At 37.2% G+C, this 576716-nt stretch overlaps 1 protein-coding gene across 11 annotated transcripts; it reads right to left on the reverse strand.

Annotated features, from left to right (window-relative positions):
• Positions 1-32772: 32772 nt before the first annotated feature.
• MPDZ (multiple PDZ domain crumbs cell polarity complex component) lies at positions 32773-260958 on the reverse strand. Of its 11 annotated transcripts, XM_036737836.1 has the most exons (50): positions 260762-260958; positions 227664-227737; positions 224466-224632; positions 197677-197886; positions 196934-197073; positions 196045-196261; positions 187988-188116; positions 184719-184928; positions 180856-180970; positions 180041-180129; positions 171674-171869; positions 169323-169412; positions 162483-162586; positions 160905-161051; positions 156593-156757; positions 154970-155158; positions 152076-152285; positions 148978-149094; positions 143388-143549; positions 130313-130597; positions 129779-129902; positions 113595-113793; positions 110082-110123; positions 104807-104911; positions 101773-101868; positions 95308-95485; positions 92780-92890; positions 92129-92212; positions 87221-87319; positions 86357-86428; positions 82736-82898; positions 81467-81663; positions 80464-80555; positions 80129-80219; positions 77741-77821; positions 66899-66991; positions 66711-66785; positions 65979-66153; positions 63633-63778; positions 61972-62055; positions 61623-61816; positions 57119-57266; positions 53857-53943; positions 50651-50741; positions 47841-47884; positions 45316-45438; positions 43448-43552; positions 42448-42560; positions 40906-41029; positions 32773-34265 (listed from the first exon to the last, which is right to left on the reverse strand). In XM_036737836.1, exons 2-50 carry the CDS (start codon positions 227677-227679, stop codon positions 34119-34121), a joined length of 6441 nt encoding a protein of 2146 aa, XP_036593731.1. In that variant the 5' UTR covers positions 227680-227737; positions 260762-260958; the 3' UTR covers positions 32773-34118. The 11 variants fall into 11 exon arrangements, with proteins under 11 accessions (XP_036593731.1, XP_036593732.1, XP_036593734.1 ...); XM_036737837.1 differs by lacking the exons at positions 86357-86428; positions 92129-92212; XM_036737839.1 differs by lacking the exons at positions 86357-86428; positions 92129-92212; positions 110082-110123.
• Positions 260959-576716: the final 315758 nt, after the last annotated feature.

Here is a 576716-nt window from a genome sequence, read left to right on the forward strand (position 1 = left end):
CAGCAAGGAATTGAAATGGGATATGGAGGATCAAAATCTTGGACTTCGCCCTCAACTACCACTGTGAATTAGATAGTGGAAGATGGTGGAGAAGGGAGTTGCCTTTCTGGAAATGCCAAAACTTTCACTCCAAGGACAGATCAAACTCTAATGATAGTGTTAAAAGGCTAGAAACCTATTTTGGTCCCTAGGCTGAAGGTGGGACTCTGGGAAGGGGGAAAAATTGTTCCTGTTGTCTTTGGGCTCTTGTTTGTCTTTTGGGTTATTTTACATTTTCCAGGGGTTGAAATAAAGATTGTCCTGCAACTAAAATGTTCTCTTACCATAAGTAGTTGCATAGGAACTAGGGCTCTTTTATGCATATGTGAAGAGATCTAGACATGGACTATAGCCCAAGGTTCCTAGGGAAAACTTTGGATAGGGGAAAATGAGTCAAGGGATATTATTTGTGTGACAGTCTGCCTCCCACCTACTAAACCCAACCAGTGCAAACCAAGAGTTTGGACATTGAGTCATAAATTGTAACTTGATAAGGATACAGTATATGCCTTTATCTAAGACATTCATTAAAATGTTAAACAGCATAAAAGCCACCCAGATTCCTTTCAAGGTGATATTAAATCATTAATCTCTATTATTTGGTTCCAGTCATTTGACCACTTCTGAATTCAATTAACTGTACTACCTTCTAGACTATGTCCCTCCATCTTATCCACAAGAATGGCAGGAGGGGCTTTATCAAATATTTTACTAAAATCTAAAGAAGTGCTATGTTTAGTATCTACTATATCTGTCCACTACATTTCCTGAACCTACCAGTTTCACAACCCTGCCAAAAAAGGAAATGAGGTTAGTTTGAAAAGATGGGTTCTTGGGAAAGTCACTGTTATTCGATTGTTTCAGTCACGTCCAACTCTTCGTGACCCCATTTGGGGTTTTTTCGGCAAAGATGCTAGAGAGGTTTGTTTCTTTCTCCAGTTCATTTTATAGATGAAGGATTGAGGCAAATGGGGTTAAGTGACTTGCCTAGGGTCACACAGTTAGAAAGTTTCTGAGGCTGGATTTGAATTCAGGTTGGCCCAACTCTAGGTTCAGTATTCAATCCACTGTGTCACCTAGCTTCCCCACTGGTGAAGTCATCCAGGCTCTTTGTAATCATCAACTGCTTTCCTAAATGTTCATTCTTTTGTGGTCTCTTGCATCTTTCCTCTTCTTTCCACTCATATAGTACCACTATCATTTAGGCCACCATTGCTTCCTGCCTGGACCATTAGGTAGTTTCTAATTGGTTACCCTACTCCTAGTCTTTACCCTCTCCAATCTATTATCCATGTAACTTCTAACACAATCTTGCTAAGGCATAGATCTGACCACATCACTCCTCTTTTCAAAATTATTTAGTAGCTGCCTATTGCCTCTAGGACAAAAATGAAAACTCCACAGTGTATAATTGAAGACCATTCACAATCTATCTCTAAGCTCTTAGAAGCCTTTCTCCTGTTGCCCTTCATATCCTTTATGTTGCAGCTAAACAGTAGCCACAAGGGCTGCTTAAATCCCACATCCAATCTTAATGCCATATTTATCTATGAATATAGTAATATAATAATAATATCCACGATATAAAAATTAACTGATGGCAAAAAGGTTGTTCATTCAGCTTATGTTCGTATAGTTTGGGCTTTAGATAGCTCAAGGTCGTATAACTTGGGCTTCAGTCATGAGTATATATTTAAGTATAGAACATTATACGTTATGCTTTAGTATAGCAACAACAATAAGCCAGTGACTGAATCCAAGCTATTGCCAGGTGCTGAGGAATCTGGGACCAACAGACCAAAAGATTTATAAAATCATAGGATCATAAACCGAGAGCTAGACAGGACGTGAGAGCTCATCTTGCGCAGCCCTCCTCATTTAATAGAGGGAGAAATTAAAGTCCTAGCCAAGGATGATGACTAGATAAGGGTCTAATAAATAGTCGAGCCAAGATTTGAATTCAGATGCTCTCATTCCAAATTCAGAGATTTCCCTCCTGCCCCATTCCATGACCACCTCTCTCTGGATTTCAGTTTCTCTCTAATGTCATCAGAGAGAAGCTCTAGGCCGTTACTATCCCCTTATCCAAGAGAAACAGAAAGACTTATACCATCAGTGTGCTGATTTTTGGAGGATGGGATAAGCAGTCAAGTAGAGATGCTTTTGCATTTCATACATGATGTTGCCTTTGGCTGCTCACGGATTCGTGAGAAAAAGTCACTTAATGTCCCTACAGGATTATTTTCTCCCATGAAATGACGCAGGTAATCCTAATTGAATTCTGCTATGAGCGATATGGCTACAGTGCATTTCAAAAAATTTGCCAATTTTTTTTTTTTGCCTACTTGATTTTTCCTCTAGTCATCAGGCTGGCTTTGCTATTAAATAAGGGAATAATGTTAGAGTTCATTTTTTTTTAAAAGCTAAGTTGATTAAAATTTTATTTTTCAAACCAAGGATAATATTTATTTCACTAGGAATTAACAGTCTTGCAAATGGGCAAGTTCTCTCTACCCTTTTTCTCTATCTTTCCCTCTGTCTTCCTCTGTCAGGTTCTGTATTCTGTAATTGGCACACATTCAATCTTGGGGGATACTCAATGATTAATTTTCATGTATAACATATCTTACCCCAAACTAAAAGGTTTCTTTCTATCCCTTTATTCTCAGAATTTAATTTTCTTTTAGGGTAGCTAACCTATGCTCTTCTATTTGGTTTCCTATCAACATCAGAGAATATTTACTGAGGACAGTTACAGGCAAAAGGAAAAGCAAGCATTCCATCTCCTTTAGTGAATGTATTTATGAAAAAAGGAATTTCCCTCCCCACTTTCTTGGGTGGTAATGCAATTTTCTGGTCTCTTACCCTTCCCAAAATGATATGATCTCTGTTACCACCAAAACAAAAAATAAACAAACAAATAAACAAACAAAAAACCATGAGGCCTATTGGGGAATTGTCAACACTCAATTCCCAACCACTGCCTCTACAATTCCTGCTTTTGCAGCACCTCTGCTTGCCGCCATGATGGACTACTATTATTCTAGCCCTAGTCCTACAGGTATTCCAGGCTCATCTTGAGAGTCCTTGCTGCTTTCCCAGAGATAAGTCTCTTTCATGTCCTCCCTCCTCTGTCTCTTCCACTAAATACTTTGTTTTTCTACAATCCCTGTTCTGTGCCTTCTTGAAGACAGTATTCTGAGAAACACAAATTATTTTCCTACCTTCACCCTGTCTACTATAGCACTTACTTTATAAGTAAATAATATAACATAATAAAAGTTTTTAAAAGCAAAATAAATAAATAATAAATACACTTAATAAGAACTTCTAGGATTCAGCTGACATGAATCTTTCCATGGGAAAAGAAACTATTTCTTATCTTCAGCTCCTCTCTCTGCAAAAAGAAGCTGTTTCCTCCACCCATCGCATGTGTTTATTCATATCTATGTGTGTTTGTAGCACATGCCAACCCCTTCCAAAAACAACTGAGACTTCAAAAAGCTACCCTTGGTTCAAGATTCTTTGTGGCTCTCAAAGCTATACCTTACAATCCCCATTCTCCACAATGGGTTTACTTCTACAAGTCAATCAGAAGATAAAATTAGTTTAAAGACAACATATACATTTGTATTAATAAAGTCTGTTTGCAATACTGCATCATGGGATGACCTTGACTTCTTGAAGGCCATGCCAGCACAGAGAACACAACTCTGGAAGGTCTACCAGGCTGAGAAATCTTCGATTGCTTATAGCCTCGGTAATAGACCAAACCCTCTTTTCAAGGATCAGCTGAGCTAAGGTACAGAGGGGCTCCTTAACAATAGGTTGGTGAAACCTAGGCCATTATGTGCCCAGTCATCAGCCTAGGAAAGAAAATCCCTCCTGAGTTTTCTATATTAGGGAAGAGCTTTCTCTCTTGTGTGGCTCCCAGAGCCTTTCTGTACCCTCATACAGTAAACAAAGGGAAACTAAGAAATGTAAAAACAGGATCGAACATAGGTGTTAAGAAATGAAATAAGATCTGTCAAATTCAGTCTTTAACAATTGTCTTAAAGGACAAAATTACCCAAACAATGTGTTATTCACACTTCATTGAAGGCAAGGACAATAGGGTGAGTAAGGACCACTAGCTTCTCTTCTGTTTTGCTCTCTATGCTCCAGCTACTGGAGTGAGGCCCTGCTATAAAATACGCTGGCATATACCACTCTGCCTTTCCTTTTAGAGATTGCCTTTCAAAGTTTCTCCTGAAGGCCTGTAAGAAGAGGACAGCAAAAGTCACTGCCACCAACTGCCACCAAGGGTTAGGGCTCCCCCATCACCTCCCTGTTCCCTCCTCTTCAAATGATCCTTAAAAATCCAGCTATACAAGGGGTAAAAACCCTGTCCTCTGATCTTGATCTCATGTTAGCTTTTTCTCTTTCCAAAGTGGGGAGAAATAAAACTTTTAGGATTTTCGTGACTAGGCTAAGTCTTACTAGAGGCTGCTCCATACACGTGATACACATATTCACAATAATATGTCTAGGGTAGGGTCTCGCAGCATGTTAGATAGACTCCCTAATTGTAGAGGATTTATGAGAAGATCACAACAGGAGTCCCACAGAACTAGAAAGAATACATGAATTGTATTGCATATCACTGGTAGGAGTATCTGAAATGGTAAGATCAGAGATGACCACTATAATAAAAATAACAATATTTATATAATACCATAAAGTTTATAGATTGTTATATATACATTATATTATCTGAGCCTCACAAAAACAGTGAGGTGGGTAATCTTATCCCCATTTCACAGGAAATTAAAATTCATAGAGATTAATTGACGTGCCTACAGTCACTTAGCTGGTAAAAATCAGAGGTTGGACTCCAACCCAGATCTTCCCAACTCTAAACCCAGCAAGCTCTAGCCAGCAAGCCAGGCTTCCTTTTTAACAACAAAGCATCTAAGAAGCTACATACAGGGCTGGCATCTATAGAGATTATAATTAAGTATAACCACCTATAGAAAACTACACCTATCTAATTTGATGCTTTTCTTTTTAATCAAAGATAATTTTAATTTACTAGAGCAAGTCTTGGCTATAGTCAGCTCATTCTTCACAACATCCTAATGAGGATTTCAAGAGTGAGATGCCAGTCTTTGTATGTATTTAACCAAGCTCAGTTCTCTCCTTTCCTTCCGAAAATGTTAACTAATGGGCATGAAAGCTCTCCAAGCAATGTGCCAGCTCCCTTTCAAAACAATCATTTATATAACTGAGATTAAAATGTAACCGGCCTATTTTACCACTCATTTCCTAAGAACGGCCTTTTAATCTGAAGCTGATAGAGATCAGGTTTGCTAGAACTTGTTTTGCTGCTTTATAAAGTAGCTACAGTGTCTTCAACATTTATAAGGCATGAATCATGGTGAAACCTTCCTGACTAAGCTCTTCAGGAAAACAGTTGCATTCCAAAATATACTTGTGGCTAAAGGCACAGTGGAGTTTTGTAGGTGTGGGAACCATAGGATCGTGACCTCTGGGTCATTTGGGCCAACCCACAAGACTTGCTGCATTCTGAATGTCTTTACTCAAGCTATAACTAGGAGTTTCTGTTCCTGGGGCAAGCTGTGTGAAACATATCATTTGGGAGGATCATGGGACAGAGACCACCTGTAACAACAGCATGAGGTGACTGTTGACTAGTAGCTTTATATTTTAACTAATTATTCTTGCTAACTTCTAATAAGGGTGAGAGACAGTATGACACTGTGGGTAGAATGCCAGCCTCAAAATCAGGAAGACCTGAGCTCAAGTCCTGACTCTGATACGTACTGGCTGCGTAACCCTAGGCAAATCACTTGGTGCCCCTGGAAAACTCTCTAAGTCTATCGGTGGCAGAATAGTTATCAATCTGTACTAGCAGAGGAACTTTCCTTATTGGGAATTCTTAATATCAATGAAATTAAAGGTCTAGACAAAAAAAAAATTCTTGCCAGCTAAGTTCCAGGCTGAGTTGTTTCTATATGGCTAAAGGACTACTGTTGCTTTCAGCACCCTCTAAACTTGAAACTCTCAAAATCTGGTGACCTGGGGAAAAGCCCTGATTATACTTCACTTGTGGGATGGACCATAATTTTGTCCAGTTTCTGGTGGTGGTGGTGGTGGGGGCTTGGGGGGGGGGTTGGTGGTTGTTGTCCTTCATAATCAAAGAGGACCAAAATGATCACACTACTCAGGGTCAATGTATGGTGTGTCTGAGTGTGGCTGATCAGACCAATCTGAGCTCAGAAGGCCCATCACAGATAGGGCACAAATAGTCCATATGAATATCTGAAATGGCTATGTCTCTAAATTCATACATCTCACATTTCTTTTGAGCTACTGCAATTCTGCTTTGAACCAGTTTCTGGTACTTGATGTTGGATAGCTGGGGACCACCACAGCTCACTTGATATCTTTATTTTGACCTACCCAGAGATCCCTGAGGATGGCTGGGAGAATTGGTTCAGAGATGTCTAAAGAGGAAGTCTTAACTGGCTCTTATTCTTAAGCATAAGCTGCCTCTTCAAATAAAGTGAAAGAAGGTAATGGAAGATAAAATACTTGTTGAACTTGATAAAAGTCATTATGTTTCAAACCTGGCTTAATCTCAACATTTTAAAGCACTACCTTCCTCTAAAATTAAAAGAAAGAGGAAGGAAGGAAGGAAGGAAGGAAGGAAGGAAGGAAGGAAGGAAGGAAGGAAGGAAGAAAGAAAGAAAGAAAGAAAGAAAGAAAGAAAGAAAGAAAGAAAGAAAGAAAGAAAGAAAGAAAGAAAGAAAGAAAAAAAGAAGACAAAGAAATGGGAGGGAGAGAGAAAGAGGAAAGCAAAGGAAGGGAAGGGAAGGGAAGGGAAGGGAAGAGAAATCTGGTAAAATCTGCAAAATAAGTTTATAAGAAACCAGTCTAGCTGTTTTCCTGAAGAAATTATGAGTCTAACAGGTTTTCATTTCTGTATAACTCACTTTACAGTACTTAAGCCTTCATATCTTATATAGCATTGACTTGGCTGTCAACTTTGAGGATTTCTTTCTCTAATTGGGAAAAAAAAAAGTTCAGAAGAGTAGGTTCCTTTTGTAGGTTTAATGCTTATCCCTCACTTGCTTGGAAGGCTACCTAAAATTTAATCAGAGGTCAAAAGAACCTCCTTTTACTCTCCACTGGTATTTTTGGGGATTTCCCTTCCTTTCTCATTAAGTTTTATCCACTGCTCTCTGGTGATGGCTTATTGTATCTCCAACCTATACTTCATCCCTGATTCTTATATCATCTTGGAGCCAAGTCTAAAGTGGAGACTTCAATGGTAGGATTGGATCCTATGATGGAGAAGGGTAGAAGAAGAGAGTAATTATATCAACTCCCCTCCCCCTATGCATTGGTAATTAAGAATTTTAACACTTATTCAATTAAGTGCCCTCGAAGAGTTTGGCCTTTGTTTCCTTGATTAAATTAGGAGTCCTTGATGAACTCCTTGCCTCAAGGGAAAGCCTAATTTACATGGGTTTGAGTGACATGTTTGTGACATCATAGGCTTTTAGACCACATGGGTTTAAGTCACACTTTCGTGACGCTTTTAGGTCATGTCGTGAGTTGCGTGCATGACTCACCTTTGACCCTGAACAAGATATATAAACCCAGAGGTTGGCATTCTCCCTTGGGGCTCTCACTCTTGGAGATGTGTTGATATGGAGACTCTGGGCAGCTGTAGTTAAGAGCCCTCCAGGTTAGCTTGTAAACCTGGATGTTGGGACTTTGTTAAACCCTGGTAACTATGCATTGAGATTTGAATCAGACAAGGTCTGTCTGTTGATGTTTGTAATTTGTTTGTATTTGCTCTGAAGCTCAGGGTGCTGGCTTTTCCCCTGAACTAAGTGAATGATATTTGCATGTTGGATTGAAATAACATTGTTAACCCCCTTAATGTTACTTTCCTTAGTAAAGCAGATCAAAAAAACCTGTGCTTGCAGCATTCTTATTGTTGGGCTTGCGTTGGTTTTTCACCCCTACAGCAGCTGCTAACCAGATTGTTGCAACACCCTCCCAACACTAGTGCCTTCCTCAGACCCAGCGTTTGTGTCAGCAGTTCCATCACTCTTTGTCTTATCACATTGCCCCATTGCCAAGGCAATGCCGAGCTCATTACCAGACAGACACTGACCTATTTCAGGATATATCCAGAATGACCTGAGTCTGGTTTTCCTCCAAATATAGTAACAATAGTGATAGTAACAGTTCATAAAACACTAGAGAGTATATTTAGTTTGATCTTACAATAAGTTTGTGAGGTAGTCAGTGCAGGTATTACTGCTCCCATTGTAGAAATACAGAAAATGAGCATCAAAAAGGTCAGACAGTTGGGAGAGAATGGCAGAGCTGGGACTCCAGTGTAGCTTCCAAAATCCTACTTTTTTGAATAAGTTAGCTAACTCATCTCCCATATGTCAATCAGTCTTCAATCTTTTGTGCTTAATCCATTATTGGAATATTTTTTTCTCTCCACCATAAATGAAAGAATTTGAGGGAAGCCTATAGACACAGTTTTTCCCTACTCAAAACATTAGGAGAAAGGGGTTGAGGGAAGGGAATTAACCTAAAGAGTAAATAAGATAGATTTCAGTATTTCCAAGATAGTAATTTTATCTATATAGTTCCCTTAACACCTTGGTGAATTTAATTAGGCTAGTCTTCAGATTTCAGATATATAGCTCATCGTTTACTCAAAGTCTTTCCAGCTTGGTGAGACTACCAGAGATCACATCGTAATGGCACTGCCTTCAAGAAACTTCAGTGACTCCCTATTAGTTCTAGGATAACGTACAGACGTTTCTGTCATTTTAAAGACTCATGCTATGGCTCCACTCTACTCCAGACTAATTTTTAACATGCTCTGCATTCCAGATAGAATGAACTTTTTGCAGTTTCCTGTACATGGAACTCCTGCTTTTGCCTTCATGCCTTTATACAGCCTCTCCAACCTCCACCCCCATATGTGGAATGTTTTCCCTCCTCACCTCTGCCTCTTGGAATTCTTACGTTCCTTCAAAGCTCAACTCACATGCCACCTCATACAAAAGATCCTTCTAAACCAGCTCAGTTTTTAGCATTCTCCTCCCTCTCTACAAAAATTACTGTGGATTTTCCTTATAGGTACATATACATGTATACATATATACATACATAAATGCACATATACATACATGAGTGTAGATATACACAGACACATAAATGCATACACATTGTACCCTCCACTCCCATTACAATATAAGATTCTTAAAGGAAAAGGTCTTTTTTTTTTTACATTTATTTGTATCTCCAGTACCTAGCATAGTGCCCTACACTTAGTATAAACTAAACAAATGCTTGCTGAATATAATTCAAATGAGAAACTAGTTTCAACACCATAGCAGAATGAGACATCAAAGAAGGACTTTGTGATAACCTTATTTGGCCAGATTCCACAGGAATACATAATAATGAATAATAATTCTACCTCAATTCCTCAGTGAAATTCTAAAAATCAGCAGCATGAATCAATCCTTTTTTTTTTTTAGATATGAACAGAAGTCAGATATGGAAAGAATACCAAAATCTCTGAGTTGGCAAGAACACTAGAGGCCATCTAGCACAACCCAGATATGAAGAGAAATTTCTTCTATGTTCCCATAAGTGCCTGTCCAAACTTTGCTTGAAGATCTCCCATCAAGTGATGAGCCACTAGCTCCTGAGGTAATTCATTTCACTTTTTATATTTTTATATACACATATATGTATATATAATCACAATCACCTCCCAATAACCTTCCACACAGTACTGTCCTTTATATAAAAAACAGAATAAAAAACAATTAAGACAACCTGTCCAATACAACTACTAGGCCTGACAAAATTTGTAAATTTCTATGCCTGTATATATCAACTCCCTATTGTTGTTCAGTTGTTTTCAATCATGTCTGACTCTTTGTAACACCATTTGGGCTTGTCATGGTTTGCCATTTCCTTCTCCAGCTCATTTTACAGATGAGAAACTGAAGCAAACAGAGTTAAGTGACTTACCCAGGGTCACATAGCTAGTAAATATATGAGGCCACATTTGAACTCAGGACTTCCTGACTCCAGGACCACTGTTCTCGAGACACTATGTAACTTAGCTGCCCCAACTACTCCCTACCAAAAGGAAATAAATGTGTTCCAATATCTGGTAACACTATTAATAACTGCATTTAATATGAGTTTATTATCTTCTGATGCTATCTTCCTTTATATTATTGTGGTTATCACTGTGTTTATTGTTCACTGGCTTCTGCTGTAAAATGACTTTACTAAAGTGAAAACTTGTTCAGAATAAGAGTTTTATTGCCCAAATCAATGCCCAGTATATGTAAATGGAAATGAATGAATCAATTGGCGAGCAATTATGAAGTCTTACTTTATGGCAAACACTGTGCTAGGTGCGGGGATCACAAAAAGCAAATAGAAAAAGGAATACAATATATCTATTTATGATTATCCAGTGTCATTAGACTTTTTCAGGAGTTAAATATTTGAAATCTGAGAATTACTAAGTTATCCTCCTGACCATGGCATATTTTCCATTAGATTACTAGTATGGGGAAAATCTGGAGGAAGAAATGGGGGAGGGGGGCGAAAGAAGGGGGAGAAACTTGGAAACAGAGTTCTGAGTACCATGGACTCTACTGCTCTCTAGTGGTCATATTCTGTACACGATTTCCGTCATAAAATAGAGACCATCACTGATCTAAATTTTATCCTTTAACCAACAGCTTTTTAAGAATAAAATTCAATAATATTCAGTCTTAATCATTGACAATATGACCCTCAGTACAAGGTTCTGCAATCTAGATCTCTAGAATCAAAGAAACCCCTCCAATTGTTCTAGTATAGGGACATTCTGGAAGGAATTCTCTCTGTCTATATATATGTAATGCAGGGAATAATAGAGCCTTAGCCCTTGCTGGAATGCCAAAAAATAAACAGACCAGGAAAATGTATCTGGAATCATCATACACACATTTCCACAGATCTCCCCACTTTTTCTGTCTCCCCCCTCCCCACCCAATCCCTGAAAACGTTCTGATTTCTGATAAATCCTGAGTCACCAAGATGGAGAAATACAGCCCTTTGGTGTCACTGTTGCTCCATGTTTATGCATACGGGCCTGTGCTGGTGAGGCATAGTACAAGGCAGTGATGGCCCCTAGGGTATCCTGCATATTTTGGTGATTGTGTAAACCTTTTCCTATTGGTCTATTGATCTCATTGTGTTGTTTAATACTGTAATCTCAACCGTGACATTTTTATTTTCACTTCCCCCTCAAAAGAGAAATGCCATTTGTTTTTAAAAATCTACATTCAGTTCCTTTTGAAGGTCACAAAGCAGCAATTTGTTACCAATTTTTGTTCTTTATAAATGTACTGCACCTTTATACGATGTGTAACCATATAGATGGTCTAGTAGTCTATGTGTTTTAAAAATAGCAACTTACTAAGTCAGTCTTGGTGGTCTGAAAAAATTAATTGAGCTTCCAAGTCACTGGCTGAAAGGATTTAAAGAAATGAATGAGCATGATCACGGGACTGGAAGTCAGAAGAGAAATGGGATTTGGAACTGATTTTGCCACTAACTAGCTATGTGACCTTGAGCAGGTCACTGGGGTCTAAGGTCTCTTGGGCCTTAGTTTTCTTATCTGTAAAATGAGGGATTTATAAATACCTGTATAAAAAATTAGATGTAGATAAAGTCAATGAACTGAGTATGCAGAAAAGTAGAAAATTAACAATTAATAATCCATGAATAACTACAAAAATAAAAATACTAAAAATCAAAGAAAATACTTTTTTAATAATTTAAGATAAAAATGCTATTGACATGATGAAACAAAACTAAGAGCTCTTTTTTAAAATATGAATAGATTAATTGAATACCCACTAAGTATGGGGATAAAAAAAAAGTAAAAAACATCTGCCCTCAAGGTGCTTACATTCTGCTGCATGGATATGATATATACATGGACAAATAAATACTAAGTAAATTCAGTCTAGTTTTAGGAAGGAATTAACTGGGGATATTAGGATAAGGTCTCTCTTAGAAGGTGACACCTGAACTGATGCTTGAAAGGGATTATGAGAGGCAGAAGTGAGGAGAGAATGGCAAGGATGACATACCTATGCAAAGTCCTGGAGGCAAGAAAAGGAATGCTGTGCACAGCAAAGAGCTGTATATTTTATACAGTGTGAGTGTCAGTGTCTTTTAAAATGAGTCTAGAAAAATGAGCTGGAACCAAATTGGAGGAGCTTAAAAATGACAAGAAGAGGAGCTCATGTTTTATACTAGAGGCAATAGGGAGCCATTGAAGACTCAAGCAGGGAACTGGTGAGTCAAGGATGATTATAAGGTTATGAACCTCAGTGACTGGAAAGACAGTACTGTTCTTGTCAGAAATAAGAAAGTGAGGCAATGGTATGTTTTTCTGGGAAATATAATGAGTTTCATTTTGAACATGAAAAGTTTGAGATGGATTTGGGACATCTTGGTGGAGATTTCCAGTAGGCTGTTGGTGATATAAGATGAGAGTTTAGGAGGGAGAGAAGGGCCAGATAATAGATCTGGAAGTCATCTTCACATCATTGATAACTGCACTCGTGGGAACAGATGAGAGAGCACTGCGAGAATATATAAGGAAAGAAGAGAAGAGGAGGAAAGAACCCTACAGTATACCTCAACTTCTATCTTATGGGGCCTTTACCATTTATTAAGCAATGGAACAGCCTTGGAAAAGTAAAGAGTAACAGTCTGGCATAATGGAAAGAAAAATGAGTTTTCAGCCAAAGGACTAGGGTTAGAATCCTCTACCTACAGCTTATGATCTGTGTGATCTTGGACAAACTATTTCGACTACCTGGGCCTCAGTTTCCTCATTTATAAAATTAAAGCACTGAACATGATGACTTCAGCAGTCTCTTCCTGATACAGAAATATATGCTGTTGATATCACTCAGTAAGAATGTGAAATTTGAAAAAAATACATGTAAATTAACATGTACAGAGTGCTTCCCCTCCTTCATCTTTCAAATGCTAGTGAGCTATGGTCCTCCATATCCCCAAGAAGATTATTAGAAATTTTCGGTGGCATCTTATTGACTATTCAATAAGGCACAAACTCCTGACTCTGGCATTCAAGGTCCTGCATAATCTGGTTCCAACATACAGTTTCAGTCTTATGTCATAGATTTTTGAATGCCCTTCATATGCTCTAATCTCTCTATATCCTGTTCCATCCTGCCCTCTCCCATTTATGTGCCTTGATCAAAGGACTGCAGAATCATAAATTTAGAGCTGTAATGAATTCTATGGGTCCAATCACTCCATTTTATATCTGAGGATGCCAAAACCCAGAGAAATTAAGTGCATTGCCCAAGGCCACATAGATAATAAGTATCAAAGCTGGATTTGAACTTTAGAACTTCTAAGCCAAAAATCTAGGGCTCTTTCCTCTGTATTGGACTGTAGATACTATGCTCCTTAAGAAAAAAATATTCTCTTCACCTCTCATATCCATCTTTTGAAGTCTTTTTCTTTCTTCACTCCCTACCGCAGATACTAGTTTCTTCATTGAAGTTTTTATGCCAACCTCCATTCCCCAAAATGATCTTTCCCTTTCCACATTCCCCATAGTACCTTCCCTAGACCTCATCTTTGCCTTTATCTTGTAATTATTTGTACATATGCCTTTTCTCTCTTTTCACTGTAAGCTCCTGAAGAATGGCCCCTACATTTCACCTGTCTTTGTATCCTCAGTACCTACTGTGGTGCTAAGCACCACTTCAACCTTGGGGGCTACTTCCTAATTTTCTTGGGAATATCAGAATTTGGTTCATGTCTACGCTTTTAAAAAAAGGAAAAGGAAAAGGACCCTGTAACCAGAATGGTCTTTGTTTTCTTTGAGTGACTCAGCTTACCTCATTGAGCCTCACTGGGCCATACCTGCGAGCAGAGAACTTCCTGTGTGATGAGTCATGGGGCTGGCTGAGGGGAGGTGTTGACTCCAGAGCCATGCCCTATTGGGTGTTAACCTAGTCTAGGCTAGGGGGAGAGACCAGCTCAAGAACCAATCAGCCCTGGTCATTCAGGCGGCGCTTGATGATGTCAAAAACTCTATAAGAGGGGAAAGGACAGCTTGAAGAGCTCTCTTTCCTTTTCTGGTTGGTGTGGGAGCAGTGGGGAATGTGACCCTGGGTCAGCCCTTCCTCTCGGGCTGAGCCCACATGTTGGTAACTATGAATTGTATTGGGTCTGTCTGTTGATATTTGTAATCTGTTTGTATTTAGTCTGAAGTTTGGGATGGTAGTTTTGTTTTCCCCCAAACTAAATGAATATTCTGAACTTTAGGATGCTGGCTGTTTGTTCCCCTGAACTAGCTGACTGTAATCTGTATTTGGCCTGTCTGTTGATACTTGCCCATATGCTCCCCTGAACTAACTGAATGCTGGCGTTTTTTCCCCCTGAACTAAATGAATGCTGTCTGTATGCTAACTGAATGCTGGATTAAAGTAAGCTGGTCAACCCCTTCACCGTGCTTTCCTTGTTTAAGCAGATAAAAAGAACCTGTGCTTTTCCGGCGTGCCGGCAGCCTCCTGGGTGCATCTTACGCCCCCACAGAAGCTGCTAGCCAATTGTTAAAACAGACCCTCAGCTCCTATGCAATCACCCAGACTAAGAGCACCTGAAATTTAAGACGGGCTTGAAGAATCACACCTGAGGTTATAAACAATTAAGCAAACTCACATTAGCTCTCTAGTAAATTTTATTTATTGCTTGAGCTATACCACCCTCCAGATTTATAGCACTACCCAACACTTAGCACAATGCCTGGCACACAGTAAGGTGCTTAATAAATGCTTGTTGACTTCACTTAATAAATGCCTTTCTACTTGACTCCCTTATATGCTGCGTATACACGTATATACACATGTACACACATATCTACACACACATGCACAAATTGGAAAATACTTACCGTATTATTAGAAAATCAAGTGGTCCGCTTCTCTTAAAAGAACGATTTCCCAGGGACTTAGTCTAATAATACTTGCCAGAGTTTGAGTATCTCTTCCTTGGTGAAAGCAATCAGGTTCACAGTAGTCGACTCTTATCCTCCAGCCTACATAGTCCATATAGCACACTTCACCATTAAAGGGTTAAATCCATTTCTCCATAGCTCCAGATCCTTCTTGGTTAGGGAATTCCTTTGATGTGTCCAGGAGGCCTAGTGTGGGAATTCCTTCACGTATACATGGCTTTCTACTGGTGCCATGTGATTACCTGAAGGAGTTGCATGACTGCACAGGAGTCAGTGTGCATCCAACTGGTGTCCCTGTTTGTCATCTTGTATCTTATGTCTGTCTCTGTTCTCCCTTTTAAAGACCAAGTCCGGTTCATGTGTATTATTCATCCATTCTCAGTTTTCTATCAATGAATCACTCACAATAAGGCAAGGAATTCACACTTCGTCAAGGAGACATCATGAATGTCAGAACAAATTCTTCCTCTTTGGGGCCAATAGGGTTCCAGGATGATGCCTGTATATACTGACAACATTTCAAGAGGTTAAGACATTGAAACAGATACCAAAACAGACTGTATAATTTCCTTTTTTAAAAGACTTATCAGTAAGGAAAACTTTTCTGCCTTAGACCTGTACCAATTAGTAGGAGAAACATGAAACAAGTGTCATGTTAAGAGCTCTCTAGCTAATGAATCTATAAAAACACCAGGCATACAATTTTTATGTCAAATATCTTTACCTAAAGCATGATGGAAGTTTAGGGTAAATATAACATTATCATGACCGAGGACATAATGATTTAAAAGTCCTAATCCTTGTGGTTTTTTTTTTTCCATTTGCTGCTTATACAACGTGGCTGTGGACACAACAAAAGTGAACTGGAAAATTATCTTGGTAACTCATACTAAAAAGAACATGAGCTATCTTGATTTTTAACGTCCACTTCTACTTCATTTTGTTCTATAGACCTGGCTAAAGATGTACAAAACCTACCTATTTAGATGCTTCCCAAAGGACTTCCAATGGTTTATAGATGAGAGGAATAGAGAAAACATCATACTTCTACCCTCCATTGTACAGTATGAAATCCAGATAGCAAAATCATCTAAGTCGTAATCAGATGTACCATTTTGGCCTGTTATCATCAATGTCATCTATGGCAAAACAAATCAGACAGTGTTAAAACAAAGTTTAAGGGCTAATCTCTGTGAAGTTTAAGGGTTTGGGGTTTTTTATCTTTAGCTGAATGACATTACATTCAGTTTGACATTTCGTGACAAGTATTTAAATTAGAGAAATTAAATATCAGAAAAGGGAAAAGTGTGGAGCAAAGAATATACATCTCTGGCTCACAAATTGTCTTTTTTTTCAGAATGGAGAAGGCTTTAGAGATTGGTTCCAATTCATTAGGATGATTTCACATTCACCATCTAAATAAAATATATTAATAAAACATATGTGATTGTTTGGACCTCACAAAGAAATTGCACTTCTGAGCTGAATGCTTGGAGTCACTCTTGGAAGGGTAGCATAGTTAAAATTTTGCAAAGATTAGTTCAATTAAAATTGGCACAGTTTTCCCACCTAGACTCAGCATATATTTTGTCCTGTTGCATTACAGGGCCAAAATAAACTGTAAATTATGACCAGTGTTCTCTATATTTCAACTTTGCCCAAGTCAGAGTGTAGCAAGTTCAAACAAAAGGCCTCATAGACTGGCATTGGTCTGGGGAATAAAAGAATTGGGTTTTGATTAAATATATGTGGTATCCCAAAAATCATGTAAAGGAATTAGGTAAAAGGTACCTGATCTGGCAATTAAAACCAAGTTCAGTTCAAGGTTCCAACAATTAAACAAGCTAGTTCCTTACTGTACCTTTCCTCTCTGTCATGTGGAATGATACATTCTTCAGTCTCCTTTTTTTTACATCTACCGAAGTCAAGTCCTGATCCTTATAATTCAATTTTGTGTTTTTAAATAGCACTCAAAACCCCATGTCATTTACATCAATATTCTCAGTTATGCTAATTGGCTGTGAATCCTGAAATACCACATTTCTGAAGAACCACAATAAGAGATGGAAAGGACACTGGATACCAACATGCTATATAACATATTGTTAATAATGACTTTTGCTTAAGATTTGGCATAATAAACATTATCAAGGAAATGTATGACCAGAAAGGGAGGTGGCTCAGTCCTCTAATGTATATGGAGATCTATATGGGTGTGTGTGTATAATATTTTGTCGATATCTACATATCGACAAAATATTTTGAAAATTAATGAAAGGTCTTTAGAATGGTGAGTAGAACCTACATGGAGAATTTATAGAAAGACATGAACAGGTCGTAAAAAGGGAAGGTACAGAGAGTCTGTGATCTATACTCAGGGATGGAAGGTCCACCATATATATTTTAGGATTTTCCTTGAAGTGACTTACAAATATAAGATCTATTCTGGATTATCTGCTGCTATACTAAGTGCTAATTACAAGGCTATATTTAACTAGTAACTCTAATGCGAATTCTAACCCTAATTCTGTTTTTAATTTTAACCTTAACTTTAACCTTAATTCTGTTTCTCTAACTTTAACCTTAGGAACCATAGTTTTTAATTAAGATACTATAATACAAGATGGACAAATAGGGAATGAATTTTGGATTCCACTTCTCTAACTCCTTTACCTTCAGAAGTTATTTAATCTGCCCAAATCTCAGTGTTCCAATTCATAAAGTGAAGAAACTACTAGTTATCATTCCTTATCTCATTTAGAACTTGGGAAAGCAAATGAGTTAAAGGATGAAGAAGTTCTATGTAAACCAACACTTCATGGTACAACCACTGGGTATGCTAGTATGTTTAATCACTGGCTTTCCAGGAAAAAAAATACATGCATGGCATACTTTTAAGTTTAATCTGCGTTATCAATATTTTATCCATCACTTTATTAAGTCTAGAAAATTAACAAAAACAATTAAAAAGCCCCGAATTGCAGTATTTGACTATTTCCAAGGTATAGATGTTCACACTGAAAATTTAACAATTGGCTCTAAAATCTTGGTGTGATTTGACTTGAGTTGACTTACCCATTGTATAAACATTTCAACAACAGAAGATCATCTGTGGCTTCCTTACTTATGGGCTTTGAAACTAGAAGAAATCTCAGAGACCATGTAGTCTAAGCCCTTTGATTTTACAGTTGAGAAAACAGAGGCCACCATCTGTTGAGTTCTTAAGCCAAGTACACACAGGGAATAAGGAGCACAGAAGGGGATCAAGTTGAAGTCCTTAGACTAAATCCAATGCTTTTTCTACTATGCCATACCTACCTGGGTAAAGGAATTATATGTATTCTCAGACAGAATCAGCTATCTCCAAATAGTCAGTTCTGCATTTTAACTGTTTGGCCTAGCGTATGGAGCACTAGAGTGGATGCAGAATAAACTGCCTTCTAATCCTGCCTCAGACATGGAGTAGCTATGTAATGTTTGACAAGGCCCTTAACCTCTCTGGGCCTCTTCTATATTACAGAGATACTAATAGTATTGTTGTGGAGATCAAATGAGATAATACATGTAAGGCACTTTAGTTCAACCCCTTACTTTAGATGAGGGAGTCTTAGCTTTTTGTGTGTCACGGACCCCTTGAAGCCTATGGACCTCTTCTTAGAATAATGATTTTAAAGGCCAAAATAAGATACTTGAATTACAAAGTAAACCAATTATACTGACATACAGTTATCAAAATATTAAAAGAACAAGTTCTCACAGACACTGAGTTAATAACTTGCTTTAGAGAAAGAAAAATAAAACACTTCAAGGTTATTGCCCGCTTGATGTGTGTGTGTGTGTGTGTGTGTGTGTGTGTTGCCTTTTAAGGTTTTTGTTGTTGTTTGATGATGTTAATGATGATGATGATGATGATTTCAGGATAGAGAAGTACTATTCCCTACAATATATTGGAGGCAAAGTGCTTTGTAATAGCTTAAACAGAACCCTGAAAAACCACCCTCTCACCTTCTTTTTAAAGCTACAGCAAATATAACCAAGTTTGGCTAGATAGATCTTGAAGTTAACTTTATGTCAAAACAAAATTTGGAAGATCATCAAGTCATCTTTAACAGTCAGTGTCCCTTTTCCTTTGTGTGCCTTCAAATTGAAGGCCTTCACTAAGTGAAGTACAACATCCCTTCTGCTCCTCTTCTTTCCCCACTTGTAAATCTCCCCAACTTCTATAGCTTTAGCTATTCAGAGAGTGAATTAATTTGGAAGAAAAGAAGCATCTGGCAGCTTAATCCAGCTGGTTCCCTTCTAGAAAGAAGACTGTTTAGTCTACCAACTTTTTTCTGATGAGGGATTAAAGGGGGAATTTTGGTGGAATGTATCTTGCCTAATAATTTAACCAAAGGGACTTGTGAGATCTTATAAGAGGGACTGCTCTGAGCAATTTCTAATCTACTTTCAAAAGCAGGGATGTTTGGCTTAATACACAACCTTTGGGAGCTTAGCATGATGCTTAAACCCCTCGCTGGTTCTTAGTCATGCTTGCCCAAAGGATCATTGACTTAAAATATCAAGTTTAGGCATAGCTACCTACCACCCAAGGAACTTCAGTTGTTTATGAGGACCCACAAAAAAGCTGTGACTTTCTCCTTCAGGGAGCAAAGTCAAAATGTCTCTGAGATCAGTGGTTTTGAGGAGCTCAGCTTTGCTAAATGCTGCTTGGGAGTCCAGAATTTAAATTGATGCTGCTATCAAGACTTGTCTTCAGTGACCCTTGATTGTTTAGTCATCCTTCTGCTCGCTTCAATAACAGCGTCCCTGTAAGTTGTTCCAGGGACATCAGAGTGGTACAGCAGGATAGTGTTAAGCAGATTTAGAACAGGCTGCTGAAACAGCTGTTCTACCTACTTGAAATTTCTAGTTCACTATTCACATAAATATAACACATAAGGAGCAGGGGGTCATGACATTACTAGAGTCACTAAAAATGGATGTTAAATTTTGACCACCTGCAAAATTATAGAAAGAAAGAAAAAAAATATTGTTTGACTGTTAAATTTTTAAGTAATGCTGAATTATAAGGAGCTATTTAAGAAAAACTGGAATAACTATAAATAAAGGATAGGTGGGGCAAGAAGTTCTTAGAGTACTTAATTTTTAGTCTTGATTCAATGAAAAGGTAGAATCTATTAAGCACCAGAATGGCATTTCTCCGCCCGCCCCCCCCTCATTTGCTGAATCTAAAACAATTTGAATGATAGCTCCCATTTCTATAATGATTTCACATTGATAAGGCACTTTCTTCTCAACCACTCAAGTAAAGTGGAAAGAACACTGATTTTCAGATCAGAGGACTTGGGTTCAGATTCTGGCTCAGTTGTGTGACTCTGGCCAATCACTTCACCCCTGGGTCTCAGATTACTCATCTGTAAAATGAGGGAATTAAGATAGATGACCTCTGAGAGTCTTCTTCTTTCCAGTTCTAAATCCATGATTCAAAGGAATTAGTATATTATCAACCTTATTGGAGGTGAAGCTACGCCTGTGAGGGAATAACTTGTAAGTTGGGTCTCAAAACCAGGTCTTCTAATTCCAAGAAGAATCTTCACTCCACTGTATCAGGATGGTAGGGGAGGAAGAGGAAGAAGAGAGACAGAGAGACAGAGAGAGAGAGAGAGAGAGAGAGAGAGAGAGAGAGAGAGAGAGAGACAGAGACAGAAAGAGAGAGGGAGGGAGGGAGACAAAGACAGAGAGAGAAACAGAGAAGAAAAGAGAAAAGAGAAGGAAGCTAAGCGGACTACTTAAATCTGAATATTAACATTACTTACTCTAGATCTTAGAAGGTTTTACATTCTTTTTTTTTAAACATCTATGTATGAAATTCATGTCCAATTTGGTAGAAATTCTGTCCGGAAAAATAAAATCAAAAAACCTTTTCATTCTGTGATTGACCTGGTTTCATTTGAAATCTATAGGGCACTTTATTTGCTGACATAGAAAAGCAGTTGAATGACAAACATTTCAAAAATATCATAAAAACGTTGCATTTTGAAGCCAAAACTAGAAACTGCTGAAAGCAGTTTTAAGCAGATATACATCTGTTGATGAAAAATGAAATTCATGAAAATTCACAATCTCTTTGGAAGGAATCAAAGTATTTTAGGGGTAGAGGAGACCTTAGAGAGTTGGGAAAGACCCCAGAGACTGAGAATCCTCTCCAAAGCCTCCCCAACAATCAGTCATTTGCTTGAAGAGAATCAAGTCAAGGCATCCCTTTTCATTTCTAAATAGAATTATGAGTAATTGTTAGGAAGTTTTTCCTTACATTAAGCCAAAGTCATCTAGTTCCTTTCACATTGAGGAAAGACTTTGTAGAAGACAGTAGGACATGGGAGACAAAACACAGAGCTGGGACATGGAAGAAGTAGCTTTCGGTTGTGGTTGGGCTACTTTACTGTGTCACTCTACGCAAGGTCTTTGAGCCTCAATTTCCTGATACGTAAAATGATACTTGCAAGGTTATTATGAGCAAAGTGTTTATTAACCTTAAAACACTATAGAATTGTGAAATGCAATCTTATTCACAAGTTAAGGATGCTTTGATTTATGATTTCATTGTTATAGGTATTGTCTCCATTTATCTAGACTACAACCCTTCCACGTCTCCTCGTGAAATTCTTCTCCACAACAGAAAAGAGAAATCAAACCAATGGGGCAGGGTTTTCTGTATGGCTGCGGCAAAGTCAATATAATTAATTCACAGACTTTGTCCCCAGGTCAAGAATAGAAATGATGGAATTTCACATAAATTATATATATATATGTGTGTGTGTGTGTGTGTGTGTGTGTGTGTGTATATATATATATATATTTATATATATATATATGTACACACATACACACATATTTTTTCAACAGATAGTATGTTAGTCTCTAAAACAGACATAAACTTAAGTTAGTCCTGAGTCACAAAGGCCCAATCTAGCTCCAGAAGCTTACTGATTCCAATATTAGGTTAGTTTCAGGACAAGGTAGAGTTAGTCCAGTTTCCCACTATAATATTCAACCTAATGGATTACATTTTCTTTTTTTTGAACAATATTCTATTTCCTTCCAATTACATGTAAAAACATTTTTTAACATTCATTTTTTAAAAGAAAGTTTTGAGTTCCAAATTCTATCCTTTCTTTCCTTCCCTCCTCCCTCCCTGAGAAGCTAAGCAAGGAGATATAGGTTATACATTAGCAATCATGTAAAACATTTCTATATTAGTCATTTTGTGGAAGAAAATTCAAACCAAAAAAAAAGAAAGAAAAGGAAAGAAGGAAGGAAGGAAGGAAGGAAGGAAGGAAGGAAGGAAGGAAGGAAGGAAGGAAGGAAGGAAAAGAAAGAAAGAAAGAAAGAAGAAATAAGAAAAGTAGTATCCGTCAGTCTGTATTCAGATGCCATCAGTTGTTTCTCTGGAGATGGATAGCATTTTTCAATATTACATTTTCAACACCATAGAAAATATGATATAATGTAATAGCAAGACTCTTAATATTTTGAGGATAACTTGGGATCATAGGATTGTAGGTGGAGGGCCGGAATGAATTACAAAGTATATCAGTAAGGCAAGATTCATGACCTTGAGGATGACCATGAACATACCTGTATAGTTCGGAATCTCAAAGTATAAGAAATACTCTAAGTAGAAGGCAGAGGAAGTATAACATTCATTTAGACATGAGAGAATCCAATCCCAAGACCAGTAATTCCAACAAGGAAATTATAACAAAGTATTGTAGCAAGGAGCCAAGCCATCCTGCAACCTCCTGTAAGCAATCACTCATGAATCCTAACTCTTCCCTAAGCACTCTCTCCTGCAGCTCTGCTGTCTCTGAATTCCTTGATCTCTGCAAACTCTCTCTTGTTCTGCACTCTCCACCCTACAATATCTCTCGATGCTGGCTTTCCCTCAATGTCTGCTGCTTCAGTGTCCTCTTGATGTCTGCTTCTGAATCCTGGCTGCTCCCGGTTTTGCTGCTCCCAGTTCTGGGCTCTCTTTTTATACAGAGCTAGCTTGCATCTGATTGACTAGAACTCAGTGCACATACTGTAGGCTCTGGTCTTACCAGCTCCCCTTACGGCCCTGAGGGCTTCATGCCCACATTGGCTTAACTAGCAAAAGGGTGTAGGCCTGGGGCCTCACACCTAGTTAGTGAAAGGGTGTGGGCCTGCCTCTAATCAGGCCTCCCTTTGTTGGCCCCATCTGAGTCCTATTCAATGGGTGAGAAAGATCTTTCTCTTACTGATTGGCCTTACACAAAGGCCAGTCTAACCCCTTCATTTTATAGATGAGGACATTGAGATCCAGAGTAGCTAAGTAATTTGCCCAGGGTCATTATAGGTAGTAATACTTATTTTACCCTAGAGACAGAGATTGGACTCCAAGTCCATAATTCTTTCCACATCACCATACCATTTATTAGTTTGAGAAAAAACTATTCTTTCCCTAATAATAAAAGTCACTTTTATCTTAAACAACTAGCCTAAGGACAAAGAATGTGACTATTGACTGCTCACTTTAAAAGCCAGGCAATCATTGAAAATAGAGACTTCTCTTTGTTTAAATGGATTAAAATATGTAGGTTATGTGGGGTTTGTTTCCCATATGAGTGTTGGAGTCTGATTGCCCTCCTCAAACTTTGCTGGAATGGCAAGGCAAAGAACATATTTTCTACTCAGTTGAGAGATTTTATTATTACACTTAAAGTCGGTAAGGTGCATAATTAGGTATGTCTACCATCTGTATAACCCTCCAGGTACAAGAAGCATTATCCTTATTTAAGATTACCACGACATTAATTTTTATTCCATTAATTTATGGTGTTCATTTTTTCAATCCAAGGCTGCCCAAATTGAAACATTAGACTTGATCAGCCAGCTCAGATTTGGGGGGACAGCCCATTGTTCACCATCAATGGCAATCGATGGTAAAAGGCTCCCACATCAAAGGAGATCATAATCCATCTGTAAATTTGGGAGGCAAATCTCAGAATGCTACCCAAGGGTCCAAGAGGTAAAAGGATTTGCTCAGGGTCACACAAATAGTGTCAGTGGTGAGATGTATGACTAAGATTTCCCATCACCAGGTCTAAGCCTCTACCCACTCCCCTCTATCCACTGCCTTTAAACAACAGTCTTATATAACCTTATATAACCAGTCTTAATAACCTCTGTGATATAAGCATTCCTTTGAACAGCAGCAATTATTATAAGCAGCAAATTATTTTGAAAATTATCTCATACCAATGCAGCAGCCTTTAAAAAAAAGGAAACTACTTTGATTTGACTAAAGAATAATTTGCAACATGTAAGCCATAAAAAAGATCTATCCAGTCTAGCTTACAAAGCAGATTTATCTTCCTAATGTTTTGCTCTATTCATGTCATTGCTGTCCTTCAAAGCCTTCAATAGCTACCCATTACTTACTGAAGGCCTTTTACCATATGGTTCCAGTCTACATTTCCAGTTTCTTATCCCAGTGCTCCCCTTTATATACTCTATAATACTGACAATCTAAATGACTAATTCCCAATCTCCTCTTGCCCTTGTCCTCTCCTGTCCTGCATTTGTCAATCCTAATCCCATCCTTGGAATGCCTTCATTTGCATCCTCTGTTGAAATCCTTCCCTACTCAACTCTTCTGCCATTTTTTTTCATAGAGTCTAAGCTGAACATTGCCTTTCTATTCTTTAGAGTTCTCATAACACTTTTCTGATGCATCCATCACACTCTGCTTTGTATTCTAGTTTTCATATCCATGTTCCATCTCCCTTACTAGATTATTGGTTCCTTGTATACAGGGACTCTGTCTTATGAGAAACAAAAATAGTGGACAGAGTACTTCACTTGTAATCAGAAGACCTGAAAATGATAGTCGAATATCTCTTAGCTGTGCAACACTGCACCTCTCTGCTCCTTAGATTTCTAATTTGTCAAATGGAGATAGCTACACTGCCTACACTCATGGAGTGACTGTGAGGAAAGCTCTATCTAAACCTCAAAGTGGCATAAAAATGTAAATGATTAAGTATCACATGATATCATAGCCTTGCCTTTGCATTCCCATTTTCTAGCACATACAGTAATAGGCACTTAATAAATGCTTATTAAGAAGGACCAGAATTTAAGAATACCTTGAAGGGGGAGAGGATTCTGGGAAGATCGCGGAGCAGGTCAGAAAATTCCAAGCTCTCAAGCTCTCTTTCCCCCACAAAAGAGTGGAAATAGCACCTTAGGGCGAACAAGTGTGCATGGAGACAAAGAAAAATAGGGGCATAACCAGGTTCTTCTTCGGACAGTTTGAGAAGATCTGAAGAAAAAACCCAGGACCAGGTTTGGTCCCTGCAAGGAGTAAACACCTCCAGGCTAGGTTCCGTTTCAACAATAAGTGGCCAGCTGCTTAAATAACTAGCGGCAAGCCCCAGGGGTAGTTGGTTTGCGAGGCTGCCTCGGTCCCAGCTACCGGAACTTTTCACCCCGGCATAGTGAGGGGAGTCGTGCGTTTGAGCCCAGGAAGACTGCGGGAACCTCTGCTGACGAGGAACGCCAGACCCAGCTGTGCTGTGAAGAGCAGTGGGGGCGAGAAGGAACCAGCACACGCCGGGCGAGTGCATAAGCAGTTGGGCAGAAAGCCCCTGGCTGTGGGCACTTACAGGAGGCTGGAGGTTTGGCATTGGTTCAAGGTTAGAGGGGAGAACTGAAGATCGGGGGCGAGAGGCACCATTTCCCATACCCCAGGGCTAGAGGTATTACAAAAATCAAGTCATTACTGCCCCGCCCCCCCAACACGCACGCACACGCACGCACGCACGCACGCACAGGCACAGGGAGAACGAATCCAACTATAGAGACCTATTACGGGAATAGAGATGACCTGACTGGGGTTAATCCTCAGAGGAGGATATTGAAGTAAAGAAACCCCCAAAGAGCAACGTCAAATGGTCACTTACCCAAAAAGAACTTATAGAAGATCTTAAAAAAGACTTTAAAAATCAAACGACAGAGATGGAGGAAAAACTAAAATAAATAAATAAAAGTAATACAAGAAAAACAAGAAAGTTATGAAAGGAAGGTCAACCAATTAGAAAAGGAGATCCAGAATCTCAAGGAGGAAAATGACACCTTGAAAATTAGAATTGGGCAAAGTGAAGCCAGTGAAATTATAAGTGATCAAGAAATAATTAAGCAAAACATGAATAATGAAAAGACAGAAGAGAAAGTGAAACATCTTATAAGAAAAAACAACAGATTTGGAGAATAGAGCAAGAAAAAATATAAAAATAATCAGAGTAACTGAAAGTTATGATCAAAAAAAGAATCTTGATACAATAATACAAGAAATAATTAAAGAAAATTGTCCTGAAGCATTAGAACAAGGCAGGGAAGTAGAAATAGAGAAAATCCATCGAACATCACTTAGATCCTGTGAGGAAAACTCATAGGAATATAATAGTCAAATTCCAAAACCCCCAGCTCAAGGATAAAATATTAAAAGCATCAAGATTAAAACAATTTAAATAGGATGGTGCCACAATTAGAATTACACAAGACCTAGCAGCAGAGACATTAAAGGACCGTAGGTCTTGGAACGCAATATATCAAAGAGCAAAAAAACTGGGGCTCCGGCCAAAAATACCATACCCTTCAAATTTCAGTATTATTTTGAATGAAAAAAAAAATGGACATTTGACAAATCTTCACACTTTCAAGACATTGTTAAAAAGAATCCCCAACTTAATAGAAGATTTGACATACAAGAACCAAGAGAAACAAGGTACATACCAAAGACTGACTATAAGGGATTCATAAGAACAGACTGCTTACCTTTATATAACATAAAATGTAAAATGTATGTCTAACATTCTTATTAATAATTGTCAAGCTCATAAGAAAGAGGGAGATAAACCTATGATATGAATTTAAAAAGTAAAACCATTTAGAAACAGCTAAAAAAATAGTCACTATTTTATACAAAAGAGGTACAAGAAGAAGAAAGGATATAGAGGATTTAGATGGGGAAGGAAGGCTGGTAGTTCTGGTAACCTACTTTCATCAGGAATGGGTTTAAGAGGGAACAATACATACATATTTAGAAGAGTATAAAAGTCTTCTAAATTTAGAAGAAATAAAATGTTAGGGGTATAGTGAGGGGGGAGAGGACAAGGGAGGGATTAGGACAAGGGAGGGATTTTTACAGGGGAGAATGAGGGAATAGGTAAAGGGAGTTCAGATCAATGGGAATGGGAGGATAGGGAAGGGATCCTTGGAGGGGGGAAGGCAAGTATTAGGAGGGCAGGGTATTTGGTGGAGGATAGGAATGGGAAGATAGGGGAGGAATCCTTAGAGGGGGAAGGCAAGTAATAGGAGGGCAGGGTGGTTGGTGGAGGGGGGTGGTAGGCAAGTTAATAGGAAGGCAATGTAGCAGGTAGAAGTAAAATAGAGGAGGCAGGAGGGAAAGGAAACAAAAGATGTACAAATATAAAAAAAACAGAGATCAGGAGTAGAGAATATTTGGGAAAGTATATGTCTATATACGCATATATATATATATATATGTGTGTGTGTATGTATGTATCTGTTTGTGTATGTATATATCAAGAAACATATCTAAATTATGCTGTAGCCTTCAGGGGGAGGGGGAGGGAAAAAAAGAACAAAGTTAAAAAGTACACAGCAGAGAACAAAAGAAAACACAAGGAAGCAAAGAAAAGATGGACAATTCTCAACACAAGGTGTATTATTTATCATACAGGCTTTCTTGAAGTGAAAATTTATTGTTACATATTTTGAATCGTCTCCTATGTTCTGCTATGCATATGACATGCTTTTTTTCGTTCTTACTTTATATTTAAGTTTGTGATATGTTTTTGTTTCTTTTTCTATTTTCTATTTGTGTTCTGGTAAAATAAAATAAAAAACTGTCAAAAAAAGAAAAAAAAAGAATACCTTGAAGGACCAACCTGTGTCAGTTGATACAGTGTATTTTTTTTTTGGATCTATAAGGCAAAGAAAATAGAGATGGTGTAATGAAATTATTTTACATGCTGTGACTGGTCATTCTTCATATTAAGGTAATTGCTTAAGAAATCCTTGTTAAATCAACTGGGAGAATGTGGATTATAAGATAATGACTATCTCTGGTACCTGTCTTGTGGGATATTCACTTAATTTCGTACGGAACTCTTGCTGTTGTCTTACACTGGGCATTATCTTATTGGGCATGACTCCCTTATCCTTTCACAAAATCTTCCTTTGTTTGCCTTCTTTTGGGTACTGTATCTGACTCATTCCTAAAGCCTATTTTTGGCAAAGGTCCTTGAAGCCATTTTTAAGTTCACAAAGGTGAAGACCTTAAACCTTTAAGCTCTTAAACACAGGAGCGGAAATAGCACTCCGACTTATCAACATTAATGGAGTTCTGAATGTGGAATGCTATGAGGTGAGTTTGGGTGTGAAACCAAGTCATCCCATATCAATCAGCATGACAAGAGCCAGAAAGAAGGCACACCTGAGGTTCAGTGCAACAGTGTTTGCCTCTAAAAATGTGAGAAGAGGAGGAAAGGGAGGTAAGAAGTTCATGAAGCGAGATCATGTATGTCACACCCTTCGCAAAGAAGTTCAAAGTTATGTAGACAAGTTGCAGCTGCCTCTGAGTATCTGCCCAAGGCAGTGTCTTGACAGTAGTAACTTTGGAAACTTCAAGTGGTACCTTCAGTGAGGCAATTCCAAGGTCATTCATTCTAAAGGTAATAACTCACATTTCTATGGTGATTTATGTCCTCCAAAGCACTATTCACTCCAGGCCCTTGAGAGAGATCATATAAATATTATTTTCCCCATGTTACCAATGAGAAACCAGGTTTACAGAGGGTAAGTGACTCAATAGTGGTCACACAGATATTAAATATTGATGTGGTGATTCCAACATAGCTCCCTTCCTTCCAAACTTAGGTACTCTTTCCATTGTACTTCCTTTGGTTCCTTTCCTGTCCAGCCTTCCTGCAGTGGCCTGCCAATACACTATTTGATTCTGAAGCAGGAAGATAGCCTTTGGACAGGCCAAGTGCTGCATTGGCATCCCTAGATATGACTAGAACCATAGAAAGGTATCGAAACATCAGAGAGATCCACTTCGGAAGATTTATAGAAATCAGACAAGAATCCCAAAGGCCTTGATGTGTTGTCATCTGTAACCATGAAGGTAAAGTTGAGAAACTGATGAGAGGCTGATGAGATCATAGATACATCAAAAAAAATACAGATATTTTTGATAATCATATATATCAAAGGAAATATATTTTCTAATTCACTTTGAAATAGTGTCACACGAAAAGGAATTTTAAAAAGCCATTATTTTGAGAGATAAAAACAGGTCATCAAGGCAAAAGTGTATATCTACAGAAATGCTTTCACATTTAGGACAGGCATCATACATATACTTCCCCATTTTATGAAATGGGGAAACTGAAGTTCAGCAGGACTAATAAACCTTGCCAAATGTCACATAGTGCATCATTAGCAGAGTTGAAAGTGAACACAGCTCTCCCAACTTCCAGACTTTTCCCACTACCTTACCCCACACTGCCTCTAGGTTTAAGTGAAATTCCTTTCACAGCAATCAAGATTTCCTGTTGAGTGATTAAGAGGTCAGCAAGTAGCTCCCTTTTTGGAAAAAAGTAAAGTTAAATATTACTTCAAAGTAAACAAAGTTGAAGTACATCTTTGCAAGAAAATCAGACGCATTCTAGTATGACTGAGCTAGTCACATGCTGTCAGTGACTTGAAAAAGCAGACCCCAGGCCTGTTGAAAGCAGGTGGGGATGGTTTTGACATTCCCACACCTAGGAAAAGAATGATCTGTTTACTCTCACCTCCCTTCAGGCAGCCTTTCAACTTCTCAATGCAATCTGACTGAAGTCTGAAGAGTAGCACTAAATCACTCTACAGAATTTGTTGACCTTCAACCTAGCAGAGAATGTCAGGCAATCACCTGTAGGCATCAAAATACTGCCATAAGTCATTTGGGTGTCAAGGGGTGGGGGGACATTCCTTCTTCCCCTTTGGGATTTCCAGTCTATCAAATTCTCCTTTTTTCCAGAGGGCCCTTTCTCACTCTTCCTGCTATGTGCCTTACCTCTGTGAATATCCCCATTCTTTTATCCAATACAGCCTTCTTTTCTCTGTCTTCCTGCTCCATTCCACTATCACTGTTATTACTATATCTCAGATTTTCCTCAGTTGAATTTCTTTGGTTTAAAAAAAAAAAGCATCCTTTTTTTGTAGTTGTCAGCAGCTCTGACACCAACATCACTGAATTGCATTATTTCAGAGTTGGAAGCAAGCCCAGAGGTCATCTAGTCCAATCCCATAAACTGAACATAAGTCCCAACTACAAATCTTCAAGAAGCAGGCAGTCTTAACCTGAAGACCTCCAATGATGACCCACCCAGGACCTTCTCAGGCAGCCCTTTTCACCTTTGAACAGCTCTAATTGTTAGGATGTTTTTCTTGACATCAAGCCAAGATTTGTCTTTTTGTAACTTCCATCCATAGCTTCTTGTTCTGCCTTCTGGGGTGAAGCAGAACCAAGCTAATCCTTCTTTCCCAGACAGTCCTTCAGATATTCAGAATGCAGCTATCAAGTTTCTACTTCAGGCTAAACATCCCCAGATCCTTCAAGGAATCCTCATATGACATAAACCTTTCAAGGCCCTTCACCATCTTTGTTGCCCTCTTCTGAATGCTTTTTAATTTATAAATGTCCTCCCCAAAATGTTAATGTTGCACAAGTTTAATGAGATCTGAATGTCTCAAAAGCAATCAAGTGGAATTTTGTCCCCTACGTAAATACCAGGATGGCATAAGTAAATGAGTGGGTGTTCCTTTTCCTTCACCTCCCAATGCAATCAGTTCTGAAAAATCACTTTTTTAGTCCCTATGTTGAGGGAAAGGATAGATCACATTCCTTAGCTTGGGATGTATTGACTCTACATCCTCTACCACCTTTGCCATGTGGAGATGAAAAATCTAGCCTTCACTGAGCCTGTAATGCTAATCTGAATCCCTTTTCTGCTTCAGACCTTTCCTCTGTATGTTTTAGAACCCATAGTTGCTCCAGACAGAAAGATCGAACTGAATAGCCTTGGCATGAAAGGGAAGGGAAGGAAGAGGGAGGTGGGAAGGGAAATTACAGTAGGAGGAAGTTTTACAAGTTATGTTGCTGTCTGGTGGGACTTTTAAAGGGGAAAGACAAAGTACTGTGCGGCTGACTCACTCTCAGTCTTCCAAGTCTAGTTGCAATGCAGCCAGGAGAAATGGAGAATGCTGGATGGGAGGAGGTAGTGGGGAGAGGAGCTTCTTGAGGGCAGCCAATGTGAAGAAGGCCATCCAACTAGGGTGAAGTCTCTACACACAGGGCTACTGGTTGAGGTAGTTAATTTGATTTGAGATTTTTTTGATTTAAGATTAAGAATGTATAGGTTTTTGATTTTTGATTTTAGATTAAGAGTGTATAGTAGTGCTTCTCCACAAAAGTTCTCTGTGTCCCCCTCTGTAGGAACAAAGAAGAAAGAATGAGGGGAACACAGGAAAGGATAGAGGGGATTAAATTTTTAGATTCTACCCCAGTTGGAATAGACCAGCAAGTTAGTAATTACACTTTAATAACTGCATTCAGCCTATTTATTCGATTGGTTTTTTGGAGATACATTGAGAAGGAAAGAAAAATTGAGGTCCAAATGAGTGTGAGCACACAAGTCAAAAGAGGTATGAATTATTCTGATGAATTAACCCATGATACTAGATAGAAATGTAGAGCCCACAGTGTATAAAGCATGAGAAGACACTAGAAGGTTATCTGTCAATGCTCAGGGGTGGGACTACCAGACATATTTGGATAAGCTTATCAAAAACTTACAAATGTGTTACAAAAAGAACACCTCAACCTAAAGCTCCAAGCTACACTCTCTTGTAAAGAGATATTGTTCATATGGGACCCAAACTATGGAGGGGTTGGGGGGCATGTTTTAATACTAAATGGGGCTTCCACATGACTGCTGAGTTGCTGGTAGGGTCATGGAGAAACTCAGTAAGACAAAGTACTGCAGATATATTCTAGCCCTTTGCTGGGTACCTAAAACCACATTTCTTTTTTATGAGATTCTGTTTGAAAAGAGTTGCAATGAGTAATTTTTGCTCATTAATTTGTATAAACATGAATTATTAATAATTTATATAGTGGGTATACCCAATCTAAATTCTTGAGAACTTTAAAAAACCAAATGTTACATTTCCTCATCATAAGTTTTTCTGATGTGCATATTCGTGTGCGTGTGTGTGCATACACAGCGCTCTTCTTTCCCTAAAATGTTCTTTACCTTTCTTCACCGCATCAGGACTCCATTATAGCTCTATTATTGAGTCTTTAATGGAAGTGAACAATGTTGAGTTTTCCATAATAATGATATCCTGGGATTCATGGATTATAACGGACATCATGTGTCCAATTAGACATGATAAAAACATAATTTAAAATCTAAAATCTTAAACAACAGAATGAAAAAGGCATCTTCCCATTAAAACAAAACATACATCTGTTTCTTTATTTGTACACCAGAGAGACAGCCTCGTATTTATTCACTTCAGTTCTGCATTTGCACAAGAATGCAGTAATAAAATATCTGTACACTACTTCTGTTACAAATATAGATAATATTTAAAGCGACTTTACATATTCTAATGTAGGAGGTTCACGCTCTAAAATGGGAAGGAACACATGATAATGCCTCACCAGTTGTCTCAATAAACAGTCCCATCTGTTTTCCTTGGTCTGAGGCTATTGTACTATAAGATGTTAATAGGAAGTAATGAAATGAAGTTATGTTAATCCCCTTAATTTTTCTATGAATTTACTAATGGCTTATCACCAAAATAATTACTAACACATTGTTGTTTTCAGACATTAAAATTAATACTAATTGTTAAGCCAATCACCCAGATCATTAACACATTTTTAGTGTTGCCTTGGTAGTTAAAACTAGCACTTGAAATATTTCAGGTTTTCTATATACCACTCCATTTTTAGCCTGGCTGCTTCCTGCAGAAAAAATATATACTGCAGAGTAATGGAAGCAAACGCTTGCAAGAACGGGAATATATCCTAGAATAGGTCATTAGTGAAAAGGAAAATTCTTAAGAGCTTTAAATATTTTTTCTTCAAAAACATTCAGAGATACAGTTTTATATACTGACTGCCCCCAACCTAAGTTTAGAAAGCCTGATTCAGCAGAAATGGATACAGGCCAAAGAGAAATCCTTGTCCAAATTGTGCAACACTGAAGCTAAGGGCATTAACTGAAAAAATTCATTGCAGCTTTATACACCAGAATACAATTTTTGTGTGTTTGTAGCAGGAGAGGGAATGTTAGCCAGATCATACCCAACTTTTAAAAAAGTCCTACATTTTCTTTTTTATCCTGAATTCTACCAACACTTACCCTGCCCCCCAAAATGCCCATAATATGTTTTCTATCTCTAGCAACTGTTTTGCCACATAATTCTGCTTTATCCTTTACAAAATTTCACATATTTTTGCAAAGTTGTGATGGGGTGACTCATATATTTACTCTTTGGTGATTAAAGACAATAACTAGGGGTGAAAAGAGGAGCATAACAGGGTGATGACAAAGTGAGGATATTCAGTACTAGGTCCACAAAGATACCACAGGAATTGACTGTATGAAATATTTTTAAAATGAGAAAAATATATCATTGAATGTCACTGTCCTCTGGCACAGCTTAAGAGTCAAGTAAAGATGACATGGGAAAAAAAGTGACAAGAAAAATTCCATTCTCTCTACTAAGTAGAAGGAATATTCAATAAGGTGATCGGATGACCCAATCAGGACAGCTCCGGTCACGACAGAATGGTCAGAGTGACAGTGCCTTTTGTCCTCTTCAGGATGGCAACTGCTTCTTCATGGGTCACCCCTTCCAGGCTCTGCCCATTGACAGCAATTATCTGATCACCCCTTTTCAGGCGCCCATCCTCAGCTGCAGCTCCCTGAAATGACAAAGAAGGGTTATTTGTCTCCAGAAAATGCTGCCTTCCCAGTCCTGGACATATACTCCCAAGGAAGTTCAAAGGCCCAATATATGTCAACGAATTTGTAATAGTACTCTTAATGATAGTAAAAGAACTAAAAACCAAATGGATGCTCATGGATTCCACAATGGCTGAGCAGTATTAAGAAGTAAGAAATGATGACTATGAGTAATCCAGAGAAACGTGGGAAGATTTGTACGGACTGATACAAAATAAAATAAGCAGAAACAAAAGGTTAATCACTACAATGACTTCGATAATGTAAATGAAAAGATCACTATAAAGAGGCAGATTTCTAACTAAAGGAAGAACTACTGATGGTTCTAGAAAATAGATAATGAAACATAACTACCTTCTCCAGGTGGTGAGGGAGAGGAACTACTTAGAGAAGAATGCTATATACATTGTGAGATGCTATCATGTATTTTACATAATTACTTTTCTTTGTTAAAAGGTGAAGTTAGGAGGCAGTGAAGTGGAACAGTGGATAGAGTACCAGCCCTGGAGTCAGGAGGACCTGAATTCAAATCCAGCCTCAGACATTTGACACTTCCTAGTTGTGTGATCCTGGGCAAGTCACTTAACACGGATTGCCTCACCAAAAAGAAAAAAGGTGAGGTTCAATCAAGAGAGCGGAGGGGTTTGTGTACACTAAAAGCTGGTCACCTCCAAGATTGTGATGAAAAGACAAAATGTATTAAACCAAAATCCACCACACTGCCTTGTAGTTACACAACAATGAATTGGACCATGGACACTTGATCTGACAATGGTATATAAGGTACTAAAAGGGGGAAAAACCCCTTTTACTGAAAATTAAAGCTGAGATACCAGTGTGACCTAGAGCTTTATGGTATTATAATAGAATACAGAGAACATCTGGTCCAATCCCCTTATTTACCAGATGAGGAAACTGAGGCCCAAAGAATTGGAGTGATTTGCCCAAGGTTACACAGTGACATAGACATCACACAGATATTAGCCTTCTAGCTCCAAGTCTGATGCTCCTCCCGTTTTATATGATACCACTTAAGAAATATGGTTCTTCTTAGAAATTCACAGGAATCCCCCCCCTTTTTTGGAAGGCAGTTGGGGTTAAGTGACTTGCCCAGGGTCACACAGCTAGTGAGTGTCAAGTGCCTGAGGCCGGATTTGAACTCAGATTCCTCCTCACTACAGGGCCAGTCCTCTATCTGCTGTACCACCTAGCTGCCCCAGGAATTTTTTTTTTTATTTTTGATTATTTTTTGATAAAAATTAATGCCACTGTAGGCCAGCAGGATGATGGTTCTTGTGTTTGTCCTTCAAAAGAGGACCATGACATCAGGGAAATTGATGACATGACTTGCAGTTGACTTTGATTTGTGTAAGGGAAGGCTGTACAAGTTCACCAGTCTCACTTTCTCCTCCAGAGCCATATGGGTCCAGTGACCAGAAATTCATCAGGATGACTAGAGATGACCTAGGATGCAATGGGAGACCCTGGCGCTTGGTCTTCCCCTCCCCATGACAGTTCTAGAACTGGAAGGAACCTCAGGGACCATCTAGTCTTACCCATTCATTTTACAAATGAGAAAACTGTGGGGGAGGGAGGTCTAAGGGACTTACCCTTTGGAAAGGATTAATCAAACCAAGATTCCACAACCTGTATTAGAATCTACAGAAAGGATACATAGAATTGGGTGGGTGACATTTAGCAGCTCTAAAACATAAATTCTTTCCTTTCTACCCCTGTCTTTACTGCTGAGATCTGAATAAACATGAAGGAATAAGAAGCTCACTTTTGTGGAAAGCTAGCTAAAAAAGCACTGGGCATAAATCCTAACACTAAATTTAGAGCTGATATCCCATCTTTGGGTGGTTGTGAACAGACCTTGATTCAGCACTTCCCAGGAGCAGATAGGTACCGACGTGTAGTAGAAAGAGTGGTACCCTTGACAGTATTCAGGCAGTTAGGAAGAAGGGAGGGTTTGAGGGGGAAACAGTGACTTCAGTTTTGGACAAGTTGAATTACAGAGCCCACTGGGGCATGTTCACAGTAGGAGGGGTGCAACTGTGAACAAGATTTTTAAAAGTCTAGAAAACTTCTGAGTAAACTATAATTAAAAAATATTTTAATATATACTGTAGCCACCTTGCCTTAAATAAATCTTGCCTAAGCTGAAGAAGCACACTGAATTTTTTTCAACTGTAACTAAATATGGTTTTTATTTTTAGAGGAGGGGATAGATAGCTTAAAAAGATCTGGATAATTATGCCTGAAGCTAGCTTGCTTTCAGGTAGAGCACTTGAAGTCAGTGAAAACAATGGTGGTTTCTAAAACAACCAAAATTAACTTCTACATGCATGTGGGCACTACAGCACTCTTTGGAAATCTCACGTTAAATTTTGTTAACACATCTGACATCAGCCTCCTGGGCTGTAAGTTTGTGGAATTCTAATTTGTTTTTTCTATATAGGAAATTCTGTCCAGGTGTCCATCTAAAAAATACTTTTCCCATTGATTTAGAGGTTCATTCTCCAAACACTGAGACCTTGGGCTTTGGCCTTCTATCCTTTCCTTCCCTCTCATGACCCTTTCCAGTAGTGTATCTTTAAGACAGTACACATTCAATTGAATGGTTAGAGGGTATGATGTGAGGACATTCTGAGGCACAAAAATAAAACAATAGTTTCATTTTCTATTTCTATTCACACTTATTTCTATTCCTAGATCAAGCTTAGCGGTCATTTGTTTTTAGAATCAGAGATGCTTTGAGCCAAAGGACAATGGAGAAACACTATGTGGTGGTATGGAAAGGGGGACGTGTAACACAGTATTGTAAAAAATACCATCGAGGAAATATATGATCAGAAAAGGAGGAGAAAGCCAGTTATTTATCAAGAGGAAAACATGAAGGATGGACAACCTGAATGCCATAACTGGTACCTACAGATCATAAAAAGGACTAGAGTGCGGGCTCTTCATATGAACTTGTTTGTTTCTTTAAAAAAAAATAACCGTATTTCAATATACTTAGTCTCTTTTAAAATGCTATGTATTTTATTTTATTTTTTAATTTAATTTGTTTTTAATTTTCAACATTCACTTCCATAAGATTTTGAGTTCTAAAGTTTCTCACCCTCCCCAAGACAGCATGCAATCTGATATAGGCTATTCATCTACATTCCTATTAAACATATTTTCACTTTAGTCACATGTAAAGAAGAATTAGAACCAATGAGAAAAACTACGAAAAAGAAGAAAAAGAACAAAAAAGAGCAAATAGTATGCTTCCATCTGCATTCAGACTTCATAGTTCTTTTTCTGGATGTGGACAGTATTTTCTATCATGAGTCTTTTGGAGTTGTCTTAGATCCTTGTATTGTTGAGAAGAGCTAAGTCTATCAAAGTTAGTCATCACACAATGTGGCTGTTACTGTGTACAATGTTCTCACTTCAGTTAGCATAAGTTCATGTAAATCTTTTCAGGTTTTTCTCAAGTCCACCTGCTCATCATTTCTTATGGAACGTTCATATATCACAATTTGTTCAGCCATTCCCCAATTGATTGGCATCCCCTCAATCTCCAATTTTTGGCCACCACAAAGAGAGCTGCTATAAATATTTTTGTACATGTGGGGCCTTTTCCCATTTTAATTATATCTTTGGGATATAGTGGCATTGCTGGATCAAAGGGTAGGCAAAGTTTTATAGCCCTTTGGGCATAGTTCCAAAATGCTCTCCAGAATGGCTGGATCAGTTCACAACTCTACCAACAATGCATTAGCATTCCAATTTTCTTACATCTTCTCCAACAATTATCATTTTCCTGTTTTGTCATGTTAGCCAATCTAATAGTTATGAGGTGGTACCTCAGCGTTGTTTTGATTTGTATTTCTCTAATCAATAGTGATTTAGAGCATTTTTTCACATGACTATAGATAGCTTTAATTTCTTCCTCTGAAAACAGCCTGTTCACATCCTTTGACCATTTATCAGTTGGGGAATGACTTGTATTCTTATAAATTTGACTCAGTTCTCTATATATTTTAGAAATGAGGCCTTTATCAGAGATACTGGTTGTAAAAATTGTTTCCCAGGTTTTTGCTTCCCTTCTAATCTTGGTTGCATTGCTTTGTTCATGTAAAAACTCTTCAATTTAATGTAATTTAATTATTCATTTTGCCTTTCATAATGTTCCCTATCTCTTGTTTGGTTATAAATTCTTCCCTTCTTCATAGATCTGACAGGTAAACTATTCCTTGCTCTTCTAATTTGCTTATAGTTTCACCCTTTATATCTAAATCATGTACCCATTTTGACTTTATTTTGGCATACAGAGTAAGATGTTGGTCTATACTTAGTTTCTGCCATGTTATTTTCCAGTTTTCCCAGCAGTTTTTTGCTAAATACTGAGATCTTATCCCAGAAGCTGGAGTCTTTGGGTTTATCGAACAGTAGATTACTATTGTCATTGACTACTGTGTCTTGTGTACCTAACCTATTCCACTGATTCATTACTTTATTTCTTGGCCAGTACCAAGTGGTTTGATGATTATTGCTTTATAATACAATACTGCTAGGCCACCTTCCCTTGCTTTTCATTAATTCCCTTGATATTCTGGACCTTTTGTTCTTCCAGATGAATTCTGTTATTTTTTCTAGCTCTAAAATAATTTTTGGTAGTTTGGTATGGCACTGAATAAGTAAATTAATTTAGGTAGAATTGTCATTTTTATTATATAAATTCAGCCTACCCAAGAACAAGTGATATTTTTCTAATTATTTAGATCTGATTTTATTTGTGTGAAAAGTATTTTGTATTTTATTTTATGCATTCAAAAATATTGTTCTGAAAGGGGATCTGTATGCTTCAGACCTCCAAAGTTGTCCCTCAAAAAACAAAAAACACAGAACATAAAAACAAAACAAAACAAAACAAAATGTCAAAAGCTCCTGACTTGAAGGAAGGACTCTAACATACATTGGGTAGCTTCTATAAGAAGAAGCTATGGGAGAACATAGACAGGATTCAAGATTTGTACAGTACAAGAAAACATGGAAATGTTGTGACTTGCATTTATGGAAGGAATACTCACATAATGAGATCACAATTCCCCTGAAGTCTATAAGTAAAAAGTACAAAGAGCCATTGGGTGAGAAGCTTTAAAAATGCATTATTATTCATTCGTTGCCTTTTGCAATAAGAGGCAATTGTAGCCATTTTGGGGTTCTCTGATGGAAATGATATAACTAATTAGGGGCATGAGAATGTGTATGGTTTGTGTATTGCAGACTGCCAATGAAAGTGACAAAATGTAGCAAGAAAAAGTACTGAGGCCAGAAATGATCAAACAAGTGGCCTAGTCCAAGCTCTATCAGGAACTATATGACCTTGATGACAAGTCATAACTCCTTTGTATGCTTCAGCTTTCTCAACTGTAAAATGAGGAACTTGGTCCAGATGTCCTCTGAGCTCCCTTGCAGTGCTAAAATTCTGATTCAATAGTTTGTCCCATGAACCAACAATTCTACCCAGAAGCCTCCCATATTCTAGGGCAGACAGGATCCTTGACTCTCAAAGACCATTTTAATCAAGCTTGAATTATGGAAGGTCCTACCAAACTGGTTTGGTCAGAGATTGTGCATCTCTCATACAGGGACCAGCTTAGTTAATTAGAAGAAAGATATCATCAGGAGTTGGATGCTTGGTAATGAATTTTGGGGGGTTTTTTGTTGTTTTTTTTTGCATTCATAACAACTCATTGAAACTATCTACTGAAGCATAGATACGATACAAATCGGCTTACTGAGGAAAGAACTCACAGCAGTGAAATAATAGACCCTATCAAGTACAACAATAATATGACAATGACAAAAATATTTACATGTTCTATTCATTTTCAGGGTTTAGCTTAGCATTACTATTTTGTTATTATTTTCAATTACTTAGGACAGAACCTGGCATCTAGTAAGAACTTAACGTATGCTGATTGACTGAAAGAATAGGGTATCCTTAGAATAGCTGACATTTCTACAGCACTTACTATGTGACAGACACTATGCTAAGTGCTTTAAAATTATTATTTCATTTTAACCTCATAACAAACCTGGGAGAAAGGTGCTATTACAGAGGTTACATAACTTGCCCAGGTTTATATAGCTAGGAAATATCTGGGCCAGATTTGAATGCCAGTCTTCCTGACTCCAGACCTAGAACTCTATGACAGCTTTTTTTCCCTCTGGGATTTATCCATATATGATAAAATATTTAAACTGTTAAAGCTGAAAACTGTACTAAAACTTTAAGGACAATGATAGGACCAATGATAAAAGGAGGTCCCGATGACTAATTGAATTTTAACTACATGTCTATAGAGTGTTTCCCTAGCATTACATCCAACTTCAATTTAGGTTCATTTCCCTTTAAATGTAACTAGGCATCAAATTGGACAAAAATATTTAATAGCTCGTTCCTACAGGGAGTTCCCAATGAAAAAGATCAACTGCTGGCCATTTGGCATTTACCTCAGGCCATAAACTAATAAGCCAGCTGCTGACCACTAATAATGAATGTTTAGGGGAGAATGGGATGGTTAAAATGTGTATTCTTACCTTTGCAAATACTGTTTTAACATAAATGGGTAAGTCTCCATGAGGGCTGCCATATCCTCCCACTATACTGAAGCCCAGACCATCTGGTCCTCGGTCAAGAGTAATACTCTTATATTGAGGAGGACTAAAGTAGAAGAAGAAAAAAAGAGAATTTTTAGTATGTGGGTGTAGATTTGATATATATGGAATTATCTGACAAGAAAGTTAGTCTGCCCATTGCTGGCAGCAGGTATATTATGAGTGGTTTTTAACTTGCTAATGTTTGCTATGCTGGAAATTCTCAATTTGCATAATCTAATGAAATCCCACTTAACACCTTAAATCTATTACTCATTTACAGTTCCCTTATACACTAAGATATTCACAGCATGTTCTCACTCAGCCCAGAAGTTTATTTGTTCTCTACTTTAGAAGAGAGAGGGCTGCAATTTAGTGGACTATTCAAGTAATGTGATTTATATGAGCATCCTACTGTGCAGAGACAAGAACTGAACCTAAAAGAAAATAAATGCCACAATAGCATCGAGTCATTTACAAACACACCTCATTTATTTGTGTCATCATTTATTGTGTGGTTCCAAGCTTTTGCATTCATAGAAAAGGAGGTTATGTAATTGTCAATTTCAGGGCTTACTTCTAATAGGCTAGAGGACAAAAGACACAATCGGACAGCTCCACCTCCTGCAGTGGGCCAGACCACACCAGCTGAAGCCTGAGGTGAGTGAATATGAGATGGCATGCTCCATTTGATGATGGTCTTAATCCATTCTGTATCTATAAATGGATAGGGACTTTGACCTGTAATTTCACTAATGTAGGAAGTTCCCAGGGGCAGCTAGGTGGCATAGTGGATAGAGCACCAGGTCTGGAGTCAGGAAGATTCATCTATCTTCCTGAGTCTAAATCTGGCTTCAGATACTTACTAGCTGTATGACCCTGGGCAAGTCACTTAACCCTGCTTGCCTCAATTCCCTCATATGTTAAATGAACTGGAAAAGGAAATGTAGTATATTTGCTAAGAAAACCCCAAGTGGGGTCACAGAGAGTTGGACATGACTGAAAACCACTAAACAATAAGAAGGAAGTTCCTAGTTAAAGAAATACCTTCAAGCTTTAGCACTTTCTCTGCAACTTAGTCTTAGAGAATTGAAAGCTTAAGTGACTTGCTCAGGGTTACACAGTAGAAATGGATCAAAGGGAGGATCTGAACCCAGATATTCCTAGTCCCCAGGCCAGTTGTCTATCCACCACACCACACTTAAGTACTGAGTATATAGTTTTTCATTCCATCATACTTTTTAACAGGGCAGAAGAATTCATGATTCTTCTCCCCACTTTATTATTATTATTATTTTTCATCTATCCATCAGTGTTGCAGGGAATTAGGATGGTCATGGTATCAAGAATAGAGAATGAGTGGTTGGTATTATAGGAAATAAGAGTTGTGAAACCATTCTTGCTTCTTCAGTTATTCTTTACAATTCCACATTTCAAGTGCTGAACACCCTTAAATTTTACATCAACAAAAATATATGAGCTCACCCCAAATCATCTTGAAAAATGCTGTTTGATGTCAGGCCTGTAAAGGAAAGACTTGAGCCAGCTGGCTCCTGCTGTGGGCTGGTGACCACACTAACATCTCCTCCAGCAACCACCTGGATGCAAAAGAGAGGCCTGATAAGACTCTTTGAGTTCATGTGACTGATGCTGATCTCAACATCAATCTCTTTTTGTCAGTAATATTATTATTATTATACAACTTTTTAAATATAAATTTTATATATATAAATATAATTATATATTTTTTCTACTAGTGAAAATTCACATTATCTGTCTTCTATCCTTCCCCCAACTGATAAAGAAAACCAAAACCCTTGTAACAAACACATATAGTCAAGTAAAAGAAATCCCCTTGCAAGTCACTTAACCCCAACTGCCCTGCCAAAAAGCAAAAAAAAAAAAAAAACAAAAAACAAAAACAAAAGCAAACAAACCAGAAATCCCCATATTGGTCTGTCAAAAAAAAAAAAAAAGGCTCAGTCTGTACCCAGAAGCCATTGCCTGTCTATCAGAGGTGGATAGTATGTTTCATCTTCAGTCCTTTGGAATAATGATCGGTCACTGCTTGATCAGAGTTCTTAAGTCTTTCAAAGTTGTTTGTCTTTACAATATTATTGTTACATACACTGTATCTACAAATTCAAAGGTCTCTTCATTTTACTTAAATGATGTCTTGTAATTACTCTTCAGAATTTTCTTTGGAAATTTTGGCCTCTCACTCATTCAGAAGCCTAACAATAATTGAAAAATAAAGTCTTTTAATTTTTTCCCCAAAGGTATACAACATGTTATTATCCAGGAGAAAAAAAATGTTGAAGAAAGGTACCAGTTTAGTTCTTCCCTAGAATCCTTGAATTTATACATTTAAGAAGGAAATGATAAATGTGAAAATGACAGCATTAAGGGTTTTATAGTTTGGGGGGTTTTGTTTTGTTTTTGCTTTACATCATTTATCCTCAAGCTCTTTAGAGAAAACTCTTACCTGTACTTCAATGGAGCCAGAAGCATTTTTCAGTAAGCTCACTGCTTGGGAATGAGTCATACCCTCCGTTGAAGTTCCACAAATACTCACAATCCTATCCCCAACCTTGGGAAGGGGAAGAGCAAACAAACCATTATTACAACTAAGTTAGCATAGGTATTCCTGAAAATTCAGGCATTTGGCCCTCAGAATTCCAAAGACCAATTCCTTCTCTACTTCATTATAAATCATAATTCCCCATTAGCAAATTTTTAAAAGTACTGTAAGTTAGGAGGCAGAGAAAACTCTTACAGAAGAAGCAACTAGGAAAACAGCAGGTGATGAGTAAGAATTTTGGATTTTTAAAAAATTCTTCTCTTCTCGGAAAGGCATTCCTTACTAACAGAAGAATCATAGAAAAGGGGCTGTCAGTGCTAAGAGGGACCTTAGAAATCTTTTAGTCTTTCCTCTTTCTAGATACTTACGATATTTTATGATAGCATTACTTACAAACTTAGAATTGCTTTGGAATTTTTTCTTATTCAACATTTGAGGCATAACTAACTACATGTGCACAATTAATTTTATGGCATCAGTGCTAAGGCATTAAATGAAAAAGTAACTTAAAGCAGGCTTTTTTAGTATAGCACTTTTTATCAGAGGAAAGCAGCTTGAGCTGAGATTTCACATTACTCTCCCTTACCATTCAAGGTTCTAGCCAAGCTGGCCTACTTATATATACAAGACCATTTATCTCCCATTCATTTACAACAGCTGTCCACTGCTTGGGGAATGCTTTCACTTCTCAGTTCTCCTCAGAACCTCTAGGAACCTTCATGCCTTAACTCAAGTGCAAGTTCCCTGAAGAAGCCTTTTCTGTTTCCTATAGTTGTTTAAAATTATTCTGCACTTATTTTGAACAGAATTCTGTCCTTATTTATATGCATGCATCTTTTTTCTCTGTGCTAGAATATGTATTTCCAGTGTGTGGCACATAGTAGGTGCATAATAAATGCTTACAGAATTTAATTGCCTTAAATTGACTCAGTTGGTGAATTGGGAGGCTGTTTCTTCCTTCATCTTTAATAAAACATTCATCTAAAGTGTCTGGATTGCTATCTGAGGTGCACATAAGATTTTAGAGCCAGGATTTATCAGGCTGAACCCCTTTGGGTTGGCATTTCACCCCAAATCGGGGCACAGTTTCGATATAACTGGAATATTCCTATAGAATGCTTTTAATTATGTGGAGCCATTTGTGGCAGCCTAGTGTTGGCAGCTTTTCACAGAGGTGCATTAGTGCCTGGATCATTTCAAACACACTTAACCTTTAAGAAAGAAAGCAGATAAAATTTTTAGTCAACCTGAACAACAGCTCTCACAAACAGAAAGCATCGCATAGGTACTTCACAAAGAGTGGCTACTAGAGTCTATAGGCAGAACACCAGGATGTGTATCCAAAAGAAGTTATAATGTTATGATATTACATTGACCTTGGATAAAATTCATAACCTTATGCAAATTCCATCTAATTAGCACTTAATTCAGGAGGCCAGAGACTTTCAAATCAACTATATGTTCAAATTCAAAGTAAAATTCAGCACTTATTGTACATTTTATCTTGCTATAGTTTTAATTAAGCCAAAAATGTTAGATATATCTATAGAACGCTGCCTTTTCCTTGTTTGCAACTGTGGAATTATCAAATCATTTTTTTCTTTCATTAAAGTATTATGCTTTTTACCAAAAATACCTCTGCCCCAACTTTGATTTGTTGTATTTGAGTTACAGAGGTTTTGATTTGTAATCCAGCAAGAAAGGTCTGAGAGAAGTTTTACACCAAATTCTCCCACTAGAAATATGTCTGAGGGATTGTACAGTTAAATTACTCTGAGTTTCTGGGTCTGTGCAGCAACTCCATTTGGATGCATCATGGCAATGAATATTGGGACATCACCAAGTGGACTGCCTACGCCTCCAGCAATACTGATTCCCAGTGAATCAGCGGGACCCTGCCAAGAGAAGAAAAATAAAATTTTAAAATCATGTTTCATTTGAATTATGCTGCATAATATTTCATAAGTATATTCCTATCTTATGGTAGGACATGAAGAGTAGAAAGTCAGATTTAAGACATTTATATCTTTATCTGTGGTAGGAGCCATGACCTGTTTATTGAGGTTATTATTATTATTACCATTAATAACAACTAATGTTCATATGCCATTTTAAGTATTGCAAAGTAATTTACAACTACTCTCTCATTTTTATCCTCCAAACAACCTTGGGAAATAGGTAGGATAGACTGTTTTGTTCCTCCAAATCCTCATCCGTTGGAGCAGAAGATTTCTGAGCAGAAAGGAGCAAGAAGCTTCAGACTGGTCCTTAAAGTGTCAGAGTTAGATAAAGGGGTGTCATGGAAGTAAACGGGGAAAGAGGAGAAAGAGAAAAATACAGGTTTTTAAGCTAAGGGACAAGAGGGAGAATGCAATGCCTAGATCAGAAACTAGGCTCAAATATGGTGTGCCAGGATAAACAGAAAGGCTCTGAGTTCCATGCATAAGTCACACAATTTGTAGCACTCAGTGTTGTTGTGAGTATGTGCATACATGTTTTATGCCCATCTGCCTTTGAGCTTCCTTTAAGAATGGTCCTATCAAGTAGGGGAAATTACGTAAAATTAAACATTTAATATACTCAGGTTTTTATAAGCAAAATAGGAGAGTATCAAATAGTTTACCCATCAGATCTACAGGTAAGGAAAGAATTTAAGACCAAACAAGACATAGAGAACATTCTGAAATGTAAAATGGATCATTTTAATTATATGAAATTAAAAGTTTTTACATAAACAAAATGAATGCAACCAAAATTAGAAGGAAAGTAGAAAACTGGGAAGAAAAATTTATAGCAAGTATCTCTGATAAAGATCTCATTTCTCAAATATTTGGAGAACTGAGTCAAATTTATAAGAATACAAGGCATTCCCCAGTTGATAAATCATCAAAGGATATGAACAGGCAGTTTTCAGACAAAGAAATCAAAGCTTTCTATAGTCATATGAAAAAATTCTCTAAATCACTACTGATGCAAATTAAAACAACTCTCAGGCATTACCTCACACCCATCAGATTGGCTAATATGACAAAAAGGGAAAATGATAAATGTTGAAGGGGATGAGGGAAAAGTGGGATACTAATGCTCTGTTGGTACAATTGTGAAGTGATCAAACCATTCAGGAAAGCAATTTGGAACTATGCCCAAAGGGCTATACAGCTGTGTGTGTCCTTTGATCTAACAACACCACTACTAGGTTTGTATCCCAAAGAAATTTTTGGAAAAAAGAAAATCTATTTGTACAAAATATTTATAGCAGCTCTTTTTCTGCTGGCTAAGAATTGGAAGTTGAGAGAATGCCCATCAATTGGGGAATGGCTGAACAAGTGGCATATAATTGTAATGGAATATTATTGTGCTATAAGAAATGAAAAGCAGGATGATTTCAGGAAAAAATTGAGAAGCCTTACATGAACTGATACAAAGTGAAATGAGCAAAACCAGGAGAACATTGTACACGGTAACAGCAATATTGCAAAATGAAGAACTGTGAATGGCTTAGCTATTTTCAGCAACACAATGATCCAAGACAATCCCATAGGACTCTTGATGAAAATGCTATCTGCCTCCAGAGAAAGAACTGATATTGTCTGAATATAGACTGAAGCATACTATTTTTCACTTTATTTTTTTTGTTTGTTTTCTTGCCCCAAATGACTAATATGGCAATGTTTTACATGACTGCACATGTATAACATCTCAGGGAAGAGGGAGGTGAGGAAGAGAGGGATAGACTTTGGAACTCAAAACATAAAAAAAAGAATAAAAATTTTTTGTATGTAATTGGGGAAAAATAAAATATTATTTTTTTTTAAAAAAAGATACTCAGGCTTCTTTTATCTCCTTGATTCTTTTCATGAAGTATGTTAGTGGTTAAATTAAGAAATGTTTATTGCAGGGAGGTGCTCAGTTTGATAATAAAGGAAAACTAAGAGGAAGAAAAGTGGCATTTTTAAGTGTGAGATGATTAGATTTTTGAGGCAAAATGACTTAACAATTTTTTAAAGAACAAATGAAAAGTTTCTCTTACACAGATCCAATCACTAAAAACCAAAAGGCCTTTACATTTGTACTGACTGTGAATGGGTATTTTACAATACTTAATAGTTACTTTCCACAGGGAATTTTGCAATCTCTGCTTTCTACTTCTGCTCCATAAAACCAGGCCATATTGCACTAAACAAACATCCCCCTCCCCCCCACTGGGTATCTTAAAATGGCAAGACAGCTATCCAGAAAATGGATCTCCCTGTGTCTCTCAAATGAATAGTTTATATAGCTTTCTGGTCCAATTTACCTTTTTTATTTCAACTGTTCTTAATCCTTGTATTTCCAAAGCCACTGTAAAATGAAAAAGGATGAAATAAAGTTATTACAATGATAATATCAATAAAATAGGCTAACCCAATCAAATGAAGCGCAAACAATGCCTGACATGGGTGTATGATGAAATGGTGTTGGTTCACACTTAATTGTTTGGAAGGACCACAACAAAATTACTACCTACTATCAATCCACCCTTTTTAATACACTTTCCTATTTTAAAAATTAGAACTAACCTTATACCACCCCCACTTTCTTTCTTTTCACTTTATACACTAACTACATAGTCCACTCTGAATGAGTTAAGAGAACTCTTTACAAAAGTCTCTTTACAAAGCCCTGAATGCACAGCCTCAGGGATTAGAGACAGCATATAAAACAACCTAAGGATCCAAGTATTTTGATTTTGTTAATATTAAATACATTTTAAGCTGAATAATTTACTAAAGTCCAACTCTAATGCCTTCCTGGGGCACAGAGATAACCCTGAGTTCTTGGGTGCTGTGAAAGTGACAGTCTCTGGTAGTCCCACTCTTTCAAGCAGCAGAGTTTGAGTATAGAACCAAGGACATATTAAGCACCTATCATGTGAGGAATAATCTAGCTAAGTATAAGTCACCATTGTCCTAGCTACCGGGTGATATATTTTTAATTTGAGCCAGTAGAAGAAGTACCTATACAAATGAAATCATGGACCCCCAAAGTATTGAAGAAAATGAAAACTAGGACCACCATATGGTTAGTTTCACAAATTTGGGCAAGCTTCAACCAATGCTTATGGCCAAAATTCCTCTGATGCAATTTTCACATAATTTACACATGAGAAGGAAAGCATGAGTTCTCAGTTTAAAAATAAAATAATTATGGAAAAATCAGTGTTTACTGTGGGAGCGCATATATATATATATATGTATGTATGTATGTATATACATATATATACATATATATATGCAGGATTTACTTAATGTTAATAGAAAAAAAAGTGATAAAAAATACCAAATTGCTTAATAAGAAAAGTTTATAGGATCCCAATTTAATAAGAGTGATGATAATAATATAAGAAAAGCAAGAAAAAGCATTATAGTTCAAGAGAGCTGGGCTTGGAGTCAAGAAAATCTGGATTCAAATTACAATTCTGACACTTACTAACTGGGTGACCCCAGGCAAGCCCCTTAATTTCTATATTCATAAAGTAACTCCCTAGGATTTAGCTACTTAAATCAAAGCCTATTTCTATTTGCTAAAATATACAGCATCCAAGTCCATCCTATTCAATCCTATTTGGGCAATAATAATAAGCCACAAATCTTTGCTAGAGTAACTCTCTCCTCCATTTCCATATATTAAAGTTCCTTTCTTCAAGGCCCAATTCAGATGCCACTTCCTTAATGCCTCTCTCAATCACTCCATTTCTGTCTTCACTACATATTCCTTTATACACATATACCTCCCTGGCTGAAAAAAAGGATCTTTTTCAAATGTCTTACCCAGACTTAAAACCAGGTCATCATATATTTCTCACTCCATCTCAAGGCCCATAACAAATCAGTTGCCAAGTCCTGTGGATTCTATTTTCACATTTATTACATATGCTCCATCTCCTCTGACACTTCCACCACCCTGGTGCAGGGCTTCATAACCCCATGCTTGGACTACTGCAATAGCCTCCTGGTTGGTCTCCCTGCTGTAAGTTTTGCCCCATGCCAACTCATCTTCCACTGAGCTACCAAAGTGATTTCCCTAAAGTGCAGGTCTGACCATTTCATCCCTCTATACAATATTCCTATTGCCTACAAGATCAAATATAAAATCCATTTTGATTTTTAAAACACTTCAAAACCTGACCCTTCCTAATTTTTCAATATTCTTACAGCTTTCTCCCTTCTCCGCACCACCCCCACTCCACCCCCACCCCCACCCCAAATTCTGCAATCCAGTGACACCAGACTCCTTTCTGTTCCTCAACCAAGATACTCCATCTTCCTACTCTGGGCATTTTCATTGGCTTCCCCCCATGCCTGGTATATCATCCCTCTTCATCTCTACCCCCAGCTTCTCAACTTCAAGTCTCAGCTAAAGTCCTATCTTTTACTAGTTTTTCCCAGTTTTCCTTAATCCCAGTGCCCAGTTTACCCTATATATAGCTTGTTTGTACAGTTATTTGCATGTTTTCTCCCACATTAAACTGTGAGTTTCTTGAGAGTGGGGGATGGTCCTCCCTCCTTTCTTTGTATCCTCAGTTGGCAGCTTAGTACCTGGCACATAGTAGGTACTTAATAAATACTTGTTGACTTCTTGTTGCCATTATATATTCTATATGCCATAGTTACTTATGTGCTTTCCTCCGGCAAGAAGACTGTGAGATCCTTGAGAACATCTTTGTATTCTCAGTAGGCACTTAAAGGTATGCTGAGACAATTTAAAGTTGACAAAGTGCAATCTTCACAACAACCTCGTGAGCAGATAGTCCAAATACTACTGTCTCCACTTAATCAGGGAGTTGATGTGACTTGCCCATGGTCCCACAGCTAGGAAACATCAGAACTAGGATATAAAACCAGTTGCCTAATCAGCACTTTACCCAGTAGAACACCAGACCTATACTTTTAAAGTGCAGACTCCAATGGATATAATTTCACTGGCTATAATTTTGGAATAGAGCAGAACACATAGAAACTTTCCACATTATTAAGATACTTTAGAAGAAAAGACTGTAGCTCAAGTTTAGTGGAAGAAAATCCCCCTTTAATACACAATTTAATTCAAATATGAAGTTAATCTTACAGGCATTCTTCTTTGAAACACTGTCAAATGCCTCTGATGTGTTGGATCCAGAAAGAGGGAAAGTGAAGGATGACAGACTTCCTTCACTCATCTAGAAAAAAATAAGACATTAATTATTCTTTCAAGTTTAGAAAGTAATAATAAGAAAACTGCTTAATTCTAAAATCTATCTCACTGGTTTCTTTTCATGAAACATTTAAAAAATAAGGATCACACTGATAATGCTCTATTTTGAAGAGTGACTTTGCCTTTTCTTATGACGTTTCATTTCTGCTGACTTTTTCCTTGGCTAAATTTGCCAAGTTACAAAGCTTACAGATCTAAGATAAATCAGCTTTAACTTCAAAAAGACGTTGAGAGATTCTGAAGACAATATTCTCATCAAACTGGGAAAATAATAACATTTTAAATCATGATACTGTTAGGTGATGAAATCATTGTTATATGTCTATGCACAAAGATGGTGTGTCACTGATTATCAGCTGGGGGGAATGTCAAAATGGTTGAGAAATAAACACACACACATATTGCCTACTCTGTGCAAGGAGGGATCATTTTAAATGCAATTACAGAACAAGTTCATTCATTGGGATACCACCATTTAAACTTGAGAGAGGGAATTAATATCAGAGGGAAAAGAGTTCAAATTAAGATAGCCCTAAGAGCCTGAGGTATTAAAGAGATATCTCTATAAAACAAATCAAACAAATAAATATATAAATCTATTTTCCACATATTGGGTTAAAAAAAGGATTGGATTGGTTCTCTTTAGCAAGGGGGCACAGGGCCAACAGTGTGAAGTATCAGGCAGATTTAAAGACAACACAAAGAAAAAGTCCCCAATCATTGCACCTAAACAAAAAAATGGAATGGACTGATACTCCTCAGGCAATGTGAGCTTTTTAGAAGCTAGAGGTGTTGAAGGTGAGGTTGCATCATTTCTCATTTCCAAGGAAGTTGTAGATGGGAGTCATGATTTAGAGCACTGAGTCCTTTTCAAAGTCTATGATTCTTTGAGTTTACTGGTGGCAAAAGCCACCATTATTTAGAAATAGATTCATTTAGAAAACAAAAGTCAATCTCACCAAAAACATTGAGGGAAAATTGATTTTAAGCATGAATATAGGCAAATACTTAAGAATATTATTGAGCTACCTACAAAATAATTCCTTCTAGATTTCAGCATTGTTTTGTCCTCATCGTTGTTACTTTCTCTAGTTCCAGGATTATGTAATGAAAATAAAATGTAGAACATTTCAAGAAGGTTGGAAGGAAAAGATTAAAAATGTTAGGTAAGAGGCTGTGGGTACGGGATGTAATGAAAAACAAAAAAAGAACAGTGACACTTCAAAAAAAGAGAATGAGAAATGGAAAGGCTGGTGAAATGGGATTATTTAGTCTCTAGAAAAAATGAGAATTTTAACCATATTGAAATACTAGGATAAAGATTCAAATGGTGATTTTATTAGTGTAAGGAATTTCCAGGTGAAGGAACTCCCTCTGCCAATGTAAGCTGGCATCTTTTATGCAATTTACAGGCTGGAACATTGAGAGATTAAGTGACTTGCCCAGGGGAAACAGCCCTAAGGTCTCAGAGGCAGTTTTTGAGCCCAGCTCCTTCTGGCTGCAAGACCAGCTTTCTATATATGATACTAAACTGCTTCTATTAACTTCTTAATCTTGAACTATATAATGGGATAATGTATGTGTGGTGATCTATGTGTTGTTCATTTACACAAAGGAAATGAATTTAAATTAGGACAGGAGGAAATTATACTGGATTATTAAGAATTTTCTGCTTTAAGTTTAATGACATTAGAGTGTGCTATCATAGAAGATTTTAAAGAAATGGCAGCTGGGTTTCTTTCCAAGATAGTTTTGGTGGAATCCTACTTAAAAAGACAACAGATTTTTGGGAGGAGACTTAAATTTTCCTAGTGCTATGAGCCCATGCTTTGTGGGGGGAGGTGTTCTCCAGCAAAAAAAAACAAAAACAAAAAAACACCCAAACACCTCATATTAGATAATCATTTCTTTTGCATATTTTATTTTTTTTGTTGTCTCCACTAGGACTTAGTGTCAGCGATAACTATAAATTAGTTAACTAGTTTCCACACACATACACATCTCACCCTGTGTTTCCCTACTACCACTAGAATAAAATATGAACTCCTTAGCCTGACATTTAAATCTCTGCCAAATTCATTTCCAACCAACCTTCCCAGCTTTATTTCACAGTATTCCAGCCAAACAAGACTATAAGCTCTTCTGCAGTCTCATTCTTCCTTCTCCCTCCTCCATACACTTATATAAGCCATCCACCACACATGTAATGTGCCCCTTCCTCACCTCCTTTTGCAATATTTTTTTCCCTTTAATATCCAGCTCAAGTAGCACCTCATGTGTGAAGCCTTTCCTACCCACTCGCCCCATACAGGTATCATGATCCCCCTGCTCAAACATTTGACCTGGATTTACTCTTTCCTTCTTCTACCTTGATTGGCTAACCTGTGTATACATTCTATTCTTTTCATTATACTGCAAACAACTTGAAAGCTTTGAAACTTCATTATGACCTAGCACAACAACGCTTTTTATGCTGTAGTTGTACAACAAATGGTTGACGAATTGAATTGCCTCATGACTTTGGAAGCTTCAAATATCAAAACTGGGTCTTGGTTTCTGTAGTTTTCTCTTTAGCTAACACTGTGTACTCTAATGATTGCATGTGGTCCTAATATGGACCTCTTTTTGGGGGTGGGGCTTGTGGGGTAAGGAATACTGACTCAGTTGATGTGTTGGTTAGCTTTACTGAACTGAGTCTATCTTTCCTTCCTTCCTTCCTTCTTTCTTTCCTTCCTTCTTTTCCTTCTTTCTTCCTATTCTTTATCAGATAGGATGACTCTGGGGAGGAGAGTGGGGAGAGATCTATGTATAGATGAAGGTGATGTAAAAGCAAAAGCTATAAATATATATATTTTTAAAAATAAAAAGCTAAAAATGGATTTGGTTATAAGGTAATAAACTGATTTTCATCCAGCCCCCCTGCCTTAAAGGAAAAAATAAAGTTTCCATGTTCTTCACTTGCCCCTACCAATGACCTTTTGATTCAGTACTATGTGACCTCAATGGTCTTATGATACATTTAATTTGTTTGTGGTATAAGGAGGCAGAATTCTGCTCTTTGGAATGCCATAATTACCAACCTGGCTACTTTGGGATGTCCTTCTCTCTGAATGGAATGGACCTGTTTTGATTCTTCCAACTTCCAATCTTACTGTACCTAGAGAACACTGAAGAACAGAACACTGAAGAATTGTTAATTTTTATGGAAGTCTTTCCATAAAATGCTGCATTCAGATTTTATGTTACTTTATGTTTCCACAGGCTGATTTTTGGAAAGGTTGCTCCTTTTAGAATACCTTATAAGCAATGAGTTCATTGTGCAATAGAGCCCATGTAGATTGTATCTATCAAGGCAAGGGGAAATGGGGAGTTGGGTAATTATCTAGTGAAACTCATTGATCTAGACAAAAATATGAATTGAATTAAATAACTGTGTTTTTTTAATCCACCTCTTTTCTTCTCCTCAACACCAAAGTTATTCAGATAATTGCCCTAATTCTCCATTTCATTTTGCCTGAATATTACAATCACAAAAGGGTTCCTCTTATGTGTACAAAAAGATAAACAAAAATTTTGGCTTAAAAGGCTGTATTGTTAAAATCAAACAGAAAGCATTATAGATAAAAAATATCTTTGAGATAAGACATACTATAATGGATTAGAAGAGCAATTCATGCAGTCCCATATTTCATCTTTGACCATGAAGCCAAAGCTTATTTTGTAGACATGTACAATACCTGCTACTTATAACTTCAACTTCAAAAGACTATAAGAAGGGAAGTATGGGATATATGACTACAATTTCTAGAGCCAGTGGGTGAAAAGGGGATCACAATTATGTCAGAAATTATGTTATGTTAGCGATGTTTTCTAAAAATTGAGAGAAATGTGTCAATACTTTTTATCATAAATATAATTCCATGCTAGTTTCTTATATAGCCTACAAATATCACCAAGAAATTATACAAGAAATCTTTTTATACAATTGAGTGGTAATACTGTTGTTACCAGTGATACGTTTTTTTAGCTGGTCAATGAGTCATGTAAGTGACAACTTGAACAAGAGTAAAAGAGTGAATAAAAAGGCAGTATTTGGTACCATGTGACTAAATCAGGGAGATGGTCTTCCATTCAGAATAGGGCTGGTTAATTCTGGTTCCCAGGGTCTGTCTTAATGCACAGTTTCAAACCTCTAAAGCATCTGACATGGAATGAAAAGTACATAGTACCACTCCCAAGGCTCAAGGAGAAAGCAAAAAACTATCACAGAGACCAGAGTCAGAGGAAAGATACTCTATGTATAGGGTATGAGACCATAATATGTAAAAAACAGCACAGAACACAGGCTGGATTTAGGCCTAGGTTGCAGACTAGAAAAAAAGCATGCTTTAAATTATCTTCCTTTCTCTCTATTGTCTCTACTCAAGGCAGCTGGTGGCACTGCGGATATAGTGCTGAGCCTGGAATCAGGAAGACCTAGGTTCAAATCCAACCTCAGAGAATAATCATGTGACTCTGGGCAAGTCATTTAACCTCTGCAATTTCCTCAACTGTAAAAAAAAGTAATAATAATAGTACCTATACCTCAGGGCTGTTATCAGGATCAAATGAGGCAACATTTGTAAAAGTGCTTAGCACGCAGTAGATGATATATAAACGTTCCTTTCCTTTTCTTCCTCCTCCATTGGTCTAAGCGGGAGGCACCATTTCCCTTCCTTCACAAGCAACGGGCTAAACTTCTATGTGTGTGCTTTTTATTTCCCTTTCATCCTTGAAGAAAATCAATCTCAGGGGATCAATGAGGAAGGATGACCCTCTTGCTTCATTACCTCTTCCTCTGTCTTCTATCAGCACAGGAAGAGAGATAGTACAGAGGAGTTGTGGGGTTAGGAAGGCAGAAGCCTTCGAGGGGTATCCCAGTTTCTCTTTAAGGTTGGGCATGCTTACAGCCAGCACATATAGTCAAAAAGAAACAAGACCTTTACTAGGATCATCTGGCAGCTGGCTCTACCTGTATTGCCCACAGAGAATGCTGTAGTGCTTAGAAAGGGCAGCCTCACTGCAACATAGCACTGTAACAACGGGAGTTGGCCATTGCTAGATGTTTTCTCCTGCATTTTGGAGCATGTTTCCCTGATGCTAAAAAGGATTGCTCCTGAAGCTCCCCTTTCATCCTTGTGCTTCCCTTCTTAGATTCTCTTCAATTCATCTTGTACATATCTTGCTTGACATAGTTGTTTGTGTGTGGTCTCTCTCCCCAATTATTCTGTGAGCTTCTGAAGGATGGGCCTGCTTTTGCCTTTCTTTGTACATCCAGCACTTATCACCATACCTGGCATGTATTACATACTCAATAAGCCCTTGTTGGCCTAACTTAACAGTGGTGTGCCACGCTGCTAAGGTGAACGAGGTTAGGGCAACAAAGAATTGCAAATGACTTGGTTGTGATGACTATTTCTAAAGGTCAGAAAATGATGGAGCTTTTTGAGCCATTCCTTCTTCCTTAGGGCATGATGAAGGTAGTTTAAGAGATCCTACATGGCCACGGCTGAGAGATCCTGATAAGCTGTAAGGCTTCTTTATCCCTCTCTCTTTCATTAATTCTCCCTCTTCTGCTTTTCCTGTAGTGACCAGGTGATTGGGCCAAGAGTCAGTTAAGTAGAACAGGCTATAATAAGGTTTCTATTTACAATCTAACCTCATCTTCTTTGTATAAGTCTGCATGTGGCTGAAATTTTGGATTTTGATTAAAAAAAAAGAGACTTCCCCATCCATCCAGCATGTCATCTTGATAAATCTGTATGTTTGTTTTAAGATAAAATTTCCCTGAAAGAATTAGCATTCATTTTAGCTCTGCAGCTTCTAAAAATAGTTTGTGCCTTTCAAAGATCTGTGTGTGTGCGTGTGCGTGTGCATGTGCGTGTGCGTGTGTGTGTGTGTGTGTGTGTGTGTGTGTGTGTGTCTGTGTGGTGTTTTACTGAGGTACAATAGTCTATTGAAAACATTCTATTGCCAGTCATCTAAGCTCCGGCAAGGAAGATTGGCCTTTGGCCAACCTCTCCCCATCCAAGAAATTTCCTTAACAGATCTTGAGGATGAAGATTTTATTTACATCATTAAGAGTCCATTTATAATACTCCCTATTACCCAATAAAATGTATACCAATATTATAGATAATTGCACCTAAGATTACCATTTTAAAACTATCAGTGAATTAAAGGATCTTGTTTATTAAAGTGTGATGAGATCAGTAACTGTTAATTGTCATAGCTCACTTTTAAGTTATTTTCTTTTCCCACGGTACCATGCAGCAATGTTATTATTAACTTAAAAATTATTACCTTTAGTAAGGCTGCAACAGCTTCCTGAGTGGCATTACGAACATCCTCCCCATTTACCATTAATATCTGGTCTCCCTGCATCAATCTTCCATCCACATCTGCAATTCCCCCTTTCACAATGTCTGACACAAATACTCCAGTATCATTTCTGCAAATACAAATTTTATTTTCAATTCAACTAATTTTTATTAAGTTCTAATAAGGTGCATGACCCTATCCTCAGCACACGGAATAAAAGCCCAAGATGAGACACGATACACCTTCAAGGAATTTTTACAAAAGATCCTTGGGGGTAAAATATGGAAAGGATACAACTGGGGGAAGACAACATGTAGAATAAGAAATAAATACAAAACATCTTGAACAAAGAAAGAAGACTAACAACCAAGGGAATTAGGGAAGGCTTTGGGGGAAGGTAGCAACTATGACATCATTTTTTTTCTAGCTACAATGCTTCAACATTTGCTTCAAGAAATGACTTTTTTTTTTGCTTATAAAGTTAACTTTATTACTGTGACTCTAGGACATAATTATAGTTAAGACTAAACTTGAGGAAGTATTGTTAATATTAAAATAGATTTAAGGAATATTTTAAACCAATCAATAACAGAGTCTCATAGGAAGAGCTAGAAGGAACCTTGGAGGTCATGTAATCCAGCACCTCACACATTTTACAGAGGAGTAAACTGAGTAACCAGGAGGTCATCCTAGGCCATACGGGTAATGGCAGAGACAAGATTCAATCCTGGTCCCTCCCATTCCAAAGCCCACATTTTGCTTTACTTTTTTCCCCTATTGTTTCATTCTGCCTCTTAATCTATAAATAAACATTTATTAAGATCAAATGACTGATGTCCATTTTCTCAAAAACAAAACAAAACAAAAAAACCCAAGGTATCTAAAACTGGTGGCTAGTTTGGATGATTTAATTCATCTATCACATAAATACAGGTCTAGAGGTAAGCACCACATCGCTTTGATTTTTTGGTTTTAATTACTAGTACAGTTGATTTGGAGATAGCTAGGTGGCTCAGTAGATAGAGTGCTGGAACTAGAGTTAGGAAGACCTGAGTTCAAATTTGACCTCAGACACTTACTAGCTGTGTTACCCTTAGCCTCTGTTTGCCTTAATCCACTGGAGAAGGGAATGGCAAACCACTCTAGTATATTTGCCAAGTTAAGTCCATCCATAGTCACAAAGAACTGGACATGATGTAACAAGAAGAACACAGTTGATTCATACAGTAGACTCTTACTAAACCACATCAGCCCCTCATAATCACCATTTCCCCCTCACAGAATAAGAATAAGTCTATAAATCCTTGTATATGAATAGGTTTTTATACTCAAGCATACCAGTCTTTATTAGCTATGAATATGTTAGCATGATATAATGAGAAGATCACTACCTAGGTCCCAGGTTCTAATCTGGGATCTATCACTAACTAGCTTTTGTTGGAGAAACCAGGTTTCTTTCTAGGTCTTGGTTTCCTTACTTGTAAAACGAGTAGAGTTGGAGTAAAAGAAGAATAGTATGGAGAAGGGTACACTCATTAGAGTCATAGGACCCAAGTCAAATCCTGACTCCGCCACCTTCCTGTGACCTTAAGTAAATCATTCTATCTCTTTAGGCCTTAGTTCTCTCATCTATAAACTAAGGGGATTAGATTCCATGGATTCTCTCATTCTTTCAATAAAAACAGCAATTATATGTCTTGTAGGAAACTGAAATAATAGTTTGGTCGCACAATGGGAAGAGTGCCTGACGTAGAGTCAGGAAGACCTGAGTTCAAATCTAGTCTCAGATATTTAGTAGCTAGGTGATCCTGGGCAAGTCATTTAACCTCAGTTTCCTCATCTGTCAAACCTCACCAGGGCCATTGTGAGGATCAAACGACCTAATAATTGTAAGGCACTTAGCACAGTGCCTGGTACACAGTAAGTGCTGTATAAATGTTGGCTTTATTAGCCATTATTCATTACCATTGGATAAAAGGATATCACTAAGATAATCATCACTGATCAGCTTCAGTCAGCACGGCACAGCACAAACAGAAACTATTACAATGAATGGAAGCTCTTAGAGAATAGCAATCAGTTTTTTCCTTTCCTTTTTAAAAATGTTTATATCTTCACCACCTAGCATAGTGCCTGGCAAACAGTAGGCATTTAATAAATGCTTACAGATGGACTGCATGGATTCCTTGTCAAAGGACTCGGGGTCAAATGCTAACTACGCTACTTAGTACCTAGGTTCTAGTTTCCTCATCTGTGGAACGAAGAGGACTGGACTTAAAATGACCTCTAAGGTTCTATCCACATCTAAATCTATAATCCTATGGTCTCAAAGAATGACATCTTAAGTGAGGGTCATTCCTGTTCCTTGTTAAAATTAACCTATTTACTATAAGGGAAGATCATTCACAAGGAAATGGGGGTTGCAATATAAAAGGCCATAGTCACTGAGATTTTAATTCATTTGGAAAAAGAAGTCAGAAAGTTTCTTTGGGATCACAAGTTATCTGAGGTCAGGAGGAAAGGCCAGAGAGTTAAGGATTTAATACCCCCAAGACTGACACCCTATAACCTCTGCTGGGGCAAAACACCATCCGGAAGGCTTTGCTTCTGTCTTCTCTGCTGTAAAATGGGAAGGCAGGATCTACTCAGCAGGGCTTTTCTATTTTTCTCCTTCAGATTAATTGTTTCATGAAAATGAATTGCCCAGGAAAGGCAATTTAATTTTACAAATGCTCATTACCTCACAAGGGCACCTGTGTAAAAAGTCTTGGTTAATTATGACCAAAGGGAGTACCAGAGGAGACTAGAGGAATTATGAGGTGGTCAAGGGAAGTGGTTAACGTTTCTTCCTCAGAGAACAATAAAACTCACAGTGAGTAACCATCCCTGTCATAACTAGAGTCCTGGTCCCTCTTACAAGCAGAGAGCCGAACTCAACAAATTCTCAAGGGCTTATTCAAAAATTTTGATCTCACTATCAAAAAAGCATTGCAGCAAATAGACATTTGCTTAATGCACATACATTTTACTGAGTGGGAATAAAAGAGTGAATGTTAACTGCATTCTTATTGAACTATCTGTCTACTTCTTACGGGTGAAATGGGTTTATAAAAGATCTGGACAAAGGCAGGTTTTGTAACCTCACCTCACTGAATTAATGCAAAATGTTTCAGAATATTTAAAAGGAACCTTTAAATTGCTGGACCAAAGTGACTAAAGCATGAAGTAACTTAGCCTATTAGCTAAGTGGCACAGGAAGAGAGTGCAGGGTCTGGAGTCAAGAAGTCCTAAGTTCAAATCCGGCTTCAGATAGTAACTATGTGATTCTGGGCAAGCTTGTTTGCCTCAGTTTCCTCATCTGTAAAGTGAGCTGGAGAAAGAAATGGCAAACCATTCCAGTCTTTGCCAAGAAAACCTCAAATGGTGTCACAAAGAATCAGACATGACTGAAATGACTGAACAACATAAAACTCAGCCCATTGCTGATTCTCCATTAGCATTTAAGTCAACTATAACACAGAAAACATATAAATATGACATGAATTGCTTAGAGGGGGTTTTTCCAAATTCTCTTTGGTCAAACTCTGGAATCTTGCAGGAACTCACAAGGAAACCGTGGAGTGTTTTTCAAGTTGTTTTATACTTCTGACAATTGTGAATTTTTGTTCGAACTTTAAATTTGAGTAATTATATATTATTTCTGAATCTGATTCCCTTTTCAACTCCTTTCATTTTAGAAAAGTGTTCTGTAACCTTCAAAGTACAACAGAAATGAGAGTTTCTATTATCTTTACCAGATAGTGGTACATTTGTCACCAAGTACAATCAATGACTTTATCCAATAGTGAACAAACAGCATAAGCCCTGCCACTGATTTAAGTCAATGAACATTTCTTAGGGCCTGATCTGCACAATAAATAATAATTTACATTTATATAGTGCTTTAAAGTTTTCAATATATTTTCCTTAAAACATACACATGAGGTAGATAGTACAAGTATTACTGTCATCCTCATTTGTAAAATTAGGAAACAGAGTCCAGGAGAAGTTGTGAAGTAACTTGCTAAAGCTTACACAATAAAAGTCAGAACTGGGTTTCAAACCCAGGTTCCTCTTAACGCTAAATCCAATGCAATTTTCAAAATTAAAGGCTTCCTCCAGTAAAACATAGAGGAAAATATTATTATAATTCCCTCTCCTACCTTACTATTCTAATATTTAGATCTTTACTTATCATATTTATTATTTCAGAACCAAAAGGAAGAAATATAAACATAAATGTTGCTTTTATCAATGTACCTCTACATTTTATCAGAATGTAATAACGTATTCAAAGTTTTGTGATGCTATGCAGTAATATGTATTGATTCTATGAAATAAATAAATATTTGCATATGTCCATGGCCCACACACAAATGTTCCTAGACTTTAGATTGTTTGAAAGCCCCCCTTCCCTGATGTAAAGAATAAATTTGCCTTTTCATACCTTTTTCCAACAATACTCAATCCAAGCCCTTTTCCAGGCTTCTTTTGCAGTTCTACATTGAACATGTCATACATGTCCTCCTCCTTATATTGGGCCTCATCCCTGTAGATAGTCAGGCGCACTTTCTGAGGCGTCTGCCTCAGTACATTAATGGCTTCATCATGTGTAGCATTCCTGAGATCGATCCCATTCACCTGGACCAGAATCAGACATGGACTGTGAGAAACTGGGCTCGTGAAAAAGAGTCAAAAAACCAAACCAAACCAAACGAAACAAAACTAAACCAAACCACCTCCTTTTTCATAACCAAGAAGGTCTTACACATATTCTCTAAACACTAAATCCATACCTCTAAAATCTGATCCCCAGCCCAAAGTCTCCCATCTTTACAGGCAGCTCCTTCTTCATAAACTTCATGGATAATAATGGCACCCTGTGGAGTAAGAAGACAAGTTATTTTTTGTGTTCTCCCCACTCCAGCAAAGAAAAAAAAGACACAGCCTAAATTCACCGAATAACATGGGCTGAAGTATTACTGAATAAGATAAAAATATGTATGTGAGAGCACCACTTTTACAAAATAATCTTATGCAAACTATTGTGACATAGTGAACAGAATGGTCAATTTGAGAGTCAGGAGACCTGGGTTCATATCCCAGCTTGAACACTTATTATCTGTCTGACCAGGGCCAAACCACTTCCCTTTTCTGTACCTTGGGTCCTTCACCTATAAAATAGGAATCATAATAGTTGTACAGCATGTCTTATAGGGATGGCAAGATGAAACTGCTTAGTAAATTACAACAACAAAAAAAACCCAAGCCTGTATACAAATATTTGCTATTAATAGAATGTAAAAATTCAAAAGATACTTTTCAAACTGAAATTATTAAGGCACAACAGACAGACATCTCTGGTACTCAAAAATATTTAAGATTAATTTATAGCTATCTAAACTTAAAAAAATCCTCACAGGGTATATCTGGGTCATCTCAAAGGTTATGAATACATACAATTTATATAAGTTGTGGATGACAAGAAGTTTTGAAATCTGAGCATCACAAAACACTGCCAATCTCACAAAACCTTACTATTCCATTTTTTTAAAAAATAATGAGCAATTGAAGCTACCATCGAGTCCAGAGAAGATCAGATGCTCTATTATTTTTTATGTAGTAATAAAATATGGATCATAGTTCTAGAGTTTAAAAAAAAAGGGTATTCTTGGGTTAGTTCACACCAGATCATGAGAGCTAATTTTCAGTGTGAACATCTACCCCTCAGAAATCAGTAAATATTATAAATCAGGCCTTGATTTATTGTTTTCTTGATTACCTGGACTTTAGAAAGCAATAGAGAAAAATTTAAAGATACGTATTATACTTAAAACTGTATCATGCATACATTTTCCCCCCCACCCCGCCCTGAGCCAGTTTGAAGTGACTTTAAAAGCCTTTTAATTGAACACCTCATTTTATAGACGAGGTAATAAGGTCCAGTGAGGATCAGTGAAGTCATATCCTTTGACTCCGCAGCCAGTACTCTCATCAAAGATATGTCTAACTAGAAAAGGAAGCAGGCTGGTTGTATAAAGAGAGGGGATAATGAACAGAAAACCCTAGCATCTACATGTTATTAAAATAATCAGAAGAAGGCCATTGGAGTACCAGATGGACTCTATGGAAAGACATATGCTAACTTGTATTGATAGAAAGGTTCCTGTTCCAGGAGACTCTTAAATCAATGACATCACAGATCCAGTCACTATTCATTTATTATCTATAACCTAGAGCAACCCTGTGAAGAAGGCACAGGCACTAACTATACTGTATAGGTATTCTTTAGCTACACTTTGCAGAGGAGGAAATGTAGGTTCATAAATGTTAAGTGATTTTTTTTCTATGGTTATATAGTGAGTATTTGAACCTAGGTCATCCTGATTCCAGCTCCAGCACTGTGTCCACTCTGCTTGCTTCTTATTGTGAGGTATTTACCACCTTAAATGCTCACCAGCAAAGTGTCTGCTCCTCCAACAATGCTCAATCCAAGCCCAGTGCGTCCTTTGGAAATGTCAATCGTTGTTTCACAGCCAGGGATAATTGGACAGGTCGCTGGGTCAGATGGGAAAGTGGCTGGGGTAGAAGACCTGCTTGTGCCTTAAAATAGAGAAGATAAACTTTATTAACAGATTGAAGAAGTAGAAACTGAGTTAAAGTTGCAAGGATTCATTGATATATTTGGTTCCTGGCAAAACTTCCCACCAAGTTATGTGATGCATTTTTCAGTTTTGTGATTCTATGCAATAATATAAATTGATTCTATTAAATAAATATTCGCCTATGTCCATGACCCACACACAAAAAGATAAATAACAAGATATTTTATTTAAGATATTATAAGATAAATTAAGATAAACAAAAAGATAAATTAAAAGAGCTGAATAATCTCAAACTGCAGGGCACAAAACACCTTCGGCAATTTTTGGTTGGAGACCACACCATCATTTTTACTTTTTTTTTCTTTGATTCTATTCACATACATCTGTGGTATAATGGTTACTTGTCTATAACATTTTAAGGATTATAAAGTACTTTCCTAACTTAATATTCTTTAGGAAATAAATGCAGTATTGTCATCATCATTTTAAAGGTGAGAAGGCCGAGGGCCTCAAAGAAACATGTGAGCTGTACGACCTTGGATACTGAACCTCTCCATTCCTTAAGTTTTCTCATCTACAACACAAGGGGTTTAAATGACATGACCTCAAAGATCTGTCTATGGTTCTATTATCCTAAATCATTTGCTCAAAATCACACTAAGCAGCGTCAAGACTGGGAACTCGAAGTCAGGTCCCCTTTTCTTATACCTAGTGCCTGATTTAATAAGGTATTAAGAGAAAGTTTCAAAATCATAACGATTCTTCCCCTTTGTGTTCATGATGTAAATTAAAATTATATATTTAGTTTTATGATATTCTTCATTTAATATGTAACCCAAGAACTAATTTTAAGAATGCCAAGCAATAATAGCTTAAGTTTGAGATAAGATGTTCTCTTTTTAGAAATTACAGATAGACTACTTTCTTGCTTCTAAAATGGTAAAAACAGGTGTAAAGTATTTTCTTCCCTTATGCTATTTTTACATGTATGATTTCAAATTATTTGGGGAATGCTATTCTGGGAAGAGCAGAAAACTTAATGAAAGGGGAAATTTTCTAGAAAATCTTCAAACATTTTAATGAATTGGCACATGTTCTCTATATAAAGTATTTCTTTCATCAGATACGTACTATTTTGCTTTGAGATACTGTTTTGAACTATTTTTTGAATGTTTTGAACTACTGTTTCCCTAAAAAGCAGTCCAAAAAAATGTGAATGTTTCAGGTTTTTTTATGCCAAAACAGATGAATCCTTTGGGGTTGTTAACATAACCAAATGGTTTCCCTACATTTCACAGTCAAGAACATAAAACAGTTTTTTAAAGTTAAGATGGTGCAAATGCTTTAAAATGTGTTTCTGCATGAATGAGAGGTTTTTATACAAGAAAAAGTTTTCCTAGATAGAAGCACCCACATGTGAAGGAGTAGCAGTAACCCATGTTTACTGCACTTTAATACAAAGCACTTCTCTCACAACCACATTTACCTAATCTCAACTGTGTAGTGTAAGTATTATAATCCCCATTTCAGAGATAAGAAAGTTGTGACTGACAAAAACTAGACAATTTTTGGTTAGGTAGGGTATTTAGTATCTGACTGGAGACTCAAACCTATGCCTCTTAATTGCAAGTCCATCACTTTTTCTATTACATCAAGATGCCCTCACAGTCCACATGTCATGGGATTCTGATAGTGTTTAGACCATGTTATAAAGGAGACCTTCTAGCATTTTCATTAAGCTCCCATGATACATTCTCCCAACACTGACCAGTGCTATACCATATTACATACTACTATTGGTCATGGTATAATGAGATGCCAATACATAGTGGTTTTATTTGAAGTACAAAGAGAACAAAAAGATCCGAGTTTTCTAACCTGTGGATCAGACGTAGACTATAGACTGTAGAGCTTTTCTTTCCATAATAGAAAGAATAATATATCCAGGCCACATCTTCCCTTGAGATCACATTCCCAAGTGGAGTGAAACAAGTCTATGTAGGACCCCCTAAATTACATATAATGTGTAGGACATCCGATATGAAAATTTTGACCTAGGGCTGTCACTCACAAGCATGCTTTTAGAAGCACTAGGTAGGCTACTGCCTTCTTTACAGTGACTATCTGCTTGAATTGGGATTCCTGTATACATACAGACTTCAATCTCTGAGACTTGAAGCTTACAGTACTACCCTTACTTCTGATAGGTTCAGGTTCTGGAGATCCAGAAGGGGGCATCACCGGAGCTTGTGAGATGTTCTTTTTTTCTCCAGTGGATACACTGAGAGTTGACTGGACAGGCTGGACTTCTGGGTCCTCTGCATTAATAGTAAGTTTCACTGTGTTCTTTGCAGTCTTCAAAAGATTTATAAACTGGTCGAATGAAACAAAATTAATTAGCAAATTATTAAACTAAAGGAATCAGGACACTGATATCCCCTGAGGCTTATGCTTTCTAGGATTAAGAGAAGAAATTAATATATTTCACATCCAGTTTCTTCATCTAAAATGTAAACTTTGGACTAGATGATTTCCAAGATTCCCTTTAAGCTCTAAATATTGGAGTTCCTCTATTAGGCTACGTGTATCTGGGAACAATTGGATCTGTGAATATATGACTACAAATGTTACTTTGGTTATAAGACTGAGAGAGGATCTTGTTAGGATCCAAGGAAGTTTAATTATTTTCAAGGAAAAGTAATAGTTATTCAGTCAGCCAACCTGTAACACACACACACACCCACACCCACACACACACACATGCACACACACACTATACATAAATATGCATATACATGGAATTAAACTGATGTATATTTTGCAAACATGCCAATCATATGTGTACTTTCACTAATACGAAGCAGACACACACACCCACGTACTTGGCTATAACTGTTTTATCAGTCACTCTCCTAATTTTATAAAGGTACCTTTTCCACAGGATAGCCCACAACAACTTCATCATCCACTGCTAAGATTTGATCTCCAACTTTGATACGTCCATCCTAAGAAGAAAAAGGAAATTTTCTGATCCTTTTTTTTTTCCTTAGGAGCAATACCCTACCTCTTCTCCATGTACACACTACATTACACTCTACAACAGCCAGTAAAATCTCACCTTTGCTGCTACTCCATGATCAGTTAGACTCTTTATGACCACTCCATTAAGTGTATCTTCTTCACTGATGGCAATGCCCAAACCCCCTTGATCCTAGAAAAATCAAGACCAGAGGAATCAGACAATTTTAAGTAAAGAATTTTAATTTCCTCCCAAAGAAATGTATGCAGGTGTAATATCTTCTGCTTGCCATATCCAACACTTGATAATAGAGAAATAGTTGAAAATTTATTTAAAGTCCACTGTTTAAAGAACTTAAGATCTCTACTCTTCCCTCAAGGCTTTACAATTTCATCCTTAAGATTTGATTCATGTTCTCACATCCAACCCCTTTTGCAACTGAAGCAGAAATATCTGGTTAACTTTAAGTATAGTCTCAGCTACCAAGGACCAGCTGAGCCAATTTGAGGGAGGATCATCTACAGGTGGTTTTACACTGCATGGTGGATTTATTTTGGAGCCATAGAAAATGATCTCCTAAATCATGGAGGGGTTTGGTGGTGCATTAGTGGAAGAAAAATCCACAATGATGAAATCATGTATCTTTCAAAGCACTGAAACAAGTATGTTAAGCAGCTAATAAATATGCATTTTCCATCTAACCAATAATATGCGTGTAGAACTTGGAAAAGTTATCTGAGACATATGTCTGATCTTCCTATATCTCTGGTGTGCCTTTCAGAAAATACGTCCTTTCTTTTCACTCCTCCCCTTCCCTGTCCTATTCTTTTCTTTATGGTCTTCCCACTCAAAATAAGAGCTGATCCAAATGCAGCCATTAATCTTATCCTCCCTGTGCTATCAAGGGCTTAGTATCCAGAGCCTGTTTCCATGGATACTTGAGTTTTGTAATTGCAGGGCAGGGGTGTCCCAAACTCTGGAGCACAAAGAGTCTCACTGAAAATCTGCCTGAGCCTCAGAATTGAACTCCTTTTATCTATAGTCTTCACATTTTCTTTTATCAAAACCAAATGCTTAATAACATCAGCCTGTGATTCTCTTTACTATTAGGTATAACAACATTAAAATCCGACCAGGGCCAACAATACTTTGCAATTTTTGCCCAGATAGGAGACAAAAAAGTAAAAGGGAGGAATAAGACTGTTCTCATTGCTGATTGAAAATGTATACATGTCCTCCCATGCTTCTTTGCAGAAGTGACAGCCAATGGGTGTGGAAAGTTAAACACACTGTCAGACTTGGTTGATATGCTGGTTAATTTTGCTGAATTGCTTTCTTTTGCCTCTCTTTATTCTTCCTTATAAGGGTTGGCTCTCTGGGCAGCAGGGGTTATATTTGGAAAAGAAAGTGATGTAAAAGCAAAAAGATAATAAAAATCTTTTAAAAGTATATATTGGTGCTTTCCCTATGTAACAACAATGCTACTAGCAGCTGCTGTGGAGGTGTAAGGCCAACAACACCAGCACACAGGGAGGCTGCTAGCATAGGTTCTTTGATCTGCTTTTCTGAGGAAAGCAACTTTAATGGGTTTACAATCTCACTTTATTAAACATACATATATCATTCACTTAGTTGAGGAGCAAAAGTCAGCACCCTGAACTTCAGAGAAAACACAAACAGAAATTATATAAACAGAGCAAATAACACAAATCAGCAGACAGAGCTTCTATTTGTCCATAGCAATACATACATAGTTACAAGAGAGAGAGAGAGAAGCACCAACATCTGGGTTGTCAAAGCCAGGGTGCTCCTTAATGGCTACCCAGTCTCGTCTGGTGAAATCACAGAAATGTTCTTCCAATGAGTGAGCCCCCAAAACAAAATTCTAACCTCAAAGTGTATATATACTTCTTCAAAGTCCGCCCACAGAGGGCATCACAACCATGTGACTGGAACTCATGTGACTTAGGCTTTCTTGTGACTTTAGCAGGTCATCAAAGACTCTTCATTAATCAAAGTCTCTTAATTCGGACAAGGGCAAGTCTCAATCAAAGGCACTTGATTACCTCAGTGCTGAGAAGAACTAGAACTCCAAAAGAAAAAAGAACAAAACAAGAAGTCCCACTTTGCTTGCCATTACACCCTACTTTTGGAGAAAAACTCTTCTAGAATGGCAAAGGAGTGCCTGACTCTCCTGCGAGAATTATTACATGCATGCATTTTCTAAGATCAATTGCTTATTCCTTAACTGATTTTCGTTGTCTATTGATTCATAGGATCTCAGAGCTGGAAGGAGCATGGGATCACTAACATAGAGCTGGAAGGGAAATTAGAAGTCGTTGCATCCAATCCCTTTATTTCACAGATGAGACCTAGAGAAACTAAGTGACTTGCCCAGAGTCACAAAGGTAGGAAGTGTCTGAGGTGGGATACAAACTCATGTCTTTATACCTATAAGCCTAATACTCCATTCTCTATGCAATACTGCCTTGCCTTTCAGAATTCACCTAGTTCAATCTATATCAGAGAAAAAAATCCTTATCTAACTCTAAACATAATCTGCCCTACTTCAGGTAGATGCTACTGCCCAGATGCTGATGGGCACTCAAGGACCAACAGGAGTAAGACATATGGATCGCTTCTCTTCTGTCATGCCAGGTCCCATGGCAGGTGCTGGATTTTCTCTTCTGGATTAATTCTGACCTCTTACACCCCACTCCATTCCACTCTACCTCTTCCTGAGGCAAGCCAGATCCTGACTCTGCTCTAGCCCTCTCATTGATCCCACTCTTCTCAATAGCCATTGTTCAGGTACCATTTCTCCTTCCTTATCAGTTTCACTGCTGCCCTCCAGATCCCTAGATATTGCTATCTGATCTGCTACTGTACACTAAAGTCTTCTGGCTTATCAAAGATGTGTTTGATTTCACTATAATGACCATGTGGCTTTTATATGCTTACTAAAGCTGAACATCGTTTTGTGTATTATGCCTCCTAATTAGGATATCTTTAGAGCTGGGACCATCTAGCTTTGCAACTCATTTGCCCAACATAAAGAATAATGCTTGGTATAGTATAAGCACTTAAAAATTCTTTACAATTCCATTCTGTGACAAGCTGTCATTACGTCTGCAATTAAGGATCTTAGTTTATAGGGAACTCAGTTTTGGGTAGCTCATTTCACTTTTGGGCAACTAATATTGTGACTAAGTTATTCCAGATGTCCAGTCACGTCCACCTGTCTGTGATTTCCACCATTGTTCACGGTTCTGCTCTTCAGAGCCTGGAAAGACAAATCATAGCTCTCTTCTACATAATGACCTTTCAGATACAGGAAATCAACTATCAGGCTTCCCTAAGTTTTCTTCTCTAGGTTAAACATCACCAGTTTCTTCCAAAAATATTCCTACTGTCATGGTTTCAATTCACCTCATTCTGATACCATTTCTATAGATATGCTTGTCAATGGCCTCCTTTTAAATAAGGCACATAAAATTAAACTCAACATTCCAAACTGTGGTCTGACTAACAAAGAGTACAGGAGCTACATTCTTCCTTGTTCTTCATATTATGATTTTATTTTAATGTAGCTTGAAAGCTTTTTCCACTGCCACATGACACTGTTGATTTATATACTAAGCTGTAGTTCCTTAAGCTGCCCAAGTCCTTCCTTACTACATGTACTTTTGTCTAACTACATCTCCCCAATTTTATATTTGCATAATTGGTTCCTGAACTCAAGGAAAGGATTTGCATTTATCCCATTAAGTTTCTTCATAATTAGACTTGGTCCATAATTCGCACCCAGGGAGATGTTTTGGGAATTCTGACTCTGTCATTTAACATACTAGCTTCATGTCATTTATAAATTTCATAAACATACCACTTATGCCTTCAACCAAGTTGTTGATAAAAAATATGGACCAGCAAAGTCCGAAGGATAAGGCTCTGAAGAGCAGAACCGTGAACAATGGTGGAAATCACAGAGCCTGGAAAGACAAATCATAGCTCTCTTCTACATAATGACCTTTCAGATACAGGAAATCAACTATCCATCTTGTCCATGAGGATACCACAGAGACTTTGCTATATCCCTTGTTAAAACTCTTTTACACTATTATGGCATTCATATGACCTACCAGGTTAACAATGCTGTTAAAAAAAGAAAAAGAGATGAATCTTCCATAATCTGTTTTCAATAAATTTATGATGTCTAACAGTGATCATTCAACATACCTGTGGACTACCTTACCTTCATATCAGGGAGTGATACTTTAGAATTAACAACCAATAATTTCTCCTAGGGAGCTAGGTAGCTCAGTGGATAGAGCAATGGGCTTAGAGTCAGGAAGACCTCATTTCAAATGCAGCCTCAAATACATACTAGCTGCGTGACCTTGGGCAAGCCACTTCATTTCTGTTTGCCTCAGTTTTCTTAAATATAAAAATGGGATAATAATAGCACCTGCCTCCTAGGGTTGTTGGGTGGATGAAATGAGATACTTGCAAAGTGCTTAGCATGGTGCCTGGCACATAGTAGGTGATACATAAAAGTTATTATTGTTGTTCTTGTTGCTTTATATTTTCCAATTCTATTGAACACAGTAAGTAGACTACCCAGAGTTCTTAAGGAAGGAGAATCTGCTCTCTATTGCTGCTAGAGAAAACTCTCATTTTTCCAATTTAGGGAGTTAATGAGTAGTTAAATTCTTATCTAGGAGTCAAAGGAGTAGACTACCTAATTCCCACCTTAGAAAAAAATAGGAAAGTAAATCTGCTGAAGACGAAAGTCAAATATCAATAATTTTCTATAGGTTTTGGATTTTCCATGCCACTGCCCCTTTCTATTTGAACAAATAATAATGAATTGACTCTTCATATATTGGCAGTGAGTACAGGCATGACATCATCAAGATCAGTCATTTCTAGGCAAAAGACTTAACTTTTTTTTTGCGTGTGTGGAGGTAGTGTTTAGAAAGAGAAAGGAATCCTGGTTCACAATCTTGGGGTAATCTTTGACTCTATTTCTCAATAGTCCTTATCCTTTATCTCACATATCTCTTACATATCCTAACATTTACAAGTATTGTTGCCAGCTCCTCAAAAAAAATTTTGTATCTGGCCCTACCTTTCCACTTTCACTGCAATCAACATAGTTTAGGCCTAGAGTCCCAGGGGTGGGGAACCTGCTAGATTGAGGACACATGAGGCCCTCTAGGTTCTCAAGTGCAGTCCTTTGACTGAATCCAAACTTCACAGAACAAATATGAAGATTAGCATCCCCTCTCTTCATGGGATAGCTAGCTGGCTCAGTGGATAGAGAACTGGGTTGGGAATGAAGAAGACTCATCTTTCTGAGTTCAAATATGGCCTCAGAGACCAGCTGTGTGATCCTGGGCAAGTCATTTAACCCTGCTTGCCTCAGTTTCGTATCTATAAAATGAGTTAGAGTACAAAATGGCTATATCAGAATAGGTAGGAAATAATTAACAGAAGGAAGGCCCTAGAATAAGAGGGATTTGGAAAGGCTTCTATAAAGTGGGTTTTAATTGCAATGTTTTTTGCTGGAGAAGGAAATGATGAACCACTCCAGTATCTTTGCAAGTTGGACAGACTGAAACTAATGAACAACACCAAACAAACACATCCAATATTTTCAGTTCAGAAAAGATTAAGATATAAATGGAAGGGAAGAGGTCCCTTTGCTTAACTTCAGGGTCAGTCAATCAGTCATTTATTAAGCTTTTGTTACAAACCTATTATGAACAACTCACTATTCCTTTCAATATATAATAAAGTTATCATGTAAGTTTTTATCCTTTCTTCTTCCCTCTCCCACCCCCTGCCCCATCCTAGAGATGGCTACCATTAGCACAAATGGTGTGTGTGCATGCATGTGTGTATGTGTGGGTGTGTGCACATGTGTATAACCATTCTATACCATCTTCTATTTATCAGGAGAATGGCGGAACAAGTTGTGGTATATAATTGTGATGGGATACTACTGTGCTATAAAAAATGATGAGTTTGATGATCTTAGGAAAACAAATAATGAAGAGCAAAATGAGCAGAACCAAGAGAATACTGTATTATACAGTAACAAGAATACTGTTTTAAGAAAGACTTTGAATGACTAACTCATTAACCTTTTAGTAAACAGCTACTATACGCCCATCAGAGTGCTAAGGGGGGTTGGAGGGGGAAAAGTAACAAAGAGTCAAAAGATAGTCCCTGCCCTCAAGGAGCTCACAATCCAACGGGGGAAAGCAACAAGCAAACAAATATGCACAGACAAGCTGTACACAAAATAAACTGGAAATAATTAATAGAGGGAAGACCCTAGAATTAAGGGTGATTTGGAAAAGCTCTAAAGAAGAAGGTGGAATTTTAGCTGGGACTTTGAGTAAGCCAGGAGTTAGAGATGAAGATAGCATTTCAGGCATCAGGACCAGTGAGGGAAAATGCTTGGAGGTGAGATGGAATGTCTTGTTCATGGAACAGCAAGGAGGTCAGTTGTACTTGATACCAGATTACCTGGGGAAGGGGAAGATAAAGTGTAGGAAGACTGGGAAAGCTTAGGACAGGGATTAGCTTATGAAGGGCTTTGAATGCCAAAAAGAGGCTTTTGTACTTGACCCTAGAGGTAACAGAGAATAATAAGAGTTTATTGCATATGGAGATGTCATGGTCAGACCAGCACTTTGTGAAAATTACTTTGGTGGCTGACTGGAGGATGGACTGGGGTAGGGAGATTTGTGTCAGGCAGAGTCACCAACAGTTTATTGCAATAGTCCAGTGTTGGGAGGTAATGAGGACCTGTACTAGGGTGGTGGCAGTATCAGAGGAGAAAAATTGAAGTATGTTGCAAAGGAGAAACTGACAGGCTATGGCAGAAGGATTCGGGGGCAGATTTGGGAGAGCAGTTCAGCTTTGGACATATTGAGCTTAAGATGTCTACTATACATCCAGTTATGGGTGTCTGAAAGGCAGTGGGAGATGAGAGACTAGGGGTCAACAGAGAGGTTAGGGCAGGATAGGCAGATCTGGGAATCATCAGCATAGAGATGATAATTAAATCCAAAGGAGCCGATAAGATCACTAACTGAGAGTATAGAGGAAGAAGAGAAGAGGGCTAAGGACAGAGCCCTGTGGGACACCCATGGTTAATAGGCATGATTTGGATGAAGATCCAGCAAAGAAGACTGAGGAGCAGTTAGTTAAGTAGGAAAACGTCCAGGAGAGAGCGGTGTCCCAAAAACCTAGAGAGAAAGGCGAATTAAGGAAAAGAGGGTGATCAGTATCAAAGGCTGCAGAGAAAGGAGAATGAGGACTGAGAAAAGGCAACTAGATTTGGTAATAAGATCACTCATAACTTTGGAGAGAGCAGTTTTAACGGAATGGTGAGGTCAGACTGTAGGGTTTTAAGAAGAGAGAGAGAGACATGTATAACCTATATCAAATTGCTTACCTCAGAGAGGGTTGGAGAGAATTTGGAACTCAAAATTAAAAAAAAAAGAATGTTAAAAATTGTTTTTACATGTAATTAGAGGAAAAAATAAAATATCATTTAAAAAGAAGGAGAGTGAGAGGAGAGGAAGTGGAGGCACCTATGGTAGATGGCCTTCTTTAGGAGTTTTACCAGAAAAGGCAGAAGAGATATAGGGTGATAATTTAATGAGGCTGGAAGGACCAAGTAAGGTTTTTTGAGGCTGGGAAAGACATGGGCACGTTTGTGGGCACCTAGGAAGCAGCCAGTAGCCAGGAAGAGATCAAAAATAAGTGATAGGATGGGAAAGACAGAGGGGGCAATCTATTAGAGGAGTTGTGGAATGGATCACTTTTGAGGAGAGAAAGATTACGAGCCAATGTGTAGATCTGAACTCAGGAAGATGAGTCTTCTAGACTCCAAGCCTGAGGCTCTATCCACTGCACTACCCAGAAGGGGAGTGCCCTGGTACTTGTTCTTTGTTCAATATTGGTATAAATGTTACCTGAAGGCCTGGGGCAGAGGGAATGGAAGACTATTCTAGTTTGAATATCTATCTCTTTCCAAGCTATAAATGGCTTGGATATAGATTAATGATGAATCATATTGCTTCTGGCATGCTGTTAGTTTCCAAAAACAGAATGTTATATTAGTATTATTTTTCTTTGAAAACTTAATGTCTGTTAAGCTAAACAGAGGGAAAACACATTTGTCTCATCTATTTAATATGGAAGGTATAAAAATCTGGAGAGTTGAGGAGCCTAAATTATTCAGAATGGCAATCTATAGAAATCATTAATTCCCTGCTTCACTTCTGTCAGGGTAGATACAAGTGAGTAGCAAGAATACTTATGTGGAAAAAAAAACAAGTCGATGATAGATCATTCCAAAAAATATAAAGTAAATACGTAAGGAGGCAAATCAAGATGTCTAGGGATAAAGTTGCTTATACTATAAAACAATGAGCAAGGAGAATAGGGATATATGTACACAAAGTAATTCTTGTCTTCAGGGCAGAATCAGAAATGAGAAACTCAGTAACAATCTGCTCACTCTGCTTGTATTTGGCTGAAATGTTTGTCTGACAAACTGGAAAAGGAAAATTCTATGTGCTTCAATGAGCAGGTACTTCTCAATAGTGCAGGATGTGCTAATAATAATTCTGACTAAAATATATGATTTACATGCTAATAATATCTGATATTTTAAAAACATTTAAATGCTAAATTGAAAAAAGTTAGTCTCAGAGGGATTCCTTGTTTGTAAAAAATTTAAGTTTCTAGATATTTCCCTACATAAGAATATATTACTTTTACACAGAATTCTAAAGTTTTAAAATTTAACATATACGGGGGTATGCTGGAGACAGTTCTAATTAGCTTGGAAGAGAGGACTGTTAAATTTCCAGGGTTAGCATTTATATCTCAGTAATTGGTGATCTTGGTAAATCAGAGCTTGATGTATTGTTCTGTTGACACCCTAGACTTAAGAAAGTATTAATAATGAAGATTAAACTTAAATGTGTGCCCTGCGCGCGCGCACACACACACACACATATACACATACACATACATGTGATATGTATATACACATATGTGTATATGTACATACACATACCACACAATATATACACCCCCCCACATATCACACACAGACACACACGTATGTATATTCCAGAGATGTTTTCAGTTGCTTCAGTCATGTCCAACTTTTCGTGACCCCATTTGGGGTTTTCTTGGCAAAGATACTGGAGTGGTTTGCCATTTCCTTCTCCAGCTCATTCTACAGATGAAGAAACTGAGGCAAAGAGGGTTAAGACTTGCCCAGAGTTACACAGCTAGTATGTGTCCGTGGCTGGATTTGAAATCAGGAAAAGGAGTCTTCCAGACTCCAAGCCTGGGGCTCTATCCACTGCGCTACCTCGCTGCCCCAAACAGTTTGTTAAAGATTTAGCAGTACACCCCTGTTTCACTCTATAAACATTGATGATGATGATGATGGCGACTGATGACAATAACTAGCATTTATCTAGCATTTCAAGATTTGCAAAGTGCTTTATATACATTATCTTATTTGCTCTTTCCAACACCCCTGTGTTTATCTGATGATGGAAGACAGAGAGTACAATTATTACTCTCACTTCAAGTATAAGGAAGCTGAGGCTCTAGATGCTAACTGTTTGGTCCAAAATTGCAACAACAATTCTCTTTACTTTTCTTATTTTAATCCATAGAGGCAATTAGCAAGGCTAGGAAGACCTAGATTCAAATATAGCCTCTGACACAAGCTGACTAGATGATCTTGGCCACTTTTCTTCCCAGTGTGTTAGACTAACTCTCTAAGATTCTCTGTTTCAGAGAATGTGCTACCTTGCGTCAGCAGACGTTCCTTCATGCAGTAGTTCTCTGTATTAATGAAATCACAAATCTAATCATCCTTTAATGATCTGTATAAACCATAATATATACATATATATAGCATATGTATTGAGTATAAATGCATACATATATTTTAAAATACCAATATATGTGTATATATACATACACACATTATCTATCTGTCCATCCATCCATCCATCCATCCATCCATCCATCCATCCATCCATCTTTACTAGATCAACACTGAACAAACTTGGGTGTTAAATCTCCCAGGAGTAGTAAAGTGAAGTTCTTAAGGAGTGAGAACATGAATCATTAACAAAGTTTCTTTCAATAGACTGTGTAAAAGTTTTCTTCTCTTCCAAACCCCTATCTCCTAAATGAAATGTGTTTTAAGTCTGCTTAAAATAAGTAAAATTGGAGTGATTCACTTGTACCTTGTAGGGAAGATTCATACACATTTCCAAAATAAATAAGATATATCAGTATTGTAAAATTGTTCAGGTTATAATCCAAGTTTAATAACTCAATACTTTAAAAATGTCAAGTTCTTATGGTCAAACTGAATGCTTATTGCTGTATACATCTAGGTTCCTAATGCCATAGAAAATGAAAAAAAATGTGAAGGCTATCTTTCAAAATGTACAGGATTCAATTATCTGTCTTTCTCTTTTCAGACAAACTCTAAGAAAAAGCCTCCTCTACTTCACTTCTCACTTATCAGCCTTTTTACAATCTGGCTTCAAATCTAATCAATCAACTGAAATTAGTCTTTCTTTATTGTATTTATTTTCTTTATATTTAAGCTATACATACTTATCTATGTCTTTTTGTCTCCTCTATTGGGCTCTGAGTTCCTTACAAGTAGGGATTATTTCATTTAATGTTTGTTTCTCCAGCATCTAAAGGCAGTGCCTGGAACATTACAGGTCCTTAATAAATGTTTGAGTGTAATGGGCTGACTTTTGGTGTCCATTATAAGTGGTTTCCCAGTAAAGTGATTTCTCTTTTAAGCTATTACTTAGAAATTGTTTTGAAAAAACACACAAACTCCATGGCTGTTTAAAGTAGATTTACCTTGGGAAGTTCCAGATGATGAACGTTTTTAAAAGAACTGAAATCTACTGCGATCACAGAACTGGTGGTACTCAATTCAGCCTACAGGAGAAAAAAAAGAATGAAAAAAAATTCAAGTATATTTTCAAACAAAAATACCCATTTTAATCAAAACCATTCAATGGAGTGGAGTTATTATCATCGTCATCATTATTATTATCTTCCAAATTGAGTTGCAACATTTTATAAAATAAATTACCTTCAAGGTTAAATGATTTTCCAAGGTTGCCTAGAATTTCTATGACAAAACTTTATAGAAAGTCTCTAACGCAGTTTCTTAACCTGAGATTCATAAACTTAAAAAAATTTTTTTTGAGAACTATATTTCAAAGTAATTGGGTTTTCTTTGTATATATATATGTATATATCTACATATATATATATACATATACACACATATAATCACATTTAAAAACACTATTCTGAGATGGCTACAACACATATAAAGTTAAAAATCCCCACTTTAAAAACTCAAATGCTGAAACAGCAGGTCCTGCCTCAGCATCTGTCAACCTTTTTTTTTAAATTTTTTTCCTCCTCTAAATGAAATCAATCACTATTTAAATGTGTCAGTTTGAAAACTGTAGACATGCTCTATTTTTCTTATAGTAATAATAATCGCTCTCATTAATAAAGTGCTTTTTTCCCACATGAACATTAGTCAGCTGTTATGAACAGCAATATGTACTTTTCTTCCACACAACTTCAACTGTAAGAGAAACAAAGATTGCAGCAGACATGGTATATTGTCATTGGATTGAGAGAACTTAAAAGATTTAGTAAAAGCTGTCTGTTCATTTGAACATGTATCTACTCAGTAAGTGGCACCATATAGAGGATTCCAAGGCAGTACAAGATACAGAACAAGTTTGTGCTTCACTCTGCACTAAAAGGATGACATTACAAATCAATAACACACTACGGTGTTTAAGGTGATAATGGTGTTGCCCCCTTTGGACCATACACGGTGCTTCCTTTGTATCTCTTAACTCTTTATTATTTGAATCTACATTCTAGTTAGAAATTTGCTATATAATACAATTAGAAATATCTTTGTATCTATATTATGTTAGAAATATTTTGTATCTATATTATAATTAGAATTATTTGTACAAATACTTCTAATTAGAATATAGATACAAATAATGTATAACATGTTATACATTGCTATGATAAAATTATAGTAATTTGTTAATACACCATTTCTCCCTCCTAGACTATTAGCTCTATAAAGGAAAAGTCCATCTCCTCGAGCACCTAGAACATTTTTTATACTTAAGAAATGTATTTTTTGAATCAAATAAAAATGAATTGATGATTGTGAATGACAAATATTGGCCAAATAGTAAACCCTAGTATGACAAATAAAAGGCTTTTTAAATTTGCTTTAATAACTGCATGAACCAAAGTTTGTGGATTAGTATAGAGAATTATTAAACCATTACTAAAATTTGTAATGGTGTGCAAATTAGGTAGAACAAGCAATTTGGTATCATTTTGTGATGGTAATTGTATGTACATGCATGTGTGTATATTTTTGCTACCGCCAAGATGATCCAGAACCTTTTGACTTTGATCAAATAAAACAGAATTTAGCTGATTTTCCCAACTTAGTTTTCTTGTCAGTTGACTGCTAGATTTTACATCACACATGTATGCTTTCTTGCTGTGCTTTAATTCTACAGCATTTAAGAATGAATATTACTCCAAAGAAACATGTAAGATCTGTGGTTCTTAATGAGCACACTTCAGTGACAGAAATCCAAGGAGTATAATTCAGGCTAGATGTGGAAAAACTGGACTGTCAAAGGTACATTTAGTATGATAAAAAGTATTGTTTCGTGATGAAGAATTAAGTCAAAATAAGGCATTACATAATGCTTTAAAGTCTGCAGAGCACTATGCAGTTATTATCTTCACAACCACCCTGGGAAGTACTGGCATTATAATCCCATTTTACAGATGAGGAAACTGAGGCAGAGTAACCTCTGTGATTTGCACAGTGTCACACAACTAGTAAGAATTAATGAGGCCATATCTGAACTAAGGTCTTCCTGACTCCAGACCCCAATGTTCTATCCTCTGTGCCACCTGGGTATCTCACGCATTAAAGAATTAAAGAACACGTGGCAAAAGACTGGAAATTTAATGCTAAATCATATAAGACAAGTGACTTCAGTAAAAAGAAGACATACTATACATCAAAAGATTTTTAAATATGTAAAAAATTAAGGTACCTATATTAATTAACTTGATTGTTTTACTTTGTCCTTACCACTTTAAGCACCACCCTACAGAGCAATTAACAAAGGTCCTTTCACAAAGAAATAAAATATGTAACTAAGATACCTCCTGATTCTGAAGAGCCTCTACAGTAGAAGGTAAACCTTCCAGTGCTTTACCAGGACAAACAGCCATTTGATTCACTGCATCTTTATTTCTAGAAAACAAAGTATAATCATACTAAGTTCAATTTAAATAACACATTCATCTACAGTAATGGGTGGCAGTTAGGCCCCCAAATAAAAATCCGTGACATTTATTTAAAAAAAAGACATTTTGTTTTTCATCCATGCTTGAACACAGTAGACAACTAATTAGTATTTGTGGAATAAACAGAAAAGAATTTACAATAGACTTTCTAGCTAAAGCATTGGGAAAACTAATAGAAAAATAAGGCTTACCTGATAAAAATGATTTTTACTTTTGATGGGGCACATTTAATTATCGATGAGGCATTCTGATGGCTTCTTCCATATAAAATTTGCCCATTTATCTATATGAAACAAATACAGACTGGCCTTGAAATTTAGATTTCATTAAGTCATAAAACACTACTTTACAAACGTGTAACATGTTGTCACTTTTGATCATTCTGATGAAATAACAGTGTCTTAACATTTGATATATATGCATATATATAAACATATGTACGTGTGTGTGTGTGTGTATGTAAGCATCAATCTCTGAGAGTAGAAATAAAGATCATCTCTCTTTCTCCTTCTCCTCTGTTTCTCCTTCTGTCTGTCTCTTCCCCGCGCCCCCCATCTCTATCCCTCTTTCCCTACACCATACACAACACACAGTTTAATGACCATGCAGTGTCTAAGATTAGTCACCATGTGCTCTGGTAGTCTAAGGCATCTGTTCAGGCAAGCAGGAAGTCACTGGAGCTTGCCGTCTTCTATTAGCTCCAGTCACTTGCGATCTGGCTCTCTCATCAATTAACAGGTTACTCAAATTATTCAGAGAATCTTCCCGCTGTGACGGCTGCCAGTTTCCCAGTACCTAACAGGAATCTCAGTGGTCAGAGTCCCAAATGAGTCTCAGTTTGACTCAGGGGCAATAGAAGTTCTAAGATGTGCTCATATTTTATACTACATTTTATAGTGCTTCATTTTTACACAGCACATTCCTTACCACTTATCCTGTGAGATATGTAATGAAGGAATTATAATTCCCATTTTATAGATTAGCAAAGAAGGAGTTAGAAAGGTTAGATGACTTACCCATGGCCATTTAGGTAAAGCCAACTTAACCTTCAATGATCAATGAGACCCTAATTTTTCTTTTTACAATAAAATGATAGAAATGAACTATTGCTACATTGCAAATTGGTGCTTCTATCATTCACTAGAATTTTTCTTGTCTTCAGAGACATTGAGCAGTACACCACAAGAAACTTACCTCTAGAAGTTCATCTCCAATCTGCAGTCGACCATCTTTTCCAGCTGCACCATTTGGGTCAATTCCAACTATAAAAACACTCATTCTTGATCGATCTTTATTTCCAGCAAGACTCAGCCCCAAACCAGTTCGGCCTTTTTCCAGTTCAATCATGAAGAGTTCACCTGCTAGGGTTCCATAGCGCTGAAAGATATTTTCTATATAAAATGGAAAGTGAGCACATTTCAGGAGCTAATTATATCTAAAATTTTTGATCATCATTATTTGGTTTCAATCTCCAAATGCCACTGCCTACTTTGTAAGTATTATACATTTTATACTATTTGTTCAGTTTCCTGTCATTTTCTTTTTTAAAAAGAAACTGCTTTAACTTAAATCTAAAAAAAAAAAAAGAAAAAGAAACTGATTTCTTTTGCAACAACTTTGGCAAAATTAAAGAATCTCCCTCCTTTGCCTTTTGGAATGGCTAATTTTCTTAGAAGCTTTTTTTTTTTTGAGAGTTACAAACTAATTCGGATATAATTTAAATTAAAGTCTTCACTATGCATATGGGTAAAGGGACACATTGGGATATTAAATTGATTTGTTCATCGTAATGGAACTAGTTAATGGCAGAACCAGGGCTAAAACCCAAGTTGCCTGAATTATCTATAGAGATAAATCTTGCCTTTCCCTGATGGAAAACTTCTTGTACACTAGTGTACTTTTCATGAACATAGCAAAACAAATATTCTTGAGGTTGTAATCCTGAAAACATGACTGTAAACAGGAGTAGCTCTTGGAATTCCCTTTTATTTTACATACCGATAAATAGAGTAAAAGTGAAATTTGTGGGTTTCTCACATTTACAAAGTGAGAAAGGATTTAGCTTTCAGGTCCACTTTACAGCTCACTCACTAGATCATGCTGTCTCTATGTTGAGGCCAAAAGACGACAAGGATTAGACTATCTACCAATTATACATGCATACCAACTATAATTAATTGCAAACAATTTAATCATCAAAGGGAGCCCATTTATTCTTGCTTTCATGGAAGTCTCTTTGTAGTAAACACTATAAATGGGAAAGTCTGTATAAAAAGGATTTAAAAAAAGAAAGAAAAACATGATTTGTTGCCTCAGGAATGTGTGTTGTATTCAAGCAAAACCATGAGTAATTTTCTTTTTCAGATTATTCTGTTTAGGGAAACTATGGACCCAAACCTTGACCAAGCTATCTCTATTTTAACAACACTCTTTTCTAAATACCATCCCAACAGAACAACTTACTCCAGCTGTAACCAAACTCATCTTCTTTGTCTCCATCTTCTGAGACTTTGCTGGAACATGACTCTTCAGTATCACTGCTCATTCCAGAAAATGTTGAAGGAGGGGGCAGAGACAAGCTGGGGAATGAAGTCTTTTCAGGCTCTGAATCCAACTGACTAGATGCCTGTGGAGCACAAGAAGAATGCAGTAAATATGTGCAGTCTAAGGACCAGAAAACTTCACAGAATGAAAAAAAAAGTATGAAACAACAACTATGACTTTGATGTTTCAAACACATTGCAATTAGATTGTGGAATGAAAGATGTAGGGGAAAGTGATGGCATTCAACCACACATATACAATGATAGACAAGATTTAAAGTCCAAATGTACTTAATACAGCAAATATTCAAAGTCCAATTTAATAGACTGTTATGTTTTATTTTTAAAGTCAAGAATCATTCAGTTTTGAAGGCTGAAATGACTATCATAGGAAATTAGCACAAATTTCCCCTTTAAAAAATCCCTCATTCAAATTTTTTTAATAAATATGCAGATGGAATGGGTGAGGCTTGAGGGGTTTGGCAGGTTCTTTCAAGAAATTAAAAGGAAGTTAACTGAGACATCTTACTTTGAAATAGTAGCTCAACTGAAATGCATACAAAATATATACCTTAGATTTATATTGAATTTTTGCATGCATTTTTCATATGCCCCTTTTATGAAGGAAATGAGCTTTGAACTCAGGATTCTCAACTCTACAAATGAGAAAGCATACAAAAAGTGCTCTGCAACCCTTAGAGCACTATATAAATGCTATCATTACTATTCCTTCTTGACTCTTATCTTTGTGGAATCAGAGAATCTTAGAATAAGATGGAACCTCAGAGAAGTCATCTAGTCTGACCCCAACCTGATGGTTCAACCTATAGACCCATTTTTGCATAGAACTTCATAGTCTTAGAAAAATGAATCCAGGTTAATACACTAGAATACTAGTACCTTCAGAGGAGGGGCAAATGTGAAAATATTTGCTCTAAATATAAGTCCAAAGCAAGATATATACATACGTACATGTGTATGTATGCACACATATATGTCACTTTGGATCTATTTATATATATGTGTGTGTGTGTGTGTGTGTGTGTGTGTGCATACTTATAGTTATCCAGCAGATAAGCAATCATTAAACCACTATTAAAGTCAGCAAAGTGTCTGGGTATACATATATATACATACAATTTTAATACTGATTTCCAAAAAGAGGAAAGGATCCCAGAAATGTGAGTACCATGAGCTTTCTGCTAAAGTTCTTCTTTGTTCATGAAGTGTCTCTAAAATTACACTGATGATTTTCCTTTTTCTCCTTCCTATTACACTGTTACCTGTATTTCATCTTACTCTTCATTGTCTCTTACACATATATGCCTGGGAATGGACTAAAATTTATTTCTGTGGCAACCAACTTCTCCTAGCTCCTAGTTATAAAATATTAGGTGCATAGTAGGTGCTTACTGATTTTTGATCAGCTGTTCAAATACACAGCACATGATAGAATAGTGATAGCAACCAGAGCTGTGATTTGATTAGTATAGAGACCTTCTGGATGAGGAAACTTTCTCTACCAAGGTAAAACAAAATCTTCTCTGCAATTTGGTCTTAGAGAATTTCCTAGAGCAGTGGAATCAAAGCAGGGGTCATTAAACCATACATAAGTATTCCTGCAAACCGCATATTGACTTACAAAGCCATATATTAATAGTATCTGTTTTATTCTATTTTTATTTTGTTAAATATTTCCAATTATATTTTAATCTGATTTGAATGGCACTCCACCAGTGTATTTGACTTCTCTGGCCTAGAGAAGTGAAATTAAGTGACTTGGTCTGGGATACACAGGCCTGTACAAATCTCAATCAGTACTTAAGTCCAAGTTCCCCGGGTTTCAAGGATGGCTATCTACCTACTATACTGAATTACCTCTCATGACAGTATGCTAAAATAAAGACTATGTTGAGTAATTATGTGTTTCATAGCTCATAGAAACAGAAGGGGATTTAGAGGTAATCTATCCTCACATTACACAGATAAAGAAAATGATACCCAGAAAGAGGTTAATTGATTTGCCCTAGATTACACAAGTAGTTTATGGAAGAGAATCAGGATTTGAACTCAGTTTCAGGATTTCAAAGTTCAATGCTCCAAGTTCAATCCTTTTTTTGAGGACACCACGAAAATAATTCAGAAAAGGATACCAGAATTACAAAGTATAGAAGGGTTATTATTATGCATATTAACTGCCCTGCCAAAGCAAAGTGCTGATCACATGATGGTTTTGCAGACTGCTGCATAACAAAGGTTGCTATGTAATGATCTTTTCCATTAATAAAATGTTGTCTAACCAGCCTGCATATTGATGTAACAAATGAAGCTTCTACAATCTTAAAAAAATGTGACGTTGTTCCAAACCTCACCCAGGATGAGTTTTGTATTAATCTTACATGACTCATTTGATTCAGTCAAGTTTTATTAATAATAAATTGTATAAATGTCTCTGAAATTTTTCAGTTATAGAAAAGGGTAACAACTTTGTGATAAGTAGAAATGATGGAAAAGTAAGAATTAGGAAAATTTTGCCAAATAAAACAATAAGCAAACTTAAGACATAAGCTTCCCAAAACTCTAAGAGAATTTTGGCAAATCTAGAAATGCAGATTGTATGGCTCCCAAAGAAATTATGGTATGACATCTTATATAAATGAGTTCTATTTAGGCTGGAATGTAGTTAGCAAACTTCTCTGCCTGGCATTCTAGGTCCTTTCCAGTCTTACATTGATCCCCTTCGCTTCATGGAATATCTGTTACAGCTAAAAATAGACTATACTTTCACCTACCCTCTACCCAACAACCAAGCTTTGAACACATTTGTACTTAAGCCCTATGTGTGGAATTTCCCTTCCTTTTTCCATGTTGAATTCTTAACAATCCTTTCAAGCCCTGCTCATGCCAACTCCATCAAATTCCATCCTTCATTCCTAGGTCAGAAATTCCTTTTCTACCTTGAACTTGACTTTGCTTTGCAACTCTGATACACGTGCTGTGTAATGTTTATTTTAATTAGCTATATGTGTATCTTATCTCCCACAGGGTCTATGGTTTATCTAAACTTCCTATGTCCCCTAGTGACTATGACAGTTCTCTGAGCATAGCAGCAACTTAATGTGTATTTGCTGAATGGTATCTTCCTTGGAGACATCAGCTTGTTAAGCTAAAGTAAAATCTTTCAGAAGTGTAAGGTATGAAGCTAAATGTTGCTGTAGCAAAATTCATGAACTCTTTAAGAGCACCCTTGTTACTAGAAGAGTGAATGGAGTTTAACCATTTCACTAACACTGACACATTGACTTCATTGAGCTTATGTAATTAGCTTATTGTTGGCACTGCATATTTCTTGATGGTAATGATAATCCTTTAACATGCATATTTAATAGCTTTCAAGATAGCAGGTAAGGTAGAAAACATAAGATATTCAGAAAATATTACATGCTACATGTATACACATACATGAATTGTAAACATCAATCACAGCACACTAAGTGCAACACATGCACTTATTCATATAAAACTACACACAGAGACAAACCTTAAATGGTGTGGGAGCAAAAGGGTTAGTTGGGGAACAACGGAAGGTAACTCTACCTGGATTCTGTACACCCTACAGTAACAAAAAATAATATTCCACATATTATGGATTATTATCATCAACTTCAATTATACACATTCCTATAGTATATAATCCCTTGCATGTTAAAGATGGGTAAAAATCTGCTGTAATTCATGAAATACTTCCTGATAGACATGAATGGCAAATTCAACCCTTTTCATGATCAAATACCAGTATACAGTTTTTTTAATGCCTGCAAAATTTTTCTAGGTTTTCTAAATTTACTAGAATATTAATTTTCATATAAAGTCTACAGAAGCAGAACTGGGTATGCTTCTTCTTGGTCCAGACATTTATCATCAGAACATTTTATAAAGATAAATATACTCATATATCCACTATTACATAAGGAGGGCAGATGTAGACACGCTATTCTGTTACTACTAAAGACAAATCTGTGAACGTAGTACTTTTAAGATTGTTTTCAACAGTGCAAAGTTTTCATAAATAACTTTTCATAAGTTAAACAGAAAAAATAATTTATTTACAGACAACATAAATATCAATAAACCAAAACTACACAAAAAAGACAGACAAACACATAACAATCACCCTTACTGTTCAGAAGGGACATCTAATAGCAGTTGCAAAAATGAACTGGATCTAGTAAAAGGTATTTATAGACAATTTGTTTAAAAGAGTATTTGCATGCCCACTAGAAATGCAAAGAAGTTTTTTTTTTCAGATCAAATTTGGCAATGTAAATTAAGAACACACTAAAGCAATAACAAAGCACACAGAATTTTTTGAAAGAGCAATTGCAAGCCAAAGGCATTATCCAACCTTGTCAGTGTTGAGCTGCAGAGAATCAGCAAAGGGGTTAGTGCTGCTGAAACTGTACTTAGTGTGAAGGTTGTACGGCAGGGAAGGCAAGGGGGGTTTCTAAAAGGAAACAGAAGAGGACCTATGAAGAACAGCAGTTCTCAAGTATGGCTTCAGAGATCAAATGGAATATATTCTATTCTAAGTTGTATATGTGTATGAATATATTTAACTTTTATTTATTTCATTTAATTTTTAATAAATAAATAAAATTTAATTTCATTAATTTAATTTAATTAACTTTTATTAATATAATCAGAATAGTCTGAAATTAAAAATGTTTAAGCTAAAAATAAAATAATTGTTCTTTTCAAAATGTTAAGAAATGAAAATAAGGTATTCACATGGGTCAAAACCAGCTCATAAATTTAAATCATGGCCTCACCCCCAAAATGCCTTTCTATTATTCATTGTTATTGTATAAACAAATACATAAATACACACACATATATATATTGACATATAGCCACCCCCATTATATTTTAAAGTATTGTAATAAGTACATTTGTTTCCTCATTTCAGAAAATAGAAATAATTATATATTTCACTATGTATGTATATATTCAAGTATAAAACATTATAGTGTGCCAGTTCAAGAATTTCCACAGCTATGCTCTCTTTCCCATTTTCCATTGTACTTTTATTACTTTTATTAGTTGTTGAGGTTACTTCTCTGATTATTTCATGCTTAAAACAAAAACAAAAGGTAAAGAAAAACAGTTGAAGAAATAAAATTTCTCAATTTCTATTTTCCTCTTCCTTTTGCTGGGGATAGAGGGAATGAGAAATGGAAGTTGGGAAAGTTGTAGGTGAAACCCAAAGAGGAAGATGGGACACAGAAAAATCAACTTGAATAAATTTCCCTGTAAGGATGTGAAAAACCTCAGGAATATCTTATGAAAGTTCCTTGCAGTCTCTATTTTTTAATGATCTATTTTAGCTAGTATTTCTAGAGACTAATAAATTGAAAGGAAATTTGATTGCCCACCATAATCCAGCATTTCCATAGGCTTTTTTTTTGGGGGGGGGGAGATATTTCCCTAGTGTTAGAATGACCCCCACCTCTACTTTTCAAATTCTCTTATTCTTTTATTTCATGTATCTTCTAAAGGAAAAATTGCATACATTTAAAATTCATTTCGGCTCTAGTTAGATGTTTGTGCTATTTCTCCTCATAAAAGCTTTGTTGGCAGGCATAATGTAGGCTATGGTAGAGTCATGTGCCATGACACTGCACTCTGGCATGATTGTGTTCTAGTGAACCATTCAGATGCAAATTTCTACTAAAGCTTATGCCACAGTCTTCTTTCTAACTGCTGTTCTCTTAGTATTTTCCTACAAAGGGAGGAGATAAAAAATAGACACACTCATGTTTTTGCTCCTTTCAGATTCTACTGGGCTTTTCAATAAAGTTTTTAACTTAAATTCTTCATTTTACCAAGTGGGAAACTATTGGATTTTAGTCTCATTGAAGACAGGGACTGTCATATTTCAGCGCTGCATTACCATGGTCTAGCCTGGTGACTTATACGACTTACACATGTTGTGTTATTCAATAATACTTGTTGCATTAAAATACCAAAGTTAATGGGGTCATTTATCAGTTTCAAAAAAGATGAAAAAGATGATTAGGGAGCAGACAAAATACCCCAGGTCCAATGATTGAATCTTCTGTAGCAAAGAAGGTGGTTACTCCTGTAGTATTTTAGCAACAAGAACTTTGTTGCAGTGGTTCCCGATGTTTAGTTGTTGTTCTTGGCAAACTCCTTTCAATAACAGTAACAACAACAACAAAAATGTGTTGTGAATCTCTAGGACAATTTAATATACTATTTATAATATTCTGCAATTATTTACTGCATAAGGCACCATTAAGGAATTCTACCAGGAGCTCCTCAGAATGTTGTCACAAACTCCCAAAGGGTTTATGAACCAATAAATGGGAATGACTGGTTTGAAGAGATGAGAGGTAACATGTTACAGTAACAAGAACGCTGGACATGGACTGGAGTGAGAATTGGATTGGAATCTCACTTCTAGCACTTCTTAGGTATGAGCCTGAGCAAACTATGTCCTGAACCTTGATTTCTTTAATTATAAAATGAGCATAATAATATCTATAGATTATCCACCTCGAAGGGTTGGTGTGAAGATAACATGACATGTAGAGTACAATGTAAATGTCAGTCATTATTATTAATAAAATCTGATGTGAGATTCTCTGGTTGTCTGGTCTAGAGCTATAATTTCATTTCTGGAAGGAATTCCTGGAGTAGAAACTTCCTCTACTGATGTAAACTGTCAAATCATCTGTAACAGAGTTTCCTGGGGCATGAGAAGGGAGGTGATCCGGCCATAACTGCACATAACTGTACTCTACATCAGCCTACTTTTCCTATGAAGTGTTCACTCTCCCCATGTAATACTATGGAAAACTTCAGAAATCATAAATATCCAGGAAATGGCTATATTTATCACTAACCAAATTTCTTAAGTTTTTTTTTATTCATAGGTTATTTGAGATTAGAACTTGGCCCTGATATTAGATTATGGAAGAAGAATATGAACACAGATGGAATGACAGATCACTTAAAAATTATTATTATTATTACATAAAGATTTATGGAAATAGAACAGGATTCATATTGAAAAATCAATGACTGCCATTAATGCTTATATCCTCAATGGCCATTGAGAGCAAACTGGAGGATTGTTAACTGGGGGAAAAAATGATAGGATTGCAGTGGGAGAGAAAAGAACAGAGAAATTTGGCTCTTTTTGCACTGACTGAACCCACTTCAAATGGGACACTGGTTCAGTGAATTCATCAGTCTGTTGCGCACCATTCTGTTGTGTGTAATGCTGCAAAGTAGAGATAAAGACCCTGCCAGATTCACTGGTAGTTATGACTGTTAGGACAATTCACAAGCAAACTTGTCTTATACCTATAACGGGGAGGTACGTACTGTGGAAAAACGTGCGCTAGTGAAACTCAAGTACATTTTCGTATAGATTAATTAGGAATAAGAATATAAACAACAGCAAGAGGAAATGTCAAAAAAGGTAAATAAATACATGATGAATTATCATTAAATCAATTCACATGAGATCTATTTTCAACTCTTGCAAGAGTATGAAGCAATGGGTAGATGGACTGAGGACTATATGGATACTCCTAAGATATTTAAAACCAAAGAGAAGAAGTACATCATGTAAACTGGGAGCCATATGGAGGGTTTACCCAAAAACATAGCCAAAAATCTCATTAGGAGGTGTGGAAGACTTTTGTTTAGCTGAGAGGAAAGAATATCCATACCAAGTGAAAACATGGACCCATTCAAATATCAAAGCACTACATTGTCAGGAATAAGAATACATTTAATATCAAAGAAGGGTATCTTTTATCTGTGGTAGAGAGAAGTTTGGTCTTAAAACATTAAGAAGCTGTGATTGGCACTGAGAGAAATGTTTATGAAGCTCTAAAGGTAATCCTGTGAATTACTAATCAGCAGTTTATATTATTGTCTCGAATGTAGAAGTTGGGAAATAAAAAAAAATAGCTTTAACGTCATTTAAACAAGCAATGCCAATGTTATCTTGCTGTATCTATGTTTAACACAACAAATGGAAGCATGAATGTATCAAGATTTATAATTATTTAAACAAGCTGAAAAGCATTTATATGGAATGCATCATGATGCTACCCTACCATTTGGTAGATTTTCTCAATTGAACAGATAATTATTATCTAACAATAAACAACTGGATAATTATGAATTGCAGATGTGAAGATAGCTACTTAGAGTTGGAACTATTAAATTAATTTCTTACAGTCAACCCAGCCCAGAGCTACACCTGTCCTGACAACAAAAGAAAGAAATAGTAAGAGGAATCCAGTATTTTGTTTGTCACTTAGGCCTCTGAATATTAACAATTTAGCTTTCCAGATCACATGGCACAACCTATTTGTTGGTGTTCCTCTATAAACCAACAGGCCCAATGTTCAGGAAAAGGCTAGTACTCATATCCCTTTCTATTACATAATTTGATTGGAAGAATTTTACATTTTACTTTTAAATGACTAAATAGAGATATTTAAACTTATTTTTAAAGTGTATATGATGTCCCTGAGAGAAATAATTATTTCTCTCTTATATTAATAAGCAATTAATATGCAGGAGAATGGTGAAGGGGACAGGGGGGAAGAATCCAGTTTTTTGGTTTTTTTGTTTTTTTTGCTTTTCTATTTCCTTATTCAAAGTTCAGACTCTCAAGGACATTTCTGACCCTGCCCAAAGAATTCACTCCACCCAAATCATCTTATCTAGATGGAATTCTTACCCCACCATTGTTCATAGATCATTGACTTGGTGGAGGATAGATCCTTTTGTCTAGGTCAAGTTTTCTTGAACTTTTTCCAAAGTCATGTCTCCAGTTCCTTATTAGAATAAGCCCACCTCTCATTATGATATGCATCCTCTTATTAATTGTTAACCAAACAGAGTTGATTTCCGGCCATTGGGAACACTCACTCTTTCAAGGGTATATGAATGTAAAGTGGCCTACATGATTTGTCTTTAGTTTATGAGAGAAAGCCAAATGACCATCATTTTATTAACGATCTGCTAGCCATAATTTATATAATTGATTATTAATTACCCAGAAATTATGCTCTTAGACTTTTCAATACATCACATCCCTAAATGAAGCCAGCTATGAGAAAATTTCAAAAAGAAATTAAGCCTAAAATAAACGTAGGTAAAATAAACACACTGTTGGCCTAATGCTCATTATTAGGTTTCTAATGTCTAAAGATAGCATTTCTGTTCCCAAAACAATTCATTAAACATTTTTTTTAAATCACTTTACCTGAGATGACTGATGGTAAAATGGGTTAGTAGGTTTCTGCCCACAGAGAGCAGATGCTGATGAAGTGCTAGACACAGACTCTGGCTGGGAAACAAAAGTTATGAAACCACTAGTAAATAGACATGCAGTTTACACAGAATCCATAATGAGGAAGTTTAGTTTTAAGTGGTGCACACAGATACAGAAAGGCTCATTCACATGTGATCATAGGTTTTAATTAGCGGAGAAGTTCATTTGGAGAATAGAATTATGAAAGTACAGTGCTCTCTATTGCTTGTTAAGATATTATCTTTGGTAATCACTGAATGTTCCATTTATCTACTACTATGCTGCTTTTTTCTTTAATGAGTTTTCCCTATATCCTTTGTGACCATAATAGATTCATGAAATAGTCTGAATCAGACCTCTAGGGCCACCAATACATCTTGTTGATAGGCTTTTTCAACAGGACTTTTCAAGTTTGTAAAAATGAAACTAGAAATTATTTCTATATGGATTCTGCATCGCAAATAAAAAATAACAACCTTGCAACAAGTTTCTTGGAGATTTCAAGAATCACTGTCTTTGTTTGCATAGATAATTGGACCCTTCATTAAACTCTAAATCAAGGAAGATTTTCATATTCCTCTTCTACACTTTGCAGATGCTTACCCTCGTTCTGTTTATAATGCTCTGTACCATAAAGAGTACAGGGTTGCCTGCTTTCCGTATGGCTTCCACAGCTTGTTCATGGCTTGCATCTCTGAGGTCCATTCCATCCACCTGCAATGGAAGGCCTCAGCTTAACATTATAAGAAGCTAACGTGAAATGGAGCATTTTGTAGGTCTCAGGAGTGAGAATCATTTATCAGGAGAGCGTCAGGAATATCTGTTCACAGCTTTGAAAGAATTTTGGCATTTTGGCACGAAAACCAGCTTTGTTGAGAATTTGGCTGGGTCTATGCATTTGCCATAAGAAATTCAGGACTTCCAATAAACCTGATTGACAAAAAGGAACTGAGAATTCTTTATTTTTCTTAATACTGCTAAGTTATTTCTTAAATAATGAACACATGATATAAACTCAACAGTTACATAACTCTTATTGTGAAAATCTTTTAACTTTTTTTCTTTACCAGTTAAAGATGGCTAAATATAATATTTCCTGCGGAGTAATGAAGATTATTTCTCCTTTTTCATTCATTGTCTTTTTCTTATTCATTACACAGTTCCTCTGATAAAGAAAAACCTATTCTGGTGCCCAAGAATAATCAATATTATGCAGTAAGGTTAGTTTTGCAAAAAGAGGTTTTTTGCAATAGACACAATAGGTGCTGGAAGCCAAGGAATGTGCTTGTTTGTTAGTAATTTTTACACAAATAGCCTTAAAATAGAAGTTAAAGTTATGTTTTTGTCTAATATAATGGCTTGTCTGAATCATAACCAAATGACAGAAAACAGAGAAAATAAAAAGAAACAGTCCGAAGGCCAAATGCTAATCCTGGTGTGAAAATAAAGAGAATTGTAATCATGGTTTCATCATCTCCAGTGATTACAGTTGTGGTATATGCTAATTCCAAACAGCAAAGTCAAGGTCAACAGGGACAAATCTGGAATGGAAAAAATATGAGCAATATGCATAGAATATCATTGTCTTTAGAACATGAATCATCTCCATTTATACTAGAAAATCTCTGCCAGTAAAGTGGTCTGATTACCTAATTGTGCGCTTTCAGTGAACATTAACAAGACTTTACCTTTCTTTAAGAACTCCCATTCTTAACAAATCAGGATTTCGTAATTGAGATATGCCATTGACTGTCGAATGTAAGCATATGAGAGTGCCCTATTCTCTAACCGCAAGGGGCAAATGTGACTCCCTCTTTAACAGAGGATGTCCATTCAGACAACATTATGCCAAAATGGAAGTTTGCTTCCCTCTGAAGGAGAAGTTTTCAATATGTTATCCTTTCTGGTTGAGTCAAGGAACTTTAGTGTACAGGACACATGGAGGAGCTCACTTTGTGATAGCGTAAGAAAGAAAAAGGATATTCTTAGACTCCTAAGACTTTTTGGAAAGGTGATCAGTAGGCATTTTAACGATAGGTGAGTGACTGTGAGTTACTGAGAAGGGAAGTATCGTCAAATAGAAAAGTCCACCATTCTCCAATCTGCATAATCACAAAATTTAGAAAAGAAAAGAAAAAGAAGGGAGCTATCCATCCTCTCTTCCAGATAGAGAGTCAGTGACTTGCACAAAATCAAACAACTAGGATGTTTAGAAATGGTTCTTTTTAACTCTGAGGTTGACTATCAACACAGTAGCCTGCCTATCACAGCTTAGGGTCCTGGTACTGGAAGGTAACATATTTGCTCAGGATCATGCAGGCATTAAATGTAATAGATACAACTTGAACTTGGGTCATCCTGACATTGACGTTACCTGATTCTCTCTCTTTGGGATAATTTAAATTTATGTCTATACATACAAAATACATATTTATGAAAGGTAGTGTTGCACAGTGGTTAGAATTATGGACTTGGAGTCAGAAAAACATAGATACAATATCTTGCCTCTGACTTTTATTATCCAAGTGACTGGAGACAAGCCATACTAACCTCTCAGTGCTTAAAGCAATTCCCAAGGGCTTATCTACTAAATAAGAGGCTCTTTGATTAGTTCCCACCCTTGGTGTTCTCCATACTGACAAAATCCAACATTCTAGCATACATATTTATATATTTTCTAAAACACAGACATCTTTGCAAATGCTTAATTAAAGGTTTTGGCCACTATATGAAACATGGATGACAGAAATTTTTTCCTGTGGGGTACAAGGGGAATTAAAGATGTCATAAGAATGATTCACTAAGAAAAGACAAAAATAATCAAATGAACCTGAAAGAGAAAAGTGTTAATATTTTCTTTGCTTTTTCCAAAATTTTGTCAATTTAAAATCAACAAATTTATAGTTTTGTAAGCAAAATCAATATTTCTTTTTTCTTTCAGAGGGGTCATGAATGGGTCTCCTATGAATAATAACATCACCAAATACATATATGCATTTTTAAAGGTGTAGAGGAAATTTTCTCATTGACTCAGACTGGGCTCCACTATAATGTTGGAAAAATAGTGAAAATTTTTTCCCTTAGAAAATAAAATAAAATATTCAGCATAAGAAAATGACATTATAGGATACCTCTACTATTCTATCTCCAGTTTTTAAGGTTCCATTTTTGCCAGCTGGACTATCTTCCAGAACATGCTTAATGAAGATACCCCTCATCACTTCACCGTTGCTTAGCCGACTTCCCATCCCACGTCCACCAACGATGCTGATGCCCAGGGATTTGTTTGGTTCTCTCCACAGCTCAACCCTACCAAAACCAAAAAGAAACAAAGGTTTTGTATTCATGTTAGTTTTGCAGCAGTCACTTGTCCAACTTCCTGAAACAACCATTTATATGTAATGAGTTCTTTCTTTTCCTAAATACTTATTTCCTGCATGTGGCAAATATTCTGAACTTGTTTACAAAGATTTGCAAATATATGCAAGGAACATATTTGTCTCCACTAAAGTTTTACCCTAGTGCTTCACTGGAGTATGGGAAGGAGCACTAGTTTCTCAAAAACTATGTCAGCAAAGCATAATTTTGAACATTTAATAGGCTAGAAAGACTTTGAATATAGGTTTGGCAAAGAGTTTTATTTCTTTCATCTGAGGCCCAGCCCAATGAAGTCAGGAGAATATCACTATTAGGTTAATGCTGAAGGTGATGAATTTCTCAGCCAAAGCAGCTAGCTCACTCAGGTGTAGAAGGTTGTGAGCAGTATTTGTAGAAGGAATACCTCTATCAGTACAGCAATGGGGGTCACAGACAGTGAAAGAACTTGCCCACAAAAGCAGATTTTGTGTATGTGGGGGTGCATGTAGGGGTACTGGAGGAAGGAATGAGGAAGTGAAGAGAGAAGCATCAAACAGGCAAATTTAAGTGAGGAGCTGGAAGAACAACCAAAATAATTTGAGAGTGGACGAGTGCAAACAAAAAGCCTTTCACTTACACCTGTATGCAGGTTTGAATATAAGGAAAATGGCATAAAGTGCGAGGAGGGTTAAGAAGAGTTACAACTTCCCTAAAGTTGGCAAACCCCACATTATAATGAAATAGCTCCTATTTCTACAATGCTTGAAGGTGGACAAAGGGCTTACCTCACAAAGAAGTGAGGTCTGTAGTGGGATTAATATTATATTCATGTTACAGTTGAAGAAACAAACTCCTTTGTTCAGTGATTACTCGTCTCCTGGGTTTCACTCAAGGCTCTTTTTTGAGTCTTCTTTTTTTTCTCTCTAGCCTCTTGGTTATCTCAGCTGCTTCTTTGAGTTTAATTAAAATTTCATTGCGGATGATTCAAAGCTCTACATATCTCTTGAACTCTAATCCTAAATCTCCAACTGCCTGCTACCTGCAGATGTCCCATCAGCATCCCAAAATTTCCCGTGTTTCAAATGGAACTTAGCACCCCCCCCCCCACCAAACCTACCCATTTTCTAAACCTCTAGTTCTTCTGCAGAGGTCCTCATATTCCCAGTCACCTGCCTGGTAACCTTGGAGTCATCTTTGATCCTTTCCTCTTCGTTTCTCTACTACATTCAATTCTATCTTTCCTTCTAACCACAAAGGCATCGTTCTAGTTCAGGTCCTCAATCTGAGCTTTAGCACTCCAGACACTATTCTTACAGGATTGGGCCATTCTCTTGTGTATATTATTTGATAGCTGTCTCTTCTTCCACCTTTTGTACATGTCTTTTACAAATTCAGTTTGATTGGTTAGTTTCCTCTTTGGCTTTATACAACTCCCTTTTTTCTTTCTTATTGTAAATACTTATTTTTGTGTCTTCAAAATTTCATTCACAATAACTTTCCATCCCTCCCAGGCTGATTTACCCTGTAGGACTTTAGGCCATGGTATTCTATCTATATTTCTCTGAAACCTTTGAAATCTTTTTTCCCCCAAAACAAAAAGCACATGTCAGAAAATGCCTGCTTTTCTTTTTCTATATCAAAAATTCTAAGAGATGGCCACTTGCCCTCAAGTTTCCAATCATTTTTATCCCAGTAACCACTTCCTCCTTCTTAGGAATGAGTTCAATAATTGCATTCCTTCTCTACTTTCTGAAGGATAAAATTATCACTGAGACAAATGAAATAATTGGTTTCTCTGTTTTGGGCAGAGAGAGCCCTAACAGATGTCTGGATACATGAAGTTTTCCCTCAACTATTAGATCAAGGTCTCTATATCAGAATTGTGATCCCCAAACATCTCATCTATTTCCAACCTGTTCAGATGATCTATAATCTATTTCAATAGCACTATCATTTCTGTCTCTCCCTCCACTGATTTCTTCCCAGGTACTTTCCACCATGCTTCATATTTCCATTCCATTTCCATTTTCTAAATATACAACACTACTTGCTAACCACCTTTTATCTGTTCTTGATCTCTCCTCATGGTATCTTCTCTTTGATGAAGTCCCACTCATTCCTGAAATCCCAGTCCAAAGGCTCCTTATGAAAACTTCCCAAATTGTCATCCCCCTATTACATAACACTTGCATAACACTTACCTTTATGCCTCTCTAATGCATTTATCAAGTAGCAATAGACATCACACCTGACTGTGCTTGTGCACAAGATATAACTCCTACTAAACTATAGGTCCATGATGACTAAAAACTTTCTATCTCCTCTTAATATAACAACATGCCTAAGCACAGCCCTCTGAACATAATAACCACTAAATAAAAATTCCTTAACTTGATTTTACACTTTTTTTCTAGATCCCCTGAAATTGGCACTCTGTGACATCTTTAAAAGAAGCACATATGTTAATTGTTCAGTCAAAGTTTATTTAATAAGGTATGAGTTCTTAGTTCTGTTCAGCCAATGGCCTGTGCAGATACCTTGTTACATACAAGGCACTGCTCAAAATAAGTCATATTTTGATTATTTAGAAGAAGCTGTGAAGCAATTCTTTGTATTTATCCTTTAATGATATGCTGTCCTATGCTCTTATTTAACCACTCTGTATTATCTCTTCTAAGGACAGATAGCATTCTTACATTTTTCTTCTATGCTCCAAATTACCAATCAATCTTCTAGCCAGCATTCAACAAATTATTATTAAATTAAATTTAGTGGATAAATAGTGATAAATACTTCATTTCTCAAACATATAAAAAGTGAGTTAAATTTATAGAAATAAGAGTCATTCCTCAATTGATAAATGGTCAAAGGATATGAACAGGAAGTCTGTAGACAAAGTAATCAAATCTATCTACAGCCATGCAAAAAATGCTCTAAATCACTATTGATGAAATAAATGCAAATTAAAACAACTCAGAGCTACTACCTTACAGCTATTAGATTGGCTAATGTGACAGAAAAAGAAAATGACGAATGTTGGAAGGGATGTGAGGAAATTAATACACTAACGTACATTATTGGTGAAGTTGTATACTGAGTCAACCATTCTGTTGAGCAATTGGCAACTATGCCCAAAGAGCTATAAAACCATGCATACCCTCTGATTAAGCAATACCACCACTGGGTCTCTATCCCAAAAAGATAAAAAAAAACAAAAAGGAAAAGGACCTATTTATATCAAAATATTTATAGCAGCTCTTTTAGTAGGGGCAAAGAATTAGAAATTGAAGGGATGTCCATCAATTGGGGAATAGCTGAACAAATTGTGGTGATTGTGATGGAATACTATCATGTTTTAAGAAATGATGAGCAGGATGATATCAGAAAAACCTGAAAAGACTTGCATGAAGTGATATGAAGTGAAATGAGCAAAACCAGGAGAACTTCGTACACAGTAACTGTAATGTTTTATAATGACCTACTATGAATAACTTAGGCATTCTCAGCAATACAACATCCAAGACAATTTTGAAGGACTTATGATGAAAGGTGCTGTCCATCTCTAGAGAGAGAGAGAACTGGTAGAAACTGGATGCAGATCAAAGATACTTTTTCTTTTACTTTCTTTATTTTTCTTGGCTCTTTTTTGGTCTGTTTCCTTTCACTGGATAATTTACATAAAAATGTGTTTTGAAAGACTACACATGTATAACCTATGTCAAACTGCTCACCTTCTCAGTGGGGAGGGTGAAGGGAGAGAATTTGGAACTCAAAATTTGAAAAAAGTAGAATGTCAAAAATTTTTTTTTTACATATAATCGAGAAAAGTCAAATCAGTTGAATCCTAAGCTAATCTGTTATAGCTTTTATTTCATTCCATCACCACATTTGCTAAAAATAAAGCCAAAAAAGTTTTTAAGAAGTCAACAAAAAGATGTCGCTACTCTCATTCAGTGAAAAAGAGTATGCCCTAAACTTGGAATTTGAGGGTCTGAGTTAAAACATTGACTTTGCCATTTACTACCAGTGTGATCTTGGACAAGTCACCTAACCACTTAACAGCTCTCTGTCTCAGTTTCTTCATTTGTTAAATGAGGAGATTCAACTAGATGACTTCTTTTGTCCCTCCTATTCAAATTCTAAATATAAAGTCATGATTCATACAGCCTTTTCACTCCATGAACTTCCATCTTTCCCTAAGGGCAATTAAGGCAATTAGAGAGATAGAGAGATAGATAGATAGACAGACAGAAGCATTTTAAAGCATTTACTATGTAGCCAATCATGATTAAGTTTATGATCTATTATTCTATTATTAAAGCTGTTCCTAATTTATAGGAAGCAGCTTGATAATAGATTTTTAGTTGATTTTCCCCACCCCAATATTTAATCAGTCAAATGAAACATGAATTCCACCCATTTGCTGCATTTTTTAAAATCATAGAGACAACAAAGATTTATACATAGCAAGGATTTGGGGAGATGAGCAAAGAAAACCACATAAAGTTTTCTAACTTTGAAATATTCTTTACATTTAGTCTTAAAATTCTTTTGCTAAAAATTAGTTATACCTAATATATCTTGTAATGATACCATGACCAGGCTATTAATTCTGGTCTTCAATAATCTTCTCAGTTCTGCACTCCATTTTTCTACATGTTTTCCTATTCTTTCCTCCCAATCCCATCTCCCAAATCTTGTTCATTAGTACACCCTTGATGAAGTCAAGAAATAAAGCTATAAAAAGCAAAGTAAACATTAGCTCACACATTACCAAGACTAGGTTTTCAATCATCTCAATATAATGAAAACTAAATCTTTCAGTTCACATATTTGTTGAGGAGATATAGTCTGGCATAGTTACAAGAGGGCTGCTCCTGGAATTAGAACAACTCGAGTTCATTTAAGTTCAGCTTTGGATACATACTCAACTCAATATCTTTTCCCTCAAACTCTTCCCTCTTCCTAACTTCTCTGTGACTTTTGAAGGTACCACCACCCACCAGCTACTGAGGCTAACTCTAGCTGTCATCCCTGACTCTTCTCTCTCAAACCCCCAATATCTTATCTCTTGCCAAGACCTGTCATCTCTCACACGTTTCCTTCTCTACTCTGACGCTGCCACTACTCTAATGTAGGCCCTCATTACCCCTCACTTGGACTACTGCAATAACCTGTTGGCCCATCTGCTTATTTATGTCTCTCTCCAGTACAGTCTCAACGAGCAAAGTGATTTTCTTAAAGCATAAAACGGATCATGTCATCACCCCACCCTACTCAATAAAGTCCAATGCCTCCCTATTATCTTCAGAATCAAATATAAAATCTTCTGCTTGGCATTCAAAATCTTTCATAACCTAGCCTCCTCTCCACTATTCTAGTCTCTTTATACCTTATCTCCCCTACATAATCTGCAATCCAGCGATACTGGCCTCCTTGCTATTTCTTGAACAAGATTCTCCATGTTGAGACTCTGGACATTTTCACTTATTCCCCCTGCCTGGAATGTTCTCCCTCTTCATCCCCACTTCCTAACTTCCTTCAAGTCCAAGCTAAAATCCCACCTTCTATTACAACCTTTTCCTAATCTTCCTTAATCTTAGTAACTTCCTCCTGTTAATTATTCCTACATATCATGCATATAATTTGCACATAGTTGTCTTCTCCCTTAGATTTTGAGCAACTTGAGGGAATAGACTGCATTTTGCTTTTTTTTTGATCCCCAGTGCTTACAGCAGTGCCTGGAACATAGTAGGTTGGCACATAATAAATATTTATTGACTGATTGATTCATAGTTTTTATTATAATTATTTGTTTCTTATTAGCTCCATAAAGACAGGCATCAGGTATTGTTTAAATCTGGGGATTTCCCCAATACCAATCATGGTACTCTACCAGCCCTATAATAAACATACATAGAATGAATGAACGAATTGACAAAAGAATGACTATACCTTTGTGGCACATTGTTACATATTTAATGTGCTTTTGTATATACAAAGTTGTAACAGCTAAACCACTGGACATCAAAGTGCCCAGAGTATGTATATGGGAAAATACCATCATACTTAAGTAATCTGAAATCACACATGGATTCTCTCTTTTCTTTTTTTTCAATTTATGAAATGAAAGCATTTTCTATTGTAGTGAAGAAACCTAAAGAGTGTGCTGTCTAGATCCACAAATATACATCCTAAAATCCCTGCAAAGACTTTTCTCAACCAGAAACAATACTCACCTCCTTGGCTGACTCCAGTTACTACTGTAGGCTGCATTCTGAAGCTCACTTTCTTCTCCCTCTCCTTCCTCACGTTCTGGGAGTTCTGGGATCTCTCTGTGAAAGTGATGCACTGAGTACTTAAAAAAAAACCCCACAGACTTCTTACCACTAGTTCATCTGTTTCAGCATGAGCATAAAGCCTATGGAACAACTGTTTGTTTCAGCACTGTGAAGCTCCTACTCACTCAACTCCTCTGCTATGTGACTGCAGTCAAAAGCAAGAGATGATGATAAAAAGGTTTTGCCATAAGCATAGTCAAAAGATATAGAATAAATCCCTAAGCCTAGAGTTCTTATTCTGGGTCTGTGAACTTGTTTGTTTCCTTTAAAAATTATTTTTTGATAACCATATTTCAATCAAATTGGTTACCTTTATTATGTGTGAAAATATTATTCCGAGAAGGGGTCCATAGTTTTCACTAGTCTGCCAAAGATATCCGTGATGCAACAAAAGTTAAAAAAACCCTGCTCTAAGAATAAATGTGGATCCTGCAAAAATCTGTTTCTCCCCTACTGCAATGGGAAAATATCATCTGAGTTTTAAAGGAAAAATGGTTTCTTCATTCCTTCATTTATTCTGCAAATATTTGCTGAAGGCTTACTCAGAAAAAAGCACAGTTCTTGGCACTCTGGGAGGTGAGGACAAAAAAACATGCAAAGCATGCTTCCTGTCCCCTGTCCTCAAGTAGCTTACCATCTATAAATCAATACTTTCAAGCTAACCATTCACAAGCATCGGTTCAACAAAAGCTTTGGGAAAAAAAACAAACAAACCAAGAACTTTAAAAGCAAATGTTTTTTCCTTTAACTATAAGAGAAAAACAGAAGATGCTTATAGTACAGCTGTGGCCCATCTGGAGTTACCAGACACACGCTACACTTCCTTACATAGGAATTTGATTAGAATACAGACTGTGTTTGGATTTTCCCCCTTTCCATGTCTGCTACAATTTTGCTTTTACCAAATGCTAACTATAAAACAAAACATATCTGGATCTCTGATAGGCAGTAAGTACAATAGATATCAGCAAGGGAATGCTTTTTTCTTTCCTAAAGAGAAAACATAGCCTGTGTCACTTGGAAATTACATTTAAAGCCTACTGAAATAAAGTATACCAGGGGCTTATTTACAGCTGGAAGCCTGCTAAAAAACAGTGCACACTCAAAATGGACACATTTCTGTAGCTTCACTGAGCTTTCCCACACTCTGATGCTCAAATAAATCAGTGCAGGATAAAATGAAGTTGCAGCAAGAGGATGGGTGGAAACAACACCAGACTGAATATCAGAAAATCCAGGTCTACCATTTAGTACTTGTAGTACTTCAGGCAAGTGACTTAATCATTTTGGGTTTCAGTCTCCTCAACTATCAAATGGACAGGCTGGAATTGATCAGGAGTCTTTAACTCGGGGTCTGTGAATTTGATTTAAAAAAAAACACATATTATGATATCTGTATTTCCATATAATAGAATTCCTTTAAAATCCTATCAATTTTACTTAAGCCATTTAAAAACATTATTGTGAGAAGGGCTCTGTAGAGTCCATCACACTGCCTAAGGGGTCTATAACAAAAAAGGTGAAAAATCTCTGGCCTAAATGGTTTTTAAGTACCTCTCCAGCTCTAATATTCCTTGAATCTATAAAAGGACACAAACAGAATCAATCATTTAAATGATTGGTTAAAATCTAATAGTATATGAAATGTATATAAAGACTTCTATAAAGAAAACAAAAATAACTAGCCTTATAAACATAGAGAAAAAACGTTTTAAACGAGGAAAAACTTGCCTAGGCTATTCCGGAATGTTAATCTTGTAAAAAGTATGTGTTTGGATTTTCTTTCTGTTTAACATAAGAGTGTTACAAAGTTTTAGTGTAATAATTTTTTTTCCAGATTTGAAATTTGGGAAATAGTTGTAGAAGTGGTTTTGATTCTTTTCAATATCTCATAAAATAAGACTTTTTGTATGTTAATGTATAAAGAAAATTTAAACAAGGTTATTTTCAATTTGAAAATTTTGTATAATTAAAATAAATTCTTCTGTATTCATTACTGGTATGGTGCCACTGCAAAACTTTAGGGTAGAGGATTATATTTTGCTAAACTATTTAGTTAATTAAGAAATCCACAAATCTTTTATTCTCAATGACATTTGTAATTATAAATAAAATGACCTATGAAAGTTAATATCTTCCTAAAAATCTTATTTAATAAACAAAAATATTTCCAGACATAAAAAAGAAATAGTTTATGAAAAAAGGGACTTCATCAAGTGTTCTATTTTACCAGTAGCAAATAGGTTTTACCTTAGAATAGCTATCAAAACAGATGATTATGTTATTAAACAATGTATTATTTTTTTTATTGCCGGTACTTTTTGGGTTCATAGTATATTTTCCATATTTTTCTATATTTTCTAGATTAAACTTTTCCTTAGTATTAGGACCCTTGAAAAGAATGATTCTAACGCTGCTTGAAGGCCTCTATGTGAGTGGCATTACACAAAAGTTTAGTTGTTCAACTGTGTCTGACTCTTCACAACTCCATTTGGGGTTTTCTTGGCAAAGATACTGAAGTGGTTTGCTATTTACTTCTCCGACATTTTACAGATGAGGAAATTGAGGCAAATAAGGTTAGGTGACTTGCCCAGGGTCACACAGCTAGTAAGTATCTGAGGCCAGATTTGAACTCAAGATTAGTCTTACTAACTTCAGGCCTGGCACTCTATCCACTGCAGCACCTAGCTGTCCATGCAGAAGTGTACAGCATTCTAATAATCTACTTTAAAAGTAGAAAAACAAATTTTAGAATAGTTGCTCACATTTGGAAAATATGAAAGAGCTCATGCTTCCAGCTCTGTCCCTTCCACACAACTAAGCTCTAGGATTTGAATGGCAGCATAGATATGAGTGGAAATGTTGAGCTCAGCCATGGTCTTTCAGTTTTACTAAATTCTTTTGGTCCAGTTACTAAGAGTATTTCGATTACCTGGCAGTGTAAGATGAAAACATATCGAGCGACATTGCTTCCCCAGACTGGTGTCCTAAATTTGCTCGGTACTCTTCCAAAAGCTCCGCAGGCACATATGTAACCCTAGAAAATAAGAGATTACATCCAAGTAAAAAGGGGTAGCAAAGATTAGCAGAACGTTGAGGAAAAAATAAGAGAACCTTCCAAAAGGGCAAAAATGCAATGTCAGCATCCTTAATAGTCATATTCATAGAAAAGTTAACCATCCTTCTGAGCCCATTATGCTAAAAAGTGTAATATACTAAAAGAAACCAAATTAGGAAGTTAAAGAACCTCTGAAAATCTATTTGTCATTTGTAATTAAAGTAAACAATTTTTAAAAGGCTCTCCCCCATATTTTGAATGCATTCTTTCCTCATTCCTGCCCATTAGAAACTATTCCTTTATCTTTTCTAGTAAGCATTCCCTGAGAAATTTCCCTCTCCTCAAATTTATGGACTGCATTTTTTCTGGCTCTTCTCTTGCTTTTATCACATTCTACATTGTATCATACTGGTGTAAACGTAGTACACTAAACCCCAATTAGACTGCAAACTCGTGGAAAGTGCTTATCATCATTATTATTTTCATCTTTGGTATCTCCAGTACTGAGCAGAGCTAGGCACGTAAAGGCACTTTAAAAAATGTGTGTTGAACAAAGCTGAATTAGTAGCATTGGCACATGAAATAATGCCCTAGAAAAAGTCACTTACTATCATGGCCTCTGAGTGAAGGCAATTACCAACTTTATGCGATTTGGCTTGAGTCCTCATCATTCAACTCACAATGATTTATCCAATAGCCTCTTCGTTGACGAATGTAATGGCTTTTTATCAAGCCTCATATTTCTTAATTTTTTGTCATCAATTGACACTGCTGAACACTTTCTCCTCTCTGACCTGGGATTTTACTTTTATTTTACTGTTCTCTCTTAGTTTTCTCACCTATCCAACTATCCCTTGGTCTCCTTTGGCGGCTTATCATCTGCATCATGCCCCCAAATAGTGGCTATACCCCAGTGCTCTTTCCTTGGCTTCCTTCTATTCTTGCTCAACACTCTTTAACTTAGTGACCTCATCAGCTCTCAATAATTTAATGATCATCTCTATGCAAATGACTGTCAGATCTATATATCCAGCCCTAGACCTTCTCTTGAGCTATAGTCCTACATCACCAACTACCTATTGAACGCTTTTAATTAGATGTCCTGTAGGTATCTCAAACTCATCATGTCGAAAAGAGAACTCGTTATCTTTTCCCCAAAATTCACTCTTCTCTCAAACTTCCCTATTTCTGTCAATGGTACAACCTCAATTTGCATCCACAGAGTGCTCCCTGACTCTTCACTCTCCCTCATCCCACATATCCAATCAGTTCCCAAATCTTACTGTTTCTACCTCCACAACATTTCTCAAGTGTATCCCCTTCTCTCCACTGACACATCTACCACCTCAGTTGAAGTCCTGAAAAACTCTCATCTGGACTATATCCTCCTAATGTATTCTCTCTGTCTCATCTCGCCCCTCTCTATTCCATTTTCCACACAGGTGACAAAGCAATTTTCCTAAAGTACTGGTCTGACCATGTTATTCCTTTTTAAAAAAAATTATTTTATTTTTAAATTATGAAATAAAACAAGCATTTCTATAACATAGCATAATAAAATGATGACTACACATGAAACTGCAAATATTTGTTAATAAACTTCAGTGATTCTCTATTATTCTAACATCAAATGTCAGCTCCTCTGATTGACATTTAAAGTCATTCCTAATCTGGCCCCAACCTCCATTTCTAGCTTTACTGCACATTATTCTCCTTCATGTACCTTAAGTTCTAGTCAAACTGGCCTTCTTAGTGTTTCAAACACCACCCTCCATTTCCTTTGCATAGGCTGTCCCACATACTTAGAATGTACTGTCTTCTACCTCACCTTGGCTTCTTATAATCCTTAGAATAATGCAGGACTCAATCCTAGCACCACTTTCTTGATACACCAAACTGTTAGTGTCCTCCTGGCCTAAATCAACTTGCATCTAATTTGCACATACCTATACATGCACATATCATCTCTCTGACAGAATGTAAGCTCCTTAAGGGCAGAGCCTATTTCACCTGCATCTTTGTATATCCAGCACATAGGGGATGTTTAATAAATGCTTGTTGATCGAATATCATTTAAGTAGCATTGGTTTTCATTTTGTGTTGCAGGAACATAAGCAGCCAAATCTTTCCATTGAAAGTTCACAGGAAACCATGATAGTAGTGATTAATAAATGTTGAAATTTATGGCAATTCCCAAATAATAATAAGGCTTATAATGATTTCTTGGTATTGGAAATATGAAAAGCCACGTGAAGCATCAAAGTCCTCTGAACTTGTCCAGGTTCCAGGGCACATCAAATTCAGCAGCCCGCTGCACTAGCTTTGTCTATCCAGGACTACTGCTACTCCTTCTGGACATCTAAACCAGTCATTTTAATTAGCAAGCACTATGAAGGACCGCATGGAAGCCCTACCAAGTGGTGAGCCTCAGACTCTGAAATATGACAGCAAATTGTTTAAACTATGTCAAAAATATCTCTTTTTCCTTCACAAACTTCCTCTAATGATATTGAGAAAAAGTTAACTTGGCATATAAAATACAAGCATTCATTTGCTCATTCACTAAATGCTCTTGGAGTAACTATTGCACTGTGCTAGGTACTGCCTTCAGTTGCTTTGTGGATTGCTCAGTATCCCACTGTGGGCAAAGTATTTGGCTTTTGCCCCATTATGTTACTTAGTGCACCATACTTTGGGCTCCCTAGTTGGAACTTGAGCTAGAGATCAATGAGTAGTGGGGCAAGTTAAATACGTTAAATGAGATCAAGCCTGTGTATTCATGTAACTAAAGTGTACTTATGGACCAACAACTGCATGATACAGAGATTATAAATAATGTGAAAAATACCTACAAAATCAACACAAGGGTGATATTTACATGAAAATTCAGTATTTTCTGGCAGGTCTGAGGATTATCTTTTTATGCTACTCATGTGATCTAATTTATCAAATGAAGAAATTATATAGTTTTAAGTGGGAGACTCTATTCCCTTTCACCTTTCAATGCCCATCACTAGGTCCTGTTAATTAGCATGTTAACCCAAAACACTAACGTATTATGTAGATACACTCTTACCTAAGATACATCAACCCTATGGAACCACTTGTATACATTTTTACCAGGTGATGTACATTAGCCAATGAAAGAGGAAACACAATTTATTGGATTTAGTTTCAACCTGGAATTCAGGAGAACTAAAAAATTCTAGAAAAAAATTAATAACTGTTTAATCTTAGGCATGGCAATTAATTGTGTGATGGCATTTTAAGGAGGCATGCCATATGCTAGACAAATGATAGAGCAAGGAGAGGGCAGTATCCTCCTGAGGTCCAAATACGGAGCCCAACAAGTATAAATATAAAGGCCAGGATATGTTAGTATCACAGTATATTCAGGTTGATAACATTCAAGGGACTAAGATGAGTAGGGATATTATTATAGAGGCAGAGACTGAAGCAGAGAAGTGAAGGTACACATAGTAACATAGAGGGAAAGCTGGATTATTTCTCCAACTTGAGGTAACTCCTCAGAGCACTGGTCTTTAATAGCGATCCCAGCTCCCATCCTGCAATGATCTGTCTGGGTGTCCCTGGCTTGTATCTTCTTTTGCTCCACCTGACTAGCAAGGCCATGAATCCTGACATTAACCTCTACGTTCATCTAATCTTCAAAATAGTAATGAAGAGATAGGCATTTGCCTCACAAAGGTGCTTTATGAAGCAATGAAGAAGTACTGAAACTCTTCAGAAGAAATAATAAAAATCTGAATCGTAAGCCCTACGAGAGCAGAATTTCTGTTTAGTTTATCCATCTCCCCCAAAATCTAGCACATTGCATTACATAATTCTTCCCCACCACTACCCCGCAACACCTTTGGTGGGGGAAAAGGGATAGACAGTGCAGACCAGTGATTGCATAAGTTTTGGGAACTCCCAATAAGAAAATGCTCTCCAAATGAGGTATAAAATTCATTTATAACTTAGAGTCTTAAAGATTTGCCTAGGCTATTAAGAGTTTAGGTGATTTGCCCATAGCTGCACAGCTAGTATATCAGAGGCAGTCTCTAACCTCACTCCATCATGTTGCCTCTAATTATGGTATATTTGTTGAATGAACAAGTAAGTGAATAAATGAATGCCAGGAGAGTCCATGATGTTAAATATGGAGGAAATGAGTACTTAAACTAAGGTCCTCAAGAGTTTATATGAGATAGGTGACAGGTCTAAAAATATCATTAACTATCTAAATCACAATATAGAAATCTGGAAGAAAAATCTAGGAAAGTAATGAGGAAAGAACATGAGAACCAAATGAAGAGAAAACAAAACCCAGTGAAACATTTTTAATTTATGTATGAGATGTTAAGCTTCCATACAAGTGCTGTGTAAAGAGCTCTGTTCTAGATCCTTTTCTCATTTTCCTTCTTTGACCAATAAAAGCTCTCTACAGATGCCTGCCAGACAGAAACCTGAGGGGGAAAAGGCAGTTTCATAAGTATTTATCCAAGCGAAGAGAAGAGAACCAGCAACACCAACATCTGATAATGCAAGGGTGCATGCAGTGCAATGAGGGCACCGAACACACGCTTGGCCACACAGTCACACAAAACAACCTCTAAACCACCAACAAAGAAAACTGAAACTGGGTTATGTACCACAAATGGAACACATTGAAGATAACTTATTTGACAGCTAGTGTTAAATATATGTATATACATACACATGTATATGTATATATATATATACACACTTAAAAATAAACTAGGCTTCAGTAATATATGAAGGGGCAAAAAAAAAATATCACCAATAACATTAGTGCCATAGAAAATGTGACAAGGAGATTAATCCAGATACTGTGCTAGAACTCACGGGTAGGATTATCCTCTTGTAAACAAGCTTGAAAGCTCAACGTTTAGAAAAATACAATTTTTCAAATGGGCTAACAATCACCAATCTGAAAATGCAGCAACCATTTTCCAGCCCTGCTGGAATTTATGCTTAAATTTGAATAAGTAAAAAAGCTGAAATGTATATGCTGAATCTATATCTGGATGCATCCCTGCTTTTGGATGTTATAAAAGCATGAAATGGTTTCACAGACAAATTGCAACATATAGCAATAATGAGCTTTTGAATCGCCAATACTCACACATAAAAGGGGGCCTGATCATCAGCAGGTGCTGGAGAAGATCTAGAATGTGAAGCATACGATGCAGCATCTTTTTACAATGGTGTTAACAAATGTCAGTGTCTTGTGCTGAATGTGAGATGCATACATATGTAGTTAAAAGTGTGTGCTCCTGTTCCTCCCCCCTCTTTCTACCTCCCTCCCATCTACACCTCCCCCGGAAAGCATCTGCTCTTTACTGGTGTCTATAGCAGTGATTATTAACAAGCATGGAAAAATGTAACTGCAATCAATCTTTTATTCCTTGATCAGGAATTCATCCCACACTTTAGGTTAAGGCAGGTGAATTCTGATTCAGCTCAGTAATTATCTGGCAGATGTTACTAGCAGCTGCTGCTAAGCGCAAAACCCTGGCTATTATTACAGAAATATAAGGGCTCCTGGCAAGGTGGAGTGAGAAGTGAAACAGAATGCATTCTGGTGAGGCTACACATCTGGTTTTCCCCAGAAAATAATGAAACCTGGAACTTAAACTGGCTGTTCTTGAACTCTTAAAGCTAAAATTCTCTACATACACATACGCATACACACACACACACACACACACACACACACATTGTTTGCCATGTATTGTGACTTTCAAGAATACTGAAGCATTTTCTCAATAAACAGCCTTTCCTAAAACCAAGCAACTTTATATTTCATTCTGGGGATGCTTTTTTTCTCTTTTAGATCTCCTCTATACAAGTTATCCATAATCCACCAAATATGCCCTGTCCCCCCCCCAAATTTTTCCTACTTTGTAGGAAAAAGCCTAATCTCATCTCTCAACACAATTAGAAATCTTAAACCAAAATTGAAACCTCAGTGGTCCAGAGGTGAGGCTTCTGCTCTTGTATGGTAGAATACAAGGGAGTGATGTTTCCTTTGTGAACATCAAATGGGATCCAAGTAAAATTAGGTCCTAGCTTCATGCAAGTCCGGTGGCAGGGGAAGAACACTAAGGACAAATGCCCTCTCTACCCAACACTTATGATAGCTGACCCAAATGGCTGAAAGTTGGCTTTTTTGTGGTTGTTGTTTAGCACCCATTCTAGTGTGGGCTATAAGGGATGTGCGTGTCTACATATTTATATCTATACATATATGTGTGTACAGATGCATACACACATACATATCTCTGTGTATATACATATGTATATATACATATATGTGTATATATGCATATATACCTACATACATACACACAGACACACACACATATATTCTTTTTATAATCTCCTTTCTTCTTTGTACTCTTTGCCCAGTGAGCCAGACTCTACAGCAATCTGAAGCAAGACTTGGTAGTATTATATGTATGCTTTAACCCCCTCCCCCCATAAGATTAGCCCATTTTTTCTCTATTTTTTGGAAATTACTCATCAGACCTCCTCCCTCGAAGCTCTTGACAGTCAGAGTAAAGCTATCTTCAACATGAAATTAATAAATTCTAGTGAGGAACTGAAAGAAGAGGCAACAGAGAAGAGCAGCAGTTTCAGTTGTGGAGAAGGGATGAATTCACTTCAGTCCTTTCAAGCCGCCAACAGAAGCTGACTGAGGCATGCCATTCCATATTATAGTCACAATGGCCCTATTCACACAAAAGTTTACAAATACTGCAATATAACAGAACAATGAGGATAGTAGGTACTGAGTTCCAATTCAGATCTCTCAGGAAAAGGTAAAGTGATCTGTATTAGCTCCAATAACAAAAAACTTAAAAGTCATAATACAGCAAAAGAAAAGACTCAGTCATCACCTTATCCATATAGGATGCCAGAGATAAACTCTACAAATCAATATTTTTTCAATAAATGGCGTTATCCCTTTATATCCCACTTTTCTTTTGAAGAGAAACAAATGATAGTATAAAAGAACACTGAAAAGAAGACATGATTTTTTTTCATTAGTGTATACTTAGATAACATTTGTAATTTTCACTTGTACTTAACATTGTGGTTGAGTATTAAAGTTATATGACCTGATTTTTAAATAAAGGATTAATTAAGACATGCAAATATTGAAAAACCATTAATGAAGCTGGGGAAGGGGCTAGGTTGTATAATAATAATACCTCTTTTGTATATAACCAACAGAGTCAACCAGAAAAATGTTATAAGATATATGTCTGCTTTTTATTGAAAGGAGAATGAAAACCAGATTGCAATTGTGGCTTTTCTTTATGAAAATTCAACATACTTTCTTTGTAGGAGAACCAGTAATATAAAATGCATGTAAGTAAAATAATGTGCAGTGCACAAAACCAGTTACACAAAGTAATCTTAACTCCAGTTCCAGATGAACATCATGCTTGGGTGCTTATGAACATCAGATCTGGCACTATTATATTCCCTATAGAGGAATGGAAAATGTAGGATCACAGAATTTTCAGCTATAAGGAGAGGGAGGCCAAGACCAAAAGAAAGGTGACTTGAAAGAGGTACTAAGTAGAAGATATGGGGTTCAAACTCAGATCCTCTGACTCCATGGCCTTGTTCATCACAACTAAACAAGGCTACCTTTCATGAGAGGAAACAATCACCCTCAGAAACTGGCTATAAAACAATAAGGCTGATTTTGTAGGTGCCTTAAGGAATCAGGCTCAGTTCTTTAAATAGGTATGCATCTTATGACACATTCAGTGAAACTGAAAAAGTTAACATTTTGTCATCCTCTAAGAGCACTGATTATTTAGAAATCTACATTCAGAGCTAGAAAGTGCATCATAGCTCATCTAATTTAACCCCTTCGTTTGATAGAAAAAGAAAGTTAAGGCATGGAGATTTTCATTTGTTTGTTTCATTCTGTTTTAGGTGACCTACTGAAGTCACACGGGAAATGGCAGAGCCAAGATACGATCAGGTCCCTAGGCAGGTAGACTAGAGATCTTCCACTGGGGGATATGGAGATTTTTCCAGGCCTATTTTTGAGACTCTCTGGTTAAGCTGTTTAGCTCTGAAACTTCCTTCATCATTCTACAACCCACTGGTGTCCTAATGCTCAATCAAGTTTTTCCTCTTAGTGGGCCCCTCGCTTCTGGAATTTATTGGGGACCCAGAGTGTCACCAAATCCTCCAATGGTTTTCACAGTGACACGCTTAGGGGTAGAAAGGTCATGGATAACATATCCCCCAGCTATAACTAAAGTTAAAGAAAAAACAGCAGTATTTAAATATAAATAGCTACTGTTATGCAGTAAGAAAGAGAACTAATGCAAGGAACGTGATAGTTAATAAGGATTTTTTTTTTGATATGTTTTTCTTTGTTATAGGAAGCATTCAGTGTGAAGTATGGGGTATCTAAGAAGAAATGATTGTAAAAACATGACAAAACATTTAAAATATACAACTAATTAAACTGCTAATATTTAATAAATATTATGTTGATTTGAAAGAAAAGTACAAATTTTAATGATTTTAGATCCTCTAATTTTATAGGTCATATAGGCCTTAGTGTTTATAATTTTTTCAAAGTTCTTTCCGAACTATTACTTACTTTATGTCAGATCCAATGAGAGAATGTCTCCTTAACATGGCTCTTGCCTGGGCGCTAGTTAGATTGGTGGTAGATTCTTCATTAATGGATAAGATACAATCCCCTACACCAATCCGGCCATCGCGACTGATAGCTCCACCATGGATGATACTTCGAACTATCATTCCTGAGCCATCTTTGTTAGAACTTACCGTCATTCCTATGAAGAAAAAGAAATAAAGGATTTTGTTGTATACATAAGTTTTCAATATTTTGTTAAATGGGGACTATAGACGACAGAACAAAGTGGCTTTTGTTAGGTTATTTAAAGCAAATTGGTGGGAAAAAAAAGTCACCCAACTACCAGGGGAAGGAATTAATTTAATTTTCTGAAAATTAAATTACTTTTAAATTAATTTAATTCCAAATTAAATTTATTCTAATTTAATTTTAAGTGAAGTTTACTAAAGATAAAATGTTCAATATTCACAATTTTAAAAACTAAATGGGTCTGTATCACAGAATAGATCAGTTAATAAAATATCCAGGCCTCTGACTATCAAATCAAGAAGATAACACTACTCAAACACTATTCCCTAGGTTGTTTTTCTGCCTACATTGAGAAATTTTCACTGATCAAACCACATTATGACCAAAAGCAGGATCCAAGTTCAGCTACAATGATACCTCCTACAGGAAGCCATTTCTAATTGGTTGACAAGAGTTTTCACAGGACTCAAATCTTCTGGTATTCTTTCTTCTTATTTTTGATTCCTCCCTCCACCCCCAGTAGAATACAACTTTCTCAAAGGCAAGGACTGTTTTTGTTTTTATCTTAGCATAACCTCCCCCTAGTGCAGAGTTTTGCATATAGAAACTGCTTAATAAAGGCTTAGTAAAGCTGATTAGCTGAAATGTGCAACACAAGGACTGATTGGGCTTACAGATGCAATGATAATAACTTAAATGAATGTAACTATTCAAAGATTACAATGTACTTTCTCAAAATAACACTGAGGCATCCATTAGTGATGTATTCCCATTTTACAAAAAAAAGGAAGCTAAGACTCAGAGGGTTACAGTGACTGGTCCAAGGTCATACTACCAAAGAGTGGGGGGACAAGACTTGGAATATGAGTGCCCAGCATTCTTTCTCAGCCCTATTTCATACCACTGCTCTCCTAACTAAGAGTACCATGGCTAGAGCCATGCAAAAAAGGCTAAAGCCAGCTAGCCTACATAGGTGTTGGACTAAAGATAGCAATCCTTGTTTTACAGCACACACCCTGCTAAATGCCAGAGATACAAAAAAGCCAAAAGGAGTCCCTTCACTCAAGGAGTTTACAATCTAATGGGGAAGAAAACATGCAGATTAAGTTGGTAGGTGCAAGACATACCAATTTGATGGAATCTTATTGGGGAAGAAGGTTCTAAGAGCTCAGAGGACCAGGAAAGGCCCTTTGCTAATGTTATAGTTCTTTTTTTTAAATTTATCTTGAAAGAAGAGGGGGATTCTATTTGGAGGAGAGGTAAGAGAACATTCTAGGCATAGTGCAGTCTGCATCCCATACAAGGAAGAGAAAGAAAGCCAAATAAGCTGAATTCTAGAGTATGTGGTGGGAAGGAAGGATAGGAGGCTGGAAAGGACTAGGCTGTAAAGAGGTTTAAATGACAAACAAAAGACTTTATATCTGATCCTGGAGGTAACAAAGAGCCCCTAGAGTTTATTGAGTAGCCTGAATGACATGGTCAGATCCATGCTTCAAGAAGAGAACTCTAATGACTATGTGGACAACAAATTGGGGAGGGGAGAGCCTGAGGCTGAGACACTAATGATAAACCCAGCCAACTCGGTCCCAGCATATGTATTATGAGTTATGCTAAGTGAGTATCCAGAGTTCAGTTTCCCTGACATTTTCAAACACAGCCTCTAACTTAGCTGGTCATGAGGTTGTCAAGACATGTCAACCCTACAAATGATGGTCAATCATTGTTTTGTCTAAGCCTTAACTCTCTTCCGCACTCCAGTCCATTCCACATACAACTGCCAAGGTAATTTTTCAAAAACACAGATCTGACCCTGTGACTCTCCTACTTAACCAACTCTAGTAACTCCCTATTGCCTCTCAAATAAATATTAAATCTACTCAGTTTAACTTTTAAAAGTCCTACACTTCCTGGCCCCAGTATATCTTTCTAGTTTTAGTAGGCATTATTCCCACTCCCACAATTTCTGATCAAGCCAAACTAGTCTTTCTATTCCTCACACATGATACTCTGTCTCCCATCTCTATGCCTCAGCACTGGCTATTCCCCACAATGAGACACCCTCCCTCCTCACTTCTACTTCCTGGCTTCCCTAGCTTCCTTCAGGTCCTAGCTAAAATCCCCCTTCTCTGAGAAACATTTCCTAATCTACCTTAATTCCCTCTTTCGACGAGCTCCAATTTATCCTGTAAATATCTTGTTTGTACATAGTTGCTTGCATGCTATCTCCCCCATTAGAATGTAATCCTTGAAATCAGAGCTGTCATTTGTCTTTCTATCATCAGTGCTTAGCAAAGCTCCTGGTACATAGTAGATGCTTAATACAGGTTTACTGACTGCATGGAAAAAAAAACAAAAAAAGTCTTCCATTAACCTCATCACATCTATCTACATCAAAATTTTTCAAAGGCATAATTTGAACTAATCACCTGGACTTCCTCACTACTTAATTCTTGGCTTTAACCTGACTTTCACTTTCTGTGGATCTCCCCTCTTGAAGGGGTGCTGGTTTCCAGGCTCAAAATCTCTACAAATTAAATAGCATACCTTTCTTTTTTATAAATTATTTTATTTTTAATTTATGGAATAAAACAAGCATTTCCATAAGAAAGTATGAAAAAAAGGATGATTGCATATGGAACTGGCAATCTTCTATGCATAACTTGCTATTCCTTTCAAATACATGGCAAAATTATCAAGTAAATTTTCTTCCTTTTTTTCTTCCCTCTCCTCTCTGCCTCACCCTAGAGATGGCTATCATTAGTCACAAATAGGTATATATGTAAAATTATTCTATACATACTTCTTTCTCTATTCTCATTACCACAGAATAACCATTCAGTCACTAAGATTTGTAATCTCTGTAATGTTTCTCAATTCCAAATGTTCATTAATATTTAGATTCTTATTATATCTTTCCTAGACTATTACAGCACCTTCCTAACTACTCTCTAGTCTACAGCCTCTAGACATCTCCTTCCATTCTAAAACACAATGCATTTGACTTCTGGCAAATTTTAATTTCATGAAGGCACTATTCTCATTAGCAGTACTTTGCACACAGTAGGTATTAGATACATAGTAGTTAAATTAATGAATGATATCATTATCTTTCTTCAAAACTTTTAATGGCTGTTCAATCAAATAGACAAAATCTAAATTCCTTAGCTTGGCTTTTACTGTCTTATACAACATAGCACCAATTTGGCCTTATCTCAAATTCCCCAAACCGACCCAGTATTTTTCAGACTTTGTATTTTTGCTCATGCTATTCTTTCTGCCTAGACTTCTCTCTCTCTCCTCCTCCCACCCCATCTTATTCTATGTCTATTAAAACAATTCCTATTTCTACAGGGATCAGATTGTCACCATCAAGTATTGCTGTACAAAACAATAATAGCTAACACCTATATAGCACTTACTATGTGCCAGGCATCGTGTTAAGCTCTTTATAGATATTATCTTATTTGATCCACAAAAACCCTGGGAGGCAAGTATTATTATCTTCATTTTTATAGATGAGGAAACTGAGGCAGAGGTTAAGTGACTTGCCCAGGGCCACTCAGCTGGTCTGAGACCAGATTTTAACTCAGGTCTTTCTGACTTCAGGTCTAGTGCTCCATCAACTGTGCGACCTAAATGTTCTTAACAATCCATAAGTGATTTCCTGCTTTTTATTCATCCACGTCCCTCCCTCGTTGTATCTAGCATAGTGTCTTGTATAGAACTGAACAATGAACAGAAATAGGTAAATTCAACAAATATACTCCCACTAGCAAACACAGAGCCAGCAATTAATTTTCTAACATTATTTAGCTTTCCTGAAATAATAGTAATTGTTTAAAATCTAGACCTGTGATTTCAGCAGTGTGGGGAACGTCTGGTATGAAAACTCCCTTCACCCTTCACTGATGCAGATTTGATGCACATGGACAATTTGTCTAAAATTTAGTCTTAGACAATGACCCAGGGTACTGGCAACTTAGAAGCTATAGCTACTATGTATCAGGAATAGGTCTTGAACCCTGGTATTTCTTGCTCCAAAGGCTGGCCCATCAAAATCATATCTATTGTTCATTTCAAAAGAGAGTTGAAAAGTACAGAGGGGAATAAACAATTAACCTAAGATATAGGAACATCTTGAAAAATTATTTCCTAATTGAAGCAGTTTCTGTATAGTGAAAGAATTTAATAGGATATATATCAAAGATCTATAAATTTTCTTTGTGACCATTTTACCTGAAATGTTTTAATAATTATTTGCTGTTCAGAAAGCATACTTTTTAATGAGTTTTTTTATAAATGAAATAATGGGAAAATTCTCTAAATTGAGCATGCCACTCAAGGATTAACTGTCTGTTATTATAAAGAGACTATTTTAAACCACCCCATCAGGTTCTAGTTAACTAAACTAATAAGGAGGGCAAAGCCCTAAAAATATTATGTTCTTCTTAGTGAGGCAGTATATAGCAAACACTACAACAGGATTTAGAACACCTCACTTCCTGTTTTGGCTCCACCATTTATCAGCTGACTTAGCTTTGGTCAAGTAACTTACTTTCTCTGGCCTTCAGTATCCTTCCTTGTGACATGACAAAGTAGGACTAGATGATCCCAGGGGTCCATTCCAGCACAAACACCTTATGGGTGTTGTATTTATTTACAGCATACATTTCCACGCCTCCCAATCACTTCTCAATTCCTTGAAATCAGGCTTTTGACTCTACCACTTATCTGAAACTGTTCTATCCAAGATGGAGAATGATCTCATAACTGGCTGAATCCAATAGCCTTTCCCCCACCCAGTCCTCATCATTTTTACCTATCTGCAGCTTTTGACATTGCTGACCACTCCTTCCTCTTACATAATCTCCTCCCTTGGGTTTCTGGGATACTACTCAATCTTCATTTTCCTCCTACCTGTCTAATTACTGCTTGTTAGGCTCCAAGCTGATATATCATCCTCCTTCCACACACTAATTACAGCCATGCCTCAAGGTTCTATCCTGAGCCATCTTCTCTTTTCTCTATATATTCTTTCCTTTGGGGAGTTAATCAGCTCTCATGGTTTAAATTATCATTTTCTTTGCAGATGACTTCCAAACCTACATATCCAAGGCCTAATCTGTCTTCTAAACTTTATTCCTAAATAAACAACTGACAGCTGGAAATCTCCATGTGGATATCCTCAAAGCATCTCAACCACAAGTCCAAAGAGTAACTCAATGTATTTTCCTCAAACCCTTTCAATTTTCAAACTTTCTCATTTCTATTGTTAGCACCACCATCTTTCCAGTCACCCACGTTGTCAGCCTTAGGACCAAAACATCTTACCTGTTCCCCTTCAATCTTCATTTGGTTTCTAGTCATGTTGATCCTGATTCCACATCAATCACAGACATCCCCCTTTCACCATACATAAAAGCTCAATCCCAGTTCAGGCTCTTATTTCTCACCAAAACTGTAACGCCTCTCCTAATTGGTTTTCCAGACATTGTTTTCATTCCTTTCCAATCTATCCTTCACAAAGATGCCAAATGGATATTCCTAAATGACAAAACTGACCATGTTGTTATTCTCTAAATCCCCAGGCCTCTGCCAATTGCACCTCAAAAATCACCAGCAGATCCCTACTACCATACAAAATCCTCAGCCTACCATCTGAAACATGCTACAATATGACTCCCACTTGCCTTTCCAGTATTACTTCTTATCATTCCCTCTGAGGCGTCCTCCATCAGAGTCAAGCTGCTAGCTGTTCCCCATAGACAACACGGCTCCATGACTGCACCAGGGGTCCTCCACCTCCAGCCATTTCCCTTCACCTATGTCTCAATGAATTCCTTGCTTCCTTCAAAGTACAACTCACCTCTGGCACAAAGCCATTTCTGATCCTCATAGTTATTAGCCCTCTCTCCATCTTGAAATTATTTTGTTCATACATTTTCATTATTTATATATGTATACATTGTACCTACCATCTGAATTTAAGATCCTTGAGGGCAGATACTAATTAATTTTATCCTTGTATCTCCAGCAGCTAACACAAAGTCTCATATATAGTAGGTACTTAGCAAATATTTTTGAATTATTGAACTTTCGCTTAATTTAATAAATGAATGAATAACATAACAGAAGAAATGAAAATGAAAATGTGGGCACCTCAGAAATGAACTATAGTTTAGGCCCGGATGAATAAGGAATTATAAAGGAGTAAAAAGAGAGTTTATTCTTACCAGGAAAAACTAAAACAACCCCCTTTTATTTGATATTTAACAATAAAACTACTGATGCTTCAAAGGCTTCCCCTACATTAAGAAGAACAATGACATTTTTACCTTTTCCTATTTTCCAAGTGTTTAATCATCTTGGTATAGATTATTTAATCAAAAGTGAAAACTAACAATGTCATGGTTCTTTAAAGTGCTACTGCAAGTCACAGTTGATGACATTAAAAGGAACACAATGCCAGATCTAAAATGAATTTGTTGGCACAGCTGCAGCTTTCGATGGTATTAAACCTTACCTGATTTAGCTTTCACTTAAAAATTAAAATCAGCTAAGCTCTGTGTGCAAAGTTGTGGCTATGTTAGTGAAACACAGGGTCTCAAAGTAGAAAAAGAGTTCAAATGAAAAAAAGGAAAAATATATTTAAACACAAAACAAAATGGCTTGTTACCGTTGGTGGCTATTACTCCTGAAGTGGGCATGAACAAGGGTGATTGATGAAGGCCTTAGCAGAGAGTCAAGCAAAAAGTAGATAGCTCAGTCAGAATTAATCCATCTCGTCACTGCCAGATTGTTTGCTCCATTTGGTATTTTCCTTTGCCCAAATCTTCATATTTCTTCCCCTCCTGCCCCACCCCAAATAAGGCAAGTTCTGTTTCCATGAGAAAACCCCTAGTGAACACATAGAAGAGCCAGTGCATGTCTTCTCAAGTCAAGACTTAGAGATACTGTAAGTCCAGAAAGAGAACTTGCAAAGAAAGAAAGAATCTGAGGAATGGAAGGACTATCAACATCATATCAACTTTTCTTTCAATGTCACTGCACTCCACCCTGACCCTTTGCATGCTGATAGTTTAGACTATACCAGTGACTTATCACCACCAAAGACCTTCCTTAAATGAGCTGTACATAATGTCTACTCTGAAAAGGCAAAGATGGAGAAGTTTCTCTTCCTGGAGTATGACCTCACTTCAAGGACACCAACGATGTCTCTTCCCTGCTAACCGTAACTTCTAAGAGAAGTTGTTTCATTTACTGTGCACAAAACAAAAATTAGATAAGGTGACAGTAAAATGCTAGTATAATGAATGGGTTCTTATGAATGGGGCTATATGTTCTAGGAGACCCATGAAGGCCAATGCTCTGATCCAGGCATTAAGATGAATATAATTGTGAATTATGGTTCTATTGTAAAAAATAATTATTCATTAGCTTAAGACAGATGCTATGCTTTAACTTCAAATCTAAATGTAATAAAGTATGGATTGAGTGGATCTCTTCTGACATTGCAAAAACCACTGCAACATGGCAACATGCAACATCTGATGAAGACCTTAGCAGAGAGTCAGATGGCCATTGCAACAACAACAACAACAAAAGTTTAATTTTAGAACGGTTAAGATACCCAAGTATTCTGGGCTCTTTCCATTCATCAATTCAAGTAGGTAAATGTTGCTTAGGGAAAATTTTGCATTAAGTGTTTGAGTTATTTAAACAATATTCTTTCAAATTACTTGACATATTTAAAGCGCTTAGCTATAAATTCATTTGAAAAGCATTAATTAAGCAACTACTTTTGCAGAGCACTGTACTATGACCCAGGCATTATTAAAACTTTTATTCCATATAGTCCTTTATGATGACCAGAGCCAATGATTTGGTGTTTCCATGAAGAGATACTCAGTAAATGTCCCTTGAATTAAACTGCTTGGTTTTTGCCTGTGTAATCCCCTTACTGCAAAGAAGGATAATCCTCCCTCTGGCCCCAACTCTGAAGAGAGATCATTCATTCAGCAGCCTGCAGAAATGTGCACAAAATGTCACAGAGGCAGGCATTCCCACTCCCTATGTGACCTCTAACATGTGTTCTATATCCTCCACAGGTAATAGTTGGTTAGGTTGAGGTGCACATGAATTCACAGGGTTACTTGAGTTCAGGGTGAATTTTATAAATGGAAAATCCTGCTGGATTCATTTAGTCACAAATATTGGGCTTTGGCACACTTTGATGCAATGAATTTAATGCAACCCACTTTCACAACACATTTTAAGGGAAAATTCCTTGACAAATTAATTTTCTCAGTGTAGGCCATTGTATCTTGTTTCACAATTAAATGTACAAAGTTTAATTTAACATAAATTAGGGAACATGGGTGAGAGATACTATGTTCCGTTTCCTCTGCTGGAATGTAAGGTCCCTGAACATGCTTAATACTTGATTGACTAATGTCTTAGAATTGTCTGGATCTCTCTCGAATGTCTAAGGACTTTAGCATCTGCCATTTCCAACATACACTATTCTCTACCCATCACTTACACTTCCTACTGCCAACTGTATCAATCTACCTTCTTAATCGAACATTCAAAGCTCTCTATCAATTGCCCCTTACTCTTTGCCAACCTTATTTTTCAGTACTCTTTTATGAAAAATTTCCACTCCAAGACAAGTTTTATTTCATACTGTTCAAGTCAATAAATATTAAGTACTGAGTATCTGGAAGGAGCTGGGGATATAAATCCTTTTAAAAAAGACAATAATTGCTTCCTCCAAAGAACTTGGGTGTACGAAATAAAAAAAAAATAATCATTCCTTCCCCCAAAGAACTTTTCATAAGGGAACAAATTATGTTGACACATAAGGATATGCAAGGTACTCTAAGGAAGACAAGGGTACTAACAACTAAGGTCAGGTTCTCTGTAGGAGGTGGCACTTGAGCTGGGCAATGAACAACATTTCAGGACCTTCAGGGTGGAGCCGAGGAGAGACCGTGCAAGTTCACTGAGGTGGAGAGTAGAATGTGAGTTCAGAAAAAAGTCAGTAACCAATATGCCTGTTGAGCCTTAACATAGAGGGATGAATGACAGCTTTAGGAGAAAAATCTGACAATATAGCTAGGAGACTGCATTAGGAAGGCAGAGTTTATAATCTCAAATAGGATCATAAACATGTCTGAAACGTTCGGAATCGCCGGATATAAGAAACTCTCAAAGTAGAAGGCAGAAGAATCAAAACATTTATTTAGGCTCCACAGTAACCAACCCATGAACCAGCAACCCCATTTTGATATATTGATCAAAAGCTTCCAGGCCCAATAAGTACGCCTTGAAAGAGTAACCAGGAGGCTACAGAGAAGCATGATTGCGTAAAGCAAAATCATGTTTCCCCCTCTATGGTAATAAGATTACCCACTGGCCTGAAGTCTTTGTTCAGCTTTCTCCCGTAGGTCAGCTCTGCTACTGGCAGCTCCTGCTTCAGCTGTGTCTGTGGCTGTGGCTGTAACTGACGTAACTGTCGTAACTGCCTCTGTAACTGCCTCTGGCTCCAACTGTAGCTGTAACTGTCGCTGTAACTGCCTGAAGTCTTTGTTCAGCTTCCTCCCGTAGGTCAGCTCTGCTACTGGCAGCTCCTGTTTCAGCTGTGTCTGTGGCTGTGGCTGTAACTGACGTAACTGCCGTAACTGTCGCTGTAACTGTTGCTGTAACTGTCGTTGTAACTGTCTCTGGCTCCAACCGGAAAAGGAAAAGAGAGAATCTTCCAGCTGTCCTCTCCCCTCTTATAGAGTTTTTGACATCATCAAGCACCGCCTGAACGACCAGGGCCGATTGGTTCTTGACTTGTTCTTGGCTTGCTAATCCATTGTGCTATGCACGCGTGGGTTCGAATCCCATCCTCGTCGCCAAATGTAGTAGGAAGGCAGAGTTTATAATCTCAAATAGGATCATAAACATGTCTGAAACGTTCGGAATCGCCGGATATAAGAAACTCTCAAAGTAGAAGGCAGAAGAATCAAAACATTTATTTAGGCTCCACAGTAACCAACCCATGAACCAGCAACCCCATTTTGATATATTGATCAAAAGCTTCCAGGCCCAATAAGTACGCCTTGAAAGAGTAACCAGGAGGCTACAGAGAAGCATGATTGCGTAAAGCAAAATCATGTTTCCCCCTCTATGGTAATAAGATTACCCACTGGCCTGAAGTCTTTGTTCAGCTTTCTCCCGTAGGTCAGCTCTGCTACTGGCAGCTCCTGCTTCAGCTGTGTCTGTGGCTGTGGCTGTAACTGACGTAACTGTCGTAACTGCCTCTGTAACTGCCTCTGGCTCCAACTGTAGCTGTAACTGTCGCTGTAACTGCCTGAAGTCTTTGTTCAGCTTCCTCCCGTAGGTCAGCTCTGCTACTGGCAGCTCCTGTTTCAGCTGTGTCTGTGGCTGTGGCTGTAACTGACGTAACTGCCGTAACTGTCGCTGTAACTGTCGCTGTAACTGTCGTTGTAACTGTCTCTGGCTCCAACCGGAAAAGGAAAAGAGAGAATCTTCCAGCTGTCCTCTCCCCTCTTATAGAGTTTTTGACATCATCAAGCACCGCCTGAACGACCAGGGCCGATTGGTTCTTGACTTGGCCCCTCCCCCTAGCATAGCCGTTAACACCTCCCCTCAGCCAGCCCCATGACTCATCACACAGGAAGTTGTCTGCCTCCTGGAATGCTCCCTGGGCCTCCCGCCCCGGAAGAGCAAGCCACAGTGTCCAGAGGCTCAATGAGGTAAGCTGAGTCATTCAAAGAAAACAAAGGCCATTCTGGCTACAGAGACATTTTTGACAGCCTTCAATGTAAGACTGAAGACGCTGTATATAATTCTTGAAGCAAGAAAGGACCAATGAGTAGAGCAGCATAGTCAGAGCAATGCCTTAGGAAAATAATTTTTGCAAATGTTTGGACAAAAAATTGAAAATGGAAGAGACTAAAAGGAAATCAATTAAAAGGTTATTGAAATAGTCTAGACAAGGGGTGGTAAGAACATGATCCAGAATGCTGGCTCTGCGCACAGAGGGAAAACAATGATGCAAAAGGTGACTGTTATCCAGACTAATATATACAGTTGGTTCAAGAGACTGTTGAATTATTAAAAGTTTGTATCACCCATACCTAGCATAGTGCCTGGAACATATTAGTAGCTTAATTTGTATCTCTGATCGATTGAATGATACAACAGTTAATAAGTTCAAGACAGATAGTATAAGCTTTCTTCTAATGTAATGCTTTCAATTTTGCTTTAATTCATCTATTATCTGAATACAGACACAATCAGATGATTCTGATTTGATTCCTATATCAATAACCAGTCTTAACTATTTGTTAAGGTATAATCAGTCTAAACTTTAAGACTTTCTTTAAGCTCTTCCCACATGGTAGAATGTGGCAGGACTTTTATCCTATTGGCACAGCCTTCAAGAATCCAGGGTCATGAACAGCGCTAAAATAGGATTTCACAGAACACGCAGCAGATACTCAATAAATGTTCGTTCAACTTAATTGAAGTCTAATCTATATTCTATTCCCTAAACATGTTATATTCATTCCCATCTCTGTGACTTTGAATAGATGATTTTTCTTACCATCTCCCTTTCTCTCCATTTGGAGGATGTGTTTTCTTAACTACTGTCAATGAGTTTTGAAAATAATGGAGGCCAAGATAAGTACTATAAACTGAAGAAAAGCATATGTTCCAATTTTTTAAAAGGGAAAATTAAATAGAACCTGCAAACTATAAGCCAATAATCATGACTTCTACTTCTGGAAAAATTCTAGATTTTATTTGTAAAGAGATGGTTGATGAACATCTAGAAAAAGGAAGCAGTGATCACAAAGAACCAGAAGAGCTTTTTAAAAAATTTTGTTGTTGTTCAGTTGTTTTGGTCATGCTGACCCTTTGTGACTCCATTTGGGGTTTTCTTGGCAAAGATACTGGAGTGGTTTGCCATTTCCTTCTCCAGCTCATTTTACAAATGAGGAAACTAAGGCAAACAGGGTCACACAGCTAGAAAATGTCTGAGGCCAAATTTGAACTCAGGAAGAAGTCTTCCTGACTCCAGGCCCAGAACTCTATCCACTGTGCCACCCAGGTGCCATATTGCTATATAAAACCTATTTATTAGGAATAGGTTTTCTAAAAGGTGTAGTATGCGATTGTGATGGATTACTATTGTAATACAGAAATAATGAGCAGAAGCTATAAGAAATTATGAGCAGGATGATTTCAGAAAAACCTGAGAAGACTTGTCACGAACTGATGCAAAGTGAAGTGAGCAGAATCAGGGGAACATTGTACATAGCATCAGCAATATTCTAATGATGATCAACTGTGAAAGACTTAGCTAATATGGTCAAGACAATGATCAAGACAATTCCAAAGGACACATGATGAAAAAATGCTATCTCCAGAAAGAGAATTGATGAACTATAAGTATAGATGGAAGCATTTTAAACTCTATTTTGGGGTCTTTTGTGTGTTTTCTTTTGCAACATGGCTAATAGAGAAATATGATTTGCTGGACTTCACATGTATAATCAGTATCCTATTTCTTGCCTTCTTAAGGAGTAGGGACAAGGGAGGGAGAAAATTTGGAACTCAAAATTTTTTAAAAATGAATGTTAAATTTTTAAAAATTTAATTGGGAAATATTTAATGAAATATATATACATACATGTATATATGTGTGCATATATGCATGGAATAGGTCATATGAGACTAATAATTCATTTCTTCTTCGGGCAGAATTACTAGACTGGTTGAACCGGGAAATACAATAGATACAGTGTAACTAAATTTTAGCAAAGTATTTGACAAATTCTTTAATCTTATTTTTATAGATGGAGCCATGTAGGCTAAATAGTACAATTAAGTGGACTTGGACATGATTGAATGTCAAGATCCGAAGAGACACCAGTAGTGGCTTGATGTTATCTTGGAAGAAGGGATTGGCACTGTTTTAACTTTTTTATCCAGGACATGAACAAAGGCATAGATGGCATGCTTTTCAAAACTGAAGATGACAAGAAGCTGAGGAGAGCTGACATAATGGTTTACAAGGTTAGGAGTCAAAAAGACCTTGAGAGATTAGAACATGGTGTAGAACTGATTAAGATCAAATTTAATAAAGATAAATGTAATGTAACTTGGGTTAAAAAATCAACTTCACTAGTGGAAGACAAGCGTGACAAATGTGTAGGCAGCAGTTCATTTGAAAATTATATGGGAGTATTAGCAAATTAATGAGTCAATATTATGGCATGGTGGTCAAGAAGGATCTCAGGGACTTGGGTTACATTAGAAGCAGGGTAGTGCCCGAGATCAGTGAAGTGATAGTACTGCCCTACTCTGCTTTGGTTAGTGTTAAGTGACAAATTTTAAGAAGGAAATTGATAAGCTGGAGAGCATCCAGAAGAGTACAAGCAGGAAGCAAAGGGCATCAAATTTCTGTCTTATGCAAAATGATTAAGGAAATGGGGAGGGGAGGATCATCTAAAGAAGAGAACACTTAGGGGATAAATGAAAACAGTCTTCAAATATTTGACAGGACAGCATGTAGATAGGGGATCATATCACTTCTGCTTGGCAGCCAATGGCAAAATTAGGAGCAATGGACAGAAGTATCAGAGGCAAATTTAGGCTCGATATGGGGAAAACAAACATCTTAACAATAATAAGCTCTGTCAAAGTGGAATCGGCTGCCTTAGAGAAAGTTCGCCCTGAGCGAAGACTTACTTCAAGCAAAATCTGAATGGCCATTTATTGGGTAGGTCTCAAAGAGGATTCTTGTTTAGACAGAAATTGAACTAGAAAGCCATAGAGGTTTCTTACAATATAGAGTTTCTGTGATTTTTGATCTAGGCCTTCCTCAAAACATATCTCAAAATCACTTTTCCACGAATTTTATACAACTGGCCTCCTTTCCCCAACCTTTCATACTCTCGTTGAACACTATATTAATGGGTACTTTGTTATATGATGGTCCATTCAAACGTTTGTCATTTCATTTGTGTGTGTGTGTGTGTGTGTGCGCACGCGTGCAAGAGAGAGAGAGAGAGAGAGAAAGAGAGAGAGAGAGAGAGAGAGAGAGAGAGAGCAAGAGCACAAAGGTCATATCTTCTTTTGTAGGCCCCTATGGCACCTAATACAGTACTCTGAACATGACATACACTCAGGAAATTCTTTTGATTAATATAAATATCAGAAACAGATGTTAAAATGTAAGAGCAAGGCATGTAGTCTCAAAGGTTTGTTCTGGCTAAGCCATTATAATGAGATCTAGTTAGCTTCAAAGCACATCTTAAATTCTGGCATACAGAACAAAAAGGCACTACTTTTGGGAGGTTGACCTAAAAAAATAAACAAAAGAGTAGGTTTTGAGGGTATGACGGGGGCTTAAACCCCAAAAAGTCTACATAATAAGGAAACTGATCATGAGAATAGTAAACACATGAATTCTAAATGTATCAGTGGCAAAAAATATTTTAACATAATTGTTTATTTATTCCATTACTGAAGAACAATGGGAAGATTTGAAACTACCTTTTTTACATAGCTGGCATCACTAAAGGACAGTGTAAAACAATATGTATTTTGAGACTTAAAGTAATTCTCAAAGTTCATACTTACATCACATCATAATAGTAGCTCACATTTGTAGAGTAATATTTTAGTATGTGATATATAGCTTTCTTCAGAGCTTCAGTTAGGAATCTTGTTTCTAAGAACTATTCTCTCAAAATGAGGCAAGAAGCTCTGATGAAAGGACTGTTTGAGACTTGGTGGTTTAACCAGCACCTCAAGACCCAACCCAGCCAGTCTTGGACCATGTCAACCTCCCTATGGAAACTCAAATTCACTAAGTAATGGTATCCCTTCCTTCATATATGCATATTTGGAAGCCCTTGCATGAATGCTTTCAAAGGGTCAAGAAGTAGAAAAGAACAAAGAGACCTTAGGTCACCTCAGAACAAAGGGGTTCAGAAGACCTGAGAATCACTTTTCAACACTAGCTCATACTAAGCAACCCCATGATCTGGCAGCCATTCATACTTCTAACTCTGGGCTCCTGATTCTTCAGCTTTCTCTTGGTCTCTTGCTATCCTCTCTGGTTTTACTGTTACTGTCAGAGCTATGACAGCTAAACCTCTTTTCTCTGTAAGAAGCAGGTCTATGAAGGCAATGAAGAATAAGGAGAAAAACTGGATCAGATTTCTTATTTTAACCATTACCTTCTGTTGCCAAATGAAAGTATACTTTGTAGGAATCTTCTTACTCTTTGCCCCAATTTGAAGGACTGTCGTATTTGTATATTGTAGCAAGCTACCACGCCTTATGGGTAGTAATGGACATGAAGCATGCAAAGTGACCAGCTAATTGATATTTGATTTTGCCTGTGGCTGCCATTTAGATGGTATTTCAATGAATAGAGTAAGTTTAATATTCAGAAGGACTCATTCTACCAAGCAATTTACATACAACTGGCAACATTTAAAGAAACTAATAATTTAGTTTCACAAGTAATCTGGAATTGTAAATTACTAACATCATTTTCTATAAATTCCATTACTGATATAATTTTTACTTTCATGAAAATGAACACCTTTAAGTAATTAAGAGAAATATGCACAATTACCAGTATGAAATAGTCTTCCAACAAAGTAGTTAATCATCTGGGGGGAAATATAAGCATGAATTAACCAATTTGACCAGAATTTATACCAAAAAGTACTAATCATCTATTTTTTTAGTTTTAGAAAAGAAATTGTAGATGGTTTTGTGGAGCCTAATAGCACTGGCATGAATCCATAAAATGCAACCAAAGAAAATCTTTGCTTAAAATTCACTATGCACATATAAAACACATACATACATATACACAGAGAATAGCTAGCACTCACCTAGACTAGAATTGCCTTTTGCTATAATAATAGTCTTCTCAAATGACTCTTTGGATAAATTGTGGAATGTAGCATGTTCACCAGAGGAATCCAGGGAATCTTTTGCCATTATGGATTCTGGTTTCTAGCCAGAAGAAAAACAAGACGTGTGAAAACAAAAACAGAACTTGAAATACGATTTCAACATCAGGGAAATTCTCCAGTTTGTTCAGGTTTAATTCACCAGACAATAACTAAAATAGGGCTATTTTCTAAAACTCAATGAATCAATAAAGTGATCCTTATTCTGGTATTCTGGAAAGATTGCTGGACCTAGAGTCAGAGAACCTGGGTCAAATTCTACCACTGCTTTTTGTTGCAAATCATTTACTTTTTCTAGGTCTCCATTTCTGCTTTCGTAAAATGAAAGCAATGTACTACTGCATCTCATAGCTCTAAGTTTATGATCATCTAACCCAAGGTATGCAGAAAAGAAGTGCTTAGTCCCCCACCCTCAATGACAACATAAAATCTGCACCAAACAAAGGCCTTTACTTGTCCAGTAGAATCAGGAAGCATAAATGAAGCAAGGTGTGTGCTGGATAAGACTTCATTTCCTAGTTGAGATTCAGTCCACATCTCTGCATGTTCACATTCAGTAAGGTTCTCAGTAGCTGGTGCAGGTAGTAGATCTGTGCTGGTAAAGCTAGAAGAAACTTCCATTCTCAAGCCCACTGAAGATATGTTTTCATCTTGTCTTTGAATCAGATCCTTACTGTATAGATCCTCATTGGACATTTGAAAATCAAGTAGCAGATCAGAAGAATTTTCACCACTATCCTAATGAAAAAAATCAAGAAACATGACCATAAATCAATTGATTAATCAACTCTGTAGTAGAGTATGGTTTTAAACATTACAATTTTAAAGTAATAAGACAGAGATAATACAATACAATCATTAAATATTCAAAAAGTATTGGCTAGCATGCAGCCCTTCTCTTTGAAGCCTTCTACTCACTGAATGCTCTTCTTTTCTTAACTTCTTAACTTCTTTTAAATACTATATTTTTTGCAAACCATATGGAACAAAGCATATGTTCTAGTGAGTGGATCTTCTATCATGTGTTGCTTGCAAGACCAGCTAAATACTGGACTCTTCTGAATCAATCCTTACTTTATAGAGCCTCAGGATATCTATACAGTTTCACCCAAGGATAGAATTAATCTATAGAGAGTCTTCCACGAGTTTTTTTTTGAAAAGTTGCTAATTTATATTCCTAAATCTCACTGCATTATGATCTTTAGATGTAGATTATAATCAATATGATGATGGCATTAGCTCCTTGAAGGCAATAACTTTTTCATTTTTTGTCTTACTAATTCTGGAAGCTAGTCCAGACCCCAAACATATTAGGTGTTTAATTTGTTAGCTGAGTTGAATTGAATTAAACACAGTACATTTTAACTGACTGAGACTTCCCTAAGTCAGAGAAAGAAAAAGAATTATTTTGGCAAAAACTTTTTTCAGGTCTAATGGGGAAAAAGTATTAGCCAGTGAGTCAGGAAATCTGGATTCCATTTCTGAAAAAGCCTTGAACTAGCTTTGTGACCCCAGGCACATCTATAACCTCATATTACTAGACCTCAAACTAGATGATCTGTAACGTCTCTTCCATTCTAATATGAATGTGTACATGAATATCGATATAAATATATATGCATTTATGTATGTACATACATTTCTCCATATATGTATGTGTGTTCACTATTTTTCACTGTCATCTCCTCTTTTCTCTACACTTTTAATCATAAAACTAACAAGCTTTTTTATTCCAACAGAGGAAAAAACAACTCACGTTGGGCAGAGGTTCTTAACCTAGAGGTCCATGATCTTAGATGGCAAAAAACTGCATCTTTACTTCAATACAATTAATTTCCTTTACAATCCTATGTTTTTCATTTAATGCATTTAAAAACATTATTCTAGAAAAAGGTCCATAGGTTTTATGCCATACCATGCCATGCCAAAGGGGTCCATGACACAAATGAGGTTAAGAACTCCTAACAGAGGATAGCAATGACACTGGATAGTCTGAAATCCTGCATCAGGTCTTGACTTACATCCTCTTAATTCAATTAAAAATGGCCCAACTATAAGAAATAATAAAGTATAAGATAATGATTACCTGGAGGAATGAGATTAGGTCTCAAACTTCAAATCCTACATAGGCTATACTTTAGCAACTCCATGTACTATGAGATTCAGTATCACTAGTCTCCTTTATGTGCTTTGCACACGTCACCTCCCAATTCTGTGTATTTTTACTGGCTGTCCTCCATCGCTGGAATGAGCCCCCTCTCACTTATACCTCCTGACTTCTTTCAAGTCTCAACTAAAACACTAATTCTTTCCCAAGCCTTAATCACAGTGCCTTCTGCCTGAGATTAACTCCAATTTATCCTGTATACCTCTTGTTCATACATAGTTGCTTGTATATTGTCCCCATATTAAAATATGAGCTCTTTGAGAGTAGAGACTATTTTTGCCTTTCTTTGTATCCCTAGAAGTTAGCATGGTGTAGACACTTAATAAATGCTTTTTGACAAACTGACTGACTTGCTACAGAGGCAGGGTGGTGTAGTTTATAGAAGGCAAATTTTGGAAGAACTGGGTTCAAATTCTGCCTCAAACCATGTAACCACAGACAAATCACTCTGAACTCTCATCTGTAAAAATGGAGATAAGAATATAGCACTTGTAGCACCCACTTTGCTGGGCTGTCTTGATAAAATCAAATGAGATAATATATATAAAGTGTTTTCCAAATTTTAAAGTTTTATGCAAATGTCATTTGGTTCCTAGTTTTGACATCTGCTAGCTAAATTAAATTTGGGCTACAATTTCATCCTCTGTAAAAAGGAGATATTAATATTTGTACAAGGTTAAGTACAGTGTTAATATAGAAATGCTAGCTATCTATTGTTATTTCTTTCTAACTCCCAAAGCCATTATGAACTGTTATATAAATGACAGAGAAAAAGAATAGATGATATTGTAATATAGGGTGAAATGCCTATAAATAATTCACTGTTTCATTACTTTAAATTGTGTCATCTTGCATTCATGATGAAAAACCAAATAGACTTATTAAAGTTAAAGTTAACTGATGTAACGAATCTAATATCACTGAATGACTTTGAAATTATGTAAAAATCATTTCAAATATGTCCTCAAAAAGGGAAATACGCTAAAATTTGTATTTAGAAAAACATTAGAGAAAGCCCTATCCTAGGTTAAGTTTACTGTAAATTACATGCCCCAAAGCCATGTTCAGGAAAGAGTTAATAGAGATACAGGGAAAAGAAAAAGCTAGTCAACACAGCAGACAACATACGCCTACTTCAGAAATGTTCATGCTGCTCAAATGCCAAATCAGTTTTATTTTTGAGTCTTATGAGCTAAAAGAAAGGCAATTTTTATAAGTGCTTCAAAAATAACTCTACAATCCTCTAACACAAATTCATCTCTAAATTAATTTATTTCAAAAGTCTGTGTTTATGTGTACCTTCAAGTGAGATATTCTTATAGTCCAAATAGGTAAAGTTGAATAAAATAGAATTAAAATGTTTAATAAATTCCCCCTCCCAATTCCCTATGTTTTAAAAGTGGCATACATAAGTTATAATTACTCATTAACATAATCTAATAGCTTAAGGTTGGGGGAGGTTCTGGCAAGATGGCTCCTTGAGTAGTGGTGACTAGATCCAGTCCTCCCCTCCCCCACAACAACCTCAAAACAACAACAAATTGGTCAAATAGGAATTTTTTTCAGTATCAATAAAAGAGGAGAAATAAATGATATTCTTATAAGGAAAATAATTTTCTTTGGGAACACTAGCAGAAATACTAAAAAAGGAAAAAAGAACTAATAGAATAAATAAATATAATACAGTAAAGGAGAAGAAATCCCCCAAAGAAAAGGATTGGTGCAACAACTAGACCCACAGCAACAAGAGTGGAGTCATTGTCCTAAATCTTTGGAGTGTTCAGAACTCAAGAAGAAACATATGAGAAGATCTACCATGTATCATTATGAAAGTAAGATCAATCAAAGAAGAATACAAGAAGAATATTATGAGTGACAGCTTAAAAAGAGTGGAAACCTAAGGCCTGAAAATGCAATAGATGAAGTGCTAATATTCAGGGATGGTAGTATAATAGGACAAAAATTATTTTAACAGTGTAATTGCAAAAAGACTTTAGTTCGCCTCAGAATAAAACAATAGAAGTAAAATACAGAATTCAGAGAGACAATCTCGGAATTATTGCTCTTCCAAAAAAAATCCAAAACCATATTCCAGGAAATCATGTGACAATTTTTTGGTGAATTTTTTGGAAACAGACAGTAGAATATAAATTGATACACTCTAGTGGACCTTAATGGAGAGAAATTCTAAGTTTAGCTCACTCAGAAATGTAGCTGCCAAAAAATATTAAATAAAAATCAGAACTTCGATGTCAAAACTATACTCTTACTAGCAGCCTGAAGGACTCAATTCCCATATCAAGAAGCAGCAAGACAAATCATATAATACTATAAAGTAAGGATAAAAAATTCGACATTTATTAAGCATCTACTATATACAAGGCCCTGTGCTGGGTAATGGGGGGAAGGAGGGATCAAGGGCAAACACTCTTTACCTTCCAAGATTTTTCATTCTACTGGAAGGGTAAAATATGTACAGAGTAAATATGACATAATTTTAAGAGAGAAAAAGTACTAACAAGTTGTAAGACCAGGAAAAGCTTCATATATGGGGTGTCATCTGAGCTAAGCCTTGAAGAAAGCTATGTATTCTAACAGGCAGAATTGAAGTGAGAAGGTATTTTAGACCTGAGGAAAGTCATGTTAAAGTTGGAGTAAAACTATTAGAAAATTGGCTAGAATATAACACACATGATTGGGAGAAATATGAAATTTGCATGGAGAGCTAAATGGGCATCATATTGTGAAAGGGTTTAAATGTCAGACTGAGGAACTTATATTTAGTCTTATATCCAACAAAGCATCAAGGAAGATTTTTGAGCAGGGCAATGACATGATTAGAGTTCTATCTCAGAAACATTAATTTGGCAGCTGTGTGGAGAATGGAGAAGAACAAGACTGGAAGTATGAAGACTAATTAGACCACAGGAAGAGACCTGGAAAGAAGTGATAAATAAGGAAGGAAATGAATATTTATTAAGCACCTAAGGCTTTGTGTTAAGTATTTTACAAATAACTCATTTGATCCTCACAGTAATTCTGGGAAATAGGTGCTATTATTGCCTCCGTTTTTAAGAAGTTAGAAAGGAATTAAGATGGTAGTTGAATGACTTGCCCAGGGTCACCCATTTATTAACTATCTGAGATCAGAGTTGAACGCAGATCTTCCTGACTCCAGGACCAACACTTGAACTACTGTACCACTTAGCTGCTTCTGGACTTAAAAGCAGATAGTGGTGATACGAGTCATAGTGGTGGTAGTAGTAGTAGTAGTGGTGGTGGTGGTGGTGGTAGTAGTAGTTGTAGTAGCAGTGGTAATATAATTATAATTAGTAATAATAATATCAATAATACTTTACATTTATATAACATCTATTATGTGCCAGACACCATGCTAAAGACTTTACAAATATTATCTCATTTATTCTTCACAAGAACCCAGGGAGGTAGGTGCTATTATTATTCCCATTTCACAGTTGAAGACATTGACCCAAGCAGAGATTAAATGACTTGCTCAAGGTCACACAGCTAGTAAGTGTCTAAGGCCAAATTTGAACTCAGGTCTTCCTGAATAGGCACAGAGCTTGAACCACTGCACCACCTTGCTGCCTCAATGAAAAAAAGGAATGGTTTCATGATACCTTGTGGAAACAGAATCAGTAAAAGTTGGCAAACGATTTTAAATAAACGTGTAAGAGAAGGAAAAGTCAAGGATTATTCCAATGATGGGAAGCTGCAGGAGTGGAGCATGGTGATGCCCTGTTTTGGAAGAGAACTGGATTTAGAGGGGAGAATAATGAGTTCCTTCTATAAAAAACATAGCCCTTACTACTAAATGAGGCAGGGATAAAATTGAGAAAGTTACATAATAATCATTATTAAATTTATATAATAGATTAAATACAACTGCAAAGTGATTATAGCAACACATAAAAAATTAATCATTTTAACCAAGTTGGATTTTGGTACTCTCAGCAAGAAAAGACATCACAAAAATGCATTGAAAACTGTACTATTTGTAATAGATCAAAGATGGGCACAACCTTGAGATCAATGACTGGAAAAAAGGTTGAACAAATTTTATCATGTGAAAGTAAAAGAAGGAAGGGAATTTACTGTTATAAGGAAAAAAGAACAAGACAAACTTAAAGAAGATACGGGAAAGAATATGAAATGATGCAAAGTGAAGAAAGTAGTCAAAGAACAACATAAACAATGACTATTACTATGTAAATGAAGTTAATTTTGAATACTAACAAAATTCAAATTTTAAAAATGGAAAACATTGGTATTTGCACATTCATGTGAAAATACATGCCAATCTTTTATTTTCACAAATGGCAAATTAATGAAATATAGTGTAGAAGGTATTTCCTTTCATGGTTTTACAGAGATATTTCCAAGGACTGTACTTTGGTGTTTTAATTGAGAATTCATTTGGGTCATTGTACAGCATTATAACAAAATTTACCAATAAAAAGCAGGCTTACAGCTGAGTCATTGAAACCTGTGGAAGTAGAAACTTGTGGAACTATCAAACTTTCTTTTAAATGTTAATATTTAATATCCTACAGAGTCCTATACTTTTTGTTTAATATTTTTTATTATTATGAGTAAACACAGCTGCTCCAACTTTCTATTTTCAATTTCTCTTCTTCCTCTATTATATTATCCACTAATTTTAATGAGCTATAGAACTATACTATGTATTTATTCCTTTTCCATAGACTAGAACGTCTGAATTAAAGGATGACTTTTTTTTTACCTCTGTAAGTTAATAGTGATATTACTGATATGTAAAAATTAATTTCCATTGTTAAGACTATAATATAAATAAATCTGGGAAGGCAAAAGATAGATAAAGGCAGGAAGAGAAAAGCTTTCTGGAAGAGGGATAGCATGGCAAAGTATGAAAATCAATGGAATTAGAGTGAACGTCCTTCCTCCGCTACTAACAGTGAACTGCAGTACATCATTGAGCAATTTCAAGAATTTAAAAAATAATTGAGATTTTCAAACATTACACTATACCTTCCCTTCACATTTATCACTCATATGTGGTAAAAATAAAAGTGTCAATAATAGGAAATACCTTAGAGTACATTTAGTACGGAAAAGTAATCAATTCTAACTTTGGACATTTTGAACTAGATGTCCCACAGACATCTCAAATTCAACATTTCCCAAACTAAACTCATCACCTTTCCTCCCAAATCTTCCTCTTTTCCACACTTCTTTATCATGGAAGATACACCATTCTCCCAGGCACCAAGGCTCATAACTTTAGTGTTGTCCTTGACTACTCACTTGTGCATAACCCCACATATCTATCTATGTCTTATCTTTTATACCTTCACAACATCTCTCCTATAAGTGCCCTTATCTCTACTTATCCAGCTACCACCCTGGTACAGGCCTGAATTATTTTAACAGCATTCTTTTTGCTCTCCCTGCCTTAAGTCTCTCCCCATTCCCACCTATATTCCACTCAGCTGCCAAAGAGATATGAATAAAGTGTAGGTCTGACCATGTCACTTCCTTATTCAGAAATGCCCATGACTTTCTATTTCACCCAGAATCAAATAAAAAAAATCCTGTTTGGTTTTTAATTTTTTTTTGGCCTCATGATCTGGCTCTTTCCTACCTTTCAAGTTCTCTAACACTTCACCCCCTACTCTATGATCCAGGGACGATAGGCTTCCTGCTGTACTGCCTTCAAGGTGACATTCCCTATGCTCTCTGAACTATGAAGTATAGATAAAAAAGTTTAACATTTCATTGAAATCTAGAATAAATGAGGTGCTGAAAAATAAAACAGCACATTGCGCTCAATAAGTTCAAGTAATCAGGCCTAGAACAATATCCTAGGGTAGTAAAAAAATAAAATAAATAAGAACCTGTCAGATCGGATGCCTAAGTTCCACTATTTCCTCTTCTTTTCCAATAGTGTCAAAGAAATGGCCTTTATCTTCAACAAGGGCAACTCCTCTGCTAAATGCTTGATCCTATCCTCCCTCTTGAAGGTTACCCCGATTACTATCCCCACCACTTTTCATTCTCTCCCTTTTTACAAGTTCTTCTCTGCTGTCTACAGATATGCTCAGATCTCCCCTATCCTTAAAAGATCCTCACCAGATTCCACTATTCCTGAAATAGTCCTTTTTATCTCTTCCGCCTTTCTCAGCCAAACTCCCTGAAAAGGACTTTTACACTCAGTACCCCTAAATACTCTCCTCTCACTCTCTACTGAAGTGCCTGCAAGCTGATTTCTGCCCTAATAATTCAATTGAAATGGCTCTCTCGAAGACTACCAATAAGCAAATGACTTTTTTTTTCAATCCTTATCTTTTATTTCTCTGCAATATTTGACATTATTCACCATCCTCTACTACTAAGTTTTGGGGCAATGTCCTCTCTTGATTTTCTTCCAAAAGATATAAATATTTCTTCCTGATATCCTTTGAGTTTTCGTAATCTATGTCATTCCCACAAACTGGTTTTGCCTTCTTCCTTTTCTTTTTTATCTCTATGCTCTCTCATTGGATTCCATGGGCTCAATTACCTTTCTATGTTGAGGACTCTAAGATCTATTTATACATAATTGCTCTCCTGGACTGTAGTATTCCTTTAAGAGCTGCCTAGTTGACTGCTCCTGAGCTCTGGCATTCCAGAGATGTTCCATAGAGATTTCAAACTCATCATGTAGAAAATAGAACTCATTTTTTTAACCTCAATCCCAGCCCTCTTCTAAGTTTCCCCAACACTATCAAGGGCACCACCAATCCTAGTCATTCAGTTTATAACCTCAGCTTCAAATACTCATCACTCGCACACACCCTATACATCAAATCAATTAACAAATATTATTTTTCTATCTCTACTTCTCTTGAATACTTCATCTTTTTCTCCAATCACATATCCACCGCTCTAGTTTAGTGCTCCATTACCAGGTACCCTGGGTACCTGGATTATTATAACAGCCACCTATTTGATCTTCCTCTTTTAAGCCTGACTGATTAAGCACTGTCAACAATATCTAAAAAAATCATGGAGAGAGAGAGGGTGTGAGAGAGAGAGAGAGAGAGAGAGAGAGAGAGAGAGAGAGAGAGAGAGAGAGACAGGGAGAGAATGCACAAAGGACATGAAAAGAGTTCATATTCTGATTTTTTTAAGTGGCTGAAGTCTTCAACTATTAGTCAGTGGGTTTTATTTGAATCATGGCAAAATTCTAGAATACATTATTTAAAGGGTGATTTTTGAATGCAGAGAAAATAAACTAATAATTATTAAGAACCATCATCAAAAGTAGATCATAACATACTGACACTATTCCAATTTTGAAGGGGTTATTAGACAGATCAAGGGAATCCATGAGCATATCCAGATTTCAGCAAGGGCCTTGAGAATCTCTCATCTTATGCTTGTAGATAAAAAAGGGAAAGTGGTAGGCCAATTTGTCTAGTAATAATTATTTATGAGACAACGACAGTTTGGACAGATATGGTTAGTGGAGTGAGCTGGTGTTATTCAACAATACTTTTATCAATAATTTGGATGAAGATGAAGGTAAGATTCTTATTAAATCTGTAAATGAGATTTTAATATGTTGAAGTACTGAGATAAAACTGGGAGGAATAGCTAACATTGTGAATGACTGAATCAGTATTGAAAAAGATCTTGAGATGTTGAAATTATGGGTTGAATCTAATGAGATGAAAATTAATAGGGGTAACTATAAAGTATTACTCAAAAAAATGCATAAGTACAAGATGGAGAAGTCATGACTAGACAGTTTATGTTTCATAAAAAAAGTGTAAAAATTTCAGCAGACAGAAAGATTGCTATGAGGTAAGTAACATGGCACCTAATAATGATCTTAGGTAACAACAGAGGCATATTTTTTTAAAAGGAGGGAACTTGTTGTTGTTCATCCTTCATTTTCAAAGAGGACTAAGAAAGTCATAGGGTGATGGCTTGACTCACGTGTGAACTGGATTTAAGTGAGGCAGGGTTGCACAAAATTATCAGCCTTACTCTTTCTTCCAGAGTCACTGAAGTTCAGTGGCAAGACAAAAGTCAGGATGACTGGTGATGGCCTGGGATGCAGTGGATGATTGTGACATCTTTGATGTCTGACTAAGCTCTAAGTGTTCCACAGAACCTGCTTTAGCCACCTTCATGGTCACTGGAACAAATTGTTCTCATCTGCCCATTCTGCTGGAGGAAGTCTTCATAGGTTTGGGACAGACATTTTCCTAACACACCAACATTTTCAAGGCCTGTCAACTGCCCTCAACCTGGTTTAGTCTGTCTGCCAAGACAGTTTACTGGGGTGTGACTGCTGCACATGCTACAGCTTCTTGGAGCCCCAGGTGAGAGTTTGGTGACAGGTGGATAGATGGATGAGCAGCCCTGAAAAGTGTTCAGCAAGCCCTCACACCAGAGATGCAAGTCCTCCCTGAACACCCCATATAGCCTTTCAGTACTCTATCACAGTCATACTATATCTAGAGTGTTCGGTAGAATATTTTAGAAAGGCCTAATAAAAAGAAAGCTACAGGAACAGAATGAATAGAACAGAATAATAAAATATTGAGGAAATTGGACACCATTCTATATAAGGGTTAATTGAAGGAAATGAGCATGTATTGCCTACACAAGGGAAGATGTATCTAAAGGACTATATCATATGAAACAGGAATAAGACTTTATCTCCTTGTCATGAGAGGACAAAACTCAATGCAATATTTTTAAAGTTGCTGAAAGGCAAATTAAGATAAAATACAACAAAAAACTCTTTAATAATGAGACTTGACAACACCTTTTGCAGTAGCAAGGAACTGGAAACAAAGGAGATAGATGCCCACTGAATGACAAATAGATAAATACATCGTGATACACTGATGCAATAGAACATTACTAAAACATATGAAATGATGAATATGAAGAATACAGAAAAGCATGGGAAGATTTATGTGTACTGTTGCAAAATCATGCAAGCAGAACTAGGAAAGCAACATATAAAACATGAAAACAGCAATGCAAATGCAAAGATCAATAAACAAACAAATAAAATGAAATAATCATCATGGTTGGCCCTAAAACGGAGAGGAGAAAATGCCCCTCCCTCCCTTCTTTGTGCGGATGAGAGACAACAGTTACAGAGCTGAGTATCAACTATGTGTTAGACTAGAATGATGTTGGCTACATTTGCTCAACCGGTTTTCCCCCTCTCTGCATTTCTTAATTTTTTAAAAAGTTTATTATTACAAAGGATGGCTCTCCTGAGAAGAGTGGAAGATAAATATTTGGAGATGAGGATGATACAAAAAGAAAATACAGTAAAACTTAAAAAAATAGAATGGGATGGCTTAGGGGATAGTGACCCTCTCTCCAACCATTAGAGAACTTCAAAGTTAGAGACTAGACAGTCACTTATTAGTGATACTATAGATGTGATTACCCATTAAATTAAATGACTTCTGAATTCCTTCACAAATATGATACCCTCTTAACTATGATAAAAATTGGACATTTTTTTCCATTTATAAAACAAAATTTGGCCCAAACCCAAAAGTAATACCATTGCCAAGATCACTATGGTTCATGAACTGTTTTACTCTCAAAAAATAATTAAAGTGAATACTGGCAGAAATTTCTCAGTGTGTTTTTAAATAGTCCCATTAATGTATTCTTTGCTGTTTTCTTATTTACTTATTTCAGTTGATAGGCCAGCTTGCCAAATTTCATTGCAACAAAGGAGTAAACTGCTCAGAAAGAGAAGGAAAAAGGAGGGAGAGAGATGAAAACAGAAGACTTTGGTAAGCCAATATGTTGTACTACATACTGCCAGCATGTCCTGTAAAATAGATGCTTCTCAGTATGCAGATAGTGTAATCCCTTTAAGTAACAATTACTAAGTTAAACAATGCAATCTGTCCCACTGGCATGAAGAAATGTGTTGTGTTGTGGATTAGGAGATTCCATTAGGAGATGAACTCAGATTCCAGCCCTAAGGCCAGTAAAGGTTGAAACTATTCCAGGAAGGATACAACCAGACAGACAGTCTCAGGTGTGGTGACACAGGAGCAGCTGCTCCATTCAAGATGAGACCTTGCAAACCAATCCAAGGAAATTGCCCAGCATCGTTTGCAATGATAACAGGTGCAGCCTGAACATGGGGGGAAAATCTTTGGGAAGGTTGTGTCCAAAAATTAATGAATAACTAAAAAGGAAAACTGTTTATACCCACACAAAACCCACACAAAATCTATGCCACAATTTATATACATGTATAAAAATACACATACATATACACAACCACCAAAGATAATATTAGTTAGCTATATTTTTGGTCTCTGTGATATTTTAAGGGCATACTTTCTTGATATTTTAATAACATACTTGGAGGCTTTTAATTCACTGATAGTAATATCAGATTTAGTTTAGAGGGACCAACCTCAGAGTTTCATAAGCCTAATTACTTCATTTTATATAATAAGATATTGAGGAATGGGCAGGTCAAATGATTGGCCCAGAGTTATAAATGTCCCTGTAAAACTAGGGCCCAACTTCAATCCTTTGGCTTGAAATTTGTGTTTTTTCCCATTATTTTACTCCCTTCCATACATAGTGTGCAGTGTTTTCAATGCAATTGAATTCAACAAATAGTGACTCTGATGAATTGAATCAGAATCAAAAGTATTTAGAACCAAAAGCATGGAAGAGAAGAAAAAAAAGATTCAGGGTCTAGAATGCCATCTGCCTATACAGGGCCAATTAGGTAAATAAATTCTTTGTTCTTACTCTCCATCTTGCCTATAGATTCAAAAAAATTTCATTTTTGAAACTCACTGTAGCTTAAAGGTAAAGCAACTATAACCATAATTTTCCCTGAAAACCATTTTATTGACTTGTGTCATACCACACATGATTTGGCATACTACAGAAATACAAGACATTTATTTATTACTTGTTAAGAAATCAATTTTACAGCCATTTGTTTGTGAAATGAGTATTTCATTATTTCTTCAGAAATATGGAAACACAATTGGAATTTTTCAAATTGTCTTCAAATATTTTATCCTTCTGGGTTGTGAAAAAAAATCATAGCTTTAAACCCTTGTGTGCCTGTCACACTGTCTCACAGATATTAGATATAAACAGTGTGTTACTGATCTGAGAGGTATCCAATCAACGCTCCCTAATGAAATTGTGCTTTAATCTGATAATGAAGCCATGAGCAGATGGAACTGCAGAAACAGAAAGCCTCCACACTGAATTCAGCAGCCAGACATAAACACTGACCTTCAGATAATTATAATAAAGGTTTCCCCCATCAATAAAATTACATTTTTTTACCTTAGGAGAAGATGATGGAATAGAGAGGCTATAGTTCAGGCCACTACTGCAGGCACTGCCATGGAGAGCTAAAACTGAGGCTTGGAAGACGTCCTCATCCTCAGGAGAGTACTGAGACTCGAAGGTGGATTCATCTGCTAAGTCTGCCTCATTTGCGTCCACCTAGCAATAAATATAATTGCATCAGTCTGAATATCTGTCTTATCACATATGTTCCCAACATTTGCCAGCTCAAGGCTAAAATGCATCCTGTTACTATTCTCATTTTGAATCTTTGTTATGCACAGAATCTTTGATACAGCAAGGATTGGCTAATGCAGCAGAACAAGGAAAAGCTGACAACCAGGAGCAGAGGGTGCTGACATTAAGTGTCACAACTATATGACTTCATTCCATTAATAACAGCCAATGTATTCTTTTTTCACTAACAACAATTAGCAAAAGGCTTGGATGCCACTTCTAAGTTTAAAGTAGTTGTATAAATTAAGCATAATTTCTTTTCTAATTCATGTTTTTTTAAAGCACCATCTCCTCCTAAGATTATAATGAAACACAAGTTAAATATCTTTTTTAAACCTTCAGTCTTAATAATTTAAAGAGTTGTATTGAAGCAATGATTTTCAAAGGGGTTAAAAAGCACCTTTTAAAATATACTCTGAGTCTAGAAATCATTACATTTTCAATGATTGAGACAATAATCAAATTCGTTGTCTGTAAAAACCCACAGAGTGGATTAATGCTAACAGCACAATAATAAGCCTTGAATACAATTCCTAATCCAGGCACAATGAACTTGGAGGGAGGAAGTAAGGGATAGGAACTCTCTACAAGGTGAAAGAACTCTGGCAGCTCTGCTTGGTTTGAACTCCAAGGAACAAAATGTCCCCACACTGAGTACCCCCTGGTACCTTCCCCTTTCTGGCTTCCATTTATATATTCTCTTCCCCCATTAGATTGTAAGCTCCTTGAGGGCAGGGACTTATCTGTATCCCCAGGGCTTAGCACAGTGCCTGGTACATAATAAGTGCTTAATAAATTTTTAATGAATTGAATTGAATGAGTCTATGATTAATGAAGGGAGAGAATTAATTTTTCTGTGGTCAGGGGGAAAGAAAAGAATTAGTTGCGATGATGCTGAGAAGCAACAAGGAATAAAAGAAGGGAGTTTATAGATTCACAAGAATTTAGAGTGGGAAGGGACCTTAGTCCAACCCCTTCATTTTTACAAGTGAGGAAATTATATCGAGGGAGTTCATAGCAGTTATTATAAATGATCTTAGAAGAATAGGAAACTAGGTCATTTGCTAATGGTGAGGAAGTCAGGGATATGGTTGAGAGTACAGCTGGTGACAGCCTTCCCCCTCAGACCTCACAAAGTATTTCACAAGATCCTAATCCATTTAACGTTGCATATTATTGTTATCTGTATTGGTGTCTTATATCCCGGTTAGCCTGAGCTCCTAGAAAGTCAGACTATGTCTTATATATAATCTACTCCCATTTCCTATCATGATGCTCTTCACACAGTAGGCCTATGACAAATTATGCTGTTACCATAGGTTAGAAATTGCTACTAATCCTATTTCACATGCATATAATGAGGTAGGGATTATTTACAGAAAAAAACTATTACTATTCCTAGGGAACAAAGAGCTTGAAGTCCCTAGGAATAATCTTTCAGACTTTTTCAGTATTTCCTTCACAGATATATCATAGGATTTCAGAAGAAGAAGAATACATTTTTTTAAAAAGTAGATTTGGTGGTATTGTAAGGGCTGTTATCTCTTCCAAACTCTGCTTACATTTCACATTTGCAATGGTGGTACTGATAGGGCAGCACTTTTTCCTCTGCTAAAGAAATCTTGAATTTCTACATACAAAGAGGCTTGGTTTGATTTCATGTAATTGGTTCCAAGAAAACACATTAGGTGAAGCAACATTATAAGGAATTATTTTGTTATTTAGTTAAGTTAGTTCCATAGAAAAGAACAGATATATATATATATATATATATATATATATATATATATATATATATATATTTTGTTTGTTTCTGGTTTGTTTTGTTTGTTGAGCATGGAAAGGTTTACTTCCAAGTGGACAATAAGCTAGGAGTATCCTTGGAGGATGAAACTATGTGATGTTACAATGGACTTTGTTTATGTAGAGAGAAGGGACAGGAAGCAGACCTGTGACTTCACTGGATTAGGGAACTATAGAGGCAAAAAATTTCCTTTATCAAGGCTGGTCAGCACCTCCTCTATAGCTTCTAGTCTCAAAGAATTTCCTACAGCAGTGAAAAGTTAGGTAACTTAAACAAGCTCATATTGTCAGTATGTGACAAAGGCAGGAAATGAACTCAGATCTTTCTAAATTCAAGGGCAAAACTATCTCCTATGTGATACTACCTCTCATCTTTAATGGTGTTACAGGATCATAACAGTGGCAGAAGGATGATGACTTACTGTATGCCTGTCATTTCTTCCTGAAAATCTGCTGCTTTAGATATGATATAATTTCATTCAATTCCATAAATATTTATTAAGTGCCTCTATGTGTAAGGTGTTTTGTTGGCTGCCTAAGACAAGAGACACAAAGGAAGCAGTCTTTGGTGCTTAGTTTACTGAGATGACATAGCACATATGCAGAAAATGCAAGTATGAGTTTAGTAGCAAAGCAAAACAATAAGGGAAAGAAATATATTCTAGGAAAATTTCAGAAGGTCGAGAACATCAAAAATTGTGTGGTTTGAGGAAGGCTTTCATGGAGCATGTTGCTGAGTCTTGAAGAGAGGGAAGGCTTCTGAAAGGCTTAGATAAGAAGGGAGCACTTTTCAACCACTGACCATTTGTCATGTGAAATGTAACAAACAGTTTGAGAAATAGCTCATAATCTAGCTTGGCTAGAATGCACAGCACTGGAAAGAGAATGATATGAAATCAGGCAGGAAGGGCATATAGGAGTCAGAATGGGGATTCTCCTTAAATGGCAGGAGAAGTTTATACTTTTTCATAGAAACAATAAAGATCCATTGAAGGTAGGTAAGGGGCAAAGCACTCCAGAGTAGAATGAAGTGAGTGTATTGTTATCCTTGGCTAAAAATGCTTGAAAAATAAAGTCACTTTCTGTTGAAGTCAACTAAACTTTAGAGTTTGCAAAGGTCAATAAATTTGTAAATGGATTTATTGAAGTAAGAAAATATGTACCACGAGTGCATAGCACATGGTAGTTAACACATATAATAGATGTTTTTTAATTGAATTGAACTGAACCTACAACACAAGATTGGTTATGAAAAACCATTTTTAAAGTTTACTTAAATGTTACCATGGTATAATTTATACTCGAGGAATTCCCATGGTCCATAGTAATTTCTATACTAAAAATATTTTCCTTCTTATTTCTTTTTAACTTTCTTGGGGATGCAGAACCTGGAACAAAGAATTTAGAAGCATCCATTTCCCACCCCTTGTTAATCCTCCAAGATCCAGTCTTGGGCTCTCTTCTTTGTTCCCTTTATTTTCTCTTCCTTAACGAGTTCATCAGCTCCCAATGCATTAATGGTTCTCAAATCTCTATCTATCTACCATTAATCAATCAATCAATGTCTCATCTAACCATGTACAGCCCTAATACACTCTTCTGAACTTGTGCAGTAACACCAACAGCCTGATGGACATCTCTGCCTGTACTTCTCAATACTATTTTAAGTTCCACATGCTCAAATCAGAACTCTTTTCCCCTAAACCTTCACTATTTCCAAACTTCCTTTTTTTCTATTACAGGCATTAGCATACTGCTAATCACCCAGGTTTAATCAATCCTTCATTGTTTCTTTTCCCTTCATCTCCCTTACCATAGACAATCAATTGCTAAGCCTTTTTGATGTGACCTCCATAACATTGATCTCATCTATCCCCTTCTCTCTGCCACTCCTCCAGCTCAGGACTTCATCATCTCTTGACTACATTACTTTAATAGCCTTCTACTTGGCTTCCCTGTTTTCTCTCTTCTCTAATATATCCTTATCAAAATTATCATCCTAAGGCACAGATCTACATTACTCATCCACTCAGAAATATTTAGAGGAAAGACAACCTTTGTTCTTTGTGTCATGGACCCTGTCAGCATTCTGGTGAAACCTACAGACCCATTCTAAAAATAAATGAATAAAATAAAATATAGAGGATCAAAAAGAAAACCAATTATATTGAAACACAGTTTAACCTCAGGTTAAAAATTTCAGACTCAGAGACTTCTCAAGGACTCTGTAATTAAATACAAACTCCTCAGTCTCAGCATTACATATAAAGTTATCCTCAGTCTGGCTACAAACTACCTTTCAAGAATGATCTCAAATTGTTCTTCTTCAAGAGTTCTATATTCTATCCAAGCTGGATTAATCCAGGGAATTCCAATTCAAGGAATTAACTATTCCCTGAATACAACTTTCTACTTCCCATCTTTCACATAATCATTTTCTCTTAAAATGAGCATCAGCATAGTTACATATAGCTGAAGAATCAAGGACTATAATAATTTATACTCTTATTTAAAGCAAAAAATTCAGATGACCAATAGTACGCTAAAAACATATGATGAAGTATTTAATGTATTCTAAAACTGATACCAAAAATGTGTCTGCCATGTATGAATGGTTTAAAGAAGATATTCAACTGCAATATAGTATGAGACATTAGACCAAGTCTCTATTTACGTAAGTTTGCAAAAATACTATGCCAAAAAAAGGTAGGTAGGAAGACAATCTGGTCTTTAGTGTTAAATGTACTGTTAAATTTATGTATTTTTTTATGCTTATATGTTTTCTTTCTTCAAGGACAGAATTAACAGAAAGTCTTCTACCTTAATTTTTACAGTAGAGCATCAAAATTTACTTTGATAATTATACAAAGCATGAGATTTCTCTCCCTGCCCCACTTTTTTGACAGCCTCCTTCTCCATAATCAAAAATTGAGCAAATTGATATGATTTGGGCATGTCATATTACATAATAAATGGCTGGCTCTTCTCTTAAAATGGACTTTTGCTGATTACTGTGAACATCATTACAGCAATAAGAAAATATAGCTAGTGGTACATTAAAGAGACTGAAAGTGATACATAATGAAAGAAAAGAAGAAAGTTAAAGAAAACCAATTTTAGAAAACTTGACAGTAAGGTGAGCTGTATTATACCTTAATATGCTATTAATTACATTTCCCCTTAAATAGAGAATTGATTTCCCACATCATATACATATATCCACATATACATGTACAAAATATATCATATATATGCATATATATAATACATATATATACATATATATGTATATATATAATACATATATATACATATATATATGTGTGTATATATATATATATATATATTTTTTTTTTCCCCCTACTTCACCTTCAAGAACTGTACAGCAGGGGTAGGATGAATTGGCCAGGCTTAAAATTTTTAAAAATAAATTTAGCAAAGAATCAGCAGAAGCCTATTACATTAGTTTATTACAATGCTTAGCAAAGCGATCATTTAAGCCAAGAAAGGACTCTGAAAGAAGGCTTGGTAAATTTGGGGCACTGACCAGAGCTACCTCAGCATGGAAGAGGGCTACATCAGTCGGCCCTTCCTCCTCAAATGAGTATGCTGTGTAGAAAAAGGGATCTTCCTTAGCAGAAACATAACCTTCTTCTGGTGAAAGCTGCAGAAAGAATGAAGCTCAGAGTTGGATGAATAGCCATTGAAAAGGACATGCAAAGAAAGACACATTGGGGAAGATTTTCCCTTTGAAAAACAATTTCTTTTTCTGATTATGAATTTGACAAACATCAACAAATATTTAACATTTCCATATACAAAAAACACAAAAAAGATTACATATGAAAAAAACTATATTCTTAATTTTTTGAGTATATGTTTAATTTAATGTAGTATTTCAATGTTGCCTTCCTTGTACAAGGTCCTTTCTAAACTTTGTTCTGTTCTCTTCTGTGTCTTTTAGAAACTTCTTTTTTCTTTTCTTTTTTTTAAAAGTCACTATCACTACTCCTTCTCCTCTTCAGAATTCTCCCTTCTCAAAATAAATATCCACCTCTATCCCAACTTGCAGCAAAGAAGAACCATTAAGAAAAACAAATCAACACCTTGGTCATGTCTGAAAATCTCTCATTCTGTACATCTAGTGTTTGTAGAGATTTTCGACAACAGAGGGAAAAAAACCTGAGTTTAGAAAGAAAATATTCAATAAATAATTAGAAGTATTGAATTTTTATAAATATCATCTTTCACTTGTTATTTAATTATCATAGATCATTTACCTCTAATATAATACAACATTCTTATTTTATCAGTTTTTAAATTTAATTTCCATCAGTTTTTTAATCCTTCAGTTTTAAAATTTAAATGCCCCCATAAATGATTGTATTTTAAGAACTATGTGAAATGAATTTAGTTCCCAACTTCATCTATTAACCTTTCTGAGTAAAGAAACAATAACTATTAAAATGGAAACAAAAATTTTTTTTATGAAATAAGATGCTTCAGCACAGTGCAGAAGCACTTAAGAAATCATGAAATAAATTTGTTAAACACAGTGCTTTGCATATAGTAGGTTTATAAGAAATGTTTGTTGAACTGAGTTTTTTCCCCCTTTTATTTTTCGAGAAGGATGTGAGTTAACAAAACGTCCTTTATTTGACTTTACTGAGTACCATGAGAGACAGTTCGGGCTGGGCAATATAATTTAACTTCTCATAGCAATAATAATGGTTCACATTTATATAGCACTTTAAGGTTTGCAAAGTGTTTTTACATACATTATTTTATTTGAACCTCATGACCAACCTCTGAGGCAGGTGCTATTATTATTCTCATCTTACATATTAGAAAGCTGAGGTACAAAGGGGTTTAATGACTTGCTCGAAGTTTCATTGCTAGCAAGTATCTGAGTGGGATTTGAAGCTGCCTCTGAGTCTAGCCAGCTATCCAATACAATAATGTTTGCCTCTGTCTACCCCCTACCAAGTCTCTAACACTGTAAGTTACAGAGGAGGTATCAATTTGCATTATGTTGGGTGCAGTTTCCATACCTGGGGTTTCTTACTACAATAAAATCACATGTCCACACTAAACCCGCCCCCCACACACACCTGTGTGTCCTATTAAATTCTCTTTATTTAAAAAAAAAACTTCTACTGTGTGAATACACCAGTATGACTAGAATGAAAGGCTTAATATTTCTATCATACCTTGGTTAGTTTTGGTGAATGAATGATAAAAATGACAAAATGAATTTCTGTCAGTCACTGGTACGTTGGAATCAATTTTCTAAATAAGTGCCTCAGTGATTTCTTTCGTAATATTATTTGTTGTACCACATGATCTGTTTGCAAGCAACTTGTGGATAATATGAATTATCTGTCACACAATGGGCAGTTTGAAAAGCCTCCCTTTATCAATACAGTGGCATCTTTGTCTACAGATAGTTATTTATCCTTTATAATTGTAATACGTTTTATTAATCATTCTATTTAAATGATAGAGCAACATTATGAAGTAATGGATAGAAAGCTGGCCTCAGAGCCACGAATACCTAAAGTTCAAGTTTTATCTCTGATTAACACTTACTATTTGTCCCTCAACAATCCACACTAACCCTCAGAGCATTAGGCAACTCTCCAAGTCTCCAGGCTGCAAAGAAGGTATTAATATGCATTAGAGAAGGAGTTTCCTCTTCTGGGATTTCCTTGTATCAATGAAATTATCACAGGTCTAGACCCCATCTTCTATTAAGTAATTCTGTACATAAATTCTCTCTATACTTGTATTGTCTTTCCTCTTGTATGTAGAACTCATTGCAGGTATACCTCACTCTAGGCAAATAAAATATTTAAATATTGCTTATTTTTCAAAAAAAGTAAAAACCAAGGATTCAAATTCATCTTGCTAGACAACTTCATGCTTTATAAAAGAATTCTTTAAATTACCAAGCTCTCTTTCTTTCACTAATTGAAAGATTCATTATTTCGCTGGCCCCCACATATGTGTGTGTATGACAAACACATACACGCACACAAACACACACAAACACACCAACCCTCCCCTACTACCATGCTGTAAAATGCAAACTGTGGCCCTCTTTCTATGATGAGCCTTGTTGACATTAGCTTACCTAGGATATTTTAAATACGTTTCGATTTTCAAAACCAAAATGTATACATAACTTTGCAGGACAATATCTACTGCAAAAGTGTGGCATATTCACTTTTCCAGCATAGTAATAACCACACAGTGCAACCAAATCAAGGTTATAGGACCACTAGGTGAAGGCTATTTCTGTCACTGGGAATGACACAGATCCCCAAGACCTCTGGGGGCATTATTAATATTTTTCTAGCTTTCACCCTAGTGTTCCCCCACATTCATTTCTATTAATTAGTTCACACTAATCATTACTCAAAATGTTTATTTATGGGATTGTATTAGTGTCCATCATTAGCAAATACATACATATATAACATACTTATGGGTTTTTTGTCTGTTACTGATGGAAATTATTAAATAAATTATTTTATATAAAGGATAAATTTTCATTGTTCAAGATAAAATCTTAACATCAAAGTGAGTATATAGCCCATTTCCACTGGAAAAGAGATAACAAATCAACATAACCAAAACTCTTACAGGGAGAGGTTTAGTAACTCCAATTCTCACGGTTCCTGAAGGTGCTCCTTTCAGGGCTTGCACCGCTTCTTCAAGACTGCCATTTTCCAAGTTAACATCATTGACAAACATAAGCCGGTCCCCAGGAAGAAGTCTTCCATCCTGTTCAGCGATACCACCAGGCACTAATGAGCGAATAACAATCACTGTGCGAGCAGGGTCAACTGGATCCTGATGCAAACAGAGCAAAAACAGTGAGGAAGATGAAGAAAGCAGTTTATTTAGGAAAATCCCTAACTTTAAGTAATAATGGCTAGATAATTACTTCCAAGTATTTCTCTTTAAACTTAAAAAAACATTGATTAATATATTCTTTACTGTCTGGAATAAAGTCACTATAACTGTATCACAAATTATTCATGGCTCTTTCTGGATCCTATACCTTATATTTACATGTTACTCAAAGGATCTGTGATTCCCTCTCAAATAGGAAACGCCTTCATAGGATCATAAATTTAGAGCTGAATGGACCTTAGAGGTTTTTACATCAAATTCTGTTACTTTAGAGATATACAGATAGAGGCCTAATAAGTGTAAGTGAATTGCCCAGAGCCACAAAAATTACAGAAGTCAGACAGAATTAGAATTCAGGTCTTCCTGAATCCAAAAACCAGCGCTATAACCACTGTGTTATCTAGATGCCAACTAACAGACTGCAACTTCCTTATCTCCTCCTGGTTTTTCTGCCTTTCTTCCCAACTCTGCTCAAATCACACCTTCTGTAAAGGCCTTTTCCAGTCCCTCTACTGTTACTGTCTTCCCCATGAGATGACTTTCCCTTTATACTGCATAGGTTATATATCTAATTTTTTTTGCTTATTGCCTCATCTATCAGAATGTGAAATCCTTCAGTGCAGAAAATGTGTTTTCACTTTTCTTTGTATTCTGGCACTTAGCACGTAGTTGGCATTTAATAAATGTTTATGGACTGACTGGATAAGATTTAGGGAATTTCTCACAGCATATATTGGTTACTAAAGCGACTTGACAGGGGTCAAAATACAAGTAAGTGTCTGAGGCAAAATATGAACCCAGGTCTTTCAGAATTCAAGTTCAGCACTCCATCCACTAAACTATCTTGTCTTAAACATAGTAGAGGATAAATAAGTGTTCACAGCTAACAAGAAATAAGATCAGCAAAACCATAGAAACACATACGTGTTTTTATATAAACAGCACAGTAAAATCAAAGTACCTAAAATACCCAAAGGCTGTACACCTTCTCTGTACTGTGCCTCAATTCAGGAAAGAAACCATATGCCTCAGAACATAGAACGCCACCACAGGTGGAATTCAGAGCTAAGTGATCAGGGATGGATTAGCAAAGTGAGAGCAGAAAGTTCTGGTAAGGGCAAGTAGGGAATAAATTAAATATGCCCAACTAGATGGAATGGGAATAGCTGGGTCAGATAAGGGTAGAGAAGGCCTAAGGTTAGTAATGAAGGAGGGAGGCACAGAGGGACCAAGGGGAAAGCAGCATGGAATCCAGGTATATTCGGACCACAGGTGATCTGGAAATCACAGAAATGGCACATTACTTTGTTCAAAAGAGGATAAATTTTAATTTTAACTTCTATGGCAATTAGTAGATCAAATGCTCTAATCTGCACATTAGAACTTTTGAATCTGGCTAAAAATGAAAGTCCTCCCTCCATGGCAAATAGAGGCACAAATGATCTTTTCCTTCTCTCCGTCCCAGGAAAAGAGCATGAGGCTGAGGACTTTTTTGGGACTAACCAAAAATTCTGAGCACTTTGAAAATACTTCTTAGACACTTAAGCTGAAATACACTGCAAAACATACACCCAGATTCAGTGATTTCTGGTTTGGAAAACTGATAAAGGGCTTTCCCTCTGGTCTCAGTCTCAGGAACACTATGCCATGTGTTAGATCATAAATGCTATTTTTGCCTATGATGGCACTTTAAAACCATTGCTACAACTACCCAGTGAAAATAATAATTTAATCTTGTTTTTAAAAGTACTTTCATATCTGAAGCTGAAAAATAAAGATGAAAAGGAACCACAAAATGATAACTAGCAATGCGATAATGGTGCATGGCTCTTCCTGGAGGCAGGATTTAGAAACTAGGCAGCACTGAGGGACCCTGAATCTTATATGACTTTATGGTGTCATCTAAGCTGGCTCTGTTGTTGGGCATTAATTAATGAGGAGCTACAGTTGCAGTCTATCAGATAGACTTTCCTATTCAGGAATTTAATTGCAGAATATAAGAAATGGCTCATATGATACTTGGCCATCTTAAAGTACAGTCATAGATCTACTCAAACTTATGAAACTAATAGCTTAATATATATATAATATATACATATATTTATGTGGATATGAATATACAGTTATGTTATACCAAATGTCAAACACATCACTCATGCAGAAGAAAGACTATTTAAAAGATTACTATTTCACTTTTCAAATACGAACATAGACTGAAGTACAATACGCAGAACTCAAAATTTCGCACAAATTCATTTAAATGCACTCTGTAAAATACTTATTAATAAAATACAATTAATTTCTGATATTCCTATGAATACAAACTATATTCTTCCTTTATTTTATCAAGAGTTAGATCATAAAATAAATGCTTGCTATGTCAACGTATTCTCTCCCCTATTAAGAGAAATTCTTTTAGAAAAAAATACTATTAGTGAATAATAATACAAAACTACTATTTGGAAACAATCACAGAAAGAAAACTTAAATTTACTGCCATCCATAGTACATAACAAAATAATATATACTTTTAGCTTCTCTGGTCTAAAGGTATAATTTTATCTTGAAAATTACCTTCAAAAAAAAAGCAGACTGATTCTGTTGAAATGAGTATATGTTACCTGATAGTCTAATATGCTAAAACCAAGTCCTATGCTCCCCTTTTCCAGCTCAATATGCTGAATGTTGGTTTCCCACATTGCCAATGATGATCCTTGCACCTCTTCTGTATTCTGACCCACATCAGTCATGTCAAAAGCAGTATCCTCTGTCTCTGATGAGCCAATGAATTCACCCAGGTCTACGTGAGGCTGGAGAAAAGAACAGAAGGCTCTTATTTCAGAAACACAAGATCAAGAGATATATTGTACCCACAGGAAAAGGGAAAATCCAAGACATCTGAGATAGAAAAAAAAATACCTAAAGGAAAAATCACCAATGGGTCAGGTAATGTTTTGGCACTTTTAGAATCCTTAGAATAATTAATAAAAATAATCCAGCTTTTTTAAAGAGGCATAGAAGTCTAAGCTATTAAGTATTAAAGATACAAAGACTTCAGTGACATTTTAAAGCACAAGTGTAAAATAATTCAGGAGAAACTGGATTGGTACATAAGCAATAAAGCATGTAGAAAATAATTTTTACATGCTATTTTGTATTTGGAAGCATCATTTTACCAAACACATAGTAAAATGGTGGTTTAGGTTTAATAATATTAGTTTAATATTTTAGTACTTCAGTGGAGCTATGACCTCCTTGAAGTGGGTTAATTCCTTGATTTGGCTAAGATAGCAACATATTCATACATAGTAATCCTATGTGATTCTTGTCTATATTCTCCTTTAGATACTCTACAAATAATCAACCAAAAGTATAAGAAGTCTTCCTCTAGGTGGATGCCACTGTAGTTCTCAGGTACAGAATCATAGTTATAAAGCTGAGTGGGACCTTAGCCATTATCTAGTCAAACCCCTCATTTTAGTGATAAGGAAACTGAGGCTTAGAGAGATTAATTGGCTTCTCCATGCTTACGCAGGTAAGTGATCGAATTTAGTCCTCTGACCAGTAGCAAAGTGATTTTATGACTTTCAAAATACCTAATGCATGGGTGGGGGGAAGGAGGGGTCGAGGGCAGGGGAGAAAATTTGGAACTCAAAAACTTGTGGAACTGAGCATTGTAAACTAAAAATAAAAAATAAATTTAAAAAATATCTAATGCAATTTCAGTATTAGTACATAGCTCTAAGTGCTGGTCTTCTGCAGCTTCCCCCTTATGCTGGAACACTTCAAAATTTTCTATATAATCTCAATAGGATGAATATCTAAAATGTATTTTCTCCTGTTAGATACTACTTGAAGGAAGAGCAAATTATAACACAAATCACAGTCTCTATCTTTCAACTTTAAAAATTACTTCAACTGCTCTACCAAAGAATAGGTGGACTCTGTTTTCTTACATTTTTTTCTAATGGAGTAGAATGTATAAAAAGGAAAAGGGAATAACGTATAATATAGAAATCTGTTGATATTATAATGGCTTGAATTCAATTTTTTCACATTTTAAAGATGTAAATTCTGCAGTATAAGATATATTACTGGGATAAAGCTCACATACATATATAACAAACAAGTCAGAACTCAAACTACACAATCAAGAACTCAATTCAATAAACATTTATTAAGTGTTTATTATGTGACTTATTAGACTTTGAATAATGTGAAGCAGATGGGAGTAAGTAGAATACCTTTTCTGTTAAATGGATGTCAGAGAGATTTAACCTCTCCAACTCATCCTGGTTAACAGGTAAAGCAAGTGGACGACAGCAAACCATTGTCACTTGTATAGGAAGCTCTTTTAAAATGTTCACCACATCTTTGTGATTTTCACCAAGCAAAGTTATTCCATTCACCTGTTCAAAAGGAAAAAAAGATACAGATAGAAATGCCACAATGCTCATGGACAAACATGTCTTAACATCAAATAAAGTATGCATCATATACACAAATGATTTCGTATTTATCCAAGATCTGTGATGGTTAGAAATTGTCCACAACTATTTTCCCCCTTTCAGCTGGAGCTTAGATTACTTTGTTCAAGGTTAGTATACTGCAATCTAATTCAAATTCATAGAAAAGAATGCCAGGTGATTTTTGGTGGATTTAAACTTCTGAGAGATTACCTGTCATCACAGAATAAAAAGTCAAAAGGAAAAGCTGGACTATAAAATCATCAGCTTTGCCTGCCTTTTATCCACATTTCTTCTGCCAGATTAAGAAACTCAGAGCCAAAATGAGGAACAGAGATATTATCACAAGACTTCAGGGTGAAAAGAACCTTAGCTATGATTTGGTTCAGCCCCCTCATTGTACATATAAGGAAATTGAAACTCAGAGAGCTGAAATGATTTATCCAAGGTCAGAGACACAATAGGTAGTATAGAGACTACATAGGTACTCTCTAAATTAAATTATATCTCTGAAAGGAAAGGTGAAAGTTGGGAGGTGAAAAGGAGACTTAGGGATTGAATGATAATAAAGGGTAGAGGTACAAAAAGTTTATTAAATTTTCTTGAACATAAAATGTTGGGATTTAGTTCAGAAAATGAGTATATACAAGATATAGTTTTTTTTTTTCTGTGAGTTCAGGGTTTTTGTAGTTTAGTCCTTAATGTGCCCTTTAAGGTAATAGTCTGTCTTAAAGAATCACAAATTTAGGGGGCTGGAGCCAAGATGGCAGATGGAAAGCAGGGACTTGCCTGAGCTCCCCACCAGGTCCCTCCAAAAACCTATAAAAATGTCTCTGAACAAATTCTAGAACTGCAGAACCCACAAAATAGCAGAGGGAAGCAGGGATGCAGACAAGTACAGCCTGGATGGTCTCTGGATGAGGTCTATCGGAGCACAGGGGAGCAGAGCTCAGCGTGGGCAGTGGCAGGACCAACCAGACAGGGAGCCAGGCGGAACGGGCCCTAGCGCCCTGAATCAGTGAGCTGTGGCAGTTACCAGACTTCTCAACCCACAAACACCAAAGACAACAGAGAAGGTTAGTGGGACAGAGTTTGCAGTTCAGCCACTGCCCTGGAGGCAGCAGGGGTGGTGCAGCTACAGAACTACAGCTGCAGTTACTTCCGGACCCAGCCACACCTGGTGGGAGGAATTAAGTGGTGGATCAGAGCAGGAGTGCAGAGCCAGCTTAAGATCTGCAGGTCTGGGTTGGTGGTTCTTGGGGAAGGAGGAGTGCTGCTGTGGCAGAGCTGGCTGTATAGAAAGAGCTCTGAAATCAACAGCGCATCCCCTCAAGCTCAGAATAAAGTACTCTTTGTTCTACAAGCAGTCATACCCCAACGAAAAATTCAAGGGTCAAGTAAGTTGGCTGGGAACATGGCTAGGCAGTGAAAACACACTCAGATTCAGTCTCAGACTTTGGAATCTTTCTTTGGTGACAAAGAAGACCAAAACATACAGCCTGAAGAAGGCAACAAAGTCAAAGAGCCTATATGAAAAGCCTCCAAGAAAAACATGAACTGGTCTCAGGCCATGGAAGAGCTCAAAAAGGATTTGGAAAAGCAAGTTAGGGAAGTAGAGGAAAAATTGGGAAGAGAAGTCAATGACTTGCTAAAGGAGATCCAAAAAAATACTGAAAAAAATATTGAAGAAAACAACACTTTAAAAAATAGACTAACTCAAATGGCAAAAGAGCTCCAAAAAGCCAATGAGAAGAATATCCTGAAAGGCAGAAATACTCACATGGAAAAGGAGGTTCAAAAGACCACTTAAGAAAATACTACCTCAAAAATTAGATTGGAGCAAGTGGAAGCTAGTGACTTGATGAGAAATCAAGACATTATCAAACAGAACCAAAGGAATGAAAAAGTGGAAGACAATGTGAAATATCTCATTGGAAAAACCACTGACCTGGAAAATAGATCCAGGAGAGATAATTTAAAAATTATTGGACTACATGAAAGCAATGATCAAAAAGAGAGGCTAGGTATCATTTTTCAAGAAATTATCAAGGAGAATTATCCTGATATTCTAGAGCCAGAGGGCAAAATAGAAATTGAAAGAATCCACAGATCGCCTCCTCAAAAAGATCCCAAAAAGAAAAATCCTAGGAACATTGTTGCCAAATTCCAGAGCTCCCAGATCAAGCAGAAAATACTGAAAGCAGCCAGAAAGAAACAATTTGAGTATTGTGGAAAAACAATCAGGATTGCACAGGATCTAGCAGCTGCCACATTAAGGGATCGAAGGGCTTGGCATACGATATTCCGGAGGTCAATGGAGCTAGGATTGAAACCAAGAATCACCTACCCAGCAAAACTGAGTATCATGCTCCAAGGCAAAATATGGACTTTCAATAAAATAGAGGACTTTCAAGCTTTCTCAGTGAAAAGACCAGAGCTGAATAGAAAATGTGACTTTCAAACACAAGAATCAAGAGAAGCATGAAAAGGTAAACAAGAAAGAGAAATCATAAGGGACTTACAAAGTTGAACTGTTTTGTTTACATCCCTACATGGAAAGATGATGTGTATGATTCATGAGACCTCAATATCATAGTAGCTGAAAGGAATATGCATATATATGTGTATGCATATATATACATATGTGTGTGTCTATGTATGTACATATGTAGGTGTATATATATATCTATGTATACATACACACACACACACACACACACACACACACACACACACACACATATATATATAGACAGAGGGCACAGGGTGAGTTGAATATGAAGGGACGATATCTAAAAAAATAAAATCAAATTAGGGGATAAGAGAGGAATATATTGAGAGAGGGAGAAAGGGAGAGATAGAATGGGGTAAATTATCTCACATAAAAGTGGCAAGAAAAATCAGTTCTGTAGGAAGGCAAGAGGGGGTAGGTGAGGAGGAATGAGTAAATCTTGCTCTCATCGGATTTGACCTGAGGAGGGAATACCATACACGCTCAATTGGGTATCTTACCCCACCGGAAAGAAGGAGGAAGAAGATAAAAAAGGGGGGATGATAGAAGGGAGGGCAGACAGGGGGAGGAGGTAATCAAAAACAAACACTTTCAAAAAGGGACAGGGTCAAGGGAGAAAATTCAATAAAGGGGGATAGGTTAGGAAGGAGCAAAACATAGTTAATCTTTTACAACATGAGTATTGTGGAAGGGTTTTACATAATGATATGCATATGGCCTATGTTGAATTGCTTGCCTTCTTAGGGAGGGTGGGCGGGGAGGGAAGAGGGGAGAGAATTTGGAACTCAAAGTTTTAAAAACAGACATTCAAAAACAACAAAAAAAAGTTTTTGCATGCAATTAGGAAATAAGATACACAGGCAATGGGGCATAGAAATTTATCTTGCCCTACAAGAGAAGAGAAGGAAATGGTGATGGGAGTGGAGTGGGGTGACAGATGGGAGGGCCGACTGGGGAACGGGGCAACCAGAATATACGCCATCTTGGAGTGGGCAGGAGGGTAGAAATGGGGAGAAAATTTGTAAGTCAAACTCTTGTGAAAATCAATGCTGAAAAATAAATATATTAAATAATTTAAATTAAAAAATGAACAAAAATAAACAAAAAAATACTTGTAAACTAATACTGACATCTGCTCTTGCTAGTATTATGGCTTAGAGATTAGGGTTTAACCATATATTTCTGACCTGAACCCTTTTATATATGGTTGTTAAGTGCTAAAGGTCATCCTGGAGATAATTAAATGATGCAATGGATAGAACACTATACTTGAACTCAAGGAAAACCCGAGTTCAAAAATTCTGCCTTAGACAATGACTAACCATATACAGTATTAGGTAAATCACTTGACCTCTCTCATTGTGTTCCCTAACCTATAAAATAGGTGAAGGTACCTCACCTACCTCACGACACTGTTGTAAGGATCAAATGAAATGATATTTGTATAGCATTCTGAAAATCACAATATAGATACTAATTATTATTATTATTCCTCTGTTCAATACATACCTGAAAAGGAATTCTCTATTGCTTTTTTCAGAAACTTATTTAAGGAAGGAAACAGAAACAATTTCTTACTTCCAGTAGCTCATCTCCACTGAAGAGCTTCCCACTGTGTCCAACAGGCCCTTCGGGTAGAACAGATCTGATGAAATGATGTCCCACTGTTGCTTCCAAGCTTATTCCCAACCCACTGCTCTCACTGAACTTGTTCATGTGGGCAACCTAGAAGGATGGAAATCATATATATTTTTATTTCCTCTTCTATGAATAACTGTGATGTAAAGGCAAATGTTATCAACTAAAATTATTTAATATAATAACTGATTAAATGAATTAATAATAAAATTATATATAATTATACACTATATATACACATACTTACCTATGTGTGTATGTATATATGAGAAAGGAGAGAGAGAGAATATATATAGAGGGAAGGAAACAGAGACAGAGAGAGTCATCAGAATACTGCTGAAATTGTTATGTTCCTATTGGAAAGTCACTGATGTATATAAGTTTCTGGAATTAACCTTAGCTCCAAGTTCCAATATCAGTGGCAGTCAAGAGTGGCCAAGCATAACTGTTCCATAAGTTTCTGGAGTTTCCTATGGAAGAGTTCAATTCGTAGCATCCATTCTGCATTACAGGGAGAATTCCTTCTTGCTTGGAGATATATTTTTTTTAATTAACAAAAGCTAATGCAATTTTTTTCTTTGTTTTTCCCCAGTGACACATAGTCAGAAATTAAAGCACTACTTATAAAGCTCAAAAGCTCTAGAATAGGAAGAGACCTTAGAGATTAATAAGTCCAATAACTTTATTTTACAGATGAGGAAAATGATACTCAAGAAGTCAAGTGGACTAAACAAGTTTGCACCAAGTAGGAATTTAGGTCTCATGACTCCAAATCCAATGTTCTTTCCACTGCATCCCACTACCTTAATAGAGCTTTTTTTTTGTCTAAGTAACTACTATGAAAGCCTCAGAGAAAGATCTTGAAAGTGCTTTGTAAATTATGTGCCACATAATTAGGGTTGTGTTTGCTAAAAGGATCAATTTTCTCTCTAATCCATAGGAATTTGAACCCTACCAAGAGTATCATCTAACCCAATACCTGATTGTTCTTGCCAAACCCTGAGGACCTTACAGCTATACAAAGGCAAATAAAAAATCTTCACGTCACTATGGCATAGGAAGAGTAAGGAAAAGTAATTCACGGTTGTAACCATTTATTGTTGGAACATGCCCTAGGTACTAATCAAAGTTTGGAAAGTTGATGAATTATGTGAATTTGGAAATTCAGCTTTAGGAGGATTCACTACATCCTTACTTTCTCCTTCTCATTTATTTTATTTTCTTGTTTTTAATCAGCCTTTTAAAAAGAAATTGACTCCAGAGTCCAGGTCAGCACTAGAAATTTTAGTCTTCCCCAAAGGCCAAGACATTAATTGGTTGGGACCAAATTACAAAGGATAATAATAGATTATTGTTGTTAATATAAAAAATTCCATATTACTTGAATAATTCTTTAGCCTTTTGCATTTCCTTATGTGAAGCTGGAATATTCAATCTCTATTAAAATAATAAGTCTATTGCAAATATAACAGATAATGCTAAAATAATGCTAAAATCAGGGCATAAAGGTTAACATACCACTATTTCATAATTAAGGCCCATAATCCTTTGCCACTTATTCCGCAATTTTGCTTCTTGAAGCTGTCCTTCATCAACTTCTACTTCTTCTGGTAGCTGATGGTCTAAAATAATTAAAGCCATTACTTAATTGACTACAACATTTTTCACATCTTGAAATTTGGTACAAAGTTAACTCATTGAACAAAATGTCCCCGTTTAAGTTAGTCTCATTATAACCCTTTTTGTTTCCCACTCATGCCTGGTTATACCTTTTCCTATGCTGTTCCCCATAATGTTCTCTTACTTTCTTCCTAGCAATCCATGGTTATTTCATCCTGAGACCCAGCTCAAGTTTCTTTGAGAAGCTTTTTTTGACTCAGTAAAATATAACCTCCTTGAAAGCAAGAGCTATCTCACTTTTGTATTTAAATCCTCAATGACTAGGCCAGTGCCTGGCTGATGGTGGTAGGTGCTTAATAGTGCCTGCTGACTCATCAATCAACAAACTTAACATATACCTGTTGATTACTGCTCTTCTCTTGGATTTTTTCAGTAGGTCCACATTCTGATACAGCCTGGATTTGGAAACTGGTCTGTTAGATAGACTACCTACAAACTGCTCCTTACTCTCACCATTCACTGCCCCATCTAATTTCAGAAAAACATTTAAGGCCATTCACAGCCATTAAAACTAGAAGCACTGGCTCTGGCTTCAAATAAGCAATAGAAATAAAACCCTGCCCATGGGGAAACTAATTTTGTTGCCTTTCTCTGCCAACCTAGCTCATCAAAGCCAAGTTCACAGAGCCTGAATGTCTCACCAGTACTTTCTAATGGATTCCATTGTTTTGGTTATTGTGTTCACTGCAGATGCAGGCGATCTCACATTCCTATTACTCAAAGTCCTCTTTCAAAAAATAGTGATACATCAGAATTGGGTGAAGATAACCCCCCCAACCCCTCAATTTGGGCCAATCTGATCCCTAATTATAGACGGTTGCATCTCTCTGGACATAGGTTCAGTTTCTGTGTATGTGTATATATATTTATATTGCAACCAAGTACAGACTTTATTTTGAAGCCACTCTTAAGTTTGGCAAAAGATCTTGATCATAATATAGGTGTTCCTTGATTTACACAACAGATGGGTCTCCAATGAGTTGTGTATATAACATATTTTTGTAAATTAAATTTTATTTTCATTTCATTAAGGAAGTTGTCTATTGAAAAGACTATGAAGTGGTAAGTCCTTTTTTTATAAAGTAAACCATTACGTTCTAATTTATCTTTTACAAGTTTGGATTTTTTTATACTGGTTTTCTTAAAGCAAGAAGACGACTCAATTTTGATTAAATGTTTCCTATGGTAGAACTGTAGCCAAAGGTATGAAATGACTGCAATATCTATAGTTACCATTTAATAACTTCTCAAAATGAATGTCTGTTGTCATGTCAACATATTTACAGGGTTAGCAAGTCAAAACAACTGAAATGAAAATCTTTCCGCAAGTTTCAGCAGATAATACAAACAAATAAAGCCAAGTTTGCATTTGTTTTTCCTGCTTACTATATCCTTATTGCTCTACAAAACATGGTCCTTAGTTTAATAACTCACCCTAAAGGGAAGTTTTATTGTTCAACAAAGATATTCTTTATTGGCAAGTGTTTTTCTTATTGAACTACTAACTGCTGACTCATTAGGTCTCTAAGCTAAACGGCCTCATTAATTTAAGTTGGGACACTAAGAATTCAGGAAACTTTATTTTGTAACTTGTGTTATTTCTAAATTGGTAATTCTATATACACTATTTGAAAAAACTTCAGAGACAACAGTAACCAAGTTCATTTATTCATTCAAAGAAGTTTAGCAAAGCATTGGGCTGGAGGCTCTGGGACAGGAAGAGATACATAAGAAATCATCCATGTGCTTAAGGGATTCACGACCCTTCAGGGTGCTGAGATTGAAAATGATTGGTTGGTGGGGGGAAGTGACCACTACCTTTTAAAGTTTTCATACAGAAGGACAGGCATGAACTTGGTTACTGCCCATGTACCCTCGATTTTAGGAAAACAGATTTCCAAAAGTCTAGAAGATAAGTAGGACTAAAATCCTTCAGAGGAAGTTAGCTCATGAGGAATGGGAAACTCTTAAGAATGCAATTTTTGAAGACAAGGAAGAAATTTCCAGTAAGGAAGAAACTTACTAGTTGTCTTAAGAGAACAATGAGGATGCACAAGTTCACAATAAACATAGAGTTTTCAAAAGATATGTGTAGAAGATAGAAGCAAGGGTAGGTAAGAGAATACTAGGTCATAGTACTACAACAGTATCAAAATGGTAAAGCTCAGGATAAGCTGAGGCTGTCAACAAAATGGAATTTTTTCACTATATTGGGTGAAAAGAGGAAGATATAAGAAGTGATAGAACTTCTGCTTGAGATGGATAGGATGATAATAACTGACAAAAGAGAAAAGGCAGAGCTACTAAATCATTATTTTGTTTCTGCCTTGAGTACCTAGGAAAATGACTCCTTACACTGGAAATGACAAAACAATGTCTGATAGGGAGTTGGAAACCAAGATCAACAAGGAGATAGTAAGAAAACACCTAGTTGCCCTGACTCAGTTCAAATCATCTGGCCCAAACGAACTACATTCCTTGGCTCCAGAAAGAAGTGGCAGATGTGACTATTAAGCCACTATTAGTAGTATCTGAATAATCATGGAAAACAGGAAAGGGGTCACAAGATGGAAGAATGGCAAATGTAGCATTTGTTTAAAAAACAAGAGAACAGAGCCCACAAACTATATATCAATAAATCTGACTTTTATTATTGATGGACTAGAATAGCCTCATCAAGAGAGGTCACACCAAACTAAAACTTCCTCTTTTTGACAGAGCTATTAACCTAGCAGATTAGAGTAATGTCAAGGAACAGAGTTTTTGACCTAGTAACTGTGAATTTATTTTGAAAATATTTTAAAACTGTATTTCAATATAATTGGTTTCCTCTGTAATCCGGGGTTTTTTAAAATTTTATACACTTAAATACATTGTTCTGAGAAGGCGTCCATAGGTGCCACCAGAGTGCCAAAAAGGTTCAGGAATAAAAACAGTTAAAAACCCTTGAACTAGATAAAGTTTAACAAGATTTTAGCATTGGAGAAGTCCTATCATATTATTTTTGTGGAAAACATAGAAAATTATGGCTTTATGATAACATGACTAAAGGTATTCAGAATTAGTTGAATAGTCAACTTAAAGAGTAGTTGCTCATGGCAGGAGGTTGGCAGTGTAATGAGATATCTGTAAAGTGCTTAGCACAATGCATGGCACAGTAGGCACCATATAAATGTTTATTGCCTTCCCATCCCTCACCCTTCCCTAGTGTCCCAGATGTCTGTGCTTGGCCCTAAGCAATTTTAAAAGTTTATCAGTGATCTGGATAAAAGCGTAATTGGCATGCTCACTAAAAGAGCAGATGACACAAAACTAAGGAGGAGAGCTATTCAGAGATGGGATCTAAAAAAAATCTTAATAGGCTAAAACACAGGGCTGACTAAGAAGATGAAATTCAGCAGAGCTAAATGTAAAGTCTTACATCTGAGTGCAAAAGAAATGCCACAAGTTGAGGACGTGGAAGGCATGGTTAGACAGTCTTCTGTCTGCAATTGGGGCTTTTAGTGAACTAAAAGTTCACTTTGAGGGAACAACATCATTTGGTAGCCAAAAAAAAAACCTAATGCAATATTGGGCTATGCTAGAGAGGTATATTTTCTATGAATAAAGAGGTAATAGTTCCTCTGTATTCATCCCTGGAGAGACTGTGCCTGCAGAACTATGTTCAGTTCTAAGGTGCCACAGTTTTAAGGACACTGATGAGCTGGTGAGCCTCTAGAAAGGAGCAACCTGAATGGCTTTGAGTCCATCCACTCAGGATGATTGAGCAGGGAAGACCCAGGGTGGGGTAGGGAGGGGAAATGACCATTGTCTCTAACTATATTAAAGATTGTCATATGGAAGAGTGTACTGGCAACCACACTGGCATACCCAGGATGGCTGCTAGCGTAGGTTCTTAGATCTGCTTCATAAGGCAAGCAACTTAAAATGGGTCAGTGATCTTTAATTACATAGAAAAAAATACAAAAAGAAATAAAGACCAACATACGGGGCTCTACTGCCTGAATCAAAGCTTTACATTCACCACTGAATAGAGAGAGCCTTTACCTCTGAGGAGTTGGGGAGCTCTGAACATACGGCCACTCAGAGTCTCAACCAGGGAATCAAATCTTTCTCAAAAGCAAAAGCTCACCTCAAAGCAAAAGCTCACCTCTCAGAATATACACTCTTTAGGTTCAGTGCCTAATTAGAAATTAACAAAAGGTGTGAAAGCCTTCATACAAGCAAGCAAGCTTCCATTAATGGGCTCCACATGAGGCCTATTGATGGGTGGGGAAGATCTTACTCCTCATTAACATTACAAAGAGGAATTAAACTTATTCTAATTGGACCCAGAAGACTAGAAGTAGGAGCAGTGGGTAGAAGTTGCAAAGAAGCAAATTTAGGTATGATATCAGGAAAATTTTCCTAACAATTGGAGCTCTCCAAAAGTAGGATGAGTTGTATGGGAAGATCTCATGGGAGAGCTTCAAGCAGAAGATATGTAACCACCTGCTAAACATGTTATAGTAGGTATTCCTTTCGGTATGGGTTAGACTAAATAGACTCTAAGGTCTCTTCCAACTTTAAAACTTTATGTTTCTGTGAAATGGCTAATTCCAAGCCAAACCATGTACAAGGAGAATAGGTATGATGGACTAGGAAACTGAAGGACAAATGTCCCAATAAGACATGGGGACAAAGTGGCAAAGCAAGGGAATACAAGCATATTTTGTCTATCAAAATTTCTTATATCACTGTCCATGTACCTCCTTTGCTGTGACCCCATCCAGCTGTGATTCTAACTTTCTGAACTTCAATAATGCCTCTGTTGCATTCTTAGCCTGGAATAGTCTTCAGTTCCTGGGGCCTCCTTCCCCTAGAACATCTGCTATGATGTTTCCCTTCTCCAACTGGTGAGTTAGTTCCTCCTGAGCCTTTCCATTTTGGGAGGGAGACTAGGTTGGGCAATCGCCTATCCATGGTTCTGACTTTACAGACTTCACCAGGTACCTTCACCATCATCACCACCTCCTTTCTCCCCTCACCCTAACACACACACACACACACACACACACACGCACACAAACACACACACACACACCTTTCAGTTCCTCTTGGTGTGCTGTCCCTGTCCTCCCACATTAGAATCTAAGCTCCCTGAGGGCAGAGACTATTTCTTTTTGCTTATATTTATATTTCCAGGGCTTAACACAGTGCCTGGCACACCCCAAGCATTTAAAAAGTGTTTATTGCTTGTCTACCTTACTCAATATTATATTTAACTGTGCTGATGTCAAATAGCTCCCAGTGGACTGCAAGTTCCTGAAGGGAAGGGATGATATCATTTTCATCTTAGTATCCCCAGTATCTACCAACCACATCCAAAGTAATGGGTACCCATTCCTTTGCAGAGGGGGAAATCCCAGTAGTGTGGGACACTTCATACATCTTCAGACATTTTTTGATATATTGATCAGTTTCTCAGATTTCTAAAATCTTTTTCTTCTTTTCCTTTGGAAATATTCTTTGTTATATGGGATAACATTCTGGAAGGGGAAAGGGAACACTGGGAGAAATTTTGGTCATGTAAAGATAAAAGATGTCAATAAAAATTAATTTTGAGAAACAAATAAAAAGAAAGTAATTGGTGCCTAATAAATGTCCAATGAATTGTTCTGAACTGACCTGTCAGGGAAGGAAATTTTAAGAGTATCTGGAAGCATAGCAGTATCAAGTAATCATTAAGTAAGTTTAGGGTTTGTCCATGCTTATTGATGATTGAGGTATTGTAAAGATGTTAGCAAGTGTGCATACATATATGTATGTGTGTATACATATACATGCATGCAAGTATGTATGTATGTATATACATATACATATTATTGTTTCTGATATTAGAGAGAACCAGAAGCAATCTAAAACTTCAAAAAGAGACATGGTTCACCATCAAATATGATCTACTCCAAGATGGTTCCAGAACTAGGATATGAACAGAGTCCTTTAAGCCACTCTAGAACTAACCTTGATTCTTCTAGGCCACCCTCACAGACTATCATGTGGTAAAGCAACCCAGTCACAATCTCAGTGATGCTAGAGCACCGAAATACATTAATGTCATCCACTATTTCTAAATATGTGAAACCCTTTAAAAAAGTTTCACTGATTCAAGAAGGCTGCTTCCTAGGAAAGAAGTTACATTTTTCCCTCAGTTTTATACAATACAGAGAACAGAGCCAATACAGAATAAACTCCTGGTAATAGAAGGAACACCAAAAGAACCTTGGGATGTGAGTGCAGAAGCCTATGTACCAGTCTTAGCAAACTAGGTAGTTTAACTGTGAATGGTTTGTTGACATAAAGACTCTCTAGAGTTCATCTAGAAATCTTTCAGGATATCATTTATATTTGCTCACTCTAGTCTCTGCCAATGTGTCCATAAGGGATTGAAGCAGGGCTTGCCCACAGCAGGTCCTTAATTAAGTGTTTGCCAATTTAAATGATCATTGTTCAAGTGTCAACAGAATTGCCTTAAGTCCAAAGGCTCCTTTGTGAATGCTGATCTACAGAGAAGAAAACTTAACCCAGAAAATGAGTACATCAACTATGTATTCATGCCTTGTATCCATTAATCATGTTTGTGTTAAATTACATGAAAAGTATTTCTCTTCTTAAAAATCACACACAGCATATACTCACCTGGTTCTGGATGCTTTTCACCTTCTCCACTTTGCAACATGCCAGTATCTGTCTCCACTGTTGGGGAAACAGCATCCTTGTCACAGTTTTCTAAAAACAGAACGTGTTTAGTTTTTTTTTGTTTTTAATACAATCATGATACATACATTTTTCCAACAGCACAGTCAATTCAGAAAACATGTATTAAGTAACTATTCTGTGCAAATTACTCTGCTAGGTGCTAGGAGTACAGAAATGAAAATGGCAGCATTTTTCTAGCTTACCATCTATTAAAGGATACAACATATATATGCACATATATATTATATATGTATATAATACACATATATGAAAGTACATGTATTACACGCACACACATGACAATACATGTAATATAAAGAATGATATGTTACAAAGAAGAAAAAGAAACAAAAAAAATCTGCAAAATTCAGTTGGAGAAAGATTAGGTAAATTTTCCAAAGAGCAACCCAGCTGTTTCTTCAAGGAAGAAGATTTCAACAGAGAGGAAAAAGGTACACATTGTAGATCTGTTGGATGGACTGCATGAGTACATGGATGTGAGAGATGGCAGAGTGAGATATCTGGCTAGTGTATAAAGTGTATGAAGGGGTGTAATATTTAAATAAAAGAAAAGACAGGTTGTACTCTACTATCTTAGCCTTTGAGAACACAAAGTCACATCTAAAATACAAAGAGGCACTAGAGAATTTTACTGTAGGACACAAATAAACCTTTAAAAATGGAAGTCATCATTGATCTGTCTTGTATAAAATGCCATTCTATAGTCAACTATATCACTATGTTTCAAGGTATTCCTACTTTACCAACTTTTTTTACACTATATTAATCACAATAGCATATATTTACATAATAATAGATAACAGTTATATAATGCTTCACTCCTCCCTTGCTGCTCACCTGGACTTCACCATTGTCTCCAGAAAATAACATCTTCCTAAAAGATCCCATCAGTTCTGAAACTCATACCTTCAAAGTCCCCCTACCCCTTACACCCTTCCTTTCCTCAGATTACAGAGGGTGGAGAATGAACATCAGAGTTCCTTCCACATCCTCTGGTTAATGAGGGAGCCCAAGATAGATACCTCAGAATTTCCCATCTGGCTGCAGGATTTTGTGCACCTATGCTGGGTACCCTACCTCCCCTTGCTCTGTTCCTGCCCCCTGCCTTTTTAATGTGTAATCTTCTCCCATTAGATTGTGAACTCTTTGAGGGTAGGGAATGCATTTTACCTTTCTTTGTATTCCCAGGGCTTAGCACAGTGCTTGGCACTAGGTACTTAATAAATGTTGGTGCAGTAGATAGAGCACTGGGCTAGGCTAATCTTCCTAAGTTCAAATCTTCAGATACTTAACTAGCTGGGTGACCCTGGGCAAGTCAGTTAACTCTGTTTGCCTCAGTTCCTCATGTTATAAATGAGCTGGAGAAGGAAATGGCAAACCATTCCAAGAAAACCCCAAATAGGGTCACAAAGAATCAAACATGCCTTAAAAATGACTAAATAACAGACTGCTTTAAGTTGATAAAATCCTTAACATATATTACCTCAACAACACTGTGAGGTAGAAGCTATATTATCCCCATTTTACAAATAGAGAAACAAAGGCAGAGTAAAGTTCCAGGGTTACACAGCTATTGTGTCTAAGAGGGATTCAAACACAAATCTTTCTGACTCTAAATCTCCCATTCTAATCCTCATGCCATACTGTCTTTTGCACGGAGTCACAAAGCTGGAGACTGATCACAGATCTCTCAAATCCATTACCCCACACTGCTTCTCATATGCTTGATAGCTTATATGGAGAAAGTGTACCACTCTTTCAACCTCAAAAGCTATGTGATTTTATCCACGTAAATATTCTCTCCCCTAAAAGAGATGAGAAAACCTTGTATACCTTCATAGATGGATTCATGAGCTGCTGTAGTCAAAAAATTCATCATTTGGTGGCTAATCTTCTGGTAATGTACTTCTCTACAGTTAGTTAGGTCAATAGTCTTTAGAAAGCATTTTTGTTACCAGAGGCATTCTAAAAACCTTTCTAGCTTTCACTACCTTTTAGCTATCAAGGTTTGTGAGCTTTTTTTTTTACCTTTGAGATCCCATGATCACCTCCATACTGTGGTAAAGAACAGGACTTGGGTGGAAGCTTTTACTACCTTTTATCTATCAAGGTTTGTGGGCTTTTTTACCTTTGAGAACCCATGATCATCTCCATACTATGCTAAAGAATAGGACTTGGGTGGAAAAGAAGACGACGTGAGAATTTAATTTTATTTATTTTGTTTAAGCCTAACCTTGAAATGAAATTATAATTAATGTGAGTTTGTTTACCTTTGCTTATAGTAATACCTGGAGCAGACAAAGCAATGTCCTCTGTCACAGGAGTGTTGAAGTCCTCATCAGACCTGGCCTGAGTTTCTGTCTTTGTGGTTTTTCTCATCAATGCCAGTCGCACTGTTTGTCCCGTATTTCGTAAAAGCTCTACTGCTTGTTGGTTTGTAAAGCCCTGCAGATCTGTGCCATCCACCTTAGAGAAAAGGAGGTCAGATGAAGTGTAAACACATGTCTCTTGATTCAAAAAAGATGTGGGTAGGCACTATGAAAGATACAATAACATAGAGGACAGTCCTCCTTAGGAAGCTAATATTTTAGCTGGGAGATAACATTTTAGAAGTCTTAAAGGACAGTGATGATTTCTTTTTGTTTGTTTGTTTTGCACTTGAACACTCAGCACTTACCATAGTTTCTAGCATGTAATAAACCCTTAATAAATGCTTGTTGATTGATTGGTTGATAAGACATAGACAGATAACAATACAAGGGACTGCCAGATATTTACTACATGCTGAGAAATAATTACTCTAGGAGCTCAGAGGAATGTAAATCCATGCTTATAATTTTTTTTATCTTAAAACCAAGTCTATAATGGCTAGAACAAAAAAAAAAGTTGTTACCTTCCTTTTTTAATCCGTAGTTAATGACAAAAAAATTCCAAAATAAAAAAAGATGAAATAGTGATTTTATGTGGTCTATAATCACTATCTCATACTTTTTCATTCTGAAATTATTTTATACACTATAACAATGTGAACAATGTTTAGCTCTTTTGCAATCCTTAAGCCACTGTAAATTACTCAAGTCAAAGACAAGAAGGATATAAATATATGTAGGAAAGGGTTTAAATTTTCATAACACAAGTTTGTAAACCTGTGTGACTATAAAGCATAGTCAATGCCATGCATAAACTCATACTACAAACATAAAACACCCAAACATATAACACACATTATTTTTCAATATTTCAAGGACCCATGAGATTATCAATATTCCTATATTGGCAGAGACTGCAGTCCTTCCTCTCCTTGCCAGCTCATCTATATGAACTGTTGTGGCCAAAAAAATTCTCCACTCAGTAGCCATCTTTCTGGAATGAAGCCAGCTGGCATGGTCCTTCCATAATAGATAAACAGCCTACTGTCCAATCTATGCACTCCACTGACACAGCCTCTAAAAAGCCAGGGTCACCCTCCACATCATGAGATACAGGACATATAAAGACGTCCCATGCATATATAGATATAAAATATTCAGTCAACAAGCATTTATTCAGCACCTCTGAAGCTTAGTGGACACAAAGACAAAATTGTATAGGCCCTTAACTCAAGGAGCTTACATTCTTAAGGGAGACACATCACAAAAAATATATGCATAAACAAAAAACAGGTATAAAGTATGAGGTTATTGGGGGAGACACTAACAATTGAGGGTGGAGGTCAAGAAAGTCCTCCAGTTTCCTCTGAAGAAAATTAGAGATTCTCAAGAGGTAACAGTGAGTTGGGAGCACATTCCAAGCATGGAAGACAACCTTTTCAAAGGCACAGAGGCAGTAAGGCAATGTCATGACAGTCAATCAGTCAATAAACATTTATTAAGCACCTACTACAAGCCAGACACTGTGCTAAGCTTTGGGGATACAAAGAAAGGCAAATGATAATCCCTGTCCTCATGGAGCTACCAATCTAATTAAGGAGAGAACAATCAAACATGTACAAACAAGTTATACAGAAGATAAATTGTACATTATCAACAGTGGAGAGGCATTAGAATTAAGAGGGGCAAAGGGTTCCTGTACAAGGTGGGATTTTAGTTGGGATTTAAAGGAAGCCAGGAAAATCACAAGAAAGAAATGAGGAGGGAGAGCATTCCACACATGGGGATTAGCTAATTCAACTTATTCATCTATTCACTATTTTGTATATACAATTTGCAAATGTTTGCCAAATTAAAAAAGTCACAGTAGAAATAGTACCAGATTTGCAGCAAGAGGATCTGAGTTCAAATCCTGACTCTGCTACTCCCTATATAGGCAAATCATCAAACCAGTCAGGACCTAAGTGTCCTCATGTGAAAACAGGAGGTGTCCTTCTAGATGATATGTAAGGTTGTTCCCAACTCAAGATCCACGGACCTACTTCAATGTTTGTCAAGACTTATGATTTCCTTGACAAAGGCTTTCTCTCCAACAGTATAGATCACTGTCCATGACTTTATGAACTCCTTAATAAGTCATGGTATGCCATATTTCAGAAGCTGGTGACAAACCATCAACCCCTCAACACTCGGTGAAGTGGGTGTCCAGACTACAGACAGAAAATACATTGCTGGTCCCATACATGAAGCTCTTGCTGCATTAGAGGAACCGGGTAGTACAGTCTTTGAGAAGCCAAGATTATCTCCACACACCAATGAGGGGATAAGCTTTAAGATTAACATAAGTCCCTTGAATTTATCTTTATAAAAAGGATCTGGCAAAAATCCAATCCTAAAGATACACACACACACACACACACACACACACACACACACACAGATTTTCATGATTACACAGAATTCCTTAAAATATACCAAAGAATTTAAGCTGAGGATTTGCTTTTTCATTTTGAGTTTCACAATTCCATGCTTTCTCTCATAGCACAGCTGCATATCAAAAGAGACTGTATGCCCACTTATCCATTTAACTTCAATAATTTAAATTCATCAAATAGTCTAAGGAAAACAAAATATGTACTTTCTCCCCCATTCTTAGAAACCATAGCTCATACTTAAAACATATAATCTTCCCTCCCCCTCTTCTTTCCCCTCCTCCATATATGAAGAGGAAAGATTTTTTTTTTAAAAAATAGTAACAGGCAGGATAGTATCCCTAACTATTCAAGGATGCAGTTTGTGGTACAGTGGATAGTGCTGATCCTAGTGTCAGAAATACCTCAGTTTACGACCTCAGACACTTAAAGGCTGTGTGACCCTGGGCAAGTCACCACAACTTTTTGGCTCAGTTTCTTCAACTGTAAAATGAGGATAGTTATAGTACCCACCACTCAGGGTTGTTGTGAGGATCAAACACTTAGTATAGTGGCTGGCACACAGTAGGCACTTAAAAATACTTCCTTCCTAAGGCAAATGCCAAGTAGAAGTAAAGTTGTTGAACCTTGACCAGTTTTGGTTACTCTGTCTTCATATATACCAGGATATATGGAGATATAGACTTGGCTATGGTGCCTAAATCACTGGGACCATAAGATGTCAATCATTTAGTGCAAAATGGATCACAAAAGAGAGATTCATCCTATCCAGTAATATCACAAACTGCTGCCAAGATATAGCAATTCTTCACTACAAATAACTTTGGATTTTTACTAGTGGGGAAATGTTGATAAAATTCTAAAAGTTCTTACCTTCCCACCACAACTAGGATGGCATCATACTAGTTACTCATACACCCAAAGCCTTCGGAATGACTTCACAGATCATACTAGGCAGCATTTAACTTCAAACTTTGCATAGTAATATTCTGAAGTCCTTATTTAATGTTTGTGGGAAAGTTTATAGTGATTTTCTTAAGCAAAAGTAATTCTCAAGCTGTCTTTAACAAAGATTATTATATATCAGTCAAAAAGAATGCTATTAAAATGTCACTACTAGGTCTGTATCCCAAAATATAAAAAACAAAAAGGAAATGGACCTACATGTACAAAAATATTTATAGCAGCTCTTTTCTGGGGGTAAAGAATTAGAAATTGAGGGGATGCCCATCAATTAGGGAAAGGCTGAACAAGTTGTGGTATATGATTATGATGGAATATTGTTATACTATAAAAATGATGAGCAGGATGCTCTCAGAGAAACCTGGAAAGACTTGCATGAGCTGATGCAAAGTGAAATGCGTTGTGTACATAGTAACAGCAATATTGATCAGCCATGAATGACTCGATCCAAAACAACTTGGAAGGACTTGTGATGAGGAATGCTATCCATCCCCAGAGAGGGAACTGTTGGTGTCTAAGTACAGATTGAAGTATGCTTTTTTTTGGAGGGGGGAAGGCAGGGAAATTGGAGTTAAATGACTTGCCGAAGGTCACACAGCTAGTAAGTGTGTCAAGTGTCTGAGGCTGGATTTGAACTCAGGTCCTCCTGACTCCAGGGCCAGTGCTCTACTCACTGTGCCACCCAGCTGCCCCCATAATTTTTTTTTACTTTGTTTTCCTTGAGTTTTTTTCTTGTCTATGTTTTCTTTTACGACATAACTATTATGGATGTATTTTGCATGACTGTACATGTATAATCTATATGGAATTACTTGCCTTCTCAATGGGGGATGTTGAGGGAGGAAGGGAGAAAATTTGGAACTTAAAGTTTTGAAGATGAATGTTAAACATTGTTTTTGTATGTGGACAGGGAAAAATAAACTACTAAATAAAAGCTTAAAAAGAATGCTATTAATGTCATAACTATACAGTAATTTAAGGTTTACAATTCTGTTTTTTTCTTTCATGACAACCTTGTTGTGTTATATAAAGCAGATAGTACAAGTATTATTCCCCTTTTACCAATGAGGAAACTGAGGCTTGGTGAGGTTAAATGACTTGCTTAGAATAATACAGGCAGTTTTGGAGCTGAGATTCAAACATTTCTCCAGTCCAATTTTTTTTTCCAGGAAACTGTTTGATTCTATCTAACATTAATTAAATAAACAAATCATCTAATTGTTACAAAAGAAAAAGTCTAAAAATGGTGAAAAGAATTAAAAGTTATCTGTTTTAACTCCATAAATATATAAAAAACCACAGTGAAATGTTTATTACTTGGCACCCAAAACTCTAGGAGGTTGAAGAGGTTGGCATTACAGCAACTTTGACATTAATGAACAGTCAAGTAGAAGAAACTTCAATTATGCCTATACTCATGAAAATGCAACCTGAGCTGAGTACCATTTAATGGCATGTTTTAAATTATCCACAAGGTGCTAATGTTTCCCCTTCAAATTGATGTAAATGTGAAAAATTGGATTGGAACTAAAATAAATTTTTTTAAATAAAAGGAATTATAACTAACTAGGAGATTAAAATGGTAACTGCTGATGAAAAATGGAATATTTTGAATTTTGCTAAAAACCAAAGAGCTTTGATGAAGATATCTAGGTAAGGATTTTAAATACAGTAAGAAAACAACTTGGAAGCTTTGGCCTTTGAATCAATAATTAACTTTTCAGTTAAAAAGTCATATTACTCTCTCTAAGAGGTTATATAGCCTTCCATCTCAATGAGAAAAAACAAATGATAAGTTTAGGCAAATCTATAGTACTATAGCTCAAATTATTTTAATTTATATATTTGTTTACTTCCATGTGTGCACAAGCATATATTCTGTTTATTAAAAAATTATTTTGTAAACTCCTTGAGGGAAAGCGTGTTACCATTTGTGTTTTTGTATCAAAAGTGCTAGTACACAGCAGGCACTTAATAAAGGCTTATTGACTGATTGATTTCTACTTCACTTTTTTGCCTATTAAATGATTCAAAGTACAGTGTTGCTAACCAAAACTAGTACGTGCAAATGTTTTAGTAGAAAAAAAGGAAGGGGGACAGAGAAAGAAACAAGCTGGTCAAGAAGGGAGTAAATAAGTTTGTTGAGACCAAGCTTGAGCAAGGGTTAAAAAGCAGAGTGCTCACAGGATGAGAGGGCACCTTGGTACTTGCCAACAGCTTACTAATAGATACAGAAAGTAAGGTGAAAAAAGAGAAAGTAGTAAATCAGACATAATTCCAGATTGAGGTTTATTTGTCATACAAAACAGAAACACTGAAGAAAGCTATTTGTATTCTATAGACAAATTGGGTGAAGGCCACTCAATAAGCAAAATCAAGGTTCAGTTAGGTAGGTAATAAAGAGTTTCTGCTAGGAGTCACGAAGAAAAACTCCATGGAGAAGGTAGGAAGTAACAGGCCAGAAAGCAAAAGTCTGAGGAGGAGGAGGAGTACTAGTAGCAGTAATCAGCAGTGGAAGCAGCAGCAGCAGTAGCATCCCCATCATCTTGTCTACACCTGGAGTTGTCCCAAGATGCTTTCAATGAGCTTGCTGAAGGCGAACTGACATCCCAATACTGTAATTAAATTATAAAATTCATCCACCTTATCCATCTCCATAGTAGCCCACAGAACATTAAATGTAAAAGAAGATAGTGCGCTGCACCAGGAACGTTTCTGTCTGAATTCCATCAAAAAAAAAAGATAAGGAGATAATAACAATTATAATGATTATTTCAAAAATCTCTGATTTTATTAAGGGTGGGTGCTCTGGTGATCGATGAAGAATTCCTCCATACCTTATTGAATAGGCTTCTTGAGTGTTTGTGGCCAAAAGATTTATCATATTGTACCTCACATTCTACCGATGAGCCTTTCTGCACTGAACTAGCCTATTCCTCGGACCACAGACAGAATCCATTGCCAGGTCGGTGCTAAATGCCTTTCCAGCTTTGTTGCATCTACCAGGGCTTGCATGCTCCTGACCCAGCCTTCGAAGCCCTAAGCCACCTCTTTGTCATGCATGGTAAAGCAGTGGAAAATAATAAAGGAATAATAATAATAATGCCTATTATTTACATGTCTCTTTTAATTCAATTCAATAAGCATTAATTAATTGTCTACTACATATCAGACACTGGAATACAAAAAAAAAAAAAGGAAATGGCCCCTGTCCTCAAGCAGCTTACATTCTACTGTGTAGATAAAGATGTTCACAGTGTACAGATCAACACTATACATATATATATATATATATATATATATATATATATATATATATATATATACACAGAGAAAATATAAAGTTTTTACCAGTGGGAGGGGGGAAGAACACAACCAGGAGTCATGAGGAAAAGGATATTACAGTAGGTAATACGCGAACCAGAGCTTGAAGGAAGGAAAGCAAAGTGTTCCAAGCACTTTATCATTTATAAATTACTCTTTATGTATTTTCTCATTTGATTCTTACACAAGTACTATAAGGTAGGTAGGATATATATGATTATTATTTCCACTTTACAGATGAAGAAACTTCATCTCCAGCAGGTTAAGTGACTTATCTAAGGTAATATAGGTAGTAAGTACCAGAGCTAAGTCTCCAACTCCAATGTTCACTGACCTGCAGAATCTGGTAATTTGTTCCTATTTTTATGTCTTTGAAAGAATCTAGAAGTTTTAGCATAGAGAAAGCATTAAATTGGATTAAGATCACTACTGATCCTGGGAGGCTTCTTTTGAAAATTGCCCTCAACAACTGTATCCCAAAAGTTCTCTGATGAGCATCTTTTGCTTTATTAGAAACAAAGAGGATAATTTGATTAAAAGAAAATGACTATATCTTCTAAAAATTTTCAATAAATACCCACAATTAAAAGATACCCTGGTATGTCCAAAACTACACACCCAACCAGTCCAAGAGGAAAAACATGAGTGTCACCAAGTGGTTCAATTGAGTAACTGCATGCATTTAGTTTACATCATATATGAAGGTTATGATTCCCAATCTGTGGTCATGGACTCCTGACAGAGTCATAGAGTTAATGCAAGGGGTCTATATTCTGTATATTTCCTCAATTAACTAAGATAATTGTACATAATTTTATTATATGTGGACACTCAAAATTTTTGAAAGTATAGGACCCACTTAACTAAAACTTGTTATTTCTGGGCTCAACTACTCTAAAACATAAATCTAATGTGTAAATATGATATTAAAGTGATAATTAAAATATAAAACAGATACCAAGAACTTACTGAAGAAAATTCAATCCAGAGTAAAACTTGAAAACAGTACACATTTGATTCCATTTCCAGTCTGCTGCACAACATAACTGAACGTATAAATGTCTCAAAATCTTCAAGATATGGTTATCATTATTAAAAGGTTAAACTTCAATTATCCAAAAGACTCCATAATCAGAGAACTTCATTTACCAATAAAGCAAGATAGCTGAAGTGTTGTTATATGCAATAGATTCAAATATTGTTAGAGATGGAAAGGTCCTTAAAAATAATTTAGTTTACAATAACATAAATTTAAATGTAATGACTAATATTCTCCCCAAGAAGAGATAAGGTGGGGGACTACCAGCCTACGACATTACATACTATATCTGACACATTTGCCATATATATAGACTTATATCTATATATAGGTTTTGAAATTATCTTTGAACTTTTTTTTCCTTATCTACTTCTCTTCCTTATAAGTGAAATGTCACATAAAAAATTAAATATCAATCAATAAAGCTTTTAAAATAATATTAAAATGTCAAGTTCTTAAAAAGTAATCTAATCTATCCCCATCATTTTAAAGATGAGGAAAGTGACTTACTGCTATGATTTGGTCACCAACACGGATCCTTCCATCATGTTCAACAGCACTGCTTTTTGTAATGCTCTTTACAAATATACCTGAAGATTCTGAGAATTGTTTAAAAAAACAAAAACAAACATTACTATTTTATTACTGTTCTATATGACAATCTAAGCATGCCCTTAGAAATATCTAAATTAAAGATACAGAGAGCATAACAGACAATTCCAAGTTCCATATCTAAATCTACAATTTTATATGATTCTACCAGCTATCATTTTAGATAAGCAGCACAGTGGAATCCCAGTGGCCAGCTATTAAAAGAGAAGAAACAAAAAGACTGTTTTAAACTAATGCTAATAACAGACCAACACCTCCCCACCACCGAAAAAAGAAAAAAAACTGGGCATATTATTAAAGAGATTATTAAAGTAGATTTTATTTGACCTTTTATTTTACTGCCATCACTTCTATGATCCAACCCCTATTTTGATGGCATGATGACCTAGAAATCCTGCTTATATGAATAAAATGACTACATATGCTAGAGGGTGCATTCAGACCTATATGCTTATGTTCTCCTCAACGACTACATTTCCTTGGATTAAGGGATCAAATGTCCCTCAAATGTCCCTTTATCAAGATTGGTATTTCCATACTCATTTCACCTAGGGTTCCCTGTTTCTAAAGTTGTGTTTTTAAAAGCAGTCTAAGGATATTAAATGAAGCTTTATTGTTTATATGTCTATCTGAAAAAGAATGTTTCATAAAGCAAAGACATTGTAGAAAGCTATAAGAACACAATTTTAAAACATTTTATTTTAAATTATTACCTGATTTTTTATCTCCAATGTAACCAGCAATGGTTATGCCTAATCCTTGGATATTTTTGGTGAGCTCTACATCAAATGTCTCAATGTCTCCATTTTTCTGCATAGACATTTCCACCTAAATTAAAATAAAACAAAAAAGAGCAAATAAAAATAGAGAGTAGCTCAGTTCAAGAAAATGCAATTCTTATGTAGGGATGACTGATTTAGACTCCACAGAAAGCTAGGAAAACTATACTGTATTGAGAATGTCTAGTGATGTGGCCTGCTTCTTTCGCTAATCTAACATAGTTAGTTTATACATATAGGTCAAAAATAAAATTCTGGATGCCCCAGAAAATCTACATAAAATGCGGAATTTTATAAACAAAATTCTGCTTTGTCATTGACTACTATTACTCTTTTGGAGGCGATTTTTTTTATACCAGAAGAAGTTCAACTTGATCCTCTCAAACAATCAACAGGCTTGAGGGATGCAAAAATAATCCTTTCCCTCACAGAGTTTACATTATAAAAGGGGAGAAAACATAAATAGCTAGAGCCTAATATTTAAATTAAAAGATTTTCTGCACCTCTACACTCCATTCACCACCCCAAGCCATTGTTTCATATAGCTAATGACAGTTCATATTTATGTAATGCTTTAAGATTTGCCAAATACACTACCCAATAATAACCCTGTGAGGCAGATGTTGTAAGGACTGCTATTCTCATTTTACAGATGAGGAATCTGAGCATCAGGGAGGTCATGTCATGTCCACAATTATACAAGTCAGAACTCAAATGAAGGTTTCTTGATTATAAGACCAGTGCTTTTTCCGTCACAACAATATTATGTTTTCCTAGATCAATAAAGTGTATGTAGACACTGAAGTGCACAAGGAATCCTGTAGCCTGCTGATGGGTCTGCATGTCTTAAGTCTCTCCCCATGCAGCCCCCAAAGTGATTTTCCGAAGTATAGGTTGAACGATGTCAACTTCCTACTTAATAAACATCAGTCATTCCTTATCTTGTCCAGGATGAAATAAGAAATTCTCTTTTTGGCATTCAAAGCCCTTCATAATCTATCCCTCCACTCCCTCTACCCCCACCCTTTACATATGTAATGTTCCAGTCTTCTTACATCTTACTCCCCAGCATGTACTCTTCTATCCAGTAACATTGGCCTCTCAGCTGTTCCACAAACAAGGCACTCCATCTTTCTGCTCCAGGCATTTTTCCTGGCTGTCTCCCATTTCAAGAATGTTCTCTCTCCTTATCTCTGCCCACCAGCTTCCCTGGCTTCTTTCAAGACCCAGCTAAAATCCCACTTTCTCCAGGAAGCATTTCCCACTTCCCTCAAGTATTTCCTATTTATCCTCTATTTACCACTTACCCTAGATATCCTGTATATCCTGTTTATCCTCTGTGTGTATATGCATACATATGTAAAAATCCTATATATCCCATACAACATGCACCCTATTTGTACTTGTTTCCCCCGTTAGTTTGTGAGGTCCTTGACAACAACAAGTATCTTTTGCCATATTTTGTATGCCTAGTGTTCAGCTTTTGGCATGCAACAGACACTTAATAAATGCTTAAAACTGGCAAATCTCTTGTAAAATGAATAACCCTTTTATAATATGTAAAATTATCATACCATTAAGAAGCTTGATTTAGTGGACAGCCTCAAGGCTCAAAATCAAGAATACTTGGGATTAAGTCCCATCTCTGACACATACCAGTTTTGTGACCTTGGGCAAGTCAAGTCTCAATGCCCTAAGTAATTGGTTTCTAAGATCATAATTATCATGTAGGTTCTGGTCTACTTAGGCGGAGGGAATTTCTTCACTAGGTGCTTCCTATTCCAAAGAAATCACAGTATCTAGTATTAAAAAAATCCCACGTTGTATTTTTTTAAAAAATTGCAAGTTTGTATACCAGCTTCTTTAAATAAGAACACATTTTTACTACACACAAATAACCTTCCTTCTTAGAATGCCAATACGATCTAGATTTCATAAATGTGCCAACACTCTCCAATCTGTGAAACTGTGCCGCCAATGAATGGTTAGGCATTAATGAGCCGGTCATTAGCTGACTGGTGAAATCATTTAAATCACTAATACACAATGAATCATGAGGCATCAGTAGACTGGACTGGGTTACCAACACAAGCCATTCTCACTATAAAATGACAATACCCTAGTCTCTGATCTTAGGCCAAGTGGGGTCTAAAGCTGGGTATTCTTCTGGACCTCTTCTAATCCTAACTACATCTCATTGGCATTCCACCTAAATGAGATATAATGTTATACTGAAGTTTGATTTCATTTTTCCCTTACACATAATTATCTGTGCAAACTTAGCAAAAGTTTAGAATTTAGATAATTACCAGAAAATGACAGGATGAAATCTGCTTCAATGGAAACAAATGTGTTTTCTATTTTTAATAAGACTTATGCGAGTGCTATTTTAGAGGGTGGCAATTTGACTATCAGATGATTTTAAAAGGGGCACAAGCTCCAGAAATGAGGATATGCACAGAATAGAGTTTTTAAGCATTCAATTACATCAAGTGGTTTTTGGTACTGCATTCATTTATGTATTGCTGAATAAAATCTTTTGTTTATCACAAAAGAATGCCATTTAAATGCTTTCCCAAACAAGATTTCTCTCTTTTTTCTTTCCTTTCCTAAAAAATAACAGCCAAACTTATATACTAAAAACAACAAAATCATAGAAAATTCTAGTTTTTACTGAAAAAAAATTCAAATGTTCCTAAGGAGTTCAAGATTCTTCCTCCTACTCCTAGCCCATTCCCCAAGAATTAATAATAGTCTGTTTAGAATAACACCAATTTTATTTTAAAAAAAAATTTAAAACTATGGGAACATAATAATATCTCTACAATTATTATGATAATTATCTCTTAAATTTTTTACTGCTACTTTCAAAAAAAAACTAGGTATTGGGAACACAAATATATTTGGAGGCAAATTCTTATAATTGGTAAATACTCCCTAAGGGTATATAGCCAAAAAAAATTGAAATAATGACCCCACTGCAAAATTTTTCACATGAAGTTTCAGAATGTTCTTTCATATTAGAAGTCAAAGACAATTGATACTCCAGTGAATAAAGCTTTGATTACCAGCAATGGGCAGCAAGCTACACATGTAAACTATAAACTAATACTACATTCGCTCAAGAGTGTATAATCAGAATAAGGGAAGGACCCTTTCCCACAAGCGTTTTGTCTTCAATTTGGCATCAGGTACAAGATGGTTATCTATTCTTTCCAAACAAAAAATGCTAATTGTTTTATATTAAAATCTTGTCCATTTTTTTATAAAAAAAACAATTAAAAAAATTAACGAAAGGGTGTTTCAAGTTGCTCAGCTCACAAAAGACCTTTAAAGATCCTTCTTGTTAGGCAAACAAGGAGGGAAAGACTAGAAGATTTAATACGCTAATGCTAAATGCTGGTCTTTAAAAATGTATCCATGAGAGCACCATATCTCAGCACTCTATCTGAGCACAAATGAATGATTCATTACGGAATAACCTCTTTTTATAATTTACATTTTGGCCTCCTAAAAAAAAGCAAATTTTCTTTTATTACCCTCATCAGGCTATTTGAAGAAGGGTTCTGTAAATTTTAAGCTACTGTATAAATGTGAGCTATTATTCATCTATAGCTAAATAGTCTTGCTTAACAGATTGCCAAGTTGTCTTTTTTTTTTTAGCAAATTTCTCTTCATTGTATTGGTTAATTATAACTAAAATATGACAGAACTTTGCCCATTAGTTCAGATTCTGTATAGAACAACTTTATAACATAAGTATTGTCTTCCAAATCAGTTTAATTGTGTATACTCACCTGCTTTTCCGACATGGAAGACATTGAAGAGGATAACGTGATTCCTGAAGAAGTTGTTACTATGGATTCTTCTATGACGCCTCTTGCAATCACCAACTTGACTCGATTCCCACACTGCCTGAGCACTTGTGCTACTTGTTCACTGCTCATACCAGCCAGGTCTGTCTCCCCAATTTTCAGGATATGGTCTCCGCTACATAATCGCCCATGCTGAATGAAATAGTGAGTGATTAATGACTCAAATACTGTTCTACAATGGAACTACTGACCTACAAATTATTATTCTTTAAAATCACGTCATTTTTATAAAGTCAAATGTAGGAAAAAATTAGCTTTGTGAAGCGCCAATAAAGGACGGACATACTTTGCTTGTGAATTTGAGAGCCATTTATTACAGAATAAGTGAGGCATATCCAAATGAGCTTCTAGTCATATCAAGCAAAAGATATTTGTTTATCTTCTATATGCAAAAATAAAAAACAAGCACATAGAAAATTATCAAATGAATGGGTGGAGATATAAAGGAAGGTAGGATCATTGTGAACTAGTAAAACTTCACGGCATTGAAGGTACATCAGTTGAGTTGGATTTGAATAAGCAAAAAAAAAATAAGAAAAAAGGCAGCAGAAAGGAAAAACCTCAGAGTCAGCTTGGTGTAGTGGATAAAAATCGTGAGTTTGGAATCACAAGACAGATTCAGATCTGACTTTGCTATGTGACCATAGGCAAATCACTTAAACTCTCTGAGCCTCAGTGTCCTTGGCTATAAAACGGTAATAATTAATATCTGTGCCACTTACCTCCCAGAGATGTGGTAAAAATCTGTTGCTATATTTTTAGAGCCCTTAGCACCAGGCTTACACATAGTAGGCTCTATGTAAATGTTAGCTATTATTATTATTAAATTGTATACAAAGCACAACCTAAATGTCAGCTGTTAATAGAGAGGAAACAAAAAGTGAGTAAAAACCCAAAGATGGGAATGCACGGAAACACTGAAGGGACAAAATAGCAGGTCAGACTGGCAGGAAGATTCCGAAAGTATTCACAAAGAGAACAGGTGCAGATACAATTGCAAAGGTAAAGATAACCCCAGACTGGGGAGAACCTGTGGAGATGGTGCAGGAATAATTGCTTCCTTCAACAGTTAATGAAGAGCCCACTAGAAATCTATTCTCCATAACACTGCCACAATCACTTTCCTAAAGTGGTCCTTTCCTACTCCAAATTCTTTAGTTGCTCCCTATTGCTCCAAAGATAAGACCTGAACTGCTAAGCTTGGCATTTAAATCATTCCCCAACAGGATCCCAGCCTCACTTTTCGGATTGATTTCATGTCACTCCCTTTCATTAATTCTGGCTTCCATCTTAGTACTGATTGTTTCCCACCCTCATCATCTCTACTTTTTACAATTCTTTGTTCAAGGCTCAGTTCAGGTGCCACATCCTCCGAGAAGTCTTCCTGATATCTCTCTCTCTCTCTCTCTCCTCTCTCTCTGTCTCTTCCCCCCACCCCCTGCATTCCCTCCCTCCTCAAATAATGTATTCCTCAGTAGAATGCAAGCTCATTGAGGGCAAGGACTGGGCTTCAAGCAGGCTAGGGATCCTAGCACAATGTTTTTGTTAATAGCAAGAAATTAGGAAATCTTTGTTTAATAGGTTTAAATCACTCCATTAAATGTCTTTGCCTAGTAAGATAATCATAACAGTGATGGAAGAAATTCATCTAGTTCAGTATGCCAAAAATATTAGAGAACAAAGTCAGGAGGTAGTTTAGAAGGATAATGCAGTGCTCCAGCCATCCCTCAAATGAAAAGAACCTGTGAACTACAGTGCTAGACATAGGAAAAGGAAGGAATAAAGGAACAAATATTAATAGACATTTTGAAGGAAAAGTAGATAGGATTCATCTTGGCTAAACAGGATTTAATCAAAGATGATAAACATAATTAAATTACATATGTAGAAAATCAGATGATCATGCTATCAACTATTTCTTATTCTATTGTTGTCCAGTCATTTCAGTCATGTCTGACTCTTTGTGACCCACTTGGGGTTTTCTTGGCAAAGATCCTGGAGTGGTTTGCCATTTCCTTCTCCAGCTAATTTCACAGATGAGGGAACTGAGGCAAACAGGGTTAAGTGACTTGCCCAGGGTCACATAGCCAGTAAGTGTCTGAGGCCAGATTTGAACTCAGGAAGATGAGTCTTTTTGACTTCAAGCTTGGCACTCTATCCACTGTGCCACCTAGTTGCCCCTTACAGTATTAGAACACCATCAAAACTGAATTAAGTGTAAATTAATTCAATTTATACAAATTATTATTTTTTGGGGGGGAAGGCAGGGCAATTGGGGTTAAGCGACTTACCCAAGGTCACACAGCTAGTAAGTGTGTCAAGTGTCTAAGGCTGGATTTGAACTCAGGTCCTCCTGACTCAGGGGCCAGTGTTCTACTCACTGCACCACCTAGCTACCCCAGTTTACACAAATTACAAAAGATATTTAATAATGGATCTTAATCCTTCCCTCATCCTTAACTATATACATAGACGCTTAATAAATGTGTGTGTATGTGTGTGTGTGTGTGTATATATGTATATATATATATATACATATATATGTGTATACACACATCTACATATATTTATACACACTTATTAAGCACCTATGTGCCAAGTGCTGTGGTAAGTGCTGGAGATACAGAAAGAGATAAAATGATAGTCACTACCCTCAAGGAGCTTACAATCTAATGGAGGAAACAACAGTCAAACAAATATGTACAAATCAAGCTATAAACAAGACACACAGGAAATAATTAGCACAGGTAAGATTCTAGAATTAAGAGGAGTTGAGGAAAGCTTTCCATAAAAGATAGGGTTTTAGTTGGGACTTAAAGGAAGACAAGAAAGTCAGCAGGCAAAGTTGAGAAGGGAGAATTTTCCAGGCATGGCAGACAGTCAGAAAATTCCTGGAGGAGAAAGATGGAAAAGAATAAGATGTAAGAAGACCGGAAAAGTAGGAAGGAGTTAAGCTATGAAAGTCTTTACATGTGAAACAAATAATTTTTTTTTTGCTGCTGCTGCTATGAACAAAAGCACTGTTCCAGGCTCTGGAGATAAAAAGACAAAAATAAAATAGCTTCTGACATCCAGGAGCTTCCTCTACTAGGATGCTTTCCAAAAGTTTTGCTTTTGATTTCCAATAGAAGACATACGATAATAACTTACGGTAATCGTGAACAAAACATGTCCCCCTTAAATGAGATTACCTGATCAGCCACTCCTCCAGGTAAAATGGTTTTTACTATTACTCCAGTTGATTTTCCTCCTACTATACCAAACCCGAGACCTGATCCATCATTAAGCAATTCAATGGTCTCCACATGTTGCCATTGGACCTGAAGAAAAATAATAAAAGCTTATATTACAATAGTGCTTTTTAACTCACAAAGGACTTTCCTCACAACAATTCTGTGAGGTAGATAGGGCAAGTACAGTCAATTCTGCCATAACATAAGTTTTGAAAACTTAAATTTCTTCCAACTTGATTGATGCATTAGGGAATATTTTGTGGTTATGCTCAATTTCTTTTTTTTTTTATAAATTTCTTTATTTATTTTTAGTTTACCACACCGGTTCTACATAGTTTTGAGTTCCACTTTTTCTCCCCTCCTCCCCCCCTCCCTTCCCAAGACGGCATGAAGCTCATATAACTGTCATGTATAACTTCGCATTGAATTAATTTATGCACTAGTCAAGTCGTGGAGAAGAATTTTGACCAAGGAATGAATCAATGAGAAGAAGAAACAGAACCAAAAAAAACAAAAAAACAAAAAACCCCAAAAACAAAACAAAAGAGTAAGCAGAAAAGGCGAGCATGTAGTGTGCCTCAGTCTGTATTCAAACTTCGCAGTTCTTTGTCTTGATGAAGATAGCATTCTCCATCGTGAGTCCCCGGAGTTGTCCTTGCCCCTTAGGTTGCTGAGAAAAGCGCAGTATGTCAGGGTTGGTCCTCACAGAATCCATATATCTGTGGCTGTGCACAACGTCTCCTGGCTCTGCTCCGCTCACTCAGCATTATGTCGTGTAGGTTTTTCCAGGTTGTTACTGAAGTCTGCATCATCCCCATTTCTTATGGCCAATAGTATTCCATCACCTTCATATACCACAGCTTGTTCAGCCATTCCGCAATTGATGGGCATCCCTTGATTTCCAATTCTTGGCTACCACAAGAGAGCTGCTATAAATATCTTGTACATATGGGTCCTTTTCCCGCTTGCGTGATTTCTTTGGATACAACCCTAGAAGTGGTATGCTGGGTCAAAGGGTATGAACATTTCTATAGCCCTTTGGGCATAGTTCCAAACTGCCCTCCAAAATGGCTGGATCAGCTCACACTCCACCAGCAATGCAACAATGTTCCAATTTCCCCACATCCTTTCCAGCATTTATCATTCTCCTGATTTGTTATTTTAGCCAATCTGACAGGAGAGATGTGTATCTAAGAGTGTTTTGATTTGCATTTCTCTAATCAGCAGCGATCCAGAGCATTTTCCATATGCCTGTAGATAGCTTTATTTCTTCCTCTGAAAACTGCCTGTTCATATCCTTTGACCATTTCTCATTGGGGAATGGCTTGTATTCCTATATATTTGGCTCGGCTCCCTGTATGTTTTAGAGATGAGGCCTTTATCAGAGATACTAGTTGCAAAGATTTTCTCCCAATTTTTCTGCTTCCCTCCTAATTCTTGTTGCATTGGCTTTTTTTTGTACAAAAACATTTCAATTTGACATAATCAAAATTATCCATTTTGCATTTTGTAATGCTCTCTATCTCTTGTTGGGTCATGATTCTTTACTTTTCCACAAATCTGATAAGTAAACTATCCCTTGCTTTCCCAAAATTACTTAGAGTATCAACTTTTACTCCTAAATCATGAACCCATTTTGACTTTAGTTTGGTATATGGTGTAGATAGTGGTCTAATGCCCAGTTTTTTGCCCTACCATTTTCCAATTTTCCCACAGTTTTTGTGAAATAGTGAATTATTAGCCCAGAAACTGGCCTCTTTGGGCCAGTAGATTGCTAAACTTGTTGATTTCACCTACTTGTGTACCTATCCTATTCCACCGATCCACACCCCTGTTTCTTAACCATACCAGCAGTTTGATGACTGCTGCTGTATAGTACAGCTTAATATCTGGTGTGGCTAAGCCACCATCTCTAGCATGTCTTTTCATTAATATCCTAGATACTCTAGACCTCTTGTTTTTCCAAATGAATTTTGTTATTATTTTGTCCAGCTCAGTAAAAAAATTTTTTTGGTAGTTCGATTGGTATGGCACCGAATAGATAGATTAATTTAGGTAGAATTGTCATTTTTATTATATTAGCTCGGCCTAACCGATGAGCAACTGATATTTCTCCATTTATTTAGATCTGATTTTATTCGCGTGAAAAGTGTTTCATTAGTTAGTTTCATATAGGCCCTGGGTTTGTCTTGGCAAATAGACTGCTCAATTTCTTATGCAGAAACTACACCACTTCACAATAACTCCAAGATGCAACCTTTCCCATGCCCATTTCCACAAGCAAACTTAGGTCTTCTTCAAAGCAAAATGCCATACTTATTTTATATGTTCAGGCTGAGCAGGAGCAGAAAAGGTCTGGCTCCTACCACTTCTACCCCTACTCCATACCCCATGGCCTCCAGCCCTTTTGAGAGGCTCAGAGATTGGAAGCAGCTCCAGGCCTTGGACTGGGCCACTATTTATTGAAGTATTTATGGTTTTCTTAACTATTTAGCAGTTAAAACCATGTAACTGGTTTTTTCTATCAAGTTTCTATTTTTTATGTCACTGATAAAGATTTTGAGAGTTGTGCCCCTAAAACTATTTTCTCCACAAGCTCTATGGTTTTTATTGCATGATACTGCATAGCACAGTGCTTTAGGGGAATACATACAGTGAGTTATAGCAGAAATACATGTACTATTATCCCTATATTTACAGAATGGGGCTTGGAGAGGCAAAGAAAATTGGGGTTTTTTTTGGATAAGTTTTGAGTTGCAAATTCTATCCCTTCCTGTCTCTCCTCTCTTCATTTCCTTCTCCCTGAGATAGTAAGCAATGTGATATAGTTTTAACATGTTCAATCATGTAAACATTTCCATATTAGCTATTTTTCTATAAGACAAATGAAGAGGGGAAAGGAAGGAGAAGGAAGGAAAGAAGGAAAGAAGGAAAGAAAGACAGAAAGACAGAAACAGAAAGAAGAGAAGAAAGAAAGAAAGAAAGAGAAGAAGAGAGAGAGGAAGGAAGGAAGGAAGGAAGGAGAAGGAAGGAAGAAGGAAGAAGGAAGGAAAGAAAGAAAGGAAGATGGCAAAAAGGATCTATTTGTACAAAAATATTTGTAGCAGCTCTTTTTGTAGTGGCTAAGAATTGGAAATTGAGAGGATGTCCATCAATTGGGGAATGGCTGAATAACTATAGTATATGATTGTGACGGAATATTATTGTGATAAGAAATAGCGAGCAAGATGATTTCAGAAAAACCTGGAACGACTTATATGAACTGATGCAAAGCAAAGCGAGCAGAATCAGGAGAACACTGTATACAATAACAGTAATACTGTACAATGAAGAACTATGAATGACTTTGCTATTCCCAGCAATACAACGATCCAAGACAATCCCAAAGGATTCATGATGAAGCATGCTATCTGCTTTTAGAGAAAGAACTGGTACTGTCTGAATACAGACTGAAGCATGCTGTTTTTCTTCTTTCTTTCTTTCTTTTATGTCATTGATATGTCACTGTTTGTCACTTTTATGTCACAAGCTCTATGGTTTTTATTGCATGATACTGCATAGTTCATTGCCTTAGGGAATACATATAGTGAGTTATAGCAGAAATATGTGTATTATTATCCCTATATTTATAGAATGGGGCTTAGATAGGCAAAATTGTCCAAGTTAATACAGATAGCATCAAAGTCTAGACTGGAACCCAGATTTTCTGGTTCCAACTTTCCTTGACTCCGTGAACCATACGATGCCAGTCCCTTCAATCCTCCAAGTTCATGTTCATTGTTTGTTTCCATGACACTATCCTTCAATCTCATCCTCTGACATCCCCTTTTTCTTTTGCCTTCAATCTTTCCCCAACATCAGAGTCTTTCCAGTGAGTCTTGTCTTCTCATTATGTGGCCAAAATACTTAAAATCTGAATTAATTTCTTTAAGTATTGACTGATGGGACCAACTGCCAAGATCTTAGTTTTATTGATGTTTAACTTCAAGCCAGCTTTTACACTCTCCTCTTTCACCCTCATCAAGAGGATTCTCAATTTTTCTTCATTTTCAGCCATCAGAGTGGCATCATCTGCATATGTGAGATAGGTGATATTTTTCCCAGCAACCTTAATTCCAGCTTTTGATTCATCCAGCCTGGCACTTCACATGATGCATTCTTCATATAAGTTAAAGTTAAATACTACAGCTTTGTACTAATTTTCCAATCTTAAACAAATCAGTTGTTCCAGGTTGGCCCTAACTGTTGCTTCTTGACCCACATACAAGTTCCTCAGTAGATAAGTAAGATGATCTGGTAGTACCACCTCTTTTACAACTTTTCACATTTTTTGTAACCCACACTCAAAGGCTTTAGTGTAGTCAATGACGCAGAAGTAGAGGTTTTTCTTTCTCCTTAAACTCCCTTGCTTGCTCTATAATCCAGCAAATGGCAATTTGGTTTCTAGTACGTCCGCCTCTTTGAAAATCGGCCTGCTCTTGTGGTAGTTTTTGGATCATATATTGCTGAAGCTTAGCTTCCAGAATCTCAAGCATAACCTTGCTGATATTTGAAATGAATGCAAATATTCAGTTATCATTATTATTATCTTCATTTTTAATATTTTATTTTTCACCAATTACATGTTAAAACAATTTTTACTCATTTGGGGTTTTTTTGATAAGCTTTGAGTTCCAAATTCTATTATTTCCTGTCTCTCCTCTCTTCCCTCCCCACTCCCAGAGATAGCAAGCAATGTGATATAGGTTATACATCTTCAATTATGTAAAACATTTCCATATTAGTTATTTCATATAAGAAAAAGTGAAGAGGGGGAAAGGAAGGAAGGAAAAAGAAAGGAAGAAGAAAGAAAGAAAGGAAGAAAGAAAGAAGAAGAAAGAAGAAGAAGAAAGAAGAAAGAAAGAAAAGAGGGAGAGAGGGAGGGAGGGAGGAAGGAAGGAAGGAAGGAAGGAAGGAAAAGGAAGGAAGGAAGGAAGGAGGAAGAAGAAAAAAAAAAAGAAAGAAAGAAAGAAAAACAAAGAAAGAAAGGAAGGAAGGAAGGAAGGAAGAAAGAAAGAAAGAAAGAAAAAGCATGCTTCAGTCTGTATTCAGACAGTACAGACAGTATCAGTTCTTTCTCTAAAAGCAGATAGCATGCTTCATCATGAGTTCTTTGGGACGGTCTTGGATCATTGTATTGCCGAGAATAGCAAAGTCATTCATAGTTCTTTATTGTATAGTATTGCTGTTATTGTATACAATGTTCTCCTGATTCTGCTCACTTTGCTTTGCATCAGTTCATATAAGTCTTTCCAGTTTTTCTGAAATCATCCTGCTTGTCATTTCTTATCACAAAAATATTCCATCACAATCATACACTACAGTTATTCAATTGATAGGCATCCCCTCAATTTCCAATTCTTAGCCACCATGAAAAGAGCTGCTATAAATATTTTTGTACAAATACGTCCCTTTGCCTTTTTTGATCTCTTTAGGATAAAGTCCTAAGCAAGAGTTTTATAGCTTGTTGGCCATAGTTCCAGATTGCTCTCCAGAACGGTCAGATCAGGTACAACTCTATCAAAAGTACATTAGTGTCCCAGTTTTCCCACAGTCTCTCTAATATTTGTTGTTTTCTGTTTTTGTCATACTAACCAATCTGATAGATGTGAGGTGGCACTTCAAAATTGTTTTAATTTGCATTTCTTTAATCAATAATGACAGAGCATTTTTTTTTGTATTTCTTTGTCTGAAAACTGCCTGTTAGATCCTTTGACCATTTATCATTTGGCGAATGACTTTTATTCTTATAAATTTGTCTCAATTCTCTATATAGTTGAGAAATGAGGCCCATATCAGAGATAATGGTTACAAAAAATTTCCCCCAGTTTCGTGCTTTCTTTTAATTTTGGTTGCATTGGTTTTGTTTGTGCAAAACCTTTTAAATTTTATATAATAAAAATTATCTATTTTGCATTTTGCAATATTCTCTATATCTTCTTTGGTCCAAAATTCTCTCCTTATCCATAGATCTAACAGGTAAACTATTCCATGCTCTCTTAATTTGCTTATGGTATCACTCTTGATATGTAAATCATGTACTTATTTTGACCTTATCTTGGTATACAGTGTCAGAAGTTGGTCTATACCTAGTTTCTGTGATAGTGTTTTCCACTTTTACCAGCAGTTTTTGCCAAATAATGAGTTTTTGTTCCAAAACCTTGGCTCCTTGGATTTATCATATGCTAGGTTACTATGATCATTTACTATAATGTATTGTGTACCTAATCCATTCCACTAATCTACCACTCTATTTTTTAGCCAGTACGAGACTGTTTTGATAATTGCCACTTTATAATACGCTTTGAGATCTGGTATGGCTAGACAACCTTCCTTTACTTTTTTTCATTGATTCCCTTGATGTCCTCGACCTTTTGTTCTTCCAGACCAATTCTGTTATTGTTTTTCTAGCCCTATGAAATAATTTTTTGATATGACACTAAATAAATAAATTTAGGTAGAATTGTCACTGTTATGACATTGGCTTGGCCCAACCATAAGCAATTAATATTTTTCCAATTGTTTAGATCCAACTTTATTTGTGTGAAAAGTGTTTTGTAATTGTGTTCACACAGTTCCTGGGTTTGTCTTGGCAGATAGAGTCCCAGGTATTTTATATTGTCTATAGTTATTTTAAACCAAATTTCTCTTTCCATATAATTACCTTTAAATAATCAAATTTAAATTTATATTTATAAGCCCTATACATAGAAGTTTCAGTGTTCCTGCTTGGTAGTCAATAGATCAGTAGTTCTATGATGTGAAATAAAGCTTTCTATAGATGATTCACAAATTTAATAAAAATGTCATTTAACATTTTATTTATTGTTATTCTTTAGTATCAGTTAAATTGAATTTGGAAAATCTTGTGTAGGATTTCTTGGAAAACATTCATCTGTTTCCCACGCTTTAACCTAGAAACAGAGAGTTAAATTAAATGACTCTTTAAGGTCGATCAATGAAAAACATTTAAGTACTTCCTATGTGCCAGACATTGTGTTAGGTTCCGGTGATATAAAAATATACATATATCCAAAATGCAAAATTTATACAAAAGAATACAAAGGGATTTTTTTGAAGGCAGGGTTATAAAAGATTTGCAGACCCAGCGCATAGAATATGTAGTATGTGACCAACAGCAAGAAGAAGAGTTTGAGGAGACAATGGAGGGTAGGAGAATGGGAGAGAAAAAAAGAAAGGAAAGAAGGAAGGAAGGAAGGAAGGACAGAATTAAGGAAGGAAGAAGGAAAAAGAAGGAAGAAAAAAGGAAATAAGGAAAAAAGGAGGGAAGGAGGGAAGGGAGAGGGATGGAGGAAGACAAGAGGCAAAATAACTTGCCAAGTGTCACTCAAGCTATTTTGAATTAATATGTCCCTGATTACCGGCCCAGCATTCTATCCATTGCAGCATCTAGCTACAGTCCCATGACAGGATCACATATCCATGATTAGAAGTACATGGACAACAATGAAGTAGTGGAAGTACACACACACACACACACACACACATACACACACGCACGCACGCACGCACGCACACACTTTTCTTTGAAAAAAATGAGATGATGATTGACTTTGATAGACTTAGCTCTCTCAGCAATGCAAGGACCTAAAACAACTCCAGAAGACTCAAGATTGAAATTCCATCCACAACCAGAGAAAGAAATATGGAGTCTGAATGTAGATCGAATCATACTATTTGCTCTCTTTTTTTGTTTTGTTTTGCTTTTCCTTTCTCATGGTTTCTCCCATTCATTTTAATTCTTCTATACAACATGACTAATGTGAAAATATGTTTAATAAGAATGAATACGCAGAGCCTATATCAGATCGCACACCATCTTAGGGAGGGGGGAAGGGAGGGAGGTGGAGAAAATTTAAAACTTATGGAAATAAATTTTGAAAACTAAAAATTAATAAATTAATTTAAAAAAATTAATTCCCCCTCCCAAGAAAAGAAAAAAGTGAGATACTCACCACTGGATTGGAGTGAGCTGAAATTGTGCTAGCAGCAGATGGAGAACGAGACACTATAGGGCTCATGAGTGGAGGCAAGGAGCCTCTGGCGACAATAAGCTGAACATTGTCTTTGGCCTTCTGAAGGATGCTGATAGCCTGTTGGTGTGTCATTGTTTGATCGAGCGCATATCCATTGATCGCTAGTATTTGATCAGCTTCCTTCAATCTTCCATCTCTGTCAAAGAGGAGTAAGAGGAGGAAAAGATATGTGACAGCTGTCACTGAAATTACCAATGCTTTCTAGACAGATTTTTGTTTCTATTATCCCATTTTCTCTTTCCACACTTGGTAATCTTCCTCCTGCAGCTCTTCTAAAGGAAGTTATTTGGGCCCTCTGGTGATTAACTGGTTCTCTTTGAAGCTAATCCCACTGCTACTCCAGGACAACATAGACCCTATAGCTATCTCCTCCCCTTTAATGGCCTCTCCACATTGGTACCTATCTCGAGCAAAACATGCCCTATTTAGATGCTCCCAGCTCAGCTTCTCGCAGTCAAAGCCCTGTGTTTATTCTTGACTATGAGCTTTAGAGTTGAAAGGACTCTATCAATTACTATGCCAGCACTAAATTAGAAAACTAGACTAAAATCTTATTTCTATGAAGAAATGAGGTTAGAGTTCTATAGAAATCACCTGCATTATCTAAAGACTTGACTCCATACTAGAAAAGAAGTAAACATAAACTTTTCAACTGTTTATTAAGTTTTTCAGATCATTTTTTCCTCTGAAAAATCCTTTTGTGACAGACCTCTGAGGAAGATCCTGAAATGCTCGAAATCTATGCAATAATGAGGAAGAAAGAGAAGAATTCAGTGTCCTCATGACAGGATATGGGAAACAGTCTCACCTTTGTGCCACACTTCCCTCTTGAATCTCTTGCACAAATATTCCCAGTTCACCTCTATTTTCACTCTTCAGTCCCACCACACTAAACCCTAGGCCACCACTTGTAGGCTTAACAAGCTCAAAAATCTCTATAGGGCGACCCTGTTCAAGAAACCAGATAAACAAAATAATGAAAAACAGAAATAAACCTCTTCTATGTAATAATATCTTTTTGTATAACTTACAATCTGTTACACACACACACACACACACACACACACACAAAATAATATATTGGTTTTTTTGATCCTCATACCCTGAAGGATGTTGACACTATGACCCCCTTTTCCAGATGAACAAAAGGAAGGTCTAGATGTTAAATGACTTAGATGAGGTCACAAATATAGTTAAGCAACACAGCCAGCTTATCATGTTAGCAGACATTTCATTCATTCTTAATAATATCTAACAGCACATATGAAAGGCTACAAAAATACCCAAAGGCAAATACTGCAGTTTAAAATCAGACACTCACTAAAAAAATCATCATAAAATAATTGCTTTCCATTGATAGCAATTGCATTTAAATTCTATCTCCCTACCATCTAAAAATTCCCACAAAATATGTTCTTTCATCAATAAAATGGCTCAAACATTTTTTACTTCACAATATTTAACTGAGAAAGGCCTTAATTATCTAAGGGCAACATTTCCATAAACACAAGCAAATGCTAATCGTCGTGAACACAGGAAGTCATTTCTCACCTGCGCCATGTTTTTGATTAGCTGATCAAATTCATCACCTGAAGGTTTCCCATTGATTTGAGGAGTGCTGGATCCCGTATGTGATTCCAAATCGCCATTATTTTGACCCAATAAATAAGATTCGTTATATGCAGTAGACTGCCCACTAGATGCAAAATGTGGAAGCTGTGAGAACTCACCAGTGGAAGATACGGATGGTGTAACATTTACCTGAGGATGACAAAGGGATTATTATGAACTTTCAGGCTTAGATAACGGATTCATTAAGTGAATCCAAAGAAACGGCAATGCCCTTTAAATTCTTAGATGAATGAGCTGGGGGACTTCAGAAAAACCTGGAAAGACTTACATAAACTGGTGCTCAGTAAGGGGAGCAGAAACAGGAGGATATTGTACACAGTTACAGCTACACTGTGTGATGACTTTGATAGACTTAGTTCATCTCAGCAATGCAAGGTTCCAAGGCAATTTCAAAAGACTCATGATGGAAAATGTTATCCACATCCAGAGAAAGAATTATGGAGTCTGAATGCAGATCGAAGCATACTCTTTGCTCTCTCTTTTTTTGTTTCTTCTTTCTTGTAGTTCATTCCATTAATTATAATTCTTCTTTGCAACATGACTAATGTGAAAATATGTTTAATGTGAATGTATATGTAAAGCCTATATCAGATTGCATGCTACCGTGGAGAAGGGGGAAGGGAGGAGGGAAAGGAGGAAGAGAATGTTTGGAACTCAAAAGCTTGTGGAACTGAATGTTATAAACTAAAAACAAACATAAATTTAAATACACATAGGTGAAAATAGAAAAAAAATTCTTACATCAAGGATGTGATTTCATTGGTGTTGGCTAGTATGCCACCAGTGTAGATCTTAATCCTGCCATACCTTAGGAAACAGTCTCCTAATGTCACTGTAGCCAAAAAAGGAATCGCCATGCAACTACCTGAGGGTGTTCTTCTCCGAACTTATATTGGATGGTCCTTGGATGACAGCTATCAATACAACCTGTTTTAGGGCCCCCACCTGAAGACTTTTGACTTTGGTGAGATGTATTAAAACTAGGGCTGGGGGGGGGAGCCAAGATGGCGGCTGGTAAGCAGGAACTAGTATGAGCTCCGTACCGAGTCCCTCCAAAAACCTATAAAAATGGCTCTGAACCAATTCTAGAATGGCAGAACCCACAAAACAGCAGAGGGAAGCAGGGCTCCAGCCCAGGACAGCCTGGATGGTCTCTGGGTGAGGTCTATCCCACACGGAGCTGGGAGCTGGGAGCTGCGAGCTGGGAACGGAGTGGAGCAAAGTCCAGCGTGGGCGGTGTGGACCATCCAGACCAGAAGCCGGGCGGAGGGGGCCCTAGCACCCTGAATCAGTGAGCTGCGGCAGTTACCAGACTCAACCCACAAACACCAAAGACTGCCAAGAAGGTTAGTGGGAAAAGCTGCAGGAGTAGAAAGAGTTCCCAGTTCGGCTTCCAGCCCCAGGGGCAGCGGAGGTGGGGCAGCTACAGCTGCTGCTGCTTCCGGCTCCAGGCCCACGTGGTGGGAGAAATTAAGAGCAGGAGTGCACGGCCTGCTGAAGATCTAAGACCAGTCCGGGTTGGGAATTGGGGAAGGAGCAGTGCTGGTGTGGCAGAGCTGGCACCTCCCCCTCAAACGTGGAACATAGAACTCTCTAGTCTACAAGCAGTCATACCCTGCTGAAAAACTCAAAGGTCAAGTTAGTTGGTTGGGAATATGGCCAGGCAGCGAAAACGCACCGAGATTCAGTCTCAGACTTTGCATTCTTTCTTTGCTGACAAAGAAGACCAAAACATACAGCCTAAAGAAGTCAATAAAGTGCAAGAGCCTACACCAACAGCCTCCAAGAAAAACATGAACTGGTCCCAGGCCATGGAAGAGCTCAAAAAGGATTTGGAAAAGCAAGTTAGAGAAGTAGAGGAAAAATTGGGAAGAGAAATGAGAAGGATGCGAGAAAACCATGAAAAAACAAGTCAATGACTTGCTAAAGGAGACCCAAAAAAATACCGAAAAATACACTGAAGAAAACAACACCTTAAAAAACAGACTAACTCAAATGGCAAAAGAGCTCCAAAAAGCCAATGAGGAGAAGAATGCCTTGAAAGGCAGAATTAGCCAAATGGAAAAGGAGGTCCAAAAGACCACTGAAGAAAATACTACTTTAAAAATGAGATTGGAGCAAGTAGAAGCTAGTGATTTTATGAGAAATCAAGATATTATAAAATAGAACCAAAGGAATGAAAAAATGGAAGATAATGTGAAATATCTCATTGGAAAAACCACTGACCTGGAAAATAGATCCAGGAGAGATAATTTAAAAATTATTGGACTACCTGAAAGCCATGATCAAAAAAAGAGCCTAGATATCATCTTTCAAGAAATTATCAAGGAGAACTGCCCTGATATTCTAGAGCCACAGGGCAAAATAGAAATTGAAAGAATCCATCGATCACCTCCTCAAGTAGATCCCAAAAAGAATCTCCCAGGAATATTGTTGCCAAATTCCAGAGCTCCCAGATCAAGGAGAAAATACTGCAAGCAGCCAGAAAGAAACAATTTGAGCATTGTGGAAACCCAATCAGAATAACCCAAGATCTGGCAGCCTCTACATTAAGAGATCAAGGGCTTGGAATATGATATTCCGGAGTCACGGAGCTAGGATTAAAACCTATAATCACCTACCCAGCCAAACTGAGTATCATGGCTCCAAGGCAAAATATAGACTTTCAATAAAATAGAGGACTTTAAGCTTTTTCAGTGAAAAGATCAGAACTGAATAGAAAATCTGACTTTCAAACACAAGAATCAAGAGAAGCATGAAAAGGTAATCAAGAAAAAGAACAAGAAAAAGAAATTGCAAGGGACTTACTAAAGGTGAACTGTTTTGTTGACATTCCTACATGGAAAGATGATGTGTATGATTCATGAGACCTCAGTGTTAGGGTAGCTTAAGGGAATATGCATGCATATATGTTTATGTACATATTATGGGTGAATGTGTATGTATGTATATATCTATGTGTGTATGTATGTATATATAATATATATATATATATATATATATAGAGAGAGAGAGAGAGAGAGAGAGAGAGAGAGAGAGAGAGAGAGAGAGAGCAGACACAGGGTGAGTTGAAGATGAAGGGAAGATATCTAAAAGAAATAAATCAAATTAAGGGATGAGAGAGGAACATACTGAGAGAGGGAAATAAGGAGAGATAGAATGGGATGGATTATCTCCCATAAAGGTGGCAAGAGGAAGCAGTTCTGTGGGAGGAGGGGAGAGGGCAGATGAGGGGGGAATGAGTAAACACTGCTCTCATCAGATTTGGCCTAAGGAGGGAATACCATACATACCCAATTGGGAATCTTACCCCACAGGAAAGAAGAGGGAAGAAGATAAAAAAAATGGGGGGGATGATGGAGGGGAGGGCAGATGGGGGTGGAGGTAGTCAGAAACAAACACTTTCGAAAGAGGACAGGGTCAAGGGAGAAAATTCAATACAGGGGGATGGGTTGGGAAGGAGCAAAATATAGTTAGTCTTTCACAACATGAGTATTGTGGAAGGGTTATACATAACGATACACATGTGGCCTATGTTGAATTGCTTGACTTCTTAGGGAGGGTGGGTGGGAAGGGAAGAGGGGACAGAATTTGGAACTCAAAGTTTTAAAAACAGATGTTCAAAAACAAACAAAAATGTTTTTGCATGCAACAAGAAATAAGATACACAGGCAATGGGGCGTAAAAATTATCTTGCCCTACAAGAAAGGAAGGGAAAAGGGGATGGGAGGGGAGTGGGGTGACAGAGGGGAGTACTGACTGGGGGAACAGGGCAACCAGAACATATGTTATCTTGGAGTGGGGGGGGTGAGGGTAGAACTGGGGAGAAAATTTGTAATCCAAACTCTTGTGAAAATCAATGCCGAAAACTAAATATGTTAAATAAATTTAAAATAAAATTAAAAAAAAAAACAAAAACTAGGGCTCTGCTTACATACCCTTTAGGGTGATCATCATAATAATAGGGCAAGGAGGGTGACCTCTTAGGCCATTTAGAACAACACCCTTCATTTTATAGATGAAAAAAACATTAAATGACTTGCTCATGGTCACATATAATAAATACGAGGTAGGATTGAACCAGGTTCTTTGACCTTGGCAGAGACCTCTTCAAAAAATGTAAATAACTTGTATAGCAAGATCACATGAATGTAGAAAATTTATGTTCTGAATTTATTTCCCTCATTTATTAAAATTATCCTCAATGGATTCCAGGGATTGATACAGGGTCATAGATTTGGATCATGGAAAGAGGGCTTTAGAGATCACCAAGTCCAAACCTCTCATTTTACAAACCAAGAAACAGAGACTCAGAGAAATTAGGTGACTTGTGCAAAATCAACAAGGTATTTAGTGCCCAAGGCTGCTGTAGAACTTATGTTTTTCCTGACTCCAAGCTCAGTGTTCTATCCCCTACACTATACTCTCTTTCTCAGAGTGTAAGTTGAACATTTAACATTTGGCATACTGATAAATGTCCCATCTTATTCTATATTTTAGCTAAAGTACCTAAAATAACTCCTAGGTTCCTAGGAAAACTTCAGGGTTAGAACACAAATGATTGAATGAACCTAAAGTTTTGTCCAGAGTGACCAAAATAACCATGCTTCATTACAATCCCATTAGTTATAGAATCAGAGAATATATACATTCGAAGTTTGAATGGACCTAGAAGATATCTAGCTCAACCTATAACTGATCAAGAATCCCCTCTACAGACCCCTAGTGGAAAAGCAAGTAGATGAAATGCCCTCTAATCCCCTAGGGACAATTTGGGAGCACCAATCCAGATTGGTTTGATTTCTCACCTGAGAGTAAAGGCATGACTTGCAGTTGACCCCAGATCCTAAATCCCATCAGGGAGAGCTCCACATCGTCTGGGAAGCCCTGTAGGGGTCAGGTTCCCTTCTGAAAAAGGAGGTGGGTTTTCTTTGCTGCTTTTTCTTTTCTCTGCTGTCTTGGGTGAGGGGAAGGCCATTTCAAATTTCAAGACAGGCAAATGATAAGTATTAAATAAGCAAGCAGTAATCTTGGATAAAGTGTTCTTTGTTGAATCTTCATAACTGCATTCAGGAAGAAACAGTGATTTCCACCTCTACATATAAGATTGTATATGACCTGTGCCACTTTGATTATTTTGAGATGCTTTTCTTTATTACACTTCAGGAAGCAAAAGAAAAAACACTGTTTATGCCTGTCCAAGGAGCAGGGGGTACTTTACTGATTTGGCAACAAGGACAACATGTTTAAACTGCATATGAGACAACCTATCAAGGATGGCAATTTTTTTTTTTTAAACATGAAGTAAGGTGGTAGGAGTAGAGGATGTAAACTCATAGCACGATCAACATTTTCTGCCGGCTGCCAGCCTATATGGAAGAAGGTAAGGAGCCTGCCTCTACAAAGGCTTAATGACATAAAATGAGAGGGCCCTGCTCCCCAAATAAGAGCATACTTATATGTTCTGCCTGTTTCTAGTGTGATTAACACATGAAGAAAAAGATTTGATACTGAGCTGTAACTCAGCTATAATTTCTTACCTGTAAACCACCACGTGGACACAATTACAGCACACTGTTCTTTGTCTCTTTCTACTGTTTTCTTTCCTGCTTTTGAGAAAAAGAATTCTCCAGACAGCTATGACCTTGTGAGCTTTGAAAATTCAGAATAGCAAACCACTAGAACTGGAGGAGCCAAAGTGTATGCCAAATTTTGTAGCCAATTGAGATGATGAAGAGTAAACTACCCAGAAACCTACCTAGGAGTTACAGAAATTATCTATGTCAAATTTGAAAGTGCAACTGGGGTGGGAGCCGAGAGCAGAAGGGTAAACTCTTTGCAGAACCTACTTTCAGTTTGAGCCCACTTTCCCTAGGGACTGAGGACGTACATGAGGAAGTACGCTCCCAGGTGTTGGAGGAAAACGTCCTTGCTATATCTTCTTGGTAAATAACACTTATGAAAGTTTTAAAAAATACTTCCCCTCTACAAATCTGAAACAAGTAGGCCTCCGACCTTCCCCTGAAGATCTGAACTGAGGGAAGTTCACTAAACCTCAAGGCAGGCCCATTCTATTTTGAGATTGCTCTAGTTACTCTGAAGCTTTTCTTTATATGTCAAACCTAAATTTGCAACTTTTGTCCACTGGTTTTTGATATATTCTCTCAGGATAAGCGGAATAAGCTGAACTCTTCTTCCATGATATGTCCTTCTAAGTAACTGATGGAAGCTCTCATCACCTCTCCTCCACCCCCAATTGTTCTTCTCCAAGTTAAACAGTCCCAATTCTTCAACAAATCCTCTTTATGGCACAATCTCGAGACCCTTCACCATTCTCATCAACTTCCCCTGGCTGCTCTTCAGTTTACTGACATACTTCTTAGACTCAGCATTAACAGAATTTCTAAGTGCCTTTTACAAGAGTAGAGAACAGTCAGACTCACAGCTCCTTGTTTTGGACATGATCCTTCTCTGTGCATCATAGGAGAGTAAATTAGCTCTCTTTTCCTGCCCTATCATACACATATCACATACCACACATAGACATAATAATGATTCATACTGAATTTGCAGCATATTAAAGTCACCTCATTATTTTTAGTCAAACTACTATCTATTTAAAATTTCTCCATACTGTATCTGTGAATAAGGTTTGTTTATTTAGAATATATAACTTATTATTGAATTCTATCTTATTGATTTAGCCTAGTGGCCTAACCTGTGTCAAGATCATTTAGCATCAACCTTTTCAAAGTGGTTTGTGGGAAACCCTTTTCTTTTGGCAACAAGCCTTGGATATCACAATGTAAAACTATATAAGGATAAGACAGCAGTCAAGAAATAGTGATGAGAACTAGAAAGAGAAAACAATCCATCAATAAGATTTGTTAAGTGCCTACAATGTGCCACGTATTGTGCTACGTAAGCACTGAAGAAGTATAAAGAGAAGTAAAAGACAGTCCTTTCTCTCCAGGAAATTACAGTCTGGCAAGGAAGAAAAAATGCAAAGAGCTATGTACAGACAACATATAGACAAGATAAATGGAGATAATTGAAGGAATATTTGTTGACTGACTGAGAGAACATACATTGAAGCCTCCTATAGTAGAATAAAGCAGATCATGTCAATAGCTAATTGCCCCAGGTCTCCCTAGAGATTTAGTTAGTGAATGCTGTAACGTCAAGCAAAGTGGGACTTTTTGTTCTCTTTTGTTCTGGAGTGCTTCTCAGAACTAAGGCAATCAAGTGCCTTGAATGAGTGTTGCCTTTGTTTTGTAGAAAGACCCACACCCTTTGATAGTAGGTCACAAGAGAAGTGAAATCCTAGAGAGGTAAGGAGCCCTTGAGAGGTGTGAAGCACTCTGACCCTGAAGAAGTGTATATGTACTCTAAGGTTAGCATTTTGTTTGGGGCTCACTCATTGGAAGGGTATGGTGTGGAAACTCTGGGTAGCCATTAAGGAGCCAATTGGCTTTGAAAACCCAGATGTTAGTGCTTCTCTCTCTGATGGCTATGTGTGTATAGCTTTGGTCAGACTGCTAGAAAGCCTGTCTGTTGATTTGTGTTGTTTGCTCTGTTCATATTTTCTCTGTTTGTAATTTTTGTTTGTGTTTGCTCTGAAGTTCAGAGTGCTGGCTTTTCCCCCTGAACTAAGTGAATGCTATATATATGTTTGATTAAAGTGAGATTGTAAAGCCCTTAAAGTTGCTTTCCTTAGAAAAGCAGATCAAAGAACGTGCGCTAGCAGCCCTCCTGTGTGCTGGTGTTATTGACCTTACCCAGCCATAGTATCGGCAAGTAGCACTGTTGTTACAACTGCCCAAAAAGAGTTTGTTCTAAGCTGGTCTCACTTCTTTATATAGTGCTTTATGACATGCAAAGTGCTGGACATATAGTATCTCATTTGAGACTCATGGCAACTCTGTGAGTTAGGAACTATATTGTTCTCATTTTATAGATGAGGAAACTGAGGGTCAGAGAGATTGCACCAGGCGCAGTCATATAGCTAGCAAGTATGAAGGAAGGATTCGAACCTCGATCCTCCTGATTCCAAGTCCAACACTCTAAACTAATAGACTGTGCTGCCTCTGAGCTGGGAAGAACAGACACAGCCTACATTGTAACCTGTATTAAAATGTTAATAAGGATCCCATAATTGCCTGAAATGTCAGTGATCTTTGTCACCAATCATCTTCTTTTGGAAGAGAATTCAAGATCAAGACATGACTTCATTCCCTAAAACATACCCCCCAAAAATAGGTTTGTTACATATCAACTCTTGCTTTTTAAATTTTTTTTTATTTTTTTAGTCTGAGATATATCAAATTCAGAACAGTCAGATGGCACAATCTATGCTAGGCAATATGACATATGTAGATAAATAGAAAAGAACCTGGGAATCAGAAGACCTAGACACAAATCCTGGATCTGCCTCTGCTAGCTAAGTGACCTTGCTCTAGTCAATATTCAGGCTCTCTGCACATCAGTTTATCTGTAGAACAGAAATAACAAAGACAGTCCAACCTAACACCAAAAGCAGTTGTAAGATTTCAAATGCTAGGGAGTAGGGGGAAGCACTTTATAAACTATAACAAGCACTGAGGTGCAGGGATAGAGATTGGGTCTATGATTTAATCAACACAGGGAATTCTCAGCGTGGAAGTTTGCTCTACCTAATGAAGACCTGCGGATTAGCACCCTATAATTCATCGCTGTAAGAGTCTTAAAGAGGTAACTGGAACACCAAGGTTTAAACAACCTACCCGTGGTCTCCTATCCAGTATTTGTCTGAGACATGGTTTGAATTAGGCCGGTCCTGATGCTGCGTGGCTTTAGTATTACGCCATTCTACCTCCAAATGTATTTATACCACTATAATCATTGTTTTATCAGTACTCTCATAATGTTATTCCTTCATTGCAACTACTCTAACAGAGCTCGACTTCGATTTCCTGAATTCTTTTCCACCTCTATCTGGCTTCCTTCTCATGCTAGAGATGCTGCCTCTCTGAATCTTCCTCCTCTAATTGGTGAGTTCCCCCTGGCAACCCCCACTTTGGGAAGCAGCTGCACTATACAAGCTCACTTCCAACCCGGCTCAGCTTTGACTCTCTAGACTATTTTTTCTACTTTGCCCTCATGTGGGTACTTTCCCCACATATTAAGCACTTAAGAAATACTCACCCACTCACTCACTCACTCATCATCTCATTGTGGCACGTATTGTGGACAGCAGGTACTCAAAGGTTATAAAAGTTTCACAACAGCCCTGTCAGTCCCACTAAGGTCAGAAAGGCTTCAAGGTCAGGTCAGGTAACCAACTGTATATCTTCCCAAGAGCCTTATCCTAGTGCTTAGCATACAGCAGATGCCTAATTAATGTCTTGTTAATTTATCATAAATGGTTGGCCACCAAGTAATGAATATCTTCAACTACAAAAACTCATTAAAAACATTTCTAAGGCATTCAATCTGTGTGGGTGTAAGAAGTACCTACCACACCATTGAAATCACAGTAGCTTAAGTGCTAAATCATTATTACTGTTACTGCTACTGTTACTCCTATGAGTAAGGAATTTTGTAGGGACTTTTCTTCTTTCTCCATAAACCATCACACTAACTATACAAATTGAAGAGTTGTTATATATAACTATTGTAAAATGCACTACATTCTATATAGACCCAAAGACAGCTTTCAGATTACCAATAACCCAAACATTTTATCAGCTACCTGTTTTCAACCACTGGGCAGGAGTGGAGAGGGTGTCAAAGGTAGAAACATTTGGTAATCCTTCAAATGATTATTTTAAAGCATTGGGGAGCAATTAATTTATATGTACCTATATCTAAATATATGCATATATAATATCTGTATATATTATACTATATATGTATGTATGTATAATATATGTATATATATACACACACATATAGTGTGTGTATATATATATATTTTTTTTTCTTTTTTAAACAGCCTTGTTATGCCAAGCCTGGTTTTTATCGTGAGCCATGGCAACTTCAAAAAAGTCTGCCAGCAGACTCTACACATCTCAGGTTGAGCAGATGGCATGATGAAAGCTGCGACAGGCTGAGGATCCCACACACAAGGTCCTAATGCTATGGTGTGTTTGCATAGAGAAAAAAAATATTTGGACTTATGCTATGGTGAGCCAGGATGAAACAAACTATATGCTGGGAACAAAGTAATGAGTCCTTCAAAGGTACTCCCTGGTATGTAAGAGATTAATTTCATTCCAAGGAAGAATACTCTCAGAATACAGCTTGCTTTGTCTGGCTCAACTAATTACAGTATTAAGATCCCTAGGGGAAAAAAGTTCATGTTAATAAATTAGGTTTGTTTTTTAGTTTGTTTATTTAAATCAGCTGAAAATTCATTCAATTCATTCTTGAAAAAAATGTTCAAAGTTGGGTCTATAAAGACAAACTAAAAAAAAGTGTGTTTTTTTTAAATAATTAGCTGTATTATTCAACCCACCAAAACGCTCTTTAAATTTTTTCAGTTTACATCCCAAAGCACAAAATTAGACCTTTCGTTTTAATGTATCTACAAAAGTTGTTATTGATAAGTCCACAGTCCAGCGGATATATATGAGAACCCAGTTTAGAGAAAATAAATTTAAAGGTGTAAAGAAATATTTGGAATTTGGGTCTATGAAGAAAACGAATTTAGATAATTTATAGGCCAGATTCCCAAAATAATTATCAAGTTTTCATCCCACATTTGTATTTCCTTCAGGAATCCTCCCTTCATTCCCAGAGTCAGTAGCGATATTTTCTAGCTTGAATCTCACAACACTTATTTTTTAATCAATAAATTGATTAACATCTATTAAGCACCTACTATATGCCAGGTTCTATTCTACACTCAGAGGATCATGGGATCAGAAATTTAGGACTGCAATGAACCATAGAAGTCACCAAACAACGTCTCCCTCATTTTATTCATCATATAATCTTGTGTACTATAGTTCTCTGTGTATATGCCTCAGTCCTCTTATAGACTGTATATTATATAGGAGCAGGGAATCAGTATGTACTATTTAAAATTTGTTATCTCCTTGGTGGTTTACATGCAATAGTTACTCAATAAATGTTTAAACTGAATTGCTGAGCAGAGATGACTTTCAAGTGTTGTTGAAGCATAAGAAAAAAAAGTAACCAGATTTATTCAACGTACTTACTGTTAACACACAAAACAGATACCTGAACTCTTAAAAAGATGGTTTTTTTTAGATTATGTGGAGCAAATTGATTATACAGTCTGCACAGGGAAAGTTTTTGTTTTAACTCTCTCTTCTGCTTTTGAGTATTATCATGCAAAGGTAAAGGGATGCTTATGCCCTGAAGGTACAATCATCACAGGTCTGGGAAAACTCCAAGAGTTCTCAGACTCAAATCCCCCAAGATTGTTCTTCATAAAAAGAAAGAAAGCCTAAAAGCTTCTTTTTCAAGCTGTACATCCTCTGACTACATAACTCAATATGCAACTGTTTTGACTTTGCCCACAGAAGCAACTTAACTGCAAAACAAAATTATTCTTAATTTTTCTGGACATACAGGAGAATAACAGCAAGTCAGGTATTGAGAAACTCTATCTTGGGAAGGCTAGGCACATTAATGCACTGGTGACAGAACTGTGACTTGGCCTATCCATTCTGAAAAACAATTTAGACCTCTACTCCTGAAGTCACTAAAATATACATACCCTCTTTGAACCAGGGATATAATCACTATTAGGAATATATTTCAAAGAGGTACCAAGAGAGAAAAGGTCCCACATAAACAAAAATATCCATAGCAATACATTTGGTTATAGCAAAGAAACAGAGGGGTAAGTGGGTGCCCACCACTTAGAGAATGATAAAACAAATTATGCTATACTAATGTTAATAGGATATTATTGTGCCATTAGGAATAACAAATAAAAATAATTGCCAGAAAGCTGGGAAGAAGTGTGTGAACTTATGTAGAGTGAAATGAGCAGAACCAAGAGAATAACTATATGATAGCCCCATCACAATAATGTAAAGGAAGCTTTATGGAAGTGTGGCTAGAATACTGAACCTGGAGTCAAGTAGACTTTAGTCCAAATTTTGTTTGGCTGTGACACCCCAGACAAGTCACTTACCCTCATCTGCTTTAGTTTCCACTCATGTAAAATGGGGGTGATGACAGTGTTTACTTCTCAGAGTTGTGAGGACAAAGTGAGATAATATTTGTGAATTATTTAGCAAACCCTAAAGCACTTATAAAAATGCTAGCTATTAATCATAATTAAGGAAGATGACTTTGAAAGACATCAGACCACTGATAAATGCAGTGACCAGACATACCCTTAGAAAAATGATGATGAAACATGCCTCCTTTCCCTTGGTAGGGAAAAGATGGACTAGGATAGGTTAAAAACAACCTGGGGTCAATGAACTTGGTTGTTTAAAAAAATATTTTGATGACTATATTTCAATATATTTATTTTCTTTTTATCTGATTTATTTTATTTTGTACATTTAAAAATATTATTCTGGAAAGGAGTCCTATCCATAGCCTTCACCAGACTGCCAAAGGGGTCCAGGACAAACAAAACAAGGTTTAGAATCCCTGAACCAGAGGTACATAATGAGAGGGAAATTTTCAGGCATGGACAATGTACTGATTTATTTTGCTTGACACACTTGTTTGTTACAGAAACTTCTATCAGGGGCCAAAGTAGAGTGGGAGATTGAAGGACAATTAGTGGATAATAATAGAAATGTAGGAAAATGAGAGGATCAACAAATCATTAAAAAACAGAAGAAAATAAGAATAAGTCCAGAAGGGGGCAAAAATTGGGTGATTTTGTTGCTGCCTTCTAAAACATCACATACACTTTAAAAAAAACTCACCATTCCATATGAAACCTTTTTGCTTTCCTTTGTATAACGTTAAGTGCATAATAAAAAATAATTTTTTTATTAAATTACTGGATAATAAAGATGTTGGGAAAGTTTAACATCTTCAATTGTAATTCCATTGTAAATGTATGAGAAGCTCTCCCTTACCCTTCTCTTTTAAGTTTCCATGGTTTTCCATATGCTTTTGCTTAGCCATACTGGCTCCCTCCTTTAGTTGCATTTTCACAATAGATACAAAAGATGATCTGCTCCCAATATAGCAATTTTAAAAGCTTCTTATCTCAAAATGTTTATAAAAGATCATCACCTAAAATATTTATTACCTAATTGTACATGGTGCTCCCAACCTACATGTTATCCTCAAATCCTATCTCTCACTATTTCTCACACACTCCCAAATCCAGTATTGCTGCCCTATAGGGGCAGCTAAGTGACTCAGTGGAAATAGTACCCAACCTAGAGACAGAAAGACTCACCTTCCTGAGTTCAAATCTGGCCCCAGACACTTACTAGTTGTTTGTTTCCTCATCTACAAAATGAGCTGGAGAAGGAAATGGCAAACCATTTCAGTATCTTTGCCAAGAAAATCCCAAAATGGGGTCATGAAGAGTCAGACATGACTGAAAACAAGTGAACAACAACAATCTAGTTCACCTTTGTGACATTCCTCTAATATGCCTCCTTTTCTCTTGATACTGCCACCACTCCAGTGCAGGTCCTCATCACCTCACCCTTGTCTGATGACGGGTCTGCGTGTCTCAAGTTTCTCCCCAATCCACCCTATCCTCCATTCAGTTACCAAAGTGGCCATCTTCCTAAATCTCAAGTCTGATCAATTTGATTCCCTAGTCAGTATACTCCATGGTCTTGTTCTCGTTCAAAGCCCTTCAAAACCTGGAGCCCTGCCCCACATAATCCTTCCCAGTCTTTTTACACCTTACTCTCTGCCACAACCTCTTTGATCCATTCAGTGACACTGGTCTCCTAACTATTTCTCAAACAAGACATTCCATTTCTTCTCTCTAGGCATTTTCTCTGACTGTCCTCCATTCTTGGAATGACCTCCATCTTCATCTGTCTACTGGCTTCCCTAACTCCTTTCAATTTCCAACTAAAATCCTGCCTATTACAGCAAGCCTTTCTCAATCTGTATTAATTCCAGTGTCTCCCCTCTATTAATTATTTCCCATTGGTCCTGTTTATCCCTCATTTGTACCTATTTGTTTACCTGTTGTCTCCCCCATTGTATTGTGATCTCCTTGAGGGAAGGGACTGTCTTTTGCCTTTTTGTATCTTCAGTGATTACCGAAGTACCTCACACACAGGGGGCACTTAATAAATGCTTACTGACTGATTGTACTAGATTTTGTGGAATGAGAAAAGAATGCCAAAATTCCAGTTTATTCTAAATCATTTTGCTTATGAATCTGTCAAATTTCAAACTTACGAACAATCCACATCTTAAAAAAATGAAAACTGCACCTCTAGAATCTGTGTCTTAGATATACAGGAATCTAATGCTTAAATAAAAACACACAACAGGAAATATGATCAAACGTATGGATTCATTTACTTAAGATGTTAAAAATATGAAGATCTGGAATTCTATTTATATTTCATCTATCTCTAATGTTTTTTTTTTCATGGAGGGGATTAATGCTATTAGCTAGCTGTTTTACTGGCCAGTCATCAGTCTTTCCAGAAATACTTGGTATAACTATTTTGTCTTATGAAAATATCAAACTGAATTTCCTCAAGCATCTTGAGCAGACTATCATATATACTCTTGGTTGTTGTTTTTGCTAAACTTATTTTGATTACACTATGTAGAGTAGGAAGAAAATATCACTTTTGTTGATGTCTATTTAATGAATACTATGTATATGTATATGTATATGCTGAAATACAGGCAAATCACAAGAGCTCAAGAATATTTAAATGCTTTGTGGGCTTAAGTTTTAATACTTTAGACAGTATTAAAGCTGTTAACTTTGCTTAAGTTCCTAAGCATAGGCTTTATATCAAGATGACAAATCCAGATGCTTCTTCAATATGTAATGATCTATTTTCTTTCATTAATATACATACTCCCTCTGTCAATGCACACTGCAACCCCTCTATAACTGAACAGATGGCCCTCAAGACCCACTGTGGCTGAAGAATCCCCCCATATCCAGCCTTGTGATGTGACCCTCTGCATTTACTATGGACAGTCCTAAGAGAAGACACACAGAATCCATCACCAGGCCTGACACTAAAAGCCTTTCAGAGAAGACTTGAAATGACCTGCTAGAGTTTAGGTTCTATTAGCATCACCTTTGAGAGCTCAGGATCACCTCCAGGCCCCAAGGAGTTATCAGAGGTTTTTGTAGAAGATATCTACTTAAATTTTTCTGTTTCTTCTTCTTTTTGGCTTTAACAGTATAAGAAATAAAAAGTGAAGCATGTTTGGGAAAATTTGTCATGACAGGTGGACCTCTAACAAATGTGGGTTTTTTTAAATCTGCACCTTGTCTTTTCTTGCAAAGGCAAGAAATTTGATCATTTTGTTGCGAATTTACACAAATGCTGTAACCAACGATTTGGAATTGGTCCCAAATATGAAATGCAAAGAAGAATGAATCTATCAAACACTGAGAGTATTCAGTAAAATAAAACACCAAAAATGGTAGTAATCACAGAAATTTTTTCATACATAATAGGCACATGTTTCAAGTTTCAGACCTAGGGAAGCCTCCTTTTCCATAAATCTTTAGTAAAATACTGATTAGAGCACAGCTCTGATGCATTATTGAACAGCCAAACTCTTGCACAGTAATTGATGGTGGCACTCTGATTTAATGATCCTTATTTTTAAAGCTAATTAAAGAAATTGAGTTGCATGTTCAAAGGGGATTAGCTTAATGTGAGGAGACTATTTTGGACATAAAATGGCTCCTGGCTCCTGAATTAAATGATAGACAAAATGGAACAGAAAGCCTTTGGAAAATAAATACATTTATTTTCAGGTGCAGTAGAAATAAGTGAGTATGTTCTTTCCTCCATCTTTTCAAAAAGAAGTTTGATTAGAAATAATTATAAGATGTTAAGATATCCCACAAGGTCATTTTATCATACTCCAGCATGGCCATCTGGACAGTTCTTTTTGTACTTTGAAAGCAAAATTTTATTTCATTAAAGCCACAGTTTAACAAAATGTGCTAAATTACTTCTGACTAACATTGGCCATCATCGGGGAAAAGATCATTGGGTGGTTTCCCAGTTATCTTTTGATAATAATTCCCCACCACAGGAAAAATGAAGGAGAGGCATCATTTTGAAAAGCATATGCTGCTAGTGGCTCTGTATTAGTACCTCTATCTCTATGGCTGCAGGTGCATCACAGTGAATGAACTTTGCATGTGTTTATTTGTTTTTTTTTTAACTTCTCAGAGCTAAACAGGATCAACTCTCACCTAAGTAACTCAAGGTGGAAGGAAAATAATTCTTCATTTAATCCCTCTCCTTGATGTTTGATATTATTATAGACAGACGTACTGTCATATCCTCAATATTCCAGAAATGTTTAACTTGGCTTTTTGGGTTTTATTTGGTTTGGGAGTCAGAGAGAGAGAGTTTGGATTTGAAATCAGAAGTGCAGGGTTATGGTCCTGGCTATAACACTTGATAACTTGTGTGGCCCTGAGCAAAGTTATTGATCCTCTCCAAGCTTAAGTTTATTCAGTTGTAAAATAGGAGAACTAATATTTTTGCTAATGAAATTCAATGCAACAAACCTATACTGAACTCCTACTACACTTCAGGGGATGAGTAGATAAAGAGCTGTTCTTACAGTTAGGATGACCTGGGCTAAAGTCTCACTTTGAATATATACTGGTTGTGTGACCCTGAATACAATGAACCTCTCAGGGTCTACAGGCAACTATCTAAGATTATACAGTAAATTCAAGATATTCATTGTTAGAGAGTTTCCTTGCAGGGAGTAACCTGCCCTGATAAAACAACAGATGCTGACCCTAAAACAAAACAAACCAAGGCACTCAAAATATAAAGACCTAAAACATCTTTGACTTCAAGGAATTTACATTTTCCTGGGGGCAGGGATACGACATGCATGAAGAGAAGTAAAAAGAAGATAATTTGAAGAGAAAGAGACTCTTGAGAATGAGAAGAAACATGAAATATTCTAAGAGGCAAAGGTGGGAGGTAGGACATGAAAGGCATATAGAATGGCATCTCCAGAAGGGAGATGGAATGCTGAGTTCAGAACACAATTGGTCTAGAATGAAAAGCTTATGGAGAGATATGAATTAAGTCAGGAAAGGCAGTGTCCTAGGATGACAGATATGGAAGTAGAAGGGACATTAGAGGTACCTAGTCCAACCATTTAACCTATAAATGAAGAAATTGAGGTCCAGAGTAGTAAAGTGCCCAAGATCTCACAAGTAGGTACTTAAAAAAGCAAGGTTTGAACCCAAGTTCTCTGATTTAAAAAACAGTATTCTTGCCACTGGAGGGAAGTATTGTACAAATAGTAAAGCACTATAGAAATGTGAGTCAGTATGCCACAAAACGCTATGAACTTAAGCTAGTGGTCAACCTTGCAGGTTTCGGTGACGGATGTAAAGGATGGCCTGTATATATTCCCTCCTAAGAAGGATCTTTCCATCTTTATTCACCGGATCAAGTTTCCCCAATGTGCTTGACCTTTCTTAAATCTGTGAAAGAACTATGTCCATAAAATAATTAGGTATTACATATTTTACTAAACATCATTAATCTGTGCAGAATTGCATTAAGATAGTAGAAATGGACCAATAGAATTTTTAATCTGAAGGACAGAAAGGAATAGGCAATTGTTTGATTACTGTTTCTCATTCTAAAGATGTGGAAACTAAAACCAAAAGTTTGTATGTTTTTTTTTTAATTCCCTAAAAAATAAATAGGGAATACAAAATAGGCTAATTGGTAACATTAGATTTGAGAGTCTGGGGAGGGACTATAAATTGGAAGGAATTAACTATTTCTTTAAAAGGAAGGGGACAGAGCCTATGATTGATTTCTAAGAACCCTTCCAACTCTAATCTATTACCTTGATTAATGTTGTGTCTATACAAATGAAATAAGTGATTTGTGACATGTTTGGTGTGCTTATTATATCCATTTAGTGGCCAAATCTGAAAACTTCATGATCAATCAGATTAATGTTTATGAAAAATGACTATAGCTAAGAATGCTGAATTAGGTACAATGACATCGCTTCTAATTCAATGGCCATAAATAGTCATAGATAAGTTAAATATTGCTGAAATTGTCTTGGTTCAGTGGTCATGAATTAAGAAGTGGGAGGTACAGTGTATAGAGTATATATAGACCCGGAGTCAGGAGGACCTTAAGTCCAAATCTAGCCTCAGACAAATGCTACCTATGACTCTGGGCAAGTCACTTAAATTTTGCCTGCCTCTATTTCCTTATCTGCAAAATGAAGATAATATCTCCATCCAAGGTTGTTGTGAGGATAAAGTTTGTAAAATGCTTTACAAACCTTAAACTGCTATACAAAGTAGCTATCATTATTACCTTGATCACATGAACCTTAGTGATGTTATCCAGGTGGCTGGTTGTTTTACTTATTTTCATTTAAGTTAATTTTCTATGTATAGCAAATATTTTAGTCTCACTCAGATGACAAGGAAAATAAAGTATATTAAGATTTTTCTTACTAAGAGATCTTTTGTGAGAATCAGGTAAATAAAAAGTTCCCTAAGCAACAAAAACAGAGCCCAAGAACTTTATAGGACTGTCCATTGCTCATTAACTATTTGTTCTTACTTTACATATAATTATAAAAATTTCAATATTTTAGTTATAATTTTTTTATAATACATGAGGTATCCCAAAAGTCTCATAAAGCATTAGTATATGCTATGTGATTACGTATTATGTCATTTATAAATATAATTTAAATTTTAATAATATATATATGTATATATATACACACAAATTCTATGTTTTCTGGCCCTGCTATAAATTAGAAGCAAAAAATCTGAGAGGAGGGATGTGAGAAGCTACTGTATAATGAGAAGTAAAATAACTTGCCCAACGGCACAAAAGTCATAAAAGAACCCAGGTTTAGTATGCATTTGGGATTTTTTTTCTCTATCAGTTCCACTGTATTGACTACTAACCTGCTTTCTCCTATTGGGGAAAGAATTTGGAAATTAACATTTAGCAAGATGTACATTTCTTTCATCTACAGAACCTCATCAATACTTTTTGTCATACTATGACTCCTAGTACTTACTGCTGCACTTATCTCATTAAGTAGCAGATTCAAATCTAGGTCCTTTTACTCTAAATCCAGTCATTTTGTCAACTTCCTTACATTCATGAATTATGACCTCATAGCACCAGCTCAGTATCTGTCTCCAAAAACTTTATTTCAAACTAGCAGAGTCAAAATGCCCTCTGAGGTCAGTAGCAAGTTTTGGCTCTCATCCCAAATCTGAAAGGTCATTTAACTTTGTCACTAAAATTCCCCCCAGCACCATTTGCTGTTTTAGACATGCATGCACAAACACACATACTGGCCTAAAATAGCAAGATGGTGTTGCATTTTAATCCAGTGCTACATAAAAAGCTTGCCCAGGAAAAAGCAAGAATTTTAGTCCCTTCTTTCAAGTACTCTATATTTACATACTTTTAGTTAAAGGAACAAACATTCAAAAGCTGTTATTGAACCAAAAATAAAGTACTCAAAATTCCTACAGTAAATAAACTTCATGGTAAATGTAAAAACATATAAGTGATTCTCTTTCATTATCTGAGGTTGCTTTTTAAATTTCTCTTAGATAAGGGATAAGAAATTATTCACTTTCTTCACTGGTCATTGTTTCGTTCAATTATTTTTTTTTAAATCCTAAACGCACTGGTATTAGGAATACCTGCTGTGGAAATTCTATCCAGAAATGCTGATGGGCAATTCATTAACTTAGCATTTTCAAAAATTACCCAGGGTGCTAAAAATTAAATGATTTGACCATGCTCATAAGATGTCACCGAGGCAGGACCTACACCTAAGAATCACTTTTTTCAGGGCTCTCTCTCTAATCCAATATTGCTCATTGCCTTCTACATTTCTCCTATTATTACCTTATGGCAATAAAACTTATAGAATGCTCAAAAATACTGTTAATTTTCAAAAGATGTATAAATCATCCCACTAAAAATGGAGGATGTTTTTTAATGGGATAAAGATATATTTCCCATCTTTCTGTTGCCTTCCCATCAACAGCAAGTCAGAATTCCATCTACGCATTTGAGGAGACAGCAGTAATTTCCCCTTCAGGGATAGTAGGTTTACCAATGAATAAACTCCATTCCAAACTCAAAATAAGTTTTGGATGTATCTACTTTTTGGTGTAGTATTTCTGCCCAATTCCTCGTAAAATTAAAATCCACTTACGTTAAGTGGTCAAAAAATCTGAACAAACAGTTCTTAAAAAAAGAATTGCAAATATCAACAGACATATAAAAGATCTTTTCAAATAACTAATGGGAAAAGAAACTGAAGTTCCATCTTATACCCAGCTAAGAAGCAAAGACAACCAAAAATAGCAAATCAGTGGTGGAAGGGCTATGGACAGACAAGCACACTGATAATGGAGTTTTGAATTGCTTCAACCATTCTGTAAAGTAGTCTGGAATTATGTTAAGAAAGAGATGAAAATGTCCAGACCCTTTCACTTAGAAATCCCCTTCTATCAAAGACAGAAAGTGAGGTTCTAAAATATTCAGAGTAGCACTTACTGTAATTTTATCTTGAGAATTTCCTGTCATCTATGGAAATAATTGGAAAAGACACCAATGTCACAAACTAGTGTTGTATGGTTTTCAGTTACTCTCATTGTCATACTCAGTAGGCACTCACTAATTATACAGTCGCTCAGACATTAGTGTGATTTTTCCGTAGATATAACTCAAATGATAGGACATATTTATAAGGCATCTAAAGAAAAAGAGATGGTCAAGGCCTAAGCTACTACTTTTCAATTTAACAAACATTAAATACTTAATATATGCAAGAAACCATACCAGGTACAGGGAGTGCTGGGAGATACAAAGACAAAAAAAATCCCTGCTGTCAAGGGACACATCATATAAATGTGCACCTGGATAAGAAACAATTTGAGGAGAAAGCCCTAAAAACTGGGATTGGGAAAGAATTCTGGATCCTTTAGAAGAATGATACCCAGGCTGAACCTTATAAGAAGCTGGAAAAAACCAAGAGGCTGGGTTGGGGAAGCTGTGTATCCCTTCCAGCCAGGCATGGGGAGCAATTTATGCATTGGCAAAAAGGAAGCAGGAGAGATGAGTGACAATTATAGAGAAAAGCAAGAAGGCCAGTTTGGCTGTGATGTAGAGAATATGAAAGAAGTCATATGAAATAACTTCTGAAAAGGCAGGCCAAGGCCAGATTGTGTTGGGCCTTCCTTAAATGACTAATTAACTGCCAAGTTTATGCTTTGGAGGGTTTTTTGGTTTTGTTTTTCTATCCTCTAGACAATAGAGAGCTACTGGGGATTTCTGCACAAGGAAGTGGCCTAGACCTATAAATATCAGCCTATTTTATCTTACTTTTGGAAATCAGTAAGACAGTGTTTTATGTGGAGAGGAAATACATTAAAACTATCATCTTTAAACATTTAAGGAGTTTTAATTTTGCCCCTTTTGGCCTTTTTTATTGATGCCTCTCGGTTACACATCAATTCACTTCTGAATACATCAGTCTTTCCGCTCTCCTAACCATTTAGTCTTCCCTTGTAACAAAGATCCAAAAAGAAAAAGAAACTAGGTGATCAAAGGCAACCAAGTGATCCACAACTGACAGCACACGCAATATCCCACCTCCACGGTCCCCTAGCTCTGCAGCAAGGGAAGGGACACATTTTCTGGACACACTCAATTTTAGTTATTATTTTCATTTGTATTATTGCAGCTACTGCATATATTGTTTAAATGATTCTGCTAATTTCCCTCTATATTAGTTCCTATAAGTTTTCCTATCACATCCATATACCACAGCTTATGTCATACATATTCTCCATACATATAAATAGGTAATTCAACAATCTTTTGGGGCAGGGAGGAGGTACAACAGAAACCTCACAATATCAAGCACATAGTTAAGTATTGCAACTCAAAAAAAAATGGATTTCAATTATACATGGACCATGATTCCAGATAACCAGTACATAAAATACCTATGTGATTCATGTAATCCTGTTTTTGACCTAAATTATCTTCACCATTTTATCATCTACTCACTTTGTTTGTATAGACATTGACAAGAGTCTTCTGAAAACTTTTTAAGCTTCAACATAGAGATATTTGTGATAACTATAAATCATAGTTTTGCTGCAAACAACTTAAGAGACAACATGGCACAGCAGAGGTAATGCTGGATCTGAAGTCTTTCGGGTTCAAATGCTATCTCTACCACTTACCTTTGGGGTCCTATGCCTCTCACTTTATAAAACCCCAGGCCTGTTTCCTCAACCATAATTTGAAGGAGTTGTGATTGATGATTTCAAAGGTCTCATCTTACTCTAAATCTATCATACTATGAAATGAATCCAAAAGAAAAAAAGAGTATATGTATATATATGTATATAATACACATACATATATGTATTATATACATATATATATATATACAGTCTTTGGCCATTTCATCTGACAAAGCAATGAATTTCTGAGGAAACTGGATTTTGCCTGTACTGGGTCTGAGAAGTTCCACAGACTGCAGAGCCAAAGTACAATACCCTTATGGCTGGCAAGTTTCTATGATTAAACCATTAACGTGTTTATTCCTGCCCCCCCTCCCCCACAATAGCTGGATTTTGGTCATGAATAAGCACTAAGCCCTGGGGTGATTAGCTATAATAATGATTCAGTGACAGTAGGTCTACTGCTTGAAAATGTGCATTTGACAGATCATTGACACACAGTCAGAGTCCTTTTCACTTAAATGGGAATTGTGCAATAGGGCAATGAATTGAGACCGTTAGAGATTATCTGGGTTTAACAGCACGTCCTTTTAGCTGGCAGTTATAACAATATACCAAGTAGCAGAATTAAACAGAGGCATCAATTATACCCCCTGACCTGTTAGTATTTTTGACAATATTTAAATAGCACATCCCTTTAGGGCACGGCTTTTATGCCCTCTTCGTTACACACCTGTCAAGTATTTAATTTGCCAAAGGAAACAGTTTGATTTCCAAGGGCAATCTTAATATTGAAGTAGCAAATTGGGAAAATTGAACCTTATTGAATAGAAGTAATGAGAAGAATCTGAGGAAAAAAAATAGTAGGCTTAATTCAATGTGGCATGCGCGCATCTGTCATTGACGCAATGCGATCAAGTTCCCCAATATGTTGCATGTACCTCAGGCTTATAAATTATTCACTTTCTTCTCTTCTCAGGGACATAGAGGCATGTTAAAGAAGGCTCATCTAGGGGCTCAAATTTCTAGCTTGAAGGACTATACAAAGATTGTGCCTAGGAAAACTCACCTGTTGTGATAAGTGAAGATAAAAACAAATGCCTGATCACTGTTGTCAGAGCTTAGTGCAGGACTTCCTTATTTTAATATGAATAAAATGCATTTTTTTTTTAAAAATGGTAGCAGCTGGGTGACACAAGATAGAATGCTGTATCTGGAATCAGGAAGACCTTAGTTCATATCTGTCCTTAAACACTTACTAGCCATGTGGCTCTGGACAGGTCACTTAATGACTACCTGCTTCAGTTTCCTCAACTATAAAATGGAAATGCTTACAGCACCTACCTCCCAGGATTATTGTGAAGATAAAATGAGATATTCTTAAAGTGTTCTACACATCTTAAAACAAAATATAAATGCTAGCAGTTAACATGATTACTAAATTACCATAAGAGGATAAAATCTGGGGTCAAAATATACTTGAGACAGCATATAATCTGATTCCTCATTTTCCAAATAAAAAAACTGAGTTACAAAGAGGTGATGTGACTTGACCAAAATCACAGGTAAATATGTAGCACAGCATGGATTAAAATCCTCTGAGGCTTAAATCCAATGTCCTTTCCACAATACCATAAAGAGGAGATCAAAGAAGAAACAAGACCTTCCTTTTTTTTTTTTTTTTTTTGGTAAACTTTGGCAAAGGAAAAAAAAACTAATATAATAAGACCCAGGATATTCAGAAAGAAATGAATTAGAACAAATAAATAAAATGACACAAATGAATCAGGTAAGGAAGTACTTAATGTTTCTAGATACTGATAAAGTTGATGACTATGGTGAAATATGACTGAAAGTGCCAACCCTTTCATAGGGGCAAAGGAGAAATTTCTCCTACTTCTTTTATGTCTCTCTGTAAGTGCTGTACATGAAACAAGTATTTAAGGTACACTTGTTAAATATAAAGAAAAGAGAAATATGGATGTTAATTCTCCCTCTACATGAAAGAAGTAGTAGATAAAATTACTTTCAAAAGTATACCTAATTCCTCCCATTCATTCTAATTTTTCTATATGACGTGACTAATGTGAAAATATGTTTAATAAGAATTTACATGTAGAGCCTATATTGGATTGCACATGATCTTGAGGAGGGGGGAAGGGAGACAGAGAAAATTTAAAACTTATAGAAGAGAATGTTGAAAACTAAAAATAAATTAATTAATTTATAAAAAAGTATACCTAAGACACTTTCCCAGAATGCACCTTCACAATTTATCTCTCTACTATGTAGATAGTGACTGGGATAACTTCAGATAAGCTATAGATGAATCTTATAAAACTGAAGAGGACCAATAATTACTGCTAGAGTTTAGAGCAGAAGTTGTTAACCTTTTTTTGTGTAATTGAAACTTTTGGCATTCTAGTGAAGTCCACGGACCCATTCTCAGAATAATGCTTTCAAATGCTCAAAATAAAATACAAAGAAAATAATTATATTGAAATAAAGGTGTAATTTTATTTCAGCATCAGAGTTTCCCTGAAATATTATTGGTGGACTCTGGGCTAACAATCCATGTTCTAGAATAATTTTTTTTTTTACCATTCCATCCACGGTATGCTTGATAAACAAAACAAAACAATACATCAGACATTGCCTTCCTATCTTTGCTTCTCAGTGAATTCTCCCCTCCAACATTAAATTGACTAAAAATTAAATTAAATCAACAAGTATTTATTAAGCACCTACTATGTGCTGTGCTAAGCAATGGAGGAGGAATTTCAGGAAGAGCAATGGGATAAAAAATATGAGAGAACTTCAGAAAAGGCAAACACCAGGCTTCTTTTATTTACTGGTTATGTTTACTACTACTTTTTTCCATTTGGGATGTTCCTCTAATTAAATTTAAAAATGCTTTTATATATTATTTCTCAATTTTTTATGGTCATCTAACAAAAGAAATAAAACTGAAAAAATAAAAACTCAACATAAGCAAGATATTTATATCTTGGGCCTTGATAATTCATAAAGCTTGTCAACCCATTGTACAAATTGGTTTCTTTAAGCATTCACTTTAATTATTTTTCAAGGGAACAATTACATAAGCTCTTCATAGTCTACTTAAATATAACCAAAATACCAAAGGTCTTTCATGAATCGAAGATTTACTGAGAAGAAATTATTCCACAAGCCTTCCTCAATCTATTTCTCATAATTTCTAAATTAGGACTTCAACTCTCACCTCTGTTCAGACCTAAATCATGAACCTTTCAAAAAGTATTTGGCTGAAGCTGCTCCTCCTTAAATCACTGAATCTTCAAACTACTTTGTGACTTTAAAAAGTGTTTGTGCTATCTCACTCATTAAAGTGGCAAACTAATGTTTCTCAATAATTTGCAACATGATCATAAAAACACTGTAACAATGCCAAAATTGATTGTAATTACTATTAAATTGACTTAAAAGTTTGTATGAGAAAAAATAATAAAAACCTGTGTTCAAAATAATGACCTGGATAGGTCAAAATATCTGGGAAAATTAATAATAGAAATTGAAATATGGCTAATTTATTTGAGTTCAGAGCATGCACACCCTCAGGTTCCATATGGTCAATGTGATACATTCCATTCTAATTTAAATGCTTGAAAGTTTCTTTTCTATAAAAATTCCAAATAAAAATTGTGAACATAAAAAAATAGAATGCTGTGTTACATTTGGAAGTTCGAATGTTTATCACCATCTGACGCTGTCATGGGAAGCAATTGCTCCTTACACTCCTTTAAGAAGTGAGAATTTGCAACACCACCAACTGATGACAATGTAATTATCCCTCATACTGTCAAAATAGAGGTGCTTTCCCTTCCTTACATACATGATTACACATGCAAATCCAAGCTTATCAGAAATAGTGTAAGGAAGGGGATCAAGCGTTTGGATGGGAATGAACAACATCACATGAACAATAAACCCTAGTGATGGAGACCACATCTACACACAGCTCTCTATCTTAAACATATTTGTATCATTCTCTTCTTCTGTAGGAATTCATTCTTTGGCATCCAGACAGCTTTCAACAGAATGTCATATCATCCACAATATACAGCAATAACCATGGCAAAAAATAACTAGGGGAAGAAAAAAGCCACAGTGAATCTGAATGTCTCATTTTGGGCTTAAATGATTTAATTAACTATTCATTAACACATACAAAAATCAGCCTTTCAGAAAAATAAAAGGGATAGTGGCCAAGCAATTTCTGGAATGCCTACTTAGATGGGTCATGTCCTACCTGGTCTTTCAGCTGCTGAACTGATGTCTGAAGGTTCAGAATCTGACTGAAGAGAGGGCTCTGCAGGACTGACTTTAGGAGACTCAGCTTGTCTTCATTTGCTATATCTCCACGTTCCCGCAGTTTAGCCTGCAATCGCTCTGCTGCTTGTAGGGCCCGGCTGGTGTCTGCAACAAAATGTATTAGTAGTCAGTAGTAGGATAAAAAAGGATTCAAATCATAATAAATTTTTGTTGACTGATTGACTGATAGTAAGACAACCATCTATTCAAATAAAACAATGAAACTATATCCATTCTCACCAAAATAATAATGACAGTTCAGATTTACATAGGGCCTTTATGAACTGTTACACATACATTATATTTTATTTTTATATGAACTCTATGAAGCAGTTTAAAAAAGTATTATCCTCCATTATACAGATGGAGAAACTAAGGTACAGAAGAATTAAGTGGTTTGCCAAAAGTCACATGGATTGTTAATAACAAAGCTGACAGGCGAACTCCCACCATCTGACCCCAAATCCAGTGTTTTTTCCACCATCTCATGATGCCTCTCACAAAAACCTCATAGGAGAACCATAAAAGGTGGAGATTAACTTGCTACTAAAAAATATACTCATTCAAGTCTGGCATGACTAATGGCAAAAAAAGTAAAAGGAAAGAAGAGAGAAGAAAGAAAAGAAAATGAAAAATTGCTTGACAGAACACTTTGCAGTAGAAAAGAAACTGGAAGTAGATGCCTATTAACTGGGGAATAAATAAATTGTGGTACATGAATTAATGGACTATTATTGGCCAGTAATAAATGATAAAAAGGATGAATACAGAGAAATATGGAAGGATTTAAGTAAACTAATGTAAAATTAAGTAAGCAGAGCCTTACTCCTTTGAAGAGATGTGTGAGAGGAATAAGGTGGAGAAAGAGGGAGTGGTACCTCTAGAATATTGCATTTAATATCAGTTGTTTATGATGTCTTTACCAGTTTTGCTGGATTTTTCCTCTTCTTTTTTTTTCTTTTTTTAAAGTTATTTTTGATAAAGAAAGAGGACTGAAGAGAGGGATACAAGGGGAAATCTTAGAGATATAAAAACAAATTACATCAATAAAAATTTATTTTTAAAAAGATGCATGCAGACATTTAACCTATTCAATATAAGATTTAATTCCATTTTCCTTTCTCTCCTTTTTTAAATTAAAAAAACTATTTTACTTAGAGCGTATGTGAATTTAAATACTAGCAATTTCCACTTTCACACACAAGTATGTGTTCAATCAGAATGAATTTTATTACTCTGACATTTTCTTGTTTCTTGACTATAAAAAGAAAAAAGAGAAGCTCATTATTAAATGGATTCAAATATACTGTATATCATGCCATCAGCACTAAACCAGAGCTAACCTATAAAGTAGCCATTGGTTTTATTCTTCCATTACAAGGATCATAGACCTAGAGAGCTTGAATGGAGCTCAAAGACATTATAGTCCAGTCTCCTCAATTTCACAGACAAGAAAACTGGACTCATGTAGACTAAGTCACTCTCCCAAGGTCATAGAGGTAGTATTAGGGATGTGACTGAACCCAGGTCCTCTGACTCCACAGCTAGTTTTCTATATGTGATAGGATCAGATGAACCGTATGAAACAGATCATTCTGAACTGATTCAAGAGTCTTCAAAAAGCTAAAGGGGTGAGACTGACATTTGTCCCTAAAGAAACTAACAATAAAAAAAAAAATCTTGGCAACTGGTCCCATCATTTCCTGGCAAATAGAAGGAGAAGAAATGGAAGCAGTGTCATATTTTATATTCTTGGGCTCAAAGATCACTGCAAATGGTGACCTCAGCCATGAAATTAAAAAATCTTTTCTCCTTGAAAGGAAAGCTATGGCAAATCTGGATAGCATGCTAAAAAGAGACATCATCTTGCTGACAAAGGTCCATATAATCAAAGCTATGATCGTGAGATTTGGACTACAAGGAACACTGAGGACAGCAGAATTGATGCTTTCGAATTTTGGTGCTGGAGAAGAGTTTTGAGAATCCTTGGTCAACAAGGAGATCAAATCAGTTAATACTTAAGGAAATTAATTCACACTGTTCGCTGGAAGGTCAAATATTGAAACTGAAGCTTAAATACTCTGGCCATATGGTGAGAAGACAGGACTCATTGGAAGGATCCTGATGTTGGAAAAGATTGAAGGCAAAAGGAAAAGGGGACAGCAGAGGATGAGATGGATAGAGAGTGTCATGGAAGAAATGAACATGAGTTTGGACAGACTTCAAGAGACAGTGAAGGATACAAGAGTCTCTGCCTGATAGGCTACAGACCATAGGGTCACAAAGAGTCCAACACAACTGAACAACAACAAAACGATGTTGCTTTTAAAGGAAAACAGTTTGTGTGTGTTTTTATCGTCCTAAAAGCCCAAACATTTGCATAAGCGAGGCAGCAAATAATTTTCTACCAAAAACACTGGGAAGAAGCATTGTAAATACATTTAGCTATAAAAATATGTATAAGAATAGAAATAGGGATAAGAGCAGAGGGAATTCCAATTTTAACAAAGACGCATTTAATCACAGAACAATATTTTCAAGCTAAAAATAGAGTATAGATACTATAGACATGAATCATATGACTCTAGACAATTTTAATAATTCGAACTGAAAATATCAATTCAAGGGACACTGAGATCTGAAGCTGATAGGGACCTTAGTGATGATCTAGACTGACTTTTTCAATACTCATTTTAAGTTCCCTTAAATCTTCGTTAAACTTTATCTATATTAGCCTAAGTTATCCAAATTCTGTTGTTCTCCTATTCCCCAATGAGTTTATATGACTGTGAGAATTGTAAGGTAAGTCAATATGACATGGAAAAAACAAACCTAAGATCTGAGTCTTCATCTTCCTTCAATGTTATCTGTTTAATAATATTGCTCTATGCTTTAAAAAAAAAAGAACCTAGTACTGGGTCCACACTAAACTTACTCAAGTCTATTGTTGCTAGAATAATTAAGATTTTTAAAGTTTTAATTATTGTTTTAGAATAAATGATTCAGGTAAAGAATAAAATCACATGTTTATTGGATAAACCATATTACTGAGGAGAGAAGCTTGTTTGGGTCAGTACTTTAAAATGTGTAATTTCTCATTTCAATTTTTGCAAAAGTGAATCAGAATCAGTCTTACCTATAGTTTCCAGCATGTTTTTTTAGAAGTTCAGTTTCTCTTTCAAATGTCTAAAGGTGTCTGTTACTACAATCCTATGGATAGAAGAAAAAAAAGAAAATGAAATGCTCATTTGATGCAACTTTTAAATTTTACTCCAAAACTAAGCACTCTCATACAGATTTTGATACACATATTCATTTCATATTTAAAATGCAGCTGATTACAGTCTAAGGTAACCCTTTCAAGGGACAAGAAAAAAGGGTGTGTTAATTTGGGGACACAAAGTGATCTAACATCTGCATAGTTATATTATTTGCATAATGAAGTATAGATTGGCAATCTATTTTAATCAAGGTCCCAGAAGTTCAATTGCCAAAATATTTCTTTCGGGAATTTCTATTCAGATCTAACTAGGCTTGTATTCACATATCCACTACCAAGTTAAAATACTAAATATTTATTTGCTGTAGAAAGTAGGGGGACAGAGAAACTATATACTCTGGATAATCACAAAAGCCTTCTGATTGGTGTCCTTGCCTCCAGTCTCTCCCTATCCAACCAATCTCCCATACAGTCACGAAAGTGACTTTCCTAAAGTATCAGTCTAACCATGTCACCTCTCCTTTTTTCTCCAACCCTCCACCACAACAGTTAATAAATTGCTATGGCTCCCTAATATCTCCAATATCAAATTATAGTATTCTCTAGAAGCTGTGCCCTTCCCATATTTCCTATTTTCTCATGCTATATTCCTGTTCATAAGCTCTATGGTCCAGTATTACCATCCTACTAGTTGTTTCTTGCACATTGTAATTCATCTCCTAGTCTGTGACTTTGCAATATAGGTCACCTAAGCCTAGGAAGCTTTCCCTTTTCACCTCTACCTCTTGACATCCCTAGCTTCTTTGAAGACTCAATTTAAGTGCCACTTCCTTCCATTATTATTGTCTTTATTATTTCTTTATTATTCCATAATAAACTTTAAATGGATACATGCCCTGAATATTAAAGATCACAGCACGAAAAATTAGAAGTAGATCATATACCTTGCACAGCTATGAGTAGGAGATGCAATCATAATGAAATAATGGATGGAAGTAATTACAAAAAATCATTTAAATAATTTTGATTACATGAAATTGAAAAGTTTCTGCACAGACAAAATTAAGGCCTCTAAGAAGCAAAGTGGTCAAATAGGAAAAGAAAATCTTTGTATCACATTTCTCATGTAACAGTTTAGTATCTAAGATTCATAGGTAACTAATATATATATATACATATTTAATATATATTAAAAATATAATAATAATATTATAATATACACACATATATGTATGTCAATATGTGTGTATACCAAATGCCATTCCCCAGTAGATAGGTGGTCAAAGGATGTGAGAAGTCCTCCAAAGAATTACCAAATATTAATAACCACATAAAAATTGCTCTAAATCACTAATAATAAGAGAAATGCAAATCAAAACAACCCTGTTTCCCCTCAAAGCAAATTGGCAAAGATGAGAAAAGATGGGAATAATAAATATAGTACTAAAGTACTGGTGGTAAAGATGTTAATCCATACAATCATTTTGGAAATGAATTTGTAGTTATACAAAAAATAGAGTAACTAAAATGTTCATAGTCCTTGACCCAGAGATTCCACTACTATACATACACTTCAAGGACGTCCCTATTAAAAAGAAAGTCTTCTTACATATACCAAAATATTTAGAGTACATTTTTTTGTAGTACCAAATGACTAAAAACATAGTAGATGCACATCAGTTAGAGAATTGCTAAACAAACTAGTACATTTATGTGATAGGCTATTACTACACTATAAGAAATGAATGATGAACACAGAAAAGCATTTGAGAAGACTTCACCAGAACAGACTGCAAAGTGATATTACCAGAGCCAAGAAAAGAATTTACTCATTGACCACAACAATGTTCCACTGGCACATACTATTACACATATTTTCACAATTTTTGAAGTATGGATCAGTTTTGCTGATTTATTTTTCTCTTTTTTCCTTAAAATACTATTTGCTATATGAAATGGAGGGTAAAGCATACAGGAGGAAATTTAGGCAATGTAAAAACAAAAAATAAGAACTACATATACATAGAGAGAGGGGGAGAAAGGGAGATAGAAAGGGTACATAAATGTAAAGTAAATAAATGTATATACCCATACACAAGAGGGGAAAAGGGAAAAAGATAACTTTTCCCTAGGCTAATCTTCAAATGACATGATCTCAAAATCGTTAGGTTCAAGAATGGTACATTAAAAAAAGAACTGGACTTGGAGTCAGGATATGAGTTCAAACCCCAGTTCTCATGCCTACTACCTGTGTGATTATGGGTAAGTTATTTTAATCTCTCTGTGCCTCACTTTCCTCATCTGTAAAATGAGGAGGTTGGATTAAATGGACTTTGAATCCAGCTCTAGATCCATGACCCTAGAATTTCTTCACCATCTAGATTGTCCTCTTCTGGACATTCTCTAGCTTACTAATGTCCCTACTAAAATGTGGCTCCCAGAAATGAGCAAAATACTCCAAATATAGTCTCAAACGGTAGAATATAGTGTGACTATCATCTCCTAACCTAAAAAGTCTCCATTAATACAGCTTAAAATCATATTAGCTTGTTTTAGTTGCAAAATTCCACTGCTGTCCCACACAAAGTATGAAATATTTAAGTCTTTTTAGATGAATTGCTACCTGGCAGTACCTCCCCTATCTTGTACATGTGAAATTGATTTTGAATGTTTGCACAAGACTCTCTCTACATCTCTAATAAATTTAATTTCCAATCAGCCCAACAGTCTTGCTTGTCAATATCTGTATGGATTCGATGTCTTTTGACATTATCTCTTCCACCTTTGTGTCATCAGCAAATCTGATAAGCATCCCATCTATGCCATTATACAAGTCATTGAAAGAGACTTGACTTCTTACTGTTCTTCCCCAGCCTTTGTTTACTCCAAGATTTAGCATTCCTAACACAATTCCTACAGTCATTGTGATATTTTGATATGCATCCAATATTACCTGTCCTTGCTTCCCTCTTAATGCGTACAGCTTTTAAAAATCTAAGTTAGGTGTGGAAATTCTTATTTATATGTGACGTCTTAAGACAACTCCTTTTTTGTTTCCCCTTCAGAATTGCTTCTCTCTGTACCCTTACAATATAGTTTAGTATCCTGTTTGGGCTGACTTCTACAGAATTTTAGGTCATGAGATCCTTCCTATCCTTTTGCTAAACACTTTGAAATTTGTTTTCCCAAAAATCTACCTAATGTCTAGCTTACCTCTCCTTCTCTACAGTAAATTCCAAAATGGAAGTCACTTCTCCCTGGATGAATGGTGAGAATTAGATCCAAAATAGTAGCTCTTTTTGTTGTGAAAGATAAAAATATCTTTAAGATAAGTCAAGGAATGATTAGCTTCTTTGCCTTTAGCAGAGTATTAGATGTTTAGATAACTAAAAGTTTCTCTCTTTACTATATCCTGTGATCTCTTTTCTGCACAGTACCTTGGCTGCTGGAGTTAAAGGATGAGTAACAAGGATAGAAGTTCTTAAGTTATCCTCCTGAAGGATCTAATGGGTTAGGTATTCATTGAGAGTTTCAAGATGCTGAATATATGGATACCCTTTGCGAAAGGATGAATAAAAAAAAAGAATGTATTAAGTACTTAGTATATACAAGTATGAAAAGGATATTCATTCCCTGCTTTCAAGGACCTCACATTCTAATGTGGGAGAACACACATAAACACCCGAAATTTATAGTCAAAGCTTCCTGTCTCCATCCTACCTCCCCTCTATCTATCTTTAATCTCCTAATGCACTACCAAGATCATGTCACTCTTTTGGAGAATACTAGATGCAAGATTTTAGCTTCCTTAAAGCTGTAAGGGACCTCAGAGATTGAGTCTAAATACCTCATTCTACAAAGGAGAAAAATCAGGCTCAGAGATAAGTGATTTGCCAAGGGTCACATATCTAGAAAGCGTCTGAGGAAAGATTTGAACTTGGGTCTTCCTGACCCCAAATCCAGCATGCCACCCACTACACCAGACTGCCAAAGGCTTGGCATTGTCCTCCTAATTAAATTTAAAGTCCCGGCCCTATCATTTAAGGTCTTCCACAATCTGTTTCCAACCTCCCTGCTCAGTCTTATTTCTAACTACTCCTCTTTTCATATTATATGTTACAGCTGATCTCTAATTTGTCCTAGCCTCTGTTCTCTTCATACTTGGAAGGAAAGGAAGAGAACAAGCATGTATCAAGTGCTAACTATGTGCCAGTCACTGTGTCAAGAGCTTTAAAAATATGATTTCATTTGATCTTCACAAGAATCCTGTGAGATAGGTGCTATTCCTATTCTCATTTGAGCATAACAAGTGTCTGAAGCCAGACTGAAACTCGAGTCATCCCAACTCTAGGTCCAGCACTCTATCCACAGCACCTAGATGCCTGTAGACAACCAGAGGCAAGGGTTCATCCCAAGCCTAGTGGTTAAAGTAGACTCCCTCCTCCCATCTCTCTATTGATGTCTCTTCATCTCTTAAAGTCCCAACCCAACTTTATCTCCTGTAAGAAGGTTTTCTTGAGCCTATCACCACCCTAATATAAAATTGATCTCTCACAACCACAGACATATTGATTCTGTCATGACTAACTTTGATAGACCTGGCTCTTCTCAGCAATACAAGGTTCAAAGAAAGCTCCAAAGGACTCATGATGGAAAGAGCTATCTACATCCAGTCTGGAGTCTGAATGCAGATTGAGGCAAAGTATTTGCTCTCTCTTTTTTTCTCTTCTTTTTTGGTTTTGTTTCTTTTTTCTCAGGATTCATTCCATTGGTCATAATTCTTCTTTACAACTTGACTATTATATAAATAAGTTTAATGTGAAGGTATATGTAGAACCTGTATCAGATCCCATGCCATCTTGGGGGGAAGGGAGGAGGGGAAAGAGGGGAACAAAATTTGGAACTCAAAAACCTGTGAAACTCTTGTAAACTAAAAATAAAAAAAATCTAAAAAAATTTAAAAAATTGATTTCTCCTTCCTCAAATTTCCAATAGTATTTTACCTTGATTTTCTTTGCCTCGTAGCACTGATAGAGCTTTAAGGTTTGCAGAGCACTTTACAAATATTCTATTTCAGTTTATCCTCACAAGACCCTGGGAAATAGATGTTACTAGTATACCCATTTCACAGATGTGGAAATAAGACCAATGGAGGTTAAATGACCTGCCCAGGGTAACATAGCTAGTAAGTATATGAGGCAGGTATAAGAATACAATGAAATATAATTATGTTACAATGAGATAAATAGGGTTTTAGAGAAAACATGGGAAAACTTGTCTAAAATGATGTACAATGAGGGAAGACACAACAAATTATATATATATATATATATATATACATACATACATACATGTATATGCAGAACAAGCACAACACAATGAAAATGAAAACAACAAACCTCAGGTCACAAGAATGGACAACACTGGCATGAAATGATTCAAGTTAAAGCACCCTTCCTTTCTGTTAACCATTGGTGAACTAAAACAAGCAGAAAGTCATCTGCGCAGTGACAATCATCTCATTAAGGGGCTTATTTTGTTTAACTGTTCTTGGTAAATATACTGCACAGAGAAGTTTGTTTCAAAGTTTGCCCCACAGTAGCTACAGTTTCAAAACCAAATGTATAGATTAAAAATAGTTTAAATATATTTGTAAAAGCCTACTCTCACCAACTATTATTTCAATAATATATTTTTTTAAAATTAGGAACTGAAGTTAACATCAGTGGCCTAGAATTTAAAGACACCAACTTCCACTATTTTGGGAAAAGCAAAGCAAAAGCTTAATAAATGCTTATTGCCTGACAGACTCCCTACATCAGTGCTGCCTCCTGGTACAGTAGGTCATAATAAATCACTTTCAATGAATTTTTAATATTTCTATCTTTGCTCATTTGGGAATGATAGAGCCTTAAGGCAAGGAAATTAATTAATAACTAAAAAGTATTGTCAATATAATCAATATTTTAAGAACACTGAGCCAAGTGTAGCACCTGTGTATGAAATTTGAAAATCATTTCTGGAAACATGTAATGCATCAAGATAATGCAGAAATTCATTCATTTGGCAAGTATACATTAAATGCCTACTAGGAATAAGGCACTATACGACGCCCTGAAGATGCAAAGGAAGGGGAAGGGCATAGGCATTTATATAGTGCCTATTTTGTACCAGGCACTGCTAAGTGCTTTACAAATGTTATCTCATTTCATCTTCATAACAACCATATGATGTGCTATCATTATCCCCATTTCACAGTTGAGAAAACTGAGGTAAACAGATTTTAAGTAACTTGACCAGATTCACACCTAGTGAGTAACTGAGGCTAGGTATGAACTTAGGTCTTCCTGATGCTAAGCCCATAATTGGATCCACTGTACCACCTAGATGCCTCTGGTTGAAAAATAAAAACAATACAGTCCCTACTCTCAAAGAGCTCACATTTTACTAGAGGAATACAATATAAATTACTTTTTAAATACAAAATATATAGAAAGCAAATATAAAGTAATTTGGAGGCCAGGAAGGAGTGCTAACAATGAGTGAGATCAGGAAAGGCCTCATGATGGTAGAGGTACTCAACTTGTGCTTTCAAGGAAGCTAGAGATTTCATGATGCAAAAAAATGAGGAGGGAGTCCTTCAGGGGTAGGGCATAGTCTGAGCAAAGTCATGGGGACAGGAAGCAAAATGCCATGTACTGGGAATTATAAGTAAGCCAGTTTGGCAGAAATATAGAGTTGTGAGGGGGAATAATGTAAAATAAGCATGGAAAGGAAGGCCGAAGCCAGATTGTGGAGGGCTTAAATAACAAAGGACTTTGTATTTTATCCTGGAGGCAATTTGAGTAGGGAAATGACATGGTCACATCTAAGTCTTAGGAATATCAACTTGGAGCTGTGTGAAGGATGGATTGGAAAAGACTGATGAGGTGGGATGACCACTTATGAAGCTCTTGCAATAGTTCAGGTAAGAGGTGACAAGGACCTATCTAGAGTGGTTTTGGTAGAGAAATCTGAAAATCTTGAGATAGGATTCACAAGATTGGTGAAAGGATGAGAAAAAGTCAAGAATGACAGAGATTTAAAATATGGGTGTGTGGAAAGATGGTGGTACCCTTCCCAAAAACAGCAAAGTTAGGAAGAAAGCTGGGTCTGGGGGAAAGATAATAAATTCTGTTGTGGATATGCTGAATTTGAGTTGACTAGGGAACATCTAAATGGATTGGTCCAGCTGACTCCTGGTGAATTGGGAGTATAATTTAAGAGAGAAATTAGAGCCGAATATACAGATTTGGGAATCATCTACAAAGAGATAGTAATTGAACCTGTGGGAGCTAATAAGATCATCAAAAGAAAGTATAAAAAGAGAAGAGATGAGGGCCCATGGGAGAGCCATGCAGCATGTCTATCCTTCAGGGAGAGGCAATGGATGATGAACTTGCAAAGAACACCGGAGAGGAGTAGTAAAGCAGGAAGAAAGACAAGGAAAAGAAAGAATTGTAGTCTCCTACACTAAGTGAGAGGATCCAGGCAGACAGGATGATCAACAATGTTAAACAGTGCAAAGAAGTCTAGAAGGAAGAATATTGAGAATAAGCCACTGGATTTAGAAATTAAGAAACTGTTGGAAACAGTTTCAGCGGGGAGACAACTAAACTTGAAAAGTCAGTGGGAGGTGGGGAAGTGGAGATAATGAGGACAGACAGCTGGTTTTTCCAAGTCATGTAACTAGAAAGCAAAAGAAAGAGAACAGGCTGATAGCTTGAGGGGATAGCATGGTAAAATAAAGGTTTTTGGTTTGTCTTTGGATAGGGGGACATCTGGGCAAATTTGGAGTCAAACTAAGGAAACAGTGGCTAATGAGAGATTGAAGTTTAGAGAGAAGGCAAGGGTGATTAAAGGGACAGACCCATGAAGGAAACAGTAGGGAATGTGTACAAAGAACCAAATAGTGGAAAAAGTTCACCTAGACAAAGAGGAGGAAAACCTCTTCCTTAGAAACTGGAATTGAGAAAAGAATGGGGGTGGGGTGATGATGTTGAATGGATTAGAGATGTCAAACTGGAAATGAGGCCATCACAAAAGATGGCTTTTAAGGTCTACACAAAATATAAGGATAGATGTTTTAAGAAGTAAGGGCATAAGGAAGAAATGTAGGTGGCCTGATGAGAAAAGAAAAGTTTTAGAAAAGGACTGAGGCTACAACAGAAAGTCAATCAAGAAAGAATAAAAGGTTTAGGATGTAGCCAGATGAGACTTTTTTGTGGTAGATCCACAAAACAGAGTTGTGTGAACTTCTTCTAGTTGCATTAAGCAGCACATTAGTAGGAATAAAGAATTTAGATATTAGAAGAAACCCAACTCTGGGGCTCAGAGAGGTACCAGTCATGACTAAGAGAAGAAGGGATTCAAGAGTAAAGGACAGTGTTAAAAAATGAACTGATTAAATGTAAGAAGATTTTGGAAAAATCTGGTTAAAAAAACTGGTTAAACGTAAGAAGATTCAACAAAAGGAAAATAATGCCAGAGTAGAAGTGCAGGTCTGGGAAACCAAGAGGGATGGAGTGAATGGAGGTCACAGTGGGGAGGAAGTATAGTTTTAAGAAGAGTAAAATAGAAGGGAAGATGGAAGGATAAAAAATCATGAACAAAGAAAGGAACATCAGAGCTTTCTATCATGAAAGCTGAACATTTATGCGTAATGATGAGACCAAGCTACATCATCTCTACGTGAAGCTAATGCTGAATGAAGATTAACGAACTGCTAGCTGAGGACATCTGAGGGGATATCAACATGGACTGAAGTGCTTTAGCACAATGGCAGGAGTTGGAATGGAAAGATTATATAAATAAATCTCCAAAGAAATCATAGTGATACTGTAATTCACATGCGTTAAAGACAAAAACACACTTAAAATGTCAGAAAAAATAATATTACATATTTTCAGAAAATTGGTTGCCTCATTTGATTGTGGCCTAGCTCTCTCTCTCTTCTCGTTCTCCATATATATATACACACATATATGTGCATGTGTGCATGTATGTACACACACATATAACATGCATATATGCATGTTTACACATGCAAATGTATAGATACATATATATCTATATGTATAGGTCATTCAGGGTACAGGGAAGAAAATAGAGGTAACATCTCCTATTCACAGCCACCTAAGTATTTGATTCCAATTCTGTTAGAACTAGGGATAACTAGACAAACGAGAGAGAGAGAGAGAGAGAGAGAGAGAGAGAGAGAGAGAGAGAGAGAGAGAGAGTGTCTTCGCTCTTTGAACAATTTCCTGGGGTGTATGGGGTGTTCAGGGAAGACAAGCACCTCTGGTGTGAGGGCTTGCTGAGTCTTTCAGGGATGCTCACTCACTTTTGGTGTCCAGCTTCATCCAACTCTCCCTTGTGACTCCAAGAAGCTACAGGGCATGCAATTATACCCTGTTAAAAACATCTGGACAGATGAGCTAAACCAGGTTGAGGGGAACCAACAGACTTCAAACTTGTCAATGAGTCAGCGGAATGTCTACTCCAAGTATGTGAAGACTTCTCCTGACAGAACAGGCAGATGACAACAATTTGTCCAATAATCACGAAGGTGGCTTGCTGAAGCAGACACTGTGGAGTACTTAGAGCTTGGTCAGAAATCAAAGATAGCCAAGGTCATCCACTGCATCTTGGGCTATCACCAGTGATCCTGAGTTTTGTCTTGCCACTGAACTTTGATGACCCTGGAAGACTGAGGCTGAGGACTTTGTACAACTCTGCCTCATTTAAATCCCATTTCAAGCATGAGTCAAGACATCATCTCGGGATGTCATTGGTCTTCTTCAAAATGAAGGATAAATAATTGTATCCTATTTATTATATATATACACATTACATATGTGTGTGTGTGCATGCGCATGTGTATCTCACTTTGTATATATTTGTTTGCATGTTGTCTCCTCCATTAGATTGTAAACTCCTTGAAAGCAGGGACTTCGTTTTTCTTCATTTTATATCCCCAGAGTTTATTGAACACAGTACCTGGTACATAGCCCAACAAATATTAACAAATGTTTATTTATTGATTGATTGAAATATACATAGATAGAAAGATAGAAAATTTAATAAACGTGCCAGGTACTATCATTGAGGATGCAAATAAAAGCAAACAAGATAATCCCAGCCTTCAAGGAGCTTATATTAAAAAAAAGGAAGACAGCACACAAAGGGCAGCTAAGTGTCAAAGCAGATAAGAGTGCTGGGTCTGGAGTCAGGAAGACTAATCTTCCTGAGTTCAAATCTGGCCTTAGATACTTATTAGCTATGTGACCCTGGACAAATAACTCAACTCTGTGTGCTCCAGTTTTCTCATCTATAAAATGAGCTGGAGAAGGAAATGGCAAGCCACTTCAGTATCTCTGCCAAGAAAACCCCAAATGAGGTCATGAAAAGTCAGACATAACTGGAACAACTGAATACCACCACATAAGGGGGAACTGGAATATATTCGATGAGGAGAAGAAGCCTCATGCTGTGCAGATGGCATGGTTCCAAGCAAGTTAAGATGAAAGTTTACCTATCAGAGGCTGCACCCCTGGTACAAATATCTACGAACTACCATGATGATGATGATGATCATGATAAAGACAATGATTTAGCCAAAAAGTAGGTGTTATAGTATCTATCTATTGACCTGTGGAATCATTTGTAGCCAGTGAAGGTTTTCATCCTCTGCTGCACACAGGACTATGTATAAGACTCTTAAATGGTAACAGATTTACTAGAGATATGATGAATTTCCTAGTAATTAAGTGTATACAATTCTCAAAGAATAGGTTAGTTCTATCAGTTCTAGAATAGACATATCAGTTGAATTAATTACTTGCCACCATGTGGAAAATGTTCTTGCTTTTTTAACCTTAATTTTCTTTTCAATGTTACAGAGTGTGGCTTTCTTTTTAATATATCAATCAATCAACAAGCATTTATTAAATGCCTAATATGTCCCTGTAATAGTATTAGATGGTTTAAGCTAACAGTTCCAATGATTCCAATATATATGATATATGAAGTCTTGACTAACAAGTAAATATGCTTACACTAAAAATAACATTTCAAGCCAGTGTGGTACCTGCCTATAATGTCTCCTACTGGGTAACCTGACGCCAGTGAATTCTTTCAGCTACAGTAGGGCTAACATGATCATATGTCCCTACTATATCCAGTACCGATATGGTGAGCCCCTAGGAGGGATTGGGGGAATGGGCCAACAGGTGGCCTAAGGAGGTCCAAGCTAACCCAAGTCAGAAAAGGGATTAGGTGAAAGCTTCCATTTCCATCAGCAGCTCCATTGAGCCAAAGTGGGCATTGTCCTATCTTGAATGAGACACGGAGAGATCCAGTCTCAAAAAAATAATTAATTGGAAATAACAATGGCAATTATGAGAAAATACAACCAAAATATAAATGTGTACAATTATCTTTAAAAAACTTCTAGTTTAAAAGAAAAAAAATCAGACTTGAAGAGTAAGCTGTGAATCAGCTACTCTTCAGAATCTCCTATTATTTACTCTATTTCAATTTAGTAAGCAGATAAATAAAAGCTTGTGTGTTCCTTTGTAGGTAGTTTATCATAAAGTCAGTTGGGCATGGTGACAATACTCAACAACATATTTTTGGTAATAATTCATACTCCAGGATAGCAGTAATGGTACCTTATTTGAAAATCACAGAAACTATCACTATGTAACATTGTCTTTTAAAAAACTGAGCTTTTTTCTTAGTTTCAGTTCTTACGAATTTCACTTTCAAAAACTTGACCCAAAAATATACTTCTGGTCAATTTGCAATTTTTCAATTTTGTACATAGAAGACTCATACCTTTTCCAAAAATTATACTACTGTACAAAAGAGCTGTATTTAATTTAGATCTATATCACAAATGTAATAAAGTCTTTAATATTAAATATATTCTCATCCTTAATGCTAAATATATATGGTTACCAATATCCTTCCAGAAAGCTGATTTTGTTAGTATCTTACTATCAAGAAACATTTCAATAGATCATAAAATGAAATTATACAGAACAAATATGTCAAACACACAGGACTGCATAAAATAAATAAAAATACAATAAAACCTAAGTAAGTTAACTTGTATTTTTATAAGTCAATATGCAGCTAGAGTTTGACACCAGATATGTAAACTACCACAAAGGCACTCCACTATTTAAGAATATTAACTTGCATCTTCTGTGTCCCTTTCTAATCCCTTTTTTGGTATATATACAGCAAATTGCTATCATTTATTCTTAATATAATCATCATAATTGATGTAGCCAAAATCCATACCCCACCTTAATAAAATGGAGTGGTAAATCAATAACCAAATGTCAGACAACACAATTCACAAATCTGTATTCTCAGTTCACTTATCTGAGGAATACATTCTCACAGGGTCACTGATTAGGGCAGAACATTCAGAGGAGAGTGATCTATGACCATAACAGGTATCAAGACAATGCCATATGAAGATCAGCTGAAGGAACTGGAGATGTTTAGCTTGCAAAAGAAAAAAAATCTAAGCATAGAGTTCTAACCAGAGGTCCACAGACCTCCTAAAGGTCCATGAATAGATTTTAGGGGGTCCATGCATTTTAAAAATTATTTTGCTAATTGTATTTCAATATAGTTGCATTCTTTCATAATTCTGTGTATTTTATTTTATCTGTTTAAAAACATTATCCTATAGGCTTCACTAAACCCAGAGAAGACCATTACACAAAAAAGGTTAAGCAGAACCCTTGACCTAAGAGGTACATGATAGATGCCCAGGTACTGGAAGGGCTATCACAGGGAAGGTAGACTAGGACTGGTTTTCTTGCTCTCTGAGGGCAGAAGTAGGAGCAATAAGAAACTTCAGAGATATAGATTTGGGCTCAACAAAAGGGAAAAACTTCCAAACAATCAGAGCTGTCCAAGAGTGGGATGGGCTCTCTACCTCTGAAAGCAGTGGTCTCATTTCTCAAAGTAGGTTCTATAATCAGAGGCTGGATTATCATCAATTGGAACGTCAGGCATACTTTGGAGCAGAGTCCTGTTCTGGTATGCATTGGACTAAATAACCTTTGAGGACACTTGGAACTTTGAGATTCAATGATTATATCTAGGTCTAAATTCAAATAGCTAGTGAAATATAGATTTTCTTAAATTCTAACAGAATATTATTGTTCAAATTATGTGTTTATTAAAATGATAGCTTTACAAGCTGTATAATCAGTCAAATAATAAATGGGAGCTAATAATAAAATAGGTGGCATATTATAAACAAATAAACCAAACTCATACCGTTTTGATTTACAGATTAATTTTTGACAATGACTCATAAATTCCAAAGAACTGGGTCAAAATATAATAGTATTAAACTCCCTTCTCTATGCACTTCCCACTATTAAAAGCTTTCACTGAAATTTATGTATATTATATGTATTATCATTATCATGCAATATCATTCTATACATAATGGAGATTTTTTTTTCTCATAAAATAGAACTATTTATACCAATAAACACCTTACTTCACTAAATAGTGACTTGGTCTCAATCATCTTGACTCTGCATATTTGTTCTTTTATACTAAATATAAGTTGGCCATAAGTCAAATTTTTGTTTTCTGCTCAATAAGTTTTATAAATATAACATTTTGCTAAAGAGCAGATCTCCTAAAGTAAGTACTTATACAGCAATCTTGCTCAAAATTTTGCTGGATCCCTACCTCCTCCTAAAGGCACATGACTTGTGAAATGTATTTTAAAATAATATCATTTATCATTTACTTTCAAATAAATTATTACTCATCTAAATATTATGTCATCTTCTTTTAGGCCAAAATATTCAAAGTATATTTCTTTTCTCTGAAAAAGTAAGCCTCTAAATGTAATGGTCCACGTCCCTAACTTGCACCATATGAGGCTTAGCAAACTGACCCACATGCTTTTTTATACAAAAGGGAATAATTTAGGCCCTTCTTGCTTTTTTTCCCTCTCTCTAAGCATTCTTATAGTCATTTAGATTTTCAAAATTGAGTATCTGATGATACCAAGTTTTTGGTTTACATACCTAAGACGCAAGATGTAAAAGTATATTTTTTTATAACAGAATCAGTCATCAGCTTTGTACATGGACCAGCTGGACAAGACTCTCCTAAAGTGTTACAAACAATCCCAACGTGGGGGGGTGCTCCTGAGGCCACTATTCCCCAAAGAAACCTCCTATCCTAACCACAGGGTACTTGGGTACATATTTCAAAGTGCAAAATCTTATATGCAGGGAATACTAGAGACTTAGCTTTGCAAAGCAGAATTCACAAGGGCTTATCTACAAAAGCAGTTAACTCTCCAGAGAAATTTATTCTGGCTGCAACCTTAGCTGCTCCTGCCATTGCTGTTTTGCCTGCCAATGATGAGGCAATTTTCCATTGGGGCCCTGCAGATGAGGCCTTAGTATTTATAAAAAGCATCAGTACTCCAAAGATTTCCTCTGGCACTCAAAGCATGGCCTGAAGCTTCTAAAGGAAATGACACAGAAGACTTTGCTTATGACTCTTATAGCGACTTGATGACCAGGCTTTTCTTTTAGTTTGTGAAACCCTAATAACAGTGTTGGTACTGAAGAACACTTAGCTTTGTCTATTATCCCTCAGTAGTGATTCCCTAGGGAGAAGATATGAGGGAAAGTGAAAGATGCTTACTCTCTGGGGAAAAAATGCAGAAAATTTAGAAAATGTTGTCCATCCTCATAGACTGCCCCACCACCTATCAACAAAAAAAGGGGGGAAAAGTTTCCCACTAGTTATTTTCAGTGGTTTTTTTTTCCATTACTGCTAAAAATCATGAAATTTCTACTATTTTCCTCCTATTGTTAAGAACTTTTCCTCTTCTTCTGGAAGGCTTCCACCATTTACATTTTTGCATAAGTCAATCATATCTTGCCCTCCTTACCATCTGGCTTCATCATATAGAATTAGACTTTTGTGTTTCTCCCCATCCATCAGTTCCTCCTAAATTTAAGTTTTTTACTTTTCTGACTTTCCTTTGGTCAAACTAGATAGGCATAAATATCCAAAGTTCACAAGTCATAAACAGCAGCCTGAAGTTTCTGACAGTAAATCCCCTGAAGAGAAACCATTATATATATATTTACATACATATGTATATATGCACACATACATATAAGTGTGCGTATGTGTGTATACATATATACACACTTAGATACATATGTGTGTGATATTTTAATGTAACTGCTTTGGTTCTATGATTGGTAATCAGTTATTAATATTCTGGACCCATTGGAGAATATTTTTCTTTGTACTAAAACTCTCACATACCTTGAAAATGACTACTTCTTTTTAACCGTTATGTATACTATGCTTAACAAATAAACTCACTGCTCACAAACCCATGAAGCATCAGAGATCTTGGCTTAAGAGACTGAAGATTTATGAAACTTTTATAAAAGCCAAAATCAGACCTTCTCTATAATTATCACGTCCTCACACCTAAGTGAAGTAACTGAGGTAGGGAAAATGCTCTGGAATGAAACTGTGGCAATCATCCAGATAAGGAAGGAGAAAAATAACCCAACCTTGCTACTAGGTGAGGCAATATGGTAAGAATAGGTTGTTGAGGACCTTCTTGACTAAACTGAATGCTACAATGATTAAATTTACTCTTCAACTCTCTTTCAGTGGTTCTCATAGCGTGATCTCGGGACCCCTTCGAGTCCCCAAGACACTTTCAAGGTGTCCATGAGGTCAAAATTATTTTCATAATACTAAGACATTTTCTAATATTTTTCTAACAAATTTCTAATATGGTAAATATGGATAGATATAACTGCCCTAAACAAAAGCACTGGGGAGGTCCTCTATTTTAAGAATGCAAAGGAGTCCTGGGGCCAAAAACTTTGAGAATCCCTGCTCTATTTCTTTCTACCTTTAGAAAAACTTTATTTCCAGGGCAGGCAAGTTCTCAAAGACACAAAAGTTTCTAGATGTAGGTCAGGTATAATTAATGCACTCAGAAAACTTCTGAAAGTATAGACCTATCTTTATTGAAAATATTAAGTCACTAATCTGTTCCTCATTTATCATGTTGGGTTGTCGTTATTTTAAAAGGTATACAATTTCTAAACTAACAAGGCAGAACTTAATGAAGTAATTGGTCTGATAAAGATACTAAGGGTTGATGGTAACCTGTACAGCTCTATCTTCAGTACTAAAAGGTAAGGAAACCTTAGAGTGAAATACATTTTCCACATGTGTGAATTTCACATTTAACTGAAGCATTGAAAGCTTTTTAAGCAATGAAACATCTGTTATTTTAACCAGTTTGGGGAGAAGCAAATGAGATAACAAGAGCAAAGTGTTTTGTAAACCATAAAGCATGGGCAGCTAGGTTTCAATGGGAAGCTAGATGGCATAGCGGATAGAGTGACAGGCCTGCAGTCAGGAAGACTCATCTTCCCAAGTTCAAATCTGGCCTCAGACACTGATTAATTGTGTGACTTTGAGCAATTCATTTAATTCTATTTGCCTCAATTCCTCATCTGTAAAATGAACTGGAGAAGGAAATGGCAAACCACTTCAGTGGTTTCTCTTTCTGCCAAGAAAACTCCAAACAGGGTCACAAAGACTGAACGTGACTGAACAACATGAGACATCAGAGGAAAAATTTAGTGAAGAAACCAAACTTATCTTATATAATTGAACCATATGTGAAAGACATACGGCTGGAGTTAGAAATATCAGTTATTAGTACCATATCAATATCAGTACTGTGATACTTAAGTAGCCCACCAAAGGAACTCTTCAAGATGATCAATGATCTCTTAATCTCTTAAGTGACTAGCCTTTTTGCACGTCTCATCCTACTTGACTTTTCTACAATGTTGGACAGTGTTGTTCTCATCCTACACACTTTTCTCCCTTGGCTTCTAGGTTTTCTTTGTTAGTTCTCCTCCTGCTTGTCAGAACTCTCCTTCTCAGTTATCTCTGACAGATTATTATCCTTCTCCTGCATACTAAACATAGTCTGTCCTTTCCTCTTCCCATATTTCCTTTCCCTTCTCCTCTGGTTCCTTTTCATTTCTCACTACACTCTCTCCCTAGGTGTTCTCTTCAATTACCATCTCTATGCAGATGACTTCCAAAGTCTATGTCAATGGTCTTCAGATTTTTTTGATTATGTAAAAAAATTGAGGGGCACACACTCCAATAAATTATATATATAACATATGTACTACTATACTAATAATTATAGACACCATAATATACAAAACTATAAATTCGACAAGTACAATAAAGATGAAATAACATTTGATCTCAATATCAAAGGGGAGCCACTGGAGTATTCTGAGTTGGGAAGTGACCAGGCCAGGCCTGAGTTTTAGAAAAATAATTTTGGCAACTATGTGGATTGGAGAGACAACTAGGGTATTATTGAAATAGTTCAGGCAAAAGGTGATGAGGGCTGAATTAAGGTGGTAGCTGTATAAGTAGAGAGAAAGGGGCACATGAGAAAGATAGCAGGTAGCATAGGGGATAGAGTGCTAAATCTGGGGCTCCAAAGATCTAAATTCAAGTCTAACTGGACTCTTGGCTATGTTAAACTTGGCAAGTCAACTTAACTCCTCTTCGCCTCAAATTTCTTATCTGTAAAATAGAATAATAGTAATAGCACCTTCCTCACAAGGCTGTTTCGAGGAACAAATGATATAATTATCTAAAAAGCTTTGCAAATCTTAAAGCATTATGTAAATGCTAGCTATCTATTATTATTATCATCATCATCATTAGATGCAGAGGTAGAACAGACAAGATTTGCCAACTTATTGGATATATTGGGTAAGGGAGAGAAAAGAATTGAAGATGACACTCAGGTGGTGACTGGAAAGACAATGGTATCCTCAACAGTAAGAGGCAGGTTTGGAAGAGACACAGGTTTAAGCACAACAATAATGAAGTCTGCATTAAAGATCACAAACTATTCTTTCCTGCTTATCCTGGGTGACTCATTCCCACACACATCCCTGAAAAAAGGCAGGGGAGTCAGGACTGTTACTCACCAGATACTACCCCCTAGCTCAGAGCCTACCCTCTTAGATGTACCTACCAAGCAATAGGGTGATGGGCAGGAGGGGAAGAGGGAGTTTTCCCAGTATCTCCTAGCCAGATGCTGCTTTGGGTGTCCAGGTAGCACTTGAGAACTTTTCCAAGGGGTCAAAGCCTAGCTCAGGAAAAGGTAGGGTTTAGAGCTTGCATAGCAGCATAGCTAGCAAAGTCAAGGAGCATTGGGGCAGAGAGTAGGGGCAAGGTATGACTGTTGGTAACAAGCCCTACCTTGCCAAGAGCAAGAAGGGTGGGATAAGATCTACCTTCCTACATTTTGATTTGTTAATCATACATCTCTTGAGGTCAGACCATGGGCCCATACTTTGGAGAACACTGATGTACATAACAAGCCTTAATCTCTGTCCTAAACTGAGTAAGTGAAAGAATAAACTATCTGCTACACAATCCTACTATTTCTGGTCAGCCCCAAGCCAAAGCTAAACTAGAATGCCTTCTAAATGTGCCCAACCAGCAGACATCCCACTTTTTCTTGAAGACTTCTAGTGATTAAGATCCAAGTACCTTTTGAGACATTTCATTCCATTTTTGGATAGCTCTAATCACTAGAAAGTTTTTCCTTACATCAAGCCTCTGTTTGTCTCTTGGCAGCTTCTATTGTTCCTACTTCTGCCTCCCTAAGGACAAAGAGGACAAATAGCATCTCTCCTATATGACAGCCCTTCAAATACTTAAACAAGATTATCAATTAAGGTCTCTTCTCTGAGTTTTCTTTTTTCCAGGCTAAGTATCCCTACTTTCTTGCATCCCTCAATCCTCGAATGGCATGAACTTAGATCACAAACATCCTCTAGATGTTTCTGAACTTATCACTGCCCTTTCTGAAGCATGGTGTCCAGAACCGAACAAACTATTCCAGACAGTCTGATAAAGGCAAAGCACAATGGAAGCTATCACCTCCATAGGCCAACACACTAAACCCACCTTAGCACAACACACTCAAATTAACTTTCTTGGAGTCTACTAAAACACCCAGATCTTTTTCAGAACAGTTACTGAGTCATGCTCCTCCAACTCTGGACTTTTGAAGTTTATTTTTCAAACCCAAGAATCAGACTTTACATAGAGTCTTATTAAAATTTATCTATTTAAATTTAGCCTAGTAATCTAGTTTGTAAAAATCTTTTTGAATTCTAACTCTGTCATCCACCATATTAGCTATGTTTCCCAGCTTGGCATCATCAGTTGATATGTAGCATATATTCCTTTACCCAAGACACTGATAAGAATGTTAAACAATCCAAGGCCAAGCACCAGATCCCTGGGGCATTCCTTTGGAGTGGTCTCTCCAAGGTAATATAAACCATTAGTAACTTTCCTTAGGTCCATCTAGGCAAACAGCTCGCATTCTATCTAACTGTAATAATTTCTCAACGGCATCATGGCATCTATTTCAAAAAAATTAATATGAGAAAATTTTTTTTCAAATGCTTTCCTAAAATGAAGTTAAACTAGATTAGCAGCATTCCTCTGAACTGCCAATCTTTTAACTGTGTTAAAAAAGGAAATAAGGTGAGTCTGTAAATAGCATCATCTGAGAAATTCCTTAAAATAACTTTAAAATATTTTAGACAGTATTTTCTGATATTAAAAATTAATAAATGATAGATAATTAAGAAACTCAAGAATAAAAAATTACAAATATAATGAATCTAAAGTATACTTTTTAAAAGATGAAGCTTAAGTAGGGTGTTCTGGTTTTGGCCTTGCTATTACTATTTAGTCCATACTATTCTATTTGCCAATAGAACAAAATTTCATATGTGGACTTTTGAAGCATCTAAGTAATGAAACAAATATGAAATCTAAATTGCTTTTAAAAGACAGTGGAAAACAGTGAGGTCTTTCTATCAACCAATGATAGACAACATAGTTACAACATTACTGTATGCACTTAATATGTTTATTGTTGAGTTCCAAAGTTCCTTAGTAAAGTATTGGATGAAGATATGCATCAATGGCATATCCAAGAACTGTTCTTTTAAAAAAAATAAAATAAAATTATTCAAAAATTGTAAATGGGTAAAATAATCTAAACTGTAGCTCTATTACCAAAGTTAAATTAAGTCATCATCTTTTCTACTACCAATCAATCAATAAGCATTTATTATTTTATTTTATATATTATTTTATTGTTATTTATTATTATATATTTATATGAATTTATATATACTTACATGTCATGATTTACTATTACATTATATATTATTATTTATTATCAAGTGCTTACTATGTGCCAGGATTGTAGTAGGCACCGAGGATACAAACATAAAAGTCTCTAGTACACATAAATCTACTCAATAGTACAAGACAAGTTAATGGCTCAGAACATGTCATTGCTAACAATAACAACAAAAATTTGCTCATCGTTTTTGTCTTCTGTGAAATTCAAAAGAATACACACCCAAGAGGAAAATAACCTTTGTTCCCTGGAATTAAATGGGAAGATTTTGGTTTTTTAAAATTTGATATTGTGATCATAGGCAGACTTTCTCTGAAGGCCTTAAGGCAATAGTTAGCACCTGCTGGTGACCATGTATGTCAGTGGTAGTCTGAGAACTAACTCATGAAAGTTAGCAGTATAGATCACAAACACAGAGCAGGAAAAGGTCCTCCGAAGTCATCTAATCCAACTCCCTTATGTTACAGAGGGAGAAACTAAGGCCCAGAGAGATAAAAAGGCTTTCCCAAGACTGTACAAGCAGCATCAGAAGTGAGACTCACATTCAGGTCCCCTGCTTACAGAACCACTGTTCCCTCTCCCATAACAGCTTATATCTCAATGGAAAGATTCCTAAGAGTCCAGATAAGAAAATACTTCAGAAAAATACCAAAATGGATGTGAATCTCTACAGATAGGTTGATGATACTCAAAGGAAAACATAAGATCAAGAAGTATCAGATAATTAAATCTCCATAAATATGAATTCATGTATTCTACAACACTTAACATGAACTCATGCATCATATATATGTACATATACATGTACATGCACACATGCATGCATGCCATTCCAGTTATCTTTTGTATTTTTGTAGTGCTAATCACAGGCATCCGAATGGTAAGCTCTCACAGAAACATTTAAAAGGGTCTCATTGTCTTTCAATAAAGTTGACTATTTGATTCTTAATTAACTCATCTACTGTTTAACTACATTCATTAAGTGTATTTCATTACAGTACTCAAAGGAACAAATGCAAATATTAAGGTTATAAAGCAACTTTTATTATGACAATAATCCACTGGCAAATGGGATTTTTGCCCGAGGTATTCAGATGACTATTTCATTTTGCCATTTCATTTAGAGCTAGTGAATCTCTCCACTCACACTTCCATCTTGATAGTTCAGGCCCTTATTACTCCCAGCCTAAATAGTAAGGGCCTAACTAGTTTCTCAAAATCCAGCCTCTTAACCCTTAAAAGCATATTTCCCATCAAATTAATCTTCTTTAAATAGCTGAAGCCAACCTCAGTGGCTCTCAACTGCCTATAGGATAAAATATAAACTCTTTAACCTGGCATTTGGGACCCTCCGCAATTGGCCTTCAATCTTCCCTTTCTAGCTTTATTTCCCATTACGCCCCTTCAAATACTATTCTAGTCATATTCTAGCCCCATTATATTGTAAACTCCTTGAAGGCAGACCCGTGTCATTTTAAATCAATGAATACCTAGTGCCAAACACAGCAGGTGTTTAATAATAGTTTGTTGAACTGAATTAAATAATTTTATAAGGTGACAAATGTAAACAGAAGTCCACAAAGAACTCACAATACAACCTATTCTCCTCAATAATTAGGATAGCATTTCTTATCTTGAACTCTCCCATCTGGTTCTAAGTATGTGATGATTATTGTCTTCACTATAGTACTTGATTCAAGCTCTACTTAAAAAAATTCAGATGGGGTCAATATTCTTAATCCTAATCAGGCAATACTTTAGAGTTTAGTCTCCATAAATACTTGTTGTTTATTGATGTAGCTAAGGTTAGCAAGGATTAGTCTGGGATGGATCAGGAAAAAAGGAGGTGTATATGTGAGGAGCAATGTTAGAAAAACACAGTGTAGAGAAGTAGAATGGTCCCTAGATTTAGAGTCCAGAGGGCAGAAGTCTAAATTCCATCAGCTAAACAACTAATTTCCTGTGTGACCTTGAACATTTGTGTCTCCAAGAAGCTGTAGCATGTGCAGCACCCACACCTGATAAAACTGTTTTGACAGACTAAAACTGGCTGAGGGTAACTGACAAGCCTCAAACCCAATGATGAGTTAGGGGATGTCTCCCCCAAGCAACCAGGCATATGAGAACAATTTGTTCCAGAGGCCATGAAGGTGGCTAAGCAGTGCTTAGAGCTTGATCAGACATCAAAGATGCCAAGATCATCTTCTGCATCCTGGGCCAACTCCAGCTATCTTGACTTTTGTATTGCCACTAAACTTCAATGACTCTGAAAAAAAGAGTGAAACTGATGACTTTGTGTCTCACTTAAATCCAATTCAGTCACTAGTCAAGACATCAACCCATGATATATCACTAATCCTCTTCAAAAATGAAGGAAGAAGAACAAATTTTTTCTGTAGTGACCTTGAACAAGCAACAACCTTTCTAGGTCTCAGTTTTCCTCACCTATAAAATGAAGGGATTGAACTAAGTGATCCCTAATGTCTCTCCCATCTCTAACCTCTACAACTGTATAAAGATGAGGCAAAGAAAAATGTAAACCTACTTTTTTCACACATTGGAATTATTTGCTATGTGGTTAAAGATAGCATTTGTTTTTTTTTCTTCGTATATGGTGAAAAATTAAATGCATACAAGTTATTCCCTAAACAGGGACTCTTTATCTTTACTGTTTCTCATGTATCCTTTTGCCAGTCTAGTGGAAGCAAATGAACCCCTTCTCAGAATACTGTTTCCTGCCCATATAATTGAAGGAAATGACAAATCTCAGTGAGAGGCTAGCAAAAATAAAGATGTAACTTTTTTTTCCTATTCAAGTTCATGCACCCCCTAAAACCTATCCACAGAATCCTCCACAAATACCAGGTCAAAAACCTGGGTCCTAGAAGCAAGACCGAAGCAGGAGTGAGCTCAGAAGCTTGGAATAAATGCAATGTATCAAGGCGAAAGGAAAAGGAAAATAGTCATTGCTCATTTTGGCCCAGAGCTACATCTGTTATGTCAGCCCAGCTGGCCATTCCACCAGGAAGTGAGACAGAAGAGTAGAACCAGAGCAAGAGACAGTAGGCTTTGAATGAAAAAAAAAAGGCCTTAGAGAGATACAGTAACCAGCAGCACATGAAGTAGAGCTCTAAGGATCATGGCGGCTTAAACCATGTAGTCCAGAAGTAAACCCAAATGCTTGTCTAGAGCTATAAGGGAAGAGAAGACAACTCCATACTCAAAGAGTATCAGTTGTGCAATTTGGAATCACTTCATAAAAATAAAAAATAAAAGGAAGAATCAAAGAATTATATGACCAGAGTTGGAAGGGACCTCAGAAATGATCTGGGCCAACCTCGACCTAAATTATTAATCTCATCTACCAAATTCCCAGTAAGTTGTCATCTAGCATTTAAAGGTCTATAGTGACAAGGAACTCACTATCACTCCAAGGCCTCCTATTCCACTTTGGATGGCTCTAACTCTTGAGTAGAATTTCTTTTGAGCTGAAATTCACCTCCCTATAACTTCCAGCAGTAGGAATAGTAAGTCTAAGCGGGCTGCCATGTGATAGCCCTTCAAATAATAAATATTGACTGATTAATTCATGACTACTATCATGTTCTCCTGAAGCCTTTTCTTCTTTAGGTTTATATTCTCCATTTTTTTTCATCAATATACTCATAAGCCTGATTTATAATTTCTTCACCAGCCTGGTGGTCTCTCTGCTTCCTCACTGCCATGTACTCTAGATTGTTAGTTATCTCTTCTAAAGTATAACAGCCCAAATTGAACATAATGTTCTGGATGTGGTCTGAACAGAATAGAGTGCAACAGAAAGAATTACTTCTCTCCCTGTAGAGCTCAATGGACTTAGATCATAGGATAGTTGGATTCAGAGCTGGAAGGAACATTAGAGACCATCTAATCCAATCTTCTCATTTTATAGATGAAGAATCTGAGCCTCTGAGAAGTTCTATGACTTGTGAGACAACATAAAACTAGTAAACAGCAGAATGTGGACTTGGATTCCTAATCCCAGGTTTTTTCTATAGTTGCATCTTATCATATCAATGCTGTATTAAGTGAGACCATACTAGCTTTTTTTGACTGGTTGAGAGGAGAAATACCTTCTAAGAAGTTAAATCACCAATTTTTCCAAGAAAGGGCTCAACATAGCATTTTAGTAGGAACAAATATTAAATCCAAACTAGAAAAATCTTGAGTAGGACATGGAGTGAAAACTCAATTTCATTAACAAAAAAAAGGTGGGAGGCAAGGCCCAATTCTTCCTAGAACTGAGAAAGCTCACTGTGAAAGACTTGAGAAACAAGGAAAGCATAACAAGAGATTCCATAAGAACTTAAAAAAAAGTATAGCTTTGCTAATGGTTTGAGACCGATATCTAAAACACAACAGCAGGTTGACTGAGACAAGCTGCTCAATTCTTTTGATTCTATTTTCTCTGCCAAACGAGAATGACCTCAGCCCTTAAACTCACAAGAAAAAAGTAGGAGTTCATGTCCAAGATAAGTCAGAAGATAGTAAGAGAGTACCTAGCTGCCCATGTGGAATTTATGTCACCTGGCCCACATGAATTAATCATCTTGGTACTCAGAAAACTGCTGAGTCACTGCATGTTAAATGAGAGTGGTACCACAAAATTGGGGGGAAATATTGTCCTAATTTTCTAAGAAAAAGGTAAGAGCAATAGAAGTATAGTCTACACACTGTAGATCAGTGAGTTTAATTTTGACTACTAGAAAAATTCTAGACTAGGTCATTAAAGACATGGTTGGTAGATATATAGAAAGAAAAGTAATGATTACAAGAGGCCAACATGGCTTCAACCAGATGCAGAATGAGACATACACACACAGACATGTCCATTGGTGGATCTTTTGTTTAACTGTGCTAACTGGTTACAAAAAAAAGTTGTGTTTGGTTTGATTTGGTTTGGTTTTTTTTTTAATGGGAAATGGTTGTAATGATTGTAATGGGGTGGGAGTGGGGAAGAGAGAGAGTGGGAAAAAGACAATCAAGGCAGGTCTGAAATATTTTTAATTTATTATATACTTTGTAAAAACACCAAGCAGTACATAATGAAGTCACAATTTTGCATGCAATATTCTCTTTCTGTGTTTTCCACATTAAAATGTTCATGTTTGTCCAGTTCAAAATAGTTTTAAGTATATAATATATAAAATACGTAACATATACGAAAACAAATAACAGGTGAGGCCAAACTAACTTCATTTCCTTGTTCTGACATAATCACTTAAATAATAGATGAGGGGAATGCTACAGATAGAATGTATCTAGATTTTAGCAAAAGTTTTGATAAAAGTATCTCATACTATGCCTGGAGGAAAGATGGAGACATGTGGAAGAAACAGTTAATACAATTAGATTGATACAGAACTCAAAGAGTAGTTTTGTTAATAGCACAAGGTCATCATAGCAGGTGTCCATTGAGCACCTAAGGTATCTGTGCGGGGGGGGGGGGGGGGGGGGGGGGGGGGGGGGGGCAGAGCCAAGATGGCTGGAAAGCAGGGACTAGCGTGAGCTCCCCACCAAGTCCCTCCAAAATCCTATAAAAATGGCTCTGAACGAATTCTAGAACTGCAGAACCCACAAAATAGCAGAGGGAAGCAGGGCTCTAGCCCAGGATAGCCTGGATGGTCTCTGGGTGACGTCTTTCGAGCACAGAGCTGGGAGTGGAGCAGAGAGGAGCAGAGCCCAGTGTGAGCCCTGCGGACCAACCAGACCAGGAGCCATGTGGAGCGTGCCCTAGCGCCCTGAATCAGTGAGCTGCAGCAGTTACCAGACTTCTCAACCCACAAACAACAAAGACCACAGAGAAGGTTAGTGGAAAAAGCTGCTGGGGACAGGGGGATAGAGTTCTCTGTTCAGCAACGGCCCCGGGAGCAGGGGAGGTGGGGCAGCTACAGAACTACAGCTGCAGTTGCTTCGGGCCCCAGGGTTACCTGGTGGGAAGAATTAACTGGCAGATCAGAGCAGGAGTGCAGAGCCTGCTGAAGATCTAAGTCCAGTCCGGGTAGGGGGTTCTTGGGGAAGGAGGAGTGCTGGTGTGGCAGAGCTGGTTGTAACAGCTCTGAAATCAACAGCACATGCCCCCAAGCTTGGAACATAGAAATCTTTACTCTACAAGCAGTCATACCCTGCTGAAAAACTCAAGGGTCAAGTAAGTTGGCTGGGAACATGGCCAGGCAGCGAAAACACACACAGATTCAGTCTCAGACTTTGGAATCTTTCACTGGTGACAAAGAAGACCAAAACATACAGCCAGAAGAAGTCAACAGTCACAGAGCCTACAACAAAAGCCTCCAAGAAAAGCATGAACTGGTCTCAGGCCATGGAAGAGCTCAAAAAGGATTTGGAAAAGCAAGTTAGAGAAGTAGAGGAAAAATTGGGAAGAGAAATGAGAAGGATGCGAGAAAACCATGAAAAACAAGTCAATGACTGGCTAAAGAAGACCCAAAAAAATACTGAAAAATATACTGAAGAAAACAACACCTTAAAAAATAGACTAACTCAAATGGCAAAAGAGCTCCAAAAAGCCAATGAGGAGAAGAATGCCTTGAAAGGCAGAATTAGCCAAATGGAAAAAGAGGTCCAAAAGACCACTGAAGAAAATACTATCTTAAAAATTAGATTGGAGCAAGTAAAAGCTAGTGACTTGATGAGAAGTCAAGATATTATAAAACAGAACCAAAGGAATGAAAAAGTGGAAGACAATGTGAAATATCTCATTGGAAAAATCACTGACCTGGAAAATAGATCCAGGAGAGATAATTTAAAAATTATTGGATTACCTCAAAGCCATGATAAAAAAAGAGCCTAGATATCATCTTTCAAGAAATTATCAAGGAGCACTGCCCTGATATTCCAGAGCCACAGGGCAAAATAGAAATTGAAAGAATTCACCAATCACCTCCTCAAATAGATCCCAAATAAAAATCTCCTAGGAATATTGTTGCCAAATTCCAGAGCTCCCAGATCAAGGAGAAAATACTGCAAGCAGCCAGAAAGAAACAATTTGAGTATCGTGGAAACACAATCAGAATAATCCAAGACCTGGCAACTTCTACATTAAGAGATCACAGGGCTTGGAATACGATATTCCGGAGGTCAATGGAGCTAGGATTAAAACCTAGAATCACCTACCCAGCAAAACTGAGTATCATGCTCCAAGGCAAAATATGGACTTTCAATAAAATGGGGGACTTTCAAGCTTTCTCAGTGAAAAGACCAGAGCTGAATAGAAAATTTGACTTTCAAACACAAGAATCAAGAGAAGCAAGAAAAGGTAATCAAGAAAAAGAAATCACAAGGGACTTACTAAAGTTGAACTGTTTTGTTTACATTCCTACATGGAAAGATGATATGTTTGATTCATGAGACCTCAGTATTAGGGTATCTAAAGGGAATATGCATATATATATATATATATACACATACATATATGTGTGTGTATATGTATATGTGTGTGTATGTATGTAAATATGTATGTATGTATATATATATATATATATATATATATATATAGAGAGAGAGAGAGAGAGAGAGAGAGAGAGAGAGAGAGGGCACAGGGTGAGTTGAAGATGAAGGGATGATATCTAAAAGAAATAAAATCAAATTAAGGGATGAGAGAGGAATATATTGAGAGAGGGAGAAAGGGAGAGATAGAATGGGGTAAATTATCCTGCATAAAAGTGGCAAGAAAAAGCAGTTCTGTAGGAAGGAAAGAGGGGGCAGGTGAGGGGGAATGAGTGAATCTTGCTCTCATCAGATTTGGCCTTAAGAGAGAATACCATACACACTCAATTGGGGTATCTTACCCCACAGGAAAGAAGGAGGAAGAAGATAAAAAAGGAGGGATGATAGAAGGGAGGGCAGATGGGGGAGGAGGTAATCAAAAACACTTTCCAAAAGGGACAGGGTCAAGGGAGAAAATTGGATAAAGGGGGATAGGTTAGGAAGGAGCAAAATATAGTTAGTCTTTCACAACATGAGTATTGTGGAAGGGTTATACTTACGTGATAAGTGATAAGCATGTGGCCTATGTTGAATTGCTTGACCTCTTATGGAGGGTGGGTGGGAAAGGAAGAGGGGAGAGAATTTGGAACTCAAAGTTTTAAAAACAGATGTTCAAAAACAAAACCTAAGGTATCTGTGCTTGCCCCCAAATGCTATTTTAATACTTATCTCAATGATGTAGATAAACATCTAGAAAGCATTCTCATCAAGTGTCTGGATGACACCACGCTGGGAAGAATAGCTAAAACAAAAGATGACACACTCACAATCTAAAGAGATCCTGACAGGCAATAGAGACAAAGGTCAAGTTTTACACCTGAGTACAAAAAAATCAGCTTTACAAGATGGTGGAATAATGGTCAGACAACAATTATTCTGAAAACGATCTGGGGTTTTAGATAGACTGTATTCTCAGTATAAATCAGTTCTGTGACGTGGCCCTAGAAAAGTTAATGTGTCCTTGAACTGCATTAAAAGAGGCATTGTTTCCAGGAGTAGATGGTCCCATAGTACTCTACCCTCATCAGACCTCATTTTAAGTGTGTTCAGTTCTAGCAACTATAAATAGCATTGATAAGCTGGAGGATCCAGAAGAGGGCAACCAGAATGGTAAAGGGCCCTGAGTGCCTGTCATATCATGTCATATAAGAAGTGGTTAAAGAAAATGAAAATCTTTAGGTCAGAGAAAGAAGCCTTAGGTGTATGTGGCAGAGGGAGAGGGGTGTTAGGCATTTTTAAGTAATTGAAGGGCTATTATATGGAAGAGAAATTAGACCTTTCTCTTTGATCCCAGACCACAGGACCAAAAACTACAGGTGAAAGTTTCAAAGAGGAAATTTAGGCTCAAAGTCAGGAAAAACTTCCTAATATTTAGACTTGTCCAAAAGGGTAATGGACTGCCCTGAGTGGTGATGGGTTCCTGCTCCTTGGAAGTATTTAAGCAGAAGCTGGCTGACCATTTGTCATGAATGTTATAGTGGGAATTCCTTTAACGTATGCTTTGGACTAGATGGCTGGGGAGGTCACTTCCAACTCTAAAATTCTGTGAATCTGTGAAAATCCAGAAGAATAATCTTCAATCAGAAGGAAAAAAAAGGATCAGGAAGGAAATAAAAGCAAGAAAATGGGCACAGAAGATGGAGATGGCTGAAAATATCTACATTAATTTGTAATATTCCCTTGTTATTTGTTTTCATACTCGATAGAATAGCACAACTCCCTATCCTAATTTGTAATAAACCCCTTTAAAAAAATCTAAGAGTTAATTTCCTGTTTGGAGGAGCCTATAATATCTCTTGCAATTCAATAAGAGAACCAGAAAAATCAGTACAAAAAGGGAGGTTGTGGACAGATACAGTGAATAAATAGGCCAAGTGACATCACATATAAGGTTTGGAAGAAGTCCACAAATAAAAACAATGACCATATCCACTTTACAGCTATTCCATTCTTAAAAAACACAATTGGGAATCTGAATTAACCAAAGACCACTTAACCACAGTGCATTTTATGTAAGGCCCATTTATGGATACAATCAATATTTAGAAATTGGTAAAAATCCAACCATCTACGCACAGAAATGTATATTTAGAAATTGTTTTTTATATACAGTAGGACATCAGGCACAGTAGGAGTGTGGAAAACTGACTAAATTTGGAGTCAGATGTCCTAGGTTCAAACACCAACTCTGCTACTTATTTTTTTCATGATTTCACACTTGTCATTTTACCACTTTGGTCTTCAGATTCCTTATCTGAGACTAGACAACTTCTAATGACTCTTCCAGCTCTAAATCCTCTGACTATCAAGATATCAGCATAGTTTTGTTGGGTCAGGAATGTAGAATGCTGAGATACAAATAATAATGTCCTAGAACAAACTCAGATGGAAAACATACAACTGGTTATCCCAGAGTCTTATGTCCCATGGGTGTCTTTGCACCTAGCAAGCTCTGAGAAAATGTTTCTCAGACTGAAATGAATTAATGGTGCCACCATCTGAGGAATCCATACTTATGTACTCACAGAAACCAACAGGATAGGGAAGAGAACTCAGGTGACCCACAGTCACTACAGGGAAGCTTATTAAAACAGGATGATAGGATCCTGGATTTAGAACTGCAAAGGACCCTGGAGGTCTTCTAGTCAAGCTTCCAAATTTGGCATTCTCACTACTAAACCACAGTGACTTCTAAAGGATCCTCAGTGGAATGGGGGCAATTTCGAAATACAAACTAAAATCCTTAACTACTTCTCCAAAGAATCTAACAATTTTCCTCTCCCCTAACTTCTACCATCTCTTTCCCTCTCCCTTTAGATCTCTGGAGCCAGTCCATTTTGGAAACAGATCCCCTGTGGCAGCTGTAGGCTAAAACTAATCACTCAGGACTTTCTGTGTCCAAAATTGCACTCCATGGAACTCCTATGGGTCTCTTGGTATGCCTCCAGGCTATAAAGATGATGTACACAATTGCTCTGGGGCAAGACTACATCACCCTTTGGTGATCATGAGGCACAGAGCTGGCATTAGGTACAGATAAAGTAGGACCTTGCATATAATGAAATTTAAAAGATGTTGAAAACAACTCTCCCCAACGAATTAGCAACTACTCTTGCTCCCTCTCCTACCTATTCAATAATTTGGCCTTCCAGAGGAACTAAAAGCAATCGGAAAAGGAATAATAATAAGACCTATCAATATAATGCTTAAAGGTTTGTAAAGTACTTTACCTACATTCTATCACCTGATCCTCACAACAACCCTGTAAGACAAGTATTACAGGTGTTATTGCCCCCACTTCACAGATGAAGAGTCTGAGGCATAGAGAGGCTGACTTGCCCTTGGTCATATACATAATAAACAGGAGAAGTAGGATTGAAACCCTGGTCTTTCCAAATCCAATTCTAGCAAACTAATCCAAGAAAAAGGAAAAAAAAAAAGAGGAAAGAGAAACAAAAAAGAAAAGTAAAAAAGACAGGTATGTGTTTGCCATACTATACACATATCGATAAAATTAAAATGTTGATAAGACCATGCATAAAGCTGTTCTTCATCAACTTTTCCTAGGGAAGGCATTATCAAAAACACATTTTATCGACTTCATTTTTGCTTAAGGCTGGCTACCTTAACTAAATTAAACAATGAACCCATTATAGGGTATTTGTGAGACATCTGGTTTGCCAAACTTGAAATGGCCTTAATTGGTCCTCTCTACTTGGGCAGGACCCATCTGGCTATCCTAAGTAAATTGGTCTGTCTCTCAATAGGTTCAATACATGGGCCAAGCCATTCCCAGAGACATGAGTATAGTGTGTTACCACTCACGATGTTTTATACTGGAATAGTCTTAGTTCAATTTAAGAAAGTCAAATATTGGTGCAGTAATAGTGATGATAATACTCATTTATACAGTACTTTAAGGTTTATAGAGCTCTCATTTATTCCATGCAATTGCCATCCCAAATGTTACTAAGTTTGTAACTAAACATTAGCCAGATTAATTGACATTAATAGCTGTGTAACCTCTAAAACCCTAACAAATATTTCCTCCATTAATCGCTGCCAAAATTCTCATCATCATCATGGCCATTTATGTGGAACTTTAGGATTTACAAAGCACTTTCTTCACTATGGGGCAGTGCAACTCTCATGCCTTCTCCTTTTTACTGGTCAGCCTCAGGGACCGGCCCATAGTAATGAGGCTAGAAAGGAGCACTAGAATCTGGATTCAAATCCAGTTCTCTTGAGTCTAAAGTGAATTTTCTTTCCATTATACTACTCATGTTTCAATTGCCACAAAATCAGGTAAGAAAGACCATGTCAAACAACTATAGAAACCAAATTGTTATGGGGAGACACAAAAGGAACAGTTAATAATAGGGCTGCCCACCAAACATGATTTATAGGCAGGGCTGATTGCTTTTCAGGTTTCTTATGTCTCTCCATCAGTAGAAGAGAGAGGAGTTTCCTTCATAGCTGGTGACTTTGTGTCTCCATTATTTCATGAACAGGAAAAAAAAAATAATCACCCCAGAAGCACATTCCACTTTCCAGCTGCTTTTACTGGGCACAGTAGCCAACAGTCATGGAGGGAATGGGTAGAAAGATAAGACGTTTCACTGTACTGTGTCTACATACATCTGTATCCTGTACTTTTCTGCTATCGCCCAACTGCGCATGTAACACGTTCCCATCCCCCTACCCCCACCCTACTACCAGCTCCTCCTCCTCCTTCTCCAGCAGTCCAAACTTGAAATTTCATGTGGGCTGTGGTAAAGGATAGCCCAGCCTTTGTGCTGCAGTAAAGATAATAAGCTAAAATACCTCTCTACTCCATCCTCATCCCCCCACCCCCGCCCAAACACACACACACACACACACACACACACACACACGAGACATTTCCGAAATAACGCTGCATTCAAAGATCTGCTTTCTAAGGCAAAGACCACAAACAAAGGAGTCAAATCTAGGCAGAGGCGGAGGGAGAAAGGGGGCCTGAAGAGGGGAAATGAAAAGGAGGCGACAGCTAAATGCTCGCAACTGAAACTAGCCGCAGATGCAAGGGCAGAAACGCCACTGGTGTGTGCACTACTCTGCCTCCTACCAATTATGCAGCTCTGACGCGGGTCCCCAGCCACAGCTGCCACAGTCGCTGTCGCTCGCCGCTGCCGCCGCCTCCTCCTTCTCCTTCGTCGCTGCTGCTACACTGACTCCCAAGAGCCAAGCGGTCGTCTACAGAGCAGCATCCCTACCCTTTGGTCCTTCCGGAGCCCCCTAATAGACGCTCTCTCGCAATCCAGCCACCAGTAACATCTCAGAAGTAACACTTACTGAAGCCCCGGTGCTGAAATCACAGCGGATACGGCAACACAGAGAAAGCAACAGGCTCTCAACTTCCCCCTCATCCCCCGTCTCAAAACAGCCCGGCGCACACAAACACACACGCACGCACCCCTCTTCATTTCCCCTCTTACATGTCCAGGCCTGGTGTTATCCCCTCCTCTTCCCCCCCCACCCCATCAAAGAAAGCCACGTTCCTAACAACCCTCCATCCAAGGAGGAGGGGGGGAAAGAACTTTTACACCCTATTTAGGAGAAGGGGAAGACTGAGGAGAGGGGATGGAATTGGCCAAAGGAAACTTCCAAACCCAGAGACAAGGGAGAAGCGGTTTTTTGGTAAAGAAAGCCACGGGCGATTTTTAGAGCTGGTTCCAGCGCACCCCGTATTCCCACCCTTGCACGCGCGCGCAAACAAAACACACGCAGAATCACGAGATCCCGATGGAACATTCCCGGGGAATTGAGCGAGAGCTGGGCTTGGGGGGTGGGCAGGGGGGAGCATTCCTCACTCCTCCCCCCCCCCCCACCCTCCACCGCGCCTTCACCGCCTGTTAGGACAGTTTCCAAGCTCCAACTCCTTACCCATCGCGTTCCTGCAGCCCTCCCCAGCTAGGTGGGATTTGCCTCGGGCGGGGACTAAGAGAGGAGAGGAGGCGGGGGGGGGGGGGGGGGCGGGAAGTGGAGAGAGGGTCGTTTGTGGCTCTGGTTTTCTTGCCTGGCCAACCGCTCTCTTCTGAAGTAACGGCCCAGAGAAGAGCTACAGGGTAAACACACACACACACACACACTCACACACACACACTCACACACACACACACACACACACACACTACCATGAAACTTAATCCTGCTCAGCCATCCAGCGGCCAGACGCCAGCCCTCTCCGACGCACCGTCCCCCCCGCGCTCCCCTCCGCTACTTAGAGACGCTCTTGTGCCAAGCCTGGCAGCCGCCGCAGCAAACTGAGAGGGGGTGTGCAAGGCAACCATGACAACTCCGCTCGGCCCCGCAGCCTTCACGGTGCTGGTGACCCCCGGAGAGAGCTGCAGCCAGCCCTAACCCACGCTTGCCTTTCTCCTGGCTTGGCACGTTTCTCTGCCTCGGGGCAGAACTGGACTTTGAAATAAAGCGTCCCGAATAGACAGGCTCCTTTCTTAAGCAGACTTTAAGCCTGTGGGGGTGTTTGGTTTAATTACAAAGCAGTGGATGAGAAATACTTGGATGATCCTGTTGAGGCAGGATGTGGCCACTGTCCCTTTAAGGAGAGAGGCCTTAGTTCTCTACTGTGAGCAACTGGGAACAAGGTTTCCAATTTGAAAAGAAGCTCTCTGGGTGAGCGGGTCATAGTTGGGCCCTGCCGGGGCTAAAAAGAAAATGGAGACTTTCTGCTGTTTTGGCTACTCGGGTAAAAGCTAGTCTATGATGACTCACAGTGAGGGAGATTAAGTGTACCATTTTAGGAGTTATCTTTCTGTAACACTGAATCCGAGAGGCCCAAGAATTCTTCCAGACAAGAAAACATTGTGTCCTTGTGCTGTGCCGTTCAGCAAACATTCATGAAGCGCCTACTACGTACAAATCACTGTATGCTGAGAATATCCTGCACATGTACCTGATAATAGGACATGCTGTGGATGACCAAGTTAAAATCTTATAGGCAAGAGTACAAATAATTTTTTTTTAAATAATAATTTCTGCTAAATTTTGGAATACAATTATATCATCTTATTGGGGAACAGATTTGCCCTCTATTATTTATTAAAATTAGTTTGCACTTATCAAATGTTTGTTAAGGCATGAGAAAAAGGAAGCTCTAAAAAGCATGTTATGCTTCAGAAAATCAGTAAGTGTCAAGTGCCGAGGATGTGCTAAACACTAGGAAAACTTAATAAAGGAAAAAAATGTCCCTGCCATAGCTCACAGTCTAATGGAGGCTACAACAGGTGAATATATATAGACAAGCCATATACAGGATAAATAGGAAATAATTATCAGAGGGAAGGCACTAGAATGAAGAGAGATTGGAAAGACTTCCTGTAGAAGATGAGGTTTTAGGTATGATTTACAGAAAGCCAAGAGAGCCAGTAGGTGAAGATGAGGAGGAAGAGTATTACAGGACTGAGGGACAGCCAAGAAAATGGCCAGAGTAGAGAGATGAGAGATGGAACATTATGTTCCTGAAACCACAAAGGAGGTCAGTGTCACTGAATTGAAGAGTATGTGAAAAAAGACTGGACTAAGTAGGATGGGATTAAGTTATGAAGGGCTTTGAATGACCAACAACATTTTCTGTCATAGGGAGCCACCCAAGTTTATTGAGTGAGGGTGGAGAAAAGGTGATACGGTCAGATCTTCAATTTAGGAAAATCACTTTGTTGGCTGAATGGAGGATGAACTGGAGTGGAGAGATAAGGCAGACAGTCTTATCAGCAGGCAAACACAAATAGGACAGGTGATGAGAGCCTGAACCAGAGTAGAGGAATTCTCAGAGGAGAGAAGTTTTCAAGAAATGTTAGATGATGACTTTATTATATATTTAAAAATAGCAAGTCGTACATAATAGATGTGCAGTTTCATGTGCAATCATCTTTTTAAAATTCTGCTATGTTATAGAAAGGCTTGTGTTATTTCATAAATTAAAAACTATTTTTTTAAAAATCTGAAGTACAGAGATGTTAAGTGACTTTCTCGGGGTTATACACTTGGTAACTGCTTTTTGAACTTAGATCTTTGTATCTTCAAGGTCCGAGCTTAATTCACCACACCAGTGGTATCAAATTCAAGTAGAAATGAATCCTTGCTGAACTCATATTGATTTAGAAAACTACAAATTAACGTATTATTTATGCTTTGTTGGGTTTTTATTTACTTAAACGTTTCCCAATTACATTTTAATCTGGTTCGCTCACTTGGGTCACTTGCTGCCGGAGAGGTTTTGGCACCTTTGCACTATACAGTGTATATTTTTTGGTTAATGATTTGGCAAAATTAAAAGTAATGAAAGTTTTAAAAAATGTTACAAAGATGAAATTGACAGGCCTTGGCAACAGATTGGATATTGGAGGTGGAGGTGGTAAGAGATAGTGAGGAATCCAGAATATCACCTAGGTTGTAAATCTGATGAACTGGAGGAAAGTTATACTTGGGGGCGGAGGGGGGACCTGTGGCCTTGAGGCCACAGGTGGCCTTCTAGATCTTTAAGTTAGGGCTGATTTGGATTCAGTCAAAAGGCTGCGCTTAAGGATCTAGAAGGCCACCTGTGGCTTCAAGGCAGCAGGTTCTCCACCCCTGGTATACCCTCAGCAGTAATAGCAAAAGTAGAAAGGGGAGGGGACAGTTTGGGGGAAAGATGTGAAGATGCCTGCTGCATATCCAGTTTGAGATATTTGAAAGGCAGGTGTAGATGTGAGACTAGAGGTCTGCGGAGAGTTTGGGTCAGGAGAGGTAGATTTGAGAATCATTAGGGTAGAGATGGTAATTAAATTTGTAGAAGTTAATGAGATCACCAAGTTAAGTAGTATAGAGGGAGAAGAGAATAGGATAGGATCCAGGATACAAACCTGAGGCAAGGAGGTCACCAAGGACTCCTAATCTAATCAAGGAAACAAAGGCCAAACTCTTCAAGGGCACTTGGTTGAACTGAGTGCTAAGAGCCCATTTTGTTTACCAGCACATAAGGCTAGCATGTTATTAATAAAAGAGGTCAGTGGTACTCTTGAATGCCAAAGACCCTCATAGGGGGTGGGTTCAAGACTTATATGGTCTTGGAAAAGCCAGTGTTCCAGAGGGTGGCAATCAACTCTGAATGGTTAACAAGTAATAAGAAAGAATGAATATTACTATGAGGGGCTGGACCTATTCCAATGAACTTGGATTATTTCATTTGCTTTTAATTACCCACAGCCTTGGGTAATCTAATCAAAGAATTTATCCCTAACCCAAACCTGAGTAGAATACAATGGGATTAAATTCCTTGTAAAATTGGGTGGGGTCTGACCAAAATTGAAGAGAGTTAATGCAAACTCATCATGTCTAATGTCCTTCAAGAGACTGAAATGAGGATTATGGAAAAAGGAGAAACTCTTGATCTCCTCAAATCATCGCTTATTAATAATCATTTCTCTCAGGAGCCAACAAAGGAGACTGTGAAGGAACAGTCAGATAAGTAGGAAGAGGATCAGGAGAGAGTGGTATTCTGAAAACCTGAAAAGAATAGAGTCCTTAGGAGGAGAGGGTGATCAGCAGTGCCACATACTTCAGAGAGATTGAGGAGAATGAGGGCTGAAAAAAGGCCACTGGATTTGGTACTTACTTTGGAAAGAGACATTTTGGTGAAATGATGAGGTTGGAAGTTGAATTATAAAGGATTAAGAAGAGAATGAGAGGAAAGTGGAGACACCCATTACAGAAGACATTTCTAAGGAGTTTCGCCACAAAGAAAAAAAAATTACAACTAACGATAATACAATAAATGGATAATTCACCTATAGAGTATTGAGATTGAGTGTATCCAACACTGTCCCCTGATTTATGTGTGAGCCTCATATTCTGAATCTCCAGGGTTGAGCAGAGCTCTACAAAAACTCTCCTGCAGAATCAGGACAGGGTGAAAAAAGAGAGTCAACAATTTGACTGGATTTTTTCTGCTGCTCAAATAAATGCATCTCTTGTGAACCCTTTAAAATGAGGAATGAAATATATTGGCATTTTTAACCCACTCATACTGAGTAGGAGTTGATTGCCTTAGAGTTAAGTCAGGATGAATAAATACATGAAAAGCATTTACTTAGTGAATACAAAGTGCCAAATAAGCACTGGGGATACAAATGCAAAAGTGAGACAGTCCCTGCCCTCAAAGAACTTACATAAAAGGAGACTTTCTATAAACAAAAGTGGTACCTGGGAAGAGAGTGAGTGAAGAACCACAAGAATGACTAATTGAACCTTAGGGCAAACAATTGACTGGCCCTTTCCAGAAATAAATGATAGGATGGTAGTGTTGATTTGATTTCTCACTTCAGAGCAAGCGATTGAGGTCTCTCCTGGTTAACCAAGTTGGGATTCCAAGCATAGTCTTGTCTGAAGGTGTGAGTTGAACTAGATGAAGTGCTCTAGTTGAATTTGTATTCACTTACTCACCAACCATACCATTTAGGAATGAGAATATATCCTTAAAACTCTCCCCCTCCCTACCCACCCAAATCTAGCAATTTACTGCTTTGCCATTCTGGTTGTCCCTGAATGTGTAGAAAGATGAAGGATTGTTCTCCCACAGGGTTTCTTAAACTTTTTCCACTCATGAACCCTTCAGAACTTCTTAAATTATGGGTCTAGACCCCACATGGGGTCTCAAGAATGCCCATTGTGTACCAGCCTATTTCCAAGCTATTGAGGTGATTCCAAGAAACCTAAAAGAAAAAAAATAATATTTTTCTCCTGGAACCAACAGGGAAGAACTCCAAAACAGGAATTAGAGGAAGGAATAAGAAAGACTCAGTGAATATTACTTTTTAAAAAATGAAACCTAAGTTTTAATCTCTTGCGCTATTTTATTTGGGTGGAGGCATTTTATTTGGATATTGGCAAAAGTGAGCAGAAGATTTGATTAGTCAAATGAATAAGCATTTATTAAATGCCTACTATGTGCCAGGCCCAGCTGGAGAAACAAAGACAAAAAATTGTCACTGATAAGTTTGATGAGTTTCCCAACCTGATAGATTATAGTGTGGGCTTTTTTTTTTTAAAGGCAATGTCAAATGCTCACTTGTATCTTGTTAGGAGGACATTGGGAAGTGATACCTGGCTAATTGGGACTGAAGTAGATATTTATCTAAAAAGCTTTTCCTCTCCATGGTCTATAAAAGAGAAATGATAGTTAAGCACCCCAAGTTTCTCTTTTTATGAACTCACTTTCCCTTGAGACTTTGTGCCAGAGGGCATCACCATTGAGTGGTGGGAGGAGAGAGGATTTCTCTCTTCTTCATTACCCCTAGGAACAATAATAGCTCTCTTACAAAGAAGAGCATATTACTGTTGTATTGGATTAAAATAAAGAATGTGCATCATATTTTAAAACTACATATGATAAAATCTCTGCTGCATCTTACTGAAAAATGTCAAGTTTGAGAAAACAAAATCCTGTCTCCTAAGTATACTCACTAATCACTGGTACAACTTCATTTTGTCAAAAGGACTAATCTTAAAGAATGAGTAGGTTAAGGAACATATCATAAAAACAATAAATAATTTCATAAAAGAGAATGGCAATAATGAGACACCATATAAAAACCTACAGGATGTGACAAAAGCAATGATCAAAGGAAAATTTATATCTCTAAATGCTTACATCAATAAAATAGAGAAAGAGCAGAAAGCAGAACAAATTCAAAACAAAACACAGAGAGAGACAGAGACAGAGACAGAGAGACAGAGAGTTCAACTGAAATTAACACATCAACCAACAAGCATTTATTAACTTCCTACTATGTTACCTACTGTGTGCCAAGTGCTATGCTAAAGAATAGCTATACAAAGATAATAACAAAACATTCCCTGACCTTAAGGAGCTGACATTTTAGTAGAGGAAGTAACATGTGCATATATAAGTATATAAATTATGAAATACCTTCTTGAAGGAGAGCATTAACAGCTAGGGTGATCAAGAAAGATTTTGAGTAAAAGGTGTCCTTTGAATAGTCTTAAAGGAAACCAACAAGGAAGACTGACAGTCTGTGCTGTGCTCCACCTCCATAGTCCCCTCCCTCTACAAAGAAGGGGTAGAAATATTTTTTCCACATCTCTTTTTTAAATGCTAAACTTAGACATTACAATTACAGAGCATCATGTTTCAATTGTTTTTCCTGCATTTACATAATTGTATCATTGTGTATATTGTTTTCCTGATTCTGCTTATTTCCCCTTGCTTCAGTTCATGTCTTCCCATGATCCTCTGTAATTCTTTTTATTCATTGTACCAAAATTTGTCTAGCCATTGCCTAATTTATGGATATTTACATTGTTTGGTGTGTATATATATATATATGTACATATATAATGCATATATATGTATGTATATATATTTGTTTTTATAATCTGAAAATTCAGCGTTTTGTTTTGCATTCTTTAATATAAGAGATTTGTATCAATCTTTCATATGTTAAAAGGTTTAAAAGTTGTCATATGTGAACATTCTTCTTTTGAGTACTTTTTTCCTTATTGTTTGTACATTTATTAATTTAGGATTTTTCCTATTATATGTTTTGCTGTTATAAAATTGATTCAGTTTCTTCTCTATTTTGGATATCAGACTTTTAATTCAAAGATTTTTTCCCCAATTGACAGCTTTTCTTCTTATCCTAGTTGCATTGATTTTTGTTAGTTCAAAAATTTTGAATTTCATGTAATCAAAATTTTTTATTTTATCTTTATGATCCTTGCAATAGTCTGTGACACTTCCCTAACTCTCATCTCTGATATCTAATCAATAACAAGATCCTGTATATTGTATCATATGTCTGGCTCCTTTTCTCTCTTCTGACTACCGATGCCCCAGTGTAGGTCCTCATTACCAGATACCTGGACAATTGGTGTAGACTTCATTTTTCCCCTTCTGAAATTCATATTTCACACAGATGTTGGAGTTGTAATTATGAATAAATCTGATTATCCCTCTCCTCTACAGAAAATCCTTCAATGGTTCCTTATTGCCTACTTAATAAAATTCAAACTCCTTTGTAGGATGCTCAAAAATCTTCCTAATTTGATATTACAAAACCTTTAATAACCTTATTTACTACCATGTAAGGATTTTTCTCTTGCCCTCTTACAATTCCATGTTATAGAGACATCAGTCTCTACCTATCCTAGGAATTGTGCTTTTTCATGTAGCATGAGGACTTTTCGTAAGCGGAAATTTTCCAAAAGGATACTGGGAAGGAGACAAGAAGGGCAGGAAATGACCACAGGAAGGGACTTCTGAGACATCCCACTGAGGTTGCAGACACTGTGCTGTCCTCTTCCGCAACCTTATATAGACATTGAACTCTGTCCCCGTGCCTAGCAAAGAAAAATTTTAGATTTGATGTGGGAGTCCCTATGCCTAGCCTTTAAGTCCTCATCCTATCTTCAATAAAAGCAGCAACTGCAGTGGTAGCAGATTTCTGAACTTTCAATGTTCCAGTGGCATGCAGAAATGTTCCATTCATCAGTTTCTTCATACTGATCTGAAAGCTATGTCTATTACCTTAGCATGGTTACCAGTAACACAGGGCAGAGACCAAGGCTGCGTCATGAAGCCTGACTCAGTTGGACTTCTAGTTTTCCATCCCTGTATATTGTAAAGTGGTTTCATTTAGGCCATAGGTGTTGAAAGGTAAGCTATTAACATATTTTCATGATTTTGTCCTGCTTTCCTATTTTAAGTAAAGAATCTATATTCATCTGTACTATATGATGTCATGTAATTGATCCAAAATGACTTGGCCTTTTGAGGAAGACATTTCTGGCGACTTATTAGCATTCATCTGAGTGCTAATTAATTTGAGTCCTTTTAAAGGACTAGCCTTTAAAAGCTTGGATGTACTAAATATAGAAGACTGTATGAGTTCTCTATATTCCAAGCTGGATTAGCTACCTGCCATCTACTGCATACTCTTTTCTCCATAACTAATCATATCAAGGTGTCACCAATTATTTTCCTCCCTCTGCCTCCATCTTTTGAATTCCTATCCATATTTTAAAGCACAAATAATATACTACCTCCTCCAGGAAAGTCCCAGTAAAAAACGTTACTTACCCGGTAAATAATTCTTCCTCAGGGCAGCTAGGTGAAGTGGATAGAGGTTTGGGCCTGGAGTCAGGAAAACTTGAGTTCAAATCCAGCCTTGAATACTTACCAGCTGTATGACCCTGGGCAAGTCACTTAAGCCAGTTTGCCTCAGTTTCCTCATCTGTAAAATGAGCAAACCACTCCAGTATCTTTGCCAAGAAAACCCCAAAAGTGATCATGAAGAATCAGACACAACTAAAATGACTGAACGACAACAAATTCTTCCATCCCTCTAACTTCACATAGCACTTATCTTGCATTTCTGTTTATATGTATCACTTGTTTTGTATTACAGTTTTTTGGGTTTTTTAATGTACCATGTCACCCAACTAGACTTAAGGAGAGTACTGTTTTATCTAAACTTGATATCTTCTGATGTATAGTATGCTGCACATGATAGGTTTGATAGAATTGTACTGAGTTCCCAATTTGAAATCTTCCCTCAGGTTAGGTAGGGAAATACCTCAATGACTTCTAATACCCTTCAATTAGATTTGGGGATTGAATGTCCAGAGATTATCACCTCAGTACTTTTCCAATTTATTCCTATTTGACTAGAAAGCCCTTGAACAAATTAACTGAGCCTATCAAAGATATAAGCTCAAAGGAGACACCACCTACCTCAGAACTCAATGATACTGAAGTTCAAACACATTCCTGGTTGTCCTTGCACCAAAAGCCATTACTTTCTCCTCTTTCAGATATGTGACATTTGGGAAAACCAATGTTCCTCTGAGCTTATGTGCTCACTAAATGGAGTTAACAAATAATATAGCAGTAACACTGCGGTATGTAAGTATAATTATATGTCAGTTATCCGAGGACTAGCATAATTCAGTATGGAGAGGTTTATCACCAAATTAGCTGTGAAGTCATGATTTTTTCAGTTACAAGAGCTTTCAGACTGTCCATTCATTTGTAGGGACTTGTGACTATTTTGGTGGGGGGAATGTTCACACACTACAGATTCAAAACAAAAGGCTAGATAAAATTTGTTATGTCAGATGAATTTTTTTTAAAAAGGCAACTCTTAGAATCAGAATTTCAGATAAAGCAAAAGCAAACATTGACACTATTTAGAGAAAGAAACAGGGAAAATATATTATGATGAAAGACACCATAGATAATGAAATAATGTCATTGGTAAAATATATGTACCGAACAGGGTAGCAAATAATTTCTCAAAGAAAAACAAACTGAAATGTGGGGGGGAGACCCTAAAAAAAGTAAAGACCCTAAATCTAGGTGATCTTAACATTGCTCAGTCATGACTTGATAAATACAAAACAAAGAGGGATATTACAAATGAAATATTGGAAAAACTGAATTTTATGTGAGGTGCTTCTCAATGACAATCTTTAGAGAATATATGCATTTTTAGGTGCTTGTGGGTCCTAAACAAAAACTGTTAAGGCCCAAGGAATTCAAATGCAGAAAGTCAGAATTCTTAGACACATCCTTTACACACATAAAGCAATAAAACAGCCATGATAGAGAAACCATGAAACAAAATGCAAACCTAAATGGAAAAGATGAAATTATGTTCCCAGTAATTAATGAATCATATAAATAATTTTAAAATATATGAAACAGAATGATAATGAGATCACATATCAGGATATATGGAATATGGCTAAAGCAAATGTTGAGGGAGGGGATGGTGTACTTAGAATGATGGATGGCTTCAGTTTCTCCCATTAGATCTCTGTGGTTTGATATTCGTGGTCAGGGTGCTGCTGGGGTCTCCTATACCCCAGGAATCCCCCTAGTCCCTGCACCATTGTGGGTTACTAGCATGTTTGCTTGAGCTCACGCTAGATTTTTCTGGCACAGTGGCTCTTCCAGTGTTCATGGAAGACTTTTGGGTGTAGTCTTGGGCTGAAGGAAGAAGTTTACTGATGTTTCTCTTTGGGTTTATGGATCTGGTGCCTTTCTTTTGGGTCATTGCCAGAGTACATGTGGGAAAGCTGGGCTCCTCCCATTGCCATCTTAACTGGAAGTCTAAAGGAAGAAGTTTTTTTTTTTTACTTCCTATTATGAAAGCATTAAAATCACCACCCCATTTTTATTCTTTCTTTAGGAAAAAGAAGAAATAATATTATTTCTATCTGAAGTCCGTTTAGGCTAATTTAAATGAAATCAACCTTTTCTGTCCTTAATCAGTATTCCAGACTAAGATCTTTTTTGTAGCATACTAATTTCTAAAGACAAAATAAGTCAAAGTTCAGGAAGAAACTCTGACCTCTCAAAATTTAGAATTTGGGTGGTTAAGAGAAGTACTTTTCTTTCCACACCAGACCAAATTGAATGGGTTCATTCTCCAGGGTACACAGTAAGTTAAGTTTTTATTGTTTTATGTGATGAATCAAAAACTGTTATCTAAACTTTCTTCCCTTACTTAATTTTGACTATGGAATTTCGCTTTCTGAATGCAATAAAGTATAAAAAGAAAATAGATTAGAGAGGTATTTTCAAAAACAGGACAGAACTCCAACAATTTCATTGACAATCTATTTCTTTTTTTTTCTGTCTCTCTCAGAAGATATGGATTTTTTATTTTAGATCATTCATTAAATTTTCTTTAATAGATTAATTGCAGAAGTTCAGGGTACTGTATTTTTCTTCTACATGATCTATTGTCTATATAAGAACTAGGTAACTGAGGTTAAAACCTTAATAAATACAGTCACATACTAAATTTCTACTTTAATTTTTTTTCTGTTGTCCTCAATCAATGACTTTTGTGAATATTTTATGTTTTTCAGTTTGTTCAATGATAATGAAGTCATAATTTTTACACTTCTTTTCCAGTGGAATATTGTACACCCTACAGACAGGAAGAGGGAGGTGGGAGGAAAGAATCAGACTAAGATGATCAGGGTGTGTGTGTGTGTGTGTGTGTGCGCATGCACTCACATATTCAGGATATCCCTGACTAATTTACTGCTCCTATCCCAACTATTTTGACAAAATAAAAAAGGGGAACATAATGATGTTAATATGCTAAATGAAGTGCAACTACTTTATCAAGTATGAAAAGGTTTCCCCTGTTGGAAGTGGACACCAGCTAGCCATTTGAGGACTAAAAATTGGTCCACCTTGGTGGCCTTTAAAAAGCTAACTTGCCAGCTATGGAGTAAGAAGGAGCAGGTAGGCAGGCAGTTAATTAGTTAGTTAGTTTCCCCATACATTGAACCTGGTATCAAAGAAGAGGGCAAACTATGAATTCAAGGCATGTATCCCTTGCTTCTCAAGCTACAACAAGAACCAGGTCCATCAAGCCTAGATATCACCTACCCAGCAGAGATGCTTACCCAGTGTGTGTGTGTGGGGGGGGAGGGGGCAGAGGTTAGCATGAGGATACCATGAGAAGAGAGAGGATATCAGAGTATTACAGTGCCAGAGGTATTAGTTGCTTTGGGCCCTTACCTTGTGTTCCTTACATGTGTTCCTCACTACCAGCATACTCTTAAGTTTGTGACCACCTTTACCAGGGAGGTTATGTGTATTTGTGAGAGAGTATAATCTAGATTTATGGTGGGGGGTGGGGGGGTGGGGAGGACATCATTTTAGTAAATGCCTTTGTTTTGAGCTAATTCTGTTTATTTGCTGACATTTCAAGGGAGTGGCACTGGCAGGTCTTGTGAGCTATAGTTGTAGATGCACCAGTCCACTGAAACCCTTTGAAACTATGAGAGTAGCCATTTTCTAGACCACCAAACTCATGGATGGACATTCAAGTTGAAGGCAAAAAGTTGGGAAATAACCTTGGGTAGGGGGGTGTCGGAGCCAAGATGGCAGCTGGAAACCAGGGACTTGCTTAAGCTACCCCCAGGTCCCTCCAAACACCTATAAAAATGTCTCTGAACAAATTTTAGAGCTGCAGAACCCAAGAAATAGTAAACAGAAGCAGGGCTCCAGCTCAGGACAGTCGCTGGGAAAGGTTTATCGCAGAGAGCTGGGAATGGAATGGAGCAGAGCCCAGCTTGGGCTGCACCAGGACCAACCAGACCAGGAGCCAGGTGGAACAGGCATAGCTCCCTGAATCAGTGAGCTGTGGCAGTTAAAAGACTTCTCAACCCACAAAGGCCAAAGATGACAGAGAAGGTTAGTGGGAAAAGCTTCTGGGATGGAAGGAAAGGAGTTTGCTGTTGGCCACCACCCCAGGGAGAGCAGAGGTGGTGCAGCTCTGAGGCTGCTTCCAGAGATACAGCTACACCCACCTGGTGGGAGGAATTAAGTGGCGTATTAGAGCTGGAGTGCAAAGCCTGCTTTGCCCTGCCTGGATCTGGGCCGCAATCCTGGTTGGTGGTTCTTGGGGGAGAAGGAGCACTGGTGTGGCAGAGCTTACTGTGTAGAAGTAGCTCTGAAAATAGCAACACAGCCCCTCAAGCTTGGCACAAAGTACTCTATACTCTACAAGCAGTTGTACCCAGACAAAAAGCTCAAGGGTCAAGTAGTTGGCTAGGAACATGAACAGGCAGCAAAAACAAACTCAGACTCAAACTCAAACTCTAGATTTCTTTTTTGGTGACAAGGAAGATGTAAACGTACAGCCAGAAGAAGTCAACAAATTCAAAGAGCCTACATCGAAAGCCTCCAAGAAAAATATGAATTGGTCTCAGGCCATGGAAGAGCTCAAAAAAGGATTTGGAAAAGCAACTTAGAGAAGTAGAGGAAAAATTGGGAAGAGACGTGAGAGTGATGTGAGAAAACCATGACAAACAAGTCAATGACTTGCTAAAGGAGACCCAAAAAATACTGAAGAAAATAACACCTTAAAAAATACACTAACTCAAATGGCAAAAGAGCTCCAAAAAACCAATGAGGAGAAGAATGCTTTGAAAGGCAGAATTAGCCAAATGGAAAAGGAGGTCCAAAAGACCACTGAAGAAAATAGTAACTTAAAAATTAGATTGGAGCAAGTGGAAGCTAGTGACTTGATGAGAAATCAAGATATTATAAAACAGAACCAAAGGAATGAAAAAAAATGGAACACAATGTCAAATATCTCTTTGGAAAAACCACTGACCTGGAAAATAGATCCAGGAGAGATAATTTAAAAGTTATTGGACTACCTCAAAGCCATGATAAAAAAAAGAACCTAGATATCATCTTTCAAGAAATTATCAAGGAGAACTGCCCTGATATTCTAGAGCCACAGGGTAAAATAGAAATTGAAAGAATCCACTGATCGCCTCCTCAAAAAGATCCCAAAAAGAAAACTCCTAGGAATATTGTCACCAAATTCCAGTGCTCCCAGATCAAGGAGAAAATACTGCAAGCAGCCAAAAAGAAACAATTTGCGTACTGTGGAAACACAATCAGGATAATGCAAGATCTAGCAGCTTCTACATTAAGGGATTGAAGGGCTTGGAATATGATATTCTGGAGGCCAATGGAACTAAGATTAAAACCAAGAATCACCTACCCAGCAAAACTGAGGATAATGCTCCAAGGCAAAATATGGATTTTTAATAAAATAGAGCACTTTCAGGCTTTCTCAGTGAAAAGACCAGAGCTGAATAGAAAATTTGACTTTCAAACCTTAGAGAGGGTACTGCACTGTTGGGGCTTATTTAAAATATGTAAGAAAAAAGGTTTTTTTGAGGGGATTGTAAAGTCAGCTGAAGGTTTTTTAAAGGTGTGGAATTTGAAGGACGCAGGGAAAGAAGGATAAGATGAAAGACTGAAAATTGTAGAAGGGGATGGATGATAGAAAGGAGAAACTCTCCAAGAAGAATGGGAAAAATAAGATCAAATGCCGAAGGGAAAGGGTTGATAATGTCAAAGAGAAAGCTAATATGTTCCTCAGAGACTTGAGCAAGGAAGGAAAGAGTGAGTGATGATGTTGAAGCAATTACAAGTTTAAATTTTTTTAATGAAATTTAAGATTAAGAAGTCTTTTGCCAATAGAGAGAATACCGTGGGTGTGATAAGTAGCTTTGGAAGAGCTCTAAATCTATGATCCTATTTATAATTATTATTTGTGTAGTGGGGATTAGTCAGAGGACCCCTGATCAATTAAGTTCCCTGACCACTTTATGAAATTACAAAATTTAAGAGGAAGGTAATAAGGACTATGACATGTAAAGATCTACCCCTTTCAGACTTTGGTTTGACTGGTACCTTTTAAAGAGTGTGTCACTTTTCAAACTATGATAGTTTGAAACTTGTCAAGGGAAAGACTTTGGTCTATTTGCATATGAAAAGGCCAAGACTGGGTGAAGCTTCCCAAGTGCCATATTCTCCAAGGACTTTGTGATGTGTAAAATGGGAGGGACTAAGAATTTTAAGTTGTCGAATTGCATTGAAATCTAATATTTTATATTAACATATACTCTGACATTGATTTATTTTCCTTATTTTTGTTCATAGGCTTGCTCTGACCCTACCTATTATTTAAAGGGAGGGAGGGAGAAAAAATTGAAATATATTTCTCTTTAGCATCTATTGACAAAGCAACTTATTTGTTAAGAAAAACCTCATATGTAATTTATGCCAATTAGTGAATTTAATTGCTTAGATTTCACAAATGTGTACAACTTTCACAGGTCTAACATTTCATAACAAAGACCCAGCCTTTCAATTTTGATGTAGGCATTGCTTTTGTAACACTAACATTGCCACTGCCACAACTTGAATACTTCCCCAACTCAATGAATTGAGGTTCCCATATTAAAGCTGATTACTTCTTCTCTCTGGGTTCTAGGGATAACCCAGAAGGATTGAGGTTACTAGTACTTTCACTCACAAATCCCTACCCAGTATTCCTTCTAATGAAAATCAGCCAAATTTAATTAGACTCTTCAAAAGGTATTTTACTCAAATGGTCTATAAGGACTTGAGGTATGAAAGTATTCCTCCAAACTGTGGCTCACGCTTCCTATGGGTACCTAAGGTCCCTAGGGATAGTACAATGGTAATGAGGCACATGTGTTGAGAATATGTGTAGTAAAAGAGTAAGCTATCAACTTTTGATTAGTAAAAGTCCCATTTATCATTGAGTGTGATCTCATGTGGTTTCTTTTTAGTGTGATTTTCTGCTCCTTTCTTTTTTTGCCTTGGCATACCCATTTCAAGGTTGCTACTTGGTGATTTCATTCTTGTGATGGGATCTCAGGATATCCTGAACTCAGATAGTTGCATGGAGGTTGGGAGTGGATGGGGGGAGACAGAGGCAGGGGCCAGAGAGAGACAGAGACAAACACAGACAAACAGAGAGAGACAGAGAGAATTTGAATGAATTGGCTTACTGTTTTATACATTGTAGGCCCAGAGGTGTGTATGATTTAGTCGATCAGAAAATATTTCATCTGTCTTTAATACAATGATCAAAGCACTAATTCCACTCAAGTTAATTAAGGACTTGTTTGCATCTAGTTTACACTTTTGATCATTTCAATGAGCTGTCTGGGCCTTCTGTGATTTCATTAATTGCTGTGGAGGACTCACAAACTTCAAATAATCTATTGATTTAAAAAGGAAATGAGTTTTATCCATAAGAGGTAGATACAAAAATATACATGTATGCTTTACATAAACAAATAAATGATATATGCATAATCTTCATGTATAGAGACAACTACAGTTTTAGTGGATAGGGTACTTAGAGTGCTAGGCTTAAAGTTAGGAGGACCAGAGTTCAAATTCTGCCTTTGACATAGATCAGTTTGATGACTCTGGATAGGTAAAACATTTAACTTCTCTGTGTCTCAAGAAATACCCTGAGACTTCTCTACCAAGGCATTAATGACTGACCATTTGATTAATTAAGGGAGTTGTCAACTAGTAACATCTTTGTATGCTATAATGATCGTTTTATAGATGTAGCTTTAAACAAGAATTTTGTTAAAAGTGTTGATTTGTCTTTTGCCCTTTAATGTTTTATTTTTAGTTTAATTCAACAAATATTTATTAAGCACTAGGTGTTATGTTCCTTCTGCCATGTGCAAGGCTCTGCTCCAGTTGTATGGGATACAAAGATAAAAACCAGAACAGCCCTTACTGTATGGGAGGAGAATACATTCTATTTTCTATGACAGTGATGTCTTCAAAGGAATCACTTTAAGAGAAAGATACTTCTGTTTTCCACATAAAAATGGTCTTGACATTTGCTTATAGTTTCCTTCCCAAACTGAAGGTTCCATTTATGTCCTATGTCCCAATGAGAAAACCATTTTCTTGCTAGCTCCCTATTTCACCTTCATTTGCCCATTTTGCTAAGTTTTCATTTCACTATTAATCTTCAGTATGAAACTTTGCCAAAGGCTTCTCGAAAATCCAAATTCACATCTGTTAGACTTCCTTATTTATTGGACAGGGAGATTCTCAGAGTACTCCCGGAGAACATTTAAACCTCATTTCCCTTGCCTGTATCTTTGCTGGCTTTTCCTAATCAAACTACTTTCCCAGACATTCTTTTAATTCTGCATTTGTAAATGGTTTTCAAGACTTTACCATTTTGGATGTTAAATGTATTACTCTCTGAATGTGGAGTTTATCTCTGGGTTACTGTGTTCGTATAATAGGACTCTGATATTTTCAGTGATTTCATGTTGAAATAATAAAAGACAGATTGTGTGGATAATCATAATAGGACTGGTTTTATGATTAGGTAGAATAGACAAATTTTCATAAGACTTCTGTTCAAGGGTCCTTTGCTGAAATATATCTTCCCTCATATTTTCCTTAATGTTTGAAATTTTATCATTACAGATCCATTCCTTTGGGTTTAGAGGTATTAAAATCCAAAGTGTCATTGTAGAAGGCCAGCTCTGATTCTGTCATCACAACTACCATTGCTGTGCTGCTGCTACTGCCATTACTACTATTATTACTACTTCTATTGCTGTTTCTTTTACTACTACTACCACCACTACTATTAGAACTACTAACTATTAATATTGTTGGTAAGGAATATAACTCACATTTCTATAGCCCTTTCAGGTAGATTTCCTCAGCATAATACTGTGAGTCAGGGAGTAAAATTATTATTCATATATAATTGGAGAGTGTTGTGTGAATGTGTATGCATGTGTGCATGCGCGTGTGTGTGTGTGTGTATTGTAGGGAGGCAGGATTGCATACCTCTACCAGGGGTGACAAACTCAAATAGAAAAGGGGATCACTAAACCATATACAAGGATCCCTGAGGACTACATATTGACTTAGAAAGCTGTGTAGTAACATTACATATGTTCTATTATATTTTTATTTTGTTAAATATTTCCCAATTATATTTTAATTTTGATTCAGCAGCACTTGGGAATGTCGAGGGCTGTATGTTTGACACCTCTTTTCTAGGAGACAGGACTTTAAGCCAAATTCTTAATCACTATTTCTTCCTTCCTTCCTTCCTTCCTTCCTTCCTTCCTTCCTTCCTTCCTTCCTTCCTTCTTTTCCTTCCTTCCTTCCCTCCTTCTTTCCTTCCTTCCTTCTTTTCCTTCCTTCCTTCCCTCCTTCTTTCCTTCCTTCCTTACTTCCCTCTTTTCCTTCCTTCCTTTCCTTCCTTCTTTCCTTCCTTCCTTCCTTTTTTCCTTCCTTCCTTCCTTCCTCCCTTCCTTCCTTCCTTCCTTCCTTCCTTCCTTCCTTCCTTCCTTCCTTCCTTCTTTTTCCTCTTTCCTTCCTCCCTTTCTTCTGCAATCAGGGGTAAGTGACTTGTCCAGGGTCACACAGCTAATAAGCATCTGAGGCCCAGTTTGAGCCCAGTTTGACTCCAGGCCTGGTGCTCTATCCACTGTGCCACCTAGCACACTATTTCTTATTTCTTGATCACTATTTCTGCATGGTGAAAAGGAAATCCCATGCTTTATATCCAAGGCTTGACTCCCTTTCCACCAGATACCAGTTCCACAATGAATACATATACAGAAAATAATAAAGAAACCCATTTTTCCAAGTTGATAGCAAAGCAGAAATCAGAGGAAAAAGTACACATATCAAAATATATACTAGACAATTCAGACTGAAGGAGCTCTTCCATTGGGAGGGAACTGTCCCAGCTCAACCAAGAGAGTCCCTGATCTCACACGAAGGAGAAAATTCCCTGAAGTTTCCAGTGTAGCAAAATGAGAATAAGTTCGTGATCAAAGTTCCAAATGTCCACTTCTTCCCTGAGTTTTTCTATCTTCATGGTATTAAGAAATGTTGGAATCCAAAACATCTCTCTCAATGCTGAAAGCCAATAGAACTGGAGGGACTGGAGAGAGCCGATCTCTCTTCTCTCCTGTTCTCACCAACTCCACTCTGCTCCTCTTACAGGCACAAAGTATTTATCTCCACCAAGGAGAAAGTCCCATAATAATGGCTTTGGGACTCAGGTTACACATAGAGGTAATAGTTTCATCACATCTTTTCCATATAGGAATATACTTTTTCATTCCTTTGGGATATCTTTAAATTCACAGGAGTGGAAAAAGCCTAAAATATTTGTTCCCACCCCAAAATAACTTCAGACAGATACCCACATTTTTCATTAAAGCTCTCTTTTTGTAACGCTCTTTCAAATATTTTGATAAAATTGGGTAGAACATTTCAATCAGGCAATTTTTAAGAGCTGCATTTTTAACCCAGTATATTTCTAACAATAAAGATCAATATTTAATAAAATGTAGGATAATAATTGAATGATGCAAAGCAAAGCAGTAGGTAAACATATTTCAATGCTTATTCCCAAGCAAGTGAACCATCCCTCGTTCCTACCAGAGTACCCTGAGGAAACAGTTTTTTCTAACACCCAGACCTTCAGAATAGGTCAGAATAGGTCACTCTTGATGTGTCTTTCTCTGTATAACCTTTGAATAAGTAGAAACTTTCCCAAAGTTCTGCTTCTGTGGCCAGTTAATTTTGTGGTATCCATTCAGCCTCAATGTCTTCAAGGTTATCAGGGGGTTACACATGCAAAACTTGCCTGTTACAATTCTTTATGTACAGATATAAGAATTATCTGACTAAAAAGAAAGACAAATCCTGTTTGCTTTTTTCTTGATTAATGTAAACTTATAAATGTCAGAGTATAGATTCTATAAAGTTGTACAAACTCACTGTTCATGATGCCATACCTTAATAATTCTTTAGATATGGTCATTTGTTTGAGGCAAAGGGTAAAAGTGAATTTAAGCCAATGTGCTTTTCTGAATCTTTGTTAGAAGATGAATCTTGATAAGTGATGGTGGGTCACCAGGGTATTTGTCTTAACTCATTATAGGAAACTTTTCATACAAATGGGCCCATTTATGAGCTGCTCAGTCCACCCATATCTGCCAACAGTAGCACCACTGGAAACCTTTGTCTTCTCTCTCCTCCTTTCCCTAAGTTGAATAACTTTAGAGAATAAATGGATGACAAAAGCAAAAAAGCTATATGTAATAGAGATTCACAGTTTTATATACAGTCCTCTTTTGTACATATGGAAGGGTTTATTTTATTTGGTGTTAAGTTCAGAATTAAAAAAAAAACAGAAAAAATAGAATCAAGATGGACTGAGAGTTTAGAAGAAAGTGTGCTTACTTCCCTGAACGATGGTTCAGGGCATCTAGTTCATGCTCTAATAGGATTGATTGAAGAAACTGTAGTATTTAGAAGAAAAAAAACAGGGCAGGGAAGACATTATAGGTGTGGTCAAGTATGTGAGAGGTTATCATGTGAGCAACAGACTTCTGTTTGTCCCAGAGGGAAAGACAAGAAGCTAAGGTCAAAGTCACAAAAAGAAAAATATAATTTTGATGAAAGAGAAAACTTCTTAACAGTGAGAGCTATCCAAAAGTAAAATAGCAACTTCCCTCAGATTCAAAAAAAATACTGGCTGGCAGGGAGTACTTGGGAGGGAATCAATCAACTCTTATTCATTTAGTGCCTATTATGTGTCAGGCAATATGCTAACTGCTAGGGATACAAAGAAAGACAAAAAACAAACTCTGCTTTCAAGGAGCTCACAACCAAATGGGGAAGACAACATGCAAATGATTATTTACAAACAAAATATAGGCAAGATAAATTGGAAATAGTCAGCAGAGAAAAGGTATTAGGATTAATGAGTATCAGCAAAGACTTCTTGTAGAAGATAGACTTTTACCTGGGACTTGAAGGAAGCCAGTAGATGGAGCTGAGAAGGGAGAGAATTTCAGGTATGGGAGACAGAGAGTGAAAATACACAGAATCAGGAGATAGAATGTCTTGTGTGAGGAATAGCAAGGAAGCCAGTGCTACGAGACTATAGAGTACCTAATGGGGGTTGGGGGATAAGGTGTAAGGAGACTAGAAAGATAGTAGTGGAAATCAGATTATGAAGGACTTTGGTCACCAAACAGAGGGTTTTGCATTTGATCTTGGAGGTGATAGGGTACTACTAGAGTTTATTTATTAGCAGAGCAACATGGTTAGACCTGCCCTTTAGGAAGATCACTTTGGCAGCTGAATGGAAGATGGACTGGAGCGGGAAGAGACTTGAGGCAGAGAGACTAACCAGCAGGCTACTTGTAGCAACAATGTCGCTTGCAGATGCTGTGGACATGTAAGACCGATAACACCAGCATACAGGAGGGGTACTAGTACAGGTTCTTTGGTCTGCTTTTCTAAGGAAAGCAACTTTAATGAGTTTACAATCTCACTTTCATTAAACATACATCTATCATTCACTTAGTTCAGGGTAAAAAGTCAGCATCCTGAACTTCAGAGGAAACACAAACAGAAATTACATAAACACAGCAAATAAACACAAATCAACAGACAGGACTTCTAGCTGTCTGACCAAGACATTATATACCTAGTTACCAGAGAGAAACACCAACATCTGGGTTTTTTAAATGGTAACCTCAGAGCATACATACCCTGTTTAGGGCCCTGGGGCTTAGTGCCTACTTAGCAAAAAGGTGTGGGAAAGAGCTTTAATCACAACTAGCACCACATCATATATATTGTTTCCAATCAATGACTCTTGATTCAGACAAAGGCAACACTCAATGTGCTTGATCGCCTTAATGCTGAGAAGTGCTCCAAAACAAAAGACAACAAAAAATCTCATTTTGCTTGCCATTACACTGTTGCAATAGAGATGGATGTAAACTGTGACAAGGCAATGTATGCTCACAGGAAATTGGAAAGGATGACATGCTTGTAAGGTCAAATAGGAGACTGTTCTTCTAACCACAGCTGAACCTTGTATGGCTTGGGACCATGGGATCTGTTGTACCAAAGACATTCTAAAATGGGGCACCTTGGTCCCAGTAAGTTACAAAGCCACTTGAATAAGGACACAGGCTCTGGAGTACTTTTTTTTCAATGGGTCTTGATAGAGAATTGTGACAGGGAAAAGCTGTTATCAGCTGTGAAGTGAGAACTACAGGTTGGCAAATGGGGGTTGGGAAACTCACTACATAGAATATGCCTGGTGCTATTTTCCCAGCACTACAGAAAATGGAGTGAATTATAAGAATGTGTGGTAGGATATGAGGGCTGCAAAAAAGCAGTGGTGCGAGGAGAGATTGTATTTCTCCTTCATTTTGGAAGAGGACCATGACATCAGGCAAAGAATGACATGACTTGCAGTTGACTTTGATTTGAGTAAGGGAGGGCTGTGCAAGGTCACCAGCCTCACTTTCTCCTCCAGAGTCATCTGGGCTCCAGTGGCCTGATACTCATCAGGACTAATGGAGATGACCCAGGATGCAATGGGAGACCTTGGCCCTTTTAGGCTAAGGCCTTTACATGTACTCACTTAGAGTGAGGTAATACCCATTCAGTGAAGGTCTTTCCCTCCAAGCTTGATTTTTTCTCTTTTTTTTCTAATTAAAGTGACCATCCCTTGACTCACTTCTTAAAGAAGCCTATTTACTGAATGGGCTAGCCTAAATACCCTAGCCTAAAAGGGCCAGGGTCCCCCATTGCATCCTGGGCCATCCCCGGTGGTGACATTGCACAGCCCTCCCTCACTCAAATCATTCAACTGCAAGTCACATCATCATTTTCCTGATGTCATGGTCCTCTTTGAAAATGAAGGACAAATGCAAGGAGAGATAGAGGGAAGTAAAAGGAGGAGTCCTACCATCCTCTTGCAGCTTTACCAGGGTGTTCTGGAAATGACTGAGACACTGCTACTCTCTGCTGGTGGGGAGTGTTCACTTTTACGGACACAGATGTAAGCCTTATTTGTTTCCCTTAATCCTGAAAAAAGTTTATTTGTTCTTTGAGCTTTGTAAACCTGTGTGATTATAAAGGTGACTACATGTAGTGTGCAGGTAACAATTTCCCAGATCAACTGTGTGTGAATAATAAGCTAGAAAAGTGAGATGGCTCCCAAATTATACCTGGGCCCACTGTGTCAGAAGTGAACCCCTGACCTATAATTTTATTTGAAGTATAAGTTTTTACCCACGCATACATATATAGGTCATTTTAATGTAAGAAATTACAAGTACCTAAAGCTTTGTATTCATATATATTCAAATGACATAAAATATTATTTGTTTAAGTCTCATAGTGACTAAGGTTGTTGTTTATAAAAAGTGGCCTAACAGTGTAAAAACAAGCATGTTAATACATTGTTGGTGGGATTGCAGCCTGGGAACGTAATAATTTTGGAGATCATAAAGGCAATATATAAGGAATCATAAAAATTGATCAGACCTTTCAACCCAGTAGTTCCACTAATAGGTCCCTTTCCCCAAAATATCACAGGATCATTCATTTCAATATATAAGGGACTTGAATCAATTTCTAGTCCAACTCCCTTAATTTTGCAATTTACAAAGTGAACCCCAGAGAAATTAAGTGACTTGCCCAAGGACATACAATTATGAAGTATAAGAACAAAGATTTGAAGTCAGGACCTCTGATCCTAAATTTACTCCTCTTTCCAATGAATCATGCTCTATTTGGAATGGTAAGAAATTGGAAATGACCTCTATGCTTAACTGTTGGAGACATGGTAGTTAAACTAGGCCATATTCAGGTGATATTTTGTGTAAGAATTAAAAAAAATATGCAGCATTCAAGAATATATGGAAGGACCTATGGTAGTTGATACACAGTGAAATATGTGAATACAGACCAGGACTATATATAAAAGGAGTTAAGGAAAGAAGGAAGGAGACAGGGAGGGAAGTTAGGACCAAGAGTGATAGAACTTTAATGAGATCTAGAAGGGAACACAGAACAATAACATTTTTTTTTACTTGTTTGCTATTTGCTAGGATTTTTTTTTCTGTTTTACTTTATCAGAAGACAAGAATTTAGGGTAAAATTTTCCACTTAATTTATAGGTTTATTTGTATATGTATTTTTTTAAGACAACTAAATAGTACAGTGTATAGGACATTGACCATAGAGTAAGGAAAACTTAAATTCAAATCTGTCTACAGACACTTAATACTTATGTGTCAGGCGGCACAGTGAATAGAGAATCAGGCCTGGAGTCAGAAAGACCTGAGTTCAAATGTGGCCTCAGACACCTAACTGGCTGTGTCACCCCATACAAGTCATTTAACCCCATTTGCCTCAGCTTCTTTATCTGTAAAATGAGCTGGAGAAGGAAATAACAAACCACTCCAGTATTTTTGCCAAGAAATTGCCAAAAGGGGTCATGAAGAGTCAGACACAACTGAAAACAGCTAAACAACAATAACAACAAAATGGGCATGATAATAGCTCCTACCTCCCAAGGTTTGTTACGAGGATAAATAAAAGTCAGAAAACATGTAGAGCATATTGCAACTCTTAAAGCACTATATATATATATATATATATATATATATATATATATATATGCTAGCTATTATTACTGATGGTTAAGTTCATAACGTATATACATACATACATACATATATACATATACATATATATATTAATATATATATATGTTAAATTATCCAATGGAGTTTCTATCTTAACATGACTTGCTCTTATAACACACAAATTTTCACATCTTGATAACATTTCAAGTTTTATAAAAATACTTTCCTTACAACTATTAAATACTATGAATATCATTACTATATTGCAGATGAGAAAACTGAGTTTGAGATGTTGTGTTACTTGTCCATGCTGTTTCAACTAGTGAATTGTTATAATGGAAAGAGCCCTGTATTAAGAGCCACAAGATTTGCTAAATCATGTCCCTCCAAACATACAATTATATAATGTAAAAAAAAAAACTGATTAATATTACCTTTAAGTTGGATCTAGTTCTTATTCTCCAAGGCTAAGAATTAAAAAGGATTCTATCATATCTCAAAATTGCAAAACAAATATTTTAAATTAATTCATTCTTGCAATGTCACCCATGTTATTGCATGAACTTGAAATTAGGAAGCTTTATCTTAAGTGTAGTGCTTGGAATTTATTTGATATTTTTAATTGTATTTGCAAGAACAGAAAATTAGTTTTAGTTGTGATAAAATGTACTTTGGCAGCACTGGTGCATAGATTTCCATTTATACATTATTTTAAATGGTTATATTCTTCCCAGAGTACACATTTTCAACTACCTATTATTACTATTATATGTTATACATTAGTATCTTGAGGGGGGAATATGTCCCTTAATGTAGCACTAGGGATTACAATATTATCAGTTTGATTTTTTTTACAGCTATTGAGAAAACCCTGCAATTATAACATATTAAAATACTTTTACTGAACTTAAAAAAAAATGCTTATGACCAACACCTCAACTTAAAGCATTTTTGGATGAGGCAAATATATGAATTTATTTTGCTTAACTTATTTGTTACAAGAATTATGTTGTTATTCTTTTTTGTTTCCTATAGAGGGGTATGTTTGGGCAAGAAGTCAAACTGTCCCCCCAAAAAAGAAGATAAGAAGTGATTGTGAATGAAGCATTTTAAAAGTGAACAGAAGAGGCAGAAGATAGTACAGAAGGAAACACAGAGGAGTGATACAGCTTTCAAAGTAGCATGTTGCCTTTTCTTACATACTGTGGAAGAACAAAATATAGTCTAAGAAAAATAGAGGATTAATCAAACGACATAAGACAATTCCAACTAAAAGTCTGCTGAAGAATATGACTTGTTGAAATTAAGGCTGACAGAAAAGGTTTTACTTTTTAAAAATTGCTTTACTTTTGTTTTATTTTTTCTTTTAATTTATTTTATTTTTAATTTATGGAATAAAACAAGCTTTCTCATAACACAGTACAATAAAAAGATGTTTGCACATGAAACAGCAAATCTACTATGCAGTACTTACTATTCCTTTCAAATATACACCAAAATAATCATGAAAATTTCAATTTTCCTTTTTTTTCTCCCTTTCCCATCACCCTAGAGATGGCTACCATTAGACACAAATACATATGTAAAATTATTCTATGCATATTTATATTTCTCAGTTCTTTCTCTGGAGGCAGATAGCACATCTTTTTTCATATGTTCTTTATAGTTAATTTGAGTATCACAATAGACAAAATAACTTATTCTCTCAAAGTCATTCTTTCTTAAAATTTATTTATTTATTTTATATTTTTAGTTTCCAGCATTGATTTTCACAAGAGTTTGAATTACAAATTTTCTCCCCATTTCTACCCTCCCTACCCCCCCACTCCAAGATGGCATATATTCTGGTTGCCCCATTCCCCAGTCAGCCCTCCCTTCTGTCACCCCACTCCCCCCCCATCCCCTTTTCCTTTACTTTCTTGTAGGGCAAGATAAATTTCTATGCCCCTTTGCCTGTATATCTTACTTCCTAGTTGCATGCAAAAAACATTCTTTTTGAACATCTGTTTTTTAGACTTTGAGTTCCAAATTCTCTCCTCTCTTCCCTCCCCATCCCCCCTCCTAAGAAGGCAAACAATACAACATAGGCCATGTGCATATCATTATGCAAAACCCTTCCACAATACTTAGGTTGTGAAAGACTAACTATATTTTACTCCTTCCTATCCTATCCCCCTTTATCCAATTTTCTCCCTTGACCCTGTCCCTTTTCAAAAGTGTTTGTTTTTGATTAACTTCTCCCCCATCTGCTCTCCCTTCTATCATCCCCCCTTTTTTTATTTCCTTCCTCCTTCTTTCCTGTGGGGTAAGATACCCAGTTGAGTGTGTATGTTATTCCCTCCTCAGGTCAAATCTGATGAGAGCAAGATTCACTCATTCCCCCTCACCTGCCCCCTTTTTCCTTCCTACAGAACTGTTTTTTCTTGCCACTTTTATGCAAGATAATTAACCCCATTCTATCTCTCCTTTTCTCCCTCTCTTAATATGTTCCTCTCTCATCTCTTAATTTGAATTTTTTTTAGATATCATTCCTTCAACTCACCCTGTGCCCTCTGTCTGTATATATGTGTGTGTGTGTGTGTGTGTGTGTGTGTGTGTGTGTGTGTGTGTATGTATATTCCCTTCAGCTACCCTAATATTGAGGTCTCATGAGTCATACACATCATCTTTCCATGTAGGAATGTAAACAAAACAGTTCAACTTTAGTAAATCCCTCATGATTTCTCTTTCTTGTTTACCTTTTCATGCTTCTCTTGATTCTTGTGTTTGAAAGTCAAATTTTCTATTCAGCTCTGGTCTTTTCACTGAGAAAGCTTGAAAGTCCTCTATTTTATTAAAAATCCATATTTTGCCTTGGAACATGATACACAGTTTTGCTGGGTAGGTGATTCTAGGTTTTAATCCTAGCTCCATTGACCTCTGGAATATCATATTCCAAGCCCTTCGATCCCTTAATGTAGATGCTGCTAGATCTTGTGTTATCCTGATTATGTTTCCACAATACTCAAATTGTTTCTTTCTGGCTGCTTGCAGTATTTTCTCTTTGATCTGAGAGCTCTGGAATTTGGCGACAATGTTCCTAGGAGATTTCTTTTTGGGATCTTTTTGAGGAGGCAATCAGTGGATTCTTTCAATTTCTATTTTACCCTGTGGCTCTAGAATATCAGGGCAGTTCTCTTTGATAATTTCTTGAAAGATGATATCTAGGCTCTTTTTTTGATCATGGTGTTGAGGTAGTCCAGTAATTTTTAAATTATCTCTCCTGGATCTATTTTCCAGGTCAGTGGTTTTTCCAAAGAGATATTTAACATTGTGTTCCATTTTTTCATTCCTTTGGTTCTGTTTTATAATATCTTGATTTCTCATCAAGTCACTAGCTTCCACTTGCTCCAACCTAATTTTTAAGGTAGTATTTTCTTCAGTGGTCTTTTGGACCTCCTTTTCTATTTGGCTAATTCTGCCTTTCAAGGCATTCTTCTCCTCATAAGGTTTTGGAGCTCTTTTGCCATTTGAGCTAGACTATTTTTTAAGGTGTTATTTTCTTCAGTATTTTTTGGGTCTCCTTTAGCAAGTCATTGACTTGTTTTTCATGGTTTTCTTACATCACTCTCATTTCTCTTCCCAATTTTTCCTCTACTTCTCTAACTTGCTTTTCCAAATCCTTTTTGAGTTCTTCCATGCTCCAAGACCAGTTCATGTTTTTCTTGGAGGCTTTTGATGTAGGCTCTTTGACTTTGTTGACTTCTTCTGGCTCTATGTTTTGGTCTTCTTTGTCACCAAAGAGAGATTCCAAAGTCTAAGTCTGAATCTGAGTCTGTTTTCTCTGCCTGGCCATGTTCCCAGACAACTTACTTGACCCTTGAGGTTTTCAGCGGGGTATGACTGCTTGTAGAGTATAGAGTACTTTGTCCCAAGCTAGAGGGGCTGTGCTGTTGTTTTCAGAGGTATTTCTACACAGCAAGCTCTACCACACCAGTGCTACTCCTCCCCCAAGAAGCACCAACCAGGAGCAGGCTCAGATCTAAGCTGGTTCTGCATTCCTGCTCAGATCTTCCACTTATTTCCTCCCACCAAGTGGGTCTGGGTCTGGAAGCAACCGCAGCTGTAGCTCTGTAAGCAGCCTCAGAGCTGCATCACCTCTGCAGCCCCCGGGGTGGTGGCTGAACCGCAAACTCCTTTCACTCTGTCCCAGCAGCTTTTCCCACTAACCTTCTCTGTCGTCTTTGGTGTTTGTGGGTTGAGAAGTCTGTTAACTGCCACAGCTCACTGGTTCAGGGTGCTAGGGCCTGTTCCACATGCCTCCCGGTCTAGTTGGTTCAGGTGCGGCTCACTCTGGGCGCTGCTCCCCTCCCAGTTCTGTGCAATTGACCTTACCTTGCAAACATCCAGGTTGTCCTGGCCTGGAGCCCTGTTTCACTCTGCTATTTTGTGGGTTCTGCAGTTCTAGAATTTGTTCACAACCATTTTTATAGGTTTTTGGAGGAACCTGGTGGGGAGTTCATGCAAGTCCGTGCTTTCCAGCTGCCATCTTGGCTCCACCCCCCAAAGTCATTCTTGAAACAATATTGCTTTTCCTGTGTACAATGTTCTCCTTGTTCTACTCACTTCAATTTGCATCAATTCGTTTAAGTCTTCCCAGGTTCTTTCTGAAACCATCCCCCTCGTCATTTCTTCTAGCACAATAGTATTCCATTACAACCATTTAGCACAACTTGTCCATTCATTCCCCAATCAATGGGCATCCATGCAATTTCCAATTCTTTGCCACCACAAAGAGAGCTGCCATAAACATTTTAGAACATATAGGTTCTTTTCCTATTTCCCCTAATCATCTTTGGAAATAGACCTACTAGTGGTATTGCTGGGTCAAAGGGTATAGATATTTTAATAACTCTTTGGGCATAATTCCAGATTGCTCTCCAAAATGGTTGCATCAGCTCACAATTCCACCAGCAATGAATTAGTGTCCCAGTTTTTCCACATCCTTTTCAAGTTTTGTCATTTTCCCCTTCTATCATTTTACACAATCTGGTAGGTGTCAAATGATATCTTAAGGTTGATTTAAACTGCATTTCTCTAATCTATAATAGTTTAGAGCATTATTTCATATAATAAATAAATTAATTTGTTTAAATTGTTTTTATTTCTTCATTGGAACACTGCTTCTTCATATCCTTTGACCATTTATCAATTGGGGAATGATTCATATTCTTATAAATTTGACAAAATTCTTTATATATTTTTCATATGAGACCTTTATCTGATGAACTGTCCATTAATTTTTCCCCCAATTTTCTGCTTTCCTTCTGATTTTGGCTACATTGGTTTTATTTATACAAAACTTTTTTAACTTGATATGATAGAAATTATCCGTTTTACACCTAACTTTGCTCTCTATCTCTTGTTTATTCACAAATTGTTTGCCTATCCATAACTCTGATAAGTAATATGTTGTTCTGATTTTCTGCTAAAATCCCTCTGTATCTAGGTCGTGTATCCGTTTTGACCCTAACTTTGTAAATGGTATGAAAAATGGTCCCATATTTAAATTCACTTTTAATTGCGTCTAATTCAGACATGCCAGCATATGCAGTAGAGAAGGTAAGCTAGCAACAATATTTAAGAAAGGCACAGCACCTTTATATAGTTTGCCATCTATACTGGTAGTCACATAATTAAAGGAGCAAAGCACTATCTGAATACAAATTGTATACTAGAATCTGCTTAGGTCTTTAGAAACAAGTAAGATTTAACTGTGGGAATGAAGCAACTTTTGTGATATACAACAGACTACAAAAATGTAGAAGGGAGCATGATAGGGGAAAGGAAAGTAGCATAGACATTCTATAGTAGAACAGGCAACCTGTTTTCAAGTCCTAATTTTGACTAATATAAACTGTCATAAACTTGGGGTGGGATCTTCATCAGGAAATCAGCATAATAATACTTGTGCCATATATCTCACAGGATCTTGTGAGGAAATCACTTTGTAAAGGATAAAGTACTATGTAAACACCATGAATTATTAGGAAAGGCATGATCAAAATGGGAGTGTAGGGTCAACCATTCTTGGAAGAAGTGGGTTTGGGCTTAGACTTTGAAGGATACATGACTATAGAATAACAAACAAGAATAAGGGTAGTTATTCCATTTCTCTAACCCATTACCTACATATTTAACGCTTGGCACAGGTTGTGGGGAGGCAGTTAACCTTGGCCAGAAGCCCATATTCCTCTTTGTCTACAACAGGACATAACAAGAAAAAAAATAGGAGATGTTACTAAGAAGCTTTGAAGAGAGAGAAGAAGAGTTTTAGAAGTTCTCATTGTATGGTTTCAATATTTTCAATGAAGGATGTCATTTTTTAAACATATTGGGGGTCAGAACATGGGAGGGGAAACAAAAGGAGAGAAGAAAGAAGTTGCTGTGGTGAATGAGAAAATAAATTACTAAGTGTGGAGTGGGCCAATCTGAGATAAAATATCAAAAATTTTTTTGGTGAGTGGGGTGGAGGATGTAACTTTCTCTAGCTATGCTCAGAGACCCAAAAGCAAAAGAAAAGACAGATATCATCTAGATGAAGTATTAACATTTTGTTAATCTTGGAAGGTCTTAGGACAAAGAATTCTCGAGTTGTGGCTGGTGAATCATATAAATAGTGTTCCATGGGATTAAATGTAGATAAGGTGACAGTTGAACCTGTGGTGGAAGAAATGAAGCAGGGAATTAGCATTAGTCAAGGAAACAGAGGTCACAGCAAGGACAAAAAGCAAATTCAGTGGAGCGAGATAGCAGAAGAGGAAGAAGGATAGGAGGTTATAAGTGGAGATTGATGTTTCAAAGTTAAGAATTTTGGTGATGATTAGGTCTCAGAAGTGACCATGTGGTTGAACTGAAGAGAATGAATTTGTTGTCATTGAGAAGGTTGAGGGGTCCCGTGGTAAGTGCGTTAGAAGGGTCATCAGCATCATATTGAATGCCCTAGCATTCTGGCAGGAGATTATAGGTGGACAAGAAAACTATGAGCCAAATGTTTATGTATATCATTAAGGAAATTTCAAGAACTAGAAGTTGGCAGATGACAGCAACAAGTATGGGGAGAAAGTGGTTTGAACAGATTGCATTAACTTCAAAGGGAAACAAAGGTTACAAAAAATTAGTAAGTTCACTAAAAGTTTAGCATTATGAACTAGCCAAAAAAATACTGGTATTTCTTGAGAACCCATGAGAATTTATGAAGAGGTATTTTACTAAACATTACCAGCTGTCACTGGGGAAAATGTGAAAGTAGCACCATGAAAGTAAGACCATAGTCTGCTCCAAGTTCAAACTTCGGAGATGTGTACAACTGAGAGTCCACAGAGAGAAGGGAGCAAAGGGTAAAAGGGAGGGTATTCAGAATAATATAACAGGAGCCTCACAAAACTTAGACATCTGTAGCACATCTGTATCACTGTTCTAAATTAGAATAGCAACAGTTAAAACCCCTGAGTATACATGCCTAAAGTATATACTTTTAAAGACAGCAAGACGGTTATAACCACAAGTATTCTAAGGCAGTGTGCTGACATGAAGCAATCGCAAGTGATTTCAGAATTCTTTAAAATGTCAATTTACATTTTATTTTAAATGTGAGAGTTGTTTTAGGAGAGATTGGCAACACATTTGAAGAAGTATACTAGAGATCATGGATGGATTTCTTTTGGAAAAACAAAACCCTGCAGTTGTCACTGAACAACTGGGAGGAAAGAAAGGGGACTGGGAACCAACACTGTTTTGGGAGATGGCAAAAGATGGAATTGATGGATTATTAGGACTAAGAAAAGTGACTCCACGTGGTTGGCAGTTGCTTAATAAAAGTCCACACTCAAAGAGAAGGTAGCAGTAGTGTGATCACAATGTGAATCTTGAGACAGAGAACTTAAATTCAAATGTTTGCTTTTGTGTATCTAGCAGTTGTGTGACCTTAGGTAAGTCATTTCCACTCCCTACCCTTCAGGGGATTTTTCGGATGTACTAGATGATCTCTAATTTTATATGCATGTGTGTGTACTCAGTTTTGCAAATTTATTTTAGCTGTATGTGTACATCAGTACATGTATTTGCATATCCATCTACCCATCCATCCATCCATCTATCCATACATACATATATCTTTTCTCCTTTGAATTCTTGCTTTGATGTTTCATTGGGGCATGGAATTAACCATGGATTTTTAAGTCTATGCCAGCAGATTTCTAACTCTGGGAGGTCCTATAAAGATGGAAATGCTTTGAGTATGAGCTCAGTGGTAGACTCTATGTCTTTTATCTTAGCACTAGTCTAGCAAACTTGAGAGAGGATCATCATGGCAGGTTTATTATGCAGGTTGGCTGCATGATAAATTTTTCAGCCACAGCAATTTTAAAGACCATCTCTTAAGTTGCAAAGGGGATTTTGATTTTGTAGATAGGGTGAGTATACACACCAATGATTTTACAACCATAAAGTGAGGAAGAATATGGTTCTATGCATGTATTTGCATATACATATAAATATATGCATTGTATATATGTATACATCCATATGTACATGTGTGAATTTGTATGTATGTATATGTATATATTCAAAGGAATTTTTTTCCCAAAAGAAATCATGGCTAACTTTACTTAAATTGGTATTAGAAAATTGTGACTATATTTTAATTTCCTGTAACATTATAAATTTGCTCACTACTATTAATGATAGTAGCTATATAGTCTAGGGAATGATACAATCTGGAGAGAGGCCAGGAATTACCATAATGAATGCTTTTTATTTGTGTGGGAATATAATTATGCAAATGAAAGCTTAGAGTTACTCATACCCTACTACTGAATGGATTGTAAGCAGAGAGCTTTTGGAAATTTGGAATTCAGTTTTTAAGAGTTTAATGTTGCACCTGTGTCATCAAGAACGACCTCAAAATAGAGACTGTGGAAATAAGGAATGGGCTTTTGGTTCCTGGAATAGGTGCTGACAATTATCTTTTAAAGAATCATGCAAGCGATGCTGTTCTGTGCCTGTCTGGTTATAGACGTGAAGGAAGAGGTGAAGCTGAAAGGGAAAACATATTTGCTCTTTTACTGACGCCTGCCTTGGGGATATGGGCATTGCTGGCCATGTCCAGCCATACTTTTTCTCCTTCTATCAGGTAGCTGTTGCTCTCTAATCTCAGAACTTGACTCCATCCCTTCAGAGGGCTTACTTGACTTACGCATGGGGAGAGAGGCTAAGGAATGTGTGAGGCCTTGTATCCTGGCAGCCCATCCTTGTCTTAGACAGAACAATGGTACTCTGATTGATATTTAGCCTAGGGCAAGAGAGGAAAACCCTAGATCCAATCTAGTTCTGCCTTTTAGGAAATTTCTTTTAAAATGACCAATAAATAAAAATCACAAGAACCTTTCTTTCAATCTGTTTCAGGCCTCAGGCAAGAGAAAACTTAGTGTTTTTGGACCGGGGCTAGAATTCAGTTTCTTTCTATGCCTTTGTATACAAGTATTCACAAAATGTCTCCCCATTATACCTTCCCTGTTCACAAATAAAGGAAGATTAATAGCAGTTAGATTAATCAGACTTATCTAGGTTCAAAAGAAATTCAAACATCTAAAATGAAATTAGAAATGTATCTAAAAGAATAAGATGCACTTTGAAATCAACTTCTGCCTACTCAAAGGGGAGGGAGAAAAAAGGGAAGTACATACTTCACAATGTGGTGCCTCTCCTCCAAAGATGAAGCTACTACCATTCCATAGTGGCTGATCAAAGTGGAGGCAGCTGTGATCCCTGGATGATGTGGTGGTGGTAGTCCCACTGGCTGCTGTACCTCAACACTCACTCCTTCAGGTTCCTTTGCCTCAATGCTCAGTTTCCTAGTTTCTAGTCTTGCCTTTGGTTACCATTCCATCTCTTCATTCATTCAAAATGGCTGACTGTTGCCACAATTAACCACTCTTGCCATCACTGGATGCTTATTTCAAGAAATGCCAGTGAGGTTGCTGGCCCTCCTGCCATAGAGTCTAGCTCAAAGCTCAATCAGAGAGTCTCAGTCACTCTCAGAGAAAGAAGAAAAACATTGCCTGAGACAATATCTCTCAGAAACCCAAATAGCCTAGTTCTGAATGTGTCTCTCTGCTTGCAAGTGTTCATCTCAAAAGCCAGTTACACTAGTAACATGGGATTGTTGTAGGGAGCCAATTCTCTAGCTATAGCAGGAGTCTGAACAATGAATTGTAAGGAAATGGCTTCATTGTAGTTATAAGATATGAAATTGGATATATGCACATGTGTGTATCTGAAAACTGAATTGCAAGGAAATGGCTTTATTGTACTTATAAGATTTGAAATTGCATGTGTGTGTGTGTGTGTGTGTGTGTGTGTGTGTGTAAACTTAGAATTTAAAGCTAGGTGGCACAGCACATAGAGCACCAGGGCTGGAGTCAGGAAGACTTGAGTTCAAATCTAGCCTCAGATATTTATTAGCTATGTGAACTAGGACAAGTCACTTAATCCTGCTTGCCTCAGTTTCCTCATTTGTAAAATGAGCTGGAGAAGGAAATGGCAAACAACTCCAGTATCTTTGCCAAGAAAACCCCAAATGGGGTTAAGACACGACTGAAAAAACTTATTGACAGCAACATAAATTTAGAATATCTTTAATACTAGAAGTATGAAGCTTCAGGATTCTTCAGTCTTTATTTGATTCAAGTTAACCAGATTAGGAGACAAGGAGTTGGACTATTCCTTTACAGAAGAGTAGGGGCTGTGAATGAAACTCTTAACAATTTTTTGTGCTTAATCATTGTACTCTCTAGATCAGTGGTTTCCAAACTATTTTGATTGCACTTCCTTATCAGTCAATTCTTTTTGAAGGTGCCCTTAATATATATGTGTGTCACACACACATGCATGCACACATATATACATATATGTATATATATTTATAAGTCTTATACGGCATATGGTTCTAAATTTGTCTTATTTTAACATTTGATTTAAAAAGAAGTCCATCATTGACTGTGCTTACTAAATCATGATTCTCAGTTTTTCAATTCTTTCCATCGATTATAAAAAGGTTACTCTTGAATTTAGCTAGTAAATTTCCATTTTTCCTAATGCAAAGCAGTTATTTTCACAAATGAAGCTAAATGTGTCGCATTTTTATATTTCAAACAAATGGGTTAAAAACTGAGTGAAATTCTTAATTTGGAAAATTTTTAAGCATTAACAATTCTATTTCCAAATTTCTTAAGTGTGCAGTTATAAGAGATTTCTTTTTCATTTTTTAAATTCTAAACTTAACATCAAGCAAAACAAGCATTTCCATATGTAAGAACATGAAATTGTGAATCTCTATTATGCAAAATTGCTTTTCCTTTTAAGTATATAATAAATTGAGCACTTAATTTTTGAAACAACCCTGCTTGTCTGCTTCCTTTTGGTGTTCCCTTCCATGCTTAAAAAAATGTTTCAAAGACCACCTTCTTTTACCTCTCTTTCTCCCTTTTCCTCTCCTTCCTTCTTTCCTTTTTTCCTTCCTCCCTCCCTCCCTCCTTTCCTTCCTTCCTTCCTTCCTTCCTTCCTTCCTTCCTTCCTTCCTTCCATCCTTCCTTCCTTCCTCCCTATTATTAGCTCCCCTACTCCTACTCCATTAGAGAAAGAAGAAAAACAAAACCCTTACAATATATATGCATAGTCAAGCAAAACAAATGACTTACATTGACTATGCCTGAAAAAGCTTATCTCATTCTTCTCTCTCTCTCTCTCTCTCCCTCTCCCTCTCCCTCTCCCTCCCTCCCTCCCTCCTCTCTCTGTCTCTCTGTCTCTCTGTCTCTCTGTCTCTCTGTCTCTCTGTCTTTCTCTCTCTGTCTCTCTCTCTCCCTCCCTCCCTTCTTTCCTCTCCTCTCTTTCTCTCTCCTCCTCCTCCCTCTCTCTCTTTTCTCTATTTCTGACCTAGAGCAACTCTCCTTGGTATTCCAGGAAGCATCTAGGTGGTGTAGTGGACAGAGTCCTAATCCTGGAGTCATGAAGCCCTGAGTTCAAATTTAGCTTCAAACACTTACTAGCTACATGACCCTGACAAAGTCACTTATCCCAATTTGCCTCAGTTCCTCATCTGTAAAATGGCCTAGAAAAGGAAGAGCAAACCACGCCTATATCTTTGCTAAGAAAACCACAGTGGAGTCACAGAGTTGGACATGACTGAAACAACTGAACAACAACAGCAACAAGGCATTCTGGTGGCCTCCCGAACCTTAGAACTTCTGAGCTAAAATGACCCATTAGCCTCAGCCTCTCTGGTAGCAGGAATTACAGACACGTATCACCATGTCCAGCTCTTTTCCTTATTTCTTATGGATTAACGATATTCTATTGCATCCATATGACATAATTTCTTTTTAGTCATTCCCTAACTAATGAGCAACCTCTTAATTTCCAGTTATTTGCTATAACTAAAAGAGCTGCTATAAATATTTTTCTATATATGAGTCCCTTTCCTCTTGGATCTCTTTGCAATATAGGCCTTGTAGAGGAGATATGTGTTTTTAATGGGTACATTTATACCATTTTTGGCAACAAAATCCCACAATTACTGAAACATTCCCCAATGTCAGTTTTAGATCTCTCTCTCCAAAGCATGGTTTTCTTTCACAAAGTAATTACTTTCTCCTTCACTGCTAAAGCACCACCTTGTTTTGATTTCCAAAATATACATAGAGGGCAAACGCAAATGTATAATACAAAAAACTATTCCCCACCGGTCATGTGTCAAATGATATGAACATTTCTCAAAAAGAGAAGTGTAAAACATTAACAACACATTAACTATTATTAGAAGAGACTGCTCCAAATAACAAATTAAAAGAGAAATACAAATCAAAAGAACTCTTAGATTTCACTTCACACCCAGAAAAGTGGCAAAGATGATAAAAGATGGGAATAGTCATTGTTGGAGAGTCTGTGGGAAGATAGGCACAATAATACAGTGAGGGAGAGCTGTGAATTGCTTTAACCATTCTGGAAAGAAATGTGTATTTCTGCTAAGCTGGTGATTAAAATATTCTAAACCTTTAATCCAGAGATTCCACAGCTAGGCATTTACTCCAAAGAGGTTAATAAAAAAGAAAAGCTCTATGTTTTTCCTCAAAATATTTATAGCAGTGTTTTTGTAGTAGCAAAGAACTAAGGGGAAAAGTATAAATAAAGTAATGAAAAATTGCTAAACAGGTTATGATATGTACCAAGATGGAAAATTATTGGGGCTAAAGAAAGAAGTGAGTCATGGGAGGACTGCAGAATGAAGTAAACAGAACCAGGAAAACAATATACACATTAACTAAAACACTATCAATGGAAATAACAGCCATCACCAAACTAAATCTCAAACTGTGTAATTATAATGACCAAACTTGGCCTTGTAAAAGAGATAGAGAATGAACCTCCCTCCCTTCTTTTCAGAAGTGGGTAATTATGGATGTAGAACATTGCCTATATTGTTGGACTTGATTGATATGTTGGTTATTTTGCTGAACTGTTTTTTTCTTCTTTCTTTTTTGTTATTGACTCCATGAGTAAGGCATTTATGGGGAAATTAAGATGACATAAAATTATTTGAATAAAAATTTTCAAATAACATGTTTACATCAATGGAAGAGATTATATGTGTTCATTTATTTATTTTTTTTGGAAAACTGCTTTTTAAGTAGTAAGCTACTGACATAGCCACTTATCACAGAAAAGGTCAGCAAATTTGGGACACTTGTCTTTTTGTAAAGAAAAATGTAAAACATATTTCAATTAGAAATCTCTTATAAGCCCTTTACCAAAAGATAATCAGCAATTTTTTGATGGAGAAAACATTGGCACATATAATTGTTTTGAGATAAAAGTTTTTGTGGGGGATTAACTTTTTCTGTTAGCACTTCCTAAAGAAATATTTCATGGAGAAATATTCACATACTATCTAATACTTGAATCTAGAACTCTGGACATGTTCTTGCAGTACAATGTATACCTCTTCTGATATCATCTTTTTTTCAAATACATGTCTTCTTCTTTCTGTGGCTTGTTTAATAAATTTGGGGAGTAGACTAAGTTTGTAGATATTGAAATCAAGCAGGTGTATCTTTCAATGTGCTTCAATGTTCAAATGAATCAGTATCCCTAAAATTGGACCCACAGACTAGAGGGCAGGGTCATAGGTTCCAGGGCCTCTAATTAAAGAAGGGTCTTATCACAGCTTTTCTATCCATTTCTCCTGGGCTTCACTGCTTTTGAACTTCTTTGGAACTCCATTATTCCCCAGTGCTGAGTACCTTCTTCCCCACCATTTCAGCTTCCATTTTTGTGTTGTCTTTCTCCAGTAGATTGTAAGTTCCTTAAGGGCAGGGACTCTTTGTTTTGATTTGTATTTTTAGCCCCAGTGCTTAGCACAGTGCCTGGCATGTAGTAGACACTACTGATTGATCTCCTGAACATAAAAGTGCATGCCAGCAATCAGTCAATAGGCATTTACTAAGCACTTACTTTGTGTCAGGTATTGGGAATACAAAGACAAAAATGAAATATCCCTGCCTTCAAGGATCTTACATTCTACTGAGGGAAATAAATACATAAATAAAAAGATACGGAATACATGCAGTGAGCACTTGAACCTAGAGGGACTAGGAAAGATTTCGTGCAAAAAGTGATGCTGGTGTAAATTCTTGAAGCTGTTAAAGAAAAGCTAAATCCACTAACAAAGTATATTATGCTCAGGAATAAAGAAATCTGAAGCTGAAATTCAGACTTAGATTTCTCTCCTCAGTGGATATATGTCACACAGAGGTTGTCATACATTCCGACAGATATGAAAGAGTTATCAGTTTCAGAACAATTTAGAGCCAGCAATAGGGCATCTTCAAAGAAAATGAACATCAAAGAAGGTACAGATGTATTGACTTCCTTGAATTATTTTCGGTCTTGTTATCAGCAAAACACAGTAGGAAACCAGCCTCTTAAACTTGAGCTAACATTTTGGGTTCCTGAGAGCATCTGCTGCCTTTCCTAGGTAAAGCTTACTTCACAACCAAGAAGCAGAGGGTTTTACATCTTATCAAAAGAAGAGGCAAAGTGATGAGGGAATTCATAATAGGCATGGAAGGCATGGAGGTGGGAGATGAACTTCCTATTTAAGGAAAAGTAAGAAGGCCAGTTCAGTTGGATTGTGGAATATAAGAAGAGCAATTACTTTTAATGATGTTGGGAAAATAGATTTAAATGTCACAATTTAAATGTCAAAAGGAGTCTATATTTCATTCTTGAGGCAAAAGGGAACCATCAGTATTCATTAAGTAGGGGAATGACATAGTTAGATATTTGCATTAGGAAAATCACTTTGGCAGCTGTGTGAAGCATGAACGGGAGAAGGGAGGTTCTAGAAGTGGAGACGTCAATTAAGAATACTCCAATGCTTGAATACTTGCAATACTTCAGGTAGGGGATGCTGAGTGTCTGAACTAGGGTGGTGGCTTTGTTGAGTAAAAAAGAGTGGATACATATAATAGATGTAGAGAAAGAGAAACAACAGAATGTGGCAACTGAGTGGATAAGTAGGAATGTTCTTGTTGCTAAGGGATTGTATCCAAAAACATATCTTGATTATTTAGGTATAGATAGTTATGAAATCTCATTTTAGGATAAATTAAAAGCAAGGACAAAAGCAGACCATTAGATTTAGATTTAGAAGACTTGAGTCCAAATCCTAGCTCTTACTACTTATCTTTGTGACCTTAGCTAAATGAGTTTTCTCTGAGCCTGGGTCATTGGAAGGATGGTGATATCCTCAGCAGTGACAGTGAAGTGTGGAAGATGGAATGGTTTGGGAAGAAAGAGAATGAGTTCTGATTTGGACATGTTGAATTTAAGATGTCCATAGGACATCCAGTTCACAATATCCAATAGTCAGTGATGATGTGAGTCTGAAGGTGAGGAGAGACATGTGAGCTGGATAAATAGAATTGAGAGATCTCAGTACAAAGTTGATAATTGAATTTATGGGAGCTGAGATTACCAAGCAAAATGATATAGAAAGAGATGAGAAGATGTCTCAAGATAAATCTTGAAGGACACCTGTAGTTAACAAGTGTGTCTTAGATGTAGGTCCAGCAAAAGATACTGAGGTCAGACCGGTTAGAGGAGATAGTAAAAACCTAAAAAGAAGAAAATATAATGGAGAAGAGAATGATTAACAGTGTTAAAGGCCACAGAAAGGTTAAGAAAGATGAGAATTGAGAAAAGACAATTGCTTTTGGCAATTAAAAGAACAACGGTAACTTTGGAGAAAGCAGTTTCAGTTGAATAAGCTCAGAAGTCAGACTACACAGGGTTACGAAGAGAACAAAAGGAAAGAAATGGAGATGTTACCCATGAAAGGGAGGAGAAGTATAAGAAGATATCTAGCAAGGATAGTGGATCAAGTGAAAGTTTTTTTGAGGGTGGAATTATTTTTAATAATTATTTAATATTGTATAAATTTTGAACATTGTTAAGATTTTCAACATTTGGTTTTGATTTTTGTTCCATTCTTTCCTTTTGCATTGTATTAGTTATTGTGTATATTGTTTTTCTGGTTCTGCTTACTTTACTATGTGATGGTTCATTTAAATTTTCCCATGCTTCTCTGTATTTTTCATATTCATCACATTTTATAGCACAATAATATTCTAGTACCTTTATACGCCACAAGCAAGCATTTCAAATTATGAAGCCAGATTTAGAGTGTGAAAATCATTCAAAGAAATAAATGACATTACTAGGAATAAAAGCCAACATTTAAGTAGAAGGGTTTTTTTTTTCCAAATTTTGTTTGTGACGGTTCAAGTTCATAATGTCAGATTAGCATAAAGTCAGATGGTTTTTTAAGTGGAGGATCCTTAAAGGGATCTTAGAGATTTTTAAAAATTCCATTTTTTTTTCTAGAATTTTCCCCTCCATTCTCCACATCCTCTATTCTTGCAGTTACTATGAATCAGTGACACATGGGAATTCCCTTTCTACCACATGTTTAATGCACATACTTCACTTTTTAGTATTCTTTAATTCTTGATTTAGAAATTAAAAAAATTAAAGCTATAAGGACGTGGCATATATTTGGCAACCTTAAGTTGCTGAAGGAAACCAGTAAGGTCGAAGGGGAATTATAAAATTCTAAAAATTAACACATCTACATCTGTTAAAGATTACTCTGTGTTTCCGCTTTAAGAAGAAAAAATATAACAGATTCTTATTGTGCAATTTCTTGTGGACAAACAGAAAAGATTTATAGGTAAAACTAATTTGGCAGATGACTCAATGAGCTAGAATCAAGGATAATTCTCAGAAAGTTTCCCTAATTCCCTTTGAAAAATCAAAATAAACTTTAATTCCTTGCAACACTAAAATCACTACTCTCTGGGTGAGGAATTGTTTACCAACAACGTCAGAAAAGTAAAGTAAAGACTAGAAACTAACTAATATGTTTTTGAAGGAATGAATGGAAAGTCCATGGCTATGGAATATTTCAACAACAATTTGCAGTTGAACAGACTCTGATAAGTTTGTAGAATAATGACTTTTGTCTTCTGTTCTATGTTTTCTAAAACTTCTTTTTTCTAAAAGCTTCTTTTTTCTTTTGTTTTTAACATTGCATTTAAAATCAACCCTTTCTCTTCCCCTAACCAGTGAGCCATCCCTTGTAACAGAATAAAAATGAGAAAAAGCATTTTAATAAAACTACCCAACATATCCAACTTATATGTGAATATTCTATACCTATAGTTCCCTAAATTTGCAAAGAAGGAAGTATATTTTCTCTTCTGTTTGGAAACAAAGCTTAGCCATTATAATTACATATTATTCTGTTTTATTTTCATATGATATACATAATACAACAATTTCTGAGAGAAGAATACAAAGTTTGGTCTATGATACCATGAAAAACTATAATCCAACTGAGATTAACAGGTTCTGAAGATACTTTGAAAAGTTCCTGACTTTCTTAACCAATCAGTTATGTAAAATTAAAAAGCTTTTGGACAAACAAAATCGATGCAGAGTAGAAAACAATCTTTGCATCAAATATTGTTGATTAAAGCCTGACGTAGAAGATATATAGGGAATTAACAAAATATATAAAGATCAAGCATCATTCTCCAATAATCCAATTAGTGGATATGAATATGATAAAAATTTAAATGATTCATTTTTAAAATAATTGCAGGCTATCAATGACCCTATGACAGCATGTTCTGAATCACTATTAATGAAAGAAATGCATATTAAAACAATTCAGAGGTTTTACTCCACAAAAAACCAAATTGACAAGAATGGAAACACTTAATGGAAGAACAACAAAGAGACAAACACAAAAACACAAAGTTAGTGGAGCTTTTAAATGGATCCAACTGTTCTGGAAAACAATTTGGAATTATGTGGGAAAAGTGAATATGTTAACCATGTACTTTGACCCAGTGGTGCCACTGTAGGCCATATGCCACAAGGAAGTCAAAGTCAGAAAGAAAAGCTCTATTTATGCTAAAACTTTCATAACAGTGCATTTTATGAAAGCAAAGAATTAGAAAGTGGGTGCCCATTAATTGGAGAATGACTGAACTAGACACGATTCATGAATGTAACTGAATTTTATTATGTAATAAAAAATGAAGACAAGGAATTCTGATGAATATGGGACTTATTTGTATGATCCAACAGAAGCAAGGGGGAATAATCACAGCCATAAGACTGATATATATCATGATGACAATAACACAAAAGAAAAGGAAATCTCAAAGGACATAAGTTCTGAGTATTTGTAATAACCAATGGTGGACTGCAGGAACAGAAGGTAATGGCATCATAATACAGTGGAAAGAACACTGTATTGGAGGTGGAGGTCACGTTCTTGGGTAGTAATTCTGCTTTTGCCATGTACTACCTGTATTTTTTTTTGGCAAATCATTTCACCTCTCTGTGTCTGTTTTTTTATCTGTAAAATTAGAGGGTTGGTGTAGATCAGGAGTTTTTAGCTATGGTCCATAAACTTTTTTTTTCTTAATATTTTGATGATTATATTTCAACATAGTTGCTTTCCTTGGTAATTCTATGTATTTATTTTACACTTTCTAACACATTATTCTGAGAAGGGAATCATAGGCTTTACAAGGCTCCCAAAGACTTTCCGTGATACAAAAAAAGGTCTCAGTGATTGCTAAGGTTTTTAGATCTAAATCTAGGAGCCTTTATCTCCTACATCTCAGTAGAGAGGAAGAGGTCTATAGTTGCAAGATATTGCATGTGTGGTTAGATTTAGTCTTTTTTGTTTGTTTTTTCATGTAGCTATTTTTTTAACCAGAGAGGATTATATTCCTGGATCTTGAGGGAGGGACATACATATCCAGAAATAATTGTGACATAAATACTAAAAGAATCAATAATGCTTATTTTTTTAAAAAATTATATTAGCAATGTTTTCTAAATTATTCTGGGTTTTTCTTTCACATTTTTGACACTCCATTGTTTAAGGTAACTTCCATAGCATAATTTCACTAAACAAGTGATACTTCCCACCCTTACTATGCTTTTCTTTTTTTTTATTTGTTTGTTTTTGGCAGGGCAGTTGGGGTTAAATGACTTGCCCAAGGTCACACAGCTACCACATGTGTCAAGTGTCTGAGGCTGGATCTGAATTCAGGTCTTCCCGAATCCAGGGCCGGTGCTTTACTCACTGCACCACCTAGCTGCCCCAAGTGCTGGTTTTCTTAAAGTAGCCCAAGGGCTGCTTTTAACATTCCTTCCACATAAGCCATACACAGAGAAGAACAATTTGCTAGGCACTAAATGGATTATGAAGAAAAAATCAGGATGAATTGCATTTGGCAAACTGCACATTGCTTTCAACGCTCTCAAACAAAAGCCCATCTTTTTAATTCCAATATTCTCTTGGTCAGTATACCCGGCTGCAAATCAAGGAGCACTCTGAGTTTAGAAAGCTCAAGATTATAGGTGACCCAAAAGGCAGTGGAAAGACAGAAAGTAGACATAAAGTATGTAGAATTTACCGCTAATGACCTATGCTAAAGAAGAGGAATAAAAGATATCATAGAGTCTAGTAAAGTCAACACACATTTATTCTGTGCCAGTAATTAGTTGTGTTGCTGGAAATACAAATAAAGTCAAGCAGAAAGATAGTCTTACCTTCAACAAGTTTATATTCTAATGGGTGAAAATAACACATAAAAGTGAGGTGAAAAGTAGGTTCGGCTGAGGGAGGGGAGAAGGGAAAAGTTCCCCAGTGGGGGCATAATGGAGAAGTCCAGAAAGTCAGGAGCAGAGGCAGGAAGGGAGTGAAAAAGGGAGCATGGCTGGTTTGGGTATTTCTTCAAAATGGAGGTTCCAGGAGGAACTAACCAATTAGAAGAAAAAGGGAAGGGGCAGTGAGATTTTTCAGGAGGAGAAGATTTCTGGGACATGGTAGAGAAGTCTGGAGAGTAGGTGGACAGTGGGACAGAGTTAAAGGAGTGAATATGAAGAAATCATGAAGTGCTCAGGCAATATGGAGTTGGAGATAGAGAGCTGGCCTCAGAGTCAGGGAGTACTGGGTTGAAGGCTTACCTCTGATGCATACCAACTGTATGATGTCTCTCATTGACCCTAAAGCAAATAAGCTAATAGAGCTGGAACTAATTTGTATTGGTAGAGGAAGTTTTCTCATTGGGAGTTCCCTGAACCATTGAAATAATATATCTCCTCCTTTATAAAACAAGTTCAGAACAGTTGGTCAGCTAGCCATGTAGCAAGAATTACGAGAGACAAATAGATAACCTAAGGCCTTTGGAAGTGGGTGGCTCCTCTAAGAAGCATTTATGGAAAGCTCTAGAAAAGAATCACATAGGATAAGAGGACAAAAAGGTATGATAGGCATTAATGGAAAGAATATCCACACAGAAAAGAATATGGGTCCATCAAGTACCAAAGGAGCACCTGGAAGGGAGTTTAAGAGCAGGTTGCAAAGAGGAAACAAAATAGGGAATGACGATTACTAAAAGACTGGAAATTCATGACCTAAATTCTTAAATTGTGACTATTACTTTCTTTTCAAGAAGACATTATGTGAAGTAAACTAATGCATTAATAAAGTAAATTAGTTAATACCTCTGAATACTATCAAGTTCTCAAATGTGGTCTGCACATCTTCCCCTCTCCTTCAGTACTCAAAAACCTGCTCACTAGAGATGATATTTCCTCTTTGACTCTTTTACACTTAGTTGTAGCTTCCTTGGACCTCCAGTGGGAAGAATCAGCTGTTTGTGCCCACTCAACACAAAATGAAAACCACAAAATGAAAATGGCAAGAAGTAGGTTTTGATATAGACAAGGAACTCCAAGGACAATGAGACATTGTTGTGTATTGCAAAGAGGATGGGACTTGATGTTAAAATATTCATTTGAGTCTCAGACCTACCATTTCAATTCAATTTAATGCATCAGTGGATCTGTAATCTCATTGATGTGGGTATTCCTTCCAATAGTACACACTACAACCTATTCATTCCTTTTCTTCCGGTGCGGCTTATGTCCATGACCTTTCAAAAATCCTTTACAGCAAGACACCCCAAATACTAAGGATCTTAATATTCTCTTTATATGACCTTTGTGCCAATAGAGATTATTCATCGGTTATTGTTGTTGTTGAGTGAATCCCACTGAACCCAATTTGGGGTTTTCTTGGCAAAGATACTGGAGTGGTTTGCCATTTCCTTCCCCAACTCATTTTACAGATGAAGAAACTGAGGCAAACAGGGTTAAGTGACTTGGCCAGGGTCACATAGCTAGTACAAGTATCTGAGGCCAGATTTGAACTCAGGAAGATGTATTTCTGTTTCCCAGTCCAGTGCTCTATCCACTGCACCACCTAGCTGCTTCTGCCCACTTACCAAAAGCATGTTAATGGAGGTATTAGGCACTGGTATACAAATGCAGAGAGGTGGAAGATGGCAGCACTAGATCAGGGAAAAGCTCAGACTTGAAAGTTAAATTGGAGCCAGATTATGGAATGTCTGAAATACCACATGAAGAATTTATATTTTATCCTATATTGCCATTTAACCTCAGGCAAGTGAACTAATTCCTCTGAGCCTCACTTTCTTCATCTTCAAATAGGAAATAATAATGTTTTCATAACCTACCTCACAGATTGCTGTGTGAAAAGCACCAAGGAATCTCTAGAGCACTATTGGAGTCACAGCCATACTAATAGGTGTTGTCCCATTCCACCTCCAGATTGTCTTTCTGTTTAGGTACTATCCTTGGTTTAGGTTGTACATATATTGGGCTAGTGAAGGCAGGGGCTCGAGGGGTAGGGAATACAGAACTGGGTAGGAGGTAGGCTGATTGCCAGATTCCCCAGGGTGACATAGCAAGCTTTTTATTATTGTTTAATAGAAAGTCTAATGCCAAAAGTATTTTCATAAACAAATACATATGTTGACTCTTGTTGGAAAAAATGCAAATCAGATGGTTTCAGTGTTTTAAACTTTACTTGGAAGATGTTATATAACAAGCACATCCATTTGTGTATGTGCATGCATACACTTAATATATATACAATAAGGCACAAAGAAAATAGTAAACTAATGACTTTAATAAGATCCCACCAGCGTCTTGCCATCTTGTTTGTGGAAACTGAACAATTGAAACTGGCAGCACTGCTGAAAATTTCATCACTGTAGCAAGTATTCATTAGTCTTCTCTTAGACTGTGGCTACACAAACACAATCCAAAAAGACAGACAGAAAACATCTGCTTGACTTGATTCACCATAGTTCACCTCAAACTCCAAAATACCTGCCCTGCCACTAATGTTATTAACTCAGCCTCAGGTGAATTGAACAAATCTCATTCTTTGTTGTGAGGCTGGCTTACTTTGCACCACTTGGAGTGAAATTAATCTTTCTTCTCTATTTGTCACTGTGGCTACAGAAGGTACAACTGAAGATCCTCACAAGTATTTTTATGTGGGGGTGAGAACAGTTTGCAAAAAATGATATAAAATTTAACAGTTTAAGTTATTGCTTTCTTGTGAAATGTCCATTGAAAAAGGGACTGTGTTTGACAATCCATTTTTGCTATGGAAAATGAATGCATAAAATTAGTGATAATAAATTGTTCCTGACCCAAGCAAGCTGTTTCCCAGAATATGACAGTCAATTCAATCTTAAATGGAATGTGCACTAAGAATGATAGATGATCACTTGAGAGTAATGGCTGATCAGATAGGGTTGCAACCTAGTGAAAATAAAATGTTAAACTATAGCTGAAATTAGTTTTTCAATGTGATTGTTAAAGTGAAATCTTAATTAAATTTTTTGTTTTACAGAAAATTAAAAAGGGAAAGCCTATACTTTGATTTCAGAATTTTTTTTCTGTCTTGGGATAATTCTCACTTATCATGATGAGAAAATTACCCATTTAATTCGATGAACTTAATTTTCAAGACAGCTAGGTGGCATAGTGGATGGAGTGCTGGGCCTGGAATTAGGAAGACTTATCTTCCTGAGTTGAAATCTGGCCTCAGACACTAGCTTTGTGAACCTGGGTGTGTCGGTAAACAAAATGGGCTCTTAGCACTCAGTTCAACCAAGTGCCCTTCAAGAGTTTGGCCTTTGTTTCCTTGATTAGATTTGGGAGCCCTTGGTGACCTTCTTGCCTCAGGTGAGGGCCTAGTTTACACATGAGTTTGAGTGACATGTTTGGGACATCAGAGGCTTTTAGACCACGTGGGTTTAAGTTACCTCTTTGTGACGATTTTAAGTCACGTGGGTGAGTCGCATGTGTGACTCACCCTTGACCCTGAAAAAGATATAAAACCGGGGCCTGGCTTTCTCTTTTTTAGAGCTCTTACCCACAGCAGTGGTGGCTCACGTGACTCTGGGCCAGCCCTTGTTATGAGCTCCTGGGCTGAGCTTAGATATTGGTAACTATGAATTGTATTTGGTCTGTCTGACAATGTCTGTAATTTGTTTGTATTTCGATCTGAAGTTCAGGGTGCTGGCTTTTTCCTCTGAACTAAGTGAATGGTATTTGTATGCTGAATTAAAGTAAGCTTGTTAACCCCTTAACGTTGCTTTCCTTAGTGAAGCAGATCAAAAGAACCTGGGCTTTTGCAGCATGCTGGTGGCGTGCTTGTTGTTGGGCTTGTATTGGTCTATCACTCCCACAACAGCTGCTAGCTGGATTGTTGAAACACTAGGCAAGTCACTCAACACTTTTTGCCTCAGTTTTCTCATCTGTAAAATTAGCTGGAGAAGGAAATGGCAAAGCGCTGTAGTATCTTTGCCAAGAAAATCCCAAATGGGGTCACAAAGAGTCAGACACAACTGAAATGACTGAACAATAACAATAACTTAATTTGCATTTAATTGTCAATAATTTTTTAAAAATACCTTGGAAAATTACTATGAGGTGGTTGATAGAGGGCCTTCCTTGCAGCCATGAAGACCACTGTTCAAGTACTGCCTCTGACACACACCAGCTATATGGTCATGGGAAAGTCATCTAACCTTCAATGTCCCAGGCAATGCTCCAAGACTGTGTAAGTTATAGATAAATTGCCAGTATACATAGTTAGAGGATGTTTTCTTCTTTGGGGCTGCCAACAAGAATAAAATTACAGTAAAATTTTAGGACCCATTTTACAGATGAAAAAACTAAGGTATCTAAAGGTTAAGTGACTCACTCAAAGTCATGCAACTAGTAATATCAGGAGCAGGAGCAGCATCCTGTGTCATCCATCTCTAACTCCATTGCCCATTCCATTATACCACATTAGCTATGAATGAATACTAGGCCATTTAATTTATTTATCACTATAAAACCTGTCCTCAGTCTCTCAGTCAACAGTAAATTAACAAGTATTTTGTAAGGGACTTATATTGCATCAGGCACTATGCTAAGCCCTGGGGATACAGATAAAAATATTAATAATGATGAGAGATGAGTCTGAGAGATGAACCACAAAGGGACTGAAATAGTCCAGGTATAAGGGAATGAGGATCTGGATCGAGGTAATAGCTGTGTGAATGGAGGGAAGGACATATGGACAAGAGATGTTGTGAAGGTAGAAACAGCAAAACCTGGTAACAAATGGAATGTGAGCAGTGAGTGTGCATGAAGAATCAGAGAGGACGCACAGTTGAGACCCTAGGTTACTAGCAGGATGGTGGTATGCTCAAGGAAGTTGGGCTTAGGGAAATATTTGGGAGAAGAGATAGTGAATTCTGAATATGAAACATCCAGTTTGAGATAACCAATAGCAGTTGATCATGTGAGACTAGAAGTCAGGAGAGAGATTAGGACTGGATAAATCAATCTAAGAATTATCATCATAGAGCTAATAACTGAATCCGTGGGAGCTGATGAGAATATCACATAAAATAATATAGAGGGGAAAAAGAAGATTGCCTAGGAGAAATCTTTGGGGGACAGTCTCAGTTAGTGGGCATGACCTGGAGGAAAATTCATCAAAGGAGACCGAGGAGAAGTCAAATAGGTAGGTAAATGCCTAGGAGATGCCAGAAAACTAGAAATATCTAGATAAAAAGTGTGATAAACAATGACACCTACTACAGAAAAGTAAAGAAGGAATGAGGATCAAGAAGAAGCTATAAAGACTTGGTTATAAAGAATTCATTGCTAAATTTGGAGAGAGTAGTTTCAAGTGAATGAGGAGGTCAGAAGCCAGATTGCAGAAGAATTGAATGACAAGAGAGAAAGTGGAGGTGCTTATTATAGAAAGCTTTCTCAAGGGCTTTCACCATGAAAGGGAGGGAAGATAGAACATGATAGGTAGAGAAGATCAAGTGAACGGTTTTGTTTTGTTTTAAGAATGGGGAGACATGGATACGTTTGTAGACAGCAGGGAAGCAGCAGCAGAGAGAGAGAGACAGAGAAAGAGAGAGAGAGACAGAGAGAGAGACAGAGAGAGAGAGAGAGAGAGAGAGAGAGAGAGAGAGAGAGAGAGAGGTTGAAGACTACTAACAGCCAAATGGAAACTATAGCAGGAGCAATCTTCTGAAGAAAACAGGATAGAATAGGTTCACTTATGCATATAGAGGAGTTTGCCTTGTCAAGGAGAAGGGACATTTCAAAGATATACCTTGTATGTCAGGGAAGGAGGAGATATTGGGTAAAGACTTCTGATTAATGTGAGATGAGAAAGGGAGTAGAGGGAGCTATTGGTACATGACCTCAATAGTCTTTTGGAAAGCATGAGGCAAGGTCCTAAGCTAAAAGGGTGGGCTAAGGAATGTCTGGGGGACTTGAGGAAGTATGACAAGGTTGGTCCTGATAGTATATTCTTCAAATATCAAAATAATTCAACAACAAAGCATTTTCTTTTCTATAACTTTAAGTACCAAGGTCCATACAATATTTATTCAGGTATTATTGCTGTCTTTACTCCAGATTTAGTGTACAGCTAAATCTTAGCAGATCCATATATCATATCATATCACATCATATCTTGTATTGTATCATATGTCATAACAATATATACATGTGTATGTACACATATTCCATATCACTGTTATCAAATTCAGTTGAAAAGATCCTAGGAAATTGAGACAGAATCACAGAATCTCAGTTGGAAGGGACCTCAGAGGACAATTCAAAAAGCATCCTCTCTACAACATTAAGTGGTCATCCAGCCTTGGCTTGAAGACCTCCAGGGGCTGGAGGTGGGTCAAGGAATCCATTATTACCCAAGGCAGCCCAATTTACTCGGATCAGTCAAATTGTTAGCCAGTTTTTCCTTTCATGAAGGCTAAATTTGTCTCTTGTAACTTCCTCCCATCTGTCTCTCTGCAACTTCTATACACTACTTTTTATTTCTGTCTTATAGGGCCAAGTAGAACAAATCTATCCCTATCCCTTCAGAGGCCTAAAGACAACTATCATATCTTCCTCAGTATTGTCTTCCTCAGGCTAACCATCTCAAGTTCCTGCAACTGATCTTTATAATTCATGAACTAGAGACTCTTCTCCATTTGTGGTCAAAGATGAAAGCATTATGTGATTGTGGATGTATGCATATAATACTTCGATGATGCTACCTCATTTCTTAGGAGATTTCCCTTTAAGTCATCACTTTAACATTTTTCTGGGGGAAATTCCAGATGAGGATGAGGGCATTCCATCCTGGGAACACAGTAGAAACACAGGCTTAGAAGCTATAAGGAGCCTGTGGTGTATTTGGAGAACAGTGACAAGGCAAGTCTAACTAGAAGAGAGTCTGTGTTGAGGAGTACTGGGAGATATGGTTGAGTAGACAGGGCAGGGCCCCATTATAGAGAATTTTAAAATCTAGACAAAGGAGGCTTGCCGTTTAGAAATGGCAGATGTGGTAATTATTAGTGGAGTAGGCCCGTTGAGAATAGGTTGCATGATCTATGCAGGCATTTGGAAATTATACATAAATCACACATAAGTAGAATCAGCTATCAAGACCCTCAAAATATTTGAGGATATGGTTCTTAGACAAATTTTGATGGAGATGACTGTGCAAGATCTTAGTGTTCAGTTCTGGGTGCAGCATTTAATAAAGGATATTGACAAACCAGGGTATATGCAGAAGGAGATTACCACAGTGGCAAGGGGACTGGAAGCCATACCATATAAAGAGAAGATTGGAAGTGAGGAAGAGGAATGTTAGTTTTCTTCAAGTATTGGAAGGGCTGTTGTGTGGACAAGGGATTAGCCTGGTTCTATTTGGGCCCAGAGAATATCACTGGAAGAAATGGGTGGAAGCTGTGGAGAAATAAATGTGTTTAATACACACAAAGCTTCCTAAGAAATAGAATTGTGCCAAGGCAGAATCAGCCACTTTGAGAATTTGTGAATTGCCTAATAATATAAGTCTTCAGGAGAAGACTGGCAGGCCACTTGTTGGAAAGGAGATACCTTTTCAGGTAGAATTTGGAACAAATAACCTCTGAGATCTCCTCCATTACTGGGATTCTAATTCTTGGATATTGTTTTTTCCTCCTAATTTTCCCTTTCAATCCCCATAAGCAGCATTTTTAATGAACACTTTTGAAGAGAAGCACTTCAGTTTGCATAAGTATAAACAATATGACTTGTGAAAATATGTTAGCTTAAATAAAAGCATTTTTCTAAACAAACACAATACAATACATAGTGGGGCAAATCCTTTCTTCCTTAAGAGAAATTGCTAACAGAATATGCATTATTTGGAAAGGAGTTTAATTATGATGAGATGGCTGTTGACAAAACAACTGGTTTCCCATGGATGATGAGTTCTGGACAAAAGGATTATAGCAGGATTCTAGCCTATTTTCGTGGTTAAACATTGTAAAGCATTTTCATTGTTTTCCATTGTATGAATTCCCTGTATTTCACTACCAGTAGGTGTCACTACAGTCATTGAACACAATTTGGGGGCCTAAGAAAAATTGTCCCTTAAAAGTCAGTAGAACTTAATTGGTAGAGCAGAGTTATGATAGGCATAAAGGATATTTATTCTGAAAAGCAATATATTTTATCATGGTCATGAACTTGTAAAAACATTGGCTTAAGGAAGCCAAAGTGTATACTTTAAATGGGCTTGCTTAATGCAGTGTATGTTAGAAGTAATAGAGTCTTATGATGTTTTAAATATATTCAGGGGATTTTACTAGATAAGATAAGGTTTGTTTTTAAGAGTTGTTCTATAGAATCAGATTTATTGAAGTAATTTAATGGGAATTCACAGACCCAACAAGTACCTTCTAAATCTTCATATATTTGCTCCATTTCCCATAATAGCCTTATAAGTTTTCATTGGAGAATCAAGGAAATTAAAAACCTTTACTTAAATTATATTTATTCCTTTCCTTTTAGAATTCTTTGGTGCTTTAAACATATCCTAAGTAAGTGTCAGAAAAATTGAAAAAAAAAAGCACCATACCAAACCTTCATGGAGAAGCAGGTCTTTTGTGGAAACTGTTTATCCAACTACATATGGGAATTTAAAATGTTCTTTGTTCCCTCTACCAATCTTGCTTGTGGCAGATACATGAGAACTGTTTTGCTGGCATTCCCTATCCATGAACTCTTGACCAGCATGGGGTCCTGCTCTTTGGAATTCATTTACCTAGGTGGTCCAATTTGCTTGAGGTGTTGGTGGTTCCTTATTCATGCATAATTGAATGGCTAGGTGTGTGAATGTGCCCCAAGCATCTATTTCATTGGATCCATTTTCTAAATTGGAACTGATGGCAGTTGTGGTGATTTTAAGTGTGTCTTTGGGAAATCTAATTTATGTAACTATTAAAATGTGAACTCAAATTCTTTAATCATAAATTTAAAATCTCTTTCATGTCTTAAATCAGAAATATAAAGCCCTTAGTCTTTTCAGGTATTGGTTTTCTCATCTGTAAAATGAATACATATCTATCTGTCTATCTATCTATCTATTTATCTGTCTGTCTGTCTATCTATCCACACACAAATTTATTATACACACTATGTGCATATTGTTGTTTAGTAGTTTTTAGTCATTTCCAACTCTTCATGTCCCCATTTTGGGGCATGTGTGTGTGTGTGTGTGTGTGTGTGTGTGTGTGTGTGTGTGTGTGTGTTAAAGCTATATACAGAATATGGAAGCAGGTACAGGTAATGGAAGATGAATACAAAATTATGGCAAAACACTATAAGAATAGTGTTAAGACTTCTAAAGCTCAGAATGAGTTAAGAGTTTATGAGGACAACTAAGGCAAACAAAAAAATAAGCAATTTTGGGGGAAAGAGGAACATTAAAGAAAGTTAGGACCACTCCTTGGGGTGTTTGGGAAGATGATAACTGCCAATAGAGAGAAGGCAGAACTGCTCAATTTTGAAGTATTCTCTCTTAAAGAAGAATTCTCTTCTAAGAAGAATGCTAGTGTCTCTTCTGCTCTAAAACACTGTCATGTATTTCTTTTAAAATAATTTTGTATATTCTTATGTTTCCCAATTTTTTTTTATTCCCGATAGAATAAAAACTCCTTGAGATGAAGGGCTCTTTAATTTTTTACTTTGTATCCTCAGTGTCTGGCATATAGCAGACATTTAATAAATAGATGTTGATTGAACTAATGTATTGAATGTATGATATGTAAAACTTAATCCTCACCTAGTTCCTTCATCTTGTTAATAAAAGAAATAGATTTTGGTGGAACCAAGATGTTGGGAGCAGAGGGAGCAACACAGCTAAACTCTCCCAACATTCCTCTCCAAACAACTTTAAAATAATGCCTCCAATCAAATTTAGGAGTGGTAGAACCCTTGAAAGGTCAGGGTGAGTCATTTTTTGCAGCCTAAGACAACTAGGAGGTTGACAGGTGAGGTCTGTGACACTGAGGTAGGGGCTGACCCAGAGTGCATGTGGCAGGAACAGAACCAGCAGTGGGCCTTGGAGCTGGCTGCAGTTTAGAGAGCTCTCAACCCATAAATGGTAAAGGGATCAGACAAACGGTCAGAAGTAAATTAAAGAGGACATTTTGCTGGCACTGATTGGCAACTCTATTGCCCATATACAGTTCTGGGTTGTAGTTCTAAGGTAGAGAGGAGTGCTTATGGTTGGTCACAAGGGAGCAGGGGTCCCAGTCACAGTTCTAGGGGTGAGAAGAGCACTAGCACTTGTGGCCACAGAGGAGCGAGGCCATTTTTGGGTAAAGACCAGAGTGCAGACCAGGAGGGCAGTAACCACACTTCTCCACGGATCACATCACTTTGGAAGCACCAAAAATTTGCAGAGTCCCAGAACTAGCTCTGAAAATAGCAATACAAAAAAGTCTGAAGCATGGGACAGTGTCTTCCCATCCCCAGGTGAGCAAAGTCCGACTTTAACATAAAGTTCAAAGTGAAGAAATAAGCTGGGAAAATAAGTAAACAATAACTTAACTACAAAAAGGTACTATGGGGGAGCAGAGCCAAGATGGTAGAGTAAAAGCGGGGCCTTCCTTGATCTCTCCCCTCAAACCCTCCAAATACGTGTAAAAAAAGACTTTAAACAAATTCTAGAGCAGCAGAACCCACAAAGTGACAGAGCGAAATAAATTTCTAGCCCAAGACAACCTGGAAATTCTACAGGAAAGGTCTATTGCACCAGGCTGAGAGAGGATCACAGTCCAGTGTGGGCCATGCCAGCACAGACAGGGCTGGAGCATCCCTCAGGGCACTGAATCACTGGCAGCTGTGGCAGTTTCCAGAGTTCTCAACCCACAAATGCCAAAGACAACTTAGCAAGAGAGTGGGAAAGGTCTCTCTGGACCTGGGTGAGAGAGGAGTGAGGTCCAACCTTAGTCCTGGGGCGGTGGAGGTGGTGGTAGTGGCAGCAGCAGTGGCTACTTCCAGAGCTCTAAGCCCACAGATGGTGGGGGAATTGAGCTGCTGATCTGAGGGGGATTACAGGGATCTCTTTGCTGGTGCTGAGACAGCTGAGACAGCTGAGACCTTGCTTTGCCTTGCTTGAATCTGGGTCTTAATCCTGGGTGGCAGTCCTGGGGTAAGGAGGGGCACTGGTGGTGGAGCTTGTGGCAGTGGTGGAGAGGGAATTCTCCTCACAGTTCTGGGGCAGAAAAGAGTGCTCATGGTCATTCACAAACCATAGCGCAGGCCAGGAAAGAGTAGATACCTCTCCTTTGGTCATATCACCTTGGAAAAACTGAAAACGCACAGACCCCTAGAAGTATCTCTGAAAACAGCTGCACAAAACCCCGGAATTATACCCTCCACACTGAAAGCGAGTCCTACCTTAACAAAGAGTTAAAAAGTCAAGTATTTGACTGGGGAAATGAGCAAACAGCATAAAAAAGCCTCAGACTATAGAATCTTACTTTGGTGACAAAGATCGAAAATACAATCAAGAGAAGACAACAAAGTCAAAGTTCCTACATCCAAAGCCCCCAAGAAAAATATGAATGGGTTGCAGGCCATAGAGGAGCTCAAAAAGAACTTTGAAAATCAAGTAAGAGAAGGAGAGGAAAATTTGGGAAGAGAAATGAAAGCCATGCAAGCAGATCATGAAAAATGAGTCAACAGCTTGCTAAAGGAGATCCCGAAAATGCTGAAGAAAATAACACCTTAAAAAATAGACTAACCCAAATGGCAAAAGAGCTCCAAAAAGCCAGTGAGGAGAAGAATGCCTTAAAAAGCAGAATTGGCCAAATGGAAAAGGAAGTCCAAAAGCTCACTGAAGAAAGTAATTCCTCAAAAATCAGAATGGAAAAAATTGAAGCCAATGACTTTATGAAAAATCAGTAAGTTATAAAACAAAGCCAAAAGAATGAAAAAAATAGAAGGCAATGTGAAATATATCATTGGAAAAACCAATGACTTGGAAAATAGATCTGGGAGAGATAATATAAAAATTATTGGACTTCCTGAAAACTATGAACAAAAAAAGAGCCTAAACATCATCTTTCAAGAAATTATCAAGGAAAACTGTTCTGATATTCTAGAACCAGAGGGTAAAATAGAAATTGAAAGAATCCACCAATCACCTCCTGAAAGAAATCCCAAAAGGAAAACTCCTAGAAATATTGCAGCCAAATTACAAAGTTCCTAGGTCAAGGAGAAAATATTGCAAGCAGCCAGAAAGAAATAATTCAAATATTGTGGAAACACAATCAGGATAATACAAGATTTAGCAGCTTCTACATTAAGGTACCGGAGGGCTTGGAATATGATATTCCAGAGATCAAAGGAGCTAGGATTAAAACCAAGAATTAACCTACCCAGCAAAACTGAGTTTAATCCTTCAGGGGAAAAATGGATATTGAATGAAATAGTGTACTTTCAAGAATTCTTGATGAAAAGACCAGAGCTGAATAGAAAATTTGACTTTCAAATACCAGAGTCAAGAGAAGCATGAAAAGGTAAACAGGAAAGAGCAATTATAAGGGACTTATTAAAGTTGAACTGTTTACATTCCTACATGCAAACATAATATTTTTAATTCATGAGACCTTTCTCAGTATTAGGGTAGTTGGAGGGAATATATATAATATGTATATATATATATATATATATATATATATATATATATATATATATATATATATACATACATATACACACACACACAGAGGGCACAGGGTGAGTTGGATATGAAGGGATGATATCTAAAAAATAAAATTAAAGGGTGAAAGAGGAATGTACTAGGAGAAGGAGAAAGAGAGAGGTAGAATGGGGTAAATTATCTCACGTAAAAGAGGCATTGGAAGGAAAAGGTGAAAGTGAATGAGTAAACCTCATGGGATTTGGCTTAAGGAGGGAACAACATATGCATTCAATTGGGTATGGAAATCTATCTTACCCTACAGGAAAGTAGGGAGGAAGGGGATAAGGTGGCGGGGGGGGGGGGGGGGGGGGGGGGGGGGGGGGGGGGGGTGGGGTGGGGGGGGTGGGGGGGATGATATAATGGAGGGCAGATTAGGGGAGGGGATAGTCAGAAGCAAACACTTTTGAAAAGGAACAGAGTCAAAGGAGAGAACAGAATAAATGGGGGGGGGTGAGATTGGATGGAGGGAAATATAGTTAGTCTTTCACAACATGACTATTATGGAAGTGTTTTGCATACCTACACATGTATCATCTATATCGAATTGCTTGCCTTCTCAATGAGGGTGGTGAGGAGGGAAGAAAGGAAAGAATTTGGAACTGAAAGTTTTTTAAAAAATGTTAAAATTGTTTTTACGTACAAGTGGGAAATAAGATATATAGGCAATGAGATATAGAAATCTATCTTACACTACGAGAAATTAAGAGGGAAGGGGATAACAGAGAAGGGGTGGGTGATATAAGGGAGGGCAGACTGGGGGAAGGGGTAATCAGAATGCATGCCATCTTGGGGTGGGGGAGGGGAGAGATGGGGGAAAATTAGGAACTCCAGATCTTATGGAAATTAATACTAAAAACTAAAAATAAATTAATTTTAAGAAAAGCAACTACAGTGGCAAAGAAGAACAGGACATAAACTCCAAGGAAGACAACAATGTGAAAAAAGCTACAAGAAAAGTCTCAAAGAAAAAACATGCTAATTGGACTCACACCCAGAAGGAATTCCTGGAAGAATAAAAGAGAGAGATACGAATGAAGGGGAAAGAAAGGGAAAGAATTGAGAATGATGAAAAAGAGAATTAATGGCTTGGTAAAAGACAAACAGAAAATATTGAAGAAAATACCAACTTAAAAAACCAGAATTGGTGGGATGGTAAAAGAGGCACAAAAATTCACCAAAGAAAAAAACTCCCTAAAAAGCAGAATTGGCCAAATTAAAAAGAAAGAGGTACAAAAGCTCACTGAGGAAAATAGTTCCTTGAAAATTAGAATGGGGTAAGTGAAAGCTAATGACTCATGAGATATCAAGACACAATAAAATGAAGTCAAAAAATGAAAAAATAGAAGAAAATAGAAAATATAGGAAAAACAACTGATTTGGCATAATGCCAATGCAATATTCATAACAGCTGCTATGAATATACATGCTTATTTCCAGGTTTGAGCCACAAAATATAATAAACTCTCTCCACTCATTTGGCACACTAAGATGAGGCAAAACATCACTATAAAAACACAAGAAGGCAAAACTAAACAAAGCAACAAAAATATTTGTACCCATAACCAGACCAGGGAGCTCCAATGTCTTAAGCATCCTTCCCATCAAGCTTCCTCTGCAAGCAAAACCTCCTTGCAAGTGAACACTCCCCCACCTCCCCTCAGAGAGTTCCCCTCAAGACAATATAAATCTCCCTGCAAACAAAGACTCTGATTGGTTTAGCACCCAGGATCTTGAAAATCTATGTGCCTCAGCACTTAATTGAAAATCTCTGTAGCCCAGAGCCTGATTATCTCTGGGCCAGAGCTCTATGTGACCCAAATTGAAATACCTGTGTACCTTTAGACATGAGAACACGTCTCCTGTTCCAAGGGAAAAAGGTGACACATGTGGTCACATAGGTCTATTAATGGACTGGGAAGATCTTCCTATTCCATTAACCCTACATCTGGAAAATAGATTGAGGAAGGATATTTAAGAATTATTGGATTACCTGAGAGCCATGATAAAAAAAAAAGAGCTTGGACATCGTATTTCAATAAAGTTTCAAAGAAAACTTCCCTCATTGCATAGATCCTAAGGATATATACCTCGTGAAAAAGATCCCAAAATGAAACTCCTAATAATATTTTATAAAAAGATTTCAGAGCTCCCCAGGTCAAGGAGAAAATATTTGCAAGCATCCAGAAAGAAACAATTCAAAGATCATGGAGCCACAGTAAGGATCACACAAGATTTAGCAGCTTCCATATTAAAGCAGTGAAGGGCTTAGAATATAATATTCTGGAAGGCGAAGATGCTAGGATTACAACTAAGTATGTATTTATGTCTAATTGTGTCCATGTGGGGGCAGGGGCAGTGGGAAGAGAAGAAGAAAAAGGAAAAAAAATTACATGATAACGTTGTTGTATATTTAAAAGGAGTAGCAAGTTTTACACAGAAAATTTGTCGTTTCATGTGCATTCATTTTTTTTATTACAGTATGTTATGGAAATGCTTCTTTTATTCCTTAAATTAGAAATAAAATAAATTCTAAAAACTTACCCAGCAATACTGAGTATATTACTTTATGGGGAAAAATGGATATCTAACGAAATAGAGTACTTCTAAGCATTGTTGATGAAAATACCAGAGCTGAATAGAAAGCTTGACATTCCAACATAAATCTCAGGAGAAGCATAAACAGGTAAACATGAAAGAGAAATCATAAGATAATCAATAAGCTTAAACTATTTACATTCCTATATGGGAAAATGATACATGTAACTTCTAAGAATGTTATTATTATTGGGGTAGTTAGAAGGAAGCTACATATACGAAGTATATGTATGACTCAATTGAAATTGGGGATTATCTCAAAAAAAATGAAGGGGCAAGAAAGATGAATCACCTGGGAAAAGGGGGGAAGGAGAGTTAGAACAGAGAGAATTTTCTCACATAGGAGGTGCACAAGGAAGAGCTTTTACAGTGGAGGGCAAAAAGGTGGGGGTGGGCAATGCTTGAACCTCCCTCTCATTGGAATTGGGTCAAAGAGCAAAGAGTAATCTCTGTCTCTCTCTCTCTTTCTCTCTCTCTCTTGTGTATAGAAATCTTTCTTACTCAACAGGAAAATAGGCGGGGAAGGTGATTAGAGAAAGGGGAGGATCATAAAAGGAAGGGCAAAGTAAGGGGGGCAATGGTCAAAAATACAACAGACTTTTGAGGAGGGACAGAATAAAGAGATTAGCAGAGGAAAATAAGATGGAAGGAAATGCACAGTTATTATTCATAACTGTGAATGTGAATGGGATTGAGCTCACCCATAAAATGGAAGCAGATGGCAGAATGCATTAGAAACTAGAATGTAACACTATGTTGTTTAAAAGAGAAACACTTGAAACAGAAAGACACACAAAGAGTTAAAATAGGGGGTTGGACAAGAATCTATTTTATGCTTCAACTGAAGTAAAAGAGGCAGTGTAGACAAAGCAAAAGCAAAAATAGGCCTAATTAAAAGAGATAGTCACAGAAACTGTGTTTTGCAAAAAGGTGCCATAGACAATGAAGTAATATGAAAAAAAAATTACAGTTAATTTCTCTGATAAAGACCTCATCCCTCAAATATATAGGGAACTGAGTCACATTTATAAAAATAAAGGCCATTCCCTAATTGATAAGTGCTTAGGGGATATGAACAGGAAGTTTTTAGAAGAAGAAATCAAAACTATTTACAGTCATATGAAAAAATGTTCTAAATCACTAATGATAAGAAAAATGCAAATTAAAACAACTCTGAGGTACAACCTCACATATATCAAAAATGACAAATTCTGGAGGGGATGAGAGAAAATAAGTAGTCTAATGAATAGCTGGTGGAGTTGTGAACTGGCCCAAGTATTCTGGAGAATAATTTGGAACAATGCCTAAAGGACTATAAAGCTGTGCAAACCCTTTGACCCAGCAATTACACTACTAGGTCTGTACCTCAAAGCGATCAAATAAAAAAGAAAAGGAGCTATATGCACAACAATATTTATGGCAGCTCTTTTTGTGGTGGCAAAGACTTGGAAATTTAGGAGGTGATCATCAATTGGGGAAGGTTTGAATAAGATGTGTCATATGGTTGTGGTGGAGTACTATTGTGTGGTAAAAATAACAATGGGTATGGTTTCTGAAAAAAAAAATGGGAAGGCCTATATGAACTGATGCAAAGTGAAATGAGCCAAACCATTTTGCACAGTAAAAGTGATATGTTAATGATGTTCAATTGTGAAAGACTTAGCTGCTCTGATAATGATCCAAGACAAGTCCTAAGGACTCATGATGAAGAAATGCTATCTGTCTCCAGAAAGAGAACTGATGAACTCTGAGTGCAAATTGCAGTATAAAATTTCACTTTATTATTCTTGCTTTTTTGTCATATAGCTAATATGTAAATATGTTTTGTGTGATTTCACATGTACTATTGATATTGTATTGTTTGCCTTCTCCGTGAGTTGGGGTGGGGCCGATGGGAGGGAGAGAATTTGGAAGTCAAAATTTAAAACAAATTAAAACAATTTAAAAATAATAAATTTTAAAAAATAGAGGAAGTAATGGTAGTTTGACCTGCCTTGCTTACAATCAAGCCATGTGGGCTCTTTGTGATTGCTACTCCTCTGGTTAGATATTCACTAATCATCTCTACAGGAACGCATTCTAGAATTTTGCTAGGAATTAAAATCAAGCTTCCTGGCCCCTATTGCTTGGAGACTCTAATTTCTTTCTTTTTTTCTGAAAATTGGGGCAACAGTTGATCTTCTCCATCTCTGTGATCTTTTTTGTCCTCTGCAATCTTACAACCATCATCACTGATGGTTCTTCAGCAATAACATCTGCCAATCCTCTCTTCTCAAGCAGTAGAGTACATCTGACTCAGGAAATTTGAAGGCACTCTCTTAATTGTGTCCTTACTTGTTTTGGGTCAATACTCCATGTTAGGCATTTTTGTTTTATTTTTTGGAGTGAAAAGATTAATCCCCATGATGGAAAAAGCATAAGGAAAATATGGATTTAACAGGTCTTTTTCCCTCTCCTGTCAGTAACTGTCCCCCCATTCACCCCAAACAGTCCTATCATTTCTTTGATGCTTTACTTTTTTTGAATATAGTTAAAATCCGTTTTTATTGTCCTTGACTTCTCTTTCCAGACTCAGGTCATTCTGAGTTTTAGTACTTCTATCCCTGTTTTTTCAGGACCATTAGTAGCTTTCATATTCATTCTCCTTAATTCCATCTTCCATATAGGTCTTTATAAAATTGAAATGGTCCGGTGAGTTCTCTGTTCACCCACATAGCTCTCTTCAGACAATTGCCATTTGTCTTCCTCATCATAATTGCTGTTTTTTGTGTCTTCAGAATTTCATTCTCAAAAATTCCCACCCTTACTGAGGTTCATAGCTCCTGTAGAATTTTAGTCTGTGATCCTAATTATTCTTCCTCTGAATCCTTTGTTTGAAATCTGCTCTCCCAGGATCTAGGATTTTAGTCAGACAAACCTCTTCAACAACCTCTAGGAGAAAATCCTCACTTCTTCTCGAGGTTCCTATAATTTTTACCCCAATGACTAGTTTCTCTGTGTTAATAAGATTAAAATGGATATAGAATTTCCTTTTGTTGGTTCCCATTTCTTTTTAAGGATGAAATGGTCATTAAGACAAGTCAAGAAGTTATCTGCTTTCCCTTTGGCAGAGATAGTCTTTAGCAGATGTCTAGATAACTAAATTACACCATTACTACTACAGAATGTCTCTGTGCCAAACTTGTAAGCTGTTTCCCAAACTCTTCATCTATTTCTTTTTTCTCTATCTTCTGATGACAAAACAATTTCTTTTCTTCCTCCACTGATCTTCACTCAAATGTTTTCCACCCTTTTTTCTCTCTAATTTCTAAATTTTCTCATATGAATATGCTCTCAATGTGCAGTGCTGCCCCACCCCACCTGTTTACCTATCCTATTTCTTTGGAATAAAGTATATACAAACTAGAGCTACACTCCCTTCAGGGGTTGTATCTTTCCCATACTCAGTGATACCTAAGAGGTCAAATGTTTTCTCTTTGCTGTTGCTTCCGGTTAATTTTGTTTTTTGCTTAAACTTTGAACATTTGTGTGTGTGTGTATTCATATATATGTATATATGTGTGTGTGTATATATATATATATATATATGTATATACACACATTTGAGACAGTACTCTCTCCTTTCTAGGATTTTGTCTTTTGTGAACTTTTAGGTGTTTCTACTGCTATTCTATCTTCACTGTAACAGATTTCTATGGTGTCTAGCTTGATGAATGCAGATTGTTTTCATTTTTCATTCCATTTTAGTTTTAAAAAATTTAGTTAGGGGAGCCAAGATGGCAGCTGGAAAGCAGGGAGTAGCATGAGCTCCTGCCGAGTCCCTCCAAAAACCTATAAAAAATGGCTCTGAAGCAATTCTAGAACCGCAGAACCCACAAAACAGCAGAGGGAAGCAGGGCTCCAGCCAAGGAGAGCCTGGATGGTCCCTGGGTGAGGTCTATCCCACAGGGAGCTGGGAGCTGGGAGCTGAGCGGAGCCCAGCGTGAGCAGCTCGGACCAACCAGACCAGGAGCCGGGCGGAGGGAGCCCTAGCACCCTGAATCAGTGAGCTGTGGCAGTTACCAGACTTCTCAACCCACAAACACCAAAGACAGAGGAGAAGGTTAGTGGGAAAAGCTGCAGGAGTAGAAAGAGTTTGAGGTTTGGCCACCGGCCCCAGGGCAGTGGAGGTGGGGCAGCTATAGCTGCTGTTGCTTCTGGCCCCAGGCCCACCTAGTGGGAGGAATTAAGTAGCGGATCAGAGCAGGAGTGCACAGCCTGCTGAAGATCTAAGCCCAGTCCAGGTTGGGGGTTCTTGGGGAAGGAGGAGTGCTGGTGTGGCAGAGCTGGCGCATCCCCCTCAAACGTGGAACATAGAACTCTTTAGTCTACAAGCAGTTATACCCCGCTGAAAAACTCAAGGGTCAAGTAAGTTGGCTGGGAACATAGCCAGGCAGCGAAAACACACCCAGATTCAGTCTCAGACTTTGGAATCTTTCATTGGTGACAAAGAAGACCAAAACATACAGCCAGAAGAAGTCAACAGTCACAGAGCCTACAACAAAAGCCTCCAAGAAAAACATGAACTGGTCTCAGGCCATGGAAGAGCTCAAAAAGGATTTGGAAAAGCAAGTTAGAGAAGTAGAGGAAAAATTGGGAAGAGAAATGAGAAGGATGCGAGAAAACCATGAAAAACAAGTCAATGACTTGCTAAAGAAGACCCAAAAAATACTGAAAAATATACTGAAGAAAACAACACCTTAAAAAATAGACTAACTCAAATGGCAAAAGAGCTCCAAAAAGCCAATGAGGAGAAGAATGCCTTGAAAGGCAGAATTAGCCAAATGGAAAAGGAGGTCCAAAAGACCACTGAAGAAAATACTATCTTAAAAATTAGATTGGAGCAAGTAAAAGCTAGTGACTTGATGAGAAATCAAGATATTATAAAACAGAACCAAAGGAAGGAAAAAGTGGAAGACAATGTGAAATATCTCATTGGAAAAATCACTGACCTGGAAAATAGATCCAGGAGAGATAATTTAAAAATTATTGGATTACCTCAAAGCCATGATAAAAAAAGAGCCTAGATATTCCGGAGGTCAATGGAGCTAGGATTAAAACCTAGAATCACCTACCCAGCAAAACTGAGTATCATGCTCCGAGGCAAAATATGGATTTTCAATAAAATGGGGGACTTTCAAGCTTTCTCAGTGAAAAGACCAGAGCTGAATAGAAAATTTGACTTTCAAACACAAGAATCAAGAGAAGCATGAAAAGGTAGACAAGAAAGAGAAATCACAAGGGATTTATTAAAGTTAAACTGTTTTGTTTACATTCCTACATAGAAATATGATGTGTATGATTCATGAGACCTTAATATCATAGTAGCTGAAAGGAATATGCATATATATATGTGTGTGTGTGTATGTGTGTGTGTATATACATATATATATATATATACATATATATATATATATATATATATATATATAGAGAGAGAGAGAGAGAGAGAGAGAGAGAGAGAGAGAGAGAGCAGATACAGGGTGAGTTGAAGATGAAGGGAAGATATCTAAAAGAAATAAAATCAAATTAAGGGATGAGAGAAGAATATATTGAGAGAGGGAGATAGGGAGAGATAGAATGGGGTGGATTATCTCGCATAAGGTGGCAAGAGGAAGCAGTTCTGTGGGAGGAGGGGAGAGGGCAGGTGAGGGGGGAATGAGTGAATCTTGCTCTCATCAAATTTGGCTTGAGGAGGGAATACCATACATACTCAATTGGGTATCTTACCCCACAGGAAAGAAGAGGGAAGAAGATTAAAAAAAAGTGGGGGATGATGGAGGGGAGGGCAGATGGGGGTGGAGGTAATCAAAAACAAACACTTTGGAAACGGGACAGGGTCAAGGGAGAAAATTCAATAAAGGGGGATGGGTTGCGAAGGAGCAAAATATAGTCTTTCACAACATGAGTATTGTGGAAGGGTTATTCATAATGATACACATGTGGCCTATGTTGAATTGCTTGACTTCTTAGGGGGGGGTGGGTGAGAAGGGAAGAGGGGAGAGAATTTGGAACTCAAAGTTTTAAAATCAGATGTTCAAAAACAAACAAAAAAAAGTTTTTGCATGCAATTAAAAAATAAGATACACAGGCAATGGGGCGTAGAAATTTATCTTGCCCTACAAGAAAGAAAGGGAAAAGGGAATGGGAGGGGAGTGGGGTGACAGAAGGGAGGGCTGAATGGGGAACAGGGCAACCAGAACATATGTTATCTTGGAGTGGGGGGGAGGGTAGAAATGGGGAGAAAATTTGTAATTCAAACTCTTGTGAAAATCAATGTTGAAAACTAAATATGTTAAATAAATAAATTTAAAAAAAGAAAAAAAATTAGTTAGATTTGCACAATATTGGAAATATCTTCTTACCAGCTTTTGTTAGGCATACTTCACCCATGCCAAGGTATTTGTCATCCTGGTATTTTAAATCTGTATCAAGAAATTCTAATCTCATTTTCAGACATTACCTCCTTAACCAGATGTTTACATTTCAAATATGTTTTTCTTTTCTGCGTCCTTTGCCTTCAGTGAGCTGCATTGCTCCTAGTGTCTTTAATTTCTTTTCCAAGACTTCATAATCTTTGGCAGTATTTTAGTTTCCTTCTGGAAGTACTATTTATATCCACATTAAACAGTAGAAGTGGGTAGTGTTCTCTTGTTTTGATAAGTATTGAGGAGGTTATTTGTTATGTCTTGGATATGTGCCTCAGGAAGACAACAAACTTTTCTATTGTTATTGGGCCACCAAATCCCTCCCTCAGAACTCCTGAGCAAAGAATCACTAAAATTACTCTTCGATTTTCCTCTCTCTCTCTCTCTCTCTCATTCTCTCTCTCTCCTGACAAATGTGACTCTATACTATTATTTCTTGAAGTACAAATAGTTGCCCTTCCTTCAGAACATCCAACTCCCATCCCTTCAGGTTCAAGTTTCTTAATTTGTACATTTATCTTCCTTCCTTCCTTCCTTGATTCCTTCCTTCCTTCCTTCCTTCCTTTGTTCTTCTGTGTAAAATTTTTCTACTATCCAACTTTCTCATAAGGGTCATTTCCTTTTCTCCATTTCAGATCCTTTTTCCCTCCATTGAACCCAAGGTTCATTTGCTTTCTTTTTAAGAGACATTTCATTGTCCCTGATAACCTGGAAAGTACAGAAACATTCCTGAGTCCTTTCACTTTCTCCTCTAGGAGAGAAACCAACCTATGCTTGGAGCCTTGAGAAGAGTTGATTGCTGAAGAAAATCAAATATCTCTTTATCAAGGTAAGCCTTTGTAAAATTTTCCATGTTTCTTATACTGATTGAGATTTTTAGCTTTATTTTCTCAATGACTTGCAGGTATTTATATATCTCTTTTAAAATATATTTACTTATTATTCACATTCATTTTTTAAAAATTTTGAGTTCCAAATTCTCTCTCTCCCTTCAGCTCCTCTTTCAACACTTGAGAAGACACACAATATGTTATCAATTATACATGTGAGGTCATGAAAAACATATTTCCATATTAGCTATGTTTCAAAAAAAGCAAGAAACAAAGAAAGTGAAAAAAGTCTCCTTCAATCTATAATCAGATCTATCTCTGGGTGTAGACAGCATTTTTTATCATGGGTCTTTGGAATTATCTTGGATCATCATATTGATCAGAATAGCTAAGTCTTTTCACAGTTGACTATCATTACAATATTGCTATCACTGTGTGTAATGTTCTCCTTGTTCTGTTCACTTCATTCTGCATTTAGAAAATCCTACAATTTTCTAAAATCATCTGCTTATCATTTCTTACAGAACAATATAATGCAACTTGTTCAGATAGTCTCTAATTGATGGGCATCTCTTTAATTTCCTATTCTTTGACATCACCAAAAAAACGAAGAACCAAAACTGCTATAAATATCTGAATGTGGCAGTTGTGAAAAATTTGGCAACGGTAAAAAGTTTCTGAACATGCAACAACCAAAATATCATTATCAAATATTTGCCAAGACTTTATTCTTTATGTAAAAATAAACAAGCACATCTACCTCATTAGCATGCAAATTTGCTTTCATCTTTAATAAATGGTAAGATTATATGTATGCCAAAGAATTTTTCTAAAATAAATTTCTTTCTGATTTATTATCAGTAAATATTTATTTGTAAGCCTATTTTATATACCTATATACCCAGTGTCATATAAAAGTTTCTTGGGTGAAAAGGGGTCATGAGTGGAAAGAGTTTAAGAAGCCCTGAATAATGTACCAATTTTGTCACATCACCTCTAACCTATTAGGTAATCTGAGAGGTATTAGGTGGTACCTCAGGGTTTTTAAAATTTGCATTTCTCTAATCAATAGTGATTTAGACCATTTCTTTAATGGGACAAATGATAGCTTTGGTTTCTTTTTCTGAAAACTGCCTGTTCATATTCTTTGACCATTTACAAATTGGGGAGTAGCTCTTATTTTTTTTTTAAATTTGGCAAATATATGTATATGTGCGTGTGTGTGTGTGTGTGTACACACATATGTATGTCTCTGTGTATACATATATACACACATATATGTGTACACATATATGTATATGAAATGAGAAACTTACTGTAAATGTTTTTTTTCCCCCAGTTTCCTGCTTTCCTTCTAATTTTGATTGTATTGCTTTAGTTGGTGTAAAATCTTTTTGATTTCATATAATCAAAATTGTTTGTTACTTCCTGTGATCTTCTTTATCTCTTATTTGGTCATAAACTGTTTCTTTATTCATAGATCTGACATGTAACATTTTCTATGTTTCCTTAATTTGCATACAACGTCACCCTTTATGTCTAAAACTTAAAACTGTTTTGACCTTATCTTATTATTCTATGTGAAATATTGATCTATGCCTTGTTTCTGCCAAGCTGCTCTCTAGTTTTCCCAGCAATTTTTGTCAAATGGTGAGCTCTTGCCCCAAAATGTTGGGTTTATCAAACAATGGATTACTATGTTTATTTACTACTGTTTATTGTGTACCTAATCTATGGCACTGAACCACATCTCTATTTCTTAGCAAGCACCAAATTGTTTTGATTACTAGTTTTTAATAGAATTTGAAATCTGGTACTGCTAGGCCAACTTCTTTCCCATTTTCTTCATTGATTTTTACTTTTTTGTTCTTCCAGATGAATTCTGTTAGTATTTTTTCTAACTCTATAGTATAACTCTTTGGTAGTTTGATTGGTAAAGCACTAAAAAGTAAATTAACTAAGATAGAATTGTCATTTTTATTATATTGGTTCAGCCTACCCATGAGCAAGTAATATTTCTTCAGTTGAGTTCTTTCTTTATTTGTGTGAAAAGTGTTTGTAATTATGTTCATAAAGTCCCTGAGTTTGTCTTGGCAGGTAGATTTTTAAGTATTTTATGCCAGCAGTTATTTTAAATGGAATTTCTCTATCTCTTTCTGTTATGTTTTGTTGGTAACATAAAGAAATTATGATTATTTATTTGGGTTTATTTTATATCCTGCAACTTTCCTAAAGTTGTTAATTGTTTCAAGGAGTTTCTAGTTAATTCTCTAGGGTTCTCTAAGTATACCATAATATCATCTGCAAAGAGTGATAGTTTTCTTTCTTCATTGGCTCTTTATTCCATCAATTTCTTTTCTTGTCTTATTGTTATATTAGCATTACTAATAAAATATTGAATAATAGTGGTAATAATGATATCATTGTTTCACCACTGATATTATTGAGAAATCTTCAAGTTTATCCTGATTACAGATAATGCGTGCTCTTGGTTTTAGTTAGATAATTCTTATTATTTTAAGACAGACTCCATTTATCCCTATGCTCTCTAATGTTTTCAATAGAAATGGGTGTGGTATTTTGTTAAAAGCTTTTCTTCATCTATTACTATAATCCTTTGATCTTCGTTATTTTTGTTATTAATATAGTCAATTTGGCTTATAATTTCCCTAATATTAAACTAGATCTGCATTCCTGGTATAAATCCCACTTGGCCATAGTGTATGATCTTTGTGATTTATTATTATAATCTCCATTATTTTATTTGAAATGTTCATTAGGAAAATTGGCCTATAGTTCTTTTTGACTCTTTTTGCTCTTCTTTGTTTAGGTATCAAAACCATATTTGTGTCATAAAGGGAATTTGGTAGGTCTCTTTCTTTCCCTATTTTTTCAAATAGTTTACATAGCATTGGGATTAACTGTTCCTTGAATGTTTGGTAGAATAAATTTGTAAATCCATCTGGTCCCGGGGATTTTTTCTGTGGTACCTTATTTATGGCTTACTCATTTATATTTTAAAAGATAAGATTATTTAAGTATTCTATTTCCTCTTCTGTTAATCTGCACAATTGATATTTTTGTAAATATTCAATCATTTTATATAGTTTGTCAGATTTATTGGCATATAGTTTGGCAAAATAGCTCCTGATAATTGCTTTAATTTCTTTTTCATTGGTGGTCAATTATCCCTTTTTATTTTTGCTAGTGGAAATTTGGTTTTCTTTTTAAATCAAATCAACCAATTTTATTTTTTTTTTCATAAAACCAGCTCCTAGTTTTATTTATTAATCCAATGGTCTTATTACTTTCAATTTTAGTAATTTCTCCTTTGACTTTTCTAGATTTCCATTTTTTTGTGTTTAGTTGGGTATTTTTAATTTGTTCTTTTTCTAGGTTTTTTTGTTTATTTATTTATTTTTAGTTTTCTGCCTTTCATTGATCTGCTCTTTCTTTTATTAATGTATGCATTTAGTGAAATAAATTTTGGCTGCACTTCCCAAATTTTGGTATGTTTTCTCATTATCATTCTCTTTAATGAAATTATTGATTTTTTTCCTATGCTCTGTTCTTTGACCCACTCATTTTTAGGGATTTTATTATTTAGTTTCCTACTAATTTTTAACCTATACTTCCATGGTCCTTCATTGAATTTAATTTTTCTTGCATTTTGGTCTGAAAAGGGTACGTTTAGTATTTTTGCTTTTCTAAATTTGTGAGATTTTTATGCCTTAATACAGTCAGTTTTTGTGAGGGTGCTATATATAGTTGAGAAAAGGTGTACTCCTTTCTATTTCCATTCAGTTTTCTCCAGAGGTCTATCATATTTAAGTTTTCTAAAATTCTACTCATCTACTTAACTTTTTCATTATTTATTTTATAGTTAAATTTATCTCTGATAAGGGAAAGTTGAGCCACCCCCCCCACTAGTACAGTTTTACTATCTATTTCCTCCTGTAATTCATTTAGCTTTTCCTTTATGAATTTGGATGTTATATGTTTGGTGTATATGTATTTAGTATTGATGGTTAGCCTTTTAGCCAGATATAGTTTCCCTGCTTATCTATTTTAATTAGGTTTATTTTTGCTTTTGCTTTATCTGAGATTATGGTCACTATACCTGTCTTTTTTTTTTTTACTTCAGTTGAAGCATAATAGATTCTGCTTCAGTCCCTTACTTTAATTCTCTGTGTGTATCTGCTTCAAATGTGTTTCTTTTAAAGAATATATTGTTGGATTCTAATTTCTAATCTGTTCTGCTATCTGCTTCCATTTTGTAGGTGAATTCATCCCATTCACATAGTTATAATTACCATAGTTATATATACCATAGTTATAATTATAGTTTCCTTTGATCCTACTTATTACTGTTTTGTCCTTCTCTCTCTTTTTTTACTCAGGCCTTCCTCAAAAGACTGTTTTGCTTCTTACAACTATCTTCCTTAATCTGGCCTTTACACACACACACACACACACACACACACACACACACATATATACATATCTGCATATGTATATATATACATATACACACATATACATGCAAACATATGTGTGTGTGTGTGTGTGTGTGTGTGTGTGTGTGTGTGTGTATCATCCCCTTCTCTTTTCTCTTATCCCATTACCCATTATTTTCTTGTTGGGTAAGATAGATTTCTACTCAGTTGAGTGTCTCACTCTATATATATTCTTCCCTCTTTAAATCAATTCTGATGAGAGAGAGATTCTAACACTGCCCACCCTCCTCCATCATTTCCCCCTCCAATATAAAAGTTTTTCCTTCCACACCTTTTTTATGTGAGATAATTCTGCCATTATTCCTCTCCCTTCCCCCTTCTCCCAATGCATTCCCTTTCTCATTCATCTTTTTTTTATATATCATCTGAATATAATCAACTCACACCAATAGCCCTATGTAGATTCCTTCTACTAGCCCTAATAATTATAAACTTCTTAGCAATTACATATATCATCTTTCCATATAAGAATGTAAACAGTTTAACCTTATTGAGTCCCTTGTGATTTCTTCCTAACATTTATTTTTATGCTTCTCTTGAGTCTCTTGAGAGTCTTGAGTTTATTCATCTCTGGTCTTTTTTTTTTTTCTAAACCAGGAGTGTTTGGAAGTTCTGTATTTCATTGGATGCCCATTTTTCCTCTTAAAGGATTATGTTCAGTTTTGCTGGGTAGGTTGTTCTTGGTTGTAATCCTGACTCCTTTGCTTTCTGGAATATCATATTCTAAGTTCTTCACTTCCCTGCTAAATCTTGTGTGATCCTGACTGAGGCTCTATGGTATCTAAGTTATTTCTTTCTGACTGCTTGAAGTATTTTCTCTTTGATTTGGAAGCTCTGAAATTTGGGTATAATAGTCCTGGGAATTTTCATTTTGGGACTTCTTTCCATAGGTGATCAGTGGATTGTTTTGTTTTCTATTTTACCATCTGAATTTTGAACATTTTAGCAGTTTTCCTTTATAATTCCTTGAAATATGATTTCTAGTCTTTCTTTGATCATAGATTTCAGGCAGTCCAATTATTCTTAAATTATCTCTCCTCAATCTATTTTCCAGATCAGTTGTTTTTCCTTGTGTAATATTTCACATTTTCTTCTTCACTTTCCCCCCATTTTTGAACCTGTTTTTTGGTTTCTTGATGACTCATAGAGTCATTAGCTTCCACTTGCCCAGTTCTCATTTTTAAGGAATTACATTCTTCAGTCAGGTTTTGTACTATTTTTTCCCCATTTGGCCAGTTTAAAGTAGTTGTTTTCATCAGTGAAGTTTTGTGCCTCTTCTTCCATTTGGCCATTTTTAAAAAGTATTTATTTTCTTCATTATTTTCATGCCTTTTACTAAGCTGTTCATTGTCTTTTCATAATTTTCTTGCATTGCTCTAATTTCTTTTTCACATTTTTTCCTCTTATTTGATTTTTAAAATCATTTTTAATCTCTTCCAGGAATTCCTGCTGGTCTTGTGTCAAAGTCACATTTTTCTTTGAGGTTTTATTTTTAAATCTTTTGATAACTTTGTCTTCTGAATTTGTGCTTTGTAGCACAAATTCATAGTAGCTTTTTATGGTCAGGTTCTTTTGTTGTTTGCTCATTTTCCAGCACTTTTCTTGAATTTGAACTTTATGTTAAAGTTCTTTGCTCACTTTGGAGTGGGGAGGCACTGTTCCATGCTTCAGGCTTTTTTACATTACTGTTTACAGAACTAGTTGTGTGTGGGGGGTGGGGAGTTTTAGGTGCTTCCAAGGTGGTGTGATCTGGGGGGAGGTTTGGTCAGTCACTGCTCCTATGGGACTAGGAGTGATACTACTCCTTTGGATCCTAGCTTCCTTGGGACTGGAAGCATTCTGCTCACTCTGTACCTGTGACCCAGAATTGGGTGTAGGTGGCAGAGTTGCCAAATAATGCTCATTCCTGCACACAGTGCTGGTGCAGGGGTCTCCTATAATTCTCTTCCTGACCATTTGCCCAATCCCCTTACCATCTCTGGTTTGAAGGTGCTGCTGCTACAGTTGCTACCTCCAAGGCTGGTGTTGCCACCACATAAGCTCTGTGTCAGTCCTTATCCTGGTGTCTATATCACCAATGTGATACCCACAGCAGCTGCTATGAATATGCAGGTGTATTCCTAGGTTTGAATCCCAAAATATAACAGACTCTCTTCATTGAAGGTGAAACTAAGACATTTATTCAAACACTGGAAAGTCAAATCCATCACAGTAATAAAGAAGTCTATACACATTACCAATGCAAGAGGCACTGCCATCCCCAAGTCTTCCCTCCTTTAGGCCTCCCCACAAACAAGCTCCCTTAGGCAAAATGTCCCTCTCTCATCCAGGCTAGCTGCTCTGCTCTCTCTCCCTGCCTCCTCTCTCTCTCTCCCAGCTCCACCACACTCATACTTCCTGCTCCATCCATTCCTGCTCCACTCCTTCAGCAAGGTCCTCCTACCACAAGCTCATGTGATTCAGGCTTCTGTGTGATTCAGGGGCTCAAAGCAAGTCACATAGGCCTATTAGTGGACAGGAAAGATCTTCCCATTCCCATTAAGATAACAGTGTCACTGTCATCCCTTTAGACTTCCTAAGTTGTCTTGAGCTGGAAAAATATATCATGCTGACCTTTTATTGGCTCTGCTGCTCCAGAATTCAATTTGAGGCATTATTTTACAGTTGTTTGTGGGGGAATGTTGGGAGAGCTAGGCTGCTTCCTTTACTCTACCATCCTTGCTCAACCCAAAGCACATCTTGTCATCTAACCAGCTCCAAATAGAACCCAGCCTCTACATTTTATATACAAGCATAGAATAAGAGACTCTGTCAAACATTCTGCTGAAATATAGGTATGCCATATATTATGACAGCATTCTCTTGATCCAAGGTAACGCAACTAGTAAAGCATGTCAAATATCTGAGGCTGAATTTGAACTCAGGTCCTCCTGACTCCAGGGCCAGTACTCTACTCACTGCGTCACCTAGCTGCCCCATCAACCTGTTATTTATTAAGCCATATTGGCTTTTATTAAGCATTTCCCCGCTTGTAAGTGTTCATAAATGACTATTTTATTAATCTGTTTAGAATTTTGTTAACAATAAAAGTCAAACCCACTGATCTATAGTTTTCAGGCTTTTTTCCTCTTTTCTTTTTTCCAAACTTGGACAACAATGTCCATTTTCCTATCCTAGAGTACCTCTCCTCTTCCCTAAGGTTTTTCAAAGTTAATTTATAGAAATTATATCTTCTAATTCCTTTGGTATTCTAGGAAGTAGGTTGTCTAGACCTGACTCACTTTGAGCAGATTTATTCATTTCTAAACAGGTCTTAGCCAAAGATGGAGTATACCTAAAAAGAGCTATGAACATATTTGTTTGGAGGCTTGCAAATTTACAAAAGGGACATTAAACTAAAAAGCAACAGGGAAGGAAAAATGTCTATATATAGATGCCAAGCTATAGACCATAGACAGGAATTAAAATGTGGAAGAAAAACATCCATCCATTTCAAGAAAAAAAGCTAGTAATAAATCCTAGGTCCTCAGATGCTGATAAGCAAATGCACAAAGAATGGGTAAAAAGGAAGAGGAGCTAGGGACCCTAGTGCAAAAGGCAATTCATCTTTGCAGATATCACTAAGACTTGATGGGGTGAATCTCTTGGACAGGAATAAGGCTATGGAAGGTTATGCTTTATTCAAAAGAAACAGGATAAGTAGAGGGAATTGTCTGGGTAAGAGGTGGATCAATGGGACTTTGTATATTAAGAAAATAAGCTCATGTGAGGAAATTCAAGAACTAGAGAGAGGAAACATGGTGGCAAGCATTTGTGTAAAGGTCAGTGGGAGTGTACTATAATTGAACTAGCTCTGTCTTCAGAGTGAAAAGTCTGAAATCTGCCTCTATGACTTTGTATTTGTATGACCTTAGACAAATTACTTAGCATCTCTAGACCTCAGTCACTTCATCTGTAAAGTGAGGAGGTTGGATTAGATGACCTTTAAGATTTCTAGTGGCTCAAAATCTATGATCCCTAAAATCCTTTCAATCTCTAGGTCTTTGTTTGATCCTATGATCAGAAAGAGAAACAAAAGCAATATTATCTCTGGAATATTCCGCAGGCCACCCAGATAGAACGAGGAAATAGATGAGGAGTTGGGGAAACACATCACAAGCCTAGCATGGAGACGTGATATGGTAGTGATAGGGGACTTCAAGTACTTGGACATCTGCTGGAGTTTCCTTTTTGCTGAAAATTGAGCAGCTAATAATTTCCAGATTCAAAAAAGATCCTGCAGGCTAAACCATTTGGTATGAGTCTAATAACATGAACACTAGTGTGAAGACAAAAATTAACTTTGCAAGTATAGGATAGGGAAGGCATGTTGATCTGAAAACAAGCAGGAGGTTTTAGTGGAATCTATCTTCAATATGAGTCAACGGTATGATGTGTTGTTCAAGAAAGTCAACATAAACTTTGGCTACATTAAGAGAAGCATATTATTCAGGCCTAGGGAGATTCTTTGCTCTACTGTCCTGAGTTCTGGGTGCCACATTTTGGGGAAGATATTAATAATCTGAAGAGAATTCAGTGAAAGGCAATCATTCAGCAAGATTATATTAAATATCTACTTACCCACCAGACTTTGGGACTATGAAGACAAAAACCGAACAGGCCATACCCTCAAGAAGCTTATGTTCTATCAGTAAAATCAACAAGTGCATATATAAGCTAATATAGAATATATGCAAAGTAAACACAAGTTAATTTAGGGATGTGGGCAAGCGGGGCACCAGCAGCTAGAAAAATCAGGAAAGGTCTCATGTAGAAGGTAGCATTTGAACTGAGCTTTGAAGGAAGCTGGGTTTTTTTTAAGAAGTAAAGGTGTAAAGATAAGGTACTCCCAATGTGGTCTTTTGTGCCCAAAGGCAAGAAGGGGTTATCTTTTCATGGAACATTTCATATGTTACCTTGTCGTGATCATGATGAACATAAGCAAACAGATCATAATGGATATAATTATAACTTACACATTAATATTCCTTATTGAAGATGAAGAGATAGAGATTTTACGGAAAAATTGTCATAATCTTATGAAGGAGCTTATTTGCAAAACATTACTAGTGGCATGCTTTATGTAGTGGATAGAAAATGACCTATGTTCACATTCATCCTTTGACATATATTAGTCTGGGTGAGGCTGGATAAATCATAACCTCTCAGTGTCCCAAGCATTTAAGTCTATTACTTGAAGAGTAAGTGTGGGTCTGCATCTACAGAGGGAATTTTCTTCCTAAAAATTCCTGACACCAATGAAATCATAGGCTTTCACCAAAGAAAAGTCCATAAAAATTAAGGGGTATGGTGAAAATCTTATATTGCCTTATATGTTTCCTTATTTGATAGCAAAAAGCTATAGAGAGAATTCTAAGACTCCAGAGGGCTTTGAAGAAGATCCAGCTAAACTAACACTTTTTCAGCTATGGGTTGCAATCCCATATGGATGTTTAAGAAGTTTAAGAACCACTGAAAGGGTTGCAAATGGAAAAAGTTTAAGAAGCCCTGAACTAGACATTCCTCCTATTCTGTGGGCACTCGTACATGAAACCGGAAAGAGGACAACAAACATAATTCCAATGAAACAAGTTTGCTAGTATTTTTATAGCGATCCATCCTCTTGGGTGATTATAGTTGTACCACCTTATTTGCTGTCTACCATCTCCCTCCCTGAGGCACCGTGGTTTGTTTGGAAAGCCCTTTGTAAACCTGAAATGGGTGCTATTGCTGTCATCATCGTCATCATCATCAATAGTACTATTTGCTACTATGTGAGGAAATGCAAATTCCATCCATTTCAGGTTAATGAGTATTTATTAAGCACCTGCTATCACATTTAGGGTATCACATTTAGGGAAATGATTTGAGAAAGGGTTGCTCTACCTGAACAAATCTGTGCAGAAGAAATGAATGCTGGAAACAGAACTATTTTAAAGGCACTAGTGGATCAATTTTCAAGCTGTCTCAAAGAGGAAAGATTCTACAGGCATGGAAAAGTTCAGGAAGATGCTTTTGACATTAAAAAGGTGGTGGAGAAGACATTAGCAACTAATGACCTATATGGTGGGTTTCTTTCTTCTCTGTAAAATTTTTATGAGAACAATCTATGTCTATCTATGTGAAGCAAACAGGTTTTTTTTAATAAAGTTTTGTATTGCAGACCATATCTTCACAGTCACATAATTGAATGAGAAGTCTAGATTAAGGAAAGTCCCACTGTCTATTGTTTATTTGCAATGGAATTATGGCTCACACGCTCCCAACGTCTCCATGTGGAGAGATGCCATTCCAGGTGTACCCCAAATACACCAGATCTTATTACAATGGATTTTTAAAAATAATTTAAGTGAAATACAATAAAGCCTTGAAGGTTCTCTTCAAAGTGCTTCCTATATATCTATTATAATCATATAAAAGTTCTTGATAGATGAAACAGCAGAAATGTATTTGTTTGTAGATATTCTGAGTCTTAATGTCGTTAGGTGTAAAAAAAGGTTTAGTCTAAAGTGTTGGTCCATGTCATGGAGCATATCCTGTGCAAAACCTAAACAAAAGAAGTTTCCCCTATCAATGGGGAGATTCTCCAAATAGCCTGATTTACAGATAATAATATGTAAATTTTTAAATTTCTAGTATACTACAAAGCCTTTTTTTAGTGAAATTCACTTCAGTGGGAAAGAGGTTGATCTAATTTTTCATGAGGCAAAGATGTAGGGAATGAATATGTGACTTCATTGGTATAGAATGATGAAGAAACTCTACCACTGAAGGTCAGCACCTTCTTTGAAACCTGTAATCTTAGAGAATTTCCCAGAGCACTCAGAAGCTAAGTGTCTGAGGCAGAGTTTTTAAGTTTGGCACTCTATTTACTACTATGCCACTAAATTATCCTTCCTGTGCAGAACAAGTATACACACACATACAAATGTGTATACATATATACACATATACATGTGTGTATGCATATACATGTGTATAAAATACATATGTGTGTATATGTATTATGAGGTTGTGAATTACCTCTGATGACTTTGCTACTCCTTTTTCATGATTTTTAACAGTAACTCTTTTGCTTGTATATAGACCATATTCATAAATGTTGATAAACAAAGTAGATGAACAGCACGTATTCTCTGATTTAAACAATATATTGTTGGATATATAAACTATTAATATAGTTCATCATTATGTGCTTCTTGGAAAGCATCATAGATAGATAATGAGTTGGATCCAGAAGCGAAGAGGAAGTTGGAGTGGATGGCATCCGGATAGTTATACAAAGCTTTTTAATGATCTGAAACTTCTCAAGGCTGTAACAGTCTCGCTAATACTAACGTGTTTTCAGTTATACTGTATGGTGTTAATAATGGATTACATTGACCCCAGAAAAGTTAACAATGTAAATACAAGGAAACACATAACAATCTAAATATAAGGAAATGGATCTGTAGTCTTTTTCTAATGATAACTTATTAGTAATGAGTGACATAAAAAACATTGAGATCATGTGTGATGAGTAAAAGAATGAGTTGCTTAATGAGGTAACAGACAACCTGAGTACCTCCTTGGAACTCCCATATTAAACAAACAAGAGCAAGTTCTTGAATACATTGGATTCCTCCTTTATGGAGTGTATATGGAATTATATGGGTAAGAATCACAAAGGCTGATACTGTGGATGTTGTGGAAGAGGTATGATCTACATTAGGGGAGTGAGCATCGATACCAATGAAATCACAAATCTTTCTCAGAGAAGTAAGGTGAAATAAAGTCCACATATTCTCATGCAGGTAAATTTGGGTCTACACTCATGATGGGGTAGAAGCTTTGTTCATGGTAGTTTCTGAAAGCTCATAGTCTCTTGTCAGGTACAAGGAAAGAGTATCCATCAGGCTAATTAGGAAACATGAGGTAAAATAAGGTAGATAACCTACTGCTGAAGCTCAAGAAACACCCATGGGGGAGATGAAATTAACATGAGGCAAATGAGCACAGCATGAATGGTGAGTCTGACAGTGGAATTTGAGGAGTTCTTTGAATGATTGATGGAGGTAAGGGAGCTTACAGAGCCAGAAAGAAGATAGAATTTAGACTTAGGGTGTGGTTTGGTGGACTTACTAAAAGGGATAATTAAAAGGCTGACCTGGGTGGGGTAAAGTAGACCGACTGGTCAATAGAGTAAGGCAAACAAGGTGACTTAAGATTATATGATTCTTTTTAGTTTAGAGCACATCACAATGTCAGAGTATTATAGGATTTAACACTGCAAGAGACCTAAGAGATCATCTGGTCTAGGCCTGACAAAGGGTATTGAGGCTAAATGGAGGGTTTGGTCCTGATTTATAAGGTCTCTGCATGTTTCTGGAGAAGGGAGTGAGGTTGTCAGAATGGAAGACAGAAAAGATTGCTTTGGCTTCAGTATTAAAAATTAGTTGCAAGGGGGAGAAGAGAGGTAAGAACTCAAGATAAGGACATGATGCCCTCCCCAGAGTGGCATTAAATAAATATTTGTTGATTGACTGATGGATTAATAGGAATCTTTAACCCTGCTACCCCACCAAGTGAATTCCACTGGTTGCAAATCTTTTTTTTTTTCAGTTCCTCCTCCACCTTAGCTTTTCACATGAAATATTTTTTAGCCCTTTCATCCCATCTTGAATTCTGCTTCTAATTCATTCCTCCAGCTTCTCCATCCAAGCAATCATATTTAATAAAGAAGAGAACAAAACTATTTTTAATACTTTAGGGGAAGAAACCTCTCAAATGTAAAATAAGCCAAACTATTTAAAATACATATTTAAAATACATAAAATCACTTTCCTCCAAATATAATTCTGGTTCTGTTGCAATAGAAGATGATTTTTTTATGTCTTTATCTGAAGTCCTGGAACATTCTTCTGGAGCAGAAGTAGTTCCACCCTTCACTACACTGTAGATGCAATTACCCTGAATAATACCAAAACTGAGCAAGGAAGACATAAATATATACAGGAATATATATGTACATACATGTGTATATGTGTATTTACGTATGCATGTGCATATATAAATGCATATCTACTCATGCATATATATGTACATATACATATCTGCCCATGTACACATGCACATATAATACACACATACGTATGCATACGCCCATGTTCATATGTAGCATACATTTTACACCATACACATATGTATGCACATTTGTAATAGATACATGTGTGTATACATATATAGGGCAGATAAATTACAGCTATGTATTCTAGCTGTATATAAATATTTGTATATATGTATATAGGCATGTATGGCAGGTGGGTGGTGGAGCATATAGAACATAAGACCTGGATTCAGAAGGACCTGAGTGCAAATACTATCTCAGACATTTATTAGCTATGTGACCCTGAACAAGTCACTTAATTTCTGTTTGCCTCAGCTTTCTCATCTCTAAAACAGAAACAATAATGACGTCTATGTTTCAGGGTTTTGATGAGGATAGAACGAAAAAATAAAGTTGTAAAGCATTTTGTAGAACTTAAAGCATTATATAACTGCTATCATTATGGTTGTTATTTCTTATTTTTATTGTTATTATTTCACTTATACCCTGGCTTAAGTATAATTTCCTAATGCTGGAGAAATACAATGAGCTTCAGTCTTGGCTAGAAGTATGCATATCTCTTTGGCTTTAGGATGGGTCTGTAATGTTAATTTGTCAGAACAAGGATGACAATGAGACTTAAGCTCTCACTAGATTTGGAAGACTCCTACTTTGCAGATGATCCACCCAGACTTCTTAATGGTGTGCTTTTCCAGATGAGAAAGTCATTAAGTGAAAGATCCAAGTTTTCCACTGAGTCAGTGAGAAAGCCATCTCTATGGAATTAGTCCACTGTTGTTTTTCTTGCTCACTCATGCCTCTTGTCTCTTACAGTTTCAGGTAGACCTCCTAGGATCATCCCGTTTTTCTAGTGCTCACCTAGTAGAGTCAACATGAATTGTAAATGTGCTGCTTTAAAAGAATTTTGACCATTTCAACATAACTTTTTCTTTGAATTTTAATAGTATTTATTCACAGTTTAACACATAAATTAGGTAAGGTTTTGCATTGTTATATATCTGTCTAACTCAATTGAGAGTAAGGATCATCATGGAATGTACTTCCTTTTTGCCTTTGTGTGCCACAGTTCTGGGTTTTAAAATAGGCGCTTGGTCAATACTTAAGTGATATTAATTGAATTAGCGGGCTAGAAGATACCTTAAGTCATCTGAATGATTGAGTTTCAGAGTTTTTAAGGGGGCCATTTAGTCCAACTCTCTCATTTTGCAGGTTAGAAACCTGACACTCATAAAACTTGTGGAATGAATGAAACATCTATTAATCCAATTTTTTGAATACTAAAAATATAAAGTCCAATATGAGAGGCAACATGGCATAGTGGATACATCTGAGCGTCAGGAACACCTGAGCTCAAATTCAACCCCTGACACATATTGGTTGTGTGACTGAACATATCACTTAACTTTTCAGTGCTCCCATGCAAATCTCCAAGACTATAAACTATAGGGAAAGGGCAGATCTGCTTAAGGAGCTTCTTAATAAAATCACAGATCTAGCAAAAAAAAAAAAGTCAATATATTAATGTTGCCAGAGAAAAATTCGAACTTCCCTAATAGATGTGATCCAAGATATAATACATAAAGGAAAACCCATTATAAAAATTAGACTTCCATTATTCTCTAATAGTACTCAGAAAAATAGTATGCCTCTCGTTTAATTTGATCCGCTTTTATTTGAAACATTCAGGAGACTAGAAGTCTTGATTGGGGCCTTCTCTTCAGTTTGTGGGTTTGTATGATTTAAATTTAGAAGGAATTCTAGAGATTCTTTTGTTCAGATCCCTCATTTTGCGCATAAATAAGAAGACACAGATATAGTGAAGGGTCTTGTCCAAAGTCATGTAGATAGCTAGAAGCAGAGCTGAAATTCAAACTGAGGTTTTCTGATTTCAAACCCAAGGTTGTTTATTGGTTTTTGTTGTTGTTGTTGTTGCTACCCTAGTGTTCTTTTGATATCTTTCATGATATTAGATGGGTAAGCACTCCAATGGAATAATAAAGTAGAAAAGATTGTTCCTTTAATTTAGGAAGGAGAAGATACTACATAGATACTAACAAATCTAAGTGACATTTTCTAGTCTAAAATTTTTCATTAACATCATTGAAGAGACAGAAATTAATCAGAAAATTATTCAGTAATATGTATTCCAAGGATGTTGTATATCATGGAATTAAAAGTTGTCTTAATAAAATGATAGAACTTTAGGGTGTACTAAAAAGTTTTAGTTCCCCCTCTAAAGATGTATAGAGTACACATTTAACAGTTCCTTCCCACTATGCCCACCAAAAGAAAATTCCCATCATACAATTTAAAAAGGCTTTTTTTGAAGGAGATTATGGGTAATACCTATATGACATAATAGATCATAATTAGTAAATTCAACCATATAGATATTTTTAAAAGTTACTAAGTATTGCGGGGTCACTGTTTAATGAATATGTAGATGCCTGGCACCATGGGCATTTTGTATATTTATATTTTATTGATATTTTTCATTTTTATATGTATATTTGGTGTCATTTAAACACAATTTTTATGTTACTTTGATTCCAATTTATGCTCTGGAATGTAAAGTATTAATATTCAGTGGTGGGAGAAATCAGCTTTACAGAGTTGGAAAGGGCCTCAAGATCTCATCTAGTCAATCCCTTTACCTAGGATAATATCTAGACCACCCTAGACTGATGTCTGATTATGATTGTCTGTTCTCAAAGGTCTACAGACTGCAATTTAATTTGTTTTATATGTCCTGCTTACTTCCCATCCTTTCATGCTCATCATTGTCCCCTAACTAAAGAAGCAGGAGCCTGACTTGTATTAACACAATTAGACAGACAAAATAATAAGAAGATAGCCCACCTCACACTTACAGTAGTTGTAAAGTTTAAATACCTTGAGGGCTTTTTCCTTTATGCTGCAGTTCCTTCTTTGGTATATATAAACAGGCTCACATACCTGAAATATGCAGTCATCTACTATATTCACTAGGTGGGCCTCGAGCCATACCACCAACAGACAAAAATCTTGCCAGAGCTCACAAAGTAAGTTAGGCTTAGGCAAATTTTTCTTGGGATGTTCTCTCTAAAATAACAAGTTAGCAGAAATCATCTATTTGGAAGGTGCTAAAATTCCATACATACATTACTGCTTTATTAAAGAGGGCATATGTTATAATGCAGCATCCCAGAGCATATTTATGACCACAGTGATCCTGGTATTTTATATAATATGTCACCTGTTAGCGGTCTACTTCTTACCCCAAAGTAATTAACTCCATATCTGAATGTTTCTGAAAAGCCTGTACAAAAATTTCTGATGCTGGCAAGTATTTGTACAAGTCCCCACAGCCCTTAACATCTTCTTTTAGCCATGGCCTTAGTATCTTCCAGACTCACTATCATCATTTTTTATAGTCTTATTAATTCACTCAAAACCGTTTTTATTTAGCACCTACTTTCTGTAGAGCTTTGTGCTGGGTGCTGGGGGAGATGTAAAGTTTAGATAAGATATAGTACCTGCCCTGATAGCATTTATAAACTGCTAGGGTAATAAAATATAACAATAGATAACTATAATATACAACATTACATAAAAGTACATTAGGGAGTTTAGAAATAAAAAAATACAGTTTTAGGTTTGAAGGAGGAAGATCATTAGAGATGGAGAATCAGGGAAGATTTTATGGAGCAAGTATCTCCCCCTCACAGTCTTCTCCAGACTAACTTCGATCTTGCACCTTATCCTTTTAGTTGCCTACTCTTGATATGTGTTCTAACACAAATCTAGCATTTATTAAACTACAAAGTAGATAGAGCAAGGAGATCTTAACTTCTTTCTTTGAGTCATGGGCCAATCTGGCAGGCTGATGAAGCCCATGGAACCCTTCTCAGAACAACATTTTGTAGCCTATATTTATAATTGAATGAAATGTTAAATTCGAGTTAGAGGTTAATATAGATCAAAATGTAATTTTTTTTCCTATTCAAGTTCAAAAACTTCTTTAGAGTCAGTAAATCCTAGGTTAAGGACTCTTCCTGATCTAGATGGAGTCTTTCTTTTCTTTTTATTTTAAGGACCTCAGCTTATGGAATTGGGCATGTTAAGAGACTTGTATAAATATGTACAACTAGTCACTATACTCTAGTGATCACCACCTTTACTCTACAAACCTTCCTCTATCTAACTTTTGGTTCATCATAACTAGTCAGATTATTGACCTAAACCAAGCATAGGGTCTGTCCACTACTGAAAGATATATTGCTTCAACTTTATAAAATGAAGTATTACATGAATTTATGAAATATTTTTAGTAACAAAAGTTACCATTATCTTAATTATTCCTGAGTTTGACTCTTCTTTCCCAGAAGGGTACTGTTATTAATATGACTTATCAGAAAGCCTTGCCTATTTAATCCTTCAAGTAAGCCAGACTTATACCTGACTGGCTTAGAGAATGGTTCTCTTGTCCTACTAGCAATATTCTCATTGAACAATTAGCCACCCCTAAGTAACCATATGTTTTCAGTGGAATGGATGCTAACTTTGAAGCTAGAAGACCTGGCTTCAAATCTTGCCCTTACCTCTTACTATCTGTGTGAAATAGGGTCAGTCATTAGACTTCTTTTAGTTGCTTTTTCCTCATCTTTAAAATAAAGGAACTGGATTAGATGACCTGTAAGGTCTCTGTTGTCTGCAAATTTATAATCCTATGTTTGAGAGGCAATGTGACACTGTAAATAAAAAGCTTTTCTTGTAGTCAGGAAGACTGACACTAAAGTCCCGCCTTGGATGAATCCTGGCTGTTTGACACTGGGCAAGTCATTTAACTACTAAGTACTCAATGCAAATAAGATAATAACGGTTGAAACAGTTGTTGAACTGCACTGGTAGGGGATATTTCTTCTTGAGAAACTCCTTTCACTAATAATATTACAAGTTTAGAAAAAAATAAGAGTATGTTTGCTAGCTACAATGTCAGAAAGTATTGTCTGTGTTGTAGGGAAAGGTACATTATATCAGGATAGAGGAAAAATCCCAAGTCCTAGGCAACCTTCCTCCCCTCCTCCCTTCCTCCCCTCCTCCTTGCCCCTATTATTGATTGGCCTTTCTGTCTTTGATTAAACAATTGAACCTCTTTAAGCTTAGCTGTTTCATCTATTAAAAATGATTTTTATTTCTAAAGCACCCTAGACTTCATCTGCCTGTCAAGATGGCCAGACCGTGTCTTGAGGTCTCTGTCCATTCTAACTTCTGGAATCCTAAGAATGATAACAGCATGATTGCTGGATCTATTGTACCTTATCTTGCTCACATATTGGCCTCTGGAATTTTGTGACTGGGTGCACTCCCCTAGTCTCTCTTTCTAGCTTCCCATAATTAAGGAAAATCAAGTCCAATACTAATTAAATCTTTACCCGTGTCCAGTAATGTACAAGGTACTGTCCTAAATAAGAATTCTAATGCTGCTCACAGTCTTTGAATTTATAAGCTAGACCATGATGATAATGATGATGATGATGTGATGATTGTTTGTCTAGACATGTGATTTCATTAGAGTTGGAAACTCCCAGAGTGGAGTTTCCCTATACCCGTGAAGTTCAGGAAATTTCCTATACCTTATTCTGTAAGAGAGTTGTTTTTGAGAATTCGGAGAATTTTCAGCCAAGTATGTGACTGAGGCAGTGCTTGAACCCAAGTTTTCCTGCTACTCTTTATCCATATTATGACCCATTGCCTTTCCTGTGTTGTAAGTATAAAATTTAAAATGTAAATAAGAATTACTCATTTTAAAATCTCCACCTTTAAAGTTAAGGCAAGCATATTCATATGAAATTTATTTTAGTTGTGAGGGAAAGTGACCGTGCAAGGTGCAGGAATCCCTCTATTTTGATAACACTGAAAAAATATCAAGCTGAAATTTATGACTTTGTTTTTATAAGCATGATCAAGTTAAAAGCTTGAGTTATATTACATGTTGAAAATTCTTCTGCAATCTGTGACTTTGAGGAATGCTAAGAATGTGAATTTGCTGTCAAAGCTGGAGATTAAGTATAACCCTGATCAGAGCTGTCCCCAGAGTATATTGAATCAGGGTGATTGTCCCCAGTCCCATATTTGGTGGAGTCCCCTCTTACTGTGGGAACTAGAAGCCTGGGTAATGATTCATGGAGGCAGCTGGCAAGAGAGAAGATGGTCTTGCCAGTTGAAGCTTAAAAATACATAAGACTGATTATTATGTTTATAATCAGCCTTGATCTGTTCTCTCCATTACTAAGGCAGAATGGATATGACTATTTATTCCTTGAGAAGGAAAGGGACCAACAAGCCCAGCTGAGTTCCAGCCTACTCCAAGAAGTTTCTTTCAGATCTACCAGGACCATATCCCAGATCTGGCCCCATAGAATTCCTCCCCTCTAGTCATTACAACCAAGCCCCTCTGGGACTCTGGGGAATACAGGTTTCCCTTGATGTTCTGGTTTTGGATAGGAATGAAAACCCTTCCTGCTTTAATCTAGCTGAGATAGGAGAGGATTAAAAATGGCATTTATAGGTAATCAATCAAATCAATCAATCAAACAAAACAAAACAAAACAAAGCATACAATGGCCAAGTTTATCTCAGAGTAGATTTCTTCTGTTTAATTCCTTGACTCTGTTTCCAGGTAGGGGAAAAGTCCACAATTTAATTTCCCCAAATACTCTCCTCCCTTCCCCTTACCAATTGATAGGAGAAGGGGAGAGTCTTGGGAATCTAATGTTGTATTCCCTTGTCTGCAAAGGATCTTTAAGAAGTTGATAATGTATGATCCAGATCCTTTCTTTAAGGATATATGACACACCAAACACCCTGGCAGAAATGAGGGCCAAGAAGGAGGGAGCAGAGAGGGAATCAGAAGAGAACACCTTTCTTTACTCTGTCCCAGAACATCTCTTGGATTGCTTGGTATCCTATACATTTAAGTAGTTTCTTTGTGCTGGGCACTATGCTAAACCCTGGAAATACAAAGAAAGACAAAACATTCTCCTTACTCTCAAGGAGCATACGTTCAAAACCGGAAGACAACAGGTAGGTAGCCATTATATAAGATATATTCAGAGTAGAAGAAATTAATCTGAAAGGGAAGGCATCAGCAGCTAAAAGCCCCCATAAAGTGGGATTTGAGCTGAGTCTTGAAGGAAGCTAGGGAAACTAAGAGGCAGTTGTGAAAAGAGAGACAGCATTTCAGGCAAGGGTGTGCTAGTAAATGTTTAACAGTTGGCTCTTGAAAAATGTATGCTGTTTCTCTGATAAATACTTCCTTTCTCAAATATATAGGGAACTAAGTCAAATTTATAAAAAAAGAGCCATATCCCAATTGATAAATGGTCAAAGGATATGAAGAGGCAATTTTCAGAAGAAGAAATCAAAGCTGTCTATAATCAAATGAAAAAATTCTCTAAATCATTATTAATTAGAGAAATGCAAATTAAAACAAGTCATAGGTACTACCTTATACCTATCAGATTGGTTAACGTTTTGTTGTTTGTCCTTTGTTCTCAAAGAGGACCATGAAGTCAGGAAGGTGACCTGCAAATGAATTGGATTTAAGTTAGGGAAGGCTATGCAAAGTCACCAGCCTCACTTTCTCCTCCAGAGCCATCTGGGCCCAGTGGCAAGATAGAGATGAGGACAAATGGGGATGGCCCTGGATGCAGTGGGACACTTTAGCCTTTTTATGCTGAAGTCTTTCCCAGGTCTCAGGTTTGTCTGAGGCAAGGCCTATTCAGTGATTATGCTCGGTAAGAACAGAAACAAAGAATGGCCTCTTTTACCTAGTTAAAAAAAATCAATCTGGAAGGGGAAGACCCTCAGGGTTTCTGGCCAAAACAGAAGCAATTGCTATTTACATTTACTCTGAGCCAATCAGGGCCCAAACAAGGACCATTAAGTGGGGCTTGGGCTGGAATCTATTGTTGGCCAATCAATGAGAGCCAGAGTGACTTGGGTTTAGGGCATGGTCCTTTACAAAGAAACCTAGCTCGTAAACCCCAAGATATCCTGTGGGGTTTCAGCAACCAAAATTTACATTCCTTTGGGCAGAGCACCCCCAGGTAAGGGTATGATACCCTATGTGGACAGATGGAGAGGAAGGAGGAGAGATGAGAAGGGAAGAAAGGACAGGAGGAGCTGCATTTCCCAAATGGAATTGGCTAGTTGGGTCCCCAGTGGGGCAACCTATACTATTCACAGGTTGTTGCTTGTCTTTTGTTCTCAAAGAGGACCATGGCATGAAGAAGGTGAGGCATGGTTAGCATGACAGAAAAGGAAAATAATAAGTGCTGAAGGGGATGTAGAAAAATAGGGACACTAATGCATTGTTGGTGGAGTTGTGAACTGGTCCAACTATGCGGTTTGTCCAAGGCTTCACTGAAGTCCATGGTGGTCTGGCTGCTGGAAGTTGCCTCTGCCAAGGGCTATGCTGAAGCATGTGGTAGTTCTCGGAGCTGCAATCTACCTATTCCCCTGGTTATGTTGAGGCACATGGGGGGTCCTGGTGTTGGTGCTTGCCTGTTTCACTGCACTAGGGCTCAGAATCTACTGCTAGTTTGCTGAGGTAGGACTTGCTGCTGGCTTGCTGGGATGCTTCCTGTCTTGGACTATGCTCCCTTTTTAGCTGAGCAAGAAAGGCCTTTCTTGCCTATCTTCCAAGTTTCTTGGGCTCAAAAATTGTTTCACCCCATCTTTTTGCTGTTTCTGCTATTCCAGGATTTGTTTTGGGATGCTATTTTATGGTTGTTTGGTGGTGAATATGGGAGAGTTATGGTGATTTACTGCTTACTCCTCCATCTTGGCTCCTGGAAATGGTCCAACCATTCTGGAGAGCAATTTGATCCAGCAATACCACCACTAGGTCTGTATCCCAAAGAGATGAAAGAACAGGGAAAAAGTTCTATTGTACAACAATATTTAAAGCAGCTCCTTTTGTGTTGGCAAAGAATTGGAAATTGAGGGGATGTCCATCAATTGGGGAATGGCTAAACAAATTGTTGTCATTGTGATGCAATACTATTTTGCTTTAAGAAATGAGGAACTGGAATGGTTTTAGAAAAGCTTAGGAAGACTTATATGAACTGATGCAAAGTGTAGTGAGCAAAATCAGGAGAACATTGTACACAATAATAGCAATATTATAATGATGATCAACTGTGAAAGACTTAGCTACTCTGATCAATACAGTGATCTAAGACAGTTATGGAAGACCCATGATGAAAAATGCTATCTACCTCCAGAGAGAGATCTGAAGAACTCTGAGTGCAGATTAAAGCATACTTTTAAAAATTTTTCTTGTTTTTTTATTTGCAACATGGTAGATATGGAAATATGTTTTTCATGACTTCACATGGATAATTGATATATTGTGTGCCTTCTCAAGGGGTGAGGGAGGGAGTTGAAAGAGGGAGGTCAATTGGAATTCATAATTTAAAAAAATGAATATAAAAATAATGGAACTTTTTTAAAAAGGAGAATGTATATAGGACACACTTTTAAATTTAATCTTCTTTACTAATGCTGTCTTAAGTCCAGACAATTAACAAAACAATAAATTGAGCTCTGGTTTGTAGTATTTGCTGATTCCTAAAGTGTAAATGCTCACACTGAAAATTTAACAGTCATTTCTCCTTAAACTCTCTGAGCTGGCTCCAGCAGACCCCCTGACTCCAGACATGAGAGCCAGTCAATGCAAAGAGAGGGAGATGTAGTGTTATGTTCCAAGAACTATGAGTAAGCCAGAGTATCCAAAGGGGATGAAATATAAGAGAGCTAGGAGGTTTGTGAAGAACTATAAATGTCAAACAGAAGACTCGATGATATTTGATCCTATGGACAATAGAGAGTCACTGGAGTTTATTGAGGAAGGAAGATGACATTGGTCAGACCTACACTTGAGGAAATTTACTTTGGCCCCTGAGTGCAGGTGGAATGGGGTAGGGAGGGACTTGAGACAGGGAGACCCTCAAGACTCATAGACTGCTAGAGCTAGAAGGGACCTGAGAGGTCATCAGATTCATCTTCTTCTTCATACAAATGAGGACACAGAGGTCCAGAAACATGGAATGAATGACTCACCAAAGGTCCAATCTTGAGAGTAACAGAGTCAAGGATTGAACATAAGTTTTCTGACCTCAACTCCACTTCACTGAGATCTCTGCTTCTCTACCATGATTTCTTCTCTATTAAAAAAAGAAAAAGAAAAGATGAGGCTGGATCTATATTGGTGACAGGAATGGTGTCTTTGTTCATACTATTATTTTATCTTCCAGAATGCATAGCACAAGTGTTTTCACAAAGTAAGTGTTCAATAAATGCTTGCTGAGTGAATAGGTTCACTCTAGCCAATCTACAGAGGATTATAGCATCATAGATTTATAGCTAGAAGGGATCTCAGAGACCATCAATTCCAACCCCCTCATTTTATTGATGAGGAAAATGAATCTTAGAGAAGTTAAGTGACTTGCTCACAGTCACACAACTGGTAAGTGCCTCAGGCAGAATTTGAATCCAAGTCTTCCTGAAGCCTAGCATAGCACTCTACTAGAGAAATATATACATTTATTTACTGGTGCCTAGAAAATCTGGGGTTCTAGGTCTTATCAGAGTCAGAATCAGAGTCAATAAACATTTATTAAGCATCTACTATGTACTAGACATTATGCTAAGCACTGGGGATATAAAGAAAGGCTTAAGAGAGTCTTTGCCCTCAAGAAGCTCACAATCTAATGGAGAAAGACAGTACACAATAGGAAGCTGAAAAAGGGGAGGGAGATGAAGCTGGGGTGGGAAATGATACAAGTAGGTGTGTTTCTGAATGGATTACATTTTGCAGAATGATGTGTGTCTGAAGCTGATGTCCAGAAAAGTAGCAAGGTGGGAAATGATGAGGAAAATTCCCTGGGTGCCATCCTTAAATGGAAGAATAAAAAAAATAGGAGAAGCTCCCAGATTTCTGCCTCCCACCCTTAATTGCCCACTTAACTGCCAATTAGGAGAGGTAACAGATTGGACGGAACAAATCTGCCAATCAAACTCTTTTCCATCTATATATAGAGGCCTCTACCCTCAGCAAAAATGTGACATATAATCTAATTGAGCTGGGCTGTATGTACAGGGTGCTATATGGTATGACTTGATGTACACTAAAAATAATATCTGTCTCCAAGTGGTTCTTTCACTATCTTGCCTTGTCCTGGTAGTCCCATTAGTGCTATTTAGATGGATTTGGTGGTGGGTCCATTGATCAGAACAATAGATAAAATGCAGATGTTGCCTAGGAGGGCTTTCAAACTAGGACTTATGCTATTGGTTTGTTGATGAGATGAATTGTTTAATAAAATCCTAGGGTATAGAGGAAAAAGCCAGTAAAAGTCTAAAATAATTTTTAGATCTGAAAGTAGTCTTAAAAGATTATAATTTAACCCCATCCTTTAAAAGAAAATAACCAAGAACAGAAAGATTAAACAGCATACCAAACCTCATAAAGCTAGTTAGTAGTGGTAGAGGTTGGATTTGAACTCAAGACTCCTGCTTGATAGTCCTGAGGTTGGGAACATGCATTTTAAATGATATAGGGAGCATGAGGATACTGGTCAGGTGATGGCAACCCCAGGGCAAAGGCAGGAGGGAGATGAAAAGGGAGAAAAGGGTCTCCAGAGAAGATAAGCAGTCACTATATCAGTTTTGCCTAAGGCTGACCCTATATTAGAGCTCTGTTGTTGTTGTTTGTCCCCTTCATTTTTGAAGAGGACCATGACATCAGGAAGGTGATGCAATGACTTGCAAGTGGATTGGATTCAAGTGAGGCAGCGCTGTGCAAAGTCGCCAGCCTCACTTTCTCCTGGGAGCCATCTGGGCCTAGTGGCAAGATATAGATCAGGACAACTGGAAATGGCCCTGGGATGTAGTGTCCTTTTTAAACTAAGGACTTTCCCAAGTCTCAGTTTGCCTGAAGCAACACCCATTCAGTGATGAAGGCTAGGTAAGAAATGAGACCAAGAATGGCCTCTTTTATCTAGTCGAAAAAGCAAAATACAAAAAACAAAACTCAGAGCTCTGAGTAATCCTTTGGAGATAACATTTCATTTAGAGTCCTCTCCTTCTGGAGGGCTGATTTCCTGAATGAGATTGGCATACCAATAAGATGATGGATTTATTTTGAAAAACCAGTCTATAAACTTCACTTCTTCCAATTGTGTGAAATAGTTCTCTAGGCAATTAAAACATAAATGTCTCACTGTTTACAGCCCTTTTATAGAAATATTGGAATTACTGCTGGCTTATTACAAATCCTTAGAACTAAAAGGTACTCAGTCCACCAAATGAGGAAGTTGAGGCTCACAGTGAAGGGACTTGGTAACATGGGTACTAAATGACAGAATTAAGAACTGAAGCCAGGTCCTTAGAAGTTAGGCCTTTCCCCTCTCTTAATGCTGATATTACTTTTGAATTCACAGACGGAAAGAGTCCTAGAGTTTCAGAATCTCAGAATGGAAAGGGAACTCAGAAACCATCTAATCCATCCCATACTTAAATAAGAACGACCTCCACAAAACCCTTGACAAATCACTTTCCAGGCTTTATTTGATTACCTCCAGTGAGGAGGAGCCCACTGCCTTGTCAGGCAATCTATTCCAACTGGGGATAGCTGCAATGATTAGAAACTTTTTCCTTCAACCAAACCAAAATCTTGCTTTCCGTGATTTCCAGCCACTGTTCTTACTTCTTCTCTTTGAGGCCAAGAAGAACAAATGTAGCCCCCCTTCTATAAGACATCCCTTCAAAGACTTAAACACATTTATCACAGATGCCTTAAATTTCTCTTTTTCTGACTAAATATCCTTAATATTTGGGGGTCTTACTTTACAGATGAGTTAACTGTGTGCCCAGGGCTACACAGTGAGTAAAAATCTTAGCAAGGATTTGAACCTTGTTCTCTTTTTGCCTCCAGGCCTTTTGAATGCCCTAGTGATGCCAAAGTCAATTGTGTGTGTGTGTGTGTGTGTGTGTTAAACTTTACACAGGGATCCCCACAGGCTTCATAATGACTTAGGGTAACACATGTTAACATTATTTTTATTTTATTGTATTTTTGTTTATTTTGTTAAATATTTCCCAATTGCATTTTAATCTGGTTTGGGCTTCACTTGGGAGTCTTGGGGGCTGCAGCATGACTTCAGAGCTGAGTTTTTGACATCTCTGCTCTACACAATGGTGCCTCTCATTCCTAAAACTTGGTGCCTAAAACTTATTTATCATACCTCACATGTGGTTGGGGGAGGATTATTACTTCCCTAGTCCTGTACACTTTACCTCTCTTAATGTATCCCAAGATTTCATTTGCTTTTTGGGTTGCCCTGTAAAACTGATCATACCTCAGATTAAGATTTCAGTTTGCAAAAATACTTAGATCTTTCTGAGACAAACTGCTGCTGTCTGGCCATACCCATCCCAACTTGTAATTGTAGGGTTGATTTTTTTGAACCAGAGTGTTAGGTTTTATATTTGTCCCTACTAAATAAAAACTTTTTTTGTAGTCCAGAATTCTAGAGACTATTAAGACCTTTTTGAACACAAATTTTGTCATATTGGCTTTGTATCATTAACAAATTTGATAAGCATGCCACTATGTGTTTTCCAAGACACTGATAAAAATGTTAAATAGCATCCTGACAAGTATAGATCCCTAGGGCATGCCACTGGAGACCTTGACATTGGGAACATTAATGGCTACTGTTTGGATTTGGCCTTTCAATCACCTTTGATTCACCTGATTATTTCCTCATCTAACCCATATATGTCTCTCTATCTTCTCCAAAACAATAGCATGAAAGATTGTCAAGTACTTTCCTAAAATAAAAAACTACGGGAGGGTATATTATGATTACAGAATTCAACTCATCTACAAACCTCATAAACCAATCCAAAAAAAAAGGAAATGAGGTGAGTCTGGGATGACTTGTTCTTGATGAAGCCAGGCTGGCTCTTTGGGACCACCCTAAAGATTTCTTTTCTAGATGTTCACTAACAATATCTTGGATAACACAGAATTTTGCTAGCAATTAAAATCAAACTCACTGGCTTATACTTAGAAGACTTCATTCTCTTCTAAAAAAGGAGGAAAGAAAGAGAAGTGCAGGAAAGAAGGAGGGAAGGAAGGAAGGAAGGAGGTAGGGAGGGAAGGCAGGCAGGAAGGAAGGAGGGAGGAAAGGAAGGAGAGAAGGAAGGAAGGAGGTAGGGAGGGAAGGCAGGCAGGAAGGAAGGAAGGAGGGAAGGAAGGAAGGAGGGAAGGAAGGAAGGCAGACAGGAAGGAAGGAAGGAAGGAGAGAAGGAAGGAAGGAAAGAAGGAGGTTAGGAAGGAAGGCAGGCAGGAAGGAAGAAAGAAAGGAAGGAAAGAAGGAAGGAAGGAGGGAAGGAAGGAAGGAGGGAGGGAAGAAAGGAAGGGAGGAAAGAAAGAAGGAAGAAAGGAAGGCAGGCAGGCAGGAAGGAAGGAGGGAGGGAAGGAAGAAAAACATTTACTCTTCTCCAGTCCTTGAGAATGTCTCCAATTTACCACATTCTTTCAAAGATTCTAGGAAATAGCTTAGCAATCATTGCTGCCAGCATTTATCTTTTTATTTAGGCATATGTTTAGCTATTCTAGGAGATGTTAACTGATAAGGGAAGCTAGATGTTTTCTTAGTATCTCCTTAATATTACTAGTAATATTAATAGCAGTAGCAGTAATAGCTAGCATTTATGTGATACTTCACACATGTAATCTCATTTGGTTCTCACCTAAAACCTGTGAGGTAGGTGCTATTATTATCCTTTTACTATCCTTTATTATTTTTTCTTCTTATTCTGTTACTTTTATTTTATCCTTCATTATTATTATCCCATTATTATTATTTTAGAGATGAGGAAACTCAGGATGAGAGTGGTTAGGTGACTTGCTCAGTGAACTACAGATGGGATTTGAACTCAGGTTTCCTGAATCCAAGTTCAGCCCTCTGTCCATCACGCCACCTATCTGCCTTATTTAATAAATCAAATTTTAAACATTTATTTAAGTGTATACTAAGTGATAGGCCCTGAGCTAGGAGCAGAAGATGCAAAGACATAAATGAAATAGTCCCAGCCTTTTGGGAGCTCACATTTTATGAGGAGAAACAAAATGTACATAAATAATCATAAGCAGAAAATGGAAAAAATAAATAAGGATAGAGGTTGGACCTGTGATTTCACTGATGTAAGGAATCCCCTCTACTAGTGCAAGAGGCAGTATCTCTGCAACGTAAGGTCTGAGAGAACTGTCAAAAGCACTGGGAGGTCCAATGATTTGTTCAGGGTCACAGAGAAGGTATGTATCAGTCCTTGGACTTGAACCAAGGACTTTTCGGCTCCAAAACCAGCTCTCCAACTGTGTTATGGCAGTTAGGGTGGGACTTTTTTGTACTGTTTTCTCCTTTGGAATGCTGAGGTAATCAAGTACTTTTGAGGAGTTTTTTTTTTTCAAATGTAATGGCAAGCAAAGTGGACTTTTTGTTGTTTTTGTTTTAGAGTGCTTCTCAGCACTAAGGAATCTTTGATTGAATTGAGAGTCTTTGATGAACTGCTTATGTCAAGGGAAGGTCCAGCTCATGTGGGTTTGAGTTGCATGGTTGTGATGCCCTTTGACTCTTAAGAAGTATACATAAACTCAGAGGTTGGTGTTTTGCCTTTGGGGGCACATTCATTGAAAGAGTGTTGATGAGACTCTGGGTAGCCATTGAAAGAGCCTCCCTGGCTTTGAAAACCCCGATGGTGATGCTTTTTTCTCTGCTAACTGTGCATGTATTGCTATGATCAGACAAAAGCCTGTTTGTTGATTTGTTTATATTTTCTGTTTGTAATTTCTGTTTGCATTTGCTCTGAAGCTCAAGGTGTTGACTTTTCCTCCTGAATTAAAAGAAGGATATATGCATGTTTAATTAAAGTGAGATTGTTAATCCCTTAAGGTTGTTTTCCTTAGAAAAGCAGATCAAAGGACTTATGCTAGCAGCCCTTCTGTGTGCTCTTGTTCTTTGTCTTTCACCCCCACAACAGCTGCTAGCAACATTGTTGTTGCAAACTGCTAGGCCAGGGATGGGAACCTGCAGTCTTAAGGGTACATGTGTTCTTCTACGTCCTTATGTGAGGCCTTTTGACAGCATTGGATTTGGTCTGAATTGAATTCAGTCAAAAGACCACACTTAAATTCCTACAAGGTCACATGTGTCCTTAAGGCCATAGGTTCCCCACCTCTGTGCTAGGCCATGCTGCCTGTATATGAAATAAATACAACACAATATTGGGAGGAAGGGTATGAAATACCATCCTAACTAGTATGCGTCCGTAGGACATGCCACTGGAGACCTTGACACTGGAAACATTAATGGCTATTGTTTCGATTTGGTGGGATCAGGAAAGGCTTCACGCAGAAGATAGTATTCAGCTGAGTCCTGAAGGAAGTATGAGATTCTTAAAGTCAGAAGTGAGGAGGGAGTGCATTCCAGGTATGTGGGAGAGCCAGTGGAAAAGGTATGGATTTGGAAGATGGAATGTTATTTGTGAGGTTCAACAAGAAGACTAATTTGTTCCACTGAAAATTATGAAAGAGGAGTAATATATGATAAGGTTGCAAAGGTAGCCTGAAGTTAGGTTGGAAGGACTATAAATGCTAAACAAAGGAGTTTGAAATGTGATTCTGAAGGTGATAGGGAATCACTGGAGTGTACTGAAAAGTGACATGGTCAAACCTGTGCTTTAGGAAAATTACTTAGGTACTTGAATGGAGGATGATTTAAAGACAGAAGGGAGGGGGCAGCTAGATGGCCCAGCGGGTAAAGCACGGGCCCTGGAGTCAGGAGGACCCGAGTTCAAATCTGGCCTCAGACACTTGACATATGTTAGTAAGTGTGACCTTGGGCAAGTCACTTAACCCCAATTGCCCTACCTTCCCCCCTCCAAAAAAAATAAAGAGAGAAGTAAAAGGAAGGGAATGAGAACTTTTACCACATTATCATGTGCCAGGCATTGTGCTAAGTGCTTGACAAATACTATCTCATTTGATTTTACAATCCACCCCGCAAAGTAGGTGCTAAATATCCTTATTTTCCAGCTGAGGAAACTGAGGCAAGCAGAGGCTAAGTACCTTGCCTAGGGTCATATAGCTAGTGAGTGTCTGCGGTGAAACTTGGACTCACCTTCCTGATTTCAGGGCCCTATCTACCCCCAACAAGAGAGCTGAGTCAGGGAGTGAGGGAGGGAGGGAGAACAATCTTTGGTCTATCCTTTCCAGTTCAAAGAAGGATCATTCTCCTTAACAGTAAAACAAAGAAACAAACACATAACACCAAAGCCCAGACATAAAATTCACTTTAAAACTGAGGTCCTTCCTCTTCTTTGATCCTTCCTTTTTCTGCATATGGCTATATATATCTATATCTCTATATATGTATATATGTATATGTCCATATATATGAATGTGTGTATATTTGCTGTTGAGTTGTTTCTGTCATGTCCAAATCTCCAGGGGGTTTTCTTGACAAAGATACAGAAGTGATTTGCCGTTTCCTTTTCCAGCTCATTTTACAGATGAGGAACTGAGGCAAATGGGGTTAAATGACTTGCCCAGGGTAAACCAGCTAGTAAGTGTCTGAGGCCGTATTTTAACTCAAGTCCTCCTGACTCCAGGATCAGCACTCTATCTACTGGTCTATTCACCTGGCTGCCATACACACATACACACACACACACACACACACACACTGGTGCATGTATACACATATATGTATACATATCTCATATACATACGTAGTATATATTATATTATATTATGTTATGTTATGTTATGTTATACTATATTATATTTATATTATATTATATTATATGTATTATATATTATATTACATTATATTATATATTATATTATATTGTATTATATTATATTATATGTATTATATTTATTATATATTATATATTACATTACATTATATTATATGTATTATATTATATTATATTATATTGTATTGTATTACATTATATTATATTGAATTATATTAAATTATATGTATTATATTTATTATATATTACATTATATTATATTATATTATATTATATTATATTATATGGTATTGTATCATATTATATTGTATTATATTATATTATACTATATTATATTATATTATATTGTATTATATTATATTATATTGTGTTATGTTATATTGTATTATGTTATGTTATATATTATATTATATTATATTATATTATATTATATTATATTATATTATATTATATGTATTATATTTATTATATATTATATATTACCTTACGTTACATTACATTATATTGTATTATATTGTATTGTGTTGTATTATATTATATTATATTGTATTATATTATATTATAAACATGTATTATACTATATCATATTCTATACATACATATATAACAAAAAAGAGATATAAATATATACATATATTTATACATATGAATATATGTATATGTGTACACACACACACATACCTTTTTTGTAATTTTTAGTTTCATTTACCAGCATTGGTTCATGATGATATTTAGTACTCTCAACATTGCGATTACAGGGTAGAGGTATGCTTGGGCATTCATTCTCCTTCATTGCTTTTGTTCTCATTTTTTTTTTTTACATTTTTTAAAAATCTAAATTGTTTGATAAGTTCCCTGTATACGCACAAGGGTCTCCTTAGACAATTTCCCGTATTCTTCCTTAGTGGGATATGTGCGTGTGTGTATATGTGTGTTTGTGTGTGTGTGTGTGTGTATAGAATTACATTCTGGAGAGCTTCTCAGACCTCCTGGCCTATAGTATTTTAGTCCTCTGAACCTTTTGAAATCTATAGTCAAAATGAATATGGAATAACCAGACTTCCCCTCCTAAACTTAATGTTTCCAACAGGTCCTACCTGGACCAGGTGCTCTTTATGTATAGTAGTTTGCACTCAAACCATATGTTAATGTTTTCAACTGCTAAAGAAGAAAGAAAGTAAAAGCAGAACTGTTGATTTCTTGGTATCTATTTAGTCTGTCTAATTATTTCCAAGATATTTCTGGAACACTTGTTATCCTAACATCTAGGGTGCATTTCAGACTATTCCTGGCTTTCCAATACTTCTCTTTAGAAGATGGGTTACTCATTCCTCCCAAGAGTCCCATTATTTTTACCCTAGAAACTAGTTTCTTCATGTTGATGAGAATCAGATCTTGAGTGGAATTTTCCTTTATTGGTTACCCAACATTTGGAGGGATGAAATTATCATTGAAGCAAGTGAAGAATTAGCCAGTCTGCTTTTGGGAGAGAGAAGACTCCAGCAGATGTCCCCCAACACTATCATATTTGCCTTTGTGCCAGCCTTATGATCTGTTTCCCAAACATCTCATCAATTTCCTCTTTCTGTCCAGGTGGTCTGTAATATAATTCCAATGGCAATATTGTCTCTGTTTCCACCTCTGTTGATCTTCATCCAAATGTTCTCTACCACATTTCCTTTCTCTGGTTTCTGGGTTTCCTCATATGATTATATCTTCTTAATATGTAGTGCTTCTCTATATATTTATCCCCATTTATCTATCCCATTCGTTTTATGTCAAGACTATTCTTCTATAGCTACATTGAGATCATAAGTCTGATACTAGAAGGTCTTAGTGATATCTTTGAGATCTCATTGTGTTAGAAACTCTAATCCCCCTTTTGTTGGTTTTTAATTAAATTTTATTGATATTGTTTCTTTTTACATTGCCAAAATTTCCCCCCTGTACTCCCTCCCTCCCCTTCCCAGAGAGCCATCCCATATAGCAAAGAATTTTTTTAAAGAAAAAAATTAAAAGAGGAAGAAGAGGAAAAAATTTAGCAAAATCAATCCAATGAAAAAAATCTTACATTACATGCTTTATTTGGTATCTATATACTCTCCAACCTCCAGCTTTTCAAAGGAGAGGGGGAGATGTCTTCTTCAGAGCCAAACTTGCCCTTTGAAATTTTGTAACATTAATTTTCAATTGCTTTGTGGTGGTTGTTTTTCTGCTTACACTGTTGGAGTCCATGTATGTATTGTTTTTTTGGCTCAGCCTTCTTCACAATGCATTGGTTCATGTACATGCTTCTCTGTAGTCATCATATTCGTTATTTCATACAACACAGTATTATTCTATTACACTTGTGTACTGCAATTATTTTGGCCACACACCCTAACAACAACAAAGACAACAACAATAACAACAAACATCTATTAAGCACCTACTACGTGCTAGGCACTGTGCTAAGCACCGGGGATACAAAGAAAGGCCAAAATTAACCCTTTTCTCAAGGAACTCGCTACCTAGTGGAGAGAGACAATATGAAAACAACTATGTATAAACAAGATATACACAGGACAAATTGGAGATAACTGCAGAAGGAAAGCACTAGATGAAGCTAGCTATTATTAGCATAAAGGATTCTTGAAGAAGAAGACTGAGACTTGAGGCAACCAGGGTAATCATGGGGCAGAGTTGAGGAGAGAGAGCAATCCAGGAATGAGGGACAGCCAGTAAAAGTACCCAGAGTTGGGAGATGGAGTGTATTGTTGAAAGAATAGCAAGGAAGCTGTGTTGGTAACCAAAAATGGGCTCCTTAGCACTTAGTCAACAAGTGCCCTTGACTAGTTTGGCTTTTTCTCCTGAACTGAATGCAGTTTGTATGTTGGATTGGAGTAAGCTTGTCGGCCTCTTCAACTTGCTTCCCTTGCTTAAGCCGATTGAAAGAACCTGTGCTTTCCTGGTCAACCCCTTCACCTTGCTTAAGCCGATTGAAAGAACCTGTGCTTTCCTGGTCAACCCCTTCACCTTGCTTAAGCAGATTGAAAGAACCTGTGTTTTCCGCGGCGTGCGGCGTACCTTACACCCCCGCAGAAGCTGGATGGTTAAAAACAGCTTCCGTTGGAGCCAGAGGCTGCTACAGCTACAACCACAGCCGAAGCTGAAGCAGGAGCTGCCAGCAGCAGAGTTGACCTACGGGAGGAAGCTGAACAAGGACTTGAGGCCTTTTTACCATAGAGGGGAAGCATGTATATGATTTTGTTTTACACCATCATGCTTCTCTGTGGCCTCCTGGTTACTCTTGTGAGGCAGACTTATTGGGCCTGGAAGCTTTTGATCAATATGTCAAAATGGGGATGCTGGTTCATGGGTTGGTTACTGTGGAGCCTAAATATATGCTTTGATTCTTCTGCCTCCTACTTTGAGAGTTTCTTATATCCAGCGGTTCCGAACCTTTCAGACATATATATGATCCTCTTTGAAATTGTAAACTCTGCCCTCCTAATACAGAAGCCAGTATTAGAGGATGTGGGAAGGAGTATAAAAAGGCTAGGAAGGTATGATAACTATGGAGCCTTCCTTCCTTCCTTCCTTTCTTTCTTCCTTTCTTCCTCCTCCTCCTCCTCCTTCTCCTTGACCCCCTAGGGATTTATGCCTAGTTGTAGAATCTCTGGGTCAAAGGGTATGCACATTTTAGCCACTTTATTTAAATATTTCCAAATTACTTTCCAAAGTGGTTGATTTACCAGTAAACCAACAATGTATTGTTAGCATGCATATCTTCCTGCAACCTCTCCAAAACTGAGTAGTCCCATCTTTTGTCATCTTTGCCAATTTGCTGGTTGTGAGGTGAAACATCAGGATTGTCTTAATTTACATTTATCATATTATCAGTGATTTGGAAAATTCTTTCATATTCTTAAGAGTTTGCAATTCTTCTTTTGAGAACTGTTTGTTCATGTTCTTTGACCACTTATCTCTTGGAGATCCCCTTGTTTTTTTATCCATACTTTGTGCTCTGACGTTTGAGCACATGGGTTTTATTACTGTCTTCTTTCTTTGATGTTATCTACTTTGGAGACTACTCCAAAATATTTATAACTACCCCTAATCTCTCTCATAATCTTGAATCCAACTTCTTCCTGGATGTCTTTATTTGGATATCCTATAGGCATCTCAGGTTTCACATATCTAAAACAGAACTCATGATCTTACCTTCTAAACCTGCCTCTTCTCCAATTTTTCCCTATTTTAAAGGCACCTTGACCAGAGTTACCCATGTTCATATTCTTTGACTCATCCTTGACTCTTCCTTCTCTTTCCTTCCTTACTGGCTATTATTTACCAAGTCTTTTCAGTTCTGTGTCTACCACATCAACTCATATCTGGTCCAATCCCTTTCCTCTATTCACGAGGCCACCATCCTAAATTAGGCTCTTATCACCTCTCACCTGCAAAAGACACTTAATTGATTTCCCTCTTTTCAATCTCTCCCCCTCTTAATCCACCATCTAAAATAATCTTCCTAAAACAGATTTACTTCAATCCTCTGCTCTAATATCTCTGTTGTCTTTATGATAACAAATACAAGTATCACGCTGGCTTTTAAAACTTTTCTCACTTTCATTCCAGCTTACCTTGACAATCTTATTTTATGTTCTTCCCCTTCACATATCCAACACTATACAAACTAGTCTATTTGATGATTTCTCCAGACTCAGCATTTAGTCCCCTGCCTCCATACATTTTCATAGTTTATGCCCTTTGCTTGAAAGGTATTATTTCCTCACCTTTGCTTCCTAGAACCCTTGCTTTTTAATGCCTAAGCTCAGGTGTTAATATGTCTTTCCTGATTTCCTTTAATGCCCCCTACATCAAATTATCTTGTGGCTTTTGAAACGTTGTATTCTTATCTTCCTCCCCTCTACCAAAACCCCAGCTCACTGCATGTTACTTGAGGCCAATAAATGTTTGTTTGTTTTTGGCTTCTTATTTCTGGTATCTTTTGCAGGGAAGTTGATTAATAAATATTTGCTGATTTTGCTTAAGAAAATACTTTGTGATAAAAAGGTAATGCTGGGTATATCTATGAATTCATAGATTCTTTTTAAATAACTCCTCACTGGTTGGGAACCCCTGAACTAGATGTGTCTTTCAAAGAAATGAAATGGAACTTCCATCTAGACCATATGACATTGAGGCCACCTTCCATATATGAGCTTAATGAGCAGGAGCCTTTATTAGACATCATGGCAAAATAGTTTTCAGTTTATGAGGTCAATGTTGAAACAGGATGCGTGCAGTGTGCATTGCTTGTTTCATTCCTCAGTGCTGATTTCATTAAATATAACACCACATGTCTGTGGCCAGTCATCTTAGCACAATGCTAATGAAGCCAAGGTCATGGGTTCAATCCCCATGTGGGCCAGTTAACTTTGCTCTAATTCCCTGCTTGTCCCAGGCATTTTGAAAATATGTGTCTTTGGTCACCAAGTGAGTATGGATACATCTGATGGCGTGCTGGTAGAGAAAAGAGAACATTAGATCTGGAGTCAGAAGATTCAAATTTGAGTTCTGGTTTTGTTATGTGACCTTGAGCAAGTCTCTTAGCCTGTCTGAGCTATAGATTCCTCATCAATAAAATTAGGATCATAATCCTTTCCCTGACTCTAAAGGCAGCTGTATTGCGAAGACCCAAGGAATAAATATGTTAAAGTGGCATATGAACTATGAAGTTCTATATAAATGCCAATATCCATAAATCAATCCACAAGGATTTATTAAGCAACTACTTGCGCCATGCAATGTAGCAGACCCTGGGGAGAAAAAACGAAAATTAAACTACCTGTCCTCAGGGAGATTGCTTTCTCTCAGGGGAAACAGCACAGGAACATATAATTAAATACAAAACGAATGCATGAATGAAAAGACATTTATTTCATTAAACACTTCTTCCATACCAGCAACTTGGTGCACCGAGTCTGGGGATAAAAATATAGTGAAGATCTAGTCCTTCCCCTGGAAATGGCTAACTTGAAAGCTTAGTCTCCTGAAAGTGATTAACTGACGTTGCTTATTCTCTAGCCTCTGGAGGCTCATGCTTTTTCTCTATAACCAAGCAGTCTTTGTTGTCCCAGGTTTCCCATGAGGCCATATGTATCAAATGATCCCTCTTAGTACTATGATGAATGCTCAATGAACATGCTTTGTAGAACAATAATTTGGGTATATATCTTTTAGAGACAGCTAAGTAGCATCATGGAGAGCTAGACCTGGAGTCAGGAAGAACTGAGTTAAAATCTAGCCTCAGACATTTGACTAATAGTCACTTAATGACTGTCTGCCTCAGTTTCTTCATCTGTAAAGTGGGAATAATGATAGCCCCTACCTCCCAGGGGTGTTGTCAGGATCAAATGAGATAATAGTCGTAAAATGACTGATATATAGTAGCTGCTTATGAAGTGCTCGATTCCATCTTTCCTGCCTTGTGATTGCAGATTTCTTTAGAGTAAAATTTGTATTCTCCCATCTTAGCAAGCAGGGCAGTGGATAGAGTGCTAGTATTGGAGTCAGGAAGACCAGAGTTCAAATGTGACCTCAGACACTTATTAGCTGTGTGACCCCAGGCAAGTCACTTAACCCTGTTTGTCTCTAATGAGCTGAGGGAGGAAAATAGTCCAGTATGTTCACCAAGAAAACCCCCAAATGGGGTCACGAAGAGTTGGGCATGATTGAAACAACTCAACAACGTCTTAGCAATTGTAGTGCCTTGCACTTGGCAGAAAGTCAATAGATGTATGATCAGTGATTCAGTCTATGATTAGGAATGGTCACATTCATAGAATCTGCCAACATTTTTCACATTTCAAATAGATCTACCTAACACCAGAATTGATAGTCCATGCTCGTCATTCCTATATTTGCTCAAAAACTGAAGTCCATTCCTAGGAATTTTTAGCTGGACTCTACATAGAATTTTGCATAGAAAGTAGATGCTTAATACATGTTTGTTAACTTCGATGAATATCACAGTTAATAATTGGTGGTTTTGTGGCATCTTCCTAGTAGGATGTGGATTCCTTGAGGACAAGGAGAGTTGTTTTTTTTCTTTTCTTTTTTTTTTTTTTTTTTGTATCTCAAGCACCTAACAGTGTGCTTTGAGCATTGCCGTGTATGGAAGAGTGAGGTTGGGGTGGGGTGGGGTGGGGGTGGAGAACCTGGACCTTTGATTTTATTTACTCTAGAGAACCTGTAAAACACTCTCTCTGCCAATGAAGATCAGCAATGTTGTGCAATTTATAGTCTTAGAGAATTGCTTGGGGCACTAACAGTGACTTTCCTAGGCTCACACAGTTTCTGCTAGAATGGAAGCTCCTTTTGGTGAGGACTTATTTCATTTATTTTATTTATATCCTCAGCGCCTGAAGCAGCACTGGGGATAGATGCTTAATAGATGCTCACTGAGTGATTTGTAAGAAACAAGACTTGAACTCTACTCTTCCTGTCTCTGGCCTTCTATCTGCTACACCACACTACCTATCATGCTAAGGGCCTTGAATACAATATGAACTTCAGAGATGCATATGGGATTAAACTGAGATCAGACAGCCCCCTGCTTGCTGCCACAGCTACCACATCATCCACCCAACACCTTTTTGATAGATAAATTGTCTCCAATACATTTACCATCCCTGAGCATTTTCACAATTACTAATTTTCCATGCAGTCCCCTGAGAGAGTTTGCACGTTATTCTTTCCAAGAACACCTGAATGACTGAAATCTTGTTTTTTCCATTCTTTCTTTAGATTAGCTCATAGATAATTGCAGACAGCCCTACGGAATCCAACATTTCTGTCCTGATTTTTATTACCTTTATACAAGAAAGACAGTCTAAAGTCCTACAGACCACTAAAGAGTCCTTCCCCTAAACCTTGCCATGGAGTGAGGGCACTCTGACTTCTCAAAAGTTATGTTCAAGGAGTGGGTACTCTGGCAGTTCTCACCAAATTGGAAATACTTTGAGTATGGATGCTTATGATTGAGATTTGTGGATGATATAACACTAATTGTACCAAGTCCCAGCACCTTGTCAGCCTCCTAAATGAAATCCACAGTCGAAAGAATTCGACCTATCTATCCATATGAGAAAAACAAAATAAGGGGATGAAGAATGCTCATTGTCCAGAAATACAGTTGGTCAGACTATCCATAGAGCTGTTCTGTCAGCGCATATATCTTGGACAGATACAGAAAATGAATTGGTCAAAAAATGAAATGGAAAAATAGAGTGTGCTGGATTGCCTTTGGGAAATTCTGCAGAACATTTAATGACACCAGGCTTCTTTCTAAAACAAAGGCTCATCTTTTTAATATCAGTAATCTGGTGATACTGTGTGGTTGCAGGCTATGGAACACTCATCTGTAAAGCATTAAAATAGCAGTTCACTGAATGGGCAGTGGAGCAGCACCTTGTACTGTGAGTAAGTCACAATAATTGTGTAAAAGAAGCAACACAAAGGACATTATCATAGAAGCATATATTTGAAAAAGGAGGTAGAGTGGTCCCTATGCTTCACTGGTACTCATACGATATTTGGAGTATGGCCATCAAGTATGTTGTATGGATTTGCTATGGAGGACATGGACATAAATAGTGTAGGATAAGAAATTGTGGCTAAATTTTGATCCACTCTTTTGGAGGAAGTACTCATATTAATTAGATTATAGATATATCAAAGTATAGACTTCAGTGGTAGAACATGTACCTCCCATCGAGGGACCAGCCAAGCTTATTTCAGAGAGACTCATTACCAGTTGACCTCATGGTGATGAATTTTTTGGCCACAGCAATTTTGGAAGACCATATAGTAAGGCACAGAGGGGATGTGGTTTGTGTTGGCAGGAGTACATGAGAGTCACAGATGCTTCAAGTACTGTAGCCTAACCAACAACATTATTATTGTAATACCAAATCCGTGGCAGGAGATTATTTATCACTCTTGTGCGAAGTGTGTTGTTTGAGTGGAGATTTCCTGCTTGGCTTTTTCCCTGGGCATCTTGCAATGGTTTTAAAAAATAAAAACAAAAAAGGCCAGAGCCCACCAAAGAAGAAATCCATGTAGTGTTGCTAGGATTGAGTGGAAGCTTTCCAGTATTGTGTCCAAAGTAAATTTATCTGTTGGCCTTTCAGATAATATGGAACAGAAACAAAATGCAGACAAAAATGGGACAAGTTTCCACTAACAGGAAAGTAGACCCTTTTTTTAAGAGCAAGAAATATCCTCCCCTGTGTCATGTGAAGAAGCCTGTCTTTCCATGGTGTTGAATAAATGAGCCCTTGGCTATTGAGGGGCTATGCGTTCCTGAGTTTAAGGTTCACCATTTATTGGCATCCAGCAGAGAAATGGAGCACTTTTATTTGGAAATACATTTGCAAAGGATTCAAGGGAACTCTGGCAGAATTAATTGTGCTCCCTAGAAAAGGGAGATTTTCACCTTTGTAGTACTCAGTAACTGCCTGGCAACATTCCAACTGTAATTTAGACTAACGGTGAACTGGAGATTAAAAAAAATTAGCGTTCAGTGATTATTTTTGAAAACTGCTAACATTTATTTTTCCCTTTTTGGGGTTTTAAAAGTGAGATTTGCATCTGCTTTTCTTATTTGCAACACTTTAGAGCATACTCTCCCTTCCACCCTTTGCCTAAAAAATAAAATAAAATGAAATTGTTTCTTTGGCACATAGAGTTTCCTGAGTAGCTATTAGTGACCTTTAAGCTATTTGAAGATTTAGTTTATTTGGGTTGACTCCAGAAACCTTTAGTAATCCCATTACAGTCTTTCACCAGGTCTGTGAAGATTCTCTTGTAGTTTTATGTAAAGGTGGGAGATGATATTCTCCTCCCACTCCTCTTCCCTTCCTTCTCAATGTGCAAAATAGTCCTTCATGAGATTGTTCCCCTTGGATACTGGCCCAGCCTTATAGGTAGCAGCAGATCCAACCTCCTTGTAGACAGTTCTCCAAAGAGTGCTTTCTTTAATTTACAACAGAAACATCCCAAAGCCTTCAAGTACATCCAAATTCATATCCTTTAAGTTAAACATAAACTATGAGGCTTAAGGGACTGTCATAAGAAACTCAGCAAGAAGTCAGAGCTTAAAGTAGAAATAGCATTTCTTCTTAAAGAAGACAGGAAGGTAGAAAAATCCAATTAAAATGTTAATAATTTTAATTCTGCCACTTTCCCACTTCTCTTATTTGCTTCTCAAATGGCTCAGTTTCTCACAGATATTGGAGATAAGGGAAAACAGATTGGAAAGGGTATTCTCTTCTTGTTTCTCACTCATGTATGTTTGACATTAACCTTTGAACAAGGAAAGTTGGTATCTCTGGATTTCTTTCAGATGATAGGTACTACTCATTTATTTCCTTTTAAAAATGGAAGAATCTCAAGATTGGGGTAATAAATTGAAAAAGCATACTTTACACTCATATGAACTTTATAGTCCTAAAGCAACCTTGCTTGTATTAGGAATCTTGCTTAATATGGTACTATACTAAAGGCAGGTATTGCTGATCTGTTTTACAAACTGAGCATCCAGGAAGTAAAGTGACTCAACCAAAGTCATAAGGCATTGGGGTGTGAGAAGCATGTTCACTGCTTCTGCAGTGGAGCTAGAACTCAGGAGTAGGTGGTTTACTTCTGAGTAGCCATCCTCATGTCTGTGAGATTATCTAGTCCTATAAAATGTTGACTTGTCTATCTCATTCACCAGATGTTTGTGGAATTTCTCAGCTGTGCCCAGTACTGTGCTTTGGGTCTGTCTCATAAAATCATTCTGTTGTTTAAATGTGAAGAATAACAGAATGTTAGGCCTGTCAAGGACTTTAGAACATAGAGTATGGAATGTTAGAGTTGAAAGAGACCTTAGAGACCATCTAATTCAACATCATTTTAAAGCCAAACAAATCAAAGAACTTAATCTTCCCTCACTTTGTCTCTAAAGTGGAGATCATAACTATACTACTTGCTTCATAGGTTGTTTTGAGTTCCAAGTGGGATAATTATGAAAATTTGTAAAAAATTGTAAAAATGTGGGATAATTTGTAAAATTGGTAAAAAAAAAAAAAACTTTGTAAAAAAAAAAATTGCAAACTTTAAAGGGCTATGCCAAGTGAATTTATCGTACAATTGAATCAGCCTTGCTCACATAGGTTTCCATTGTTGGACTGCTACTTTCTAATTGTTTATTGATTGCATTCACCATGAGATCTGATTTGGTAACTAACAATAGTGTGACACGTCTGTAATCCTGTTATTATTAGTACTCTTTCAAAATGCTAGAGCTTATAACCCATCCCTGCCTTCTTATCCCATGTGAATATTGAATGTGTTCTCCCATAAATCCTCCATTCAACATTATTGAGGACCTTCCTCTAGATTGTTTGACATTTTTTATCAATGGAACATGCGGGCTTTCCATTAGTTGTACTTCACTGTTCTTCTATGAATAAATGAGTGAATGAATAAAACATTTATTAAGTGCTTACTATATACACGGTACTATACTATGACCAGCCTACCTCGTTTTTTTTGTTGCAGATCTTTCTGATGATATCCTTTATGCTGCTTCTCTATCCAATTCTTTATTGGTATTACTTTGTAGGCTAATGTCACACCTAACAAATTAGGGTTCATTAAAAGAACCATAGTCAAATTTATCATCATCAAAATCATCACCGCCGCCACCGCCGCCGCCGCCGCCACCACCACAAACATTTCTATAGCACTCTAAGATTGTAAAGTGCTATATGCATATTATAAGCTGCACAAATAACACCTAGAGGTAGGTAATACAAGTAAAAGCATTACTGTATATGTTTTACCTATGGAGGAAGATGGAATTCAGAGAGGCAACTTACCCAAAGTCACACAGCTAGTAAATGGCAGAAGATTTCAAAGGCCAGGATTTCAAACATGAGATTTTAGATTCCAAGAACAGTGCTCTTCTCACTATGTAATACTACAAAACAAAATATATTTGCTTGTGTAGACAGAGTCTTAGTGACAGTGATTAGGTATATTTATAGAAACAATGTACCAAGACCATTTTCTATTTTGGAAATTGATCAAGAGGAGAGCCAACAATGAAAATGAACAAATTTAATTAAACTTTTCATGCTATTTAAACCAAAAATGCATTTGCTATCTAGAATGCCTTTTATTTTCCCACTTTTCACATTAGCCACCCCTGCTAATTCTTCAGGGTCTAGATCAAATACTTTTCTTCCATTGAACTTTCTGTGATTACTCCAAGGCATCATTGAAATAGGAAATCATTATGATATAATATACTGAGGTGCCCTTGATTCATTTTTTGTTCCTCCACTAAGGAAGCCATATGGAGCCAGGATACCTACTTAAACTTTGTAGAGCGCAGTTTCCTTGTCTGTAAAATAAGGGGGTTAGAATAGATTTTCTCTGAGGTCTCTTCAGCTGTAAGAGTCATTCTGAAATAGATCTCTCACTCTTCTGAATTGTACCCATATTTATCATCTGCCAAATACTCTTCTATTCTCCTTGCATTGTTTATAGTTTCATGTTCTGTCCACACCAGATTTAAGCTGTCTTCCTGACTGTCCCTCCCCCGCCCCCAGCCTTAATTCCATTCCACTCACTCTTCATTTATGTCTTTTTGAATTCTTTTCTTCTGACCAGACTGAGCTCAGGTACTAACCACTTGCCCCATAAAACCTTTCTGGATAATTGTCGGCTGAAAGTGATCTCTTTCTTCTCAAACTTTCTCTTATTGTATTTTACATGAATCCCTCCTTTGCCCCATCACACTCTACCAGGAACTATACTTCCTTGTGTATGTTTCATATTTTCTTAGCATTTTGCAAGCTCCTTGAGGCTGGAGACTCATTTTTTTTTTTTTACTTTTGCTTCCCTGGGGCCTAACACAGTGACTTACACATAGTAATATAGTGATTGGGTTGAATTGAATGCTGTTTCATGTGTGCTATTCTCACCTCTCCACCTAGCTCTTAAGTCCCTCATCTGTTAGGTCCTTGAAAGCAGAAGCCTCTGTATTAACCCATTAATCAGAATGTGCCTATTGAATGCTTATTGTAAATGCCAAGCACTGTGCTAGGGACCCAGAGAACAAAATCAAGGAACTTTATTGTATAATTATCTGTAGATTGATTGATTCTTTTAAGTACACCTTTTCTTTTGCAAAGTGTGGCTTCAATTAAAAGGAACAAGTTGAAATAGCAGAAGAAAAAGCAATTTTTAAAATTTTAATTTAGCTCTGAACTGATATGGATTATGCAATAAAATCAAGTCTCATTTCCTCTATAATTTCCATCATTATCATTTTCATTAGTATCACTATTATAAAATGATACTTGGTAGATTTGAGTCTTCTCTTTTGTGGCTATAGAGACACTAGTATTCACAGAATTCTAACCCTGGAAAATGCTTCCACCTACACAGCCTCCCCACCTTCTCAACCTGGAAGATCCCTCTGTACCTGTGGCCCCCTCCTCTTCTAAGTCAGTTACTGTTAGAACCTTCTTTTTGAGAAACAGTCCAGGCCTGCCATGTTCAGTTCTCTCAGGGCAGCACTCCTGATTCTTTGTACTTCTTTGTCCATTGTTATCCTGTTTCAATATCTACCCTCTACCTTTCTACTCCACTGCCCGTTTTTGAGTTTTATTTTACGTGTAGTTTTCCCCTGCTCCTTGAGAGCAGGGACTTTCTTTTTGTTTTTATTTATATTGTTTATATTGATCATAGTGCCTGGAACATATTGAGCACTTTATAAATGTGACTAGTCTTATAACCATGGAATCTTAAAACCAGAAAGGACCTCAGAAGTCATCTGATAGTAATCATTCTTGAACAGGATTTCCCACTACAGTATTTCCCCAGACTTACATGTGCCTAACTTTTAAAAGTTGCCTAGTGGTACGATTCTGGGGGCTTAGAAATTTACCCAAGTATGCACCCTAATGATGCAAGACTTGATTTTATTGCATAATCCATTATCAGTTTAGAGCTAAATTAAAATTAAGAGAAATTGCTTTTCCTCTGCTATTTCAACTTGTTCCTTTTAATTGAAACCACACTTTCCAAAAGAAAAGATATCCTTAAAAGAATCAAGTTCTGAAAAGAACTACTAGATTTAGAATTAAAAGACCTAGGGCTGAATTCTTTATCTAGACAAGAACTCCTTTAATAAACATCAACTAGTAGATATCTAGCTTTTACCTGAAGAGACCTTTAGTGATGGGGAACTCAGTACCTAGTATAATCTCAGAGTAAGAAGGGACCACAAAGTAGGAAAGTGGTAGGGATATATAGAATGCTATCTTGTTCTGGATCCCAGGAGGACCTCTCCATTAGAACTTCTGTATTATTCATAGATTTATAGGACTTAGAATTGTCATAGACCTTAGAGATCATCATTTTCCAAAAGAGTAAACAGACCTAAACACTTGATGTAACTTGTCCCAAATGATATTACATAATATGGAAAAGAACCAGAATTTGAACAGTCTTTTGATTCTGAATTCAATATTCTTTCCACTGTACCATATTTCCAAAAGGTAAGTTTCTGAAAAAAAAAAGTTCTGTAAATAGAATTTTTGTAACTTGAATTCTTTTTTTAAATAATTAGTAGAGTTTGCTGATTAGTCTTCTGCTGAAAACCTTTTTAAGGTAAATAATCATCTCTTGTTTTAGATTTTTCTTGTAAATTCAAGTTTTTTATTTGTCTATATTGGCTAAGGTGATGTGTATCTGGGAAATGAGACTAAAATGAAAAATTATATTCCTCTCTGTTAACTAGATCAGAAGTCAGTAAATTACAACCCACAGGCCAAATCTGGCTTGCAGCCTATTTTTTTGTACAGCCCATGAACTAAGAATGGTATTTACATTTCTTAGTTTATGAACTTCTCCATTAGATTATAATGTACTTTTTTGTATAGCCAGTGCTTAGCACAGTGGCTGGCTCCTAGGAGGCACTTAGTAAATATTTATTGACTGACAGACTGACAACTCATGGGCCCTACAAAAATGGATTATGGCCAGATTTGGCCCTTGGGCCGTAGTTTGTAGCCCCCTGAACTAGACTGTTCTTCAAACTTACCTACAATTACTCACATTCTCACTCTCTCAAAATTACTTTGTATTTGCCTGTTCCTGTTTTGTTACTCTCCAGTAGAATATAAGGGCCTCGAGAGTAGGGGCATTTTTATTTTTGTATCCTTAGTTACTAGCATAGCTCTTGGAACAAAGTAGATGCTTAAATTCTTGTTGAATCAAAGTCTTGGACATTTTTGGAAAGAAAAGAAACAAATAAGGTAACAATACAACTGAGACCAAGGAAATTTTTCCTGACAGCAATGGCCATGCATGTAGCTCCTAACTCCAGAGCTTTGCACTAGAATCCAGAGAATCTACGTGCCTGAAAGACCAAGAAAGGATTGGCGTGGAACAGGCACTGGAAGGTCTAGGGTCCACTTTGGCGTCTGCTCAAGAGGTTGTTCCCTTCTCAAATCTTTTCCCTGCAATTTCCCTGAGGATTTTGGTTAGATGTCTCTTTTCCCTTGTACAGTTATTTCAGTTACATCAGACTCTCATGACTCCATCTGGGATTTTTCTTGGTAAAGATACTGGAGTATGCTATTTCCTTCTCCAGCCCATTTTACAGATGAGGAAACTAAGGCAAACAGGATTAAGTGACTTGCCCAGGGTCACACAGCTAGTAAGTATCTGAAGCTGGATTTGAACTCACCAAGTGTCTTCTGTCCACCTTGACATCTTTGTCCCCCACTAAAGCTCCAAACTGTACTAATACTTTTGGGACTTATTGTACAAAGAACAGAAAAGAAGGCTGTGTGGGAAACTGTGACTGTGTTACATAATTTTTTAAGCATATGTAAATTTAACATGGTAGTAATAAAAATGCCACATTTGTATATGTCTCTTCTAAAATTTCCACCTGTTCTCCTCTGTGTATTTATTGATTTTTCTTTCTTTCTTTTATTTTTACTTGCATCATGATCTTGACCCATTAATTCCAGAATCCTTTGCACTGTACTGTTCCTCTGGTTTTGATACTTACTAGCTCTACCAGTCCAGTAGATTAGAGTTCTTATGAGGTCTAGAGAGGGCAGAATTAATGTGAGGCCCTCATGGTTTGTAATTTTTCATGAGGTATATTGCAAGAATACAAAGGATCAGGAAAACAATCACTTCTGCCTCTACTGACACTAGACCCCAGAACACCCAACTCTAGAGAGCAGAGCAAGTGACAACCGGGCAACATGTAGGATGATGATTCAGAACTGAACGGCCAACCCTTCTTTGGGGCTGAAGGGTTTTATACAGCATGGAGACTTTTGGGCTGTGTCTTTCCCATTGTGACAAAGTTCTCTCCCTTCCCATTGTTCTTCAGGGCTTCCGTTGACTGATGTCTTTCTGCTTTATCAACACTTTCTTTTGGGGAAGTTATTTCTTAAGAATCAGTCTAGGAGGTTTGTTGTCAGCACAGGACTCTCCTGCCAGATTTAGTCAATAGTCAGTCAGTAAATAAATATTTATGAAATGCCTATTATGTGCCAGTCTTTGTACTAAGTATTGGAGATACAAAGAAAGGCAAAAAAAATCCCTGCTGTTATAGAGCTCATGCACAAACAAGATACAACATATAAATACAATAAATTGAAGATGATACCAAAAGGAAGGCAGTAGCACTAAGGATAGAGAAAGGCCTATCAGGGTGTTCCAAAGTATTAGTGCAACTTAAAACTGCACTGTTTTACAATTGTTATCTCATTTGGTTTTCACAACAACCCTGGGAGGTTGTTGTGTTATTATGATCCCCTTTTTACAATTGGGGAAAATGAGGCAAACAAATGTTAAGTGACTTGCCTGGATTAAGGTCTTCCTGACACCAGACCCAGAATGCTATCCACTCAATGCCACTCTGTGTGTGTGTGTGTGTGTGTGTGTGTGTGTGTGTGTGTGTGTGTGTAATGTAACTATACATATATACACATATAGAATAGAATAATGTATATGTAGATATACATACATGTTACATAATTGATATACATGCATATATATGCATGTTAATAGGCCTCTAGATAAATATATAGGCTTATATATAAGTATACATACAACTGTATATTAATAGACCTATCTATATCTATCGCTTTTATCTATCTCTATGTATCTCTATATCCTTTATCTATCCATCTATCTATGCCTATAAACATATAGCTGTCCACAACAACAGCTGTGGAACCTTGGACAAGTTACCTCAGCAGACTAAGGTTCATTCTCCTCATCTGTAACATGGGGCTGATGATCATTTTACCTACCCTGCAGGGTAGTCGTGAGGAGAATTTTTTGTTGTTGTGGCTGTTGCATTTGGCTTGTTACTTTGCTGCTTTATTTTTTGTATACTTTATGGCACACCTTCATTTCTATTATCTTTATTTTATGATCAGAGTAAAAAGTACAATGTAATTCTTTATTCTGTACATATCATATAGACTACAGTGCTCCTTTAACAGAGAACATTGTTTGATCCAGGGAAAAATTCAAAGAATGGAAAGAATTTCGTATAGTTGAGCTTTTGCCTCCTTTTTTTAGTTCAGTTTAAAGCAATTTTATTGAATCACATAAATTTAGACAAACATAAGGATCCTTTTCTTTTGTCTCTTGAAGAGCCTTGTGTCTCCATAATTGAGGTATTCAGATGTGAATGCTCCTTGACAGAGATGGTATCTTTATGATCATATGATAATCAGTCTAGACCTTTGATTTCATTAGTATGTGGAATTTCCAGCTTGGAAACTCTCCCTATCAAGTCATATAACTAATTCCTCTGTAAAAAAGATGCTTGGGAGAAGTGGTAGAGGTGTACTGAAAGGGTAAGTGACTTACCCAGGGCCGTTTACCCAGTACATGTCAGAGAGAAGACCTGAATCCAGGTCTTCCTGCCTCCGTCAGCCATCTCTCCACTGTGCCACTCTTCTTCTCTTTGAAATGATAGCCACATAATTTAGATAATATACTTCTTGACTGTTTATGTACCACTGAGCTATAAATGTCACCAGGGAAGAATATTACCCATACATGACATGCTTGTAAACTGTAAAAAGCCACAGGAATGTAAGCTATTACTATAAATTTATAACTCTTTATATGGTTTAGTAACTGTCAAAAAATGGCAGTCTTCCATGAGGTAGCATGTAAAACCATCAGATTATGTACTCACAGATTTGGAAGAGACCTCAGAGGTCATTCAGTACAACTTCTACCTGAGTAGGAATTCCATATACTTGTTCCTTGCAGGTGGCTACTAATCCCTGTTTGGAGACTAATAGTAATGGTGGATTCACCATGTTTCAGGTCAGCCCATCCTACTTTTGGATATCTCTAATTGTTTAAAAATGTATTCTTTATATTAAATAATTCTTCTCTGAAGCATTCAGCCATTGCTCTGAACAGTTGTCTCTCTGCAACTTTTGACCTTTACTCTTAGTATTGTCTCTTGGGATCAAGAAGAACAAATCTAATCCCCTTTCCATATGACATCCCTTCAAATACTTAGAGTCATCTATAATGCCCTTTACCCTCCCAGCCTTTTTCAGCATAAAAATACCAAGTTCCTTCCACTGACTCCTTATGTTACCGTTTCTAACTTCTTCTTCCTCAGGTTCTGCTTCCTGTATTAAGAACACCTGCAGTATAACGTAGGTATAGGTCAGAATCACCTGCCTTTTTAAAAAGGCTGGTAGATGAATCATGTTCATATAGCAAGGTTTTCCAGAGAAACATAAACAGAATGAGATGAACCCCAATGATAACAGGTCTACGGGGAAAAGGGTTCCACATAATAAGAGGATTACATAAGGTCTGAGGTTGATCAGCCTCACTTGTAAGTCAACCCCTCAGCCTGCTCATTGATGCACTACAATATTTAATCTCACCACCTACAGCTCTAGGGTCACCAAAGGTTATGTTTAGATAGATCTTCATTAATTACTAAATTTTTGACAGTTTTTTCAGTAAACTAAGTCCATATCCTTTTTAAGAGAATTATTCAGAAGAGACTTTGTTTGGCTTCTTGAGTGAACTGAATGGCGCGACTTGGTTTCCATAAGTAAGTAGGAATCATTTGAGCTTACAGCAATGATCAGAAGTGCATTCTTATATTTTATTCCCTTTAGAGGTCAGTACTATCTGCACTGAAGCATCTCCAACAAGTGAGAGTATTAATATTTCTCATTTGTCCTGGTGTATCTTCTTGTGCTACTAGAAGGGGTAAGGAATGGGAATAAACATTTATATGGTGCCTACTATGTGCCAGGCATTGTGCTGTGTGCTTTTTTACAAATATTAACTTATTTGATCTTCACAATAACCCTGTGAGGTAGGTGCTGTTAATATCCTCATTTTACTATCGAGGAAACTCAGTCAAAGAGAGATTAAGCAATTTGTCCAGAATCACACAGCTCGTAAGTGTTTGAGGTGAGATCTGAACTCTGGTATTCCTGATTCCATCACCAGCACTGTGTCTACTGTACCATCAGCTGCCTCCTGAACCCAAAGGATTGTCATTTCTCTGCTCTGTGTCAAGCTAATCAGCATGAAGATTTCAATTAGGGCCAGCTTTTAACTCTATGCTGCTCTATTTCTATGGCTCTTCAAAGTCACAAGATACAGTTGTACAACATTTGGCAGACTTAGAGTTTTGACAGGCTCTTTTTGGTCTTGACAGCATAAATTTGATGAGTAAAACAATCATAAAAAAATAAAATCAGAGTAATTTTGAAAAGTTTACATTTGCTATGGTAATCAATGAACGAACAAATTTTCCCACAGTATTTGATAGAAAGTGTAAAAACATTTCAGGACCTAAACGCAACGGAATATGAAGCAATTGTTGCTTTAGTAAGAGCTATAGGAGGAAAGGTGGAAATGGCAAGTACCCCTTAATATAGATGTCAAGCATTGTCATGGCAGACACCATTTGAAGGAAATATTGAAATCTGTGGGAAAGCATTGGGAGATTAAATAAGCATTTAGCTGGTATATATGAAAAAACTTGAACACTGTATTCATCAATTAAAGGCAACAAAAGAGAAGCACGAGGAATGGAATCTGGAACACAAATGTATATCTGAAATGGTAGAATCCTTTAATAGCTGGAAGCAAAAGTCTTAAGATTAAGGTGATACAAGGAGATAAAGTGGTTCACAGAATAAAGTCAACAATTCAATATCATGCATTTTACTAGAGAGATTTAAAAAGCAAAGAACTAGAGAAGGAGGACTACAGAAGTAATGAAGGGAGAAAGAGAAGGCTTAAAGAAATATGGGGACAATTTTTGGTCACCTATATTGGGCATAGAAGTCCAACAAATCAAAAATGCAGGTTGAGGATGATGACAAAGAGAGACCATGTACTGCTAACATGATGAATGATAGAACAGATAGGCCAGAGAAAGTGAATATAATTCTAGCTGCTTTGCAAAATTGCAAAGTGGCAGAAATAGATAAAATCCAAAATTATTGACTCAAATGTTTCTCAGTGGCATATAAAGTAAAGCTCTCTACCAGTTTTTTTTCTCAGACATAAACTGGATCTCACCTTTCTTAACACAGAACATCATGTACCAACTAGATGAAAATACCAATAATCCTTCCAAATATAGGTTAGGATTGTGTTTATGTATGTTATTTAAAAATTTAAAACTTTTATTCCTAAAAGAAAAATCCATCAAAAAAAAATGGCTGAAGAGCAAAAAAGGAGGTGCAAGAAAGTCCAAGGAGGGTATTGAGGAACTTATTGATGTAGTAATCATTGGACAAGCTACTAGAAAGCACTGTAACATCTATATTGCCTTTAGTGATTATCACAAAGCTTTTGACCCAGTTCTACACTCACGGCTTATTCATGTACTTCTAAAATATAAAATAAACTTTAGTATAATGAGAACACTTGAGTATTTGCTTTCCACCTGAAAAACTATTTTCTCTTCAAAATCTATTACCAATACAATAAAGTTTAGAACAAGTGATGTGATGCATAGTATTTTTCAAGGAGTCGTTTTGAGTCCATTACAGTTCTGTCTAGCCTTAAATCCATGATCATATCTCTTACATAGAATTATAGCTTCCAAGTAAAGAGGGAGTCAAGCTATACTGTCTTTTTAATCACTTGAAGTGCATGGATGACTCCTCTGAAAAAAACGCATTAAACAGATCTTTTATCTCATGGAATCTTTCTCCAGTTATATCAAAATGTCTTTTTGGGATTGAAAAGTATAAAATCCTTAATGCCAAGGAAAAGTAGACACTGAAGTCTTTTAATCCAGAGGTTAAATTGAACCAATGGAAGAAGGTGATACACAGAAATATCTTGTGCTTTCCCAGGCAAGAGCTATTGATTATAAAACTTTCAAGGAGAAACCTGTGAAAAATAGGTTAAGGGCCTTACTGGTGCTCAGAAATCAAACCTCAGTGGAAAGAATACATCTAAAGAATTAAAACTACTATTATATAGGTATAATTAAGATATGCTTTCAAAACTGTAAAACGGACAAGAACAGATTTGGAAAGTATCCTAACAAAAATTTGTGCAATATCAATGAAGCTCAGGGCTCATCCTTCTCAGATTTATATAGGAAAAGTCATACTTTTTGGTTCTAAATAAGGAAGAACATGAATAGATATTATCAGAACATACAATCAATAAGTCAGAAATCTGCAGAACCTTCCTTCTTTTGGGATAGATATCACTTCATTGAGGAATCGTAAAGGCTGATGATAGGAATATGTCATTAGATTTATCAAGTGTAACTAAAAGAGGCTTATTTCCAAGTGAGGCCTATTAAGTGGATAAGATCCAAGAGTAGAACAAAAAATTCTTCCATAAATGACATCTACATAAACCCAGTCAACAAGGAAGCTTTGAACAAAGGGTCAACTCAAGCTACCTTGTTTGTGGAAACCAAGGGTTTTATCATAGTAATTCAGGAGCAGGTCATTGCCATTAGAAATCATATAAGGGTTATGCTAATGGATCTTGGACTTAATGATTAATCTAGATTATGCAAAGAAATGGTAAAAGCTGTGCAAAGGCTGCAAAAATTTAGCACCTACTGAATATCAAGCAAGAGGTGGCTAGATCTGTACACTGGAAGTTTGCTATTTATGGATAGAAAGATAACAAATTCTGATACTACAAACATAAATCAAATATCCTTGAGAACTCGACTACTAACGTGTATTGGATTTAGAGCATTATCACACGCCAAACTGTTGTCCACAATCACCTTAACATAACACTGATTAATAAAAACTTAAGTAAATTTAAAATAGGTGTTGGCAGCCAAAATACTCATAATTTCAAGCCAAATGGAAAAAAAATTCTCAAAATATAGTGACATAGCACAAGAAATAAAAATTGTATGGAAAGAGAATGAGGTACATATCATCTCTGTCATCCTGGCTGCCATTGAAGTTGTACCAAGGACTTTCAATTAGTCCAAAAAGAAGATTTTTCCTTTACTTACATCCTAGTATTTATATTCAACCATGAAAGTTATTTCACTCATCTGTGCAATAGCCTGCAGAACATTAAATATGACAGAATAATAGCAGTAGACATAGAGAGATCCGTTCCAGAACCATTATTTGTCTCCCACCGGAAAAAATGAGAATAAGATGACAATGGTGATGATGATGATAAAGTTCAATTGCAAAAAGTGATTATTTTATCAACCTACTCAATAGTCTGAAGAACTGTTTCTATATGACCAATGAAAAACATGAAATAATGAGATGACCACCAGCAGCAGCAGTAGTAGTAGAAGTAGCAACAACTAATGTGTAGCACATTAAGGTTTACAATTGCATTACCTATTTATTTAATTTGATTCTCACTTCAACTGTGTGGGGGTAGATATTACAGGTATATCAAATGAGGTAATATAGGTTGTCCCAAAAGTATTTATGTGGTTTTAAGCTTTAATAGCTTCAGAAAATAAATGCTTTAAACTTACAAAAACATTTGAAAGCTTATTTAAAGTTTTAAAATATTGATATATCTTGTTAAAATTCAATGTAACCACCGTCTTGTGCTGTAATATCACTCTCGTTGATTGTTGAACTTTGTAAAAACAAAAGTAGTACTTGTTATTCAGTGATTCAAGGGATTGCATTTGTAATCCCAGCCTCACAATCCTCCATAGAATGAAGTTTTGATGCATATATTACAGTTTTGACATGACCCCGCAAAATAAAATCTCATGGCAGTAGTAAGTGACTGAGGTGGACAAACAAGAGTACCTCCTCTAGTGATCTACTGGTCTGAGAAGGGGTCATCAAGAAATTACTGCATGTGCAGTGCATAATGACAGGGTACCCTGTCTTGTTAAAATAAAAAAAAATATTATTCAAAAATCTATGAAACTAAAGAAGTATAAAAATTTAAGTAATTAACTTTCAAATGATGTTTTATAAGTTTTATGTATTTATATTTCTGAAATTATTAAGGCTTAAAACTGAACTAAGACTTTGAGGACACCCTCACTCTATATATTGCTTTACAGAACTTAAAACACTATACAAATGTGAGTTATTACTATCCCCATTTTACAGATGAAGAAACTAAGGTAGAAACAAGCTATGATGCTAAAAGTCATATGGCTATTGTGAAAGAAGTGGGATTTGAATCCAGATCTCTCATAACTTCAGGTCAAATGCTTTTTATAATGACACATGGCCTCTCATATCTTTCAGGTTCAGAAAGGAGCTACTCATTTGCAGAACAATAATTTGGAATAAGAAACTATGATTGATATATGATTTATGTGATGTCAGATTCGGAGTATAAATCTTTTGATAGGGCACACTTCCAATTCAATGAGGCCTCCATCTGCAAAGAGGAAACTGTAGTAGTCAAAGAGCTATTGTCAAAGGAAAATATAAAATTGAGTCAGCAATTCTCATGAACTCTCCAAAAGGGTAGATTCTGAATTGGATCAAGGTATAGTAGATCTTTGAGTATGAAAATGTCTGATAGTTCTGAGTTAACCAAAGCCACTGCTAACTTGCTGCATTAAATAGTTTTAATCTCCATATATTTCCAAAATTATCTTTGAAATGAGATTTATCTCATATTTATCTTTAATTCAATTAAGTATTTATTATGCACTTTCTATGTGCAAAGTACCAGACACTTAAGGCACAAATTAAAAAAAATGAAATAGTTCTTGTCCTCAAGAAACTTATTGTATTCCTTTGAATATGCATAGATTTTAGTTGCTATCTGTACTGATACACTGGTTCCTTTGCACATTAAATGTGTGTTTGAATTTTGATTTAGTTTTTAATGAAGTTTGTAAAGAAGGATATGAGACTTGAAACATTTATTGCATATAAGCACCCTGATCCTTCATGGCCAGTGACCAAACAGTAATGGAAAATGAGGCCCAAGGAATACAATTTCATCAACGCAGTGAAATCTGTTCTCCTATATATATAAACCTCATGTGTTGGCTTTGGCAACAGTCACATACTTTGTCATTTCAATAAAGTTCCTGAAATTGACTGGATATCTCTCGCTTCACAGGAAAACATCTGCAAGTGTATTTATCTGGCTGCAAATGAGAAGATTTTTATTATTTCAAATGACACATTGGAGGTATTTATTTGTTCTTGCATTAAACGTTATTAGCCTATCAAAATCTCTGGACACATGCACATAATTAAAACATCGTTCATAAGTTTAAAAATATACTAACCAAAGAAGCACAGCTCCCACCTCCTCTAAACATTAACATAGTACTATTGATAGAATCTTCTCTGGTAGGACAGAGAACTGGTACTTTAAGGTGTTTTTTTTTTAAAGAAATCTGGCCCAAACATTCCACCATATGTATATGCTTAAACCTGACTGAACACATTATCTTTTCACCTTCAGCTATTGCAAAAACAACTGCAAAAAGAAACTCAATCAAAAACATCAAATAAGCTTCACGCCCACCTCCAGAAACCTGGAGTTGGCAAATGTCAGCAGAGCTTGATATTAAGCATTTGCGAAGACATGACCATCTGCAAAATATTCAGCAGCAACGTTGAAAAATATTTCTCTTACAAGTGAAATGAAGTGAGATTATGCTCAACATCACTGTATGGTGAAATACATGTGACTTTTCTTGAAGTTTCAGACTTTCCTAAAGTGAAAGCAATTGAAAAAGAGATTTGGGATACATTCAGGCATCTCACCTGCCCAGATAGAGTTAAATGTGCCATAAAAGAAGGACTACTGGAAACCTGATTTCTAATCTTGGCTCTGTCATCAACCTTTCTCAAGGCCTTTTGTATATCGGTTTTCTTATATGGAATTCATAGGTTTGTGAAGATGGGTTCAATTCAACAGCAAGTATTTATTAAGTACCTATTATGCACAATACACTAGGAGCTAGTGATACAAAGACAAAGAATCTGTCTTCAAGGAACTTGAATTCTCCTCATAAGGCGTATGGATCTGAAATCAAGAAAGGTTTTCTATAGGAGGTGACACCTGAGTTGAACCTTGAAGAAACCTAAAGATTCTAAGAGGCATAGGACTATCCAGGATAGCCTTTGCCAGGTCACAGAGGTGAAAGACTGAATGCTAAGCTCTGAGAACAGAAAGTAGGTCAGTTCATCTAGAACACAAAATGTGTTAAGAGGAATGTGAAAGGTTGGTTTCAGTCAGACTGTGAAGGCCTTTAAGTACCAAGTAGAGGTTATCAGTATTTTATCTCAGAGGTGATGAGGAGTCACTGAAAATTCTTGAAATGGGGAGTGATGTGGTCAGTCTAGTGCTTTAGGAAGGTTATTTGGTAGCTATGGGTAGGATCATAGGAGGAAGAACCTGAAAGAGTAGAGTCCCATTAGGAGGTTATTGCAATAGTCCAGGTGAGAGATGACAAAAGCCTGAACATGAGTAGTGGTTGTAGGAGTGGAAAGTAGGCAAGAAATGAGAAAGATATTACAGAAGTATAATTAATAAGATTTTACAAGTAATTATATAGGGAGAGTGAGAAAGACGGAAGCATTAAGGGTGACTCGGTGGATATGGAACTTAGGGAACGGAAGAATAGTGATGTCTTCCATAAAAACAGGGATGTTTAAAGAAGGGATGAGTTTAATGAAGACAAACAAATTCTGGTTTTGACATGTTTGAAATGTTTATGGAATGTCCTGGTAAATATATTTACTAGGTAGTTGGTGATGAAGAATTAGAGCTCAGAAAATAAAATTAAGGGTAGATATATAGATTAACACAGATGATATGAACCCATGGTAACTGATGAGACCAAGAGAGAGGATGACAGAAAAGAAGAGATGAATGCTCCGGCAGAGCCTTGGGAGATATCTATTGTTAGGGGGGACTCATACATAACAGAACTCTCACAAGGAGAGGTAGGAAAACCATAAGAGAATAGTATCATGGAATCAAAATGATCCATTTTACTTCCAATGATCTTCTCTATGTCATTTGGTCATAAACTCTTCCCTTATCCATAGATCTGACAGGTAAATGTTTCTATATGGCCCTAATTTTTTAATGATATCATCTTTTATTTATAAATCATGTGCCCATTTTGACCTTATTTTGGTATACAGTGTGAGATGTTAGCCTGTATCTAGCTTTTGTCATACTGCTTTCTAGTTTTCGCAGCAATTTCTGTCAAATGATGAATTCTCACCCCAAAAGCTTTGGGTTTATAAAACATTAGATTGCCATGGTCATTTATTACTATGTATTATGTACCTAATTTATTGTGGTTACCCAGCATCGTTATGATGATTACTAGAGCATCTTGGACACTAAGGAGGAGAGAATATTCAGTATAGTCAACAGTGTGAAACGCTGCAGAGAAGTTAAAAAATGAGGGTTGAATAAAAGTCATCGGATTTGACTATGAAGAGATTGATAATCTTGGAGAAAGTAGTAGAAGTGGAGACAAGCGCAGGACTTTTTCTAAGCAGTTCAGGATTTCATCTGTAAAAGGAAAGAGAGATATTGGATAGTAGCATTTCAAAGTAGTAGTGTAGTAGTAGTAGTAGTAGTAGTAAGAGTAGTAGTAGTAGTAGTAGTAGTAGAGACAGAGAGACAGAGACATGCAAAGAGAAACAGAGACAGACAGAGGCAGAGAGATGGAGAGAGAGAGACAGAAAGAGCCCGAGATACACACGCAGATGATGATGATGATGTTGATGATGACAAAAGGGACAAACTCTTGGATGAGACAAAAGGATATAGTCTTAGATTAATGTATTATAGAGTTATAATTTACTTCAAAAGATCTGAGATTTCATTGGCATGGTCATGTTCTCCAACAGACTATAGTCCCTTCACACCTCAGCAGCTAGTGTTTGTGAGTTTTGTTCTTGAAACAAAAGCTATCATGCAGTGACCAACCTTCCCCCAAACCTCTCCAAATACAGCTAGGCAGGCCTTCTGTAGAAAGACACAAATAGTCCATTACTAGGCACATATCTGTACCCTTTGAAGTTTGGTAGAACCTGTAATAATAAGAACTTTGTTAGCAGAGCCACTAAAAATCGAGGGCCATTGTAATGACGAGGCACTGGATTCAGAGTTTGATGCATTTACTAACAAATATTATCAATGACTGACTCTTTACCATGGAATCCTAGTCATAACTTCTGCCTAAGAAACTTCAGCAGTCCTTGAAGACCAGTAAATGAAGGTGCTCCTTGGCATGTATGGCAAGAGAACCATTTTTCTTGGGGGCTTGTAGCTTAAACTATGTGATGTAATGTTCTATTAAAAGATCATCCCTACATTCAAATTACTATTAAAGAAATTGTTTGTTTCTCTCTGTGTTATGTAATCAGGAAGGCAAAGCAGTTGATCTCTGGATCTGATGCCAATAACATCAACCAATATTTCAGCAGATAAACATAGAGAAAACCTGGGTTTCTAGGTGATACATAAGAAGATGATGTTATACAGCTGTGACTGAGAGGTTTGGAAGGAGGAAGAAAAGGAAACCTCTTTGTGACTGAGCCATGTAGTCCTCAGGCTGTCTATATATTGTCCCTTGCTCTTACAACACAATTGTTCTCCTTGTCTGGTCATACTTTTCAAAGGAAGTTAGGTGGTGCAGTAGATAGAGCCCCAAGCTTGGAATCACAAAGACCTGGTCAACTCTAGCCTCAGACACTTAGTAGCTATATAGCCCTGGGCAAGTCACTTAACCGTTGCCTGCCTCAGTTTCCTTTTCTGTAAAATGGAGATAATAATGACACCTTCCTCTCAGAGTCATGAGGATCAAATGAGATAACAATTGAAAACTGCTTAGCACAGTACCTGGTGGCACATAGTAAGAGCTATATAAATGTGAGTTGTTAATAATAATAATTATTATTATTACATTTCCTGCATGAAAGCTTTTATGACACTTCTTGAGCGAAAGCTCGCATTAGCAATTTACTATAGCCTACTTATAACCACTAATGTCCTTTCAGTTGTCTACTGCTTCAGTTCTACTGCTTCAGTTCTTTGTTTAATTCTTCCATGATTCTCAACCATTTAACATCACTGGAAGAATATTGGCGTTAAAAATATACAAGAATCTTTGGATAGTGGAAAATGCTGCACAATTTCTAAAATATAATCTATCCCACTATCTTGTTTCTATTCTACTTTGGTCCTGGATCATTGTTCATCCATAGTAGACATGCGTGTTTATATGTATGTCTATACATATATATATATATATATATATATATATATATATATATATATATATATATATTCACTATCTATGAACAGGTGGACTAATTCAATAGGCAACCCATTGTATTGCATGTCAGAGTCTAGACAATAGGAATTTTTTATTCATTTATTTTCCCTTATGTGAACTGCTATGGGATGCAATATGCAGATGGGAGCATTGGGAAGACTTCTGGGTCCCTAGGAGTCCTTATTCCATTGGTACTCTACACAGCAAGCTTTCCATGATACCGGAGGATACTCTTCAGCAAATGCCATCAAACAAAAAGTTGTAGATTACAGTTAGCTTGAATTCATTTTGTTTACAACATTAAAGGTCTTGTAACATTTAAGAGGTGATATGCAAATGTTCATATACTATAATTAATATAATAACTGGCATTTTATATACTGCTTTAAGGTTGCAAGACACTCATTTTATCTTTATAACCCTCTGAGGTAGGTGAGATTATTATTCCCATTTTAAAGATGAGGAAATAGAAACAGATGAGATTAAGTGACTGGCCCAGGGTCACACAGCAAGTTACTGAGGCCAGATTTGAATTTAGATCTCTCCTGACTCTAGGCCCAGTGTTTTGTTCTGTCTCTATTAACACAGGAACTTTAGGATTGTTGATCACATGTAAGAACTAATAAGAAGCACCTGAAAAAGCTACCCTGAAGGCAGGCATGAATGGGCTTCACCATTTGGTTCTCTATGTGGCTGAATCAGTACGTAGCTTCAGAGTGTTTTCTAGATACAAATTTTCAACTGCCTAAGATGAGAGAGGTTTGAGTTTTCTTCTGCTTTCTGTTCCGTGTCTGACTGTGGAACCATCATAATCTGGGAATTATATTGCTCTAATTCTACTATCTGTCCTAGTAACTTTTTAAAAAATAAGTTTTATTGATATATTCTATTTTAAAAAAGTTACATTTCCCAATGCATCCCCTTTCCTTTCCTCTTCCTAGAAAGCCCTCCCTTATAATGAAAATAAAGATAAGCAAAACTAACTAAAATAACAGGAAAATCTAAGGTTAAGTGTATTGTTTCATACCATAATCTCCACAGTACTTCCAAGTCTTTGTCACATTCATGCCTTCTGCTCCCTGGCCATCACCTTCATTTTCTACCCTCTAGAAGACTACATTCCTGGGCCCCTTGGCTCTGATAGGTGAGCTTTTGCCTTTTCTCGCAGAGGCCTAGACCTCTCACCTTTTCCCTGTCATCCTTTCTCCATCCACTCCCCCTTTCCCAGTTCCACTTTATTCATTGTCTTCTTCCATTAAAATGTAAGCTCTCTGAGGATAAAGAATGTTTTGCTTTCTTTTACTTGTATCCTTACTGTTTAGCATGGTGCCCAAGACATAGTAAATGCTAAATATATGCTTGCTTACTCACTCACTCACTCTATCTATCCATCTATCTATCTATCTATATTTTCTATTATATTATTATAGTTATTGCATACAGTATATTCTTTTTTGGGTTCAGTTTACTGTGCATCAGTCCATCTAAGTCTTCTTATGATTTTCTATATTTATCATATTAATCTTTTTTATATAGAGGAATAATATCCCATTACATTTGTGTACTACAGTATATTTAGCTGTTCCCCAATTGATTGCCCTAGTAATTTCTGCTCCTTTATCTCGAATAGTAAATTCCTGCCAGCATTGTACAGTGAGTAGTCCTGCCCTTAAGAAATGAGGAAAGGCAGCAATGTGATAATTTGGGAACAGAAGAGAAATGGTGACGATGATGGCTTTTATTATTGTAATCCTAACCACGTAAGCTACCAAATGGAATTTCCTGTTTTTTACCACCTCTGACAGCCACCTCTGCCTTACCACCCTGCTGGCTTCATTCTCCTCCCCATCTGTTCAACTGACATTTATGACACTCATCAGGCATTTGTTTTCAGACCTCTCCAAATTTAAATATTATCTGTTCTTTTTGTGCTTGCTCAGATTCCATTCCTATCATCAAGATGATAACTGAGTGCAAATCCTAAATCCTAAGTTTAAGCTGTTGTTTCTAGGGATGCAGTGGATATTAAATGCCTCAAAATTCTTATCTTTTTAGTGGACAAAGTCTTTTATTGTATGTATGCATATGTGTTACTGTCAGATTGTGTCCTGATATACTTGATTAATGAAGCTATCAGTCAATTAAATTATATATTTTTTCTTTTTTTGTACACAATGACATATCTATCATAGACATGCATAAAACTTTAAAATATATAGAAGTTATTTCAGTGAGACAGTGTTTCTTGTGAAATAGTTTAAACATTTTTTTAAATTTTGCAAAATAAAGTCAAATGTGTGTGTATGTGTCTGTTGCCTCCTAGATTGGATTGTCATTCTGACAGTTTTATGTGTTGCTAAGTTTCATCTTTTGTTATAATCCAATTCAAAAAACATCAATTAAATACCTGCATGCAAAGCCTATTACCTTCAAAGAAAGCTTATTCCACTTTGGGATGATTCTAATTGTCGGGAAATTATTTTTTCTCCTTACTGTGAGCCAAAATTTTGCTCTCTGCAATTTCCACTCATTACTCTAAATTTTGCCTTTCAAATATCTGAAGAAAGCTATTCACCTTCCCCAAATTCCTCTCTTGTCCAAGCAAAAAAATCCCCAGTTCCTTTCACTGATTCTCATATAGCACAATCCGAAGAACCTTTGCCTTCTCTGGACACTTTTCAGGTCATCAATGTCATTTCTAAAATGTGTTTTGTAGACCTACTCTGGAAATGGTCTGGTCAAGAGAGAGGAGCCTAGGCCTATCGTCTTCTTCATACTGAACATGGAGTCCAGAATTTCTTTAGCAACTTTTGGCTGCCATGTTATGGTGTTGGCCCAAATTGAATTAAAGGTCCATTAAAAATCCCCACATCTTTTTCAGATGTCCTATGATGCAGTAATGCTTCTTCCATCTTAAACTTTGGATATTGCTATTTTGAATTCAAATGCAGACATTATATTTATCTCTATTAAATTTTATTTTTATTAGCTATGCCAGCTGTAAAATGAATGAGCCTATTATATATTTAATTTTATTATCTTTGCAATCTTAGTGTCTTTGCAAGAGTTAGGATAATTTGTGTGTGTGTGTGTGGTGGTGGTGGTGGTGGTGTGAGGTACAGCCTGGATTGGGTTATTTGTCTTCACTGTTCAGTTTCATCTTTTGTTGGACTTTAGGTCAACAAACATTTATTAATCACTTACATGCAAATCTATGATATAACTTGGGAAGCTTATGCTACTTTTTGGATCTTTCTAATTTCTGAAAGTATTTTCATTATATTGTGAGTCAAAATCTGATTCTCTTCAATCTCTGCTCAATTTTCTTTATTCTACTCTCCAGATACTTGAAGAAAGCTATCCTCTTACCTTCCTACCCCAGTCCAAGTCATTACTGAAAATGTTAAACAAAACAAGGTCAAAGACAGATCCCTGGGACAGTCTATTAGTGATATCCTTCCATACTGACATTGACCCATTAATTACTGACCTTAAAGTATCATTATGTAATCTTCTCTAAATCCACCTCCTTTTGCTATATTTTTCACCCACATCTTTTCATCTTGATCACAAAGATAGCATAAGAACTGTTGGTAGAGTTGTGAACTGATCCAACCATTCTGGAGAACAATTTGGAATTATTCCCAACTGTGCATACCCTTTGATCTAGCAATGCTACTGCTATCTCTATATCCCAAAGACATCAAAAAGGAAGAAAAGACCCACTTGTACAAACATAATTATAGCAGCTCTTTTTGTGGGGGCTAAGAATTAGAAACAGAGGGGATGCCCATCAAATGGGGAATGGCTAAACAATCTGATTGTGCTATCAGAAATGACAAGCAAGATGATTTCAGAAAAACCTAGAAAGACTTACATGAACTGATGCAGAGTGAAGTGAATAGAACCAGAAAAATGTTGTACACAGCAACAGCTATATTGTATGATGAAGAACTGTGATTGACTTAGGTATTCTTAGCAATATAATGATCTAAGACAATCCCAAAGGACTAGTGATGAAGCATTCTATCCACCTCTAGAGAAAGAACTAATGTTTGAATACAGACTGAAGCATGCTATTTTTCACTTTTTTCATTTCTTTCTTTTATTTGAGCCTTCTTATACAGAATGATTAATATACTTATACACACACATGCTTGCACATGTATAACCTATATCTGCTTACTCTCATGGAAGGGGGTAGGGGAGGGAGGCATGGAGTGATAGAATTTGGAACTCAACCCTTTTTAAAAAATGTGAATTGTTTTAACATGTAATCGAGGAATATACATGCCTATATACATCACGCATATGTGTGTGTATACACACATATGTGTGTATATATATATACACAAAGATAACATAAGTTCACAGAATAACAGATTTTCAGAGTTAAAAGGCATCAAATCAGGGATGTGCTGGCCAATGTTTAACAATTAGCTTTACAAAAATGTATGCATGACATACTTTAAAATTTAATTTGCATTATTAACATTTCATCCATCACTTTTATAAGCTTAGTAATCAACAGAGTAATAAGTTAAGCCCTGTTTTATAGTGGTTGCCAATTTCTGAGGTGTATCTGTCTACACTGAAAATTTAACAATCAGCTCATGAAGGCTGATCCAAGCTGCCTCTGGCACATCCCTAGATCTATTCCAACCTTTATCTGGAAAAGGATCCCCTGTCCTGCATACTTTTATTATCTATTGTTTGCTTAAAAACTTCCATCAAGGTGGAACCTATTATTTCCCAATTCCACTTAAGAAGTTCTACTACAAAAATTTTCCTAATATCTAGTTAAATCTGCTTCTTTGTGTCTTCCACCTTTTGCTTCTAGTCTTGCCCTCTATAGAGTAATAGCACATTTCATCATGTGCTTTCCCAAATTCTAGGCAAGCTATGTTAATACCATTTCTTTGTGATGCATTACACACATGGGGGACAGGTCATACAAATATATGGAGAACAGCTTGGCTGGAAGATAGAATACATGGATGGCAGTAATATGAAATAAGGCTAGGAAGGTTGGTTGGAGCCAGATTGTGCAGGTCTTTAAATCTCAGGCAGAGGAGTTTTTATTTAAATCTATATGGACCTGGGACCTACATAAGGTTTTTGAGCATGAGATTGACATGGTTGTATCTCTGCACAGTGAAAGATGATTTTGTGCGTGATTTGGGGACGTGAATAAGGCAGTGATATAAATATTGCAATAGTCTAGGTGAGAGGTTGTAAGAGCTTAAATAAGGGTAGAAGTATGTGCAGAGAGTAAAGCATGGATGAAATACACTGTGAAGGTAGAACTGACAGGACTTTTTAATTGATTGGATGAGAGAAATAGGGGATATGGAAGAGTCAAAGATGATTCTAAATTTTTGAGCTTGAGTGATTGGGAATGCTGAGAGAAAAAGGGAAATTGGAAAGGGAGGGAGGTTTAGGGTGAAGAAGATGAAGTCAGTTTTAGACATGATGAAGTGTCAGGGAGATGTCTTGGTAGAGATGTCCCATGGGCAATATAGAGTCAGTTGGAACTCAGGGGATAGGTTGGGCAGAGACGAATAGAATTTTGTCATCAATAACATAAAGATGATAATTGAATCCATGGAAGATTATTAAACAAGAGAGTTTAGAAGAGTGTAATAAACCAATGACAGAGACCATAGAAGTATTATTCAATACGCAAGAGAACCAAGACTAAATTGTAATAAAAACCATCAGAGGAGTGGCATTTCAGAAGGAAATAGTCTATAATGTTAAAAAGTGCAGAAAGATCAAACCGATTTAAGACTAAGAAAAGACCACTGAATTTCATAAGCAAGAGAGCGCTGGTTCCTTTGAAGAAAACAGTTTCAATAGAATGGTGGAGTTGACTGCCAGACATCAAGAAACTGAAAACCGAAAATGGTATGGTTACTTAAAAAGAAAGTTTAGCAACTATGGGAAGAAAGAGAAAGGATCATAATTTTAAGAGATGGCAGGGTGAAGTGGAAGTTTTAAAGATAGGGAATGCTTATTAAGCTGTGGAAATATAGACAGTAGACAGGGATGAGAGACAGAGAAGGGGAGTATTAAATGATACAAGGTCTCAGAAGAGACTGTGGCAGATAGAATTAAGGGCACAAATGAAGAGCTTGCTCTCAATTCTCTGATTCTGAACCAAACGAGGAGAAAATGGCTGCAGGGGACTTTTAGCAAGGAAGGTAAATGTGATAAATCTGCTACTAAATGAACTCAATCTTTATAGTATATTAGGAGGCATGGTCATCTGATAAAAGATGGGAATTTGGGGGCTTGAAGAGGGATATTTGGACCAGTTGCTGTGTGGAGTATAATAGGAAGTCAATCAGAAATGAACCAAGTCATTTCTGTATAATGGTGAGGATCCATTTGTATATATAGTAGACCCAACCAGCAAAGATTCTTGGCCATAAGTGAAGTTAGAACAGTGATGTTAGAATTGGAGAACAGGGAGGGATCAGGGAATCTGGAGTCATGATAGGTTCAGGAGAAATGAAGTAGTGGGAGACATGGAGTGACAAGAGGGAGAGCAGGAAAGGGAGGAGGAGGGAGACTGGAGCAGCAGGGTACCCTGAGTAGGGATTGGAGGCCCTTGAAGAGGCTGAGGAAAGTTATGTCAATCACCAGAGAACATGTTGCATGATAAAGAAAGGAGAGAGAAAACAAATTAAGAGGAACAGAAGCCATTTCCCTTGGTTATCAATGACCAAATTGTCTCTATCTCCTATTCCCACAAAACTTGTCAAGCAAACATGTCAGTAGATATAGTGTTGGACCTGGAGTCAGGTAGACCTAAGTTCAAATCTAGCCTTAGACACTTAGTAGCTGAGTAAATCCGGGCAAGTTATGTAACTTTCTTCTGCTTCAGTTTACTCATCTATAAAATGGGATAATAATGGCACCTACCTCCCAGGGTTGTTGTGAGGATAAGATGAGATAATATTTGGGAAGCACTTAATAAACCTTAAAGTGCTATATCAATGCTAATTTTATTATCAAATGGGATATACCTGTAAGGAGCTATGTAAATGCTAGCTGTTATTTATATAGTTATTGTTATTATTAGGAGCAATAATAGTAATGCCATATGAAAGTCTGTTGAAAGAACCAGGGATGTTTAGCCTGGAGAAAATTTAGGAGGAACATAATAGCTGACTCGGAGTACATGAAGGACCATCACGTGGAAGAGGGATTAGCCTGGTTCTGTTTGGCCCCTGAGAACCCAACTAGGAATGACAGGTAGGAATTGCAAAGAAGCATATTCAGACTTGATATGAAGGAAAACTTCTAAGTAATTAGAGCTATGCAAAATGTTACTTGCCTTTACTTTCTCCTGATTTTTCTGTGAACTGCCATCTTTAGAGCTATATTTTTAAGCTATATTTATATTTTCTGTTTTCTTCCACCAAAGGAGTACTCTGAAATTTCACAGGGCAAGCAAGAAAAATTCAGAGGCCATAGTGGATTGCCAACATTTTGACTCTTCCTAAGAAAATATTCAAATTCAAATAAAACATTTAAGATGCCCGGGGTCTTTGTTGACAAGAGCAATGTGACACAGTGGGAAAGATGCTGGGATTGGAGTCAGAGGAGTTGGGTTCAGATCCCAGTTTTTCTCTTTACTACTTGTGTAACCTTGAGTTAGCTCTCTGAGACTCAGCTCCTCACTTGTAGAAAATGAGGAGGTTAAATCTGGGCTTCCTTCTAGCATGATCCTTATACAGTAAGAAAACCTAGTAATTTAGAAACCTAACAAATTAATTAGAAAATAACTTTGTTCATTAAAGTGAGATCTATATGACTTAAAATTCAGGAAATTAAGCAAAAAAAAAAGATTAGTGAAAGAAAAATGCAATTAATTCTGTTGGCTCCCCCTTCCCTCCTATGATATAGACGAAACGATTAGTTGACTTACTGAATTTCTCACTTCTCAATCATTTGTTTAGGAATGCTTACATGGGTGTGGAATGTCTGTGTTTACTCTGTGTGGTCAAACTGCCAGAGACAGGTTTGAGCACTTATTAGCTTGAATAAAAACTCAGGCAAAATATTTCCCCTCTCTGGGCCTCAGTTTCTTCACTTGTAAAACGAAGTGATAGGTCAGGAGAATGTTTACTATCCCTTCTATTCCTAAAAGTTTGAGCCTCTGAGCATGGAGGCTGCGTGAATTAATCAAACAGTGATCAGAAGAGTGAACATATCAAGGTTCCAAGGACCTTGGTCTTTCACTGGAGGTTTGCAACTGCATCTATTTCTACATAAATGAAAAATGAGTAGTTGGGAGCGATGTAGTCTTACTTTGAAACTAATGGGAATCACTCCTGCCAAAGAGTGGTCAGAAATACAGCCAAAGCCTGAGCAAATAGCTTTTTCCCCATCCCCAAAAGCCTGCCCTGCTCTACTACTGTAAGGGAAGTGGCGGCACCCTATAATCTCAAATAGGGATAGAAACTATATGGGTGATTTCATTGCTATAGAGAATTCCAACATGAAGAAGCTCCCTCTACCAGAGTAGGCCAGCACCTTCTTTGCAACTTATAATCTCCTCTGATAATATGACTTGAGGTCCCAGGAACACACTATGTCTTTCTGAGGACCAGCCTTGGAGAGAGGTTCCTCACCAGTTTGACAAATTCTTTGTCCAATGTCGACCCATAAAACACAAGTAAAAATGACCCTGTCTTGTGTAGCTCGTGGTATTTCCTCACTGCTGGCAGCAGAGTGGTTGGAAAGGAGACAGATAGTACTAAGAATTACAGTTTTTAGGACTTCTACCAACATTAACTTAAGCACTGATACCTTGAATGTGAGGTTTTTGTCCAGTGACCAACTAATGGATTTCCTACTGGAGGAATTGAACCATACCAATCTTTTTATTCTTATTATAAAGGACAATTTAGGCAGTGGTGGGATAGAAACTCTACTGGTAAAAAGTCTCTCTGTACTTAAGCTGATCCACTTAAAGCAAACAATCAATTATTGGGATCATACTTAAAGTATCTCTGGACCTCAGGAAGACCTGAGTTCAAATTCAGCCTTAGATACTAGCTATGTAACTCTGGGGAAATCCCTTAAACTTGTGTCTGTCTCAGTTTTCTCATCTGTAAAATGGAGGTAATAACAGCAGCAGCTTCCTAGGGTTGTTGTGAGGATCAAATGAGATAATGTTTTTAAAGTCTTTTGCAAACCTTGAAGTGTTATTTAAAGTATTATCATATCAATATAAGACATATTTCAACATGTTAGAATATAATGACAATGTGAACTCTTGCCACAAAGAGACAAAGAGACGTTACAAGGAAATGACTCATGGGTTCAACTTGGGTGAATAAAGACATTGGTAGAGTTGATTTTATTTGTTCTTCCTGAAGCTACAAGAAAATTATTTTCTAGGGGCAATTAGACATTTCTCATAACATTGTTCATGATAAACATTTTTAAAATATCAGAATGTAGATCATTGAGGCTTATGTGTATAGAAGATAAGGGTTGAAGACCCCATAAGACCTTCAGAGTACATCAACATGTACCTCAATACTTGGTGACATCAATATAAAGGCAGACATTGGATAGGATGGCAAAAAGTGGATAGAGAAAACATGATTCAGAAGTAAGAACTGAAAGTGATCAAAGGCTTATGAACTACAGAGAAGCATCATATCTCTGTACTGTGAACACTTTCTTAAAGAATTGAGTCAGGAGGCATTGGACATGTAAAGCACTGAAGGGCATCACAAAATTATATTTGGACAGACAGGAAATGAATTGTCATTGATGTGGAAATTATTTCTGTATTAGCTGTTTAAACACATTCAGACCATAGGCTTTGAGGAGACTAAGATCAAAATCAACACCAAATTAAAAGAAGGAGAAAAAAATTGACAAGGTAGGACAAGCAATTAAAAGGGTTCCAAACTTGAGTTATTTAAATAAAGTATTACCACAGAAAATAGGAAATGGATAAAGAACAAACATGTTCACAGTCAACTACCATCTCTTTTAAACATTATTTATTTTGTTAAATATTTCCCAATTATATGTAAAAGAATTTTAACAATAATTTTTTTTAAAATTTTGAGTTCTGAAATTCTCTACTCCATCTCGCCCATCATCCTTCCTTGAGAAGGCATTTCAATTACACATGTGAGGTCATGCAAAATGTATTGCCATATTAGCCATGATGCAAAAGAAAACATATCCATAAAATAAAACAATAAAAGTAAAGAAAGTAAAAAAAGTATGCTTCAATTTGCATTCAAAGTCCATCAGTTCCCTCTCTAGAGGTGGATAACATTTTTCATAGGGTTCCTTTGAAATTGTCTTGGCTTGTTATCTTGATCAATGTAACTAAGCTTTTCACAGTTGATCATCCTTATAATATTGCTATTACTATGTATGATATTCTCCTGTTTTTGCTCACTTCACTTTGTATGAGTTCATATAAGTCTTCCCATGGGCTTTTTTCTGAAACCATCTTGCTTGTGATTTCTTATAGCATAATAGCATTACATCAAAATCATGTACCACAGCTTGTTCAGCCATTCCCCAGTTGATGGGCATCCCCTCAGTTTCCTGTTCTTTGCCATGAAAAAAGAACTGCTATAAGTTTTTTTTTTGTATAAATGGGTCCTTTCTCTTTTCTTTTATCTTTTTTGGGACACAGACCTAGTAGTGGTATTGCTGGATGAAACGGTGTGTACAGTTTTATAGCCCTTCGGGCTTAGTTCCAAATTTTTCTCCTGAATTCAACTACCATCTCTTAAGGAAGTCTAATTGGTTTAAATAGTCACAATAAGAAGATTAAAAGAGCTTTATTTCTTCTAGAACACACATGATCTTATCACATGGAGAGATATGGCAGTCAAGGTCTACCTCAAGAATATAAACTTTCTTTATATAACAATAAAAAATTAGAATGGGATTTAGAATATAAAATATAAAAATTTACAGAGGATAAGAGGAAATTATGAATAGACTATCTTCATAAAATGAGAAATGTAGAAAGAAAAAGAACAATTTTACAGAAAGTCTGGCAAGAGACCTAAGTCAGATGATTCTCAGGGCAAATAAGTTTAAAACTAGAAGTAACACAATAAACAGATAAGAAATGAAAAAGCTCTAGTTGAGATTTTTATAACACATCATTTGCTTTATCAAGGGTAGTAGAACAACTGCCTGTGGACTGTAGCATTACAATATCCAAATACAGTCTAAAAATAGTGTGGTTCTTAATACTATCTAATCTCACTTTGCTATGATCTTGCAGAAATAGAAGATGGTTGAGAGCTATTTCACATTTTTCTTTCTTTCATGTCTTTTAATGAACAAGGAGCTCATGACTTAGTGGCCAACCTATAGGTGAAGAGTCTCTCCATACTTAAGAGAATCCATTTTAAAAAAGACAGAATCTATCATCAGTATCATACTCAGAGTTCTTTCAATGTAGGACAACCAGCTAAAACCTATGTTCCACTGGCATATCTTTTAATATCCCAAGTTCACTTCCATGCCATGATGATGTGTGACTGAAGTTCATTGTGGAGGTTTTCTGTAGTGAAATAGCATACAATACTATTTAAATTACTAAAAGACAAACTTTTTTTATTTTAGTGATTTATTTTTACTTTAAAAGACAAAAGTCGTCACGCTAAATGCAATAAAATCGTAGACAATTTTGTAAATTCATTCCAATTAAGTTCATACCTTGAAAGATCACTGTCCCATTTGTATATAAATTTCTTCTTCCATTTAGCATAAGACTAGAAATTAGAAGACCTAATTCATAGTCCTACGTGTGTAGGCTAGGTAACTGGCAACATGATTTTGGACAAATTGCTAATTTCTTGAGCTCTCAGTTTTTCACATATAAATAGAGGAACTTATGTTATAAATCTATTCTAGTTATTCTGCTTCCTTCTATTTTTTCAGGTCTTTCTTGGATATATATATACATACATACATATATATATATATATATATATATATAAATGTTCATCTACTGCAAAAGAAATCTTTAAAAAATTCTAATGCCAGGTGCATTATTTAAATTAAAAAAGCATTTCTAAACATAAGGCAAAAAATTTGATTTTTGTTGTTTTGCCAAAATGTAAACAAAAAGGTGAGGGAGATCCTCTTTTCATTGATACAATGCCATGCGTTAGTGCCAACAAAAACAGAAGAAAGAGAAATTGAAGATTTTCAAAATTAGAAAAAACTACCAAAATTGGGGGCAGCTAGGTGGCTTAGTGGTTAAAGCACCAAGCCTAGAGTCAGGAAAACCTGAGTTCAAGTCTGGCCTTAGACACTTACTACCTCTGTAACCCTGGGCAAGTCACTTAAACTTGTTTGCCTCAGTTTCCTCATCTGTAAAATGAGCTAAAGAAGGAAATGCAAACCACTCTAGTACCTTTACTAAGGAAGTCCCAAATGGGGTCATGAAGAGTTAGACATGACTGAACAACACCAACATTCCCTTACTGCCATTTCAATTCTAGGAGACAAATGTTTAAAAAAAACTAGATATCATGGTATCTGAGGTAATTTTATTTCTATATAATTTTGCAATATATTTCATAAAGAATATAGATTCCCAAGCAAGATCACATGTTAATGTTATAAGGACCCTTTATTTCATCAGGATGGGTTCTCTCTCCCCTGATGACGATGGCAATGCTCCAAACCTAGTTGATGATCTTTAAAAGTTGCCTTAGCCAAAAAAATCAATTAATTTCATAGCCAACCTGATGACATGCTTCTCCAAACTGATCTAAATTGGTTATTTGATAACAGACATGCGGACCATAAAATGAATCATTTTGCTTTCAACCACTTGGAGGGAGACTCTTAAGAACATATCAATTATTTGAAGGCTTATAAGATCATAGGATTCAGAGCAAAAAGGATCCTTAGAGATCTAGTCCAGGGGCTTTTAGTAAATCTCCATATATTTTCCATATTCAATATTAAAGGGAAAATGTAGAATTCACTATGTATATCAGTCAATAAACATTTATTAGTGCCTACTATGTGTCAGACTCTGTGCTAAGTACCAAGATATGCACATAAGAAATAAAATGAAGAAATTAAAGTGTTATAAATTAGAGCCTCATAAGAATGAGATAACCTTTAATAAGAATGTGATGTGGAAAGTAATTTTAAAAATCAAATAAAAATATTCTCCATACTGCCTAAACAGTCTTCTTTTATCTCTTAGAGGTATGTGTGTTCTAGATTAGGAACTTCTGATCTAGTCTATTCTGTTCATTTTACAGATGATGAAGCTGAGATCCATATAAGTAAAGTGACTTATTCAGGGTCACATAGACAGTAAATGGTGGAACTGGGACACCAACCAAAGTCTTTGACTCTAAATCCCATGCTTTTCCTAGTACACCCCATGATCTTACTTTATTTTTAGCAGTTACCAATGACACTCCTAAATGGCTGAACATCTCCTGAAATTTATTAATCTAATCTCTATGCATCTGTTTCATATCTTTTGAGCAAATATCACAGATACCACTGTAACTGTACTATGCAATTATTCAATCAGTGTTGTTTTTCAGTCATTTCAGCTGTGTCTAACTCTTCCTGATTTCATTCTTGGCAAATGTACTGGTGTGATTTGCTGTTTCCTTCTCCAGCTTGTTTTACAGATAAGGAAACTGAGGCAAACAGAGTTAAGTGATTTGCCCAGGGTCACACAACTAGTAAGTGTCTGAGGCCAGATTTGAATTCAGGTCTCCCTGATTTCAGGCCCTGCACTCTCTACAATGTGCCACCTAGGTGCCCTATCTAATCAGTAGTGTTTGTTAAAGGTTCCTTGTGGGAAGAAAACCATGCCAGGTTCATTGAGGAATAGAAAATGAAGTAGAATTCTCTCTTCTTAAGAACCTGATGATATGATAGAGAGAAATAACATGCATACATTCCAATGAACAAATCCAGCGACAGTCTGAAAGTCTGCATAGAGAAAATAAAGTAGCTAGGTTGCACAATGGTTAGAGCACTGGGCCTGGAATCAGAAAGCCCTGAGTTTAAATCCAAACTCAGACAACTGCTAGCTGTGTGACCCTGGCCAAGTCACCTAAATATTGCTTGCCCCAGGAGTAAAATGGGGATAAATAACAGCACCTACTTCCCAGATTTATTGTGAGGATGAAATGAAGCAATATTTGTGAAGCAATTAGCATAGTTCCTAATATATAATAGGTAATTATTAAATGGTTTTTTCCTTCCAACAAAAACAGAACTGTTCCCGTGGATCTATAAGGATTTGCAGTGAAGAAACCGCCTTAGTAGCATCTCAGATTGCATCTTTCCTTTTCCATTTTTCCATTTCTTATCAAATATCCAGGCATTTCATCTTGATCTTATTTAGTCATTCATGACACAGCCAGCTTGGTAAAGGGGTGGTGGTCTAGAATTTTTGAGTAGCTTCATAATTGGCTTCACCTATCCAATGAAAATTCTGTAGGATTCTGTTTCCCCTGTTAAAATGGCTAAACATATTCAATGGATACCAATGAACACTTATTATTTCTATTGTCTAGCTGTAGCCTCTGTCTCACCCTTTCTCTCTGACACATGGGACAAAAGTAATGAATTAGAAAAAATGATCATAGCTCTTTGGATCCTTCCGAATTACCTAAGTAAGGGCTGTTCCTTTTAAATTTTGTTTTAGGTTATTTTACCCACAAAGCTGGGCACTTCCATCATCTTCATTGTTTTAAGGGTTTAAGGGTTAAGCTTTTCTTAAAAGTATAGGGAAGCAGAACAAGATTTGGGACTGAAATGCATAGATAGGAAGATAAAGTGGATCACTTAAAATGTGTAAAAGAAAAATGCCAAAGACTTTTTCACCTCTTTGGGAAGAGGATCTCATGAGTGAATAATTCAAGAGAGGTTTTCTGACTTCTACCAAATGAACTCTAACATGAAAGTCTTTATAAATCTTAAAATCTTGCAAGGAGTCATGATATATGAATAAGACAGAAATACAGGCTAAGAGCCTTGGGCCTCTTTTGTTTCTGACTCCTCAACCATGTGTGGTAAACGTTGGATCATAAAATCATAGATTTTGAGCTGGAAGGACCTTTAGAGATCATCTAGCCTAACCCCTCATTTTACATATTTTTCACTGTCCTCCCCTATGTTAATCTTTGCATTGAAGTTATTAGGTTTTGAAATATATGTTGATCAAATTTGGAGGGTCTTATCCAGTTTTTCCTAGAATTTCTCTACCTCCTTATATTCTATAACAGATATTGGCTCCTAAGCTACAATTATAATCTTATTACAAACAAGAAGACTAAGAATCATAGGAAATTATGTCACCTGTCTATCGGGATGCAGGATAAAGCCAATTCTACCAACTATTTTATTTATTTTTCCAAGGAGAATTTGTGACTTTTCTTTCCATTTAGCTGCAACTTCATTTTGTTTTCTGGTTTTGTTTTCAGTGAGACTGTCAAGATTAAAAATGATTCACTTAATCTTCATAACATACCTTCCTACTTGTGAAAAGGCTCTTCAGTTCCTACCCTGGGGCCCTAGGGCAAAGGCTGTTTTTTGGTTTTCTTTGTATTTTCAGCACTTAACACAGTACCTGACACATAGTAGGTACTTAATAAATACTTATTGACTTGACTTGATGGTAGAATCTGCCAAAACCTGCCCTGTCCTTAAGAAGACTTCAAGAACCTAAGGCATCTCCATACTGTAATAAGGTATCAGTATAGGAATCTGTGTTAATAAGTATAATAAGGGATTCTGTAGCCTACGAATTATTATATAACTCAGGTGTGGCAAATACAGAGTAAGTGTAATTGTCTGTATCATAGACAATAAATATTTTCTTTCTCTTTTCTTTAAGTGTTATCAAGTATTAGCTAGAACTTAGCTCCTTCACACTCTTTCTTGTGTTCTCTCTCTCTTCCTACCCCCACCTCCCAAGGAGTAGTTAAAATTCTCTCTTGAATTAATTTACTTACCATGCTTAAATTTCTATTTCAGGTCCTTGGCTCCATATTTTAAGTCTGCACTATGAACATATCCTGAAATTGCTATTCTACTAAAGCTTAAATTACTCATTATTGTGAGAAGATTATTGGCAATAACCTGTTCCACTCCCTTCTGGATCTCATTACCTCCGTGATATTCCTTGACATCTTCTTTTTACTTAAAGGACTCAGGCCAAGGCTGGCTAATCCCTCTTCATGATTTTGCACTGAATCATCCTGATTAGTCTCTGATGTGTGTGTTCTCAGCCTCTGCAGGGTCTTCCTATGGCATTCTGTGTAGAGCTGTGCATAGCAGCATTCCCTGGTGAAATCACATCCATACTTTATGTGGAGCCAGAATAACATCAGCGCCATAAATACAGTTCATAATCTGAACTTTCCTTTCTTTTCCAGCTGTCAAAGTCCATGCAGATGGTCTGGTGAATGGTCCACAGGCACTCCCACAGACGGGCCTTTGCTTCTTTACTAGGGTAATCCCTCCTTACTTTCATTCCTAATCAAATATTTTATTGTGAAAGGAAGCAAACACACTCAAAAGCTGAATGGGATCAATTGCCCCCCAACTTCCTTACTAGAGAGGTAGACATCACTAGACGTTATTTGAGTTGCAGATTCTGAATTCCACTTGACAAAAAAAAATTTCAGCTATTTGTACTCTCTTACTCATGTTGTCTGCTGTTCAATTTCCCAATCCTCTCTCCTACCATTTATTCCCTTTTATTTGTGTGAAAAGGATTTTTTAAAAAAATAAAAGATGGAAAGTTGCCCATGGAGTGCTCAAATGACAGCAACAGCCTTATTCAGACTTCTCAAATCTCAAACCAAAGGACTCATCTAATATGATCCATGCTGGAACAAGCGTCTCTCCAGGGACACTAGAGAATTAATGGTTGTCTATTTCTTTTTGTAATTTCTTGGTCTCTGCTGAAAATCTGTGCCAGCCAAAAGAGAACTAACTGAGCATGGTGTTTAATAAATGCTCTTCATTTGTTCATTCATTTATTTTAAGTTTTAGTAGCCAATGAGCAGCAGCTACCACTGTTGGTTATATTGCAGACACTGAGAATGTTTCTATCTTTTTATTTTTGTACACTTGAATCTCAGCATCATAGCAGCTAAGGCCATGACCACTGATTGAGTGATAAGAGAGAAGTAAATTAGAAAACCTGGGAAGAGGGACCAAAAAGAGCTCTTCCTAAAAAGCCCAGGTTGTCTAGGAAGGAGTGAGGCTTTCAGCTTTAAATTACAAAATCTTGGAGATAAATGAAACCTCAGTGACTAGTACAACCTGTATCTCTCCTAGTTCTGCTCTTGAGGACTCAGCAAAATAAATAATTCCTCTTCCATATGGCAAACCTTCAAATACATGGGAATAGCCTTCTGAATTCTTTCTTTCTCCAGCTTAAATACTCTTGAATTCGACTGATTTTCATATGGCATTCTCTCAAGGCCCTGTACTATCTTGGTTGTCCTCTTCTCAACATTCTTTTGCTTATTCATTTATTTCCTAAAATGTGGCATCTATAATGGAACAAAGTATTCTAGATACATTTTCAGCAGGGTAGAGTGTTTCAAGACTATTATCTCACTTATCCTGGACAGCATCCCTCTCCTAATTCAGCCTGAGATTGCATTAACTTTTTTGACTGCCATATTATCATGTATTTCTTCCTCTGTTTACAACAAGTTGCTTGTAGCAGTCCCACACTATTAAACTTTGTCCTTCCATGAACAGGAGAGACTTAGGGTGCTATAACTGACTGGGAATGAACAATGAACGTACTTTCTTATTGACCATTGTGGGGTCAACTGTCTTTCATCTTATTGCACTTGAAAAATGCTTTGTCAAATCAAATTAAGTAAATATTGCTTATGTTGGTAGAACAGAATTTTAATTGTATGCTTAAGTAACAGTTACTTTTAATTGAATATCAATACTGGCACTCATATCCACTATATTAATGGGGAAGCAAATTCATAATCAGAGATATGATGATAAATCCCCCACATCAGTCTCTAACTCATAATCTTCTACCCCCCTCCAATATCCTCTGCAACCTCTCAATAACAAAAACCAGCTTTGGACATATAATGTGCTCTTTTTTGCTTTTCATTTTTGTATGCTGTCAACATAAGTGGAAAAGGACATTTGGGTTGCTTTCAAGCGATCTTCCAGTTTTAAGCTGCTTTCTTTAGCCTGCTTTATCCTGCTAAAAATTATCTTGCTTCTATTAAGACCAACAAAGCTTCCACGGTTGCCCATTCCGTTTCTGGCATCATTATGCTTGTGTGTGTGTGTGTGTGTGTGTGTGTGTTTCTGTATGTGACCCCACCCCTCATTTGAATGCAAGTAACCCAAGAGCCCAGCTATCCATCCATTAAATCTAAATTCATAAGCCACGGTGTCAAAGCACCCTGTGCAGTGAAAAAATAAGGTCTGCTATGTCTGGCTGAACATACTGTCCTTCTAGAGAAGATAATTTATAGTTTGTTTTCTCTCTCTTGCTGAACTGCTATAGTCTAGTTCTTGACCTTTTTTTAATATGAGTTTGGGCAGTTCAAACTACCCTCTTTTCATTGGGGGTTCTCTAAGGTAATGACAAAATATGCTGCCAATATGAACTAATTGAAACATTTAAATTAAGCCCCAATCTTGCAAGCTGTCAAGGGGCTGATCTCCGTAAGGTCTTCAAAAAAATTGTGAAGCAGTTTCTTGAATCATAACATTTCGAATATTTTCCAAGGAGTGGGACCACATTAAAATATTAATTAGTCCCTTAAGCTTAAGAATCATTCACTTAGAGACATTATTTTATTTTTATGCCTGATGCCAGTGTAGCACAAAGTACTTTTGCAGCAATTTTCCTTTGGAGTTCTTTTTTTTTCCAACTTGAGGTTAGCTTTTGAGGTTTCTGCAGAATGTGTGTGGGGAGTATGACTGTTATATCCATCTTATTGAATCATTCCTCTTCGCAGCGTTCTGTGTATGATGAAAATAAAGAGGACATTGAGACTAAAGAAAGTAACAATTATTGTCTGCAACCTATTAAAAAAAGCCTCAACAAATGTTTTACCTGTGGAACTTATGACAAAGGATTTATTCATTGTAAGAATGTTGTACAATTTACTATTTTAAGCAGTTCAATTCTTCTATCAAAATGAGTAGTATGCTATTATTAAGCTACACAGACTCTCCCTCTTTATGTGCCTTTAAAAAAGGAAAAAAATTGCCTTTATGTTACAAGGCAGAATTCCTTTTTCTTCCTCCACCATCCTCCACACCTCCCACCCTGCCCCCAATGCAGTTGAGTATATTTTTACCTCTCTGTGGACCTCTAGATTGGATATTTATATAAATCAAATGGACTCTATTAATATACTGTATCGATCGACAATTCATCTGATTGTTGAGAGGATATTAATGGATCCATTAGTCCATTTTCTAATTTCCACATGTTCTGAGAACAATAAATCCTCACACTACCCACATATAAAAGGGAGCCCGTTAGAACAGGATTAGCTAATGAGCTGACAGGGAAACTTCTAGAGAAGTAATTTTTTTTTTCATTTGGGAGAACTGTGCAAACTCACCTGAGGTCAATTGAGTAGAAGTTGTTGTGAGGCTCAAATAACATAATACATGTAAAGTGATTTGTGCATTTTAAGTGCTATGTAAATGTATTATTATTCTTTTGAAAAATAGAGCATTGGTTATGCTCTAATTATATGATTCTTTTTTTCTTTTTACTATAAAAGACATGGACTCTGACATGGAATGTTAGAGCTATAGTAGACCTTAGAGGCCTTCTAACCATAGGATTATTGTTCATGGATCCAGACCCAGAGGGGTCCTCAGAGATCATGTAGTCCAACCTCCTCAACAGACAAATGAAGAAACTGGGGCCCAGAGAGTACACCCAGGCAATAAGCACCAGAGATCTAACTTGAACCCAGGTCCTCTGACTCTACTATAGCACTCATCAACATTTGTTTTGAAGTTCGTATGCTCTGGATTTAAAAAATATTTCTTATAATCACTTTCCCACAGATTAAAATTAAGCCCATGATTCTCCAATGGGCAGATCATAGGATATAGTTTTAGAGGGGAAAGGCACCTGAGGCCATTTGGTCTAAGTGCCTTGTTTTCCTGATGAGCACACTCCTCTGAAGGTGTATGAAAGAATTCCATCTGACTCTCATTATTAAACAAGGTAATTTAGGAGTGAAAGCCTAGCATCTATTTCTATTTGTGCGCTATCCAGGGGAGTAATGATAGAGCTGGCCTCACCATTATTTTCCTATTTCTTAATGTACACTTGCCGTATTACTTTTATTCTTCTAAAGTTTAGAGTAACCCTCTCCACTCTTTAGAAAATTTGTTAAAGGCATATTATCAATTTACAGATGCTATGTTTGATAGATTACATGTTTATATTGAGCTAGAAAATTTTTCTTTCAAGTCCAATCTGCTTCTTTGTCTTCAAGAAAAATAACCCTCTTATCTTTTTGAGATTTGGTCTACCACGATATCTATTGGCCAAATGGGAGTTACTCCTTGGGAAGGGAGTAGTTAGAATTGAGCCCTAAATTCCTTCCCCACATAGTATTTGTGACAAATGGGAAAACTTAGTATAAGAAGCTGAAAAAAGAATTCAGAAAGTCAATGCTTTATTTGAGATTCTTGCATATGAGAGTATAATGCCAAAGGTTCCATTTAACTCTATACCAAACTGAAGTTCTGTTGAATGTATCCTGCTATTTATTTTGTGCAGTCACTTGGATTGGCCATACACTTGCCCTCTGTCGTCTTGGACAGTTTCACCAGAGTCCCCAGGACACTTATTGTGCAATATGTTCTCTTGATAGTTATACAGTGTCAAGCAGGCACATGGTAAGGTTTACTCTCCAGTGAAATGACCTGGACTGGAGTGGAGGAAGATGAATGGCAGCAAGGGATGTGGAACCACTAATAGTAAGGCAGACAAATTGTTTTGGAATGGACTCCAGTAAGAAGGGTGGACAGAGGAAAAAAACACTAGGAAATTACTCCGAAATTTATCTTTCAATGACATTAGCTGAAAACCATCAGGAAAAGACCAATAAATATGGAATAGAGTTGTCAGAAATGAGATGATTTAGGGTGTCAGTGTTGATCTCTCACAGGTGAATGTTTAGGGCTAAGAATAATAATAGCTAGCTTTTTAATAGTATTTTAAAGCTTACAAAGCACTTAACAAATATAATCTCATCTTATCCTCGCAAGAGCCCTAGGAAGCAGCTGTGAAAAGTGGTAGTTTGCAGATTTCTTGAACTCAAGGGCTTGGTTAGGGAGTCGTACTAAATCTTTTGAACTTTTAATAATTATATGAATATTTAATTCTATATTGCAATGTTTATATGCACTTGAGAACAATTAGTTCCCTAAATAACTACATAAATTTAATTAAAACCTCCATTGCAAAGTTCTGAGAATTAATATGTATGGTTCATCCTGCTCTGGGTTTCAATTCAGTTCAATGAACATTTATTAAGCATTTACTGTGTACAGAGCTCTGAGCTGGGCACTGAGGAAGAAACATAATTTAGATAAGACATGAACCTTACCTTCAAGGAGTTATAGCTTAGTAGACATAAAAACAAATAACTATGATACATAGCTTTACGAGATGTGTATATTAATAAAATGCTCTATGAAGTCCAAGGTGGAAGAGGAAAGAATTCTTTTTCCAATGAGGGCAGGAAAAAAATTCCTGAAGAAGGTGGCATTTAAAGAATGAGTAGGAATTCAATATGCAAAAGGCAAGGGAAAGGGTATTCCTGGTACAGGGAATGATGTGAGCAAAGGTAAAGTGGTAGGAAAGTGTGAAGGTCACACAGAGGGGCTAGAGAATAGTTTGTTGAAAAATATATTATAAAACAAGGTTGGAAAAGTAAGTTGGTGGTAAATTGTGAAGGGCCTTGAGTGCCAGGCATGAGCTCTTTACTTGCTAGGTAATTGAGAACCATTACAAAGTTTTGATCAAAGAAGTGATAAGATCACACTTATGTATATCAAACCCTCTAGAGTTATGTCTTCAACCCTCATTCACACTGGTGGCCCATTCCTAGAGGACAAATGACCACTACTCTTAGCATTCTAGGGGCTTCCTAGTATTGCTGCTCTCATTGGCCCCCATCGCTGTGTTTCCCATTAACAATCAGTCAGATAGTTGTTTTTTTTTTGTTTTGCTTTGCTTTGGTTTGCTTTTTGTTTTAGCGAAAGTTCTTGCTAAGATGATATAGCAAGAACAGCAGTTAAAAACTATCACCCCTCAAAATTTTGGAGGAACACTTTCCCACTAATATACACAGTGTCAGTGGGAAAAGGGGCATGGGCAAAAGTACAAGGGTAGAGAGGAAGATGTGTAGAGAACACACGTAACAAAGGGGGAACTCAGAACTCTTGGTTCCTGAGAGTCCTTTTCATTCTGTAGAGTCCTCATGAAGTCACTTTTAGGTTTAGCACTCTGCTGGACTCTGAGAGGAAGTGCCTTTGCAGAGACCATAGCCATCAGGGATCATGCTCTCTGAAGCTGCCTTTCCGTGGATGACGATCACTACTGACTAAAAGTATTTTCTCTTCTAGGTCCAGATTCTGAAGAAAGCCAGAGGCCCTGTGTGCTACTGTGTGTCAGTCTTCCACATGATGTGGTCAATGGGGGTAGGGAAGGAAAGAGAAGGAAAAATTCCCTACTCTCCAAAAACACAAAAAGGGTCATTCCCTCTCAGAGTCTTGGCTCCAACTTTCCAGCTAGAATTCTCCAAATTCAAGCTCTTAACCCATATACATACACACACACGCACACACACACACACACACACACACACACACACATATCCCTGAAACTGAAGTTGAGCTCAGTGGGCTATATATGGTTTGTAGACTTCATTCTCCCTCTAGTTTTTAGATAATCAAGACATTTATGCTGTTTTTCATCTCCATAATTGGCCATAATATCTCACAGTTCCCTGAAAGAACCCAAGCAATTATATGTGCCATTTTTTTTCGTGCTCTAGAAGAAGCTTATCCAGGCCAGGTGATTTGAATTCATCAAGGATAATAATAGCTAGCATTTCTACAGCACTTTAAAGTTTGCAAAGTACTTTACAGATATTAACTCATTTGATCCTCACAACAACCCTGTGATACAGGTGTTATTATTTTTATTATCCTCATTTTACACATGAGGAAATGGAGGCAGACAGAGGTTAATGACTTGCCCAAGGTCACACAGCTCAGTAACCGTCTTGAGGCAGGATTTGAACTTAAGCCTTCCTGACTTCACCTATCTGCCTGACAAGGTGATGTCTATTTCCTTACTTATCTTGAGTTTCAGCTCCCTACTAAACCTTTTTAAAATATGCTTTTCAATCTAAAGATAAACTCTAAACAAAAGCAAAATTAAGAGTTGAGTGGTTTTGCCTTCTCTCCCTCATATTATTGTTATTCTACTTCCACTGCAAAAGGCAGTCCTTTTTCTTCTTTGATCTCTCTCTTTTACTCAAGATACATCAGAAAGCCCTTTTTTGTCACTCTTAGCATTTATTGCCAACCTTGGTTTGTTCTGAGCATTAAAATTCTTAATTTTATTCTTTCGGGCATTTTTACGGTTTTAACATTCCTCTCTTACCTGCACCTGCTTCCATTTCCTTTACATCTTTAAAAAATCTAAGTTGGTGGATGAGTAACCTGTGCAGTGACGTCAGTCTCTTTAGACAGTTCCCCTTTTTTCCTCTCCAATGGAATTACGAGGTGTGTGTGTATGTGCACATGTGTGTATGCGTGCACATGTGCCACTTCAGAATTTCATTCTCAATTGATCCTCTGCTCTTGGCCTGACTTCTCCTACAGAAATTATTGCGATCAGTGATATACAGCACAACTATGCTAAAGAGGATTTACCCTTTGATGGTCGTGGCCTTTTGGGATAGCTGCTGTTCTTCCTTCATTTTTGAAGAGGATTAATGACATCGCAGCGTAATGTCTTGACTTGTGAGTGAATTGGACCTAGGTGAGGCTGAGTTGCACAAAATCATCAGCCTCACTTTCACTTCCTGAGTCATTGAAGCCCAGCGGCAGGACAAAAGTCAAGATGATGGGTGATGGCCTAGGATGCAATGGATGACCTTGGTATCTTCAATGCCTGACCAAGCTCTAAGCACTCCCAGTGCTTAGAGCTCCACTTCATTCCACTCCAACATGGCAGTTGGAACAAATTTTTCTCATCTGCCCATTCTGCCAGAGAAAGTCCTCACATGCTTTCGGTAGACATCTTCGGGGTAGTATAGCTACACACATTGACTGCCTCTTTCAGAAGCAATGTAAGTTACTTCTGTAAGAGGCAACTCTTATAGAGGCAATAAATTTCACCTCTTATGTTTCCTTTTGATAAAACAAATGTCTGAAAAGCTAAAGAAAGCATCCTTTTGCCACCCAGGGTCATATTTGTTCTGGCAAAAGAAAATAGACCGTTTCTAAGTAGATGTTTTATTTGGTCAGTCCTGACTTCCCAAGCTGAGATTTCAATCTTACACAATTATTTTTACCCATAAGTACATTGGTAGCGGCCAGATTTCCCATTTGCTCTGAGAACAGCGAGGACAACCACATATGTTTTATAAATGTTTCCACTGACTACTTGCTACTCTGTATCCTCTCAAGGTTTCCTACAGGCCTTCTCCAACTGTTCTGTGTCTGCTTGGTTTAAACATTTCCCAAACCACTCACTGGTCAAAAGTACATTTTCAGTGGGGCAATACTGCCTGAAATGGGTGGGAAAACATTTCTGGCTCAAGCAATGCTTCATTTGGCAATATGGTCATGTTCTTCAAGTTATTCAGTATTTGAGGCCAGTTTTCAGCTTTTATAATTTAACGTAAACTCTCTCTCTCTCTCTCTCTCTCTCTCTCTCTCTCTGTCTCTCTGTCTCTCTCTCCCTCTCTCCTCTCTGTCTCTGTCTCTCTTCCCCCTTCTACTGTCTATGTATCCATGTCTCTGCCCCCCCATCTGTCTTCCTCTCTCCATCTTTTTCTGTCTCTCTCTGTCTCTGTCTCTCTTTCTCTGTCTCTCTCCCCCCTCTACTGTATGTGTCTCTGTGTCTGTGCCCCCCATCTGTCTTTCTTTCCCTCTCTATCTTTTTCTGCCTCTCTCTCTGTCTCTCTGTCTCTGTGTGTCTCTGTCTGTCTCTCTGTATCTCTCTCTTTCTCTTTCTTTCTTTCTCTCTGTCTCTGTCTGTCTGTCTCTGTCTCTTTGTTCAGCTCTGTCTCTCTGTCTCTCTCTGTCTCTCTCTCCATACTGGCAAAAAAACCCAAATAAACCACCAACCCTCTACCAACTTAATTAAATTAAAGGCCTCGAGCTTCATTTTGTTCATTGCACCTAATAAACAAGAGTGGTGAATAGAAGGAGGTATCAAACAACAAACAACCCTTTCACCATGGATGAGTTTGTACATGAATATGTAACAAAGAATTGGAATGTAAGTTACTATCAGAACCATGAGTCTTGAGCACATTCATTTAGCTCTGGAGGGATATGCTTTATACCGGAAAAAAGGCAATGATGTGGATCTGGAAACCTTTGAAATTATAAAGCGTGACTAATGAAAATGAAGTGTACTGCAGTCTTATCAATAAAAATTAAATCTTCCATAGTAATTGTTTGGTATGCTCTATGTTTCTTCTACCCATAGCAGAGATGACAACATCGGTAGAAGATTTCATTTGTATCCTATGTTGACAATTGAATCTCATTTATTTCATGCAATAGTTATTTGCCCAGCTCAAAATGTATTTATAAGCATACTGAACTTTCCAGGGTGTAAATTATTTTCTGGAAGTAAATTAAGTACTTTCAAAACAACATGAACCCTTTTTTTTCCAGGTCACTACAGTATCCTGAAGTGAATTATCTCCCTTAGACATGAAATGGTACCTAGTAGCCAGGAAGAGTTGAATGTACCTTTCAAAGGGTTTAATTTACTCCCAGGGAGTAACATACTCATGGACAGATTCTGGATGATAAATTAGGCATCAGGAAGGATTTTCCCAAGTGAATTGGGCTCACTGTTGTCTGAACAAAATTACTACCTTACATTTATTCAGGCATGTTAAGGCAAAAGGTTCATAAATGGTTTTTAAAAAGATGGAAAGGTATAGAATAACAGTAGGGAAGCATTGGATTGGGAGTCAGAGGACTTATGTCCTCAGCAACTTGTCAGTGAATATTTAAAAATACTAATAACTAGCATTTATACATAGCACTTTGGAATTTGCAAAGTATTTTACACATTACCTCTTGATTCTTGCAACAACCCTGTGAGGCTGGTGCAATTAATACCCCCATTTTATAGACTCAAATGACTTGCTCAGGGTCACACTGCTTCTAAGTGTCTGAGTCAGGATTTGAACTTATTCCCTATTGACCCTGGCTCCAGGACTCTCTCCATTGTGATCACCCTTAATTAAATAATATAAAAATGAATTAAAAATACTGTCTCAGGCACTAGTCATGCGGCTCTAGGCTAGTCATGGAGCCTCTAAGCTTCAGTTTCTCATCTGTGAAACAGGAATAATCACAGTACCCATCTCACAGTGTTATTCTAAGATTCAAATGAGATCCTGTACACACACTATTTTGCCAGCCTTAAAACACGAAGTTATTTATAGGCTCATAAAATCATAGATGAAAAGCTGAAAGGGGTCTTATAGACAGACCATTTAGTCCAAATCCTTCATTTTACTGTTGAGGAAACTGAGGTCTGGGGAACTTAAGTCAGGGTTCACAGGGAGTCAGTAACGGAGGCAAGATTTGAGCCAGAGTCCTCTAATCAAATCCTCTTTTCACTATTTCATGCTGCCTCCCTAAGCCTCAGTTTTCCTATCTGTAAAATGATAGGACTGAACTAGGTTATTTCTAAAATTCCCCTCCAGCATTAGATCTCATCATCAGGGTATCATTACATCCATTTTTCCATGGTTACCTTTCCACAATGCATCATGACAAAATTGTAGAATGTTCTATGTGCTTTAGGTGATGGAGGAAATCAAATAATGAAAAATTGAATTTTGAGGGACAAGATTCCCTAGGCAGTTGAATGAAGAGCATTCTCTCCTTTAGAAAGTGAAACCCTTGAACAAGAAGGTCTTAGTCTGAGGTTTCACCTGAAAAATCACCCATCTATCTCCAATTCCTGGGTGTTCCACAAAGATTTCTACTGTTACGTTTAACCAGCTCCACCTCAAAGAATTTATGAAAGTTGCCAGGTTCATATCACAAGGTGGTAATGACTTCAGGCTATGGAAACCAAAGTTTATAGATAACATTTCTGTATACGTACATACAGACATACACAATGAGAGAAATGAAAATGTCTGTTGCAGATAATTTGTGTCTTTTTGAGAAGGCATCCTTGGTTAGTGTATGACCTCAGAGAGAGATTGCGTAAATGTCTGGTATCATACTTATCATTGTTTTTCTTTTGGAGAATAATGGATGTTGCTAGAACCATTTCAGAGGTACAGTACTAGGCCCCTCTAATCATAGGACCAAAGCTTCCAAATATCCTTAAGTAACCACATTAAAAATAGAGAAGCCTTTCCCCCTCAGTAATTAATGTGTAGAGAATCCTTTCTTTCGTTTCCATATCTTCCATTTAAAATGACATTGTTAAGATGCAACTTGACCAAACACACTCCTCTACAATTACCTTTAACTCTGAATCCCTGTGGACTAGACAACTTATTTGGCACATTTGTCATCTTACCTAAGTAAGGTGAATTAAAAATATTTAATTTAAAACTAACTTAACATTTAACATCTATGCAGCCAAATAAACTTGCTTTTGAATGTTTAAATCAATTTAAATGCATTATGTATCATTTTAAAGTTATAGCCATTAAGTCCTCATGAGAATAATAAGATGAAATTTAATAGAGATAAATGTAAAGTCATACACTGGTTCCAAAAAGAATTTGACAAGTATAGGGTTGAGGTTAGAGAGCAAGGCAGTTGGTCTGAAAAAGACCTAAGGGTTTTTGTGAAATTAGAAGTCAAAACGACTCAGGGGTATACTTAACAGTCAAAAAAGCTAATGTGATTTTATGCTGCAACAAGAATGGGGTAGTTTCTGGAGTGATGGAGATGCTAAACCCTGTCATGTTCGGCCCTGATCAGAGAATATCAAGAGCAGGATGTGAAGGACTCTGAAGTAATATTGAAGGATGGATTGAAAGAACTGAGCGGGTTTAGCCTGGAGAAGAGAATATATAGGAGAAGTAGTATAGCTCTCTTCAGGCATTTACATGGCTGTTATGTAGGATATGGATTCAACTTGATCCACTTGGCCTCAGAGGGCAGTACTTTTAAAAAGGCATATTTAGGGTGGATGTAAGGAAAATGCTTTCTAAATATTAGTGCTCTCTGTAGGTGGAAATGATTTCCCCTCCGTGAAAATCTTAAGCAAAAGTTGTATGACAAAATTTTTAAGATTATATTTTATTTTTGTATATGACGTGCATTTCCCAGTATATCTCTTTGTCCTCTCCCACCTGGAGTCATCTTTATAATAGGGATAGGGACTGCAGCCTAGGAGTCATCCAGGATTCCTGTCTATCTCTCACCCCTCATATCGAAGCTGTTGCTAAGGCATATCGCTTTCACCTTTTCAACATCTCTCCAATGTGCCCCCTTCTCTCCTCTGACACTGTCACTCCTCTGGTGTAGGTCCTCATCACCTCACGACTATATTATTGTAATAGTTGCTACTGGATCTGCCTGCCTCAAGTCTCTCCCCATTCCAATTCAACCTCCAATCAGCCACTAAAGCGATTTTCCTAAAACTCAGATCTAATCATATCACCCTTTAATAAACTCAAGTGGCTTTCTATCACCTCCAGGAGCAAACACAAAATTCTTTGTTTGCCATTCAAAGCCCTTCCTAGCTTAGCGCTATCCTACCTTTCCAGTCTTCCTTATGCCCTGTCATGTATTCTTGGACCCAGTAACACTAGCTTCCTTGCTCTTCTCTCACCTCTGGGTGTTTTCTCTGGCTGTCCCCCATGCCTGGAACATTCTCCCTCATCCATTCCAAATCCTACCTTCCTTAGGAAGGCTTCCCAAACTCTCTTAATTCTAGTGCCTTCCCTCTTTTAACTATTTCCTATTTATCTTGTATATTGCTTACTTTGCATAAATTTGTTTGCATGTTGTCTCCCACATTAGATTGATGATAAGTTCCTTGAGGACAGAGACTCTCTTTTTTCCTTTTTGAATGCCTAGTGCTTAGCACAGTGACTGGCACATAGTAAACACTTAATAAATGTTTATTCATTGATAGTGATTGATTGACATGTGATTTCATTGGTGTAGGGAACTCTCAGATAAGGATACTCCTTATATTGCCACATCTACTCTGCAATTTATAGTCTTTGAGACTCACCTGGAGCCTTGAGAGGTTACGATCTGGCCGTGGATACACAATCAGCCGCGTAACAGTTGGGGAGTGAGGGAAGGGGAAGGCAAGGCAATAAGCATTTATGTGGTGCCTATTATATTCCAGGTACTGTGCTAAATGCTTTACAAAGATTATCTCACTCGATCCTCACAACCACCTTGTGAGGTCGGAATTGTTATTAGGATAATCCATAATCTCCCACCTCTGAAAAGAAGGGAGGGAGATCCTTTCTCTTGTCTCATCTTCAGGGCCAACCTTGGTCACTCTATACAGTGATCAGCTTCCATTTTTTGTTGGTATCCGTTTTCTTATTTCTGCTTATACTGTTGTGGTCATTGTATATATTGTTTTCCTGGTCTGATTATTGTACTTTGCATCAGTTCATATAAATTTTCTCATGCCTGCTTCTTTTCTTCATATTCATAATTTCATATAGCACAGTAATAGTCCATTACATTTATGTATCAAAATTGGTCTACTACAGCAAAAAAAATGCGGCTGTAATTATTTTGGTTCATATGGGACTTTTCTTTCTATCTTTGTCCTCCTTAAGGCATAATACAATCATGATGATGATGAGGAGGAGGAGAAGGATGATATCCAGTATTTATATAACACTTTAAGGTTTGCACAGCGCTTTACAGATATCATCTCATGACAGTCTTGGGAGGTAGGAGGTATTATTGTTATTTTACAGAGAAAACTAAGACAGACAGTGGTTAAGTGACTGAACTCAGGTCTTCACGATTCCAGATCTAGAACTCTATCCACTGTGGGTATGTACATTTTAAGTCAATTTTTAGGACTAATTACAGATTGCTTTCAAGAGTGGCTGGGTCAATTCACACAGCACCAGTAGTAGTGCATTAGTGTGCACATAGTAAATACTTAGTAAATGTTTGTTGACCCGATCACTAACTGTCCAGGCACCCAAGGTATAAATACAATAAATGAAACAACCTTCAGTCACAAAGAATTTACATTCTAACAAATCCTGTACAAATGATATCTCTATCACTGTCTTACTTGAAAAAGCCACTTTAATTCTCCAGGTCTCAGTTTACTTATCTGTAAAAAGGAAAGGGTTAGACTAGTTGGCCTCTCTATAAAGGGTCCATTCTGGTTCTGAATTTGTGATCCCAGGATAAAAGAGTTATTATTAGCAGCAAAGGATTCTGAAATTGACCATTTTAGGTGCCTCAGATGTCAGTACATAGTATTTTAATTCGTGTCACCATGTATAGAGTCCTTGTTGTTGTTCAGTCAGGTTTGACTCTTCATGACCCTGTGGATCATACTGTCCATGAGATTTTCTTGGCAAAGATACTGTAGTGGGTTGCCATTTCCTTCTCTAGTGGATTAAGGCAGACAGAAGTTAAGTGACTGGCTTGGGGTTATACAACTAGTAAGCGTCTGAGGCCAGATTTGGACTCAGGTCTTCCTGACTCCAGGCCCAGTGCTCTATCCCCTGAGCCACCTGGGTGCTTCATTTTTTATGGTCGTAGTCCATATTGCTCCATTTCTTCAGAGCATCCTTCTTTCCTTTTTCTCCTTCTTCCCCACCCCAAACCAAAAATATCCCCTCTGAAATTCTGAAGGGTATAGTCAGATGAGTGGAATGGTTTCAAGAAATAAGATAAGCAGAGATATTATCAGTACCTTCTTTAGGAATACGTATGGTAATAAAATTCTATAAGGTTGTTTTTGTTCATGAAAATCAAGCCCCCTCCTTTGACTTATAGCTTCACTGGTCCAAACTTGGCACAACCAGCCTCTGCACAGTGTCTATGAATAAAAGTAGCTGAGGGATATTTTAAGAAACCTTGTTGTTGAAGAACAGTTGGTGTTGACGAAAAACATTGAGCTCAGCTCTTCCCCTTCCAGCCTGAGAACATGCTGAGTACACGTCTTTGCTTATTTCTCCTGCTCCAGCTTTGGCCCAGTCAGGCTTGGCCTCAGGTCTGGTTAGAGAAAACCCCAGGCTGCATCCCTTCCATATCCCTTCCACGGCTATGTAGCAGTCACAGCAACTGTTAACATGCTTGCCTCTGGGTCTCCGTTGGATATGGCATTGGGCCCCAGTTAGTCCTGCTTTAGTGATATTTTTCCTAAGGCAATGCTTGAGTACAAACACTTTGTCCAAAGTCGTAGATTTAAGAGCTGTGAGGGACCTAAGAGACCGGCTAGCTACAGGATCATAAGATCATGGAATTATGCAATAGACTTAGAACTGAAGGGGCCTGAGAGTTCAGCTACCTCAACCTCTTCAATTTATAGATGAGGAAACCGAGACCCAGAGAGTTTAAATGACTCGCACAGGCTTACATGGAGAATAACTGTCAGGGATAGGATTTAAATGCAGAAATTTAGTGATCTTTCTATGTATCAACCTCCAGTGTATTTATTCTGCTGATAAAGATCCTGAGGCCCGGAGAGGGGAACGGATTTGTTCAGGGTCACGAGATGAATTAGTGGCAGAGTTGCCTTTAGTACTAGGGTCTCTTGACTTCCAGTTAGGTACAATTTCTCCTATGTCAGGCTGCCTCTCACAGCGCTAATGCATAAATTGTGCTGATTCTCCCTCTTTTGGATAATCCCTTGGAGAAGTGCTTGGGGTATTTCTCCCTTAGTTCAATGACAACCTCCTTTTTTTCTTGTGAATTGGGCTCATAAATACAACCCATTCTTCGTGGAACCTAAAAATTCATAGCCTGCATGTAAAATGCTTTGACATAACCAGATTAAAGGCATTAAGTAAATGCCTCAGCTTGAAAAATTACAGCCCCAGGTCATCACTGGCTACTAAATAAATATTCTAACCTGGTTATTAGACCAGTAAGTTGCATGAAATTCTACTACCCTGGTCTTTTCTCTGAAGAAAAGGCCTCTCCTTTGACCATAAGAGGTGTCTGATACTTCAGGCCAAGAGAATCTCCATTTTCTTTAGCAGGGATGGCATCCTTATCAAAATTGTAGATAATACCAAGCTAGTTGGAGTAGCTAGCACTTTTGTTGATAGAATCAGGATCCAAAATTATGTTGGGAGTAAAAAACACGGAAATGAATTAAACAAGATGAACTTTAAAAGGTATAGATGTAAAGTTTCATGTGGATTTTAGAAAAAAAATTAGCTTCATAAATGAAAGATGGGGGAGTATGGCTTGATTGCAGTTGTGCCGAAAAAGATCTAGATATTTTAACTGACTGGAACCTCAAGATAAATCAACACTGTGGTATGGCAGCCAAAAAAAATGAACTAGACCTTTGTCTTTGTTAAATTGAAGCACAGTATCTACACTAGGGAAGTGATGGTCCCCCTTCATGCTTCCCTGGTTAGATTGTGTTTGCAATATTCCTCCCTCCCTCCCTCCTTTCCTTACTTCCTTCCTTCCCTCTTTTCTTCCTTCCTTCCTTTCTCTTTCTTTCTTTCTTTCTTTCTTTCTTTCTTTCTTTCTTTCTTTCTTTCTTTCTTTCTTTCTTTCTTTCTTCCTTCCTTCCTTCCTTCCTTCCTTCCTTCCTTCCTTCCTTCCTTCCTTCCTTCCTTTCTTCCTTCCTTCTTTCCTTCCTTCCTTCCTTCCTTCCTTCCTTCCTTCCTTCCTTCCTTCCTTTCTTTTCTTTCTTTCTTTCTTCAACATTTAGTGTCTCTCCCTCCCCTCCTTCTACTGAACAAAAAACAAAAATAAAAATAAAACTTTCATAATAAATACAAATGGTCTGACAAAACAAATCCCTACATTGACCACATTGAAAAAAATGTGTCTCCTTCTACATTTTAAGTCCATTACCTCTGTGGCAGATGGTGAGTGGTGTGTTTCCTTTTCAGTCTTCTGGACTTGTGGTTTATCATTGCATCAGTCAGAGTTCTGAAGCCTTTTGAAGTTGTTCTTCTATATAATGTCATTATATAAATTTTTCTGGTTTTACTCACTTCATCCTACATCAGTTCATAGGGATTTTTTTTTCCAGTTTTCTTTGAAACGATTCATTTCATCATGCCTTATGGTACAATAATATTATGTCACTTTCATACACAGATGATGGGAACTATAGATGACAGAGGAAGAAACCGAGGCGGAAAGAGGTTCGGTGACTTCCTATGAACACCCATCTAGAGAGAGGGTTTGAAGCCGTGTGTTCCTTACTCTAAGGCTTGCATTTCACTGTGCACTGCCAGGAGCCCTGGATTCTCCTCCTAGTTCTACCACAGACTGGATGACTATGGGCAATTCACTTATCCTTGTAATAATTCGGGACCTTTGGAGAGGAAACCACTAAAAATCATTTATTAAAAAATTCAAGGTATTTATCAAATATTTGGTATCCTCTTTCATGCCCTCATATCTTCACATCTTTTCTTTTCTTTTTTTGCCTAGATACTCTAAAACCCTTAAGTGGCCTGGACTCTCAGGGTATTTAAGGACTCACTTCTTCATACTTCTTACCTCAGAGTATCTCTTTGAGTTTCTCTTTTAGAAGAGAGAGGGGCTGAAGATGTGAGAAGAACATAAAAGGTGTGAGCAGTGCTCAAGCAGTTTTCCTTTCATTTTTCACCAAAGAGTAGCTCTCATGTCTATTCAGTTGCCTCCATCAGACTTGAGTTCAGGGTCTCTTGCTGCCCCTAGCCTCCACATCCTGCTAAAGAACAAAATACCTACAGGAAAAAATGAGCTATAAATTTACTCTTCAAAATTCATAATGAGGGCCAAAATAAATGAACAAATGTGGTAAATTAAATGAGACAAAAAAGTTTGACTTTGTGTGTAAATATTCCCTGTTAAGGACCATGAATTTGTTTTAAAATGGAGCTTAATTAATTAAAGTCAAAATGAGAAACATTGCTCAGGAGCTGAACAATATTCTAACTCAAATCTATAATTACTTTAAATTTGCTTTTTAGTCACTTTCACTTTTTAGTCACTTTGTGATTGAAGAACCCATCTAACTTAAATGATGTCTCATTGGTTTATTTGGGTTGCGAATTGACAATGGGATGGATCCAGAATTAAAGAGATAATAAGATTGCATTTGGAAAATTTTGCAGTGTTTTCTATTTCAAACTATTCCTTCTGCCAAAATGCACTTTTTAGTTTAATTTAATTTACATTTTTGCTATCTTTTGACATCATTTTCATTTCTAAATATATCCTCCCCCCCTCCCAGCAAGCCATCCCTCATAACAACAAACAAAAAAGAAAGGCAAAAAAAATAGGTCATGAAATCAAGGTTAATAGTCTATATAATTATCCACACCCAGAGTTCCCCAATAATGTAAGATAGGAGGGATGAAGATTACTTCATCTTTTGGGGGACCAAATTTAGTCATTATAATTAAACAGAGTTCATTTCTATTTAGTTGTTGCTGCTGTTTCATGGTTCTTTCCATTACCGTAGTTGAAGTAACTGTGTATATTGTTTTCTTTTAAAAAAAAGAAATATTGATGCCTTTTTGGAATACAGTTTCTAATATGCTATCTCCTACACTGACCTATCCTTCATAACAAAGAATTAACAGTTAAGCAAAACTAGTTAGCAACATGACTGCATTGATTGTATACAGTATTCATAACCTACAGTCCTTTACCTCTCTCCTAAGGAGGGAGATATGTTTCATCACTTATTTCTTGGGATCAATATTGGTTATTGCATTTAATTTCTTATGTTTTTCTAATTCTCCTTGAACTCCTCGAATTTGTCATTTCTTACCATACAATAGCATTCTAACACATTCATATATAAGTTGTTCAGTTCAGCCTTTCCTCTATTGATAGTCACCTACCTTTCCCCCCATTTTTTTCTATAATAAAAATCCAGAAGCTATCTTTTCAATACCAGAATTTTCTCAGCAGTATTATCCAAATTGTAGAACACCACTATCTTAGTATAAAATGTTTTGGCACATGCCCAGATCATCTAAGATGGAGGTACCATGGGAGATATAGGGGATCTGCTTCTGGGAAATAGGAGGAAAGGTGCAAGTGTAGACATTCTTCATTGGCTTACCATGTAATTGAAACCTACCTCTTCCTCTTGGCTACATAGCTGGAAATGCCTGCATCTTTAAAACTACATGACAGTCTCTTTTTCTCTTTCCTTCAGTGTCCAAAGGTGAAAGATTCCTTCATTGACATCAAATGAAACCATCCCCCAGGCCATGTGGCCCCAATACACAGGCTTGGGGTTTTGGCCTGATTCTTTAATCCTTTAAATTCTAGGCGTAAAAAGCAGAGTCTCTCACACTGGCATTTGAGCTATAGGAATATTGGAGCTGAGGAATGAAGATTAGATGATGCAGCAAGCCCATCAGAGAAATCCTGGAAAACAAGAATCCTGGAGCCCAGCTCAGTGAGTGGGGGAGGGGATTTTGAACTTAAACAGGATGGGACTAATGCTATGTGGCAACCGAGTTACATTCTCCACCTAATCACCCTTTCCTCCTCAGAGACTGAGGGAATGCATGGAGAGATTATATTTACCAAGGTTTTGGGGGGAGGAGGGGAGGGTATTTTTAACAATTGGTCTTTATCTGTAAAATAACTAATCCTCTGTGAAAATGAATGTGATTAATGTGTGACTAAATGTAATGGGGTGATTGGATTCCTAAAATTAGGGGACACAACAAGTGGAAGCTCTATCCAATAGGAGAGAAGAGAGAAGAAATCTCCCTGACACCCTCAGGGGATTAGAGAGCCCTGGAGGAGGGGGTGGGAGTGGGGAGAAATATAAAAGACCTGGTCCTTAGAGAGTGGGGTCAGAGAGAATCCACATTACAGTAAAAGAACCAAAATTACAGGTGATCCGAAAGGAATGAGAAGGACATAAGAGATGGATGGGCTGGCACTGGTGATAATTAGATTTCTGTATAACCCCAAAGACATCTTGGATGTGAGAGTGACATCATTGAGGACACGAATGACCAGAAAAAGAGGTGAAACAGGGCCAAAATCTGGAGACAGCCATATACTGTGTCAAATGGATCATCCACTAAAGATCTGTGAATAGGTTTGACTAAGAATCTCATAGGATGAAAGGGTAGGCACATGCCATGACCTGCATCAGTGACCAGAATGCCTACCCTGAAGAGACCTTTGATTTGTTGAAGCATAATTATAGTTCAGAAACAGCTTATATTCACCAGGGACCTGCTGAAAATGTTAACATTTGTTCTTTGGTTCTGGTACAAAAATAGTGATATTGCAGAAGTGATCCAACCGAGCTGCTTAAGTCAAAAGTCACCTTAAAGTCACAATTGAATTATTGTCTATTATTAACCTTTGGATATTTCTATGTTGATATGCACAAAATCCCAAATGGGGTTTTTTTGACATTTTTTGCAGGGGGGGAAGGCAGGGCAATTGGGGTTCAGTGACTTGCCCAAGGTCACAAAGCTCGTAAGTGTGTCAAGTGTCTGAGGCAGGATTTGAACTCAGGTCCTCCTGACTCTAGGGCCAGTGCTCTACTCACTGCGCCACCTAACTGCCCCTCCAAATGGTGGATTTTTATGGGGATGGTTGTAATTATTTTTACAACTGCTAGGAGTAGGGACTTGGTGTCAATTCTCTTCATAATATAACATTCAACTCGTGACTAATGCCCCAAAAGACATAATGTCCAGTTTAAGCTGAGCTGGAAAAGACTGATAAGAACTAAGTCAATTAATAAGCATTTATTAAGCATTTGCTATGTGCCAGGCACTATGGGAATAGAAGGAGAGAAAAAAACAGTTGAAGCTGCTATGGGACAGAATATGAAAGACTAGGGGGATGAGGCAGGTGTGGGGGGAGACTTGCCATGGTATTTTCAGAATTAAGATGTCTGATATCACTGAGTGCTATTCCAAGGCACAAGGAGGTAAGACTAGGTGTTCTTGGAGGTTCCCTTCCAGTGCTAAATCATATAATCCTACAGGTGTTAAAATGCCTCCCAGGTCTGACATTCTGTAAAGTCTCTGAACAAATGCTCTCAAGTAAAAATTTAGTGAAGGCACCTCCCCAAGAATGAAATCTTTATCAGGAAAAACATATTTCTCTACCTTCAGTTTTATTCTGGGATCCCAAAGCTTTGATCTAGGTGGGAGGGGGCCTTTGTTCTCATCCAATAGATGGGAATGTGTTTGCATGACAGCTTCCCTGTAAATCTACATAATATACATTTCATCTATTTCCACCAGAAGCTGCTCTCCTTAAAATTCTGGGGAAGATGTTTTGCTCCAAGTCAAATTCTCTAGAGGCAAAAGAATGATTCAGCTTGGCAGTTTAAGCCCTGGGGAAGAATGAGGCAGGAAGGCATTCAAGTTCTTTTGGAGAGGGCTTTAGATGTTGTTTTCTGAGCAGGTGAGATTCACCCTAGAAAGCTTTTCATGTTCTCCCTTTGAGTCCTATCTTGCTGTCTCCTTTCCTGTTCTCCACTTTCTCACATCCCTGGCACCAATGGTACCTGGTACCAATTCTCCAGGTGCCCATTATACTTCTATTCTCTTAGCTGATCTTTTGCACACAAAGCATGGATGGGTCTAAGTGGTCCTCAAACTTTCTGACCAATCTTATTCAGGGACCACTCCGGAGTCTCAACTTGGGACAGATGGCCAACAGTTGAGACTTCAAAGTGAACCCAGAGAATGGAAACCCAAGGAAGGTGAGAACTATTCAGGGTTTAGAAAGACCAAGAGAGCTTTAGGGTTGTCTTCAATTATTTGGGAGGCTCATGTGGAAAACTCATTTTCATTTCCCCTAATGCAGAGAAATAGAATTATTGAATAGAAGTTGCAGAGAGGCAGATTTCACACAACATAAGGGAAGACTTCAATTCAGCAGACATTTGTTGAGCACCTACCGTATGCAAGGTACTATGGCTGTGCTGAGACTACAGATGCAAAAACCACAAAAACAATTCCCACCCTGAAGTCTACTGAACTCCCTAATAGATCTGTCAAAGTGGAATGTGCTACCTTTCAAGGTAGTGAGCCCCACATCACTAGAAATCACACAATCTAAAGCTGGGAAAGATCCCAGAGGCCATCTGGTCCAAGTTGTCATTCATTATATGGAAGAGGAAATTAAAACATAGGGAAGTTAAATGAGATGTCTAAGGTCATAGAGTTAGAAAGTATCATAAGTAGGATTTGAACCCATATCCTCCTAGTCTTGAACCACAGCTCTTTGTATTGTGGTACATATAGACCAGTTATGGGAGATTAGAAAGCATTACTGTTCAGGTGAGGGAGGCGACCTCTGAGGTTTCTTCCAGCTCTGAGACTTTGATTTCCCGTTGAAGAAGGCAAAGGAAGGAAGAAAGAAGAGGGAAAAAGGGACAACTGAGGTTGTTGATATTTTTTAATCCCTTCTTCTAGCATATATATACATATATGTATAACACAAATGTTTACGTATAGATAAACACACATATATGCATACACACATATAGATATACACATATAGCATATATACATACATGCATACACACAATATATATGCATGTTATATATATACATATACATATATGCACATATGCACACACACACGTACATACTAGAGGATGGGCAAACCTGAAGTTTACTTTAGTGCTTAACCCCACAAATGTTGTCAGTGTGAAATAAGAACCCAAGTAGTACTGAAACAGCTCCCTAACTGGTTTGCCTGCCCCTACTCTCTGGTCCTTACTCCTAATACAACAGTATTTTTGCCAGAGTTTCTAGATAGATAGAGTGAGTGAGTGAGTGAGTGAGTGTGTGAGCATTTATTGAATACTACTACCAGGAACTATTTTAAACTCTGGTAATACATATAAAAACAAAAAGCAAGGTAGTCTCCGACCTCAAGGAACTTCCATTTTAATGGGGGACAACAACACATAAAAGGGAATTGAAAAGTGGGTAGGATTTAAAAAGTTCAGGAAGAGTCCACGGAGTCATGAGCTGAACCAAGTTTGGAATAAGCAGAGCTGATGTGGGATAATTCATCAAATAGAATTTGGATCAAATTCACCTCTAGAGGATGAGGTTGTAGGGGTAGAGGTTTGACCAGAGTTAAGATGGTCACTGGAGTCTCTACAGGTTCAGGAGTCCATGGAGTTATGGGCTGAAACAGGTTTAGGGTGTTCTAAAACACTATTTTGTCTTTTAAAAAAATTTTAATCTTTTTGAAACTGTGAACTTTACCATCAAATGAAATTAGTATTTTCATATACAAGATAGAACAGATTGCTTTTCTTTTGAGATGTGTTATAAGTTCAATGTAATTTTCAAACCTTTTCTGCTTGTCTCTGATTCTTTCTTTGTGCTCTCTTCTATGAATTTCTTGGGCATGTACATAGCTAGATGACACAGTGGATAGAGCAGTGGATCTGCAATCAAGATGATCTGAGTTCAAATCCATCCTTTAAAACTTACTAGCAGTGTGACCATAAGCAAATCACTTAACCGAGGGGTGGGGAACATGTGGCCCTCTAGGTCCTCATGTGCAGCTCTTTGATTGACCTCACTTGACCTTCTTTAGTGTAGCCCATAGAATAAACTTGTTTGGCATTTAGATTAAATGGAATTTACTAAAAGGAAATTGAAAATAAAAGCTTTAAAATCCAAAGCAGCTTTAGTAACTACAGATGCATGTAGTGTCTGAATTTCTTTTTAAAAATAATTTTTGTTAAATATTTCTCAATTAAAATGTAAAAAAAAAAAACATTCATTTTTAAAAATGTTGAGTTTCAAATTCTTTCTTTCCCTCCCATCTCTTCCCACCTCTTTGAAAGGGCAAACAATTTGATACTGATTACATATGCTAAATCTTGTGTCTGAATTTTGTAATCCCTGACTTCTATTTTGTGCTCTGCCCCTTGATCCACCAATAGACACAGAAGATCCCTACCTTTTTAAAAAAATAAATGAATACTTCTCTAACACTGTTCTTTCTTGGCTCTCCTCTAGACTGTTTTGGCTCTTTTATTAGTTCATCCTCTGTTTTCTTTCCTCTAAACATGAGTATCCTAGGCCTTCTCCTATTCTCTCTTTATAGTTTCTCCCTTGGTAATCACATCTTCTCCCATAGTTTCAATTATGCGCATGATTACAAAATCTATATAACCCAGTCTTAATGTGTATTTTAACATCATGAATTACCAACTGCTTACTGGCAATTATTAGCTCCTTCAGTGAAAAGAATGTTTAATTTTTTTCATTGACTCCGCTAGTGCCCAGTGCTATGCCTTGAATATTGTAGGTGCCAAATAAAGTTTAGTGGATTCTAAGTTTATTGAGGTAGGTAACATGAGAATTATTATCTTCATCTTATAGAGAAGCCTCAAAGAAGTGAAAATGATCCATCTATGATTACATAGTTATGAAGCATTGGAATTGGGATTTAAAATCAGGCTTTGGAACTCATCACACTTTCCATTATACCATATTGTCTGACTTAGAATTAAACAAAGTGAAATGTCACCCTTGATCTGGGATGTGATTCAGTCTGTGCAGGAGACTTTTCAGTTTCTTCAGTGAGAGCCATGACTCCATGGGATGAGTGAGAGTTTAAAGATAATGCAAAAAAACCCCAAGAAAATGAAAAACAAAACACAACCCCCCAAGCCCTCCCCCCACAAGCAAACAAAAACACAAAGTTACTTCTAATAACAAAGTAGAAAACTTGTGGGATTCCCAGCCATTTGAAGAAGATTTTTGGAATAATGACTTGTTCCTATAACCCCACAATAACCAGATTGTTTCCTTGCTTGATTCATATGTTCTTATGTTATTTCCATGGCATCCCTCTTCACAAGTAGAGACAAGACTGTATCCACATAAGATATCCTTGAGGAATCACATGCCAACTCACTTGTGCCAACATCTTTCCAACGGCTTTTAAAAAACATTGACATTAGGCAGTGGTCACAAATGCCTTTAGCCATTTGGATCATGAAGTAGTCCTGAATGTTCTCTCTCTCTCTCTCTCTCTCTCTCTCTCTCTCTCTCTCTCTCTCTCTCTCTCTCTCTCTCTCTCTCTCTCCCCCTCTCTCCCTCTCTCTCTCTCTCTCATTCTGAGGGGCAGAGTATTATGTGCTGTAGACATAGAAAATCATGTGATTAAAATATAGGGATATTTCTTATTTCAAAGATTGATGATAAGATCATTAAGGTTGATCCCTCCCTTGACATAGGTCACACCTCTCCCATACTTTGGTTCTTGGTCTTCAAGAATTGCTGTGGCTGGGAAAATTTCATTATCTTGTGGCCAATCTTTTCATAATCAGTCTCTCTGGACTTAGCTAGACTAATTCATGGATAACACTAGATATATGTTTGGAAGTCTTTCCATCTTGGGGGTACTTGTCAAAGCTTCATCTCTGTTCCATAGGCTTTGAGAACCTGGGCTTTGTACCAACGTAATTGTTGGAGTAGGACAATGGTTCTCAAACTTTTTCAGTCCAAAGACACCTTTAAAATCTTAAAATTATTGAGTACATCCTCCCAAGGAGCTTTTGTTTATGTGCATTATATCTAGCAATATTTAGAAATTAAAAATGAAATGCCTTAGTATTATTAGAAATTGAAATGCCTTTAGACATTTAGAAATGAAAATGTCTTAGTATTATTATGAAAATAGTTTTGAACTCATGGACTTCCTGAAAGATTCTCAGGAATGACAACATTCCCTGGACTATACACTGAGACCTGCTGAAGTTGGCATTAATAGAGGAGGCTATTATATAAAATAGTATTAATGATAGCTGATGCTTGTATAATGTTAAAAGTTTGCTAAGCACCTTTTTTAGACTATTTCATTTGACACTTACCATAACACCATGAAGCAAACATTCCAGGCATCATTATGATAGTTTGACATATGAGGAAATGAAGGCTCAGAGAAATCAAGTAACATGTGTCTGTTCACAAATGTAAGTTCTAAATAAAAGACCACACCATGAACTCATTTCTTTAAAGAACTATGTTATCTTATTCTTTGTGGAATGTGCAAGGAGTAGATCTGAGGGAGGTAGAATTACTCTGCTAGTATTTCCTACAGCACCTCTGGAGTCTAGGTATGATGGAAGTTGAGCATACTGAAAAAAAGCACTAGGACTAGATCAGAAGATCCTAGTTGAATGGTTGTAATGTAAACTTGGAAGTAAATCTCTGCTGGAGTCCATCATTTGCACTCCAATCACTTGAATTTATTAGTAAGGTACACAAGTGTACCTTACCTCTAATTGGTAGAAGATAAAAGGCTGGAAGGGATAGTTAATCCATAGACAGAATCAGGATTCAAAAAGATCTTAGGAGTCTAAAATTTGGATCCAAATAGGGAAAAAATAGAAAATGAATAGGAACAAATAAAAAATGTTTTATGTTTGGATGCAAATATAGTGAACATCTTCAAGTTAACGTTATATTAAGATGCAATGAAGAAACTTGGAATGTTTAGTCTGGAGAAAAGGAGACTTGGGGAAGTAAAAGAGGCGCTTTCAATTATTTGAATGCCCCATGATGTGGAAGAAGGATGAGACTTGTTCTGTGTGACCAAGAGAGCAATACTAAAAACAATAGATGCAAGATGCAGAGGCAAATATAAGGGAAAACTTCCTAATGAACAGATCAGTCAAAATTGGAATAAGCTATTTTAGTTTGTTATGGATCCTGACTTACTTCAGGTTTTCAAGCAAATGCTGAATAGCTCTTTGTTGGGTGTGCTTTAGAGAGAACTACTTCAGGAGGCAGCTTTAGTTTTGTACACTTGATATAAGCAAGAACTGCCTCATAATGTAAGCTCTAACAAATTTTTAAATGTGATTTCTGAGACACTGAGTCATTGACAGTGTAGGAAGTGAATTATCTGTCACTATGTATCTTCAAAATTGAGTTATGCCATGATTGTGTGATCATGCATCAAGGATTTTGAAAAAGGGGTTCCCGTTTAGTCATAGGTTGTAGTAGATGAACTCTAAGATACTTCCTGTTTCTGAGATTGTAAGATTTCATGATGTGCCACTGATGGATACTGAGGAACAATTCACATATCAGTGACTGTATTTGTAAGTGGTCTTGGTTTGTGATGAATGATCTAGGTTTGGAGGAGAATAATTCACTAAGAATTAGGAATAATTTAGTTAACTCTTATGGCAGTGACTGAGGATAGATAAGATAAATTCATGGTCTTCCATCTCAACTGAAACCTGGTTATGAAGAGCCAATGAAAAAACAAAGATGGTCATATACAGATGATCCGTTGACCACAGCACAATGTTGGAGAAATGGGTATTGCCCACTAACTAAGCTATGAGCTTGTATCACTTCTGTGGGCCTTGATTCCCTCATCTAAACAGTGAAACTAATGATTCGGAGGTAGAGGGCTTATAGTCCCTTTCCGTCCTAAGATCTACGGATTAATAAATCTTTTGAGTGCCTAGCATTGAATAAATAGGATATAATATAATCACAGCTGCTCACATTTATAAAGCATCATAAGATACTTTCTTCACAACAAGTCTATGAGGTAGATAATAAAATTATCCCCATTTTTCAAATGAAGTAACTGAGGCTCAGACAGAGCTGAGATTCAAATCCATATCTTCTGACTCCCATTCTATTGATCCTCCCTTACACCCATTACAGAAGAAGATTTCATAGGGGAGGTAGGATTTAAGTTGGGCCTGGAATCAGCCATATTAAAAAAAAAAACTGGTTTAAGGGATTTGCCTGTAAAAAAAGAAAAAAAAAGATTAATTTTCAAAAAGCAAACTGTGAACTCTACTTTCCCAATTTTTTTAAACAGTGGAGTTTTAAAAATTCATTGTAGTTTCTCTGTGCTGATTATTACATGAAACTTCTGCTGTGCTTTCAAATGATTTTATTATTGTGACAAAATGTTTCCGAGGATAATTCTCTGTCTTTACCTAATGGTTGAAATAGGAAAGTCATTAGAGAGGGAAAAAAGGAATGAGGAACATCTGAGAATGCAGTTTTAGGACCTCCCACTCCCACAAGTATGTACACCATTTAACTGTACATAAATGACCGCACGGTAATTCCATAAGGATTGCCTTCTCAGAGCAAATATTATCTATTTCTTTTATTACATGAAATCCCCTATCGGAGAACCCAATCCACAGTTAATGTCAATACACTCCCAGTTGTTGTGAAAAGGAAGTATTGTTTTCATTATGAGGCTCAGTGTAAGGTAAGTATTCTGGGTACAATCAAAAGGAGTCAAAGAAAATACGGCCCACTGTAGAATAATGAGTGAACCTTCAAACAAGCAACCATCGTTTTTGGAATTCTTCCTTTTTGGCTTAAAAAGGATTTGTGCTTACTGGGGATTTGAGACACTTAAAAGGTCCTGTTTTTCTCAGGGTTTTTTTTTTTTAATTTTCATCTGTGAATTAATAGTTTTAAAATAGAAGATTTGTAAGTTTTTTTCCATCTCTAATATTTTATACTATGATAGTATAATGACAGCCTAAAGGAATAGAACAACCTTTAAAATTCCATGATTCTCTTGCCCTCTATCCATGGCTCTAACTCAAGGATCTGCCCTGAATCCTCTCTCTCTTTCTCTCTCTCTCTCATACACTCTTTCCCCCTCTCTTGTTCATCCCACACATACATACATGTTTATAGATGTATAAATACGAGGTCATATGCTTCCTTGTGTTCAGTTTTCATCTGTTATCATTTTAGGTAGATGAGTCACAAATACAAATATGTACATTTATGTATGTTGTATGGAGGCAGCTGGGTGGCTCAGTGGATAGTGTGCTAGGCACGGAGTCAGAAAGACCTGAATTCAAATCTGGTCTCAGACACTTATTAGCTGTGTGACCCACGGAAAGCCACTTAATCCCTGTTTGTCGTAATCTGCTAGAGAAGGAAATGGCAAACCACTCCAGTACCTTTGCCAAAAAAACTTCATGGACAGTATTGGTGGGCCATATATAGTTCAAGGAGTCATGAAGAGCAGGACGTGACTGAACAACTGTATGTTATACGTATGTATGTAGATGCATATGTATATATGTGATATATATATATATATATATGTTATTTACACATACATAGAGAGACAGACAGACATAGAGAAAGGAATACACAAAGAGGGGAAAAAAGTTAGAGAGAATATTCTAATATTTCTCCTGAACTTCAGAGGTTCTCGATCACTACTTGTTGGGCATTTCTACCCTAATGTTCCATCCACTTTAAACGCAGTATGTCCAAAATAGAGCTTATATTTTCTCTTAAATCTCCCCTGCCTACAGCTATGTGGTACAGTTGATAAAGAACTTGACCTGGAGTCAGGAAGACCTAAGTTCAAATTCTGCCTTAGACACTTATTAGCTGCGTGACCCTGGGGCAAGTCATTTAACCTCTGTCTGTCTCAGTTTTCCCATCTGTAAAATGGGGATAATGATAGCCTTTACCTCCCTGGGTTTTTGCAAGGATATAATGAGATCATTTGTGCAAGTGCTTTGCAAACCTTAAAATGCTGCATAAATGTTGGCTATTACATCTGTTGAGAGAACAACCATACTTCTCATCACCCAAGTTCACAATCTAAGAAGCAACTTTAACTCTTCTCTCTTCCTTATCTTGAATACCTGATCTTTTGCCAGATCTTATTGATTCTGTCAGAGAAACGTCTCTTTCATCTCTGCCCTTCTCTCCAGTCACACAGCCGCCATCTTAGTTCAGGTCACCACCCCGTACTTGGACTGCTGCAGCCCAATTCCAGGCTCCCTTTCTTAAAGCCAGCCTTCACACAAGGGCCAAAGTAATCTTCCTAAAGTTCAATTCTGTCCATGTCACTCAGTTGCTCAAAAAACATTAGTGGCTACCTTTTGCTGCTTCTCAGATAAAATACCAATTTCTCAGCCTGGTATTTCAAGCCCTCCACAATCTGGCTTCAACCTACCTTTCCAGACGTTTCATACGACTTTTCCTCAAGCATTTTCCAATCCAATTTGTTTACTTGCTGTTTTCTGAACTCAGAATTTCCTCTCTCTCCTTGTCATTGCACAGTCTGTCCTTCATGCCCATAGTGTACCTTTTCACCTCTAAGATCCTGAGATTCCTCCAGGCCTCAGCTTAGTCACAACCTCCTGCTCAGAGTTCTTCCTGTCACTCCCCTGAAGCCCAGCTGTTAGTGCTCTCATGCTGGTCAAATTATCTTGCAAATATCGATTACACATCTGTGGATATGTTGGTTCTCCCCCAGTAGAATGAAAGCTTCTTGAGGGCAAGAAATATTTTTCATTTTTGTCCCAGTTTCACAGTTCCAGTAATTGTTTATTGCTCACTAAATTGATACCTAAATGATGATTTTCATGAAACTTCCAACCCAGCCAGGTTTATGTGTGTCACACACAAACTCCTACTTAAGTCTGTAGCCAATTAGTGATATTCTTTCATTCTCCATACACTTTGCTATCAGAAGACATCTTTGCTTTCTGTGAAATACGCCCATCTGTTAGTATGCCATAGCTTTTCAAAAATATGTAAGTCTACCCCCATCCTGAATTTTTGCTTCAGTAAATATTCAATTGGCTCACAAAACAAATTGACCTGGGGACTCTCTTGGACTCTATGTGGTAATTTGATGGGTGCATATGAAAATAGTCTTATTACACTTGCTGTCATCTGTAAAAGTTGTATTTTTGCATATTTTCCAAACTGCATTTTTATAGCAAGTATGCAATGCAGAACAATGAAATCTGGGTATCAAGATGGAAAAATGTTTTCAAAATAACACTGTAAATTTGCACTGCTATTGAATTATCAATTCCAATGTACTTGGTGGCTCTTAGAATATTTACCCAAAGATATGAATAAGCAGGACACAGATGAGAAGGTGTAGATGTATATATATTATATATCCTTTGACAATCTGAAGTATTGAAATCTCTCTACGTATTTATGTATATATGTGTGCGTATGTATGTATAATTAAGAAGATATATTAAAGAATGTCCAAAGGGCTCTATGGCTTTTTCTAGTTTTTGTTTTGTTTTCATTTTTGTCTTAGGCACACTGGAGATATACTGAATTGAGAAATAAAGATTATGACATTGTACTATGGTTCATTTAAAGGGAAATTTGCTTCTCTCCCATTGTACAAGGTTACATATTTTTAAGCAAAACCAATGATAGAACTATTATAGCTTGGTCTAATCTCTTAAAAGAGTCTCTTGTTTGGTAATAAAAATTGTGTAGTAAAAAAATTTTTTTTAAAGAGGACAGTGTTATGACAGACCATCCATAAAGCAAGATTTTATTTTCTACAAAGCCTTGTAAATCTGTATTCCTGAAGTAAAAAGGCTTCGTTTCACAGTGCATTTACGTCAAAATGCTAAACCCTCTCACGTGATTCTATCGCATTAGCCTTGTCAAGTCTCACTTGTTGAAATGAGTGAGATTTGAAAACTTTTGAGTGTGCTATTACATTGTCCATTTCTGTATGCTGTGAATCTTTATGGCTATGTGCAAATGAAGTCAAAAGTGGGGGAGACAGCTTACTTTAAATAAGTGAAATAGAAGAGATCTATTATTTCAGGTGGTCAAAGGACAGCAGTTCTAAGGAGGGATGGGGCAAGGAGTTCAAATAAAATATGCACATATTGCCCAAAAGCTTGAACTAGTTTTATAGCTTAATTAAATCAATTCAACCATCTTTTGCTTTTAAATGGTACTTACCTTAGTTGTGATTGATTTCTTCTTTGTCCAATAAAGTAATAAAGGCAATAAAAATGGTTCCTATTATCCTTCTGGTCCATCTAAGTCCATGAAGTACTGAGGGAGTTACACAAAGATCTGATATCTTGAAGAGTCCAGTCTAATACTATGACACATTTCAGTCAATTTTGGATGAGCATCCAGACTCCATACAGTCACAGGCTTATTCAGACTTCAAGTCCAGGGTCTTAGGAGTGAGAGGTGGAAGGGATTTTAGATACAGCTTGTTTGGGCCTTTCATTTTAAAATGAACAAACTGAGGCTGAGAAATGAGATGAGCACCTGGAAGCCATTGGAACCCAAGTCATCTAGAATCCAAGTACAGTTTTACCATGATGCCTTACCCCACCATGTTTCCTTCAAAGATTGTATAGTCTTTAGTTATACATTGGTTCTAATCTGGTGAGGCTGAGTTCAGGAATTTGGCACATGAATTTATTCCCTCTCCTCTTCTTTTTCGTTCAGACTGGTAATAGGCAGACAAAGGGTATCAGGAAGAACAGGCTGCTTCAATTAATGCTAACTTTTTTTAGCCTTTCATCTACCTTGCCAACTGGAGAAGGGTTGGTATTTGAGTATGGGTGTTAATGGGTCCTAAAGAAGAGATCTCAAGAATCTGGCTGGGATTCATACCTTTTTTTTTTCTTTTACTTGAGAAATTTCTTTTATTCCTATTATAACAACCTTTGGCCACAGATTGGCTGGCCAAAAAAAAAAAAAAGAAAAGAAAAGAAAAAGAAAAAGAAAAAAATCTCATTGGCACAGTGGACAGAGTGCAAAGCCTAAAATCTGGAAGACCTGATTTCAAGTCTGGCCTCAGACACTTACTAGCTATGTGATGTTGGGCAAGTCACTTAACATCTGCCTCAGTTTCCTCAACTGTAAAGTGGTACCTACTTCCCAGAGTTGTAGTAAGTATCAAATGAAATAATATTTTTAAAAAATAGAAGTATAAATAAAAAATATTTTAAAATATTTAATCACAGTGCCTGGTATATAGTAGAAACCATATAAAGGCTCCCCTTCCCAGTTTGGGAAGGGAAAAAATTAACCTAAGATCAACCCTCAGAAAGGAAAAGGAAGGTTTTTACATAGAGGGTGAAAGAGGGAATTTTGGGACTTCTGAAGAGAGAAGGGCAAGGTGTCAGTGGTCCTATGATAACAGTGTAGCTGTGGCTACAGTAATTGGTGTCTCCCACATCTATTATTTCCTTCTTTAAGACCCGGAGAGATGACTTCTAAATGGACAAAATATATGTGACTGTGTGTTTATCATGGACTGGCACGTCTTCCGGTAGCAAGAGTGTGGAGAGAAGCAAACCAGTCAAGGAGAAAGGAACTGGTGGACCCTACCCCACCTTTGCCTTAGTTCTACTTCTGCTTATTTGTCTTTTTTCTATTTCACTAAATAATACATTTGTCAGATTTTGTATAATTTCTGATAAATACCTGTTGTTAACCCTGTTTTTGTCCCCTGATGTCTTTTTGTTTCAGGCCAGAGGAAGGCACAATGGGAGCCACACAGGAGAGAGTGACCATCCCTAGTGAAGGGCTAGGAGCTCAACGTCCAGGCCATTGTTCCAGAGTTTGCTCTCTAACTGGGACATAAGCACAAGCCATTTAATAACTACCTACTCTTCTAAGTTCAGAATTGCTTTGGATGCATGGCGTATTTTATAAAACCACCTCAAAGACATGAACCACTGTTATAAGTCGAGTCTACAAGCATTTATTAAGTACCTATCATGTGCCAGACACTATGCTAATTGCTAGGGACACAAAAAAGGCATAAACACAGTGCCAATGAAACTGACTTTAGTTGGTACTTCAATGGATCTATGATCTTCTGAAAATGGCTTCAATGCTATGGATCACAATCTATTCATGTTCTTTCTTCCTGATAACTCTTGTCCACATTTTTCTCATAAATCCTAGGGTGGAAGTACCTAGCTAAGAAGCTGGGGTCTTTTCCCTAGTTCACTTTAAACATTATAGGGATACCAGTGGAAAAATGAAAGCTGGTCATCTATTATCCATTAGTCTGCCTACATGACTAACCCAACTCCTTTTCCGAATCTAATATTTTTATGCTGTCTCTTCATTGATAATATAGCCTTTCTCATACCCACTATGCTTCTCTTCTTGTTGTCAAGTTGTCAGTCATGTCCAATTCTCCATGACCCCATTTGGGGTTTTCTTGGCAGAAATACTGGAGTGGTTTGCCATTTCCTTCTCCCGCTCATTTTACAGATGGTGAACTGAGACAACGAGAGTTAAATGACTTGCCCAGGGTCTCACAGCTAAGAAATGTCTAAAGTTGGGTTTGAACTCATGAAGGTGAGTCTTCCTGATTGCAAGCCCAGTGCTCTATCCACTATGCCACTTAGTTAATCTTTAGATGATTTGCAATTTTAATTCTATGGAGAGTAAGGTATTCTATGATTTAACAGCCATATAATGCCATCAAAACAATATCAAAGTTGAAAAGATGTTTCTGGGAGAAACTGGAGGACACTTAAAGCATTGTTCAGTTTCTCAAAGGTAATCTAGCCCATTCTCCTCTTCCTATTCATTAGAGACCCATATTATCATCTGTTCAAGTTCTATTTACTTACTTATTAAAATATTTATTTATATTGAAGGGTTGCTAGGTGGTACAATGCAAAGAGTGTGGGACTTGGAGTCAGGAAAATCTGAATTCAAACACTGACTGACACTTACTAGCAGTGTAAGTCTCTTAGCCACCACATCTGTAAAACGCAGATAATAATAGCACCTACCTTTCAGGGTTCTTGTGAGGATCAAATGGGTTAAAGTGCTTTGAGAACCTTAAATCATTACATAAATGCTATTTATGCTAATCTATTCTTGTTATTAATGATGGATTCGCTCTGTGTGTTGGCCATCAACAGGTAAGCCATCATCTGTACAATAAACACTCTTCATTTCCTTGTTTTTCCCCCTTGTAGAGATAGTTGGCTGAATTCTCTTGATTGTGCATGTCATTTAAGAGGTTCTATAATGTTCTGGGGGTTGATGCAATCAGCACAATGTCATCCACAAACAGGAGCAGCTGGAGGACTTCACCTTCTAGACAGAATCTAGCTTCCATTTGGACTCTGTCCTGGACTTTCTCCATGACAATGGCGTGCGCCTTTATCAAGCATGTGTCTCCCTGTTTTGTGCCTGTTTTAAAATTAATATTCCAGGGGCTAGAAAACAAAGTTACATCTGTTTTTATATCTGTCAAGGAATCTTGGATGCTATGCACATATATGTGAGAGACACCTTGTTGGAAGAGAGGAAGCCTTAAGCTAGAATTTTGTTTTACCAAATAAAAAAAGATTTAATATTCGATAACAATAAGATCTTGTGTTCTCTACATCTTTCAGTCAGTTGTGTGACTGTAAAGATGTGGTCTGCTATAGAGATTTGGCTGGGCTTCACATCTGATTTCCTTTACTTAAAATTATTCCACTATTCCTACCATTGCCAACAAAACTGTACATTTGAGTGAAATGAAGTCTAAGACTGAAACATTTTCAGAGCAACTTTAACAAAGAAGTTTCACTGAGTAAGTGGTTTAGTCACTTTCATAGATGGAAACTGGATTTTGTGTCATGCTTCTTATTAGCAACAGAAGTTGCTAGGCTGGGATGTGACTGAAATTTTCATTTTTTTTGTATCTTCCCTCCTCTCTTTTTAGGTAAGGAAGAGCTAACAAGTAGAGATTCTACAGTAATAGTTGAGCATCTGGGTTTAAATCTCAGCTCTGCCATCCATGCAATCCTGAACAAGTCACTTACTATCTTGACCTCAGGGTCTTTGTCTGAAAAAAAAAAAGGAGATTGAACTGGATCATCTTCATCTTTGGATCCTATGAATCTCTGATTTGAAATCTCTTAGTCAGGAAGTTCTACATTTTTTATATGACCCAATGCTCATGGGTTAGTAGTAGTAGGAGTTGCTGGGCTGGGCTATAACATAAAGATTTTTTCCATTCTTTTTAAATGGAGCAGAGTTTACTGGTGGTGATTTTACTGTACTGAGGATCTGGGTTTAAGCTGCAGCTCTGCTACATACTTGCTGTATGACCTTGAGGCAAGGTCACTTAACTACTTGATCTCATTTTCCTCATCTGGAAAATAAAGAGACTGAAGCAGACATTCTCCAGGGTCCTTTCCAGGGTGGAGTTCTGTGAATCTACAATCTCATGAAATTTCTTAGATAAGAGACTATACTTTTTTTTCTCTTTTTTTGCTAACCAATAGTTAAGGGATCCTAGTATTGACATCTGCAGGAGTCTTTAGAGGTTTTGCAGTCCAAACGTCTCATTTTATGGATGAAGAAACTGAGGCTCATAGATGTTAAGTGACTTGTCTAAGGCTGCATATGTGGCAAGTAGCAGAGAGAAGGCATAGAATCATAGATTTAGAGCAAGAAAAGAACTTAGAGGCAAACTAGCTAACATCTCATTTTACAGATGGGAAAATTGAGGCTCATAGTTCTTAAATGGCTTGTTCAAAGTTTCCAAGGTAGTAAGTAGCAGAGCCAGATGTCATTGAACATCCTGTAGCTTTACCCACATGGTAAAGCTTGCTCTGAAAAAAGGTTGATTTAGTTGAACTAGTGTAGTAGCAAAGTCAGGCAACAAACAGAAAGAGGTGTCTTCCTTTCTCACTGACTTGTGTGGACTAAGGATCTACCTCTAACGACCAGTAGAGGGAGATGTTGGCATTTGTTTTGACATCCCAGAGCACCCTCACTGTTCCCTTCCTAATTAATTCAATGTTTGAAATCAAACCACCGTTTAAAATGTAATGGTATTAATATGCAAGGATAGACATGCAAACGTGGAGAATTTCCATTCCCATTAAACTTTCTACACAACCGCAGATTTCTAGTTCTTCTGTGGGACCCTTTTGGAGAGCTTATGTTGCAGAAATGTTGGCCGTTATAAATTAAAACTGCTCCGAATTGAGTTCATGCACCTAGGCAATGATTCAACATTTCTAAGACTGATTGCAAATCAAGAAAGCCGCTTCTTCCTTTAAAAAAAAGAAAGAAAGAAAAGAAAAGCTATTTGACCTAAAAAAAGTATTTAGGACGGTCAGAAATGTGCATATTGAGCTTATAATAAATCTGAGTACTTTTGTTTAGGAGAACAATTCTCCACAGTTAAGATTCGGGGCATTTCAATGCAGTTTTTGTGGTGAAATGTAGCATATTTGATTAGCCTTACATTTCCAAGAGAAGAATCCTTTCCATAGCCATTTGTTTAAAATGCTTTTGAAACCTGGTACTTAAAAGATAGTTTGCTTTATTTGGGTCTTACATTCTAACTATAATTTACTGCTCAGAAAAGTTATGGTTTAAAAATAATAGCAAAGTGCTATATGTAACATGTGTTGTACGTGATATACATGTTTTCACACACAAACACCACTGACTACAATGTAGGCTATTGCATTCTGCAGAAGGTGAGAAACCCTGTTCCACCTCTACTTCTCATATCACTCTGAAGATCCAGCTGCCAGCCTCAGGTAAAAAGGGAGGCTGGGAAGAATTGAAAACAGTCTTTCGGATCCATTCAAGATACATTTTCTTTTCCTTCTAGAAGTAGGCACAACATGAAAATGAAACATTAAATAATTTAAACTAAGAATATTAAGATCCTGAAAATCTGCCAACTTTGAAGTAGAAAATAGGTAGAAAAAACTAAAAGGGGGTAGAAGATAGCAATGTTCTGTTGCAATTAACATTAAGAAATTGTCATTTAAAAAAACAGTATAGCCATTGCCTGCAAATCCAAGTTTCTTAAATTAATAGCCATTACACTCTATAACAAAGATGTTATAGTTAATTTTGCACCTGAATACAGAGGTGCCACCTTCCAGTGGCAGGGTGAGCAGCTGGCAATTTGCCACAGCAAATGCCAGGCCAGTGTCATTTCCCTTGTTCAGGAAGCATTGTAGTGGGTGCAAGGTGGTACTTCTGGGAAAAAAGCTTTGTCATTTATTTGAATGTGGGCTTTGTTCTGTGTTATTTCCAGGTAGAGTAGATTCCAGTACTTGCCTAGAGATCAACACATCTATCTTCAAGAACGTGAGAGGGCTTCCTCTTTGTTTTGTGGCCCACTCTAGGTCTTCTCTATCTTCTCCACCCTTTGAATCAGCAGGAATATCATGAGATTTTCCTCCCCAAAGTAGTATCTTTTGGAGAGCAGCGGTACTCAAACCAGAAACCAAACAGTCTTAGAAACATGGAGGTTGGGTTGGAGACCAGAAACAAAAGTGCCATATTGGAGAGTGCTTAGTTCAGCGACTTATTGACGGGATTAGATAGTTGGGGAGCTAACAGCGACAACAATGATTAAAATATAATTTTAGGGTGGAATTGAGCTCCATGTGAAGCATTAATTTTAATAGAGACTTTATATTTAAGCTCTCTTTTGAATAATAATATAAAATTAAATTTAAATTGTAAATAACGTCCAGATACTAGTTGTTTCCTGGCTCAAATTCTTTAGCACATATGGTGCTAGCATAAGCTTGTGCCAGTCTGCCTACTCTGGGTAATTTTGCATGCAAATAGTTTTAGTGCCTACGTTGAGGTGCTAAAACGTGTTTAGTACACTTGAAAATATTTGCATTGCAAAAGGAGAGCTAATCTCTTGAGGAAAATCAAATTGATATTTTGTATTAAGAGACAACTCAGGGCATTGTGTGATAGTCTTCTATGGAGAATTCTGTTTACAGGACAACTAGGATTTTTAATTGACCTTTGCAGCTTTGCCAGATTTATAAATTCTTGGACCATCCAGTCCCATGTACATTACTGCAATCAGGAAGTCAAAAGAGAGAGAGGAGTCTGCTTCCCTCTACTAGGTTAGAGCTTGTGCCTCCCCTGATTGGGTAACCTTGGAGAGCTAGATAAATGTAAGATGTTATTTCTAATTAAAAGTTTCAGCAGGAATGTGCCAACCCGAACTAAGGAGCGACTTTGGTAATCGCTGCTGAGCAGCGAATGCTGTTTGTGAGCCCGCACACACTCTCCCCGTTTGCCTCACTTCCATCTGCTGCTTTTACGGGAAACCAGTTCGTTAAGAGTCTGAACTGAATCCAAATAAAGTGCATTTCTGATGCATCTCAGTGACTGATGCCATCCTTTGCTGCATTATGTCAAATTAGAGTTCATTTGGAAGTGGGGGTTACAAAACCCTCACAGCAATGGCACCAACATGTGGGGAGTAAGGAGCAAATGAGCTCTGGATGACTTTGACACCAGGTTTTCTAAAAAGACACACTACACACACACATACACACACACACACACACACAAACACACACACACACACACACACACCTTATTATGATCCCCAGTGACATGTAAGCAAGAAGTCAAATAACACCTAAGAAGAAGTTAGCACAAGTTTCATTACCATAACGACTCTTTCCATCTTTGCTGCCAGTGATACTCTTTCCGAGTGTTTCAATTGATTCAGACTCATTTTCGTTCTGCTCACTAACTCAGGTGCAGTGTGTATCCTGAATAAAATGAAAGTAGGCTTAATGTCTTTGAGGGAAGCAGATAATTTGAAGTCTCCATGAGTAATTCAAATTGTGGGACTTCTCTGTCTGCACATCTCTCATCTGCAGATAAATGATGCCAGATGGAATTATAATAACTTCCATTGTTTTGGAATGGCTCTATTACTTTCAGACACAAGCACTGTTCAAGAGAATTGCTTGCTGTAGGTGTCTAGATTGGCCTCAAACTAGAGTCTACGTTCCAGACTTCCTCCCCATCTCTCACCTGAATAGTCCTATCCCGTACACACACACACACATAATCTCCCATACGCACACACACATAATATCTTATCATTTTCTCTCTGCCACTATTCACCATGTGCAAGGTGCAGTGTTTGGTTTCAATGCGTAGCCAGTGACAGGTACTGTACAAGAGCCAACAGGAACTCATTATGAACACAAAACAATAAAGAGAGTCTGACTTACTGTGTTTGTGAAACTCCTGTTTGTAATCTATTTCCTTTAAAAAATTAAAAAAAAATGTGCCTCTGTTGCCTGAGGCATCCTGGCACATCAATCAATCCATTAAGTAAGTAAATAAAGCAATAACTAAACAATAAATCATTTTGAATTTCACAAGAAAAAAAAAACTTCTGATACATAAATTACAAGGAAGCAGTGACTCATGAACAGTTTGGAGACTGCAAAACAAAATAAACAGTCAGGCTAACTGCGAAACATGGGTCTGTCTTTGATCCCCAAAGCTGGGTCTTACTTCTGCTCATTCACACCCTATTGGTAGTGGGTTAGCGTGGGGGTGGGGTAGGGAAGGGGGGAGGTGTGTGTGAGGGGTACCCAGGGTGGAACCGACAACACATTTCTTCCATCACAGAGGGTGGGCAAACAGCTGCTTCCACAGCTGATGCCACTGGAAGTCCCGGCGCTGCTCCAGTCACCCGAAAGCCCACAATAAGCCCCTGGATGGCACACAGCGCTGTGTGCTCGGAGCAAAGCACTCGAGATTTCCTGGTGCTGTGGCAGGCTGTGACTTTACCACCAGACACAATGAGCCTGGGAAATTGGGCCTCATGAATAATTCAGCCCGGGTCTCCTCCAAAACAAAGAAATGATATGTTTGCTGGGAGAGGGCTGTGTTGTGGCATTTCTAAACATAACACAATTGGGGGGGGGGGGACTCGGCCTGTTCTGTTGGGGTGGAGAAATATGTTTTTCTTTTTTGCTCCCCCCTCCCCCCAGGAAAGCAACAAAAACAACAGCCACAAAAAAAAAGTTGGGAGCAGAGTAAATATCGCACAATTAAAGCCTTCTATGAAATGTTGGCTATGGCTAGACTCATTTGGCGTGTGATTTAGGAATTCAAAAATCTTGTGTCAGCGAAGAGTGATGGTAAAATATGGTTTTCTGCAATAAACTCCAGCAGGATACCAAGTTCTCAAAGAGCTTATCTTTTCATCGGTAGGCGACAGGCCGCTTTGCCTAATGCAAATTTCATTACTGTTGACTAGCACACAGTGGTGACTCCAACCAGCCCCGGCCGGGCGAAGGTGCAATTCCTCATTTTCACTAAAATATTAGTAGAAATGATACTTTAGTGAATTGGGCCCTAAATTGTTTTAGTGACAGTTAAATACCCACTAATTTAACACCAGTTAAATTGGCAATAAAAACACCCCCAACTGTGTTGAGTCGTCATCCTATTTATGTAAAATAGATCCAAGGCTTGATGCTAACGGGGCTAAGAAACCACTGGGATGAAGTGGCGGCATTTGCAATGCCTTGGGTTTTTGTTTTTTCTCGTCTTTAGTGTATTTTAGGCAACAGCAGTCTATTCTTGTTGATCATTAATGTTATCCATCATTTAAATTTTCACATTTATCCCCTTTGAGGGGGGAGAAGAGAAAGAGAATGAAACAGTGAGAGCATCTCTTCACCAACTTTGAAGGGACAACTTGGCAGAACATGCAGAGACTCTGTCATCTCCCAAACAATTATCTCAAATCTGTCTTCTATTATTCTCCCATACTTTTTCCACAATAGGCCTTTACAATATCTTCCTGATTTTCAGGTTGCCCGTGAGTTATTTTGTATCCATAAACCACCCACAATCTGATGTGTTTGGCAGGGAGAGGCAGAAGGAAGGCAGGTTGATTGCGCCCTAGCTAAAATAAAAAATAAAATAAAATTTAAAAACAACAAGCAAAAACAAAATATGGATATGCCAATTACATGCTGGAGTGAAAACGTGATTCCTCCTTGCTTCAGGTGCGTGAGTCAGCATTGGAGTGTGAATTTTTAAGCAGTAAGAATTGAATATAATAGCAATAATGTGTGGTTTTGTCTGTGTATATGTTGTGTAGGCATCAACAACGGGCTAGGTAGAAAACTTACAAAATGCACAATTGTACCAAAGACCAGATGAAGACTACTCTTCCTCCCAGCCTTTAGTTTTGTGGCATCAAGACAACAAATTACACTAAGATCAGTACATAAATAAAAAAGGTTTCTCACCTTTTTCCTTTCCTCCCTCCCTCCTTCCCTCCCTTCCTTCTTTCCTTCCTTCCTTCCTTCCTTCCTTCCTTCCTTCCTTCCTTCCTTCCTTCCTTCCTTCCTTCCTTCCTTCCTTCCTTCCTTCCTTCTTCCCTCCCTCCCTTCCTTCCTTCTTTCCTTCTTCCTATCTTCCTTACTTCCTTCCTTAATTAGGGTTCTAGTGGAGATAAGCAGAACCAAAAAAGTAGCTTTTTGAATATATAAGAGCATAAGACAAATACTAATTTTGTCTACCACTTAATACAGCTGCAGCTGTATGACCTTGGACAAGTCACTTTATGTCTGAATCTCAATTTACTTATTTATGAAAAGAAGTGGCTGAACTAGAATACCTTTTAAGGTACTCTTCCAGTACCAACATTTTAAGATTCTTATGATCAAGAGTTTCCCTTACTTTCTACCTTTTATTTTTCAATCGGCACCATAATGTGACCTTTGTCTTTGTATTAACCAGTAGGGGTTGCTAGCAGGCAGGTATCTGATTTTGTTATTTTCCTTCACTTAGAAACCTGGGCAGTTTCAGGTATAGGAAGAACCAAATTTCTTGATTCTGTCTTCCAACTACCATGTAGCAGAGAGTCTCCTGGAGATATGTAGCTCCGAGTTTAAAGAAACACTTCAAGATTGGGAGTTTGGCCTCTTCCATTTTTAACCTTCACATATATTTCTTCACAGCACATAATTCATTATGAGAACAAAGTAAAAACTAATTTATTTTTAAAAAGCTTTTTTTATGCCTTTTGCCTTACATTACCATTACCTCCCACTAACACATCAAAATTCATTTTTCCTAAATTAATAAATTAAAATGGTTTCAGATATAGAGGACAAAAATAGATGTATGTGAATGCATGAAATCATACTTTAATGAGATTTAAAATAGGAATGGGGACAGAGGGAAAAAATATGTGATTAAGCAATGTTTTAAATGTGAAATGAATGACAGTTTCATACCATTATAGAATTTTAGAGATGGAAGGAAATGTGGAAATAGAATAGAATGATAGAGCCGGAAGGGACCTTTAGAGCTTATCTGATTTATTCTCATTACCTAAAAGAAACAGGCTCAGAGAGGAAAACTGGTTATCATAGTGACAGTGAATTAGCAGGAAAACTAGAGGTAGAACCTGGGACTTTTGACCCTTAGGTCCATTGCTCTTTCCATCTCACCTCACCTCCATCCATCTCTATCCTATTTATTTTGTAGATGAGGAAACTGAAACCTAGAGAAATTAAGTGATTTGCTAAAGATCACTTATTCGGTATCTGGTTAATGACAGCCCAGAGGTCTGGACTAGAACACAGGTTTCCTGAATTCCAGTCTAGTCCTATGAATCATTTCCCGTGTATTAACTCCCACAGAGTGAACTCAGTGATTTAAAAACTTTTGATGGGATTCATCTTAGTAGTATTTGGTGGTAGTCAAGATACACATGGCTAATATGGTAAGATTATACAGATGTCTGAAGATCAGGTGACATGACATATGTAAAGCACTTTGTAAGGATTAAAGCACTATATGTCAGATATTACTATTATTTGTCTTGTTCTCATCATTTTGATAATGGGATGAGCAACAATCATAATTAAGAAATTATTCTATTGTATTATTCTTTTCATCTTTTTCAATGAATGGGGTTCAGATAGAAATGATTCTGGAACAAATTGTGATCTTGCTATAATTCTTTTAAATTTAATGTTCTACAGACCGCTGCACAGGTGGATAAAATAACTACTTTTTTTTTGCTCAAATAAAAGTATTAGAGTGTAAACTTATCCTTGGTGTGTAACTCCTATATTTGAGAGAACAACAGGGATAATACACATCTAAAATGATTTTTATTTTTCTCTGATAAGCATTTATATTTCAATAACTTTTAGTTTCATGTTGCTAGGAGATCTTCTGTTAAGTCTCTATGTTGTGAAAGCTTTTCATTTCATATAGCTCTGAGATTGATTATGAGTATTTGTTATGGGAACTGTATTTTGAGCTAAAGAACTACCGGTAGTAGTCCAACTTTGGGTGACATAAGGATGTATATATTTGTTCCTGGATTCCAGCTCAACATGAAAGACAGTATTATTTGGATTGACTAAGCATTTCATGTCTGACTGATATGGAAAATCTGAGCAATTTACCACAACACAGTTATGAGACACTATACAGGTGCATTTATTTTTAATTACTCCTAAAAATGTTTTAAATAATTAGTTGCAATAACCACTAATTGGCATGTAAGACATTCTTGCACCAGCAGGCAAACTGTAGATTTACTTCTACACACCCACACCCAATCAACTGAAAATTACTCCATTGCTTATCTTATAATTACTATGCTTAGTTTTGTTTGCATTGTTTGGAACTTTTGGTGATTAATTTTGTTTTGTTTTCTTTTTTTTCCTTCCCCTTTCCCTTTTATTTCTCTTTCTTCCTCTTCTTTTCCTTTCCCTTCCCACCTATGAACCAGTACACAGAATAACAAATATTAGAGTTGTGTTTCAGAAATTCCTTTTTATAGTAGTCTGTTTTACTACATTTATAAGGACTAAAAAAGTACTATTTTTACTTGTCACATTCATTTTTCATTGTTAATACTGCACCTAAATGGATCCCAGGAGCTATTTTGAATCCTTCACTTTCCTGTTTGTAAATTTCATTCTTTTCTCATGCTTTTTTGTGTTATGGTCTCATAGAATCACTAGCTTCCTACAATGCACAGTGCAGAGGCCATCACTGATATAAGGACTTTCCTAATTCCAAATGTCAGTCCATTATCCCTTTTAAAATTGCTTTAAATGACATAGTATATATGTTGTACTTACTTATCTGCTTACATATTGTTTTTCCCTAATAGAATATTAGTTCCTTGAGAGCAAGGAAGATTTTATCCTTCCTCTTGTATTCCCAGTGCTCCACCACAATGGCTCACTGATATGTGTTGTGTACCCAATGAATTGTACCTTTCATCGGTTCGATTTCATATACTTGCAATCACAAAATAAAGGACAAAAAGCAGATTATTGGTATTATGAGGCAATGGAAGTAAGTAGATGGATCTACCAATGTTTTGCTACCATTGAAACAAAAAATGAAAAAAAATCTGTATTGTAAAAAAAATAAAATACTGAGGGCCAATAATGGAAATTTCAATTGAAAATTGTTGGTTACATACCTTTACAAAGACTGACCATATATTAGGACATAAAATTTTTATGGGTAAAAGCAGAAAAACTAAAAATATCCTTTTCAGATCACAATGCAATAAAATTATATTTAATAGTGGACTATAGAAACGTAGATTAAAAACTAATTAGAGATTAAACAACCTAATCTTAAAGAATGAATGGGTTAAAGAACAAATTATAGAGTCGATCGATAATTTCATTAAAGAGAATGACAATAATGAGACAACATATCAAAACCTATGGGATACAGCAAAAGCAATAAGTAGAGGAAAATTTATATCTCTAAATGCTTACATCAATAACATAGAGAAAGAGCAGACCAATGAATTGAACATGCAATTAAAAAAAACTAGAAAAGGAACAAACTAAAAATCCTGAATTAAACTCTAAGTTGGAAATCCTAAAAATTAAAGGAGAGATTTATAAAAATGAGTGTTAAAAAACCACAGAATTAATAAATAGAACCAGAAGTTGGTTCTATGAAAAAAAATAGATAAGCCATTGGTTAATTTGATTTAAAAAAGAGAGAAGAAAACCAAATTCTTAGTATTAAAAATGAAAAGAGTGAATATGCTGCTAACAAAGATGAAATTAAAGCAATTATAATGTGTTATTTTGCTACCATTGGGTATCCATAGTATTTGAACCCAGGTCTTGTAATTCCAAATACTGCACTCTTTTCACCACACCATCTGGATATAGAGGTGCATGAGAATGTTTCATACAAAGAAGGGATTTCCCCTTTGACATGATCATACTAGCAAAAGCTAGGTTATAAAAGGATATTGAACAGGATGCTTTTGATTTTGTAATCAAAAGCTATCCCTTCAGGGAGTGGGTAGGGCCAAGGAATTGCATGAATTTCTGATACAGGGCTGGGAAAAATGCCTCCAGCCAAGCTACCAAAGCTTAGGCTAGGCGTAGAAGGACATGAGTGAACTTCATGGGAGGACACAGGCACCAGAGAAGCCAGAGTTTGTGTACTAGAGATCATCTCCAGTCATTCTCTTATTTATGCTGTTTTGGTGACCCCTTTTTGAGAAGAGATTGTTGGGTAGAAAAAGCACAAGATTTTGAATTTAAAAACCTAAGTTGACATACCAGGTTAGGCTTTTACTAGCTGTGACCTTGGATGAGCCTTTTCTCTCTCTCTGGGATCCAGTTTATTTTTCATCTATAAAGCAAGGAAATTAATCTGAATCATTGGTGTGTGTGTGTGTATGTGTGTGTGTGTGTGTGTGTGTGTGTGTGTGTGTGTTTTAGACTCCTTTGACAGTCTGGTGAAACCTCTGGACTCATCATAATCGTGTTTTTAAATACACAAAATAAAGTATATAAGATTTCAAAAAATTTCAAAGGTTAATGAAAATAAATATATAATTTCCCTCACCCCAATTCATGTACCTCCTGAAATATAGTCACAGACTCAGAACCCCTAATCTAAATTATCTCTAAGGGCCCTTCTTATTCTGGAATATATGAAAACATAAGATCAGAGGAAGCCAGAGCATTCCTTAGTATGGCTTTCTATGTTTCCTGTTTCTTGGTGTGGGTGTGTATGTGTGTGTGTGTGTGTGTGTGTGTGTGTATACACGCCAAACCCTAAGTAATCTTCAGAGAAATAAAGAGGGAGTATAGGAGATGACTTTTTTTTTCTTTTCCATATGCAAGTTTTTTTGGAATTTACTTAAATCTTCTATTCAACGTCCCTAGACACCAAGACTTTTCCATTTCTTTTTAGAATATTTTAATGAACTGAATGAAGTATTACTGTGTCCTTTTTGGGCCCAGGCCTGTAGAACTGCCTTATAAGGTGAGATCACCTAACAATGAAGCTCTTTGTGTAGAAGATGGAATTTTGGATCAGGACAAGACCTTAGGGATCAGAGGATTGAGAGCTGGAAGGGAATTTAGAAGTCCTCCAGTTCAATGCCTTCATTTTACCCAAGAGGAAACTGAGACCAGGAAAGGATAAATGACTTGGTTAAGTTCACATAAGTAGTAAAGAGACAAGGCAGGACTTGAACCTAGGCCCTCTGGTTCTAGATTCAGTGTTTTTTTTCCCACTATTCTTCCCTCTTTTGCATCATCCACACCTCTTTCCTTGTATTTCAGTAATGAAACCCCTTTCAATGGAGATAAAATGAACCCTGTCATTAACTTATTGTGTTCTATAGTAAATATTAATATTGAGATTTCAGTATATAGTATGACTTCAGAAGTTTCCTAATAAATCTATGAATGTTTCCACTGGGAAGTGTTCTACTCTTCCCTTAATTTCTGAAACGGAAATAGGGGATAAGCCTTATAGGATGAATTAACCTTATCCACCAACTCCCTCCCTCCCCCTGCCTCCAATGCCACCATTTTCTATAATATATCATAGTATCAGGGAACTTAGGTTGATTCTTAAAAGATGGAATTTTATAGACAGATGAATAAATTCTAGTACTTGGGTTCAAAACTCAGCTTCACAAGTACTCATTGTCAGTTTCATGAAGTCAATTCCCCTACCTGCAGAGCTTCCTTAGAGCACTTCAGCTACAGACGCTTCATGTGTGCCAGTAAACATGCCTGTGACACTTGTCAGAAGGATCTGCTTACTGTCTCTGCCACCTTTCTCCCTTGCCCTGCCCCAAGCCATACTATTTTATGGGGTTGCATGCTTTGGACTTCTTCCATATGCCCAATTATTCCTGTAGGTAGAGACTGCAGAGAACTTTATGGAACACTAGAATCAACAAACAACTTAACCTAGATGGCAGTGCAGTTTAGGCCATGGCATATACTCCAGGGCAGTGCATGTGGATAACCAAATATGGATATGAGCTGCCCAGTTTCTAATCAATACTTTCTGGTTTCTTCTAACATGTCAGGGCCACCTCAGACCTCTTGAATTTAAGAGCTGCCTTTGTCCAGAATGCTGTGCCTTTCATCATGGGTCTCATAGCAGTTAATGTATGAAACATTAAGTTCTATCTTCTTTGATGGTGTTAGTGGAGGAGTTCAGAAGGAGCTAAGCAAATGGTAGCTGCCCAATTCTCTGCACTTTGTCTTCTCTCTCCACTCTTATTTAGCACTATTTCCTGTGAGTTCTTTCTATCCCCCTTTGACTCTTGATTGCAGAGTCCTCTGGGATTGAAGAAGACTAGAACTCTGAATGCAGGGAAGAATTAAGAAGAAATGGGATGCCAAAGAAAGTAAGAAAAGAAAGAAAATTTAGTGCATAAAGAGCTAGCCCTTAAAGCCAAGAAAACCTGGGTTCAAATCCTGTCTCTGCTTGGCTGGGTGATCCTGGGTAAGCCAACTTAACATATACAGAGGTGGGGAAAGCAGAAGTTCTGTTTCCAGCTGCTCAGCAGAAAAGCCCATACCTGACTCTTCCCCAAGTTGTGTATGACTCAGGGCTCATCAACTCCCTATGAAATAAGATGGGTACCATTTTACAGCCTAGCAATGTGACCTCATCATGAAGCTTTGTGCTTTAATGGCCTCTCTTCCACTCAGCTGCCCCTTAGAGTTTTATAGTTACAAAATTGGCATGGGAAGAGCATGTCAATAAAATGAACTTAGAGAGGAGCAGATTCCTCTAAAAATATAAAGTCTTGAGCTGGAAAGGATTTAGAGGACATTGAATCGAACCCCTCATTTTACTGATCTGGAAACTGAGACAAAAGGATGTTAAGTGACTTGTCCAAGGTTGCACAGCTAATAAGTGTTTGAGATATGATTTAAACCCCATATCTTCTTAACTCAGAGTCCAGCCTCTTATCTACTACACCATGCGTAGTCTCACAACAAGAGCTCTCCTCCCTCTCTCTAACTACCTGGACATTCTTCTTGCCCATAAGAATAGATTTATGTGTCTATATGTGTGGATGTGTTGAAGGAAAATGGAAATATGTATGCATATATAACACATACACATAAACACACATAATTATTGATTTTGTGGGCAAGGAATTGTGTTTGGTTGGGAGAAAGCGAGGAGACATCTTGTCATACACACATATATTCACACATATACACAATATATTACAAACATACACATATTGTTGCTGTTGTTTAGTTGTTTCAGTCATGTCCAACTCTTCATAACCCCATTTGGGGTTTTCTTGGCAAGGATACTGGAGCCGTTTGCCATTTCCTTCTCCAGCGCATTTTACAGATGAGGAACTGAGGCTTAAGTGGCTTGGCCAGGGTCACATAGCTACTAAGTGTCTGAAGCCAAATTTGAACTCAGGAATACAAGTCTTCTGACTCCAGGTCTAGCTCTCTATCTACTGTGCCACCTAGCTGCCCCCATACATATACTCTCTCTCTCCACACAGACACACGCGCACACACATCTATCTATCTATCTATCTATCTATCTATCTATCTATACATACATACATGTATATAATATATAGTGTTTGTATATGTATATGTGTATACATGCACACACATGTATTGTATATGTATATGTGTAAATATATACATGCATCTATATCTATATATATATAGAGAGAGAGAATTAACCACCTCAGATGTCCATAATATTCATTCAGAAGTTTAAGCTGCAGTTTCTTTGAAACTCCTGACTTTAACACAATTTTGTGTATAAGAAATTCCCTTCAAATAGGAGTCAGTTTGAAAGAAAAGCCATTAACTCCTTACACACAAGCACTAATTATTTAAATAATTATTGTTTGGAAAGGCTGATTTTATGTCTGCTGAAATGCATAGCGTACCATCAGTGCTAGAGTGACTAGAGAGAGAGAAATACACACACACACTCACACACACACACACACAGACAGAGACAGAGACAGAGAGAGAGAGACAGAGAGACAGAGAGAGACAGAGAGACAGAGAGAGACAGAGAGAGAGAGAGACAGAGACAGAGAGACAGAGAGAGACAGAGAGACAGAGAGAGACAGAGAGAGAGAGAGAGAGAGAGAGAGGAAAAAAATGAAATTAACCTTCTGTCCCAATACTAGGAGGTTTCCAGCTACTGTCCCTCCATTTACTGATCAGTAGTTTTTAAGTAAAAATGACTTCTGTTTGTTCTGTGATCAATACTATTCAATTTGCTTTCTCATCCGTTATTTCACTAGTGCCTCACCACAATTCTAGGAAGGAGGGAAGGTAAACATTCTCTATGAGAAGTATGTGTTGGTGCCCATTTTCAGTTTCACTCTTCTTCCTCCTGTCAACCACCTACAATTCATTCATTGAACAAATAGTTATTAAGCACTTATTGTATGCTGGATACTGTGCTAGGTGACAGGGAGGTATAAAGTGCAGGTACGCCATTGTTCTTGGCCTCAAGGAGCTTGCAGTCTAGAAGAGAGGGAAATACATACTCAGATACTTTAAAACCCAGTATTATGTGAATTATAGCAGATTGTTGCAAAATAAATGTTAGATAGGGAGGTGGGAGAGGTTAGAGGAGAAAGGGGGGTAGAAGATGGAGGGGGAAAATCAGGAGAATTTCCTTCAGGAAGTTGCATTTAACTTGCATTTTAAAATATGGTTAGAGTTGACATTTAATAGAAAAGAAGAGAGAGGAAAGTTCAGATATTGGAAAAAGTGTGAGCAAAAGCATGGAGAAAAACAGAGTTCAGAGCATGTTTGGAGGGTATAGGACAGAGATTGGTTCAATTGAGCTGAAGGAGCACAGATAACATGGAAGGGACTAATATAAAATAAAGTTGGGTGCCACCAAATTATGGCAGGTCTAAATTTCCAGACAAAGACCTTTTGAACTCTTTTAGTTCAAATAAAAAACAAATAGTTCACTAAAGAGTTCTTCCTCAGATCATATTAAAAAAACCAACTAACTTTTGAACACTTGGATACCAGGAAGGACAGATAGACCCATTTAACAGATAATAAAAGCCACATTATGATATCTTCAAAGTTTTTTGGACTTGAAGATGGATAAATGAATTTATAAAGTTGAAGAAAGAAATTACAGGTGTTTCACTGTCATGTTTCTGTATAACTAGGGGAAGGCATAAACAGAGAACATGATAATTCCTCACATTGGTATAGATTAGAATTTATAAGATTTGCAAAGTGCTTTACTCACAATAATCCTGAGTAGTTAGTACAAATACTATTCCCATTTTACAGATGAGAAAATAGAGTCTTAGAAAGGGTAAGCGACTTAGAAAAGCCCAGGGCTTCTTAAACTTTTTCCACTTGTGTCCCTTTTTCACATTTTGGCAGCGTTCATTGGTGAAGCATGGGGATGATGGCATGCACAGTGCAAAGTGTTGTGTGTTTAGAAATAAGGCTGCAGTGAAGCTGTGAGATGCAACACTGCCAGAAACACCTCGGATTCATTGTGTGTCTGATTTTTAATTAAACTTTGGCCATCGCATGTTCAGAAAACTCTTACTATTGCCAAATTTTTTCTCGACCCTGGATGGGGTTGCAACCCACAGTTTAAGAAGCGCTGGGTTAAGTGAATTAAGAAGAGGGGACTGTAGGTCTCCCCTAAACTGCATACATTCTCACCAGACTTTGCTGTGTGATAGGAGGCAAGTCACTGAATTGCTCTGGCATTCAGTTTCCCCATCTGTAAAGTGAAGAGATTAGATATAATTATCTTCAAGGTGGTGTCCACTTCTAACATGGTATTATTTGATCTTGTCTTTCTAGCAGACCTTTCACCTTTTGAGAAACAAAAGGAACTGGCAGAAAAGAGGCAAACAGGATTGGAGTAAAAAGTTTTATCATTCAAATGTCCCATTTTTAATAATCTGTCTACATACTGCTTGCCATCAAAGTGTTTTAGCAGGAGAGGACCTCTACTAGAATAAAGGATGCCAGAAACACAAAGGAAATCCTATGAGGTGTCATGTGAATGGGCTGAACACCCCCTCTCTAAAATTTACTACTTATGTTGGGAACATCATGCCACCTCTTTAGGCCTTTACCCATCTGAGAAATGAGAGGGTTGGACTAGGTGGCCTCTGAAATCCATTCCAACTCTACATTTATGAATCTATGGCAAAAAGGACCTCCAAGGTCCCTTCTGGCTCACAATTTGTTATTATCTAAGCAGCCTGTGTGTTGTGAAGTTCTGGTACAAGAAAGCTCTTCCTTATTCATAAATTCACAGACATTCAGGGCTGGGAGGGAACTTAGAGATCATTCCCAGGGGTTCTTAAACTTTTCTGTGTCATGGACCCTTTTTAAGGAAAGCCTATGAACTCCTTAGAATAATGTCTGAAAATGCATTAAATAAAATACATAGCATTGCAAAGGAAACCAAATATATTGAAATATAATTATCAAAAGATTTTTTTAATCCATAGACCATTGATGAATAACTACTGCATCTACACCAAATTCTTCATTTTACAAATATAACAAGTCCATAATGTTATCATCTACCAAAGAATCACAGAATATCAGAGCTGGCAGGGACCTCAGCAGCTGTCTGGTCCTTTTGTCCCATGCTAAGGGTGGCCACCCAGCCTTTAAGACCTCAGATACGTGGGAGCCCCCTACTCCCCAAACCATTCCACTTTTGGATGGGACTAATTGTTAAAAGTTTTGTTTTTGCTTTTTCATTGAGACAGAGCATAAATTTATCTCTTTGCTTCTAATTCTATTTTTGAAGAAAAACAATATGTCAAATCCCTATTACATATAATAGCTTACATGTATTTGAAGAAAACTATCCTATATGCTGTGAGTCTGCACCACCCTGGTTGTGCTTCCCTGAACATTCTTTAGCTGATTCATGGTTTTCTCCATTTAAGTCCTTCTCTGATATGTCATAGTAGCATGAAAGTGACCCTGAATTTTTGAAGGCTACACTAAGAGGCCTCAAGCCTTAAAATATCCCAACTCTTGGAAAACTTCCAGGATAGCCAGACTTTTTTAGTGACTATGTGCCTGCTATCCAAGGACCAGCATGTTAAGCCCAGAAAACTTCATCAACAGAAAATTAGCTATGGAGTGATTAAGTTTTTTCACATACAGTTTTCCAAAGATTATCTACTCAGGTGCAGACAGCTTACAATGTGTTAATTCAAGGAATACCTGCCCTGCAGAATCATCCATTTTAGAAAGTTCTTCAAGTATTTCTATGGTTTTTAGGTTTATAATTTGAAATAAGAATATGCAATCAATGTTTACAAATTACATATATGAGTATATACAAATGTAAACATGTACATATTTGTGTTTATATATGCCCCCTTTTGCACACCTCTATGACTATATATGATAAACTCCCATTATTTTAGAACAGTGGGAGAATTGATTGTATGTATATATATATATGTATATACACATATATATCATACATACATACTTACACACATACATACATATACACACATACACAAACATATATCACATAAGTAACCAATTAGAATGCAACTATATCAGGATCACCTGAAAACTAATTAAAATTTTTCCTGGTGATTCACAAAGGCAGTTATAGAACTTTGAATATCAGAGTATATGCAGAGTATAGTACTATAAATGGGGAAGGTTAGTTTCTTAGCCTAAGACACTGAGCTCTCAATTTCTATCAGCATATCCTGGAAAGTGCCCTTTGAGATTCAACTGAATATTATTTGACTTGCTATTTGTCATTTGTAAACAGTGAAATAAAGAACTAATAAATACAAAAAATGTAAATCCTGTTGCTCAAGTCTTCTGCTAACTTGGATTCCCAATAAATAGGACCTATCTACATTTAATGCTACATATATGCCAATAGAATATTCTGTCAATCATTGTTTTTCTAGTCCAGGAATGTGTAGGATTTTGGGGAAGATTTAGATATCTTGGATCCCGAATATGCTTGACTTTGCCACAGGTAAGAAAATGGATCTATTGTTCATAGAGTATCAGAAAACATTTTATCGTGTACTGTCTAGGAGCTAGCTTGATCATGACTAACTTGTATAGAACGTTTGATCAATTCTCACCTCTGATAGCTTACTGTCACCCCTTCTCCAAATTAGATAGTGTTTTATATCAAGTTCACACAACTAGATATCTACTCATATGGGGAGATCCATGTAGTGGTCATGTTTAGAATTGTCTTTTGACCCTTCAGATTATTGAGGGTGTACTGAACTTTATAGAGGGAAATAATTAAATTACTTCCAAAGACCATTACTATAAAAGATGACATCCCTTAAAAGAGTTACCAAATTCCTGTTCTTTTCCTTGGAAATCACCCTTACGAAGTAAAAATAACAACCAAAATACGCGCGCGCGCACACACACACACAAACATACACACGCACACACTCACACACACACATACACACAAACATACACACGCACACACTCACACACACACATACACACAAACATACACACGCACACACTCACACACACACACACAGAGAAAACCTTCATTGAGTGCCTAGCCGTCCATCCCCCAAAGAGATGTAATCTCTGCGTAACAATGCTTAAATCAGCATGACATTTACAACACATATTAAGTGGTTTGTTATTTATTTCAAGACTTTAATTGGCACAATATATTAACAGCATTGTTGCAACAGTTCCACTTAAGGATTTTTTTTCCTCCACAAAATGAAAAAGAAAAGAAAAGGAATAATCTACCAGAATTACTCTACAACCTCTTATGTTTTGTTTCCCTTTAGCAAGAACTATTTTTAAAAAAAGCTTCAGAAATCATTTATTCATCTATTAGAATCAATCCAATTTTATTGAACCCACACTTGTGTTTTTTTTTTTCCTCCTGCCATTTGAACATGACCGATCAGGAGATTTTTCGTTTTTTTTCCCCTAAGGACAAAAACAACCTCAACTTTTCCCCCTTAAGAGCTTCTTGATGTTCATTTTCTTTTCTATTTGGAGTAAAAGCTCATTAAAATATTATGAAGCACATAGCATAATTATGTGGCAGCATTCACCAATGAATAACATCTGTAGTAGTGTGTATATGTATTTATATTACAGTAAACTTGAGTTCAGTCACCTTCCCTCCAATCCCTCCTCCCTTCTCTACTTTGCCTCTGTTCTAAAATTCTTTGTCTTGAATAGAGCACCAGGCAAAATGGGAAGTACCCGGGTTTCAGTACCACAGTACAGGCATTGCTGCTGAGCTCTCCGTACTCACTGAGCGCCAAACGTTATTATTCCATCATTAGCCTGCAGTTCATGCCAGGGTAAACTGTACTATGCTAAATGCCTCCAAACCTTATTTGCTCCTTTTTATTCGGGTTATTTTTAAAATCTATCTTTTTCTTGTTCCCTATCTGGCACTGGAGTGAGCTGGAAAGTGTATCCAATGCACACCCAGTTTTCAGAGCTGTGCTTCTCGCTCTTCTTTACGTTGTTCCACTTGCATTAAAAAACCCAAGAACCTTGGGTATAATAAAAACGTTGAGAGCTTGCCTATACCACAAATATTTGGGTAAAGCACATGGGGCAATTTTGCCAGACTTCTCTTATTTGTTAAACTGAGTTAACTGTAACGTGATTCCAAAAAACTGCCTTTAGAAAGAAAGAAAAGGCTTATAACACCAGAGAGATAATTACCACAATCTGTGTTACAGAAAATGCCAAAGGAGCACAAACTCATTTTCTGTGTGTCTATGTGTGTGTATATGTGTGCATGCGTGTGTGTTTTCCTTTACTTTCAGTAATTTACATAAACATGTAAATATTCTATAATGTGTGGTCTGTGGATAAAAAATACAAGCCCAATCCTCTACAGACATAACAAAAAGTATTCCATGGAGTGAGGAGTGAATGGAAATTTTGTGAGGTTGAGATCTTTTCAAGACCGAGTGCTCTCTTTCTGTCTCCTCTCCCTCTTTCTATCTGACACCACCCAAGAGCTGCAGTACCAACCAGTTGCCAAGAATCTGACATCCACCTACCCTTCATTTAAAGCTGTCAATCTCTTTTTGCCCACATAAATAAGACTTGATTTGAAAAGAAATTAGGTTCTAGAACCTGGCATGAAGATTCATTTCCACCAAATAATTGTTCTTTGTGGGTTTATTGCACCATCTTCTTCATGCTATTGTTGAATACTGTCCTTTGGGATGGATTTTATAGGCAGGATCATTCCCAATTTTTCTTCTTTGTCTGCCAGTTGTTTCTAGATCTAAGCCACTTTTCCTATACAATTATTAACATACAGGCATGTATATACATATATATAAATACTGATAATCATTGCCTGTGTGTGTATCTTTATGTGTGCATAAACAAACACACACCCCCACACATATTTTCAGTTTCTAAAGCTCTAGTTCTTTCCCCATAAAAATTTTGTGTTCCCTAAAGCAGTTAGTTAGTGCACTTTATTAGAGAGAGAGAGAGAGACTTCAACATTTCCTTGTTTTATGTTTAGAAGAAGTGAACCTTGCAGGTCTGACCTAAGCTCTTTGGTATGCTTCAGTTGAGCCCAGATTATAGACCGTATGTTTCGAAACTCACATCACCCAGTTTTCTCTCCTCTAAAAAGCATCATCATCACCATAATTCCTTATTTAAATTTCATCTGGACTCTCTTTGACAGCCCCAGCTGACCCCATCATTTCCTTCTCTTATTACTAACATGCTTCTCCCCACACGCACACACAGTATGACATTTTTCAGAGAGGAGGAAAAAAAATTAGGGGTTGCTTTCCATTCAGATGTAGACATATTGTCACTAAAATAGCAACAAGGGGACACAGACAATGAATCAGGTCTCTGAAGAGACCAAACATAACACATCACTTAGGTGCATGTAAGGATAAACCCATGAAGACCTCGAAATAGGATTTGGCATTAAAACTATCCTGTTGAGCCAAAAGCCAGCCAGGGCATGGAAGCTTGTTATTATGACTTGCTCTGTGAGTAAGACCCACAGGGAGGGTGTGAAGACTGCTTAGTTGAAAGACTATTTAGAATACAGGAAGACTGAGAAATACGATGCAAATTCTGACCATCCGTAAAATTCAGCCATGGACATAATTCCAATTCAGTTTGAATATTATCACTTAAGGATTGGTCATTGAGACCTCGGTGGAGAAATCTATATATGCTGATCAATAAATGGACTATGCTTTGGGGGAGTAACATTATGTTTAGATGAAAAGGTCAAAACACCTTGTAGTGAGAAAGCTGCACTGATATTATTTTAAAGAGGGAAGCTGAAACTCAAATATTTTAGAGCTTTGGCTAAGAGAGAAAACCCAAAACATATATGACCATTATTTGAATTTCTTAAAGCCATGTTAATTTCTCTGCCTCTATTTCATTCTTTCTTCACAAACCAGGTAAATTCTTTTTTTTCCCTTAATCTCCCAGTTCCTTTCCCTTTCTATTATCTATTTCTAGCTTCTTCTGGCTATCTCATCTTGGAGTCACCCCAGTCAGTGCTCTGTTTTCTCCTGTTTCTTCCCCTTTGCCTTGGCCTTTATGTCCACTCACTATGTTTGTGAAGTACTGTGGTGGGTTTTGGGAAAGGAACATTGAGTTAAAAGCCCAAGGAACTCAGTATTTAGTAAATGTTTGTTTAGGTGAATTGCTGACTTTTCTTAATGTAGGCTCCAAAAGAGATATTTTGCTCCTTTGTCTTCTTCCAAGGACTTTGTTCTAAGAGGAGGTTACTCAAACAATGCTCCTGCTAAAAGTGCTAGTGTCGAAATGTCCATGATAGGCCTCATGAGGCTTTTCTTTGGTTGAAAAATAAAGTCTTCAAAAAAAATCTAATTTTTTAACAATCATGTAAGAAATTAGACGAGGTTGATAAGGACCTTCTCTTTGACAGAATGAGTACATTTATGATGCTTTATTATTAGCAAAAAGTTCTTCTTTGGCCACTAAGTTTCTTCCCAACGGCAAAGAACCAGATGTTCATGCTGAAGAGCTTCATTGCAGGATGTCAAAGAGGCCTTGAGTTCTTGAACACTCTCTAAGAACCTATAAAGTTAGAAAAACAATTATGGTGAGCCCAGTCAATCAATCAGTAAATATTTAGCAAACATTTATTATAGCCTGGGCCTTGTGCTTAGTGCTGGCAATAGATACAAAGGTAAAAGTGAAATAATCCCTGCCCTCGAGGCACTTATATTCTATTAGAAATGTATGCACACATATACGTATGCATACATACATAAATGTTAATGTATGTATGTGTATACACATGTATATTTGCACATATAAATTTATGTATATATAACTGAAAACCATTTCTAATAGATAAGTAGTCAAGGGCTATGTACTGTTCTCAAAAGAAGAATTGCAAACTATTAATGGCCATATGAAAGAATGCTCCAAATTACTAATAACAAGAAAAATGCAAAGTGAAGCAACACCAAGGTCTCACCTCACAGCCAGGAAATTGGCAAAGATGACAAAAGATGTGAAAAGTCAATGTTGGATGGATTGTGGGAAGATAGGAATTTTTAGTATACTGTTGGTGGAGTTGTGAATCAGTACAGCCACTTGGGAAAGAAACTTGAATTATTCAGGTAAAATGACTAAAATATCCATACATTTTGAATTAGAGATTCTACTACTATGTATACAACACTAGGAGACCCTTGATAAAAAAAAATCAGTTGTCACATATACCAAAATGTTTATAGCAGTAATTTTTGTGGCAACAAAGAACTAGAAACAAAGTAAATACTCATTGATTGAGGAACAGCTAAAAAAAATTGTGATACATGAATTTAATGGAATTACTGTGCTATAAGGCATGACAAATGTGATGTGTACAGAGAAGTATGGAAAAATTTATATGAACAGATGCAAAGTGAAGTAAGTAGAACCAAGAAAACAATATGCATAAGATTGTAAGAATGTAAATAGAAAGAACAACCAGAAAACAATGGGAAATGAATACTGCAAAATTACAAAGAATAAACAAAAAGATATATGGGAAAATACACTCCTCCCTGTCCTTTGCAGTGGTGGAAGGTTATTTTTGTTGTTTTTGTATTGATCATTACTCTCAATTCCCCCTCTTCCTCAGCTTTTTGGGTGGGAGGAAGGAAAGAGATATAGAGGGAAATTAGGCAATGTAGAAACAAAAGATAGAAATAAAATTTTGTTTTAAAAACTGTTATAATCTCTTGAATTTAATTTTAAATGTGAAGAAATCTTTGGCATGAGAATTCAGGCTATATAAATTCTATTGTCATTCTCCTCTTTAACTTATTCTGTGAGGGAAAATGCTGGTGGGCAATGGAATGGGGCTTACCCTGACTCTGTCAAAGGAATAACATGAAAGGGAAAAGAAAAACAATTATCCTGTTTCCACTTTGCATGGGATCTTTAAGATCATCTGGCTTTACCCCCTCACTTTGGGGAAAAATGGCTTTCCTATGATTTGCCCAAGGTCAAATAGGTAGTTAGTGCAAGAATAGCCATTGAAACCTGGTCTACTTGCTATAAATTCAGCACTCTTTCTACTGTGAGAAATAACACTTTAAAAAAAAAGAACCTACTATCTTTAAAGTGCTAATATTCAAAAGAATGATAATAAAAATTCTAGCCCCTAGCTTTCTTTTATATATAAATGCTGCTATTTCAAGTTTATGTGTGGTATTTTACTGGCATATTTTTCTAGACTTGAATTGCTTTGATCCCCTAATAATCTAACCAATTTTAGGCTCTTGGGATTTGGAAAGGAACTTCATGAACACCGATGCTTCTTAAGTTGCACACGAAGAAGCTGAGGCCTAGAATATGAAAGTGCCTTGTCCAGGGTCAGATGGGGAGGTAAGAAACAATCAAGTGTGGGAGTCTATTCTTTTGTCTTCTTGTTGCCTGTGGGATGAATGGGTACACATAAGGATATTTTCTAAGGAAAAAAATATTAGAAGTAGAGAACAATCATTTTTGATAGGAATTGTTTTCTAAACTTCAGTACTTTCAAGTCAAATGTCATTTGATTGCTGGTCTTTATACACATTTAAGGCTCTAATTATAAATTTCATTCTTTTTTTTTTTTTTTTTTTTTTTTAGGCTGGGCAATTGGGGTTAAGTGACTTGCCCAAGGTCACACAGCTGTAAATGTGTCAAGTGTCTGAGGCTGGATTTGAACTCAGGTGCTCCTGACTCCAAGGCCGGTGCTCTACTCACTGCGCCACCTAGCTGCCCCATATAAATTTCATTCTTAAGTCTTAGGAACTACTTGGACCAGATTTTATCTACAGTGAGGTCATAGATTAAGAGCTGGAGATGGCCTCAGAAATCACCTTGTAAAACCCTATAAATTTACAAATGAGGAAACTGAGTCCCAGAAAACTCATAAGCAATAGCTATCAGAGCTGAGATTGAAGCAGAAGTCTTCAGCCTCCAAATTTAGAGGTCTTTCAGTATAACACACTTATTGTTATATATCTGACAGATAAGAAGAAGTTCAAATGCAGAAGCTACAAGATAGATTCAGGATATTTCTACATTGTACTAACCATGAAGATGGAAATTGGGGAAAAAATGAAACATTCATGCAGTCTCTTAGAAACTTCCAAATACAGATAGTCCTAAAATTAGAAACATGTTGTATTCCCAATGTCTGTAAGTCAGTTGTTCAAAACAGAAGCCATTTCCCCATAGAAACAAGGTTATAAATGGTGATGAGATTCCATAGAAGCCTATTTAACTCATAAATTATCTCAACCATGACATTTGTGATTATAGCTCTTCATTGTTCCTGTGGGAAGAAAGGCTGTGAAATGTAGATTTGGAGCTAAGGACATAGAGAAAAATGATAGTTGATATCAGTAATCAGAATTTAAACATTCACTATGTGCTAAGAACTACACAAAGCACTGTTTACACAGATTATTGCATTTTAGTGTCAAGACCATTCTGGAAACTGAGGCATAGAGTTAAGTGGATTGCTCATAGGAATATAATCAATGAGTTTCAGAGGTATAACCTGAACCCAGATCATGCCAGACTCCACTCTGGGGCCTCTATTTATGCCCCTCAAAGGAATTCCACAGGGAAAAGAGAACCAGGGTAGAACTCTGGTAGGCTTTGGGGATGGGAAGGGTCAGGGAATTTGGAGTGGCTCTTAACTACATTGATCTCATGAATTAGATCTGGTACACCCCTCCTATAACCATTCACAGATAGATACAGACTAGAGGGGCTTCTGTTCCTAGGAATACATCTTCTTTGTCATGAAACTACCTTATCAAATTTATTTTTTTAAAAAGGCAGGTTTAAGAAGTAATCTTAGACAATTTCAGGACTGAATTGCTAAAGGTATTAGATCCAACACAAGTATTTTAGCTACAGAATACCAGAGTGTTAGCTCCTCTGAAATAATCTACCTTGGCAAAAGAAAGCAGGGTTGGGTAGGAAGGACAGAAGCCCTAAGCAGATCACCAGCATCAGAGAATTCTCTGATGCTGATAAATACAGCCCTAAGCTAAATGTTTCAGGTAGGGGCACCAGCTGATTAGAACACAGTCCCAGTTGTGCCTCATGTGTGACTGCTTTCCACTTGCCCGTGTTTCACCTCCGTTCTCTTCCTCAGCTGTGACAGTCTGGATCCCTTGACAATTTCTGATTGGTGGGTATGGTCCAAGTCACACCTGCCACACTTGCACTCTGGAGCCTCGGGCCATCTCTGCTATGGGGCTGCCTCTGTTGTCAGCTGCAAAAACTCTGAAACATTGATTTGTAGATACAATAAAAGTCCTGATTAACTGGCATTTTCCTGGTTTTTAGAAGAGAGACAGATGACACGAAGCAGTGGAAAAAACACTGGGCTGGGAATAAGAAAATCTGGATTCTAGTCCAGCTTTTTGACTACCTTTGTGGCCTTGGGAAAATAACTTAGCCTTTCAAGGCTTCCATTTCCACATCTTGAAAATGAGGGGCCTTGACTTCGAGGCTCTTTAAGGTCTATTCTAGCTCTAAAATGTCTTGAATCTAAGGCAAGAATTTATTCAGAAAATCAAACTCCAGAGTGTGGACTGTGGTGTGGACATGTAAGCTACTGGCGGGTGAAGAGGGCTGGCCAATGAAGGCCCATAGCTATGGCTCATGCTTCCAGAACTGGTCTCTCATTGGTCAGTTCTGCCACTGGTCCAGTCTTCCATTATGCTTTGTCTGAGTTGCTTGACTTTTGATAGAGGCACTCCTAAGAGACAAACAGAAGGTCCATGATACCCTGTCATAGAATTAGTTGTTGTAGACCTCACAAAGATTTCTCATTGCCAAAATACCAAATATTCCCCATGCTCTAGAACTTGAACATTTTAGCAGCCTGACAGAAGATAAGACTTCCTTAGATAGAGAAGCACAAAGATGCACATGAAAGGAGTCCCAGGATCCCTGTAGCCATACTCTCTACCATGAAATGGTATTATCTGCTTTACATTCTTTTCTCTCTTCCCCAGTGCAACTCTGCCAAAGCAGCAGAAAGTACCATCTTCACAAACACCAACCTAGAATTTTGTTTGTTTCTGCTTTCATCTGCTTGATGCAGGCAGCCCCAGTGCAAGAGATGGGGTGCTATAGTGTAACAACAATGTTACTTGCAGCTACTGTAGAGGTATAAGGCCAATAACAGCAACACACAGGAGGTGTGCTAGCACAGTTTATTTGATATGCTTTTCTAAAGGAAAGCAACCTTAAGAAGTTAACAATCTTACTTTAATTAAACATACGTACAGCATTCACTTAGTTCAGGGGAAAAAGTCAGCACCTGGAACTTCAGAGCAAATGCAAACAGAAATTACAAACAGAGAAAATAACACAAATCAAAAGACAGGCTTCTAACTGTCTGACGATAGCAATACATACATAGTTACTAGAGAGAGAAGCACCAACATCTGGGTTTTCAAAGCCAGAGGGCTCCTTAACGGCTACCCAGAATCTTGTCTGGCCAAATCACGTGAACACTCTCCCAATGAGTGAGCCCAAAAGCAAAATGATAACCTCAGAGCATATATACACTTCTTCATGGATGGAGGGCATCAAAACCATGTGACTCAAACTCATGTGATATAGGCTTTCTTTTGACTTAAGCAGGTCATCAAACGCTCTTGATTCAATCAGAGGCAAGACTCAATTAGAGTCACTTGATTGCTTTAATGTTGAGAAGAACTAGAACTCCAAAAGAAAAAACAGCAAAAAAGTCCCACTTTGCTTGCCCTTTTATATAGTAATCTGGGGCCCTTGCCTACAACTTCTATGTTGTATGAACCCCAGCTCACCCGCCCTGGATTCTCTGGTAATGTGCTCCACTATGAAATCATAATTCATTTCCAGAATGAATCTGAGGCTACAAAAACTCTTTAATCATTAAAGAAAACTCTTGTTTTTCACTATGCTAAGTATACTAAGATAGGAATGTTGACTAATATATTTTTAAGCAACATTTTCATCAAGAATCTAAACCAAAATGGCTTTCTGCCAGCCATCAGTATAGCAATGTATTCTAGGTTTGGGGGCAATTTCGCAATGAAGTCCAAGGCCTTGGCTATCCAGAGTTCTAAAGATATCAGAGTTTGTGAGAAATCTAAAGTTTTCCCTGTGAGTACTTAGGTTGCAGGACTGAACAAACTAGTAAAAGCCACGTCATATATATGACCACCAAATCTCCCAAGTAATATCATTCAAGCCTTTTAAAAGTCCCAAATGCTGGATGGAGGCATCTGACATGCCAGTAGGAATGAAAGACCTTGTTGAAAATCATGCCCTCCCTTTGCTTATGGCATCTTGGATCTCAGATAATTGGACTTAGGAGTAGTCATCATGGCCTTGATGCTGGTAGAGCCAATCTAGGAGGATTGGTGGAATGTGAGAGGTCTGAATTTTGATTTCTCTGATGATGTATCTCTGCCTTCTGGTTGCAAAGTCATTGAATGGAGGTGAGAGTGAAATCTAACTTGCTAAAAATAATACCCTGACTATGTGATGGTGACTGAACTGATGAATATTGTTAGCAGGGATGATGATGGAACACTGAACTTACCCCAGGGTGGGTCTTCATGCTTCAAACATGGCCTTGACTACAAGTAGTTGTTTTACCCACAGGTTATGTTTTTCCTCTACTGAGAATAACTGCAGGAGAATCATGTACAGGTCAGAGGGATGGTGAATAGCAGGACTGTCTGTAAGAGGATTTCCCTCTCCTCCCTTCCCTTGTGACACAGGATGCATAGCCCTTTATGCATAACTGGTTAGTAAAGGTCTGGCTACATCTAGATGGAGAGTAGGGCAAAACGTCATTCAGGTTCAACAAATTCGTTCTCAGCTGCTAGTGTCCAGTGCACTATTTTTGTTTGTCCTGATAGTAATCAAGAAGCAATGGTAGAGCTGAAAACCTGAGGATGAAATAGGGGTAGTGACCCATAAAACTGAGGAGGCAGACGTTTTGCCATTTGGGGGAGTTCCCATTATAACCTTTACCAGTTAAGATGTTCTTTACTATAGCATGGACCAATAAGTATTCTTATCCCATCTAGGGGCTGAAATCCAGCAATATGTCAATAGATTATTAATCAACAAATATTTAATAAGCACCTACTTTGTGCTTAGACTCTAAGGATACAAGTACAAATAATGAAATAGTCCTTACTGGAAAAGAGATTACATCCTGGGTGTTGGAGATACAAACATAAACAATGAAACAAAAGTTACTAACAAGGAGATGACATTCTATAACTGGGGAAGAAATGGCAGAGATTAGATATATCTTGTCTGACAGTCTTTTATTATAGTCAATATACCATACAGTCATCTTAATTAGAGAAGAGTATTAATACAGAAAGAATTATTATCAGCAATTTAGACAAAGAGGAATTTCTTAAATTACATGGTTGACCCAATGGCAATTTTTGAGCATTCACTATACACTCAGGATTTATAAAGTAAGCAAGGATTTTGGGGGCTGAACTCAAAATTCTCCTCCTTTCCCCCAGAGTTGGAGCTTTTCAGTACAAACAGGTTGGGCCCCAAATAAAAATACAATTTGTATAGTGGTTTCATACAGAGAGAGAGAGAGAGAGAGAGAGAGAGAGAGAGAGAGAGAGAGAGAGAGACTCCAAACCTCTAGCCCCAAACTCGTCTTAAGGTATCCTAAAGCTCTCTTGAAGTCTGATGTTGAGTCAGGGTCTATAACTAACAAGGAAGAAAATTCATAGTTCTTGCCCTCAAAAAAACAAATAAAGAAAAGCATGGAATCACTTAGTTTTTTCATTGGATTTTCTTTTTAAAATTTATCCCATTTTTAATGCTGCCATTTAGGGGTCTTCACTGAGTAAGGTCATGAAAACATCATGGAGAAGAAAAGGTCAGGATTTCAGCAATGAGACAAGTAGCATTTATTGAAAGCCTGTCATATGTCAGGCACTATACAAAGCACTGAGGATGAAAAGAAAGCCAAAAGACAGCTCCTGCTCTCAAGGGCCTTACAGTCTAAGAGAGACTCCATGCAAATGACCATGCACAAACGTATACGTGTGGGATAAATTGAGGATAATTCACAGAGGGAAGGAACTGAGATTAAGGGAACTGGGAAAGGCTTCTTTCAGGTCAGACTTCAGCTGAGAGTTGAAGGAAGCCAGGGAAGCTAGGAGGCAGAGATGAGAAGGGAGGGAATGATAATTTGGTGAATACATGAAAACAATTAGCCTTAGGGAGTACCCCATTTTTGCAGTAGAATACTAAACACGCCCCCTTAGCCTTACATCATATCCATTTCCAAATGCATCCCCTCTCCTTTAACCACAGGAAATTATCTCCTACCCAAATATTTCTAAAGAAAAGAAAGAAGGAAGGAAGGAAGGAAAAAACAAACAAATGAAGGAGGGAAGGAGGGAAGGAAGGAAGGAATGAAGAAAGGAAGGAAGGAAGGAAGGAAGGAAGGAAGGAAGGAAGGAAGGAAGGAAGAAAGGAGGAGGGAGCATCTCAGTAAAACCAACCAGATACATACAGTGTCTGGTAGCATATTCAGTCATCCATACCCATAGTTGCCCACCTTTGCAATGAAAAGACGGAATTATATTTTTTCTTCATCTCTTTCCCCGAGCCAAGCTTGGCCAATATAATTTTTCAGAGCTTAGTTTCATTTTATCATTCCTTCCATTTACATTACTTCAGTCATTATTTATATTGTTTTCCTGCTTCTGCTTAGTTCACTCTCATCAGTTCACCCACATCTTACCATGTTTCTCTAAATTATTCATAGTTGTTACCTCTTACATGTAGGTATATTCTATTACATTCATGTGCCACCATTTTGTAAGCCATTCCCCAAATGACAAATGCCTGCCTTGTTCTTTGCTACAACAAAAAGTGCTGCTATGAATATTTTGGTGTATATGGAACACTTCTCTACATTTTGACTTTAATTAAATATGTGATGATATCAATTTATATTTATTTTGTTCAATATCCTCTTATCTAGAACATATATATGTGTGTGTGTGTGTATATATATATATATATATATATATATATATATATATATAAACTACACATATATTCCTTCCAAATTCCTTAATTTTCTATTGACCCCATTCTCCTTTTCCTTCCTCACATAATACTAACCTAGAGAATAGATTACAAAAATAGCTTATAAAGATAGTGATAGGTTGGGCATGGATCATATTGAGCACATAGTAAGTAGCCTCTGCTTCCCATTTATCACGTTGATTTCATGGAATTCCCAGGATGTTGTCTCTGACTAGATTTCAATATTGGAGCTAATATAGGTGTGTGGAAAGAGTGGAGAAATACTTGGCTGTTGAATTTTTATAATATTCCTTTAGATAATATCATGGCATTGCAAGAGATCTATAGATTTGGGAAGAACTAGTGTATATAGCATCAGAGCTGTATGTAACTAATAATTTTGGGAAAGGATTATTAAATATACCCTCAAAACAACTTTGTAATTCATAATGTAATGCTACTATAAGATTTAATTGTGACAAATTCACTTGAAAGGGAGGAGAACTTAGCTGCTATGGTGACTTAGAAATGGGTGCTACAGTATAAGGCAGCTTCTTATTTTAAATAATTATTCTTGCTAACTAGAAGCTAAGCTTTAATTAAAATTTTCTTTCCTCTAAACTTCTGTTCCCAAGAGAAAGTCTTCTTAGCCTACTCTAGTTACTACTCTGGAGAGTGAAAAATGGCAGCCAGGTGGTATGATGACTAGAGTGCTGGGGTTGGGGTCTAGAAGATTTGAATTCAAATCCTGCTTCAGATATTTACTGAGACCAAGGGAGTCAAAGTCAGTTAGCCTCTTTCACTCTCAGTTTCCTCATCTGTAAACTGGAGATAATAATCATGCTGATATCACAGGATTGTTGTGAGGATCAAATGAAATAATAGAGGTAAAATATCTTGCAATACTTAAAGCACCAAATATTATTATTGTTGTTATTGTTATGAGACCCTACAGTTTCTGGATTCATTAGAAATGTACTATCATTCTTTAAAAGATTTGTAACATAGCTGGAATCCCAATTCACGTTCAAATCACTGCTTTCCCCCATTCTTTTGTTTTTTCCTAATTCATTAATTTTATTCAACATGACAAATTGTACAAGAATGTATCATACCCCTTTTTCTGTGACTAGGCCACTACAACACAATCCATTCCATCAGGCAAAATGGGAATGGATTCCCTCTAATGCCTATACTTCCCAAAGGAAAAGAAATCATTACTTTTCCTTTACTTCAAAAGAATCCAAACCATTAAAATAGATCCTACATTGAAATCAGGTGAAAGTGTTTCCAGTAGAGGTTAAATATGTGTGAACTTGGGAAATCTTGCAAAATCAGTTCCTATTTCATGTGGAGTTGAACAGATTGAATTACCATTTCAGGACTGGAACCACAGAAGCCCAAAGAGGCTCTGGGGCCCAAACCGGGAACAATGGATTTTTGTTTAAAAGCAGTCTATACTTGGGCTTATACGCACAAACACGCGTCATTTAAATGTATAGCAGAATGGTTCAGAATTTAGCCTCATTTAAGTGTGCATAAACTGTGTGTGTGTGTGTGTGTGTGTGTGTGTGTGTGTGTGTGTGTTTGTGTAGAGGTTCAATCCAGAAAACAGATTTACGACTAGAACACGCTACAGCAAGAGAAAGCATGAAAAGCCTTTTCTTTTTCTCTGTGCCTTTAAAAGTGACAATCCATTGCATGTCGAATGTGTTCCTTCCTCATCCAGAAACACATGAAAAGTGAGCCGATGCTCCACATTTACAAGAAAATGGTGTGAAAAGTGGATAATGCATCCCCACGTCAGATCTGCTGAGGGAAACCGGGAATGAGAAGGTGATAGCCAGATGACAGTGCTAGAGAGATTCTTTCCAGGCCCTGCACATCTGGATTGTGCAGCTGCCAAGTACAAAGCAGGCGCTTCTATTTGCTCCAGCTTGGAATTAAAATTTGTAGAAGCGGAACATGTTCTGCAATACTATCTATAGTATGAAAAAAGAGACAGGACAGAGTATTTACCCTGGTTTTACCCAATTGCCGGCACAGGGGGTACACCCATGACTGATTAGGGTGTACTCATTTGAGCTCAGGTTATATCAGAAAGAAACCTCACAGGATTAGATACACTACCCAGGGAAATCCTATGTTACTACTATCCAGAGAATAATGAAACAGCAGTTTGTCAGAAGGTCTTTGTCTGGCATAAGGAGAGAAACATGGCTATTTTTAATGATGTTAGAAGATATTCCCTGTCTTCCCAAACTCATCAGAGCTGAGGGCTTGAGGGAAGTGTGAGAAACAATCTCACATTTTATGAGGCATATGTATAAATTTGTTAAAACCAGAACTTTTGTCATGTTTTAAAATAATTAAGTTTTCTTTTGTCTGTCAGGTAGGAGGAAAATGTTTTAATCGCAAGGCACATACTCCTACCAGAGTTGAAAGTATGCTTCACAAATGTCTGTAGCATACATAGATAATAGGTATTTGGCGTCAGGTTTGCCTCTCAGATTTCCTTACTGAGTTTCCTTCCCGAATGTTCTTTGATATTGAAACTGACATGGCACTTTTAAAGGGATTGAGAATACAGCTTCCTAGAGACTTGCCCAGTGGCTACAAGGGGGATGAGACATTTGTGATTTGTAAACCTTGCTCCACAATGCCCAGGCACAATCCTCATTCTGGAATGCTATGCTATGGCGGAAAGAAGCCTGAGTAGGTTAGGGATCCAGAGACCTGGGTCTTCATTCTGCATATAACAACTGTTAGTGGTACAATCATGAACTAATCACATAGTCTCTCTGAGACTTCATTTCCTCCTCTATAAAATGGGAATGGTAATACCTGCCTCATGAAAGTACAAACTTTAATCTTGTATAAATCTTAAAATCCTATATAAATGTGAGTTTTGATGATGCCAATGATGTTTATAAGGTCAAGTGAAGAAAAGGATTGAGAAGCTGTTTAAATCAGTTGGGTATTTAAAAATCCTCAAAATGGATAAACAAAGTACCCCAAACCTACTTTTTCTTTAATTAAATATAATTTTAACTCTTTCCTTCACTTTGCCAATGTGAACATGTGCAGCCACAATCTTTCACATAATAAATTAAAACAGTTTAAAATTGGCAAGAATGACTTAGTTCTAGCCTATACTGTTGTCATCTTGAATGAATCACTTAATCTTTCTGGGTTTCCATTTCCTCATCTATGAATGAGTCTGGGAAGAGCTAAATGATCTCTAATGCTTCTTCCTATCATTCTTGGTTAAACTTTCCTGAACATATTAGGCCACTGGATCCTACTAATCCCTTTTTCTGAACCCTTCAAAATCTTCTCCTCTTAAATCTAGAATGCACATCAGAATATTCCCCAATTGCCTCTCTGCTTAAAAATCCTTTCATGAAATAGTCTCTTGTCCCCAAAGTTCCTACTGTTTTGGCTTCAGAGTCAAATCTAGGATAGCAAGTTCCCTTGTGCCTTTTTAAAAGATAAGAGTATCATGAAAACAAGCTACCTTGCTAGGTTTGAGTTTCCATCGTCTATATAATGGGGGAATGATCCTTGCACATTGCCTTGCATATAGCAGTTATTAAATAGAAGTTTGTTGAATTGAGATAAATGCTTATACTACCTACTACATTTAACTGTTTACATGTGCTCTAGACTATTTAGGTTGCTTATACAAGCTGATAAGAATTAGATTTTGCCAAAAATGCCCAGCTTTAACTTGCTTCTGGCTTTCACTTTCAAGTATCCCAGAACAATTACAATAGTTGAAACGATGTTATCATGCTTTGTGGGTTGGTTAGTTTTTCTCCCCAAAACTGAGCATTTTCTTGAGTTGCTAAATAAAGCCCCTCAGAAATAGTCACAATGTTAGAGCTGCTAGGATTTGGAGGTCTTGCATTAAAGTGGATTAAAGATGTCCTTGAGTGCTTAAAAAACATGTCTAATAATAATAGCTAGCATTTGTATGGCATATTAAGGTAGATGTTATCTTATTGGACTTCCACAACCCTCTTAGGTAGGTGCTATTATTATCATCCCTATTTTACAGATGAAGAAACTGGGGCAGATGGAAGTGGTGACTCACACAACTAAATAAATGTCTGAGGCAGGATTGAAACTCAGGGCTTCGTGACACACTTTGAGGACCACTGTTCTAGATGTTCATGTTGGGGGAAGACATGGAGCCACTGGCACCAGATTTCATGTACTCTTATCTGTGTCCTCCTTCAATGCTCCATGGGGATCTACATTTAACTCCCAAAGCTAGAAGCTGCTGAGCAGAATGACAAGATGGAACAATGAATGAACTGGTATTTAAGGGGTTATGTGCTTGTTTCAATTCTGTCTCAAGCATTTACTAGCTGTGTGACCCTGGACAAGTCTGCCTACAAGGCTCAGGCTCCTCATGTATAAAATGGAAATGCTAAGAGAACTGATCTCACAGAGTGCTAATAAGGATCAAATAAGATCTCACACACACACACACACACACACACACATGCATGCACACAACTTTGAAAATCTAGGCTATTACATAAATGTGAGCTATTATTATGGTTAGATAATGGAATTTTTAAAAAGTCATTATAATCTTGGAATCCAAAGAAACTTCAGAACCAAACTTCTCCAATCCATGATTGGAAAAGAATCCCCAGTTCAACAAACTCCACAATGGTCACCTAGTCTTTTCTTGAAGACTTTTAATATTATAGTTTGCAAAGTAGTCAATTACACTTTTGAATATCTGCGTCTCTTCAGCATGTATTCTTCATGTCTGCTTAGATTTGTCTAGCTAATCTACCAGTCTTTGTCTTATTTTTTTAAATATTTAAAACTTAAACACCATTCAACAAATTAAGCTTTTTTCCAACTATTAACATTTAAATAAATGAACTCCAATGTATAAATGTGATGGAAGTTTTTGGTTACTTTAAATTTCCATCAGGACTCTTTTCCATTCATTCTTCTTCACTTTCCCTCATCTATAACTATGGTTATTGTGTATTTTGTTTTTCTGGCTCTGTTTATTTCACTTGACAATGTTTCATAAAGCTCTTATCAAAATTATTTGTATATTTATTTGTTTATCATACTGTATACCTTATTCCCTATTGTTAGAAGTTTAGGTTGATTCCAGTTTTTTCCAGCTACAAATAATGTTGAGATCAAGTAAAAAAAAATACTCAAAGCATTCCTTTTCATTTTGATAACACTCTTGGGACATATTTCCAAAGATGAAATGATTGATTTCATATTCATTTTCTTTCCTGACATCTTCACTTCCTCCTTTTAGAGTTGAAATGTAATAGTTCTACCATCAATGATTTTTAAAAATGGTTTCTTATAGAAATGCTGATATTTTTCTAATTTTTACCTGTTGTCCTTCTTTTGGTGTAATCATTAACTGCTCTTGGGAAGATCTGGCTTAATTGGGTCTCATGCCGAGCTTTTTGCAAACTTGTTTTTCCTTCTACTGCTTCTTGCTGTTTTATGAGGCAGTAATGTTCATAATCTCCCACCATCCCGCTCTATTAGCTTTCTAAATAAGCTCATATTAGAAACTGGTTTTTCCCTTGGCTTCTTTGCCTATTTAGAAAGTGTTTGCTGGCTGAAGTGAATTTGAAGTTCATTTGTCCTCCTCTTTGTGTCAGTTGCTTTGCATCGGTGTAACATCTGTAGGACATAGTGAGAGTCAATGTTGATGTATTTTCCTTGTTCCATTACCCATTCATTGTTCCCAATGATAATTCATTGCATAGGTCAGGTTGGAGCTGTTGTAATTGCACACCATATTTTCTCATCTCTTCCCCTTTTCTAACTTAGTCAAGTCAGGTGAAGTCAACAAGCACTTATTAAGCACCTATTATGTGCCAGGTACTGTGCTGAGGGCACACACACACACACACACACACACACACACACACACACACGAATAATCCCCACTCTCAAGGAATTGACAATCTGAGAGAGATTGTTCTATCAGAGATTGTCCTATCTTTGTCCTAACAGTTCAATGGTCTGACTCTACATAGACCAACTCATTGCCCAGTTGTTCTTACATCTTTTCTGTCTGTGGAGATTTCCTGTTCATTACAAGGCAACACAGTGCAATGGAAGGAGTGGTAAATTTGGAGTCAGCAAACCTAGCCTTGAATGCTGGATCTGCCAATAGTTGTATTACTTTGGGCAAATCACTTAATCTCTCTGGGCCTCATTCTCATCACCTGTAAAATGAGAAGCCCAGACTAGGTTTTCTTCCAGACCTAAACCTATTATCGTATTAAGGTACAATTGTGTGTGTGTGTGTGTGTGTGTGTGTGTGTGTGTGTGTGTGTGAGAGAGAGAGAGAGAGAGAGAGAGAGAGAGAGAGAGAGAGGGAGAGAGAGAGAGTCAGAGAGAGAGAGTCAGAGAGAGAATCAAAGAGAGAGTCAGAGAGAGAGAGAGAGAGAGAGAGAGAGAGAGAGAGAGAGAAAGAGAAATTTGCCAAATATAATGCCATCCAACTTTCTTCGTGAAGAAAGCATTAATGATATAACATGTATAATGACTAACAATGCTGCTAATTGCAAAAATTATATAGTGATGAAGCTTCTTTGTAGTCTACCAGCCTTTGGCCTCATTTACTTCTTATTCCTGAACCATGTTTTCCAACATGTATTTTACTATTCTTCTCTAGGCCTATCTTAACAACCAAGTCATAGAATTTCTTTTTTAAAATAGATTTTTATTTGTTTTAATCAGTCAAAATCCACCAACCTTCTCACCCTCCCATCCCTAACCCCATTCCAACTGAGTTTTGATGCACACATCGGCTTAGGTTAGAAAATATTATCTAGTTCTTCAAATAAATTTTCTGCCTCTCTAGGTTGGTGTTTGTAAAGATGGTACTTTCTGCTGCTTTGGCAGATGCTGTATATGAGGTAATTATCTCTTTTTTTGGTCTTTTTGCTTATGCTCCACAAGATCACTGCAAGGCCAGTTAACCAATTATCGCATGCAATAAGTTTTTTTTTTTATTTTGGGCAGAGAATTAAACAAACTCTTTCAGATTTTTTTATTTGCCTCTCTAAGAAGACAGCCTATAGGCCACCTTTCCAGTTAGCAGGGACTTCTTACTATCACTGGGTTTCATTTGTAGCAAAGACAACAGTATTGATAGGGTCCAGTTCTTCTGAACTGAAAGTCTGTATGTCAACTTGTAGGTTGTTAGACAAGGATTTCACATTAATAGGACCAATGTTAACGTTTAAAATGCTTTTAAATGGTGTGATTCTTTTCACCTTTGACCTTTCTTCCCATCAGTGAGGCATCATCGCTGCTGAAGAAGAAGCACAGGCCCCAAAGCTATTTTCTATTTTAATTTGTTTCATGATTGGTAAAGGCCAAAGAATTCACCACAGAGTATCCAGCTTCCCAGTAGTGAACCTTTCTATCTTTAGGTAAGTTTGTTCTGAAGGAGTAGACCCAGACTGCCTTTGGGAAAACACATAACTTTTTCTTTATTTTTAAAGAGTATAGCATCTCTCAGAGTTGGTGTTCCATTGCAATAGCTTTTGAGAATCCAATATTACTTCTAGGGCACAGTGATATCAAAGAATTGGACTACTGTAGGAGTTATAATTAAATTACAATATGATTTATAACATTAATATTATCAGAACATTATTATGACTACTAGTTATACTGTCCCTAATAAGTATTAAAATAAACCACTTAGATTATTACCACTGTACTCATAATATATCGGTACAGGATAATTCAGTTCAAAGTTCTGTGGCCACCATCTTGGTGGTAGACAAAGCATTCCTTCTGATTCTAAATTGTTTTACAAATTTTCCAATATAATTATTAAGTGATAGAAAAGACCTACTTTGAAAATTATTTAAGTGTCATTAAGTGGTCTTGGGCATTTGAGTATTGTTGTCGATACTTTATATATAGTCAGTCTCCATGTTGTCAATAAAAAGTTATTAGGACATTGTCTTGGGATATCCCTGGTGGAAAGAAAGGAGGAAAAGGGAACAGGAGCAAGTTATTGTACTTTCAGGCCTATAACGACTTGGACTGAGTGATTCAAGCCTCCTATATGCTAATTTGTATCATCCTAAGTTTGGCTGCGAACAACATTTGCCCTTAGTACTAATCAATCAACCAACAGATATTTATTAGGTACCTACTATGCACCAAGAACTATTCAGTTAATGCATAATACCAGATGTGTTTTTAAAATATTTTACTTTAAAGGGAAATTGGTAGAAATAATTTTATTTTCTCTGTGCATCTTATAAAATGCATCCCTCCTTAAGTTCAGGTTTGCGAATTTTACTGTTAAGGTCCAAGAAAGAATCTAGGGTTTTATAAGTGTGCTGCAAAGAGCTGCTATGTAACACCATTTCCTCATTTCCTCTATTAAACATTATAAGCAATATTAACTTATAGAGTGCTGAGAGTGAGACATTCAGAAAATGGTAGGGATTTCAGGGAAAAGTGGAAAAAGCTATTTGGAAATGTTCAAATCTGGCCCCAAGGCTATCTCACTTTTATACAGAAAAGAGGACTTAGTAGCAAAGAACTAACTGCAAACCAGCAGCATACAGAACATATGGCTCACACTTCTAGGATCATGGGATGAAAAAGACTCAGAATGCGATTCTGGAATCATAACAATAAAGACAATAATAATTTATGATAATGAATAATAGTAATATAATAATTCACACTTATATAGCCCTTCAAGGTTTACAAAGTCTTAAATAAAATGTGAAGAACATTCCATGTTCTTTATGACCAACAGTAAGAAAAATTGCCATCTCCAGAGAGAAAGTCTACTATCTAGAAGATTAGCCGGTGGCTTATATTCAGCCAGCAAATTAATTTTATACTCCCCAATAATTAGCTTTGTGAATCTTGTGTCATAAAGACATTCAATTCACAAGCCCACAAAATGGCATCTGTTGTTGAAAAACACACGCTGTAGTCACAGTTAACCCAGAAATATAGAATATGGAGAAGTATGGCCAAACCTATTTAAAAGGGAGAGTAGAATGTCATTAATTTCCCAGAATAGCACTGTTGTGTCTCCACCTTCCAAACAGCAGCTGGAGAAAGCAAAGGAGGAAACTCCACTATTGGCATACTGTATCTGTGCCTTTCACATCTGATTTGGTCCCCAAATCACCCATTGAGATTGGTGCAGCTGGCAGCTGGTTTTGATTGAGAGCGTGGATCACATTAAAAGCAATAGTGGTAGCCTGCCCCTACACATCCAGTTCTACCTTTCCCTACACAACAGGGAACAGAATATAGCCAATTACTTGTCTTATGATTTCCTTTTTCCTTCAAAGGAAATCAGCTTGTTCCTTCCAAAGTCACCAAGAAGATAAGGTCCCTTACCCTAAATCCTTATCATCTTCTTTCATTTTTCCCAATGGTTTTGGAATTGGTCAGTGTTGTTACTTTTGCTCCTCATTTCCTGGTTTTCTGCTTTCACATTGGCATGGCAATTATAGAAAGATATGGCTTATTTTGGAAATATGCTCCTAGCCCTAACTGTAAAGGGAGGTTTTAAATAGGCCTGAACTCATCATCATCACAGAAAGTATGGGATTAATTGAACATTGTAACTAAATCCCGCAGTGACTGGTGACCTTTTGAAGTTTCCAACCATCATAAAAGTCCTAAGGTCCGTAGTGGCTTAAAAGTACTTTGGACCTTTCCTTGAGTCTCACAAATAATACCCAACCACTTGCAAACCATTCAGTTTCACTATGGGAGATGCCACGGCAATGGGCCAATAGCGAATAATACAATGTAAGCTCCCCGAAGGCAAGTTCTACGTCAATTTTGCCTCTTTCTCCCCAGCACCTAGAGCATATTAGGCACTTAACAAATACTTGTTTATTTATTATCTAGTGCATAATTAGATTTTGTTCATATGCTTAATAAATTAGCCTTATATTATGTAGCTTCAGAGGGCAGAATAAGGACCTTTGGGGAGATGTTTTAGGGAGGCAGATTTTGGAAGAAGATAAAGAAGGTCTATTTATAAATTGGAGCTGTTCAGAAATGAAATGAACTACCTCATTAGATGGTGAGCTCCCTTTTATTATAGGTCAGAGGATTTAGCCCTGGAAGGGAAGTAGTCTATCATCAAATTTTACAGGAGACGAGATTGAGGCTTAGGGAGGTAACTGGATGGCCCAGAGTTATATGGGCAGCACCTGGAAGGGCCTGGATTTGAAATCCAATAATTAACATTCAGATAGCTCTTTACAAATATCATCTCATTTCCCCCCTCACAATGACCCTGAGAGGTAGGGGCTATTAATCTCCCCATTTCACCAAGGAAACTGAGGTAGGGAAAGATTAAGTGACTTGCCCAGGGTCACACAGCTAGTAAGTATCTGAGGTGACATTTTAACTGAGGTCTTCCTCACTCTAGGGGCAGCACTCTTTCGCCAGCACCACCTACCTGCCTCTCTCTCTCTCTCTCTCTTCCTGATGGGCGGGCAGCTGTGGCAGCCTTGTCTCTCAAAGTTTTCTTCTTTCTTTGGAAATGGTTGAGGGAAGCAGATGGCTTCTTAGATCCCAGACTGTGTGATTTCTTTCTTGAATTCTTGAGCCTCAAGTTAGATCTGAAGATTTTAAGGTTGGAGCTAGAAGAGCCCACAGAGATCATAGAACCCACTCTCCCTATTGTCTTATAAGTGAAGAAATTGAGGGAGAAAGTAGCAAATCTCAGAGCCAAGATGGTAGAGTACTGGCTGGGACACAGCTGAACTCTCCCAACATTCCCCTCCAAACAACTTGAAAATAGCTCCTCAAATCAAATTTTGGAGTGGCAGAGCCAACAAAAGGTCAGAGGAAGACATTTTTCTAGCCTGAGACAACTGTCCACAGGAGAGGTCTGTAACACCAGGATGGGCACAGGTCCAGAGTACGGCAAGAGCACCAGAAATGAACCTTGGAGGTAGCAGCAGCAGCAGTTTTGGGAGATCTCAGCCCAGAGATGGTAAGAGATTTGGATAACTGATCATAAAGAAATTATAGGGGACCCTTTGTTGGCACTGTGTGTAGCTGATGCTGATTGGTAATTCTGTTGCTCATATTCAGTTCTGGGTTGCAGTTCCAGGGTGGAGAGGATCCTGTGGTCAGTTACTGTAGGGGCAAGCAAAGTGGGACATTTTACTGTTTTTTTTTTCTTTCGGAGTGCTTCTCAGCACCAAGGCAATCAATTTGCCTTTGATTGAGTCTTGCCTTTATTTGTAGGAAGGCCCACACTTTTGCTAATTAGGTCATGAGAGGTGTGAAGCCCTCCAGAGGTGTGAAGCACTCTGACCCTGAAGAAGTGCATATATATACTGAGGTTAGCATTTTGCTTGGGGGCTCACTCATTGGAAGAGTGTTGGGGTGGAGACTCTGGGTAGCTGTCAAGGAGACCCCCACCGGCTTTGGAAACCCAGATGTTGGTGCTTCTCTCTCTGGTAACTATGTATGTATGTATCAGTATGGATAGACAGGTAGAAGCTCTGTCTGCTGATTTGTGTTATTTGCTCTGTTTATGTAATTTCTGCTTGTAATTTCTGTTTGTGTTTTCTCTAAAGTTCAGGTTGCTGACTTTTTCCCCTGAACTAAGTGAATTATATACATCTATGTCTATATCTAAATCTATATAAAATTAAAGTGAAATTGTAAACCCCTTAAAGTTGCTTTCCTTAGAAAAGCAGATCAAAGAACCTGTGCTAGCAGCCGTCCTGTGTGCTGGTATTGTTGGTGTTGGTTGTTGCTGATGTTATATGCCCCCACAGAAGCTGCTAGTCTCATTGTTGTTATATTTATAAGAGAACAAAGGTCCTGGTCACAGTAGCAGGGCCAAGATGATCTTTAGTGCTTTCAGCATCAGGAAGACAGAGGACCTGATCACAGTTCCAGGGTAAGAGGAGCAATGGTACTTGGGGCTGCAGGGCAGCAGGGGGAGCCCTTTCTGGATAAGGACCAGAGCACAGACCAGGAGAGCAGTGACAATACCTTTCCCAGGATAATGCCACCTTGAGAGCCCCCAAAACTTGTAGAGCCACAGAACTAGCTCCAAAAACAATGTAATGAAAAAGCCTGAAGCTTGGTACAGTTCCTCTCCACCCCAAGGTGAAAAGAGCCAAATTTTAACATAAAATGAAGAAATAAGCTGGGAAAGTGAGCAAACAACAAAAAAAGAACATGACCATAACAAGCTACTAGGTAGGGAAAACCAAGATATAAACTTAGAAGAAAACAACGAGAAAAAAGCTACAAGAAAGGCTTCAAAGAAAAATGCTAATTGAATCCAAGGTCAACAAGAATTCCTGGAAAAGTTAAAGAGATAAACCTCAGGAAGGAAAAATTGAAAAAAAGAAACTAGAATGATGCAAGAAAATTAAGAAAAGAGAATTAATGCATCTGTAAAAGAAGCCCCACAAAATACTGAAGAAAATAACAAATTAAAAAACAAGAATTGACCTAATGGTAAAAGAAGCACAAAATTCACTGAAGAAAAGAATTCCTTAAAAAGCAGAAATGGCTAAATGGAAAAAGAGGTATAAAAGGTCACTGAAGAATAGAATTCCTTAAAAATTAGAATTGGGCAAATGGAAGCTAATGAATCTATGAGTCTTCAAGAAACAATAAAGTAAAGTCAAAGGAATGAAAAAATAGAAGAAAATGTGAAATATCTTATTGGGAAAACAACTGATCTGGAAAATAGATAAAGAGAGGAGAGATAGTTTAAAAATAATTGGACTTCCTGAAAGCCATAATCATAAAAGAGCTTCGATATCATATTTAAAGAAATTATCAAGGAAAGCTGCCCTGATATCTTGGATCCAGAGGGTAAAATAGAAATTGAAAAAAAAATCCACTCATCACCTCCTAAAAGAGATCCCAAGATGAAAAGTCTCAGCAATATATTATAGACAAATTCCAGATCTCCCAAGTCAAGGAGAAAATATTGCAAGTAGCTGAAAGGAACCAATTCAAATATCATAGAATCACAGTCAGGATAACACAAGATTTTTCAGCTTCTACATTAAAGGAGCAGAGGGCTTGGAATGTGATATTCCAGAAGGCAAAGGAGCTAGGATTACAACAAAGAATAATTTACCCCCCCCACAAATTGGGCAAATGTCTTGTTCAGGGGGTGTATCACCAAGGCAATAGTCACAGCAGTTTCTATTGCTATGAATATGCTGGTGTGGTTCTGAATCGCAAAATATAACAGACTCTCCACATAGAAGACAGAAGCAAAGAAGCAAAACTTTTATTCAGAGACCAAAAAGCCAAATCCCAATACCAGTAAACCGAATCCATCAAAGCAACAAGGAAGTTAATACACATTATCATTGAAGAGAGCAACTCCATGCCAAAGCCTTCCCTGTGTTCAGGCCTTTCCACAAACAAACACTCACAATCTTAGCTGCCTCCTTGCCTGCTTCTGCTCTCTCCCACCACTCTAACTATTCTGACCTCACCTCCTCCCAGTTCTACTAAATTCCTTCCTGCTCCAGCCTTTCCTGTTCCACTGGTTCAGCAAGCTCCTCCTACCACATGTGACTTAGGCTTTCATATAACTTAAGCAGGTCACCTGGGCCTATTCATGGATTGAGAAGATCTTCAAATCAAACAAAAATGGGTATCTATATCTATTGTCTATATGGGTAGAGGATGAACATTTAATGAAACAGAACTTCCAAGAATTCCTGATGAAAAGACCAGACCTGAATAGAAGATCTGACATTGAAAGAGAAGACTCAATAGAAGCATTAGTGATCTGTTGGTAGAGTAGTGAACTGGTCTAACCATTCTAGATAACAATTTGAAACTATGGCCAAAGGGCTATCAAACTGTGCACACCCTTGACCTAGCAATACCAGTACATAGTCTGTACCCCAAAGAGATCAAAGAAAAAGGAAAGGGACATATATGAACAAAATTATTTATAGTAACTCTTTTTGTACTGTCAAAGATCTGGAAATTGAGGGGGATGCTCATCAATTGGGGAATGGCTGAACACGTTTTGGCATATAATTAGAATACTATTGTGCTATAAGAAGTTATGAGGAGAGGTGGTTTCAGAAAAAAAATCATAGCAAGATGCATATGAACTGATGCAAAGTAAAGAGTTAAGAGATTCTTGTATACAGTAACAGCAATGTTGTAACGATGATCAACTGTGAAAAACTTGGCTACTCAGATCAGTTCTATGACCCAACACAAGTCTGAAAGACTCATGATGAAAAAATGCTATCTCCCTTGGGAGAACTGGTGAACTCTGAGTGCAAATTGAAGTATAATTTTTTTGCTTTCTCATCTTTTTTGGTAATATGATCAACATGGAAATAGGATTTGTATGATTTCACATGTAAAATTGATATTTTATTGTTTGCCTTCTCATTGGATGGGAAAGTGGTGGGAGGAAGGGAATCTGAAACTCAAAAGTTAAAAAGTAAAGAATATAAAAACAAATAATAATTCTTACAAAAGAATAAATTGAAGGTAGGCAAACTTAAATGACTTGCCAAAAGTCATACAAGTAGTCAGTAGCAGAACTGAGATTCAATTCTTTGACTCTAAATCCATTGATTTTCTTTATCCCACTGCCTCTATTATGCTATAGTTAGTAAGAACACCTGTCAGACACATTGTAAAGGGAATTCCTACTTGGAATAAGAGTTTGGACTAAATTATCCCTAAGGCTCTTTCCAACTCTGAAATTCAATGATTTTATGACAACCTAATCTCTTAACATGACAACCAAGCACACACATAATCAGTTTGTGAGATTATCCCTATGAGGTAATGAATGAAAGATTCCTGGGGTGCATAAGAGAGAACCCTGTTTCAGCAACATAAAATTTCAAGCTACATATCACTTAGAGATCACAGGATGAGTCCAGCTCCCACATTCACAAAGGTAGTGCACATGAGGTCCAAAGAAAGAAAGAAGTGACTTTCCCAGGGACATGTAATAAGTAAGTAGCAGAGCTAGAATTCAAATATCGATCCTCTGACCCTGAATCTTATACTTTCGTTTTTTCTGTTACATCCAACTTCAGATAACAAACAATTTGATGGGTGAATAAGTTAAGCTCTTGATTTGTTTGGGTAGCACAAATATCCAGTGTAGTTGAGACGGGGGGGGGGGGGATGGAGAGAGAGAGAGAGAGAGAGAGAGAGAGAGAGAGAGAGAGGAGTAGTAGAGCCCATGGTGAGGATACAGCTGGCAAGGTGAATGAGGGTGAGTAATGTGAAATGAGTCTGAAAAGATGGGCTGGAGCCAATTTGTGCAAAGCTTTGAGACAGAAGAGTTTCTGTTGTGTCCTAAAGGCAATGGGTACCCCTAGAAGTTTTCTGAGCTAGGAGTGGAATGATAGCTGGAGGCTGGATTGAAGAGGAGAGAAATTGAAAGGGGAAGACTTAGTAGGAGGCTACTGCCCTCATCCAGTTGAGAGGATGCGAACTAGGCTGGGTGGCTGTGTGAGCGGAGAACTGACAGATGTTAGATGAATGGTAGAAATAGTATTGGCATGACCTAACAACTGTCACATTTTATTTTGTATTATCCTTATGTTCATGTCATATCACCCATTCCTTCTCCACCTTTCAAGGACACTGTAAGTTCCCTAAGGGAATGGACTCTGCCATTTTTTAATCGTATCTACAGAGAATAGCAGAGTGACTGGTACATACATGGTGGGAGGGAGAGAATCTGGAACTCAAAAGTTGAAAAGGAAAGAACGTAAAAATAAATAATAATTTTAAAAGAAGAATAAATTGAAGGTTGGCAAGCTTAAATGACTTGGCAAAAGTCATACAAATAGTCAGTTTGTGTTGAGTTGAATTACTTGCCTGAATCTTTGCCTGTCATCTACTACCAGATATCATTCCACTCCTAGGTCTGCTGCAATTTGGCCACCCTTACCTTATCTCTCTTGTCTGGGATTGTCTATTTTCACCTACTCTACCTCTGGAGGTCCAACTAAGCCCTAGTTATGATGGATTGTAGTGTTTATGAGGCCAAGGAAAATCTTGTGGCTGCTTAATAAGTTTTCTTTTTATTGATTTCACTGCCTTCACATAAATAACCGTAAGAGTCAAACACACTGACATCACTGTCTTACAAGCTCACGGAGATACACGCAATCCTTTTAGCACTAAGGGGCAGCCACAACTGACAAGGTTAGGAAAAACATCAGATTTGAAATCTCAAATTGGAGCTTGGAATTCACTTGAGACCGAAATGTCTGAGTCCCTTCTTCTTTGTGCCTTATTTTTCACCCTTCTTGTCCCTCCTCAGCTCCAGTTCTAGAATGATCTTAATTCACTGTGGAAATGGTTATAAATTCACCTGGCCTTTGTGAAATCCTTCACTGCACTTTGGCCTCATAAACAGTGTGTGAGCAGGCAGGGCTACTACAAAACAAAGCGCCTGACAAAACATGTAAAGAATGACCCCAAAAGTAAAACCAAGTCAGTCATTATAGTATTTGGAGCTGAAAGAGATCTTTAAAGGCATTTCATTTAGTCCTCTTATTTTACAGGTGAGGAATCTGAGACCCAATAACAGAATGGACTTGCCCAAGGTTATGGAAATAGTAAGCAATGGAACTGGGATTTGAACTCAGATCATTTTATGCAAAATCCAGGGAACCAGAGGGTCTGTTTCTTCCTAGACTTCAGTTATGAGGAATCTGATAGGAAAAGTTACAAACCATCTCCACAGAGTGCCTTATACTACTGGCTGTTTTGGAAATATGCCTTTGTTTAAAGTGCAAACATTAATAAATTTGAACCTTAAAAACCTAGACATAGAGTATTTTAGATAATTTACATAAACTCATTTCTTTCATACAATGCCCGAAGCATTTTTTGATTGAAAGGTCTGCCTTTAAGAAAACTCATGAGCTTTTTCAGTGCTAATTATTGACTAGTCAGAAAAATTACTTCTCTGTCTGAAGGAAGAATTCTCTTAAGAAAGCATTTTCTATGGACATGGGTCAAAGAGCCCCTGGCATGAAGCATCAAGGGTGTGATTCTTGCCTCTATTAGTTAAGTCTTTTGCTTTAAGGTAGTAGTGTTAGGTGTGTTCCTCCCATTCTTCCCTTAGGGAACCATAAATATCACTTTCAATTCTTTTTAGCTTACCCTTAATTGAAGAAGAAAGAAAACTAACTTCACTAGAAAGGGGGCTGAATAAATATATTCTATAAATATCTTCAGAAGACTCTACTTCAGGGTAAGTTTCTTTTTATTTTGTAAAGGCAAGTACTCCCCTCTTTTATTCTTCTCCTTGAGATCAAAGTTCCTTGAGGGTAGGGGCCACAGCTTAAACCCTTTTGAATCCCTAGAGTTCTGTCCATATTTGGTGTTCATATTTGCTGCTGCTGAGGATGATGGGGGATAAAAAGAGGAGTGGGGTAGGTGTATGTGTGGGGGTGGGTGTGGGTGTGGATGTGGTTGGGGGGGACTTCATTGGTCACAATGACAGACAGTATCTTTATTCCATATTAAGTATAAATTCCAGGATGGTATTTCACTGAAAGCCAAATATATAAATGCAATTTTTAATAGAGCATCAACTAATGTTTTTGATAAAATCTAGAGCATAAATATTTAAGGGTTTTAAAAAATATTAATAATTACCTATTTATACTTCAAACACAAATCCTCATTAAAACTTTTGGGTCTGCATCTTCCAGTTTGTACATCCAATTCCCAATGGGGGATGAGTACACCATAAAATGTGACATTGACCACTTTTACATGTAATTCTTGTGACTTAAATCGAGTCACCTAGGCATTTCCTCATTCTGTTTATTCACAAAACTTAGATTCCTTTTACCAGTATAATTTTTTTTTGTAATACAAGGGCTTGCCTTTAGGCACATTTACTATGACATCTATTTTAAAGGTGATTAGAAAAACTATATTTTATAATTTTATATCCTTTTTTCCCCTTTGAGGAAAGAGATGGACAAATACACACCCACATACACATATGTATGTATGTATGTATATATATGTATATATATACATATATATGTGTGTGTGTGTATGTGTGTATGTACACATGCATACCTATACATAGATAATGTTACATTGCATCATACATATATATATACATGTGTTTATATATATACACATGTGTGTCTATATATGTGTGTATATGTATATACACACATATACATAATTTCACCAGCAAAAGCCTGATGTATAATTGGGGGCTTCCTAATTCATTGACATTGAATCAGGACTTGCAGAACAGGTGAAAAAATTCAGTCCAGTGTTCTCCGTTGGGTGATTGCACTTTATGGGGGACATTCCAAGAAAGGACAATATTCTCTTCTGAGACAGCAAAAGCAGTGGGAACATTCCCAGCCTAGCTCTGCCCAAGGGATTTAGTTAAAGGTCAGATTAGAAGGCTAAAACACTGGCCAATCTGAGACATGGAAGTTTACTTTTGTACTTCTAATTACTCTAACCTTCTAAAACCTGCCTCTGATACCTCATCCTGAAACAGAATTGACCTAGGGCTCTCCAAGTCTATGATAATGGCTAATGGAGTGGTAGGACTGGTAGATTCTGTCAAATTAGAAAATCTTTGATTGTGGGCTCAGCAAATGACCACATGTAGACTATAGAACTCAACACCAGAAAGTTAACCACCAAGTGATAATATATTTTTTCTAAGACAACTCCTAATTGAAAGCAGGAAATAGATGGGTCGATGAAACAGTCATGAGTATCGATGAAGTCACCGATCTTTGAAAGTATCAAAAGTACAAAAGTCACAAATTGCATTCATAATTTGATGGATCAGTGATTTTATTAGTGTGGCTAATCCTTGTGCTAATTCAAAGTGGTACCCCTCCAGGTCTGCTTATTCTTGTGTGATTCTTGTCCATGGTCTTAACTAAATTCTCCACCAAATACCGACACTCTTGAGGCCTTCCTCTCTTTTTGAGTATTTAAGTTATAGCACTTAGGAGACTCATCTCTCACTCATACTCACCACCTAAGGTGTCTACCTCCTTTTTTAGCTATGCATCTCCTTGATAATATCTTGTATGCCACATATTCTTTGTTTGTTTGGTGTGGTTTGGTTTGGTTTGGTTCGGTTTGGCCATGCAAGTCATCAGTCACCTGGGTTCACTCCTGAAATGAACAAAAATAAATCCCCTTACCCTGACATTATTTCTGTATCAGTATGTTCTCTTTTCCCTTGCAAATAAGTCCCAGAAAATCTACTTTCCTGGCTTGGAAATGTGCAACAAAAATGGGAAAGAGAGAACAGGTGCCAAACAGGAGCATCCCATTATAGGAACAGAAAACGGCATGCATGTGATGAGAAATTGGGTGGCAGATGATAGGATTTAGAGCTAGGAGGCCTTAGATATTAAACAGTCCAACACCTTTATTTTACAGATGAGAAAATTCAGATGCCAAGAACCTAGATGACTTATGCAGGGTCACACAAAGACTCAACAGCAGAGCTAGAATGCAAAAACGGGATATTTGATTCCCAAACTAGGGCTCTTTATACTCCATTATGCTGAGATCTCAGAAAACAGGGAGTGAGGCAAGCTCAGGGGACCAGGAGTCCAGGAGGCTCAAACTAGAAGGCTATAAATTAGGAGAAGTTTAAAAATATCAGTGAAGACAGAAACCTTGAAGCCAAAGGCAAGGTCTCCTAGACCAGTGGAAGATAATGCAGTCCAGAAAGGCCAAGGTCTAGAGTTACATCCTCCACAAATAGCATTCGTTGCTTACAGTATCTTCTTAACCAAATGACAAACAACAAATGCAGGTATAGTTAGTTTTATGATACTAATTCTAGTCACTTGGATGCCAAATGAAAAACTGTGGTTGAACTACCAACATCTGGGAACATATATGTCAGCAACTATTTCCACTGCCCCTAAATGGGCATTAATTTGAGGAGCTATTTAATTTGGGATTAGCAGATGTTGAACATCTGTATTCCATTTTCATCATTATTATCCCAGACATAACTACCCAGTGTCACTTCATTTCAGATTCATTAGCCCTGACAAAGCAACTTCAAAATAAAGGTTATGTAACTGGTATGGTATGACTATTTGCTTCCAGGTTGGGTAGAATGATTGGTCGGAAAGCAAGGACTAGAAAAAAAAAAGTAGGAATGATAAGAAACATACTACACTCACTGTTTGACATGCTATACACTTCCTTCAGCCTATGCCCTGCTCCTTTCTGCATTGAGGAACTCTGTAGGAAGCATAGAGTACAGCTAGTTAAAGTACCTGGTCACAGCACAGGTCTGACCATTCTGATTTGGCCTTTTGCCAAAAGATGCTTGTATCCACCTTAGAAAGGCAGACTTGATCCAAATGGGAAGGAGATTCAAAAAGAGAAAGCCCAAGTGCCAAGAAAACGTGGAGGCAAGTTCATTCTTTCATTCATTCAATTAACATTTATTAAGTGCCTACTATGGAAGCAACATCACAAATTTCTTATTTGTTGCTGCTGGCCAGTCATTTTTCAGTCATGTCCAATTCTTTGTGACCTCATTTGGGGCAAAGATACTGGAGTGGTTTATCATTTCCTTCTCCAACCCACTTTATAGAGGAAGAAACTGAGGCAAACACGATTAAATGACTTGCCCAGGGTCACACAGCCAATCTGAGGCCAGATTTGTACTCAGGGAGATGAGTCTTCACTGTATCTGCTGCACCATCTAGCTGTCCCACATGATTCACATAGAATATAGAAATTTGTAACAGTTCAGTACAAATATACAAAAATTATATTTGGCAAACAAAAAAGTTATTTTTTTACAGATAAAATCATGCAAAAGGACAAGAGAGATAAGGATCTAGTTAAATTAATTCTGCTGTATCTTCAAAATATAGTTCAGTATCATATAATATTTATTATAATCAAGTCATCCTGTAAAAGGGAGGATGATTTCATCATGACAGGTAACTTTATTTAGCAGCTTTCAGATATGAAGGAGTCTTGGGAATACTTATGAAATGGGCTAAGGTTATTTGGATCCCTCCTCCCTTTTTGAGATTGGTCTCCTTTTTGCCTCACATCCATTCTCCAGGGTCATGCAACCCTGATGCCATCACCCTGGGCCTTTCCCTCACTGACAGATGCATTTTCATGATGTTCTCCTGCTCACCATTTGGGACATGATTCTTCACTGTACCATTGAAAATGCTCTCTCCTGGATCTATTTCCTGAGGACCCAAGTTATTGACTAGCTAACTACCAAGTAACTAACAAACTAACAACTTTTCCCAGCTCAATTCAGGACTGCCTACATTTTTCCTTTTTATAGGACAGATTATTAGACACTCCTAGTGAGGAAAAAAATGACTTATCAAGTCACATTCCTCAAATATTTTCCCCTTGGATATATGGATAAGAATGCACAAAATAAATGAGATTCACAAAAGAAAAGATCTTTTGAAATTTGTATGCATACCAGTGCCAGACAGCTGTTATATATGATGTGCTCGACTAGCATTTTTTAAAATAGTTGCAATCAGGTACTTGAGAAATAGTCATGCTTTCTTTTAGAAAAAAGAACTTGTGGGAATCTGTGGATATGCTGGTCTGAATTCTTTTGGCCCTAATCAAAATAAGCAGTACCATTCAACAATAATTCCTCGTTGAAGACGGTGGAATAGAATGAAAAGACTAGTCGATTTTATATCAGATGATACAGTACTGATACAGTATTCAGGTGACCTTGAGAAAGTCACATCACATCTGTGCTCAAAGAAACCCTCAGTATCTTTATCTACCAAATATAAGTGTTGTATTAGATAATCTCTAAGTGCCTTTCTAGTATTAAATTCTGTGATTGTCCAGTGTCTTAGTCAGTAATCTTATGGACAGAATAGTTCTTTCTAAAGCATTATGTGCTCTAATGGAAGGAATATCACACCAGGTAAAATAAAACCCTTCAAATACAGTGCAAATGCACCCAGTTCTGCCTAAATAAAAATCCTGTCCTTGGGTGGTGGGAGCAATACCATAGCTCCATTTTCCATACATGTTAGGTTAATACCTTAAAAGGCATTGAGACTATCTTCAAGGCTTGATTGGCTCAGGGAGTTCAGGCCAGTGACGTTACTACTACTCTCCCAAATACAAAGCAACCAAGAGGAACTTGAGGGATAGTCCAATAATTAGATTGTAAAAAAAGACAGATAATTCAGGAGAGGGAGCTATGCTTAGCTAAATCAACTCGAGGTGTCTTCAATGCATGTCCTTGTTGAATAGCCTTTTCCTGCTCTGGCTAGGTCGATCTTTTGCTAACTGTTGAATGAACTGAGTCATATTTTGTGCCAGTTGAAAACATAAACTACCAGGGAATGGACATGAGTCAGACCCAGCCCAGAACACCTAGAGACACATTCTGTCCATAAAAGAGGCTGGGATTTTCTGTTTAAACTGTAGATCATTGGGTAGAAGTTCTAAGTTCATTCATTCAGTTCACATTTACTGAACAATCATTATAAGTTACATATTGTACATGGTGCTAGAGAGATGAATATAGTAACTGTCATTTATATAGAGATTTATTGTTCACAAAATACTTCACATACTTGTCTCCTTTCGGTGTTCACAAAACCCTCTATGATGGCTGTGCAGTAATTATTTTTGTTTTATAGATGAGGATACCAAAATCCTTTTTTTCCTTACCCCACACTGCCGCCAGTGACTTTACTGTCCAGTAAAGGAGAATATGCATAAATAGCAATAACATAAGATTGTATATGATAAATGTCCTAAGTAAAGGAAAATAAAGAACTATGAGATTTCTAAGGAAGAGTTAAGTCCAGATGGAAGTTAGAGAGATAATTAGGAAAGACTTCATTGAGACCAGGGGAATTAAGAAAGAGACATCACTGGTGAGGTGGAAAGAGTTTGGGGTTTTTTGTCAGAAGTCTAGGGATTGATTCCTGGCTCTGCCACTTACTACTGGTGTGACCTTGGTCAAGTCACTACCATTCTCTAAGTCTTCATTTTCCTCATATGGACTGGATGACTAATAATATCCCTTTCAGATCTAAATTTGGCAATCGGCCTGGCAGTATCTAAAGGAGAAATAAGATTTCAGCAAGTGGAGAAAATGTATCTTAGGCAGAGTACAGGATGCATATGAGGTTCAGAAATCCAGGATGTATTTGAGGAAGGGTGAGTAGAGTATTCATTCCACTTCATAATATTAGAAAGTCCTTAAAGGCAGGGACTGCCTTTCTTTGTATCATTGGCACTTAGCAAAGTTATTGACACATGCTTATTGACTGACTGACCTCAAAAAGAACACACAAAAAATAACCCCAAGATATCTCACTGGCCACATCATTTTCTGCAATATTCCCCAATAATGCAGAAGTCACATTGTTAATAATGCCTTAAGATAAAAATAAAAACAAATTTTTAAAAAGCAGTTATTAAACAGCTATTTGTGCCATGTCAGGCAGTAGGTATATACAGACAAGAACCAACTATTCCTTGCCTTCGAAAATATGTTTATGGATAAGTAAATATAAAATATGGGGAGTAGATGTTCCTGGCAGCAATGTATAACAAGCACTGGGGAAGGATTAAGTGACTATTGTTCTGTTCAATGAAGCAAAACATTAACTTTTACCTTACCCTGAGTTGTGTAACTATGTTTTATAATATTGTGAAATGTTCCTTGTTCAAGATTCCTATAAATGTTACCTCAAAAATGTCTTATAGGGAAGAGATGTCTAAGGGCATGAGGGGAATCTGTCACTTTGGTTTATTTCTCTCATTTCTCTCTCAAGCAGAACAATGCTTGAATTTAGAATTTAGAATAATCATGAAATTAATTTTTAAAAAAATGTTTCTGGCAAGTTTGTATCTACAGTTCAGAGTACAATATTAATATCATTTCTTGGACAGTGCTGAGCATATTGATGGGATTTTTCCCCAAGTTGATTTGAATGGAAACCAGGGACAAATATATTTCATTGCTCTAGCTTCCCACAATTCCTTTGCAGTTTTGCTAAGTAGATCCCCATGTATGATTTGAAGGATAAAAATCAATGACCAGTGTGGTATAATCCGAGTTAAAACAGATTTTGGACCATTATTCAAATAGAAGTTAGAATAAGATTGCTAAGCAGCAGCTAAAGAAAAGTATTCACAAAATAGTCTAAAAATGTCTTAAAGCTTCCACTAGCTAGTTGACTTGATGCTGCTGGCTGGGGTTTGCATCACAAAAGATAGTAAGATATATCCTGGAGTTATAAGGCTAAGGAACTAGAAGACTTCAACCCCCTCTGGGGGAACAGGTCAAATAGTAGCTGATGACCAAGAGATGGCAGCAAAGAATAACAAAAGCAGCAGCAATACCCAGAAGAACAGAGAATGGCAGAATACTATACCTCAGTGGAGGAAGAAGCTTATCCAATGACATTACTAGAAGACGTTAATAACCTTACATCATTGAGGAAAAGAGTTTCCTTATCTACATGTGTTCATCCCATCCCCTCTCCCTGCCTCCACCCCACTGCATGTTCCCTAGTCACACGTATTCATTATGTATGTTGCCTCTCTGAAGGGGTGGGAAAGTGTTTCCCTGAGTATATGCAGGATCTTTTTTTTTTTTAAAAAAAAAACATTTATCCTGCTATGCTGTTTAGTTAAAAAAAAATTGTGTGCTTTATACTATTGTGATCTCAGTCTGATAAAAGAAATAAATCAGTGGGAATGTACAAGCTATGGTTTTAAGGGAAGGATATCCCACAATGTTTCTTGAACCAAGGTAAGGAATACGGGGGCTCGTGTGTAAAGAGGAGTGTCATAGGAGCAATATTTCCTTAGGCCTTGATAGGCCGGTCAGGCTAACTTTTTCTAAGGTCCTGCCCCAAGCATAGTTCTTTTCCTTAAGAGGTATTGAAACTTTCCTTGAGGTTAGATTGTCTAAAGCAAACTCCTTCAGGGAATTGCTGTGGCCTTCTGGTCAACTAAGTACAAAATTCTTTGAGAAGCTCCAGCTCTCTCTGAGGATTGCAACCACAGCATTAAGAAGTTAGATTCAGCTGAATCAACATGGTATCCTCATTTGAACCCCCTTCCCTTGGTTTAGCTAAGCAAGCCTCCTTTTGTTAACTGTCACATGGGCTATGAATATCTTATTCTGCTCCAGCATTAAGCTCAAACTGCAAGAAGACTGGCCTGAATCAGGTCTTTCCTACAACAGGGAGCCTTAGAGGCTATAGAGATACAATATCCTTCATATAAAGCAATAATTTATACAATTCATAAGCTACAAAATTATACTAAGTTAGGGATTTTCACAGGGGGCAAAAAAGGAAAGAGATAATAAATAGAAGAATATGCTTTTTATGTTGAGAAGAATAATCTAACATACAGGAATAAGGATCAAGAGTCCTAGATTCTAGTGCTAGCTTGGCACTGACTTGATTAATCTATTGGACATAATAATTCCCCAGATGTGAAATTTTACTACAAGTCTTTTTTATAAATCACAACACCAGCTTGGATTCCAGAATCTATTACCAGTTTCAGATCTCTCTTAACAGCTCAGGTGGTGGGTCAGTAAATCATAGGTTGCTTTGCTTTGGTGCCCGCGTAATTCCATTGTAGCTGGCAATAGCATCTTCATCCCTCTCCTCTGCTCACCTTTGAAGCCAGTGGTGTTCAATTCAAATAGAAACAGGGGCCATCAAACCTTACTTAAGGATCCCTGTGGATATTGACTCAGAAAATAGCATATCAACATTATCTTATCCTTTGTTGCATTTTTATTAATTTTGTTAAATATTTCCCAATTAAATTTTAATCTAGTTTAGACTCTCAAGTTTGATACCTCTGGTATAAATCATCCTCACAAGAGCTTTTTATACTACACCCAAGAAGAAGCTGCCATTATTCCTGCAGCTAGACCTGTCTATCCTATCCTTGCACCCTGCTTTCTCGCACCAGTATTGCCTGTTTCTTTTAGAGCCATTGGGATGGGTTTGAAATTATGGTTGTTGTTGTCACTTCATCCCTTCCTATGAGAAGTCAAAGCTAGTGGACTTTCTGATTGGGCAGAAAATCTCACAAGGTTTCTTTATTCTGAGGAAAGTCTTATCAGTCTAAAGATCATGTGACATGGATTCCTACTCTAGAGAGAAGCTCCCAACTCTCTTATGGGGATGAAGATAAAACAAACTTCTATTGTACTAAATCAAATGTTTCTATAGGGACAATGAAAAAAGGCACAGAATGGAGGCATTATCTTGTGAGTCTGGTCCAGACAACGCAGACAGAAATTGGATGTGTCCCATTGGCATAAAAATTTTTGCCTGAATTTTTAAAGATAATGTTCGTAATTTTCAGGTTTGCCTCCACAGTGTATATACTCAACCTCAGTGTCAAGGCATTAAAATGCAACTTCAATTTATACTGAACCTTAATTGAAAATCAGGTGGGATAATTTTTCTATGTCTGGATTTGAGTAAGTACAAGTGCCACATGCTTTAATTGTGATGTGGATTTTCCTAAAGGAAATGTAACTTTAGGATCATAGATTCAGAACTAGAAGGAATGTTATAGTACAGAAGGGGACACAAACTAGTAAGGCAATATTTTTACTGCTATATGTAGTTACAGACAAAAATACTGAGTCCCAGAGGAGTCATGTGACTTGTTGAAGGTCACATGGATAGTATGTAAAGGAGCCAGGACTTGAACCAAGGTGCTCTGACTCAAGTCGCAGGGAGCGCTTTCCTCATCTTTGAGCCTTTAAAATCCTATAGATAGGCTTTCCTTTAAATAATGATTCATATTTCCATAGCACTTTAAAATTTAAAAAACACTTACATCACAAAAACTTTGTGAAGCAGCTAGTAATAGGGGCAGGGATGGGTACTAGACCTGGGATTTCCTCAACCACTAAAGCATTGTTAAGTGACTTGCCCAAATTCATATAGTTGGATATATCAGAGAGAGGATTTGAACTCAGATCTTCCAGGTACCAAGGCCGGCTCTTCACTCTGTCACAGCACTACTGTGACTTCCATTTGACAAATGAGGAAACACAGCCTCCAAAAAGTGAAGTCAGAAATATAGCTAACAATTTTAGCACACAGGGAAATAAGCACAAAATCTGGGTTAGGCAGCCCAAAGCACTGACCTTTGCAAGAATGATGCCAACATGTTAGCATGAATTTAGTTAACCAAGAGGGCATTAAGTAAATTGATACTGTATTCATAATTTCTTTCTCTCTGTCTTTCTGTCTCTGTCTCTCTCCTCTTTCTTTCTTTCTTTCTCTCCTCTCCTCTCTCTTTTTCTCTCTTCTTCATTCAGATAACCATTACTTTAGCTAAAGTATTGATCACCTTTTGCCTATATAACTGTAATAATCTTTTAGTTTTCTTTTTCATTATGATTTTAACAATTATCAATATACTCAAACAGTTCAATATACAAACAACAAAAAGATTATATAATAAACAGTGAACAGAATTCTGTTATATAAAGTTTGATTTATATAAATATGTATTATACATACATACAGTAGTAAAAATATTGCCTTAGTTTGTGTCCCCTTCTGTACTTTATTTTTCATTTTTCTGCTTATTAAAAAGTGTTTTCCTGTTGCTCTTTCTGCATATATATGAATAAGTGTGTATATGTAAATGTGTGTATACATATACATATTATATATGTGTGTGAATATTTACATATATTACTACCTACTAACCATACCCCTCCAATAGAATCTTCCCCTTGTAACAAACAAATTAAATTAACACACTGGCAAATAACTGAGAACAAATGATTTTCTCTGTACTGCTAGTCTATCCCCTCACTACCAACAGGTATGTGGCATGTTTCATCATCAGTCTTTGGAAGTCATGATTAAATAGTGCCCTGATTAGAGAATCTTTCAAAAAAATTTTCTTTCATGTTATTGTACTTATCATGCACATTATTATCTGATTTCTGCTCTTTTTCTGTATCAGTTCATACAAGTCCTCCATGTTTTTCAAAATCCATTGTATTCATCTTTTTAAAGAAATGTAATAATACTTTTACATGCAATTGTCTCTTAATTGTGCAATGTGGTAGGAAATGATAATTGTTTTTATGTGGTTTGTGCCAACTTCTTTCTAAAGTGGCAAGAAGGCAGTTTTTGAAGTTTGGTTTGCCCAGAGGCTTCCTTATTGCCTGAGGCAGAAAATACCTAGTCTATGGGTGATTGGTATTCCTTAGAACTGATAAGATTCTCATTGCCTTTAAACCTGTCTTTCTGATCATAGGATCTGACCTGGTAAGATGAAGTTCAAGGGGAGAGGTGCTTCTTTATAATAAATAACATAATTTTTATCAGATTATGAGTTAATTTGTTTTATTTTCTTTATGCTAGTGATCCAGATTTTCTGAAACCATTAGTAAAAAGTATTTTTGCAATACTTTTCCTTTCCCCGTCAAGTGCTCATTGACCTAATCCTGCAGGGTAAGTGTGGGACCCTACTTCATCCCATTGGGAGGGCTCCACATATTTGGTTAGAAAGGTCATAACCAAAGGGAGCCAGAATCCCATAGCTGACTATCCAGGCATTGGATGCTCCCTTTTCTGTATCACTCTCCCCCGACTTAAGCCTTGAGAAACATGAAGTCTTCAAGAAACAAACCAGTGACTGCCACATGTATTGAGTTAGACCTAGATTGGGTCTGTCCATTAACTGAAGTTTAGGATTGGAATGCAACATTCCTTGAAAATAAAAGTCAATGAAAATTAATTTCTCATGATGTAATTAAAACACTATGTTTTACTAAAACTTAACTCTGCTTCCTTCCATTTCTATGCTTGCCAGAGCATTGACATTGGGTCAGAAAGAAATAGCAAGATAATGAGGATTCCCCAAATCCCAGGAACACTAGCCATCCATAGATGGGACTTTTTATGCCACAGGTGACAAGGAAGTCCCAGGACTTCTGAGCTAAATCCAATGTAGCATTCTGGCCCACTGAAAGGGAAGTCAGCCCAGTCTATGAAAAAAACAACTTCTGTTATTCCCACAGTTACTCTAACTCCAATCTATTCCCTCTTTGATCTCTCTCCCACATAGCGGCCAAAATCATTTTCCAAAGCACAGGTCTGATCATATCACTTCTGTGCTCCAGAAACATCAGTAGCTCCATATTGGCTCTATGATAAAATGCTAACTTGTCTGTCTAGCATTTGAAACCCATAACAATCTGTCTCCAATCTGCCTTCCTAGTTTAATTTAACATTATTCCTTGCTCTTCCTGGTACATGATATTTCATCTCTAATCTTCGTATTTTGCAGAGGCTAATCCCTGCCCTCCTCTCCCAACTTCTAGAATGATTACCATCTCATTTTTCTTTATTATAGTTCTTAGCTTCCTTCAAGGCTCAGTTCAGATGTCATTTATTATGAGATCTTTTCCTCATCCCCCAATTTGTTAGTCCTCTCTCCTCCAACAGCAATAATAAAATTGTATTTATTTTGTGTAACTGGGTATTAAGGCGGATCCTCCTACGATCAGGGAAAGGCTCTGAAACCCAAATGAATGCCGGGAATTGTAGTTCCAAACAGAATTTTCTGCTTCTCTTTGGAGGGACTAAGGCTTTTTGGAGCTTTGAATCCAGGGGTAGAATTACACCAGGCTGAGAGATTTTGAATAGAGACTCTCACAGTAGCAGGAGAGGTTGGTAACAGTGAGCACACAAGCAATTGGTGCAATGGTGGGTAGAGAAAAAAAAAAGAAGCCCCTTCAGGTGTTTTGCCAGGTGAGTCCAGAGACAAGGATCAGGGTGTTTCAAATTGTCTTCAATGGCCACAATTTATGTTCATTAGGGAAACATTCTAATGGCATTGGCTAATGTTTCCCCTTTAAGATCATTGAAAAGATTGGGAAAGTTAATTCTTCTCTTCCCTTTCCCAATCTTGCATCTGACAGGAACTTTTTATGCTATTTTTTCTAACTGTTTAAGCTATTTTTAGTTCCTGATGTGTTTCATATAAAACTACGATTGCTCATAAATTCTTTGTGATCTGTGCCTGTTAATGAATTGTGTATAGGAAGATGCAATGGAAGAAATCAGTAAATAGCTTGTGTTACAGCAATAAAGAGGAAGAAATTTCTCTGCCTAGCAGTACGGGTGGCAGGGACTCTTTTCTTTCTCCCCCAACTCACTGTTCCCATTTCCAACTGGGAACTCAGCTGGGAGAGAATCTTATGGTTTTCATTTTATTAATAATGCTGATAAACTCACAGTCAGATAAACCATGTACCACTAGGCCAGATTAAGGTAACAAGAGTTTTGATAAAGTTTCTGGTTTCCAGAGTAAGGAGAACCCTGGAAAGGTAATCTGTTGATCTACCCACTGCTCTGGGAAGAGTAACCAAACCTTGTGCCAACCATCAAAAATGACAAAGAGGAGGGGTGACTTCCTGACCGAGCCAGCCAAACCCTGCCTCATAATGCCATTTGCTGGTTACATTTCTGTATGTTTTGTTTACTCATCTTTTTCCATGTTGTTTGTCCCACTACAAAAGCTCCTAGAAAGAAAAGACTTGAATTTGTCTTTGTCTTTGAATCTTCAGTGCTCACCATAATAAATCATTTATTAAGCACATAGTAGCTGCTTAATCAATGTTTATTGAGTTGGATTGAATTCCCTTGACTTGTTACTTTTTAATGTAAATTTAATGTAAATTTTTATTCATTTTAAACTTGAAAAAATGAGCAAAGGAAAAAGAGTACATAGCATAACATGAGAGGATTCAATATAAAATAACAAATTTCCATTTCAAAAAAAACTATGCAATAAATACTATACATTGTTTTCAAAGCTATTCAGCTTTTCTTTGCTTCCTTCTAGGTTTTCTTTTGTTCTCTGCTGTTCCCTTCTTTATTTTTTTCTCCCTCCCTTCCTTCCTCCCTCCACCCTCCCCCACCCTAGAGAAGACTACAATTGATCGTGGATATATATACATATATATATTATATATATACACATGTATATAGATACAGACATATGCATCTATGTAAGACTGAACTATGCACATTTTTATTGGTCATTTCTTTCTCTGGAGGTAGATGGCATCTTCCTTCATTGGTCCAAGCCTTTCCATATTTTTCTAAATCAACCAGCTCACCATTTCTTATATTATAGCAGTGTTCCAACACAATCATATCCTATCTGAGAGGTTGTCTATGAAAGTTTCCCCCCAATTTTCTGCTTTCCTTCTATTCCTGGCTATGTTGGTTTTATTTATATAAGAAATTTTAATTTAAAATAACTGAAATTATCCATTTTATACTTCAACAATGCTCTCATCTTATAATGTGGTTTAAGGTCTGCTACTGCTGAATCTTCTTTCACCCCTTAGTTTCCTTGAAATTCTTGACCTTTTTTCCTTCCAAATGAATTTTTTTCTTATTTTTTCTAACTCAGCAAAATTTTTTTTTTAGCATTTTACCTGGGATGGCGTTGAATAAATAGATTATTTAGGTAAAATTGTCATTTTAAATTATATTTTCTTTACCTACTCACAAATAATCAATATTACTCCAGTTATTTAAATCTGACTTTATTTGTATAAAAAAGCATTTTATATAGTTCATGCAGCTTCATGTAGTTCCTGTGACTGTTTTGGCAGGTATACTCTTAGGTACTTTATACTGTCTGGTGATTTTGACTTGTTACTTTTAGCTCTTGAGAGAGTGCAGGGGTTAAACATTTGTGCTATTCCTGTGCAAAGCTCTACCTGCTCAGCCCAAGCTGCTATTCTGATTAAAGTGAAGGTCACACAAATGCAGGTTTCTGTGGGCTCCAAGTTCAGGGCTCTTTCCACTACTGTATGTTACTTCTAAACAAGCCACCTTTCTTAGGAAACATTTTTTAAAAATGCTTTGTATCTATTCACCACGCAACAGAATTCAGTTAATACAGGCACAAATTTTTTTTTAAATTAGGCCTTCAAAAATAAGTACAATCTGTTTTGCTTAACTTTTTTTTATTTCAAGGGAGAGAACAGTGAGTGAGCATTGGGGATAAGATCACCAGTAGTTGATTTTCGTATAAAAAAAGACAGCAATATAAAACAAGTATAAACAGAAAGTCAACTTTATGATTAATAGGCTAATGTTCTGGAAAGCAATTTGGAATTATGCAAGAAAAGTTACTAAATTGTTTATACCTTTTGACCCAGAGGGCCCATTACTACCCCCACAGAAGCTAACAATAAGAAAATCCCTAACTGAATAAAAATATTCCTGTTAGTATATTACTTATATAGCACCACCTCTGGAATGTTTTCCGAATGAAAGATCTTACCCTTTCTCATGGTCAAGTTTCCCAAATCTTTGTTTCTGCAGACTAGCCCATAAACAGGCAATGGCTTTTTGTCTAGTAATCAATCACAAAACGGCTTTGGAATTTAGAGTTTCTCAGGTTTTTTTGTTTTGCTTTGTTTTGGTTTTTGGTCATAGGTTTCCAGCATGACTGGGGAACCTACCCTAGGGCCAAGGTTCATTGTCTCGCAGGTTGTTGTTGTTATGTTTGTCCTTCCTTCTGGAAGAGGACCATGACATCAAGGAAATGATGCCATGACTTGCAGTTGACTTTGATTTGAGTGATGAAGGGCTGTGCAAGGTCAGCAGATTCACTTTCTCCTTGAGAGCCATCTGGGTCCAGTGGCCTGATATTCACCAGGATGACTGGAGATGGCACAGGATGCAATGGGGGACCCGGGTCTCACAATGACGCACTCAAAGCCTTGGAAGCAGCCAGGTGGCTCAATGAATAGAGCAGTGGGTATGGAGTCAGGAAAACTTGAATTCAAATCTGTTCTTAGACACTTACTAACTGTGTGATGCTGGGCAAGTGACTTAATCTCTTTTGTCTTAATCCATTGGAAAAGAAAATGGTAAACTATTCCAGTATCCTTGCCAAGAACACCCGGTGGCCAGTATTGGTGTGCTAGGGTCCACAGAATCACGAAGAGTCAGTGGCAACTGGACAATAAATCAAAGCTTCACCTTCTTTATCAGGGGTGGAATGATCCATTCAAGTCTGAATATGTCTAACCTTCTATTGTTTGGTCATTCAGTCATGTCCAGGGTTTTCTTGATACAGATACTGGAGTGATTTACATTTCCTTTGTCCAGAAGTAAGTCACTTGCCCAGGGTCAAACAACTTAGAAAGTATCTGAGGCTAGATTTGAACTCACCTTCCATAAGATGTATATAAAGACTAAATAGGAAACACCTTTATATGTCATTGTCCCAGTAACTTGCCATATACTGCCTACAATTTATTGAAATCTGACAGGGTCACATTCTCAACGTGATATAACAAAAATCTAGAAAGAAAATGTGTGCCCAATGATTGAGAGATGGCTGAATAAACTATGACATATAAATATGATGGAATGTTATTGCATTATAAGGAATGAAAAATATGAACAATTCTGGGAAACACAAGAACACATATAAAGTACTGTGTTGTGATGAAAGCAGAGTCAAAGGAACAATATATACAATTATAATGATTTTTAAAAGAGTGGTATTAACTGTCAATAAAACTCCAGTCAAGTACAAAGGGAAATGTTGGTTCCAAGCTATTGAAATTAAAGCATACTGCAAGGTTGGAAAGTGACATGTGGTATCAGTTGCAATCATTCTAATAATATGATTATTAATTTATTTTGGCCTTCTGTTTTCAGGGAATGTAATTTGTAGGGGACTTTCCTTGGTTACTGGTTGGGAAATTTAGTGTAGGCTGGGAACCTAATAGTGGATTCTCTGGGTCAAAGAGTAGGAACAATTTAGTAACTTTTCTTGCATAATTCCAAATTGTTTTCTAGAACCTCAAACTATTAATCATATAACAATAAAAAAGATTTATTGATTGAGACTGCACAAATGCTTTCCTTTTTAGTATTCTTAGGGAATATTTGCTACTGTATTTCCACTAAGATTTTTTTTTCTTCCCAACTTTACTTGGCTTCCTTCAAGTCCCAGCTAAAATTTGACCTTAGGGAAAGCTTTTCCATATTCTTCTTAATTCTAGTGCCTTCCCTTTGATGATTATTTCCAATATATCCTGTATATAGCTTGTTTGCACATTGCTTTTTTTCAGTCATTCATTTGTTTCAGACTCTGTTACCCCATGGACCATAGCACACCAACACTGTCCATGGGGTTTTCTTGAGAAAGATACTGGAATAATTTATCATTTCCTTCTCCAGTGGATTAAGGCAAACAGAGGTTGTCACTTGCCCAGGGTAACACAGCTAGTAAGTATCTGAGATTGGATTTGAACTCAATTCTTCCTGACTACAGATCTAGCGCTCTATCCATTGAGCCACTTGCTATTTTGTTTGCATAAAACTGTTTGCATATGGTCTCCTCTACTAGACCATGAGCTCCTTGAGAGAAAAGACTGCCTTTTGCCTTTCTTGGTATCCTCCTTGTTCAGCACAGTGCCAGGTACACGGTAGGTACTTAATAAATGTTTATTGATTAACTATTTAAAGTTAATGCTTTTTTAAAAAATAAAGCCTCAGATATTTAGCCTTTCAATGAAGGTGAGGTATGATTAGGCAGAAACTGGGCATAGACCAATACCTTACACCATATACCAAAATAAAGTCAAAATGGGTTCATGATTTAGGAATAAAGGCTGATACTATAAGTAATTTGGGAGAGCAAGGAATAGTTTACTTATCAGATTTATGGAAAAGAAAAGAATTCATGACCCGACAAGAGTTAGAGAGCATTACAAAATGCAAAATGGATAATTTTGATTATGTTAAATTGAAAGGTTTTAGTACAAAAAAAGCCAATGCAACAAAAATTAGGAGGGAAGCAGAAAATTGGGAGAAAATCTTCACAACTAGTATCTCTGATAAAGGCCTCATTTCTAAAATATACAGGGAACTGAGCCAAATATATAAGAATACAAGCCATTCCCCAATTGAGAAATGGTCAAAGGATAAGAACAGGCAGTTTTCAGAGTAAGAAATTAAAGATATCTATAGGCATATGAAAAAATGCTCTAAATCACTACTGATTAGAGAAATGCAAATCAAAACAACTCTTAGATACCACCTCTCTCCTGTCAGATTGGCTAAAATAACAAAACAGGAAAATGAAAAATGCTGGAGAGGATGTGGGAAAATTGGAACATTGTTACATTGCTGGTGGAGCTGTGAGATGATCCAGCCATTTTGGAGAGTAATTTGGAACTATGCCCAAAGGGCCACAGGAATGTTCATACCCTTTGACCCAGCAATACCACTTCTAGGGTTGTATTCCAAAGAAATCGCACTAGCGGAAAAAGGACCCATATTCACAAAAATATTTATAGCAGCTCTTTTTGTGGTAGCCAAGAATTGGAAATCAAAGGGATTACCATCAATTGGGGAATGGCTGAACAAGCCGTGGTATATGAAGGTAATGCAATACTATTGTGCTATAAGAAATGGGGATGATACAGACTTCATAACAACCTGGAAAAACCTACACGACATAATACTGAGTGAGCGGAGCAGAGCCAGGAGAACGTTGTACACAACTACAGATATGTGGATTCCGTGAGGACCAACCCTGACAAACTTCGCTCTTCTCAGCAACACAATGTGCAAGGACAACTCCAAAAGACTCACGATGGAGAATGTTATCTACATCCAGAGAAAGAACTATGAAGTTTGAATGCAGATTGAGGCACACTTCATGCTTGCCTTTTTTTTCTTCTCTTTTGTTTTTGTTTTTGGGGTTTTTTTTTGGTTCTGTTTCTTCTTTCTCATGATTTATTCCATTGGTCATAATTCTTCTCCACAACTTGACTAGTGTATAAATTAATTCAAAGCGAAGTTATACGTGGTAGTTATATGAGATTCCATGCTGTCTTGGGGAGGGAGGGGGGAGGGAGGGGAGAAAATTTGGAACTCAAAATTATGTAGAACAGTGTGTTGTAAACTAAAACTAAAACTAAAAATTAAAAAAAGAAAGTTGGACACAAAAAAATAAAGCCTCAGATATTTAGCCTTTCAATGAAGGTGAGGTATGATTAGAGTTTTGAAAATGGAAAATTTAGGAATTTGTACTATTAGCACCTCTTAAACCTCTTAATCTCTCTCTTTCCTATTACCTTCTGAGTATTTTGCTCCTTATTATTTCTTCCCTTAGAGTGGGACCCCAGAAAGTGAATTGTTTTTGATTCTTGTTAACGGTAGTTTCCAGAATGGTCTTAGTGGTGCTATTGTCATGTGGGCCATTTTTACTTACTAGAACTTTTTACAAATAGCCTTCATCCAAGGAGGTGACAATTGTTGAAAACTGGCTTCCTGTAATTCTTCTCTAAGGATCCCAGTCACTCACCACACTTTTTCTTCAGAAAATTCTGTTCAGTCCTATAGGGTATAGCAAATCAACCAGCAGGGGTAACAGGGATTATGAAACAACTTAATGTGTGTGTATGTGTGTTTAAGGTTAAAGGATAAACTTGAATCATAGGAAACCTTTTGCTTATTTGTAATAGGAGAGAGCTCTTTCATTCAATAAATATTTATTTAACACCTAACATGAGTAGTTAATTAAGCAAGTTACTTGAGGCAGACAAACAAAAAGACAGGACAAAATTTGTAACCTAAAGGAGTTCATTAGCTGGTCAGGAAGATATCATATACTACGGAAAGTTAAGCAAAAAAAGTAAAAGTTAGGAAATATCACAAAGCTGTACATATAGTTTCCAATTTAAGAATATCTGACCTAAAAATGATACTTATAAATAGATGTTACTCTATCGCCAGCAATTCTCACTGCACCTATGGAACCCAATGCCATAGAACCATCATATAAGAAAGTAGGGAGGATACTCTTCTTCTGTGCCAAATGACTTCCTGCTCTAGAGATCCACAGTTCAGATCATTCACTGTAGAGTTTAGATGACAGCTCCATTAGTCTTGTGGAATTTATCCCCTAATAGGTTAGTCTGAGGAACTAACCACCACTTGTGACATTGTTTCTTTGGGAAAAAATGCACTCTGAATTTTAAACATCAAATTAAAAAATGAACCTTTGGAACATAACTCATTTGTGAGTTGGGCTCATAGTATATAACATTCACAATAGAGTTTTATACAGTCTACTTGTGGGTACTCTCCAGTTATATAACTTTCTCAGGTCATAGGATCATAAGATTCTGGATTAAAGAGTTGGAAGGGAATTCAAAGGTATCTTGTCCAAACTCCCCACCCCACTTTTACAGATGATGAAACAATTGTGGCTCACACAGATTAAGTGATTTGCTGAAAGTCTATAGAAAGTGACAAAACTAGGATTTGAACCCAGATTCTCTGATTGTAAATACAGTGCCATTCCTACTGGTCACAGGGACTCTGCAACTTTGATGATGTTTCTGTACTGGGAAAAAGTTGTACCATGTATTGCAAAACAGCTCTGGACTCGCATGGACCCATTTTCATATTCTGGGGCTCTATTGAAGATTATGTCTATTGAAGATTAGGATAAAATGTAAAGTAGTACTGTAATCTGAAGAAAAAGGGAGAATGAGATGACCCTTATCAGGACTTTACCTTGACTTAATATGCTTTTCTACTTGATGCAAACATGGCTTCTCTTAGCAGAATACTAACTTGATTGAGGTTCCTTGTAAATGGTAAAGAACCCAGAGAATTAATTGTTCATGAAGAAATCAATTAAACCACAGGAATTCATTTGGTGCCTGTTATGTGCAAGATACTATTGGTTGTAGTCCTTTGTTCTTAAAAAGGACCAAGCTAGACACTATACTAGGTACTAGGGATAACGTACAGTGAAGGAAGTAGGAATGAAGCTTGTTTCTGATGGATAGATTAAAGTTGGATAAGTGGGGGAGTGAAATAAATGGAAAGGAAATTTCAGTTCAAAGATGAGCATGAATAAAGGAAAGGAGGTAGGAATGACTTGGCACATTCAAGGAGGACAATCTGGCATACTGAGTTATTGTAGATAAAGTAAAAAGATAGTTTGGGCCCAAGATTGTAGGATTTTGAAGGACATGATAAGGAGTTTGAACTTTGTTTGGTAAGTATTAGAGAATCATTAAAGGCTTTTGAGTTCGAAATGGACAACTTTATTGTTTATTATACGAAAGATCACTCACAAAACAGATATATTCATATTAGCAACTTTACTCATAACAAAAAGTCATTGGTTAAAAGTATTCATATAGAATTGCATGATTCTCTGTAAATTTCATTTATCCATATGATTAACCTCACATTGCACTCAAATGCCCTTAAAACTCTTAAAGGAAGAATGACATTGTTATCAAGGGTAGGGCTGACTGAAAAATATGCATGAGCAGGAGGCCTGGTCGGGAACAGACTTTTCAGAAGGTCCATCCAACCCTTACTCTCAATCTCTAATCATCTTGGAGACAGACCAAGCATTGGAAATGAACTAGGGGAATTCATTTTGTCCTCTCAGCAAGGTGTCAGGGTGTATGCCTGCTTCTATGGGATGGCCCTTCAGTTAGTTAGAACCAGTACCTAATTTTAGGGTGAGTACTCATTTGAATCCCACCACTGCCCTTCAGACATAGGTTTGTGCACTGTAGAAACTGATAGGATTAATCAAGGGCTCGCCTAATCAACTCTTTTACACACAGTAGGTATGTCAGGCCACAGATATCAAGGTGTATACATCAATAGGAAAGATTTTCTGCCACATTTTTGATCTCCCCCAAACTGAAGAACAATTCTCCTCTTTGCTCCCATGTAAACAGATCAAGTCCAAGAGGTTTTCTAGTTCACATACTCATCTTCAAGCTGGACCATACAAGATAAATAAATATGGATCACATTTTTCGAGACTTGCTGACAAAAGGGTTCTATAGAATCCCTTAATAATGGACTCATATTTTAAGAACAATCATTGTTGGAAATTCTTCCTTATATCCTCCCAAAATTTCTCCTCTGGCAACATAAGGTTATTTCTTTTTACTTTTTCCCAAAGTGGATAGAGAGCAGCTGGCCATCATTTTCCATACACTTGAGTACTATATTTGGAGCAGCCTCCAAGTCTTCTTATTCATCTTATTTTCTAATCTTGTCTTCTGATCTCTTTCCCAGTTATTTCACATCCCTTTCTATCAGGGAAGCCACAACAAGGGCTATGTCCCTATGTCCACCTCCACGGACTCCTCTAAGAGTTGAGGAATGAATTTAGTTGATGAGAACCAGATATCCCGCTGCAGGCTGAATCTATGACACTTTTGCAAAGCTCCAGCTCCCTTTTGGATATACCCTGCCCCTGGGCTCCGAATAATACAAGACCTGATTGAGAACCCACACCACATACCAAATTGGATTTGGAGTCCAAAGACATTGTTTCAAAATTCCAGCTCTCCTGATTACTACCTGTGTTCTTTGGCAAATCATCTAACTTCTCTGGACTGTAGTTTCTTTTATACAAAATGAATTTGTATTAAATTATTATGCAGTCCCTTCCTGCTTTAAATCTAATGATTGCTATGATCTTTTGACCTCAGTAGTGCAAATCAAAACTCCCAACTACCTCTTCTAGAAAGTCAGCAGGCAGAGCTATGCAGAATAAACAAAGGTGGAAGTGGAAAGATGTGGGACTCCTCAGTATATCCCCTGGCCATTCATTCACACACTATTCCATGCACAGGATGTTGGTGACTTTCACCTAAACTAGTTGACTAGTTGAAACATGTGTGCTATACTGTGTCTCTGAGCCTACCTACTTTATTCTTTCTTTAACCTATGTGCAGGCTATGCTGTTTTTCTCTGCACCTACATCCATTGTTAGCAATAAATGATTGGCTATAGCTAATATATATATACAAAGAAGATGCTTTTACAGTTCCTACATGCTAAATTCCTACTTGTGTGTTATTTGTCACCTTTTAATTAAAAGACTTGTAATTTTTTTAAGCACATTTGAGTGAAAGGTGACAAGAATACCTTACTCCACTATGGTGTTGATTATACAAGAAACTGCATTTTCATTCTGAAATGGATCTTAGAAGTATTTTAACTCAATTCCTTTGTTTTAAAGATGAGAGAACATAGGACTGACAAAAGGAAGTCACTGACCCAAGTTCAACCAGGTGGCAGAAACATAATTTTGAACCAAGGTCTTCTGCCTCCAAATCCAGCATGATTTTCCCACTTGATTGGATGAAACAAAAATGCATTCTCAAAGATTCTGCTAACAAGGTATTTCCTATGCATTTGTTAATATCATACAAGATTCCTTGATAGATGGAAAACAGATAACTTTGTCTGATGATCCTCTGATTTTCCAAATCAAGTGAAGCATAAAACAGGGAGGCTCATGCTTGCCAAAAGTCTTTCCTATTGTTATAGATGATATCCAGCATAGAGCCCAAATGGAGGAAGGATTCTCTGTAGATGGTGAAATTTTCCAGATGCTCCCATTTGCAGATGACGTTGGACTGATTGCACTAAGCTCCAGAATATTGCATAGCAGCTTAAATGAGACTCAATCACTCAGAAGAGTTCAGCCTAGCAATCCACAGAAGAAAAAAGAAATACATTTAATTCAATTAAAAAAATTTACTAAGCATCTATTATGTACAAGCCACTCAAAGACTGCCTATTGTCCATGCTGTGATATGTGATTGGATGTACGGCCCATAGAGCTAGTCCATCAGTATATTTCTCTTGGGCAGACATCAGATGGATAGTAGACTAGCCTCAGAATGGAACAGGAAGAAGAGAGTAGGATGATGGGATTAGGGAAATGGAACAGAGCTTTCAACCATCTTCAACTGCTCATGAAACAAAAATCTGTCTTTTTAGAAGCATCTTCTTCCAGTGATGCTCCATGACTATGAATATGAGGATTCCATAATCATTGAAGAATTAGAATTGTTGGCAACTCAAAGAGCAGATGAGAGACATGTGATGTGACATATTACCAATGAAGACTCGCAAGCATGAAGTGTTGGAAAACATATTATGCAGTAAAGAAGTTAGGCCAAAAAAGGGAGGGAAAACAGATGAAACAACCTAACTGCAGCACTAGTGCCCATGTACTCTACTTTATCCCATTTAAATAGGTTTTATCGATGTCTTTTCTTTTTATGTCAGTCATTTCCAGATGACTGCCTCCCTGCCTTGCATAGAAAGTTTCCCTATTAAAAATTAACAGAAACCAAATGCCTCAAAAGTGACAGTGTAGGCAACATCCTTATGAAATGGTAAAAGATTCCCAAGTCCCCCAGCACTTTGGATGAATCCTTAGAGAAGATTCATGAGGGACTATGAATAAGCTCACAAAGAATGAAAAAGTTGAGGATAGTTGAGATCTGTATGATGCTCTCAACTTGATCACAGATGCACGCAACCTTTTAAGTAATAAAGGAAGTATGAGTACCTTTGTAAACCTGGACAGCTTACTAGGCATTGGGGCTTCTTGGATTTTGTGCTGTCAGTGCATCGCTGGCATATTATACTGCTTGTTAAATACCTGCTGGAGATGAAGTGAGAGAGTTAATACTTTGTTACATTTTAGCTACTTCTTGGGTAGCCTTGGCTAGCACACTGCGGTTAGAATAGTCTTAGGAAGGTATTCAGGAACACTATTACCAAATCGGAGATGAGGTCAAGGTTAGGTTGCTCTTTTCTGAGACTCTATTGATCCCCTTCTTCTAGGGGGATAGTACTTCACCTGGGTGATCTCCCCGGATTGTTAGATTCATTGAGATTTTCAGGAGGAAGTATAAAGTGTAGGAGAATTTGGAGTCATGTGCCCTTAGCCCTCAGTCTTCTTGCTTTCTGAGGGAAAAGCTAGGAAAAAGCAGGAGGCCTTTGTGCCAGACTCTGTTGGAGACCTCAAACCTTCTAATCCTCTGCCTTCATTAGGAGAGTGCCTCCAATCACCTGGACTTATTTTCTAATGTTTAATATACTCCCATACTCTATTACTCTCCCCATCCCCGTGTAGTATCCCTGACTGGTGAAGAACAGTCCCCCTTCCTCATCTCCTTCTTGTCTCTTCTATCATTCCCATTTACCTCAAACCTACCCTTCAAGGTTTATACTCTAGGTCTCTGTGAATAATAATAATAGTAAAATAACTAGCATTTATATAATGCTTTAAGATTTGTAAAGCACTTTACAGATAGTGTCTCATTTTATCCTAAAGATAACCTTGGAAGGTAGGTATATTATTGCCCTCAGTTTACAGATAAGAAAATTGAGGCACAGAGAATAAGAAGTTAAAAGAGAAGATGGGGTGATAGAAGAATATGATCAGATAACAGAGTCTCCTAGTTCTTGACCTTGGAAGTAGAACACAGATTGTTGATGATAACATCAAGGGTAGGACCATTCCTATTTGTAACTGAGGTTGTGGGGCAGGGGAGGAGGCTATGGGAGTTGTATAAATTGAGGAACTTGTGAGTGAGGGTACTTTAGGGTACATCCGCATGTTTGATGAATTCCTTTAGTATTAGGGGAAGGGGTAGAGAGATTATGAGACCTTGTATTCGCTGAGAAAGAATGTAAAATACCCGGAGGGTCAGTATTAATGGCCATCATGATCTAGATTGGATGATGGATTTGGATAGGGTGACTTTCAGAGAAGAAGAACTTGCTTAGTGATGGAAGAAATAATAATAATCATGGTGATGATGAGGATGATGGTGGTGGTGACAGCCAACCTTATATAGCACTTACTGCATGCCAAGTACTTCATGATTATTCTCCCATTTGATCCTCACAACAACCCTGGGAAATGGATGCTATTATTATCCCTATATTTTATAGATAAAGGAATGGAAGCAAACAGGTTAAGTGACTTGCCCAGCTAGTAAGTGTCTGAGGCACGATTTGAACTCAGGTCTTCTTGACTCTATGTCTGGCACTCTGTCCACCATACCACCTAGCTAGTGGTCTATAAGTGGCAATGAGGAGCATATATTGCCATAGAATGAAGGATCCAAATGGAGGAGATTGTAGAGTCCCATTCTCAAAACCTAGGTCAAATTGCTTCAATTCCAGAGCCTCTTCTACTCTTGCATCCTTTGTTTTCTTCTCTTATGGCTTTTCTTGCCTTGCAAAACCCCAGACCTGAATTACTCCCATCATCCACCTCCACTTCTATCCATATGCAGTTGAGCAAAAACCAGAGGTTGGAACACAGTGGTGCTGACTGGGTCAACCCCAAATTTATGTTTTTTAATATCAACTAAATCCCCTCTGTTGCAAGGCAGTTCTTCTGCTCCTCTATAATTGATTCTCTATCCCACTCACCACGGAGGCTATTCCAAACCTTATCTTCTCTCCGTAATTCTCTCATGCCTCCCCCTTTTCCCAGCCCTTTTAATTGAGTACTTCAGCTAATACTTCACCAAATCAAGGCCATTGGCTTACAGTTGCATTTCTCCCCTTCTCATTATCTCATATCCCTCAGATATCTATCTACTCCTTCACTCCAGCATTTTGATGAAGAAGAGATACTTCTCCTTGTCAAGACCAGCCCATCTTCATGTACTTTTGATTCCCTTTGTTCCTATCTTCTCCAGGAGCTAGCCCCCACAAACACCCCCTCTAATCTTTAATCTCTCCCTGTTGCCCTCAAAACAAAAACAAAACAAAACTCATTACCTTCTCATCCCTTAAAAAACCTATAACAAGATCCTAACCTCTCCACAATTTATCATGCTGTATTTCACTTTGTGTCCTCAGCTTATCTCCTTGAAAAAGCCATCTACACTCGATGCCTTAACTGCTTCTCCCCTTATCCTCTTCTAAACCTTTTGCAATATGCCTTCTGATCTCCTCATTCAACTGAAACCACCCTCTCGAAAGTTACTGATGATTTTTTAACTGCCATATCTAATGGCAATTAAATCAACCTTCATCCTTCTTGACCTCTCTAAAGCATTTGATCGTATATTTCTATAGTACTGTTGATCACCTTCTCCTCCCAAATACTCTCTCCCTCTGGGTACTCTTTCTACAATTCCTTTTCAGTTTTATTTTCTGGATCTACTCTGTCTGTTATAGAGGAAAGAGTACTTACTGTCTATGGAGTCAGATGATCTGGCTTCAAATCCTATTTCCCACACTGCCTTTGTGGCCTTGGGCAAGTCACTTCTCTTTGGGCTTGTTCATTCTTCTGTAAAATCAGAGGGGTTGAACTAGATGAAACTGGAGGACCCTTCCTATTCTAGATCTATGATCTTTATCTAACTGTGGGTCTACCCCAAGGTTCTGTTCTGGGCTTTCTTCTTTTGTCTTGCTATACTTTCTCACTTTGTGATCTCATCAACACCCATGGATTCAATTACTATCTCTATGCAGATTCTTTCAGATCTACATCTCTAGTCTTAGATTCTCTCCATAGCACCAGTCCTACATCACAAATTGCCTCCTGAAGGTTTCAAACTAGATATCCTACAGGAAGCTTAAACTCAATGTTTACTTCCCTATTGATGCCAAGGACATCACTATCCTTTTAATCACCCCAGTTTCCAAGCTTGGAATCATCCTGCATATCCAGTCTTATCACTTGTGCTGTTTCTACCTACACAGTGTCTCTCAATCTGTCCTTTCTTCCTCCCCTTGCACACAGCTCTCATCAACTTTCACCTCAGCCTAATTGGTTCTTCCTCCCTCAAGTTGGTCCTTGAGCTAATTCATCCTCCACACTGTGGCCAAATTGGTTTTCCTAAAGTTCGGGTCAGGCCATTTCTGTTCAGTATACTCCCCGTTACTTCTAGGAACAAATAGAAACTTTTCTATTTAGCATTTAAAGCTCTTCACAACCTTGCCACTTCCTAGTGTTCCTGTCTTCTTGTACTCACCTCCATGAATTCTATAATCCAATCACAACCATCTACTTGTTGTTCCTCATATATAACGCTCTGTCCCCATGACTGAGATGCTCACCCTCCTCATTTCTGCTTTTTAGAATCCCTGGCTTCTTCTAACACCTCACCTTTTACAGGAGACCTTTCCTGGACCATGTAGCTTTAAGGTCGCATAGTATCTAATTTGCATGCAACTTGTATATACCCATATCTGCATGTGTTTTTTTAAAAAATATATTTTAAACTTAAATACTAGAACTTAAATACACAATACGAAAAGAAAAAGAAATATTACAAACTTAAATACAAAATATATACCTGTATATGTTGTCCCCTCTATTTGAATATAAGCTCCTTGAGGTCAAGTCCTGGTTTTGTTTTTTTTCTTTATATCCCCAGAGCTTAGTACACAACCTGGTATATATAAGCATTTAAAAGGTACTTGTTGACTGATTCTTCTCTTTGTCGATATCAAAGAGCTAAAGTATGTCAATAGCTTTCAACTGTATGAATGAATTGGCAGCCACCATGGTCCAAAAGCAGCATCTGACAGAAGCCAGTGGGAGGAGCAAATGAGCAAATAGGGTACTGCCTAGAATATGTCCCATTTCTCCAAATCTGTCTTACATAAAATCAGCACATGACCTAAACTTTGTGATTTTTGTCAGTGTATACAGTTCTTTAAAGAGATTTTATCTTAGGGGTATAGACTACACTTGAGGTAACATATTTAAACTGAAAACTTAATAGCAGTGGTAGGGCTTCTTCTTTGATGGCTGCTGCAGCCTTGGGAAAGACTGAATCCTTTGGAGGTGGGAACTTCTAGTCCATTGGCCCCAGATTTAATATAACATCTGCCAAGACCTACTGATTCTGAGGACACATGATGTACTTTGCCAGAGAATTCTGATGAGGAGTCTGCATGATTCCCAAGCCTTCCCCAGCTTTTGTTTTGGAAATCTGCTTTTCTTTCCTGTGACTTGTCTTTCTTGAACTCCATTCATTTGTTTCTGATTATGTTTCTAATTGTTCAAGGTCCAATTGTTCAACTTTGATTCTGCCATCACAAGTTGCTGGCTAACATTGCTGCCCCTCCTCCCACTCGGTTTAGCATTCTGATGAGTGTTCTTCAGGCCATCCTCCGGGTCATTTATTAAAGGATAATGCTAAACTTCACCACCTGTTGGTATAGTAATACCATTATGATATTTCTTCAGGTTGACACCAATCCATTGATGATCATTTTTTTTGTGCAACTAAATAGTAGTTGTGAGAATAACGCCTTTCTGTATCAATGAAAATAATAAATCTATGGAATGTTAGAGCCAGCAGGGACTCTAGACCAACTCCTCATTTTTACAGATGAGGAAACTGAGACCTTGAACAATTGAGTGACTTGACCACAGGGTTACAGTCAGGGGCAAAGAGCCCATGTCACCGTTGCAGGGCTCTTTCCATTTTGCTTTGAATTTACAGAAAGGAGAATCTAATTTCTTTTCTCAGAACCTTTCAGTAGGAATAAAAAAAAAAGGGAAAAAAGAGTGAATTTTGTTTATAATAGATTGAAATCTATTCGAGTAACAAAATACTCATCTGGAAGCCTTTGGGGTATATCCAGAGTGAGTGGGTAATCAAATGGATGAGAATTGAGTTTCCTTTTCCCTGCCTGATTTCCTTTTGAGTATGAATAGGCTTTTTCTACCATTCCCTTAAAAGTGAATTTTGTGAATCAGAGATAGTCAGACATAAGTCATATTATATGGTTGACAACACAGATTCTGCCCACTAGTGCAAATGTTGGATTTTTTCATGTTCAGTGCAATCTCCAAATTCATTATGACTTTACATTTTGCTATCTTTAACAATAGCTGTTCATACCCTTTGACCCAGCAATACCACTTCTAGGGTTGTATCCCAAAGAGATCACAGAAGTGGGAAAAGGACCCATATGTACAAAAATATTTATAGCGGCTCTTTTTGTAGTGGCAAAGAATTGGAAATCAAGGAGATGCCCATTAATTGGGGAATGGCTGAACAAGTTGTGGTATATGAAAGTAATGGAATACTATTGTGCTATAAGAAATGGGGATGATACGGACTTCATAACAACCTGGAAAAAGCTATACGATATAATGCTGAGTGAGCGGAGCAGAACCAGGAAAACATTATGCACAACCACGGATATATGGATTCTGTGATGACTAACCCTGATAGACTTTGCTCTTCTCAGCAACACAAGGTGCAAAGACAACTCCAAAGGACTCATGATGGAGAATGCTATCTACAGCCAGAGAAAGAACTATGGAGTCTGAATGCAGATTGAGGCACACTTTGTGCTCACCATTTTTTCCCTTTTTTTCTCTTTTGTTTTTGTTTTTGTTTTGGGTTTTTTTTTGGTTCTGTTTCTTCTTTCTCATGATTCACTCCATTGGTCATAGTTCTTCTTCACAACTTGACTAGTGTGTAAATAAGTTCAATGCAAAGTTATATGTAGAAGATATACCGGATTCCATGCCAACTTGGGGAGGGAAGGGGGGAGGTGGGGGAAGAAAATCTGGAACTCAAAATTATGTAGAACTGAGTGTTGTAAACTAAAAATAAAACAATCTCAAAAAAACCTCAAAAGCTGTGTGAATCCCACCCCCACCCCGCCCCACTTCTGCATACTTAGTGGAAAGAGCACAACGAGCTCTGGATTCAAAAGACCTGTGTTCAAATCCTGCTTTGTCATTTCCCATCTGTTTGACCTTGGGCAAGTCACATTATCCTTCTAGGTATCAATTCCTTCCTTTGTCAAATACATTAGATGATCTCTGAGATCTCTTTCAACTTGATGAGACTTGGAAGTTATGCATATACTCAAATATTATCCAAAATACATTATAAGTTATTTCTTCTGGTTTAACAGCATGAAGTGACCAAAATCATGTTTCTAAATAGATTTTGGCTTCAAGCATTACTCTTCTAATTGGGGGAGAGAAGTGGGATGTGGGGTGCCAAGGAGAAGAGAGAGGAGGAACAATGTCTTTGACAAACACTCAGGTTTAGTGAACCTGCAAAAATCATTCTCTTGTCTATTAATCCAAACATTAAGGATGTATTCCTGAGCTTCACACTCATTCATCTCAGCTTCTTCTCAAAGGAAATATTTTGCACAACCCCAGCTGTTACATACACACTGTACTCCCTCCAGTACAATGATGTTGACAAAAATTTTGCTAACTCCAGTCCATTGTTGGAGAAGTGAGACCTCACTGTCAGGAGTCAGTCTTTGAATAAAATTACAGAGAATCACTTAAGGTCTCCAAATTATCTCTGTTAACTCAGAAATCTCAGATGAAGAGCTTTTCTTCTGTAAGCCCCAATTTGCCTGTCCTCATCTGTAAAATGGGACTAATAATATCTATAATATTATAATCTTAAAAGATTGTTGTGAGGACCAAATGAGATAAAATATTTAAAACTTCGCAAATTTTAAGACAAATATTAATGTTGGTTATTATTCCTTATTTTAAAAATCTGACCAAATATTTCCCTTTCTGTATCTTCTTTTGTTTTGTTTTATCTTTAAAGGTGCTTTGGGGGTATTTTGCTATTTAAATGTGCAAAATCAGTTGGGGAAAATAAAAAGGGCTTTGACCCACTTGATTCTTCTCCTACTCCCCAAGTAATGTGGGTTCCTCATGTTCACTTCTGGATGTCAAATGCAACGTTGATACCACACTGGGTTGCAGGGGTCACACTAGAGATTCATGGGAGGAGACAGGATCTAAAAGGCTTTTCTTTCCAATCTTCATGTATATGTTCATTCATAAGGCATGTGTGTGTGTGTGTGTGTGTGTGTGTGTGTGTGTGTGTAACTTGATTGCCACTCGGTGTGCAATTTGGCTTTTGTACAGCTTGGGATTTGGATAGAGAATGTACCACGAAGCTACAAACACAGCTCGAGTTAGAAGAAAGGGGATGAAACAAAGAAAACCCCATGAGAAGGTGTTGAGGGAACTTACCAGGATACCTTTGTCATTCCTTTGAGGTTCCTGCCTCTATGACTTCAGCCAGAAAACATTAAAATGAGTTCCTTGTACAGTACATGCTTTGCAGGTGAAGGTTTTTTGAGCTTTAATTTGCTGTTTGATTCGCCCCAGGATTTTCAGGTGTTGCACGAGGGAGTAAAGTACAGCAAGTACCTCCGTTTTTTGGTTGTCAGCCATTGGATGATGGCCATAGCATTATTAAACCATCCAAGCATGCTGGTCTCAACCACAAAATTTAATTTTCCCTACTGCAGGGACTAATCAACCACCACAGACTTTAAGTCCTGAGGAGACTGTTTTTATCTGTATTTTCCCCCCTCGGACTGAAGTGGAGTTAATTTTACAGTTTTGTCTGTCCTCAGGGTTTCAAACAGTGACAGACATTCAGCTTGATGGGAAACAGATAGGTGGAATTTTTATGAATCCATCCTGTGACATATATTAAAAGAAGATGAAAGCTTAAAGGTAGCCAGTAACACCTCAGCAAATATTTTTTGAGGACCCCAGTATTCCTTCAAAAAAAAGAGGCAAAACTTACCCAAGGAAAATAAATTCAGTACTTGACATCATCTAAGTCTTGTACTTTCTAAAACTGAGGTAAGTTGATTTTGACTGAAGTAACCCCTGGCTGTGAGAAGTCTCTCTTTGGGAATATAGTTTTCTCAAGCTTATTGAACCTAGTTATTCTGGGCTCAGTACATTCATTCATTGGACAATATTTATTTTTATTATTATTATTACTAATAATAATCTGTAAAAGCAACTTGTTATTACTTATCATAATATTAGCTTATACTTATATGGTTCTTTCAGGCTCACAAAACACTTTATGTGGGTTTTCAAAGTGACTCTTGTGTGCCAGAATACTGTTAGACATGATAGAGATTTCAAACATGAGTAAGATATGCTACCTGACCTCAAGAAGCTTACAGTAACTAATGAGATATACAATCTCATTATTTTATGGAGCTACTCTTATGCCACAGCTTTGTTCCCTTTCTCAAGAAAAGTCTAAGAAATAGTCCTTGTCATAAATGTCCTTTGGGATCCTTGTTTACTCCTATTTCTTTTGACTCAAGCTAGGTTTCTAGGTTCATGGTGCATTTGCTGTTTTATAATCACTAGAATATAAATGCAATTGTTACAGTACAGTGATTAGGAACCTAAAAGAAATTACAAAGGTATCCTGTTAAGTACTGTTATTCCTTCCACATCACAAGCGTTAGGAGTGCAGTGCCCCTGTGATCTGGAAAATCCAAATAAAAATTTTTGGCCTTCCCTTTGTAGCAGAGAAGTATGATTTTTTTTCTTTTTCTTTTATTGGGTGTTTACAGTACTTTACTGCAAAATTTGGGTTGGTATTATACAGTAATATAGACACACACACATATACATATATATATACATATGTATATGCATATATATAATGCCTTTCTGGGGGTTTCTAAACTTTTTCTGTGTTGTCTGCTGGCCTTCGCATGTTATCTGCAGCTTCCACAAAACTCCAAAAAAATTCACATTTAATTTCTTATGCTGACCTGCAATATATCAAAACCACAATGGGGAAATTCACAATGTGGAAGGGATAACTGTACTTCAAACACCTTCTTTTATTGGGATTTCTTTGTTTCTTCCCATTTCTTCCAACTTGAGCTGTGCTTGTAGTATTGTGGTTCATTCTCTACCTTATACAGTGAATCCCATGTCTTATTCATGTGAAATGAAATATACATAAATAATTATAATGCAAAATTTAGTGTGGAAAAATAAGAGAGCTAAAAAACCTGTCACGTTCAGGGGAGGGCAAGATTACTTTGAATGAGGAACAAAACGAAACGCTTCCTTCAGGATGCAGCATTTGAGTTTAGCCTTTAAAGATGGAACATGTTTGAGATTAACTGCAAATCAATCAGTTTGGTGGGGGTGTTGGGTAGATGCACGTGCTTGAAAGGATTTTATGGTTAAATTAGAGAAATGGATTGCAAGAATCCAGTGTTTTTCTTCCTTGTTAAATGATCAGTCTAAGTAAGCACACAGCATAGTAAGATTGAAAGTGTGCTGGGTTTGGAGTCACCAGAACATGATTTAAATCCTAGTTCAATTCTTCACTACCTATGTGACTTTGGTCAAATTACTTAACAACTCTGGGCTCTAGTTTCTCACGTTGGAAATGAGGTGACTGACCTAAATCACCTCAGAGTTCCTTTTCTGGGATATATCTATGTTTCCCAGCCCCTGCTCTGTACCTTGGGGTGCATATCTATATATCTTACTTCTTGTTGTTGTTCAGTTGTCTCTGACTCTTCATGACCCCATTTGAGATTTTCTTGGCAAAGATACTGGAGTGGTTTGTAATTTCCTTCTCCAACTCATTTTATAGATGAGGAAACAAAACAAAACAGGGTAAATGACTTGTCCAGGGTCACGCAGATAAGAGTCTGAGACCAGATTTGAACTCAGATTCTTCTGACTCTAGGAAGCACTTTATCCACTGAGCAACCTAGCTGTCCCCATATCTATTTAATGGATTTACTCTTATCTATGTCATGAGCCTTGTGAAGGTCTGTGAATGTTAGAGAACTTTTTGAAATCTTTAGGCAAGAGGAATAGCACGCTTGATATATGTGAATGCTTACAGGTATTTTGCTGTAGAAAATTGCTGAGAGTAAATGAATAGCAGTATAATTTCATACTAGCAAAAGAGGAAAAAAATCCACATTTGTCATCTTTTGACAGTCATTTACTACTTTATAGTTTTTTCAATCTCCATTCCTTACCAAACCAAAGATATTTGAGGAAGTTCATAAGTCCACAAGTCATATTTAGAACAACTATGATGTAAAGTCAAAGAGTCATTGCCTCCCCACCCTCAAATTTAAAAGGACTGGCTAAGTTAAAATTGTTGTCCAAATGTGGGATTCACTAAAACTTCATCTAGTTCTTGAAAGATGCATTTTTCTATTTCCAGAAATGCATTTATAGGTCCCTCATTCTTGTTCCAGGAAATTGAGACCCATCAGTTTCACTTACTGAAATGAGATATAGACTCTACCACTTTGAGAAGAGGAGGGAAAATGGGAAATATCACTCCAAGCCTTTACCCTGTTATTCTAATCAATGCTGGTTTTGATCATGAAGGACAGTTCTTGGAATATTCTTGAGAAAAGGAGTTGAGAGAATGACAGGAGGGTAGTGCCATAAAATAATGAGATAGTAGAACTCATTAATTCTGGTGATAAAGGTCCTATTCCACAGGTGGTAAATGTCTCAAAAAGAGTCATGGAGCAGAACACATGCCTAAGAAAGAGTTCTTTCAAAATGATTGTTCTTCAGATGTTACAGGAAACATTAGATTTAAAGGAAAATTGGATATAGAAGGAAGTTCCTACCAAAGAAAATAATTCTAAGCATTCTTAATTGCTGGGAAATAATTTATCATGCAAAATTGGACCATGATATATTTCAATAAATGCTTCAGATGCATGGCTGTTACAGGGACTGCATATTTTTCTCTGCACATGTTATTCAAATTACACATTCAAGAAAAGCCTATGACTTTCACTTTTCTCTCTGATTCCCTCCTTCTCCCCCTCTTCTCTTTACAGCCTCCTCTTGCTTTAGGGGCAGGGGAGGGTTTAGGGGGAGGAAGAGCAACAGCAAAATAACTGGAGAACTCAAGGCCTGCTACTCGGTGCATTTTATTATTTCAGGAATTCATTCAGAGCTGGGCTGCAATTACATTTAAAACTGGAGAATAATGGGCTATTGACATGTATATGGTTTTAGAAATATAAGGCTTCATTTTCTCAGCTGGAATTTCCCCATGATGTGCATTTGCATTACATTAGAGATGCTCTTTTTCAAAAAAGAGTGTTGCAAGCATTCAGACATTTTGACATTATCTGGGTCAGGGGCAACATTTAAAAGCAATAGCCCTACACCTACCAAGACTCTCTTGGAAGCAAGCACAAAGGCATTAGGGAAGAGGAGGGAAATACGGAGAGGTGGCTCCCCTGAATTAAGTCTACTGCATGGCATACCTACCTCCAGCATACATTAATCTTCAGGAGATAGATTGCCATGGTCACAGACCTCTACTTGGCTTCAACAGCATATACATTACCTAAATTGAAACCTGTACTTCTTCACACCAAGTACAGTTTGATGTGCTTGGCCTAAGAATGGTAGGCAAGACACATTATCATTGGTTTTGACCCTGTATATAATCTTCTCCCTTTCCCATGTATTTACCTACGCACCTCACAGCTGCAGGTTTTCCTTCTGGCCTGACAATGAAAGCATTATTCTCAGCTCCTTAGCCAGAATCTAACTAGCTTGTCAGGCTCAAAATTGCATGGCCTGGGCCAGGTATGTAAGCAACTCAGCACCTTTCCTGTTCCCAGTGCCTAAGTGCCTAAGACATAATGAAAAAGGAATGCAGAAGTTTTCACCTGTTATAATTGTTTAATAAAGCCCTCTACAATGCATGCTTTGTCATCTTCCAAGAATAGGCCAGTTGTAAGTGGCGGTGATTATATGAACGCTTTATGTGAATAGAAAGACCTACATAATTGGTATGATCCTGAAAGGAAAACCTCACCAAGCTTGCACAAGATGTCTATAATTTTCTAATCCACCACGTCCTAGTTCCCCAGACATGACACTCTTTATTTACCCTACACTTATGTTCCTTTCCTGAATGGGCAGGGGGAACCAACATTGTCCTGTCCCCTCTATAATTAATGGGATCAGGAGGGGGTGGGCCAAGACTGGAAACGCTGCTTTCTAGTGATGATGCCTTTGCTAGCTTGTTTTGTGTCCTTCTACAGGCCCAGACAATGGGATAGATTGTAAACCAAGGTTCACAGAGTCACATCTCCATTTTTTTCCCATTGAAGGCACCTCACACAATTGGACATAAGGACAATTAATGACAGCTGTGAGGTGTGGGGGAGTGGGGAAACAAGGACATTCTCTTCTCTAGAACTTTTGTTTAGATCCAAATCTGTCTACTTTATCAGGTTGGGTTTTCTTATAATAGCACCGTTGTAAGAAGAAAACAGAAACGATGCATTATAGAAGCCCTGAACTATGGATTCTGTCCCTGGGCGGGCAGGCATAGAATCAAGACAAAGCTGGATAGCTAGCATTTTGCATATTTACCATTGTTAGATAATAATAATAGCTCACAATCACAGTTGGACAAGTTCTTTCTTCACATCAACCTTTGGAGATAGGTAATGCAAGTATTAGTATGACCATAATATCTCAAAAATCTATATAGGAACGATGGAAGGCATCCCAGAGATCACTTAGTTCACTCTACTCATGTTTTTTTTTCTTTGTTTGAGGGGGGAAGGCAGGGCAATTGGGGTTAAGTGACTTGCCCAGGGTCACACAGCTAGTGTGTCAAGTGTCTGAGGCCGGATTTGAACTCAGGTCCTCCTGACTCCAGGGCCAGTGCTCTACTCACTGTGCCCACCTAGCTGTACCCCTCTTCATTTTTAAGATCAGGACATTTTTAAAGGTCAGCTCATAGTGGTTAAGTGATTTGTCCAAGGTCTCTTAGGCAGTGACTGTCAGAGGCAGGAGCTGAACCCAGTATTCTGATTCCAAAGCTTGTGTTATTTCCACTGGATCAAATTTCATCAATGTTGGTATTCTTTCCACCAAGGAAGATAACGACTCAAATTCTTCTTTCGCTTACTATGCAGCCTTTGAGAGTTTTTGTGTTTGAAAAATTCACCCATGGTGACAGTCCTTCCTGAACTCAGGCTGATCTTTGGACAAGAGACATATGTTACACAGATTACATTCTGTCCTTTGCCCTTCTTTCTATCCCTAGCACTTAGAATGGTGCCTGGCATATAGTAGGTACTTAATAAATGTTACTTGATTAACTGATGATATTTTAAAACTTTCTAGTTTGGGAGAATCAACTGAAGTTTATATTCCATTGGCACAGACTGAGTTCCAGGGCCATGAGCTATAAGGAGAGGATTTTAATGTAGGATTACCCCCCATATAATGGAAGAAACTGAGGTTCATTGTTACAAGTTATATGCTTCTTTAAGCTCATCAGCCTGCATTCCAGACTTTGTCATCATACCCAGTACTTGGTACTTTGATCTCCTTCACCCCTTTCCAGCTTCCTTTTGTGAATTGCCTTTCATCCTTAGAATCCAAGATTTCTGAGGACAGGGGTTGTCTTTCTTTTAGAACTTGGTAACGTGCTTGGAACATGGTAAATGTTTTGTTAAAGTTTGTTGACTGACTAACAAGCTGGAAAGTGTTAGGGCTAGGACTTGAACCCAGGACTTTTGTCTCTGGAAACTATCTACATCGTTTTACTCTTGGGTTGCTACAAAATATTTGATCCACACAAAATTTGTGTAACATTAGCTATCAATGCCATTAGTATCCATGCCATCAACCCTCCCACCATAAAAGCAGCTTCGGTTGTTTACCTAAATCATCAAAAGAAAATAATATTGGCTGCCAGTAAACCCTATGAATGATCACAGCAAGAGATGCCTGGCAAAGATATCCTGAACTATAGCAAGGATGTGCCCCCAGATGCAGCTTTGGAGGGATGAACTGTACCTGCTTGAGCTATACCTAAGGCCAAGTACATGTGTTCCTACCTTCTTGGGCAATACATTTGCTTTAGTGAGTGATAGTGCACACCTACCCATTTAGATCACTGGTTTAAGCGTGGATGGAAAGTTTAAGGGTCTGAGTAGACCAAGCTCCTTGAACAGTAAAGGTTCAAAAGATGTCCTTCTGACATTAGGTACTATTTCCAGTAAGCACAGGGAAATGGATCGATGGATGTGTATGTGTGTGCATGTGTGTGCACACATGTTTGTGTTATGCAGGCCACAAACTATAAATTGATTGCAATTCCCTCTAGAACATCCCTGATGAATGATCAGCCAATCTTTGATCAAAATCTCTAGCGACTGGGGTGGACCTGTTCACTAGGCCTATTGTTTTTCCCACTCCAAAAAGGAGAACTGAGCAACTCTGCTTTTTCCACCATTGCCTGTTACTATTATCCCATCCTCCCTGGAACAGTGATCCTATCACACCTTTGATCTTTTCCTCAGTGAAGCTCTCTACCTTCCAAAACAACAACACAGAACCCCAATAATTTTTGTCATCCTTAGCTTTTCTCATCAGATTCAACACATTCTTAGCTTTATCACTCTAGTATCGTAGGACTATATCATATTTTGTATTCATCGTCAATCACTCGCACTTGCTTCCTTCTTCTATGTCAACAATTTAAGTGGTTTGATGAATTCCCTGCAAAGTCATAGCAGATGATAGGACTGTCCTATTTCTTTACTGTGTTACCTGAGCCATTCTATGTTAACTTTCCAAGACTTGGTTTCTTCTTATATATAAAGGGAATCATAATACCTCTACTATTTATCCTATACTGTGGATATATAGACCAAACTGGGGTGCGGCCACTGTGCATGCTACAGCTTCTCGGAACCACAGGTGAGAATTGAGTGAAAGGTAGACACCAAAAGTGGATGAGCATCCCTGGCAAGGGCTCATACCAGAGGTGCTTGTCCTCCCTGAACACCTCAGTCTCAGCAGGCAGGCTAAACCAAGTTGTGGGGAACCAATAGGCCTTAAACCCCTCTGTGAGTTAGGGGGATGTCTACTGCCAGCACGTGAAGACAATTTGTTCCAATGGCGATGAAGGCAGCTGAAGCAGGCACTGTGGGGTGCTTAGAGCCTGGTCAGACATCAAAGATGCAAAGGTCATCCACTGCATCCCGAGCCCCATCACCAGGCATTCTGACTTTTTTCTTGCCACTGGACTTCTATGACTCCGGAAGAGAGAGCAAAGCTGATGACTTCGTGCAACTCTGCCTCGCTTGAATCCAATTCATGCGCAAGTCAAGACATCACCCCAGGATGTCACTGGTCCTCTTTAGAAACAAAAGATGAACAACAGCAATGGACCAAGTGAGACTGTGTATATGAAGCACCTTAGAACCAAAAAGTCCTGTGTGAATATGGGTTTTTATTTATTTACGAATAATTTTCCTTATGTCTGATGTTCTGTGGTTGGTAGAGATATGAGTTTTGCAAACCTCATTGCTTCAGTTCAAATCAATTCAACAAACATTTATAAAGCATGGAAGTGTACAAGGGAGTTAGTGATACAAAGACCAAAATGACTACCTCTTTCTCAGGGAACTTACATTCTACTGACAGGTACAATATGCAAATAGATAAATAAATATATGGTCATTTGAGTAAAGGGAAAGCACTAAAAGTTTGAGGGATCAGGAAAGACTTCTTAGACCAAAGACACCTTAGCAGGTATTATATGAGGTGAGCAGGTATTATATTCCAGGGAGGAAAGAAGTCTGAGCATAAGCACAGAGATGGAATGACAAATTTGGAGAACTTCAAATAGGTCAGTTTAGCCAGCATGTAGAGAGCATGCAGAGAAGTTATTTGAAGTAAGTCCAAAGCTAGAGTGTGCAGGGCTTTAAATGTCAATTTTAAGGCGTTTGTATTTTATTCTGGAAACACTTGGGAGCCAGTGAGGTTTCTTGAATAAGGGAATGAGTGATGTGGTTAAGCCTGTGCTTCAGGATAATTTTGGCAGCTGTGTAGAGGATGGATTGAGGGTGGGGGGAGAATGAGATAAAAGTGACAAATTGAGAGGGTGTTACAATAGTCCAAATTGGTGGTGATGGAGGCCTGAACTAGGGTGGTAGCTAGGTGAGTTGAGATAAGGGTATATGGGTAGTTGTATCCTTCCCTCCAATGAGGATTATACCTGTCCTGGAGGAAATAGAGCAAGTCTGTTACAGTAGCCTATGCAATCCAGCAACCAGCTGCAATACTCAGAAACAATGATTCCCCAAGGAGATTACCTATTGTTTATGTTTAAATCTATAATGCTGCCCCCAATGCTAATTTAAATTAATTTAGTGGTTAATTGAAGCAACTAGATGGCACAGAGGATAGAGTGCCTGACCTGGAGGCAGGAAGATTCATGTTTGTAAGTTAAATCTGGCCTCAGACTCTTACTGACTGTGTTACCCTGGGCAAGCTACTTAACCCTGTTTGCCTCAGTTTCCTTATCTGTAAAATGAGCTGAAGAAAGTAAGGGCAAAGACTTCTAGTATCTTTGCCAAGAAAACTCCAAATGGGGTCATAAAGAGTAGAGTACAACTGAAAATGAATCAACAACAACAAAAGTTGTTAATTAGAGACAGCACATCCTGTGGTTGGGAACAATACAGAAAAAGTTACAAGTGAGAGATTAGGCACTATTATTAATTACTCTCCTCCAGAGAAAATCCAGGGGGAGACGCTGTGCTTGGTAGCACTTTATATCCACCAGAGAGAGGTACTCTTTATACTCAATCATCTAACGTGGAGTAGCACTTCCCTCTTTGGTAATGACCCACGGCAAGTCACTTAGACCTCTCTGTGTCCTGGGCAAATTGTTAAGACTGTAACTTGCAAAAAGTGTTTAAGAGAGTTAAAGCAAACTTTTCCAGGAGGAGTTAGAGCTGGAAAGAATCTCAAAACCACATGATTTCAGAATTTTAGAATTCACAGGACCTCAGCAGTCATTTAGTCTGACACATCCTCATAAAAGAATCCCTGCTACAACCTAATTAATGCCATCGTCCGTTGAGGACAAATCTGCTGCAGAAGCGGTCCATCCCACTTGTGGGCAGCTCTAATTGTTCATCACTTGTTTCTCATGTAAAGCCTAGATGGGCCTCTTTGAGACTTCTGTCTATTAATTCTGGTTCTCAACTGTGGGGTTGAACAGAACAAGCCAGATCCCTCTTGTACATGGGCATCTCTTCAAATGCCTGAAGGCAGTTAATATATATACATATATGTATATGTATATATATATATGTGTGTGTGTGTGTGTGTGTGTGTGTGTGTGCGCGTGTGTGTGTACACACACACACACTGTCTTCTCTTCTCTTAGTCAAACATTTATGGTTCCTTCGATTGATCTTTATATGACATGAACTTATCACCCTTCTCCTCCTCGTTTTATCTCCTATGGTTGCTCTCAAGTTAATCAACATCCTTCATAAACTCTGAGCCAAGAACTGAACACAATGCCTCAGCTCGGTCTGTTCAAAGATGAATACATAGAGACTGTCACCTCCTGATTCACAGAAACTATGCCTCTTTTAATATGGCTTAAATTCTCACTAGTCTTTTTTTGGTGGGGGGGCTACTATAATATATTATAGTACATTATATATAATAGTATATATAGTATTATATACTATATTATTGAATTATACTGAGCTTGTAGTCCACTAAAACCTCTCCTTTTCGTGTTTATCCATACCTACTTTATCTTGTACTTGTAAAGTTAATTTTTTGAACTCTAGCGTAAAACTTTACATTTATGCTTATGGAATTTCCCCTCATTAGATTCAGCCTATTTTTCTAGACTGCCAAGGTCTCATTAGATCCTGGCTCTGTCATTCAATGTGTTAGCTGCCAGCTTAGTATCATCTACAAGTTTGATAAGTGTGTCATCTATTCTTGTGAGCACCTACCTACCTATATGGGTACATACTCCTTTATAGGAAGTATACAACTGTACAGGTATAAGAAGAATATAATTTCCATGCCTTCTACCTGAAGGAAGAGAGACAGAATTGAGGAGAAAATCCATTCTAGGTATAGGGATACCTTGTACAAAGCCACAGGGATGGAAAAAGGAATGTCATGTACAGGGAACTGAAAGTAGGCCGTTTGGCTGGAACATAATGTATAGAGTAGAGAAGTATGCAATAGGCCTTGAAAACTAGGCAGGAGGTAGCTTGTCAAGGCTTTTAAAAAATCTACACCTTTAATCCAAGTCACTGATATAAACAGATAGCATAAATCCCTGGAACAATCCATTCATTTCAAGATGTCACTAAGCCATTAATGGGTACACTGGAGGCCAGATATTCAACCAATTTTGAATTCAACTCTATTCCACATTTCTCCATCTTTTCAACAAGAATATCATGAGATGCTTGATCAAATGCTTTGCTAAATCTAGATGAACTGTATTTTCAGCATTCCCCTGATCTACCAGTTTAATAACTGTTGAAAAAAAGAAGTAACGTTGCATGACACAATCTGATCTTGGTGAATCCCTGCTGGTTATCACTACTTCATTTTTAAAATGTTTACTAACAAGGTTTTAATCTGTTTTAAAATATTACTGAGAATTAAAGTAAATGACCTGTAGACAACACACTCTAGTTCCTTCCTTTTTCTGATAATCAGAAGCATTCTCTCTTCTCCAGTTTTCCTGTTTTCTAAAAGGAAGTTATATTGGAGATTTCTGCAGTAGAATTATGCCTCTTTCAAATATCATTGACAATGGCCATGTAATCATATCTGCCAATTACTGCAGTCTCCAGGGATATAATTCATCTGCACAAGGTGATTTTAATTCATCGAGGTCAGATAGGTGATTTCTTACTATCTCTCTGTGTATCTGGAGTATCAACTTCCTATTCATATTTTCTTTTTGGTTCTTTCCAGTACAAAGGTTCTCTCTTTAGCAGAGAAGATTGAAATAATGTCAGAATAGAGCAGTCTGTTGTTACCTCTCATTGTCCCATCCATTCTGAACAGTTGTCCTATCTTTTGTTCTAATAAAACAAAACAATATCTTTGTCTTTAGCTTTCCTCATCACACTTAGCACATTCTGATTTTTGGCACTCCTGGCACTATTCTTACAGGACGGTGCCATGCTTTCATATCTATCCTCCATTGTCTGCTTTAGTTTCTATATTTTCTGGCCATATACATTGGTTTCTTCAAATAACTCTCATTTTTCCTCCTTATCAAGATCATTTCCCTTGTAATTCCCTTGTACTAAAATTATTTTAGTCCATGGGCTCCCATATGTCTATCCTCTGCACTATTAGAATTCTTTTCTCCAACAAGCATTAATGATGAGTTTGTCATGTTCAAGGTGCTAGGCACTGAGGATACAAAGAGAAAAAATATTTACTTCTATCAAAGGATATATATTCTGATGGGGGAAATGGCATCATCATAGAAAAGTAAACAGTACTTTCTGAGGTGGGGGAGATGGTACTAGCAGATTCAGGGATTTAGAAGTCTTCGTATAGGAGGTAGTACTTCAGGTGAACTCTGAAGGAAAAGAGACAAAGTGGAGGAGGGAATATAATCTAGGCAGGGGGATGCCTCGTACAAAGGCACATAAATGGATGCTGAATGTCATGTGCAGGGAACTACAAGCTGTCCATTTGGCTGGAACATAGTGTATGGAGGAGAGAGATATGTAATCAGTCTTGAAAGGCAGGCAGCAGTCAACTAGTTATGAATTTTTAAATGCCAATTAAAGAAATTTTTATTTAACCCCCGAGAGAATAAAGACTATTGACACTTCTTGAAAAAAGAAGTAAGGTGATTAAAACAATGCTTTCAAATATCATTTTGGTACTTTTGAGAGCCAGACAGGAGAGGGAAGATCTTGGAGTTGAGGGAGATCCATCAAGAGGCTATTGCAAAAGAGTAGATGAGAGATAATTAGTCTCTGAATTAGGATAGTGGCTATGTAAGTGCAAAGAATGGAATAAATAAAAGAATTATTGTGAAATTAGAAGCAGCAAGACTTAGAGAATGACTGCGTATGAGGAATGAGGGAAAGGGAATAGTTGATAAATCTGTTGAAAACTCAGGAACTGGCAAGCTGGTGGTGTTCTCACTAGGAATAGGGAAATTAGGAAGAACAGAAGTTTTTAGGGGAGGAGATTAAAGATAATGGTTTCTATTTAACATATTTTGTATTTGAGTTGCCTATAGAACATTCACTTGGAGATGTCCAATCAGTAGTTGGTGATGCAGGATTGGAGGTCAGGAGAGAAACTAGGGTTAGATTATCTGGTACTATCTCTTTAGACTTTGTTAGGCATCTGTTCACTTTCCCAATCAGTTTTTCTCTTCTGCATCCCTTGCCTTCACGTGCAGCAGTCATGAAAACACCACCTGTGTCCCTATTGTCTTCGGTTTCTTGCCCAACACTTCATAATCTTTGGCAATTGTTTCTAGGTTCCTTCTGGCAGGATCACCTGTGCTTAGGTGAATCACCAGAAGTTCATAGTGGTAATCCATCTTGACAAGTCTTGGGAAGTGACTAAGCTAAGTCTTGGATGTATGCCCTGGGAAGACAATAAGCCTCTATATGGAGTAATCTATATTGTTATCAGGTTGACAAATAGCTTCCTTGGTACTCCAGAGTGAGTACTCACCAACCACTATTACTCCTCCCATCTTCCCATCAATGCTTTTCTGGATGATCCCTCACCTAACAGCTACTACAGATCTATTTTATCTCTCCTAAAGATCTTGTGGTATCATTCTCTTCTTTGCAGGTTAGGGAACTCACCCAGAAAGGCTATGGGTGATGGTAACAGAGAGATTCAAAACTGTTCCTTCTGATTCCAAATCTGGTGACCTTTCTACTATACCACAGCACTAGCCCTATCAAATTCTAGGCTAAGTTGGATTACCTTGGGAGACTTATTTCACTTTTCAGTTTCCTCATTTCTAAAACGGACCTCAGTTTCTTCTTCTGTAAAATGATAAAGTTGGGCTAAATGATCTCTAAGGTCCTTTTGTGACCTGAAATGCATGATTTTTATGACTCCAAATCCAGTACTCTTCTGGCAAAAAGAAGCAAGCTACTGTGGAAAGCTTGCTGGGCATGGAATCAGGAGAGAAATGGATTTGAGCTCTATGATCATGGCGGGGGTGGGGGGGTGGGGTGGGATATCACTCAACCTCTTCAAGGCTCAATTTCTTCATTTATGAAGTGGGAACAATAATACCCAAAATATTTACTTTATAAGGTTGTAGTGAAAAGCTCTTTGTAAAACCTTAAAACACTATATAAATGTCATCTATTATGACTTCATTGCCTTACTCTTTTGTGATATAATTTGAATGAAACCATGCTTCAGCAACATTTAAGGTTCATCCATTTAAAATTAGTCTGAATGGTTTTAGGCTCACTGATAGAACATTAGTGAAACAGGCATTTTGGCATGTTCCATCAGTATGCAAAGTAGCCCACCTAATAGAAACTGGCGCAATAGGACAGATGCATCAGAGCCATATTTAAATGTTAGTATTTTGACTACATTATGCATTTTACTAGAAGAGCCCTGAAAGCCAAAGGGACATTCCACTGCCAGAATTCATCTTATGAATTGATACCTTTTGCGATATGTGGGGAAAACATCTGTACCCATTTAAAGTCATTTATTTCTACCCTTGCCTGAGTGTAACTCATTTTAAAATTCATCTTAACTAATTCTTAGAATTAAGGCCCACAGAGTCCATTTTGTTTACTTGGAGAAAGCTGATTATTGTCAGAGGACTGCTCTCCCTTCTTTGACACTGACATTCCTACAAGCAAAGCAAACTCAAACCAGAAGATGCCTGATGGAAACAGAAACACCCACACAAGAGAGGAAACCCAATTCTTTAGGAATGATATACACAGCGAAGCTTGTGTACAATAACTGAGTCTATTGGAGATGTGAATTTAAAGAGCTGTTTTCTCTTAGAGCATTAAGATTGAAGAAAACCTAAAGTGGTTCTGCATATTTTGAAAGTTTGTAACATCCAAGCACTTAAATAAGTCTATGGCTTCATCTTTATGAACTCTACATTCATTGCTGGGAATCAACACCCAATCGTGTCTTCTCATCCCACCCATTTTTTTTCTTTCTTTTTTTTTGGAGTATTTAAGTTTATTTTTTTTGCTTTGAAAATTTAATTTATTAATATTTTTTAGTTTTCAGCACTGATTTTCACAGGAGTTTGACTTACAAATTTTCTCCCCATTTCTACCCTCCCACCCACTCCAAGATGGCATATATTCTGGTTGCCCCATTCCCCAGTCAGCCCTCCCTTCTGTCACCCACTCCCCCCCATCCCCTTTTCCCTTACTTTCTTGTAGGGCAAGATAGATGTTTATGCCCCATTGCCTGTATATATTATTTCCTAGTTGCATGCAAAAACTTTTTTTTGAACATCTTCTTTTAAAACTTTGAGTTCCAAATTCTCTCTCCTTTTCCCTCCCCATCCACCTTCCCTAAGAAGGCAAGCAATTCAACATAGGGCACATGTGTATCATTATTCAAAACCCTTCCACAATACTCATGTTGTGAAAGACTAATTGTATTTTGCTCCTTCCTATCCTATTCCCCTTTATCCAATTTTCTCCCTTGACCCTGTCCCTTTTCAAAAGTGTTTGCTTTTGATTACCTCCTCCCCCTATCTGCCCTCCCTTCTATCATACCTCCTTTTTTATCTCCTTCCTCCTTCTTTCCTGTGGGGTAAGATGCCCAATTGAGTGTGTATGTTATTCTCTCCTCAGGTCAAATCTGATGAGAGCAAGATTCACTCATTCCCCCTCACCTGCCCCCTCTTCCCTCCCAACATAACTACTATTTCTTGCCACTTCTATGTGAGATAAATTTACCCCATTCTATCTCTCCCTTTCTCCCTCTCTCAATATATTCCTCTCTCATCCCTTGGATTTTATTTTTTTGGATGTCATCCCGTCATATTCAACTCACCCTGTGCCCTCTGTCTATATATATATATATATATATATATATTTATATATGTGTATCTATATCTATATCTATCTATCTATCTATCTATCTATCTATCTACCTATCTACCTATCTATGTATATGTATATTCCCTTCAGCTACCCTAATACTAAGGTCTCATGAATTATACATGTCATCTTTCCATGTAGGAATGTAAATAAAATAGTTCAACTTTAGTAAGTCCCTTGTGATTTCTCTTTCTTGTTTACCTTTTTGTGCTTCTCTTGATTCTTGTGTTTGAAAGTCAAATTTTCTATTCAGCTCTGGTCTTTTCACTGAGAAAGTTTGAAAGTCCTCTATTTTATTGAAAATTCGTATTTTGACTCAGAGCATGATACTCAGTTGTGCTGGGTAGGTGATTCTTGGTTTTAATCCTAGCTCCATTGACCTCCAGAATATCATATTCCAAGCCCCTCTATCCCTTAATGTAGAAGCTGCTAGGTCTTGTGTTATCCTGATTGTGTTTCCACAACACTCAAATTGTTTCTTTCTGGCTGCTTGCAGTATTTTCTCCTTGATCTGGGAGCTCTGGAATTTGGTGACAATATTCCTAGGAGTTTTCTTTTTGGAATATTTTTCAGGAGGTGATCAGTAGATTCTTTCAATTTCTATTTTACCCTCTGGCTCTAGAATATCAGGGCAATTCTCCTTGATAATTTCTGGAAAGATGACATGTAGGCTCTTTTTCTGACCATGGTTTTTCGTATAGTCCAATAATTTTTAAATTATCTCTCCTGGATCTATTTTCCAGGTCAGTGGTTTTTCCAATGAGATACTTCATATTGTGTTCCATTTTTTCATTCCTTTGATTCTGTTTTGTAATATCTTGATTTCTCATAAAGTCACTAGCTTCCACTTGCTCCAATCTAATTTTTAAGGTAGTATTTTCTTCAGTGGTCTTTTGGACCTCCTTTTCCATTTGGCTAATTCTGCCTTTCAAGGCATTCTTCTCCTCATTGTCTTTTTGGAGCTCTTTTGCCATTTGAGTTAGTCTATTTTTAAGGTGTTGTTTTCTTCAGTATTTTTTTGGGTCTCCTTTAGCAAATCATTGATTTGTTTTTCATGGTTTTCTCGCATCACTCTCGTTACTCTTCCCAATTTTTCCTCTACTTCTCTGACTTACTTTTCCAAATCCTTTTTGATCCCTTCCATGGCCTGAGACCAGTTCATGTTTTTCTTGGAGGCTTTTGATGTAGACTCTTTGACTTTGTTGGCTTCTTCTGGCTGTATGTTTTGGTCTTCTTTGTCACCCAAGAAAGATTGAGTCTGAATCTGAGTCCGTTTTCACTGCCTGGCCATGTTCTCAGCCAACTACTTGACCCTTGAGTTTTTCATTGGGGTATGACTGTTTGTAGAGTATAGAGTACTTTGTTCCAAGCTTGAGGGGATGCGCTGTTGTTTTCATAGCTATTTCTCACAGCAAGCTCTGCCACACCAGCACTCCTCCTCCCCCAAGATCCACCAACAGGGACCTGACTCAGATCTTAAGCAGGCTCTGCACTCCCACTGTGATCCGCCACTTTATTCCTCCCACCAGGTGGGCCTGGGGCTGGAAGCAACTGCAGTTGTAGTTCTGTAGCTGCACCACCTCCACTGCCCCCAGGTCAGTGGCTGAACCACGAACTCCATTCGCTCTGTCCCAGCAGCTTTTCCCACTAACCTTCTCTGTTGTCTTTGGTGTTTGTGGGTTGAGAAGTGTGGTAACTGCCACAGCACACTGACTCAGGGCACTAGGGCCTGTTCTCCCCAGCTCCTGGTCTGGTTGGTCTGGGCACAGCACACCCTGAGCTCTGCTCAGCTCCCTTCCCAGCTCCATGTGATAGACCTTACCCAGCTACTATCCAAGCTGTCCTGGGCTGGAGCCCTACTTCCCTTTGCTATTTTGTGGGTTTTACAGTTCTAGAATTTGTTCAGAGTCATTTTTATAGGTGTTTGAAGGGACCTGGGGGGAGCTCATGCAAGTCCCTGCTTTCCAGCTGCCATCTTGTCTCTGCTGCACCCCCCATTTCTTGTTCCTGCTTTTTAACCAATTTACACAATGCTATAAAGGCCTTCTTCTGTTTCCTTCTGTGTTATGTAGTTACTAGCCAAACACTAAGGGTTATCTGTCTATTATCCCTCATTTTTAATATGTGAGCAGCTCCTCTCCTTTTTCAATCATGTGTGTCTTCAGTGATACCTTTAATTAGAGATTCTTAAAGAAGTATGATAGTTTGTCTTTTCTCATTCTGAAAGACAGGGTTTGATGGGAAATCATCTAAGTTTTGTTACATAAAATATTAAGTATAAATTATATCATAATTGCAATGGCCTATTTATTGTTAGTTTCCACTTGTAAGACATTTTAAAAAGTCCTTTTGAGAATACTTAAAGAAATCTGACATATGTAGCTTGGAGAAAATAATAATAGTTAACATTTGTACAATGCCTTAAGCTTTACAAAGTATATTATCTCATTTGATCAGAGGAGGGGTAATTTGCAAATGATCACGCAGAATTGAAGGAATCCTTCCATAGGAAATGTTAATTGCTGCTAACATGGAGAAAGAGCACTAGAGTTGAAGAAACTTGGATTCTAATTCTGACTATGACATTCACTAGATGAGTGGCCTTAAGGAAGTCTCAGGTGCTTAATCTACAAAATGGGAGGGTTAATATTTTCGTTCCTTACCTTACAGAGTTTTTGTGAGAAAAAAGTGCTTTGTAAAACCTTAAAGCCCTATAGAAATCAAAAGCATTATTTCATCTCACCTAGGATGTGAGAAAAGATAAAAGCACAGCAATATGGCTCTGGGTTTATAGAATCATAAGATCAGTCAGTCAATAGATATCATTTGTTAATCAATTAACAAGCATTTATTAAGTACCTAAAATGTGCCAGGCACTGGGCATTTATTAAGTACCTACTATGTGTCAGGCATTCTACTAAGTGCTAGAAATATAAAGAAGAGCAAAAGACAATTCTTGCTCTCAAGGGGCTCTCAATCCATTGATTGGAATTTTAATTTAGAATATATCTCAAGGGTGATCTTGTCCATACGTGTCAAACATGTGACTTATGGGCTTCATGGACCCACAATACTCTTGAGTATGGCCTAAACAAGATGAAAATGTAACTGGGAAATTTTTAATAACATAAACAAAAATACTATAAAATTTTGATATTACATTAATTAAGTCGATAAGTAAGGGGTCCTCAGTGATTCTTTTGTACAGTTTCAGGATCCCCATTTCTATTAGAGTTTTATACCACCAATCTAGTCTAGCTCTCTAATTTTATTTATGGGGAAACTGAGACCCAGAGTTTAAGTGAATTGCCAAAGGTCACCTACATAACAATTGGCAGAACTGGGACAGGAAGCATTTCTTGACAGTAAGATACTTGAGAAATATTAGCATGGCCCAAAGAAGTTTTGAGATGCCTTATTCTTCTTATCTTCAAAAACACAACAGCTGTTTCTCACCTAGGATGGTTGAGTCATAATTTAGGAAACCATTGGGTTGAAAAGCAAACCAACAGAGTAAACAGAATAATGAGCTTGCTGTTCAGGCAACTTGAGATCTAGTCATGACTCTGCCCCTAACTATCCATATGCCCTTAATCAAGTCCTATCATCCCTCTGAGTCTCAGTTTCCCCATCTAGGAAATAAACAAGTTGACTGGTTGATGTCTACAGTACCCCCTGGCAGGACTCTTTACTTCCACAGGACTCTGTGCTTCCACAAAACCTCTGCCCTCTGCATCCAAACTACACTCATGCTTATGAGCAACATGTGTCTGACAGTATCTTCAAAAAGTGGTTGCTCAGTCTTTGGTTGAAGACCTCCAGTGACCCTCTCCTTTCTGAGATAATCCATTCCACTTTGGAATAGCTCTGCTTAAATAGAAGTTTGTTTGTTTGGCACAGGGGTGGGGAATCTGCAACCTCAAGGCCCCATGTGGCACTTTAGGTCCTCAAGTGAAGTCCTTTGACTGAATCCAAACTTCACAAAACAAATCTCCAAAAAAAAGGATTTATTCTTTAAAACTTGGACTCAGTCAAAAGGCAGAATTTGAGGACCTAGAGGGCCCCATGTGGCCTTGAGGCTGCAGTCTCTGCACCCCTGTTTAGGTTTTTTTTTTTTGCTTTAAGCCTAAATCAACCTAATTGCAACTTTCACACACAGCTCCCAATTCTGCCCTCTGGCTCCTCCATAAGTGATACCTTCTCCAAGTCAAATGTTTCCTGTTCCATCAGCCAATTCTCATACAGCATGCATCCAAAAGTCTCCATCTTCATGCTTGCCCTTTATGAGATTCTCTTATCTTATGTGATCTTGACCAGATGTGATGGATGACCAGAAGTAAACCAATGGCCCACTCAGGGCAGATATGACAGAACCATTAGTACAGTAGTACTACTCTTGGATACACTCTCTATATGAATACAGTCTACAATTATGTTACCTTTCTTTGCAGCCTGGTACACTATTGACCTATGGAGGCTGTAGTCCACAACAGAAATCCTAGCTCTCTTTTAAATTCACTGCTACCTAGCCATGCCTCTTCTTTTACTTGCAAAATTGTTCTTTCAAAACCAAGTTTCAAATCCTACTACATCATTATACCTTCCACATTGCAGGGGTTAGGGGTGCAGTGCCCCTCTCCACATCTGGAAAATCCACATAAAAATTTTTGGCCGTCCCTTCATACCAGAGAAGTAGTCTGAATTTTTTCTTTTTCCTTTATGGGGTATTTACAGCACCTTGCTGTAAAATTTAGGTTAAGTATTTGGTCATAGGCTCTGTGTTATCTGCTGACCTTTGTGTGTCATCTGTGGCTTCTGCAAAACTCTCCCAAAATTCCCATTTAATTTCTTATGCCAATCTCTGATGTATCAAAACCACAATGGAGAAAGTTATGGCGTGGAAGGGATAACTCTGTCTTGTGAGATTTAGTGAAGAGCTCTAGCTTGTCAAGATATTTTTGGGTTCCAGATCTATCATATATTGTGTTAAGTATCCATCAGGGCTTCGTGTTATCCACAAATTTGATAAGCATGTTATCTATACCTCTATCCATGTCACTAATAAACATGTTGAAGAGAATAGAGCCAAGGATAGATCCTTAAGGCTATCCATTTCAGACTGTCTTCTGAGATCTGGCCGAATAGTTATAAATGTATTTTACTATAGCTTGTGTGCTCCATCTTGCCCATGAGAATCACATAAGAGACTTTGTTAAATGCTTTGCCAAAATCCAGATGAATTCTGGAGAACAGGAATTGTTTCATTCTTTGTTTTTATATCTTTGCTTCCTAGCCCAGTGCCTGGCACATTTTAGGTACTTAATAAACGTTTGTTAATTGATTAACAAATGATATCTATTGAATTTCCAGTCTACCAGTCTAGTAATTCAGTCTTAAAAAAAATATATATACATATATATATATATATATATATATGTATACACACACACACACACACACACACACACACACACATATATATATATATATATATATATATATATATATATATATATATATATATATATACACACACACACATATATATAGTTGATCTGGCATGACCTGTCCTTTTTCTATTGATAAATTTTGCTTTGACACAATATAGAAATCCCATCTAATAATTATTCCTGCCACAATATACATTACTCAAAACAGTTAAAGTATATAAGAGTGATTGCAATGGATAGTACCTAAGATGTTGTATTTCGGTAGTCTATTTGTTAAAAGAATGGGCAGCTAGGTAATGCAGTGGATAGAGTGCTAGGCCTAGACTCAGAAAGACCTGAGTTCAAAAAGAGTCTCAGACACTTGTCAGCTGTGTGATCCTGGGCAAGTCACTTAACCCTGTTGCCTCAGTTTCCTCATTATAAAATGATCTGGAGAAGGAAATGGCAGACCACTCCAGTATCTCTGTCAAGAAAACCCCAAATGGAATCACGAAGAGTCAAAAATGGCTGAACAGCAACAGAAGTGTGCTAGAATAGCTGAGTACCATCATTGACCATTGTTTTCTGTTTGAATTTTGTTGAAGTTTAACGCTGTCTTAATTTATAGAATTGTAGTCTTTGTATTGTTTTTTCTCTGTTTGTCTATGTCTCCCCATATTTCTTTGACTCCTGTGTATTCACCGTCTCCTATACAGCAACGATATTATATAACATTCATATACCATAATTTATTTGGCCATTCTCCATTCATTGGGCAAACCATTTGCTTCCAACTTGGGAATAAAAATAGCTCTGCTGTGAATATTTGTGTACACATACTTCTTTTCTTGCCTCAGGAAGTATACTGGAGGAAGTTGAGTGATCATTCTTGCAGTCACTTTAGTTTCTAGAATTTGGTGTAGTGTACTAGAAAGAGTATTTGTCCTTGAGAAAGAGGACTTTGAAATCGAATCCTGCTTCTGATGTTTACTATGACTTAGGCAAGTCATTTTAGCTCTCTAGGCCTCACTTACCATATCAGGAAAATGAGAGCAGGTGGATCAGATGAACTTGAAGGTGACTTCCAGTTCTAAATGTATGATACATTCCTTTGATGATGCATCCTAGAATTTGGCTAGAAGTTTATCCTGAGCTCATTCGTTCATATGACAATCATTTAGGTACCTACTGTACTTCACCTGAGACATCTGTAAAATATTTCCTCACTTGGCATTAGTGCTTCTTAGTTTCCTGCCTTAGTGTCTGGTCATGCAGATGTAAATTATGTTTGGCACAGGACTCAATGCCTTTCATATTCCTACTGTAGCTAGTCAGCTACTTAGCTAGGCAGTAAGTCACATATGTTTATTAAGTGCCTACTACTACCAGGCACTATGCTAAGTGCCAGGAATACAGAGAAAGGACAAAACATTGCCTGCCCTCAAGGAGCTCACGTTCTAGGGGAACTGACCATCTCATTTCTTCCAGTGACCAGTACAAGGTTCTACATATAGTAAAAGTTGAAAATTGAATGAATTTGTTGAAAGAAGAAAAATTAATGGAGAAGAAGGTTGAAAGTACCAGAGGATGTCGCGACTTAGCCATAGAGATTGAACCTCCTCTCCAAACCCTCAATCCCTTGGACTGATGAATTGTATTGGATGACTCATGAGGTCTAAGAATATTGGATTTTCTTCCCTGCCCCACTCTTGTCACATGTATGTGAATGTATGTTCATACACGAGATGTCCTATGCCTGTGCCTTTAGGGGCTACAACAGTGAGGTACAAGTAGCTATTTGCTTCTCTTAAAGCTGAAAAGATACTAATAATGGTTAGCATTAAAAGGCTCTTTGAGATTTGTGAGTCACTTTCTAAATCTTATAGTTTTTTTTAATACTCTCAACAACCCTGGGAGGTAGGTGCTAGTATTATCCCTGTTTTACAGATGAGGAAGGTAGGCAGACAGAGGTTAAGTGACTTGCTCAGGGTCTCACAGCTAGTAAATGTCTGAGGTAGGATTTGAACTCAGTTCTTCTTGACTCCAGGTCCAGCATTCCTTGACCACCAATGTTCTCTCTTAAGTCTCTTTATTGGGATCTTCCCTGTCATCAAAATATCTATTGTTCCTATCCTCCATCACCATTCCAAACCTTTGCTCCTAGTAAAGCAACCCCTTCTCCATTAGTTTTTCTTCTTTCAACAAATTCATTCATTATTCAACTTTTACTATGTGTAGAACCTTGAGCTGGTCACTGGAAGAAATGAGAAGTTCAGCTTCCCTAGAATGTGAGCTCCTTGAGGGCAGGCAATGTTTTGGCCTTTCTCTGTGTTCCTGGCACTTAGCATAGTGCCTGGATATAGTAGGTACCTAATAAATGTGGGTCGACTTACTGACTAGTTAAGATATGGTCCCTTCCTTCCTTATTGTCCAATAGGAAGAACAGACACAAACACAGATAACTGTATTACATGAGAGGGCAGAAGGAAAACAATTTTGTTTTGTTTTGTTTTTGGAAAAGGCTTCATGGACCCAGACTTCACAGAAGGAGTAGAATTTTAAGTGAACTTCAAAACCTAGATGAGAAATCTACAAGTAAAGATGATGGGGGAGGATGTCCCAGGCCAACATGAGTATCTGCAGGGTGAGAAAGCAGAGCCCACATTCAGAGGACAGAGAGTAGTTTGTTTGGGCTGAAGAACATAGTGAACATGAGAGGAGTGTGGCTGGAGATTGGTTGGAGAGTGAGATGGTGTCAGATTTTGGAAGGCCTTCATTGGCAGGTAAAGGGGGTTTTACCTCTATAAAAAAAGGCAATAGGGAGCTACCATCTCTTTTGCTTTTCTTTCACTTCTTAAATTCTGTGCCGAAAAGGCATGCCTTTCACAGATATCACTTGCAAATAAATTGACTTTTTCCTTCTTATTGATTAATCAGGTGATAATCCCAAGGTATTATGCATATTTTTTCCTTTTCAAATTGTTGCATTTGTATCTTCAGTGCTTGGGACATAGTAGATGTTTAATAAATGCTTTACTTGACTTTAATACTTAACATTGTAGAGGTCATTGAAATAGTTATTATAGAAGAACAATTATCTTCCCTGAGTTAACTATGGCATGGACAGGGATCTCTGCCTATAGAATTCTTCATTTGAAAAGAATTTATTGTCGCTACATCAGCAAGGGCTGTTAATGCAAAGTGAAATGAGAGCTGTCTAGTGCAACCAGGAAACCACTTTTTTAAAAAAAATGAGCACTTTGGTTGTTTTTAATTTTGCTGCCAAAGCAAATTTTTAAAAGACATTTTAAGAATCATTCAGGGGCTACAGGATAACAGAAGGCTGTTTCTGGTATAATGAAAATTTTAGTACATTTGAGGAGCTAAAGTGGGGAGAGGTAGTGTTTCGTAGTTAGGGACTGCCCTTGGCATTGGGACAACCACATTTAAGTTCTGCCTCTGCCATGCTGGTTGTAGTGCCCTGGGCAAGTCTCTTGACCTCTCAGTGCCCCAAGCAACTTCTCAAAGACTGAATTTCAGACAAGATGCCAATATTCAGTGGTTGAGGAAGTCCTCTCAGAGATCCTCTGAGGTTCAGTAAAAAAAAATAGAAAAAGGTTCTTACAATGAGGGTGTTATAGTGTGTACATATGTATTTATGTAGTATATGTATATATGTAATATATGCATATGTGTATTTATATAATATGTGTGTATGTTGAGGGAGAGAGAGCGCAGAAAAAGAAGAGACAGAGATGTGTTTTTGTGGATTTGGATTTGTTAATATGAGTCTCCCTTAAAGTCTTGAAGCTTGGAAGGGCTTCTTGCTAACCTTAGGTGAAAGAAGACAATTCTTTTGTAATCATTCCCCTGCTGCCACCATGTTCTATCTGGGGTATCCAAAGATTTATGAGGAAGTCTCAGGCATGAGATCCATGGAGGAAAGCTTTGGATTGGCCTCATCAACACAGACTTACTCTTGAGAAAATTGATCTTGTCCCTCCCCATGGTCAGGGGCCAAGTGGAGCCACAGCACACAAGGTGCTCAAAGGGGAGAAAAAACACAGGCACAATATGTGGCTTTCTGGGCACCTTCCTGTGGATCAACATCCTGGAAAAGACAAGTAGGCTTTGTCAGGGAAACTTCATATGAAGCCCAGATGATGTGGCTGTGCCCCATCTGGGCTCAGGAGCTGCTTACCTGGATCTTAATCTTGTCCCTCATAAAACTGTCAAAGGGCAAAAAAGCTATAGACAGTCTAATTATCCCTCAGTAGACACCATTTTTCCTCCCCTTTAACCATCTCAGTTATACACAGTTCCTTGGTGCTGGGAGAAAACCAGTTTAATGCATCTCAGCTGCTACTAAATCTGGTGCTACCTAGAGCCTACTGTTGGCCCCTAAAGCCCTCTAGATGCTACGAGAGAACCAGAGTTATGTGTTGGTCCACTATAGGGCAGAGATTCTTTTTTTTAATTAGTTTATTTATTTTTAGTTTTCAACATTCACTTCCATAAGTTTTAAATTTTCTTCCTCTCCTTCCCCAAGATGGCCTGCAATCTGATATAGGCTCTACATATACATTCCTATTAAACATATTTTCACATTAGTCATGTTGTATAGAAGAATTATAACGAATGGGAGGAACCGTGAGAAAGAAAAAAAAAAACAAAATAAAACAAACAAAAAAAGAAAATAGTTTGCTTCACTCCACATTCAGACTTCATATTTCTTTCCCTGAGTCCTCTGGAACTGTTTTAGGTCCTTGCATTGCTGAGAAGAGCTAGGTCCGTCAAAGTTAGTCATTACAAAATATGGCTGTTACTGTGTACAATGTTTTCCTGGTTCTGCTCACTTTACTCAGCATCAGTTCATATAAGTCTTTGCAGGTTTTTCTGAAGTCCATAGGGCAGAGATTCTTAACCTTTTTGCTTGTGTGTCATGGTCTCCTTTGCCAGTCTGGTGAAGCCTAGGGAACTCTTTTTAGAATAATGTTTTTGAACAAACAAAATAAACTACCTAGGATTACAAAGGGAATCAATTCTATTGAAATATATATGTATATGTATATATATAATATGTATATATATATAGTGTGTTTGTGTTTGTCTATGTGCATATATATGTATGTATACACAAAGGATATCAATTTTATATACGTATGCATATACATACTTACACATATACATACCTATCTATATCTATATCTATGTCTATGTCTATGTCTATATCTATATCTGTATCTATCTATCTATCTAGTTCATGGCCCTTAGGTTAAAACTCCTTGCCCTAATCTATTCCTCAGGTGCAGGAGCAGCTGATCCTGAATTTGTGGCAAGTGTAGAAGCACTGATTTTTAGGATGTAATCCTGGGGGATTATAGAGAAACTAGGAGATCCTATAACATAAGCTGTCGATCTGTCTTCCTTGCTAGGCCCATAGCATACATTTCCACAGTAGACTTGGGGGTCAAACTATGTGATTATAGAAGCATAAACTTGGAGTTGGAAAGGACCTTAAAAACCATAAACTTCTCATTTTCCAAATGAGGGAACTGAGGACAAGAAAAGTTAAGCTATATGCCTAAGGTCACACAGAGAATAGATGGTAGGCCCAGGATTTAGATTCACATCTTCTGATCCCAAATCTAGCATGCTTTCCACAGCATCATTCTGAATAGGAAAACTGTGGGACTCTGATTACACCATGGTGGAGGAGGAGACTTTCCCCAGAAAGGGAGGAATAAGGTTTGCCATGTTGTCAAGGTTATAGTACAAGATACCGTGAATTCACTTGTTGAACCACACCAACTTCTCAAGGTCCCTTAAAACACTGTGGTCCTTCTACATCCATTTCAAATGGAATCATTAGGCTAGGTACTGAGAAGGAACTAAAAGTAACAATGAAACAAGGAATAAACCCAGTGCAGTAAGTTCCATGTGACCATGTTACCACGAGCAAGGCACTTAACTTTACCAACTGAGTCTTCCCTTCAGTAAAATAGGGATGATTAATCCTATCTGGACTACTTACCTTACAAGGTTGTTGTGAGAATAGTGCTTTAAATTTAGGACTATATAAATGTGAGGTATTAACTCTATTCAGGAAAGGAAGATATATTTATTTTTGCTGTAGCAGAGGCATTATAAAATAGGTTTTCATATGTATTGCGTGATGATTGTATATGGTCATATGGTCGCTTGAATTCCTTGTTCCTCTTGTATTCTTATTCATATCCCAATGTATCCTCATGTTAAAGTGCATTCAAAGTGCTCTGGCATATCACCTTTATAATGCCTCCAAAATGCTAGTAGTGCTTATAATAACATCTGTAATAACTGCACACAGTTGGCAAACCGCAGAGTAGAAATGAAGACAGTGATGGTGTATGAAAGCTACACGGTAACTGCAGCAGAAACCCTGGCTTTCTTTTAGGGAAACTTTATAAGTTAAGTATAGTAAAAGCATATGCGGTTAGAGGACCCGACCCGAAATCTTGATTCTGCTACTGTTTGATCTTGGGCAAGATACTTAACTTTTTGGGGCCTCAGTTTCCTGTAAAATGAAAAGGTAGGACTAGTAGGCCTCTAAGGGCTCTTCCAGTGCTAAATCTATGGTCCTGTATTCCTATGACTTGGGTTCAAGTCCTAGCTCTATTACTTACTATTTGTACAACTTTGAACAATCATTCGATTTCTCTGGGATTTTGTGATCTCATCTGTAAAATGAAGTGATTTTCCTGCGTGGTATCTCAGTCCTCTTTCAACTCTAAAATGTAGAACGCATCATTAGTTTCAATTGTTAGCCGAGAAAAATCTATCCTTTCAGTCCTGCCCTTCTTGTGTCTTACCTTCTAAATCAGTAATCAATATCCGTGCCTACATAATACACCTGTGCCAATTTCACACTGATTAAGAAATGTGATGCAGACATCAAGAGGTCCACACCAGCATCAGAGCAAACCTGAATTTCACTGCAGAGAAGATTAGCCAATCCAGATGCAGGAGCAGGGGGTGGTAGGAACCTGAGATGACGTATCCTGGGGCACCTGAATAAATATGGCCCCTTGGTTCCATGTGGAACTCATTAGCTGTTTTCCGTGTCCATCCCTGATCATCTTTCTCACTGTTCCCCCAATGAGTACTGGGTGAGTCAGATAAGTTTCCCTACATGCCCTTGTTCAGATTCTCCAGAAGGATGAATTGATCACTAATATAGTTCAAAGCTCAGGGTTGAGTAGTTAGGTGGGAGTGAAGGTCTTTCTTTCAAAGCAGCAGGAATAGAAAGGAGTCCCCCACTTTGCTTTGAAGTTGGAATTCTTTAACTCCCAGGTAATGCAGAGTGTACAGTGATTTATGAACTGTACAGTACTTAGCTACAGCGAAATCGGGCCATGCACTCTAATGCATACTCTATTTCTCCAAACACACTGATTTCATTCCCATCTTAACAGTTTCTCTGCAGTCTATAAAATATTTACATTGCCTTTCTAAACATATACATTATTTACCGTACAGTCTATAAAATATTTACATGGTTTTCTAAAGATACTCTATATAGTGTATTGTTTTCATTCACTGTGGGTTTTGGAGATGAGGGCAGGTCATGTGACTAGGAATTCTTCTACAGCCAAGACAAAGCAGCTAGGGAGAGGGGAGGCTGAAAGCCTGGGGGCTGGGGGTGGGGTGGGGATGAGGGGGACATTAATGTGGAATAGGCAGATGATGTGGCTGGGTCATTAGCATGGTCTCTCTTTTCTCTGGCCATATGCTTCAGGGCTGCATTATCTCAGAGACCTGGTGTAGTAAGTGAAGTGGAGGGCTGACAGTTATTAGGTTAATTTAGTCAAAGCAGAAGAAAACAAAACTAAATTAGCCCTCCACATTAAAAAACAAGACCAGCCCATATGTGGAAACTCCCTATATTGAATCACAGTATTTAAAGCTAGGAGCCTTAGAGATTGCAGATGAGTAAACTGAGCCCAAGAAAGGGTAAACAACTTATCCTAAATCACATGGTTTGTACAGAGTTCAGATTTGATCCCAGACTTGTCAACTCCAAATCCATGGTTCTTTTCACTACACTATCCTGCACTGATGTTACTAGCAACATTCATGAAACACATATGATGTAGTTGAAGCCAGATTCAAAGAGGAGACTTAGAACTAGAATGGACCTTGGGAATCATCAAGCCCATTTCATGGCTGCCCGCCTTCAACAAAAGACATAAAAAGCTCTGCATTCATTTCAATTCAGCAGGCGTTGATTAAGAGCCTACTATGTGCTAGGCACTAGGAAAGAAACACAGGTACAAAGATAAAAAATGAAATAGCCCTTTCCCTTAAGGAGATCACATTCTATAGGAGAGGAAATAACATGTATGCATATCAGTAAAAATACACTATAGACCAATTAACTTCTAGGCAGAGGGCACAAGTCTAACATGAAGATCAAGCCAGAGGGCACAAGGGAAGCACAGGGAAGAGGGAGATCAAGATGCTGGAAGGATGGAGCTGACAGCGATCGATATATACATACATACATACATACATATATGTATATATATACATATATATATATACACACACATACATATAAATGGAATGACAGACAGAGACAGAGACACAGAGTGATAGAGAGGGATGGGGGGAGGGAGGGAGAGAGAGAGAGAGAGAGAGAGAGAGAGAGAGAGAGAGAGAGAGCCTGAAGATGGAAGTCGGAAGTACTGGTAAGGGAAAAGAGCTTTGGTTTAGGCACCCCACAAAGAAGAATTACAGTAATTAATTCATAGGACACTAGATCATTATACTCTTCATGGTAGCAAAGGTAATGTTTATGTGATTATCAATACTTGAAAAATACTAGCCAAAAATAATTACCATTTGCAATGAACTTTACTTAAATTATCTCATTTGGCCCTCAAAAACAATCCTATGAGATAGTGGCCATTGTTATTCTTATGTATAGATGAGAAAATTGAGACTGAAGGGGGTTAAGAGACTTGCTCAGGGTCATACAACTAGAAAGCTTAGGCAGGATTCAAACCCAGATCTTCCTAAGTCTAAGTTCAACACTCTATCCACTGCATCACATAGGAAGCCATTAGCAGAGCCAGATTTTGAACCCAAGGATATCTGATTTCAGATGGAGCATTCCTTCCACTCCTCCTATAATCAGAGCTTCAAATCCTAGTGGCTGTGAAGTAGGGCCCAACACCAGGGATTGGTCTTTTATTTTTTGTCTTATGGATTCCTTTGGCAGTCTGATGAAGCTTATGGACCCCTGCTTAGAATTGTGTTTTTCAAAAGCACAAAATAAAATACATAGGATAACAAAGGAAACCAATGATATTGAAATACAATTATCAAAATATTTTTTAAAACAAGCTCATAGACCCCAGGTTAAGAACTCCTCCAAAATAATTATTTGCATTTGAGTTTGTCTATTAATGGGTAACACAGATGGTATAATAGGAGGCCAGGGGTGTTTTATTTTTTTTCTTCTTAAGTTTATATCTAAATGACAACATAGTTCTGAATGGGAACTGAAGAAATTATCTGAACATTGATCATTTTGGTGGAGTTTTGCCTACAAAACCAAATAGAGCAAAGGGCATAGCAATATATCTATAATTTAAAGATCTAGACAAGTTACTTCACTCTGGATCAGTTTCTCCATCTGTAATATGTATGAATGTTAGTGGGGGGAGGAGTTGGCATATATCATAAGATCTAAGCTTTCCATAAATTTCAATCAGATAATCATCAACATGGATATTTGAAGTGGTTCATCCTCTCTTTTTTTTAAGTAGGACCAATGACATCATGGGGTGATGTCTTGACTTGTGTGTGAGTTGGGTTTAATTGAGGCAGAGTTGCAATAAGTTGTCAGCCTCACTCTCTTACAGAGTCATCGAAGTCCAGTGGCAAGACAAAAGTGAGAATGACTGGTGATGGCCCGGGATGTAGTGGATAACCTTGGTGTTTTTGATGTCTGACCAAACTCTAAGCACTCCACAGCTCCTGCTTCGGACCCTTTCACGGCTGTTTAAACAAACTGTTCTTATCTGCCCATTCCTCTGGGGGAAGCCTTCACATGCTTGAGAAGACATCCCCCTAACTCACCAATGGATTCCATTGGTTATCAATCTGATTTAGCCTGTCTGCCAAGACAGTTTTACCAGGGTGTGATCGCTACATATGCTACAGTTTCTTGAAGCCACAGGTGAGAGCTGGGTGAATGGTAGACAGCAAACATGGATGAACAGCCCTGAAAAGGGCTTGGCAAGCTTTCACTCCAGAGGTGCTAGTCCTCCCTGAACACCACATATACCCTGGTTGTTGTTTGTCTTTCAGATATTTGTTATTTTTTAAGAGAAAGAAAAATATTTATTGCTTCACATAGAGTCAAATGACATAATATTCAATCATTTGAAAATATATCTCTCATTTATTCACTTACATTATTTGTACCCAAAGAGAGACATATAACATTTTATGAATTGTAGTAATTGGGATGCAGAAAAATACAAATGAAGACAGTAAAAGTTGACATGCCATTTACAATAATCTTTTGTAAAATGCTTACTTTATTAATAGAGGTTTGATTCCTCGGAGATTTTATTTTATTAACTTTTAAATCTCAGATTTTTGAGTCATTGCCTTATATGTCCACTTCTTTCCTAATGTATAACTAGCCATTTTGCAAATAGATTTGCATGATTGGTCTGATTTACTTCTACTTTCTTTTAACTTTCTGCTGACACCTAGTTGAAAACCTGAAAGCTAGATCACAGAATCAGAATTAATAATTAGAAACTACCTCAATGACCTTCTTGTGGAACCCACACCTGAAAAGGATGTCCTCTATTACGTTCTCAATAAGTAAACTTTCTACCTCCTGAGATAGCCTATTTCACTCTTGGGCAGCTTTACTATAATTCTTAGGTTAAGCCTAAATTTGCATATTTTCAGATTTGATGAATTATTCCTAGTTCTATCATCAGGAGTCAAGTGGAATAAGTCAAATTTCTCTTTCATATGAGAGGCCTTCAAACATCTGAAGATAACTGTCATGTCCAGCTTGAGTCTTTTATTTTTCAGGCTAAGCATTACCAATTCCTTCAGCTATTCCTCATAGAGTTTGATACTCTCCCCCATAACAATTAAGGAAACATAACTAGGTGCTTTGACTGATACCATACTACCAAAGAAAGCATTGGCTTATCAAAACAAATGGTTTATTTATAAAATGATTACCAATTTTAGCACTGCAACGGTAGTGAAAGAGGTAGGCAAATTATTTCCCTTCTCTTAACTCCATTTTCCTTATCTGTAAAATGAGGGGAATGGGCCATCTCACAAAGTCATCAAATGATAGGTGCAAAGGGACTTTAGGGATTACGTAGTCCAACTTCCTCATTTGGGGACTTTGCTAAGTCATCGACAATGATTCCTTAGCAGGGTATGGAATTCCCTTGACAAGGTGAACTCCTTGATAGAGTATGATGACCCTGTCTTATCCTGGGTTGCCACTCTGGCCCCATACTGAGAATGACTGATTCTCTGTGACTTTCAATGGAAAGAGTATAACATTTGGAGGCAAAAGACCCAGATTCAAATCCAACTCCTGATGCTGACAGCCTGTATGGCCTTGGACAAATCACTTCACCTCCATAAGTTTCAGTCTCCTTTATTTGTGTATGAGGGAGCTGCACTTGCTGGACTCTGAGGTCCTTACAACTTTCAACCCATGATCCTATGACATAAACACTTTTACAAACAGAAAATCAGAGCATGGAAAAACAGCTCAGACAGAAATGGACTTCAGTTCTCTGGAGGGAAGTCTATGTAGCCATAAGATACCTCCAGGGAACCATGAGCACCTGAAACTCATGCAGCCCCAGAAAGAGAGACAATAGCATAGGAGTACCTACACCAAATGTCCTGGACCAAATGGGAAGTTTCCCATTGGTCCAAGCTAGAATTGAAGACAAGGAGCAATAAGGAACAAAGTTATGAAGCGGAGAAACACACTTAGACCCTGACATTCACTAGTTCTGTGCTATGTGGATGGTGCAGGGTTGGGGAAGAAGACCAATCATTAATCAACCAATGAGTTTTCACTAACTATCTACTCTGTGCTAGGCACTGTTAGGTGCTGGGAATACAAATACAAAGAAAGAAACAATCCCTGCTCATGCGCAGTTTACCCAGCATAAATATAAAGCTAATAAATACAAATATCTCTTAAAATATACAAATAAATGCATATAAATACAAATATATATGTGTGTGTATATATATATATACACACACCCTTTGAAAATAGATTGCATGCTAAATATTAGGTTGTTGTGCAACATATTTGCAAGTGATATATACTATATGTATATTTATTTACATGCTATATATAGTTACATGTAGTATATATATATGTTTATAATATATGTACATGCATGTGTATATATAACACGTATGTTTGTGTGTATACACATGTGTACACGTATACACACATATATGTATATATACACACACATTATCTTCATAGAGAATGATAGAATGATAGTTAAATCCAAGGGAGCACTGGAGTCAGTTCAAACTGGTTTGCGAGAATCGACTTAAATTTTCAGTGAGCCTTTATACCTTGGAAATTATCAAACACTACAAATTAAGGAGGGGTTTATTGTTTTGTGATTGTTTAGATTGAAGAAAGTGACAGAGAAAATGTTTATGACATAGGTTAAACTCAAAATTCTTTCATGTGTACATTGTCTCCCCAGACAACCAGTTCTTATATATTTACCAGTATGCACCCCTGGTTAAATCCATGGAAGTTAATGAGGTAACTGAAAGAGAATGTGTAGAAGAAAGATATTTAACCTTGAGTCTGTGAACTTTTCTTGATATGTTTTTGAGACTATTTCAATATAATTCAGTTACAATTAATTGTAATCTTATGTATTTTATTCTATGTATTAAATGTAATCTCTTGTAATCTTAAGTATTTTATTTTCTTCACTTAAAAATATGATTATGAGAAGGCATCCATGGGGTCACTATCCTGCCAAACAGGTCCATGATACAAAACAAGTTAGTAGCTATGATCTCCTCAAGAACTCCTGGTGTAACAGGAGAAGAAAAGAGAGTCCAAGACAGAGCCTTGAGGAACATCTGCAGTTAGGAGGCATGATACAGATGATGAGCCAGGAATGGAGATAGATAGAGTTGTCAGACAGATAGGAGAAGAACCAGGAGAGAGTAATGTCATGGAAACCCAGAAAGGAAGGAGTATCCAGAAGAAGAGGGTAGGTATCAATTAAATGCAACAGAGAGAGATAGAGAAGGATGAAGGTGTAACAACAACGAGGCTAGCAGCTGCTGTGGGGGCATAAGACCAACAACGCTAGCACACAGGAGGGTTACTAGCACAGATTCTTTGATCTGTTTTCTAAGGAAAGTAACTTTAAGGGTTTTACAATCTCACTTTGATCAAATATGCATTTATCATTCACTTAGTTCAGGGAGAAAAGTCAGCACTTTGAACTTCAGAACAAATACAAGGAGAAATTACAAACAGAGAAAATATAAACAGAAAAAATAACACAAATCAACAGAGAGGCTCCCAGCTGTCTGACCAAAGCTATGCATACATAGTCACCAGAGAGAGAAGCACAAATATTTGGGTTTTCAAAGCCAGGGGGCTTCTTAATGGCTACCCAGAGTCTCACTTGTCAAATCACAGGATACTCTTCCAGTGAGGGAGCCCCAAACAAAATGCTAACCTCAGAGTATGTACACACTTCTTCAGGGTCAGAGGACTTCACACCTCTGGAGGGTTTCACACCTCTTATTACCTAATTAGCAAAAGGGTGTGATCCTTTCTACAAACAAAAACAAGACTCAATAAAAGGCATTCAATCGCCTTAGTGCTGAGAAGCATTCCAAAACAAAAGGTAACAAAAAGTCCTACTTTGCTTGCCCTAACAGAAGGCTGAAGAAAGACAATTAGATTCAACAATTTTGAGATCTCTTTAGGAACTCAGAGTGATTTTAAGCTTTGGATAGCATTATTAGTCTGGATGGCTGTATAGATTCCTTCAGAAGGAGGGTTCACCAAAGGGGAAGTTTGCTTGACTCTCTAGGAACCCTAAGTACTTTCTCCTTGAGACAGGGGCCCTCAACAAGTATAGTCACTGTAAGAGAGTATAGGTTCCTTTAAAGTGAAGAAGACCCCACTAGAGTGGGAAGTAGTAATATCAGGATTGTTTATGGTATCAGGTGTGAGTCTTGGTATTGGGGGCGGGGGAGCAGTACTGGTTAACAGAAGCCTGACCCTATATTCAATGTTATACTAGCCTGAGGGTTTGTAATAGAATCCTTTTTCTTATTGTTTTGGAGACCTAGACACAGAATCAATTCAGATGTTGCCAGGAGAAACACTGAGAAAAAGAGTAAATCAGGTCAACAAGCATTTATTAAATGCCTACTATGTGCCAGGCCTTGTGTTGAGCTTTGCGTACAAATGAAAGATTGATTTGTATGAGAAGGCCATGAGGTTGAACCTAGTAAAGGTAAATCCAGAATTTTGGTTTATACTAGTTTACTAGTTTTGGTTTATACTATGAAAAGGATATTGAAGCATTTAGAATGGAATAAAAGACAAAGAAGGGGGGTACAGACAGAAGAAAAAAAACAGGTAAATAAATGATACACCTCCCATCAATAATGATCATATCACCTTATTATTAGCATCCAAAGAGGAACTTTAAAAGGACATGGGTTAGGGGGTGGAGCCAAGATGGCAGCTGGAAAGCAGGGACCAGCCTGAGTTCCCTGCCGAGCCCCTCCAAAAACCTATAAAAATGGCTCTGAACCAATTCTAGAACGGCAGAACCCACAGAACAGCAGAGGGAAGCAGGGCTCCAGCCCAGGACAGCCTGGATGGTCTCTGGGTGAGGTCTATCCCGCATGGAGCTGGGAGCTGGGAACGGAGTGGAGCACAGCCCAGCCTGAGCAACTTGAACCATCCAGACCAGAAGCCGGGCGGAGGGGGCCCTAGCGCCCTGATTCAGTGAGCTGCGGCAGTTACGAGACTTCTCAACCCACAAACACCAAAGACTGCTGAGAAGGTTAGTGGGAAAAGCTGCGGGAGTGGAAGGAGTTCGGGGTTCGGCTTCCAGCCGCGGGGGCAGCGGAGGTGGGGCAGCTACGGCTGCTGCTGCTTCGGGCTCCAGGCCCACCTGGTGGGAGGAATTAAGTGGCGGATCAGAGCAGGGGTGCACAGCCTGCCGAAGATCTGAGCCCAGTTCAGGTTGGGGGTCCTTGGGGAAGGAGCAGTGCTGGTGCGGCAGAGCTGGCACCTCCCCCCCAAACGTGGAACATAGAACTCTGTAGTCTACAAGCAGTCATACCCCACTGAAAAACTCAAAGGTCAAGTTAGTTGGCTGGGATTATGGCCAGGCAGCGAAAACGCACCAAGATTCAGTCTCAGACTCTGCATTCTTTCTTTGCTGACAAAGAAGACCAAAACATACAGACAGAAGAAATTAATAAAGTCAAAGAGCCTACAACAGAAACCTCCAAGAAAAACATGAACTGGTCCCAGGCCATGGAAGAGTTCAAAAAGGATTTGGAAAAGCAAGTTAGAGAAGTAGATAGAGGAAAAATTGGGAAGAGAAATGAGAAGGATGCGAGAAAACCATGAAAAACAAGTCAATGACTTGCTAAAGGAGACCCAAAAAAATACTGAAAAATACACTGAAGAAAACAACACCTTAAAAAACAGATTAACTCAAATGGCAAAAGAGCTCCAAAAAGCCAATGAGGAGAAGAATGCCTTGAAAGGCAGAATTAGCCAAATGGAAAAGGAGGTCCAAAAGACCACTGAAGAAAATACTACTTTAAAAATTAGATTGGAGCAAGTGGAAGCTAGTGACTTTATGAGAAACCAGGATATTATAAAACAGAACCAAAGGAATGAAAAAATGGAAGACAATGTGAAATATCTCCTTGGAAAACCACTGACCTGGAAAATAGATCCAGGAGAGATAATTTAAAAATAATTGGACTACCTGAAAGCCATGATCAAAAAAAGAGCCTAGATATCATCTTTCAAGAAATTATCAAGGAGAACTGCCCTGATATTGTAGAGCCACGGGGCAAAATAGAAATTGAAAGAATCCATAGATCGCCTCCTCAAATAGATCCCAAAAAGAAATCTCCTAGGAATATTGTCGCCAAATTCCAGAGCTCCCAGATCAAGGAGAAAATACTGCAAGCAGCCAGAAAGAAACAATTTGAGTATTGTGGAAACCCAATCAGAATAACCCAGGATCTGGCAGCTTCTACATTAAGAGATCGAAGGGCTTGGAATGCGATATTCCGGAGGTCAATGGAGCTAGGATTAAAACCTAGAATCACCTACCCAGCAAAACTGAGTATCATGCTCCAAGGCAAAATATGGATTTTCAATAAAATAGAGGACTTTCAAGCTTTCTCAGTGAAAAGACCAGAACTGAATAGATAATTTGACTTTCAAACATAAGAATCAAGAGAAGCATGAAAAGGTAATCAAGAAACAGAAATTGCAAGGGACTTACTAAAGTTGAACTGTTTTGTTTACATTCCTACATGGAGAGAGGACATGGATGATTCATGAGACCTCAGTATTAGGGTAGCTGAAGGGAATATGCATATATATATATATATATATATATATGTTTATGTATATATATATATATAAGTGAGTGTGTATGTATGTATATATCTATGTGTATATATATGTGTGACACAGGGTGAGTTGAAGATGAAGGGAAGATATCTAAAAGAAATAAAATGAAATTAAGGGATGAGAGAGCATCATACTGAGAGAGGGAGATAGGGAGAGATAGAATGGGGTGGATTATCTCACATAAAGGTGGCAGGAGGAAGCAGTTCTGTGGGAGGAGGGGAGAGGGCAGGTGAGGGGGGAATGAGTGAACCTTGCGCTCATCAGATTTGGCCTGAGGAGGGAATACCATACATACTCAGTTGTGTATCTTACCCCACAGGAAAGAAGAGGGAGGAAGAAAAAAAAATAAAAGGGGGGGATGATAGAGGAGAGGGCAGGTGGGGGTGAAGGTAATCAAAAACAAACACTTTGGAAAGGGGACAGGGTCAAGGGAGAAAATTCAATAAAGCTGGATGGGTTGGGAAGGAGCAAAATGTAGTTAGTCTTTCACAACATGAGTATTATGGAAGGGTTATACATAATGATACACATGTGGCCTAGGTTGAATTGCTTGACTTCTTAGGGAGGGTGGGTGGGAAGGGAAGAGGCGAGAGAATTTGGAACTCAAAGTTTTAAAATCAGATGTTCAAAAACAAACAAAAAAAAAGTTTTTGCATGCAATTAAAAAATAAGATACACAGGCAATGGGGCATAGAAATTTATCTTGCCCTACAAGAAAGGAAGGGAAAAAGGAAATGAGAGGGGAGGGGGGTGATAGAGGGGAGGGCTGACTGGGGAACAGGGCAACCAGAATATACGCCATCTTGGAGTGGGGGGGGGAGGGTAGAAATGGGGAGAAAATTTGTAATTCAAACTATTGTGAAAATCAATGCTGAAAACTAAATATGTCAAATAAATAAATTTAAATTAAAAAAAATTTAAGCAAAAAAAATAAATAAAAAATAAAAGGACATGGGTTAAAGGGGAGAGGATGAGTCATTGCCCATGTGATTGAAGCCCTCCATGCAAGACATGGCACTTTTCTCCTCTGGTTATTGGCTCAGTGAAAGATATTTACATTGACATGACTATGATACTTAGTGGACCTTCCCAGAGACCTTACTGCCAGAAATTCTGTCCTGCCACTTGCTATTGGCTACCTGTCCATTAGGAGAACATACTGTGAGTGGCAATTAGAGTTAGCAAGGCACAAAGCAGATTAGACAATGGCCTTTGTCTTACAGAGATTTGTTTTGGTTTCTCACTAAAACATTCAATGCTGCCTAACAGAAAGAGGATGAGACTGTTAGTAAGGATGTCTGAGTTTGAGTTCTGGCTGCTTTTTTTTAATCATATGTGTAATTTAGGGAAAGTTACATGATCAATCTGTACCTCCTTTTCTCCATTTGGCAAATTCAGCCAGTCAGTCAACAAACACTTATTAAGCACCTTCTATGTGTCAGGCATGGGGGTAGGTGCTGGGGTTGTAGAGAAAGGCTCAAAACAATCCCTGCCCTCAAAGAGCTCACATTGTAATGGGAAGACCACATGCAAAGAAATGTGCATCCAGGATGAATATGGTCTAAATTATCAAGGTTGCATGAAAATGGATTTACCTTAGCATTTTCAGTTCCATTCAACAAAGTAAATACTCAGTGCCTATTTTGCGCAGACCCCTGCATACGTGGTAGAGAAGACATAACGTTTAACTGAGACATTCTCCCTTCCTTCACAGAGCTTAGAGTCTATGCAGCAACAACTACATTACACCCTATTACAAGATAAATACAACCAGAGAGGGGGCAAAACAAAGTCTTTTAGACAGAAGCAGGGGAAAGGTTGTGATTGATTGTTATGATTGGAGAAGATTGCTGGGATGAGATGTGGCACTTTAGCTAGGTAAAAGATGTGTAGGAATCCAACAGGTGGAGAAGGGAAGGGAGGGCATTCCAGGATTCTATCTGTAGGAGGAATAGGAGACAGCATGGGCAAAGGCATCAAAGAAAGCCCAGAATGCATTGAGGGGACAAATAGCATTCCAGTTTTACTGGAGCATAGAATGTACAGAGGGTAGTGATATGGAATGATGCTAGAAAGATAGGGTCCATTATGTATAAATGTAATATCTGATGATTTTCTGTTACTTCATCAAATGTTTTGAGGATTATTTCGGAAAAAAGCTACTTAATTTTTTTTAATGTACATCCTGTGTGACATACATTCAACAGACCTTTATCAAGTGTTCACTATGTGTAAGCCATTGTGTTAGATGTGGTCAGGGAGGCAGAGATGAATATGGTCCTTAAGGAACTTATTAGTAGAGAGGATAAGAGAAGTAAACACATGGTCATCATAATAGATAATAACTAATAAATATTATAAGAATGGTATAAATAAAATTCCATAAAGTTTAGAAAGGGGATAATTTGCATCTTGTTGGGTAGATCAAGAACATTAAGTAACATTTAAGATAATCTCTTGAGAGATGAGCAATATTTTTGACAGGTGGGTTTGGGGAAGAAAATGTTTACAGCAAGGATGTTGGTCATCAAAAGATGTACCTACCACAAAATCACTGAGAATGAAGGAAGATGTGGCTAGGAGATGTAGAAATAGTCTCCTTTGCTAGATCTTCATCCAGGTCATGGCCAATAACCACGGGCATCCTAGAGGGCTCTGTTCTGGATCCTCCTCTCTTCTCTCTCTATACTATTTCACTTATTGATCTCATTAGCTCCCATGGATTGGTTATCATCTCTGTGCTTATGATTCTCAAATTTATTTATCCAGCTCTAACTTTTCTGCTGAACCCCAGGCTTACATCTCCAACTGTCTGTTGGACACCTTGAACCGTGGGTACTATAAACACCTTAAACTTAACATGTCCAAAATTGAACTCATCATCTTTTCCCCAAACTCTTCCCTGATTTCAAACTTTCTTATTACTGTCAAGGGTACCACCATCCTTCCAGTCACCCAGGCTCGCAACTTAAGTGTCATCCTTGATTCCTGTCTCTCCCTTCCCCCCTATTCAATCTGTCGCCAAGATCTGTCGATTTTACCTTCGTAACACCTCTTACATACAAGAGATATCTCCCTGCCACAAGTGTCTTCCCTACTCCCGTCCATCGGCTGTTTGTGGTCTTCCTAAAGGACAGGTCTGATCATGTCCTCCTTCTACTCAGTAAACTACAGTTGCTTCCTATTCCCTCTAAAATCAAATAGAAAGTCTTGTGTTGTCAGTCAAATCCCTTCATAGCCTCCCACATAGACATATACGTTTTTGCTGTCTTCCTGCACCTAATAGCCCCTCCAAACCCATCCGCACCATGTACTCTGCCAGTGACATTGGATTAATTACTTATCCTCACGTAAGACACACTCTGTCTACCAACTGCAGGCATTTCCACTGGCTGCCCTGCCCCCCATTCCTGGAATGCTCTACCTCCTCATCTCTGACTCCTAGCTCCCCTGGCTTCCTTGAAATCCTATCTTCTACAGGAAACCTTTCCCAATACTCCATAATTCTAGTGCCTTCCCTCCATTGATTATTTCCAATTTATCCTGCACCTGGCTTATTTGTACATAATTGTTTGCTGGCTGTCTCCCTCATGAAATTATAAGCTCCTTGAGAACAGAAACTGTCATTTACCTTTTTTTTGTATTCCTAGTGCTTAGTACAGTGCCTGGCACATAGAAAGAACTTAATAAATATTTACTGACTGACTGAGAGTAATCTCTATTCCCCATATTGCTTGGTCCCAAGGATTTTGTCATTTAGATATACAAAATTCTCAGTGCAAACATTTATGGGTTGATCTCTCAGATACTAATAATAGTTCTGATGTGAGGCACATGTGAGGTCCCCATCAGTGCCCTTGAAATCAAGAGATCATCCGGAAGATTTCCAGCACAATGGATGAGCTCCTCTTGCTGAATTTATGGGAGGGCATAGATGAGAGTCCCATAGGATAGGCAGGGATGGCTGGGTTGTGATATTTATTAGTGGAAGGAATACCCTAAGCAATTAGATCACAGATGCATTAGAGAATTGCAGACAGAACTCAGATTTATCTAGTGCCTTAAGATTTGCCAAAAAAAAGAAAAGAAAAAGAAAAAAATCCTTCTCAAGATTCCTGAGATAGGTAGTTCAAGATTAATTATTCTCATTTTGTTAAAGAAATTGAAGCTTAGAGAAATAAAAATAACTTATCCAAAGTAACATCAGTTATTTTTTCTTTGGCTATGACAACCCAATTATGCTACAGTGGTAGCATAGTTCAAACCCATGATTTCTCCTGACTCTAAATCCAGTGTTCTTTCCTTTATATTGTTTGGTTTCCCATTACATAATGATTTCGGCCAACTTATTTTTTTTCTATATCTTAACTTGTGCAGTATCATGTGAATGATAGAAGATGGAATGATAGAATTGCAGAATTTCACATGTTGAATGAGTATTCCAGTTGCTATCCTCAGGGAGGCATCGAGGGAGCTTGTGGTGTCTGCTTTAATATGGACAAAACACCCATCTACGTTAGATCAATTTTCAGATTGATTTTCAGCCTGGTGTTTTGCTTCTTTAAAGTGGCCTTTTATCTGACAAATGACTTCTCATGCTTATGATTCCTGGAAGCACCGATAACATTCAGAAGCCTCACTTAAAGGAAAAAAAAATAAAATAATTCCACATACTGTGTTCCATATGATTTCCAGGGATGACTAGCAACATCTCTCCCCTGTTTCTCACACAACCCTCACTCGTACAAATACTCATACACCAAATACTCATACAAATGCACTAGCAATACTAATGACTCCAGTATCTTATGACTGTTTTATAGATGAGAATAGATAGAGATGATCATGAAGGTTCCTTGCCATTGTAAAATTTTATGACTCTAGGATTCTGTTAAGAACAATATTTTAACTGCTACTCTGCATGTGTGTAAGTAATGAACACACTCTACAATCCAAACAAATTAACCTTTTTACCATTCCTCATACTCTGTCTCCCAAGTCTGTGTCTTTGCACAGGCTGTTACCCATGTCTGGCATATATTCTTTCCTCATGTCTGCCTCTTAGAACTCCCAATTTCCTTCAAAACTCAGCTTAAGCACCACCTACTATACTACATGAGGTGTTTTCTGATCTCTCAGCTGCTAATACCACCCCTCTATTACCATGTATTTTGAATATATTCTGCATATAGTTATATATGTATGTAGTCTCCTCAGTAGATTGTAAGATCCTTGAGGGCAGGAACTGTTTTATTGTTGTCTCTGTTTCTAGTCCCTAGCAGAGTACCTGGCATATAAATGCATACTGATTCATTAATTGGTATAAAAAATTGTAATAAATTCATAGGATCTTAGTGACGGAAACAGAGCTATGTCTAGGAATCCTGATTCCTGAGAGTAATTCAACAATATTGGGTAAAGGGTTCAATAGATTACTGATATGGTTTGGTTTTTCCAAAAAGTATACTAATTTGTTATTGGGCAAAGATCTCACATTTCGAATATATGTTTTTAGACTAAGAAGTGTTCTTAGTTCCCTCTCCCTTTTTTTTGGTTCTTCATGATGGAGGTTGAAGTCCTATTTCTTTTTCTTGTGTGTCATGAGCCATGACACGGCCAAACAAATTGTCACCTATCCAATTGATGATCAGCCTCTTCCTACCTGGATGGTCTTCAGTTTGCTGTCACCATTATACTTAAAGCTTTAGCAGCTTAGTTAAATTGGTTAGAGCTTGTGTTCTACTGGCACGTTCCTCCAGAATCGGGGTTACTCTTGAGCCTTGATGAGACATGGGAGTAGCAATTCTTGTAGGCATTTATTATTTGTTAATCCACTGGCATTCATCATGTGCTATGATCTAGCACTGGGGAAACAGAGAAAGACAAAACCAGTTCCTGCCCTCAAGAACCTCACAGTCCAATGGAAGAGACCACATAGAAATAATTAGAAATTATAGAAACTGCAAAGAGAGTAGAAGGAAGGAAATCCAAAAGGAGTTATTAGCAGCTGGTGGATAAACCTCGTACCAAGGGTGCATTTAAAGCTGATTCTTCAAGAAAGTGAGCAAAATTAAGAGGTAGAGGGTGCATAGGGATAATGGCACTTGTATTACCTTTGCTTATCAGGTCATTGGGAAGGAAATGTTTTGTACATCATGAAATGCTGTTGAACCACGATTTAGAATTGAGAAAAGGTCTTTCATTTTATGACCTTTCGTAATGTGGCTCCAACCTATATTTTCAGTCTGATATTATATTATCTACTTTCATACATTCTACATTTTGGCTAAAAAGACCTACATTCTGTTCTCAGTCCTCAGCATTCCTTTTCCCATTTCTATAATTTCATTCTTGGAATGCTCTCTTTCCATTCCTCTGCCTCTAGGAATCCCTAGCTCCCTTCAAGTTTCAGCTGGAGTGGTTTGCCATTTCCTTCTCCAGCTCATTTTACAGATGAGGAAACTGAGGCCAACAGGGTTAAGTGACTTGCCCAGGGTCTTACAGTTAATAAGTGTCTGAGGCCAGATTTGAGGAAGATGATTCTTTCTGACTCCAGATCCAGCACATTATCTCATTTGCCATGTTAAAAAAGTACATCTTTCTGCCTTTTTTGTACATCACCATTAATAAAACTATAATTTTTTTAATCACTTTCCAGTAGGTGAACATCTCCTTAGTTTTCAGTTTGGGGCTTCTGTGAAAGATATCTCTTTGGATACAGATTGAGTCGTGGCAGCCTCAAGTCAAAGATCATGCTCAATTCAGTAACTTTGGGGGCATACTTCCAAATTACTATTAAGAATGACTGGACCAATTCACTGTTCCACCCACAATGCATTTGTGTCATGTACATTTTGCTCCTCAGCCAATATATGATTTTCTAGTGTTTTCAGTCTTATTTTTTGAGTGACAGAAACAGGAAATTCTTTGCACAAAGTACATAAACATATAAATTTGTTTGTATTTGGAGGGATCATCAGTATTTTCATCTTTTGATGATAAATATACGAAAGTTGCTGTTAAGAAAGATGGGATCAGGCTTGCATCAGAGAAGAAGCTGATAAAGTGCTTTTCTAGTAATTTGTGTACCAGTGTGAAGAACTTGAGCCAATAATTGGAACCACTGCTTTACAGTTTTACAGAGAAACTAGACTTTTAGTCACCTCCCTTGGCATAATTACTGTCATTCATTATATTAACGGTATGTGAGCTTTCTCTTTCGCATTTAATCCAGTTTTTGTTTTGTTAGGACATCTTGTGACCATTTAGACAACTAGGAATTTTCCACATCCTCCCTCAAGGGTTTTCTGTCTTCTCTTATTTCTTCTATAATACTGCATTGTTTATTTTGTGTGTGTGCGTGTGTGTGTGTGTGTGTGTGTGTGTGCGTGTGCATGTGCTATGCTTCTCCTCCTTGTGTAGCTCTAATCTTTGGCCTTTTTGTTTTCAATCATTCATCGAGGATATGATTCATCCTCACATTTATTTTGTATTGCCCCCGATCAGCCAATATGGTGTTCAAGTTTCCTACTGTAGGTATCAGCTCATTTCTGATGACATCTCCCAACCTTTTTCTGTGTGTCTTCAATAGTTTTCTCCAGCTCTTCTCTCACAGTATTATTGGACACCTGTCCTTACAAGTTTTTTTTTACATAGGTATACCTTTCCTCCTATGCTTCCCTCTTCTGTGGCAGTGGCCACAGCGTATACTATTATGTGCATGCCCTGAAATGGTTTTACACTCTGTCAAATATTTTGGGAGAATATATTTATTAAAGATAGTGATAGCAGATAACTTTTCTGAATTAGTGCTTTGGTAAGACAGACCTATTTATTGCATTCCTACCATCAAATACAAAAGGGGCTTTTCAAGGAGTAGGGGTGACACCAATCAGAAGAGCAACTCTTCAGAGTGGAGAATTATTCAGAGTGGGAAAGGGGCTGGGGAGAAGTCTAGAGAATAGATCAAGTTGGAGCCACTTATTTTGAAAGGAAATGTCACTGTTCAAAAAACTCCCAATTCATTATGCAATGCATATATGCTACATACTATAATCAGTGACCTAAATAGGATTAAGGACAATTTTTAAAATGATTCTCATCGATCTTGCTGGTTAAATTGCAGTATCTTCATCCTCTCTGGGTCCCTGATTAAACTTGGGAATTTTGCTCTACCTAGGCCTGCTGAGACAGCTCCTGGTATGCCTATTTTGACTTCTCCATCCTGCCTTCCCCAGCCTGTTGTCAGTTTATTTTGCCTTCAGGCTTAACAGAGCCTCTCCCTTCCTGTTAGTGCCTTTTCATTGCTCAGTCAGCAAGTTATCAACTATCCTCTCTCCCCTGCAGACATTCCTCCTCTTCCCTGGCTCTCTTCCCCCTTGCCTTTAATGTTCAGCTAGATCACCGTCCAGCAGTGTCCTATCAGCCCTTTGGAGTTGTGGATAATCTGTTCCTTATTCTGGAGTCTAATGAGCCATAAGGAAGAGCCTCTAGCTCACTTGTAGGCTGTAAGGAATCAGGCTGCTGGAGGCCTCTGTGAGGCGGCAGAGCTGATTCCCATGGCTCAGACAGGCCAGAAGTTATTGGCTTCAGTAAAGCTGTTACTTTGTTTTAAGAACCTGCATGAGTCTGTTATTGTTGGGTACCCTGGAGGCTAATCACTCAGGGGGAGTTTGATTCTGTCCTGTCTGAGACAGAACACTGCAGACTCTTTGTTTCTCTGCAGAGGGCCTACCAGCCCAACGGCTCCTGACACTCTCCATGCTATCCTTTCCTGAGGAAAAAAGGCACTAATGCAACCCTCTGGGCTGGAGGGAGGAAGGGAGCACACGGTTAATCTTAGAGCAAAGCACTGCTGGATTTTCTCCTCGGCTTATTTCGATTCCTCACAAAAGTCTACAAATTATTATTTTTAAATGCCATTTTCTTTTAAAGCAGAAAACATCAACTATCCTCCACATGTTTTAGAAAGATTAATCAGTTTTAATGAATGAGATTCAATTCCATGAATAAAGGCAGCCATGTGCCATGGGTAAAGATAGACTAGATGCGGAGTCCGCTTGGTGGGGCAGCGAGGATGGTGTAGTAGATAGAACTCAGGAGCACCTGAGTTCAAAGCCGACCTCTGACACTTACTAGCTGTGTGACCCTGGGCAAGTCACTTAACCCTGTGGGCCTCAGTTTCCTCACCTGTAAAATGACCTGTAGAAGAAAATGGCAAACCACTCAAGTATCTTTGCCAACAGAACCCCAGATGGGGTCACAAAGAGTCAAATACGACTGAAATGATTCAACAACAACACAAGACCTGAGCTCAGACATTACGTGATCTTGGGCAAGTAGTTCAATCTTTTTCAGCCTCAGTTTCCTCACTCCTGGAAATGGGTATCATACCTAGCTGGCACAGTGTATGGCACACTGGACCAGGAGTCAGGAACATGTGAGTTCATATCAGATTTCAGACACTGTGTGATCACTTAACTTCTGTCTGCCTCTGGAAACAGCAATACCACCTATCTCCCAGGATTGTTGTGATAATCAGATGAGATATTTTTAAAGCACTTTGCAAACCTTGAAGTGGTACGTAAATGATGGCTATTCATAGGCTGTTCAAATCTGATAATATATTTAAAGGGGTTCACGAACCTTAAAGTTCTATATTGATGTTAGCTTTTATTTTCAATTCAATCAACCAAATCCTGAAGATGAGTGACAATTTATTACCCGAAACCAACACACTAGATATGTTCATTCATTAATGCAAGAAACATTTCTTAAGCACCTACTGTGTACCAGGAACTATGCTAAGTGCTATGTTGTAAATGTTGCATTTAATTTTTTTTGGCTTTGGCAAACAGTTAACTCTTAATTTTCTGCCCATAGATTATTCAGTTTTTTTATTTTTCTGTGGCAAAATTTTAATCTCAGGCCTACCTGTTTCTGATACTCAGGATACTCCAAAGCTTGTGTAAGATGTTATGTTTTCAAGCACTATAGGCTAATTTTTAAAAGTAACCTATGCAAAACAACTATTTTTGTGTAATAGATAAATGAACAGCAGTGGGAAGAGCTCTTCATTATTATACTTTTTGTATAATCATATTAATGATATATATTTTTGTATAATAGGTAAATAGGTATGAAAGGAAGAGGTTGGATTAGATTCTTTCTAGCGTTCCATCTATGATCCTATAACAATGCTGATTCCAAAATAAGTCAGTAACAATAACATACATTTATTAAGTACCTACTGTAGGCAAAGAGAGTACTATTCTCCGTTCTGGAAGAGATATAAAGTTTTGAAAGAACCATCTCTCCCCTTATGGCACTTACAATCTATTAAGGGACCAAGACACCAATACTGCCAACTGTAATACACAATATTGAACAATAAATTCTTTGAAAGTTAGAAAAGAATGTTCTAGGTGAGGTCTGATGAGAAAAGTTGTTACTAACTGAGAGGGGAAAGGAGAAGGAGGAAGAGGGATAGAGATAAGATCATATGGTAAAACACCATCTGCCAAAATCTGAGACTGAACCTATAGGACTCATAGATCTGAAGATTTAATATACTCCTAAGTAAAATATTTCAAAGAATTAGAGCTATATGTTAATTATTTTCAATTGTCCATAGTTTGGAATTCGCCCCTCCATTCTCATGGATAACTGAATATTGAATATAGTTCAAGGTCTTATGGGATTCTGGGAATATTGTATTCTTCATTCTTCTTGGTATTGCATTCTGGGAAGATGGCAGAGTAGGTCAGAAATAGGAATAATATTTGGAAGACATTGCCGCATTTATCTGTTAAAACTTGGAAATAAATGAGCTTGACACCTACTTAGCAAAAAGCCAGTAGATTATCATACTAGTGACTAGAATCCTTAATAAAAGGATTTGTTCTGTGAAGTTTGGATTCAGTCAAAGGGCCACACTTGAGGACCTAGAGGTCCACATGTGGCCTTGAGGCCACAAGTTCTGTCCCACCTTAGTCCTTTCCATCCTCTCGCCCTGCCCCCATCCTTATCATTTGCATATACACCATAGGTAAGTATTCCCACAGACCAGCCCCACATTGCTCCCTCCAAGTACTGCAGTGACCTCATGGTGTTTCTGTTGAATTTGCCTTAAAAAGTTGATTTCAAGCCCCTTGCTCTGGGTTAGATAATTTCTAGTTATAAATCTATTCTTGATTAAAGGAGGAGGCAGGCAGTCTGGTGTAGTGGCCAAAGCCCTCAACTTATCAAAGAGCCCAAAGACCTAGGTTTGTATCCTTGTTCTGCTACTAACTCACTGTATGAGTTAGTTGCTAAATTTCCCTTTTCTTACTTATAAAATGAGGAGTCTGGATTAGATGATTCCTAAAATCCCTTGAAGGAAACTAGGTATCTCAGTGGATTAGAGTGGAAGGACTGAAGTCAAGTAGACTCCTCTTTCTGAACTCAAATCTGGCTTCATACACTTAGTAGCTGTGTGACCCTGGGCAAGTCACCTAACCTTGTTTGCCTCAGTTACCCTCATCTGTAAAATAAGCTGGAGAAGGAAATGGCAAACCACTCCAATATCTTTGCCAAGAAAATCCCAAAGGGGTTCACAAAGAGTTGGATACAACTAAAATGACTGAATAACAAGGACAGCTTGTTTTTTTTCCTTATATTCTACAATGTCTCTGATACTTGCTACATGCCTGATTTGCATCTTTCATTCCCAATATCCAGGCCTGAGTTGATTCTGGCAAGGATAGAAATCACCTTGGCCCCCATGGCAGTGATTTGGGGAAAATGGCGCTAAACTGAACTCTAACAGCAAACTCCCCAAAGACACACACACACATACACACACACACACACACACACACACACACACACACACACACACCATTCATCCTTCTGCTCCTCAACAGCTGCTCTCTACACCTTCCTAGCAGCATTAGTAATGCATGGAGTCCTCTCTATGGGCATGGGCTTCTGCCCACGGGTTATACAGTCACCCTGGCTCTGCTCCATCAGGACCCAGACATTGATTCTCTTTGATCAGCACAAAGCGAATGTAATGGGGACAATGCTCTCTAACCTCCTGTTTCCATGTTCCCTTTGGCTACACCCACCCACACAACCACAAATGGACAAACTCATCTCCTTATCAGAAGCAATCAAATAGAACTCATTTAGTTTTAAAATCAGACTTTGGGCCAGGTTTAAGTTAGCATCAAGGAGATTAGGATACTTCCTCTATCTATTTGTGTGGCCCTGGGCAAATCACTTATCTCTCTGGGACTCAGTTTTCTCTCCAGTAGAACTGGGGAGAATAAATGATATTTTAAATCACTCCCATCTCTGATTTTCTGTTGAGTTCCCACTCTTTCGTTATGAGTCATCACAAAATGTTATTTCATACATTGCCCTGTGATACGCTGTTCAGCCTACAGTCATTCTAGAAATATTAACTCTAAGATTTAAATAAGTGAAATTTCAAACTAATAATATCTACTGTACATATAGCATTTTATCCAAATGACTTTTTGCACATTACTTCATCATAAGGATAGATTAAGGGAGAGATATTGTAAGTTACATTTTGCAGGTAGAGAAAATTAAATTGAAGGAAAGAATGCTAGACTTGGAGCCTGAGAAACCTGGTTTAAATCCTGCTTCTGGTATTTATTAGTTGTGAGACCATAAGCAAATCATTGAAATTGCTCTAAATCTTACTTGTCTCAACAGTACAACGGGCATTATAATACCCATGGTATTACTTCCAGCATTTAACAGATTGATAATAATAATTACTAGGTTAGAAATTTTATGAGGGCATGAACTATATCTTAGATAAACTTTATTTCTCCCAATCCTAGCAGTATGCTTTGCAAAGAGTGTATATATATATATATATATTATATGTAATATAAATAACATATATATTTCATGAATAAATTAACTAACCATATTCCAGGGAGCTCTGCAGCTAACCAAGAGGTCACTGGAATTCTTTCTGATAAAAAACCCTGCATCCCAAAGTCAAAATGAATCAAAGTATTTGTTGAGTATTTACTATGTACTCAGTATAGTGTCCTTGCCCTTTGGGGCATGCTCAGTCAGCATTTTAGTCAAATCCATGGAATTTTGCTTGAAGTGGCCTACTTTGAAGGATCCATGATCAAGAGCTCTCCCTCCCAACACACTTTGGAGTGTGAGCACACTTCTTCCAACTGCTTCCTGAGGCCATGACACAGTGCCTGAAACATGGTAGGTGCTTATTAAATGTTTATTGATTGACTGACTGACTGATGACTTAGAGGTTCATACTGTGTGATCTTGAAAAGTCTTTTAATTGGCTACTGAGCTGTAATTCCACAGATAATCGGAAGTCTCCATCCCTGTCCTTGAAGCTTCCTCTTTTTGCCAGCTTTCAAGTAAAAGGATGGCTTTTTAAGCTTTTGAGGGAGGATCAAGTGGGGAGTTCATTTCCACACACCCAAGCCGAAAGCAACGAGCTCATGGTCTCCTAGGCAAGCCCATGTCTTGGATGCAGTTACTTCCTGTTTATGTCTTCTTTCCAGTGATATAGGACCTTGGAACATCTCCAAAGGCAACCAACATCTTCCCCAACCTGAGCAGTCACAGTGGCAAGAGTAGCAGGAGCAGAGAGGAGCAGGCAGATAGAGAGAGACAGAGACAGAGATGCAGAAACAGAGAGAAATAGAAGCAGAGACACAGAGAGAGAGAGAAAAAGAGAAGAAAAATACAGAGACAGACAGAAACAGACAGAAGGACCTGGAAGTGGAAATGGTGTCGAAGTGAAAATGTAAAACAACTCAGCACTCAGGAAATGGTTCACAAATGTCCCAATAAAGATGGAATATTCTAATCATTCTATAATTTATTATTCATTTACTGTCCCCCATGTTTGAAATGCTCTCACTTATCACTTCTGCCTCCTTGCTTCCATCAAACTTTAGCTCAAATTGCACTTTCTTCTTTAACAGACTTTTCTTGGTTCATTCCCCAACCCAAATCCAACCCCAGCTTGCTTTCCCAATGAGATTAATTTACATTTACGCTATATGTAATTGACAGGTAGTTTCTTGTTGTTTTTCAGTATTGTCCAAGTCTTTGTGACCCCATTTGGGGTCTTCTTGGCAAAGATACTGCAGTGGTTTGCCATTTCATTCCCTAGTTCACTTTACAGATGAGGAAACTGATACAAACAAGTCAGCTAGTAAATATCTGAGGCCAAATTTGAATTCAGGAAAATGAGTGCCCCTTATCCACTGCACCACCTAACTTTCTCAATCCATACTTAGTTGTGTTCATGTTCTCTCCCTCATTGAAAAGTGAGCTCTTTAAAGGCAATGACAATGTTTTTTGCCTTTTTTGGTATCCCCACCACTTAACAAAGTATCTGGTACACAGTAAGTATAGAAATAAATGTACACTGAATGATCACTGTCTGACTTAGAATTCACTTCTCTGTGGGAATATACTCCATACCTGATTCATGATTTTACTTCGAGTACCATTTTTTCTCCAGTTGATAAAGGGAACCCTTAAAAGTTTTGCAAAAATGTAGAATTGTCCCCAGAGTGTCTAGGGTCTAGGCATTCACCAACGACTGGGAGAATGCTGACTCTGCTTCCCCTTTGGAGATTTCTGGATCCCTGAGTAAATCTGGATCTGTGGGCAAATCAGGAGGGAGGTAAAAGGTAAGGATGGGGATCAAGTTGGGAGTCTCCACTGAGCAGTTCTTGGCTAACTGCTCTATTAGAATAGCCTTGTCCAACACACTACGGGGGATATGGTCAATAAAACATGATTTTCTCTGGATAGATACTTCGCCAGCGGCAAAGATTTGCAGTATTTGAAAAATTAACCACCTGTTGGTGAGCCTTCCGGTGAAGAGCTTCAGATGTCAAACAAACACACTATCATTGGGGCCTTTCTATTAGCTTGGTAATGTTTTTTACTTGATAACAGGTTTTGAGATTTACAAAGTGCATAATATAGATTATCTCATTTGATTGTTACATTTACCCTGTAAAGTACAAAGTATAAGTATGATATAGTTTGCATATTTACTTCTTTTTTTAAGCCATTTTCATTTTTTATTTTATTTTTTACTTTTTACTTTTTAAATTTTCGAAATACGACAAGCATTTCCATAACATAGTATAATAAAAAAGATGATTGTACATGAAACTGCAAATCTATTATGTATAAATTACTATTCCTTTTAAACACATAATACATTTGCTTCTTATATTTTCAATTTATAGATATTGTTTCCATTGAAAGAATGTAAACTCTATGAGGGCAGGGATTTTTTTTTTAATTTGAATTATCCGAATTTTAAACAACGCATGACACATAACAGACATTTGTAGAAGCATGACTTTGGCATTAGAGGACCTGGGTTGAAAACCTGCCTTTGATGCTCACTATCCCATTTGACCTTGGTAATTCATTTAACCTCTCTGAAGGTCAGTTTCCTCATCTCATCTACAAGATGAGGAGATTTTACTATATCACCTCTGTGATCCCTAAATCCAGGATCCTTTGAACCTATAACCACTTGAGAGCAAAGATTGTTTTGTTTCAGTCTTTGTATCCCCTCTGTGAATCTCATTTTTCCCATCTGTAAAATGGGGCACCTGTTGTAAGGCTCAAATGAGATAATATATAAAAAGTTCTTTGCGAACTTTGAAGAGCATCAAGGTGGCTTGTAGATACAGTACCCAGCCTGAAGTCAAGAAGACTGATGTTCCGGAGTTCAAATCTGACCTTAGATACTTAATAGCTATGTGTCCCTGGACAAGTCACTTAATCTTGTTTGCCTCAGTTTCCTTATCTGTAAATGACCTGGAGAAGGAAGTGGGAAGCTACTCCAGTATCCTTGCCAAGAAAACTCCAAATAAATGGGGTCACAGAGAGTCAGACATGACTGAAAAAAAGCACTCTTCAGTAGTGCGTATCTCTCAGGATTGTTGTGAAAATCAAATGACATAATGTATAAAAACCGTTACGTGAATAATAAAGGCCTATATGTCAATATCACTTATTACCATTCTGCCTCCAGGTCTCCCCAGTCCATTTCCCCTGGACATCTCATACTTCCTAATCCCACATATCAAGTCCATTGCCAAATCTTGCCATTTCTACCTCCACAACATCTCAGCATTCAATCCCTTCTGTACTCACAAACCCTCTCAGTTTAGGATTTCATCACTTCTCACCTGAACTAGTGTAATGTCCATGCAACCAGGCTCCCCACTTCAAGTGTCTATCCGTTCCAAGCCTTTCTCCATACAGCTGCCAAAGGGATTTAACATAAGAAAAGATTTAGCCACGTTACTCCTCCTCTCAGCAAACTGTGGTGGCTCCCTATTGACTCTGCAAAAAGTAAAAGCTCTTCTGTTTGGTTTTTTAAAGCCCTTGAGAATCTATCTCTCCAGTCTCATTATACATCTCCACTTTCCTCCATTCTAAAGCTCAGCCAAATGAGTCTTCTTTATGTTCCTCACTCACATTGTGTCCATGCATTTGTACTAGCTGTGCCCCATGCTTAGAATGAATGCCTTTCTCATTCTGCTATACAGCTTCTTTCTCATACTTCATAATGCAGCTCAAGCACCATCTACTGCATGAAGGTTTTCTGGAAACCAATTGTTCACCCTCTCCCAAACTCCCTTTCATTTATTATTTTGGTTTTTTTTTTACATTGAGTATGTATAAATATTATTCCCTAAATGTTCATATGTGTACATATTATATCGCTGGAGAGAACTTAAGTTTCTTAAGAGTAGATATTTTTTGTAACCCCAGCACCTAGTATAATATCTAGCACATAGGAGATACTTAATAGATGCTTGTTGATTGATTACGTTACAGTCATTTGTAGACTTAATATGCTTACCCCTTCACCATGCCCTTCAAACTTCCCTTGTAATTTCACCAATGTAATGACCAGATCTGATGATATATGTGGCATTCTATACTCATAGTTCCCTACTTCTCTAAAAACAGGTGAGGGATCGCTTCTTATCTCTTCTCTTAGAGGAAGACTGAACTCAGGGTTCAGTTGTGTTTAGCATTCTTTTTATTTACATTATGATCATTGTATATGTTGTCTTCTTGGTTCTTTTTACTTTATTCTTAATCAGTTTTTCCAAGTCTTCTCATATTTCTCTGATTTCAAAAATTCATTTTCTTTGAATTCAAATAAAAAATATTGTTTTTATCTAATTTCTCTTTTTTAAAGTTAGTATTGATGGAAAAACTGGTTCTGAACTGATAAGATATTTTTTCCCCTGACATGACCCCCAACCAGAATCCATTGTTGATTATACTGAGTTATGTTTTTATAAGAAAGGTGTGCATGAGTTCTCTTTTCCTTAGTTGGCTCCTATAATTCCAACATTATTACATAATGTAGCTTTTGGAAATAATTTCATTTTGGATCAAGTTCATATTTTTTGAGCTATTAGGCTTCTGAACCATAACGATTCTATCGTTTTCAAGGCTTGCATACAATTTTAGAGGCTGTCATAATTTTTAAAACAGTCCTTTGATAGCCAATACCTCAAAAATTACTATTATTATTTCTAAAGCCTTTTCCTTATCCTTCAGAAAAGATAACTGGGAACTTAGATAAGGGGTTTTTGAGTGACAAGTACTCAGTGGGTGAAACAGAAGTTATTCATCAAGATAGTGAAAACTGCTTATCATCCACACCCTTGGAGAAGAGAAGGGAGTTTTCTAGGTCTGTGGATGTAGTTCTCCTGTAACTCCCTATTTTCCAAAGGGAACAACTTGGCAGTGCTATAATTTAAACTCTTATTTCTCTCTATAAATCATTAGTTTGCCCCTTGGGTTGACAGTTTCTGCATAAAATCTGAGAATTACAAAGTGTTCCAGTGTACAAAATGCATAAATCTCATGCTTTTTCTACCCACGTCAGCAGCTAGATTTTT

Source organism: Trichosurus vulpecula, chromosome 9, assembly GCF_011100635.1.
Source record: "Trichosurus vulpecula isolate mTriVul1 chromosome 9, mTriVul1.pri, whole genome shotgun sequence".
Lineage (NCBI taxonomy): Eukaryota > Metazoa > Chordata > Mammalia > Diprotodontia > Phalangeridae > Trichosurus > Trichosurus vulpecula.

What these genes read in the sequence shown, in the direction of transcription:
- MPDZ (XM_036737836.1), bottom strand. An exon ending in GAGGAGCAGACACTTTGCTG is followed by an intron (nt 62,056 to 63,632) that starts GTGAGCATTTAA and finishes CTTACTCCACAG; the next exon opens with GGTGCCATTATTATCCATGA. An exon ending in TGTTTCAAAGAAGAATGCCT is followed by an intron (nt 47,885 to 50,650) that starts GTAAGATTAACT and finishes TTCATTTTACAG; the next exon opens with TGGCTTTGGAAATACAAGGA.